This window comes from Dermacentor albipictus, chromosome 2, assembly GCF_038994185.2.
Source record: "Dermacentor albipictus isolate Rhodes 1998 colony chromosome 2, USDA_Dalb.pri_finalv2, whole genome shotgun sequence".
Lineage (NCBI taxonomy): Eukaryota > Metazoa > Arthropoda > Arachnida > Ixodida > Ixodidae > Dermacentor > Dermacentor albipictus.
In genome coordinates, this window is record NC_091822.1 from 21,987,937 (window position 1) to 22,535,120 (window position 547,184).

Sequence of the window (547,184 nt, forward strand, 5' to 3'; positions counted from 1 at the left end):
ATGACAGTGCTATGCGGGGCCGACCGATATAGCTTGTTCCCATCGCTGAAGCGGGCTGCCACGTAATGACGAGATGAAGTTCTCCTTCCACGTGCTCCATGCATCACACTGATGTCCCGTGATGCGCAGCTCGTACCATTTCCTTACGATGCCGTTTAGAAAAAAGAGCATATGCTTCACTCTTCTTGCATCTGTATCTCAGTCGTTTTGTCGACAGTGATATTCCAAGAACGCAATGTCTTTCTCCAGCATCCCTAGGTGGTCTTCTTTTGTCCTGACTGTTTGGTCAGCCTCTTGATCAACAGACACTGTATCGTCCCAATAAATATTCAGTCTCAACAACTTCATGTCTGGACGAGATAGGAGGAAGTCGTACTCCACAGTGTCTAAAACTAATGCAGCCACGTGGGCCTCTTTAGATTGGCACTTTACTTTTCAGGCGTGCCCACTCACAATGCTCTCTCTTGCTTCCATCATACCCGTGCCCAAGAACTGATCTCGCTCCGAATTCATCTTGCGGGTTTGTGTTGCTTTTCATACAAATGGATACAAAAGCTCAGCTGTTTATAAGTGTTCTTGTACGTTGTCCATTAACCTCAATCTATATAAGTAACAAACTCGCAGAAATCAAAGAAACAGTCTCGTTTTTTGTGATAGGGTCGCACTGAGAACACTCAATTTTTCGTTCTTTTTTTAATCTGGGCAAACTAAGTTCCTCAGGCAACTACTCTCCGCGGCATGCGACGACCTATTGTGACTTCCCACTTGGTAACCGTTGTTTGGTAACCATTCATGAAACTCTCCGTATCTGGGTGCTTCTGCCCCTAGGACATGCCAATGCGGCTGTGTCGTCCTCTTCATCCAATTGCAGGCAATCTCTTGAAGTGACTCCAGCAAAGTCTCCATAGTTTTTGGTGCTGCAACTTGAATTTGTCGCTGCAATTCCCGAGGTACGCCATGTATTATGAGCGTTATGGCGGATTTCAGTGGACGTTCCGGCTCTGCAATTTGAAGTAGTCGACGCTTTTCGAAGAAATGCTCGAGCACTGCTCCAGAACTATAGCGATAAGATATAGCTTGTTCCCATCGCTCAAGCGGGCTGCCACGTAATGAGGAGATGAAGTTCTCCTTCCACGTGCACCATGCACCACATTGATGTCCTGTGATACGCAGCTCGTGCCATTTCATTACGATGCCATTTAGAAAAGGGAGCATATGCTTCACTCTTCTTGCATCTGGGTCCCAGCCGTTTTGTCGACAGGCGTACTCAAAGAACACAATCCAAGCTTCTGGAGTCCCCTACGAACTATAAAAGGGTTCAAGTTCGACAACCTCTGTAGGAACGCTATATTTGAGGCTCAGGACCGAGACAAGAATCTGAATCACATCATTTTGCTGTGAAACTTGCTTTTGTTGAAGATCAATCACCTGAAGCATAACGGAGAGATATGAATGGGAAGTTGTTTCCGATGCGACTGACTTCTCTACTTGCGATAGCACATAGCGGTTGAAAGGGGAGACTTGAATGTTTATTTTCACAGACCCTTCCTCTAAGAGTTCATCCAAAGACATAGATGCCTTCTGCAGAACGATAGACACGAGCTCAGCTGTCGTCACGTCGACGGGAAGATTGACTGGCGGCTCTCCAGGGGCCGTGTACTTCGTGAAGACGAGGCTGTCTTTGGCTGGCTGAACGAAGAAGGTTACCCGCATCATGGATTGTATAAGGCTGACTGCGCCAAAATAGTAAATGTAATAAAACTGTACTTAGCAGTCTCACATATGAGACTCCATTTTGCTCTTTCGCACTCCTTCTTTATTCTCTTTTCTCCCCGTGCCCCTTCTCTTGTTTCAACTTCTTCTATTTGCAGGCCGTCATAGGATTGCTTCTACACGTACAAGACTGCAGATACTGGTGTACTTTTTATTTCTGGGATGTTGTTGCTCCGCGAAGACATGACGCTGTGAGAAGGCTATTTCCTGAATAGAGCTGCTTCCCATTCTCCTGTGTGTGCAATTGGACAATTTCCGTGCGGTAATTACGCTTTCTTTTTACTGATATTTTGGGTTGTTTTTCTGGCGTGCCTCTCACCCCCTCGGCGGCATGTTGACAGTTCCTCGGCGCTTGCAACATGCACGCGAAGCGCTCATCTGCGTCTCGCTCGTGGTCTGTCTACGTCCAGTAGCTGTGTGTTTCGCTGTTGTAACCATGAAAGTCAAGGCAAAAAGTGGTGACACATGCTGCGAACCCATCAGATGAATTCCGACAAAAAGACTCGGAAGAGACAGCCGTGTCCTGCACAATATCACTATATAATCGATATTTCGTAAACGTTCACTAAGTAGATACAAATACATTTTCCAAATGTTGCTCGATACATAAGTACAAATAAAAGTATCTCTAAGATATCATCGCGATACTGCACAGCCCCGGCTCACAGAGCCCTTTCCGGGTGCCGTGATGCGGTGTTTTTCTTTTTTTGGAGCAATCGCGAGAATCTCGCCGTAGCTTAGGCGCCGTCTGGTCCTTTGTTGCAGTGTCCAGAGAGCATGTCAAGTGCCTCGCAAGAGGCGCTGGACACGCACTCTTCTAGCGCTGCGTTAGGCGTAAAGGCCTCAACCCGTCGGACGAGACCTTTGAGGCCGCCATCCCGGAGGTAGGTGGCCCCTTACTGCTGGGATGGCGGAGCAGCGCTAGCTGCAGCTGCTGGCGGGGGGGGGGGGGGGGGAAGGGGAGGCGTGTCGGGTTACTGCCGGCTCACTTTGCGTGGGGCCCGACAGCCACCGGAGGCCATTGTAGCGCTGCCCCTTGACGCGCCGCTTCGGCAAACCGATATTTGGCAGGTACGCTGCCCGCGTGCGTGCCTCTTTGAACGATGTTTTCTTTCACTTTAATTGTCGCGATTTCTTTTTCAGGATGCGGCAGGCCTTCCAGTATGCGGAGTGCTCCCCATCACTGTTGACGCAGTGTGGAGTATGCTCGCAATTTTCAGGTGGCTGTTCTTGGGCACAACATTTAGCAAAAGGCTAGCGGCCTTAGCGGTTCTGTGAACTGTGGCGAAACCTTTGCCAAATAAAGCATCGGAGAGGATTGTGATGTACGGTCTGACCCAGATCTTTATGTACCCAGCCTCAAAGGTCCGAAGGAGCATATTTGATCCGAAAGTTAGAATTATGTGCTCTGTTTCGATCCCTTTGACATCGCTCCTCATCGTAGTTCTCTTGATATTTACCACGTTTTGATCACTCCAGCCCTCAAGTAGTTTAGCTTCAGTCAGCTCCGTCAGTTCAGCATCGGCAACAACCCCACGGGTGGTGTTCATAGTGCGGTGCGGTGTGACTGTCACTAGGAGAACCCCGAATGACAATGGATGAGGTAGTTTTTCATGTTGCATCTTTTCGCGTATTTCGAGAAAGAGATCACAGCTTGCGAACTTGACGACTTTTTGACTTGGGCCAAAAACTTAAATCCGCGTTTTTGCAACCAGAAAAGGTGAGATTATTCTCGTTGTCTTTCCTGTCTTGTCAGAGTGTACCATATGAAATTTTGGAAAATTGTCAATTCGTTTGCCAAACAATTTGAGAACTCAATGCATCCTCGTTTCTGAGGCCGATCAGGTAGTGGGAGGAATGAACCTGCCATTTGTAAAGGTGAATTGTTCGGCAGTAACGGCAGCCACCCACCATGGAATCCAACGAGGGTACGCTGCGGGACCTGGAAAGAACAAGACCTGCAAACGCCAACTGTATGCCACTACCGTAACCAAATATGGTACACGCAAGGTTGGCTACCCACAAAAGGTTAACACCAATTGCCACCCGGAAATTATAAAGTGAGAAGGGAACAGAAGACAGGAAAAGTGAAGAGGCGAGAGCGAAAGACGAAGATGGAAGAGGAGGACAAGAAAATGATAGAGAGAAAGGCGGAGATTGAAGAGGAGGGCAAAAAAAGGCGACTATCTATTTCCTCCAGGTGGGTCATTCTGGAGGTGCCTTCTATGAGAAGCATAGGCCAAAGAGGCGTGTTGCTTTCGGCGCGGGGCCTTCAAGGTCCGAACACCCGGCCTCGGTTCAGCCCAAAGGATCCTTTTCTCCCCAGGCACGGCTAAGCCACGAACGGCTACACCCGGGGTATCCAATCCTCGTGTGCTCCGATACCCTGTGTCACAACCAACCAAACGTCTGCTGATGCAGAGGCCCCTGCGGGGTGGTTAATTTTAGTGCAAAAATAAATATTTCTTATTCAGACTTGCTTTTGCGCGTTTGCACCCTCTTCTTTACGCCTTGAACTGCAAGAATCGCAACGTAGAAAGCATATAATTTGATTGCAAGGCGACAAGGTTAGCAGTTTAGCAAGATTTATGAGAGATGGTGATTTGATCTACATGTGTGCTCTTATAACCAACTGTCATAGTTGGTTCTGTTTACTGGGAGAAACAGGTGCATTTTTGTACAATAAATGTTTGGCAATAATAATGGCACCATTACTTTGCTTTTAAATTGTCTAAGCGTCACATTTTTTATATCGATCGAGCTTATCAAAGTACGCAGTACATTTACGTGGCCGGCCTCTGCAGTCTCTCTCTTATGTGTAGACGTGTCACTTGAGATGTTTAGATGTAGATACCAGCATATATATAAAGTTACCACTTCCGGCAATGACCTTACTAGGCCGAATATATAGTGCCATGTCAGAAAGCGTGGGGCTTAACACTCCGCCTTGTGGCACTTCTTTGCAGTTTAGACCTCACCATGTTCCATCCGCACTAAGCACCCACAGAGGTATACTCATTCTCCGAATTGCTGGAAATGCAGAGCCACACACGGATATCAATTATCGCATCAACCAAAACATCAAAAATTGGTCGCTTTACTTTCTAGCATGCGTGCCTTTAACGTCGAGGATCATGGCCACCATTCGTAGGGCCATGCTCTTTTGATGCTGAACAGATGCATCTAAATTAGGCACGCTATCGGTAGACAAACGACCTCGCCGGAAGCCCGCCATGGCCGCGTATGAATACACCTGATCAAGTCCTAGGCGCCGCTAGGAGCCCCTCAAAACCATCCTTCCTATTGGTTTTCAAACGCCACTAGCAATGGCAGTGTGACGGCATGATGACTGGTCTAAGGAAGGTTTGATACGCTTGCGGAAAGACACTAGGTGTATAATTTTCCCTCAAGAATGAATCGCACGGAGTTTCTGTGTCCATGTAGGGGCACACCGAACATTACCAAGTGGCGGGCACGCGAGCCCGTCGGGACCAGGCGGTGAAATCCACCTGCCGCCAGCGAAGCTTACGTTCCCATAAAAAAGCATTCAATTGAAGTAAATGCAGGAAGACGCAGCGAAGAAAACAAGCGACCAGTTCCATTCAGGTAAGTGCCAAGCTCCTTTTTGCAGTTTTCTAAAGAAATACTGTTGGAGCATTTAATTAGTTTATCCTGAGAACGAGCATGTTACTCGCTAGATCTAATTTAGAACCCATTATGAACTGAAACGTAGGACTCTAGTTTGGCGCTACTCAGCCACTGTAGAATTGTTTTCGACCATGCGGGCTTCTTTAGAGCACAGTAATGAAGCCCGATAATAGTAGAAGCCATAGCGTCGCTCTTAGCAGGAAACGTTCGTCGCCGCTAAGGCGGTGTCATGAAAATGGCACGTCAAGACAAGGAAAGCCAACATGGAGGATATTCGAAAATAGCACCACTTGGGGAAGACCGCAGAGAGGCGCGTGACACATTGTGCACGTCCCGTGTGCGTGCTAACAAATCTGCCCGTGGGAGCCAATAGCTCCGCAAACCAAGTCGCGGACAAGATGTTGCACCTACTGGCAGCGCTGTGCTTCGCTCTGCTCTGCGTTTGGTAAGCCAAGCCATCGTTCAGTTCGCCAAACCGTTTCAGTCAAAAGAGATTGCGTGTTTTCACGACAAGCAATATTTGCTTCGTTTTGCCTTGATTAGTGCACACGAAAGTTTCTTCTCTGGAGGAAAACGACTCTGCCAGGAATTGTTAGAAATAACAAAGTTTAGTTGAATAAACTAATGGAAGATGACATGCCTCCTAGGCCCCGCTATCTCGCTGCTAGTGAAGCAATCGAGCAAACTCGTCTCGAAAGCACGCCGTAAGATTAGGCTGGCTGGTGTTCGTGTCTGCCAGCATTAACATTTAAGCGTTTAAAAATAGCCCGGGTTTGCTTAAAGATAACCTTACGTCACAGAGCATCAAAATTGTTCGCGAGATCCTTATGGTATTAAGGCTGGAAATATTTCTGGTAGTTCGAATGTTAAACATTTATCGTAAAGAAAGACAACGCACGTTATTATATAGAACGTATTTCCCCTAGCATGCTTGATGACTTAACGTCAAGCATAGAAGTCTCTTAGCTGGTCATTGTAGGTACTGCGGCTGCTTAGTGAATTTTGAATCATGTCTTACACCTTTGTCGCGCGGCACGTGTAATGTCATTCGTAGTAAATCATATTCATGCCGAATGTCATTGCATTCTTGCGTTCCCTGTCTACACGGGTATAGAAAATGGCACTCGCAATTGATGCGATGTTTATTGGCACGCAAGCAGCCGGCAATCGAGATGTATAATTTCGGGTCGCGCTTCGAGCTGCGCAAATCGGTGAGGTGGTCTTCCCACACCTTCAGCAGCGCGCGCGTCTAGTCGAGGGTCCAGTGCACTCCTCGCTTCTCATTCTCCGCTGACGAAGCTGCAGAGTTGAGTTCCATGGTTGGTAGATAGGGTTTAGCGTGGCACCACTTTCGAAACAATGGGCAGAAATTAAAAAGAAAGAAGCAGACAAATGTTTGTAAAGATGGCCGACAAGAAGTGTTAGCGTCCAGTCGGAGACTGGGAACAAGAATATAGCTCCATAGATTACTTCGACTATCGTGCTCTACATCAAAAACTGATTAAAATGTCTACCTTTACTCTGATTACATTTAGTTTTAACCTATCAATCTCGTAATTTTTGTCAAGCCCCTGTCGTCGAGATTACATAAATTGCGCTTGCATGAGTTCGGGCAATTCATTCAATAGGCGAATGCCATCCGCTGTGAATGTCATTCACTGTGCCCGTGTAGAAGCTACAAAAGTGGCGAAGCAACAAAAATGGCATTAAGACGTAATAATATTCGCTGCGAATGACATTACACCTGCCCTGTGACAGGGCTATTAAAAGGAAATTGAGGAGGTTTTGGAGTCGGAAGGTTTGTGGTGGCTTATGATACTGTACCAGTATTATTTACCTTCTGAAATTATCTTTTAGGTTGTGGGTATTGGTGCATGGCAATCACATATGACATTTCTTGGTAGTTTCGCCCCTTTCGCGTGGCGACCGCAGCGAATGAGGACAGGGGAAGGGGAGAAGCACCGAAAGTGTCGCCAAGATGGGCATCACGTGAGCTTTCCGCCCATCTAGCCGACTTCGGAGCAGCCAGTTGCGCATTTTTCAGGCTTTCCGCACTAACTTTCCCCAAAGTATAGTGTGCCTGATGGCAGCGTGTATTCCTTAGTAATTGAACTATGTTCCAGTCATTGCAATGTCGAGGTGACTGAGTTTTGCGCAGTATTCCGCTGAGCGATAAGCGGTGGTCGTAGCATTGTGGCTTCTAATCACAATAATTTGAATAGTTGTTTCGCCGCTGTCGTGAGACATACAGAAGTTAAACGCTTATAAATACAATTGTTTTGTTCACACTAGTTGGTCGACAGCTGTTACCAGCAGAGCTCATTGCTCGTGCGTAATAAGCTCGACTGCATTTTAACTTGACCCTAAGTGAATCATGTGGCGGTGAATGGAAGAAGCCCACGTTCACATTGCAGTTTCGGCTAATACGTGATCGCAGTGAGGCTATACTTTCACTCTTACCACAACGGACACACAGGCAGCACTCGCAGATCTCGTGATATCGGAGTGAGCCGCGTGAAGTAGCCATGGTGCGAACAACATGAGAGGTGTCTGGCATAGCGGTGCCCTCATCATGGAGAAATTGCGACCCTTGCCAACATGGCGCATTCTTGATCATGGTGCAAGTGCACTAACAAAAAGCTCCTTGAAACGGCATGCCGTTGTCGGGCGTGAGAGCACTAGACGACGTTAGGAAACAACAAAATACACAGCACATCACCCATGCTGGCGGCTGAGCCGTGACGCATCGTCTTGTTGTATCCCGCAGCGTAGTAGACGGTTTTTGTGTGTAGTGATTTTTGAAGGAGAGGAAGAGAGAAGTGCAGTGTCGTAACTGTCTCTCAGAGGAGGACACCTCAACAGCACTGCACAGGGAAAGGGGAGTGGGGAGAAAAAGATAAGGGAGAGAAGGAAAGGAGGGCGGAAAAAAAAATAACAAGAAGGTTGAAGAAGCAATGCGGGGCTTAGGGCCAGACAATGAAATCTTCCTTACCTCAGTAAGGAAGCCTTCATTGCAGTGAGGCTACCTTATGTCACTCTGAAAGGTTCCTTACTGAGGCGCCCTCGGTGAAGGCTTCCTTGGTGCTTCCTTGGTACTTCCTCAGCATAAGAAGCCAAACAATGAAACCTTCCTTACCTCACTAAGGAAGCCTTCATTGGGGTGAGGCTACCTTATGTCACTCTGAAAGCTTCCTTACTGAGGGGCCCTCGGTGAAGGCTTCCTTGGTGCTTCCTCAGCATAAGGTAGCTCCAAAGCTACCTTGATGCGTCCTTACGCCGCTCCTGGCCCTGAACGAGCGCTTCACCTCATTGCTTAACCACATGGCATTCGCTTGCGCATGCGCACTGTCGCCCACCTGCGGAGAAGCGCGAGCACGGTACGTCTTGCCAGGCATGTTCGTTTCAGTCACGCTTGCGGCATGCAAGCATTGCTAGGCGTTGCTAGGCGTTGCAAGACGCCGGCGTGCCAGCGTTGCTGGAGCACATCAAGTTTTGCACTGTAATGCGCAACTTTTTTTTAACTTTAGTAAACGAAACTAGAAGAAAGCGTCCACGCTTCTCTATATTAGCTATTCAATTTAAAGATTGTGCGACGATACAACATTTTTAATAGAATAATGGTGTTCGCGGAAAGATTTGAAGAGATAATCTCGAACCCAGGCACGCGGCAACCGCTCCTTAGGTGAGGACGGGTGAAGGGAGCTTTCAGAGTACGCTTGCTTCCTCCATCGGTCCTTCGCTGTAAGGAGGCCTCACGTAAGGTTAGGAAGCGCTCGAAGGAAAGGAACTAGGGGTGTGCGAATATTCGGAATTTCGAATACGAATCGAATATTTTCCATATTCGAAGCGTATTCGATTCGAGAAATGCATGTTCGGAAATTCACGAATATCCGAGGACGGCCGAATAACGGTGGAAACCGCGAATATTCGGATAGACTGCGAATAATTGAGCAATTAACCAATTGTATGCTTGCTCCGCATTCTCCTAAGAACATGTTTATTAACTGAGAACTTCGCATGATCCGCTCATTATCTGTATGCTCTGTTTCAGTCTATCTGCTTGAGGCATTTGAGACATGATCAGTTTCGGTTTCTTTTTCACCAAGCTTTATAATTCCAATTATTTTTGGAATGCCCCACTGCCTTGAAGGTTGCAAAGGCAACTCAGGGTTTGCTAACATTGATTCAAAATGTATCAAGGCTCTTTGTGCGGAGTGGAAATTTGATGAAGTGGCCAGCCTAGGCATGTTTCTTGATCCGCGCTTTATGGCCACAGTTCATCAGGCATCTGTTCAGATGATCTGGCTGAAAAACCTTGGGACAAGGGAGCTCCAGGAAGCCGTCGTGGAACACCGTGGGGACACCCCCGTGCCATCGTCGACTTCGTGTCCACTGGTGGCATCGAGTGTATGGAATGCTTTTGACGATCTAGTGATGAACAAAGAGAAGACACATTTGGCATCTGCCCCTGAGAGGGAAGGTACAGACTACGCGCAAAAGCCTCTTCTGGAAAGGGGCATGAATCCTTGTGAGTGGTGGCAGTCCATTGGCCGCTTCAGGTACCCGCTTTTAAGTGCACTCGCCTGGAAGTACTTGGCGATCCCTGCCACTTCAGTTCCTAGTGAAAGAGTCTTTTCTACCGGTAGAAATGTGACAGTGCATAGAGAGCGTTTACTTTCTGGCCATATTGAGCAGTTAATTTTCCTTCACTACAATCTGTAACAAGCGTTTTACCTGACTGAGGGCATTACCTGAGTCCATTATCTATAATTGAGTACCTCTTTAATTTGAAGCAACCTTGTAAAATGCAATCTTATTTTTAAAAGGGTAATAAAGCTATTGTTACCTCTCTTGCAATTTTTTAATACTACACATGTATTCGATATTCGATTCGATATTCGAAGAGAGTTCTTCGCCTTATTCGTATTCGATTCGTAATCGAAAATTTCAATATTCGCACACACCTAAAAGGAACGTTTTATTGTTTGGACCAAGCTACCTTCATGCGTCCTTACGCCGCTCCTGGCCCTGAACGAGCGCTTCGCCTCACTGCTTAACCACGTGACGTTTGCTTGCGCGTGCGTGCTGTCGCCCACCTTCGGAGAAGCGCGAGCACGGTACGTTTTGCCAGGCACGTTCGTTTCAGTCACGCGTGCGGCATGGAAGCGTTGCTAGGCGTTGCACGACGCCGGCGTACCAGCGTTGCTGGATCACATCAAGTTTTGCACCGTAATACGCTACTTCTTTAGGTTTAATAAACAAAACTAGAAAAAAGCGTCCACGCTTCTCTATATTAGCTCATCAACTTAAAGATTGTGTGACGATACAACCTTTTTTATTGAATAGTGGTGTTCTGGTGTTCGCCTAAAGCTTTTAAGAGATAATCTCGAACCCAGGCATGGCGGCAACCGCTCCTTACGTGAGGACGGGTGAAGGGAGCTTTCAGAGTATGCTTGCTTCCTCCATCGGTCCTTCGCTGTAAGGAGGCCTCACGTAAGGTTAGGAAGCGCTCGAAGGAAAGGAACGTTTCATTGTTTGGGCCTTAGAGCCGCGCTCTCAGCTGCGTGTCAGCTTCAGAGACAGCCGCAAATGGTCACTTTTGTCGTTTATATCTGCGCCTCACCGTAATCGTGCGTAGGAGGCAAGATAAGGTGACGCATGAGCAGCATCACTGGATATACAAGCCATATTAGCCGCCATTATTTGAGAGTGCACCAGAGGTCACAGCACCCGCAGCTTTTGTTCTTCGCAGAGAGAGTTCACAGCAGTTATAATACAGCGACATAAAAAGCAAAACACCACTTTATTCTAGTGGGCATTATTGAGAGTGAAAAACATGCGTCTAGTTTTCTCGGTGAATACGCTCGGGCAGACGTCGGGTAAGCGGCCGTTGTCGCCCGCATGCCTTTAGTGAGCCCCGTCATCGAGGAGATGCAGGGCTGGTTATGCTGGCGACATGCTTGCAGACACAGAGCTGCGACAATCATTTGCTTACTTCGAAAGAAATACGGTTCATTGAAGCATCGTGTAATTTCAGAATTGTGGCTAGCCAGGCTTGTTGGCACTAACAAAAACAGTGCAAAAATGGGAAAAGGAGCACACGACCCAGGCGCTGACTTGCAACAGATATGGTTCTTGCGCGAGTGCGAAATATACAGGCTAGAACCATGAGCGAAACATAAACAGCGTGATAACCATGAGAAGAATAACTTGAGGTTGCAGTTGGGCGAAGATGTGTTAAGTTTGCAGATACGAGAGAGATATCCTTGTCTAATAACTGGATGTGTTGTCAACTGAAGCACAAGAACAACGTTTAATACAACGGGGCCCTTCCTGTCTCAAGTTCATTCTTTTGTTCTACGTTCCCGGTGGTATGAGAGAACTGACATCTTATTGACTGAGGAAGAAAACGTACAGCGCTTTTTGGCAAAACATTCTTCATCAAAAATTAGCTTGACTTTTTCGTGGAGATGAAGGTTAGTGCGAGAAAAAAACACGGAGTTTATTTCAGATACGCCGCAAACGCGGTGAAACGTCTTCTTCAACCCATACCCAGCAGAACCAAAGTATGTAATCTTTAATGAATTCTTCAGGATGGTGCCTTTATCCCCAGAGTTCAAACATGTTACTATTAAGGGGCAATTCTATCCCGGCGTTTCCTGTCGCAGTCTATGAACCAGTTAAATTTCATTAGGCCCAATGCCGAAAGTTTCGTTATAAACTCCGTAATTAATTCTTCCGTGTCATTGAATTTCTCAGTTTTGTCCTAAGAATGCCTTTGAATGCAAGGTTATTCCCGCACATCCAGTGGTCAAGATCATCCAGCATTAGATTGGCTTACTCTACTTGTTTAAGTTGAATGCTTTTAATTTGATCCCGAGTTTCCTGGACAAGCGTGCGCACTGTGGATACGTCTTTGTGAACGCTGTGTATACCCTTTCTAGGCAGTGTTCGATCTGCGACAACCATCTTTCCACACCTACAATATTTAACTGGGTGTCCTTGAGCTTCGTGGATACATATTTTTGAGATTTTTCATAAGCAGCACAAATTTTTTGAGACGATTTACAGTTTGATCTACCTCGTCAGGGCCTGTCAGTGCCTTATTTGAACCAGGCGCCTTGGCAATACCTGCAATGACGTCACGACTGTGTTCGCCAGTGAGAGCCCGTTATCTCCTACGTGACGTCCCCCGGCGCAGCTGCTGCTTGTTTTTGCTCACCTAAAGCGACTTGCGGAATTTTATGCCTCTTATACAGATATGTTCGTATTCAGGGGGTTTATATGTAATAACTCGCTGCAAGCTCACTTTTTTGGAAAAGTGCTTCAGCTTGCCTTTAGGAAGGTACATAGAAAAAAGAAAGAGAAATCTGGGAAGCGTATACGGTTTTGAAATGAGGGGACTGCCATGAGTACGAGGTTGTATACCTTTCACCCTGACATTGTTAGTAGGCGCGCGCTTCATGAAGCATTTCTCGTCGCGCAGGCGCTTCAGAGTGCATAAAAGGAGCCGGTGAGCTATAGAGCAACGACTGTAGTAGTTCAGCACTTCGTAATTGCGTCTTGCCCTCTGTGTCGCGCCTTGAGATTAAACGAGCAGCAACGGTAGTTATAACGACTGATGATAACCTGTGTTTCAAGAAAGAAGAAAAGGCAATGAAAGAAAAACATATTGGGAACTGATGCGCCTCAGCCGTAGTTTCTGTGTAGAGAGCATGATATTTTTCCTGAATAGATAAAATTTCCTGACCTTGGTAAGTTTCTTGTTTTACTTGAATTTAACCAATTATTGCCATGCGTACTTTTACAAGTACACTATCATTTTCATTTGTAAATTAGTAAAGACAAAACACACAGTGTTCCTTTGTACGCCCTTTCGCTAGGTAGGGTCCTGCGAAGACGACCGCATTGTAGTTTTTGTCACCTGCATGATGTGTTTGATCTATTCATCGCCAAACTTGGAAAAGTGCTGAACTTAGCAGGTGCTTCTCTACATGCGACTTCTTTATTTTTTGGCAACCATAGCGTATGCTTCTCGAAGCTGAAGTTTTTGGGCAACTTTTAGAAAAAAGGGTGTCAATGATGAACGCATATCATATTTACCGCAAATAAAGACGGGGACAGCGCAAGAAAACACAAAAACGACACGGGTGGTAACTTTTAACTGGTTCTGCGTTCTGCGTATGTTCAACTTTCCTATATATTGCCACGGGTTGCCGTAAATAAACCAGGTGAAAGTTACCGCCAGTGTGTATTTTTGTGTTTTCTTGCGTTGTCCCCGTCTTTATTTGCGGTCAGTATGATATGGAGGAAACACCAACTAGGCCAAACTGAAGTTCTTCTCATGAACGCATGACATTTCATATACAATACATGTTTATACCATCGCATGAAAATGAATGCAGGTGTAATTTGTCAAGTACGCTGGGCCTATGTGTGTGTTTGAGGGGTGTGCTTGATTTCTAGCACACACGGTGGCTTTTTTTTACCTGTACTCCGTCAAAATAGCTTTGGTTGGCTTCAGAGAACTTCTGAGACTCTTACAGGAAAGAAGCGTATTTAGAATTACATAAACATTACTATTATTCCTCTTGGTTTCTTTCTTGCTGCCTATAAAGTTGACGATGCTCTTCTTCTCAGTCAATAAAACAGCGAACAGTATTAAATTTAGTTAAATGGAAACCATTAGGTAGCAGATGAAAAATATTTAAAAAGAGAGATGACTCATGCCTCCTTTATTACAAATTAGAAAATTGGTGGGAGGGAACAGAAAACAACAAAGTCTATGTCTATTCCTATGCCAATGGAGATCACTTATGCAATAAAAGTAGGGTAACCCAGATTGGTGAACCAGACGTAAACCCCACCTTTTGAAATGACAAAAATCCTAATGAAAATGTCAACTAGCAATCATACGACAGGGTTGTAATGCAAGAACCGACTGTCATTCGAGCAGATGTCACTAGTGTGTCAAACGTCTATATTACCACTGAACCAAATGCTGAATGCTGAATGCGTTTTGAATGCCCGTATTTATCACCAATTATCGCAACTAGATTTGCGTTAATAATGCATCTGCGTCGCGCGCGCCTCTGAAAGCAACAGGAAAGCCCTTCCTTGTTACTTGAAAAGTCATGTTACACACTTGATAAGTAAACACGCCTCTATAACAAAGAATGCTTTCCACTAAAATGCCAATTTTACTCCCAGAAGGTTATGCGGACTTGTTTGACTCTTCGCTGCAAGCCTTTTTGCTTTTGGAAGCTCCAAGATGTAGCATATGAATTTCGTATGCCTACATGTGGTTTTACTCCCATAAAGGGCCAGTGTACTTTATAAAGTAAACTATCGTAGCGTTTCAAAGAATGAAGCGCCACTCACAAAACTTTCACAATCTATTTACAACGTGAAAACTTCATCTGACACGAAAAATCACAAAATATAACTGGTAGGTTTTTCACGGACCTTAATGGGTTAATGTTCCTGAATGTTCCTCCTACGCATTGCACTCAAAATATTTCTTTTTATTGGTAGAGGTTGCCACGGTTTAGTAAGCGTGCCGCCATTCCATTGCTCCCCATGAGTGCTGGACTACTTGTATATATTTGCCTTGGAACAACAGTGTAGCACTTCTTTGTTTGGGATCGAAAGTGCCGGGCGTCAGTCCGTGTGTCCGTCTGTGGCACGCATATTCATCTTTTCTGGGCAACCCACTACGGAATTCCTATGTGATTAAGCAGTACCTAATGAGCACGTTTCCTCATTTAAGTACTTTGGCGTGCACCCGTCTGCCGACCTAATGTGGAATACCCGCATTGACGTAATAACTTCTAATGCATCCAAAACACTCGTATTTATCAGACGTCGCGTACATCAAGCTAACCCGCGGACAAAGCCTATGGCATGTACTTCTCTTGTCCGCTCTAAATTAGAAAATGCGTCATTCATTTGGAACCTACAGCAAATATACCTAAATAATAAGCTAGAGTCTGTTCAGAATAAAGCTACAAGATTCATAACAAGAAATTACGTCATTCCAGCATCACTAATATCAAAGTATCACTGAACCTTCCATCACTAGAGAAAAGAAGACTGATGACATTTTTATCGAACTATCAAAAGCTTTATCATCATCAATCATCATATACGCCTTTTTACACACAGCCTGCCCGCGCCTAGATCACCCTTTCAAGGTTGTAATGCAACATGAACGTACAAACCTCTTAACTCGCCACTATTTCGTCCCATCCGCCATTGGAATACTGTACCATACGATCTACTTTCTATAATAAATTATGATACATTTGTACGGATGCTGAATAGTTCGCTTAGCATCGATTCATATTTGTGCCTGAATCCGTATCTCTACAACATCATACTATTTTTTGTATGCGTGAGTCTCATTTATTGTCTGTTTCATTAATTTTGCTGTTACTGACGGTTCACCCGCTTCACTGTAACCTCCCTATGTTTGCAGTACCTCTCCCCCCCTACGTGATGCCCGCAAGGGCCTTTAGGGTATGTGAATAAAAAAAAGTAATTTTATTTGCCTGAGGCCTAGCTTCTGTAAGCTTCTGTCTTCTTGGCGTTGATCAACCTCCTGAATTCTAGACTACTTTGACGACTACGCTTGCAAAATATTCTGCAATGATGCAACGGCATTGGGATAAAAGCCGTTTGAATTAACTTTACAATGGACACGACAGCCACTGTGTTCCTTTCCGAATGAAAATATACCATAATTGAGCGCGGTTCTTAAGTGTATAAATTTGGAGTCCAAAAAGTTTCTGTTTTTGTGTGGGAACAATCCCGTTTCGTCATGACACCATCGTGTCTTTTGCGGGATTTCGTCACTACGAGGCTCAACTGGCCAACTGGGTCCCTCGGCTTTATGCCTTCAGGAGCAAGCTTACTCGGTTTCGAAGACGCCACTGGTCTATCCAGTTTACTGCTCTTTTTCAGCCTGCTCATTCTTTGCGTCTGCCGCAACTACACTGTGAAGATGTTTCATTTTTGCTACACTGTACTAATAGGTGAACTCATTTCGAATTCTATTAATTTATAACGTAGTATTCTTGGTATAATTGTCTCGCTTAATGGACACAGAGTACTCGGGCACCCTCAAATGAAATGCTTTCACTTTTTGCCTGAGCACGCCCGCCATTGTGATGCAAGTAAGCATAACTTGATCTCACTTTATCACGCTAAAGCGCTGGGTCATCCCAAATGATATCAACATTGGCCGTAGTACTCAATATTGTGGTGTTTCTATTCGTAAGCTTACTTTTTCAGGGTGTGACGTTCTATTGTACAAATGTCCCCCGGAGGTCTCTCATGTGCAGGTTGTTATTTTCGAGCATCCAAGGTGAACCGTCCCCCCGCAACTCCATGATCCCCTGACGACAAGCTACGATGGCGTGTCACGCACACAATACCACACTGATTCGTTTGGGTTGGTATAGAATTTTCTCTGCGTCGTTATGTTGGCACATATGAACTATGCAAGGCTTGAAAAAGCCTTCCACATAACCTGAATGCCTTCTTCAGTCTCTTCACATATACCATGCCATTATTTCATTAAGGTATTTCGCAACTCACTCGTCCGTTTCCCTCTTTCATTTTCGCAAAGTGTGTGTGCAGTTGTGATTATCATATTGACACGTCTACTTATCTTTATCGGGCGACCAAGTTTCGCCGCCTAACAAATGCTGTCGCACAGCGCGGGACGCACCTGCGTGTATCCGAAGTTTCTGGAAAGTTATCGATGCTTCTATCTACTGTCTGTTGTCGCCGAACCTTATGTTATCTGATGTCATCGTGTGACGCGAATGGTGTAGAACTTTGTGGAAGGCACGCGGGTCCCAACGATTAGTCTGGAACATTCGATGACTGCTGTATAAAAGCCGACGCGCTGGACCTGCTGATCGGATTTTCGACGATCGCCGACCGTGTTCGCCGCTATCGTAGTGCTATAAGTGTAGCCTGTTTTGTGGGCACAGGTTCGCCCAATAAAAGTTAGTTTTGTCTATCACAGTATTGCTACTGTGTTCTTAACGTCACCACCACGTGACATCTGGTGGAGGTGCTTTTGGTCCATGTACCGGACGCCCCCGACAAGCCGTGATCCAAGCCCGGAACGCAAAGACAACACCAACGCAGTCCCGGACCATCGAGCAAGCCGCCGTCTTCAACGACTGCCCCCGGAGCACGGACTTTTGCCTGAGACGATCAGAAAGATTGCCACCAAGTCCACCCCAATGGCAGCCCCGGCATCGCCCATCGTGCTACAGCAGCCCAGGGAGCCTCCGACGTTCCGTGGTTCAACTTTCGAGGACCCGGAAGGCTGGCTTGAGACGTACGAGAGAGTCGCTACGTTTAAGAACTGGAACAGCGACGACAAACTGCGATATGTCTTCTTCGCATTGGAAGACGCGGCCAGGACGTGGTTCGAGAACCGAGAAGCCACCCTAACGACCTGGGAACTTTTCCGAAGCGGCTTCCTGAAGACATTCGCAAGCGTCGTACGCCGAGAACGAGCCCAAGCGCTATTGGAAACCCGGGTGCAGCTACCTAATGAGACGACCGCGATCTACATGGAAGAAATGAGCCGTCTCTTCCGCCACGCCGACCCTGAAATGCCCGAGGAGAAGAAAGTCCGCCTTCTGATGCGTGGTGTGAAGGAGGAACGTTTTGCCGGAATGGTACGAAGCCCACCGAAGACCGTCGACGAGTTTCTTCGCGAGGCCACTAGCATCGAGAAGACACTCGAGATGCGAAATCGGCAATTCGACCGCCGCACGACCTCGACAAACTACGCCGGAGTTCAGTCACTGGCCGCCGAAGACCTACGCGAGACTATCCGAGCTGTCGTGCGGGAGGAGCTACAAAAGCTGTTCCCATCATCACAGACTCAAGTGGCTTCGATTGCCGACGCCGTGCGTGAGGAACTCCAACAACAACTTGGAGTAGCCCCTGAATCGCCGCAGCGTGAGCCGCAAGCGATGACCTACGCCGCCGTCGCACGCCGTCAAGGACCCCCTCCGCGACCGCGCCAGGGCCCTGTCACGCCACAGTTTCGTCGTCCGCCGCCTCCGCCGCCAGCACGACCACCCGTCGCCCAGCGCGCCTACGCAAGGAAGACGGACATCTGGCGTGCTCCTGACCACCGCCCGCTCTGCTACCACTGCGGAGAAGCGGGTCACGTCTACCGACGATGTCCGTACCGGGAGATGGGACTGCGAGGTTTCGCCGTCAACGCGCCGCGTCCACAGCTTGGCGAGCGCCCACGTGACATCGCCGATTACCTCGCCGCTACTCAGTGGAGCCCTCGACGGCCGTCCCGTTCGCCATCACCAGGCCGCTACCTGTCGCCGCAGCGCCGACCATACACTGGCCCAGCCCGGGGCCGGTCAGCGAGCCCATATCCGGAAAACTAAAAGCAGCAACCGATGGAGGTGCGGTTGCTGTTCGTCGAACTGACGAAGATACTCCGCCGCCGACGAAGACGACGATGACGAAACGATCTCGACGACTTAACAACGACACGCCGCCATCCCGACGAAGTCAGGAAGGCAAGACTACACCGACGAACGACGACTTGACGACGCGACGTTCCAACTTCAGTTCAACACGACGCAGCCGTGATCCGACGCCACGACCTAACTGCAACGCCAGACAAAGAACCACCGACCTCGACGTGCTTCTCGACGGCCACGCAGTCACTGCCTTAGTCGACACAGGGGCTGATTACTCCGTCATGAGTGGACACATCGCCGCCCAGTTGAAGAAAGTTAAGACTACGTGGGAAGGCCCTCAAATTTGAACCGCTGGAGGACACCTCATCACGCCGTCTGGAGTCTGCACGGCAAGAATTACCGTTCATGACCGGACTTACCCTGCCACCTTCGTTATCCTCCAACAGTGTTCACGAGACGTCATTCTCGGCATGGACTTCCTGAACCAACACGGCGCAATCATCGACCTGAAGTCGAAGTCAATAACGCTGTCGGAAGGTCAAGCGATACCGCCGGAGAGCCCTCGTAGTCACCACGCCTTGAGGGTGCTCGAAGATCAAGTGAGCATCCCGCCTCGCTCCAGCATTGTCATTTCGGTCGGCCCCGAAACACCCGTTGACGTAGAAGGCGTCATCGAAGGCGACCAACGTCTACTGCTCGACCGTGAAATTTGCGTCGCAAGAGGGATCGCTCGACTGCACGGAGGAAAAACGAAGGTGTTGCTGACAAACTTCAGCCGGGAGTTCAAGCACATCAACAAGGGCACGACGATCGCATACATCGAGGAATTTCAGGAAACCAGCGATGCGTTTGTCCTCTCAGATTCTGTTGCATCTACCCCGACGACCGTAGTTCCCGAGCCAGACTTCGACATAAATCCAAGTCTCCCTGTGATTAAGAAGCAACAGCTCAGAAGTCTGCTTCGACGATACAAAGACTGCTTTTCGACGTCATCGAGGATTCGACAAACCCCAGTCTCAAAGCATCGCATAATAACCGAAGAGTGCGCTCGACCACTCCGCCAGAGCCCTTACCGAGTTTCGACGCGAGAACGCGAAGCTATAAGACACCAAGTCGACGAAATGCTGCGCGACGACATCATCCGGCCGTCGAAAAGCCCGTGGGCGTCTCCAGTAGTTTTAGTTAAGAAAAAGGACCGAACCCTACGTTTCTGCGTCGATTATCGTCGATTGAACAAAATCACGAAGAAAGACGTATACCCCCTCCCACGGATAGACGACGCATTGGATCGGCTCTGCAATGCTAAATACTACTCATCGATGGACCTCAAGTCTGGCTACTGGCAAATAGAGGTCGACGAAAGGGATCGCGAAAAGACCGCCTTCATCACGCCAGACGGCCTCTACGAGTTCAAGGTTATGCCATTCGGACTGTGTTCGGCGCCTGCAACGTTCCAGCGCGTCATGGACACAGTATTAGCAGGACTGAAGTGGCAGACCTGTCTCGTTTACTTGGATGACGTCGTCGTCTTCGCCGGGAATTTCGACGATCACCTCAAGCGGCTTGCGACAGTACTAGAAGCCATCAAGTCGTCAGGGCTTACTCTGAAGCCGGAAAAATGCCGCTTCGCTTACGATGAGCTTCTGTTCCTAGGCCACGTAATCAGCAAATCTGGTGTCCGTCCAGACCCGCAAAAGACAGCTGCAATCGCACGGTTCCCGCAACCCATCAACAAGAAGGCAGTGCGTAGGTTCCTTGGCATGTGTGCCTACTATAGGCGCTTTGTCAAGGACTTTTCACGCATCGCGGAGCCGCTAACACATCTAACGAAATGTGATGTCGAGTTCAAGTGGGAAACTCCGCAGGCCGACGCATTTGAAGAACTCAAACGACGCATGCAGTCGCCGCCGGTACTTGCGCACTTCGACGAGTACGCCGATACAGAAATCCATACTGACGCCAGTAGCCTAGGCCTCGGTGCCGTTCTAGTCCAGAGGAGAAACGGAGTCGAACAGGTGATAGCTTACGCTAGCCGGTCGCTGTCAAAAGCGGAAGGCAACTATTCTACGACCGAAAAGGAATGCCTCGCCATCGTTTGGGCTACAGCTAAATTTCGCCCTTATCTTTATGGCAGGCCATTCAAAGTCGTCAGTGACCATCACGCGTTGTGTTGGCTAGCGAATATAAAGGATCCTTCAGGACGAATCGCGCGGTGGAACCTCAGACTACAAGAATACGACATCACTGTCACCTACAAGTCTGGACGAAAACACTCCGATGCCGATTGCCTATCACGCGCCCCCCATGACCCGCCGCCGCAAGATGACGAAGGTGACGACGCCTTCCTTGGAATGATAAGCGCGGAAGACTTCGCTGAACAGCAACGGGCAGACCCGGAGCTAAAGGGCCTCGTAGAATATTTGGAAGGGCACACCGACGTTGTCCCCAGAGCATTTAAGCGCGGATTATCTTCCTTCACGCTTCAAAACAATCTACTCGTGAAGAAGAACTTCTCACCAGTCCGCGCCAACTACCTTCTTGTTGTTCCGTCGGCGCTACGTCCAGAAGTACTGCACGCCCTACATGACGATCCGACCGCTGGACACCTCGGTTTTTCCCGGACACTATCGAGGATACAAGAAAAGTATTATTGGCCGCGCCTGACCGCCGACGTCGCCCGTTATGTCAGAACATGCCGAGACTGTCAGCGACGCAAGACACCGCCGACAAGGCCAGCCGGATTACTACAGCCAATCGAGCCTCCTTGCCGACCATTCCAGCAGATCGGGATGGACTTGTTGGGACCCTTTCCGACGTCAACAACCGGAAATAAGTGGATCGTCGTGGCGACGGACTACGTCACCCGCTTCGCTGAAACTAAAGCACTGCCGAAAGGTAGCGCAGCCGAAGTGGCGAAATTCTTTGTCGAAAACATCCTGCTGCGACATCGTGCCCCAGAAGTCCTCATCACTGACAGAGGAACGGCCTTTACAGCAGAGCTCACCCAAGCCATTCTGAACTACAGTCAGACAAGGCACAGGAGGACAACGGCCTACCACCCGCAGACGAATGGTCTTACGGAGCGGCTGAATAAAACCCTCGCCGACATGCTAGCGATGTACGTGGACGTCGAACACAAGACGTGGGATGCCGTCCTGCCGTACGTAACATTCGCTTACAACACGGCGGTGCAAGAAACAACACAGGTCACGCCATTTAAGCTGGTTTACGGCAGGAATCCGACGACGACGCTCGACGCCATGCTGCCCCACGTCACTGACGAGGAAAATCTCGACGTCGCTAGCTATCTCTAGCGCGCCGAAGAAGCCCGACAGCTCGCCCGCCTGCGGATCAAGAACCAGCAGAGGACCGACAGCCGACACTACAACCTCCGACGACGCTTTGTCGAGTACCAGCCCGGTGACCGTGTTTGGGTTTGGACCCCGATACGGCGGCGAGGGCTCAGTGAGAAGCTACTGCGACGCTATTTCGGACCCTACAAGGTCATCCGACGTATTGGCGCTCTGGACTATGAGGTCGTGCCAGACGGCATTTCGCATTCACAGCGGCGCCGCGCACGATCTGAAGTGGTCCACGTGGTGCGCCTTAAACCATTTTACGGACGCTGACGAACTTTCTTATTTTGTTGTTTTCTTTGCTACGAGTGCTTTTCTTTGTTACTTTCGTTTGTGTGCAGCATCGGGTCGATGCTTTTTTTTAAGAGGGGGGTAATAACACGTCTACTTATCTTTATCGGGCGACCAAGTTTCGCCGCCTAACAAATGCTGTCGCACAGCGCGGGACGCGCCTGCGTGTATCCGAAGTTTCTGGAAAGTTATCGATGCTTCTATCTACTGTCTGTTGTCGCCGAACCTTATGTTATCTGATGTCATCGTGTGACGCGAATGGTGTAGAACTTTGTGGAAGGCACGCGGGTCCCAACGATTAGTCTGGAACATTCGATGACTGCTGTATAAAAGCCGACGCGCTGGACCTGCTGATCGGATTTTCGACGATCGCCGACCGTGTTCGCCGCTATCGTAGTGCTATAAGTGTAGCCTGTTTTGTGGGCACAGGTTCGCCCAATAAAAGTTAGTTTTGTCTATCACAGTATTGCTACTGTGTTCTTAACGTCGCCACCACGTGACAATATTAGCGCAACGGTGAGATACCGTTCAAGCCTTGCCGGCGACCTGTCCAACTGATGTCGCAGGCTTGCTTCAACACGTCGCAGAAGAATCGCACACTTAGCTCGCCACTATCTCTCCAATGCCATCGCAGATACTACTTGCTCTTACTAGAAATACCACTGCCAATGCAGTACCACATACCAATGACAGACATACCACATACCAATGAAGTATCGATCACATGCTAGTTGACATGCTGTTGAAGTACATTTGCGCTGATCACCGGGATATGAATGTGGCCTTGTCCTTGGAGAAACTTGCGCGTAACTCTTCCCTAACGACACCCATTCTTGGTCATCACTTTTTCTTTTTGTAGACAGGAGCATACTACGCTGGTATTTTTCCTCTTAATATACTTTCGGCTTTCGATGCGACCTGTGACAAGACTTAGTATGGTCGTGGTGGTGTTGCCTTCTCCTATCACACGAGTGAACGCGCTCGGGCCCACCTATACGTTTAATAGCATCACCAAAGATTTTTATGCGAGAGCCACACCTAGAGCGCCCCCTCATCACCGAAATTGGTTGTGATCGACTGTTACCCTCATGACGCCCTGTACCTACGTCCGTGTTGTGGGCCTGGGATCTTACATTCCGTACTTCATCCCTACATCGAACCAATATGCTACACGACTTCCTTGTGCTTTTCTCGCTTAGCACGTCTCCATCGCTGAGAAATACACTTTAAATTTGCAACAAATAGATAGAAACCCTCCTTTCAAACGTATAGACGGATGTGCACTGTAGGACCCATTACCGCGCCTGTTATTCTTTTTTGGACGCTTTTTCACCGGGTGTGAATCACTGGAGTATAATTTGGAAATTGCCAGATATGTTAGATATACATTGTTCTTCCAGAAGCCTGTAGTCCAAGTATTAACGACTTTTTCTCTATAACGAAGCAATATATTACACAGCTCACACACAGTAAACTAGTAAGCGACTATAGCAGTCTTCCAAAAGCATATCCATTAGAATGGGATTTGAAGCCTTAGCATTGGCAGTCGCGCAAAGACGGATTTTGGCATGTTGAGTGTAATGCTAGAACTCAAAGCTTCTAAGAACCATTATTTTGCTAAAACTTGTTGCCCTAATTTTATTATGCATGAAATGCACAAAATAACATTGCGCTGTGTCCTCGCTTCAATGGCAGTCTCTCCTGTGCAACGATGTTACAATCATTCGTAGATATATTCTTTAGCCGAGTGGAATCTGTGAACAAAGTTGTAGACATGTACTACATAGCGCAGACTAAGTGCAAACTGCATTGTGCAGTGAATCTTGTTGGAATTCCTGCTCGATGGAGTGTTGTACTCATATTTGTACGTCTTTCTAATTTCGTCATGTACCGCAAAGCAGCCGACCTCATTATAAAACCAAAGTAAAAACTGCATTGGAAGGGTGGAAGCAAGCATTCTTGCTTTAGTAGCTCTTCGAGGCTACCGAAACGACACCGCATAGCATGCGTCCTAAGGTCGTGTGGTAACTTTTTTTTTCAACTGTTGGCATTCTTATAGGAGGCGTCTTATCGTAGACGTCGTTCCCTTGGCGGACGCAGTAGCTCTCTCATTAGCGCAGTAAAGTTCCGTTCTCGTCTTCTCGCTCACCATCTTCGAAGCTGAAGTTGCATACTTCCAATTCTTCATCACCAGCTGTGCAGAGGAGAATGACTGCTTTAGGGGCTTCAGCCAGTGGCAGGCCCAGAGACGTGACTGTCAGCAACGTTCAAGCCTTTCCTTGAAACGCAACCGGTTGCGCCTTACGTAATCCTTGAGATGGAGCGACTCCTGTGGTTTGACGGCATCAATCTCTTGTCACGTGTGTTTGGCTAACAAAATTCTAAAACCTCGTATCATAATGTTAAGGATGGCACTGCGCCTCAAGTCGGTCGGTCGGTCGGTCGGTCGGTCGGTCGGTCGGTCGGTGAACCCCAGGTGCGTTTACGTAAGACGTTCTTATAGGCGCATGAGTGGCAAGGGTAAGAGAAAAGTAGCTAGTCGCTTGCTATCGCCGATTTCTGTGTGATGGCCAGTTATAACACACAGCAGACGAAGGGATCGGGTGGTGACACGCAGCGCTGCATTAAAGATCAATCAAAGGGCCTCGTAATTCGTAGGAGGTCACTCCCGTTGACTTTGAAAGCAGTGCCTAGCCTTTAGGTTCTCTCATCGAATTGGCTGACAGCAGGCAAAAAGGGCACCAAAGTGGCAAGGTCTTCGGTTAGTCCGATGGGTCTTTGAAAGCAGTGCCTAGCCTTCAGGTTTTCTTATTGGATTGGTTGACAGCCGGCAAAGAGTGCACCAAAGTACAAAGGTCTTCGGTGGGTCCCTAGCGCAGGGAAAGTAGATAACTGGATGAGAAGGGTGGCGTCTGCGATTTGTCCACTTCACCTTGCTTGGCTTGCGGTGGCTTGCCGAAATTCACGGGAGTGTGCAACGGTAGGCCATATATAAATCAATCAATAAATCAAGTTTTTTTTTCGCTGCAGACAATACATTGGTACTGCGACAATAGGGGGCCTGAGAAAAAAATTTAAAAAATCTGCGTCTGTGCAGCTTAAGCTCTAGCCACCCGTGCAGCAGCAGTGACACGACGGTTTGTTATATGGATTAAGTTATATAAACATCAGAAAATAAAGAAACGATCAGACACTTCCATCACAAATGGCATTTACAAGAAGAATTACACAGCATACTTAGAAGCAGAAGCAGTTTCAACACAGTCAAACAGACAGGTCAAATAAGGTTTTGTTAGTAAGGGCCAGAACTTCCACATTTTTCCGGTCTAGCTCATATAGTGTGGTTGCCAGTGTGTTGTCAAGCCTTTCTTTCCCATAGTGGCTGCACGAGAAGGGGACGTAGTATGGCGGTTGATATCGAGAAGGGTAGGGAATTGTACTTTTCCTGAGATTTCATAATTCTTGGATTAGTTCCACCCTGCCTAATGTGGCGTTTTTATAGGTAATATTTTGTATTAGTATATATAGACACGTGCACTTATCCTTATCTAGTGACCACGTTTCGCCGCCTAACAAAGGTTATCGCACAGCGCAGGACGCGCTTGCATGTAAAATAAGTTTCTTGAATGTTATCGATGGTTCCGTCCACTGTCTTTCACCGCAACTTGTGTAATCTGATTGCATGTATGCGCGACGCGAATAGTGTAGAACTTTGTGGAATACACGCGGGTCCCAGCGGTTAATCTGGAACATTCGATGACTGATCTATAAAAGCCGACGCGCTTGACCCGCTGATCAGATTTCCGTCGATCGCCGACCGTGTTCGCCGCTATCATTGTGCTATAAGTGCAGCCTGTTTTTGTGGGCACAGGTTCGCCCAATAAAGGTTAGTTCTGTCTTTCACAGTATTGCTACTGTGTTCTTCAACGTCACCACCACGTGACAATATTGTGGATTTGCATAATTTTATGTTTGTGAAAGAGTGGTTCTGTGTGTTGCGATATGCCGATAGGGCTCGAAAACGGTAGAGTGCCATGCAAGAAGAGCTTTTTTATAAGTCGAGGAATCTATTCTGCTCGGCAGCTGCGAGTAGCCAGTTACGTAGCGATCGATGAGCGGGCATTTCTTATTGCTTTCGAAGCGGTGCAGCCTTCGGCTATTCGGAAAACCTTTACTGAGTGTGCGTCACTTTCACGGTATGAGTATTCGCGTTTTTGGGATGTCGCGTTACCAACACGCGATGTGGGCGCAGGCCAAAATAAATTTGCCCAATTGAGGAAGGTTAATCGCGAAAAGGCGTAAGTTTGCTAAGTAGTATATTTTAAGAATAATAATGCAAATTCAGTGTTTGTCAGAAGAGGGGTTATTGCAGTTTTGTGATGCCGCGTTACCGAGAGGCGATGTGGGGTGGCCAGAAAAATTTTTTAGCGATCGTGGATTGTTTCTGGTTGAAATGGAACAGAAACAACATGCAAAAGTTTCAAGTTACAGCACCCCTGAAACTCGAGTTATCATTGCAACGTAGTATGAAGGAACTCGAGTCAATAAATTAGACAAGTATGTAAATATAGATACGCCAGTCTTTAAGCTTTCAGAATAATGTCACACAGTGCCGCAACAAGCTCATTTGCCTGGGTTTCGCAGAAATTGCTGAAGCAGAAGGGTACCGCTCATGTAGACCCGTGAGCAAAAGTACATGGAACAGGGATTGCGCGGTAAGACTAATTTTCTCTTCTGTTTTTGAATTAGACTTCAAGTTATAGAATCACATTTTAATCTAAGCATTATGAATTTTCTATTGCACTCTTCAGTTTCCAGTAATGTGTCCTAATTACGAAGAAACCCTGTTCTTTTTTCGGTGACCCTGTGGTCCGTATACTTTTGTACACGGGTCTACAACCATCTTGTCACATGGAACATACCATTTTTATTGCTTTAATTATTTGGCTGCGTTTTAATGACGTTAATTTCTTAATTTACTATTAAAGCATCCATGGCAACTAATATCCGTAAATTTGGGCTCTCTTTGCGTTTTTTGACAACATGCAAGGTTAGGGACAAAATGACCGGCGCTAAGCAGACGAGGACCAAGTGAGAGACAGACGGTGTATACGGGTGCCAACTACAACTGTTTATTTACCAGAAGTCACGCAGCTTTATACATGAAACCTAAGCACAAAGTATTCACCATAAAGATAGACTAACAATTGTGATAGGAGCTAAAAACAGCTCGATAGCCGTGACTATAAGTGTATAGACCTAACAATATAACTGCAGTGCGTGTCCTGAAGTGAACTATTAACAAGACAGGCACTTGTGAACACGCGTGCATCACAGGCGCAAAGAGAGTAGCCAACCAAATGGGGCACACTTGGTTGCCATTAAAGGCCATCTGTTATAAATGACGTTTCTTTCTCACTTAGTGCTAGTGATAGCGTGCAAAGCCACTTATTGCCTGCTATTTTTATTGAGGAGGCATGGATTATCTCCCTTTCAAGGTGGTTTCTTGTCTTCCTGAGGAAGGTCGCTTTCTCCAGCAGTGGCGCGCAACAGGTCTGCCGGGATGGTCGGCCAAGTGGCCGCCCATGCCGCTGTTGACCGCAGCTCTGTCGCACGATCGTTGAAGCACCGTCCCGTTTGTCCGATATACACCCTGTCGCAGCTTAGGTGAATATTCTATACCACATCGCTAAAATAATCAGTGTAGCGTGTGGCGTGTTTCTTGGAGCATGTAGCTGGTGTGCTGTTATCGCCCGCCTGTGTGCGGCGTGCAACGTCACAACAGATAGCTGGTCGACCACTGTGATTGCCAAGCTACTTGTGACACGTGACGTCCCCAGAATGTATATTATCGGCCAGCACAATGAACGAGGGACTTTTTCCCTTTCGTCACCCGGACCACGGCTCATCGACTGTTCCTTCCGACACGCATACGCGTCACGCTCGTATGCCGTGTCACGACATGGTGTCAGAAGTGGGCGGTGGTCAACTATCTCGCTGAGGCCGTGGACGGCAGCATTTCCAGAAAATGGCGAACAAGCCCGCAACGGTAATCCCCGGGCTCCAACAGCCACCACCGCTGGACTTTGACAAAAAGTCAGAGTGGCCGGCGTGGATCGACCACTTCGATGACTACCGCTTCGCCACAGCTCTCAACGAATGTTCGGGAGAGGCCCAGGTACGCACGTTACTTTACACAATGGGACGCCAAGCCCGCGAAGTCTTTGCTACATTTGAGCTGACCGACGATGAAGCAAAAAGTTATGATGTCGTGAAGCCATTTCGACAGTCATTTCGTCAAAGAGCGGAACATTCTTTATGAAAGTGCCTGCTTTCACAGACGCCAGCAACGGCCAGAAGAGTCGGTGGATCAGTTCGCAACCGCACGAAGAGACTCATCCGGGACAGGTTTGTCGTCGGGCTCCGGGACGTGCAACTATCCGAGGCCTTGCAGATGGATCCGCAGCTGACATTGGCTACGGCGCTAGCCATGGCTCGCCTCAAGGAAACCGTGCGTCAGCAGCAGAGCCTTCGACCGGAGGGTGTCCACATCGGGAGCCCGCCAGAACTTCAGGACCAAGGCGCCATCGTGGACGCCGTAGGCCACCAGAAACGCCCGCAGCACAAAAAGGGACGGTGCCCCTACTGCGTCGGCGACGCGCCCCCGAGGTCGACGTGCCCAGCCAAGGCTTCCAAGTGCCACTACTGTGGTAACAAAGGACATTTTGCGAAAGCCTGCCTTAAGAAAGTTGGGTCAGCGCAAAGAAAGGTACGCGTCTGGGCTGTCGAACATGGTCCTGGGGAAGCTTTCATTGGCGCGATTGACGCGGCCGGGAAAGCGCGATATGTGCAGGTTCTGATAAACTCTGTGCCTATTCTTGCTAATGTTGATTCGGGTGCAGAAGTGTCGGTTCTACCTTCTACATTTCCAGGATTGCCCACCCACCTGGATAACGCACACGAGGTACTACAGGGGGCTGGCGGGAACAAGCTCAATGTTCTAGGCAAATTTGTCGCAGAGATTGCGTGGAAACAGGACTGTCCGACAAACGTGCTATGTCGTTAGCCCTCTTCGCGACGTACTTCTCGGGCTGCCAGCCTTAGAGGCTTTAGGTATCGTTAAATTTGCCGACTCGCTCACTGCAGACAAGCAACGGTGTGAGACACTTTTTCCGCGCATGAGTCGTAGTCTAGGCACTATCCCAGGAGAATACACCATCAGGCTACAACCGGGCGCAATTCCACATGCCATAACCGCTCCGCGGCGAGTGCCGATTCCGCTCATGGAAAGGCTAAAGCACGAAATAGACTCGTGCGCATGGGCATAATTAGAAAGGTAGACGGCCCCACGGATTGGTGCGCAGGAATAATACTGGTAAAGAAACAGTCGGGGGAACTGAGTATGCGTCGACCTCACAAAGTTAAATAAGTGCGTCGTTCGTGAACGCTTCACGCTACCTACGGTCAATCAAGCATTAGGCTCTCTGGCGGGTGCGAAATGGTTTTCGAAGCTTGACGCCTTCTCGGGGTTCCATCAAGTCCGACTAAGTAGGGACTCTGAAGAACTAACTACGTTCTTGACTCCATTCGGGAGGTACTGTTTTACCAGACTACCGTTCGGAATTACGTCCGCTCCGGAGTATTTCCAGAAAAGGATGTCAGAAATTCTATGGGGCCTGCCAGGTGTTGTCAACGTCATGGATGACATTTTAGTGTTTGGTAATACGAAAGCCCAGCATGACGAACGTTTAGCTGATGTTCTGTCACGCCTAGCTAGCGCAAACGTGACTCTGAACAAAGATAAGTGCCTGTTCGGCGTTAATAAACTGAAATTTTTGGGCCATATTCTGAATGAGAACGGAATTGAGCCTGATCCAGCGAAGGTCAGCGCTATTAAGAATCTAAACGCACCGAAAAACGTCGCCGAACTGAGCTTGCTCGGCATGGCCAATCACCTAGGTCGATTTTTGCCTCACCTGGCGCAAACTACCGCTCCGATGCGTGCTCTTTTGCACAAAGACAGCGAATGGGTCTGGGGGTGTGACCAAGCAAAAGCGCTGAACGAGCTAAAAGAGCTCATTTGTTCTGCGCAGTGCATGGCCGTGTACGATGCAACGCTTCCTACCATCCTTTCAGCGGACGCATCCTCTTTCGGACTGGGAGCTGTTCTTTTTCAAACACAGAAAAACGGTCACCGTAGACCAATAGCTTGCGCGTATCGTTCTCTCACGAACACAGAACGGCGATACTTCCAGATAGAAAAAGAAGCGCTAGCGCTGACGTGGGCAGCCGAAAGATTTGAGGAGTACATCCGTGGCCTAAACGTTACCTTTGAAACTGATCACAAGCCTTTAGTGTCTTTACTGGGCCAGATGACCATTGATGATATACCCCCTCGAATTCAACGCTTCCGGCTACGCCTTATGCGATATCTTTTCACGGTCCAGTACGTTCCCGGCAAATCGCTAGTCACAGCCGACACCCTCTCGCGATCGCCTGTAGCAGGCAGCGATTCTGAAAAAGGCTTGAGTGTGTCAGATATCACAGCGTACTCTAAGGCGTGTTTGCTTGGCTTGGAAACGGGGGACAATTTTTTATCCAGAGTGAGAGAATGTCAAATTAATGATCCCGTTTGCAAACACCTGCGCAGACTGCGCAAAACCAATTTGCCAAGGAAACCGAATGTTCCTTCTTTCCTCATGCCTTACTGGCAAGATAGAGCATGCCTTAGCATCATTGATGGTCTCTTGTTGAAAGGAACAAGGCTTGTAATCCCACAGTCTCTAAGAACGGAAGTGCTGTGTAGACTACATGATGGGCACCAGGGTATCGTGCGTTGTCGTAATGTTGCTAATGGTTCTGTCTGGTGGCCAGGATTGAGCACCGATCTGGCACAATTCGTGAATCAGTGCACTATTTGCGCACGACATGCCCAGCAACTAGCCGAGCCCATCATAGCAACCGCAACACCATCGTTTTCTTGGGAGAGAGTGGGAGTAGATCTGTGCGTAATCAACGGCCAGGCATATCTTGTCGCCGTGGATTATCTTTCACGTTACCCTGGGGTAGCCATTCTTCCTTCCACAAAGTCGGGAACGGTCATTGATAGACTGAAAAGTATTTTTTCTAGGCATGGAATCCCTGAGTGCGTGGTGACCGACAACGGTCCTCAGTTCGTGGCAACTGAGTTTGAACAGTTTGCTATGTCCTACGGGTTTCACCATGTCACCGTGAGTCCGAGGCACCCGCAGGGCAACGGGGAAGTAGAGCGAATGGTTCAGACGGTTAAGCACCTCCTTCTAAAGTCTAAAGACCCGTATCTGGCATTGTTGGCTTACAGGGCGACGCCCGGCATTCTTGGGGTCAGTCCTGCGGAAATACTTATGGGTAGGCGACTGAGGACAAGAGTCCCAATGCTACCACGTCATCTAAATCCGGGAAAAAGCAGCCCGGAAGTCGTGGCCAGAGACCAGACGGTGAGACGGCGGCAATGCTGCTACTACAACCGACGCCATCAGGCCAGACGGCTTCCCGAGCTAGAAGCAGGTGACTTGGTCTGGGTGACAGACATGCAATCCAAGGCCACAGTCCTCACACGAGCACCGAAACCGCGGCCATATGTGGTGCGAACAGACGACGGCGTTTGCCTCCGCAGAAACAGGAGAATGCTTAACCGTCTCCCAAAAGAAAAGGCGCACATGAAAACTTACGAATTTCCAGAAACCGCGGAGCAGCCGAGCGCGGCACAATTGGCTCATAGCCCAGATGGCGCTACTGCAACAGATTCAGTGGGGCCTCCAACTCGCGCTGTGGCCAGTGGTGACCCCACTCACACTGTAACACGGTTTGGTAGACTGGTGAAGAAACCCATCCGACTGGGCTTTGATGAGTAGTGCTTTGGTGTTCAGTGTTCAGTGTTTTTCTAGTACAAAATATGTTCTGTCTTGCATTTTCCAATGTTCTTGTGTGGTGAAGAAATCCATACGACTTTGAGTGGTTTGCTGTTTTGTTTTTTTCTGGTATAACATATATTCTCTACCATGTATGTGCGAATTTTCCTGTGCTTGAGAAAGAGGGATGTGCTGTTGTCGCCCGCCTGTGTGCGGCCTGCAACGTCACGACAGATAGCTGGTCGACCACTGCGATTGCCAAGCTACTTGTGACACGTAACGTCCCCAGAATGTATATTATCGGCCAGCACAATAAACGGGGGACTTTTTCCCTTTCGTCACCCGGACCGCGGCTCGTCGACTGTTCCTTCCGACACGCATACGCGTCACGCTCGTATGCCGTGTCGCGACAGCTGGTAGCTAGCTTATGCGCCATCAAAGGGAAAATGTTCGCCAGTTAGTATAGAGCGGGAAAACAGAATGCGCACTATTGTGTACGGCTGCAACCTTCTTCATGTTGTGTGACAGCTGATGTACGTACCGTATCATGTGCGTATTCATTCTGTTTTTTTTTACTCGTGCACTTTTTCCCGTGTTTTGCCTTCTGCAGCACGCTTTCGCACGCACCCCTCATAACAGAGAGAGGGTAGCGACCGTCTTCCATGCGGCCAATCTGATTAGTAAAACATGTAACAAGATTCGGCTCGTATGACTTGTATCTGAGAGAGGTACTGGGCAAGACGAGGTTAGCAGTAATCTGCAATGCATCGTTAGCAAGTTGGTCGTACAAGACCCATTCTTTGTGCGTGGATCGACTCAACTGGTGAAAGATTCAGCAGAAGGCAGTATGGCAATCGCAACACCTCCTTTTTAGATTGACGTGCGAGGTTTATTTCATTGCGTATCCCAACGTGGCTTTTTTGACGAAGTTTGTGAAACTATGGAAGTGTCGGTTGAAGTTGACTTCCCAAACAATGCATTCATGGGTTCTGATCGTTTTTTAGAGATTTTACAATTCAACTTACAGTCCAACATAATGTGTTTTACCGGTTCTTACTTCATTCAATATAGACATCGGCTCTTTTGTAGGTCTGGTTTTGTGCGACATTTATCTTTTGTCTATTGACAAGTGCATCAATGCCAAAATCTGCAACTGTAAAGCTATTAGGATTTATAGATATGGGGATGATTATCTTGTGCTTTTAACTCTGAGCCTAGCCTTGGCGTTGCTGTGGCAGAATTAACACTTCCTTGAGAGAATTTAGCGGGCTACATTTCGAAGGTTTATCGCCCACAGGATAACTCAATTAAATTTCTTGGCCTTAAAGGGACACTAAAGTGAAAATTGATTTCTTCTGCATCAGCAAATTACCGTTCTAGAACACCAAAAACACCACTCTTACAACGATAAGACGTTCGGAAAGCCAGAAAAAGTGCAAGAACGAAATACGGGTGGCGATGCCTACTTAAGTTCCCGGATCTGGGGGCTGTGACGTCTTGGATTTTGATGGCATCTTCTAGGCTCTACTAACTAAGTATGGCGGTACAGATTGACTACATTGTATTCTAAAGGAAACGAGTATTAAACATGGCAAGTTTCGGGAACCTTTATTCAGCCAACGCGGCCGAAATGCTAAAACATACTTTGGAATCCGTGACGTCACGCTGACGTACCGGCGCTGGTGTTTCGGCACGAAATTCAAATACTGATACTTGGACCTTCATTTTCTCATCTAATAATCAAATTATTTTTTTAAATGACTGGGTGAAGGGTTCTCACGCAATGCTTCACTAGTCTAAATTGATTTATTGGTTCGTTTTAGGGTGCCTTTAAGCTTACTTTCACGAAGGCCCACGTGTACTGGATGTATAACCAAAGGACTAAGAAAAGCCTTATGCCATTTGACAACAGACATTCTAAATGATAGAGAGAGGAATTGCTAATACGTGCCTTAAGTCGCATTATTGAACTCGTGCTAGCACAATCTTGTTACACCCGCATGGGCGTCTGCGTCAGCAATCGTTTGGTGTGTTGCGACACCACGTACCTGAGCACACGAGGGTTGGACCCTTTCGTGTCTAACCATGGGCGGCTCAGCCGTATCCGGGGTAAAAGGATCCTGGGGGTTGAGCCAATGCCGAGTGTTTGGAGCCTGACGGCACCTCGGCGGTGGCAACACACCTCTTTGGCCTCGGCTTGACGTAGATGGCACTCCCGGCCTGATCCACAAGGAGGTAATCGGTAGTTGCCTTTTCCTATTCTCCCCTCCAACCTTCGTCTTTCTCTCTAGCCTTTTCATTTTTCCTGTTATCACTGCACTTATTCTCCCTTCAGAGTTTCCCGGCAGCAAAGGTTAACCTTGCGTGGCTAGCCAGTCTTGGTTCTGCTGTATTTGTTTAAAGCAGCGATGGCTGGCATGGGCAGGGCTTCCCTTTCAGGGACTTAATGTGCCACGTCCCCCTGTTGAGCTCCATGGCGGGTGGTTGGCATCGCTGCCGAAAACCCTTTCTACACTTATGGATAATGCGTTTCTTAAACTCCCTGATTGCCCTCATAAACGAGGGCGCACCAAATATGTCTTCCAATTTTTCGGATGCCAAGTCCAGATCTTCCCCCGCTTCCATGTAATTCATTCTGAAAAACCAGACAAACCAGTGCGAACCATTTCACTGTTCCTTGTTGCAGAGGTTTTGACTGAAGATATTGGCCCAGGTCAAAAGGCGTCGAGGATGGCAAGCGGCGATCTCCTCTTGGAGCTCTGTGATCCGAAGCAATATGAGAAACTTCCGAAACTAATTTAATTTGGGGAGACCCAAGTATATGCAACTGATGCAGTTGTAACAAGTAGTAGTAACCCCGCACCGTCATATGAACAAAACCCGCGGTGTTATCTCGGACTTGGTTAAAACACGCTGGCGGGCTAGTTGGTTAGAATCCATGGTAGAGTGTATAAGCGCGACTGGACGAGGACGAAGAAAGAAACAGATACACAGACAGCGCTTCACTTTCAACTATATATTTTATTTTCGCACGCATCGATAAATATATACCGTGCGAGCGGATACAAACGTGGCAGCAAAAAAGAACATTGAGTGGTACATTTCGTTGAACCGGACACGTGTGCAAGGCAAGGGAAAAAAAGAGAAAAAAACATCTACTACAATTGTCACGAAGACAAACCAAGGAATCGTATCTCCTTTTCCGAAAGTGATACCGAAGGCTTGCTTACGCACTTTTGCTGTAATTTTGCTATCTCGTATGCCTCTACAATCTCCCTCGTCATCCTGCTATGAGCCTTATACAGAACGGAAGTGCTTTCAAACATGGGCTTGCAGGAACAATCTCGGCAGTGAATGCCCAAGTGACCCGAGATTACCTTATTGACATTGTATTGATGCTCCCTTAATCTCTCGTTGATGCATCTGCCGGTTTGACCAATATACGTATTTCCGCAGGTTAACACAGAAAATAACAAAAGGCCCTCATGTTCTACCCAACATCGCAAACAATTTGTAACCTGTACTCATAACGTTGTCTATGCCATCCCACTTTCATGCGGAAATACGTATATTGGTCAAACCGGCAGATGCATCAACGAGAGATTAAGGGAGCATCAATACAATGTCAATAAGGTAATCTCGGGTCACTTGGGCATTCACTGCCGAGATTGTTCCTGCAAGCCCATGTTTGAAAGCACTTCCGTTCTGTATAAGGCTCATAGCAGGATGACGAGGGAGATTGTAGAGGCATACGAGATAGCAAAATTGCAGCAAAAGTGCGTAAGCAAGCCTTCGGTATCACTTTCGGAAAAGGAGATACGATTCCTTGGTTTGTCTTCGTGACAATTGTAGTAGATGTTTTTTTCTCTTTTTTTCCCTTGCCTTGCACACGTGTCCGGTTCAACGAAATGTACCACTCAATGTTCTTTTTTGCTGCCACGTTTGTTTCCGCTCGCACGGTATATATTTATCGATGCGTGCGAAAATAAAATATATAGTTGAAAGTGAAGCGCTGTGTCTGTGTAACTGTTTCTTTCTTCGTCCTCGTCCAGTCGCGCTTATACACTCTACCATGGATTATCTCGGACGATGACTTGCTGGAGCTCACTGAGGCTTAACTCTTGAAGGGCTTCAGTGAACAGAATGTTATCAGTGTCAAACAAATTAGGATGAGGTGGGATGGCAAAGAAATCCAAACCAAGCACCTGATAATAACCTTCGCTTCAAGTGTCGTGCCGGACTCAATCGAGGCCGGGTCCATCAAGCTCCGTGTTAGGTCATACGTGCTAAACCCTTTCAGATGTTTGAAATGCCAGCGCTTCGGTCACAGCTCGCAGAGCTGCAGAGGCCGCCAAACTTGTGCAAATTGCAGTGCCCAGGAACACACCTCTGAAGCTTGCGAGCACTCTCTCCAGTATGTAAACTGTGATGGGGAGCAGGCCGCATACTCGCGGTCCTGCCCATCCTGGGGAAAAGAAAAGGAAATTGTAACAGTTAAAGTAAAGGTAAACATATGTTTCAAGGAGGCACGCAGCTGGGCATCCTACCTGCCCAAGAGCACTTTTGCGCATGTGACGCGTCAGGGAGCAGCGAAACAACAGCTTCCGGCGGCTGCCCGGCGCACACGCAGTGAGCTGGCGGTGATGCCATCTGTTCTCCCCTCGCCCCCCTCACCGGCGGTTAGAGCTAGCACTGTTGCACCACCACAGAGGAAGGGACCATTGACCTCCGGGCCGCTGGCCTCAAAGGTCTCGTCCGACTTGTCGAGGCCTTTACGTCAAACGCAGTGCTCCCAAAGGCGATGGACACGAAAACCAGCCAGACGGCACCACGGGCACCTAAGTAGCCGCGAGAATCTCGCGATCACTTCAAAAAAAGACAAAACCAGCCTCACGGCGCCTGGAAAGGGCCCGAGAGCTAATCCTTGTCTCTCAAACACACAGTGCAAAATACATTTATCATAATGAAGACAAATATTACAATGGAATATTACAACCCGCCGTGGTTGCTCAGTGGCTATGGTGTTAGGCTGCTGAGCACGAGGTCGCGGGATCGAATCCCGGCCACGGCGGCCGCATTTCGATGGGGGCGAAATGCGAAAACACCCGTGTACTTAGATTTAGGTGCACGTTAAAGAACCCCAGGTGGTCGAAATTTCCGGAGTCCCCCACTACGGCGTGCCTCATAATCAGAAAGTGGTTTTGGCACGTAAAACCCCATAATTTAATGGAATATTACAGGACTTCTACTTAACCTAGACGACGTTACAGAACTTCTAAAAAAACATAATTCAAATCGATGAGGGTAGTGATATGGGCTTGTTGACATCACAGAAAGGTATCTGTATAGCGCAACAAAACAACAAAACAAGGACACAAGAAGAAACGAAGACGAAGACAAGCGCTATGCAGATACCTTTCTTTCTGTCTTCGTCTTCGCTTCTTCTCGTGTCATAGCTTTGTTGCGCTATACAGATGCCTTTCATAATCCAACGCTGCTGTGTGTTCAAGAGACGCACCTGAAAACCCCCACATGAACTTTCTTGGTCAGTAAACCATGGGCGCTATAACGTAAAGCTTTTCCAAACCTTGCTATTCCAATTCTGCAATCAGCCCTCACGATAGGTCAAGAGTTTTTTGAACTACAACTACTTCGCCTGTCTGTCACGCGACGTAAAAAAACAGCGACAGCTCCTCATCTGATATGATGCGTACACACTGATTATGCTTCATTGGACCTAACAAAAAATAGCTAATTCTGGTTTGACGCCTTTTAGCCATTAGGCTTCGGTTATTGGTCAAAAGATTTCGGGCTGCATCCACTTCACCCGCCTATCACGCGACGTCACAAAACCACGAAAACTCACCGCGTCAAAGTGGCGTGTACGCGTTAAAGATGCATTATTATGCCGAACAACTGAGTTTTTTTCTGAATAGCCGCAGGCTCGCCCATTCCGAAAGGAATAAAAGATGGCTGCCGCCGATCACTCAGGCACAGGCAACCCGCAAGTGTCGGAGAGCATGGGATTATTTCCGTACAGTAAACCTTTTTGTGTAGCCGGGTAACGTTATCAAGCACTTTCCACGCGTTTACGACCTCGCTCTGCCAAGACTTGTTTGTTGAGGAACCGCTTTAGCGGCGTTCTTTACTTTCCGTTGCATGCCGCCGCGATTTTCGACCAGCCACCTTAGCCAAATTAGGGAACGCGGATTAGTCGCAGGCACCAGCCCTAGCCTCTTCATCTGGTTATCGATTTTGAGTGCATTGGCTCGGCCCCATCAAATTGCTCCCCACTTGAGCGTGATACTCGCCTCTAATCGGACAAGTCGCTCTCTGTAGGCAATTTTATTCGTTGGTAAAGCAAAAAAAAGTATCTCCTATAAAGGAGGAGAGCCTTTGATTGGTCTGTTCAGACAACCCTGCGGGTTTCCACCGGATGCTTGCGTCGGCGGTTGCGTAAAATTGACGTCAGGAGAATGGAATAAAAACGTATTCCAACATTTTTACTTTATACGGCCCCATCTATCGTAAAGACCGCAACGATGCGAACGCCCTGTCTGGTGGTGTAGCAATAGTTGTCGACAAGTCTGTAGCTTGTCATCATGCCGCGCTTCAGACGCCCCTTGAGGCAGTGTCAGTTCGGGCAATTGTTTTTAATAAATTGATTACTGCATGTTGCATACACATAATCCCAAAATTATAATCCCGGAAAAAGTGATTTTTATAACCTAAATGACCAGCTTCCGGACCTCTACATACTTTTAGGCGACTTTAATGCCCACAACGCCATGTGGGGAGACTAGCGAGGCGACGGGAGAGGTCATTTTATTGGCAATTTTATTTTGAACTCCTGTGCGTGCCTCTTCAATAAAAAGGAGCCAAATTCTTATAATATATGTCATAATTCATTTTCATCAATAAACCTGTAGATTGGCTCTGCTTATGTGTTCCCTGACTTGCAATGGCATCTAACCAAAAATCCTTATGAAAGTGACCACTTCGATATAGCGTTAAATTTAATACATCAACACGAATGCCCTCCACACGCCCCCCGTTGGAAACTAGCCTCCACCGAATGGAATTATTTTAAGGAATCGACCTACTTATCACCGCATCTTATCATGAATTCTAGCATAGATCAAGCAGTTGCGTATTTTACTTGTTTTATAGTAGAGGCAGCTGCAAAATTCATTCCACAAACAAAAGGTATCTCATGTAAAACACTGGTGGAATGACCAGTGCAGACTGCCACGAAAGAAACAAAACAAAACGTAGGCTTGGCTGTGCCGCTCCTCGACTGCAGAAAATCCCACAGTATTTAAACTGGTAAAATCACAAGGAAAGCGCACGCAGAGACAGGCAAGGAGGGCTAGCTGGGGGAAGTTTCTCTCGGTGATCACATCTTACACTCAAGAGTCTAACGCATGGAATGGCCTAAGAATGCTAAAGGGGCAGAAAATTCACCAATTGCTCTTAGTTGATGACCAAGGGATTACCTTGGAAGATCAGGTCTACGCTCTGGGCGAACACTTCGGTCATGTATCAAGCTCCACACATTACACAAAATGATTCCTTAAATATAACCAAGTAGCTGAACTTAAGTCACTGGATAGTAAATGCCGTCCAAATGAACCATACAACCGCCCTTTTATAATTGCCGAGCTTAAAGCTGCCTTGAGCACATCTAGAAGCTCTGCACAGGGAGCTGATAGAATCATGTATGACATGATCTAAAATCTACGCACCGACACACAGATATCACTTCAGACACTTTTCAACTCTATCTGGTCTGCTGGATACCTCCCATCCTCATAAAAGGAAACCATTGTTGTACCTATCTTGAAGCTGGATAAAGACCCTTATTGGTGGCAAGTTATCATCCGATAGCACTTACGATTTGCCTGTGTAAACTCTTTGAAAAATTGATTAATCGTCGAGTCATACATTTCCTTGAACCGGACAATATGCTTGATCCCTATCAGTGTGGTTTCAGAGGAGGGTGGTCCACAACTGATCATATCTTGTTCTCATTGAAGGATACATTCGTGATGCATTGTACATACGTTTTCTTGTGATGCATTGTACATACTTTTTCTTATCGATATTCCTCGATATGGTGAAGGCGTATGACACAACGTGACATTACGGGATCTTGCGAGGCTTGTCGGGAATGGGCATCCGTGGAAATATGCTAAACATATAGAAACTACCTTTCCATTTGCATCTGCCGCGTAAAAATCGGCAACGTTTTGTCGCGACATGTTATACAAGAAACTGGTGTACTACAGGGAGGCGTGTTTAGCTGCACGCTCTTTATCGTGAAGCCGAACGCGTTTCGTGCTTCATTACCACCTGCCGTTTTTACTTCGTCAATGTGGACGACATTCAAGTAGGCTTCAAATCCTGCAACCTTGTAGTGTGGGAGAGACAGGTACCACAAAGCTTGAACAAAGTATCCAAATGGGCAGAGTAAAACAGATTTAAAGTGAACCCCAACAATAGCTATTGCGTACTTTTCACAAGGACGAAAGGGCTTAGTGCAGATCCCAGTATCGATATTTGTGGGCACCAAATACCTGTAAATAAGGAAGAATAGTTTTTCAGGCATCATACTTGACTATAAACTAACTTTTATTCCACACATAAAATACCTCAGGGTGGAACGGTTTAAAAACAATAAACTTACTGAAATTTTTAACCCACACAACATGCGGACGCGTCAGGAATTATTTAATGAATCTTTGATAGAGCCTCATTCGAACACGATTGGACTATGGTGCCATGATATTTCATTCTGGTGGCCAAAACGCGGTAATGATGCTAGTTCCGGTCCACCGTCTAAGTATCCGGCAGGCTTCTCGCGCTTTCAGAACAAGTCCCATTGAAATTTTATAGGTACAATAATATGAGTGGTCACTTTATCTGCAGAGAACATGCATCAGCCTAACATATTTTCTGAAAGTTCACTCTAATCATCAATATTATTGTGGCAACAGCGTTAACGATATGACACGTGCTACACTTTTCTGTAATCTTCCCGCTGTAAGATATCCTTTTCAATTGCGCGTCAGGGTGCTTAGCGTTGAAATAGATGTTGCACTCCTCAAACATCGCTTAATGCCATCAGCTAAGCTGCTACATGCATGCTCACTGACCTGGAGATGCAATGCAGAAGAGTGGGTCTAAAAATTAATCTGAAGAACACCAAAGTAATGTTTAACAGTCTTGGAACAGAACAACAGTTTACGATAGGTAGCGAGGCACTGAAAATGTTAAGGGAATACATCTACTTAGGACAGGTAGTGACCACGGATACGGATCACGAGACTGAGATAATCAGAAGAATAAGAATGGGCTGAGGGGCGTTTGGCAGGCATTCTCAGATCATGAACAGCAGGTTGCCATTATCCCTCAAGAGAAAAGTGTATAACAGCTGTGTTTTACCAGTACTCACGAACGGGGCACAAACCTGGAGGCTTACGAAAAGGGTTCCACTTAAGTTGAGGACGACGCCACGAGCTATGGGAAGAAGAATGATAGGTGTAACGTTAAGGGATAAGAAAAGAGCAGATTGGGTGAGGGAACAAACTCGAGTTAATGACATCTTAGTTGAGATCAAGAAAAAGAAATGGGCATGAGCAGGACATGTAATGAGGAGGGAAGGTAACCGATGGTCATTAAGGGTTACGGACGGGATTCTAAGGGACGAGAACCGTAGCAGGGGCCGGCAGAAGGTTAGGTGGGTGGATGAGAATAAGTTTGCAGGGACTACATGGCCACAATTAATACATGACCTTAGTAGTTGGAGAAGAAAGGGAGAGGTCTTTGCCCTGCAGTGGGAGTAACCAGGCTGCTGCTGCTGCTGCTGATGATGATGAAGCTGCTACAGCCTTAGGAGTGGCACCTGGTAGAATGTGACATATTTTTCTACAAGTTACAAAGCACGCTCTAGAGATCGAAATACGAATGCATTTCCTAGAACTCCAGTACAAGCACTCCTGCACATAGCTCTCTCTACACAGACGCATTGACGTTACATGCCGGGGTGTCCTATGCAGCCGTCGGTCCATCTTTTTCCGATTCCGAGCCACTACATCTGGAAACGAGTATATTTACGGCTGAGGCCTATGAACAATTGTCGGCTTTGAAGCATATAAGAAAATCAAAACTCCAAAAAGCAGTTATGCATCCAGACATCCTAAGCGTCGTGAAAGCCTTGATGTCACTCTTTAAGCACAAAAATCCAGCACTTATTGAGCTCTATTCCGTCCTGCGTAAAGCTTACATATCTAACCAGCATGTCTGGCCATAGGGGCATCGAGGGTAACGTTCTGGCAGACCAGATGGCCACGTCAATTGCATCGCATGCTGCTAATACCGCCGCTGTCCCTGTCACAGATCTGAAGCCTCTCTTGTGAAGGAAACTGTGAACCGACTGGGAACGCGTGTGGGATGCAGAAACAAATAATAAGCCGCACGTGATAAAGCCACAGTAAGGTTTCTGGCCCTCCGCAACAAAATCACGACGAGCAGATGTCCTATTCTGTCATCTAAGAATAGGAGACGCATTTGGCACCCGCAATTTTCTACTTACGGGAAATGAACCACCAACCTGTATTAGATGTAGTGAGAGGCTGACCGTCCTCCACATCCTTCTGGAGTGTCGGACAGCCGAAGTTGAAAGAAACCTTTTCCTCTTGCATATCGCTATTGTGTCCCTCTTCACCCAGCTATGTTTCTTGGTAGAGAACTTTTTAACACCAAAGTACTCCTCGGATTCTTGGATGAGCTTATCCTACATATTAAAAGTCAATTCAATTCGTAGCGCATCCTCTTTCCAGAGGATGCCGCTGTGATATTTGTTTTGCATAGCACATGGCTCCAGGTCCTTGAGTTTCAAGATATCTAATGAGGCAGTAGAGCTTTAGCCAGTTTTAGGATCTGACATATTTTGTATATCATATCAATCTTTCGGAACGCACTTTGATGATCACTGTACACGCCATTAGTCATTGCCATAATCTTATTACGCGTAGATTTTACGCAATTTAGAGCGACTATTTTCAGGCCCCTTTATGGTCACACATGAACTTCATAGTTCTCATCACTTCACTACGATTTCTTTAACACTGGCATGGCGCTCTTTAGCCATAGCTGGCCCTCGCGCCACTAAATACCACACATTAATTCACAATCTTGTTTCAAGTTTTTGTAATAATATTGTCACGGGGATGTTGCGAGTATATAAAAACTACATTTACAATACATATACAGGATGAGTCAGAATTGTTAAGATGACTCACCACCAGCAACACGCAGCAGCCACCGTCTCCAATTTTCCCTTCCTCCTCTCTCTTCTTTCATCCTTCTGTAACAGGACCCCCGGGTGGCGAAGCGCCGTCTCGGCGCATGGCAGGCGAAGAATTTTGAGCGAAGTATCGCTTCGGTCGCGAAACGTGCACGACGTCGACAGGCGTCCGATTTGACGATGCATCAAAGGGTAGCGGCTAAATCTCGTAATTGACGTCGTTAACTTGGCGTAGGCGGTGGACAGTTTGTGCTCAGTGGCACAAGAACGCAGGAGGTCGTCAACAACTCGAGCTAAGAACGAGCGGCCACGGTCTATGAGCGACTGTCGAGGTGCACCAAGGTGGAGAATGACGTCGTGGAGGAGAAAATCGGTGACGTCAGTTGCGCAACTAGTCGGCAACGCCTTTGTTATCGCCTAGCGTGTCGCGTCATTAGTAGCGAAGGCAATCCACTTGTTCCCTCTGGTCGTTGTCGTAAAATGGCCAAGCAGGTCAAGGCCTACGCGAAAGAACGGTTCAGAGGGAACTCCCATGGGATGTAGTCGTCCGGTAGGTGCCAGGAGAGGTTTCTTCCGGCGCTGGCACAATTAGCAAGTTGCGACATAACGACGCACAGAGCAGTAGAGACCCGGCCAGAAGAAGCGGCGACGTACGCGGTCGTATGTGCGCAAAACTCCAAGATGTAGGGCCGTCGGTGCATCGTGAAGTTATTCGAGAACGACGGATCGCAGATGACGAGGAAGGACAAGCAGGAACTCAGGGCCGTGAGGGTTGATATCGCTGCGGTAGAGGATACCGTCATGCATCACGAACATGCAGCACGTGCCGGCGGCCGGCCAGATTACACTCCGGCGATGCACTGTAAGGATGCGTCGCGTTGTTGTTCAGCGCGCATGTCGGTCATATCAGTCAAAGCCATCATGCAGGTAACCGGATTATGCGCAACAGGATCGGGAGCATCCACGATGTTACGCGAGAGGCAGTCAGCGTACCTGTGGAGGGGTCCAGTCTTGTAATGGACACTAAATGAAAATTGCTGGAGCCGCAAAGCCCAGCGACCAAGCCGTCCAGTCGGAGCCCGTAGGGAAGACAGCCAGAAGAGTGCGTGGTGGTCTGGAACTACCGAAAACATGCGGCCGTACAAATATGGCCGGAACTTGGCGACAGCCCAAACTAAAGCCAATCACTCCCGCTCGGTGATGGAGTAATTTGTATCAGCAGATGACAACAGGTGGCTGGCGTAAGCTATCACGCACTCGGTATCATTTTGTTGTTGGGCGACACCAGCGCCGATTCCGTGGCCGCTTGCGTCAGTGTGGACTTCGGTCGGTGCAGACGGATCAAACTGGGCAAGTATTGGAGGGATGGTCAGAAACCCGATGAGAGCAGCGAACGCGTGAGCCTGCTCCGGGCCGCATGAGAATGGCGTCTTCTTTTTTAGAAGATCTTTCAAAGGCCGAGCAACGTCGGCGAAGGTTTTGACGGAACGACTAAAGTAAGAACGTAGGACGAGGAAGCAGGGCCCATCAGAGGCTGATTGTGGCATAGGGATACTGCGTACGGTGCGAACTTTTTCCGGATCTGGTTGGACACCGGATGCGTCAACGAGGTGTCCCAGCACGGTGATATGACGGCGCCCAAATTCACACTTCTTGGAGTTCAGTTGAAGGCCGGCTTTTTGGAATACCGCAAGAATTGCAGCGAGTCGGGTGAGGTGGCCGCCGAACGTTGGAGAAAAAACAATAACGTCGTCAAGGTAACAAAGACAGCTGCTCCATTTGTAGTCCCGCAGAAAAGAGTCCATCATATGTTCAATTGTAGCAGGAGCATGGCATAGTCCAAAGGACGTGAATTTTAATTGATACAAGTCTTCCGGCGTAATGAAGGCCATCTTCTCGTGGTCCATTTCATCAACTGAAATCTGCCAGTAGCAGGATCGAAGATCCATGGATGAGAAGCATTTAGCTCCGTGCAAACAGTCCAAGGTATCATCGATGCGGGGTAATGGGTAGACGTCTTTTCGCGTGATCTTGTTTAAGTGGCGTTAATCGACGCATAAACCCTAGGTACGGTCTTTCTTTTTCACAAGGACGAGAGGCGAAGCCCAAGGGCTGGCTGATGGCTCGATGACTCCTTTGCGGAGAACTTTGTCCACTTCTAGTTGGATGACTCGACGCTTAGCATGCGATACACGATAGGGACGCCGACGAATAGGATTCGTATCTCCAGTGTTTATACGGTAGTGAACAACAGATGTTCTGCCGAAAGGTCTGTCGCCAAAATCAAAGATGTCAGTGTACGATTCAAGCAGGAGCCGTATGTCAGTGGCTTGTGCAGAGGTGAGGTCAGGTGCAGTTATTTTCCCGAAGTCATCGATTAAAATACCAGAGCTGTCAGCTGCAATTGGCGCTAATAAGCCACTTCGGCATTCAGACTCACAATGTCAAGTTCGCAACCCCTAGAAACGCTGGCTAACAACATGCCGGCCGGAAGAACTTGAGGGCACAGGCTGAAATTAAGAAGCGGTTGAACGACGTCGTTATCAGTAGCCATGACTAACGTATGCGGAACAGCAACGTTCCTGTTCAAAAATACGTCGAGGGTGGTGTGAAGCACATATTCACCGTTAGAAACCTGTGGCTGAGCGGTCAAAATGACGTAAGTAACTGCCTCGGGTGACAGACGCACATCTTGAAGCGAGCACAAGCGCGGTGAGGCGGTGCTCGGAGCATCGACGTGTTGAGGCAGTTCTAACTGAAGAACGCCGGTCGCGCAGTCGATGAGAGCAGAATGAGTGGATCAAAAGTCCATTTGAAGGATAATGTCATGAAGGCAGTTGTCGATCAAAGCTAAGAGAACAGAAGTAGGGCGGGTCGCTATAATTAAGCGCGCAGTACACATTCCAAAAACAACCAGCACGCCACCGTCGGCTACACGAAGCACTAGGGCAGCTGCTGGGGTGAGCACCTTCTTTAAACATCTACGTAGGCTAACCTTCATCACAGATACGTGGGCTCCAGTGTCGACGAGTGCTCGGACAGGTACGCCGTCTATTCTAACGTCAATTATACTTCTCCTTGTTGGCACAGACAGATGATTTGCTGCAGTAGTCGGCAATGCAGCACCAGCTCCGAGGGATGCATTTCTTAGTTTTCTGAAAGGGTGCGGCCAAAAGCCACAGGAGAAGATATGCCACGTGGGTGTGGCGAACGGGAAGATGGGCGGCGTGTTTGCGGTGAACGAGACTGATGTCCGCGCGGCGATGGTGATCGGCTGTACCACATGCTCCTAGCGGAGTTGGTGGCGCTGTGAGACTTGGCGGTGGGCGAAACAGTGCGGGTATTTCCATCAAAACGGCTGAGGTTGGTCGGCGTGCGAGGTATTGAGGGCCACGAGTTGCGACAGTATCAGGCGACATGACCAATGCGGCGACAGGTGAAACATATTTGCTGGTTGTCCGCAGTTCTCCACTCATTAGGATTGCGATAACGTGCAGAGAAGCGTCGGGGTGGAGAGAAAATAGTAGAAGGGAGTTCGTTAGCTCTGGGATTGGCGACGTCACACACCGACTGTAAACCCATGTTTTCAAGTTCCTGGCGATCGATGCATTGTTGGAGGGAAACGAAAAATGTGGTAGCATCAGGGGCTACGCGAACAGAAAGCTGCGGGCACCATCACATCCAATTCCCGTCTAACGATTTGCACCACGTCCTCTGATGGCGACGCATGCTGCTGTGTAGGTTGATCTTCACACGTCGACCTTGCGGCAGTATAGGAAAGTCTGGCGAATGGTTGGAAGACGCATCGGCTTTTGGCCTGCTCGAATTGTCGGCACTCTTTAATGATTTCATCAACTGTAGAGCACCATTTGCACATGAACAGAATAAACGCGTCGTCAGCAATGCCCTTAAGCCCGTGACCGACCTTCTCAGTTTCTGTCATGTCGTGATCGGCTTTACGAAAAGTGCCAGCACGTCCTGGATGTACGAGACATAGTACTCCGTGGGGGATTGGGCACGGGGGCCAGGTCCTACTTTGCGGGAATTTTACGGCCGGATTATTTGCCAAACAACCCTGTCAATTTCTCTTTGTATTGGTCCCAGCTGGTTAGCTCCTCTTCGTGGATTTCGTACCACACCTTTGCCGTGCCTCTTAGGTAGAACAACAGGTTAGCTAGCATAAGTGTAGGGTCCCATCTGTTGATTGCACTGACGCGTTCGTACATGGCCGCCAACTCTTCAACGTCGGCGCCATCGGTCCCGCAGAAAGTTCCGGGATCCTTGGGTTGCACAACGACAACCGAAGGTGACAGCGACGTAGCTGGCGACGGTGACGTAGGAGGCGGCAACGACGTTGATCCCGCGTACTCACCGTAATTCATAGTGGGGACGCTGATGCGACGTCCACTGCGGAGCTCCGTTTCTAGCCGTGGTACCTCGCACCTCTCACCAATATGTTACGGGTATGTTGCGAGTACATAAAAGCTATATTTACAATATATATACAGGATGAGTCAGAATAGTTAGGATGGCTGACCACCAACAACACGCAGCAGCCAACGTCTCCGATCTTCTTCCTCGCTCTTCTTTCATCCTTCCGTAACAATATTAATCCCTTGGAAGATGTTCGGTTTCCTCCCTCAGTTATTACGGGCTTGTGCAAAAGCCTCCTGCAGAAGATGAAAAAGGAGGAAAAAGTGCGGGTGCCAAATAAAAAATGAACACGCGCGCAATATTGCCCATACATATGCTGTCATACAATACAAGGAAGATTGCAGCCAGTTGTAATGTACGTTATATGTTTTCCAGTCCACGCAAAATGGCCATGATTTGACCTTTGGTGGCGAATAAGCTGCCAACTGCATGCTCCAAGAAGCACGAAACACGCTACGCAAATTGTGCCAACCATGTGGTTTATCCTAGCCCCCTAAGCTGCGGCAGGGTGTATATTGGACAAACGGCGCGATGCTTCATCGACCGCGAAAGAGGGCTCCCTTTGGCGGTCAGCCGCAACTTTGGCAGGCCACTGCCAACGATGTAGTTGTGCGCGACTCCTGGACCAAACAACGTTTCTTAGGAAAGCAAGGAACTGCACTGAAAGGGAAATAATCGAGACTATCCTAATAAAAAGAGCAGGCAATAAGTGCGTTCGCACGCCGTCACTAGCACTGAGTGACAAAGAAATGTCACTCACAACAAATAACGTGTCATCGGCGCCAAGATGAAACGTATCCATGGCCAGTCGGTTTGCCGCTGTAATGCACGCGTGTTCACATATGCCTGCCTCGATAGTTCAGAACAGTGCAGTTACGTGGCTACCCGCTCTGATGATCACTGGCTTACGAGCGGTTGTTAGCTGCTATCAAACTTGTAAGTTACGTATAAAGTTGCGCGTTTCCTGGTGAATAGCAGTTTGATGTTGGCACGCGTATGTGTCGTTTGTGTCTAATTTCGTGCTCGCCTACCAGCATTTTGTCCTTAGGTCATGAACCAACTAGCTCAGCAGCAAGTTTTTTAAAAATATCCTGTACGGTGTTAAGCACAGTGTATATGAAGAGTGGAAAACGTAGGTTTCTTTCCATCAAGTTGAATATGACGCTTTTTCAATCATGTACTTCCAGGTAAGCCACGTTTTGCTAGAATAAAAATACAGTGTATTAAACACGAGGATTGGGCAGCTTAGGTATAGCGCGTGAAAATTGTATTAAGGCAAAGAATGCACTCCGAGATGAACATCCTTGGCGTTTTATTTTACACGACCCTTTCACTAGTCTAGAAAGTTATGCCAGCATGCGCGTTGACCTAAACTATTTGTGGAATTGCCATTGACACTTGAAAGTGTACCTATAATTACATGAACCAATTATGCGACGAAATACGGCTCAATATTGAACTCTCGTACGCAAATAATAAAAAAAACGATACAATGCAAATACTAAAATCCCTCACAAGACATCTCATGGTGAATTTAGAGGTTAGAACAATTAGCTTGAGGGCAATGAATTGACACAGCATATTTAGCCGCCCAAACACCTCGTCTATGCAGGCCTCTCGCGTTGCCCACCCGACACGTTGCGCGAGCTAGTGTCTCGTATGTGAATATTGCCATTCCCGTTGTAGTGACGCTGAACATCCATAGTGGCACAGGTCCCGGAACTAACTGTTTAATTGGGAAAGATGTGCACAGGAAAACAAGTAACCCTCAGCTTAACGATAGCGGGGAGCACAAGAAAGAAGTATTGGGTTTTACGTGCCAAAACCACTCTCTGATTATGAGGCACGCCGTAGTGGAGGACTCCGGAAATTTCGACCACCTCGGGTTCTTTAACGTGCACCTAAATCTAAGTACACTGGTGTTTTCGCATTTCGCCACCATCAAAATGTGGCTGCCGTGGCCGGGATTCGATCCGGCGACCGCGTGCTCAGTAGCCCAACACCATAGCCACGGCGGGTAGCGGAGAGTACACTCGTCGATTGTAGAATATATGGTGTGCTTGACAGAAGCGTCGGCTATTTATGCTTGGCTCATGAAAAACTCCAGCGTAATTGCTAGGGTGCGCAAAAGTTATAGAATGTACAACGCTATTCGCGTCACGCGCACGATTTGATTATAAACGGTTCGGCGACAACACACACAACAGAGAGAATCGGCTAGAAGAATGGAGAATGTTCTCATTCATGCACGAGCATCCTGCGCCGATAGCTTATGTCTAACATTTGTTGAAAGAAAGATAACCGAAGAAAAATGAGTACACGTGCGAATGCCCTCTCTTAAAAAGCATCATTCTGACGCTGGAAGTACAACACAAAAGCGAAAACGAAAAGTACATGTAGTAAAGAAAATCAACAAAGCAACAAGGATACAAAGCCCTAATCTTTGTCAACATGAATAAAACAAACTCGCAGTTTCACCCGAAAGGCGAATCATCGATTGCGATAGCAAATTAGCAGGCAGCAATGATATTTATTTATTTATTCAAAATAACCCTAAAGTGCCCTCTCGGTGACGGTATTGCGTAAGGGGGGAGGGGAGGTAAGCGAAGATACTCTTATAACAATTTGTTAGAAAAACGCAACAAACGTGACAATATACGCAAACATGATTCTATGTAGTGAAATCAAACACTGGATAAAACCAAATTAGCACATAGATTGAAGAAATTAGAAAATTGAAGCACCTAGAATTCAGAATACATCAAGGTAGTCAAAAGATAATAATTGGAAATTATAACGGATGGAGTGTGAGTGTGCCAGAGGAATAAAAAGAAAAGTTCACATTACACAGAGACTTCACGTTCTAGTATACATAAGCAGCACTTGCTGAAATTTATCGGGGTGAGCTTCAGTAGCAATGTCTGACGATAGGCTATTCTAGTAAGGTATTGTTCTGGCTATAAATGATTGCGCGTAAAGAGCTCAGTGACACACCATGCGTTTGTCTTTAAAAGTGTGATCTCGACGAGGGAAAATGACAGAGTATGACTATTATCTACACAGCTTTTGTAGACGACTTGTACCACTGAAGCAAAATCGTCTTCTGTCGCCTCAATGAAGAGAAGGTAGTTCTCGAGGTACCTGAACACCTTCTTGGCGTGAACCGTTGGCAGGTCCTTTTCAATGTATAATTTGAATGGTCGCACGCTCACAAAGGAACTACCGGAGAACAAGACCTTGCGCTTTGTGTACTTTCTCCCATTGTTCAAGAAAGAACATGTATTTTAGAGGTATGCACCCCGCTCAACAAAAAGTATCTTGCCTTGTTTGTCGACTCACGCAATGTCAATCAATCAATCAATCAATCAATCAATCAATCAATCAATCAATCAATCAATCAATCAATCAATCAATCAATCAATCAATCAATCAATCAATCAATCAATCAATCAATCAATCAATCAATTTTATTTTTATTCTGTCAAAGATACAGAAAGAAAGACTGACAAAGAGCTGCTTGTAAGAACAAGTTGACTAGGTAACAGCCCCATAAAAAAATTTCGGAGCGGCAACAGCACTACTGTAAAATACTTCAAAAATTGAAACTTCACAGAGAGCGTTGTATTATAGGGCACACACTAAGGTATGGAAATGCAAAGTTAATACAAAAAAGTTAAAGCAGTTTTTACAATCGTCATATAAATAAACACGAAGAGTTCCTTCGAAAAAATGAATATCTGAAATGTTGTCACTCGTCCATACACAAAATTGCCCAAACTGCCACGCTTTTGTCAAAAAACAAATATCTGGAATAATTACACTGACAATACAAGAAAAAGCATAGAGATCAACTTGTTACAAGCAGTTACCTACAAGCAGATGAAACAATTGGATACGATTATGGATTTGATAAATGAGATAAGCTTTGTAAGAAGTGTTAAGTAGTAGAAAACTCAGAGCTATACATCACTGTATATAACTTGCGGATATCCTGACGTGAGCAATAAAACAAGTCAAAAGTGTTAAGGTTATAGTGATTCAGAAGGGAGGCAAGAGTGTAAGACAAGCCAAGAGGGAAATCGCATAAGCCGCCTTCCATAATGCACTGCAAAGATCATGCAAGAACGAGATTGAAATAGCCTTTGAAAGCCATGTACAGCGGCTTTTGCGGGCTGCTTTTCCGAGCGTCCTCCTGGTACAGCTAGCGGAAGACATGTTAGCGGAAATGCACCCAAGAAGGAAGATACGGAAAAGCAAGATCAATAATTCGAAGACGGCTGCCATTCCCTATGGGCACGGGGTGTCCCACAGAATGAAAAAGGCCGCGGGAAGGGCGGGCGTTTCGGTTGAATTTTTTTCAGCCACAGGAAAGCTGAACACCTTATGCAGAAGGTCTCCGCCAAGACAATCCCCACAAAAAGGTTGCGACACGAAGTATCAGGAGCCCCTCACCAGCTGCATCACAGGAGTCGTTTACGAAATACCCGTGAAGTGCGGGCGTTCCTAAGTAGGACAAGTGGTACGCAGCCTCAATGATCGCCTCCGGGAGTACGTCAACAACATAAAATTAAAGCAGCAATCTTGCTCTGCATTGCAGGGCGTGTAAATGCATCCCCTATTATAGAAAAGTAACTGTCATCGAAAAGCGCGCTGACCAGCGCACCCATGAGATTATAGAAGCATTTGCCATCACCCAACGTGGTTCTTCATGCATCAGTTCACCATCCATCCAGTTATTAGACATGGAAATCGCGTATCTGGAAATGTAACCGATCTCAGCCCACTTGCAATCTCAAGTCATTATTTTCGTGTTTTCGTGTCAATTATCTTTTTACTATTACTTCTCTGCCTATGTGTTCTGCGCTCGCGCAGTAAGCATACTTGTAGAAGTCAGCGCCAGTCTCATGTGCCTCTTTTCTGTGTCCCGTTATTCGAGCTGTTTGATAAAGCATTGCTCGTACCAACAAGCGCGGCTAGCTACTATTCGGAGGAGAATATGTTCGGCATTCAATGCTATACATATGTCAATGTACCAACTACGCTTCATCGGTCATATATACTCTTGAGCGGCTCGCTAAAGATTTTTCCAGCGTTGTCGTTCAGCCCACGGACGTCTACCATAGTGACGAGAAAGGGATGATCACGTAGTAAAATAAAAGACCGTAGAACCACGAAGTCACGTGTATCTGTCTGTATTCAAGCAATATAGGGATTACCATATATTGACTCAAAATAGTCATCACTATACACATCTTCGCTGGTCATCCATCTTCACATAGTGGAATTGCACTAATTTTTTAACTAAACGTCATTTTATGCATTGAAGCATGAAAGTAACTGGACCGCCAATGTATTTCTTCGCAAAGTTCGGGAATTCCGGCGTGAAATGCAGTATCCTCGTTTCATTGGTCTAGGAATCTTTCACCCTCCTCAGCATACCGTAGCAGATCCCCCGCCATGGTTGCTTAGTGGCTATGGGGTTGGGTTGCTAAGCACGGGGTCGCGGGATCGAATACCGGCCACAGAGGCCGCATTTAGATGTGGCAAAATGCGAAAACATCCGTGTACTTAGATTTAGGTGTACATAAAAAACCCCAGAGGCCCCAAATTTGCCAAGTCCATCACTACGGTGTGCATCATAATCAAATGGTGGCTTTGCCACGTTAAACCCCTTAATTTAAACCATTCCAAATGATTCAGAGAAGTAACCATTCTCTTGCCTTTGATCATGTCATCCTGCTGCTTACGCCCCCACCGACATGAAGCCCTCCAGTACCCTAAGGAGCCGTGAATGATGACGTAAGCACTGCCATACGAAATGCCAAGCTCTCGGGAAATATCTTTTAGGTGCACGCACCGATCCGGTTTCACCATTGTATCGCCGCGGGAAATGTCAGTCAGTGACGCAAGCCGCTGCGCGGTCATTGTCATGCAAGCCGCTGCCCGGTCGTTGTCATGCAAGCCTTGGCGGACTTTTGCGAACTCGCGACACCACCACCTCACACTTCCCAAAGCAAGACAGCTTTCCCCATACGTCGGATGCATTTCCCTGTGAATTTCTATGGGTGTTCGTCCAAATTGCTCCAGAAAACGACGACTCCCACTTCGCCGCTCGTACGCCGTGGATGCGTGAAGCACACCCGCCGTCTTCAACAATAGAGTCACTGGCAAAAATTTCAGAGTACCGCAAAGGTCGGGATTTGACTGGCAACACTGAGCGGCCACCGCCATATACCTTCCAAGCCGACTGCGTCGCGGGAAGGCCGCCGTGTTGGAAGAGCTTGATATTCGGTGACACAACGGGCTGAGTGTTTACTGAAGTGCAAATACTTTGTGCCGGAGATAATGGTTGCTAAGAACGAAAATAAAATGTTATTTTGTGCGAAGTAATGCAGCCGGTGGTTGTTTTGCACGCCGATCGTGTTTACTGCTGGAACTGTGCCACGATTGTGGGCAGTAGCTTAGCGCTGCTATCGGGAGCTTATGCATGCGTTTTTTTCCACTTCCGCGGAGCGTGCTACGAAGGAAAGATTTCGTCACTTCGAGCCGGAATGAGGCAAGCTTGTGCTTTTGGGCATGAACATCGTGGACCGCCGTCGGCTTCTATTGAATGTTTTCAGTCAGGACGAAACTAACACCTGACAGTGTCACAGGCACGTACGTTCATTGTATAATTTCACAAGCTAAATTGGATACATTTCATTTAGTTTGCAAACGGATACCACGCGTTCTGGATTCTGCCGGGCGACTTCGTCCGCCGTATACGCACGACACACTGCGACTGCCGTGTGCGCACCGGTGTTTGCGCCGTGATCGTAACACGATCTGTGCACAGCAGGCGTAAACACCAACTTCGATTACCATTTGGCGTACTAAATCTTGTGGATGGCCAATATGAGACATTTGCGTGATTGCAGCAACGTATATGTACTTCTGTACCCTGATAATGAGCGAAAGTTTGCTACATTGTGATTTATGACGCGGCTGTCTAGTGCGTTCGTGAGCGGCTACTCTTCTAATTTTATTTATGACTGTTTTCTTAGACTGCCAAGATTTACTGCCTGTGTAAAAAAAAAGCAGGAACGCCCGCTGGTGACGCAGCACCTTTTTTTTCTAAGTTACATAGGTGATGTATAACATTCTTGTGCTTTTAGAGCGGTTTATGTAACATTCATAGTGACAGAGTGAAACTAAAGCTACTGGGTGTTCTGTTGTTTTGTATTTCTTATTATGCATCAAGCACAACATTATTTGGGTATGCACCGTAGCATTTCAACATAAAACATAATATGTATGCTAACTTCAGTTCATTGCATGTGCTTGGCTTACAAGCTCAAAATTTGAAGCATGTGTTGCTAATATCACCTGGCCATTGATTTTAAGCTCGAAATGCGTATGTATAAATGAGCAAAGGATAAGTGGAAGAAAGGAAGTATCATGAGCCTCGTATTGACCATGTTTGTTTTGACTGCGATCATCACGATCTGCCAAAAACAAGTGCCATATGGGTCGAGTGACTCGAGGCGAGAGCGCGTTCACGTGCGCGGAGAAATCATGCGAGTACCTGGTGCTCGTGAGAACGCGGAATTCTCGCGCGACAAGTGTGCCTTCGCGTGCCACGAGCACGGAATAACCGCGTGTGTTGAGCAACAAATGCGTACCCGTGTGCCCGCGTCAAACGTGCAAGACGCGAACGATCCCTGCAGTGAACTATTTTCGTAGCATTGCTAGCACCGCGTGCACTTCGCGTAAATATCTGCTAAAACAGTGCCGAAAAGCACAAGCAAGGTGTACTTATAGCTCGCACACGCGGCTGCTTTTTGTAGGCTTGAAGTTCTCCCGGCCGATTCTGTGTAACTACGCAGAACGACGCCCTCGGTCATTTTTCCCGGTCGGAATCTAGAAAAAAGTATTTCCAGACTCTGTTCGGTTGCTGCATCCGAAGGCGCAGCAGGCAGGCATGATTTCCTTGCAGTCAAACGCGAGCGCGACAATCGGAACACCAAAAACGCAGGTAACCTGCGCTGCCTGCGCTCTAACTCAGCCGGCCCGCCCGGCGCTTGTAAGGTATATGGCACTCCAAAGTCACGTGGTAAGGTTGGGCCAATGAACGCGTCGGCGGCGCGGGCAAAACGAATGCGGTACTCTGAAATTTTTTCCAGTGACTCTATTCAACAACTGACAGCAGCGCCGTGCCGCGGAGCTACCGGCCGATAAGGTCAGGCCGGTCGGGCTGGTCCGACCTTATAAGGTCGGGCCGGTGGAAGAAACATCGATAGCTTGGAATTAATTTGTTAATTCCGCATTTACAGCCGTAATTTGCCAACAAAAGATAGGGAGAAAGGCTTTGGATTTGGCCTAGCATATAGACCAAAGTAGGATGTGTGCAAATGATCCCGTCCAGTAACACCGTAGAAGTGTGAGGGACAAGGCGTAGGGTGCCTTGATGTGCTCTGTAGGAAGTGCAAGTGTAGTGATTATCGTAGTGCTGTTCCCAGTTCCGGCCAAACTGCAGACCCGTGTGTGAAATCGAGCTGCGTGCCAATGCACCGAAAATGCACCATTGCCACGAGAAGCAGGTTCCCACTGACCCGTGAAATCAATGAACCAGATATGATTGATAGTTAAGGGGAAAACTGTGTGTCCAAACCATCAATTGCTATATATTTGGGGGAATTGATTACGTGTGTCGTCACTGAATCTTTTGATGGGTGCGTTTGCGTAATGTGCAGCCACGCCTTCCCTTTATATCCCGCTTCTCCGTTTTCAATATATTGATTCAAGTTAGCGCTCGCGTGTCTCCCGTCTTCTTTCACCGCCTTCGTGCTGTCGTTCGCGTTAGGTTTTTGGTCCTGTTGATGCCAGCTGTGTTTTCTCCACTACAATATCTCGCCAATGACGTAAAACGTATTGTTGTCAGTACAGCGCCCGTCATATTCACTTCGGCCTTCCTTTGTTGCCTTCGTACTATTGATCGAAGATGCCGTTCACAATTTCTGACATGGAATAGAGACTGGCTTGAGACACATTTTTCTTCGCCACTTCCAGGTTGGCCATTGGCCAAGCACGCTACTGGGCCTCGCGTGGGGTGGAGCACGTGACCTGCCTGCAATTTATCCGGAACACCGTCCGGATGTACTATACGGTGAGTGGGGAATTTCAAGATCGAACAGTGTGCTAGCAAACGAAATTTTTTCTTAGCACTTAAGAACATAATTTGTTGAACAACTAGTCACGGTGATCCAAACGTCGTGTGCCCTAAAATGGAATTAGCAACCAGATCTAATTTGGACCAAGTGAAGACAGAGACTGAAAGACCGGCGCGATGTATTTCAGGTACGTGGTCATACTTTTATTAGACATGCGCATGCGCGACAGAATAGATCGTCCAAGGAGCGTTCGGCGTCGTTGTTGCTTTCCAGCAGGTAGTGGCGGAATTCACGTCTGGAAGAGGAGCACTCCTCATTGTTCTGGTACCACGAACGAGTGCCACCCTCCAGACTTGGTCACGTCGTTGCACTTGTTAAGAGTGGCGACATGTTTGTAACTAACCCAGTGAGTTCTACATGTCCGCGAACGTGTCACTGTAGAACAGCTTCCTGGAACTTGCAATCAGACCACTTTTTGCCTTCCATACTGTTTTCTAAAGCCGTCAACGTAGCCTTCAGAAGCCCACACTCATCCGCTTATACTTCGGCTGACCCGATCAACAAGGCCTTCTGCTTGAGGGGTTTGGGCCGAGGATACCCAGCACATTCACTAGCTTGTCACGCACTACAAAAAATTTGCGTAGGCTGAATAGAGAAGATCACGGAGTGCAGGCGTGCTTCGTGTCGGCTCCTCTATTTTCCCATGTTTTTGGCGGATTATCGAGCTTCTCGTGGTAATTCTTCCTACCAGCGATCGGCGGACTCATCAGGACTCCCCCGATACCAAGTCTCGCCAGGTGGGCCGATAAGCAGCGCCTTTTGTCCCGCAACGCAGGCGGGGCAAGCTAAGCCTATCTCTACGTAGGCCACTATTGCCCGGCCGCCGCGGCGGCGGGGCGTGCCAAGCCTACAGTGTCGCCGGACCTCATTGGAGCTCCCAGTCACCGACGGCAAAGTGTATCATATCCTGACGTTAAATGGAAGTTGTCCAGGTAGACGGAACAGATATTAGGCCGGAAGACTTCGGCGAGGGAGCGGGGTGGTGCGATGTCAAGAAGAAGAAACAGGCCGACGGTGCGACCGAGTCGGCGCATAACCAGCATGTGCACATGCAGCGACGGACGGTAGCCACGTCGACTACGGGAGTCACTACAGCGCAGTACAAAAGGAAGTACGCCCGTCAAGTGCATGCAGCAGGTTGCCATGGCAAGCCGAATGCCAGAGTTACCGCTTGACGATTACAAAATCGTCGTACGCCCCCGAGGCGGCTTCAACGTGCGCGATTACGGGACGGATCGCATTTACTGCTGCCTACGTAACGCGGCGAGTGTAGGCAGAGAAGCGGCCGGGGAAGATAGCATCTGCCTCAACGTTAAGCAGAACGTGGTGGTGCTCAGCACGTCGTCTGAAGACAGAGCCAAACGCTACGGAGCCATTAGCAAGCTTTGCATCGGAGACCGAGAGTTCGAGGCGAATAGCTATCAAGCCGCCCCGGAGAACACTTCCAAGGGCCCGATTAGGAACATTTCCAAGAGCGAGAGCCCGGCAGACATCATCGTTAATCTAGTGACGTAGCGCAACCCCGGAGTGCTGCACGCGAAACGCATGAGCAACACGGACAACATAATCGTTTTGTTCGACGGATTCCACGTACCGAGATACGTATATTACGGACCTATGCTCGTCAGATGCTCCCTCTACAGGAAGCAGATTGACGTGTGCTGCGAGTGCGGAAGGCTGGGACACCGCGCCGACGTAGAGCATAGAGCAGCAGCGACAAACTCAGCATCAGCAGGTAGGGCGCAGCCAGCGAACGAACAGGGTACGTGCCACGCGATGGCAACGGGGCTTTTCAGCCTGCCGATCTTCGTCACAATCACCCCCGGAATTGAAGAGTAGCCATCCTGGCGACCTAGGAAGAGGTTGGCGGATCGTAATACTGCTTTAGCCGGTCCATGTGCACAGTCTCTCGCCCACGACGACGCAGATCGGAAGATGGCGATACGGGTTCGACCACGTAGTTCACTGGTGATGTTTGTGCAACCACGCGGTAGGGCCCGTGGTACTTCGGGAGGAGCTTGGACGAAAGGCGAGGAGCAGCAACAGGCGGGACCCAAAGCCACACGAGTGAGTCGACGGGGAAAGGGTGAGGAGGAGGATTGAGGTCACGGCGTTCTTTTTGGCGGCACTGTTGAGCAGACGTCAAAGAACGGGCCAGTTGGCGGTATTTCTCGGCGTGCTGAGAAACCGTAGCAACAGGTGAGCATTCAGCAGGGTCCGGCCGGTACGGGAGAACCGTATCAATGGTGCTGGAGGGATGGCGGCCATAAAGCAGAAAGAATGGTGAGAATCCGGTAGTGGCTTGAGAGGCAGTGTTATATGCGTAAGTGACGAACGGAAGTACAAGGTCCCAGTTGGAGTGGTCAGATGCAACATACATTGATAGCATGTCACCAAGAGTTCTGTTGAATCGTTCTGTTAAGCCATTGGTCTGTGGATGATAAGCAGTAGTAGTGAGGTGAATAATTTGGCACTCAGATAGGAGTGACTGCAGGACATCTGGGAGGAATACGCGGCCCCGATCGCTCAACAGTTCACGAGGTGCGCCATGGTGGAGAACGAGGTTGTTTAGAATGAACGAGGCGATGTCTTTTGCTGATGCGGCAGGCAAGGCGGCGGTTTCAGCATACCGTATCAAATGATCTACGGCAACAACAATCCATCGTTTGCCAGCGCCAGTAGATGGAAGAGGCCCATATATATCAATGCCGACACGGTCAAATGGCTGAGCTGGGCAGGGAAGTGGTTGGAGAGGTGCGGTGGAGAGATGCGGGAAACATTTGCGCCGCTGGCGGGCAATGCAGGATCGTACGTATTTGTGGACGAAGGTGTACATCCCTCGCCAATAATATTGTAGGCGAAGCTGTGTGTAGGTTTTTGACACTCCGCCGTGACCACACTGCGGGTCAGAATGAAAAGCGGAGCAGAACTCTTGTCGTAGGTGGCGAGGCACTACTAAGAGCCAGTTGCGGCCGTCATTGTGGTAGTTGCGGCGGTATAAAAGTCCGTCTCGGATTGTGAAATGCTGCGCCTGTCGGCGTAGCGCTTGAGGTGCCGAAGTTGCCGGAGGATGTGACGAAACGTCGAACATCATGACGATCCATGGGTCTTTTCGTTGCTCCGATGCCATGTCCAGGATGTCAAGTGGTGAGATGTCATGTCTGTCGGTAGAAATGCTGCTGTCTGAAGTAACTGGGGAGCGCGAGAGGGCATCGGCGTCGGCGTGTTTGCGTCCAGAGCGATAGACGACACGGATATCATATTCCTGGATTCGGAGGGCCCACCGAGCGAGGCGGCCCGACGGGTCTTTTAGGCTGGACAACCAGCAAAGACCGTGATGATCCGTCACCACCTCAAAGCGTCGACCGTAGAGATATGGACGAAATTTTTGAAAAGCCCATACGATAGCCAGGCACTCTTTTTCTGTTACTGAGTAATTGGCCTCAGGTTTCGTGAGAGCACGACTAGCATAGGCGACTACGTATTCGGCATTAGTGTTCTTGCGTTGTGCGAGCACGGCACCAAGGCCGACACCACTGGCGCCAGTGTGAAGTTCTGTAGGTGCGCTGGGATCAAAATGGCGCAACATTGGCGGAGACGTGAGTAGGTGACGAAGAGTCGTAAAGGCATCATCAGAGGCTTCCGACCAAGCAGAAAGTTCATTGTCGCCTTGGAGAAGTTGGTTTAGTGGTGCGATCACAGTAACGAAATTGCGAACGAAACGTCGAAAATAAGAGCACAGGCCCATGAAGCCGCGTAGTGCTTTCAAGTTAGTGGGCTTTGGAAATTCGGATACGGCGCGAAGTTTAGCAGGATCAGGAAGAATACCTTCTTTGGAGACAACGTGGCCTAATATTGTCAGTTTTCGAGCTGCAAATCGGCACTTCTTAAAGTTAAGCTGGAGACCAGCACTCCGGAGACAGGTCAGAACTCCGGAGAACAGGTCAGACAGGTCAATGTAAACACCGAAGATGGGTCGGAAAATCAGGAGAAAAGACGACAACGTCGTCGAGGTAGCAGAGGCAAGTATGCCACTTCAGGCCGCGCAGGATGCCATCCATCATGCGTTCGAAGGTGGCGGGCGCATTGCACAGACCGAACGGCATTACAGTGAATTCATACAAGCCGTCTGGTGTTACAAACGCGGTTTTCGAACAGTCAGTGTCAGCCATGGGCACCTGCCAGTAGCCAGAGCGGAGATCTAAGGAGGAAAAAAACTCCGCTCCCTGCAAACAGTCAAGTGCGTCGTCAATACGTGGCAACGGCTATACATCCTTTCGGGTAATCTTGTTAAGCCTTCGATAATCGACGCAAAATCGTATGGTGCCGTCTTTCTTTGTGACTAGGACGACTGGTGATGCCCAAGGACTACTAGAAGGCTGGATGACACCGCGAGTGAGCATATCGTTCACCTGGTCATTGATAACTTGTCTTTCAGGCGCCGATACTCGGTAGGGACGCTGTCGAATTGGTGCATGGCTCCCAGTGTCGATACTGTGCTAAACAGTCGTTGTGCGGCCGAGTGATGTTGCTTGGCAGTCAAAAGACGAAGGCAAAGCTTGGAGCAAGCGAAGAAGTTCGTCGCGCTGCGTCGTCGTAATGTCACTGGCAATAGCTGGCGTAAAAAAACGCGGCAGTGACTGAGGAGGCGATGCCTCGAGAGCAGTAAGATAAGTGGAGTCGTCCATCGTGTCAAATATTGAAGATGAGGTCACTGGCTCTGCTTTGCCAAGGCTTTCACGGCGGCGTAATGTAATTGGTTCAGCCGATGGGTTGGAGACGCACATGAGAGAGGCGCCAGCTTTGAACTCGAGGACGGCGAACGGCAGTCGTAGTGAACGGCGGCGAACTAAGAGTTCGGACGGAGCGAAGAGTACTGTGCCGTCATCTACAGATTCGCAAGAGATACTGACAAGAGTGGAAGACCAGGCAGGTATAACGGTGTCGTCTGAAACAGCGATTTTGCGACAATGGCCCTTACGGTCAGTGATAATATCGGTCGAAAACTGAAACAGCTCGATTTCAGCGCGGGCACAGTCAATGATCGCATGATGTGTGGAGAGAAAGTCCCAACCTAATATGACATCGTGTGAACATGATGGCAACACGATGAATTCTATGATATAGAGGACCTCCTGAATTACGACACGAGCAGTGCAGGCGCCGTAAGCTCGACGTGCTGCGCGTTGGCAGTGCGAAGAGGCAGTCCAGAAAGCGGCGTCGTCACTTTTACGATCTTGTGGCAAATACCGGCATCTATCGCTGAAAGTGCAGCGCCGGTGTCGACAAGTGCTAGGGTCAATGTTCCTTCGATTGCGACTTCAATAACATTCTTCGGGGAAGTGTGAGGCCTTATACATTTCGCAGGCACCGCAGTTCTCGCCTCCTGAACTGCGATATTTAGTTTTCCTGGCGCAAAGGGCTCCGCTGCCGGTGCATGGGGGAAAGCGAGCGGCGGCGAGGAGAAGGTGAACGAGGAGTGGCGGAGAATGCGGTCTCGACGGCAGGAGGAGATTCAAATGTGTCCGAATAGTTGCGGCGTTGTTGGAAACGTGGCGCATACGGAGGCACATTGTTCGGGACGCTAGTTGTAAGCAGGCGACAGTGACGTGCCACGTGTCCAGCACGGCCACAATAAAAACAAATCTGACGGTTGTCTTCCGTGCGCCAATGGTCTTGAGGTCGTGCATAGTTCACCAGTGGACGGACTGGAGCGGATACGGGTGGGCGCAAAGGTGGGCGAAGGGGGCCGTATAGGTCTGTGGCGCAGGCCTCATCGCGACTTCGGCGTACGTCAGGGGAGCGGCCGTCGGAGCCTATTGAAGAGAAGGCGAAATGTGGTCGGCTACCTGCTCCTTGATGATAGATTGTAGAGCGGGCGCCAACGGAGTACTCGGATGGCCGTGTGTAACTGGAATCAAGGAAAGCTGACGAGCCACCTCTTCACGGACGAACTCCTTGATCTGTAGCAGCAGCGAAGTGTTATCCGGGGCAGCAGCCAAGCTCGACATTGAAGTGGCCTGAGGTGTATATTGGCGGGTGGCTACGCGTTGTTTGCGCAGTTCGTCAAAGCTTTGACACATACTGACGAGTTCAGAGACTGTCGAGGGATTTTTCGCCAACAGCATCTGCAAGGCGTCGTCTTCAATGCCTTTTAAGATATGGCGGATCTTCTCGGCATCAGCCATTGTGCCGTCAACGCGGTTGCAGAGGTCGACAACATCTATATAACTTCTAAATGTCTCCCCGCACTGTTGCGCACGGCCACGCAAACGTTGCTCGGCGCGAAGCTTGCGAACCGCGGGGCGCCCAAATACCTCTGTCACGTTAGTCTTGAAGGCCGCCCATGTCGTCAGATCACGTTCGTGGTTGCGGTGCCACACGCTGGCGACACCGCTCAAATAAAACGACACGTAATTAAGTTTTTTGGTGTCGTCCCAGTGGTTGTGGATGCTCACCCGGTCGTAGTCAGCGAGCCAGTCTTCGACGTCATGGTCTTCGGTACCACTGAAGATGGGTGGGTCGCGTTGCCGCAACGGGCCGGGGCAGACCACGGTATTCATCGGGGCGGTGGGTTGTGGTTGTGGTGGTCCTTCTTCCGGCATTATGAAGACGGGCTGCAGTGTCCGATTACGAAGTTGCAGAATTCTGGTTGTACCCAGCAGCTCCACCAATTGTAAGGGGGGGGGGGGAAGTATTCGGCTCGTAGAGAAGCAGCGACAAACTCAGCACCAGCAGGTAGGGCGCAGCCAGTGAACGAACTGGGTACGTTCCACGCGATGGCAACGGGGCTTTTCAGCCTGCCGATCTTCTTCGTAACACATGAAACAAGTTCTAATCCTTAAAAAAAACACTGCAGTATGCGACTGATAATGCGTTGTTTCAGAACATTCCATTTTTTTTGTTCTTTTTTGGGTTTTTTATTTGTAACCCATCACGAGGAGCCTCACGTGCTGTTGGCGCGCAGCCAAGCATGGACGGAACGCGCGGAATGCTCGCTTTTCTTGGCCGAAGTTCTTGCGTAGCTTCCACAGCGTTGACTGCTATGTATGGAACGGAGTATAGTTCCGTTGAAAACCGCGTTTTTTTTCGCGATTTAAGGAACTAACTACGTGACAGAGTTTCAATTTAACGAAGTGTTCGGTCATTTCAAACGTGCATTTGGAGCCTGTACGGCTAGTAAATCAGGCAGAATCTATGTCGGCTGAGGCAAAGGTTATTGCAAGCATCCTTTTACCTGAAACGTTTGAGTGGCAAAACCACTGTCGAAGCGCGCGCGCCGGGACGCAGTAGGCAGGAAGCACCGCTGCGCCATTTGTCGGGTTTGTAAACAACTCGGAGAGACACGAGAGAGCTGGCGATTCCTTCTGGGCAATAGGGATGGGGAGGGAGTGAACGTGCGGTAACCTGGGACGCTATAACGTAAAGCGACTCGAAGCTTTTCTATTCAAATTCTGCAATCATCCCTCCGCCATTGGCCAACAACAACGTTCTTTAACCGTGCCCACTTCGCCTGTCTGTCACGCGACATCACGAAAACCGCGGTAACCCCCTGTTTTATATGATGTGAACACACTGATTATTCATGCCTGCAAAAAACAAAAGAAAAACAGTTATTTCTGATTCGACGCCTTTTCGCCATTAGACATCGGCAATTGGTCAAAAGTTTTCGGGCTGCACCCACTTCACCTGCCTGTCACGCGACGTCACAAAACCGCGAAAACTCACCGCTTCAAAGTGACGTGTACGCGTTAAAGATACATATTTATGCCGAACAAAGCAGAATTTTTCTCTGAATAGCCGCAGGCTGTCCCGTTCCGAAAGAAATAAAAGATGGCTGCAGCCGATGGCTCAGACACCGACTACTCGCACCTGCCGGAGAGCATGCGTTTATTTGCGTACGATAATATTTTTTGGTGGCTATGTAACATTTTCGAGCTCTTTCGGCACGTTTACGACATCGCCCAGTCAACGTTTCTTAGCTGATGATAATTTTTAGTGGCATTTTTAGCCTTCCGTTACATGCCGCCGCGATTTTTGACGAGCCACCCCAAGCTAAGTAAGCGGTCGCAGACGCCGCACCACTCTCTTCATCCGGTTATTGATTTTCAGTGCAGTGGGTCGGACCCATCGAATCCCACTCCACTCGAGCCGTGCTCCTCGCCTCTTATCAGCCACTTAGATAAGACAAGCCGCTCAGTGCAGGCAATGTTATTCGTTTTTAAAGTAAACAAAAGTGACCTCCTATAAACGAGGAATGCATTTGAGTGGTCTCTTTAAACAACCCTGCGGGTCACCGTCCGATGTTTGCGTCGGCGGTTACGCAAATTTGACGTCAGGAGATTGGAATAAAAACATACTGAAAAAGTTTTACGTCATAGGGCCCCAGCGGACTACGGGGGCACAGGTAATGCTAGCAGGACCCCATGGTTGAGAAACTGAGAGCAAGGCGGCACACAGACGTCTATTTCTGGTAAGCTCACCGATGGCTTTTAATGGCGGAGCCAACAAGCCTAGAGCAGCAAAAAAGCGAAGGTCTTCGTCGTCTCCAAGGCCACCATCAGTGTCCTCTTCTTCGAACGTGTGATAATATAACAATATTGTGACAACTGTGACAATATGTATTGTTTGTGAGTAAAGTACACAGTTCGTTTACGGCCCTCACTAGGTTAACGTCAGTTGCCCCAGTGTGCTGGAGAAGGCCACCAGCTTTCTTGCTACCGAAAACACAGGTGGTGTCGGGAATGGGATCCTGTTTTCGAGCAAATGTTCACTAAAGCATAACTGCGTCAGCAGGCCGATTGGAAGACGCGACGAACGGGAACCGTACAGGAGCCTAAAGAAGCATTGTCCTGGAGAGGCTTCGTCAGCTCGGCAACATTGGTTGTCTTTTATTGCGATAGCAAATATATGGACACTCCAGGCGCATTCATGCCGTCGCCGTGAGGTTCTGTATAAAGTCCAAGGGCGATAAAATCGTCGCTATATGTGCGAGTGAAAGGTTGCGAGAGTGAGCGGCCGAACGCGGCACAGAGACTGACCTGCTGTTCCCGGTGTGTCCCCAGCTCCCTGCGCTGCGGAGCCGGCTGGAGTTTATAAGTTACATGGGAATAGACACCCTATAAGCACCCGCTGCCACGCTGGCAACTTTACTGAGGACTGCCACCTGTCCCGCATGGTGGAGTTTATTAGGCCACATCCTCCCTATTTCTCTATCATCTTTCACGTCCCCTTCCCTCTCTCCTGACGACGCTTCGCCGTGCTCCCTCAGGGGTAGCAGAATCAAGCTTCTTTCATTTCTTTAGATCCCTATCTCTCTCAATCTCTCGTGCGCGAGCGAGGAAGGCGGGCTGGAAGCGCGCCCTCTCCTTCCGCGCGCGAGGCAAGGCGGTGAAGCGAGGGAGCGCGCGTTCTTCATCGTTGGCTGCTGCTCACGGATGGATGAATGAATGTTATGAGGGTCCCATTTGGAACGGGGAGGTGGGTTGCTCCACCAAGTTCTTGCTATTATACTGCCTAGTGTCCTACCTTGGTTAAAAAAGAAAAAACTGTGAACTCCCATAACCGAACTCTCTGACCCCCTATTGCGAACTTTGGTTTTGTACGTCACCGTTTTTTCTCGTTTCCCTACTATTCTTCTGCCAATCTTCCAATCGCCTCTTATTAATCTCTATTGTGAACATGTTTACTTTTCCCCTGCTTTCGCTGAACCCAAGGGCTTCAAGGAGGCAAGTAGTGCCTACATCAACCACTGGGCAGACGTCTTCTTCTTCTTCTTCTTCATCATCATCATCATCATCATCATCATCATCATCATCATCATCATCATCATCATATTCATCATCATCATCATCTTCCTTCTTACATCTCGCCTTATAGGTGCCTGTTCCAGGTGCGTATAGGTAGGCCGCGCCCGTCCGGGCACCGTATCGTGAAAGCGATCTGCGACGTGGCCAACGTAGGCGCCCGCGCGGGCCTCATCTACAAAGTCATCTGCGATGTTTACAGAGTGCGCGTAGTGCAGTTAGGTTCTTATGCTCTGTGCTTTCGACGTTTCGTTTGCGTTAAAGCTAGAAATGCATGAAGGTCAATTTGATTGCTGGTGCTGTCATGATTCCTCACTGCAACATTTTGACAGCGAATTTTAGCACTCATCGAGTGAGATATGTTCATGTTTACCTTGGCGCGCGTCACACTGTGCTTGTTTAGTTAAAATGCGTTGGCAGGCTAGTTGCTTTGAATCCATCATAGAATGTGTAAGCGTGACTGAACGAGGACGTAGACAGAAACAGACACACGGAGACAGCGCTGTCTCTGTGTGTCTGTTTCTTTCTACGTTCTCCTTCAGTCACACTTCGACATTATGTCATTGTTAATTTAGTTAGTAAGCGAATGTTTCCATGTTTATACGGCCGATAAAACTATTATCCTTACTTCGTATAGTTGTCTCCTAATTCGCTATTTGAATCGGTGCTTCGTCTTTCGGGCGATACTGCGACTTTTCTCAGCGTGAAAAAAAGTAATTTTCTTGTTTTCTCATCCGCGCATTCGCTTCAGGTATATTGGCCACTCCGGAAGACGTTTGCGTTCTATGCCCCCATGTTCTCGACATTGACCCTTTGGCTATCAGCCGAAGTTCACCGCACTGCACCAGCGTATCCCAATGTGCAGTATTTTCACACAATAATATTGCAGAATTTTAGAAACACCAAGGGTGCATCGTTTTATTCACAAGCGTACTTACGACACTTGGTAGCGTCTGAATATGTTACTGGATGATTTTGGTCAAGATTAAATCACTGGTGGCAGCAGCAGCAGTGGATGCAGCAAGCTGGACGCCGCGCGAAAGTACACATGCCGTGAACACGTAGGTTAATATAAGGGCTTGCCTTGTAGGACTTAGGTTGCTAACTCAACGTTGTTAAACTTGGAGTGACGTTTTGAAATATCACATTTACAAATGATGCGCATTGAGTTAGGCCGCTGCACTGCGTTGAAGTTCAGCGAATGACCGGAAGGGCAATATACTAAATTATTCGGTGTGACCTCCTTCTGCAACATATGGGACCCTAAGAGCGTCGCTACCTAGGTTCGTTCTGATTGGCCGCAGAATAACCCTAGGCAGGCATCACGCTGTGCTGACCACAGCGCGCGACACATTGGATGACATTACACGTTCCATATGAAGAAAGTAAACAAAAATTGCATGCATCGTCGTTAGCAGCAAATTATTTAAGTGACCGCTTCATTTGTGCTATACTTCAGATAGATTCCAAAACGTACGTTGCATGTGCATATTTCTTGTTCTACTTGCTTCAGTCAGGGCTTCCGCTTCAACGCCGTTTTTCGGTGAGAAAATGTTCCAGGCCAGTGGAAGGCGCGCCACCATCCTTCTGCGCTCTTAGTATAGTTGTTTGCTCTGGCACTTCACACGACTCCCTGGCCAAGAAGAAGAGTGATTGCTTAAGCGAACAGTTTGTTATTTGTGTTAGGTAACTTGTGAGTGTAAAGCTGACTGGCGCAATCTTCTTTGTAATATTTGCAGCCACTTCACATCATTTGGCAAGAGGTATACAAGCAACACGGACCTATTACAGGGTAAGTTTGTGAGAATTCCAATGAGAAAAAAGCATATAATATAGAGCGTAGCACATAAACGTTTCTTAACTCATACTTATTAAATAGATATACAACACGTAATGAGCTGTGTCACTCGTGCGCTTCGATGTGCCATTATTCGCGCCTTGATGTGCTGCATTAAACGCACGGCGTTAAATTTATGGGTGAATAGCTCCGTATAAGGGCCTTGTAGACAAGAATATGAGCTTTTCGTACGATACGACCAGTATAACCAAGTTTTCCAAACTAATACACGCCTAAACTGAAAAAAACGTAAAAGACACTAAATTAAAAGTATGAATTATCCCAGACTGCGTGCTATGTATTACGCAATCCTCCTGCGAAGGCGCCTTAAACTTGAACGCCTTGAGTGACATAGGTCTGAGCGCAATTTTAATGGCATAGTGAATGCTGCATGCATATTTTGCTGAGACCACTTGTTGTTCAATCCCTGCAATTTGTTTTTTTTTTTCGAATTTGCGAAGGAAGCGATAAGTTAACAAGTTTACTCCAGATAAAATTACAAAAAAATGGCGAGCTGCATGAAAGTTGTTCAATTACAACATTGCCACCAACTTTCGATTTAATGGACAGTAATCTGACATAAAGCACAGTGTCAACCCGGACAGCGAAAAGAAAGCACGCATGGAGTGCTAGTCGAATGCCGCAAAATGTTGAGAAACTCCAGGATGCAGTACCTGTGTGACTTTCCACAGCTCTGCACGTTCCGTCTTCGTGTGATTGTACATGCGAGGAAAAAAAGCTTTTACCGGCCACGCGCAACACAAGGAGACGGCTACTTTTCCAACCAAAGCTAAATTATTTTTGTGGAATCTGACAATGACATTTAAACAAATAATTGTTTGTGAACGTTCCAAGCCTATCAGTAAGTACTAAAAACGGACTTCTTTTCATCAGGTCCTCCTTCGATGATTTCTCGAGGTGCTCCCATTCAATGACTGATGTATAAAAGCCGACGCGCTTCACCTGCTGATCAGATATTCCACGATCACCGACTGTGTTCGCTGCTGTTGTGCTTCGAGTGCAGCCTGTTTTTGAGGGCACAGGTTCACCGAACTAAACACTAGGTTCTTCATTCACAGTTTTTCTTTCTTCATCGCCCCTACCACATGACATCTGGTGGAGGTGTTGGGTAAGTCCGGTCATGAACGGTAATTCTTGCTGTGCAGATTCCAGTCGGAGTTCCTAGATGTCCTCCAGCTGTCCGAATTTGAGGGCCTTCCCATGCAGTCTTAACTTTCTTCAACTGGGCGGTGGTGGGTCCACTCACGATGGCCTAATTGGTCCACAAAAGCCGTGACTTCGTGGCCATCGAGAAGCATGTCGAGGTCGGTGGTTCTTTGTCGTGCGTTGCAGTTTGGTCTTGGCGTCGGATCACGGCTGCGCAGTGTTGACCTCTGGCTGGAACGTCGCGTCGTCAGAGCTTCTTTTGTTCGCGTATTCTTTGCTTCGAGGCTTCGTAGGGGTGGCGACGTGTCATTGATATGTCGTCGAGATAGTCTTCTCGGCGTCTTCGTCGGTCGCAGAGGATCTTCGCCAGTTCGATGAACAACAACCGAACCTCCATCGCTTGCTGCGTTTAGTTTTCCGGATATGGGCTGACGGACCAGCCACGGGCTCGGCCAGTGTATTGTCGGCGCTGTGGCGATAGGTAGCAGCTTGGTGACGGCGAACAGGACGGTCGTCGAGGGCTTAGCGAGAAGTTTTTACGCCGCTATTTCCGACGCTACAAGATCATCCGACGCATTGGTGCACTCGACTATGAGGTCGTGCCAGACGGCATTTTGCTATCACAGCGGCGCCGCTCCCGACCTGAACTGGTCCATGTTGTGCGACTTAAGCCGTTCTACCAGCGCTCAAGAACTCCGGGACGTTGCATAGAGGAACTTTGGGCCTTCTTTCTTTTTTGGACTGTGTTACTTTGGACTTTGTTTGTTGTTTTGTTACTTTTGTTTAAAATGTCCTTTTGTGTTTCGCGTTCCTCTTATGTTTGGAGCATCGGGACGACGTCTTCTAAGATTGGGCATTGAGACGTGTACTTGTTTATTTCTATCGGGCGACCACGTTTCACTGCCTAACAAATGTTATCGCACAGCGCAGGATGCGCCTGCATGTATCGGACGTTTCTCGCAAGTTATCGATGGTTCTATCCGCTTCTGTGTTCACCGAACCTTTTGTAATCTGAGTGCATGTATGCGCGACGGGAATGGTGTAGAACTGTTTGGAAGACACGTGGGTACCAGCGATTACTCTGGAACATTCGGTGACTTTTGTATCTAAGCCGACGCACTTAACCCGCTGATCAGATTTTCGACGAGTGCTGACTGTGTTCGCCGCTGTCGCCGTTCTTTAAGTGTAGCCTGTTCTTGAGGGCACAAGTTGGCCCAATAAAACGCTAGTTTTGTCATTCCCAGTGTTTGCTGCCTTCTTTACCGTCACTACCACGTGGCACTATGCATGTATATTGTCACGTTGTAAAGACGGTGAAGAACACAGTAGCCAAAATATGAACGACGAAACCAACTTTCTATTGAGGGAATCACAAAAGCAAGCAACATTCGAAGCACCGCGACAGCGGCGAGTCGGCATCTCCTAAATAGCACAAAGTCTGTGCACTTAAATCCATCATGTTATGATACGCGGCTCGACTGCCATAGAATTTAACGCGGATGCTTCCTAGTGCACCCCACTGATTTCATCACGCCGGGCTTGGAGCGAGCGCAATTTGGGTTCAAGTAGCATGATGTCATCAGGGTGTCTGCCACGGTGACCTTTCCAAATTCCCTGAGCTTTCCAGGTTTTCCCCGAACATCTTTACGAAATTCCCTAAGTGATAGGGTACTTTGTTTTAAACTATATCAAGACGGGCTAACACCATGTCACCCGATGCTGTCACTCTCTAGTAAGCACGTTAGAAATGAAAAAAAAACGGCTTAATCCCATTTTAATATTGAGGAGTAGTGTTTATTTTATTCCGACAGAAAACAGAAAGGGGGGGTAGTAACATGCACGGGGAATAAAATGCCTTCGAAGAAAATGGTAAAGCCCATTGCAAATCGAGTAAAACATTCTCAAGTACGAATATAAAGGAGATGCATAAAGAAGCAAATATTGTCGAATATTAGCTATTTCTATCAACTGATAGCATACTTATTGCTATGAGACCCGAACATTGTCACAAGTGAGATTCTCTGGCAAGAGCAGGTAAGTCAACTTCAACGGTCTTGATATGCTCTAGGCCCGCGCACAACACCTCAGTGTTGCGCTTCAATGCTTTAAATAGTTTATTTTGGTTTGGATGAGCGACACCTGCATCTCGGCGTCAGCCACACTTTGTTTTTGAAGCTGCAATACGCTTCCTTCCGCGTTCATTCCTCAAAGCGCAGGTCCTTTGTCTTCTTGTTCTCTTTCCGCTGCGCGTTCGCCACAGGGACCAAATATTTGAAGCATCCTCTTGGACAGTTGTGCAGTCAACGTCTCATGTTTTCTGGCTCCCTAGGGGCCACTAGAACGTCCGAAAATCGGGCACTTCGAAAAAATGAATGCACATCTTTTACTGTCCTTAAGAGCTCAAATCACCGCAGGAACATCCGAAAAAGCTCTGAAGGCCTGCCAGCACACTTATTAGGCATAGCGGTGCTTGTACTGTGACAAGAGATGGCAGGGGCATGCGTGTATATTTAAGGAACACATAGTGTGTCCCGTGAGAATTGCCCCTTCCCACGCTTGTTATGCTTCACCGCAAATACGGTCGCGTATGCTTCACAGCGTGTAAACAATGCTGTATTGAGGCGAAGCTAAATTTCAGCAACTGACATTACGCAACGCGTCGTACTTTCTGAGCTTCGAAGCCAATCGCGAAGACGACAAAGGCGCTGTCGGTGCGATTGCTGACAGCGGCGAATTCTTTGAATGAAAAACACGGCACCGAACGGCAGGAAGCTTGCTAGCGAACGTCGAAGCAGCTAAACCTGGTTGCCGCCATGGTGGCTACGGCTGTCAGCGGATCTGCGTGCGAGAACGCCGGTTCGAGGCGGTGAAGTAATAAAAATGGCCGTGGTGGTGGCTTTGATTATTGCCGTTTCGGACCTGCGGACACGGCATACAATCCGGAAAATCCAGCAGTGAAGGGCTTTTGCATACAAAATTTCAGTAGTTCTTATACACTGACCCGATAGGGTACGGGGTGGTGCCGCAAAGCTGTCCGAATCGTCGGGCGTCCGGAAAGTTGGTCGTTGACTGTACACTGCAATTCCTCCAGCCGACGACACGGAGTGAAAGGCCATTCGTTGCGATTCCTCTGTTACTAGAGCCAGCATTACCGCGACTTTTGTTCCCGTTCAATAAAATTGCAGCTAATATTCCCTCATAGAATAACAAATTCTCTGAGTTTTCCCTCAGTATTTCCTCACTACTCAAAGTGCCTGATAATTCCCGGTTCTCCCACTTCTGGTTGCTATACACCCTGGGACTCGTAAAGGAAAGTGCACACGCCTCATATCTATAGGAGGAGTTGCGCGAGCACAGTCGGCAGTCCGCGGAACCTCATCTGCGATCAGACGCGTCGACTATTTATACGTGGCTCAATGAACCTGGTCGCGTTGTTTCCGGTGCACGCGTAAGTTCCAGCATGTACAGGGTCGTCCACTCTCAGGATGAACACGGCTCAGCGTGGCATCGCTACGCGGAGCGCCAGTGCGTTCGGCGCACCCGCGCATTGTCGCGAAGCGGCGCAGGCGCACAGGGGAAGTGCTTCGCGTCGTCTGATACAGCGCTGGAGCACTACATTTTGTGAAAACTTTATTCTGAATGTCCGGCGATTTGTGCGGGATGGGGCCATAAGCACCCCAGCGTAGGTGACGGCCTCGAGCCCTTGGACACGGGCGGCTTCCTCGGCGGGCCGGACGGCCCGCAGTTAATCAGCAAGGCCGTGACTGAGCAGGGCTGCCTCCAAACGCGCCCCTCGGTTCCAGACTGCCATTTGTACCCCGTCCGTCGGGGACTCCTGCTGCTCGCTACCGGCGCATGCCCCCAGCATGTGCTGCAGCGTCGATCTGCCTCCGCGCGCTTTACAATCGTCGGACGAATAAATGTCGGGGTAGCATGCGGTGAAGGATCGCCGGTTTCGGACATGATTGTGTCCGCAATTGCCTCCAGCCAACCGCCTGTTTCTTGTTAGGTTTGGCGTGCGCTGGTGGGTATTTACATCTGTTCAATCTGTAGTGTTGCGTGATGTCTCTGAGAATGGTCATGCGATCCCCCCAGGTCCACTCCCGCATCGCTCTCGCGGTGGGCGGGACGTCGGGATTACCGCGCGGGCGCCGCGGCGCGGGCAGTCTCGTTGCCCGATTACCATCTTGAATTTGGAGAATGCGGGCCGCTTCCCGGAAAATCCGGCCGCTAGCGTAGTTGCGTATCGCTGCCTGCGAATTGCTTATTATAGACAGCTTTAGTTGGGCGTCCGCAACCAACCACGTACGCAGCGCGGGATGTCGTGCTTACGTAGCTAAGCGCGCGCGCATGAAATGGAAATAGTTGGGCGGACGCGAAAGTTGAGAAAGGGATTGATAACTTGCAGGAGTAAGAACCAGTAGTGTGCTGCTGAGCGCCGCAAGTACGCCCCCTTCTGAGACTGTGCGGCCAATGGGGTACCAGCGCTGGATAGGCGGCGCGTCGATGGATGGATGTTATGAGCATCCCCTTTGGAACGGGGCGGTGGGTTGCGCCACCAAGCTCTTGCTACTATACTGCCTGATATTCTACCTAGGTTAATCAATGAAAAAAGAAAAAAAAAACACTGTGAACTACCACGCCCAAATTTTCTGATCTCCTATTGCGAACTGTGCTTTTGTACGTCTCCGTCTTTTGTCGTTTCCCTACTTTTCTTCCACCAATCCTGCAGTCGCCTCTTACTAAAGCCTATTGCGGACATGTTTGCTTTACCACTGCTCCCTCTGAACCCAAGGGCTTCAAGGAGGCCGGTGGTGCCTAAATCGACCGCTGGGTAGACGTCTTCACATTCTAATAAAACATGCTCCGTAGTTTCCCTAGCTTTACCACAGCAAGCACATGCTTCTTCGTCCTTCTTATATCTCGCTTTATAGGTGCGTGTTCTAAGGCATCCTGATCTCGCTTCGAAAAGTAATGAGCTTCCCTTTGAGTTATCATAAATGGTTTCTTTCCTGATTTCGTTTTTGCCTCTTAAGTAGTTACTTATGGCAGGTTTCTTTTCCATTGCCGCTACCCATGAGATTAATTCAGCTTCTCTGACTTTCCGCTTGACTTTGTTGTTGTGTTGTCCACCCTACAGGCCGCATACTTGCTGGTAAGCTTCCTAGTTCTTTTCCTCCACTGTGAATCAATGTTTTTCCTGTACAGATACCTGAACACTCTCCCAGCCCATTTACTTTCTTCTATATTCCTCAGCCGTTCTTCATACTCAATTTTACTGCGAGCTTCCCTCACTTCAAAGCTAGTCCAGCACATATCACCCTGCACAGCTTCATTTGTAGTCTTCCCGTGAGCGCCCAATGCGAGGCGAGCCACTGACCTTTGGTTCCCGTCGAGTCCTGATTGTACCCCTGATTTATAGCAAACAACCGCATTTCCAAAAGTAAGTCCTGGAACCATTACACCTTTCCACATACCTCGGAGGACCTCGTACCTATTGTATCCCCATAGAGCTCTGTGCTTCATTATGGCTGCATTTCTCTTCCCCTTTACTGTTATGTTTTTTTCCTGTGTTTCCATATATCCATTGCCTTCGTTTATCCATATACCAAGGTATTTATATTCTGTTACCCGAGGTATTTCTTGGCCCTGTATCTCCACTGTCTGTTCACTGTTTTCATTGAATACCATAACACCTGATTTTCTAACACTAAACTTCAAGCCTAAATCGTTGCCTTCCTGTCCACAGATATTAGCCAGACGCTGCAAATCACTTTGCTTGTTAGCTAGCAACACAATGTCGTCCGCATAGAATAAACGAAAAAAGTGCGTTGCACGCCGCCCTGGCGAGGAAACGCGGCATACTCCAGCCGCTCGACGAGACGACACGTCCGCGGCCGTTTCATAGTTCGCATGTTCCAATTTTTGCGCCGCTTCAAGTGGACAGTTTTGGTAAAGAAGCTAGCCATCAAGTGAAGAAATGACGAAAGAAGCTTTTTAAGCTTTATGTACTTTTCGCTGTGTGTCGCGGCAAGCACGTGCGTTTATTAAATGGTTGCGCCGTGTGCCATTCCCATGCTTGTGCGGCAGCCTGACTCGCAAATGTAGCAGTTACGGCGCCGGCCTTTCTGCGCTATGGTTTCGGAAGTATTAGTTGGCCTGAAGACATTCCATACTTCTCTGGTTAGACATAAGAAATTCTGATGTTACTTCGCCACAGCAGTCAATGGAGAAGAGAGCTTTATCGCATCAGCTGACTCGGGGAAGCAAAGGTTTGACTGCTCCGCTGCTTGACCCATAGCAACCCTGGCTACATTTAGCACTAATTACATAAATTTACCGGATGCATCTCAGCGCCACGTCCTCATCCTCATGCGCGTTTTCAAAAACACATAGGCGGCTTAGTGGCACGTGCGCCGGCAGTATGCGTACACAAGTCGTATTACAAGGCAGCTTCCCTGCCACATTATTCTTGGCAATGAATGGAAACTATTTACCTTTCGTATCGTTCGCTTGGTGTGCCGGCATTGGAAGGAGCTTGGCGGTGGTATTGCGAAGGAAAAATGGTTCGTACATATGCCTGATGGTGCATTCTATTCCTCATTTTGTTTCCGACGAAATGCCGACTGCAGCTTCTGCTGTTGGGTACTGACTGCCACGGCTGACCGTCTTCACTATCGAATAAACCAAGCACACACGCGAAATTCGATTTAGAAACCAGCCCGACAGCGCTTGACAGGGCGACAACACGGAAACTTACTCCGCTCGCCTGACTCTTGGATCCAACGCCGCCTCCGTTCTTGTTTGTAGGGTTTAGATGGAAATACGCAGAAGGATACATCCTCCCTCATTCCGACGTAATTGTGACACTTGTATACGCAACAGTACCGTCGGCGCGTCCTTTTGTTTTCCTTCGACTTTCAGCGCACGCAACGCCGCTACCACTAGCAATTTTCGTCCGCGGGAGCGGCTGCATTGAGCACGTTCTGACCGCCAGGGTGGCGCTGCAGGCGTCGTGAAAACTTCAGCGCTGGTTCCCCATATCAGCCGCCACGAAGTCAAACGGCAAGCCGGAGTCATATCTTCAGTAAAAACGACATCGAAAAACGCACTCTCGCGGACACGCGAGAACACGGGAGAGCGTCCCGCAAGGCCCGCTGAGCCCGCAACGGACGCTACGCTGCTTTTGAAAAGTTGCGAGTACACGCAAGATACCGTGCGGGCTCCTGCGTACTGCGCATGCGCACTGACGCCTCCGCGGGTTTGCTGCGTACGCAGAGCTCCTGCGGACGCGGAACTACAGCTGTCTATTATCACCTCGGCGTCCGTGGTTGCCACAGCGAGGGCTATCGCCATTTCCTCGGCCGCCTCCGTCTTTTCCGTGCGTATCGTCGCGCTCGCGACGCAAGTTCCGCTGTGGTCCGTCATTGCGACCGCGAAACCGCGTCGCCGCTCGTAAAGGCCCTGATGTTGTGAACATGCGGGATGACGGTGCCGTCCGATGTGACTACTATAATTTATCTGTGCGCTCGGCTGCGGAATCGGCGTTCTTAGGCTTGCGGCCCCTGCGCGTGGGTATGTAGAGCAGGAGCTCCGATTTGGCCGCGGAGCATTCGAGGCCCGTGTCGCGCAGATACTCCTGCACCGCGTCGACAGCCGCCTGCAACGTTTTGCTCTACGTGGCCGCCATTTCCCTCAGCAACCCCGAGCGTGACGTCATCGGCGTACAAGCTGTGGTGGAGGCCTTCTATCTCTGCTAGTTTCTGGGGCCCCCCGAGAAGCCCGAGCATGGGCGAGATGATGGAGCCCTGCGGCGTGCCCGTGCAGCCTATGTCTATGTCTTGCGATTCCAGTCCGCCGATCGCTATGTGGGCACGGCGACCAGTAAGGAAGTCCTATACGTAGTCATACTGCCGCGAATCTTTGCAGTGTTTGTTCATTCTTCAAATCTGCCGCCACGCCGCTTTATCCCTTCGTTTGCGACGCAAGACGCGCCCAGATTCATCTCGATTCATAGCACCCAGACAGAGCTGATTCTAGGTTGTTCGAGAATGTTCTAGTAACTTTGCATGCTTTATCTAGAAAGCTCGCTATCAGCTTTTAAATTGAGCTCGTACGACAGCGGCGGGCATTATGCTCGGCGACCGCCGAGCACGCTGGTCGCTTCGCCGCCACCGAGTGATTCAGTCCATTGTGGGTGAAAATCAGCCCAATAAACAGTTTTCTGTTGAACTTTTGTCCGTCTTCATCGCTCCTGCGACTGCCCTCACCACTACGTGACATCTGGTGGAGGTGCTGGGTAGCTTTCCATGTTCCGCACGCCTCCTTCAACTCGTGAAGCCAGCCCTCAGCGCTTCGCACCCGAATACGAGCCAGCAGCTCAGCGAGCCAGCTGACGTCTCCAGGGAGAGGATCCTGAGTTCGGGACCCTGTCGGACCGCACCAGAAAGTGAAAAGACGCCGCTACGAGTACCGCAACCTCGCCGAAGATGACGACACCAATCATACTGCAGCAGCCGCGGGTGCCGCCAACCGCCAATGAATTCCTAGGCGAAGACCCCGAAGAATGGTTGGACCAATTTGAGCGCGTAGCATCGTTCAGCAAGTGGAATGATGCGGCAAAAATTGGACAGGTATTTTTCTCATTGGAGGGCTCCACACGCACGTGGTACGAAAACCACGAGCAGTCCCTAACGACATGGGTACTATTGAAGGTATTCAGCACTGTCGTGAGGAAAGAAAGAGCCGAACGACTGCTCGAGTCCAGGATCCAGCTGCCAAATGAGCCCGTCCGTGGTTACGTCGAAGAGATGAAGCGCCTATTTCGCCGCGCCGACCCCGAGATGACCGAGGAAAAGAAAGTTCGGTTTTTAATGCGCGGCGTAAAGGAACAACTCTTTGGCAGCCTCGTCCTCCCGCCGCTAAAAACAGTCGAGGAATTCATGCAAGAAGCCAGCACAATTGAGAAGACCCTCGACGTCCGGGCTTGGCTATACAACCGCCCTTCCTCTGTCTGTGCAATCCGTCCGCACACGACCTTCACCACCAGCTACAACACGCGGGAAGTGATCCGCGAAATCGTTCGCGAGGAGCTACGCCGATTACTGCCATCTTCCGCACAGCCGCAAGCAGCAACTCTCACGGATGTGGTACGGGAAAAAGTGCAACAGGCGCTTGGCACCCCGACGGCCACAGAACCCCAGGCCATGATGTACGCCGCTGTAGTACGCACTCCTCAGCCCAAACGACAACAACTACATCCTGCCCGACATGAACAACTTGTTCCCGAACACCGCCTCCCTGCCCCCGGCCGCCCAGCCTACGAGCAACGCTCAAGCCCCAGGGAATGCGACACCTGGAGGATTTCCGACAACCGGCCGTTGTGCTTCCATTGCGCTGAGACCGGCCATATTCTTCGTCACTGCCCGTACCGACGTATCGGTCTTCGAGGATTTGCCGTTGACGTCCCACGACCAGGCTTCGGCCAACGTCCGCAGGAAATCGACGAGTACCTGCGGCCTTTCGCGCTCATCATCACCGTCAACCTCGCGCTTTGCGTCGCCACGCCGCAGCTACGCCGCCGCGGTACGGGGAAGGTCTCCCAGCCCCCGTAGGGGAAACTAAAGACAGCAACCTCTGGAGGTGAGGTTGCTCACGAGCGAAACGCCGAAGATCTTCCACCGACCACGCTCCACGAAGACTCTACACCCGCTACGCCACATGAAGAAGCTCCAATCGCTGCACTGAGGCCGCAGGAAATGAGAACCCCGACCAGGACGCGAACTGCCTTCAAAATGACGCCGCCTCCCAGAAAAGCTTCGACGATACGCCCCACCCACGACTCGAATATGCGACGAACCAGTAACCCGATGCCGAGGGCGACGTGCAATGCAAGAACCAAGACATCCGACTTAGAAGTGACTATCGACGGCTGGAAAATTACCGCTCTAGTTGACACTGGAGCCGGTTACTCAGTGATGAATGGAACATTCGCTGCGCAGTTGTGGAAAGTCACGACCGCTTGGGATGGCCCCACAAATTTGCACCGCAGGGGGCCACCTCTTTACGCCATCAGGACGATGCACAGCGCGAGTGACTATCAAAGGAGACACCTATCCTGCGACCTTTGTTGTGCTACCGCCATGCTTCCACGAAGTGATCTTGGGCATGGATTTCCTTAGTGAGCATCCGGCGATCATGGACCTGCGTTCCAAGCTGACCACGCTTTCGACGGACGAGGCCATCCCTTCGATGAGAACTCTGAAAAATTACGTTGCCCTGAGTATTCTGAAGGAAGAAGTGAGCGTCCCACCCCGTTCAAGAGTTATCGTGACCGTAGGTGCTATGAAAGCCATTGAGTGGGCATGGGAGCAGCCATCGCGGAAGCATGGCTAATCCCTTCGTTTTCTTCGCTCCGCAGGCCCTTGTTACCCTGGTTGTCTACTACGTGGTCGCCATGCCGTCCGCCATACCGCCCTTGACAGTGTCGCTCACCGGAAGCCCCGTACAGCACTACCGCCTGGAAGGTGCGCGCGCACTCAACGAATTCATGCCTCGGATCACCGAATTCCCTGGTATCAAGTTGACAAGATCGACGCTAGAATCAAGTCCCGCCCCGTATTTATATGCCTGGCCGCAACCTTGTGCTTTCAGTGGGCATGGGAGCAGCCGTAGCGGAAGCATGGCTAATCCCTTCGTTTTCTACGCTCCGCAGGTGTGTAACCGCTTTTCTATTTTCGCTAGAAGGTCGGACGACCGCTGCTTGGTAGTGCTCCCATGCCCACGGGTGCTTTGTGAAACCCTGTGCAATTGCTCTCATTCTTCTTTGTTGTTGCTCTGCTGCGGTGACATTGAGACTAACCCTCGTGCAGCCCGCACTCGATCTACTCAAACCGAAAGCGATTCGGAGCACGCGCAGATAGGTGTCATAATGCAGATGCTGAAAAAGACAAATGACTGCATCAAGGAACTATCAAAATATTTTTCATTGGGCCAAGCGCCTGCAATAGCCGCTATTAAAACAATCAGAAAACTGGCAATAGAAGCCCTTGGATAACTAGAGAAATAATACACTTAAAGAGGGTAATAAAACGTAAACGAAAGAATTGTAAAAAGAATCCTAGCTCTCAGACTCGTTCCACCATTCAATGTCTTGGAAGGAATCTTAAGATACTTGTGAAAGAATCCAAAAAAAGGTTCTTTGGCATCACAATCCCAAAATTTCTAAAAGAAGCACCGGGTAAATTTTGGAGATATATTAATCCATCACCGAATGTTCGCTCAACGACACAATCTAATGAGCATCCTTCTTCCGAGAGTTTCAATGATTATTTTGCATCTGTGTTCACTGAAGACAACGGGATTATGCCGATTATTGTAACTCCATCTGACAGGCCGCCTATTGCTGACGTTGAAATTTCTGAACAAGGTGTGCTCAACTTTTTGCTTCGTTTGAACATAAAGAAAAACCCTGGACCCGATGGCATCCCTAACGAGTTTCTTTATCGCTATGCCGAATGGAATTCTAAATATCTTGCATTAATTTTTCGGTCTTCACTTCATAGTGGTTTTTTACCAAAGGTATGGAAGCAAGCTAAAGTGATTCCTGTCCTCAAAAGCGGCAGTGCTGATAATTTAGCAAATTATCGTCCTATATCAATCACTAGTACCTGTTCAAAGATGCTTGAACATATCGTCTCGAAACATCTGTTAACTTATATTAATGAACATAATTTGTTATCTATCCACCAACATGACTTTCGTCAAGGCCTATCCACAACATCTCAGCTCATCGAATTAGCCCATGATCTTTCAGAAAATATTAACTCTCGGGGACAGACGGATCTGATCTTCATGGACTTTGCTAAGGCATTTGATAAAGTGTCTCACCATAAACTACTAAGAAAAATTGATGTTATGTTCAAAAATGCTGCTATTACTCAATGGTTTTCATCCTATTTTCTTTCTCGTGAGCAATATGTCGAAATTAATGGTACAAGGTCTCAGATTTCACGCGTTAAGTCTGGAGTTCCCCAAGGCAGTGTTTTGGGCCCCCTTTTATTCCTCCTATTTATAAATGACCTCCCGAATGAAATAGATGTTTCCATCAGGGTCTTTGCAGATGACTGCATTATATACAATAAAATAGATGCGGTAGGAGACCAGGCTAAATTACAAGCAAATTTACAAAAAATAAAGAAATGGTGTCATGAATGGCAAATGGTGCTAAATCCGTTAAAAACTGTAGTTATGACAGTCTCTAGAAAGCTAAATTTCTTAAACTACTCTTACTTTATTAATAATCATGAACTGATTAGAGTTGATCAGCATAAGTATCTTGGCATGATATTCACAAGTGATCTTCGCTGGAACCACCATATAGATTATGTGTGTGCCAAGGCCAACAAGTCACTCTGGTGTCTGAGGCGCAATTTGCCATTCGCAACTCTAGAAACGAAACTTCTAGCCTATAAAACATTAATTAGACATATAATTGAATATGCTAAGGTGGTCTGGGACCCTTACACCGCTATAAATATATCAAAAATCGAACGAATACAGCGTCTGGCAGTCAGATTTATATTCAATAAATATCAGCGGACGGACTCCCCTTCTCAACTTTGTGTACAGGCAAACCTACCAACATTACAGGCTAGATCTAAATATGAAAGACTTAAATATATTTACCTAATCATTCATCATCATGTTCATATAAGGCATACAGACTTTTTTGGAATTCTTTCTGGTGAAACCACTAGACATCGTCATTCAATGTTCATTCGTCCCCCTGTTATACATACCGATTGTTTCAAATACAGTTTTTTCCCGAGAGCTATCAAAGAATGGAACTCCCTGTCGGAAGAAGCCGTTTCATCCTCATCCATTAATTTCTTCACAAAACACATTGGAAATATCCTAGTTTGTAAATAATATACTTAACTTTGTGTCCTTGTTATCTTCAGTGGTTTACGCTGTTACCTTTTGGTGTTATTAATTTTAATTTATTGTCCCCTTTTTTGTGTTTCAATGTACGATTTTCCTTGTGCAAAATATGCGATTTATAATTGTTCATATTCCTCTCCTGCTATAGCCCTGTGTAAGGGCTGGCAGTATCTGTAAATAAATAAATAAAATAAAATAAGTCTAACCAAGAAACATTAGAATATAGGCTCACTGACATGCTTAACAGCATTGAAACTCTTGAACGTAAAAGCATCGACTCTAGCTCCACGAGTCATCACATAGCTGCCGTGCACGATACTGCCACGCGCCTGACGCCACAGCAAGCTTCAATCCAGAATCGCATAGACGATCTAGAATCTAGATCTAGATGCAGAAAGCGCTCGCCGTGTTGTCCACCATGATGGACAGTAGCATCTCGGAATCCGAGATCGAACGCGCACACTGTTTAGGCACTTTCACAGCATCAGGATGTCGGCCTGTTATTTTAAAGTTTACTTCTTTTAAAACTAGACAAAAAGTGCTGGAATTACGGTCAAAATTCAAAGCGGATGGAATGTCAGGTGCCGAAGACTTTTCGCCGCCACTCGCCATGCTAGAAGAAAGCTGGTTGAATTTGTCAAAGATTTTCCCGGGTCACGGAACTTCCAGCTGCGGCACAAGAAGCCCATTGTCCACAATAAACGTTACGTGTGCGACGCAGCCGGCAGCAACATTAAAGAGCTAAACCCGCCCATTACTGGTGATTCAACTAACAGTGTATCGCGAGCTTCAGCGCCAAACTTGACTGGCGAAACATCACCATAGGTAAGCGCGAGGGGACGTGGTGGTATGTTGCCGGCACCAATTGTGTCTGTACTTTTGGCAAATGTCAGAAGCGTACTTAATAAGCGTGAGTCACTTGAATCAGTTGTTGACACGTGCAATTCATCTATCATTGCGCTCACTGAAACCTGGCTTCACCCAAACATTACTGACAACGAAATATTTCATGACGCACCTGGCTTCAGCATTTATCGCTGTGACCGTGAATCACGTGACGGAGGCGGTGTTATGTCGGCTATTTCGCGAGATATTCCGTCCACCTATATGGTCCACCTATGGTCCACCTATATTCAAACTAATCTAGAAATTGTGTGGGCGCACGCTTATATCTGCCATAAAAGCTTTGTGTTTGGGGTTTGCTATCGTTCACCCAATAATTGCTCAAATTTTGCTGCCCTCTTACATGATGCCATTGATACCGTTATTTTACGTCATCCTAACGCTTTCATTTTTCTTTTGGGAGACTTCAACTTTCCCAACATTTCCTGGTCTTCTGAGCCACCGGCTTTGAAACCGTTTTCATCAGAAAGCTTTGACTTCATTAATCTTTGCTCGGCATTTTCTCTTTATCAGCTTGTCTCTCAACCTACTAGGCTATCGCTCAATACGGCAAATATGCTTGACGTTATACTAACGAACTGTCCTGATATGGTCTCTGATTTATCGTATCTGCCAGGTATTAGCGATCATTTACCGCTCTGTTTTGAAGTAAAATATTGTCAGTCGATAAACCGGAGAGTCCAAAAGTCCCTTCGTAATTACAGTAAAGCAAACTTTGAAGCTATAATTATCGAACTGTCTACGTTTCTCAACGTTTTCTTAGATGATATTGAAAGCCGTACCACGGAAACTAACTGGAATATGTTTACAACAAAAGTACATGAACTAATCGACAAGCACATACCTATGCGCACTATTTCTTCGCATTCAAAAGCACTTTAGTATAACTCGAATTTAAAACGACTCTGTAACAAACAAAAGCGGCTTTATCGCTCTGCCAAGCATTCTCCCTCCGAGCAGCGGTGGAATGCATATGTGAAAGCGAATAATGTTTGTCTCCGCACTGAAATGTTCTCGTAATAATTTCCTACAAAATACTCGCCAGCTATGCTCAGTAATGATCCAAAAAAGTGTTGGCGAACCATTCACCCCGACCGTAATAGCGAAATCACGTTACTTGACTCTTCTGAAGATGCGATTCCATTTGCCGACTGCTCTGTGGTATTAAATGATGCATTTTGCCGTAATTGTGTTACAACCTCGTCTACAACACTTCCCAACGTGCAGTGTTTTGATTCTCTAACAATGGATCCACTAATTATTCACCCCCTTGGCATCGAAAAAATTATCGAATCATTGATGGTGTCCTCAAGCCTAGGAATTGACCTTATCGATGCAAAATTCTAAAAAAGTACCAAAATATATTCTGGTATTATGCTATCCAAAATACTCCAACTGTAGCGAAGAGAGACGCTAGTGGGTTCAGCGCTACTGGCTCTAAACAGTAGTGGGTCGAGCGCTCCTGCTCAGCAACGGCTCTCGTGCTTGGAAGCTGTGACTGCCCTGCCCGTCGACGTTGCGCTGCTCCAAGCTCTGCCAAATGAACACCTTTAGAATTGGTGGAGGTGATGGGTACCCTCAGGCGATCATCCTGGAACTCCGGTCTCGTACCCTACCATCTACCATGCCCCAAGACGCCTCCCAGCAAACGCCTCCTCCTGCACCCACTGCGTGTCCCGGGGTGCCTCGTCATCGCGACCCTCCTATCTACACTGGGGCGGACGACACTGACGTGGACGAATGGCTCACGACGTACGACAGGGTAGGCGACCATAGCAAGTGGGACGAAGCGGCCAAACTGAACCATGTTCTGTTCTACCTCGCTGGAGTTGCCAGCCTGTGGTATAACAACCATCAAGCAGAGTTCCAGACATGGCCGGAATTTAAGACTTCCCTCGCCGATGTATTTATTTGTTTATTTATAGTACCCTCTGGGCTTACAATGAAGCATTACAGAGGGGAGGGGCTAATAAATACAGATAAGTATGCAAGAAAGGAGAAAGGAAACACGAATACTAATCAGATTACAATGCATGGTACAACGTAAAAATAACTCGAGAGCGACACAAAAAAGCATAATGCGGTAAAAATATAATTATACAAAGAAAAACGGAAAACTTCAGTAATACAGATTAAATATAAATACATGGTGTATAGGACAGGTTAGAGTGAGACGATAAGCACAGAATGATAGAAAATAAAGTATAATACAATATACAATGTTTGCAGATTAGGTAGATAATAAAAAAGAAAACTTATCAAGAATACTGTTCAGGAGAAAACGGAAATGCTTCGTTATACATTCATATCAAGGCATACTAGATGATATTAGTAAGTGCCTTACGGAAGTTATCTGTGTTAGTTATACAGACTAGTGGATCCGGTAGGTGATTCCATTCCTGGCATGATTTTGGAAGAAATGAATTACCATAGGTAGACGTTTTGTGGAATGGGATGTTCACCTTATGACGATGGTCCATGCGTGCAGAAGTAAAAGAGGCTGGTTCGATAAAGCGCGATTTGAGTGTAGGAATTAAGTGGTATATTTTATGGAACAGGCAAAGTCGAGCGATTTTTCTGCGTTTGGAAAGGAGAGATATGTTGAGGGCAAGTTTGATGCTAGTTACGCTTGCTGTGCGCTGGTAATTGTTAAGAATAAAACGAACGGACCGATTCTGCACAGCTTCTAAGCTGTTAATGTTAATTGATGAGGGTCCCATATTGAGGATGCATACTCTAGATTAGGCCGAATGTAGGTGACATATAGCTGTTTTTTTAGGGAAGAAGGTGCGAGTGAAAAATTTCGTTTAAGATAGCCCAGCATGCGGTTAGCTTTTGATGTAATGTGTTCGATATGTCGTTTCCATGAGAGATTTGTAATGTCCACTCCGAGATATTTATAACAAGATACTGATTCAAGTGCCATTTTGTTAAGATGGTAGGTATAAAAAGATACTTGGCTGCATGAGATTCTCATGAATTTACATTTTGAAGGGTTAAGATTCATGTGCCAGCGGGAGCACCAGGTTGTAACGTTATCAAGGTCTGATTGTAATGTAAGCATATCAGAATCATTAGTTATTTTTCGGTAAATTACGCAATCGCCGGCAAACAAACAAATAGAGCTAGTGATTTGATTAGGCAGGTCGTTAATATAAATGAGGAAAAGTAAAGGCGCCAACACAGAGCCTTGTGGTAGACCCGATTCTACTGGCACCTCTGGTGAGTCATTGTCATTGATGGTTACATATTGGGTACGATTACAAAGAAAGCTGCAAATCCATTTGAATATTAAAGGGTCAATATTTAGAAGGCTTAGGTTACAGATAAGTAACTGGTGATTAACTTTATCAAAGGCTTTAGAAAAGTCTAAAAAAATACAGTCCGTCGCAAAACCCGAGTCCAAGAACGCATGCAAGTCATTAGTGAATGTTATTAGTTGTGTTTCACAAGAAAAAGATTTTCTGAAACCGTGCTGATAAGGGCTAAAAAAATTGTTTGATTCAAGAAAGTTTACAAGGTGAGTGAAAATGATGTGCTCAAAAATTTTGCAGGGTACCGAAGTTAATGAGATGGGTCTGTAATTCAAAGGGTGATGTGGGCTTCCCGATTTAAAAAGCGGGGTAACCTTACCGGTTTTCCAATCAATGGGTAGGGCACTGTCGTTAAGTGATGTAGTAAAAATAAAGGTAAGTATGATGGAGCTGTATTCTGCAGTGTTTTGGAGAAACTTGGAATTAATACCGTCAATACCACATGATGATGACCGCTTTATCGTGAAAATTCTGGCTCGGATACCTGCTGGGTCCAGGGTAATGGGATCCATCGCTGGAAAGTTGAGGGATGTAAAAGGGGGATAGTCACTTAAATTTTCTGTGCAGAATGATTGGGCAAACGTGTTGTTTAGTACAGAAGCGCAAAGATGATTCGGAACTTGATCGCCTGAATCGTTTACGAGACTTATAGCGCTACCTTTGGTACATTTCATAACGTTCCAAAAGCGTTTTGGGTTAGTTTTCAACAGAGATGGTAGGGTTGAGTTAAAGAAGTTAAATTTGGACGTCTTTAAAGCGCTTGTATAGGCTTTCGCAGCGGATGTATATGCTAACCATCGATCAGCGTTTAGTGACCTTTTGGCGGAACGAAAAAGTGTGGATGTTTATTGGATAATCTTTTCAGATGGTTATTGTACCAAGGTGTGTTAGAAGACTGATGAATTATTCTAAGTGTAATATATTTGTAGATAAGATGCATTACTGTAGATTTAAAAGGCAACCACATTTCTTGAATTGATAAGTCTACACGTGTTATAAGGAAGTAGTCAAGAAAGGATGATAGCTCAGAGTTTATAGCGTTAAAGTTAGCCTTTTTGTAATCCCTAATATGCTTGGTGCATTTCTTTACTTTTGTAGGCGGGATGGAAATGTTAAAGTGTAAGATGTCATGGTCGCTTAGGCCAGGCACGTGGGTTACTGGTGAAACCTCATCAGTATGAGTGGTAAGAATCAAGTCGAGCAACGAACTTGTAGTAGATGTGACGCGTGTTGGTTTGATAACGAGCTGTGCAAGGTTAAAATCTACACAAACGTTAAGAAATCCTGTAGCCTCTGCAGATGTCGTATTAGAAAAGGGGCAGGAACGCGACCAGTCGATAGTGGGGAAATTAAAGTCACCTAAAAGAAACACAGGTGATCCAGGAAATCGAACGGATATTTCGCTTAGGGTGTCATGAATTTTGTCTGCAAAATCGCTATCGGGATTAGGGGGACGATAACAGACCCCTATGATTATTTTTTTGAAACCATAGGCAGCACCACAGCAATTCCAAATTAGTAGTTACATTCAAAAGGAATGATTCAAAACTAGAGTTAATAGCAATTAAAACACCACCGCCTATTCTATCGGTGCGGTCTAGCCGATATACAGTAAATTTCTTGTTGCATTGAAATAGCTCGCGTGTCTCTATTTTGTCAGAGAGCCAGGTTTCCGTTAGTACAACAATATCAGCTCCCGTATCGTTAATTAAATTGTTCAAACTATCTCTTTTAGGAAAAACGCTCCGAATATTAGTAAAGATTACGGATGCTGTTGCCGATGGGCCTCCACCCCTCGTGTGAGCCTATTTATTTCCCGCATAGACACGTCCAGAACGCGTTGCTCCTGGGGATATGGCCACAGCATTGCTCGTTTGTCTGCCAGTGTTCACTTCAATAACGGAATTTTCGTCGGCATTGAACATGTAGCACTTTCCTTCCGAAAATAGTCTTTTATAGTTTAATTTGAAGTTAGTGTTCAAGCCTCTACCGAATTCCAAAAGTTTCTTCCGAGCGTGACATGTGGCTTCGCAAAAGTCTTCGCTTACGCTGATACCAGTTCCCGCGAAAGACGACCGTTTGGAGAACACGAGCTCTTTTGTCTTGAATGTGATAAACTTCACCACTAGAGGCCTATTTTTGCCGCTGGCAAATTTCCCGATTCGATGTGAACGCTTTATACTATCAAGTGGTAAACGTATATCCAGTTTGTCTGAGGCGATAGAGATAATTGTTTCTTCGCACTGACGCGCATTCTCAGACGGGCCATCGGGTATCCCGAAGAATATAAGATTTTCTCGTCGTGACCTGTCTTCGGCATCGTCAAGTCGCCCACGAAGCGTGGCGGTTTCTCGCTGCACGCGTTTTATATTTTGACATGTGTCACTCATTTCTTGCTGCAACGTCTCAAAGCCAATAGTGTGACATTCTAGAGCTTGTAGGCGTTCATTCATATCGGTGATGCTAAGTGTGATGGACTGCTGTGAAAGTTTAAGCTCTTCTATCGCCTGTGACATACTGCTTTGGTTTGTTTCAATGCGAATACAACGCGCGTTTGCTTCTTTTACAGTTTTAAGCAATTCGGCCATAACGTTATCATCGGGACCAGGGTTTTGCTCTATGTCGCCACTCAACAACAACAGTAACTTGCAAAAAGAACCACACACTGCTTCTGGGCATGGAAGCACAATTATAAAGCGGTCTTCAGACCTGAAACATTTAGTAGGCAGCATAGAAAAATGACCGTCCTGCACAAATAGGAAGATACGGTATGAGACTGTCATCCTGCTTGTACTTCCATGCCCACTGGTGACGACACGGGAGATGTCCGCTTTTATGCTTGGCGATATCTGGGTTGACGTCACTCTGCCTAGGTGGCGGTGCTGGCAGTGTCCGGGAAGGGCGTCAGGCGCGCTCCAAGTGTGAAAGCCAAGATGCTCACGGATAGGTGGGTGCGATTGCACCCCGTTCAAGCCTGGAAACTGTGTTCGTCGAAGAAATGCTGCTGAAGTCAACGTCGGGGGCTGCAGGATTCCTACCGCATTCGGTGAGCATCGCCGGAAACTGCACAAATAGGAAGATACGGTATGAGACTGTCATCCTGCTTGTACTTCCATGCCCACTGGTGACGACACGGGAGATGTCCGCTTTTATGCTTGGCGATATCTGGGTTGACGTCACTCTGCCTAGGTGGCGGTGCTGGCAGTGTCCGGGAAGGGCGTCAGGCGCGCTCCAAGTGTGAAAGCCAAGATACTCACGGATAGGTGGGTGCGATTGCACCCCGTTCAAGCCTGGAAACTGTGTTCGTCGAAGAAATGCTGCTGAAATCAACGTCGGGGGCTGCAGGATTCCTACCGCATTCGGTGAGCATCGCCAGAAACTGCACAAATAGGAAGATACGGTATGAGACTGTCATCCTGCTTGTACTTCCATGCCCACTTGGTCGCCCTGCTGTTCGCAAGCTGCGTGCCGAGCAACGTTTGCGAGAACGAGCTCAACAGCCAGGCGAAACATTCACCAGCTATATCGAAGATGTCCTGGACCTATGCAGGAAAGTCGATTCGACCATGGCGGAGTCTGACCGAATCCGAAACATACTGAAGGGCATAGAGGACGACGCCTTTAACATGTTGCTGGCCAAAAGTCCACGCTCTGTGGCTGAAATTGTCACACTGTGTCAGAGCTATGAAGAACTCCGCAGGCAGCGGTCACTGACCCGTAGATCTCTACCGCGTGACGGACACCTCGCTGGTTTGGCTGCCATGTCCAACCAGGCAGCGTTGCTCGCAGAAATGAAGGCGTTCGTCCGCGAGGAAGTTGTCCGGCAACTCTCGTTGATGGATTTTGCACAGCCGCAGTCGGTACACGCGCCTACGCCAAGTTTTGCGCCTCCGCTTCGCCGTGTCATAGCGCAAGAACTGCACGAGGTCTTGCCTGAGCACCACCAGCGTGTTCCTGCGGCTGCGCCTCACAGCTACGCCGAAGTCATGGCCAGGCCCCAACAGATTCCGACAGCTGTGCCACTCAGCTACGCGGAAGTCGTCACCCAGCCTCAACAACTCCCTCAGCGGGGACCTCTCACGTACGCCGAAGTCCTCGCTATGCCCCGACAACAGCCTGCTATGCAATCGATTCACCAGCCGCCACGTCCAACGCGTCCTTCCACATGGATGGGACCTGCCGCAACGACTCGGTGGCGTACAGAGGACAATCGACCGATATGTTTTGCGTGCGGCTACGCAGGCCACGTCGCACGCTACTGTAGTCGCGTGCAGTCGCCTAGCGCTACACCGTATGGGCCAAGTTCTATGGTGAGTTCTCCGCGCCCTTATTACGACGACGAACCTCGGGCTGCGTCACCACCATTCCGCCGGTCCGCCAACATCCGCCGCTCAACTTCTCCACGCCGACGCTCCCCATCACCGATGCGGCCTCGGCCCGAAGCTCAGGATGAGGAAAACTAATCGTCGCAGTCCATGAGGCAAGGACTGCGACCCCATCGAAACGCGGAAGTCCTCAACGTAGCCCGACCAATGTGATAGACGTGTTAGTTGACGGTGTGCGCACATATGCCCTCGTGGATACCGGAGCTGCTGTATCAGTTATGGACGCAAAGCTTTGTCGCTTCCTTCGAAAGGTTACGACGCCCATTGCTGGACTCGCCCTCCGAACAGCAGGCGTACAGCGTATTCACCCGATTGCGGCGTGCACCGCTCGTGTTCTCATCGAGGACGTTGTATACGCCGTCGAATTTATTGTGATTTCCTCGAGCTCCCACGAAGTTATTCTGGGGTGGGACTTTCTCGCCCGCCACGATGCCGTCATTCATTGCGCACGGGCCGAACTAGAACTGTCGCCGATCTCAGATATGACGCTTGCCGATAATGCTTCTTTTGCAAACAAACTACTCGTCAGGCACGACACAAATGTTCCTGCCATCTCGTCAGTGACTGTGTCAATGCAGTGCAGCAGCCTCTCTGACGCCATCGCACTACTTTCTCCGTTGGGCCACTTTTATACCCGAAAAGGTCTGCTGCTGCCTTTTGCGACTGTGAACGCCATATAGGGCTCCACAGCTATTTTTGTCTGTAACCCCTTCCCATACCCTGTGATTCTGCTTCAAGGTGAATGTCTTGGCCATGTGGAAGTGATCGACGCCGTACAAATTACGGATGTTCCCGAAGACACGTCCAGCGCCAGTTACAACACGCTCGGTTCTCTCTCTACGTCGGACCCTTTGCCCACAGGTGTGTTCGATTCATCTATTGCCGATGGCCTCACCCCACCTCAGCGTTCACAGCTTCTGCGCATCTTAGAAGAATTTCGGTCTTCTTTTGATGTCGGGCAACCTTCCCTTGGCTGGGCGTCTGCTGTCACGCACCATATTGACACTGGCTCCCAACCGCCATTGCGGCAACGACCACACCGCGTCTCTGCCTCAGAACGTCGTGTGATTAATGAGCAAGTGGACGATATGCTTCGCCGCGACGTGATCCGACCCTCGAACAGTCCATGGGCATCTCCTGTCGTCCTTGTTACGAAAAAAGACGGCTCGGTACGGTTCTGTGTAGACTATCGGCGCCTGAACAAGATCACTCGCAAAGATGTATACCCGCTGCCGCGAATCGATGACGCCATCGATAGCCTACACGGAGCAGAATTCTTTTCATCTCTAGATTTACGCTCCGGCTATTGGCAAGTACCCATGGCTGACGTCGATAGGCCGAAGACAGCCCTTGTTACACCCGACGGCTTATACGAATTTAACGTCATGCCGTTCGGACTTTGTAATGCGCCAGCAACCTTTGAACGCATGATGGACACAGTTCTCCGCGGTTTGAAGTGGCACGCGTGCTTATGTTATCTCGACGACGTTGTTGTTTTTGCCTCTGACTTCACCACGCACCTTCAACGCCTACGGCGTGTTTTGACGTGCTTAGCAAACGCTGGCCTCCAACTGAACCTAAAGAAGTGCCGATTTGCAGCGCGGCAGCTCACGATACTAGGTTACGTCGTCGCGAAGGATGGAATCCTCCCCGATCCAGACAAACTTCGTGCCGTAGCTGAATTTCCTAAACCGACGTCCGTCAAAGAACTGCGCAGTTTTGTAGGTTTGTGTTCCTACTTCAGGCGCTTCATTCGCAATTTCGACGCCGTCATATCGCCCCTGACGAAGCTCCTTGGCAGCAACGGACCTCTCCATTCGTGGTCGTCCGAGTGCGACGAGGCGTTCACTAAGCTCCATCGTTTGCTGATGTCTCCTCCCATTTTGCGCCACTACGACCCAACGGCACCTATTGAGGTACACTCAGATGCCAGCGGTGTTGGCCTCGGCGCTGTCCTAGCGCAGCGCAAAGAAGGGTTTCCTGAATATGTTGCGGCATATGCAAGCCGTATGCTTACTAAAGTCGAGACCAATTACACCGTCACGGAAAAAGAATGCCTGGCGATCATCTGGGCGCTTACCAAGTTCCGGCCCTATTTGTATGGTCTACAATTTGATGTCGTCACGGACCACCATGCACTATGCTGGCTGTCGTCATTGAAGGATCCCTCAGGCCGTCTCGCCCGCTGGGCGCTTCGCTTACAGGATTACGATATCCGCGTACTGTACAGGAACGGACGCCAGCACGCTGATGCTGACGCCCTCTCACGTTCTCCCTTGCCAGTCGACAATTCCTGCTGCGCAATATCCCAGCTTGACGTGTCTTCCGTCGACATTGGGACCATCGCTTCTGAGCAGCGCAAGGACCCCTGGATTGCCTCCATCATAGACTGCCTTGCTGATCCGTCATCGCAGCCAACCACTCGTGCATTGCGCCGTCAAGCTCGCAATTTCGCCATTCGAGATGACCTGCTTCACCGACGCAATTACACCTCTGACGGCCGCCAGTGGTTATTAGTTGTACCTCAAAGCCTGCGTTCTGAAATCTGCGCATCGTTCCACTCTGATCCACAGTGTTCTCACTCGGGACTTTTCAAAACCTACCAGCGCCTCCGACGACGCTACTACTGGCGGAGAGTGTACAACTACATTCAAAAGTTCGTTCGCTCATGCCCCGACTGCCAGCGCCGAAAATCTTCACCCCACCACTCGTCAGCTGGTCTGCAGCCTCTACCCTGCCCTATCCGGCCGTACAGGCGCGTTGGCATCGATTTGTATGAGCCACTTCCCCTGACGTCGTCTGGTAACCGCTGGGTCATTGTGGCAGTAGATCACCTTACACGATACGCCGAAACCGCCGCTCTCCCAGCAGCTACAGCACGCGATGTTGCATCATTCCTGCTACGCCGATTAATCCTGCGGCATGGTCCACCTCAAGAACTGCTCAGCGATCGCGGACGCGTCTTCCTGTCGGAAGTCGTTGAAGCGATTCTCAAAGAGTGCCACGTTGTTCATCGTACAACTACGGCATACCACCCTCAAACGAATGGCCTCACAGAACGCTTCAACTGTACGCTCGGCGACATACTTTCAATGTACGTTGCCTCCGACCACACGAACTGGGACGCCGTTCTGCCATTCGTCACCTACGCGTATAATACCGCTACGCAGAGCACCACTGGATTTTCACCCTATTTCTTGCTGTATGGTCGACACCCTTCGCACACCATTGACACCATTCTGCCGTACCGGCCGGATGCATCCGAGTGCGTGCCTATTTCTGCCACGGTCAGACATGCAGAAGAGTGCCGCGACCTCGCACGGGCCTTTACTTCCGCTGATCAAGAGCACCAGAGCACCAGAGCTACATACAATTCTTGATCGTCGTTCTATAGCTGACTGTGTCTTCCTAGGTTTCGCAAAAGCTTTTGAAAAAGTTTGCCACAGTTTACTTCTCTTTAAATTAAGCAAATTGAACATTGATAGAAAACTTCTCTCCTGGATGGAATAATTTCTTACCGGACGCTCACAATTCGTGTCTGCTAACACTTATAATTCCCCGTTCAGGCCAGTTCATTCTGGCGTGCCCCAAGTTTCAGTGCTCGGCCCTCTCCTGTTTCTCATTTATATTAATGACTTGCCGCAATGCGTGACCTTTAACATTCATTTATTTGCCGACGATTGCGTAGTCTTCCGAGAAATTATTGACCAAAATGATGTTACGATCCTTCAAAACGATATCAACTGTAAATCTAACTGTTGTAAAGTCTGGCTGATGGAACTCAACACAACAAAATGTAAGGTATTACGCATCTCCCGTACAACTTCTTGCCCAGTTTCCTACTTGCTCGAGAATTCCGCTCTCAAATCCGTAACATCCTATTGCTACTTAGGTGTCCACATAACTTCCTCTCTTTCTTGGTCTCTTCATATTAGCAAAATAATTAGCAACGCAAACAGCTCGTTAGGTTACCTCCGGCGCAATTTTTCTCTTTAAAACTCCTCCTTTACAAATCTTTAGTCCGAAGTAAACTCAAATATGCCTCTTCAATCAGGGACCCCAGCACTGCAATATTAACCTCTGCCCTCGAGCTTGTCTAAAATAACTCTGTCCGCTTCATTCTAGGAACTACAGTCGTACTGGCAGTATCACTTTAATGAAAGAGTCCCTACAGCTTGCGTCACTCGCCTGTCGCCGCAAGTTTTCTCGCCTATGTCTCTTCCGCAAGATATTCTACAGTCCCGCCCTAGACAACAACCTTATTCTTTCTCCATCATACATTTCCCCTCATTTCGACCATGCACAAAAAGTGGGAATAATGTCGAGCTTAACGCAAACATGTTATCAATCATTTGTACCCAGCACCTAACAGGACTTGAACCACCTCCCTGGAGTAGTAACTTCCACTGTTGACTATTCCCAGTTTCATAATGCTTTAAACACAAGTGTATTGCAATGTAACTAACCAACTATGTAATTATATTTGTTATCGGTCAATTGCTTGAATTTTCGTTGCTTCCCGCAATTATCTCATCGTTTTAGCTAACATTGTATTACCAGAAGAAAAACCTGTATAGTGTCTCTTTACCCGTATGTTCCACTCCCCTCTATAATGCCTCTGGCCCTGAGGGTAATACTAATAAATAAATAAATAAATAAATAAATAAATAAATAAATAAATAAATAAATAAATAAATAAATAAATAAATAAATAAATAAATGAGCTCTGAAGTCCAAAAACTCTTGTCCAAAATAACACTGTCCGCTTCATTCTAGGAACCACAGTCGTACTGCCAGTATCACTTTAATGAAAGAGTCCCTACAGCTTGCGTCACTCGCCTGTCGCCGCAAGTTTTCTCGCCTATGTCTCTTCCGCAAGGTATTCTACAGTCCCGCCCTACACAACAACCTTATTTTTTCTCCATCATACATCATTGAGGGGAACATGCAGTTGCATCTAGACCGAGGAATCGGTATCACAAGAGGCATCGCTCATTTCCGCAACGGCCAGGCCGAAGTACTGTTGACTAACTTCAGTGAAGAATACCGGCACATTAACAAAGGAACGGCGATTGCTTTCTTTGACAAAATATCCGACGTACGGGACTTCTTCGTCCTGTCCGACCCATCCGCAGAAGATTCGTCTGACCAAGAGAACTCGCATATTTTCGACATCAACCCAGCCCTGCCCCGGAACAGACAAGATCAGATCCGCAGTCTGCTTCGAAGTTACAGCGAGTGTTTTTCGTCTTCGCCGAAGGTCCGACAAACGCCAATTGCCAAGCATCGCATCATAACCGACAGCACGCCCGACCTCTCCGTCAAAGCCCCTACCGTGTGTCGCCGCGAGAACGACAAGCCATCCGGGACAAAGTAAAGAAATGCTTCGCAACGACGTCATCCATCGATCAAACAGCCCATGGGCTGCACCGACGACATACTGGACCGGCTCTGCAACGCCAAGTATTTCTCATCGACGGACCCGAAGAGCGGCTACTGGCAAATTGAGGTCAGTGAAAGACATCGCGAGACGACAGCATTCATCACTCAGGATGGGCTCTTCGAGTTCAAGGTGATGCCATTTGGTCTCTGTTTCGCACCAGCGACGTTTCAGCGGGTAATGGATACAGTTCTGGCAGGCCTAAAGTGGCAAATTTGTCTGGCATATTTAGGTGACGTCGTTGTCTTCGCCTCGAACTTTCAAGAGCACCTCAAAAGACTTCGGACAGTACTAGACGTCATCAAGTCGTCTGGCCTAACCTTGAAAGCCGAGAAGTGCCACTTTGCTTATGAAGAGCTTCTGTTTCTAGGCCACACCATTAGCAAGAAGGGAAGACGCCCAGACCCGCAGAAAACAGCTGCTATTGAAAAGTTTCCACCACCGGCCGATAAGAAAGCTGTGCGCAGATTCCTCGGACTGTGCGCATATTACCGACGATTTGTGAAAAACGTTTTGAGCATCGCCGAGCCCTGACCCAACTAACGCCGGCAAACGTGCCATTTAAGTGGGAAGCGCCGCAAGCAGAATCCTTCAAAGAACTTCAGCGCCGTTTACAGTCCCCACCGATCCTCGCGCATTTTGTTGAAAACGCTGATACTGAGGTGTATACCGACGCAAGCAGTGTGGGCCTGCGCCGTCCTCGTTCAAAAAAGCGATGGGCTGGAGAAAGTCATCGCATACGCTAGCCGTTCCCTTTCCAAGGCCGAGGCCAACTATTCGACAACTGAGAACGAGTGCCTTGCCATCATCTGGGCTACGTCGAAATTCCGCCGCTACCTGTACGGACGACCGTTCAAGGTGGTAAGCGATCACCACGCGCTGCGCTGGCTTGCCAAGTTGAAGGACCCCTCTGGCCGCCTCGCTCGATGGAGTCTGCGCCTCCAGGAATTTGACGTCACCGTCGTTTACAAGTCCGGACGCAAACATTCTGACGCCGATTGCCTCTCACGAGCCCCTGTAGATGCACCGCCACCGGACGACGATGAGGAAGCCTTCCTGGGACCCATCAGCTCCAGCTCTTTTGCCCAGCAGCAACGCTCGGACCCCGACCTAAAACGCCTCATCGAGTACTTGGAAGGCAATGTTTCTTCAGCCCCTGCCTCATTGATGCGAGGACTTTCTTCCTTCTGTGTGCAGAATGATGTCCTCATGAAGAACTTCGCAGCGAACAAAACAGCCTACCTCATTGTTGCACCTGCTTGTCACCGCGAAGAAGTTCTACAGGCTTTCCACGACGAGCCAACAGCAGGACATCTCGGGTTTACTCGCGCTCTCCGCCGCATTGAAAGCAAGTATTACTGGCCCCGTCTGTCTGCCGACGTTGCACATTATGTAAAAACATGCCGAGATTGTTAGCGACGAAAGGCCCCTCCCACCCGACCAGCACGATTCCTAAACCCCATTGAACCCCCCGCATGACCCTTTCAGCAGATCGGCATGGACTTGCTTGGCCCTTTCCCAAAGTGAACGTCTGGAAATAAGTGGATCATCGTAGCGACCGACTACCTGACCCGCTACGCCGAGGCAAAAGCCCTACCGAACGGAACAGCAGCAGAAGTCGCCAAATTTTTCGTGGAGTGCATTCTTCTGCCACACGGCGCCACCGATGTACTCATCACGGACAGAGGAACAGCATTCACGGCGGAAATAACGCAAGCCATCCTGCGTTACAGCCAAATGAGCCACCGGAGGACAACTGCATACCATCCGCAGACCAACGGACTGACCGAGCGACTGAACAAAGCCATCGCCGATATGCTCGCCATGTATGTCGATGCCGAACACAACACCTGGGACTCCATCCTGTCATTCGTCGTCGTCGCCTACAACACCGCAGTGCAGGAGACCACCCAGATGACGCCTTTTAGGCTCGTCCATGGAAGGGAGGCCATGACCACGCTAGACGCCATGCTGCCCAATGTTACAGAAGAGAACGTCGACGTAGACGTCGCCGCCTACCTTTAACGCGCAGAAGGAGCTCGAGGGCTTGCCCGATTACGAATCAAAGACCAGCAGCGGACCGACACCAGACTCTACAACCTACGAAGACGCAACGCGGTATACAAGCCAGGAGACCAAGTCTGAGTTCGGACGCCCATTCGCCGCCATGGATTCAGTGAAAAGCTCTTGCGCTGCTATTTCGGCCCGTACAATGTTCTTCGTCGGCTAGGTGAACTGGAATATGGTCATCCCTGACGCCATGACTGCATCCCAGTGACGCCGCGTACGACCAGAAGTTGTTCATGTCGTCCGCCTGAAGCCCTATTATGCGCGCTAAAGGACCCTACATTTTCACAATCTGTGCTTATTTTCGCACGATTCGTTTTATTTGTTCCTACACTGTAAACACAAATGAGCCCATATGGGCGTTTTAACAGTTGATATGCCATTTTTCCCATCTAGCCTAAAATGAGTACTCCCACGAGAAGAAGTAAAATAAGCTAGAACCATTATTATACCACCGGCCCCATTTGAAGGGCCATTGCGGTTGTAAAATGGGGGTTTTCAAGGAATAACGGTGGCTTACGGGAAAGTGGGAGTGTTGAAATACACCCATATCTGAGACGAGCCAAATAGAGAAAAGAATAACTCAGCCGTGACCAACAAGGCAGGCAGCCGCAGCGACAATTTCATTATTATTTCTGCAGTCAAATTCGAAATATCCCGCGCAATGTGTGTCGGCGCTGTTTTTCTGTTCGGAGTGGCCGCGCTTTGGTGCTGCAGAGCGACGCCGAAAGTCGGAACTACGCGCGGAGGAACACAAGCCTTCGGAGCGCTCGCGCGCGCGCTTTGAAAGTTCAGCCATTTGTCAGCGGCTGCACATTCTTCTACCGTGGTGGATGTTTCGCACTGCTTTGAACCCTCAAGACTCCACGGTAAGTGACTTTGAACGATTATTACGCGTTCTATGAGTGTGCATATGTTCTAAGTGAGGAGACGCGCTGATATGACTTATTGAAGGTCTCAGTACAGCATGGCGCGACAGTTGGCCGTCTAGAACCATTTTGCGCGATCACTGTGTTTCTTCGAGCTTTGTCGTAATCGAGGTGACTTGAGTGTTTAGGGTCAAGCGAGTGTACTTAAACATTAGAATTTTACATGATGAGGGACTGTGCCGCGTCTTTAATAGGGTGGATGTGAGCATTCGACATGTTCCCCGAAGCGCAAGCCACTACCATAATAGTTATGTGCAGTGCGAGGTGAGCTAAGCTTCGCCGCCTAACCACGGCCTGAAAATGTGGCGGCTCGTTAAGGGTTTACTGCGGTGCGCGTGTGTGAATGTTTGTACAGCGATCATTTGAGCGAGAACCGGCGGCGCTTCTTTGTGCGCGGTATCTGCTAGCTGGCGCGTACGCGGCGCCAGTCCCCTAGCTCGTGCGATTGTGTGCAGTAGGTCGCTCACTAAGCGCGCATTGTGCAGATTTGCCAGTACGCTCCGTGCTATCGTTTGTGTCTCTTCGCGCCCACGCCGCTGATTGTGCAGGGAGCGTGCGACTGCGGCGTGTAGCATGTAGAGCCTGCGCCCGTCGACTTTGATCTACGGGCGTGAAATGTCGGCGGCGCGTTTGTGGTATTAAAAGCGTGTGGTGAGCTTCCAACGGCACTACGGGTCAACGCCGCATGAACTGCCGGTCAGAGTATATGAAATGCTTTATAGTTTATAGTTAGCGTACTGCTTGACGGTAACAGTGTCCTTCTTTGATTCAGATTACTGGATACGCCGTCACTTGAACCTCGGCGGCCGGAGCAGGTGAGTACCAGTGGCGCCGGCACCTCGGCGGCCAGAAAACGATGCCTGTGCCGTGACGGCATATATCAATTTACGCGATAGAATTGCCGGCGAGGGCTCATACGGGCGCGTCGCTCCATGGCTGTGTTCTTTGCTGGAGGCCGCCACTACGTCTGCCGTGCACATACTACGCTACATCTATACAGTCGTTGCTTGTGCAATGCAATGTTGTTATTCAACAGCTGGCGCTGTGCACTGGATACCTGGACTTGTTTAATGTTTAATTACTTTGCTGCTTTGCCGTTGCGTATTGGGTACAGATATTGAGTTTTGAATTCTAGGTGCCAAATTCACACAAAAAAGTGGCGCTTTTCAACTCAGGATCATATCACACATCATAGCATCATCCTATATTGCACGAATATTAATAACAAAATTTCTACTGCTGGTGAAAAAAGAAAGGCAGACCGATCAACCTGTATCTGTGAGAAAAATGTGCTTGGTCTGCCATCGTCTATTATAAAAAGGTAATACCTTAGTATTCAATGTCAGTAACACTCATAAGTTATGCATCCTTTTGTGTGAAATAATTTGTCTTAGAAGCCATTCATTGTAAGGGATCAGTAAACATCTCATAGCTTAAGTAGTGCATAAGTGTATGAGTTAGGCAAAGGTTTTAGTTTGTAAAGAACAAAGTCATTAAGGTATAAAATTTTGGCAAGCTTAGTTTAACAATAAGCTGACATATATACAAAACCTAATGTAGCAGCAGATGCTCTCCAAGATAAACTGGCGACCAGCTTTTTCGTGTTCCATGTGATCATTGTAGTGTCAACTTTTTCTCTTTTATTTCAGGACTGTGGTTGCGGCCGTTTCGTTGCCAGCTGTGAGGATGAAGCAGCTTCATAACCTGAGATCAGTCGCCTCCCATCAGTTTCCCTTTTCAGCAATAGAGGTCTTGGTATGCTCTTACCTAGAGTTTACTTTTATTACCCTATTTTTAAATGCAATGGCTAGTTTAGCGGCATCACTTAGAGTGATTGGTGTGACACCTGTTCCATGGGACGTATGCAGGTTATCCCACGTAACTTTAGCAAACTTAAAAAAATATGCATGTGCCACCTAGCTGCACAGAACCTAGGTAATGTTGTTTCCTGTCTCTTGGAAATACTTAGATTTTCTGCATTTTGCCTAATTACCTAATTATTCTTAATCAAATAATCAACTCAGATATTATAATTAGATAAAAAGTCTCAATTATAAAATTGTAGTGCAACATGAACATTTTCCAGTACAGCTTTTTGTGGCTCAATATGTGCTACATAACGTGTTTGTAGGAGCATGAAAGAAGCCTGAGAATCCCGCACAGTGCCTTGAGTGTGTGTGTGACAGCACCTGTGTTGTGTTCTTCCTTCGGTCCTCGTCTTTTGCGCTGTACAAACATGTCGACCTCAAATGGCCAGTCCCGTGGCAGCTTTGCATGTATTTGAGTGTGTGCCCTGTATAGGCATGTGTGTTCCAGTAAGAAAAAAAATACTGAAGGAGCCTAACGTGATGTATTTCAGGACAAGTGTATGATGTAAATTACTATGTGAAAATAAAATAGGAAACCGAAACAAGACTTCACAGTAGAGATATGCAGGTGTGTGCATCAGCATAATGACGAAACCCTCGTGCAAGTTTAGAAAAATATTCATTAAGTTAGTTTCTGTCATTCTTCTCTGTCACATTATTATTGCAAAGACGTGCTCTCTAGTATTGCCCCATTAAAAACACAGTTCAAATACATCATTTGCTGGCACCTTCACATTCATAGCAACATAGAGAGGAATGGTTAAAAATTTGCTTTGCTTCTCTGACCTTCATTTTAGGTCCTTCTCATGTTTGCTGAGCTTCTTAATGTATCATAGACACCCTCCAGTATTTACAGGCAGCTTGAGCACATTATGCCAGATTGTGAAGAAACTGCAGAGGTCGCAGTGTCTGTAGCGGTGCCCGGTATATGCAAGTTTCTTGCATGATGCATTATGCTCAGTACCAATTAGATTAAGTTATCATTTTAGCAAAAATCTTTGTTTTCCAGATATATATCAATGTGTGTCCAAAGAACTGCACTTTTTAAAAGAGTTGCTCATTCTCTAAGTCTACTGTTCGGTGTTGTAAAATGCATGTATGTTGGACAGCATAGTGTTTGGCCTTCACCTGAAGGTAGTAGTGGCCCATTTGCATGTGCATAAAGCTGCAGTAAGCCAAATGTGAAAAGATAAGGGCTAATACAATACAGTCATGTAGCAAAATTTACACATCAGCAAACTGTTTAATGCAATAGCTAGGAAAGTAAGCAAAAATATAAGAATGTGCTTATATGATAAACAGTACCTATGTTTCAGGTGCATGGCCTTCTACTGCCATATTCCATAACAGTTCATTATTTAACACCTTAAAACTGTTGGCCCTGTTTATGTCTAACTACTTTAACTTCGAAAATTTTTATTGATTGCACTATGAAGGTTTTGGCCGTGACTTAAGTCACTGCCAGAAATAAATTTATAGTTGTGGCCGTCCTATGTGTGATAAGAAAGAAACATTTTGGAACCAGGTGACTGCTATGCAGTATGCTAAGTATGCGTATTAGAACAGTCATTTATATGTTCATTGTAACCATGTATAAAATATGTATGTGCACATCTCGAAGCCATAGACTGTAATTTTAATTGAAGGTGTTATTTTGTGGAGTAGGTTTTTTTGTAAGCATTCTCCATAATTTGCACTACATTAAGGTGTAGTGAAGCCAAGCGAAAAATATTGTCAAGACAAAATGGCTAAAGTACATCCTTAAGAGTCTTAAGCGCATTTGGATGACTTTACAGCATGTAGCAAAACAAGAATGGGAACTGAGGTGCTTAATTTTTGTTCATTATTACCATATGGCACCAGCTTGCAATGAAGACAAAAGAGGAAGAGAAATGAAGTGCACCAAAGGGCAACTCTATCCTGATGGGAGCTGCATTCACATCAGCATGGTGCATGTAATCTTTGAGTTATAGCAGCAGCTGTCCACCTGTTCACTTTGTTGCACATTTGTATTGTTTATGTACTAAGTCTGGCCCTGGAAGTGTTAGGCAGTGCCACTTGTGGCGTTGGTGCGGCATGCAACACATGCTTCTAACCACAGGTGTCATGTATTATGTGAACCTAAGTTCAATTCATGTAATGCACAAAAGTTCTATTTGAAAAGGATGTGCCATATTTGTCACCATTGCCATGAGTAGCGCTGGCTGACAGTCACAGGGCGAGACGTTAACCTTGCTCAGCTATTATGCAAAACTATTTTACATACAAATGTAGTAATTAGTATACATGCCAAAAGCCTCACAGAATAAAATTTTTGATCCGCATCTTACAACGATTGTTATTTTGCTTTACCTCAGGGTGCCTTTCTACCGGTGTTGCATCCTGTGACTGACCACTCCAACGATCTTGGCAGAATCGTTACGCAGGTGTGTTCTTTTGTGATTCTCTGTACTGATATTTTGTAGTTTACGTTCGATGTAAATGCACAGATCGAATGAAAAACAGGTTAAAAGATGAGCTCACATGCACTGTGTCCAAACGTTCGTAAGGAAGGAAAATCTTTGTTACAAGTTGTAATTATAGCAACACAAGAGAGTGTGCACATCAAACCACTAGTACCTAGCAAGCCTTATACACAGCATTATACCGTAGAAGCCAAAACATCAGGCGAAAACCTGTACTAAACTAGGGACTGTATTAAAACGTTTTGGAGGCTTGAAGTATTTCTTGGGTTACTCGGTCTAATTGCTTGAACTGAACTGACGTGTCTTGCAAAACAGTTTGCATTCGCATTTGATACAATCTGCAGCAAGATCTGAACAAAGGGCTGCAATACTGTAAGGGCTTCCTATTGAAGTAGCAACCAGTCTTCCCAGTGTACTGCAGCCTCAGGAAAATGAAATGTGGTACACTGCACCACATGCACACACAACAAATTTTAATCCATAAGCATCTTTACACTGTGCTTGTGCAGGAGTGGACAACTGGCTGTTTGTTCGTGACCGAAACAACTACGTACATCAAGACTGTACTGGGAAGCCACTATCTTTTTCAGTTAGTGTAACAGTCCATAAACATATGGATTTACATGAACATTTTGTCTGCCACACTTCTCATTGTCGTTTTTTTGCGCTCTTGCTTTGATGGCTAGGATACATTTCAGGCTCGCTGAAGAGACAGGTAGCCCAGTAGCTGCCCTCACAAAGTTGTTATTTTGATTTTTAAGAGCCAACTTGCTTTGGACAATGCTGAATAACACATCAAAAGGCCCGGGATTATTGACGAGGTTAGAATGACTTTGAAAAAAGTTTATGAGTGTTCTTTTTTAACTCTGATCTGTCTGCTGAGATCAAATCATGTCAGCTTTTAATGAAGCAATGTTCAGGTTGGAAAACTGCAAGGCTGTGTGGGCACTCAAACAACATCAATGCTTCAGCTAGCTGAAGTTGCTCCCTGACATCAAGGCAGAAGCAAATGACATGGCAAAGGAAAGGTTGATGGACAAAGGACTCTTGGTGGCTATTATGTAGGTTCAAGGGCTATTGCACTGAGTAAGAAAATGTGTTCCCGATACAGCGTGAACATAGTGTTAATGCTGAAGAACAAACTGGCACCACCTGCCTAGTCCTACACAAGCACATGCACAGAAAGGGACGCCTGTTGGCCTTGAGGGCCACCACTAGAGAGATCAGCTGCTATCGCTATTACATAGAATGTGACATTAGATGACTATAGTTCACACCTTTGCTGCAGCTCGCTGGCTGGGCAATTGAAGCCTTGATTGTAAGGTTGAAAAGTTTCAATCTCAAGGTGGCAATTTAGTTGCCAACTCTAACAGCATGGTTCACTACTCAGTGATGCAGTGCTGGACGTATTCGGCCAAGCCTGGTGTGAGTTCTCATGAGTGCCTATGCTCAAGCTGCCGCAAGATACTTAGTTGATAATGTCACTGAAAACGAAATATGGTCATCGAAAGAGTCATGAAAACGATGCACGCAAGGTTTGTAGTGTGCTCACTTGGTATGACATTAGTCAAAACACACTGTGTAGATGTTCCAAAAGGACTTCTTGGGCAAGTTGGTGCTTAGATTTCCTAGGTATACTTTGTGGTGCAAAATACATTTCTTGAAAGGGACAGAAGAAAGGTAGACAGTGAAGTGCCAAACTACCAACTGTTTAATGACAGCCTGAACAAACGTATAGAAGAAAATACAACTTCCGCTCAAGCGCAGGGAGCCTAGGTGCGACAGAGCAGCATGGTCGCGATAACATACTTTGGATGAAGCACATTTCTGCGGAAAAAAGCACATTTCTGCACATTTCTGCGGAACTGCAAGGGAGTTGTTGGAAGCATTTTATATTAAAAAGAAAGGGTCTGATTGTGTCAGCGATACATCTATCGTACTATATTCCGCAGAAATGTGCTTCATCCAAAGTATGTTATCATGACCATGTTGTTCTGTCACACCTTGGCTCCCTGCGCATGAGCGGAAGTTGTATTTTCTTCTATACGTTTGTTCAGGCTGTCATTAAACAGTTGGTGGTTTGGCACTTCACTGTCTTCCTTTTTTCTGTCCCTTTTCAAGAAATGTATTTTGCGCCACAAAGTATACCTAGGAAACCCTGCGTAGAGATGCTGGCAGAAGTGCAGCAGATGTGTGGATTGAGGAGAAAAATATAAGCTGTTCAAGTTCCACATTTAACAGACTGATAATAAATCGTCGTTCAGCAAGAACTCTGACAAAAGGGGCAAGCCGCACTCCCCACGACAAATGCTATAAAAACAGTAGGGTTATTGCAGCAAAATTGCCTATAGCTCTTTTGTGAAAGATCATGCCAACTGAATAACTAATATAAAAGCATCAAGTTGCTCCAATAAAAGCCTTTGTTACACTACACACCAGACTGGGATGTAAGGTCTAGGTTGTTTTGGAGCCAAGATGCCCACAAGCAATGCCTAAAACATGTAAACACTTGGAAGTAACTGTGAATAAACTGCTGCCATGATTAAACTGCTGATTAAACTGATTAACACTTCACAGCTGGTATCACACAATGTTGTTTTCTATGCCACGGAAATATTACAGCACGTGGGGGCCACAATTATTCTAGAGGCCAATACAGACAGGGTGCCAGCAAGCATGGACTAAAGATTTTCCATGTGCATTGATGTAGTCTACCACATTTGGTTTTCTTGGGGGCACAGTCATATTGGAGTAACAATTTTCTGCCTGAATATTCATCGCAGGGAGCACTGCAGCCAGCTAAAGCGAGTTTCTTGTTCACACCTTGCCACAGATGTAGACTTGACCCATTTTTCTAGGCAGATTTGTTGGGTTGAAGAAAGAACACAGAGTAACTTAAGAACTTTATTTCTTCTAGATTTAAGGTGTGGTGCCAGGTGTTAACCATTGTTTTAAAAATTTGACCAAACCGGGAAAGATTCTTTTTTGAAAGTCTTCTCATATCAGCTTGATATACTAGTCCCTGGCTTAGTATGCGTGCGTGTGCTGTGGCTTTTTCTTAGTTTGTTTAAAAGGTGGTTTTCCTTTTGAGTGTTCCAGTCGCAAGGAAATCACAAATATATTTTGATTTCAGCAACCTTTGTCACATTACACAATTCCTTTACATGTTGCAACCAAGCTTATTCTTTAAACACATGCCTTTCTTTCAGCATGAAAAAAACATCTTAGATAGACGAAACAAGGCAAAAATGGCTGCTTATGCATTTGTATGATATTCGAACTGAGAGGGGTGAGAAGTAATAAAATGTTCTACTTTCATAATTTTTCTACCATGTGCATAGAATTTCTCAATAGGAATGAAGCAATGAATAAAGGGAAAGTCAGACATCCACCCGTTCGTAGCAATCGCTACAAAGGAAACCCATACGGATTCCTCGAAAGAAAGGCCTCATAGTTGAAGAAAAATTCGTCCTGGTCCGGGACTCGAACCCGGGACCACCGCCTTTCCGGGGCAACCGGTCTACGATCTGAGCTAACCAGGATTTTCCCTTTATTCATTACTTCTCTCCACCTTGCGGGTTTCCGCAGAACTACTACGTCAAACTCTTGCCTTTGCTTTGTGTTGTCGATAAATTCGACTTCGCCCTGCCATCTGCTAGCCGCCTGGTTAGCTCAGATGGTAGAGCGGCTGCCCCGGAAAGGCGGTGGTCCCGGGTTCGAGTCCCGGACCAGGACGAATTTTTCTTCAACTATGAGGCCTTTCTTTCGAGGAATCCGTATGGGTTTCCTTTGTAGCGATTGCTACGAACGGGTGGATGTCTGACTTTCCCTTTATTCATTGTTTCATTCCTATTGAGAAATGTTATGCACATGGTAGAAAAATTATGAAAGTAGAACATTTTATTACTTCTTACCCCTCTCAGTTCGAATATCATACAAATGCATAAGCAGCCATTTTTGCCTTGTTTCGTCTATCTAAGATGTTTTTTTCATGCTGAAAGAAAGGCATGTTGGGGCGAGCAAAAATGGCATGTGCAATAAAGATAAGCACAGATGTCCCGTCAGTGTTGCTGTCAAACAAGAAATTGTGATATTGAGCGACTGAGCAAAATAACTAAATGTGTGCTTGCCCAACTATAGCTGGCATTTGCACCTTGATTGTGACTTAGCTACCAGAAGAAATTTGTTTTGTCTTGTTCTTTTTCTGTTAAAATTTAGTTTTTTCTTTGTTTACTTTCGTTTGGGTTTTTGTAGCTATATCATGTGCACATGTGACCAATAATGCCGTCTGGAAGTTAGTGGTTGTTGGTATTTCTCACTGCCTGTCGTTTGTTCAGTGTGTACTAAAGTCAAAAGAGCACCAACCAGTATAAACCAGTGTGTTGAATTTGTTTTCTTGTGTTAGTGCAAATGATCTGACTGGTTATGTGTCCAAATAAACAATTAGATTATGAAAACAAAGTTCATCAGAACATGTCATTTGTTTTACTTATAATTACCTTATTTCAACTGCAGAACCCACATGTTCAGGCATGTAGATTTAAGTAGAACAAGTCTTTTTGCGATTGTTAGTTCTGAACAAGTGAGAGCAGTGCTAAGGACACAAAGTGAGTCCACATAGATAAATGGCATGGTGCACTGTGCACGGACCTGATAATTGATGTGTTTTTGCAACAGACAAGCAAATAAATATCTAGTAACACCTTGTCAAAGGCACGAAAGCACATAAAGAGGCAGGGGTTGGCCACATACAAACGTGCCTTGGTTGTAGGTTTGTTAACAAGCATGCCACTTTCCTGTAACTTCAGAATACAGGTGCTGCACTGACACATACATCTCTTTTTTGTTATTATGCGAAGCATACTAGCCGCACAACCACGCTCTTCCTTGCTGCGCCGCGCGCGGCCGCGTAGCTACCATATGACGTCATTACAGCTGCAAAAGCGGAGGCTCAACTCGTGCGCTCGCTTGCGGCCACGTAGCTACATAGCCGGGTCTCAGCTCGTGCGCTCGCCTGCGTGAGTTGTTTCTTCGTTCAGCCGAACCAAATATAGCCAAGCAACAGCAGTTCACCAGGCTAAACAGTGGTTCAACAACTAAAATAAAGGCTAGTATGCTTCGCATCCTGGGCTTAACCTTATTTAAGCCACAGCCATTTTTTTGAGGGATTTGATTAGTTTCGGGGTTAATGGTTGCTGCTTTCGCTAACATGTTGCACTTGTGATATTCGGGACATCATCTGTACTATTTACAGTGTATGTACCCTAATGGTCACATAGTGGTGCTTAATCGTGAAGGCTCTCATTCAAATATTGTCTGGTCTACATATGCTTTTCTTCATGCCAAAAAAATAAGATATACTACGTTTGTGTCAGAAGGAAAGAAACTGAGTGGTGTCTATTATTGCACATAAATCTATGCTTAGTTGCGTTAACATTTTTGCATAATTTCAACAACTTATTTGGTGCATTTCTGTAACATTCACACTCTGGCTTATCCACTTAGGTGTAACGAATAATAAAGGCAGAAAAGTAAAGCATTGCAGTGGATTTAACCTACTGCTGTTGATTCTGTTACCTTTTCGCAGCTTTTCTTTTTGGAAAAGCATATGTACAAAAGCACGTTTTGACCAAATAGGCTGCTGTTTGCGAGGCTTTGCAAGCACCACTATAACGTGACAAAAGCAGTGTGGCCATTTGGTTATACAAATTCTGGTGTATTGGCACCACAAAAAGTAAACGAAGAAAGATATGTACGCATGACACAAGCACCGGATCTCACTTCAAGCTTTAAAATAAGGAAACGCAATATTTAATAACAGGTGGAAACATTATGTGATGATATCTGTTAAAAGAAATTCTTTATGCAGTGCAACTAATGGATCACTGATACATTTATCATTCTTTTTAAATGTTGCAAACCACAATTACCTTGCGTGTTGTCAGGTCATAATACCTCGCTACACCGCAAGTTTTGTGGAACACAGGACCGCGGTCACATTCTTTGCAGCATTTACCATTGTGTGAGGGAGGGTTGTTTCACACAGATGACTCATACTGCCTCAATCTCCCTGATTTCGCATTAAGAGAGCATCCCATCTGTCCGATGTAGGCACGGCCTTGTGATGGCAGCAGACTACGCAACTCTTGCGGCCTAGCTCACTAGATGCATATTGTGCTTCAAGCCACAACCAACCTTTTTCTTTTTTGGCTTCTGCCTTTTGTTGCAGCACAAAACTCTCCTAACAAGGGCCTGAGAAAAAGGATTTGCGCAACTAAATCAGGCATGACTAGGGAATATAATGAATGAGATGATGAAGTAAAGAAGTGGTTGCAGTTGTTTCGTATGCATTTGGGATTTTCGTGAGTAATTGTGTAGCTGGTCCCTACGGGCAAACATTTTTTTTGTATGAAACATGTGAAGAGAGATTTGCTCTGATGAGAAAAAAAGACTGAAGCCAGGAAAACAAACTAATTTGTTTGTTGCGTGCAGCACAATTTGCAGGCGTTGCACTGTGCAACGGAGGTTATGTACAGTCTGCCATTCCTATCCAGTCATGCTTGCATTGCGTAGACACGCATTGTAATAATTTGAGATTGAGGCTAATGAAGTTTGTGCGCAACAACTCTCATCCGCACATTGTGATGCACTGCAAAATAGAGTGGTTCGTTCCAGTGTTCTTCGAAACTCGTTGCCAGAAATTATGAGCAAATGTACATAAGATAATTAAGCTTTGGCAGATTAGCGTGAAAAGGACAAATGCATCGGTCATTCTCAAATAAATTGCACGAAGAACTTGTTTTTGAATTAATGACGTTACTTCGTCTCACTACGTGTTGTATATGTCTGTTTTCATATTAAAGCCAGAGTTGAGGTTAAGCACTTGTGTCCTGCATGTCTTTGTCTTCGTTTGCTTCTGTGGTGCCATTACACCAGAGTAAATCCATGACAGGAGCTGCCAGTCCATGCAGTTATACTACATTGGGCTCAGTACGGCTGGCAGCCTGAATGTGACGAGTGCGAAGTAGCAGCAGGAACTTCAGAAGGGTAGAATTTTGTGTCAGTTGGTGGCGCATATTATAGTATGGTGAAGCGCTATAGATGAAACAGTGTGAGGCGAGACAGATGGGATAGTACTACAGAGAACTGTGAAAGTTTACTGGAAAGTTTTGCTGCAGCAGGACAATGCGTGCATTATCCTGGTGCAGCAAAATTTGCCAATGTTCGTAGCTGTCAGTAGCACTTCCCCATCTACATTACACTTCACTATACACTAATAGCAGTAACAACAGCAACCAACTGACCCAAGCAATAATCAATGCCCACAGAATTGCCAAATTGTAGGAGAAATGTTTCAGTGTAACACATGTTTTGTTAACTGACAAGTAAATGGCACACATATCTGCAAACCGATGATCAGGTGCATATTTCATGCACATACATTATTTCGTACAACTGCTTCCTGCTTTGGTTTTTTATGGCTTTTAGGAAGCATTCCAAAGTACTTAACTCTATGACTGTTCTAATATTAAATCTGTAGTCAGCCAGCACTATGTGCCATTACTGTATACGCTCTTACTTCGTCAGTGTTCTTCGCGCTGTTCCCAACTAAATATGAATAACCAAATAACCATTTGTTTTAATTTTTAGGTTATGAAGAGAATACTCTTAATATGTAATTAATTAGAAAAATTTTCTCAATTTTAGGAAGAAGTCTGGCTGGCCCCAAGCCTGGTGTGAAATGAAGAAATGGCACTCCACATCAATTCATGTTTACTTGTCATCATAACCAGTCTGTTAGCTTAATTTTTGGTTCTTCCTATTGAATTCTCAAGAAAGGTACCAACTCTGTCATTCATTGAAAACGAATTTTTGCACTTAAGGACGCAGCCATGCACAAAGCCTTTTAGCTAATTAATATTTTTATTCTTAATGAAAGTGCAGCTCCTGCGTGGAGCAATGGGTTGAATAAGACGAGGGTAAATGAAAAGATGGCGACAATAATTGTCAACAGTTGTCCAACAAAAAAAGTCTCAAGCTGGAGCCAAAATCATTGCAAGGGAACCAAATGGCTCCAGCCTGAGACATTCGTTGTTCAACCTGGCAAGTCTCCTTGTCGAAATATTTCCTCTAGCCTGAGACCTATATCCACCCTCGACCAACAATACACCCATACATTTGGCAACCCATGGCAAGGTAACAAATTCACATTCAAAGAAAGAGAATGTAGTGTGCACCCTGGAAGGTAGCATGAACAGTATTTTATTTACTTAATGAAATGCAGGTTTGCTATCCAACTACTTTATTTCGATCCCCATTTTATAACTGGACAGCATGGTTCCTCAGAGAGAATATTTATTCGAAGCTGACACAATTTTGCTCCTGTATGTCCGTTAAATCTGCCCTGGTTGCTACACTACCAGCCCTGTCTGCAATTGCATAGCAGTGTTTTGAGTATGCATCCCAATTCAAAAGAATAGTTAGGCATCTACCTCAGAATGTCTGCTACTGCGTTGCAGCTTGAATTCTATATCTAGGTGGTGACTGTGATGCCATGTGCTTTTTAAATAAGACCAATATGCTATCTGAAGTGCAATTAAATGCAATCTCAAATGACCTCAGCTCGGGGAATGACACGATTGGAAACCAATGTGATCAGGAGGATTTGATTTCTGAAAACAAGGCACTTAAACCTGAGAAACCAGTACTAATCTCGTCTAAAGATGCTGTTATTGGGTATGATAGGGGAGTTACTTGTTCGTGGCTGCATTTGCAGCATGTTACATTGCTGGCTTTATATATTGCACTGGGTACAGTGAAATGTTGCTGCTTGCACAATATTCAACTAAACATGGTAGCCATGCTAAAGTGTCCATGCAGAACACAACTCATCCACTATTAAGGACTGCAGTGGAACCTTCATAAACGAAAATCGCTTAAGCGAAACTGCCGCTTAAACAGGACACCATCCTGATGGTTGGTTGGCTCTCTGAAATGTCTCGCACTAAATAGAATGCCTGGTAAATGGAACCAATTTCCCTGGCCCCTTGAGGCTCCATTTAAAGAGTGCCCACTGTAAAAATATAGGGGGGATCCTGTTCGAAACTTTCGCAAATCTAGTCGTAAACAAAACTGCATTTCAGTGGGAGTCAAATGCAAAAGCACCCATGTACTTAGATTTAGGTGCATGTTAAAGAACCCCAGGTTGTCCAAATTAATCCGGGGTTACTCGCTATGGCACGTCTCATAATCAGCTGGTGGGTTCTGGTTTGTAAAATACGGTTTATTTTTAATAGCCTGCTCGAAAATACAGCCCAATAACTACATTAAATTATGTAGCTTGTTTGTGTGTTGAGTCCCAATTTCTTAATTTAGTACTTTGACATTTATCATATTTGTGTGCTAGTCCATGCAAAATACCACTGATCAGCCTCATTATACAAGCCACTGTTAATTTAGAATGGCTTAGCCAAGCAACTTAAACTTACAGCACAAACACCTAAGACGGACCACAAAAGGAACATACGACACATCGAGGCTAACAACTTCTTTATTTCTTCGTTGTCGATGCAATATAAACCCTAGACCACACAACCATGCAGGCAATCAGATTACATTACAGAGATCTGCCAAATTATCACATAAGCAAACGTAGGAAGTCAAATTCAGATGGGTGCAGGGCCAAAAATATCTCACTGATGCAATTATCGCCTTGCCTTTTTATGTGGTAGGCCTCTATGGTAAGCCGCGCATGCTCATTCTTGCTTTTGCCTAGAATCGACGTCCCGTCAAGTTGTGCCTCACAATTGTTGCAAGAGTTTATATGCGCACCAAGGTGCGCTGCTCTGTCTACATTGTTGTTTACTTTTTGCGCATGTTCCATGAGTAGCTCATTGATGCAATGCCCTATCTAGCCAAGCTATATCTTACCACATGAGAGTGGAATGGTGTAAACCACGCCGACAGCGCGCGACACGTATGAAGCACTATGCCGAATTTGGCCTCCTCCTCTGCTCTCTCCGCAGGTGCGTGAGCATAGCTTTAAAAGCTTGTTCGGCGAAGAAAAAGCCAAAGGAACACTATGCCTGCAAGCTACTCCCTTGAGTTGATAAATTACCTTATGTATTTAAGGGACCACGCAGGGAACATGCGCAAAAAAGTTAACAAGAATGTAGGTAGAGGAGTGCACCTTGTTGCGCATGCAAACCCTTACAACAGTTGTGAGACACGACTTGATAGGACGTCGATTCTTGGCAAAAGCAAGAATGAGCATGCGCAGCTTGCCTTAGAGGCCTACCACATAAAAAGACAAGGCGATAATTGCATCAGTGACATATCTTTGTCCCTGCACCCATCTGAATTTGACTTCCTACGTTTGCTTATGCGGTAATTTGGTAGATCTCTGTAATGTAGTCTTTGCGGTTGTGTGGCCTAGGGTTTATATATGCATCGATGACAAAGAAATAAAGAAGTTGTCAGTTAGCGCCAGTGTGTGCCGTATCTGCCTTTTGTGGTCCGTCTTAGGTGTTTGCGCTGTAAGTTTAAGTTCAGAATTATGTACCAACTAGGCCCAAATGGAGTTTTACGGTTAGTCAAGCAAGCTCAATATATAGTCTGTGCAAAAGTGTGGAGTGTCAGTGCAAAGTAACAGTTCAAACACATGGCTATGTAGTTACAGTTCAGTTTGAAACGAGATAAGATTTCTTAGCATTTCTTTCATTTGCTAATTTCATTGTGTTAGGACATGTAGAATACTAGTAACTGGCATGCATGCCTACAATGTACAGTATTCTTTTTTAAAATCCAGACAATTATTTTACTGGGGCAGAAATTTGCTTTCTTTTGGGCCCGAAAGTGAACATGTATTTCTTACATTTGATGTTTAATAAATTTTCTTTGCTGTCAGTGTGTGTCTCGTGCATTTTTCCTTTCAGCAAGTAGCAACTGATCTCGAAGGCGTTTGCTGGCCTTGGAGGCACTTCCGGTAACTAGCATTTTCGATAGGACGATTGTATAAAAGCTTTGCAACGAGGGGCTCTGTGATCAGCGAAAGGAAAAAATGAAGACGGGCAGTGACGGGTTCATTCACCATTGGACCACGTGTGTGCGTGACTTGGTCGATTCAGCGGTGGCCGTGTGCCGTCGATTGGACCACGTGTGGCGAGCCCGCGGCGAAATGCTTCGTGGCGGTACGCCGCGCCTATGCAGCAGCAGACGGAATACCGGAGGCCACAGTGTCGGACGCCGGCGTTCGCTCCGAGCAGGTGCGACGCCTGCTCGGGTGGCAGCTCACAGACGGACGAGTTCCCTTGAGCCTTGATCGCCGGCGTTCGACATTTTGGCCTGCGGCGTTCCGTCTGGTGCTGCGTAAGCGCGGGACCCGCGCCACCAAGCATTTCGCTACGTGCTTGCCGCACCTAAACTAAAATGCCTTTAATTCCTTCACAAAACTCCCATTGTACCTCCCCGTCAAATGGGGGTGAAGGGGGTGAAGTGGGCGTATTATGGTACCCCCGTTGTGTGCCCAATTAATGCCCATGTCAATGGGAGTTTTATCGTACGCCCATTCAATGGGAGGAAAAAGATGTACAAGAGGGAATGCGCTAGAGGACAAGCAAAAAACGCCCATCTGGGTGTCTTTTTGTTTACAGTGTAGTCGCATTATTTGTTTTCATGCATCGGGTCGATGCCTTTTTGAGAGGGGAGTAATGCCGCGAATCTTTGCAGTGTTTGTTCATTCTTCAAATCTGCCGCCACGCCGCTTTATCGCTTAGTTTGCGGCGCAGGACGCGTCCAGATTCATCTCGATCGATACCATCCAGACAGAGCTGATTCTAGGCTGTTCCAGAATGTCCTAGTAACCTTGCACGCATTATCTAGAAAACTTGCTATCAGCTTCAAATCGAGCGCGACAGCGGTGGGAATTCGGTTCGACGACCGCCGAGCACGCTGGTCGCTTCGCCGCCGCCGAGTGATTCAGTCCATTGTGGGCGCAAATCAGCCTAACAAACTGTCTTCTGTTGAAGAACTTTTGTCCGTCTCCATCACTCCTGCGACTGCCGTCACCACTACGTGACAATACGTTCTCTCGCCCAGTCCCAATGCTTGTATGCTTTCAAGTATTGCGGCGTGTTTTACATTGTTGAACGCCTTTTTGTGGTCGAGCCCGAGTATCGCTTTTTTTGGATCGCGTGCGGTACTCTACGATGGGGTGTTTGAGTTGAATCATAACGTCCTGCGTAGAAAGGCCACGATTGAACGCCAGCACTGTGTGCGGTAGCATGTCTCGGTCCTCGAGGGAGTTGGTCAGGCGAGCGAGAACCGCTTGTTCCATGAGCTTGCCGAAGCAGGAGGACAATGATATTGGTCGAAGATTGTCGATATGCACCCGTTTGCCGGTATGGGTATCATAATTGTCTGCGCCGTTTTCCACGAGCTCGGTATCGAGCCTGTACTACATTCCAAAAAAATTTACGCCCTTCGGGGCTTATCTTGTCCCGAAACAATAATCGTCATCAGACTTGCTTGCGTTTCCTCTCTTGAAAGCTCGGCGCTCGCTATTTTCCTGTCGAGAAAGCTGCGTCAAGCTTATAACGCGCAAGGCGTTCGTGACTAGGAAGTTCCGGGCCCGCAGCGTTAAAGAAAGTAAATGCGGGCAAGACAGATGATTATTGTTTGGGGAAAAAATACAACCCAAAGGGTGTAAATTATTTTAGAGTGTACTCTTAAGCAAAATGACACCATTTGGGTTGTACCTTGCCACACAATAATATGCGTCATGTGTCTTGTCCGCATTTCCTTTCTTTACCCCTGCGGGCGCGTTACTTTCAAGTCACGAACGGCACGCGCGTGATCGGCATGACAGATAGATAGAAACTTTATTGTAATGGAAAAGATTTGAAGGAGGGGTGGTCGCAGCCTCTCAGTCCAGGGCCCCACTGGCCTCTGCCGCCAGCCTGACCTGGCTAATTAAGGACTTTTGTCCTGCCAGGTCGGAGCAGGCAAGCTGTGCCTCTTACTGCTCCATTGTGTCACTGGTATTTGGCCTATGAGGGTGCTTATATATAGTGCACTCCCAGGTTATATGTATTAGGGTAGGTATGCCACCGCACCAAGGACAGTTGGCCCTAGAACGAGTGGGATACATGGCGTTTAGCAATTTTAAATGGGGGAACACCCCGGTCTGTATTTCACGCCAATCGGCGGCCTCTTTCCCGCTAAGTTGTGGGTGAGCCGGCGGGTATTTTCTGCAGACTCCGTGCTGATGAGCAAGGATGTCTTTGGCATTTAAATTGGTGGAATTTTGTGAGGGATAGTGCGGGTGGTTGGGGTTAGAAGAGGGCTCCGTCGTTCGGTTAGTGAACCCTCGAGCTAACGCGTTAGCCTTTTCGTTCCCCTGTACCCCCGCGTGTCCCGGGCACCAGAGTAGGCGATGATGGTGGTTGAAGGATTTGGGGATTATCGCGAAGCTAGCCGCAGTTACGTGCCTCTTGAGAAACATGCGACATGTCTCCTGGCGAGTCCGTGACCACGACCGAGTCCCTTTGGGAACGCTCCGCGTGAGCGAGTGCTATCGCCACTGCTAATATTTCAGCCAAGGTGGGGGATCCCGCTGTGTCCGACGCGGTAATTTGCTTTTGGCTGATCGCGTTCACGACTGCCAGGGCGTACCTCCTTTGGTAGCACTGCCCGGTTGCCTCTGCATACTCAGCTGCGTACGTATAGTACGTGTTGTACCTATGGTTATTAGAGTACGCTGACTGAATGTGTTGTGCGCGTGCTTCGTGCCTTTCTTTGTTGTACTCAGGATGCATATTCTTTCGAACTGGCGCTACTGTTTTTTCGGACCTCATCGAAGGAGGGAGAGGTACGGCCTGCTCTGTGAGATAAGTGGGGTATGCTGGGATATTGAGTCTAGCCAATATTGCCCTACCAGTTTTTGTGAAGCGGATTCTCGACAGGAAAGTAGCGAGCGCTGCGTTTTCAAGAAACACAAGCAAGACAGATGACGATTATTGTTGTGTGGCAGGATAAGACCCAAAGGCTGTACATTTAAGGGTGTAGCTTTGCTGCAGGTGTCTAATCTTTGCGTGATGAGAAATGGGGCTGCAGTTTTGCAAATGGTCCCCGACATCAGCACTCTAGATATTGTGTGGTGCATTGCGTTCTCCATGTAAGAGGCGGTTTAGCATCAGGAAAAAAATGTCATAGTTTCATCCGATAGAAGAAGCATCGATCGTGATTGCATATTATGAGAAGCTTTTGAAGCAGTGGTAGTACTTTTTGTCAGCCTTATAAGCTTTTGAAGATTTCATTACTAACTAAAATACTGAACATGGGGTCACGCTGGCAAGGCTAGACATCTCACGCGATAAATTCGGACAGCGAGTGTCCGCTGGCATGAGAAGGAGTGGCAGGAACGAATTGCCTTGCGTGCTGACTCTCCATTCAGTGCGCGCAGAGTGGCAAGAACGCAACGCACACGAAGCCATCAGCCCTCGACGCACCGAAGCTTAAGCGGGAGACACACAGTCCGATTCGGTGTCCGATCCGGCGTCCGACGCGCCGGAACGGCAGCCGGAATCGAGGTGTTTTGCCGTGCCGAAGCGCCGGATCGGACGTACGACGTGCGACAAACCGGGCAGATTTTCATCGTCCGACGCGTCCGACAACCGCACCGTCGTCTGACCGCAGCCAATGACAGCGCGGCTGGCATGTGACGTTTCCTCCACAGAGGCGGCACTGGCTGGCCGGTTTCTCGCAGTGTTTTTTTTTTCCTCTCCTGCTGCAGTTTGTTTCCGACACGAAATAGTTACCAGTTCAGTAAAATTATCTCGAACGTGTGCCTGTTATTCAAAGCAACGCCTAGTACACTAGGACTAAGCTACTGGCGAGATCAGGAGCCACAACGCGAGGGCATTTCGCGGGCAGACAGCACACACCGCCCGTCTGAGCGAGGCTGCTCGCTTCGCTTGCACGTTTGCCCTTCGCAACGACTGCGTCCAGTAAACCAATTGTATTTGATTACGGGCTACCTAAGTGTACAGTGTTAATTGTTTTGGCAAACATAAGCGCTCTTCGACGAGCTCGGGTTGGATCGTAAGCGCCGTCTGCCTAGCTAGGCCTACCGGCCCTATAGCTGGCTGTTAGCGGAGTCGTCAGTGGACGACGCGCCGTCGTGAAGTGTTCTGTCACTCGCAGGGGCATAACGTTATTGGCAGTGTTCGCTTAAAGCGACACATTGTTGTGCAGAGTTGTTTATATTGCGTTTCTCGACGTGGCTCTGAAGTCAAGCTGGGGGACTGGATCTGGGCGGAGCTTACGCGCCGCTCAATCTTTCGGATGCACGCACCGTGTGTCCCGAATCATCGTATGCCGCATGCCGGAGCATGCGGGGCCGCACGTCGGATCGGACGCCGAATCGGACCGTGTGTCTCCTGCTTTACTTTCAAGCTAAGGCCCACGTGGCCGCCCTCAGCCGCGCCATACATACAGATGGCCGATGCAGAACGCCCCCATCCCTTTTTCTCTCCTCCTCTGATTCCTTGCACGCGATAAAACGTGGCATGCTTCCTCCAAATCTTCCCCCGTTGTGCGCGCAAGATCAAGCCACCGTACCCTATGCTCAATCGTGGTCACTGTCTTTTGGCAGTTTTATATTATACGGAACATTAACGCGACAGCGATGGCGGCTCCGACTACCCAGTGGAAATTGACCTGATGTATCATCATGAGTATTACCGAAATAAAAAAAAGAACCATCTGAAGCAACAAATGACTGCGAAAGACGTCATTTTCATTCCAACAACTCTCATTGATTTTGGGCCTCTTCTCGCACATCGGAAGTTTTATAGACGAGTCCGGTTGTGGGTAGGACTAGCAGCATGCGAAATGATTGACCCGCCTTGGTAACTTTATTAGGAGCTTCCAAAATCTGCCAATTAAGAGCTGCACACACCTTATAAACGAGGAGCGTCGTACACACCACCGCCTGTTATCAGGCCGTGGTGTGCTGAATCGAAGCATACTGGCAAAGGCTGCGCTCAATTTATTATTACACGCTCCTCCGATAATGCAGTCCTGACGTTGCCAGCAATCGCTTCGGCGGTGGTGCACATTGTCTTTTTAGCAATAGTGATGCTACGCTCAGTCACAGTTTCGTATATTTACATATGACTTGCGGGACCTAATATAGCACGGCTGCGGGCCGCTACAGATCTCGTGGGCCGGATCTAAGAAGTACTTTCATGAAGGGAGGCGTTTGGTGCCAGACATTATGCAGAACCAGCAGAAAAAAGCAGCCGCTACTGCTGCCGTCAAACCTGATTTTAAACTAAAAAGAGTTCGTTAAAATATACACTAAAATTGCCCAGTGCAAATCACTTTATAGGAAGTGCCATATGCCTGAAAAATTTTGCTCGGTCAAACGAAATGTAGTTTACATTCTGGGTAGTGGAACGTTGGTAAAAACTAACGTGATTTCATCATTTATCGCAACCAGTTTTCGACCTAATTGTTAGGACTTGGTGACATTTTAGCGTCCCGTCTCAATATGGTTCTTTCTCGCGAGGTTGTCAAAATATTAGTAGTGTTTGTTTTCAGCGGAGGCCATAAATTCGGCTCAGTTATAAGCATATTTATTTCTATTAGAATGAGGCCGAGTCACTGCCTCAAAGGCGCAATGCGACCCACCATACGGGGACCATGCCGAGTTTTAATAATCGCCAAAATTCCTTGAGATTAGGGAAAAATAATACATTAGGTTATGTAGAGTTTGGAAAATGCATTGTTAGAAGACGCCGGAAATTTTCTTGGTCACTCCCATAAGCTATGGCGTTAGGCAGGTCGTTTTAAAGGAGAATGGCTCTAGGTAGGGCGCAGTAGTTAGACAGCCTTTGCGTAGATGCTGATAAAATTGAACCGGTTATATAACCGTTCTGACCTGCAATGAGGAGTCTGAAGAGGCAGAACTAATGGTGCTGTATTATGGATTGATTTATAAAATAATTATACAAGGGCTATGTCACCACGATCATGCAAAGGCTGTAGTCATAGGTCGAGTTTAATTCTTATTGTGCTTTTGGTATAGTCATAACAATGTGAAATAAAACGCGTAGCCCTATTCTGAAAAGATTCAAGTTTTCAGATCAAATATTTCTGACGGGGAGACGAGACGGATGCAGCGTATTCAAGTTGAGCTGAAACAAATATTAGATAAGCTAATTTACGAGTGTCTTTAGTTGAATTGTGTAACTTGCTTCGTCGGTACCCTAATGATCTGGAAGAATTGGCGCATACATGTACGGAACATGCGCTGACCACGGACGAGTCGCAGTTAGGTTACAACAAGATATTTATATTGTATAATGTGCGAAATAGTGACGTTATTTAAGCGATGAAAACTTAGAGTTAATATGATTGCGGATAAAATAAATAAAAAAATGGTGATGATAGCACGATATTCATTGTGTGGAACAGATTTATTCATTCATTTTTTTATTTAATGATTACCACACTTAGCCCGAATGCGCTATAGGAGGGGGATAGAATGTCGAAAAAAAAAAAACACACATCTTTATTGACACAGCACGCTTGCTGACTTTATGGGCAATTTTATTCACTAATGGAATGAACAAAATTAGTTAGCATATATATTAGTTCTAGTGCGGTATTCCAAAATCTTGAGTTGATGATCAGTACGCGCATAGACATAATGAGGCCTGTGTAAGTATAGTTCCTTTCGGATGCTGGTTTTACGAGGAAATATTTGATAAAACATTCCCAGTCTCAATTCTTTTTCCGAGAGAGGAAAGAATTTGTCATCCTATTTCATTTTGCATATTGGTACAGCTATCGGTTCTCGAGTACCGGCATAAGACAAACCTTGCTGCTCTGTCATGGATTGTTTTCAAGTTTATCACTTAGTGTTTTTTGCCAAGGGTCCCACATGGCACAAGCATACTCGAGCATTGGGCGAACGCATGTTAGGTAAGCAGTTGAGGGCAAACACGGCGGCGAGTGTCTCAGGTTTCGCTGTGTAAAGTTTAAGGTCCTGGTGGCCTTAGCTTCCACTGTATCAACGTGAGCATTTAGTGAACAATCGGCTGAGAATGTCACACCTAAGTATTTATAGTGTAATTTTTGCTTTACAGTGTTATTGCTGGTGATATACTCCGAGGTTAGCCTGTGTGTTTTACGTGTAAAAGTTACATCAACGCGTTGAAATTGCAGATATTGAAAAGTTAGTATTACTGTGTGAGGAAATGATGCCATCGTGGGGGGGGGGGGGTCTACACCATTGGTCAGACTCATACTACATCCAAATTAAGGAACGAAGAAACTAAAGTAGTGTCATTAAGGCCAGGAAATTATTTAGTCCCTCCACGCTAAGCGATAGTTCTTACCTCTCGTAATATTGGAGTTGTTTAGTGTCAAATGTCATTTATTTGGAGTTTTTCATGGACATACTATTCTCGTGCAATACATCCTATGAGAAATATATATACCACTCAACATCAAAACTAGCAAAATGGCGGGCACAGTACGTCGTGTCAGATATCACGTCAATTCATAAATATAGGTACTTGCGCATAAATCACTGTTCTATTCGTCTCTTAATTCCTGTCAAGTTTTCCGTCTGAAAACAACATATTCTGATTTCTATCGAATTTACCTGGAAAAAGAAAGATACATTCGTCTCATTTATAACACAGCATATAGGTCACCAAGCACTGATGTTTTCCAAAAGTCCGAGATAATTAGCATATATAGTTAGATATCGGTTAAATAGAAAATATAAACCAGAGGCTAAAATAAATGTACATAACCAGGAATGTGTAGCGCACGTAGAGCAAAGTGTAGTAGATTACCCAACAACTCATGGTTAGCTTTAGGTTCTACGTACACCGTGTTTGAATTGTAGCAACCGGTGCCTGCGCTTTACATTGCCCTCTATTCTTAACAATGATACTAGAAATTCCTGACATTTTCACGTCCAAATATCGTTAGCTAGGTGAACATAATACATTATTTTAACTATTACACATTACCAATGTCATTCTCATGCGAACTCTTATATTTGTAATTTTGTTCTTTTATGCAATGTATTAATGATTGTGTAAGCTGATGTTGTAATAATTGTGTGCATGGTATCACGCCGAAGCCAAAATATATTTCATTCGAGGATGGAAGTTGGTGAAGCTGCATAATTGCAACATTTCCTGCTGTCCTGCCATCAGTTTTTGTTGTTCATTGTGTAAGATAAACTCATTACCATTATACGCAGTACATTCACCATGGCTACTCCAACACTCATGGTCGCTGATCCCGTCTTGCTGAAAGACATCATGGTCAAGAACTTCGGCTCATTTCCGAATACAGAGGTGAGCAATTTCATTTACCTATGGGAATACCATTGTTTATCAAGGATACTTTTGCGAGTACAATTGCGTAACAAGTTTCCCTTGACTTTGTTGGGATTATTCAGCTGTGCAGACTTGCACGAACATCTATGGAAGAAGGAACGCGGGACGAGCTTCAGTGCGACCTCTGCTAGCACCATAAAGTAGAAGAGCAGAAATTTCCCTAACTGCATTTCTTCCAGCGTCATCAGCGTAATTTTATGGGCAGCAGCGAGCTTATCGCAATGAAGCTGATAACTATGTGTACCGGGCAGCGATTGAGCAAAATCGAGTAGTTTCTTGCGTGCAGTTCTTTTGACTTGACAGTAATCTTCCGATACTGAAATATTAGGACATGTTAGCTTTGAACATTGTGCCAAGCCATGCTAGCTTTAACTTTAAAAGTTCGAAATTTAACGATAACAAGGTGTCATTTTCACGTGTCTCTGGACAACCCAAACAATCTGTTTTTTTTTTATATGGCGCTTGCTTCGAAGTCTGAGCTCCAAATCGTAGCGAGCAATTGAATGTCTGTTCCCTCACTTACCAGGTCTCATTTTTGTCAGGTATGCCAAAGAAACATTAGGTTGAACCATCGTGCTGTCATGAAGGTTGCTATTTGAATGAAGCAGCGACTTACCTAATTAGTAATGTATATTTTCTAGGGAAGCTCCAAAAACCCATTAATCCTGATTTCGGCCGACGCAAGCAGCCTTTCTACTTAAAACAATTTGTTACTTGTTTATGTTTTCCTTCGATCTTACCAATCGCTGTTACTAAGTACGTCTGAATTGAAGCACATGAGTTACAGCCCGGACTAATCTTCAAAACCCTGTGCAATAATTTAGTTATGGCGTGAAGCCTCAGAAATGGTACCACACTCTAAAAACTAGGGAGGGCATCGCAGGAGTGAAGCGGCCGATTTACTCTTGAAAGGATTGTTTTACTCTCGCAAAACGTCGAGTGGAGTGAAATGCATTGTTCACTACACCACCAAGGAGAGAGTGAAACGTGCTTTTCGCTCTACCCTTCAGAGAGAGAGTAGAATGCCCGTTCTACACTTGCGGCAATAGAGAACAAAACGTAGCCTAACCTTCTGCTTCAATTCAGCTGTAGGAGGCTGGCCCCGAACATGGCGATGTATCACTCACACACGCTGAGTAAAAACACACCGTTTTGCTTCTAAGAGAACAGGCAGCCACAGTTCAAAGGAACGCGTAGCGAGCGCTCTACTTTTTCGCTTGGAGTTGCTCCACCGCGTGCGCGCTCAACTTCGCGGAACAGCACAGCACTAGAGAAAGGTGATCCGTCCAGCGAGCTGCAACGAAGGCCATCCAAGGGCTATCGTGTGCAAGCTATCTCGCGTCGCCGCGAAAATACGACATTCGCTCGACATTCGTTTGACATAACATCAAATCCTCACGGTAAGTGAATTCCAACATAGGTGCACATTCTGCGTATATGACGGGCTGTCGCTGGGTGGTCGTGGCGGCGCTTAGCCGACAAGATTGACAGCGGACTACGCCGTGTCTCTACGCCGCGCGCCGTGTCTCTCGATGTCAATCGAAAAAGCCAGTCGTCACGATAACTGCATGTGGTTTTATCACTTGCCGCTATCCGTAACAGTTTGGAAAATCGCAAACGCTGCCAGAACCATGGTATATTAAATGATACGTGAGGTGAGAAGACGCTTGAAATGATGTGTTTACCAGCCATGATTCCGAGCCTATGCGTAGAGTACTTATCATGCGTTTTGTGTGTTTCAATTTATGCATTTGGGCAGTTTACTGTGTACGGAACACTGTTGAAGTAAGACGCCACCTAACATAAGGCGTCGTTTTGCTGGCGGCATGATTTCGCTTTAAATAAGCCGCGCGCTTGACGGTGTCTCGCTGGCAGAGTTCTCACTGGTGTCGTAGAAGTCTGTTGCCAGCTTTGCGGGTCAATGTTGTAAGACTGCCAGCCAAATTTGACGGGCGAAATCACTGTCAAATATAGCGGATGGAACGAAGCCCTTTCCGAAGCGCACAGTGTTGCCAGATCAGGAGTATAACACGCGCACGTTCCTAGCTCCCAACAGTACCGTAAAGTTGCTGCATAACCCGCGGGCTTTCGAATTGCTTGCTTGTTGCATTCCCAGGTCTACGACGGTACGAAGCGTTTTCTTTCGCTGCGCACGCTGTGGCTGGTCCGCACGGAACGAGGCTTTCGCTGGATCTGAAACATAGACGCTTTGCATAACACTCGGGGCGCTTTATATCGCTGCGCGCGATCGCAGCAACGGTAGAAAACGGCTGCATCGCCTTGCTTTGCATAGGCAGTCTCCTGGGGCTTACGCTGCTCGCAATAAAGACTTTTCTGAAACTGGGACGCTTTGCATAACACTCGGGGCACTTCCTATCGCTATGCGCAATCGCTGCAACGGTAGAAAACCGTTGCATCACCTTGCTTTGCATAGACAATCTTTGCACAGGCAAAGGCGCAGCAAACATTTTGCTCCGTTGCAGTTATTGCGCGTGTTATGAACAGCTAAATCACCCTTCCTTTGGGAGTTACAAGCGTAATGTGTGTATCTTGCTACTGCATGGCAGGACAAAATGTGTTTATCGCTTAATTATTTTTATTCGTGAATAACGTATCAAAATAAAACGTTGCTTTAATTACATTTTACCGTTCACTTGTCGCACGCAAATCAAAGAGTTGGCCTACTAAACTAATAACTGCGGTCTAACTGCCGCTTTTACATGCCTTCAAGAATGTAAAATGCTACATTTCAAACTGCAGCGGTAGTCGAGCATGTCAAAAATGAACTAATTGCGCATCTCATAAATAAAAATAAGTTCATGCCTTTTAGTAAGCTTACATGCAAGCCGCAGTGCACTTTCTTGTTATTACTGAAATGTGGGTAAGCCTGCCATAACAAGCCTTGTTGGAAACAGAATAGCGGGGTTTTCACGGGGACAAGCAGGGAGAAACGACACGGACGCGCGCTCGTCCGTGTCGTTTCTCCCTGCTTGATCCCATGAAAGCTACGCTGTTCTGTTTCGAATACGTCTTACCAACTCGCCCAAATGTCTCTTTTAACAAGCCTTGTTGCCCATTCTTATAGGGACGTCCAGTCATATTTATTGAACTGGGCATGGAAACAGAGTGGGCATGGAAACACAAGCAGGATGACAGTCTCATACCGTATCTTCCTATTGGTGCAATTTCTGGCGGTGTTCACCGATTGCGGTAGGAATCCTGCAGCCCCCGTCAGTGTCTTCAGCAGCATTTGTTCGACGAACACAGTTTCCAGGCGCGTCAACTGGATGCAATTTCACCCACCTATCCGTGAGCATCTTGGCTTGGCCACTTGGAACGCACGTGACGCCTTTCCCAGACACAGGAAGCACCGCCACCTAGGCAGAGGGACGTCAACACAGAAATCGCCAAGCATAAAAGTCGACATCTCCCGCGTCGTCACCAGTGGGCATGGAAACACAAGCAGGATGACAGTCTCATACCGTATTTTTCTATTTGTGCAGTTTCTGGCGGTGTTCACCGATTGCGGTAGGAATCCTGCAGCCCCCGTCGGTGTCTTCAGCAGCATTTCTTCGACGAACACAGTTTCCAGGTGCGTCAACTGGATGCAATTGCACCCACTTATCCGTGAGCATCTTGGCTTGGCCACTTGGAACGCGCCTGACGCCTTTCCCAGACACCAAGCATAAAAGTCGACATCTCCCGAGTCGTAACCAGTGGGCATGGAAACACAAGCAGGATGACAGTCTCATACCGTATTTTTCTATTTGTGCAGTTTCTGGCGGTGTTCACCGATTGCGGTAGGAATCCTGCAGCCCCCGTCGGTGTCTTCAGCAGCATTTCTTCGACGAACACAGTTTCCAGGTGCGTCAACTGGATGCAATTGCACCCACTTATCCGTGAGCATCTTGGCTTGGCCACTTGGAACGCGCCTGACGCCTTTCCCAGACACAAGCATAAAAGTCGACATCTCCCGAGTCGTAACCAGTGGGCATGGAAACACAAGCAGGATGACAGTCTCATACCGTATTTTTCTATTTGTGCAGTTTCTGGCGGTGTTCACCGATTGCGGTAGGAATCCTGCAGCCCCCGTCGGTGTCTTCAGCAGCATTTCTTCGACGAACACAGTTTCCAGGTGCATCAACTGGATGCAATTGCACCCACTTATCCGTGAGCATCTTGGCTTGGCCACTTGGAACGCGCCTGACGCCTTTCCTAGACACCAAGCATAAAAGTCGACATCTCCCGAGTCGTAACCAGTGGGCATGGAAACACAAGCAGGATGACAGTCTCATACCGTATTTTTCTATTTGTGCAGTTTCTGGCGGTGCTCACCGATTGCGGTAGGAATCCTGCAGCCCCCGTCGGTGTCTTCAGCAGCATTTCTTCGATGAACACAGTTTCCAGGTGCGTCAACTGGATGCAATTGCACCCACTTATCCGTGAGCATCTTGGCTTGGCCACTTGGAACGCGCCTGACGCCTTTCCCAGACACCAAGCATAAAAGTCGACATCTCCCGAGTCGTAACCAGTGGGCATGGAAACACAAGCAGGATGACAGTCTCATACCGTATTTTTCTATTTGTGCAGTTTCTGGCGGTGTTCACCGATTGCGGTAGGAATCCTGCAGCCCCCGTCGGTGTCTTCAGCAGCATTTCTTCGACGAACACAGTTTCCAGGTGCGTCAACTGGATGCAATTGCACCCACTTATCCGTGAGCATCTTGGCTTGGCCACTTGGAACGCGCCTGACGCCTTTCCCAGACAGCAAGCATAAAAGTCGACATCTCCCGAGTCGTAACCAGTGGGCATGGAAACACAAGCAGGATGACAGTCTCATACCGTATTTTTCTATTTGTGCAGTTTCTGGCGGTGTTCACCGATTGCGGTAGGAATCCTGCAGCCCCCGTCGGTGTCTTCAGCAGCATTTCTTCGACGAACACAGTTTCCAGGTGCGTCAACTGGATGCAATTGCACCCACCTATCCGTGAGCATCTTGGCTTGGCCACTTGGAACGCGCCTGACGCCTTTCCCAGACACTGGAAGCACCGCCACCTAGGCAGAGGGACGTCAACACAGAAATCGCCAAGCATAAAAGTCGACATCTCCCGCGTCGTCACCAGTGGGCATGGAAACACAAGCAGGATGACAGTCTCATACCGTATTTTTCTATTTGTGCAGTTTCTGGCGGTGTTCACCGATTGCGGTAGGAATCCTGCAGCCCCCGTCGGTGTCTTCAGCAGCATTTCTTCGATGAACACAGTTTCCAGGTGCGTCAACTGGATGCAATTGCACCCACTTATCCGTGAGCATCTTGGCTTGGCCACTTGGAACGCGCCTGACGCCTTTCCCAGACACCAAGCATAAAAGTCGACATCTCCCGAGTCGTAACCAGTGGGCATGGAAACACAAGCAGGATGACAGTCTCATACCGTATTTTTCTATTTGTGCAGTTTCTGGCGGTGTTCACCGATTGCGGTAGGAATCCTGCAGCCCCCGTCGGTGTCTTCAGCAGCATTTCTTCGATGAACACAGTTTCCAGGTGCGTCAACTGGATGCAATTGCACCCACCTATCCGTGAGCATCTTGGCTTGGCCACTTGGAACGCGCCTGACGCCTTTCCCAGACACTGGAAGCACCGCCACCTAGGCAGAGGGACGTCAACACAGAAATCGCCAAGCATAAAAGTCGACATCTCCCGCGTCGTCACCAGTGGGCATGGAAACACAAGCAGGATGACAGTCTCATACCGTATTTTTCTATTTGTGCAGTTTCTGGCGGTGTTCACCGATTGCGGTAGGAATCCTGCAGCCCCCGTCGGTGTCTTCAGCAGCATTTCTTCGACGAACACAGTTTCCAGGTGCGTCAACTGGATGCAATTGCACCCACCTATCCGTGAGCATCTTGGCTTGGCCACTTGGAACGCGCCTGACGCCTTTCCCAGACACTGGAAGCACCGCCACCTATGCAGAGGGACGTCAACACAGAAATCGCCAAGCATAAAAGTCGACATCTCCCGCGTCGTCACCAGTGGGCATGGAAACACAAGGAGGATGACAGTCTCATACCGTATTTTTCTATTTGTGCAGTTTCTGGCGGTGTTCACCGATTGCGGTAGGAATCCTGCAGCCCCCGTCGGTGTCTTCCGACGAAAGCATGCGCTATGTTTGAATTGTTCAGCCTCTCTACTGTTTTGGCCAAAAGTCTATGACACGGAGGCACGATGAACGAAGAACCAAAGGCTTACACACCTCTTTTTTCGTCCTGAAGTTCGTCGTTGTCTTCGCGGCCGGCGCGTCGGTGGTTTGCCTTCGGGATAATCTTTCACGGTTGGACAGAATTTGTGATGCCGCCTCTGCCCCGGACCCACACCTGCTGGCAACATCTTACGTGGACCTGGCAGTACGCATCGTGCGCCACCTGCAACTCCGCCAGTGCGCAGCTGCGACGTCAAGGTCATCACGTCTGGAAAGGATAAGACCAAGCATCGAACAGTATCTCTCCAGCGGGCACGGACGCACTATGAACGGAAGAACGAAAGGCTTACAGACCTCTTTTCGTCCTGCAGGTTAGTTGCCTTTCCAAATTACCTTGTCGTAGCTTCAGACCGGATCATCCATTTACTATCATGCTTCCGTGCCCTGAAGCCGTCATATTCCCTTTTTGCTCCTTGCTGCTTCTTCTTTGTGGGGATGTTGAAAGCAACCCCGGCCCCGATAATCTTTCAGAAGTTCTGCAAAAGATGAAAGACTTGAATGAGCGTACAAAGAGAACTGAATCAGCGCAGAAAACAATAATGGAAACAGTAGCTGAAGTAAGGCAATGACAGCAGTCTTTCAGAAGCGATGTCCAAAATAAAGAACAGACTAGCGAAAGTCTAACACCAAACTTCCGTTTTCGAGCAGTGGCAACAAAATACGAAATAGTTGCACGCCACGGTACAGCAGCTCAAAAAAGACACGAGTGCGTTTCGCTCACGTCTTTAGAAGATCGATCTCGAAGAAACAATCTGATCGTTTATGGAATACCGGACACCGCAGACAAAACTTCATCAGAATCAGAAAACAAGGTACTAAACGTGCTGAATAATACTTTGAAGTTTGACATCACAGGTTCCGAGATATGCCGGGCGCACAGAATTGGTCGCTTTGATTCGGCGAAAACTGGACCACTAATAACTAAATTCGAAATTTATAAAACTAGGGAGCTCGTCGCTTCAAAGCGAGGTTTGTTAAAAAACACGGACACAGCAGTCAGTGAAGATTTTTGCAAAGCAACTAGTAACATAAGAAAAAATTAATAGAATATGACAAATTGAAAATCACGTTTTTCAAACTACGATGTAAAAAACTAAGGTTGGATGCGAAATGCTACGCATATTACGAAGCCAATGACAGTACTTATGAAATGCGCAGAACGCATACACGTGGCACAACTCCTCGTTCCGGCCGTACGAATGGCCCTAACGTGGCGCTACCGCCAAGTTAGGGCCATTCAAGGTGCCTTAATATATTGGGGATGTTCCTTTTACTAACATTCGTAGTTTTATTCCTAAGAAAGACGTATTATGTGCAGTTATTAACGACTCTAATGCTGACAATCTTGTACCCACAGAAACATGGTTAAATAGCAAAATAACAAACCCCGAACTGTTTTAGTGTGAGAACGAATATGCTGTTTATAAAAGTGACCTAACAAGTAGAATTGGGAGTGGCGTTCTGCTCGCCATTAAAGAATGTATTAATTGTTTTTGTGTAACCATTCATGCGAATTTAGACCTAATTTGGTGTTGTGTAGCTATTAGTTAAAAAAATAATACTAGATGTGGGCTACCGATCCCCATCAAGCGGCTCATCCTTTTGCGATGACTCATGTGATTGTTCAAATAAGATTACCAAGCGTTTCCCTGGAACTGAAATTATACTCTTAGGGGATTTTAGTTTTCCCAACACTGTTTGGTCACATGCCAGTCCCTTTTCCAATCCTTCGTCAGCCGAGGCCAACCGGTTCATTTCCACTTGCTCTGACTTCGGCTTATCGCAGGTCGTCAGTCTTCCAACACGTGTAGCACAAAACACATAATCACTCCTGGACCTGAGTCTAACGTCATCGTCGATAACTTTTCTGCGGCGACACACATTGCCGGACTGAGTGATCATGATATCTTGCATTTTAACGCGATAGCGTTAAGGAGCTCGTGTCGCAGAAAAGCCGGTGTCGTCGGCGTCGGTGTCGGCGTCGGCGTTTTGCGGCGTTGACCGTGAGCGATAAGTCACGGCAGGCACTCCATAAATAAAAAGCAACTTCCAAGATGGGCTGGGTGGGAATCGAACCAGGGTCTCCGGAGTGTGAGACGGAGACGCTACCACTCAGCCACGATTTCTTTTTTTTTTCTTTGTTGCCTTTTCACAAACGCAAACAAAAAGATCAATTACACGACGATGCTTCCAAAAGGTACAAACGCGCCTCTAGTGAATGCGGTGTTGCCTTCGAAACGAGCCGTGGAAAGTTATACTGTGGTGTATATCGGTAATTATGAACATGTAACTTACAGAAGTCGCAATTACACGAGTAGCGAAGTGCGTTTCGCTGCATTTCTTCTGCGCTTTCCGCACACGGAGAGCCATCTTGCGGCAAACACAGAAGACCCCCTCCTCTCCATGTACGGCGCTGCCCCGACAGATGGCGCGCCACGCGCGCATTGGAGCTGTCGCGGCTCGGGCTCTCTCCCCTGACAACGCTTCGCCTTGCTCCCTCTGTAGAATCAAGCGTCCTTCCTTTCTTTAGATCACTATCTCTCTATCTCTCTGCCCGTGCCGATCACGGCGTTTGGCTGGCGTGCATCATTTCCCCCTCCGAGATACCGAGTTCTTTGGTTCGCTCCGCTTGCTCAGGCGCACGTTTCGTTGCTGCGCCGAACGCCGCGTTGCTCGACCATATGGCTCGACGCTCACCGCGTCTGATGCGGGGCGCCTCGTAAGTGATGGCTGCCCTGTAGCCCATTGTCTTACACCCATTGGCGGGTCGACGGGAACGCTATCGCGTTCCACTCTTGAAGGCGAAGCTTAAGCGTCCTCCAATTTTTTTACACTTACAACAACACAACAAAAACATACCAACAGCTGAAGAAGTTCCGAGATTATAAAAAAGCCAACTATCAAGCAATCAACAAAGAACTGCGCATATTTCTTGACACTTTCCTACCACTTCATCTGCAAGGCTCCGTAAACAATAACTGGTTTATTTTCAAAAATAATATCAGTGAGCTAATCACCAAACACGTGCCCCTTCGATCCGTCTATGCTAAAAATGAAGTTCCATGGTACAGCACTTATCTGCATCGGTTATCGAACAAGAAAAAAACTTTATTCCGTACAGCGAAACATTCCTCAAAACAGGCACATTGGCTAGTATAAAAACGCAGCAATATTGCTGCGTTTTTTTTCGCTGACCTTAGTATTTTGCTGACCCTAGGGCCCTAAGATATGAAATATTTCATATCTTAGGGCCGTAAGGTCAGCGAAATCGTCATTCCTTAATTGTACACCTCCAAATTTATTGAAGACTAATCCAAAGCGCTTCTGGGAAACCATACAAGGAAATAGCCATAAAACTGGAATATCATTGCTGACAAGTTCTGGGGACCAAGTACCTGACCTATTGTGTTCTACTGTGCTTAACAATACGTTGCCTCAGTCATTCTCGACACATCAGATCCCTGATCTGATGCCTGAGATAAATTCAACTTCATGGATCCCATCGTTTTCGACTCAACCGGTATCAAAGCCATAATACAGAAATTAAAACCTAAAGCATCACATGGGGTAGACTAAATATAATACTAAATTTTTACAAAACGCAGTGGAATACTGTTCAATCATACCAGAATGTATTTACTCGCAATCTTACAACTCTGGCACGTTACTGTATGATTGGAAAATTGGCAAAGCAATCCCCATTCACAAAACTGGACCAAACCATGATCCACAGAACTAAAGACCTGCTTTACTTACATCTGTACCATGTACCATGTGTGAAACATATAATATACACGCATTTAGTTAATTTTCTTGAAAATAGTAAGTGCTTCACAGTTATGCAGCATGGATTCCGTAAAAACTTCTCCTGTGACACTCAGCTTATCCTCTTCACTAATGGCCTATATGCCACTTTAGATTGTGCTTTTTTAATAGACTGTATATTTCTTGACTTTTCTAAAGCGTTTGACAAAATGAACCATGCGTTGCTTGTTCATAAATAAACGTTTTAAACATAGACCCTTCCGTAATTGATTGGATTCGCGCGTTTCTGACATCATGTGTTCAATTTGTAACCGCTAATGACGCTAACTCACCTTTTTCTCCAGCTGACCCCGGTGCCCCGCAAGGGTCCGTGCTCGGTCCTTTATTATTCCTAATTTATAATAATGACTTGCCCACTCACGTTTCCTCGAACATTTGTCTATTTGCGGAAGGCTGTGCCTTGCATCGTGAAATAACTAATTCCTCAGATATTCTAGCAACTCAGGAGGACCTCAATAACATAAATGAGTGGTGTCGTACGTGGCGCATAGAAATAAAGATTAAAAAGTGTAAGACTATGAGGATTTCTCGTGTCAACGTGATCTGCCCCACCTATACGCTATATAACATCCCACTAGAATGTGTAACGTCATACCGATACTTGGGGGTTCACATTGCCAGCAATCAATCATGGAAACCGCACATTGATCACATAACCTCTAAGGCCACTCGTACACTGGGATACTTTCGTCGGAAATTTTCTCTAGCACCATCACCGCTGAAACTCTTCTTGTACACAACTTGCATTCATCCACAGCTTGAGTACGCATTATCAGTATGGGACGCTGGTCATGACACCCTCATACAGTCTCTAGAGGCAATACAGAATCACTCAGCCCGTTCATTCTCACCAACTACCAAAGAACTGCGAGTGTCACTAACATGAAAGCTCTCCTACACCTCCCGCTGGTATCAACCCGCAGAAAACTATCTCGCTTATATGTCTTTTCCATAAAATGTACTACCACAACGCATATTTACGTTCTATCTTTGTTGAACCGCCACGATACATATCTTCTCGCATTGACCACCACCAAAGGTAAACATTCCGCGCTGCAACACTGTCGGCTTTTCATATCCATTTCTTCCCCGAAAGAGCAAAGATTGGAATAACTTACCCGCATTACTCACAACGGCGAGTAAAGGCGAGACTAGAAATGAAATAGACTTCACACTCTGCTCAAACCCGGGCATCATACAAGATGTGGACGTGCTCAGCAAGGTGCGCTGTAAGGACCATAGGATGGTAAGAATTCGAATTAGTCTAGACCTGAGGAGGGAACGGAAGAAACTGGTACATAAGAAGCCGATCAATGAGTTAGCGGTAAGAGGGAAAATAGAGGAATTCCGGATCAAGCTACAGAACAGGTATTCGGCCTTTAGTCTGAAAGAGGACCCTAGTGTTGAAGCAACGAACGACAGTTTTATGGCCATCATTATGGAGTGTGCAATAGAAGTCGGTGGTAACTTCGTTAGACAGTATACCGGTAAGTTATCGCAGGAGACGAAAGATCTGATTAGGAAACGCCATTATATGAAAGCCTCTAATCCTGCAGCTGCAATAGAACTGGCAGTGCTTCCTAAGTCAATCAACAAGCGTAAGACAGCTGACATAAGGAAGTATAATATGGATACAATTAGCCGTACTCTTAGAACAGAGAAAGCCAAAAAGCAGTGAAAAAGACACTAGGAATTGGCAAGAATCAGATGTATGCGTTAAGAGACAAAGCCGGCAATATCATTACTAATATAGATGACATAGTTCAAGTGGCTGAGGAGTTCTACAGATATTTATACAGTACCAGTGGCACCCACGACAATAATGGAAGAGAGAATAGTCTAGAGGAATTCGAAATCCCACAGGTAACGCGGGAAGAAGTAAAGAAAGCCTTGGGAGCTACGCAAAGGGGGAAGGCAGCTGGGGAGGATCAGATAACAGCAGAATTATTGAAGGATGGTGGGCAGATTGTTCTAGAGAAACTGGCCACCCTGTATACGCAATGCCTCATGACCTCGAGCGTAAGGGAATCTTGGAAGAACGCTAACGTAATCCTAATCCATGAGAAAGGGGACGCCAAAGACTTGAAAAATTATAGACTGATCAGCTTACTGTTAGTTGCCTACAAACTATCTACTGCGGTAATCGCAAATAGAATCAGGAACACCTTAGACTTTTGTCAAGCAAAGGACCAGGCAGGATTCCGTAGAGGCTACTCAAGTATAGACCATATTCACGCTATCAATCAGGTGATAGAGATATGTGCGGAATATAACCAACCCTTGCAATAGCGTTCATTGATTACGAGAAAGCGTTTGATTCTGTCGAAACCTCAGCAGTCATGGAGGCATTAAGGAATCAGGGTGTAGATGGGCCATATGTAAAAATGCCGAAATATACCTATGGCGGCTCCACAGCCACCGCAGTCCTCCATAAAGAAAGCAACAAAATCCCAATAAAGAAAGGCGTCAGACAGGGAGACACAATCTGTCCAATGCTATTCACAGCATGTTTACGGGAGGTATTCAGAGACCTGGATCAGGAAAAATTGGGGATAAAAGTTAATGGAGAATACCTTAGTAACTTGCGATTCGCTGATGATATTACCTTGCTTAGTAACTCAGGGGACGATTGCAATGCATGCTCACTGGCCTTGAGAGGCAAAGCAGAAGAGTGGGTCTAAAAATTAATCTGCAGAAAACTAAAGTAATGTTTAACAGTCTCGGAAGAGAACAGCAGTTTACCAAAGGCAGCGAAGCACTGGATGTGGCAAGGGAATACATCTACTTAGGACAGGTAGTGACTGCGGATCCAGATCATGAGACCGAAATAATCAGAAGAATAAGAATGGGCTGGGGTGTGTTTGGCAGGCATTCTGAGATCATGAACAGCAGGTTGCCATTATCCCTCAAGAGAAAAGTGTATAATAGCTGTGTCTTACCAGTACTCACCTACGGGGCAGAAACCTGGAGGCTTACGAAAAGGGTTCTACTTAAACTGAGGACGACGCAACGAGCTATGGAAAGAAGAATGGTGGGTGTAACGTTAAGGGATAAGAACAGAGCAGATTGGGTGAGGGAACAAATGCGAGTTAATGACATCTTAGTTAGAATCAAGAAAAAGAAATGGGGCATGGGCAGGACATGTAATGCGGAGGGAAGATAACCGATGGTCATTAACGGCTACGGACTGGATTCCAAGAGAAGAAAATCGTAGCAGGGCGCGGCAGAAAGTTAGGTGGGCGGATAAGATTAAGAAGTTTGCAGGGACGGCATCGCCACAATTAGTACATGACCGGAGTTGTTGGAGAAGTACGGGAGAGGCCTTTGCGCTGCAGTGGGCGTAACCAAGCTGCTGATGATGATGACTACTCACAAGCATAACTGACATCAATAATTTTAAAACCACACTCGAAAGTTTCATGTTATAAATTAATGTTGCGTTTGCTTGTTCTGCACAATAAGTGCTCTTATGCCATAATTTTAAGTTATGGTTTGTATTTTCATATGGTATGTTCTCTTTTGTTCTTTCCTTTCTTTTTTTGTTACGCCATGCATTTTTGCCACGCGCTCCAAGTTTCAATTTACCAATCTTATTATTTTGCATACCATGTTTTGCGATGTTTTCGCCATGTTGTTGCCTTCCTTCCTTATTTTTCCTAGTTCTTTTTATTAATTATTGACTTCCACGTATTTCGCTTTGACGCTTTCTTCGAAAGATTTTGCTTGTTTGTACTTATAATTCGTTTTTCTGTAATAAACTATTGTGTGATTTGCCTCTGCATTTACCTCGCCCCTCCCCTCTGCAATGTACAAACGTACCTTGAGGGTATAATAAATAAATAAATAAATAAATAAATAAATAAATAAATAAATAAATAAATAAATAAATAAATAAATAAATAAATAAATAAATAAAGCGTGCCAAACACCTTTGCAGATACAGCCTTCATGGGCTGTATGTAGTTTAGGAAATTTAGCTCTCGGGGTTTCATTAGTCATGCCAAAAGCATGCTTGACACCTTATCAGCCATTCCCCTCTGCTAAAATTGTACTTTCGTGACCCTTCTGACGTTGCTTCCTGACATCAACTGCTACATTGCGACACAATAATGCGTTGTGAACTCATTTCTTGGTTCTGCAAAACATGCTCCCCCTGCCTCACACCATTTGTGCGGTAAGCAGCTTCTTTCCGGACTCTTTATGCTGTAAGGGCTGGTAAGTACTGCCATCCAGCAGCTCGTTATGTAACTGCACCATGACGCGCTTATCCCTTCTAGTCTGCTCCCGCGAATTTGTTAAAGGGCCTTGTCTCCATTCCATGACCACAGTCGAGTCAGCAGTACCTTGCGCTCGAGAATGTGGCGCAGACCTCTTTCTTTGTGCTTCCTCCACCATGATGCGCTGAGAGCTTACGCTCAACTCACATTCCGAAACTGTAACTCCGTCGGGTTTCTCCTTGCGTTGTGTGTGTTCAGTTTCTACTTGGGCTATCCTCCCCACATATTCAGTAGCCGTCTTTCTCTCTTTCTCGAGCTTTTCAAAAACGAAAGTAGTTAGCAGAACATCAACGTCATGTGCTAACTCATCGGCAACTGCGCACAATGTCAACAGTTGTGGGTTTGCTCTACCATATTTTGCGGGTAAACTCAAATGCACATATGTGAGGTGGGATAACACCGGGTGGCCGAGTGCCCCGCGCTAGCGCACCTTACCACTACCTCCTCGTTTTACTTCACCAGGCAGCATGCTTCTTTTCAGTATAGTTCCAGGCGTGCTTTGAATATTTGCATGACACATGCAACATCCACCCAAGGTATTCTAGACATTGATGCTGAGCCGCTGGTTGCAACTGCTTCCTTATTCAACTCAAACCCGGCCCTTCCCGCGAACTTTGTCTCCTGCTGTGTTTTACCACCTTGGTAGCTGTTCTCTGCCTTTGGTTTAGTGTGGGGGCAGCTCCACTTCAGGCGGCCAAATTTCCCGCATACGTAGGATTTCATGGCAGAGCGCTGCTGCTCGTTCACATGCTGACTACCGAAATCTTGGTTTGTTGCAGCGCGTAGCTTTGTTTCAGCTTTTCTTTACAACTCAGCCCCTTTTTGCGGAGCCCAGCCCTGCTGTGCTCAAAGGTTTCGGCTAATTGGGCTACCTCTTTTGGTTTAAACAATTAGCCTGTTTCCTGCGGGAGAACATAGGCGCGTAGCTCATCCTCCATCATCTGTTTCACGTGGTCGGCAATCATCAGGGTGAGGAGATCCTCCAGCGTTTTCACATTTCGGCTGTGCAAATACTAACCCAGTGCTACTTCTAAACAAGTGGCGAACTCTCCCCAACTCTCACTACTTTTCCGGTAAATTATAAAACCTGCGCTTATACTTCTCGGGTGTCAATTTTAACTCCGAGGGTACGAGTTCGCGAATTGCTTAATACTATAACACTTCGTCATCGAATTTTTTTTTGCTACCAGAGTGCGAGTTCTCTCGTTCAAGAACGGGACAATAAATGAACCTGCTACATCCTGCGGAATATCACTTACAGCCTCTGAGCATATTTTCAGCGCCTTTAAACCATGCTGGCACTTGGTCATCTGACTCTGGAATCGGCGCGAGTACTGATCTTGAGACCTGGGCACATCTGCCCAAATTTGATGTTCACGCACGTTCATACCCCAGGACTCTCTGCTCTTACAGTTAGTTAGTTAGTCAGTTAGTTTGAAGCTGAATTTGGTGTCTCAGCACTTGCACATCAAGCTCCTTCTCCGTGAGCCACGCGACAGCACATTAGCTATTGGTGTGCGATGTAGTGTCAGGCCCTTCCGAGCGCTCGTCCTGTCTGATCCTTTCTGTGTCCGTGTTTCACTTCGCGCTAGAAGCCTAAATCATGTTACCTTCCGAGGCCTCTACCCCAGCTTAATATGTCTCATTCAAAGCTGATTCAGTGCTTATTTCTACCGCTGCGCTCTGCATTAGCTTTCGCATGGTGATCGATATGGTGCTCTGGAAGGACATAAGGCAGGACCTACCTGAACTCCAATTCGTTCCAGGCACTTGGCGAGCCAACTGTTGCTGATGCCGGTTAAAGTCGTTCAAGGCTGATGGTCGTACAGTCATCCGGTCAGTCGACAGGGCTGTTTGGTGTAAAATCTGGGTCCTTGCCACCCTAATCATGATGTCAGTGGTGGTCGATACTACAGGAACCACGCTGTGCAGTCACCGACTCCTCGACAGAACACTGTTTGGCTGTCCTCCTTGTCCCACAGGCTGTCTTCAACCACTGGCAGGGGCTCTCACTCAGATGCCGACAAGGAAGGCTGAGCCTAGGCTCTTAGAGCGTCTTGCCAGAATATCTTTCCAGCACTCTTCTAAAAGCGAGGTGAATAGTTGCCGCCAGCTCTGATGCAGCAAACCACTCGGACTATCCTGGTCACGGCACCAGTTTTTCTTCTCCTTCGGGTATTCAAGACAGACGATTCATCAAAAGTAATCGCTGACATCCGGTGATACTTTTCACTCAGAGCGGCCAACTTAAAAATACATCGGCTTATTAGGACAAAGTCGCATACATCAACTAGTGGCGGCCGATTATCGGCATGCTCGCTTCTGCTCCCCTCTCTACACAGACACTTTTAAATACCCTTGCAAATTGTGGCGGTACCCTTATTTTAGGTCTCCTCGCTCACATTCTAGCAATCAGTTTTCTTTAAAATAGGCGGGACCACCAACAATACAGGCTATTACCGCCCCCGTTTACTAGTCAGGTTTTTGGAAAACACACATCAACATCACTTAAATGAACGCCACATGTGCCCTCTTGCTTAAGGTTCACACGCCTCGGTCCAGCCGGCCTGGTGCACTGGCATGCACTGCGAACACATAGATCGCCCCGCGAGCCACTAACCTCGGACACTCCACAGAATTTTGCCCTCGCGCGACGAAGCCGGCACTTCTCCCATTACATTGGCATGCTCGACAGCGTAAACATTGTATCTCCCACACTGCGACGCGAACTTCGCCATCTCTGGCAAGAACTTGCCTCTATGCCTATGGCTCTTAAGGTTCATTGCGATGCGGTTGCTTGGCCTTTGGTTACATTCCCTTGTGTGCGAGGTGTCCATATATCTTGGGCACTGCGGCGGAAGCGCGCCATACGTAGCAGTGGTTGCCCTCCTGAAGTTTGGCGCCGTACTAAAAACGCCGGCTGCGAAAGAAAACAACCTGCGCGAGTGTCGCGCATATGGCTCGCGGGTTCTAACGTGGTTATGTTCAGTGCATACAATGTGATTGTGTCAGCCAATTTAACTGGAGCCCTGGGCTAGGAACTATCAACACTAAAGTAACAAACCAAGAGCTTCAATGCACTCGCGAGACGAGTCGTAAAACACATCAAAGTAGCAGGAAGCATTGATTACCTGTCTTCTTAGCACTCGAGAGAAATGCTTGTCCAACCTTTTGGACACAAAAGCTCAAGCTCGTAAGCTTTCACGGCAGTGATGGTGCTTCCGTACCCATTCAGCAGGTGAAGTTTGCTGTCGCCACCTTAATAGCTTTACAAAAGTGATGTCCTTATAGATCGGCTGGAGCAACCAGGTGAAGACCTGTGTGACTTGAAAGACATGCTCGCAAGCCACTGTCGCTGTCGTACTTCTTTGTTGTCCACTGAACCATCAAACTTTGCTCTCGTGGCCTAAATAGCTTGTGTGAACATGAAGTGAAGTTGGCCTCAGGTACTTGCAGGGTGGGCGCTGGGAGAGAAGATGACGAAGCAGACGAAAAGAGAAGCTCGAAGTGATAGGCGTTCTGCCTGTCTTGTTTCTTCCTTACAGTAGCAGAGTTGACGAAAACGCAGCCTAAAGCTGCCCAGCCTTAAGGGCAGTCCGCGAGGGACCACGCCGTCCTGCGTTTTTCCTGTGGCCAGGAAAGACCGTTCACGCTTCTCTTGTCATGGATCTTTTCCCCAGGACATCATCGACCTCTCAGCCACACAGGGATGCCACTCACGCTCTCCTCGCCACGCTTCCTGATGCAGTGAGTACTGCGGACACCATCACCCCGTGATCAACGCATGCCGTTCACGCTCCCTTAGCCATGCGTCCGGCTGCTGTGAGTACTGCGGCTGCTGCCACTGAGTCCTTGTGCGCGTATTCCGGCCATGGCTCAATGGGCGGCTGAACCAGCAGCTTCACGGACAACACGCAAGCCATCTCGTTGCTGTCGCAGAGCCGGATTACATCGTTTCGGCCACTTCCTTTTCCGCGCCAGCAGCCTTACTGTCGCCAGCAGCCTTATCGTCGCCAGCTGTCTCGGAAATGCCAGAGTTCCAGGGATTCCAGAATGAGCCCACTCTGTGGGTTCAAGCAGCCAAGGCGCTCGCCGCTCACCATGGCTGGTCGCACAAGATATGGGTGGTTGCAGGAGGGCAGCTTCGAGCTAGCGCCACGGCATGGGACAACTACGAAGGCCAAATGTACAGCTCATGGGCAGAATTCAGCGTAGCTTAATGGCTCTGTTCCGCCCTCTCGCGTGAGCCTGCGACGAACCTGACAGCCCCCTGTAAGGACGGAGCTCGTCAGATGAGCCTCTTTGACACACCAGTCATGCCCAGCAAATGCCCCCACACCGAGGCCCGCTGGTTGCCCCGCCGCAGACACTGGCTCCTCAGGTGTCATCGTCGGCCCCACACCTGATAGTGGGAAGCGCACAGGGACTAACACTCCTGATTTGGGCCAGTACCGGGAGGCGTATCACAAACGAGACATCGGCTCCACCGCAACCCATAAACACGTAGCAGACCACCCCTGCGACTTTGATTGGGTAGTCTACGGCATCCCAGTTGCTGCAGCGCCAACCCAGCGAAGCTAGCGAGCAGTATCATCTCACCGGTGCAGTTGCACCCGGAAAGGTTTTTGTAGATGGGTTCGCAGCCTGCTCCGTTGCAGACCGCGGATGCGAGCCATTTTTGCCTCTGTTGAACTCAAAACTCTGCGTCGGCATACGACATCACACTATCACGTGCACGGGCCGTGACCACTTTCCATCTATAGCGGTCGATGACGCGGCTTCCGAATTCATCAACACCGAGGCATATCGAGGCGCCGGCTTCTTAAGTACAGGAGGTGCTAGCGCTCTAGGAACCAGATGCGTTCATGGATCACAGCAGGCATATGCGTCCTGGTCCGTCAGATGCTAGGATTGCAACGAAGTCCTTCACGGAATGAGTAGCTGTTCGCCCCGCGCTGATTGAGCCTTCGCTCAAGAAAACAAAGGCGAGTGACACGGGTGAGGTCACTATCATCGGAGATCTGGCCGTACGCGAAAAACGCGCAAAACACGCTAGAGGCCTCAAGACACTCAAGAAACCATCGCAAGAGACCGCAACAGGCGTGCAAGAAGCCATATGCGCAAGTGACCACCGGTTTCAGAAGGGCCGACCTTTGCTCCACCTTTCGAGCGCATCGGCGAGGCTCGGTCAATCAGCGGCAACATTGAAAAGACGAGCGCGACAGCTGAGCACCTGCATTGGTGCATCACTGAGCTGTTCGTTGTACACAATAATTTACCATACGTGCCTATCTGCAACGGGATAATGGTCTGCGAGACCTGCGACCAGCGCGCAAGTCAGTGCCGCCAGTCAGAGAAGTCCTTATTGGGTACCTTCGTTGCAAGCGCGCCTGAAGCTTGCAGTGCGGCCGAGTGTGATTGCAAGGCAGGCGCTGGGCGAGAAGAGCAAGCAGAAGAAAAGAGCAGCTTGATGTGACAAGCTTTCTATCTATATTGTCTCTTCCGTGCACTTGTTAACATTGATGTCCCTTACTATAGTGATGTCCCAAATGGATTGACGGGCTCCTTTGTGTCGAGGCGCGCGCTCTATTCCACCAAAGAAGTAAAAGTTCTTGAAGGGCTACTGCTGCATGCTGATCGAGTTGACCACCTCGCCGTAGCACATGGCTATGACTTTTAAGCCACAGGCGCTTTCATTACGCTTCCATGCCTACTTGTTTAAATCATTAAATCGTCTAAATGCTTTCATCTGGATATCTGCTACACTAGATACAAATATGCGGAACTCTGCATTTCCTTATAGCGATTCGAAATTGCACTTCATGTTTATTGGAGTACGGTAAAGTGCGATAGATGGGACAAAGTAAGGCGAGAGACACAGGAGAAGCGCTAATGATCGTTGTGAACGTTTATTCGAAAACTTACGCTGCAGCAGGACAATGCGCGTATGCGCCCAAAACACCCCGATGCCAGCAACAAATTGAGCAGGCGCAGCAACCAGGAGATATGGCAGAATTGCCTACAGTGCGAGCACAATCTCTTCATGAAACGTGATAATCGCGCTCTTTGACGTTGTCTCCTTTCTTTGTGATAGTTGCGTCGGCGCTATAGAATGAGGTGATAACTGGGAAGATCTCAACTGCTCACAACTGGCGCAAGAGGCATAAAAGCGAAACAGAAGTGAAATAATGAGGTTAAGTGTGGCTACCCAGGTAACCTGCTTCTTTGTTTAATGATGCCATGGAAGCCAGGCTAGCGAATATATGAGATCAAAAATTTCCTAATGACACTTGTTCGAAAAGCTCACGTTCTCATTTCGTTTTTGCACGGCCTACAACCACGGTTATGTCAGCTGCTATACCACCCAGGCGAATGAAAATTGCGTCACGAGCGCCAATTTATACCCTGGTGCGTGGTAGGCCAAGTTCATCAGGGGGAAAAATTAAAGAAAAATCAAGCCTGCTGCCTTGGAAACAGCTTTGCTGATACGCGAAGATAAGACGCCATCCCGCTTCTGGTCTTCTATGCGTTTGACGAGCGCGCGATTTTTTTGGCAGACGCAAGAGGAAGCGCGCACGAATTCTGTTGTTGCAGCTTGTTTTGTTCTCACAATTACCATCTTGAGCCTCTTTTTTCTCGTAGTGACAATTTCATTTTGTGGGGCGCTTCACGTATCGACTAAGTGCCAGCAGACGAACTGTGCTTTTTTTTTTAAATTTGCCCTATTCTGTTGAAAATAAGGGAGGCTTTAATAGGGGATGGCTACTGCGATTCGGGAGAACATTATTAGGTAGAGAAATCTGCTTTATGTCACCATTTTAATAGCAACTTTTACACAGCAAGAGATACTACACACAACATAATATTGAATAGCCGTGTGTCCCTTATGTACAATACAAACTACAAATTCTATAGACGCATCAGTGCATAACAAAACCTAAATTATGGGGTTTTACATGCCAAAACCACCGTCTGATTATGAGGCACGCCGTGGTGAGAGATCCCGGAAACTCTGACCACCTGGGGTTCTTTAATGTGCACCTAAATCTAAGTACATGGTTGTTTTCGCATTTCACTCCAATCAAAATGTAGCTGCTGGGGCCGGGATTCGATCACGCGATCTCATGCTTAGCAGCCCAACAACATAGCCACTAAGCAACCATGGCGGGTATAACCAAACTTAATGTTTCTAAATAGCAGAGACATTTTATTTTGCTTTGCCTTTGACAATCACGCAACAGCAAACAGTTTCTCGCAACCGCTATTTGCGATTACTTGTGCAAAATTATTAGTAAGCAACACCGGCTGCAAGGCTAAAATCAGTACATTTCGCATACTCAGATACAGATGAGACAGATATTCAAGGGTGGTGGGGTTGTCCGTGCTGGCCCTGTGGTCTGGAAAAAACATGCAGGTAATAAGTTACATGCTTAAACACAATATAATCACTGAAACAAATATCAGTGCTGTCACCGCGAGGTGAACTCACTATATTTCGCTTTGGGGATTTATACAAAAAAATATGGCGCAATACTGTGGGGTTCTCCCCCCCGTGCTCTTGGGACAAAGGAACGACAACACAGTAGAGCAAATAATCACAAGGGCATTTATTGCGCCTTTCATAGATCAATGCTTGCTAGCCGAGTTGCTACCTACAAAACATGCCGATAGGAGCGCGACAAATCTAGAAGTCCGAGTCACCGCGACCGGATAGCGAGCGAATATGTTCGCCCCATGCTGGATCCCAACGCCTGGTCCTTCGCGCGTACGGTCACGCGAACGGTGGCGCGCTCGAAGGCGGCCACGCGAGATGGTCTCGCAGAAGCATGGATCGGCGCACGCACGGGACGTACGCCGCGTTCGCCAGCACGTCGCCCAAGATCGCGAGCCTTCCTTTCCCGCGCCCAAGTCGCCCCGCCTGTAGGCGGCGTCAGCAGCGCAACACTCGCGCCATCTCTCGTACGGCGATTGAACCACTCTGAGCGCCGTGGGCGCCAGGACACGCGGCGAAGCCGCCCTGCAGGAGACGACATATGCGGGAAAACTAGATCTCAGGGGACGCGTGAGAGTCACGCATCGCCACAATACTTAACAAGCGAAATTATTCATTTAAGTGCAACTATATTTAAGTAACAGGTGTGTCAATGCTGCCTTCTCAACAACTGTACCTGTACACTGGTCACTTTTGCATAGCTACAATATCTTTATTCATTAATTTTTTATTCACTTGAATTTAAGGCACTGACAAATTAGTTTGTTCATCCTTTTATTTACTTCCCGTCTTCCTCGTTCTACCGAGTGTCAATTACTGGGACTTGCTTGCAGAAATTGTAAGCCGTTGGTCAACTGCATGAGCATTTCCTGCACTAGAAGAATCTCTGTTGCACGGAGAGACCAAAACTTTGCACGAACCGAGGTACCCGTGGCTCCCTAAGCGCCGACGTGAAGGCATTCTTATAGAGGCATTGCGAGGTAGCCCTACTTGCCATGAAGGTAGATTTGGTCGTTCACAACGAAATCTGCTCGGCTGCGTAGTTCTCGTTAACTGCGAACATTGCCGATGGCAGATGAATATCTGATAAAGAAAAACAGAAAAGAGGCTGTTTTTGTTTTTTTGGTGGTGCACAGGGAATTCCAATTTGTAACGTATAATTAACCCGGCGTCGTGGTAGGCAATGCGGAGAAAACCCTGCATGCAATAGTTTTTACACCGGCGCTGGGCACCTTCAGTTAGTTTCCGTACTTCATGAACCTTCAGGTGCCTTTTAGTCTCTGTCCAAGAACAACAGCCAAGCATATCGTTCTGTAACCTAACGCCCTCGTGTGCGTCGCACTTATTGTAGCACCTATCACCGAGATGAATTATCATAATGTAAAGAAGCGGTAAGGCGCGCAAACACGGCAACAAGAGAAGAGGACAACACAAACGCCGTGTTGAAACACACAGTGTTCGTTTTGTCGACTTCTCTTGTGTTCATGTTTGCCCGCCTTACCCATTCTTGCATTATGAATCTTTACCAACTAGCTCAGTTTTCTGTCGTTCCCCATGTCTAGTCGTACTAGACAGTGCAGACATCCTGAGAGCTTCGGTTACGCTCAGCACTGTGGACAGTGGCACGGCGGAACAGGCTGCTATTGTCACCAAGAACCTTTGTCACCAAGAAACTTTGTCACCAAGAACCTGAAGACTTCCAAGGTAAAGGCTCAAGCCATAGAACTGTGCAAGGACTTGGCTTTAGATAGACTTGCAAGAGCTATTAACAACTGTAAGCGCAATAGCCTAGAACTGTTTTTTACCGTGAAGACGCACAAAGATGACAAGCCGTTCCGGTGTATTGTGAGTGAAAGGGATACGTGGCAACGAGAGATTAGCTCTTTTCTCCAAAAGTGTTTAAGGAATTTAGTTATACAAGACCCTTTTGTTGTGAAGAATTCAGGTGATGTGGTTTCTTTCCTACAGGGTTCCTCATCTTTAGGCTACGCTGTCTCTTTTGACATAGAAAACCTGTTCTTTTCTATACCGCATGATGACCTATTTTGTGCAGTTAGGTCTTGCATCGACGAAAATGGTGTAGTAGATTTTCAGAATACTAGCGGCCTAACCGTGGACAATTTCATGAAGCTACTGGAATTTTATCTTGAGTCCACTTTTGTAACTTTTGACAACCATTTTCATGTTCAACGTCAGGGCATTTGCATCGGGTCTTGTGTGGCGCCGGTACTGGCTAACATTTTCCTGGCCAGCATTGATCGTGACCTGGTGTGTTATTTGGACGACAAGATGGTTCTTAAGGTTTTTAGATACGTGGACGATTATTTGGTGATGTTTAAGAAGCAACCCGGTTTGACACACACGGTTACCGTGCAAGAGACCTTATCTGTCTTTAAACGACACGGGAGGGGTCTAACCTTCACCCACGAATTACCTGAACAAGATAGATTGCAGTTTTTAGATATTAACATCACTTTAACACCAGATCACACGTGTTGGATGTACTCACCACGAGCCCGGAAAGACCTGTTGCCTTTTGAGTCCGCTCATTCTAAGACGGTAAAACGCGCCATTGTTATGCTGTGTCTGAAGGAAGCCCTGCAGAAATCATGTGTTCACCTGGTAAATGACAGCCTCAACAATCAGATTGGCAGGTTGCAGAAGGCTGGTTTTCCCGTTTCCGTCGTGGCTGCTGTGGCAGAGAAGCTTCTGCAAAGCTTGAAACCTAGAACACCTCAAGATGGTGCCGGTCAACCGAAGGCCAGACCGGCGGTTCTCCCCTATATTCATAGGGTCTCCCACAACCTGAAGAATGTAGCCAATCGCTACGGTGTGCCGGTGGTATTTTCTGCCCCGCGCAAGTTGGCCTCTTTGTGCCCCCGGATTGTCTCCGGCGAGGAATGCGTGCGAGACTGCACCAAACGTCACGCCACCCACTTTGTCAGGTGTTCGGTCGGGGTTGTGTATGAAATTCCCCTGACATGTGGAAAAGTTTACATTGGCCAGACGGGCCGTTGTATAAATGAACGACTAAGGGAACACAAGCTCTCCATGGTTAACGAAAAAGGGTCAAATTTGCCCTTACAGTGCGGCGCATGCCCTTTGGCTACGCCTGATAAAGCATGCCAGCCTTTGCTGGCTAGAACCAAAATCTTAAGGCGCAGTCGTAACCAGGTAGCACGTGAACTCGCAGAAGCTTTTTACATTGATAAGTCAGGTGATGATTGTGTAAGCGATTCCAGTATAAATTTGTATAAGAAAGAAAAAACGTTCTTGGCATGTGCGCTTAGGCAATGAGTAGGCAATAAGAATCTAGGTATATATATTTGTGTTCCTTCTGAATAAAATCAGTCGCGAGTTTGCGCCCGTCCATGTCCTTACTCGTCCGTGTCTTTTTTTAGCGCAATTCCCTTCTTTAAGTATGTACGACCGACTCGCCCAACAACGTGCTCTCCTTCAATCAGATGCTTTGACAAGAAGTGGGCTGGTGACTTGCTTCTCACGCAGTTGCTTTTTTGGGGGGCCCAGAGGCCCCCAGGAATCAAGTGTAGGTCGTAAGAAAGAGGGTCCCCTTGGGGATCCTCAGAATAGCATCGTCGCAATTAACAGAAAAAAGAAGGAAACCCAAAAGAAGAGAGCTCTCCATCAATAGGCTACGTAAACGTGCAGGGCAACACAAGAAAGGAAGAATGGGTTAAGAAAAGGAAGAAGCAGTTAGAGAACAAATAGAGGTGTACGCAGTTACGGAAGCACACCTTACAGACTCTGAAGGGCCGCCAGTGATTGAGAATTTTGTTTTAGGAGGACGCAACCAAACTAAACCTGAAAGGAAGGGAGGGGGAGTTGGAATGCTCACATATCAGGGAGCCTCCTGAGAAAGAGTAAATTGAACATGTCAACAGCATCTTTGGTTACCCACATGACAAGAAATGCGAACGCGAATGCACGAGAAATGTTGCACGCGATGATTTCTTCGTATACTGTACGATTTCTCACAGCTCGAATGAGTTCTCGTACTGCGCTTGTGTACTAGATTGCATTGTTGCCACTGAACGAGATTCTCGTGCGTCATGAACGAGTTTCTTTGTACGAGCTGAGTGCATACAAGAAGAACGAGTTTGTATGACCTGCGAGAGTCTGAACCCTAAAAGATATTGGCAGCTCCTTTTCATATATACTAGAACAATGCAAATACAACTTTTGTAAGTGTACTACATGCTCGATCACTAGTGCTGACCTTACTGCAGCGTTGCGTTGCTGTAACGCTTTGTTCACAATTCTACCGTAAAGAGTAATTTTCAGGTGAAAAAAATGTTGGATAAGGAAATGTTTTAAATAAAAGAGTACACTTTACGCAGATTCTTCCGCACACCCATTCAAGCTTTCATTGACAGTGATATCCTCCGAATTTAAGCGAGAGCATATCACACATCTCAAAAGCGTTATTTATTGGACCTTCTAATGGAACTTTGATGCACCCAGTCTGCTGTCGGATGACCACTGGAATGGGTTGCTTGAATGATGGCTTGCAGGGACCTGAAAAAGTAAAGTCAACAATTTTTTTTCAATTATTCAATAAGATAACGCATAGGCAAAGGCCATTTCGCCTACACTCACACAGGTGAGAATGTTTCAGCGTTCAGAACATCTGGGATACCGTACAAAGCGTACTAAAAATAAGTGATTTGCTGCAAATGCTTATGGCTCCTAAAGGAACGTGCATTACTGTGGTAGAATAGCCTGTCACATTAGCCGGCCACTGAAAGAAGTGTTACCACAGCAAAAAAAGAAACACGCACCGGCTAACAATGAATTAAAGTATTGAAACAACAGAAGTAAGAAGCTTAAAATGTAGTTTAAGAAAGCAGCACGAACAGCTTGAGCTAACCAAATTGCTTGGAAACTACCCTTCTGCCAGCAAAGTAAAAACCGTAGTGGCGTAGTGGCTTTGATATTGCACTGTTAGGCCGAATGGCTCAGAATAATATCTCGGCCACAACGCCCGCATTCGGATGGCGAGAAAATGAATAACAACATAAGGTGCATTGGGCGCACATTATAGAAACTCCAGTGTTCAAAAGTATTCCGGAGTCCCCTACTACAACGTCCCTCATAATCATATTGTGGTGTTGGCAGATAAAACCGGCGAATTTAATTCACCTAAGGCAAATAGTATACGCATAAGGATAAATGCTTACATAGAATCATCTGGCAGCAGCTGAACTTAACAAAATTTCATACTTTCTAAATTAGGAAAAGGTCATATGATTGCAGCAAAAATCTACGTATGCCAAAATTATTATGATTAGATAGATGTGGCCTTTCGGTCTTACTTTCTCTTTAACCAATATCGACATGTTTGCACAGCGTAAAAGAAAACTGTGTTGTGTTCTTCCTTCAGTCTTCGTCTTTTGCGCTGTGCGAACATGTCGATTTTGAATCACCAACTCGCCCAAGCTTCCACTCTATCTTTAACCAAATTATATGTGCGGGGGACGTGCTCACTGCAACAGCAACAACAATAAAAAAAAGAAATGACGCCACATGTTAAGTGCACGGCATTGTCTCAAGCGGCAGTACAAGTTTGCGTTACAATTGTTAACCAATGCAAATGCTTTTCGTACTTCTTGAGATCACGGACGCCTGGGCAGGATCACTAGAAACAATGGGGCATCCCGTCGTCTGTTTTTGCCCACAGAAACCACGCAGATACCGACATAAACCTGATTTTGCAATTGTAAGTCCACACTGTTTCATAATGATAAATTTAGTGTCACTGACCCAAGTCAAGCAAAAAGAGCGCCTGTTCTGGCAAGGCAAGTTCGTGGTCTTGCTTTAGAAAGGGCTTAGTGTTGGGACGTCCCATGGTGCAGGTTACTATCGTCAGGCTTGTGTGAATTGCCATAGTGTTGAAGTTGATTCTTTTGCGCCGAATGCAGTTGCAGGTTTAGTGGTTTTGCAGGAAGACAAGCTCAAGTAACTTCGTAGTTTAAATTGGCTTATTTGGTTTTAATGCATCAACCTTTCTTGCGACTCTCTGCAAAGGTGGTGTGTTAGTGCGACTATGAAGTTGACGTTTAGCTGTATGTCCCAGAAAGCACAAATAATGAGCTGCTCTGCTTCACTCCTTGCAGAGAGAGCTTGAGTTCCCAAGCATTTGATTTTCTGTGAGTACTGAACTCTTGCTGCCAGTAATTTCTTCGCAGCTATCTGAATTACCTTGACACCTCACGCTCACATTGCTGATGCCTTCTAATGCAGACTTATCGGAATAAAATTCCTTCTCTTGCAAGTCTGTTTAAAGGAAAGGTGGCACCTACATATTTCCATACTGCATGTGAGCGAGATGAACCAGTAAGTCTCGGTTATAATGCTCTGACAAAAGGTTCCCTACAAGGTATTTTCAAGGGTTCGACGAAAATTCATTTACTCAGGTCACATGACAAGTTTTGGCCATTGATCAAATAAGTGAATATGTTGGAGACAAGATGAATTTTCGTCAGACCTTTACCTACTACAATATTCTCCGGCTCGTTTCACACATGTCTGGAATAGCAGCGTTTAAGCGCCATCTTTTCTTCAACCTCTCTTGCAAAGCCAGGAGCCTTATCCTGATAAGTCTGCATTTGAAGGCATTAGTAGCGTGAGCTTGGGGACTCAAGGTAATGCACAAATCTGAGAAGAAATTACTCACAGCACAAGTACAAGTGTGCCAACAAAAATGAAGACCATAAAAGCCGATCCCTGCTTCACAATGTGCCAAGTAAAGGGTCATCGTTCACAGGATTCCGGATGCACAACTTCATGCAAACTTCATGCTGATGCTAAGGAAGCCTCGTTGCAGACAGTTGCAAGAAAAATAGTGATGGCTTCAGACAAATGTGGCCATATAAACCATAGAAGTTGTGTTTAACTTATCTCCCTACAATTACGCTGAACCTAAAGCTGCTGTTTTGGGCAAGGAAACATCAACACTAACGCCTTGCCTGACTCAGTGAGAGTCGTTCGCGCCGGGAATGGTGCCGCCAGTACAAATTGGTCTATAAATTGCAGAAGCACATACCACAAGATTGTGTGCTTTAGTGTGAGCAAAGACACCCTATGGGCCTCCGAAACCCTTCGACCAAATGAACACAAACCCAAACCAATAAACCTAGGTGGTTCAGTGCTGAGAAAAGTAGCCTCAGGTCGGCTTTTTCTAGAATTCTTTCTCGGCATGGCAAACGCTTGCGTTGCTGTGTAGGCACGTAAATAATGAAGAGGAATGCGTTCCCTTGCATTCAGAGCAAGAATCATAATCAGTCAGATGTGTGGTGATCAATCAATAGCTATTAGGTTTAATTTAAAGGACATGGTAGACACGTGCTCACTGACATTTCCCTTGTTACAGTTCATCAGGCAGGTGGGTGACCCGGTGCTCGACAACATGCTGGTGTCTCTATTGAACAAGGAATGGCATGTGACTAGAAACATCGTATCGCCTATTTTTAGTACATCCAAGATGAAGCAGGTAAGCATCCTGATCACACTGTGGAGCGCAGCGCACAACTGTGCAATTTCGTATCAGCCGAGTCAATAGAGTATTTTCATCACTTCCCGAATAGGGTATGTTTACGTCGATGGGTCTAAAGCAGCGGTTCTCACTTTCATGTGTGCAAGCTCGTTACCGGCCAAGGCACGTTGTGCTAAAATCCTTTCTAAAGAAATTGTTTGTAGAAAAATATCATTTCTATCCACTTGTGTCGTCTTCAGTAGCACTGGGGACAACAAATGAGGTCTTTAACTGAGAAAGCGTAAGAGTAGGGTTAAGATTAATGGGCAAAAGACAAATACGATGCCCTGAAAATGAGAACTCATGATTGTTATTCTTATTCTAGAGTCTGTACAGGATTACCTTTATCTAGGTCAATTACTCAAAGGTGACCTTGAACGTGAGAAGGAAACTTAAAGAAACCAAATGGGTAGGAGTGCACATGGGAAGCATTGCCAAACTATGATTGGGAGCTTACCACTGTCGTTGAAAAGAAATTGCAGTCATTGCATTCTAACGGTACTCACATATGGGGCAGAAACTGAGGTTAACAGAGAAGCTCGATAACAAGTCAAGTTACGAACCACAAAGAGAGCGATGGAACGAGAAATTAAAGGCGTAAGAGCCAGAAAGAGAACGCTGAGGATAAGAGATCAATCGCGGCAAGCCGCTATTCAGGTTGACATTAGGGCAAGAGAAGCTACAGAAAATATGCGAATTGTCTACTAATCCATAAGCATTGTTTGGCTGAGCTGTGACTTGGTTTTGGGGTAGTTTCTCTTACTTGTTTTTCCTAGCTTGTGCGCGTCTACTAATGGCCTTTCCGGTGGCAAAGAATGCTTGGGCTTTAGTAGACAATGGTCAGATTTTTTTCGTCGCACCAATCACTTCAGCCGGATTACCGGGCCCGAGCGCGCCTCGACGGAGCAGAACGGTCGAAGGGGAACGCCAGCTGCCGGAGTAGCACGTGAGGTGTTCCGTGAGGGGAGAGGGCATAACCACGACGCGATGTCACAATCGCTGTCGCTATCGCAAGCCTGTGTGATGCGCGCGTCTCTTGTCGATGGAAGCTGCGCCTCGCTAAAGCCCAATGAAAATGCGCTCGCTTGAGCGTGAGGTGTTCATAACCAGAACCACGCTCGTAAGAACTCAATTGGACGTTGGTCCACTGTAAAATCACAAGTTGGCAACCACCAAATTTAAGTTGGCCCATGTCCCAACTTTAAGTTGGCCCGCCCCCTAATTTAAACTGGCCCACCCCACATTTCAAGTTCGCCCACCCACCAATTTCAAGTTTCCACCCACCAAAAAGGGTGGCGGCGTACTGATATGTGCATACTAAAGTCTTCAATGTGCCGAAATAACAGTAACAACTCCCTTACAAATTGTCTTCGTGATAAGCAATGCTTTCTGCCCAGCCGTTGTTATAGGTGCATGCTATCGTCCACCCGACGCAGACCACTATTTTGTAGCTGACTTCCACGAAGCGCTCCACTTGGTAACAGGCCTTTATCCCCAATCAGCTAACATACTTTTTGGCGACTTCAACTTCTCTCCTCTCAATTAGTCCAGCATAGCGGAAACCACGTCAAAATACACCATTGGAAGTGATTGGACTAGCGGGGTTATAATAATCCAGGTACAACAAAATCAGGAAGGCCCACTAAGCTTCAACAAGACACTCCCTCACCAGAACAGGAATTGGCCTCCCTGGTGCAGTATTCAGCCACTTCGTCCCATATGACTCACTCAATTACCAAATGGCCCTCAGTCTCTAGCAGCTGCGGAACACCAGACCAAGGTGGCTGTCAGACCTGTAACACAGCAGAGGGTGCTAAGAATCTCTAGAACCGGACAGGCCACCAATGGTAATTGACCCTTAGAACGTTTAATACCCGAACCCTCTCGAGTGAAGCTAGGATAGCAGGACTCTTTGAGGAGCTATTAGGCATTGTTCGGTACATCATTGGCCATACCGAGGTTAGAAGAACTGGTAAGACTTATGCAGTGGTGACTAACGGCCACATCTCCTGCTTTAGTGGACTCTGAGATAAGAAGCATTAGGGGTATGATTCCTAATCCATAAGGACATAGCGGGCGACATTGATGAATTAGAAGCATTAATGAGAGGGTAGGAGTAGTCGTAACAAAGGTGAACAGGAGGAGGAGGAATAAACTTTATTTGTGCACAGCAGATTTGAGACCTAGGCCTCTCTACCTAAATGAGGGCCTCGAGCCCTTGGGCCCTGGCGGCATCTTCGGCCTGCTGGATTGCCTTGAGTTGAGTTGGTCTTCCGGTGCACAGCTGAGCAACGCAGTCTCCCACTGCTCTCTGGTCTTATTTATTTTATTCCGTGTGGGTGTGTGAGGACAAGCCTAAACAATGTGTTGTAGGTCCGCCCTTTCTTGACAGAATCTACGTCTATCCGTGTAAAAGTCCATGAAGTAGCGGTGGTAGGCCACCGGGTCCGGATATGTATCTGTTTGTAAGAGGCGCCATGCCGTCGCTTGCCGTCTACTTAGCGAGGAATGTGCCGGGGGGAAATGGGCCCTTTCCAATTTATAGTGTTTGGTGATCTCGTTAAAGCTGGTCATCCGGTCTCTCTCCGTTCCCAGTATTTGTTGCGTGTTACCTGCTCGGCCTGTCAGTTCTCGAGCCAGGTTGTGCGCTATTTCGTTCCCAGGAAGGGAGGAGTGTTCGGGTGCCCATATAATGTGAATGTCGCGATCTTCACGAAAGTTGTTTGAAATTCTCAGTGCTTCCGGTGAGATTCTTCCTTTTGCATAGTTCTTGACGGCTGTCTTGCAGTCGCTTACTACGATGTTAGCTTCCGTGGAGGCTATTGCCAGTGCTAAAGCAGCCTCCTCCACCACCTCCGCCTTCCATGTTTTTACCGTCTCGCTAACTATGCTGTCAGCCTCTAGACTCGTAGCAACTATCGCCCTACTCTGTCCATTTGCGTACTCCGCCACGTCCACATAGACCACGTCCCTGGCACTACGTAATCTTTTGTGGAGAGCTCTTACTCTTGCGCTTCTTCGATCTTGGTGAAACTCCGGGTGCATGTTTCTCGGGATGGGGGGTATTTATATATGTTCCCCTATTTTCCTTGGGATGTCTCTCCGCACTCCATGTTGTGCTTCGTAGGTTATTCCGATGTCATTTAAGATGTGTCTTCCCGTCAAACTCTCTGTAAGCCTTTCATACTGCTCTACTCTCTGGGCCTCAATAAGTTCGTATAATGTGTTGTGCATGCCGAGCGCCAAGAATTTCTCGTTTGACGTATTTGCCGGAAATCCCAAGGCTTGCTTATACGCCCTTCTGATAATGCAGTCTATCTTGGCTTTCTGTGCAGCGTAGAGCTTGAGGTAAGGGACCATATATACAATACGACTGATTATGAATGTTTCTATAATTCGGATGAGATTGTGCTCTTTCATGCCATAGTGCCTGTTCGATATCCGCTTTATTAGTCTGATTGTTTGTTCAACACTATTCTCAAGTATTCTAATGGTTTCTCTGTTATGGCTGTTTTCGGATATGTGGAGTCCCAGTATTCTCAGGCTTTCCACTATCGGTATCGTGGTGCCTTCTACTCTGAACAAAATGCCCGGCCTTTCCCTAATGCTTTTTCGACCCCGGCATGTGGGTCTATAGAGCAGAAGTCCTGAATTTTGCGAGGAGCATCTCAGTCCCTTCTCTCTAATGTATTCTTTCACCGTGTTTACTGCTGTTTGAACGATCTCTTCCACATGCTCATCGCTTCCAATAGCCCTCCAAATGGTGATGTCGTCCGCGTAGTGGCTGTGTCCAAGTCGTTCTATATTTTCGAGTCGAGCAGGAAGACGGATCATTGCCACGTTGAATAGAAAGGGAGATAGGACTGAACCCTGCGGGGTACTCGTATTATCTAGTTTGAGCGCGTCTGATTTGGATTCTCCAATTGAAATTTTTGCGGTACGATCTGTCAAGAAGTCTTTGATGTACGTGTATGTTTTACGTCCTACATCCAGCTTTTGGGGATTTTGTAGTATGGCCTTGTGCGTGACGGTGTCAAAGGCCTTAGTTAGATCGAGACCTAGTATTGCCTTGGTGTCTAGACTTTTCTCACCCGCATCTATCATCTGATGTTTTACTTTGAGCATATTATCCTGCGTCGATAACTTCGGTCGAAGTCTAGCCAGTGTATGTGGGTAAAGTCCTCCGTCATTCATGTATCTCGTGAGACGTGTGAGAACCACATGTTCCATGAGTTTACCGACGTAGGATGTCAGCGATATGGGCCTTAAGTTCGTCAGTTGGGGTTTCTTTCGAGGCTTTGGTATAAAAATGATTTCATTTCATTTCATTTATTTACTCTCAAGGCCGTACAGGCATCACAGAGAGGAGTGGCAATAGAAAAAGAAAAGTATGTAGCTAATGAGGCAGCACATGGTCACAGATAGCCGACTTGATGATGGATGCGGGAAGGCGATTCCAGTCTTGACTTGTTTTCGGGATGAAGGCTTGGAGGTATACATTGCTTTTACACTGAGGCACCCCAACCTTCATTTGATGATCAATACGGAATGACAAATGGCTCGGTGACGAAAAACGTGTCATTTTTAGCTCATTATTAGTGTAGTATATTTTGTGAAACAGGCACAAGCGGGAAATTCGACGTCTAGTAGAAAGGAGAGGTAGTTCGAGCATTTGCTTCATGTGAGAAACACCGGCTAAGCGATAGTAGTTAGAGAGAATAAACCTAACTGAGTGGTTCTGAACCGATTCTATGGACTGTGTTAACGAGCTAGTGTACGGGTCCCATATCGATGAAGCGTACTAGAGTTTAGAACGCACGATTGTTTTATATAGTAGTAGTTCCAGCGGAACGGGAGCGAGTTGGAAATTCCGCCTAAGGAAACCAAGGGAACTCTTAGCTTTGTTAATAACATGATGGATGTGCTTCTGCCATAACAGATTATTAGTGATATGGACGCCTAGATACTTGTAGCTGACGGCGAACTGAAGAGGGCAACCGTTAAGCTCATAGCCCTGAGAAATGGACTGGTTAATCTTTCGAGACACCCTCATTGGTTTACATTTGTTAATGTTTAGTTTCATAAGCCATGCATCACACCAAGAAGAAACTTTATTTAAGTCAGATTGAAGAATGGAGAAGTTAGACTCATTAGAAATTACGTGGTACAGAACGCAGTCGTCTGCAAAGAACCTTATGTTAGAAGTAACAGAATCAGGCAGGTCATTAATGTAAATTAGAAAAAGGAGAGGCCCTAGGACTGACCCCTGAGGAACACCGGATGTTATATTGCATGATTTAGTCATGATCATTAACAGAAACAAACTGTGTTCTATTCTGCAAGAAGCATTCAATCCACTCAAGCAGGTTGCAATCAAGATGTAGTTTGCTATGTTTCAGTAATAGTAGTCGATGTGAGACGGTATCGAAAGCTTTCGCGAAGTCAAGGAAGATGCAGTCAATAACTGAATCTCGATCTAATGCGGAAGACAAATCATTAGTAAAGGTTAATAATTGAGTCTCACAAGAATAATTTTTTGCGAAAACCATGCTGCTGTGACGCAAAAAAATTATTAGACTCGAGAAAGCTAATCAGGTTGCAGTAGATTACGTGCTCTAATAATTTGCATTGAATAGAAGTTAAGGAGACCGGCCGGTAGTTTAAGGGGTTATGTGTATCACTGGATTTGTGGACTGGAATTACCTTCGCCGTCCTCCAGTCGTCCGGAAGTGTTGAACTCTGCAAAGACTGTGGAAAAATATATGACACGAAAGCAGATGAATACGCTACAGTACTCTTAAGGAATTTGTAATTTATGGTATCAACACCTGCCGATGAAGAAAGTTAGGCTTTCATAATCAAATTGTATATGCCATCTAAATGGATCGAAATCGGCGCCATCTCAGGGTACGTAAAGGCACGTGCGGACGGTGAAGTATCTATTAGAGCGTTAGAAAAAGATAGCGAGAATGTGTTGTTAAAAACCGATGAGCAAAGCTCACCGGGGACACGAAATCCATCGTCAGTTTCCAGAACAATTTCTGTGGGTTTGCGTACGTTAATAATGTACCAAAACTTCCTAGGATTGGTTGTGAGCAGATGAGGTAGTGTTTCAGAAAAAAAGTGATTCTTGGCTGAGCGAATGGCCATTTTATATTCAGATGCGATAGCTACGTAGGCAGCTTTTGCTTTGGTTTCCTCAGATAGCTTGAAGCTTCGAAAAATGCGTTTTTTTCTTGTTAAGAAGCTGTTTTAATTTTAAGGTAAACCAAGGAGCCCGATTGCATGATGATAATAGGCGAATCAGAACATATTTTTCAGTTAGCGTTTGAACCTTGCACTTTAAAAGCAGCCAGTTTTTTGCAATAGTTCTTTCCCAGAACTGAGGAAAAATGAAATCGACAAAACTTTGTAATTAGTTATTGATCGAGGAAAAATCTGCTCGACTGTAGTCACGAATTTTCTTACGGTGTTTTAGATGCTGTGGTGAGGGGATTGCAAAATGAATCACGCAGTGATCGCTTGAACCAGGTATGATTGATAGTGATGAAATTGAATCAGGGGATGTGGTGAAGACGAGGTCAATGATGTTGGCAGAAACTGCAGTGACACTGGTAGGCTCTTCTGGGTGAAGAGCCTACCCATGAGCGTTTGAGCCTAACAAACTGGGTGAGGCCAAATGTCGAACATATATCAAGAAAGGTTGAACATTGGGATGAGGATAAAGTCACTGATGGGAAGTCAACAGCCCAGTCAATGCCAGGGAAATTGAAATCACCGAGCAGGAATGTTGGTGCTGCTGGATATTTAGCAATGATTTGGTTAAGACAGTCAAATAGCGCATTGCAAAATGTGGATGTACTATCGCGTGATCGATAGCAAGCGGCAAATATCACGTCTCTTTATTTATGTGAATGCAACAGCACAAGAAATCAATTTGCGAAGGCACGTGTATATCAAAATAGGTGATATCAGATGAAACAGCGATCAAGGTCCCACCACCACATCGTCCTATTCTGTAATTTCTATAAATATTGTAAGCCTTACTGCACGCGAAAAGCTCCGAATTTTCAATTTTATCTGAAAGCCAGGTCTCGACTAAAACAACAATATCTGCATTGCACGTGTCGATCAGCGCAGACAGAGCATCGCGCTTATTCATAATGGAGCGAATGTTAGTGAACAGTACAGAGTAATCTTTGTCATGCTTATTCTGTACGGCCGCGCGATGCTAACTCGAAGAGGGTGACGGGGGATTTGCAGGGAAATTTATTCCGCTGCTGCCTACATTACCGCTGGCAGTAGCAATACTGTTCTGCTGGAGTTCATAAACGGTATCGGTTTGAGAGCAATACGCGTAGCACGTTTTGTTGACGAACAATTTGTTGTACCTGAGATGACACAATTGACCGGAAGACTTCCCAAATGCAATTAACTTATTCCTGGTCATTCTAGCTGCCCGACAGAAATCTTCTTGAATGGATACCCCGGATCCCTTCAGTTTCTTCTTTTGTGTTAATATGTTTTCCTTTGCTTTAAATGATGCCAATTTCACTACCACTGGTCGACATTTGTTATTTATAAAGGAACCTAAGCGATGCGCACGCTCAATTCCTTCTTCGGGTAATTGCAACGCCAAAAACTGCGCAAGGAGTGCACAAACTTTTTTTTCTGTTTCCGCCCAGGTTTCAGAGGCACCATCGGTGATACCATAGAAAATCAAGTTATCTCTTTTTGACCACTCCTCGAAATCGTCCAGACGAGATTGCACCGATGCATTCTCACCTTTCATGGCTTCGGTAATAATGCCTCGGATATGAGCAGTTTCTTGTTGAGTTTCAAGCGCAGCGACTTTCTGCTCTACGCTCGCTATTCTGGCATTCATGCTTGTAATACGCTCCTGAAGTAATTCTTGGCTGGGTTTCACTTCATTAAGAGTTGAGATTAGCTCAGCGTGACGCGCATCCATTTTAGTAGCAAGAGAGTTGATGGCCTCGAGAGCCAGGTTAGTGCTACAACTGGGATTAGGCCCAGGGTTAAGCTCAATGTCTCCGGACATCACAAGCAACTTCGTAACATGTACACAGTCGGCAAATAAACACCACAAAATGTCCGGGCATGGGACGAGCAGCAAAGCGCGATTGCTAGAGCGCTTACAGTAAAGGGAAGTCGAGTTGCCAACCTAGATGTAAAAGAAGAACGGTCTCAGCAAAGACTGCACCATTGCTGCTATCCCATGCCCACTGACGAGGGTTGTCATCGTGGGCCTATTTATATGCGCACCACAGGGTGACGCATGCGTTGATGCCGTTGGTTTGGTGAAAAGATCCGGTGCGATGATTCCGCTGACGTTTCCGGCATGCGCAGACGAAGAGAACAGCAAATCGCCGCATGATGCAAAGCCGAGCTTTCAGCAAGGAAGGACGTAGTACAGGCTCCATCGAAGGGGTTCCAGGCATGGACAGGAAACAGCCCGATTAGTGGAAGAATCTGGATGTAAAAGAAGAACGGTCTCAGCAAAGATTGCGCCATTGCTGCTATCCCATGCCCACCTATTTGCATATATCTCGATTTGGGCTCATTTCCATTGACTTGGAATGCTGCCTTGCTCCCAGCAGTTATTCATGTAGCCCGTGAGAGCTCGAATGGATGCATCGTCGAGGTTCCTGAGTGTTTTGTTGCTTATCCCATCAGGTCCTGGTGCAGATATCGAGTTGAGCCTGGTAAGTTCATATCTGACTTCTGTCCCCGTAATAGGGGTATCAAGATCAGGATTCTCGTTACCTAGGTAATCCGGAAGTAGTTCTCTATCCGCTTCTCCAACGTACATTTTTTGGAGCTCTCGAAATAGCTCTTCTTCTGTACCGTTGCAGCTGTGTATAACCTTCTGTATATTGTGTCTTTGTATGGTTTTTGTACTGCCGGCGTTCAAGAGGCATCGGAGAATGTTCCAGGCTTTGGACATTCCTATCTGCCTTTCCATCAAGTCCCACGTGGCTTCCCAGTTTTGTTGGGTTAACCTATTTGCATATATCTCGATTTCCTTGTTTAATTACACAATTCTCTTCCTTTGTTCCCGATTATGTTTTTGCTTTTTCCATGTTCTCAGCATGCTACATTTCGCTTCCCACATGTAAAATAATCTGCTATCTATTTCCTCTATACCTGCCTCCTCTGGAACAGTTTTGGCAGCTCGTTTAATGTTTTCTTGCAGTTTCTCTGCTATTTCTCAATGTCCGTTATAGTGTCTTCCGCATCTTTTTGTCGGATTTCGCAGAAAGAGTCCCATTCTACTAGCTTCAGTTTTCTCCCCCTCTCTTTCTTTGGGCCTGCTTGTACCGTTGTGACGACGATGTAGTGGTCATTACCTAAGCTTTCCTGCATGTTTGTCCATTGAGGGTCTGCAACATTCTTCGTAAATGTGAGATCTGGTGTCGTGTCATTGGTTGCGCTGTTTCCTATTCTGGTTGGGGCCTGAGGGTCAGTTATGAGCGTTAGTCCTTCGTGCTGAGCGTCTGCCCATAGGCTTCGGCCCTTAATGTTCTCTATGCTGTATCCCCAAGCCGCGTGTGGTGCGTTAAAATCACCGACCACGACTAGCGCCTGCTTTTGCGCTACGCTCAACACTTTGCGGAAGAGTGGGCCGAATTTGGGCTTGTGTCCGGGTCGACTGTATATGTTGAGAATAAATAGACTTCCCTCTTTTTTACAGGAGGGGATTATTTCAGTCAGGACGTGGCCGGTATCGTGCTCGACAGCCGAGAGGTTTCTGTGTATCAGCGTTGTGACGGTTGCTTTCTCGCCGGAAGCACTGTAAGATTTATACCCCGATAATTTTGCGATCCCCCCGGTCTCCTGCAGGGCGATGACATCTGGCGCCTCCTTATTTGTTACGAACTGCTGCAGGTTTCCTCGCTGGCGATGATACCCGCGGCACTTCCATTGCCACGTCGCGTATTGGTTACGCGGCGCCATGTTGATTTATCTGCTCTTCCCCCATGGCCTTGCTATTTTGCTAATTTCTACCGCATTCGGTCTGCTATACGGTTTGCTTTTAACCGGTCCTGCACCTGCCGGCCTAATATCCTTTAGTGTGCTTTCTAGTGCCGCTACTCTATTATCTTAATCATTAAATCGTTGTTTAATCTCAACATACATGTTTGTGATTTGTTGCTGTAACCCATCGAACATTCCTTAAACGTTCCCATAACCTCGCTGATTGCAAAGACACTCTTTTCTTCAACCGTTTCTTGCGCCCCTCCTTTTCTGTGGTGGTGCTTCCCCGTTCGCATGCGTGGAAACGGGCGTTGGAGCCCGACTAGGCATCGACGTCTTACTGCCGGAGGGTGCGTTGCCATTCTTTTTTTGTTGATGAAGCTTCGCGTTTTCTGCCCTAAGCTGCTTGATCTCATCTTTAAGGGTTGCATTCTCTCGGGTAATCTGTTCTAACATGTTTCTGATCTGTGTCATTTCCTGTTCTAGGGCGGGCCCTTTAACTTTAGGCGATTGAGTAGCAGTGCCGGAGACCGCGCTTGCCCAGCTCACCTGTGCTTTGCTCCCGTCTCCCCCTCGATTAGTTCTCGAACCGGATCTTGACCTTGATCTCGTCCACGACCTGGTCCTGGACCTGGACCTGGAGCGTCCGCGACCGGCTTCCCCTGGCAGTCTCCGAAAGGAACCGGAGTGGTCTATTCCATAGTTTTTCCTGCATGTTTCTTCTCTGTCGGTTGAGGGCTGCTTGCTCGCTGCAGTCTTATGTTTATCCTTGTTGCTCCCTTTGGTTTCTTTGTAGTTGTGGTAGTATTCTTCCTCTTTGGCTCCTTTTTCTTCCCTCCTCCGTCGCTCCCAGCGGCGTCTCCTGACCAGGTAGGGTATCTTGTATCTTGCCTGGCACTTCTTGTCTTCCGTGACGTGGTTTGCCGCACAGTTGGCACTCCGCGTCGCAGTTGTGATCCTGCTGTGGATTCTTGCACCCACACCCCCGGCAAATCTTGTCTTCAGCGTTGGGGCAAACGGCAACCCTGCGCCCTGTTCTTTTGCATCCATAGCATATGTCGATGTGTTTTTTATACAAGGAGCATTTGATAAGCATCGCTCCATACCTCACATATTTTGGGACGTGAAAACCTTCAAATAAAATGATCACATTGTCTGTGTTACCCATTCTCTTGACGCGCAAGACTCCAGGATTGCGTGGCGTGACGAGACTGGTCACTATGTACTCCGGACTCTCCTCCTGGGATATTCCTCTGATGAGACCCTTGGATGTGTTATCAGGAGCTGCTCTGTAAGCACTTGCTTCGAATTCTTATTCTCCAAAGCGTAGCTTATTAGCGTAGCTTATCCTCGAAAGGCGCGCTGAGCACCACTTTTTTTTGTTGGCTGTTTATGCATATGTTGTCTTCCTCCGCTGTCTGTCGGCCGACCCCGGCAGCGTTGCGCAGGCAGTAGTAAATGAGATCCAGCTTGTAGTCTGATACGTTAAGTCCGCCACGTGGACGCACGATAACTCTGTAGTCTTCTTTTGGCAGGTTAGGCAGCCTACTTGCTTTGATGATTTGTCGCACCTTGCGTTCGTTCTTCCATTTGTTTCCATTTGTTGCTTCCCCGACGGAGGTTCTTCCCTGCTGCTCGTGTCCCGAAAATCCGGCCCGGCCGCTGCATCGCTTCTTTGTGCCTCTTTTAACTTCGCGCCAACCTGATTCTTTTACGAACTCCTCCGGTTGCATTTCTTCGCCTTCCACGCTCACGACTTCCGTCATGGAGCAGGGCCTGGGTACCTCCGTCGGCGCGGTAAACCGAGCTCTCTCAGCCACCGCTGCGGCGGAGGCGTTCGAGGTGTCGAGGCGTTCGAGTTAGGTGTACATCTCCCGCCACGCGTAGCGAGAGGAAGGAATGACTGACGGCCGAAAAACGGGCCCACCTGGTAGCGAATGGTATCCTTGGAGTCCTTGGCAACTGTTCTTTTGATGATCAATGAATTTCTCCACAAAATGCGATTTTCCGCCGAGAATCATAAGAAAATGCGGAGCTGACGCGATGTGCATCCGCACTCCATGGCTTCTTCTTGTTCCGGATAAACAGGAGGCATAGAATAAAGGTAGTACAAGCCAACGCGCCAACCCCCCGTCATGGTAATGAAGAAATAGAACAGTTCGTTGAGCATGCTGAAGTAGGGATCAGAAAAATGGAAACTGGGTATACTATAGTCCTGGGTGACTTCCATGCAAAATTGAGGAAAAGCCGGCCGGTGAATAAGCATTTGACAACTGCATTGACTGTAGGAGCACTAGAGGAGAGTTAATTGGTAGCATTCGCCGAAAGGAATAAGCTTCGAATAATAAATACCTCCTTCACGAAGCGTTAGAATAGAAAGTGGACCTGAAAAACGCTATTGAAAAAACAAGAAATTAAATAAATTTATACATTCGGCCGATTCCAGCATAGTGCTGGATGTAGAGGCGTCAAGTAGGATAAAAACGTGTTATCATTGGATAGTGAGCTAAAGGATTTACTTCAACATGAACAGCAAAATAGCCAAATTATCCCGGATGAAACAGGCCAATATAGACGGAGTAAGGCTAAAATCAGACCAATTCCGGCTAGTGCTTGCAAACAAATCTGCGGTCTTATAACAAAGAGATGAAGGTGACATAGACGTGATGAATGAAACCGTAACTAGGCTGATTTTAGAAGCAGCATTCGAAGTGGGATGTAAGGCACCAGGGTAACCAGTAGTTAAGCTATCTATGATATATACTTCTTATATGAATACAGCAATCAAACCCCAGTCCTCAGTCCCCAGGTGGCTGCGAAGTGACTGACCACGGCGGTGGTCAGACCTGTGCCGCAGGAGAGGGTGCTAAGAATCTCTTGATCCGGACAGGCCGCCATTGGAATCTGAACCTGGCAACGGTTAACGTTAGAGCGTTATCTAATGAGTCGAGTCTAGCAGTGCTACTGGAGAAATTAGCGGGCATTATTTGATATATAATAGGCCTCAGTGAGGTTAGGAGGACAAATTAACCATATACAGTGCTAAAAAGCGGGCACGTTCTGTGCTACCGGGGCTTAGCGGAGAGCGTAGAGGATATAGTTGGTAACATGGCAGGTCTTGTTGTGAAACATAATAAGAGGTACAAACTAAGGGTCCTACAAGTCTACGCGCCTAAATCCAGTCATGATGAAGAGGAAGTCTAAGGCTTCTATGAAGATGCGGAATCGGCGATGGGTAAAGTCAAAACAAAATACACTATACTGATGGGCGACTTCAATGCCAGGGTAGGCAAGAAGCAGGATGGCGACAAGGCAGTGGGGGAATATGACATAGGCACTAGGAATAGCAGGGGAGATTTATTAGCAGAGTTTGCAGAACGGTATAATTGGCGGATAATGAGTACCTTCTTCCACAAGCGGGATAACCGAAAGTGGACGGGGAGGAGCCCGAATGGTGATACTAGAAATGCAATAGACCTTATACTGTGCGCTACCAATGGCCCCCTACAAGATGTGGGCGTGCTCGGCAAGGTGCGCTGCAGTGACCATAGGAGGGTAAGAAGTCGAATTTGCCTTGACTTGAGGAAGGAACGGAAGAAACTGGTACATAAGAAGCCGATCAATGAGTTAACGGTAAGAGGGAAAATAGAGGAATTCCGGATCAAGCTACAGAACAGGTATTCGGCCTTTAGTCTGAAAGAGGACCTTAGTGTTGAAGCAACGAACGACAGTTTTATGGCCATCATTATGGAGTGTGCAATAGAAGTCGGTGGTAACTTCGTTAGACAGTATACCGGTAAGCCATCGCAGGAGACGAAAGATCTGATTAAGAAATGCCATTATGTGAAAGCCTCTAATCCTGCAGCTGCAATAGAACTGGCAGTGCTTCCTAAGTCAATCAACAAGCGTAAGACAGCTGACATAAGGAAGTATAATATGGATAGAATTAGCCGTACTTCTAGAACAGAGAAAGCCAAAAAGCAGTGAAAAAGACACTAGGAATTGGCAAGAATCAGATGTATGCGTTAAGAGACAAAGCCGGCAATATCATTACTAATATAGATGACATAGTTCAAGTGGCTGAGGAGTTCTACAGATATTTATACAGTACCAGTGGCACCCACGACAATAATGGAAGAGAGAATAGTCTAGAGGAATTCGAAATCCCACAGGTAACGCGGGAACAAGTAAAGAAAGCCTTGGGAGCTATGCAAAGGGGGAAGGCAGCTGGGGAGGATCAGATAACAGCAGATTTATTGAAGGATGGTGGGCAGATTGTTCTAGAGAAACTGGCCACCCTGTATACGCAATGCCTCATGACCTCGAGCGTACGGGAATCTTGGAAGAACGCTAACGTAATCCTAATCCATAAGAAAGGGGACGCCAAAGACTTGAAAAATTATAGACTGATCAGCTTACTGTTAGTTGCCTACAAACTATTTACTACGGTAATCGCAAATAGAATCAGGAACACCTTAGACTTTTGTCAAGCAAAGGACCAGGCAGGATTCCGTAGAGGCTACTCAAGGATAGACCATATTCACGCTATCAATCAGGTGATAGAGAAATGTGCGGAATATAACCAACCCTTATAATAGCTTTCATTGATTACGAGAAAGCGTTTGATTCTGTCGAAACCTCAGCAGTCATGGTGGCATTACGGAATCAGGGTGTAGACGGGCCATATGTAAAAATGCTGAAATATACCTATAGCAGCTCCACAGCCACCGTAGTCCTCCATAAAGAAAGCAACAACATCCCAATAAAGAAAGGCGTCAGGCAGGGAGATACAATCTGTCCAATGCTATTCACAGCATGTTTACGGGAGGTATTCAGAGACCTGGATCAGGAAAAATTGGGGATAAAAGTTAATGGAGAATACCTTAGTAACTTGCGATTCGCTGATGATATTACCTTGCTTAGTAACTCAGGGGACGATTGCAATGCATGCTCACTGGCCTTGAGAGGCAAAGCAGAAGAGTGGGTATGAAAATTAATCTGCAGAAAACTAAAGTAATGTTTAACAGTCTCGGAAGAGAACAGCAGTTTACCATAGGTAGTGAGGCACTGGAAGTGGTAAGGGAATACATCTACTTAGGACAGGTAGTGACTGCGGATCCAGATCTTGAGACGGAAATAATCAGAAGAGTAAGAATGGACTGGGTTGCGTTTGGCAGGCATTCTCAGATCATGAACAGCAGGTAGCCATTATTCCTCAAGAGAAAAGTGTGTAATAGCTGTGTCTTACCAGTACTCACCTACGGGGCAGAAACCTGGAGGCTAACGAAAAGGGTTCTACTTAAACTGAGGACGACGCAACGAGCTATGGAAAGAAGAATGGTGGGTTTAACGTTAAGGGATAAGAACAGAGCAGATTGGGTGAGGGGACAAACGCGAGTTAATGACATCTTAGTTAAAATCAAGAAAACGAAATGGGGCATGGGCAGGACATGTAATGCGGAGGGAAGATAACCGATGGTCATTAAGGGTTACGGACTGGATTCCAAGGTAAGGGAAGGGTAGCAGGCGGCGGCAGAAAGTTAGGTGGGCGGAAGAGAATAAGAAGTTTGCAGGGACACCATGGACACAATTAGCACATGACCGGCGTAGTTGGAGAAGTATGGGAGAGGCCTTTGCCCTGCAGTGGGCGTAGCCAGGCTCATGATATGATAAAGCTATTCCAAGTAAAGAAGGTCTTAATAAAGAAACGACAATGAATTAAAGTGCCCAACTCGAGAGATGAGATAGAGTTCGCGGAACTGTCAAAATTGATCAACAAGTTGAAAGTCAGGGATATTCGAAATTATAATGTGAGAAAGACTGAGGAAGCGGCAAAAATAGGTGCAGCATGAAATCAGTGAGAAGAAAACTTGCGATAGGGCAAGCCAAAATGTATTCAATGACAGATATGCAGGGTAATATCATCAGAAATATCGAAGACATAGTAAAAGCAGCGGAGGACTTCTATACCGACTTGTACTGTACCCATAGCAACCATGCTATCTCCATTCGAAGTAGGATTGGGCAGGTTACAAAGGCTCCTTCTATATCTAGCGTTGATGTTAGGAGGGCCTTGAAAGAGATCAACCAGGGAAAAGAGGCGGGAGAGTATAGAATAGTGTTTTTATTCAAAGATTGAGGTGCTATCATGCTCACAATCATTGAGGCCCCTTATATGAAATATCTCACGACTTGAAGGGTTCTAGAGAACTGGAAGAATGCCAACGTTATACTAACCCACAAAAATTAAGACAAAGAATTACACAAATATAGGCCCATTACCTTGCTTTCAGTATTTTATTGAAGATTTGCCAAGATATTTTCTAATAGAATAAGCGCAACACTTGACTTTAGTCAAACAAGAGAACAGGCTGGCTTCAGGAAGGGATACTCTCCAATGGATCGCATCCATGTAGTAAATCAGGCAACCGAGAAATCTGCAGAGTGCAATCAATCTCTCTATATGGCTTCCATATTTACGCAAAGACATATCAGCAGTCGCATGAGCAATATGTAATCAAGAAATGCAAGAGGCATACGCGAATATCTTCGAAAATATATTCCAGGATTCTACAGCTGCCTTGATTCTCCAGAAGAGAAGTAGAAATATACCTGTCTCTCTATATGCCTGTCCACAATCTCTCGAATGCTATTGACTGCATGCTTGGAAGAAGTGGTGAAGCTAAGAAACTGGGAGGGCTTAGGAGTGGGAATCAGTGGTGAACATCTCAATAACCTAGGGTTTTCAGATGACGTTGTCCTGTTCAGCAACACTGGGACAAATTGCAACAGATGATTGAGGATCTTAACAGGGAAAGTATAAAAGTGTTGTTGAAATTAATACGCACAAGGCACATAATTCTCAATAGGCTGGCGAGAGAACAAGAGTTCAAGATCACCAGTTAGCCCCCAAAGTCGGTGAAGGAGTGCGTTTGCTTAGCTTAATTACTCACAGGGGCTCTGATCGTGAGAAGGTAATTTACAGAAGAATAAAAATGTTTTTTGAATGCATACGTCAGACATTGCCAGATCCTGACTGCAAGCTTACCGCTATCATTGAAACGGAAGGTGTGTAATTAGTGCATTCTACTAGGGCTAATATATAAGGCAGAAACTTGGAGTTTGCCAAGGAAGCTCGAGAACAAGTTAACGACCGCACAAGCGCGATGAAACGAAGAGTGTTAGGCGTACCGTTAAGAGGCAGGAAGAGAACGGTGTGGATCAGAGAGCAAACGTTGACAGCCGAATTTCTAATTGGCATTAGGAGAAAAAAATGGAGCTGGGCAGGCCATGTAATGCGTAGGATAGATAACCGGTGTACCAGTAGAGTTTCAAAATTGGTGTCAAAGAATGGAAACGCAGTCGAGTACGCCAGAAAACTAGCGGGGGCGATAAAATGAGGATATTCGCAGGCGCAAGTTGGAATCACGACATTGTACATAAAAAGGCTGATGATGAGAATGATAATAGTATAGGGAAGCATGGTAACTCCTAATTATGCACTGCCAAATAAAGGAGATTTAAACTGAGTGTTAGCATAAATGGAAACAATGACAGAAAGAAGGCGATTGGAATCTTGTGGAGTTGGAGATAAAAAAAGAGTAATGAAAGGTTTTAGTATGACATGGCTCGATACCAACTTTGTTGCGATGGTCTGCAAGTAGAGCGATTCTGTACTATGTAAAGTGAAGTGATCAAATCGTTAGTACTTGGATTCCAGACTGGAGTGGCGTAGCGTAATTTAGATCGAATGAGTATTTTATATAACAAGAGCTTTAAAGATGAAGGAGAGGCTGAAAAGTTGCCGCGAAAGTAGCCTAACATCGTAAAGTTACAGCAAGTAACCTAAGATAGCCTAGTTGCTGTTGATCAACTGTTGTCATGATCTCATATTAATATCGTCTCAAAACTGGAAATACTATGGCTGATGTGTCGCACTGTATCAAAATCCGTGTTGCTAGGCGTGTGCTACCAAGACCTCAAAGTAATGCACAGTTTCCTCGAGACCTTAATGACATAATAATTCACCTCAGATGTAAATACCCTAAAGCCGAGATTCTTCTTTTTGGGGGATTTTAATTACCCTGATATCAACTGGGAAAACACTTCATTCCGAACAAAATGCTCAGAATCTAGAGAATTCCTGGACGTTTCCTCGTACTTTGACCTGGAGCGCTTCAAACATTCTAGATTTGATACTAACCACTGATCCTGCAAGCCATTCCTTAATAACCAGCTTATGCGAGATCAGTCACCACAAAATTATTCATGGTGTTTTTCACTTTGTTCCCGAGTTGCGCCAGACATCTAAAAAAACCATCCGACTTTACGATCGAAGCGATTACGATGCCATTTACATTAAGGGGGACAGGGTAGGCCCTATTCTTGCCATGCATTTTAGGCGATGTTCGTGACCCCTTTTCTCATGAACTGCTGGGGTTAGAACATTAACCTTGGTGGCGTTGTAATCAGCAATGTTAAGTAGTGTTACTGATCGAGGATTATTTTTTTTTGAAAGATTAGTTTTTTTGTTTTCTTTGTTTTTACTGGACCCACCAAATTTTATAGCCGAAATCTGAAGTAAATAGCCTGTAAATAAAGGTCCCTTACAATAATATTTATAATCCTCGCTCTGCAGACTCTCTGTAATGTTTGCTCAATATCTGGAAAATATTATCTCCCTAGCGCTTGTAGTTTCTGAAAAAAAGGGTCAAGTGCAGCGAAATTTGGTGTTTTGAGATAATTGGCTTTGAAGTTGAAGAAAGAGCTTTATTGCAACATAGGAGTATAGAAACAAATTCTGGCGAATTTTTTCAATAGCCACCAGCCTGGTAGTCCCCTCCATTGTCAACGTTTCTTTTCTGTGCTAGCTACCTTGTTTTCCGGGCCTCCTTAGTGACCAGTCGTGTAGCCCTCTCTGCAAAGTACTGTCGCCGCCGGTCAGCTTCGCGCAACCACTGGACTGTGAACCGTCCTGGAGAAACTCCCAATGACCTCAACATGTCGGCTCGAGCAATGCTGCAGTCATTAAAAGTTAGCAAAGCATCCATTGTCGCTATTTTCAGCGTCTTGAGGCCAGGAAAGACAATCTCCGGAGCGCGCTCCCACACAACGTTGTTGAACTCCTCATTCGCGTTCTGAGTTTTTCCATGGAGACATTTATGCAGAAGCTCAGGCCTTGAGAGCTGCTGAAACACCGGCGTTCCGCTTCAAGCGTTCCGCCGAGCGCGAACGCTTCGATGCAGACGCGCACGTGGTGGCCGCGGCACCCACTCCTGGATTGTGTTGCGGAGAATTGGCGTCATTGGAGATCGACTTATGCCGGTTTCCGTGGAAGAGACGTTTTTATAGCACTTCTTTGGCTTCGTCATTGCTATAGTGCCTAGAATATACTGGCTAGTGTGCCGTCCGCGGCCTTTCGCGTAGCACCATAGAGTTTCATATTAGTATACCTAGAGGCAAATCTGGCGCTGCGATCGTTCAACCATCATGGGAATGATGGGAAGTACAGGCTTCGGATTGGCATTTTATTGACTGGCGAACTAGTCTACAAGTATTTTTTTGGCAGTTTTGGTTTCGCTGCAAGCGCAATTGCTATAACCTGCAGTGGGACAGTGCAACGCAAAGCTCTCTGCCTTTGTTATGTTGCTCGGAGTGGCGACAGCGCGCTGGGCCAGCGACTGGGACGATGCTTGTGTCGCGGTGTGGCGTCGAAGTCGTGACGAGAAAGCGGCGGCATCATAAACGTTGAAAGAACACTGTAGCGTTACGTTCTTTATGAAACTTCAGAATAGGACAAAGAAGGCACTACTGATACAAGACATATACAGTTGTACTTCTAGTGGCTTGAAAATCAAATTTTATTGAGGGCTTCATTATGTGCTCGTTTATGTGCTCATTGACATGCGTGTTTTAGGACTTTGAGAACACAAACTTACTTGTGGTAGGAAAGATAGCTGCTTCCGAGCTGTAGTCTAGTGTCGCACAATGGGCACCCGCAAAGCCACGCTGTAACGCTTCGGAAGCGGTACGCCAATATAAAATATGATGAAGCATACTCGTAGGAGGCCACTAGCGTCCTAGCCAGCACTGCAGCAGATGTGCTTAAAAGTACTTGAAGACGTTCAGCAATCGTGACAGCCGACGCAACCTTTTCGAAAGAGCAAGAGAGTTCGCAAGTGCCTGTCGTCTGCGAGAAAAGTCTCGCGTTTGCAGCGACCAGGCGTCGTAGCAGACGACACTTTTAGCATTCCGCTCAAGGGCGCAACGCTTTGCCACAATACAACATTTTTATTTCCAGAAATACTTGGTGAGTATTTTTATATAAGTACATGCACGGTTGTTTTGCTGTTGCAAAAATGAATAAATAATTATTTTTTGGCGTTAAATTGGGAACAGAATCGCACAAGTATGGATACCCTGGTGTGTCCTGGTGACAAACCATAGTAAACCATGCTTCCATCTCAAATTCATACAAAGTTTAGGTAGCGTGTTGTACATTACATAACCTACCGCAGAAATAGAATTAGATTTTACGCGATGATATTTGAGTATAGCTTTGTTTACTGCGCCAGAAGCAAACGCCACTAGTCTAAAGATCGAAGTCAATCCGATGCCTGTACTTCCCATCATTCCCATGTAGGTTGAGGCAACGCTCATGAGAACCCCCATAGACACTAGCGCCACATTTCCCTCCAGGGTATTTATTTAGAAACTCTATGGGTAGCACCAAATGCAATGAATGCCGGCGGCTGCCACTAGGGGCGCTGCAGTACAGGTGGGTGCCGCGGCACCATCCGGTCTTCGTAGCCCGCCGTGTTTCCACAGCATCGGCAAGCGGGCTGCTGCGCTTTTTGTTTTTATTAAGCTGTAGCAGCAGCACAGTTCAAATGTGGGCAGCTGATTTATAAATTAGGGTTTGTTTCGATTACAACAGGCTCTAGCGCTTGTCGCTTGCGTGAAAAGCGTGTGCTAGCTCAGCTGGGCTTCGAGCGGAGAACCTGATGTGTTTCTATGCTGGCGAAGAGAAAACGTAATTTCTAAGGCAAATGCCTTGATCTCCATGTTCCAAGGCCGTGTTGCGAGGTACAGAACATATCACACGATCCAAGGAAGGCCAGAAACGAACCAAAGCATGTCCTAGCCGTGTATAGGAGATGCTAAATGATTAGCAAATTTAATTATTCATAATAGTGATTGGATTAAGGGGATAAGGCTGAATTAGAGGGATTAAGGTGTATTAATTAAGGATTAGAGTGAATTAGAGTAGGCTTTACAAGGCTTTCGCCTTCGTACGTGTATATCTTCGGCGATATATAGGACACTTGTTTTTTTATTATAGCGATGATGGCAGCGTAATTTTTTAAGGGTACGTTTCAGGTTACATTTTTCATTCTAATAAAGTAAAGGAATTCTAAGGTTACGTTAGTGTTCTATTGAGGTTATATTAATGCATAACCATTCAAAATCGCTGTAACCGATCATCTTTTGAAATGACTTGAATTTCTGTGTTCTTTCTTTTTATTTTATTTGCTGCTATTTCGGCCTACTATCTTATTGTTGTCCTCATAGATTTGAATGTTTTTGATGGTTTGCAAATTATGTACCCATCTCCTCATAATTCCCATTGGGCCCCGAGGATAGGATAATAAGCAAAAAAAAAATGCCTGTAAAATGGACTGCACGTGGTGTTCCGTGTACTATACATTTTTTTAAACCGGTAAATACGTGCAGATTTCTTTTTATGTCTGATATACGTGAACAAAAATAGGAAATATTTCATTTAGGCGTAACAAAGATTTTATTCATGCGTAACAACAGTCAATAGCAGGCATATAAGACGGCCCTAGATGAGATAATGCACACATACATAAATAGATAGCGCAGTGACGCAGTTTCGGGAGCTTCTGCCGTTGCCTTTACGCTTCCCTCTCTGTGTTGATGTCTTTTACAAAAAAAAAAAAACGAAACCTCAAGAAAACAAAGAACTTTGCAACTGCTGTCAAAAGCTGGTTTTATGCGAAGCATATTACGAGAGCTCAACCCAGCTCCTCAGGCGCGGCGGTGTCGCCTTCAATACCACGTGACACCGTGACGTCACGACGGAGGAGAAACGGGGCTCCAACTCGCGCCGTTGCTCGCGGCGGTATATATGCAGCTGCGCTTGCCTCTGCTAGACACGCACGAGGTGAGATGCCTCCTGGAGACAGCTGCTCGTTGGAATGAGAAGCGAAGGTTGCGGCGTGCTACTGAGACTGATTTTCTAGGTGGCTTTGGCTCAACTCTTGCAAGATGGGCTGGGTGGGAATCGAACCAGGGTCTCCGGAGTGTGAGACGGAGACGCTACCACTGAGCCACGAGTACGATGCTTCAAAGCGGTACAAAAGCCCCTCTAGTGAATGTGGTGTTGCCTTAGAAACGAGCTGTTTCTAAGGCTCAGGAGTGCGTCGCTTGCTCAGGCGCACATTTCGTTGCCGCGCCGAACGCTGCGTTGCTCGACGCTCACCGCGTCCAATGCGGGGCGCGTAGTCACTGCGCCGTAGCCCATTGTCTTCCACCCCTTGGCGGGTCGACGGGAACGCTGTCGCGTTCCACTCTTGAAGGCGAAGCAGAGTAACGAATGAGTTGTTTCTTCGTCTAGCCGAACCAAATATAACCAAGCAACAGCAGTTCACCAGGCTAAACAGTGGTTCAACAACTAAAATAAAGGCTAGTATGCTTCGCATCCTGGGCTTAACCTTAGCTAAGCCACAGCCATTTTTCATGCTCTGGGCACCCTGGTTGTGGAAAGGCCAGCTGTCTGCGGCTGACCTGAAAAATCAGCTATACTCGCTACATGTAACTTGTTTTTGCTGAAGAACACAGAAAAAGCATCTTCCCCGGCCTTCACAGCGGTTGACGTCTGGCTAAGATAGACAAGCAAGGCCTTCCATTGTCAAAATGGGAAGTGCAATAATGAAGCAGCGTCTGTACTAGCTTCAGCTTTACTTACGCAAAAGAAGCCTGCACAATGTGGTCAAGAATTTTGGGCAGTAATCTATCGTGCAACATAACCTGCAGTATAGTAGATCAAAGCACTACTGCTCGTTTTTTTTCTTCTTCCCCCCCCCCCCCCCCTGGTACTCAGGAAAAGTAAACTGAATGCTTAGCAAACTCAGGAAATATCGTGGGTATAGCTGAGGGTTTCAGGCATGGTCACGATGGAAGAATACTTCCACCCTGGGCGTGTTTTATCGCGGGGTATCTCGTGGACAACGTCATTCACGGTGATAGAGAACGCGCGCTCGACTAAGCTGTTTTCGAACTGTTTTTCACCAACCGCAGCAGTTGGTGTCGGCCTTCTGTCCGTTCTCCTGATCATTCTTGCCCATTCTGCTGCCGCTTCGTATCAGATGGTAGAGTGAACAAGGATACACGCCCTTTGTTCGAGCGGTAACCGCTTCCACACAACGGCGCAAAGCAGGTTCTCTCCTTGCACTGTCTCAGCTTCGGCATTTTTTCACCGCCGCCGTATAGTTCTCGCAATGACAGGCACACGAACATAACAGCCACGCACTCACTCTTTGACAACACCAAGCACAAACACGTAACGCTGTAATAACACTGAAAACGCAAACACAGAAACCGACGCAACAACTGCGAAACTGATATGCGAAGCAGACGACTCGCGCAGTCTGCACCCACCCGTGTGGCAGCGACCTCTGCCGGCCATCGTGGGCATTCATTGCAGGCGGCGCCCCGCTCGTCCATTGAAAAGAGCTGGTGCACGGCACACTAGCCAGTGCATTCTAGGCACTATAGTCATTGCATTACCGCTAAATAACCAGCACCAAAGTAAAAACAAATTCGATTGCCCGCGAAAACACGCAGAAGCACGAGCAAAACGCCGCGCGTTGCGAATAATCCAGCTGCGTCTTAGGATTCGTTTGGCTAAGTAAAATATGCTAGCTAGGTTTTCACTGTGGCCAGATGAGTGACAGCCATTCCGCTAAACGTGACAAAAAATAGGCGTTGAATAAAAATTTTTCTTCTGCAGGACGCGACCGCCTTACAAGATACAACGACCTTGTAAAGTCATTTTACCTCGCAAGAAGAACCTTCCCCACCCCTCACCGCAAGTTAAACAGGGCACAGGCAACCACCCTTCGCCTGTTACAGACGAATACATACCCCTCCCTCACACGCTATCACACTATATACCCCGACATCTACCCGAGCCAGACGTGCAAGGTCTGTAAAACTGAATCGGCAACACTCCCCCACATGCTATGGGAGTGCAAACGTCAATACCAAGACCTTAATCCCGTGACCCTCTCGTCGAGATGGCACGCCGCCCTGCGCAGCTCCCATCTCGACGACCAACTCTGGGCGACCCAGCAGGCCTACGAAGCGGCGTGAGAGGCAAGACCTCGACGTCCCATCGTGGGAGGCCTAGGCCCAGCCGACTGAACTGCTGGTGCTCATTAAAGTTTATTCTCTCTCTCTCTCTTTCAGTTTAGGAGAGGCACAGATCCCGAGCATGTGTCAAAGGGGGCGTGGCTGGATGCTGCCTAGGTTTCGAAAAATGTTGATTTTCAGGTAAATATTTCGCGTGCGCGCAAATGAAACTCTGGGCGATGTTAAGGAAAGAATAGAGATTCATATTACACAAAAACAAAAAAATCGATTTTTTTCGAAAACTTTGCCTACCCTGTTCCCTTATTAAATTAGAGGACTTCCTGCCTGAGTATAAGTCCGGTCTAGACACGTTTTCTTAACGATAACTGGCTACTGTTCTCTAACAAGATTAAGGAACTAGCTAACAAATGTATCACTGAGATCACCATCCATGCCAATCATCAAAAGCCATGGTTCCCTACCACGCTAAAAAGGGTAGATAAAAAAAAAGCGTCTATTTCGAGCGGCAAAACTGAGTCCAAGGACCCTCGCTTGGAACAAATATTATTCTGCTGAGGACGCCTACTACATTACTATTCGTAGCGCTAAACAGTCCTTCTTTATTACCGAAGTACCCAAGAACCTCAACAGTGAAACAAGCAAGTTCTGGAAAAAAATAAAGCCTAGCAACACTTATGCTATTACCCGTACCAACATAGTGGGCGAGGCGGTCAGTGAAGTTAAGTGTGCTGAACATTTTATTGTTGCTTTTTCATCCATATTGATGATCCAATGAACCTGGCATCACATCACCTGCCCCTCCAACCACTGCACTTCCACCGTTGCCCTCTGTAAGCTTTTACAATTCTGGTATTCTGTCCCTAATCGAAAAAATGAAGCTCTCGTCATCAGCTGACGTCAAAGAGATCAGTTCCAAACTGTTAAAAAACACTAAACACATCACTGTTGAATATTTGTCATTGTTGCTCAAGCAGGTTCTTTCTACAGGTATCCTGCCAAACCAGTGAAAAGTGGGGAACGTCGTTCCAGAGTACAAATCAAGTGACAAACAATCTCCCCTTAACTATCGCCACGTTTCTCTAACCAGCGTACCAATCAAAATCATGGAGCATGCCATTTACTTGACAACACCTCCTTGACAACATCGCTTCCGCAAGGGGTTCTCGTGCATAACCTAACTCGCACTTTTCGTCCATGATCTACACGCTAATCTTGACCCTCTTGGGTCAAGATTAGGTCAAGCTTGGTTACGCACGAGAACCCTTCGCGGAAGCGGTGTTGTCAAGGAGTTGTTGTCAAGTAAATGGCATGCTCCATGATTTTACATGGTACGCTGGTTAGAGAAACGGGGCGATAGTTAGGGGGACATTGTGACTTGATTTGTACTCTGGAATGACGTTCCCCAGTTCAGTATTTGAGAGAGGTTAATGTTGCTTTCACTACTCCCAATAAGCTAGGTAAGACATGCGCTGCCGTACAGAGAAAAAAAGGAGCGGGTAAAAGGCAAAAAACAAACAGATATTTGTCCAGTGAAGCACAATAAGAACAACAGTTTTACTGACGGTCGTATGGGTGTGGTTTATAAAATTCCTCTTAGCTGTGGCCAGTTCCACGTAGGCCAAACGGGATGGTGTATCAATCAGAGGCTAATGGAACATAAAAGGTCGTTAACCGGTGTATCGCCTTCTAATCTTTCGCTACATTGTCGAGATTGTAACTGCACGCCAGAGTTAGATGAATGCGCGATATTGTACACGCATAATAATGAAGATACGCGTCTTATGGTAGAGGCATGGCATATCTATAATGGTGGAGGTGCCTGCGTGAGTCAGGCTTCGATTACTTTACATAAGCAGGAGATTAAGTGCCTTAAGAGTTATCTCTCACGGAGACCGGCACATGTACCCGACTTACAGGTGGTCTTACCATTTCTGAGCATGCGCAGATGAGTTTTGTGGCTTTCTTTTTTCGCCTCAGTGCTTCCTTCAGTTGATAGTCGGCGTTCGTGTTGTCCACTTCTCTACTTTTGTGTCCTGTCTGCACGCCTCACTTCTTTTTTGCATAATTGATTGATGACATGGATGTGATCCATTGTAGAGTACCCTTACCGAAAACCTGCCTGTTCCCTTGGTTGACTGAAGTCCAGTGTTTCCCTTATTCTATTGGTTATTATCTTGGTGAATATTTTATATAATAATGGAAGTAAGCTAATGGGCCTGTAATGTTTCAATTGTTTAGCGTCTCCCATATTGTGGATTAGTATAATGTTTGCATTCTTCCAGTTTTTTGGGATCTTTGAAGTCTATAGACACTTCGTATAGAGAATCGCCAGTTTTCGAAACATTGTCTCCTCCATCTTTGATTAAATCTACTGTTATTCCATCTTCTCCTGCCGATCCTCCCCGTTTCATGTCTTGCAAGGCCCTTCTGAGCTCATCGCTAGGTGGAGTTTCTGTATCCTGTTCATTGCTGTTCCGAAGGGAGTTATGCTGAGTGCTCTGGGTACTGTACATGTCAGTATAGAATTATTCCGCTGCTTTTACTATAACTTGGAGGTTCCTGATGATATTACCCTGCCTAACGCATTGCTTCATTGAACAATTTCCTAAATTTATGTGATCGTCGTGCCCTTGCAGATGTATTTTTTACTTCTGCCTAAAGTTTATCAGCTATACTTTCGCTCTTTCTCTGTGCAGTCGAGTGATTCTTCTTGCTACGCAAATTTCATTGTCAAGCAGTAGAATTTGGTCACCCTCAACGATGCCTACAATGTTTCGGCATGTTTGGGTGCTGACAGAAATGACAAACTCGAGCGTAGCAGGATGGAGAGTTAAGTTTAAACACGCGCATGACCTGGTGGCTCAGAGAGCCCTCCATCGATATCGCTTGTTCTTCAGATAGCGTTATTGACGGATACTTCAGGTGAATAATCCTGCCGTGTTGGTTAATGAAGTCAACGGCGAGAATTCTCGCCATCACTGGTGAAGGGCAAAGAAGGTCACATGGCAGGTCTGGTCATGAACGGTAAGTCATGCACTGCTTATTCCCGCCGCTGCGTATTGGGCTTTATCAGGTGTCCTTCAGCTGTAGAGAGTTCCGTGAAGTCCGTGCCGCCGAAAAGACTTCGTTGCTGACGGAGGATCTTCGGCATTTTCATAAAGAGCAACCGCACCCCAATCAGTTGCTGAGATTATATTTCGGGATATGGGCACACTAATCCGGCCATGGGTTAGTCCAGTGTATGGTAGGTGCTGTTGCGAGAGATAGAGTCCTAGTGACGGCGACCAAGAACGTTGCCCGGGTCTCCGCTGCATTGCGGAAATGTAGTCGGCGATATCACTTGGTCGCTCGCGAAGCCTTCACAACGAAGCCTCGAATGCCGCTTAGCGTTATTCGGGGCGAGGACTTACAGAGTCGCCATCTGTCGGAAGCGCCCCCCTTGCGTAGTATGCGGGATCACGCTGCGCGCTCCTCATAGGTTTCGCTTACGGCACTCAGTAAAAACACCACGCGGCAGCCCTCCTGGAAATTTATGTAAGTACTCTCAAAACGAGGGAACTTTTTGACAGTCGACATTATACTTTTGGGCAAAATGAAAGCAGAGAACTGTTTACAGACGCTACCCCTTTACCGAATACGTAAAGTGAACGCTGTTAGGAATGGCCGTACGGGTTGCAACGTGCCAGCTTTCAGCCCGCTGCACGTGTTCCAATCCCACCAGACGGGGCGCACTTCATAGAACTGCGGATGACCGGCAGACACGTGGCGCGCGGTCAGCTCAGAAATGTGGTACTCGGCCGTGCCACCCGGGACAAATCAGAGTTCTACGAAGCCCTCTGACGTCGGCTCCGGACCTTTGCACCTGTGTGTGTGCGCGACACGGGTATGTGAGCCCGCCTCCTCCAAAAGGGCGGGTCATCTTCGGTCACGTCGAACGGTGACGTCGAACGATGACTGGGCGAACGTTTCCGTTCGCTTGGGATCAAGAGCTTATAAGCAGCGGTTGCCGGCTGCTAGTGCGTGCTCATCGTCGGGTGCTCAGTGCTCGTTGTCATGCTAGAAATGTACTCGTGAGCTGTGTGCTCGTAAGCTGTTTGCTGTATGTTAGTCTTGCGGGCTCCATATGGGAGTCGCGCTAGACTGCCAATGTATCTTGCTTAAAATGTAAATACTGCCAGTAAATCCTGCTCGCCTAGTCCTGTCCCCTCAAGGTCCTCCCTGCAACTTCGACCGCTCCAACTCCAATAACGCCACTGCACGTGGTCGCCGCGGTGGAGTCTCCTGAACCGGCTTCTTGCGTGAAAGGTAGGCAAGTGCTGATGGTAAACTATGTGAAATATGTTTTTTATAGTGGGTTGTCTGTATAACCAAATGGAGCATAACATAATGAAGTCTCAATGTAGCGATCGCACGGTTTCGCAGTGACCGACTGCGCGTCTGCATGCGTGTCCGCGCACAATGTTTTGCTTTCGGTCTGCGCGTGTGTTGGCACCGTGCCGTGAGCTTTAGGCCGCAGGATATGAGCATTTCACAGTACACTAGCAGCCATTGTTGTGTGGACGCTATCAGAACTGTTCAAAAATAATTTCGTTTTAGAGACGTCGACGGCTACGGCGAATGTGATGTGCCGTCACGATGATTCAACCTTTTTTTTTTCTTCTAAAATCTTGGACATTTCACTATTACTTCTCAAGTTGCGTCGCACTGTATATTTATCGGTCTTCTTAGTGTGCGATTTCCCTCTGCTTCTTTTTTCTAGTCCAGTGCATTAATTCGTAACACAAACATAACCGTATGTCATACCTTTTTTTATTGTGCGTCTTACCGCTCCCTTTCCGTTCCAATGAACTTCCTAGTATCTAGCATCAAGAAGTTCATAGACCAAACCGTCATGACATTAGCCGGGCAGCGGGCGCGGGCGAGCATCTCAGTGCGCGTTTTGTGCTACTCACCGAACATCGCAGTCCCGACGCCGCAGCAGAAATCTTCCTCGCGCCTGTGCTTGATGCATACCCGAGTTGTAGTAGATGGCTGTCTGCCGGTTCTAAGTTTTGCGAGCCAAGCTTCACGCAGCTCCTTGTCCTGCGGCTACGTGTGCTTAAGGCTGACATGGGCTCCATTGCGCACTTCCGGCACTGCAGCACTGAGCAGAAGCTTAGCATTCCGCACACTTCCAAAGGTAGCCACTACCTATTATAGTACTTTCAAATGGTGTCAAGCAGACTCCCAAGGCGGTAAAGCCTCACCACTTAATCAGAACCACATCGCACCTGGGACTTTAAACTTTCGTTTTCAGTTCGCTTCGGCGCTACCGAAACAGCCGACGCGGCCGCTGTGTCCACGTGATCCCTCATGCACGTCAAGCCGACGGTGGCGCCAGCTTTTCCAGTGGTGGAGCTCGCCCCCAATAGGCACTGATGCGACACGCAACCCGCTCCACTGCAGTCGTAGCAGTACAGACGGCGGTCGAGCGCGCGCCGTAAGTCCGTCTCCCTTGAATCATTCCGTATGTTCACAGGTGGTCGGGCTAGAGGAGATGGATGGCGACAAAGACTGGCAATGGAACGCGGAGTGACAGGGCGTCTAGATCGACCATGACGGCGAGCGATGGCGGCAAAGGTCATCACTTCAGGTTGGGGCTGTGGTGTCGGCTTCACTTGCTCGACTACGAATGGCCATTGTATCTCCTCTCGCACGGCATCAGCGATGAAGGTCACCTGAGGCTGCATTGGGAATATGTTTTGTAGCTCCTGGTGCACGATTGCTCGGCTGGTCTCGTGCAAGTCGTCGGTGCCAAGCGCTTAGGCCTCATAATTTGGCATGACCATTTAGTGATCATTTTGTCTGGTGTGCACTTTCAGCAATTTCTCGGTGACCCTGGTTTCCAGGGAAAATTCCGCGGTGGTTTTTGGTTGGCTGCGAATTGGTACGGCAAACAGATCTTGCTTCACAGCCCTCAGTACGAAACAGCAGTTCGTTTCTTCTGGAATGTTGGGGTCAAATGAGAAAGAAGCCTGTAATCTCTTCAGTGAAGATGGCGACTTTTTTGTGAGGTAGCTGCCTTGTAAACTCTAGAAAGACTTCAGCCCGTGTTGTCCGTAACACGCTCATAAACGCCTACAAAAACCTTTTTCGACAAAACAGGTCACAGGACGTTACGGTTGACCTTCGATTCTCGATCCGTGTGCCAGCAGATTCATCCAAAGAACAATGAGATATGATCGCTTTTCCTCGCTGCTCCAATTGTTGAATGTCGCAATACATTCGTACGTCTCCAGCAAAGTTCCTGGGTTTCAAGCCAAGGATCTGCGGAAAGTCACGAGGTTGTCGCAACAGAAGCTAAAGCCGTCATCGTGGCTACTGACTTGGTCTTAGGCTTTCGGAACTACTCGGGTAGAATTCCGTGTACCGCGGTCACGTTCTGAAGCCCACGGCTGCCTCAGTAGTCCTCGATGAGGTTCAATATTAATCGTAATAATTACTGTATTGATATGGATATACAAGATTGTTATTCATGAGCAACAAGATGATCCTCAACAGCCACATGCTAGCTGCAGATCCGCGAAATTATATAAAGAAAATAAACAATTCAGACACCGGCACGTTCATTTACTTTTTTTTTTGCATAAGAATCTCAGAAATTCTCGAAGAAAATCTGGCAGATACACTTAAGACTGCTTACGTGTTTGAATGCAAAAGCATTGTACCATTTTTGTACCTCGCAACGCCGTGAACGCACTCATGTTATAAACTCATGTGGCGCCACCTCCTCGTCATGGACTGCACCGTAACGCGCCCATTGACGCGCGCCCTAGGCCGCACCTTTAGTGAGCCAGATGGCTGCGACGTGACGTGACCAATGACGCGCCCACCCTCTCAGACCGAAATTTACTAAAATTTTGTTTCAAGACGATTATTTTATTTGCAGGAACGTCCCTGAGGAATTTCACGTCAAAACCAGCGTTTTTGATGCGTGTTTACTGTTTGCGCTGTCGGCCGTTTTTGGTACCCTCTTTCGGTCACGCCGCCTACTACACCGCCGCCTACTACACCGCCTACTCCAATGGGGCATTTAATAATTTAGTATTAAAAGAAAGAAAGCCAAACGAACAAAAAAGTGTCCGACGGATACGATACTCACTAATGGGAAATTTGAGCGCAGTTCTATGCGTGTTTTCATTGCGGAATATATTGAGGTAAATAATTTGAGGCTGAACTCACCGCACCCACTGGCAATGGGCCAGTGCCATCAGCGCCTTCGCAGAGGGAGGCGCAGCATTGGAATGGTGTCATGATAGGCGGCATCGCAGCCAGCTGTGGAAAAAGACTGCGAACGCGCGAGCAGTGGCAAGAACGCGTTCACACGGCTACGCCGAGAATGCCGACGCTCAGCCCACGAACGGGCGCCTAAGAGTTGCCCTCTAAAACCGATAAGCAATGGTGCAGCCTACCGCAGGAGCGGAAAGGTCATGGCCTTTCCCGCCTCGGAGGCGCATCAGCTCCCACATGCCGGGGACACAGCCACCAGTACCTAAATGTATAAAGGAGTTGTTGCCAGTTACGATAGTTTTGTCTTCTTGGGTGGCGATTACTTCGCGAATGTGCAGGGTTGTCCGGAACATAAATGAACATAAACAATAAAACACCTTTACCAGATGCCACGTTGTAGTGACGATTAAGCAGATAGAGTTGAAAATTCTGAGCAACACAACTAACTTTATAGTATGGCGAACGTGTGTCCACTGAAAGAAGGGACACCTAGTGATAGTGGCGCGGAGATTACGGGAAATCTAATATTTGGGTTAAGCGCCTGGACTTTTATATATGACTTGTGGAAGGTTCCATTGTAATCTGTGGCGCTGGCTTACCTTCGAGAAAGTGCAATAGCATTCGCGTCGAGCTTGGAATCAGATTACGCAAAGATCAGTGACAACATGGACCACTGAGAGAGGCAACGATAACATTCCAGTCATTGCCCGGTCATGAAGGCACTTGAGCTCTGCGATAACCTTAGATTGCTGGCGCCAGAAAGACGATCCCCTAATGAAGGATAAACAAGTGCATTTGACAATAGGTGGGCTTAATGCAGATGCCATTTAGTCGTGAGCACACCTTTTCGAATATTCAAAAATAAAAGACTTTTTACCTCCCGTTATTGCGCATGTGGAACACCTGTTGTCACACACAGCTCCTTTCGGCATTTTGTGTGCAGCATTCCGAACATCAAGTAAGCTTGAAGCCGCTCTGCCGAGCTCACGCCGTTTCTATTTAATGTTGTATACGGCACTTTTCGTGACCTGTTTTACTGTATATTTTCGGAATGCTCCTATATTGGTCCATTGAGTCCACCTTACCCTCTCATCTGCTATTTTGCGGCAACTTGCCTTTATGAAGTCACAAGCTACAAGAAGTGTAGTGTCCAGCCTGCAGGTTGCGTCTACTTCCTTGCTTTCCTCTAGTTTTTGTGATTTACTCTTTTGAGCAAGCGCTCCAGCAAAGCCAGGCCTAACGTCCTGCTCCTGCTGGCCAGCGCAAACTCCAAGTAACTAAGAACTGCGTGTTGCTGCTTCGACAGTAAAAGACCAGGCCCAATTTAGTGAGCTGTTACGTGCACCATTTTCCCTAGTATCAGACGTGGCATACCTATTGTCAGCATACGTCAAATGTTCGGTTTTCTAAAATAGCTGCTGCTTAATGAATATTAAGCCAACGTAAGTTTGTCGTTTCTCCCGACTCTGTATATACGAGTGGCCAACGCGCACAGCCTGTGTCACCTGCTTTCCATAGTTTCAAGAGAACCTACTCCAGCTCTGCCCATCTATTGCCTGCATCACGCAACAGTTTTAGCGTGCGGTCCCTTGGTTTTTCCTAACTAATTGGTAGCTTAATTGGTAAAACAACCCTTGCGTAATGTCAAATATTTGGGTTTCGCTCTTCCTTGTGTCAAGATGCCTTATCGTCATTTTAGCTCCATATTGTTTATTATTACTACAGTGAATCGAAAAATTATAATTGGTCACATGTCTTATCGGGCTGCATCATCTGTTGACGTAGAGGTCGAAGCGTGTAACAATGCTCTGTTGGCGCATGTTAAAAGGTATTCGAACTGTGCTTCAGGCAAGACGTACAAAGGATGAGAGACACACAGATTGATTGGCAGTGATTGATGGTCTGTAATGGTAGCACGCGGGTTTTTAAGACACGACGATACTATGAGAAAGCAGATATTTGGGCTGGTTGGTTGAAATGCATACTGAAAAAGCTTGCAATGCCGAGAAAAGACAGCGACCATGCGCTCGTCTCCGTCATTTCACGGTTTTGTCCTCGTGTCTCCGTGCAAACTTTTTCAGTATGCGATTATGGGCTTCAATATAGTTTTAAATCGGTAGATTTGAGCATCACCCTTAATCAGTACGCACGGCGGTGTTACTTTTATTTCTAAATATGCTTTATTTTCAGCGACCACAATAAAAACAGCTATCCTTTGAACGAGAACAAACAGCACTTGGACGGGACGAGCACAGGACGACAGACAAAGGCGTCTCTCTCGTCTGCCATTCTCACTTCCTTCCGTCCATGTACTGTTTCTACTCGTCCACATGATGTCCAAACCAGCCTACACCAGCACACTCCTTCAGACTATCCTGTTCCGCTATCCTGTCCGATGCAGTACAATGTTATCGTTGTGGTACAAGTGGTGTTATTATTGTGCCAGAGATTTACGCCGCCTTTTGCATCCGTTCGTAGATGGTGGTCACTGTGAACGAGTGCGCAAAGGACATGGTGCGGAATTTTGCAGACGCCGCACGGGAAGGGAAACCATATGACGTCAAGTTGTAAGTATCCTGCGCTTTCGCAGTTAGAAGTGTGACAAGCAAAATCTTTGACACCCAAATGTAGTATAACGCACACTTAAAGGTATTTCGAGCAGCAATTGCACATTTAATGAAAGCGCGGATCTGCAATGTTTCAAAGAAAACAACAAGAAAAATGCTGCTTCCAGCTAGCTTCAGATCAAATATTTTGATGGAAAAATGGCGTCCTAAGATTAAACTACAAATACAAGCCTGAGCTCCACTTGGCCGCTGGAATCGCCGTCCTTTAGACAATGCTGCTGGTAAAGTTGTAAATGTAATCGGCGCCTTTATGGCACGTGCATTTAACTACCGTTGGTTTGCTGAAGTGCTCAAAGATACAAATATAAGCTCAAGCTCTGCTTGCTCTCCACAACCATCGCCATTTACTCAATGCTTTAAACAAATGTGATACGTGCCATTTATGCACACGCATTTAACAACCGTCTATTTGCTTCAGTGCATAAATATACAAATGCAATCGCATGCTTGACTTGTTCTGCAGAATCACCATTTCTGTAAAGCTTTATACGAATGTGATAAAGGGTACTTATGACACACACACTTAACAACAGTCTGTTTGCTATAATGCGCAAAAATGCAAATACAAGCGCAAGCTCCACCTGCTCTCGATAATCGTCTTCGTTTGCGCAATGCTTTGAATGAAAGTGAAAGGTGTAATTTATGGCACGCGGCATTACCCAGAATCTGTTGGCCTTAATGCATAAATATATAAATACAAACGCAAGATCCACTTCTGAGCACAATCATCATTTATGCAATGCTTTATACGAATGTGACAGGGGGAATTTATGGCATATGCACCTAACAAACGTCTCTTTGCTATAATGCATAAAAATGCAAATACAAGCGCAAGCTTCACTTGTCCTTCATAGACATCGTCATTTGGGCAATGCTTCGACCGAATGTGATAGATGTCATTTATGTTATACGCATTTCACAACCGTCTGCTTTCTATAGTGCATAAATATACAAATACAAACGCAAGTTTCAGTTGCTCTGGACAATCAGCAATTGTGCAATGCTTAATACGAATATGTGAGGGGGAAATAACGGTACAAGCGCTTAACAACTGTCTGTTTGCTGTAATGCCAAAGTACAAATACAAGCGCAAGCTCCACTTGCTCAAAAGAATCATCGTCATTTGCACAATTTTTTTAACGAATGCGACAGCTGCTTTTAAACGGCATAGGCATTTCACAACCGTCTGTTTGCTATATTGCATAAATATACGAGTGCAAACGCATGCTCCACTTGCTCTGGAGAATCATCACTTGTGCAATGCTTCAATACGAAAAGGATAGGGGGCATTAATGGCACACGCACTTAACAACCGTCTATTAGCTATAATGCGCATAAATGCAAGTACAAATACAAGCGCAAGCTCCACTGGCTCTCGATAATCGTCTTCATTTGCGCAATGCTTTGAATGAATTGACGAGGCACTGCAATACCGAACGATCATCAGAGGACTGACGAAGACGGCGATCGCCGATAGTCTAGCGTACGGGCTCCATCTTGTATGCCTATCTTTTGCCATTGTATATATATATATATATATATATATATATATATATATATATATATATATATATATATATATATATATATATATATATATACAGTCATATCATAAGAAGCAAACAAACAATGACACCAAGGACAACATAGGGGAAATTATTTGTGCGTAATGAATGAAATAACGAAATGATAAATTAAAGGAAAATAAAGTGGAGGAAAAAGCAACTTGCCGCAGGTGGGAACCGAACCCACAACCTTCGCATTTCTCATGCGATGTTCTACCAATTGAGCTACCGCCGCGCTGTTTCCCCATCCACATTTTCGGTATTTATGTGTCCTAGTAGAACCCTGGGAGTGTTAGCCAGCGCCACCACTTAGATACCTTGGCGGCGGACGTGGAACATCCTTTTTTTACGCAGGCGTCACGAGAACGTGATCTTTTTTGGGTGAAGTCAACTGGTCAATAAACCCGCTCATGCTACCTGAAGGCATCATGTTGCCGGATTCGCCTCTCTCGCCTCCTCTCCTCGTTTATATATATATATGAGTGGTGCTGCAAGGTAAACAGAACAAGTATTTAATTTCAACAGTTTCGATCGGTGGAGCGATCTTCATCAGGATTTACAAAAAAAATGGCAGTTCGGCCCTGGTAGTGAAAACACCAGACCGGGTGCCCGGTCGTTCTCAGATACATCAAACCGAGAGGGAAAGTTGTGACAGTGATTGATTCTCGGCGCTTTGGCAGATTTACAGCTGCTTTTGGCAGCTATGCAGGGCAAGAGGAAGGCGAAGTCCCATGTATGTAGAGCAAGGAGGTCAGCGAGAAAAAAAAGAAAAATAGAGAAAAAAGAGAAAAAAAGAAAGAGAAAAAGAAAAACGAATACAAGAGGAGGGACACGTATGTGGGAGAGTGAGGGGGCGGGAAGTAGCGGCAGCTAGGTTCCCGTTCACCCGAGCCAAGGAGGGAGAAAACGGTCGCTGCGCAGCACCAGTGCGCGTGCTGCCGTTGTAGCGGGAGAGAGGGCAAGTTGAATCGGGAGGCGGGGGGCACGATAGAGTAGGGCCCCACAGGGAAGACAGGAGAGCGGCAACTTGTGGAAAGAAACACAGTACACATATACAAGGCACGGCCCGTTCCGGCAACTCTGTGGTCCAGCTATGGTGCGAAAACTGACCTCCTTGCTCTACATACATGGGACTCCGCCCTCCTCTTGCCCTGCATAGTTGCCAAAGGCAGCTGTAAATCTGCCGAAGCGCCGAGAATCAATCACTGTCACAACTGTCCCTCTTGGTTTGATGTATCTAAGAACGACCGTGCACCCGGTCTGGTGTCTTCACTACCAGGGCCGAACTGCCATTTTTTTGTAAATCGTGATGAAGATCGGTCGACCGATCGAAACTGTTGAAATTTAATACTTGTTCTGTTTACCTTGTAGCACCACTCAAGTTCTTTACGTTTTAAAGGTAGCCTGAAGACTTCCTCTTGGCCTATATATATATATATATATATATTGCCAAGCGTCTTTTCTCTCTACAACAATATTATCGAATACACAATTCGACAATATCTCATATTCCCGCAGTATACTTGCCTGCTTCAAGCGTATACTACCCATTTTCCTAAATAATTTATTAATACCTTAGTTTCATGGCTGTGAACAACTTACCACTTACGGCCAGCAAACATGTCAACATTACCACCTCACTTTAGCCTGGCGAGTGCCCTTGATTAGCTCGTTGCCTGTGCGGGAGCCAAATTACCGTGGCGCTCGCAGTGCTTATTTAGCATGGCATGTCAAGTGCCAGTTTATTGTGATGTTGGCGCGCCGTCTAGCGTGTCAACATCCCAATCTGTTGGCGGTAACCACACGGGAGATAAATTATCAGTTTACTCCAGCAGGATTCCTTATAACTGAATAACACGAAGACACTTTTGTCATCACGCATACTGATGTGGCGAGAAATTCGCCATTGTAGTCGTAGCATCCAGAATGTCTTAGGGAGTGTGATTTATAGAATCACTAATCGAAAACATAGGCTGAACGAAGGAATTTAGTGAATCGGATGATGAGATGGGTTTGTTCGTAGTTGATAATGTTCTATAGGTGCATTGCACGTGCTGGCACTTAGAATCTCAATCGTGTAATTTGATCCTGCGTGCTCTGCGTCACTATGACAAAAGCAAGAATAGGGCTTGTTAGAGCTTTATTTTAATTCGGTTAAACCAGCTGCGATTCATGCCGGTAAGGGTGCCATTATATATGTGATAAATTGAACATGTTTGATGATGCAGGATCTTTGGAGCGTTTGGTTTAGACGTCACAGCGCAGACAACATTCAGCTTCCGCCTGGACTCCCACCGAGACGTACACAATCCGTTCGTCTTGCAGGCCAAGCGCTTCTTCGCCGCAGAATATAACTGGAGAGCCTTTCTCAGCTGTAAGTATTGCGCGAATCACTGCGGTGCGGCGCTTTCTATAGTTATCGATGAACTCACGCAGCGCGAGCTCTTGCGATTGTCTTGCGGTTGGGAACGTACGGCACATAGTGTTGACGGGGTTGGAAATGTAAATATTGACTAATTTGAATGCGTTAATGAAATCCAAATGTTTTGCAAGACAATATATATATATATATATATATATATATATATATATATATATATATATATATATATATATATATATATATATATATATATATATATTGCAGAGTACACATTCAGCCTCTCTATATAACTTCCATAGAATACGAATAGGCATAAGATTCCGTAGAGACATCAGCAGTCATAGAGGCATTAGGTAATGAAGGAGTACAGACCGCTTCCGTAAATATCTGCAGATATTGCACGGTTACCTTAATTCTCCACAGCAAAAGCAGAAAGATACCTATAAAGAAAGGATACATACAGGGAGACACAATCTCTCCAATGCTATTCAGTGCGTGCTTGGAAGAAGTATTCAAGCTATTAAACTGGGAAGGCTTAGGAGTAAGGGTCGACTTCGAATATATCAGCAACCTTCGGTTTGCCGACGACAGTGTTCTATTCAGCAACACTGCAAACAAGTTACAACAAATGACTGAGCACATTAACAGAGAGAGTGTGTAAGAGTGAGGCTGAAGTTTAATATGCAGAAGACAGAGATAATGATGAAAAGCCGGGCAAGGGAACAAGAATTCAGGATCGCCAGTCAGCCTCTAGAGTCTGTGAAGGATTACGTTCACCTAGGTCAAATGGTCACAGGGAACCCTTATCATGAGAAGGAAATTCATAGAAGAATAAAAATGGGTTGGATTGCATACGGCAGACATTGTCAGCTACTGACTGGAAGCTTACCACTATGACTGAGAAAGAAGGCGTACAATCAGTGCATTTTACAAGTGATGACATATGGGGCAGAGACTTGGTGACTGACAAAAAAGCTTGAGAACAAGTTAAGGACCGTGCAAAGAGCAATGGAACGAATAATGCTAGGCATAACGATAAGAGACAGATAGAGAGTGGTTTGGATCAGAGAGCAAACGGGATAGCCGATATTCTAATTGACAGTAAGGTAAAAAAATGGAGCTGGGCCGCTCATGTTGTGCACAGAAAAGGTAACCGTTGGGCCATTAGGGTTACAGAATGGGTAACAACAGAAGGGAAGCGCAGTCAAGGGCGCCAGAAACTAGGTGTGGCGATGTAATTAGGAAATTCGCGGGTGCTAGTTGGAATCTGTTGGCGCAAGACAGGGGTAATTGGAGATCGTAGGGAGAGGCCTTCGTGCTGCAGTGGACATAAAATAGGCTGCTGCTGCTGATGATGATGATGGCAAATATATCGTTCCTTGCGTGGCTTAGATTTTCCAAGGATGGTTTGCTTTCAACATTTTTGCCTTGTGCGATATCTTCAATGTTTACATTGTAAACAAGGACCCCGTGCGGCAACCGAAAAGTGTCGTTTATTTTCTTTGAACGTTTAATTTGATAGTTGTCCGCTTTTCTTTTACGCTTCATTTTCACTGTTGTGGAAGTTCCTCAAACGCCTCGAAATGTTATGCTCTCGCCCGGTCGCTGTGCGACCGGGCGAGAGCTTGCTTAGCTATGTTGAGGATGTCTTGGATCTCTGCAGCCGTGTTAATCCAACGATGGCGGAGGACGAGAAGATTAACCATATTCTGCAGGGTATTGAGGACGACGCGTTTCAAATGCTGCTGGCCAAGAGTCCAACCAGCGTCGCCGTACTCTTCAACCTGTGTCAGAGTTTCGACGAATTGCACCGCCAACGTAACATCGCTTGTCAAAACGTCCCACAGGCTGACTCGGTCTCGGCCATTGCAGCTGCCGCGGGCCATACCGGTTCTTGTGCTCTCGTCATTCAGCTCAAGGATTTCATACGCGAGGAAGTGGCCACAGTCAGGAGTCCCCCACAGTCAGGAGCCTGCCCCAACACTGACTCCGGCCATGCAACAAGCCATCCGAGCCCAAATATCTGACGCACTTACCTCTGTTCGCCAGCCAGAGCCTGTGACGGCGCCGCTATGCTATGTTGACTACCCGCCACTATTCGCGTCTCCGACGGCACCGCTATCTTATGCCGACTACCCGCCGCGCGTCACTCCTCCACCGCTCAACTATGCTGCCGCTGTCACACGGCCACCCCCGCCGTCATATTCTGTACCACCTCCAACGCACCGAGTTCCCCCTGCTCCCATTTCACGACAGTCACTAAGTCACTACGGCCTCTTCGTCAAGCCTACATGCGGCGCACGTCAGACAACAGGCCTATTTGCTTCGCCTGTGGCATCGCTGGTCACGTTGCGCGCTTTTGTCGTCGTAACATGTCCTCGCACCGTGATGCCTTTGACCAATTTCCCTCCTCGCCCCAACATCCCACCAACGTACGCTGCCAAGACGCCTCTGGCGCACCGCTCAGACCCTTCGATCGCGACCGCCGTTCAGACAGTTGCCGTTCTCCGTCTCCACGTCGACGGTCGCTGTCACCTATGCGTCGTCGGCCTCCCACTGCCGAGGGAAACTGACTAGCGCAGTTCCGGAGGCAAGAACTGCAAGCTCATCGAACTTTCTAAGGCCTCAATTTTCACCACACATTCTCATTGACGTCCATGTCCAGGGAGCATCCACCCAAGCGCTCATCGATACCGGGGCCGCCGTTTCCGCCATCCAGGAAAATCTTTGTCGCAAGCTGAAAAAAGTCACGACCTCTCCATCTGGCATGGCGCTCTGCACTGCTAGCGCTCAACGCATTCATCCTACAGATGTATGCACAGCCCATGTAACTATCTAATGCGTTTTGTACATCATCGAGTTTTTTGGGTTGCCATCCTGTTCTCATGATCTTATCCTCAGGTGGGGCTTCCTGTCACGTCATATTGCCATCATCGATTGTTCTCGCGCGGCAGTGTCCCTTTCACCACTATGTAAGTCCCCATTGGTCGGCGCCGACCTCAGTGTTAACAAGGTCTTCGTTGATGACGATACTGATCTACATCCGGAGACGTCGGTGCTTGTGACCTTGTCGTGAACTGCCGTGCCATTCTCAACTGTGGCGTTTACGCCCTCTGACATGCTTGCTGGCCGCAAAGACCTATTTCCCCCGTTCGCCGTACTCACGGTTAGGTCTGAATCCGCTTTGATACCCATCTGTAATCCGCACCGGTATCCAGTGCTGCATGGTGAGACCTTTGGATTTGTGCAAGCTGTCACGTGTGTTGAAGACCTTGACGTTCACGATGGCACCACCCGTTTACATCTGGACGCCATAACTTCCGTCTCCTCAACATCGCCCTTAGCAGTTTTCGACAACGCCATCGCTGCAGACCTTTCACCGTCTAATCGAACTAAACTTCTTGCTCTGTTGAACGACTTCGTTTCTTCATTCGACGGCAACAAACCATCCTTGGGTCGCACGGCAAGTGTTTCTCATACTATCACTATCAACACCGGTTCCCAAGTCCCCTTGCGACAGCGTGCGTATAGCGTTTCCGCAGAAGAGCGCCGAGATATTACAGAACAAGTGAACGACATGCTGCAGCGCGGCATCATTCAGCCTTCTCAGAGCCCTTGGTCCTCACCTGTCGTTCTAGTGCGGAAAAAAGGTGGCACCATTTGGTTTTGTATCGATTATCACCGCCTAAACAGGATCACAAGAAAAGGCGTCTATCCACTGCCTCGGATCGACGATGCTCTTGACTGTCTGCAAGGTGCCGAATGCTTCTCGTCTTTAGATATCCGCTCCGGCTATTGGCAGGTTCGCATGGCTGAGGCTGACCACCCAAAGACAGCTTTCATCACTCCCGATGGCCTGTATGAGTTTAACGTTATGCATTTCGGGCTCTGCAATGCTCCCGCTACCTTCGAGCGCATGATTGATACCATCCTTCGCGGACACAAGTGGAAGACTTGTTTATGTTACCTGAATGGCATACTTGTTTTCTCACAGGAATTTCCGACACATCTCGTCTGTCTGCATGACATCCTGACCTGTCTCGCTTCAGCTGGCCTACAGCTCAACCTCAAGAATTGCCGTTTCGCTGCCCAAAAATTAGCTGTTTTAGGTCACGTTGTCTCGAAAGACGGCATCCTTCCTGATTCCAACAAGCTTCGCGCAGTCGTAGAGTTTGCGAAGCCCACATCTATCAAGGCCCTGCGAAGTTCCATAGGCCTGTGCTCTTATTTTCTAAGCTTCGTGCGGAACTTCGCCTTTCTTGTCGCAGCCTTGACGAAGCTACTTACCGCAAGCAAAGGCATTTCGGCGTGGTCATCAGCATGCGATGAAGCCTTTGACAAGTTACGCGAGTTGCTGACTTCCCCGCCGATTCTTCGCCATTACGTCCCAATTGCGCCGACAGATTTTCACACCGACGCCAGTGGTGTCGGCCTTGCGGTCTTGGCCCAACGGAAAGCCACGAATGAAGAATACGTTGTGGCTTATGCCAGCCGTACCCTTATAAAAGCTGAGATGAATTACTCCGTTACAGAAAAGGAATGCTTAGCCATCATTTGGGCATTGGCCAAGTTTTGTCCTATTTCTACGGCCGTCCTTTCAGCATCATCACTGACCATCACGCCCTTTGTTGGCTCTCCTCCTTGAAAGACCCGTCGGGCCACCTCGGACGTTGGGCGCTTCGGCTACAGGAATACGACAGCAGTGTCGTATGCCACTCTGGTCGAAAACATTCAGACGCTGACGCACTCTCCCGCTCGCCGATGACACCTGATATGGCTTCTCTTTCCGTTCCTTCTCCGACCTCAGACCCCTCACTACTGACCGCTATTGACATGCCTTCCGAGCAACGCAAGGACCCATCGCTCGCCCTGCTGCTCGACTACCTTGCCGCTCCATCGGTTGTTCCTTCAACGCGGCCGTTACGCCTTCAAGCAGCCCGCTATGCCGTGCAAGACAACACCCTCTACCGCCTCAACTATATGCCTGACGGTCGAAAATGGCTTCTGGCTATCCCTCGTCACATGCGCTCCAATATGTGCGCGTACTTCCATGCTGACCCTCAAAGTGCCCACGCCGGCGTCCTAAAAAGATTCACAAGGCTGCGTCAACAATATTACTGGAGGGGAATGTATCGGTTTGTGCAGCAGTAAATTCGATCATGCACCGCCTGCCAGCAAAGCAAAACTCCCTCACTTCGCCCTACTGGCCCACTACAACCGCTACCATGCCCTGCTTGACCGTTCGACCGCATAGGCATCGACCTCTATTTGCCGGCTACCATCCAGCGGATGTGGAAACCGCTGGGTTATTGTTGGTGTCGATCACCTGACGCGCTACACCGAGACCGCAGCTTACCCCGCCGCGACCGCGCGCGAAGTTGCGATGCTCATTCTTCGCAACTTCGTCCTTCGCCACGGTGAACCTAGAGAACTACTCAGCGATAAGGGTCGTGTCTTTTTGTCATGAGCGATACAATCCCTCCTTCGCGAGTGCCGGATCATTCACCGGAAGCCGACCACGTATCACTCTCAAACAGACGGTCTCCCGGAGCGCTTCAACCGAACACTAGGCGACATGTTTAGGATGCACGTTTCGTCCGACCACAAGAATTGGGACATCGTACTCCCGTTCGTTACTTTCGCTTATAATACCGCGACACAAGCGACCACCGGTTTTTCACCTTTTCTTCTCTTGTATGGGCGTGAGCCTTCGTGTCCTTTGGCTACTATCCTGCCCTACCGACCTAACGCTTCCGAGTGCACGACTATTTCAGAAGTCGCCCAATACGCTTAAGATTGCCGCCAGCTGGCTCGTTCGTTGACTAGCGAGGGTCACGGGTGCCAGAAGACAAGACGCGACAGTCACCTTGCCACGCCCACGTGCCCTGCTGGTTCCCTTGTTTGGCTATGGATACCGCCTCACACGCCTGGCCTTTCTTCTAAGCTACTTGCGCGGTACCACGGTCCGTACCGGATCATCGACGCCTCCTCCCCTGTGAACTATATCGTTAAGCCCGTCACACCATCGCCGTACCTTCGTTGTCGATGTCGTGAGACAGTGAATGTTAGCCGGCTGAAGCCTTATTTCGATCCCCTCATCTTCTCTGCTCCCTGAGTGGTCAGGATGACTCCGTTTTACACCCAGAACCAATGTAATGAAGCAGACGCACACCGTGTTTCGTATAGGAGCTCAGAGACGACGACGACGACCTGTGCTGTGATTTGCGAGAGTGCTGGGATTGTTCGCTTCGGCTAGGCTGCTGCCTCTCTGCTGTTTCTCGCCTTCAATTAAACACCATTACATGGTATGTATGTTGCCTAGTAGAACCCTGGAACTGTTAGCCAGCGCCACCGCTCACAAACCTTAGCAGCGGATGTGGAACATACATTCTGCCGCAGGTGACACGAGAACTTTATGTTGTTTTTTTTTGCGCCACCACTCACAAGCCTTGACGGCGGATGTGGAACATCCTTTCTGACGCAGTCACAACGAGAACCTTATGTGTTTTTTTGATGAAGGCAACGCGTAATGCGAAAGTTGTAGGATCGTTCCCCACCTGAGGCAAGTTCTTCTTTCATCCACTTTTATTTCCAATAATTTATCGTTTCTTTATTTCATTTATTAGGCACAAGTAATTTCCCATTTGTTTTCCGTAGTGTCAGTGCTTGCTGGCTTTATGATATGACTAATAAAATACCTGACCTCCTGATTACCCCGTTTTCGTTTATTACATAATGAGGGTATCGAATCGTGCAGTATTGATGCCTTCAGGTAGCATATGTAGATTTATGGACGGGCTGCCTTCAGCCAAAAATGATCACGTTCTGATGATGCCTGCAGCACTAAAATGGATTGTGATGGACGCTGCAGTAGCTCAGTTGGTAGATCATCGCACGCGTAATGCGAAGGTTGTGAGAAGGTTAATGCGAAGGTTCCCCACCTGCGGCATGTTGTTTTTTTATCCATTTTCATCTATATTAATTTATCGTTTCTTTATTTAATTTAATAAGCACAACTAATTTTCCCTGTGTTGTGCTTGGTGTCAGTGCTTGTTGGATTCTTATATTATGACAAATAAAAAATCAGGCCCTTGGGTTAACCACCTTTCTGAGGTTCATATAATATTCTTTAGTTCAGTGTGATCGCCATGACCGGCGTCTCTTTTCTGTGTGTCTTGTTTCATTGTGCTTTGTGTGCTGCTGCCAAAAGGTGGGGCGTTGCTATGTCACTCTATTCAAAGACAGCTTTTACTTCAGTCACTCTGCATCATCATGTATGACGCGATGGTAAAATACATACATGTAGATTATTAATATTTCCCTTATGTTGTTCTTGGCGAAGTTCTGTGTTGACTTCTTACGACTGTTTCATGTAACCGCACAAGAAAAACACCAAACACTCATGCACCCCGTTCCCTTGCGAGTCGCCGATTTTGCTTACATCAACCAGTCACATTGAATCAAAAGAAAACATACGGAAATAATTTTAATTGCAGTTGAACACAGTTTCAAGTACAAAGTTATTCTAGGACAGTGCTATTTTACATTAGATTATAACTTGTCTTTCCTTGTGTTTAGATATGGCTTGCGATGCTTCAAACAAGACCGTGCTAGGAGATCAGGCACTGAAACATTTCATATGACATTCCCATTATTTATTTATTTATTTACGCACTCTCAAGGCCCGAGGGCATTACAGAGAAATGGTCAGTACATGTGACAAAGTTTTCTAGGACTTAGCGGTGTCATAGACGGTAGAAGGCGGGATAGTGGTTCCAGTAGTCGGCAGTCCGTGGTACGAATGAGGCAATATAAGAGTTGTGATGTGGCACAGTGGTAGTCCCACCTTCAGTTGATGATGGATCTGATGTAAAATATAGTGTCAGAGAAATAATAAATCACCTTTACGAACGGGCTCAGGGTATAAAATGTTGTGGAATAGCCATAAGGGCAATAACTTGCGAGTTAAGGCATGATATTGCAAATTGAGCATAAGTAATTTGATGATGCGCTCGCGAGACGGGCAAAATTTGATGAAGTGGAGCTCGTGGCCCCCTTATGAAGTGATTCTAGAAGATTTGGTCATTAGCCTGACAAGTATTCTAACCGGAGCAGGCACATCCGAGCTTGGGACATCCTAATGTATTGTAAAGTTTAACGTCACGTGATGAAATGCATTGGCAGTCTAGGTACATGTACTTTTTATTGCATAAAGCAGTTTTGTTAAAAAAGTAGGCCAGAGGGCAGTTCAGTTTTACGGGCAGTTTGATGGCGCAAATTTTTACACTGGTGTTTTCCATACAATTATTTTCAACTGTGTGTCACTGTTAGTTCTTAGCGTTGCAGTCTGACCGACTACAATTGTTAAACTGCAGTATGTCTTGAAAGGTAATTAGGTAACTGAAGCAACAAATTTATTTTCAAGTCAATTAAACGCTTCAAATTTTCGCGCAAATTATGCCCGCATTTTTCTATCGTGCAGCTCAAGAATTAGAATTGTGCTATCTGCCACGGGTTAAGCTTTGCGAGATCTCGTCACAAAAACACCCAGTATTGAAGAATTCATCTTCACGACTGGGCAATCGGGACGCGGTCAATTCTTCTTGAATGTCATCTGGTGAGTGGCAACATGCCACACAAATCTTGAACTTACCATAGAAGGAGCCTTGTCTCACGTGCCACAAAATCGCTCGAGGTTCCCACAGAGCCCAATGCACTCACCGATACTACGGTAATGCCGTTTTCAAAATTTAAATAAGACACTGAAAGGACCTAAAAAAAAACTAGACATTCTTGAGAAAAATACAGAAAGTTGTGGCAGTTGGCATGTGTTCATGGCTGGGATGCATCTTTTCTTATTCAGTTTGATGCTTGAAAAGAAATTGCTGTTCTTATTTTGTTGACATTATCCTTTGGTTCCACTGTTAAAAAGCGTCCAGCCTGTAGGCACGCTTTATGCGACATTTATTATTACTGGCCATGTACTTACTACGGTGATATATTATTTCTCGTAATTTCGTCATGTTCGCGCATCGTTCAGCATGTAAAACTAAGATAAATCTGCGGAATATGTTTTCCATACCGTTGATATGGTCAGTCCGTTTAGCAGCGCTGTTAATATTAAAACTTTCTACTTTGTATATTTGTGTCCGTATCGTAGAAAGCGGCAACAAATCAAATTAAGTATCAGATAGCTGAGTCCGGAGGTAGCCGAACGTTTCTTTGTTATCACCGAGGGTTTATTTGATAAAAAGATGTGGCTCAAGCATGGCTGAGAGCCCATTCTTTAGTCTTGAGTACGTCAAGTACATTAGCAGCAAACAAACTTGGATCAAATTTACACAGTGGATTTGCATGGAATTTTCTCGATATGAAAAAATCTTGACCTACCAGCAGAACAAAATACCATAATGAAAGAGTGGTGTGAGTCCGCCAGTAGGAACCAAGCATGCTAATCAGCGCAGCCTAAACGTAATGCCTATTGACTATCGGCATAACGAAGAATCGAGGCTAATCAGAGGACCTCGCGAACCTTGAGGTGGATGAGGTAGAATCAGCGCTCAGGTAGCGATCATTTGCCCGCTGTTAATACTGACGATTCGAGCGAAGAGAGCACTGTCAATCAACAATAGCGTGCGAAGAAGCCACCTTCGGCGAGTCAGCTGGTGGCGCAGCTCGGGATTCACACACTGCTGCTGCAAAGGAAAAAAAAACGTGTGTGCTGCACGTCAGGACAAGACAGGGCGTACGTTAGTAAAGAACTAGGACAAGCTAGAGGAGAGATCCAAGGTGGTGTTCATAGCTAGGTGTTAGCACTGCGATAGAGGACAGAACCACAAACTAAAGAGGGAAGAATCAGGCCCACTTAGGGGCACCCTCCACTCACATGGCTCACACTTGACAGAGTCATGGCAATTTCAAGCTATATTTCTGTGGATTCAAAGCAATGCAGCACAGAATGCACGCGGAAGGTAACACGCCTTACGTACATATACGTATGCGCCCCCGGTGCCAGTATACTTGCGAGCTCGTTTTCTGTGGCTCTCATGTTAAGACCAATATTTATGTACGTTGCGTCATAAGCCATTACTAGGCGATTGCAGCTCTTTTGGCTAGAAGTTGTCTACGGAGCTGTAGGGTGTAAGCCCCTCCCTCCATAATTCAAGAAAGCTTCTGAAGAGTAGGCAAACTCCCTTCCTGGTTCGAACCTACCCAAAACGACAATTCAAGGCCCCATATTAACTGCGCGTCACTCCAAACGCTTCAACACCTTCTGGCGAGTCACCACTTAAACTTACAATGGTAAGCGCTTCCAGGCGATTATGCTACTCTGTGAGTGCACTGTAAATGGTCACATCAGGTGACGTGAACTTTTCAGCAGCTGAAAACAACTTTCTTTTGAGAAACCCTTATTACAGGTGACAATGAAGCCTAGGAGGCTCTTGGGTAAAGGAGTAAAAGAAAGAGCTTAACCGCGGCAAACATCTGAATGTGTGTGTTGCATTCTTCTGTCTTTCACGCGGTACTGACTGACACACATACGGCTCTATGCAGTCCAGTTTCCACGCCTCAGTGCATTGGCCGGATTACGCATATTCTGTCCGGACGCTGTCGAGTACTTCAGTGGTGTCATGACGGACCTTCTACGGCGAAGGGCCGCTAACGACAAGAACGTAAGTGGGGCCACCACATTGATGCAATGGTTTAGGCGCTAACATTACAACAGTGTCACATGAAATGGCATGGTCATGCTTCTGACTGAGAGCAGCAAAAAAAAAATATGATTCAACCCGGCATTTGTCTCTAAGCTCTAAAATGATATACAGGTAGGTTACATTGCCTGCCTAAATTGTTGTGTTTCGGAGAGGCTGTATCACAGATTACGCGAAAGATCTTGTAGGGGCACGAACTATCACCTGCAGAGCCGGTGAAGGAAAACGGCTCACGGGTATAGAGCAAGGTCGATCCAAATAGGTCGCGAAGCTTCGGGCGAAAAGCGGTTCAGTACCAATTGTCACCGACATCAGCAAGGGTGGTTATGGGAGCAGCGATTGAAGTGCGACTATGTTTGGAAGGAACAACCATTGGGAAAGAAAAAAGCGTTTCTTTAATTCAAACGAGACACAGAATAAATAAACGAAAATAAAATCCCCAATCAATTTTACTTGTTTGTGATGATTTAAGAAAATACAAGTTTGTTTAATTTTATTATTATTGATAAATACATTTGTTTTCAGCGCCCATCGTTACAGGGGGAGTTGAGAGAGAGAGAGAGAGAGAGAGAGAGAGAGAGAGAGAGAGAGAAACAACTTTACTGGTCCATTATGAAATGAAACGCGTTAAGCGTCTGATGGGGTGGCTCCCTCTTCGCGGGCTCCATATGCTTCCAGGGCCGCCTGGCCCCTGTGGATCAGTCGGAGCTGGTCTTCCAGGGCGGAGCTGGACAGCATGATCTCCCATCGCTCGTAAAGGGTGGGGATAGCAGGGGGGTTAGTTATGGGTATAGGTGGGGGGTGGTCTATGGAAAAATTGCACTCTCTTATGACGTGCCGAAGGGTGCCTAATGCATTGCAGTGAGGACATGTGTTCTTATATCTCTCTGGGTATATTTTGTTCTGGAGGCAGGGGTGAGGAAAGGATCCTGCCTGGATTTGCCTGTATATTGTTTGTTCGGCTTTGGTCAAGGAGTGGTGGGGGTGCGGGAAGGTCTTCCTGCCGTCCCTGTAATATTTGACTATATCTCTGTAATTTGTGATGGGTTGCCATCCCCTTGCCTCCTCCTCGTTGGCCCGGGAGTTTAGCGCACGGGCCTGTTGATGAGCATATTCATTGCCCTCAACTGAGGAGTGAGCCGGGACCCAAACTAATTCGATTGCTTGTTTAGGAGGCGTAGCTTTACCAAGAATTTTTAGTGCCACAAGGGACACCCAGCCAGATCTGTAGTTCTTGTATGCAGCTTGTGAGTCCGTGACGATCTTGGTAACGTTTGGTTGCAGGAGTGCGAGAGCTATCGCTGCTTCTTCTGCTTCCTCTGAAGACGGAATGTAGATTGATGCGCAGGTGACCAGCTTTTCTAGCCCGGTGACCACGACTGTTGCCCTCGTGGAGCGTTTCGATAGAGAGGCGTCTGTATATAAGACAGTGTCGTCTTCCTCCAGGGTCCTGGAGATGGCTCTTGCCCGGGCGTCGCGTCGTCCGGCATGCTTTGTGGGGTTCATGTTGCGTGGTAGTGGTTTGCATTCCAACTTCTCACTCAACTTTTCGGGTAATTGGTCGTGGCGGGTGTAGTGTGATTCTTGCCATCCTAGCTTGCGGAGGACGCTTCTGCCCGCCTTGGTCTGGCTAAGGCGTACCCTTTGATTGGATAGGTGGGCTTCTACGAGCTCGGCTACTGTGTTGTGGACTCCCATTTGAAGTAATTTTGTCGTAGATGAATTTATGGGAATACCCAGGGCCTGCTTCGTGGCTTTCCTGATTATTGCGTCAAGTTGTAAGACGGGGGAGTTGACGACGCTGTCACTCGCAATGCAATGCAGCTCTTGACATGTGCAGAAAGGCACGCTCGTAAAGTTCACTTGTTGTTGTTTTTGCTCACCTGTTCAGCTCACACGTTGTGCTTTTTTGCTTATCGAAGTATGTCTGAATTTTGTGACGCGGGTAGCTTCATCGCTTCTTAATCTGTTCAGTCCGCCAGACCGCCATGACCGCCAGACAATAGTTTAGTTGCTTTCATGTGACTGCGCTGACCGACGGGCTTGGCATCCGATCAGCACTCTACACCTAAACCTTTCGTCGGCCTCCAAAGAAAGTATGTTCTGTGCAGGGGTGCGATTTCGATAACCATATGGCTGGCCTTTCCCTCCATCGCTTTGCGCGCTGAAAGCATAAAACGTCCATCAAGTCGAATGGTGGGACATTTGATTATATAGCTGTGAAGGCAGGCAAACAAAACAAATCTCGCAGCTTCGAAAACAAAATGACGTCACTTCTGCTTTTAACGGATATGGCGTCACATTATTTTTGCTTCCGCCGGAAGGGTTCCCTCCACATACGGATGGCTCCAAGCCCCATGAACTATCGATGAAGCGCCATATTTTGAACATGTGGGCTCCTATGGAAGCTTCGCTACCAGGTATATTTACCTTGTATAGAGCGCGAGAAATAGAACGCGCTGTGGTGCTCGACCTGAGCGGCCATGGCATCGGCCGTTCATGGGATCCCGCGGTACCATGGCTGTCCGGCCGAAATACACAGTCACCACGTCGGCTACCTCTTCGCGCCGCTTCCCACAAAATGGTGACCCGGACGCCACCAACAGCCTTGTGCAAGCTATTATAGGGCTAAATTATGTTCTCCCTGAATGGTGCAGTAAAGTGAAGCATTTGACGCTGTGTACCAAACCCACAGCTTCATCCTCATAGTGCGGATGAAACAGTGTGTATCCTAATGGCATCAACGTCATCACTGCGCTCTTAGGTAGTGCAAGCTATTTATGGTGATGTGGATTATGGTGAAATTCCATCACGTTCATGGAAAATATGATGACTGTGCTGGGTGACTGCTGCTTTATATCGCCGATCACCTTTCTCGAGTTCTGTGTGCAAAGCATCATGCACTTGTCAATGTTCACACTCATCCTGCATGAAGAGTCTGACCTTCTAATCATTGGAGCCATTTTCGAAAACACTTACCAGAAAAGGCATGTTTATTTTGCGTGTTATCAAAAATAGAACATCTCGAGACCTAATTTTTCTTGTAGTAACAATGATAGGGCCACCCAAAGAGAACTTTTGCTGCCGTCGTCACCATCGCCGTCATGCTGCGTGTAAAGTCCAAGTGCGAGACGATCATATCGTTCCCCGCGGTAGCGTATGCTGAAGGCGTCAGGGAAATCATAAGACCGTGAGACAAGAATAATTCTGGCTTGATGCAGGCTGCCTTCCCGTTCAGCTAGCCTTGTTCAGGAAAGAATCAAGAAAATGGGGGTGGGAAGCTCCAGTTAAAGAGGGAGAAGGGAGCGTGCTAGCCCAGCGGTTGCTCTGCGGGCGGCGACTGAGCGCAGCAGGTAATCGGCGGCCGGCACAAGCACTTCGCGAACTGAGATAGGATGCGGCTTCGGGTGTGCTGGAAGATAAATTTACCTGTTATAGAAGCTTTCTTAGAAGTGCATACGTTCAATACATGCCGGTTCACCGGCAATTTATGGGCATTGGTGCCATCTGAGTGACGCCATCCCCTTCCGGTGGAGCAAAAATTAAAAAAAAAAATAAACTGACACTCTATATGTTAGAAACATAAGTGACGTCATTTTTGTTATCAAAGGAGCGAAATTTGTTTTGTTGGCATTGCTTTAGAGCTGCATTTTAAGATGCCCCGCAATTCGATTCGATGGGTCCGTAAAAGCGTAATAAGTGACAAAATAAATCGTGAGCCTTACGGGTGTCCCAATCATGTTCAACACAAAACATTATTTGAGAACAAGGAACGTTATTGATGTTGAATGCTTGTGCGTCGTCAGATGTCAAATGCACATGACGAAAACAGCCACGGTAACCAATAGTCTGGCAGTCGCAATTCACTGCTTTTGATTGAACATGTTGATAACCATGAAACAGATCTAACAAACACCCCATCACCAGGCTTCTGACAAGCGCTGACAATTAAAGCATCAAGAGTTGTGAGGGGGACGTGTATTAGCAGATGAAAATTACGAGCGCGCTTTACTAGAAACTTCTAGAGCTAAACTGTACTGCAGTTGACAGCGGCGTGTTGTTAGCGCGCGGGGCAACGAAGGGATTTATTGGTAATCACAAAATTAATGTTGTGGTTTCGTTCCTCGACAAAAGTATGTAACCTCCATTAAGAACATTATCTTCTTTGAAAGAAATGAAACTGTGTCTCGTTTCGTATAAAAAGTCGTTTTTCTTCCTCATACTTTGTCGACTTCTCAGATAGCCGCACTTCTGTCGCTGCTCCTATAGCCACTCTTGTTGACGATGTTGACAATTGGTTCTGTGCCACTTTTCGCCGCAAGCTTCGTTACCCATTTTGGTCGACCTTGTTGGCTGCTTTCAAGTGCATCTAGTGAGGCGCGAAATTGGTTTTGTTGGCCTTTCATTAGAGCTGTATTTTGACATAGACTGCAATTCGAGCCGATGAGTTTTTCTAAGCGCCTAGTAAGGGAAAAAATATCCGCAATCGCCAGTCAGCCCTTGGAGTTTTCGCAAGAGTATGCTTATCTAGATGTTACAGAAGACCCTAATCATATTAAACGAATTTGCAATGAAAATGTATTTCGGTGCGTACGACAGGCATTGCCAAATTTTTACTAAGAACTTACCACTGTCATTGAAAAGAAAACTTAGCTGAGCACGACGTCGTTGGATCGAATACCGGCCACGGCGGCCGCATTCCGATGGGGGCTAAATGCGGAAACACCCGTGTACTTAGGTTTAGGTGCACGTTAAAGAATCCCAGGCGGTCGAAATTTCAAGAGTCCTCCACTACGCGTGCCTCATAATCAGAAAGTGGTTTTGCCACGTAAAACCCCATAATCTAACTTTTAAAAAAAGAAAAGTGTACAATCGCTCCATTCCACGGGTGCCAAATGCAGAAAAAATGTCAGGTTAACAAAGACGCTGGAGAACTAGTTAACGACGGCGTAATCAGCGATGGAACGAAAAATGTTAGGTTCTATGTTGAGAGATGTGCAAACAGATGTGCACAGGCCAGCTTGTTGATCTATGAATAAACTGAATTTGTTATTGTGACAAATAAGACGCGTCTCGCGGCACAGCCGCATCGCCAACGCGCGGCTCAGCTCGGCTCACGCTGTTCATTGCTGGCGTCTTTTTGGGCAGTGCTTCGTGCTGCCTCGCCGTTCTGGGTCGCTGTACCTTTGCATAATGAGCCGCAAATAAACCTCTTCTCAATTGGTGGAGGTGCTGGAACTCAAGCTCCATCGCTTGAAACCCTGGAGCTGCGATCAAGAACGCTACCGCCCGCCATGACCGACAGCTCATCCCAAACGGCCGATGCCACAGTCCATCCCTTCCACTGGGGTTCCATGACAACGGGACCCCAAGATCTTCAGCGTTGCAGACGACGAAGATGTAGGAGACTGGTTTGCGTCGTATGAACGGGTGAGCGAGCACAACAAGTGAGATGATCCAGCCGAGTTAACCCACGCCACCTTTTATCTGGCTGGTGTTGCCCAGCTCTGGTTTCACAACCACGAAAGTGACGTACCCACATGGTTAATCTTCAAGACAACCTTTACGGAAGTGTTCGACCGACCCGCTGTTCGCAAGCTGCGCGCTGAACAATGCTTGCGCGCACGAGCACTGCAGACGGCAGAAACCTTCACGAGCTACATATATATATATATATATATATATATGCAGTGAAGACGTCGTGGACCTTTGTGAACGAGTCAACGCCGCCATGCCCGATGCTTAGCGAATTCACCATATACTGAAAGGCATCGATGACGGCGCATTCGAGATGCTCCCTGCCAGTAATCGACGCACTGTTTCCGAAGTCGTCAGCCTATGCCAAAGTTATGAGTTAAGGAAGCAACGCGCTTGGACTCGGCATGCTCCGGGAAGCGATGACTCGTTGGCGAGCCTTGACAGCATGTACGACCCATCCTCATTCTTTCAGCGGGTCAAGGACTTCGCGCGTGAGGAATTTGCCCGCCAACTTTCTTTAGTCCCCTTTGCTCAGGAGAGCGCCTCCCTTCTTCCAAACACGCTCCACACCCTCATTTCCGAAGACGTCGCTCAAGTTATTCCTTCCGCACACCATCAGCCGCCTGCAGCCGCGAATCTCATCTCTGCGCTGGCAGTGCAGCCTGTCACCACGCCTCTCACCAATGCGCAGCCAGGCCTGTCTGTGGCCGAGCCTCTTACGTACGCGCAGGCTGTATGCAAGCCTCCGCCGGCGTCTTTCTTGACCTAGTCCGAACCGCTGCCACCGGAAGCCCATGCTGCATCGTGGACCGCACCACGAGCTAATCCTTGGAGGACGCCTGACAATCATCCCATCTGTTATTGTTCCTGGGCTCTCGGACACGTCGCCCGATATTGCCACCGTCGCCCTGAAGCGTTCGCCGACGCCTATCGGCCCTTCCAGTACGGCAGCCAGCCCTTTCGCCAATACGCCGCTCCTTCCCCCCAACCGCATGGTCGGTCGTGCTGACCTCCCAGAATTTCCGTTGCGTCCCAAGCCATCCCCTCGCCGACGCTCGGTCTCCCCAATGCGTCGGCGACCTGCACCACCTGACCAGGAAAACTGAACGTCGCAGTTCAAGAGGCAAGAAGTGCGCCCCATTCGAACTGTCTAAGTCTTCGCGCCTGTCCTGCTAACGAAGTCAAAATTTGTGTAGAAGTTGTTCCTGCATTCGCTCTTGTGGATACCGGCGCAGCCGTTTCTGCGATAGCCGCCAAACTGTGCCGTTCACTACGCAAGGTGACCACGCCGCTTTCTGGACTGTCGCTTCGTACGGAAAGCGCGCAGCATGTCACTCCGCACGCAGCCTGTACTGTACGTGCGCTTATTCACGGCTTTGTTTATATCCGCGAGTGTGTTGTTCTTGCCGCTTGCTCTCATGACGTCATCCTCGAATGGAACTTCTTATCGCGTCATGAAGCCGTGATCGACTGCACACGCGCCGAAGTTGTATTTCCCCTTCTGTGCGGCGCACCGTTGCACGAAAATCGTGATCGCCCTTCTATACTTACCATGCGCGACGACACACATATTCCGCCTGGCTCCTTCGCCATAATAATAATATTTGGGGTTTTACGTGCCAAAACCACTTTCTGATTATGAGGCACGCCGTAGTGGAGGACTCCGGAAATTTTGACCACCTGGGGTTCTTTAACGTGCACCTAAATCTAAGCACACGGGTGTTTTCGCATTTCGCCCCCATCGAAATGCGGCCGCCGTGGCCGGGATTCGATCCCGCGACCTCGTGCTCAGCAGCCCAACACCATAGCCACTGAGCAACCACGGCGGGTTCCTTCGCCATCGTACCCGTCTCTTGCGATGCCCTCACTGAGGCAACGTTCCTCTTCACACCGTCCGACGTCTTCATGAGCCGTAAATCTTTCCCACTACCATTCGCAGCGCTTGACATCGCCGGCAGCTGCAGCCATATATACTTCTTAATCCCCTCTGTGCGCCTATTACGTTGCTCCTTGGTGAATGCCTTGGCTTCGTGAAACTCCTCGTCTCTTCATCTTGGAGCCTTGTACTGCATATGTAAAAAAAAAACTGGGTCATTCATTTGTCTGCGTTTACAATATCTAAATGAGTAGCTAGCGCTTCGTTACATGTGTTTTCTTTCTGTGTAAGCATTAATTTGTTTACCTTGAAACGTTAAGGAGAGCACACCAGATTATGCTAGAAGAAATAGATTATTATGTTTCTGTCACATTTGTTCATATATTACCAATCTTAGCCTTGAGATCTGCGGTAACGTTGTGATTGCAATGGTGGAAGATGTGCAAAACTGCGGGTTCCTTATCACGGGTGTAGTTCTTTGCTACGAAATTATTTACAGCTCAGAAGCATTAATGTTTTATCTGTAAGTGAAAAAGATCCCAGAGTTGAATGCACAAAATATCTTCTAAGCGATAAAAATGCATTGGCCCTAGTCCACCATCGGCTGGTGCTCTAACATTTCATAACTATTATTTCTATAGGATTCCTCAACAGTATTTCTCACTGTCTTTCTTCCAGCTATATCTCAGTAGAAAAAAAAAGTATGGTCATGAGTGCGAGGTGTTTCCTTGACAGAAGATAACACTACCTCTTTATGTCGGAATTGGATGTATAAGACGAGGCCCACTGTAGCAAAACATTTCTCCCAGATTGCATGACCGTTCGCATATTACCCGAACTCTCGCTGCAATCAAATTAAAGAGCTGCTGCTATTACCGATGAATAATCTCACTGAGAAATTCTTAAATGTTTCGCCCGCAGGACAAGCTGGACTTTGTGCGCCTTTTGATGAATGCGGAGTGCCAAAACGAAGAAGGGTCCCCGCAGAAAGACACCGGAAAACGTGGTAAGTACGCGCGACTCCCAACCGCCAGAGGAGGAGGGCATGGTGAACTTGTAATTCACGTCAAGAGGAAAAATAAGAGACAATATAAACATGCACGTTGGCCGGTGAAACTCGCAAGCGGTAATTGTTTATGCCATGCTGAACAACATATTGAATAAGCAAGAATTTATCCGTTGAATCAAAGCAGTTTCAAACGCGATTAATTGCTACCGATAAGTAGCTCATGCATATAGTCATGCATATAGTCGGCCTAAACCATGTTTCAGCTGCCTCGCAACACGTTCCTACCTAGGGACACGTGAGGGGCAGTGGGCATGCGCAAAATAATCAAGTCAGCATCCTTTATAATAACATCAGAAGTGTTCTGAAAAACCGTGACTCATTATCATCCGCAATTGGCACGTGTTCAGCCCATATAATAGCTTTAACTGAAACATGGCTCTCAAATGACATTCAAGACTCAGAACTGTTTCATTATAGCAAACAATTCACGATATACCGCTGTGACCGAACAGAGCGCCGTGGTGGCGGCGTACTTCTTGCCCTTTCGAAACGCATCCCATCGTCACCCATTCACATCAGCACCAATCTAGAATCAGTGTGGGCTACAGCAACTCTGAACCATCAGAAGGTAATTTTAGGCGTTTGCTATCGTCCACCTTCCTCGTCACCCGCATTTACCAACGAATTGCATGATATCATTAGTACCATTACGACAAAGTTTCCTTCTGCACCTCTTTTCTTATTTGGTGACTTTAATTTTCCTAATATAGTTTGGAACAGTGATATACCTAACTTATTATCTTCTTCTTCTGATTCAAAAGATTTCTTGGGTATTTGTACTACATTTTCATTAACTCAATTAGTCACACAAGCGACGAGATTAACATCCACTTCCGCAAACATTCTCGATTTGATCCTAACCAATCGTCCCGATTATGCCTCTACCATCCATTACTTACCGGGTATCAGTGACCACTTATTGCTAAATATTCATTTTAATACTGCGTTTGTGAAACTTCCGAAGACTAAAAAATAATTAGAGACTACAAGAGAGCTAACTTCGAAGCAATAAATAATGAACTCAGTCTATTTCTTAACATATTCATGAGTGATTTTGAAAATCGTAGTGTGCAGTCAAACTGGAACATGTTTTCGGCAGAGGTAAATCGCTTAATCAATAAACACATCCCAACCCGTACTATAACATGCAACCCGCGCGCGCCTTGGTACAATAATCATTTAAAACGACTATCCAACAAAAAAGACGACTGTATCGTTCCGCGACGCAATCACCCACTGACTCACGTTGGAAAGCCTACACATTAGCATCTAACACCTATGTAGCCGCACTCAAATGCGCTAAAGAAACATTCTTATCAACCACATTACCATCTATGCTGATAACTAACGTAAAAAAATTTTGGCGTGTCATACATCCACCTTCCGATGATTCTATCACTCTTAACACTTGCTCTGGTAACCCTGTTCCGAAAAACCTATGCGCAACTCTCCTGAATAATAACTTTGTTAAAAATTTCTCGTGCACAGTTGATATTGAACTACCTATCTTGAATGACTATAACTTCTTAACTATGCCTCCAGTGACTGTTGAAGTTCCCGGAGTTATTCGACTAATAGACTCATTGAAGATGGATTCGTCACCCGGCTTTGATAACATCAGTGCTAAATTTCTGAAAAACACCTGCACTTATAGTTCCATTATACTAACCAAAATATTTCAACAATCACTCAACACATCTACTGTTCCATCAGAATGGAAAATAGGAAAAATAATTCCTTTGCACAAATCTGGCAGCAAAACATCACCTACAAATTATCGCCCGATATCATTAACCAGTACCTGCTGCAAACTGCTAGAACACGTTATTTTTACTAAAATTGCGGATTTTCTTGAATCTCATTCATTTTTTTTCGTCATCACAACATGGTTTTCGAAAATCATTCTCATGTGAATCACAATTATTAACATTTACTCACAAAGTACACCAAATACTTGACTGTTCTTCTCTTGCCGATTGCATCTTTTTAGATTTTTCGAAAGCCTTCGACAAAGTGTGTCATAAACTTTTACTTTATAAACTAAGCAAATTAAACCTCGATCGTAACGTTCTCAAATGGATTGAGTCATTTCTCGCTAACCGTTCTCAGTTCGTAACAGCTAATGGCCATGACTCACCTCATAGCGACGTTCAGTCCGGTGTGCCCCAAGGTTCCGTCCTGGGACCTTTATTATTCCTTATCTACATTAATGACTTACCTTCAGCAATAACCTCTGACATACATTTATTTGCAGATGACTGTGTAATCCTTAGAGAAATAACTAACGAACACGACATCTCCCTGCTTCAGGCCGATCTCAATAACGTCAGCAAATGGTGCCGATTGTGGCGAATGGAACTCAACATTAACAAATGCAAATTTCTGAGAGTATCCAGATCTAACGATAATCTGCCTGTGTACTACTTGAATAATGTTGCTTTAGAATCTACTAACTCATATAAGTATTTAGGCCTACATATAACATCTAAATTAACATGGAATCATCACGTCGAATACATAATTAATCAAGCTAACCGCTTGATGGGATACTTACGCCGTAACTTTTCTCATGCTCCCACTCCTTTAAAATTACTACTTTATAAAACCCTGTTACGGCCAAAATTAGAGTACGCTGCACCTATATGGGACCCTTACCACGAAAACCTAATACATTCCCTTGAACTCATCCAAAACAACGCCACTCGTTTTATTCTATGGAATTACTACCGTGGTGCGAGTGTTTCTTCAATGAAATCGAATCTGGGTCTTCAACCACTAGCAACACGTCAAAAATTTCCCGCCTTTCATTTTTTCATAAGCTGTATCACCACCCTACACTTCACCCAAAATTCATATCGCTACCATACTACTTATCTCACCGTACAGATCATCATCATAAAGTTAGAATTGGTACATGTAACACGACACACTTTTTACACTCATTTTTGCCACGTACGTCGAAAGATTGGAATGAACTTCCTTCTGACATTGTTTCCATTAATAACAATGATCATTTTCGAAAAGCACTAGCTAACAATATACAATAGCAAACATTTGTACGAACTGCTCCTGGTGTTTTCCTTTTTCTTGTTTAATGTTACTTTTATATGTCAAGTTCTATTACTGCATTTTTCACACTTATAGCTAACATTGTATAATTAGCAAATATTGTGTATAAGCTCATGATTTATTTCCTCTTTATTTGTTGTATAACCCACTCCCCTCTCTAATGCCGAAAGGCCCTGAGGGTAAATAAATAAATAAAATAAATAAATATGATGCGGCTAAAAGCTCGGCAAGATCATTTTCCAAGGCTGTGTTCGCATTCCTACAATAGAGAGTGTTTCGCTAGGCCAGTTGGCTCATACTTGCAGGTTAAGGAAGCCTTAACACGAGAGAAGAAAATGTATTCGGCTGCTAAGCATCAGGTCGCGGGGTCAAATCCTGGCCGTGGCGGCCGCATTTTGATGGCGGCGAAATGCGAAAACACCCGTGTTCTTAGATTTAGGTGCACGTCAAAGGAACACAAAGTGGTCCAAATTATTTCGGAGCCCCCCACTATGGCGTGCCTCATAATAGGATCGTAGTTTTGGCGCATAAAACTACATAATTTAAAGGAAAAAAGTACCCGCAAGAAATACCAGAGGCACACTGCAAAATAAATGTAACATAAGGAACGTGCTTACAACCTGGTCGGTATGCAACGGAATTGTACGATACAATGCACATCTGCATAATTACTTCTGTTCAAATAAGATTCTTAGTAATTTAGCAATTTAATTATTACCTTATTTACACGCCCACGTTTGCTGTAATTCAGCTACAGTTTTCAATAACTTATTACTTCTAATGAATTACACTTTTGAAATAACAAGCTATGACAGGCGCTAAAGCTTGGTAAAATTATGAACTGTTACGTTATTTGGTCTTGCATTGGTGACAAGGAACATTAGGGCAAACGAAAAGACAACTGACACGTGAATAAAAATAAAGAGAAATGCTTCACTCTTAACAATTTGTTAAGTGGAAGGTTTTCACATATACATCAGCTTGACATGTACGCGCACAATAAAAGTGCCCAAATATCGCATGTAGCATACGTTTAGGTCAAAGGCGGTTAATGCGATCGACGGCTGACTTATCCAACGATCTTTGTTCACTTCGATAAAAAAGCTTCCAACGCAAGTTTAGAAGAAGTGTTATCGCTTCTGTGGAAAATGGTAGTCCGCGAGAAAAGAGCCTCACAACAACACGCACTAACATGCGCAACTATGTCTGTGCCCTTTTATTGCTTACTTTCTGCGCACGCTCCCTTTGGCAGTCGTTCACACAACGTTCGGTTAGGCCATTATACACCGCAAGAACGGTGTGGCGTAAAGAACAACTCTCGAGCCCTTGAGGATGACTTTCTCATGCCGTATGTGGCAATCTCGCCTGCTTTTGCAGCAAGTTCGAGGGCACAGAATAAACGTAATGATGTTAAATGACAGTCAAACGAACTGATGGAAGTACACTTTCACTGCTTGGCGCGGAGGATGAAATGAGATGTATATATTTATTGGCAAAGATATACGGTGCAACAAGATTGTAATCACGCATCTTGCACCTTAGCCAATTAGGCTAGTAATGTATATATTGCACAAAATATTATAAAACAGGCGAAAGGGATAGGCTAGCGAAAGGCACACACATCACAAAAACGTTTCGCAAAAAAAATCGGCAGTGGCTTAGCTCGGCCATGCCAGGATATACGTAGCGAAAGCTAAGGCATAACATGGTTAGCCTTGGTTAATCTTGATTGCAAGTCCAGGTTATTCTGGTGGTCTAGCTGTGTTGCAGCGTTTAGCCAGTCGTTCGGCGCGCTATTCATCTGTTTTCTAGGCGATTCGTTCCCTCTTCATCTCGTTCCGATGTCGATTCCAGGCCTCCTCCTACTTATCAGAATTGTCGCCGTCCATTCTGCCGCCTCAACTGTGGTGATTCCTCCAATAAGACTGCTACACTTGCCTTACTAGATAACGTTCTAGCATTAAACCTTAACAGGTTCAGATTCCAATGGCGGCCTGTTCGAACCCAGGTATTCTTAGCACCCTCTGCTACGTCAGAATTCTGACCGCCGGCGTGGTCAGTTGCTTCGCAGCCGCTGGAGACTGAGGGCCGGGACTTGATTATTGTATTCCTATAGGAGGTTGTGGTCAAGTACTGCACCAGGGTGGCCAATCCTTCTCTGGTGAGGGAGTGCGTTACCGGTTCTGGTCACCGGGATCAGGCCGCACTCCAGGCCTGTTTATGCAATTTTATCAACACGCGGATGTTTTGTAATCCGGTGGAAAATTGCGCGGAACTGGGATTTCAACCACGGTTCTCTTGCACGCCAGGCGGACACTCTACCTCGGCGCCGCCGCTGCACCCGCTCTACGCCCCCGCTGCACTCAAGATATAGTACATATTTCCAAACATATCTATTATTTAATGAATCAGCGGATAGGTTATATTATGTGTACACTGACGCATAATGCTAATATAACACAACGAATATGGTGGTATTATGTGATTTGTTAAAGTGGCTGTAAAATTACTGGCGTGCTTAATCCTGAGCGATCTTCATTCCGGACTTTTGAGCCAGCAAAGGACGTCACTCGACAGCCGTACATGTTATTGGTTTTTGACAAAGTAAAATTTATGCAATTCGCCTGCCTTTTGCTACGTTACGGCCATTGTAGGTAGGATGATGAAACGGAATGTTAGTGCATGCTAGAGGAGTGTGTAGAGGACGTGGAGCATTTCTAGGTGAAAAGGTCATAAATCTTAGCACTCTCTTCTGCAGAGTGCTTAGTGCTGCATAATGAAACGAGAAGTGTGACCCGAGGATTCTTTGTCATAAGTCATATGGCACTGGAAAGTGCTAAAAATAATTAGTCGCAGTACTTCCTTGCTTTAATATTCTCGGTCCTTAACAAGCGCAAAAAACTTACAGTCAACTTTTTATACATGCAGTCGATGTGGCATAACCAATGAAAATCTTAGTACTTATATGCACTGATACGTTCTGTAGCTACTCTACTAAGGCGGAGACTGCAGCTTCTTTGAACCCGAGTTTGCAGCCTGAGGCGAAACCGATAAATTTTCTTGTGTTTGCATTCATGGCTAATTTACTGCGGCAAAACCACTTTATTGTGTCATTCGTTTGCGAGAGCTTCTGCTGCTTCCATTGAGCGGCGTCATGATCAGAGGGGTAGTTTCATCCGCTAGAGTAAAGCCTTGTTGTGCACAAAATACGAAGGATAATCATTAAGAAACAAGGAAAGAAAAAGTGGTTCGAGTCGTGACAGTCAGAGTCCCTGTGTTTAGTGTCATATTTAGGTTCTGCTATTTCCGTGTATTGTCTACCATCACTCAGGTAATTGCTCAAAAACCTAAGTACCATCCCATGGCATCCGAACCGCTCAAGTTTATACACGAGGATATTGTGGTCAACAGACCTGAATGCTTTTACAATGTCAAGCAATATTGTCAAACAAATTTTGTTACTTTTCAATGTGCGGTTCCTGATTTCTGAGATAGAGACAACTGTAGAGGTGGAAAGGTTTCTCTCATACGCAGGTTGGTGTTTAGTTAAGATAGTGTATTGCGGTATTTTTTTAGCACTTTTGCTTTACTGAAAGCGTAGTAAAGCAGGATGGTATTGCGATTGGACAATAAATAGACAGGTTCTTTTGGTCACCTGTTTTTTACAATCTTTTATACTCCTGGATAAAAACCTGTAAATATTTAAGTGCTAATTAAATATGCTCTACTGTCGGTGTCAAAAAATGTTGATGTCGTGTGTTAGCTTAGCATTTGTTTCACCGCGCCCGACCACCTTGTTCGCTGCCATCTTTTCAGCAGTAATTTTCACGCGATAGCGTTAAGGAGTCCATGTCGCAGAAAATCCGGCGTCTGGCATCGCACATCGCTTCGGCAAAAAGATTTTCGGACACACATTCCAACGCCATTTATGTGACGCAAGGAATTCACTGAACTAATTGAATTTTTTAGGCTAGAATACGTGAAAAAATTTTAAACTACGACTTACAACCCAAACACATGATATCACTCGAATTGTAATTTGAATACGCCAGAAACTACTTTGTTCGCTGCAATTTTTTCGGCAGTGATTATTATTTCAGCTGAAACAATTTCTCTGAACGTGAACGTCCAACCCTGGATTTTTGGCAGAATAGCCCCATAAATATTCATAGTGGTAAAAACATTTTGCCTATACTGTCAAAAAAGTTATTCAGCTGTATCCCGATGTCGGCGTCACTGTATTTGACCATACGCAGATCAGGTAGAATAGTACGCTTTTCGGATAGTTTGCTAACCGTATTACTTATGTGCGAGACTGCCTCGACTTGCCCTTTAGTTGGAATATTAGGTTGCTATAATATTGTTTATTTCGTTTTTGAATAAGCGACATCGATAGTTTCCTCGTTATCTCCTTCCTTGTGGTAGGTGTTGCCGCCATTTTGTTTACTCTTGCACCGCCATACCTCCTTGAGTCTAACTACTTTTAGGATTCCCTTCCTTCTAAGATGACATTCCAAGCATTTGAGAGCGTATAGATTTTTACTTTATGCTGGCGGACTGCAATATTGCAATTAAATTTTCATATTCCATATTTTCATTACTATATGTAAGACGAAAAATGTGGTTCCTAAATTGCTTAGCTGGTAGCTCAATAATCCAACCGAGAAAAAGTGCTAGAACACGCTGTGGGGCTAGTTGTTTCATAGCTTTCAATAGATGAAGCGCCAAGAGAGACAGCACACTAAGAAGGAGCAACGACAGGACAAGGTACCACATGTAACTGTTTATTGAGGTCAAAAGCGGCTGAGTATATAACCATGGGGAGAATGGCACGACAAAAGAGGGAGCGTTCATTATGTGAATGCCCACGCGCGAGAACACAGTTGTATACGAACGGAGTCACAAGATTAACCAAAACCTAAAACCTTTCTTAAAACATGCTTTCATTCGTGTAAATATTCAGAGATTGGGCGCTGACACAGGCGCCCCCTTTTAATCTGGTTGGCCTCCAACGCGCCTGGTCCTGTCATTATTCGTTCTTAGTGGGTTGTCCCTGTTGGCGCTTCATCTCTTGAAAGAAAAAGTGCATGCGGTTCCCTTGCTCAGTCATCATTTATCGGGATAACAAATAGTGTGTGAAAATGGTCATTGAGATTATTTGTCTGAACTCGGGTATCATTGTTTGTAATTTTAATGTTTGCTAGTCTGTCGTCGATTATGCACAATATAGTGTAGCACACGTATGATGTGGGATATGACTTTGAAAACCACACGATGCAAGTGTTTTCTAAGTTATTTCAAGGTTTCGCTCATGTACGTTACACTTTGCTTAAGACAAACGATTTCTTGTTGCAGATTTGCGTTTGTGTGATTGACATATTTCAGCTGCTCTTTCACCGAAGCTGGCTGCTTAGCTGTTACCATCGCGGACAGCGAGCGATTGAAACTTCAAGTTGTCAAAAAAAAAGAAAACGAAGCTGCAATGCGCAGACAGTGCTATTAGGGTCGCCTCCGATGTTGCTTCTGCCTGGACCGCTCGCTTTTATTGCAGACCAGTGGCTCTCGCAGTACTTTGCAGACCTTTTTTTACAGGCTCCGGACGGTGCACGCAGGCGAGTAGATAAGATGTAGTAAACTCCGTTAAAGCAGCGCGATCCGCCTCCAGTTATGAGCCTTCTAACGTCTGCGTGCTCCTGGTAGCTCACAGTAAACCACGTAGCAGCTGCGCCTTTAGTGGATGTCCTGTAATGCGCACAAGATGCGATTAGGGCCCACTCCGATGTTGCTTCTGCATGGATCGCTCGCTGCTGTCGATATTTGTTTCTCAATCCCACCGGATACGATTTTGGCTTTTTTAAGGGAGTGCATTGAGAGCGGTGGTGTGACTGACGTTCAGAATTCTCAAGGCCGTTCAGTGGAAACATTCTTTCAGCTTTACTAGACTTTTGTTTGGGTGCCACTTTTCTACAGACTTTTCTGTAGCGTCGCGGTATTGGTTCATGTGTTGCTCCAATTCGATATCGCCATTTTTTTAATTATACATAATTATAGGGTTTTACGTGCCAAAACCACTTTTGGATTGCGAAGCATACCAGAGTGGGGGACTCCGTACTAATTTTGACCACCAGCTGATATATAACGTGCCCCCAATGCACAAGACACGAATGTCTTTGCATTTCAACACCACCAAAATGCGCTTACCAGCGCAAGAGATCTTTTTTTTTTTATTGATAGGTCTTCGGAGCTTATGGTTAATGGGAGAAAGTATTAAAGATTTTTAGAAATGTTGATATTTTGTAGCTCTTAGACAACGAGGGTGATGCGAAATCTCCTGCTGTAGCTTTTATATAGCGCGGGGACCCATGTTCTTAGATCTAAATTTAAATATTTAGATTTAAATATTTAGTTAAGGTCCCATTTGGCCCGCTCTACAGCCGAGTCCTTTGATACTATTGCCCTATGATTCCACGCACTCCAAGGTGCGCAAACGAGCATTAGTTACGCTTCGCTTTGAATTGGCTGAGTGCGGTACGGCTTTACTAGCCGAGTAGGCAGCCTTTTAGTTGCTCGTTTCCCTATGTCGGCCAACAGGAGCGTCTGTGTTAGTAAGCTTCTAGTGTGTTGCAACACCACGGACCCGAGTATATGGGGTTGGTCCCTCCTGCGCTTAGCCGTGCGTGGCTTAGCCGTGTCCGGCCAAAATGGGCTCCCGAGGTTTGAACCAATGCTTTATAGTCCATCGGCGGAGGCAACCTAAATCCTTGGTTTCCACTTCACGTAGACGGTTATACCAGGCTGAAGACCCGCCGTGGTTGCTCAGTGGCTATGGTGTTGGGCTGCTGAGCACGAGGTCGCGGGATCGAATCCCGGCCACGGCGGCCGCATTTCGATGGGGGCGAAATGCGAAAACACCCGTTTGCTTATATTTAGGTGCACGTTAAAGAACCCCAGGTGGTCAAAATTTCCGGAGTCCTCCACTACGGCGTGCCTCATAATCAGAAAGTGGTTTTGGCACGTAAAACCCCAAATATTATTATTATTATACCAGGCTGAAGCTCCAGAGGCAAATTGGTCGATCAGCTTTTACCATTTTTTCTTCTACCACTCACTTTGTCATCCTCCTTCAACCATCTTTCCTGTCTACTCCTCGTTCCTCCCTTTTCTTCATCTTCCCGGGCGGGCTCGGGTAACCAGATCATTTGTGACCAGATGTGGCCTTCACATATATGGTCCTAGAAGCCATATGCCGTTGAGATGGTAGAGCTTCCTTCACCATTCCTTATCCCCTCCTTCTGATCGGTAATGAGCAACTGGCATCGTCACCGAATGTACACAATTCAAGGGCTCTTACAAACGCTTCTCTTTCAAGCCCTACCTTAACTGAGCTCCACCATACCAGAGGACTCTGCCAGCACTGGTCCCAGCGCAGCCAGCGCAGCCAAAAGGCTAAGCTGAGCCCATTGAGTTTCGAATAGGTCGCTTGCAAGTTGTCGCCTCGCTAGACAATCCTCTCACGGCAAACATACCACTCGTAAGATGCGTGGTCAGCGCCCGCACCAGGTAGGCGATGAACCACCCAGCCAGACGGTGACCACGGACCAACCAGCCAGTCGGTGCAGCCAGCTCCTAAGGAGTGACGGGATTGCTTCGACCGCTCCAACAAACGAAACGCTTAATTACAGGGCCCCAAAAGCTGTATTTAAGAGTTTTTGTGGTTTGCCGAACATGGCATAATATTATTTTCAATATGGACACACTGAAATGCAACAGAACGTCCGAGGTCCCCCGCAACCTCGATGATGTTCAATCACTCTTCCATGATTTCATTCAAAGGTGCTGTGTACACATAAACCAACTTAATAACTAAGCGTACTGTAGTGAATAGGAATATTCAGCTCTGCAACCCCATCTCGAGTCATCTGGAAGGTGCGAGCTCGAGTTTGCCTGGGCAGCTCTGTTTTAGACGCCGCCAGCACTTCCTGCTGCTTTCGTCTCCTATCCTTTGTTGGCATTGGATTTTGGTGGAGGTGCTGCGGTTTTCCCCACCGTGGAATTACGCAACCGAACTCTGCCGTGCGCCAACCACGACGATGCCAGCCAGACATCCCCACCGTTTTCACCAGCCATCATATGTACCGCTGCCAACCGTCAGCGCGATACTGACATCTTCAGCGGCAACGATGAGAAAGACGTTGAAGATTGGCTAAAATCGTATGAAAGATTGAGCACCACCAACAAATGGGATGATCTCCTAAGCGTCAACAACGCAATCCTCAATTTATTGGGCGTAGCCCGCCTGTGGCATAAAAACCACGAAGCCGATCTCCGCACGTGGGGTAGCTTTAAACCAGCATCGCAGAAGATTTCGGCCACCCTGGCGTGCGCAAGCTTCGCGCTCAACAACGCCTACGCTGCCGTTCCCAGCTGACTGCTGAAATGTTCACCAGCTACATAGATAACATCGTAGATCTCTGCCGGCGTGTCCGCCCGATGATGGTGGAGGCGGACAAGGTAGGCCACATGATGAACGCCATTTGCGATGGAGCCTTTCATATGCTGTTGTCCAAAAACCGTGGCACTGTTTCTCAGTTCAATGGAATTTGCCAGAGTTTCGACGAGCTCTGCAAGCGTCTTCTCAAACCACGCCCATCTTTGTCCGATGACACCCTTGAGAGCTTGGCCGCCGTTACTGACATGGACTCCCTATTTTGTCAGGTAAAGAAGTTCGTCCGTGCTAAGGTCGCTCGTCAGCTTTCCCTGCTGGCCCCAGCCGCGCAATCACCCTCGCCTTGCCTGCCGAGTTTCGCCAGGTCACACAGAAACAAGTCTGCGCAGCTGTGCCTACCGCCCGTGAGATTCCACCGGTGCCTCCTCTCGTTGCCAATACCGAGGTGAATGCACCTTGGTATTGCACTGCAGCCATGCCGATGCTGTCGCACGGCCAAGATGTGAGACCGTTGCGCCCTTCCCATCAGCCGTGCCACTGCGTCCATCTACTCACTTCGTGCAGCCGAGGCACCCAAACAGCAGTGGAAAACGGATATCCCGACAACCGGCCAGTATGTGTTGCGGGTGGTCTACCTGGCCACGCTGCAAAATTTTGCCGCTTCCGCGCAGCATCCTACCGCCATAGATTCGACTGCGATTCATATGTTGCAACCTACCTGTCGTTTGCCGCATCTCTTAACTTGGCCAGATGACTTTATGCTCGCACCACCACCCTCTTGTTCACCGCTGTTCGCCATCGACTAGACACTGCTCACTTTGGCCGGTGCGTCGTCGTCCTTTTACGCCGGAACGGCAAAACTACTCGCCGCAGTTCCAGAGGCAAGAACAGCATCGCCCACTCGAAGACCAATGCCTCTCCGACTAAAGTGTTTTCGGCGTACATGTGGATGGCGTCGGCTGCACTCACCCTCGTCGACTCTGGTACCACAGTTTCAGTTCTTAGTGGCAAGCTTTGCCGTTTGCTCAGAAAGGTTACGACGCTCTGTCAAGCATATTAATTTGTACTGCTAGCGCTGACCGCACGATGCCGGCGGCTGCATGTACTGCCCGGGTTGTGATTAACGACCTCCTATGCATTGTCGACTTGTTGGTGCTGTATTCTTGTTCGCACGATCTTATTTTAGGCAGTGACTTTCTTTCCGCTAATAAGGCCATCATCGACTGCTCTCGTGCTGAAGGGGAATTTCAAACGCTTTGCAACGCTCCGTTTTTTTGACGCTCGTCAAGCTGAAGATTTGTTGGAGAAGACGTTGCAATACCACAGCACTCATCTGCCCTTGCCTTAGTCTCCTGCAAAGTCGTTGGTGATGCAAGCGAACTATGCGCCATCTGCCATCCTCGGTCGTCGCAAATGTTCCCCCTGCCTTTTGCTCTTTTACAATTTTGTGGCAACGTCAGCAGACTGCTTGTCTCCAACCAATTGTCATGTCCCCTCACATTGCTTCTTAAGGAGGGCGTTGGCCACCTCCAGTGTGTCTACGCCGCTGCTATCATTGACATGCCAATTGGTTCCGTCACTACTCATGAGGCAGCTGGAGTGACGTGTAAGCCAGCGCAAGAGCCAACTTCATCTGATGTTTTAAATAGCTTTTTTATTTATTGCGATAAAAACTTGCCCTTAAGGCATAATTCTTGGTGCGTATATGCGTATTATATGTGTGCTGTGAGGCCTGTGTTGTGTATGAATTGAAGCAGTGTTTTGTGGAATCTGTTGTCATGTATCCAGCGGTCATAGCTGGTGGTCATAGCTGGTTGCTTCTTGACGTGCCTGAAGTCTGACGGCTGAAGTATGCCAGCATCACGTTCACGTTCCATGCGTGCAGTCAGGCGATCGCACGAACGTGAGGTCTGCCTTTCCTTGCAGCTTCACGTTGAGCATATACACGTGCTTGGCGAATTCTACGTCAAGCACGCCAACACGCTAGGCCAATTCCCGGAGCCACTTGTAACTGGACAGTAGTGGCTCGGGCCAATCCTTCGGTGGAAACAATTTTAAACTTTACTAACCTAGTCGAGCCGAGTTTCGCCGTCGCCAGCTGTTTGACCTTCATTCGACCACAGCTGCGTCGTACCCTTGGCAACGCGTCACGTGACTCGCTGCGCCGAGCTCCGTCGCCGCCACGTGCGCTAGCAGTCGCCTCCGGCTTTGCGAATTTGCTCTCCGCAGCTGGGCCGCCGCCGGACCAGGTGACTGGCAGCGCACCTGGCTAAGAGTGCAGCCACGCTCGTCTAGTCAGTGCGAGCTTGGCCACTGATGAGAGCGGGGCCGGGCCGCCTTCTCTGAGCGTTGCGGGACAGCCGGAGGCTTTGAGCTGTCGTCGCCAAGAGGCATCTGACCACCCCGCGGATATCTCCCGGTGAACTACTGCAATAGAGAGGGCCCGGAATGCAGCAGGCGCGCACCGTCGAGATCAATGTAGCGACCGCGTTCGCGCCATGTCCGTTGGTGCTTCGACGCTGCGCATGTTCGCAGCGTCTCTATGCGTGTCTAGCACTTGCGCTTTCGCAGTGGCACAGCAGGCGTCGCACCGTCGAACAATGCGTGTCTACAACCATAATCAAAGTCATCTCTAGCCACCGAGCTAGGCACGGCCGTTATACCTGGCTTAGCGGTGATCGTATACATAAGTGTAATAATTACAGATAAATCAAAGGTTAACCAAGTGAAACGAAGACATAACCAGGCTGAACCAAGCTTTCGCTTTGCATATGTAGGGTTAGCTTAGCTAAGCCACAGCCAATTTTTTTATTTATTTCTTAAGGTTATACAAACGAAACGAAGCTTTTCCGCAGTTCAGCCATCGAACTCACGTGAGACAAGTCCCGTCTATGAACTAAGCTTCCATCGCTTTTCGAAATTTATGGAACTGTAAGTGATTGAGGCCATGAGACCTCATAAAATTTGCACTTGAAATGACAGGTGTTAGTAGAAAGCACATACAAACGTATTTCCCACGAGGGGCATTGTGAATCATGCAGTGCAAAGACATTGTCTTTCAGCATCGGCCAACTTCAGCAACATTTTACTATTTCCTCTACCACTACTTTTTGCTCCAGACATATTTCTCCGCCACCAATCTTGATATATTTAGCTTTGCCCCACTATAACATGTGCGTGGACAGCATTTCCTAATTTTAAAATGTTCTCCCCTGCTACAGTAGCATGCATGCTGTTGACTGAATAAAATAGTTTTATACCATATGCAGGTATTAAGCACAGTGTTTTTAGCTCCAGTTGTCGGCGACCTTCAAGAAACCTTCCACCAAAAGCCAGAGCCGTTATCTGGGCACTCAAGACGATAACAGAACGAGAACATCCGGGCATCGTTGCGAGAACAAAGTGGCATCATTCGCGCAACCACTCAAAATATAAGAAAATGTGGTCTCTGGCCCGCCACCTTTTGGAATGGACCGCAATACAAACAATAGTTACTACCCCTATGAGCTACAAAAAATGTGGCTTCCGATTTCTGCCAAAGTTTGTTCACAGTGTCACTCAAGCTGTAGCTTCTATACCACGGAATTTTTATTTGCCATTCATTTCATTTCATTTATTATGACCTTGAAGGCCCGAAGGCATTACACAGGGGGGGGGGGGCAATACAAACACGTGTAACAGTGGTTTCGTGCAAAGGAAAGAAAAAAAGAAAAAAAAGGACATTGCTGATTTCGTACAACTTTAAGCAATCAAAGAAAAAATTCGAATTGAAAGAACTAACACGGCAGTACATTCGCAATAAAAGAAACAAAAGAAAAAGACTAGGTGGAAGGGTTGACAAGGGTAGACTATTCCGAGTGGTTTATGATGGGTTCATGAACGATGTACACGGGGAACAGAAAGTTATTCAAAGTGATTTGTTAGGTATTCAAGAAATTTTTTGCGGTCAGTACAGGTAACGAAGTTGTCAGGGAGCGCATTCCAGTAAACGATTGCATCAGGAAAGAAGGAAGTGGTCATGGCAGATGAGCGGCCAGGTAAACGCGCTGTGGCAGAGCTGTGACTTATGCGAGAGGAAGTTCGTAATGGTGGTTTAAGAAGGTGGTGCCTTGAGCGTGGATTGTAAAAAAATTAAAGAGTGCAGCAAGCAAAGACGTGATATGATGCGGCGAGACTTCAGTGTTGGCGGACCTATTGTTTGCTTCAAAGAAGTGACACTAGTGTACCGTGAATAATGTGAAGTGATGAAGCGGGTGGCTCGGTTTTGAACGGACTCCAATGATGCGGCTAGGTAATCTTAAGATGGGATGCCAGACAGCAGAAGCAAATTCGAGTTGTGGACGGAAAAATGTCACGTACGCCAACTTCTTTACCTCTGGGGATGCCTTCTTTAGACGTCTTTGCAGATACCCAAGTGAGCGCGCAGCTTTGCGACGTATTGTTTCGATATGTGTTATCCAAGAGAGTGATGACGTCAAAATAAGACCCAGGTACTTCTAAGATGAAGCGGCGCTGATGTTGACAGAGCTAATGCGATAAGTGGAATTAAAGGGACTGCGCTTTGGGGTAAAATACATAGATTTGCATTTCGATAAGTTTAGAGGCATGTGCCATTTTTCGCACCATGACGAGATGGCATCGAGGTCACGCTGCAGGCAAAGAACATCGTCAGAGGAGTTAACAGTGTTGTAAACTACGCAGTCGTCTGCGAAAAGTCGTAGTTTACAATGTATGCTAGTAGGCAAGTTGTTTACATAGATTAGAAATCATAAAGGGGACAGACAGGCGCCCTGAGTGACGCCCGAAGTCACATCGGTAAGAGGAGAGCGGTGATTGTTTGTAGAAGTGTATCGTGTGCGCCCGGATAGGAATTGTTGAATTCATCTGAGTAAGTTATTACAGATTCCAAGTCCATATAGTGTTTGCAGTAGGAGCTTGTGAGGCACCTTGTCAAAAGCTTTTGAGTAATCTAAGAAAACGGCGTCGCTCTGCAGGTTCCTGTCCATGATAAGCAGAATGTCGTGGGTGAATTCGGCGAGTTGGGAATCACACGATAAGTGTTTCCGGAAACCATGCTGAAATGGGTAGAAAAAATTATTGCTTTCAAGTAATTTCATTAGGTTTGAGGCTATAATGTGTTCTAGTAATTTTGAGGGGATGCTTGTAAGGGAGATTGGGCGGTAATTGGTAATCTAACTGGTAAGGTAAGGCAATTGGTAAGGTAAGTAAGGTCAGGTAAGGTGATTTAAATATGGACACGATATTAGGTTTCTTAAGTCACCGGGAACGGTCCCCGTTTCTAGCGATTGTTTGAATAGCGCGCAGAGTATTTGTGCTGATACATGCGAGGTGTTCTTCAGAAGTTTACTACTAATACCATCACAGCCAGCCATTTCTAATAGCGGTGTCCAAAAGGCAGATATAGGGCACCATACACTTGAATGTCATCTTTAGGCGCAGAGACAGACAGTGTTGCGTGTGCTCATTTCAATGCCAGCGGTCCGCGAGTACTGCTGCGCTGGTCTTGCTCCACCTCGAAAGACGGCCCCACGCTGTGTAACCAAGCCGGTGTCATTCGGCACGCCGCGGAGACCTTCCTAAGGCCGAACACTTTCAAACAACAACTTCCACGCGAGATTAACAAAAAAGAGAGAGAGAGAGAGTAGCGGCACATGCTGAGTGTGCTGCACTGTCGGAGGAAGAATAGCAGTTGAAGACGGCGGCACCACAGGCAGCAAAAGACGCCATATGGACGCGATTGTTCTCGGTCACTCTCGACGACAGGAAACAATTGCGCCCATGTGGACCATGGCACTGTACGGCGTGCTGCGGTGGCGTGCAGTGTGGTGTGGTGGGGTGTGCAGTTGCGAACATGCACAACATCAATTATAAGATTGTGGCTAGTGTCATCTCCAACTAATGTGATTTTCGGTAACCATTTCATGTACATCTACCCTCGATTGCGGCAGAGCGAGCAATTTTGACATGTTGTAGGTTCGTGGGAAAGAAAGCTCGTGAAATATTTTTAGGCTAAGCGCTCCAGTCATTGCATCTCGCGCTTCTCGCGCGATGGTCAAATGAGGCTCCCTTTCGCTGGCGCTGCCTCGGACAAGCTGGCGTCATCATGTAAATGCAGTAAAGCCGGCTCCCAGAAAGAAGCGCAATAGCGTAATGCTTTGAGGAAAAGCCCTCCTCACAAACGGAGATGCAGAGGAGGCTTTGCGTGCCGTGTCAAACTTGACTTACACCGTTACGAACGTCCTCGCATCTACAACCACGGGACAGTCTGGAGGTTTGCACGGGCTGTAGATCCCTCGTCTGAAGCAAAAGCCCCATAAGAACAAGGTAGCAGAGACAGACAACGCTGTGTACGTATATTCCCATACTGTCATGACGCTGTTTAGTTTGGAGACTGTCGCACCAAGCTAACTCGTGAGGAAATATAACATTCACATGAAAAGGCACAAGAGTCGACACAAAAAGACGCGCACTGCGATGTGCATCCCTTCGTGCTTCCTTTTGCGCATTTGTCTCTGTGAGGTGTTTATTTTAGAAATGTAAGCGACATCAAAAAGAAAAGAAAAGAAATGAAAGCACCTTGGCTGGTGCTTGTCTTCTCGAGCTCAATTCTACAGATTCCTCTTTACAGAACGAAACGCTACATTTGCATTTCTGTGCCCTCTAAGCAGTGATGCCTGTTCTTGTGTGTTCTTAGTTACGCTATCTTCAACGATGGCGTGCCAAGTTCATAATTCTTAAAAACTTGGCAAATGATTCAAATCGCCAGTATAGAACTTGATCGCCGTATATGGTGCAGATGAAAGATAACAATTGTGTATCATTATTTTCAGTACTCACCAGAGATCAAGTTCTGGCACAAGCTGTCCTTTTCTTCGTTGCTGGTTACGACACAACAACAATCGCGATGTCGATGGCCGTCTACTACCTAGCAAGAAATAAGGAGATTCAGGCTCGCCTGATAGACGAAATCGAGGGTGTCCTTAAAAAACAAGTAAGTTGGATTTCTCTATTACACGAAGTCTACACTTGAAAAAATAGAGGCAACTTTATGGCTGACGTGTACCGAAAACTTCAAGTGGCTAGGTTTATTCTCTACTATGAATATAATTACTTAATTTAACTCGTTGTCTGCGTACATCAATATATCAAATGATCCGCATCGGTTGTCTTCGAAGTCTCCTTGATGGCAGTTTTTATATTACTTTCAAATAGGAAGCGTGTCGGAGATGACGTAATAAGAATCGCATAAGCAGTGTGCCTTATTTACAGCATTGCAGAGAATTGTAGAAACGTTAGGCTACAAGTTCACTATAGATTTACACGTGTATCTTAAGAAACTCGTAAGAGATATTCCAGTAAGCTAAAAGAGCACGATTTGCCGAAAAGTTCACCTTTAGAGGAAATAAATTACGTCTTACGAATGATGTGTGGTCACAGTTTCACGAATGCCAGTTTATGGAGTTCCTGGGAAAAATATCGTCAATGCTTGAAAGCGTTGTGTGGCCCGTTGTGCAGTATGTTTCATAAATTTCTGGAGACCGCAGCTTTTATTGGAACGGCCCCACCTCCACACTGTAAGGATTTTTGGCGCTGGGTTAAGAAGGCGTAATACTAAATTAAACAACAATTGTACGTCGAAGCTACATCTCATACGGTGCTAGTTGTTATGTACTGACAGTTTTAGAACGTCTTGCTTACCTATATGAGTGCTATAAACAATTATCTATTCTCACTTGCTACTTTCTTATGCATTATACAAGGTTAGGTTTACGAAAAGCGGCACACCAGGTTGATTGAAGCATAGGCGGAGAGTTTTCATTTTTACTGGGGTGGGGGGGTGCTCTGGCTCGACCAGCTTTTCGAACCATATATATATATATATATATATATATATATATATATATATATATATATATATATATATATATATATATATATATATATATATATAGACATATATATATATATAGTCAAATCATAAGAAGCCAACAAAAGCTTCCACCAAGGACAACACAGGGGAAATTACTGGTGCTTAATCAATGAAATACAGAAGCGCTAAATTCATGGAAATGAAAGTACATTAACAAACAACTCGCCGCAAGCGGGCACTGCCGAACCCACAACCTTCGCATTTCGCGTACGATGTTCGACCCCTTTTCTTCTCGTGTATATATATATATATATATATATATATATATATATAGATAGATAGATAGATAGATAGATAGATAGATAGATAGATAGATAGATAGATAGATAGATAGATAGATAGATAGATAGATAGATAGATAGCTAGATAGATAGATAGATAGATAGATAGATAGATAGATAGATAGATAGATAGATAGATAGATAGATAGATAGATAGATAGCTAGATAGATAGATAGATAGATAGATAGATAGATAGATAGATAGATAGATAGATAGATAGATAGATAGATAGATAGATAGATAGATAGATAGATAGATAGATAGATAGATAGATAGATAGATAGGTTGCACTTGAAGCAGCTTCGTGTGACCACGAAGAATTGAGCGCTGATGCGACGGCGGTGTGCGAGTATGTACAAGACCTCATATTAGGAGTAGTGCTGCAACATCAGACCTGTTTTGTGGAAAAACCGTTTATCCGGTCATTCGATACACCGGTTATTCGAATTTCAAAACCGGACAACCGGATGATCAGTTATTCGGTTACCAGTAACCGAATAATCGTATAGCCGGTTATTCCGATACCCTGGTATTTGTTCACCTGTACCTGCGACCAAATTACCTCTCTTTCTATTTTCTATTAGATGTTTAGTTATTATTGCAACCAATCAAACAAACGCGATATCCTGTCTCCTTAATGTCCTTACCTTTCGTTCTTAAATTTATCTTTCCGAATTGCTGTGCTTTCTAAAACAGTGGTGCAGTTTTTCCCCATGAAGTTATTCCAAGCGCCAGCTATTTTAGTCGAAGCGCCAGTCAGTTTGACCCGAGCGTCAAATAACTTATTCTGCGAGGCACGTATTTTAATCCGAAGGCTAGTGAATTTAATCCATAGATGTATTTGCGAAGGAGTTATATAAGTTCAAAACAATGAAGAAATGTTATAATCTTTCGCCGACAAAACATAATTGAAGAGCTTTCCTTAAAAGCATTGTCATGTGACTACAAAATTCCTTTCCCGCGCGATACACCATAGAAATATTCCATTGTTATGAACAGTATATTACTGCCATGAACAGGTCATGCAAAGCGTAGCTATTTGAAGGTTGTGGAGACATGGATTGAAAAAGAGCAGCATCCTTCAACAAACTGTTGGTTGCTAAAGCTGATAAAAACAAGCTGAAAAGAGCGTCACGTGGCTACTCATCATTTTGTTTTCTACACTGCCCGTTGACATGGATATCAAACGAACGATCTTCGAACAATCTCTGCGATTATAACCACGTACAATTACTCTGCGGTAATTCAAACTTACACTCTGCGCTAACTCTGGCATCACACAAGATGTGAACGTGCTCGGCAATGTGCGCTGCAGTGACCATATGATGGTAAGATGTCGAATTAGCATATACTTTAGGAGGGAACGAAAGAAACTGTTACATAAGAAGCCGATCAATGAGTTAGTGGTAAGGGGGAAAATAGAGGAATTCCAGATCAAGCTACAGAACAGGTATTCCGCTTTAACTCAGGAAGAGGACCTTAGTGTTGAAGCAATGAACGACAACCTTATGGGCATCATTAAGGAGTGTGAAATAGAAGTCGGTGGTAACTCCATTAGACAGGATACCGGTAAGCTATCGCAGGAGACGAAACGTCTGATTAAGGAACGCCAATGTATGAAAGCCTCTAACACAACAGCTATAACAGAACTACTAGACTGAAATAATCAGAACAAGAATGGGCTGGGGTGCATTTGGCAGACATTCTTAGATCTTGAACAGCAGGTTGCCGTTAGCCCTCAAGAGAAAAGTGTATAACAGCTGTGTCTTACCAGTACTCACCTACGGGGCGGAAACCTGGAGGCTTACGAAAAGGGTTCTACTTAAATTGAGGATGACGCAACGAGCTATGGAAAGAAGAATGGTGGGTGCAATGTTAAGGGGTAAAAAGATAGCAGACTGGGTGAGGGAACAAACGCGAATGAAGGACATCTTAGTTGAAATCAAGAAAAAGAAATGGGCATGGGCAGGGCATGTAATGAGGAGGGAAGATAACCGATGGTCATTAAGGGTTACGGACTGGATAGCAAGAGAAGGGAAGCGTAGCAAGGGGCGGCAGAAAGTTAGGTGGACGGATTAGATTAAGTTTCCAGGGACAACATGGCCACAATTAGCGCATGACCATGGTAGTTGGCGAAGTATGGGCCTTTGCACTGCAGTGGGTGTAGCCATGCTAATGATGATATGATCTTGATGATGATGATCAACGCATCTGACATCACTTGGAAGAGTGTGTTATGGGCTCTCATGTAACATCCGACAGCATATTCCTCTTTCTCAACCATATTGGCATGGATATCAAACGATCGGGCTTCGAAGGAGCTCTGTGATAGGAGCTCTGTGTGGTACATATTATTACGCGCGAAGGAGACCGTTTATAACCCTTACTGATGAAGGGGACCGTTTACTTTAGGTCGCGAAGGTGAGCGCAAGACCGGCCAGCTGGTTAATCAACTGAGCATTGTTCTCTTCTTCCTTCCTCCACTCGGGACCAGAAGCACGTTCACTGGTCTTCGTTTTCTTCATGCGTAACATTCCTCTCGTCGCAGACGAAGCCCGCCGGGCGAGTCAATCCATGTGTCTTGACGTGAACAATTTCAAGCGGGTGACATGGACCACTTGTGTCTTGGCAGCTCTTCTACCACTCGCCGTGAGGCGAGCTATGTCATACGTGACTTCCGTGAGTCTGTTATTAATAACAAACGGTCCGTCGTATGTGGCCAAAAGCTTTTGGCATAACCCGCGTTTCCGTACTGGTGTCCAGAGCCAGGCTAACATCACCAGGGCGATAGGTTACCGGACGGTGGCGAATGTCGTAGCGTGCTTTTGATCTGTCCTGCGATGCCAAAGTGCGCAAACGAACAATACGACGAGCTTCTTCGGCAAGGCAGAGAGTCTCGGCGACAGTGGGATTTTCATGACTACAGAAAGGGAAAACAGTGTCGATTGTGTACCGGGGTGGCCGTGCATACAGCAGGAAGAAAGAGCTACAGCCGGTAGGTAGTCTCGTGCTTCGTGGTGCTGAACGCGTACGTGGTAAAACGTACTACGTCATCCCAGTTCTTGTGGTCGGATGAAACATAGATAGATAGCATGTTTACAATTGTTCGGTTGGTGCGCTCCGTAAGCTCATTTGTTTGTGGATGGTATTGTGTCGAGTGACGCAGGTTGAATTCACACACACGAAGCAGCTCCTCTACAACGTCCGCTGTGAATTGTCGTCCACAGTCGCTGATGATCACGCGAGGCGGACCATGTCGCAGGATGACATATTGCAGCAGGAATGTTGAAACATCAGTGGCAGTTGCGGAGGGCATGGCCGCCGTCTCACAGTAGCGTGTGAGGTAGTCGACGCAAACAACTATCCAACAATTTCCCTTGGCTGATTTTGGAAATGGGCCTATGAAGTCAATGCCCACTTGTTGAAAAGGCGTGCTTGGAAGCGAGGTCGGCTGCAGGAGACCAGCTGGAGCAGTAGATGGCCGTTTGTGGCGCTGACACTGCATACAGCTGGCCACATACGTCTCAACAGACTATCGCATTCCAGGCCAATAAAAGCGTTCCTGAAGCCGGTAGAGCGTCCTCGCCGAACCTAAATGGCCAGACGTAGGGTCGTCATGCATAGCTCTCAGAATCGCTGTGCGAAGGCTCTCCGGTACCACTAGGAGAAAACGTGCGCCAGTGCCGGAAAAGTTCTTCTTATACAGGAGCCTATCACGTACACAGAAATGGTTTGCTGTCGTCGAGACGAAGAGCGGTGTTAATTTATCGTCCTTTCGCTGTTCGGCTTTGAAGCAGTCGAAGACTGGAAAACGCGGCGACACAGAAGCCACGAGGTGATCGAAGTCGTCGGCGTCACAGTCCGTAGTGCTAAGTGGCATACGCGAGAGGCAGTCCGCATCAGCGTGTCGTCGACCGCTCTTATAAGAGACGGTGAAGCTTTATTCTTAGAGCCGGAGCGCCCAGCGCACAAGGCGGCCACAAGGGTCACGAAGATTCACAAGCCAACACAATGAGTTGTGGTCGGTGACCACTGTAAAGGGGCGTCCATACAGGTAAGAACGAAACCGCTGAACCGCAACTATTACCGCGAGGCATTCTTGTTCCTTGACAGTGTAATTCTGCTCGGGCCTACTTAATGAGCTGCTTGCGTATGCGATCACGTGTTCGCGGTCACCGTAGCGTTGAACTAGGACGGCACCAATACCTATGCCACTGGCATCCGTATGGACTTCCGTCGGAGTTGAATGACTGAAGTGTTGAAGAACCGGTCGTGACGTCAGCAGGAACTTCAACTGACAAAAAGAAGAGTCGCGCTCCGGAGTCCACTCAAAGGGGGTGTCCTTCGTAGCAGGCATGTCAGCGCATACGCGACGTCGGCGAATTTAGGAATAAATCGGCGGAAATAGGAACAAAGCCCCAGAAAACTACGGAGCTCCTTGACAGAGCGCGGTGCACTGAGCGCTTCAACGGCTGCTGTTTTCTGGGGATCAGGGCGGATGCCATCCGTGTCGACGAGGTGCCTAAGCACAAGGGTTTGGCGGTCTCCGAAGTGGCATTTCTTAGAGTTTAAAACTAGATCAGCGTTTCTGATGCAGTTCAGGACAATATCCAGGCGCGAGTTGTGTTCGCTGAAGGTGCGACCAAAGATGACGACGTCGTCGAGGTAGCACATGCAGATGTTCCACTTCAAGCCGCGCAGAACAGTGTCCATAAATATCTCGAAAGTTGCCGGAGCGTTGCACAATCCAAATGGCATCACATTAAATTGGAAGAGCCCGTCAGGTTTTACAAAGGCAGTCCTCTCCTTGTCGTCAGGATGCATCGGAATTTGCCAATGGCCGGATAGTAAATCTACTGAGGAAAAGTTAGAGGCGGAACGAAGGCAGTCTATTGCGTCATCAATACGTGGGAGTGGGTACACGTCCTTTTTTGTTACAGCATTCAAACGGCGATAGTCGACGCAAAATCTCCAAGATCCATCTTTTTTTTTAACAAGAATCACTGGAGCTGCCCACGGACTCGCTGACTCTTGTACGACTCCCTTTTTCATCATTTCGTGCACCTGTTCATTGATACTTTGGAGCTCTGATGGTGAAACACGATATCGCTTTTGTCTAATCGGATTTGCCGAACCCGTGTTGATGGTATCGCGCGTTCGAGACGCAGGGATTGCAGGTACTTTGTCCTTCTGCGCAATGTCGAAAGCCGAAATGTGCTTCAAAAGCACACCAACTAACGTTCGGTGTTCACTCGTGCTGAGCGATTTGTTTACCATCGACAAAAAGGCCGTTTCCGAACTGTGGCCATCAGGTTGTTCCGGCACATCTGTGTGTTCAGCCACTGATAAGGACGCGTGTTCCCTGGCGAAGGCTAATACCCCTGTCACACTGGGAGTTTTAATGTCATTCGAACCGAATGGCATTAGCATCGAATGACATTATTCGGTTGCTACACAGCGATATTTAATGTCATTAGCACCGAATGACTTCAGCAATCGAATGAGTTCGAGAAACTCATTCGGCTTCGCACTCGGAGCGAATGTGTACTCTCAACCCCAGAAACAAAGCAAAACAGGACACAGTATTTGCAAATTGAAAACCGTACTCGTATAGAAACAATAACGTTTGCGTGTTTCAATGGACTTGTTACTCTAAAGAGACAAAATCTGTGCGGCAGGCTGTCGCAAAAAGTTGTTACTCTCCTGCTCAGTAGCGTCTGGCCGCCGTCCATGCCGCCGCCACTCTGCTCGTCGGTCAAATAGATCTCCACCGCCACTCTGCACGTCTAATCGCTTCCTCTGATTATTACGCCTTGCTCGTAATGCAAAGTACGCAGCAACTGATCGCTTCACCTCCTGCAACTTAGCGCCGTCGTCCAGCGTCGACATGTCAGCCATTTTGTTTGTTTTCAATTTATCGGCTACTCAGGTGGCTAAGCCTTGTTTTGGCTTATAGTGGCCACATAGTCTGAAATAGAACAACTTTTTTTATACGCATTACTAAAATATTTTTTTTCAGTGAAGTGACGTTCCAAAAATAAATTTAAAGTTATGGAATGCTTATGCAAGCACTTTATACCTACTTTGTTCTATTTTAGTTGCGACGTTTTTTTCGGAATCATCGCCATTGATATCGCCACCGAATGACATTAATTTTTCGAGTGTAGCAGCTCCGGGGGGCGAATGACATTCGTTGCATCGAATGCCATTCGATTCGAATGACATTAAAACTCCCAGTGTGACAGGGGTATAATTTAATGCCGTCTGGTAGCATAACAGGCTCCTTAGAACAGTTTACGGTCCATAAGCCAGTGCGTCCTACTTTGATCGACACCACACAAAGTGGCACCAGCACATTCTTCTCCATACAGTTAAAGTGTATCGGTTCTACGGTAGCTTCGAAGCTGTCGGAATCGGCGCCGCAACGGACAACGCGAACGCAAACGGTAGATGATGCAGGTATGATTGTATCGCCACAAACACACAGTGTAGCTTCGCGATCTACAGGGTTCTCCAGGAGTCCTGATGGAATCCGACCACTTATAAATACCGTCCCTGTGCGGCAGTCGACAGTAGGACCACACTCCCGCAAGAAGTCTATGCCTAGAATAACATCATGGGTCGACCGAGGAATAATTACAAACTCTGTCGTAATAATACAGCCTCCCAAAAACACATCAGCACTACACACACCAATAGGTCGCAACGGCTCGCCACTCACTCCTTAGAACTTTGAATCTTCGTCCCATTTAAACGAAACCTTTCGCCCTAACACGCGTTTAAAAGAGACACTCATGACCGAAATTGTTGCGCCTGTGTCCACCAGAGCCATCACAGGGACATTATCTACAAGAACGCGCACTTTGTTTTTCAGCATCAACACAGGAAGTATTTCTGTCAGTAGCACGTCTCCAGCGACCTCACCTCCATCAACCGCGCTAGCTAGTTTTCCGGTGACGAAGGGGACGTGGTGCGACGCAGCGGTGAGGGAGAACGGGGAGCAGGCGTTGCGGTGGGGCTGTCAAACTCCTGTCAGATGCCGGGAAGCGATTCCGGGAGCTTCTCAGCCAATACTCGTCACCAGATGATACGTGTGCTGGCCACGGGGCACCGTGTGGCCGTTCGGAGGGCCTAGAAAACTCTGAGGGCTGGCCATACCACGTGGTCATACGCTGGTTACAAAACCGCGATATATGACCCGGGACACCGCAGGAATAACACACCGGGAGAGGTCGAAACCTTGGTTGTTCGTCGATGAAGCGGATATTATCATTTTCCCGCGTGTAGTGGGTTGGCTCCTGGCGTGTGTCACGACGATACGTCGGGCGTCGAGGAGGCGTGCGCTGAGCAGGTTGGTCATAGCGCGGAGTCGGAGGTCAGTCATGTTGGCATCCTCGACTGTGGGGCTGCGCTATACTCTACGGCCGCTGCTGTAACCATTGGTTGCCAAGGGGCCGAATGTGGCACCGTCATAGCCTCACGTGACGTGTACACACCATGATGGTCAGCAGTTGAATGCAACAACTCTTCGCGGCGGGAAAGTTCTTCGCGGACAATGTGTCGGATCGTCGAAGGAAGGTCGAGGCAAGGACTCGTGTCCGCACTGGCAACCATCGTAACGTTTGCCAACCGACCAAACTTTGGCGCAATCCGACGCATCTTGAGCGTTTCAAAAGTTCTGCAGTGCCGGATGACGTCGGACACAGAACTGAGGCTCTCCTTTCCAGTTAGAATATTGTACACATCCTCAGCCACTCCTTTCAGCAAATGTCCAACTTTATCTTCTTCCGACATGCGAGCACTGACCACCTTGCACAGCTTTAGCACTTCTTCGATATATGTTGTGCATGTCTCACATGGTAGCTGCGCCCGTTGCGACAGTGTCTGCTCCGCACGCTTCTTTTTGGCGACTGAGTCCCCAAAACACGCCTTTAACTCGTCAAAAAAATGTTCCCACGTCGTAAGCGCGTCTTCGTGGTTCTCGTACCACACGAGGGCGGTATCTGTCAGGGAGAATCCCACATTGGTGAGCTTAGTGGTTGCGTCCCACCCATTGGACTTGCTCACTCGTTTGTAGTGGACGAGCCACTCGTCGGCATCTTCCCCCGCTTTGCCTCCGAAGGTGGGTGGAACTCGGTAGTATGGCAGTGGACTGCTAGGCGCTGCCTTCGGAGCGGCTACTTCTTCTGGCATTTCGAAGACGGTCACGGCTGATGGCGGGAGGCCGGCAAGTCGACGGCTTCGATGAAGCTGCGGCAGTGACGCTTCCGTTGTTGTGAGCGGTACCCCGCACCTCCACCACTTTTTTACGCGCGAAGGAGGCCGTTTATAACCCTTACGGATGAAGGGCACCGTTTACTTTAGGTCGCGAAGGTGAGCGCAAGAGCGGCCAGCTAGTTAATCAACTGAGCGTCGTCCTCTTCTTCCTCCCTCCACTCGGGACCGCAAGTACGTCCTCTGGTCTTCGTTTTCTTCATGCGTAACAATATAGCGAACATCAAATCACGTGGGAGGCGCTGTCCCGTGACCTCACGTATATTTCGCTGGGCCATGCGCGATTGCGAACCATACCGACTTGGATATCAAACGATCCGGCTTAGAACAAGGTCTGCGATGGTACGCACTCCGCGTACTTCAAACTACGTGGAAAGAGTCCCGTGACATAACGCAACTTTAGCCAGACCGTGGTAATTATCAACCATGCCGAATTGTAAAGCAAACTAACCGGAAAATCAAAAGCTATGCGATGGTGTACACGTAGTTAACGTCAAATTAAATGGGAAAGGTTGTCACGTTACCTCACGTATCCTTCACTGGCCCATGCCTGATTTCCCAGCCATACTGACAGGGATATCGTCTGATCTGGCTTCGAACAATATTTGCGATGATACGCAATTCGCGTATTTCCGACCACGTTGAAAGTTGTCACGTGACATTACATAACTTCAGCCACACCACGGTTAATTACCAACCACACCGACATGGATATGAAACGAACAGGAAAATCAAAAGCTACGGGATGGTGCACACGTAGTTAACGTCAAATGACGTGGGAAAGGCTGTCACGGTACCACGTATCTTTCACTGGCCCATGTGAGATTGCCAACCATATTGACATGGATATCAAAGGACCGGGCTTCGAACAAAGTCTGCGATGGTACGCAAGTCGCGTACTTCAGACCGCGTGAAAAAGAGTAGCGTAACATGACGTAACTTTTGCAAGCCCACGGGTAATTCCCAACCATTCCGACATGGACATCAAACGAACTGGAATCGAGAAGCCTATGCGGTGGTAGCAACGTAGCGGAGCTCAGAGCATGCGGCGAATTGTATCACGTGACCTCACAAATCTTTCGCTGGCCAATGTGTAATTCCCAACCATACTTGCATGGATATTGCTCTCAGCGCGTGTGGTATTTATTTGTTTCAACGAGGCGCGTGGGCGCCATCCCTCGAGAAAAGAAGAAGAAGTACGAACTGGGTTCGTCCTGGGAATCTAACCGGTCAGCGCTACAACCACTGTTGTAAATATAAACTGTAAGTAGTTGCTCGTCTTACTTACTCGTCCTTCGCATAACATTGTGGTGAAGGTGGAATGATCCCCGTACTCGCCACGGAGCTCCGAAGCGGCCGCATCGTTGTCTTCTCAGCCATGGCTTCCGATAGAACCACCCCGTCACCACCTACACCTGTGGCGCCAAGCACAACGTACGTTACGGTTCCTAGTCTCCGTGATCCTGAGGCATTCTCCGCCCAAAATGACGTTGATGGCGACGACTGGATCACCATGTATGAGCGTGTTAGCCAAAGCCACCACTGGGACCCTACCGTCATGCTTGCCAATGTGATCTTTTATCTGGACGGGACACCGCGTGTCTGGTTTCGCACCCATGAGGTCGAGCTCTCCAGCTCGGACATTTTCAAAGAGCGGCTTCGCGACCTATTTGGCAACCCGTAATGTCACCAACAGGCTGAGCGAAAAGAGCTTGCCACCAGTGCCAGTCGTCGACCCAATCATATGTCTCCTTTCTACAGGAAGTGCTCGCGCTTTGCCGGAAATTCTACGTGTACATGACCGAGGTTGACAAGGTGGGCAATATCGTACAAGGCATCGCGGACGATGCCTTCAATTCGCTTGTCTATAACGACGTTTCTACCGTCGACGCCATCGTCAAAGCATGCCGCTGATTCGAGGTATCCAAAAGCCACCGCATCGTCCCACAGTTTTTCCGGCTCCCAAACACCCCTGCCATGTCATCCTGCTCCGCTCTTACCACGACACGACCAATTAAAGAGAACGGCACACGCATCGTTCGCCGCGAGATCGAAGCGGCGAGTCAAGCCCCCCTTCATTCACGATCCCCTGACGGTACCTTTGACCAGGTGGCCCCCACTATTTCCGTTATTCAAGCACTTGCATGGCAAGAAGTTGCAAACCTTGGCATCCCTACCACCTGCTCTGTCTCCCGACCTGATTAGGCACCCATTCCCATGTCCACAACCTTTAATGACCAGTATTTCACTCCCAGACCACGCAAACGCAATCCTGCTGAATGGCGAACCCCAGATGACGAACCGATGCGCCTCCGCTGCCACCGCGTTGGCGATGTATCCCACCACTGCAGCACCACCTGGATGCCGCCGTACTGGAGCTCATTCCCTGCTTCTCGCCCATACGCCGACGCTCGCCCTTATTCACCTCGCCGTCTGTACCCTCCTTCTGATGCCCCTCACAGCTGCTCCTCCGTGCGATCGCCGTCACTCCCCGTCACACCAGCCTCCCCGCTTTTCTTCGCTAAACAGATGGATGGAACACTAGGCCATGCAGCTCTTGGAGGTAGTGCTGCATCACGTTCGTCCTGTCCAAATCTTCCGTTAACGCTCCTTACCAACACGAACCTATTTGAAGTAGACGTAGCTGGTGTTCCGTTGACGGCATTAATTGATACTGGATGCCAAGTGTCCATAATGAGCCCTAATCAATGTCGTCGCCTCAAAAAAGTTCTTACCCCTGCCATCACTCGACCCGTACACTCGCCAATGGCGCCACTGTTGCCGTCAGGGCTATGTGCACTGCTGACATAGGAATTACTGGCCGCTTGTTACAGTCCTGTTTGCCATGCTCTCCAGTTGCCCTCATGACCTAAGCTTCAGACTCGACTTTCTGACAACGCATGCTGCCCTCATCGACCGTGCCACTGGTACGCTGTGCCTCAAGATTCCTCTTCTTTCCGACGGTCGCCCGAACAACCGAACACCCTCTGCACTACCGCGTGTGTTCGCTTACCTCCAAAAGCCCTAACCTTCGTCGAATTGACCTCAACGGCAACCGTGCCTGATGGCGACTACGTCGTCGCATCTATTCGTGATGTCCTCCTGTCGCGCGACATCTCTGTCCCACACTCCGTCGTCAGCCTTGCTGCTAATCGAATGGGTCTTCCCGTTATCAATTTTGGGTTGACGAAGCAAGTGTTACCTGAAGGCATAGCGGTGGCCACGCTCCAGTCAGTGACAGACGACCACGTCACTGCTTTCGTAGCCGACGCGTCTCTAGATCCTCCTGATTACCCGCAGGATGCCTTGTACCTCGACAGCCGTGACGTCTCATGGTCGCTCCGGACCTCGCAATGACCAAGCAGCTGCCCTATATCGCCTTTTGCTTTCCTACCGCGACATATTTGACACTGAAAATCGACCACTTGGTCAGGCGTCCTTTGTTAAGCATTGGATAAACACTGGAGATACTGTTCCCATCCACAGCCGACCGTATCGCGTATCCACTGCAGAGCGGCAAGTTATTCAGCAGGAAGCAAACAAGATACTCGCCAGAGTCATTGTTGAACCCTCGTCGAGTCCTTGGGCGTCGCCAGTCGTGCCCGTCAAAAAGTAAAATGGCACGTGGCGTTTTTGCGTTGATTACCGCCACCTAAAACCAATTACTAAAAAGCACGTTTACGCTTTACCACCAATGGAGGGCGCTCTTGATTGTCGTCACAGTGCCAAATATTTTTCGTCCATCGACCTTCGATCTGGTTATTGGCGAATTTCCGTGGATGAGCAAAACCAAGAAAAGACCGCTTTCGTCACTCCAGATGGCCTCTACCAATCCAAGGTTATGCCGTTCGGTTTATGCAATGCTCCCGCCACGTTCGAACGGATGATTGACTGTCTGCTTCAAGGTTTCAAATGGTCAACTTGCCTTTGTTACCTCGACGACGTCCTTGTGTTCTCTTCTACATTTGAGACGCACCTTGAGCTCGTCGCACCTATCCTTAATGTATTCTACAAGGCTGAGCTCCAACTAAAGTCATCGCAGTTTCACTACGGGCGCCGGCAGATTACAGTGCTAGGTCATCTCGTTGATGCTTCCTGAGTACAAACCCACCCGGAGAAGGTTCAGCAGTAATGGTTATGCTTGTGCCTATGTCTGTCAATGACGTCCGGAGTTTTTTGGGGCGCTGTTCTTAGTTCGGATGGTTCGTGAACGATATCGCAGCAATCGCTTGACCACTCACTGAACTTCTCTATAAAGACGTGCCTCTTATGTGGGGATCCCCTCACGCCGCCGCATTTTCACGCCTTATCACGATTCTCACCAATGCACCGGTCTTGGCCCACTTTGACCCGTCCTCACCTACAGAGGTCCAAACCGATGCCAGTGGTTACGGGAACGGCGCCATGTTATCGCAACGCCAACACGGCTACGACCGCGTTATAGCTTACGCTAGCCGGCTCCTGACAACTGCAGAGTGCAACTATTCGATTACCGAGCGCTAATGTATTGTTCTCGTCTGGGCTGTTTCAAGGTTCCGCCCAGATTTCTATGGCCAGCCCTTCTAAGTAATCACAGACCATCATGTGCCCTGTTGGCTTTCGTCGCTCAAGGATCCTACTGGCCGGCTCACTCGTTGGGCCTTCCGACTACAAGAATATCCCTTTCCAGTGACATACAAGTCGGGACGCCAACACCAGGACGACGCAGATTGCCTCTCTCGCTACCCAGTCGAAGCCGTGACCTCTACGTCTCATACTGACACCGACGCCTGTGTTCTCTCTGTTTTTCCAGTGCTCAATGTCGCCGACGAGTCGCACCGTGACCCGTCCTTGCGTCACTTGCCCACAGTTCCCTTCGCTTATTCACACTTCAAGATGGCGTACTCTACCGTCACAATGTTCACCCCCGACGGCCCTGCATTAATCCTTGTGATTCCTAAACACATTACCTTAGCTGTTCTCCATGAACTTCATGACCTCCCCACTGCCTGTCACCTGGGTGTGTCACGTACCTACGACCGGATCCGCCGACGCTTCCAGCGACGAAAGCAATGCCAGCGACGCAAGAAATGCCAGCGACGCAAGACACCATTGACGTTCCCTGCTGGGTACCTTCAACCACTCGATATTAGCCCCGAACCATTCTCTTGGGTTGGTTTCTACCTCTGGGAACAGGTGGATCGCTGTGGCGATGGATTACGCCACGCACTATGCCATCACCCGAACGTTTCCTACAAGCTGCATCATAGATGTCGCCGATTTTCTTCTACGCGACGTGATGTTATTACATGGAGCTCCGCGACAACCTCTCACAGACCGTGGCCGGACATTCCTATCAAAAGTTATCCTGCAGTCCTGTGCCAAGAGGCACAAGCTATCCACGTCATACCATCCGCAAACAAACTGCCTCACGGAGCGTCTCAAGGGCATGCTCACGGACATGCTCCCGACATATTTCTCTTCACACTACACTGACTGGGACCTTGCTCTACCGCTTGTCATATTTTATTTTATTTCCTCGCGCCACGACACAGCCAGTTATTCCCCGTTTTCCCTTCTGTTCGGCCGAGAGCCAGCGCTGCCCCTCGACAAAACCCTCCCTGTTCACGTGGCACCGACCAGTGAATATGCATTTGACGCCGTCACCCGCTGTGCCCACGCAAGGAAAATTGCCCGTGACCGCCTTCTGAAATCCCAAGAGAGTCAAAGGTGTTTGTACGACCGGCGACACGAAACGTGCACTTCCCTCCAGGTTCTTTGCTGCTTCTATGGTCTGCGTCGCGTCAGCTCAGCCTGTCAGAAAAACTGCTGTCTCGTTACACAGGCCCATATCGAGTGCTTCGTGCCGTGACTCCTGCCACCTATGAGATCACCCCTGACGCCCCATCTGCTTCCCAGTCCAGTGATATCTTGCACGTTACACGACTGAAACAGTATCACCCTCCCAGTGATGACATTTAGACGCTCCGGGACGTCGCTTGTGCCGCCGGGGGATTATGCTACAGGCATGTGGTATTTAATTGTTTGAACAAGACGCGTGGGTGCCATGACTCAAGAAAAGAGGAGGAAGAATGAACTGCGTTCGCACTGTGAATCTAACCGGTATGCGCTGCAACCGCTGTTGTAAATATAACCTGTAAACAGTTGCTCGTCTTACTGACTCGTCCTTCGAGTAACAATATCAAACGATCGGGCTTCGAACAAGGTCTGCGATGGTACGTACTTTGTGTACTTCAGACCATGTGGAAAATAGTCACGTGACATCCAGTCATCATCATCATCATCATCATCGGCATCATCGTCAGCCTGGTTACGCCCACTGCAGGGCAAAGGCCTCTCTCATACTTCTCCAAATACCCCGGTCATGTTCTAATTGTGGCCATGTTGTCCCTGCCAAATTAATCTCATCCGCCCACCTAACTTTCTGCCGCCCCTTGCTACGCTTCCCTTCCCTTGGAATCCAGTCCGTAACCCTTAATGACCATCGGTTATTTTCCCTCCTCATTACATCTGCTGCCCATGCCCATTACTTTTTCTTGATTTCAACTAAGATGTCAGTAACTCGCGTTTGTTCCCACACCCAGTCTGCTCTTTCCTTACCTCTTACCGTTACACCTATCATTCTTCTTTCCATAGCTCGCTGAGTCGTCCTCAATTTAAGTAGAACCCTTTTCGTAAGCCTCCAGGTTACATCAAGTTACATCAAGTTACATCAAGTAACTTTAGCCAGACCATGGGTAGAAACCAACGATGCCGACATGGGTATCAAACGAACGGATAAATGAAAGGCTATGCATAGGTGTACACTAGTGAACGTCAATCACGTGCGAAAAAGTGTCACGTGACCTCACGTATCCTTCACTAGCCCATGCGTGGTTCCCAACCATATTGACATAGATATCAAACGATTGGACTTCGAACAAGGACTGCGATGGTCGGCACTTCGTGTACTTCAGACCATGTGGAAAAAAACCACGCGACATCACGCAACTTTAGCCAGACGATGCGTAATTACCAACCATACCGACATGGATATCAAATGTACGGAAACATCGAAAGCTATGCGACGGTGTACAGGTAGCTAACGTCAAAGGACGTAGGAACGGCTGTCACGTGACCTCACGTATCTTTCTCTGGCCAATGCATGATTCCCAATCATACTGAAATGGTCATCATCTGATCCGGCTTCGAACAAGATTTGCGATGATGCGTAATTCGCGTACTTCAGGCCAAGTGGAAAGGAATCGCGTGACATCACGTAACTTCAGCCAGACTATGGTTAATTACCAACCATGCGTACATGGATGTCAAACGAAGGTGCTTCGAACAAGTTCTGCGATGGTACGCACGTCAAACCACGAGAAAAACGGTGTCACGTGACATTACCTAACTTTCACCAGGTTTATCGGTTTTGGCCAACCATATTGACATGAATATCAAATAAATGCCCGTCGAAGAAGCTCTGTAATGGCACCCACGCAAGATACGTCAGGCCAAGTGGTAAAAAGTATCACATTACCTAGCGTACCTTTCTAAAGCCGACATGTGATGCACAGGCACACCGACATGGCTATCATTCGAGCGAGGATCGCAACAGCTATGGGATGATACGCACGTTGGGAATGTCAAATCAGATGGGAAATAGTGTTACGTGACCTTACGTATCTTTTGCCAGGCTGGCGGGGCATTCCCAAGCATACTGACATGAACATCAAACTTCGAAGAAGCTGTGCGACGGTACGCACGTGGCGTACTCCAGACCACGTGATAAAGAGTCACGTTACGTCACGTAACTTTCGCAAGCCCATGGTTAATTTGCAAACACTCCGCCATAAATATCAAACGATCGGGAATCCAAAATGCTATGCGGTGGGACCCACGTAGCAAACCTCAGACCATGTGGCGAAGGGTATCACGTGACCCCACATAACTTTTGCAAGTCCGTGGATGCTTCCAAACCATATTTTTAATTTATTCTCGCTTCCTTGGACATGGATATTATACGAATTTGCTTCGAAGAATTTGCTGCAACGGTACGCCCGAAAAGCATGTCAGACCACGAGATAAAGTGTGCCACGTGCCCTCACGAGGCTTTCTCTAGTCATACGGTGATTCACAAATATAAAGACGTCTCGGGGGACAGGGTTTGGGCAACCTTCAAGAGGGTCTGCTAGGAGTTAGAACCAGATCGAGCATCCTTGAGGCTCTGGCGAAGAAGATTATATGATGTAAAAGCAAATATCAGAAGTTTAATGGATCATTACGCGTGAGCGAATGTTTAGCGTGCGTGCTCCTGTATGCATGGGTACAGAAGATGTGTTCGTGGCACTTCGCTTATCTCCTATACTCTACAGCATCTGGGCAACCTCATTGTCTCTCCCTGGTAGAGGGCCTTGTCAGCACACTGGTGGGCCGACACAGAGGAAAACGGAGGAATTCCACTCGCTGATATAGTGGTGGGGAGCGTAGGTCCGGTCGTGTCAGCATATTGGCCAACCCACTGGCCAACCGGCGTACAGGAATTCGGAACGATACCACTGCCTAGCATAAACGGGGAAAACGTAGAACAAAGGAGAGTGGGATTTGCGCTAGTGGTCCGGTCGTATCCAACAAATATTTTCCAACAAGTAAAACAAATCCAACAAGTATTTTAAAGTAGAACAAGTATTTTCAAGTAGACGAGCGTGATGATCTGGCGCGTCGTCTGAGCCGCTTGGGATCCGTTCCATTCATGGCCGCAGAGGGTGAACCGTAAAAAGATGCGTACCAAACGCACGGAAGTCAAACAGCCAGTGCGTCTTTTGCCACACAACACCGCGGAAACAGAGGTGAAAAGCGCGTCACGTGACTTCACGTAACTGCATTGAACGTGACTGAATGCTGAACCGATTAACGTAGGTTTCACGGCGAGAGGAATTTACCTTGAAAGCCGTGTAGTACTGATAGAAGACATGAATTGATAAAGCTTGTCATATTTTTTCTTTCCTCACAAACACGCAAGCCTAAAATACTTGACAATTCTTGCTTCGGCAGTTGCTCTTCACACATTAGCAATGATAACGAATTATTCTTATGGTCTCGTTGCTGCGAACACTGGACTGCTTTGTGCATTATCACTGCACAAAATTCCTCACTATGTGAAAAGACGCACGCGCCTTTCAGAACCATCGGTGAGCACTAGCATGACTAGGCGTAATAGATAATAATGGTTATTTCTAGTTATTTTCTTAATAGTCGCCATGCGACTTTGGCTCGAACAAGTTCAGCGCCAACTTTCGCCGGAATTCACCACTCGACGGAATGGAATATGTGAACAGAATAAAACCGGCGAGAATTGTCTTGGTATTGTTTCTCTTCTTCGAGCAATGCAATGCTTGGACGCTACATCTTTCCAATTTTTTTTTAATATTTCAGTTCGCAAATTTTATCTATATGCGGTATTCGTGATGCCCTGAAGTGCACAAATAGCAAGAGTGTGTCATATTATAGTACACTATGCGCATGAAGATGATACGAATCAGAGAATCTTCTATTCTGCATCGCTGCGCTTCCTCGTGACAAGTTTTTCGAGATTTCTCTACAGCGTATGCGGCTCATTTACGGCAGCTTGCACAGTTAACCAATGTGTACACAAGAACAAATGTAGTACCGTTTATGCAATGAGCAACCTGGCAGGCACCACCGAACTTTAGCAAACATGTTTACCTGACATGTCTGTATCAAATTATTATCGCTTACCACGACTATCTGAGCTTCCTAACAGCTTCATTTCCCAACTACAAAAACCTATTCCTGGGGTGGGGGTGACACTTTCAAATGGAACTGGAAAAAAAAGTATTTTTTAATTTTTGTTTCCCCTGAAGCTCCTATGTCAGTGCGCAATAATTATGCACAATGTAGCACAGCATCCGGCTGAACGAGACCATTACATCTGGATAGCATCGTTATTGTGTGAACAGCAACAACAGAAACCAGAACTTCCAGGTATTTCAGTCATCCTGTGCGTGTGCGAGGAATAAAATTATGGCAAGATTTACCAATCCATGTCTTCTGTCAGTACCACATCACTTTCGAAGTAAATTCCAATCGCCCTGGTATTCCCGGCAATCGGTTCAGCAGCGAATCGCGTTCAACGCAGATTTTCGTGTATTCGCGCGACACGCTTTTCACCTCCGTTTCCCTAGTGTTGCCTGCCAAAATTCACACTGGCTGTTCGATTCACAATAGTTTAGTATACATACCAGTATGTCTGTAAATGAACCAATCATTGGAAAAAAGCCCCGTGAGGCCAAATAACACTCCTTCTGAGTTCGTATGCTTTCCATGTCAATATGGTTGAGAAGCATCTATGGGCCTGCGAAAGTTATGTGACGTGACGTGGTATTATTCGCCAGATGCTCTTAGTTCCGCTACGTTGCTACCACCGCATAGCCCTCTTGATTCCAGTTCGTTTAATGTCCATGTCGGAATCGTTGGAAGTTGCCCATGGGTTAGCAAAAGTTACGCGATGTTACGCTACTCTTTTTCACGTGGTCTGAAGTACACGAAGTGCGTACCATCGCAGACTTCGTTCGAAGCCCGATCGTTTGATGTCCATGTCAGTATGATTGGGAATCATGCATGGGCTTGCGAAAGATACGTGAAGTCACGTGAAGTAGTGTCTTTTTGTTTGCTTTTTGGTATCTGTACCTCTTGATATGTTTAACTTATGTCTTTAGACCTTGTCAGGTTCATGTGCTGCGATATTTGCAATCACCAACATACATGTTGATAGTTTGAATACAGGTTTAGTTGAGAGTTAGCGCTCGTCCTGTTTGGTTCTATTCCCTGTCCGTGTCACTTTGCGCTACAACTCAAGATCATGTCTTATAAGGTCACTTAGCGCTATCTGAAAAAAAAAACAAATGTCTCTTAATACATAAAATAAAGGAAGAACCAGACTCTTCAAGCCAATGCTGCAATACAACTTTCTACTTTACACCTGTTTTCCTTAGTTTGAGAGCACGCGTTCTCAGTGGGAAAAAGTGACCATGTGTTACTCGTATGCTGCTGGAAGCCTCTTTGGCTAACTAAGAAAAAAAAGCGGTTTGCGTATCAGTGTTCGTCCTATCTCTTTGGAAGAGTGAGTTTTTCTTTTAAATATGGCTATCGAATAGCTTGGCTGTGCGTGCTGCGCTTCTAATCTTATTCTACGTAAGGTCACTCGACTTTTCTAATGGATGTTGCCTCCTCAAATAAATTTAATTGCAAGTCTGGCGCTCTTTCCGTACCCATATATTCTCTTTGGTTTTTACTTTGCGCCACATTACAGTGGCTTAGCTTCCATACCAAATACATTTCTCAGCGATGCCACTTTTCCTAAAATTGCAAAAGAACTTGCACATCGTATTATTGACGGTCTATTGCAAGATCATCTAAAGAACCTTCAAACAATCATCATGATTGTGACATATGGTTCGCAATGCGAAGATAAGTCAGGTGTAGGTAGCTTTTCCCGATTCTCGATTAGACATTTTCTCTTCGGCTGCTAGATTTTGTACTCACCTTCTTAGCCGAATTCATGGCAGTGGTCCTTTCTCTACGCAAATTAGGCCCATCAGTTACGTCAGCCGTGATAGTCACTCAATCATTATGATTGTGCTCATCCCTTACTGATTCTCGTGACTCTCACGCAATGAGGACGTTTGATTCATCTGTACCTGGACATTTGACAAATGTGCGTTTAATTTGGGTGCCTAACCATAAAGGACTAATCATAAATGAAATTGCAGATTCTATAGCCCCGCCATTGATAAACGGCCCTATTCGACCGTATTGTTCTTTGACTGCTCACGTCGCTGGTGCTACTTTTCGCAGGAGCGTCATTATGCAGGCAGTGCTAGCCTCCGCAATAACTAATTCTATCGATTAACGACATGTCCTGCACACTTGGCACAGATTTTTGATGTCAAACACACAAAAAGTAAACAGTCCGTCACGAGACTGTACTGCTGTATACCTACGTTGAATTTCTATCTACACAAGTCTGGTCTGGTCTCCTCACCATAGTGTTCATTCTGTGGCGAAGCGGAGACAACAGGCCATTTTTTGATGTTGTTGTGATGTAGGCATTTTCCTAATATAAGAAAAAGACTGCTGGGAATCCCTCTGACCCGCCGTGGTTGCTTAGTGGCTATAGTGTTGGGCTGCCAAGGAAAAAAAATAAATTATGGGGTTGTACGCGCCAAAACCACTTTCTGATTATGACGCACGCCATAGTTGAGGACTCCGGAAATTTCGACCACCTGGGGCTCCTTAACAAGCACCTAAATCTAAGTACAAGAGTGTTTTCGCATTACGCCTTCGTCGAAATGCGGCGGGCTGCGAAGCACGAGGTGGCGGGATGGAATGCCGGCCGTGGCGACCGCATTTCGGTGGGAGCAAATGTCAGAACACCTAAGTACTTAGACTTCGTTACATGTTAAAAGAACCCGGAGTGGTCCAACTTTCTGCTGTTCCCCACAACGGCGTGCCTCATAAGCAATTAGACCCTAGTTTTCGCATGCAAAGCTTATATTTTCTTTTACCCCGCATCGCACTATTGGCATGGATGTATTTCGGCCTGTGATCTAATTCTTTAGAGCTTGCGTTATCGGGTTCATCCACAGAAATGTTTGCTTGACAATACAAGATTAGCTGATGGAATATAATTGATTACTATATCGATACATGTACTCGTTTATGTCTCCGGAGTCTGCTTTCCAAAGACAAACAAAATTGTTAAACGTTATCGCTCATAGCAGGAAGCGCCTGCGTGTATCGGCAGTTTCTCGAACGTTATCGATAGTTCTATCCGTTGTCTGCTGTCACCGCACTTTGTTTGATCCGAATGTATGAGCGGCACAAATTGTGTAGTGCTATCTGGAAGACACGCGGGCCCCAGCGATTACTCTTGAACCTTCAATAACTCATTCTTAAAACCCAACGCGCTTGACTTTCAGGTGAGATTTGTATGATCCCCGACTGTGTTCGCCGCTATCGTTGAACTTTGAGTGTAGCCTGTCTTTGTGAGCTCAGGTGGGCCCAATAAAACTTAGCTTCGTCATTCACAGTATTGCCACTGTGTTCCTTACCGTCACTACTAAATGACAATATTAGACTGATCGTCTCCCCTCCCCGCCATAGTTTATTTATTTATTACAGCGAAGCTGTTGGGCTCTCAGTGGTCGGCATTTTTCGTGTCCGCGCCTGTTAGCAAAAATGTGGGCCGATCCCAGTGGCCAGCGTTAAAAGTAAGACCGCAGTAAGACAGAGCTTTCAAGCTCTGAGCGCAGCGAACAGTTCATACATTCTTTGGAATCACGTATAAAACATACAGAACAGCATACGCTTCACTAAAGAGAAAACACGAAACAAGCATCCGAACTAAATAAGTGTTGATAAGGTGCACCTGATAACAATGCGAAGCACGTAGGACTTCCTGCATACGTTTCCCGGGAAAGATTACCGTAGCGCAAGCTGCTGCAGGAACAGCAGCTTGCAACGTGGAGAGTGACGGCCCTAGTATTTTCTTATACAAAAGAACCAGCCTATCAAGTGATTTTAATGTTGTTGCAGCACCGCTATTGGTGGTGGGGTGCTGTCAAAATTACCATTACTCCCATTACTACCCTTACCATGAATTATCATTACTATAAAGCAAACAAACCATTGCATGCCTCCTCACCAGTAGTAGTGGCGGTTTTCAACAGCTTCGGTGAACATCCACTTCCGCAGGGCCGGGATGGCGAGTCAGTTTTTGATGTATTTATTGAAATATTGTTGGCTGCTTCTTAATTTATGTTTTTCTTCTGATTGTTTTTCTTTTTCGAACAAGAAGTTTGCTTTCTAAGCTTCAATGTTCAAATTATTACTTCCCTTGTCTTTTTTTATACACCTAATTTAACCACCCGATTCATGGCAAATTCCCCACTGTGAGTATGCGCCACAACCACGCAAGAGGACAGGAAAAACAGCGAAACCGAGTCAAGTTGTGGACTCATCAGAGGTTCTTAAGAATTACTGAAAGGCTTCGTACGTAACTAGGAAAGCAGTTACGCTTAATCGTTAGCCATTCGGTGCGCACTTAAGTATTACTAAATTGCTGATGTATGAACACGAGAGAGAGAGAGAGAGAGAAAGAGAACAACTTTAGTGAAAGTGCCTGCAAAGTCGGTTAGGCTCCCTCCACGCAGGGAGGAGAAGCTTTTACCGCGACGCGGCCACTACGTCAGTCTCGTGCATTGTGCTCCTCGAGGTCTTGGTTCCTCGATACTTCCGCGGATCCGGGAGGGCCGCCGCCCACTTCCTGGGGGTGCTGCCCCCCTTCTCCTCGGTGAGAGATGAAATGCGCATGTGCAACAAGTGTGCCAAGAACAAAAAGAACCATACAAGTCCAGATAACGGTACAATACAACTTTCTACTTCATACCTGCATCCCTTACTTTAAGGACAAACGTGCGCAATGTCAAAAAGCCGGGATATGTCCGCCCACATGCTGCTGGAAGCATATTTGGCTAAATAAAAAGAAAGGTTATTTATGTATCAGGGATCCCTTTTTAGAAGACAGAGTTTTTCTTTCTAGATAAGGATCTCGAATAGCTTGTCTCTGCGTGCCGCGCTTCTAATGTTATTCTGCATAACTTCACTCAGCTTATACAATGCGTGCTACCTCCTCAAATAAATTTAGTTGAAAGTGTGGCGCTCTTTTTGTCTGCATATTTTCTCCCTGGTTTTTACACTGTGCCCATTAGGGCGGCTTAACTTCAAACCAAATACATGTCTCAATACAGTTTAAAACAAAACATGGACATAATTTTGTGTTTCTACCCGAAGAGCGAAATAAGTGAATGGTTTTTCTTTCTTCTCACATTTTCCCAGAAGGAAGTCACTTACGAGGTAGTCATGGGACTTGAGTATCTTGACGCCGTAATTATGGAGGTCCTCCGGATGAATCCATCTGTGCACATGTGAGTACCCCCGAGTACGACTTATCATTGTTTTCATTTATGCAGGAAAGGAATGATTAAAAGATGAAGGCAAGCATCTTATCTCTAGCGAAGGGCTAGAGAAGATCAATTTACTCCAAAAAAAAGAAGAAAACACAGGGCATAAATTAAGCACACTAGAACAGGCGGTTGCTGAAAAAAAACAAGAACAAAATTTAGGCGTTACGGAGAACTATTCAAGAATGGTGTTTTGAAAGATATGAGTGTCGTAATACACTTAATGGCAAGACGAACGTTTTTTTACTCGCCTACTGTTCTATCTAGTGGTGTAAGCATTAACAATGACAGCAAGCTTTGGACTTACGGTTGAACTCCGCGGACGGTATTGTAACGCGGCTGCGACATGTTTGCGCGACGCAGCCTGCAAGTCAGCGGCAGCTAAGCAAAAGGAACAACACTCTGTAAGCTACCAGGCGTCTCATAACGCTGGTACGATCACGACTGTCACGGTGAAAATACTCCAGGAGTCACATAGCGATGATGCATAAGATGAGGCCGACGGGAAGCTATCAGCGTTGTGCGCGCCAAGTGAAATATTAGGTAACGTGGCGATTACTGTGCTTTCTACTTGGACCATGCAGAGTCGGAGCAGCTGATTAGTAACGCTAGTGTTGGCGTGCGAGCGGTCATCATGCCAGCAGAGGAAGGCAGACAATTTTCCGTGCCGATTGGGCTGAGCGTGCGTCCACTTCATGGTTGTTCAAGCAAAACTGGCCTCTGGACAGGGCACCACCCACGAGCCATGTATGCGCCGTGGCACGACTGCTCTCGAACGCTAGCACTTTGGCCATAGAGAAACAAGGGGGAATACTCGGCGAAAGCTGGCAACAGGGAACACGCCGTGGTTAAATGTTCACATCGTCCGTTAGCAACCCAAGCATCGAAATAAACTAGAGAAGTGCGTAAATTCGTCCTCTCTTGTATGACATTCTGCAGGTGAAGCGCGAAAAACAGGGACGGGCGGAAACAAGCGCATGTGTTGCACCCTGTATCCGCCTTTGATTTTCGCGCTTCGCCTGAAATGAATCGAAAAATAAATAGTGGACGCGTTAGTTAACCGCCCTGCCAACTGCAAAGCCACGTACGCGAGTGAGCTCGGGCGCGACGGATTTGGAGCGTAACTTACGAGGAAGCTCGGGCCTAGCTCCGACGCAGCCTATTAAAATACATGTGAAACGCAAATATGTTTTTCTGATATAACCCCTCGACCGATTTTAATGATATTTGCAGCGTTTGAGAGAGAAAGTTACATTATAGTGACTGTTGGAACAGAATTTAGATTTAGGGCCTGAAATTTATTTAAAAAATTTTCGAAAATATGAAAGTTTGAAAAAAATAGAAGCTATATGTTTACAAATTAATAGCTCTGCATCAAGAACAGATATCGTGGTTCCGTAAACCGCATGCAATAGATCATTGAAAGCGGGCAAATTTGATATGTCATTTGATATCTTAGGTGAATTTGTTACGTTGTGGGCAAAGGTTCTGCAAAAGCTGTATTTCCATAGTACTAAACTATTTGATATTCATATGTAACATAGCAATTTCCACTGCTTTTGTGCACTATTATATGCGTTTCACATAATTCTGATATCGTTTTTCATTGCTGAGTTGTAGAGTTGTAAACTTATAGTTTCGGTTCCAGGAAGTTTTCAATTTTAGCCGCGTTATAATAAAATAATGACGAGCCAAATAAAAATTCAAAACCAGCAGGCCAACAGTCACCAATCTGAATTTTTCTTTTCAATTTCATAAACCTCTGCAAACGTGGTGCAGTGGTTGCAGAGAAAAACGAATTCTCCTTTTACATGTGCTTATATAGGAGCACGCGAGCTTAAAGCCTAAGGCGATTTCAGGTGAGTGTCGTGCAGCATCGGCAGCATGTCGCGTCCTCATCTCCTCTCGCATTTCGCCAACATGGAACCACTGACACTGAGTTCTGGATCGACGAGCTCTACTAACTCAGTGCGCGGCAATGGAGCCGGCAACAGCGGTTTACCTTTACTACTCGAGCTGTTCGCGCTGCTGTACCACACTACACCAATCGTTTCTGCTCCGCGGTATGTCGACTGTAGTAATTCATTGCAGGTCGCAGGGTGGCGGACAGCTTCATAATTCGAGGCATTCAGGATTATGTGGTCAACCTATAGCCGTCGAAGAAAGGATATTCGGTTATGTACTACCACAAGCGGAGATTGTGGCGCCATTCTCAGTTTCACGCGAAACAAGAATGCGAATGCGAAACCTAACCGCGCGCGCAATGCCCCAACTGTGGCTTGAAAGCGTGCAAGTGCAAGGAGGGTGGAAACAAGTAAACTTGCCGGAAGCACTAGCAGCCATGAGCGCCCACGCACTATCTTCCAGACAAAGAGGTTATGCATACAACCTCCGTGCTCCCAGGCTAGATAGTGTGCAGCCTTAGAAGACATATAGTAAGTAGGGAAGGGAAACTGTACCTTCCGCAGTACAACGAAATTAAGCGTAACGGTGGTGTGGTAAAGTGTACGACCAAGACAAAGCACCGGCCAAATTAAAACTAATATTATCATTATTACGTAAGGCGCATTTATGGCCGCTGCGGTAGCGGCTTATAGGGCTGGTGGAGCTGCTCGCTCACTGGTTATGGGCCTTTTGTTACCGCTGAGGCGGTATTCATGCGCACGTCAATCTAACATGAATACAGATTGAGAAATAGAAAATATAAGCCCATTAGCTTACTTTCGGTGTTATATAAAATATTCACCAAGATCATCGATCCCCAATTGTATAAGAACAACACTGTACTTCAGTCTACCAAGGGAACAGGCTGGCTTCAGGAGCGGATATTCTGCATTGGATACATCCATATCAGTCAGGTTATCGAGAATTCCACAGAATACAATCAGCCTCTCTATATGGCTTTCATAGATTACGAAAATACATTTTATTCAGTAGAGATAGCAGCAGTCATAGCGGCTTTGCGTAATCAAGGAGTACAGGACGCTTGCGTAAATATCTCGGAAAATATTTACAGAGATTACAGAGCTGCCTTAATTCTCCACAAGAAGTATCGGAACATACCTGTAAAGTAAAGGGTCAGACAACGAGACGCAATATCTCCTATGCTCTTCACTGTCTGCTTGGAAGACGTATTCAAGCTATTCAACAGGGAAGGCCTATGAGTGACGATCAGGGGCAAATTTTTCAGCAACCTTCGATTTACATATGACATTGTCTTGTTCAGGAAAACTGGCGACGAGTTACAACGAATTATTGAGGCCCTTAACAGAGAGAGTGTAAAATAGGGGTTAAAGACTAATACGCAGAATACAAAGATAATGATCAATAGCTGGGCAAGCGAACAAGAGTTCAGGATCACCAGTCAGCCTACAAAGTCTTCACTGAAGTACTGACCATGAGAAGGAAATTTACAGAAGAATAAAAGTTAGTTGGAGCGCATACGGCATACACTGTTAGATCCTGCCTGGAAGCTTACCACTATCACTAAAAAAAAAGTGTAGAACCAGTGCACTCTGCCGGTGCTAACATATGGCGTAGAAACTCGGAGACTGACAACGAAGCTCGAAAACGAGGCAAAGACCGCGCAAAAAGTGATGGAACGAAGAATCTCAGTCGTTAAGTTAAGAGTTAGAAAGAGAGCTGTGTGGGTGAAAGATCAAATGGGGATAGCTGATATGCTAATTAGCATTAAGAGAAAAAAGTCGAGCTGGGCAGGTCATGTAATGCGTAGGTTAGATAACCGGCGTGCCGTTAGGGTTACAGAATGGGTGCCCAGAGAAGGGCACCGCAGTCGACGACGGCAGAGGACTAGGTTGCGCGATAAAATTAGGAAATTCGCGGGTGCTATTTGGAATTGTTTGACGCATGACAGGGGTAAATGGAGAGCGCAGGGAGAGGCCTTCGTATTGCAGTGAGCATCAACAGGATGATTATGATGATGATGATGATAATGATGATGACGATGATGATTATCTTTATTATTTTGCCACGTGGCGGACAGTCCTCAACTGTCAAGAAAACACTTCAAAGAAATAAGCTTACTTTGTTTATTGTCAATGGTGAATGAAGCTGTACATGCCCACAAATTTCGTAGGAGTAGTTGGACTTAATGCTGTCAGGCACTGAGTTACGACATTCAGAAACAGAGATAGCTAACTATTTCATAGAAGTGAAAGCTTGAATCGACCGGTTTTCTCATCGTGCTTGGCATGTCGCTAAAGCAAGGAGAACGAAGCTTCAGGCAACGACATTTATGCTTTGCTACCCTAGTACTGTAGTTGCGTACAGAGGTTCTTGATGTGGTTCATACTATACGCATATTGTCTGCGTTCGATGATTTCAGCTGGATTGAAAAATAAAAGAAACATAAAAAGTTCACAGCTAAAAAGGTAATGCCAGCAATATAAGCTCGGGCTTCTATGTCCCATTTTTTTTAATAACACGCTGGCGAGAGGAACGTAGCAGTAGGGCAGTACAGACTACGACCGAATTCGAGTACTCAGAGCTAGCAAAGAACGTTATGGAGACAACAGTGCTTATAAAGCCTTGTGAAGATATCGTGTGAAAAAACAAGGACACTAAATAAACATATAAGGCAGGCCAATTATAGCTCACATATCCTTGGAAAATGCAGTTTACGGTTTGTGATAGAAAAAAAATGGTATATGGATTGAAACAAGGCAAACAGTTTCAAGGAGATAAACACTTTCATTAGGCAACAACAGTTTAGTAACGTCTGCTGCTGGGCTAGTTGGTACGTGGCTTTAATAAATTGTTTTTGGACGCAAAAAATGGACCCAGAGAACAGAATAAATGACAAGGACACGTGCACTTGAGGCTTGAGGCTTGAGGCAACGCATTGAGGCTATAATTCTCCGTGCGAGGTCAAACGATGAAAAAATTTCCAAGGTTTCTAAAAATCAAACTTGTAGCTGTTGCACAACTCATTGTGGTCTTCCGTGTTGTTAGCCTCATTTTTCTATTATATACCTCCTAGTTTCACACTGAAAAGATTTTGCGCCAAAACATTTACACGCATAAGAAAGACGACGACACCACGGGCGCTACTTCAACTGTTTAATGAGGGTGAAAGCACTCGACATATATAGCCCTCCAAAACACCGCACATGCGTACGAGGCAACATGCAGTACAAGGTTTTATCAGAGTAGGCGCGATAGAAACTTCAGCTCAGCCTCGTAAAAAAAAACCGATGTATCACTAACACAGTTCCGACCCGCTTTCTTGATGTAGAAGGCTTGTAATGTTTCATGCGATGTCTGATGCCTGCCTCTACCCAAAGTCCTTGCATCGCGGAACTGTGGAAAACAATCGGTGCAAGCCCTGCAGTGATCCACAATTCGCTCACCTTCATTATTTTTTATACCTTTTGCATGTTCCCTAAGTCGGTCGTTCACACAATGCCCCGTCTGTACAATGTAGGATTTCCCGCAGGACAGAGGAATTTCATATACGACGTTTGTGGCACGCTTTAAGAAACGCTCGCCATGCTTCTTCTGACAGCCAGGCATTTGGCTTTCGCAAGTTATGCGACGGGTTAGCTGGGCAAGCTTTTGGGGAGCGGAGAACACCACCAGCGCATTATACCGGTTAGCCACTTTTTTTCAGGCTGTGCGTGACTTTATGGATGTATGGGACCACTATAGGCCACTCTTTTTTCTTCGGCTCTACCCTGCTTACCCCAGCCTTCAACTTCTTCAAAAGCGTTTCTGCCACAGGGACCAAGACCGACTCGGGGAAGCCAGCTGCAACGAGCCTGCCCAATTGGTTGTCAAAACTTGCTTGCATCTCATGGACACACGACTTCGGGAGCGATAACTCCAGGCAGCGGTTGGCGATGCCTCTTTTCACTACCTTTGAGTGGGCGAAATTGTACGGCAAGAGCCCTTTTTGCGCACGGGGGGAGTAAGTCCAACAAACGTGCCCATCTGAAAATTTTAACTGTAAATCTAAAAACTGAAGCAAACCATTATCCAGGTAGCTCATAAGTAAAACATAGCCCTTTCCCCAAGTTTCTAAAATCATCTGAAACACTGCTCACTGGAGGGCTATATATGTCGAGTGCTTTCACCCTCATTATACAGTTGAAGTAGCGCCCGTGGTGCCGTCGTCTTTCTTGTGTGTGTAAACTTTTGGCGGAAAATCTTTTCAGTATGCAAGATCACCAACTAGCCCAGCAGTTAACTCTTCTCCTAGTTTAAATTCAGCACTAATTCAACGCGACTTAGTGACTGTGCCCACGGTTTTCATCATTCTGTGGTCTACGGTGTCAACCAGCGTATGCGTGTGTCGGATCACAATAATGTCTGTGATATGAAGTGCGACATCATTACGATGACATATTGAGATACCGTGAGTAAGCAACAGCGTGGTTATTTGATTGGCAACTCCCTCGCAAGGAAACGGTGCGTCACATGCTACCATAACAAGGGTGCATGATCAAGGTGTGATGACGACGTCGTCTTCTGCTAGACGAAAGGAGTTGCGTTGCGGCGACAAGCAATGGACTAAACCAGGGCTCTTATAAAACGTCACCATGCGGTCCGGAATGTTGATTACGGCGCCGTATTCTTTCAGGAAATCCATTCCAATAATCACATCCCTACAGCGCACAGGAAGAACGATGAAAGTGGCCACGAAAGAAGAACCCCGGGTGCTAATTCTAGCAGTACATCTTCCAATAGGCATCAGTAATTGACCGCCTGCCGCCCTTATGTGGGGTCCCGTCCATGGCCTCTTTACTTTCTTCAGAAAGAGGACGACTTCCTGACTCCTTATAGAGAAGTCGGCACCAGTGTCGACTAACGCTGTTACCGGCTGTCCATCCACCAAAACCTCAATGTCGGCGCCCACAATTTCTTCGGTGTCGGGGTTTATCGGCTTCACGTCGTTCTGCGGCGAGAGTGTCGGGGGCTTTTTGTTGTCTTGCGGTGGGCCTGCAACCTTACCCCCAGAGGTCGCCGCCTTCAGTTTCCTCGGCGTCGGCTGGGCGACCTTCGTCCTCGGAGGTCAGCAAAAGTACGTCCAGTAGAGGAAGGCATCTGACGTGGAGGGGTTGGAGAGCGCGACCGACGGCCGAAATCGGACTGAACATGCGGCACACATTCGTCATTCGGTTGCGCTATTGGAGGCCCCTGAAAAGCAGTTTCGTCGCGGCGTAGCATGGAGTCGTCATTTGCACGTCGACCATAGGACCACGGACGGAAAGGTCGAAATGATGTGTCGCGTTGCCAGCAATGACGCGAAATGTGACCGACGCCTCCGCAGTGAAAACAGAGTGGGCGCCTATCGATGGTGCGCCATGCATCGGTTCTCCGTAATTGTGGCCGTCCCGTAGGGTCGTTTTGTGGCGTTGAACAAAGCGCTGTGAACAGCGGCTGGTGGTATGACTGTAGCTGCGTGACGGGTGCGCGCCTCGAAGCCTCCTCTTGCGGCGGCGACCAAGGAGCGACTGTCGGAGGCTGGTGGTACGGCGGTGTGGTTGTAACGGGTGGTGGACATCGGACAGCGGCTGCGTAGGTCATGGGACGCTGGTGATCTTGCAGATCGGCTGCCGGTAACACCTGCCTAATTTCGTCACGCACCACTCCGGCGATTGACGCTACGGGTCTATTCACTGTCGGTGTCAGAATGTTTTGAATTTCTTCTCTGACGAGTTCTCTGATCAATTTCCGCAAGGGGTTCTGATACTCGTTAGTGACTGCGGCGGCATTGATTGTGGTGCTGGTGGACAGTCGATCATACTGTCTGCATCTCTGATGAAGGGCCCGCTCAATAGACGTAGCCTCTTTGATAAAGTCAGCGACGGTGACTGGTGGATGCCGCACAAGTCCCGCGAACAACTGCTCTTTTACACCTCGCATGAGGTAGCGCAACTTTCCTTCTTCAGTCATTGTCGGGTCGGCTCTACGAAAGAGGCGGGCCATGTCCTCGGCGAACATTGTTACCGACTCATTAGGTTGTTGTACGCGTAGCTCCATCGTCTGCTGGGCGCGGTCGCGTCGGTCGGCACTCGCAAAAGTATCTGTGATTTTCTGATGAAAGTCATTCCATGGCGTTAGGTAACGTCAGGTGCGACGCGTTCATATTTGTCACGCCAGTCTTCAATGTCTTCCAAGACTGCTCCGCGATAGCGATCGGGAACCAGAGGATGCAGAACGGTTACTTGCAGTGCACTGGAAAACTGGCTGCTTTGGGGTGCTTGCGTTGGGCTGGTTTCGGCCATTCCGAGATGCGTGGAGCTCCTAGAGGAAGGTGGTTGGAGAGGGGAGAACTCCGGGGCAAGGCCTAGCAGTCGACGACTAAAGCGATGTACAGGTGTTGTAACTGGTGACAACGCGTCCGGGCTAGAGGAACGACTCTCAGCAGGACTCCCGAGCATCAGGCGCGGTCAGTACGCCGCACCTCCATCAGTGTCGCAATACAACGCGGCCAGTAGACAGGAAGACGTTCAAGAGCCGTAGGACAACTTGTTCAAATACAAGACAGGCCAGAGGCACGTCTTCTTCGTCCTTGCCGAAATCCCACTGACCCACTAGACGAAGTTCGTTAATGTCCCTATCTTCGCTGTCGTCTGCATAGGAGAATAGACGCGTCAATATGAAGCAAGAAAAATGGCGAATAATATCACGTGCTAGCAATGACACAGAAATCCTGTGGACTGTTTCAACGAGAATGATACTATGAAATAAAATACACCTCACGAACGAAGCGAACAATTGTCGCATCAGTCCACACATGCATACACACACGCTTCCATGCACACACACACGCGCACGCTCACAGATTTATTTTTATAGAGCTACGCTGACAAGTATCACTGAAGACACTTCGTATTTTGTAAACAAGCGCCCAGCATAACGCTTGTAAAGACGTCACTGAGTTTTTGTTTTGGAAGCACAAACCAGCAACAGGCAACAGGGCATGGCAAGACCGGACGACAAAAAAAAGCACCTACAGCACGCAGCCGTCGTCGTATTATAAATGGCTGAAGATGCTTATTCCCAAAACAAGACTAATATCAGTCCTTGGCAAAATGACCTTGCTCACTTCATTCAGTCGCTTCGTACGATGTTTTTTCTACGCGTTCCTCTTATTCCCGCTCCAGACCCGCTAGGCAGAACTCCCCAGCCAAAATAGTGCACGATGCACTCACGTCCAGCGACTCCTGCGTATGACAGGACTTGTTCTAATCCCGCGCAAGCCACGCTAGAAAGAATGTCTCAGCCACATTAGCGCATGATGGACTTAGCTGCAGCGATTCCGGCGTGTGATAGGACTTGTTCTATGTCCGTGCAAGCCACGCTACACAGAACATCTAAACCAAGCTTGAGGACGAGGCACTCAGCAACAACGTTAGCTTTGCATTTGGTGAACTGCAGACTCCTTTTTTCTTTCTTTTTTATCAAGCACCTGTGCTAAAGTGCAGTGGTGAGAAGGTATCTGACAAGCATCAAGAAATATTTGTGTAGCAAAGCACCTACCGTATTCACTGCACTAGTCAGTCATGAGACATGTGAGCTGCCACACCAAGCAACGGGAACTTTCGTAACTTATTTATTTATTTTTTATTTTATTTACAGATACTGCTGTCTCAATACATGAGATATAGCAGGAGTGGATACACCAGATCAACACAACATACAATGAACTTGAAACGTAATTACAAAATATGGTTAGGCAATTATTTCACAAACTCTTCATTAGGTTTTTCCCGCAAGGAACCAGCTAGGTTGTTCCAAATTTCAACAGTGCTTGGAAAAAACGAATACTTAAAACAATTTACAAAAGACTGGAAAGGAACAATATTAGGTGGGTGTGAACGGCGCGTGGCACGCCCAGTGGGATGACTGAAGGAAATCGGGGCATCAATGCAACTTTGGCCGTGTACAATCTTGTGTAGCAAAGTGATACGTTCAAGTGTGCGTCGATGAGCCAAGGATTCTATTGATAATGCGCATACGTGAGATGAGGGAGAAAAGTTGCGGTCATATCGGCTAAAAATGAACCGTATTGCTTTCTTTTGTATAGCTTCAAGCTTACTAATGTCAAGTGCAGTGTATGCTGCCCAAACCACTGAGACGTACTCTAGTAATGGTCTGACGAGGCATTTAAAAGCTGTTAATTTGCAGTCCTTAGTTGAGCATTTGAGGGTTCGCTTTAAATATCCCAGTTTCCTAAGTGCCCTAGCGCAAATTGTTTCAATATGAAGATGCCATTTTAAGTTTTGAGTGAAGGTAAATCCAAGATATTTGAAGGTATTCACACAATTTAGGTAGTGCCCATTACAGCTATAACTGAAATTGAACGGCTGCTTTTTATTAGTGAAAGTCATTTGTACAGTTTTTTTAGTAATTAATACTCATTTTCCACGCATTGCTCCAACCACAAAAGGACGAAAATACATTGTTGAGAACCTCTTGATCACGTCTGTTAGTTACTGTTGTATAGAGCACGCAGTCGTCGGCGTACAATCGCAGTTTCACTGGTGTGTCCCTAATGACCTGTGTGACATCGTTAATATAAATAATGAACAGCAGGGGCCCAAGGACTGATCCCTGTGGTACCCCGGAAGTGACTGTGGCCGACGATGACTGCGCGTGATTAAAAGTAACATACTGAGATCTTAAATGTAGCCAATCAGCTATCCAGCCAAGTATTTTATCATCGTTAATAATTTTACTGAGCCTAAGAAGAAGTTGTCTGTGGCGCACCATATCAAACGCTTTGCTATAATCTATGAATATGGCATCAACCTGACCACGATTATTTAGAGCCGAAGCGATGTCATGAGTGAATTCAATGAGTTGAGTAGTTGTAGAAAAACCAGAGCGGAAACCGTGTTGATTCTGCGACAATATATTATTAGTAGTTAAATACTGAAGGACATGTTTGTGAATTATGTGCTCTAAGAGTTTGCAACAAGTGCTTGTTAACGAGATAGGCCTGTAGTTGGAAATTAGTTGCTTATTACCCGATTTGAACACAGGAATTACGTTGGCGATTTTCCAAATGGCCGGTACAGTACATGTCTCTAATGACTTACAAAAAAATTATGGTTAGGTAATGAGCATTCCATTCTGCATAGCGCTTCAAAAACATGTTTGGTATACCATCCGGTCCGGCACCCTTAGTAATGTGGATGTTCAAGAGAAGGCTATAAATACCGGTATAGCTCATTTCAATTACTGGAAACGGAGGCATTTCCTGGATAATACCAATGTCGGGGGTGGTACCATTGTCATCTCCAAACACAGATTTGAAATATTTATTAAACGCCTCCGAGATTGTCGAAGGGTCCGAACAGGACACATCATTTATTACGAAGGATGACGGGCAGGAGGTAGCAGGGTTGATGGTTTTCCAAAACTTAAGTGGAATATTTTTCATAAAAGAAGATAATGTGGTATTGAAATAGAACTTTCTAGCCTCACTCATTTTGGATTTTAGTTCAGATTTAAGTAATTTATTTAGGGACTCCCCGTCATTATTTTTTGCATTACGTCGTTTTCGCAGTCCCTTAATGCGACGTTTGAGTTATATAATTGGTCTGGTATACCACGGGTGTGTAGCATGCCGTTTTATACTCTTTTGAGGAACAAATTGCGCTATACACTCATTAGCTATACCATAAAATTGGTTAGTCAACATATCAACACTGTAGTGTTCACTACAAACACAAAATCATCAAAACATGATGCAAGTTTAGCAATAATAGAAGTGTTGTCAGCACGCTCAAAATTCAGGACAGTTTTAAACGTTGGTCGTACTGGTACACAAGCAACATTTAGACGAACAATAACAGCCTTATGGTCGGAAATTCCGTCAACAACACGGCACTGATATCCATTCTTTACCAGGTCATCATTGACAAAAACAAGATCTAAGACAGCATCTTCGCGCGTTGTATCGACAACCAGCTGCGATAGATCGAAAGCTACTGACATGTCAATTAACGAATCACAAATTATCCTATCACGACCAGTTGATGATAACGAATGCCAATCTATAGCGGGTGCGTTAAAGTCACCGGTTAGTACCAGTTTAGAACAGTTAAGCTTATGTCGGACAATATAATCACTGACAGCCGAAAAAATGTCAGGGGCGGAATTTGGCGGACGGTAGATAGCACCGATAACAATAGCGAGACCATCAAGTTTTAATTTACACCATATTGATTCAACATCTGGAAGTTGAGGTAGTAAAGAGAATTCAATACCACTCTTAATAAAAAGTGCTACTCCGCCACCACGGCCAGAAGGCCTGTCTTTTCTCAGAACCGTGTAACTAGGAGGCAAGAGCTCATGGTCAAGAATGGATTCGTTTAGCCAAGTCTCAGTCACACATATAATTGATGGAGTATGACATTCTATTAGCCAGTTAAAGTTTTCAATTTTGTTAATGAGGCTACGTGCATTTAAATTCAAAAGCGTGAAGCATTGCTCTCGAAACTGTCAATCGTTGTCTATAGCGGTCAAGCGACGGCTTTCTCTAACGATAGCTTTTTTGCTATCATCCCAAGGGTACCGAACGTTGTCCACCAACAGATGATCATAGTGCAACCGGGCTTTTTGCGCATTTTTCCTTATCTCAGCGGAATTCTGCCAGAGCTCCCTGCGCACCTGCCTCACGCGAACAGAGAAGTCTTCATTTATAAATATGTTTGTGCCCTTCAACTTTCTCGCGTTTCTTAAAATAGCAACCTTAGTTCTAAAATCCAGCAACTTAAGAATTACAGGTCTTGGATTATTGCTCTTTCGCATTCCCAACCTATGACAGCGTTCGATATCGCTGCAGTTAATTTCTAGTTTCGATGTAATCAGTTCAGTTACCGCTTCCTGCAACTCCTCTGAAGATTCGCGGAAGCTTTCAGCAAGACCGAATATACGCAAGTTATTTCTGCGGGACCTGTTTTCGAAATCGTCGTTTTTGCGATTTAATTAACGATAACTCGAAGATCAGTTACAGCCTTTTCAAGCTCAGATACCCGCGATGCAACTTCAGCAATCGGTGCAATAGACTGCTCTATACCAGTTAACCGCTCTTCGAAGGAGACAACCCTAGAGGAAAGAGCCGCTAGCTCTTGGCTTATTTTTGTTTGTCCCGAGACTAATTCGAGCAACATTTTTTCAATATCGGGGCCAGGGTTAGTTTCCACATCACCGCACAATAGTAACAGCATTTTTAAGGAATTTATGAGCGAAAGAAACACATTTATGAGGACTGCAGGGGGGTCCGGCAGCAGCAATAGAAAACGACTGTCACTTCTATAGCTCTTGAAATTGTACTTCAAGCTTACCTGCAAAGCAGAACATAAGATTTTGAAGCGAGTGCATTCCATGCTGCCGCCGGACCCACCGAAGAGTAGCACACGATGCGACGCTTTTATAGGCTCCAGTGTGTTCGTAGTTGTCCTGGTACCGCGCCACGCGCAGTTCGACCACGCATTGACAGTCCAGCAGATATGGTGGTGGAAATCAGGCTTCTTCGCAGTATGCCTGCAAGCAACTTCACCGCACGAGGCATTGACAAAGCATCTGCTGACCGGCAAAGAAGGTAGGCTATCGAGATGGCTTGAACAGGACGGGCCGTCCTGAACGTAGAAGATTCCGGTGCATGCAGCAATCTGCAAAGCAGAACATAACATTTTGAAGCGAGTGCATTCCATGCTGCCGCCGGACCCACTTATGAGTGCCATCTCCCAGTAAAACTCACAAGACATCAGGTAAGAGACAAATGCAAACCTCTTGCAGAACAAACAACACAGCTACATGCTGTGAGCCTGGTGGCATGGAAAAAAGTACAGTACATCTAGCATCACATACACAGCAGTTGATATTGGTATTGGCTACTTGGGCAAGCACGTTTCACACACGGCAATTCACATAATAAAGAAACTGAACCTGGCTTAACAAATTAATTCAAAAGAGCTCTTTAGATAACTGAAATTCTACAACACAAAGCTCACGTTGCTTGACGACAGCACTATATCAAAGCTTCGCTGTCTACAATCGATATTTTAAATATACAGTACAACTAGAAATTAGTACCGAAATATAGAACCATCGGCAACACAAGAGTAGCTGTGATTATACCGTGATACAGCAGAAGCTCGATATAGTGAAGCCACATATAGGGAACAGCTGTGTTGAAGATAAACAAAGCTTGCAATTAATTTGATAGGTGGCCATGTATTTTTAATTGATATTGTTGCGAGGCGGACACAAGCAAGAAGGTTGTTTATGCAAGGTCAATGCTGAAGCACCAGCTGACACTAGAGCATGGTGGCCGAAGCGCCCCAGCAACAACACTTCGTCATCCTCTCTTGTCTGCACATCCTGTTCTGCATCGCCATACTACGCCGCCGGGTTTGGAGCGTCGACCCGGCGCAAGCAGTTATGTCCCGGCAAAGGCACGATGCAGGGCTTTAAGCAGGAGACATGAGCAACATCAGTTCTTAGCTGTACGGACGACAGGCCGGGGCCTTCGGGAGCAATCCCGTACGTCACATCCGGAAGCTGTCACAGGATTTGGTAGGGATTTGAATATTGCGACAGGAGTTTTTTTGGTAGGCCCAGACAAGAAGATGGTGACCACAGGAGCACGAGGGAGCCAGGTCAATACTGCACGTCCCTATTGAGGGTAAGGTCAACCAAATGTAGAAAAATGTCAAGCGTTAAAAGGTAGAGTAGTAGCGGCTTGAGGCGGCAAGCGGGCAAATTTGGTAGAACAAACAGGGACGGATGATGTGCATCAGAAAAAAAGTTGTTATCAGAAGGAAAGTCCATCTGCACGACACCTGTAACGCAGTCTATTTGGGCAGAATAGGTGGAAGGAAAGTCCAGCCCCAAAACTAGGTCATGCGGGCAGCACTCTCACATAATAAATAAGACGGTGGTTTCATGGCTGGCAGTCCTCACTCGTGCTTTACAGATGCCGAAAACCAGTGGCGTACTGCCGTCGGCAACGCGTACTCTGCACGGTGCGGCTGGCGATGAGGACCTTTACGAGTCTTTTGCGAAGGGCGGCACTCGTTACAGCAGCGCACCGGTGTCAACGAGGGACTTGACTGGGACTCCATCCACCTCAACGTCTAATATACTTCCAAGGGTAGGCAATGTGATCAGAGGATTGCAGGCCTGGTCGGGAATGCGGCTTCACCTCCGGGAGCTGCACCGACTTTTTCCTTTGGCACGAACGCGGAGGAAGAAGAGCGGTGGGCCTGCGGTGAACGAGACCGACTACTTCTTTTGTTCTACTTCATTCCTTTCTTTTTTTCTATTTTTTTCCTCGCTCCTTGCTGTCTGCTGCCTTTTTGACCTTCTGATTATTGGGACCAGTCAAGTTACTTTTTGCAACTTTTTTCCTAATGCCTTGGCACGTTGCACGACTTGTTTTTATGAATAAAGGTATTATTATTATTGTTAAAGTTCCGCGCCCGCAACAAGGTGAACACCCTCGCGATATTCCCGACTACCTCGCCGCCACTCATTGGAGCCCTCGCCGACCGTCACATTCGCCGTTACCAGGCTGCTAGCTGTTGCTAAGCGCCGACCACAGATTGGTCCAGTCCGCGGCTGGTGAGCCAGAATTTCCGGAAAATTAAAAGAAACAACCAAAGAAGGTCCGGTTGCTGTTCATCGAACTGGCGAAGATACTCCGCCGCTGACAAAGACGCCAAAGACACTATCTCGGTGACCTAACGACACGCCGCCATCCCGACGAAGCCTGCAAGCAAAGAATGCACCGACCAAGGACCTGACGACGCAACGTACCAGCTACACGTCAAAAAAAACCACAGACTCCTACGTGCTTCTGGGCCGTCACGCAGCCACCACCTTAGTGCACACAGGAGCCAACTACTCCGTCATTAGTGGACTCATCGCCGCCCAGTTGATTCAATCATGCATGATTGGAGCACAGTGCCTTAGAGAAAACTCAGTTGCATTTCCGACATTTGAGCCAACAAAAGCAAGGTGTAAGCTGCAATGGTTTCGTATTCGTGTGCTGACACTGAGGCGACGTGTGGTGCGCCGCCGAAAGCGCCATCTCGCTTCTCCAAAATAAACTGCTCCACGAAAGCGGTCAATATGGCACGCGAAATTGAGCCGCGATTATCAGTTCCCATTGCGCCCGGTCACAAAATGCTCAGTTGCTGCGGCAGCACAAGGCTACCCTCCCTCCCTCCCAACGCCGCACGGCCTTTCGTGCGACGAAAAGGGCGCGTTCGCTCTCCGCTTTCTTCGTTCGCGCGCGCCAGATGGAGCCGTGATCGTTTGCTTCCTTAGCGTGCTATCGCTCACGCAGACAGCATACGACGCGTGGCAACGGTGTTATCGCCCTTGGGTTTTATACGGAACATCACGGCGACAGCGACGCCCATGGCGAAAATCCGATTGGACTGTCCTTATCATTGCTATCGCAGTAAAAGGCACCATAGGAGAAGATGATTCTTGGAATTCTGTACTGGTCGGTATGAAGTTCCTAGAAGATCGGTGGAAGTCAGCGGCTGTCAATATTTGCAACTATAAAAGATCTTGAGGCAGCCCATAAAGAAGACAAAAATATTAAAAACTAAATTATGGGGGTTTGCGTGCCAAAACCACCATTTAATTATGAGGCACGCCGTAGCCAGGGACTCTGGAATAATTTGGACCACCTGGAGTATTTCTAACGCCCCCCTAAATCTAAGTATCGATGACGACGTGATCTTAGTGCCTTCAAAAAAATTGTCTATCGTTTCCCCTAGGCAAAGATCAACCTTCTACTCATTTCTAGTAGAAAAGGGAGCGTTGCAACACCGTTACCGACTACCCCCAGACGGAATGGTTCAAATGTTACGTGCCATGTGCTTACTTTGTCGCATGAGAGTCTGATGTCGGTGCACTAAGGACGAAACAGAATAATTAATCGCGTCCAGGAATCCTTCTACTTGCAGGGAGTCCAAGAGGCAGTGAGAAGGTACGTGCACTCCTGCGAGGCATGCCAGCGAACTTATTGAAGATCAAAGTCGGCAAGGCACCTCTGGAGCGCACGCCTTTCCGTGACATTTTATGCGAACGAGAGGCGGGGGGCACCTAAAGCCGGTGTCAACTAAACCTAAACAATACATTCTGACCTTGGTTGATTTCGCCTTGTTATATCCAGACGCGGTGACCTCGTAAGCGATTGATTCGGCTACGGCGGCTGAAGGACCAGTCGAAATGCAAAAATGTTTATGATTAATATACATAGGAAATAAGTAAGAAGCAAGGACTGCACCTTGAAGAACGCCAGAATGAACAAAGCAATCACTTACTTCCATTCACTGCGAGACATTCATATACATATGAAATGACACAGGCAAAAGCACTTCGCCCTCAAGAACGCTACAATAAACATCTTAAGAATGACGTACTTGTATTCACTGCGACACGCTGTCTTCGATTTCGAAAAAAGGCTGAGATTCCGGAAACTATGTTACTATTACCACAAAATACCAACGGTTTAGTGATCAGCTCATTGTTAGAATGTACAGCAAATGCTTTGTCGAAGTCTAAAAAGACTGCATTGATTTCACCTGTGTCATAACTTTAACAATTTCATGCGTAATCATAGCAAATGGACTTAGAGTAAAAGAACTGGATCTATAACCATCCTGTTCACTCTAAATAAGGTTATTTGTTTCTAGGTGTATTATAATGGCTTTGTAGACTATATGTACCATTATCTTGCCGCATGTACTTGCCCGCGATACGGGACGGTAGTTTGCTATTTAAATGTAGAACCCGATTCGAGTATAGGAATAATTTTCGCTTCGCGCCAATAATATGCATCTTTCTGACTTCGCATAGAAATTTCGCATCTTTTACTGAGGTAATTCACCACCCAGACTGCTTAACGTCTTAAGAACGTATTCATAATGGAACCGAGCCCTATGACTTTTTCTAGTGTAGGTTCATTGAAAGATTAAAGACGCCATTCGCAGTTTTATTTACTTTGCCATGGGGTGCTCTAAAGGATAAGCGGGAAACGATGTATGCAAGTCTGATCTTATAAATGCTGATATGAAAAAGCTTTTAAAATGATGAGCTATATGCTTAGGTTCACTGACAATTTCGGCTGGTGTTCATTTTTTCGAAATGGAGCCATGTTCATGCGATATATAATGCCAGAATTTGTTAGGGCTGGGTGTAATAAAAGAAGGTAATGCGACGTCATAGAATCGAGACGGCCAGGTGCACTTTATTTTGGACTCTCATAAGGCTCTGGAGGTTAACGCTCATGCCCCTCTTGCGCTAACGTTTTATTTTTATTTTCAGCCTAAATATCTCGACTCATCCGCAGATACTCTCGACGTATACGTTTTTTTCTTTCGAGAAATAAAGCTAAATCCGCAAACCGAGCTAGATCTTTGCAGTGTGACCATAAATCCTTTACGTCAATCAGGTCAGAAAAATAGGCGTAGCTATCTCTAAGCAGTTTAATACAGCAAGATCACCTGCACGCATATAATATATGATAAAAACCGTCGAAGACTTTTGTGTTACTTGTCTTGCTCATATCGGACATAACATCAAAAATATTGTATGGCCTGAAATTCTGTCTTCTACGTTCAATGTGCTGTCTTCAGTAATACTACTTAAAACATAGTGACACGTGCACTTGTCTTTATCGGGCGACAAGTATTGTCGCCTAACAAATGTTATCGCACAGCGCGGGACGCGCCTGCATGTGTCCGAAGTTTCTGGAAAGTTATCGATGCTTCTATCCGCTGTCTGTTGTCGCCGAACGTTGTGTTATCTGATTTCATCGCTTGACACGAATGGTGTAGAACATTTTAGAAGGCATGCGGGTCCCACCGTTTAATCTGGAACATTCGATGATTGTGGTATAAAAGCCGACGCTCTTGACCCGCTGATCAGATTTTCGACGATCGCCGAGCGTGTTCGCCGCTATCGTTGCGCTATAAGGGTAGCCTGTTTTGTGGGCACAGGTTCGCCCAATAAAAGTTAGTTTTGTCGTTCACAGTACTGCTACTGTGTTATTCAACGTCACGACCACGTGACATCTGGTGGAGGTGCTTGTGCGTTCATGTACCGAACGCCCCCGCAAAGCCGCGATCCAAGCCCGAAGCCCGAGGACAAAACCAACGTCGCCCAAGACCAGCGAGCTAGCCGCCGGCTGCAAGGACTGCCCCCAGAGCACGGACTCCTACCTGAGACGTGCAGGAAGATCGCCACCAAGTCCACCCCAATGGCAGCCCCAGCATCCCCCGTCGTGCTGCAGCAGCCCAGGGAGCCTCCGACGTTCCGCGGTTCAACGTTCGAGGACGCAGAAAGCTGGCTTGAGACATACGAGAGGGTCTCTGCTTTTAACAACTGGAACAGCGAAGACAAACTGCGACATGTCTTCTTCGCATTGGAAGACGCTGCCAGGACGTGGTTCGAAAACCGAGAAGCCACCTTGACTACCTGGGAGCTGTTCCGAAGCGGCTTCCTGAAGACATTCACAAGCGTCGTACGCCGAGAACGAGCCCAAGCACTGCTGGAAACCCGAGTGCAGCTGCCCAACGAGACCACCGCGATTTTTACAGAAGAAATGAGCCGCCTATTCCGCCACGCCGACCCGGAAATGTCCGAGGAAAAGAAAGTCCGGCTACTAATGCGTGGTGTTAAGGAGGAACTTTTCGCCGGTATGATACGAAACCCACCGAAGACTGTCGACGAGTTTCTTCGCGAGGCCACTAGCATCGAGAAGACACTCGAGATGCGAAACCGGCAATTCGACCGCCGCACCAACGCTACAAACTATGCCAGAGTTCAATCACTGGCCTCTGAAGACCTGCGCGAGGCTATCAGGGCAGTCGTACGAGAGGAGCTTCAGAAGATCTTCCCGTCGTCGCAGCCTCAAGTGGCCTCGATCGCTGACATCGTCAAAGATGAGGTTCAGTGGTCGCTTGGAGTCCCGGAGGTGCAACCTCAATTACCGCAACCCCAACCCGAAGCGATGACCTACGCCGCCGTCGTACGCCGTCAAGGCCCTCCTCAGCGACCGCGCCAGGGCCCTGTAACGCCGCAATTTCGTCCGCCGCCGCCGCCGCCAGCACGACCACCCGTCGCCCAGCGCACCTACGCGAGGAAGACGGACATTTGGCGTGCTCCTGACCACCGCCCGCTCTGCTACCACTGCGGAGAAGCGGGTCACGTCTACCGACGATGTCCGTACCGGGAGATGGGACTGCGAGGTTTCGCCGTCAACGCGCCGCGTCCACAGCTTGGAGAGCGCCCACGTGACATCGCCGATTACCTCGCCGCTACTCAGTGGAGCCCTCGACGGCCATCCCGTTCGCCGTCACCAGGACGCTACCTGTCGCCGCAGCGCCGACCATACACTGGCCCAGCCCGCGGCCGGTCAGCGAGCCCATATCCGGAAAACTAAAAGCAGCAACCGATAGAGGTGCGGTTGCTGTTCGTCGAACTGACGAAGATCCTCCGCCGCCGACGAAGACGACGACGAAACGATCTCGACGACATAACAACGACACGCCGCCGTCCCGACGAAGTCAGGAAGGCAAGACTACACCGACGAACGACGACTTGACGACGCGACGTTCCAACTTCAGTTCAACACGACGCAGCCGTGATCCGACGCCACGACCTAACTGCAACGCCAGACAAAGAACCACCGACCTCGACGTGCTTCTCGACGGCCACGCAGTCACTGCCTTAGTCGACACAGGGGCTGATTACTCCGTCATGAGTGGACACATCGCCGCCCAGTTGAAGAAAGTTAAGACTACGTGGGAAGGCCCTCAAATTCGAACCGCTGGAGGACACCTCATCACGCCGTCTGGAGTCTGCACGGCAAGAATTACCGTTCATGACCGGACTTACCCTGCCACCTTCGTTATCCTCCAACAGTGTTCACGAGACGTCATTCTCGGTATGGACTTCCTGAACCAACACGGCGCAGTCATCGACCTGAAGTCGAAGTCAATAACGCTGTCGGAAGATAAAGCGATACCGCCGGAGAGCCCTCGTAGTCACCACGCCTTGAGTGTGCTCGAAGACCAAGTGAGCATCCCGCCCCGCTCCAGCATTGTTATTTCGGTCGGCACCGAAATACCCGCTGACGTAGAAGGTGTCATCGAAGGCGACCAACGCCTCCTGCTAGACCGTGAAATTTGCGTCGCAAGAGGGATCGCTCGACTGCATGGAGGGAAAACTGAAGTGTTGCTGACAAACTTCAGCCAGGAGTTCAAGCACATCAACAAGGGCACGACGATCGCGTACATGGAGGAAATTGTGGAAACCGGTAATGCGTTTGTCCTCTCGGATTCCGCCGCATCTACCCCGACGACCATGGTTCCCGAACCAGACTACGACATTAATCCAAGTCTCCCAGTGATTAAGCAACAGCAGCTCAGAAGTCTGCTCCGACGATACAAAGGCTGCTTTTCGACGACATCGAGGATTCGACAAACACCAGTCGCCAAGCATCGCATAATCACCGAGGAGTACGCTCGACCACTCCGCCAAAGCCCTTACCGAGTTTCGCTGCGAGAACGCGAAGCTATAAGAGAACAAGTCGACGAAATGCTGCGCGACGACATCATCCAGCCGTCGAAAAGCCCGTGGGCATCCCCTGTTGTCCTGGTGAAGAAAAAGGACGGAACCCTACGTTTCTGCGTCGATTATCGTCCTCTGAACAAGATCACGAAGAAGGACGTATACCCCCTTCCACGGATAGACGACGCATTGGATCGGCTCTGCAACGCTAAGTACTTCTCGTCGATGGATCTCAAGTCTGGCTACTGGCAAATAGAAGTCGACGAGAGAGATCGCGAAAAGACCGCCTTCATCACGCCAGACGGCCTCTACGAGTTCAAGGTCATGCCATTCGGACTTTGCTCGGCGCCTGCAACTTTCCAGCGCGTCATGGACACGGTGTTAGCAGGATTGAAGTGGCAGACCTGCCTTGTTTACTTGGATGACGTCGTCGTCTTCGCCGAAAATTTCGACGATCACCTTAGGCGGCTTACGACAGTACTAGAGGCCATCAAGTCATCAGGGCTCACTCTGAAGCCGGAAAAATGCCGCTTCGCTTACGACGAGCTTCTGTTCCTAGGCCACGTCATCAGTAAATCCGGAGTACGCCCCGACCCCCAGAAAACAGCTGCCATCGCAAAGTTCCCGCAGCCCACCGACAAGAAGGCAGTGCGTAGATTCCTTGGCATGTGTGCCTACTACAGGCGCTTTGTCAAGGACTTTTCACGCATCGCCGAGCCGTTGACACGTCTAACTAAATGTGATGTTGAGTTCAAGTGGGAAACGCCGCAGGCCGACGCATTTGAAGAACTCAAACGACGCATGCAGTCGCCGCCTGTACTTGCGCACTTCGACGAGTACGCCGATACAGAAATCCATACTGACGCCAGTAGCCTAGGCCTCGGTGCCATTCTAGTCCAGAGGAGAAACGGAGTCGAACAGGTGATAGCTTACGCTAGCCGGTCGCTGTCAAAAGCGGAAGGCAACTATTCTACGACCGAAAAGGAATGCCTCGCCATCGTTTGGGCTACAGCTAAGTTTCGCCCTTATCTTTATGGCAGGCCATTCAAAGTCGTCAGTGACCATCACGCGTTGTGTTGGCTAGCGAGTATAAAGGATCCTTCAGGACGACTGGCGCGCTGGAGCCTCAGACTACAAGAATACGACATCACTGTAACCTACAAGTCCGGACGAAAACACTCCGATGCCGATTGCCTATCACGCGCCCCCATTGACCCGCCGCCGCAAGATGACGAAGATGACGACGCCTTCCTTGGCATGATAAGCGCGGAAGACTTCGCTGAACAGCAACGGGCAGACCCTGAGCTAAAAGGCCTGGTGGAATATTTGGAGGGGCACACCGACGTTGTCCCCAGGGCATTTAAGCGCGGATTATCTTCCTTCACGCTTCAAAACAATCTCCTCGTGAAGAAGAACTTTTCACCAGTCCGCGCCAACTACCTTCTTGTTGTCCCGTCAGGACTTCGTCCAGAAGTATTGCACGCCCTACATGGCGATCCGACCGCTGGACACCTCGGTTTTTCCCGGACACTATCGAGGATACAAGAAAAGTATTATTGGCCGCGCCTGACCGCCGACGTCGCCCGTTATGTCAGAACATGCCGAGACTGTCAGCGACGCAAGACACCGCCAACAAGGCCAGCCGGATTACTACAGCCAATCGAGCCTCCTTGCCGACCATTCCAGCAGATCGGGATGGACTTGCTGGGACCCTTTCCGACGTCAACAACCGGAAATAAGTGGATCGTCGTGGCGACAGACTACCTTACCCGCTTCGCTGAAACTAAAGCACTGCCGAAAGGTAGCGCAGCCGAAGTGGCAAAATTCTTTGTCGAAAACATCCTGCTTCGACACGGCGCCCCAGAAGTCCTCATCACCGACAGAGAAACGGCCTTTACAGCAGAGCTCACCCAAGCCATTCTGAAATACAGTCAGACAAGGCACAGGAGGACCACGGCCTACCACCCGCAGACGAATGGTCTTACGGAGCGGCTGAATAAGACCCTCGCCGACATGCTAGCGATGTACGTCGACGTCGAACACAAGACCTGGGATGCCGTCCTGCCGTACGTAACATTCGCTTACAACACGGCGGTGCAAGAAACAACACAGATCACGCCGTTTAAGCTGGTTTACGGCAGGAACCCGACGACGACGCTCGACGCCATGCTGCCCCACGTCACTGACGAAGAGAATGTTGACGTCGCTAGCTATCTCCAGCGCGCCGAAGAAGCCCGACAGCTCGCCCGCCTACGGATCAAGAACCAACAGAGGACCGACAGCCGACACTACAACCTCCGACGACGCTTTGTTGAGTACCAGCCCGGCGACCGTGTTTGGGTTTGGACACCGATACGCCGACGAGGACTCAGTGAGAAACTACTCCGACGCTATTTCGGACCCTACAAGGTCATCCGACGTATTGGCGCTCTGGACTATGAGGTCGTGCCAGACGGCATTTCGCATTCACAGCGACGTCGCGTACGACCTGAAGTGGTCCACGTGGTGCGTCTTAAACCATTTTACGGACGCTAACGAACTTTCCTTATTTTGTTTTTTTTTCTTTGCTATGAGTGCTTACTTATTACTTTCGGGTCGATGCTTTTTAAGAGGGGGGTATTGACACGTGCACTTGTCTTTATCGGGCGACAAGTATTGTCGCCTAACAAATGTTATCGCACAGCGCGGGACGCGCCTGCATGTGTCCGAAGTTTCTGGAAAGTTATCGATGCTTCTATCCGCTGTCTGTTGTCGCCGAACGTTGTGTTATCTGATTTCATCGCTTGACACGAATGGTGTAGAACATTTTAGAAGGCATGCGGGTCCCACCGTTTAATCTGGAACATTCGATGATTGCGGTATAAAAGCCGACGCTCTTGACCCGCTGATCAGATTTTCGACGATCGCCGAGCGTGTTCGCCGCTATCGTTGCGCTATAAGTGTAGCCTGTTTTGTGGGCACAGGTTCGCCCAATAAAAGTTAGTTTTGTCGTTCACAGTACTGCTACTGTGTTATTCAACGTCACGACAACGTGACAATAGAGTCAGTAAGTGAAGATCTGTGACTGCAGTAGAAGTTACAATGAATGGTTTTAGTTTAAAATCTATATGCTGCCAACGACACTGATTCAGCACTTGCGGAACCTCTGCCATAACAGGGGAGATCAACCTAGTTTATTCGCGCCAAATTAAATCCGCAGTTAGTTTTCATTACCTTTAATTGGCGTGTGGAGAAAGGAAGTCGGGTATTTTGCCTAGATAATCAGTGCATCGTCAGAGCTCGGTACATGTCACGTAAAAGAAACTTTGTACCGGTGTAACAAGCTTTGGGTCGTGCATTTCATGATCTTCAATACTCCTTAGCAGTGAAAAACGTAGCTGCTCTATCATTAAGGATACTCCGCAACCCCATCGCGTTCTGTCATTATGAACCAGATAAAGGAAGTTAGTAGCAATTTTAGCGTCCTGAGTTCGTGCGTGTTACCAGGTTTATGTTATTATCACAACGTAGGGACGGTGGGAAACAATTATTCGCTTGAGTAGACTAAGTTTATAAACCATGTTACTAAGTGAAATAATTCAGGGCGTCGTGCTTCGTCATTCGCCTGTCCGCCCGCGCGGACGCACTGCGCTGGAGGCCTCAAACAGGAGCTGATGCTTGTTGCGCGAATTGGACTTTTAGCGTTTTTCGTTGATTCCTATTTTACAGCTTGCCATCAGACGTTAACTTAGCATATCTCAGCTAGACTTTGGCCCCTCGGGTTGTGTCGTCAGCGCTCGAGCGCTACGTCTGCGCGTGCAAGTTCCTTATGCTCTTTTAGGAGTGTTCAGATATAGGCAACACTACGTTTTTCCTAAAGCTTGTGATAGACAAATTATTTTCCCTGTGAAATTGAAGAAGAAGAAGATGACTTGGTAATGGCGCTGAGTATTGCGCTTGCCAATTCTGTGAACTCTTTTCAAACAATTTCCCTGAGTGCCACCTATGTCTTTTGAAAATATCAGCTACGGCAAAATGTTCTAGTCATTTTTGCCGTCTCATCTGCTGTTACTAAGAGCGTAAATTATTGAATTATTGCAACGACCCCTTCATTTATTTTGATAGCAACTATATGGACACGACGATCGCGGCTCAATCTTGCGTGCCATATATGAAGGAAAGCAGGGCGGCAGCGTGAAGGGGGGGGGGGGGGGGGCTTCGACTCTGCGAACAAGTGCACGGCCACTCGCGGTCACCTGCGCCGTATCTTGAAAGGGCTCTGCAAACTGTTCATGCCTTTGTGCGCGCTGTGTTCTAGCCGCTTTTGCGTTGAAGCGATAGACCGCACGCAGGTAACTTCGCTCGCTGCTCCTGCCGCGCTTCCTCACACCAGCGTTTTGACAGCGTGTCCGCGCTCGTCGAGTGCGATAAGTTTACGTTTGCTTGCGCACGCTGACACCACGCTTGTTAATTCAGTTAGTAAGCGAATCTTTACAAGTATATGGGCCCAATAAGACTACTGTCCTTGCTTCATGCAGCTTCCAGTAATTTCCTATGTCAAGCAATGATTTGCCTTTCGGGCGAAGGGGCGACATCGTTTAGGTCGCGTAGTTCTCGATTTTTCAAATCCTTGTTTCTATACTAAGCACTTCTAGTTAAAACTTCTTCAGATTTGAGGTTAGCTCTTTCAGTGATTTGTATGCTTCATATTGTTCCATTTTTCCTCAGCATGTTGTTGCAAGATATAGCATCGGCTTCGGAACCTCTGATTGATCCTGGATTCAGGTCGACATGTCCGGAGGCTGGCAAGAGTAATCTAATAACTAAATACCAACCTTTCAATCGTGCAAGAACACTATGTGGCTACGGCAACATCGTGAAGGTCAGATCATCGTCTCGATTTGCTAGAGCCAGTTATTGGTAGCAACGTAAATCACGAAAGAGAGAGAGAAAGAGAGCAAATGATAAATGAAAGGCAGGGAGGTTAACGAGGACTGAGCCCGGTTGGCTACTTTACACCGGGGAAAGGGAAGTGGTGGGAAGATTAAAAGAAGAAGGGAAAATCCACTGGGGATATCGATCGGCCTCTCAGAAGAAGGTGTTCACGAAAAAGAGGTTTCGTGAGGACCTGCTTCTTGCCAATGTCACCAAGCCCACTGAAGGGAATGACAGTTGGTGTTCCTTGGTTGCCGATTCGTTCACGTCACTCATGTGCATACATGATAGTGCCGAGTCAGGCTTGATTTAGTCATCGGTGTTGTACACGATGCAACACCGTGATAATCCGCATTGTCGTGCTTGCCGAAAAGCTGTCATTGTGTGGAGCATGTCTCGTCAGACCAGCGATGGAGCCGATTTGCCATGCGACGATCTGAGCTGCAAAAAGTAAGCTCGTGAGCATATGGAAATTCGATAGTGTGAATAAAGTTCAATGTGTAAAGATGTTTATTGAGCGAGTCCAACAAACGGGCGGTAGCTCGGAACAGTGAGCGCGGAGAGCAAGATGGTGGACTTCGAACGCCGGTCTCGTGCCCTCTGTTCTTGATGATCATCGGTATGCCATTCTCCTCCTTTCTTCATTACAATTGCCCCCGTCGAGAAAGGTGGAGCCATCCTGGCGATCTAACAGGTGGGTACAAGAGGGTCGAAGTACGGCTTGAGGCGGTTTACGTGAACAACATCACGTCCACGTCGACGACGGTCGCCTTGCAGCGTAAGAGGCTCAATGACATAGTTTACGGGGGAAGTACGCTCGACGATGCGGTAGGGACCATGATAATTTGGGAGCAGTTTGGACGACAAGCCAGGGGCGCAGGGTGGTACAAGCAGCCACACAAGTGCTCCAGGAGCGAATGTTGCGGCCGGAGAGTGATCATCATCGCGGGCGTTTTTCTGGCGTTGTTGGTCGGCTGTAGTAAAGCGCTTGGCTAGTTGTCGGCAATCTTCAGCGTAACGGGCCGCTGCTGACACGGGCGTGCACTCTGAGGTATCTGGTGCGTATGGCAGCAACGTGTCGATAGTGTGCGTCGGCTGGCGACCGTACAAAAGGAAGAAGGGGGAAAACCCGGTTGTGACTTGCGTAGCGGTGTTATACGCGTATGTCGCAAATGGGAGAACCAGGTCCCAGTTTGATTGATCAGATGCAACATGTGTCGCAAGCATGTCGCCCAGAGTCCGATTAAACCGCTCAGTGAGACCGTTCGTCTGAGGGTGGTAGGCAGTACACGTCCGATGTACAATTTTGCACTGGTGGAGAAGTGCTTGAATTGCATCGGAGAGAAATACGCGGCCACGGTCACTGAGGAGTTCGCGAGGAGGACCATGCCGAAGCACAAAACGCCTCAGGATGAAAGAGGCGACGTCCTGTGCTGTCGCCGTGGGAAGAGCAGCGGTTTCGGCGTATCGTGTAAGGTGGTCGACAGCAATGATAGCCCATCGGTTTCCGGCCGTGGTCAAAGGTAAAGGTCCATAAAGGTCAATTCCAACGCGGTCGAATGGGCGTTCTGGGCATGGAAGGGGCTGCAATGAACCTGCGGCAGGATGCGGTGGTTTTTTTCGTCGCTGACACTCGTGGCAGCCGCGAATTAACTTGCGGACAAAGCGAAACATTCCGCGCCAGTAGTACCTTTTCCGTAAGCGTTCATAGGTCTTGAAGACACCACCGTGAGCACACTGCGGGTCGGAGTGAAAGGAAGCGCAGATTGTAGAGCGAAGCGTTCGAGGGATAACTAGGAGCCACTTCCTACCATCTGGCGAGTAGTTGCGCCGGTACAAGAGGCCATCACGGATGCTGAAGTGCGAAGCTTGGCGTCGCAGAGTTCGAGTGGTCGAAAGAGTGGGTGCCCCGGATAAAATGTCAAGAAGCGAAGCGATCCAGGGATCGTGGCGCTGTGCAGAGGAGACGGTGGCGACGTCAAGAGCTGACAATGGAAGGTCTATAGTGGATATGGACGCAGTTTCGGTGGATAGTGGTGACCGCGACAGTGCATCAGCATCGGCATGCTTGCGTCCGGAACGATATATAACGCGGATGTCAAACTCTTGAAGTCGAAGAGCCCAGCGGGCAAGGCGACCTGACGGATCCTTCAACGAAGACAACCAACATAATGCATGATGGTCCGTAACTACATCAAACGTGCGGCCATATAAGTAAGGGCGGAACTTGACAAGCGCCCAGACTATTGCCAAGCATTCTTTCTCGGTGACGCTATAGTTTGATTCAGCCTTGGTGAGCGTTCTGCTGGCGTATGCGACGACATACTCTGCGAACCCAGGCTTTCGTTGCGCGAGAACAGCACCGAGGCCGACACCGCTGGCGTCTGTGTGCACCTCAGTTGCGGCCGTAGGATCGTAGTGGCGCAGTATAGGTGGTGACGTCAGGAGACGGCGAAGGGTGGAGAAGGCTTGGTCACACTCAGAAGACCATGACGAGATATTGGAGGCGCTGCTTAGTAGTTGGGTCAAAGGCGCAATTATAGAGGCGAAGTTGCGCACAAACCGACGAAAGTAGGAACATAACCCTATGAAGCTTCGTAACTGCTTTAGAGTCGTCGGTTTGGGGAAGTCAGTCACGGCACGTAATTTAGCTGGGTCCGGAAGCACACCATCCTTTGATACAACGTGACCAAGAATTGTAAGTTTTCGCGCAGCAAAACGGCACTTCTTGAGATTTAGTTGCAGCTGAGCGGTTTTCACACACGTCAGGACGTGGTTGAGGCGTTCGAGATTGGTTGCGAAATCTGGCGCAAAGACAACGATGTCGTCGAGATAGCAGAGACACATCTGCTACTTCAAACCCCGCAGAATCGAGTCCATCATGCGTTCGAAGGTGGCAGGCGCATTGCAGAGGCCGAAGGACATGACATTGAATTCATATAGACCGTCAGGCGTGACGAAGGCTGTCTTTGAACGGTCGGCCTCTGCTAAAGGTACCTGCCAATACCCGGAACGCAAATCTAACGACGAAAAAAACTCGGCACCTTGTAGGCAATCAAGGGCATCGTCAATTCTGGGTAAAGGGTACACGTCTTTTCGAGTGACCTTGTTTAGGCGCCGGTAATCCACGCAGAAGCGAATCGATCCATCCTTTTTTTTAACGAGAACCACAGGGGATGCCCACGGGCTTTGTGAAGGGCGAATAACGTCGCGTTTAAGCATATCGTCAACCTGGTCGGTAATAACTTGACGTTCCGCGGTGGAGACGCGGTAAGGGCGTTGTCGCACTGGCGAGTTGGAGCCGGTGTCGATGTTGTGAACAATGGTAGAAGTTCGGCCAAGGGCACGTTGGGCAACATCGAAGGAGTCGCGGAACTGGTAGAGCAGCTGGAGAAGAGCAGTGCGTTCAAATGGGGACAGTCCGTCTGCGATGGACGAATCGAATAGGTCAGCAGCTGGAACATCAGAAGGGGTAAGAGCACTGATGACGTCGAGGTCGCGTCGAGCTGAATCTTGCTGCACGGAAAAAATTTGGCCGACATCAATGGGTTGCACGCATCCAAGGGATTCACCTTTAAGCAGTCTGATGGGATATGGAAGAGGATTTGTGAGGCAGAGAGCGCTTGTTCCATTCGAAATAGAGAGGGTCGAATAAGGCAAAAGAAGTGGCTTCCGATTTAGAAGAAGGCATGATGGTTCAAAGAATGCAGCTTCATCACATATGCTGTTGCAGAATACGGGGAACAAAACAGCTGCTGTCGGCGGAATTTCTGTGTCTTCTGTGACGACTATTTTGTGTGCGGCTTGATGAGCGGGGCAGTAGGACTCGTCACACAAGGGGAAGAGCTCAAGTTCAGATCTGGCACAATCAATAACGGCGTGATTATACGATAGAAAGTCCCAGCCAAGTATAATGTCGTGCGAGCAAGAGGAAAGGACGATAAGCTCGACAATGTAGTGTTCTTTAGCTATAATAAGTCTAGCAGTGCAGGCAGCTATAGGCCGAACAGGGTCTCCATTCGCTGTACGTAAGGGCATCATCTCAAGAGGCGTGGTCACCTTCCGAAGCTTGCGGCAAAATGTGGCGTCTATAACAGAAACGGCAGCACCGGTATCGACAAGAGCATATGCACGGATGCCTTCTACGAAAACTTCGACAATATTCGACGGCAAAGTTCGAGGACTTGAGCATTTCGACAGCGCAGTTCTTGCCTCACGAACTGCGGAGGCTAGTTTCCCTCATTTTCAGGGGCTGGTCGACGACGCATGGGCGACAAGGAGCGGCGACGGGGTGAAGGTGAGCGACGAGACGTGGGTTGCGGATAGTCACGTGAAGACGTGCTTGGTTGGGGACCCGGATCTTCATAACGAGAGCGGGGACGATCTATGTAGTTCGGTGAACGGGCGTCTGAATATCCTGGCGCGCGACGGCGGCAGAATCGGGCGATATGACCAGGGCCACCGCACGCAAAACAGATCGGCCGGTTGTCGCGCGTTCGCCAGGGATTTGCAGGGATGGGAGCAGACCATGTCACGGACGGCTGAATCGGGGCTGCAGCATACGACACACCATGGGGTGGTGAGGGCTGTTGAAGCTGCTGCCGCTTTACTACCTCAGCCTAACTAAGAGGCGCGGCGACAGGTTGCCGCTGAATGGGCACCGGCATGGCCTCGGAAATCTGCTCTTGAATGACGTGTCGAAGCACGGGAGCCAACGGGATTGGTCGCTGCAGTTGCTGCTGTTGTGGGAGCTCCTGACGCTGAGCAAACGGCAGGAGAGACAACTGACGGGCCACCTCCTCACGCACAAATTCTTTCATTTGTGCGATAAGGTATGGCTGGGCAGGCATGATGTCCAGTGCAGCGAGCGGTTGATTGTACGTCTGAGATGAACGTCGGGTGAGAGCCCGCTGCCTTCTCAACTCGTCGTAGCTGTGGCACAGAGTTACCACTTCAGACACTGTGCCAGGAGACTTCGCAAGAAGCATCTGAAAGACATCGTCGTCGACGCACTTCATGATGTGCTGTATTTTGGCACTTTCGCTCATTGAGGCATCGGCGCGCCTGCATAGATCGAGTACGTCCTCAATATAGGCGGTAAATGTTTCATTCGGTTCCTGTGCCCGTGTGCGCAGCCGTTGCTCGGCGCGTAACTTCCGCACGGCAGGGCGACCGAAAACGGCAGATATTGCCTCCTTGAAAGCAGACCAGTTTTCAAATTCCGATTCGTGGTTCGTATACCACAGCTTCGCCACGCCAGCCAAGTAAAAGTTCGCGGTACTCAACTTAGTAGCGTCATCCCACTTGTTGGGTCCACTAACTTTTTCGTAGGACGACAGCCAGTCCTCGACGCCCTGGTCTTCCGTACCCGAAAATACCGGGGGGTCTCGCTGGCGAACGGGGCCGGGACAAACGGCGGCCGGGAGAGGTGGCGGCTGTTGGGCTGCGTCAGCTTGCATGGTCGAGTGCAACGTGCGGGATCGGAGTTCCAGGGTGCCGACGATGTGCGTACCCAGCACGATCCACCAAATGTAAAGATGTTTATTGAGCGAGTCCAACAAACGGGCGGTAGCTCGGAACAGTGAGCGCGGAGAGCAAGATGGTGGTCTTCGAACGCCGGTCTCGTGCCCTCTGTCCTTGATGATGATCGGTATGCCATTCTCCTCCTTTCTTCATTACAAATGTAACAATTGAAGTAGAGACCAATCAAAGGCTGTAGTGAGGTTTCTTTTAGGGGCGCAAACAGAAACAAGAAATGAAGCAGCGCTGGAAGACATAAGCTCCGCTTCCTTTGAAGTAGGAGTGTCCAAAGCGAGTTGGGCTTCCAAAGTGGCGGTATAACGTAGCCTTAGAACAGTTTAACGTTCCATGTGCCGGCCAGCAAGCGTAGCGTGAATGTCAAAAATACTACTTTGTAATATGAAGAGGTAGTGGTACAAGGACGACAGCAATCTGCCAGGCGTGTCACTGCACAGTGAAAGCAGCGTGCAAGAGGAAACATTTGCGCAAACTCGATGGCAGCTGGGCAACTACAGAAGCATAGGTCCGATCAGTTGATCACGATCTGGATAGGTATGAACCATTTAGCTTCTACTTGGCAACCTGCATAGACTGCACTTTAGAGGTGGTCAGGAAAAACAGAAGAATATTTTACTTACATTGTCAGACTGCTAGAGATATTTCATTTCATTTTATTTGGGCCCATTTACAAGCAAATAGTGGGGGCCAAGGTAAATGTTGCTTATAGGCAGCTAGAGTGCTCCCTGGCCTCCTTTACATATTGGCAGACCGGTGGCAAAGAACACTTTCAGAAATGAAAAACAAAGAACGGTGGCTTACATTATTTAGAGTAACTACATTGATTTCACTGAATACACGTGATTTTACTGAACCATGGTGATTTAAATCGTAGTTTTCGCCAGACAGATGAGCTCCAATGGTGTCAAGGCATGGATGTCAATGGCGGCTTCTAGACAAGAATTTAGAAGCCGTGGCAAGGTATTTGCGACCATTTGATGGCCGCAATTTGTTTTCGAAAAAGCTATGAGCCATGTTTCATGGCCGCGCGTCTCATATGTGGGTATATTCTCTTTTAAGTTTGCTATATTGTTATTAAGTTGCTTCTATATTTTACCTGAAAGTAGTAAGTGTATCTGAGTTTGTTTGTAGAGATGATGACCTTTTGTTATGTTCTACTTGGTGAAAAGACCTTTAGTGTGTGAGTTTAGAGTACATTTGCAATAGCGCGCATTATTTTTTTTTTTTGCATCGGTAGTATTTTAGAGTGATTGGAAGCTGATGTTGTGCCCCATAAAAGATCGCAATAATTTACATGCGAGGCAAACATTGCAATATATGTGATCAATTTACCTGACGTTGGTAAAAGGTAGTGATTTCGATGTAGTATACCTGGTATGCAGCTCAGTTTCTGGAGTATAAAATCTACGTGAGCGTCCCATTGCAATGTGCCGGTAAAGTATACGCCAAGTACTTTTACCATGTGAACAACCTCTATTTTCTCATAGTTGTAAAATATGTTGTGGGTCAATGGAGTACACGTACCTCTTGTTTTAAAGACGAGTGGTTGTGTTTTACTCGAGTTTACTTTTCAGAAGTTGTCCTGGCTTCATTTTAAGAGATGTGTTAAGAGATTGTTCGCTGCACCAATGACGCCTGTATAAAAGTTGTTAGATAAAAAAAACACTTGTATCATCTGCGTAGTTTATGAATTTTGCTTCTCGGTGGATAAGAACTATGTCGTTTATGTAGATGTTAAACAGAAATGGACTAACCTACTTCTCTGAGGGACACCTGTTCGTATTTGTCGTGTAGATGACATGCTAGTCTTTATAGACACATATTGCTGCCGATTTCTAAGGTAGAATGTCAGTAACTGAAGAAGAAGGCCCCTGATGCCATATGTTTCAAGCTTAAGTATGAGGAGGTCATTATTTATGCAGTCGAACGCTATTGTGAAGTCTATGAATAGACCAATTACAAGTAACTTATTTTCGAGGTTGTGCAGTATGTATTCTGTCTGTGCTACAAGTGCTAGTTGTGTTGATTTACCTTGTTGAGAACCGTATTGAGCGTCCGTTATTAGTTTATGTTTATAGCTGAAAGATGTTAATTGGTTAAGAATGATTTTTTCAAGACATTTAGAAAACTGCGGGAGAATAGATAACGGACGGTAATTTTTTTATATCAAGCTTGTCACTTTTCTTATATAACACAATTATTTTGCAATTTTTATTTTTTCAGGAAATGTACCTGATGTTATGCATAACTTATAGATATAAGCTAACACCGCGGCAATGTCACAAACGACGTGTTTGATAGGTCTTATTGGAGGCCATAAGCATCGCAGCTACATGAATTTTTCAGTTTGAGAAAAATTGAACGAACCTCGGTAGGGGTTGTTGCTTAAAAAAAGAAAATTGTGTCCATAGTTGCAGGGAACTGAAATGTATATGTTGGGCTTTGCGATTAACGGCAATCAGTGTCTGCAAAGTAATCATTAAATGCGTTAACTAAACGATCTCCGCTTAAAAGGCATCCGTTTACAGAAACTCTTTATAGGTTCAGTGTTTTATTTGCGTACCCATTAGTTCATTTAACTTGTTCCACATCTTTCTATGTCCCTCCCATGAAGAAAAAGTACGTAAATAATAGCGATTTCTTGTATTTCTTAGCTCTTTATTTAATGTATTTGTAAAAATTTTGACGCATCTTAGATCCTCGCCTTTCCAAAATTTTATAAACCTGGCAGAAAGTTTCTCTCTTTTCTTTATCTTTTTTTAGAAGCTCTTTGGTGATCCAAAGTTTCCGATAAGCTTTGCGGTTTCCTTTCTTGTGTAGGGAATGTTGCGCATAAACAGCTGACACTTCCTTTAAGAAAACGTTGTATGCTGGCTCAGCCTCGTTCTGTTGAAAAACCTCCTTCCAAAATACTTGTCTCAAGGCATCTTAAAAGGCACTTAATGTGTACTCGTTTATTGTCTGAAATGTTTTTTTCCAGCGTTATCTTTTTCGGTTTGGTTTGCTCTTGTGGGAATAAACATGACTATTGTCATGTGGTCACTAAGAGAACAGTTTAAGACTCCACTAGTTACTAAGAATGTATTATAGTTTGTTATAAAAAGATTAAGAGTAGTTTTCGTAGTTTCTGTTATTCTCGTGATCTCATCGGAACTGATATCATCGCAACTAGCACCATCGGAACTGATATCGATGTTGAAATCTCCTCCTAAGACCATTTTATATTTGTTTCCTGACACAAATTCTAGCATGCGCTCTAAAAAAAAGAAAAAAAAGGTTCCAATAAACGATCCGGTGGGCGGTAACGTACTGCAAAGAGTACACCCGGTGTTTGGACACACAACATTTCACAGTATTCGGTCATGCAAGAATGCTCGGCTAACACTTTACATGTTACAGAATCATCTGTCAAAACAGATACTCCTTGACCGCGACGTGAGGTTCGGTTTTCGTGAAATAGTTTTTGTAAGGCAGGCGAAACACATTATCAGAGCAATACCATGTTTCGCTTAGCATGACAACATTGCACTGACAATTTATATTAGAAAAAAAAGTTTCTAATTCAGTTACCTTGCTGGAGACTGATTGAGCGTTCATATGTATGAAAGACAGTCCCTTCTTTTGAGTGGCCAAGGACGTGAACCAATCCTCCTTGCCAATAGGTCCCAAATGATTCATTTCGCCAAAGATTCAAATGATAGCAACAATAAATTGGCGTTCATTCGAATAGAGCACGAAGATCATTTTCACCCTTAGCTACAATTGCTGATTCACCGTTTGCCCTACGCACGAGAACGTTTCCATTTGAGTGCCACACGATGTTGTATTCCACCTGCTTTGCCCATTCTTCGGCAGTGGCGAGGAGCTTCCTCGAGCGAGAGGCTAGGTTTTCGTTAATGAAGGTGTTGCCCTGGTTGTCCCTCAAGGCTCGCCTTTTGGCAATCCATGCATCCCTTAGTCCCTGCCGTGCAAGGCGGATAATTATTCCTCGCGTTTTCCCTTGCTTTGCCGGGAGCCTATGAACTGCCACATCTTCCTCAGATAGAGGTTGAAGTTCAAGCTTCGTTGCAAGATCTCTTACCTTTTGGCGTAGGTTTTCACTGTCAGCCTCAGGTACACCATGTATTTCAATGTTAAGACGTCTGCTATGCCAAGCAAGTGCGTCTATGTCTGCCTGAATCTGATCGAGCTCCCTAGGAGAAGCATAGTTCTCTATTTTTTCTGCTTTCCGTTTGACAGTGTTTATTTATTTCCTTTTTGTGGCTCTCAAGCCTTCTTTGAATTTCATCAAAGTGAGCGGAAAGTGTTTGGAGGGACTGTTCAATACTGTCTACGTTGTTTGGCAGACAAGCAAGCAAGTTTAGTTTTTGGTCCATTTCAGCAAATTTTTTTTTATTATATTGACACGTGTATTTATATTTATCGGGCGATCAGGTTTCACCGCCTAACAAATCTTATCGCACAGCGCGGGACGCGCTTGCATGTATCCGAAGTTTCTGGAAAGTTATCGATGCTTCTATCCGCAGTCTGTTGTTGCCGAACCTTGTGTTATCTGATTTATTCGCCTGACGCGAATGATGTAGAACTTTATGGAAGGCACGCGGGTCCCAACGATTAGTCTGGAACATTCGACGATTGTGTATAAAAGCCGACGCGCTCGAACCGCTGATCAGATTTTCGACGATCGCCGACCGTGTTCGCCGCTATCGTTGTGCTATAAGTGTAGCCTGTTTTGTGGGCACAGGTTCGCCCAATAAAAGTTAGTTTTGTCTATCACAGTATTGCTACTGTGTTCTTAACGTCACCACCACGTGACATCTGGTGGAGGTGCTTTTGGTCCATGTACCGGACGCCCCCGACAAGCCGTGATCCAAGCCCGGAACGCAAAGACAACACCAACGCAGTCCCGGACCATCGAGCAAGCCGCCGTCTTCAACGACTGCCCCCGGAGCACGGACTTTTGCCTGAGACGACCAGAAAGATTGCCACCAAGTCCACCCGAATGGCAGCCCCGGCATCGCCCATCGTGCTACAGCAGCCCAGGGAGCCTCCGACATTCCGTGGTTCAACTTTCGAGGACCCGGAAGGCTGGCTTGAGACGTACGAGAGAGTCGCTAAGTTTAACAACTTGAACAGCGACGACAAACTGCGTTATGTCTTCTTCGCATTGGAAGACGCTGCCAGGACGTGGTTCGAAAACCGAGAAGCCACCCTGACTACCTGGGAGCTGTTCCGAAGCGGCTTCCTGAAGACATTCACAAGCGTCGTACGCCGAGAACGAGCCCAAGCGCTATTGGAAACCCGGGTGCAGCTACCTAATGAGACGACCGCGATCTACACGGAAGAAATGCGCCGTCTCTTCCGCCACGCCGACCCTGAAATGCTCGAGGAGAAGAAAGTCCGCCTGCTGATGCGTGGTGTGAAGGAGGAACTTTTTGCCGGAATGGTACGAAGCCCACCGAAGACCGTCGACGAGTTTCTTCACGAGGCCACCAGCATCGAGAAGACACTCGAGATGCGAAACCGGCAATTCGACCGCCGCACGACCTCGACAAACTACGCCGGAGTTCAGTCACTGGCCGCCGACGACCTACGCGAGACTATCCGAGCTGTCGTGCGGGAGGAGCAACAAAAGCTGTTCCCATCATCACAGCCTCAAGTGGCTTCGATTGCCGACGCCGTGCGAGAGGAGCTCCAACAACAACTTGGAGTAGCCCCTGAATCGCCGCAGCGTGAGCCGCAAGCGATGACCTACGCCGCCGTCGCACGCCGTCAAGGACCCCCTCCGCGACCGCGCCAGGGCCCTGTCACGCCACAGTTTCGTCGTCCGCCGCCGCCGCCGCCAGCACGACCACCCGTCGCCCAGCGCACCTACGCGAGGAAGACGGACATCTGGCGTGCTCCTGACCACCGCCCGCTCTGCTACCACTGCGGAGAAGCGGGTCACGTCTACCGAGGATGTCCGTACCGGGAGATGGGACTGCGAGGTTTCGCCGTCAACGCGCCGCGTCCACAGCTTGGCGAGCGCCCACGTGACATCGCCGATTACCTCGCCGCTACTCAGTGGAGCCCTCGACGGCCATCCCGTTCGCCATCACCAGGCCGCTACCTGTCGCTGCAGCGCCGACCATACACGTACTGGCCCAGCCCGGGGCCGGTCAGCGAGCCCATACCCGGAAAACTAAAAGCAGCAACCGATGGAGGTGCGGTTGCTGTTCGCCGAACTGACGAAGATCCTCCGCCGCCGACGAAGACGACGAAGAAACCATCTCGACGATCTAATGACGACACGCCGCCGTCCCGACGAAGTCTGGAAGCCAAAACTACACCGACGAAAGACGACTTGACGACGCGACGTTCCAACTTCAGTTCAACACGACGCAGCCGTGATCCGACGCCACGACCTAACCGCAACTCCAGACAAAGAACCACCGACCTCGACGTGCTTCTCGACGGCCACGCAGTCACTGCCTTAGTCGACACAGGGGCTGATTACTCCGTCATGAGTGGACACATCACCGCCCAGTTGAAGAAAGTTAAGACTACGTGGGAAGGCCCTCAAATTCGAACCGCTGGAGGACACCTTATCACGCCGTCTGGAGTCTGCACGGCAAGAATTACCGTTCATGACCGGACTTACCCTGCCACCTTCGTTATCCTCCAACAGTGTTCACGAGACGTCATTCTCGGCATGGACTTCCTGAACCAACACGGCGCAATCATCGACCTGAAGTCGAAGTCAATAACGCTGTCGGAAGATCAAGCAATACCGCCGGAGAGCCCTCGTAGTCACCACGCCTTGAGGGTGCTCGAAGATCAAGTGAGCATCCCGCCTCGCTCCAGCATTGTCATTTCGGTCGGCACCGAAACACCCGCTGACGTCGAAGGCGTCATCGAAGGCGACCAACGTTTACTGCTCGACGGGAAATTTGCGTCGCAAGAGGGATCGCTCGACTGCACGGAGGAAACACGAAAGTGTTGCTGACAAACTTCAGCCAGGCGTTCAAGCACATCAACAAGGGCACGACGATCGCATACATCGAGGAATTTCAGGAAACCAGCGATGCGTTTGTCCTCTCGGATTCTGTTGCATCTACCCCGACGACCGTAGTTCCCGAGCCAGACTTCGACATAAATCCAAGTCTCCCCGTGATTAAGAAGCAACAGCTCAGAAGTCTGCTTCGACGATACAAAGACTGCTTTTCGACGTCATCGAGGATTCGACAAACCCCAGTCGCAAAGCATCGCATAATAACCGAAGAGTGCGCTCGACCACTCCGCCAGAGCCCTTACCGAGTTTCGACGCGAGAACGCGAAGCTATAAGACACCAAGTCGACGAAATGCTGCGCGACGACATCATCCAGCCGTCGAAAAGCCCGTGGGCGTCTCCAGTTGTTTTAGTGAAGAAAAAGGACGGAACCCTACGTTTCTGCGTCGATTATCGTCGATTGAACAAAATCACGAAGAAAGACGTATACCCCCTCCCACGGATAGACGACGCATTGGATCGGCTCTGCAATGCTAAATACTTCTCATCGATGGACCTCAAGTCTGGCTACTGGCAAATAGAGGTCGACGAAAGGGATCGCGAAAAGACCGCCTTCATCACGCCAGACGGCCTCTACGAGTTCAAGGTTATGCCATTCGGACTGTGTTCGGCGCCTGCAACGTTCCAGCGCGTCATGGACACAGTATTAGCAGGACTGAAGTGGCAGACCTGTCTCGTTTACTTGGATGACGTCGTCGTCTTCGCCGGGAATTTCGACGATCACCTCAAGAGGCTTGCGACAGTACTAGAAGCCATCAAGTCGTCAGGGCTTACTCTGAAGCCGGAAAAATGCCGCTTCGCTTACGATGAGCTTCTGTTCCTAGGCCACGTAATCAGCAAATCTGGTGTCCGTCCAGACCCGCAAAAGACAGCTGCAATCGCACAGTTCCCGCAACCCATCAACAAGAAGGCAGTGCGTAGGTTCCTTGGCATGTGTGCCTACTATAGGCGCTTTGTCAAGGACTTTTCACGCATCGCGGAGCCGCTAACACATCTAACGAAATGTGATGTCGAGTTCAAGTGGGAAACACCGCAGGCCGACGCATTTGAAGAACTCAAACGACGCATGCAGTCGCCGCCGGTACTTGCGCACTTCGACGAGTACGCCGATACAGAAATCCATACTGACGCCAGTAGCCTAGGCCTCGGTGCCGTTCTAGTTCAGAGGAGAAACGGAGTCGAACAGGTGATAGCTTACGCTAGCCGGTCGCTGTCAAAAGCGGAAGGCAACTATTCTACGACGGAAAAGGAATGCCTCGCCATCGTTTGGGCTACAGCTAAATTTCGCCCTTATCTTTATGGCAGGCCATTCAAAGTCGTCAGTGACCATCACGCGTTGTGTTGGCTAGCGAATATAAAGGATCCTTCAGGACGACTCGCGCGGTGGAGCCTCAGACTTCAAGAATACGACATCACTGTCACCTACAAGTCCGGACGAAAACACTCCGATGCCGATTGCCTATCACGCGCCCCCATTGACCCGCCGCCGCAAGACGACGAGAATGACGACGCCTTCCTCGGAATGATAAGCGCGGAAGACTTCGGTGCACAGCAACGGGCAGACGCGGAGCTGATGCCACGTGACAATATCACTTTCATTTTTACATGCTTTGGCAGAGGAGGAGCTTTTACCTCCTGCAGGTTTGCAAGACTCGCACCTCGAAGCCTTTTTGAATTGATCTCGTTTGCTCTTAATGGCACTTTCGGCAACGCCGGAGCAGGTACAGCTATGATACAAAAATTAACATTGTGAACAATCAGAAACAATTCGCTTTCATCAATCACAGAGCGACATTCACAGCAACGCGACATAGTTTGCAACTGTACAGGTCTATGACTTTCCAAAATAGGGCTATAAAAACAACAAATGAACACAAAACTGTAGATTGGCTGTAGCGGAAAGAGCGCGTTGCAATATATGTAACGTAGAGAAAGAAACCAATCTGAGAAACACAGAGCGATATGTGCCATGTCCTTTACGCTCCACCGCCACAGCCAATATGATAGGAAACGCCCCCGGCTCAATTACGAGCTGCGCTTCGTCGACCACCATGGCCGCACACGTGGTCCGGCTTGCGAACAGAAGGCGCGAAGTTCCAATGTCCAGTTTAGCAGAGGCGATGAAAATGCTTTTGGCAGGTAGCATAGTACTGAAGATGGAAGCAGCTGGCCAGGTGCAAGATAACTTCTACTACAGGCCTGTTGTAGTAGAGTTGGGTCCCCAGCCAACCTGGGAAACACAGAAAGAGCGATAAGTGCCGTGTCCTTTGCGCTCTACTGTCGCAGCCAATCTCTATAACAATATATTGCATATGAGCGAAGAAAAATAATTTTGGCATACTAACGTGTTTTCATATAGCTGCTTTGTATTTATATATCCTACTCATTTGTAATGGGAGGTCCCCTGTACAGTCTGTTGACTATGGGACCTCCCTCTGTATGTATGTAAATCCCCATTTGTAAGCTTATTAATATGCAAATCAAGAACTCTTGAACTCTTGAACTCTTGAATATTTCGAATTCAATCAGCGATGTCGTCGTACTATATCTGTTTTGGCGTGCTGCTAAGAACTGTCATTGCGTGATTAAAAAAAAAACATGTCTGACCGGTGATTTTGATGTCGCCTTCCTTAGCATGGGGCCCGATTCTCTACGCATCTGACCATGATATCGTGCCTACAAATTGCTCATAAGAATTCTTTGATTTGTGGGTGCTTCAAATGAATGTTGTAATGGCCGAATTTAGACGCCCTACGAACGAACTTTTGTGATATTGTGGTTGCACCTTCTGCCTTTCCAGGTGGGAACAGTAAACGAAGTTTCACACTGTACATTCGTAGACCCATACTGCATATTTGTTTGTGTGTTAGTGATATTTATATTCCCTGCTCGACGGTCATCATGAAATGGTATCCCAGTGGAATCAAAGTGAAAAAGATATTTCAGCACACAATTGCCGTCATATCAGTTAACAGAGTTGCATAATATCCCCAGTTGATCTGCAGAGCCTAATATCAGGAATATTACCTGGTAACACGGTAATGGAGACAGTCACAACCGTATTCCCGTTCGTATATTGCCAGACCATAGATAAGTCAGTCTGCATACTGAAAAGAGACAGCACTACCACCATTGGCGCAATAAAGAAATGTTTTTAGTGATGATGATTGTGTACAGAAAAGGGGTAAACGTGTTTCTGTAATGAAATAATAATTGAATATTCTTAAATATGCTTCTTTCCAGGACTTACAGGACGTGCGTACGTAGCACCATGGTGGGAAAGATTGCCATTGATGAAGGCACCCTCATCAGAATTCCAATTTTTTCTATTCAGCATGACGAAAAATATTTTCCAGATCCTGAGGTATTCGACCCTGAGAGGTAAGAGTGCAGAGGCTAGAGGGGTATACTGCTGCGAGAGGGGATGTAACTTGTCGCCGTACCAGTTCAGGCTGATGTGGAGTTCCAATTGAGAACAGGAAATAACGGACAGAATGTAATACTTCGTTGCGCATCGCTGTTATAGGCAAACATGACAAACGGAAGAATTGAATCCCAGTTGCGATGGTAAAGTAAGCGATACTCAAACTTCGAAAAGATTCAGGAAGCAGCATGAAATCATGCAGAAGAAAAACTTTGGTTCTCCTGTAATTGAGATTGCATGTAAGCATGAAATGGCTACCGGCAAAGCAGATTAGTTTTAGCTGATACTAGCCACAATCTTAAAAGGACTATAGTGCATGTAGTCAGCGGCACACTCCACCGCACCACAGCGCACGAACCTCCCTGCAAGCGTCGTCCCGGCCAAGCAGCCATCCGCGGCGCGACCGACGCTGCCTGCTTGGTCACGCAGCGACCAAGCAGGCAGCGTCGTCTCTCGAGCCGGCGCGAAACACGCGCCGCGCAATTCACGGACCGCTGGCGTTGGATAGGCAAGCCAGTCTCAGTGCCAAACGATTAAAATCAAGCGTATAGTGGCCCGTTCATTTTCAACGTAGCGATTGCAAACGACAATACCCCAGCGTACTAGAAGTCATGGCTTGAGTGATATTGCAAACGAACACTAGGTAGAACTCGGAAACAATATTTTTTGTAACTTGTTTGGGCAGGAACTAGCCTATGTAATGTAGTCCTGTTCAAAGGGTAGGGGTCAGAGACCATATTTTCCTACATTTCGACTGGTTGCCCGAATGATCTCGTTTTGTTCTCGCAACGATGCCCGGAAGTTCTCGTATGAGTGCCCAGATGACGGCTCTGGCTTTTGGCTCAAGATCACTTGAAGGTCGCCGCTAGCGGTGCCTATACGCATTTCACGCTTAAAACTTGGAATAAAACAAAGCAAAGTGAGTGCAGTGAAAGATAACCAAGGTAATGTCATTATCAACTTCGCTAATATAGTAACAGCAGCACAACAATCGTTTACTGACTATTTATTTATTTAGATATACTGCGATCTGATAAAGGGGAATTTAGCACACCTCATCACGTACACCCCAAGTGGCCACGCAACTTTATTGGAAGTGTTGAACAGACGACAAAGTCTCTTTCCATAACTAGCGGTGAAGTTACAAGTGCCTTGCAGTACATGTGTCGGAGATGAGTGGGTGGAGAAGGAATAGCAGACAATTCATTCAAAAATGGCAGAAATAATAAGCTTGAGAAGTTTATTATACTATTATTATTATAATTATTATTAGAAGCTTTATACAGAATGCCTCACGATTTGAAGTGTACAAGAGAGCTGGAAGATTGGTAATATTAGTCTACAAGAAGGGGGACGTTAAAGAACTGAATCTATATAGACCCATTAGCTTGCTAACAATATTGTATAATATATTCGCGAAGATAATTTACAACACAATCGAAAAACGAGAAAAGATGCTGGCTTCAGAAAATCATGTTCTACAATGGATTACATCCATTCTACAATACGATCAATCAGGTAATGGCAAGATCCGCAGAGTACAGCTAACTTCTGTATATGGCTTTCATAGGATATGAAAAGCCATTTAATTCAGTAACAATAACAGCACTCATGGAGGCATTACGTTATTAAGGAGTACAGGAGGCATACGTGAATGTCTTGCGAAATATCTACTAATATTCCACAGCTACCTTGCTCTTGCACAAGAAAAGTATACAATTATATATCAAAAAAGGAAAGGGTCAGATAAGGAGGCAGAATCTCTCCAACGCTATTTATTGCATGCTTAGGGCAAGTACTCATGCTATTAGAATGGGAAGGCTTAAAAGTGTGTACCAGCGGTGAATATCTCAATAGCCTAGGGTTTCCGGATAACAGTGTCCTGTTAATCAATTTCTTGATTATTATCAAGATGCATCAAGCGCCAGAACAGGAGCCTGTTTCGCCCAAGCTTCGACGACGGCCTTTCCTGCGTAAGCTTCGCGATGTTACAGTTGTTCGTAGATTTCTTTGCCAGAGCAAACAGTCTGGAAAAGAGAGTAAAAATGGGTTCATCTATAGTGCATTCTAAGTGCGAACTACATTGTGTACTTAATCCTAACAAACTTCCTGCAATATGTAGGGTTGCCTACATTTTATCTGTTTTTTATGCCGTAATGCAGCCGTCCTCGTAATAAAACAAACGTGCAAAGTACGCTGACAGATTCTAAATGGATTTTTTTTTACTTGTGCGTTGGTCATAGTCATCGGCATTGTCCAGTCATATAAACCGAATGTTCCTCTCCAAGTGCAGCAAAATCTTGCACACTCTCGTTTCAGTAAAATAACATTTATATCCTCAGCAAAAAGGAGATAGACGTAAAAAAACCGTTGCGTAAACTCATACATTGTTTTATATTTTTATGATTGCAATAACGAAATGTATCCTTAAATGCGTGCTTTTCCTGTGTATCTCAGTATGGGTTAGCCGCGAGAAACATATCGATTGACTATGCTTCTTCATGAGACCATTGTAGTGTTTTACTATGGCCGCATTAAAGCGCTCAAAATGTGGTTGGCCTTGCCCGTCTGTTTATTTCCTTACAATGAGGGCGACCGTTGTCGTCAAGCCATCTCCTCTTTCTGAGCTTGACTATTATCAAAGGTTGCATAAAGCTACATTCACAACCACGGCCACCGGGAGTCGAGCCTATGTCACTGCAGCAATGGAAATTTGGGAGCTGGGCTGGCTCCCAAATTCACTTACATTACAGAGGTTCCCCTCTATAATGCCTCTGACCCTGAGGGTAATCCTAATAAATAATCCTAATAAACCGTTACGCCTACCACCATGCCTCGCCAACTTCGATATACCTGCCATCCTGCTTCTCGGTTTCATCGCAGGCCAAAAGATAATAGACGCAGATAAGAAGATTGCTTGAGCGTCTGGATTACACATGACCCTCACATGGTCAGGCTACTCTCATCAGAGGGCATGTTGGCTTGCAGATCGTCGCCTTAGCTTATTCGTAAATTTATTTTCATTGACTGTATTCGGTTAAAACTGAATTGTTGGACATAACTAAGTAGTACCATTTTGTTCTTTTGTTCTTGTCTTTTCGGTTTAACCCTGAAATACTCAACCCTTACTTTACTGTAGGAACAACCTCATCATCAGTGACTTAAACACTCATTTACGCAAATAGTGTTTTGAAAATAGCACAAGGATACTATATTCCGAAGTAATGTCACTGCCATGCAAGGTAATAATAATAATAATATAATATTTGGGGTTTTACGTGCCAAAACCACTTTCTGATTATGAGGCACGTCGTAGTGGAGGACTCCGGAAATTTTGACCACCTGGGGTTCTTTAACGTGCACCTAAATCGAAGCACACGGGTGTTTTCGCATTTCGCCCCCATCGAAATGCGGGCCATTCAAGGTCGGCCCCACATATAGACGAAAATGCACCGCACTGCCTATTCACATGGCCACTTACTGAATGAATAAAGCCGAAAATATGACTATTTTATAGTTCTCGAAACTTATTACACTGAACACGTTGCATAAGATAAACTCAACGGCAATATTATGCATTGTATTTACGTCAATATCACCTCATTAACCACTTCAGTAAAGCTTCGATTCAAATACATTTTGTCAAGTACACTGGGATTGATAATGTTCTCATTAGTTCTGTTTCTTTTACCTACCTGCCTCTTCGCGAAATTGAGAGCAAAATGAGGCACAGAGATGATCAAAGGAATCCTGGCACGAGTCCTTGCAGGTTACTTGCAGTGGATAACGATGTGGATGGGCTGCCCAAGTTAGCTGGCAGTGACCCGGAGTCGAACCTACCGAGACCTATTCTTCAACATTACTCGTTGGAGCTCCATAGCAGCACAATTAAATCTAGTTTTGTTGTCATTTTCATGCAGAATACCTTCAAAATTAATGACTTCTCTGAAAAGACGAAATGTGGAGTTTCGCCCCTGCTGGCCTGCTTCTCAGAAATGTTTACAATCCGTGTATACAAGGTGTTGAAAATTAATCTTTATGGTTTTCTTAAAGTTCAGCACAAGGAGGCACGCGAAGACCACCTTTGCAAATAAGTTATGTGATCAGGGGGATACAGAGTGAGATCATAATTACAGCTGTCAGCAGCCCAACTGAAATTAAATAATTAACTTTTTGTTGACTGCAGTAAGTGGATATGTTTGCATTGAAAAACTAGCGGCAGTCACGTTTCTGCGCAGTATCAGTTAGAATAATTCTTCTAGCGTCTCGGTGCTGCGAGATATCCGACTCAAAATTTTAATTATTCACATGATTACGCATGCACGAGAGTTAGGATCGGCGGATCGGGATCGGCTCCTCCCTGATTTGACGCGGCTGTTCCCTGCCGCGTTTAATCTGACAACGGGGCGGGGCATCGGCAAAGATGAAAACTGTCCCCCTTCCCTTCTCAGTTGGCGAAATAAAAAAAAATTTAAAAACCGGAATCGCTTACGCAACACGCGAACGCGACGATGGCGGCAGCTGCCATGCCGAAATATTGGCGCGTGCGGAGAAGCCGGAGGGCAGTGAGCGTGGGTAAAAGCGACTAGACGAGTCGGCATGGTGATGGCCTGGGCTACCAAAATAAAGTGACTGCATGTTTACAAGTGCACTATGTGAGAGCGGAAGGGGAACAGCGATCATCCTCGCCTATGCCTCCGCCCTGCTGTCAGACTTAACGCCGCACACAACAGCCGCGCCACATCAAGGAGGAGCTTTGCGCCGATCGTCACTCTCTTGCATGCGTAATTATGCGAACCACAAATAAAATTAGGAGTCGAAAATCCCGGAGCACAGGCATGCTAGACGAATTCTTTCAAGTGAAACTGTGTACAAAAACCACTAACTCTAACTTTTCAATACAAACATACACACTTACTACAGTCCATTTTTATTTATTTATTTACTTATTTATTTATTTATTTGTTACATACTGCTGACCATTCTTGCAGGCCTTAAGGCAGGAGTGACAACAGGAATACAACTGAATACAAGCTCAGTGCACTAAAGCGAAACAAAATCACATAACAAAAGAAAAGAAAACATCAAAGATACACGCGTCAATGCGTACAAGCGAAGCTATAAACACTGATTCTAATACACATGATGACAACGTGCCCACACATTTCAAGTGTGAAGGCGCCTACAGCGCCCAATTTCTGATCGCTTGTAGGAATCAGTCAATATTTGGCCGTTCAACCACATCAGCAGATAAGGCATTCCAGTCTGGAATCGTCCGAGGAAAGATAGAGTACATGCACATGTAAATCTGGCATTTATATTCAGATACATTTCTTGAGTTAACAGACCAAGTAAAGCGGCTTACGGCAGGTGCTATGAATACGGATTGATCAATTCTTAACATTGTGATCTAGTGAATAAAAAAGTTTTAACCTCTCATGATAGCACCTCGTTTCAAGTTTTCCTAGTTCTGCTCTTTGTAGGAGTTTAGATGGGGATACTTTCCAGCTATAACAGTTGAAGATGAACCTAATAAAATTTTTTGATATTCTCTAGTTTAATTTTTAGCTTCTGTCCAGGGATCCCAGGCCGCTGTAGTGTACTCCAGTATCGGCCTAATAAACGACGTGTACGCCAAAACATTATTATAGGTTATTTATTAAATTTGAGTTAATTGGACTGCTGACAGAGGTAATGATCATCTCACTTTGTCCCCCTGACCCCATAACTTATTTGCACAGGTGCTCTTCGCATGCCCCACAGTGTCTCATTTTAAGATAAACATAAAGCTTAATATTGAACAGCCGGTAAAATAAATGTACAGCATCGAAGACCCTGATATTCAGTTATACAGGAGGTTTCAGCGTCAAAAAAACACTTCACTGAAAAGAAAAATGGGTAACCTGGAGGCAAAAGAAATATAGAAAAAAAAGCTGGTTAAAATGCATCAGGAAAAAAGTATGTTACCGATTATTGCGGTACAAATGTAAACTAAAAAAAAAGGTGGTCAAATTTCTGGCAGTCAGATGGGAGGACGAGTTCGGTTGGTCCTGCCGAAGAGCAGGCTGCGTTGACGGAACGGCAGTGGGAGCAGGCCGCGCGTCGTGCGTTCAGCCGAAGAAGAGGCGTCGTTTGATGAACGACGCCGGGCACTCGCTCGAGAAAGGGCTCGCCGTCGACCTGCCAGGCTCGCTGTGAGGGAGAGCTAAGTCGAGGCGTCACGTCAACGAAGAGCCACGGATCCCGAGCTTCGCTTGCGCCTCTCTTCACAGTAGTGGAAGGGCGGACATTCTGAAAGTTTGTTATATCCATCAATAAATATGAGGCCACTATGAAGCTGTCCTGTGTATGAAGTGGCCAGGTTCTTCTCAAGGTTCGACTTACGCATTTTTGCCTGGTAATCTTCGCAACCCTGTTGTTGTAGCAGAATAAGTTCAATTTCACAATACCGTTCACCCGAGGCTGGTTACAGGTCGGATAAATGAACACAAAGTCGGCAATACAAAACACGAATAAGGCTTTAGCCAAAGATTAAATATTAGAAGGAGGAGGAGGAACAAACTTTTATTGAAACCAGCACTTTAGTTGGCTGGGCCTAGGTTTCCAACGTGGGACGTCGCTAGGTTTCCAACTTGCCTCTTCGCCGCCTCGCAGGCTTGCTGGGTTGCCCAGAGTTGGTCTTCGAGGTGGGAGCTGCGCAGGGCGGCGTGCCATCTGGACGAGAGGGTCACAGTAATAATTGTCGGATATTGGTGTTTACATTCCAATAGCCTGTGGGGAAGCGATGCTGCCTGAGTCTTACAAATCTTACAAGTGTTACTAGGGTCTGGGTAGATCCTGTAGTGATATGTTAGTGACGCTAGGTGTTTAGGCGAAAGGTGGTTGCCTGTGCTTTGTTTAGCTTGTGATGAGGGATGGGGAAGGTTCTTCTTTAGCGATGGAATGATTTCGTAAGATTGTTGTAGCTTGTGAGGCGATCGCGTTCCACCGGTATTATGTGATATATATATATATATATATATATATATATATATATATATATATATATATATATATATATATATATATATATATATATATATATATATTATATCAGAAATCATCAAAAGATATAAATGTGCGAATAGGAATGTGGCAAATATTGTAGTACAAGGCTCTTTCGTAAACGGAAAACAAATCACATGTGACACCAAAGAAGGAGGAAATCATAAAAAGAAAGAAAGCATCGGCTAATAATTCAAATGCATAGTGGTCGGAAAACAATGACAAAGAGCAGAAATAGTGCCACACTCTATTGCAAATAAGTACAGCGAGGTCACCCTAAAACTTCAGTTGCCGTAACGGAGATGACATGAATGCACCACCATGTTATAAGCGAAGGTTACGTAAGGCAGGACGGCGTCGCAAGTCTTACGCTTGACGTCGAATTATATTGCTAGCGTGTCGGCGAGGTTCTCGTTCAGCTGCTCAGTAAGACCATTCGTCTGAGGGTCGTAGAGGGTTTACTCCTGTGGCTTGTCTGGTTGTATTGCAGAATGGTTTTGTAGAGCTCTATTGTAAAGGCCATTTCTTGGTCGGTGACAAGGACTTCAGGGGCACCATGTTGCAGCAGGATGCTCTCGGCGAAGAGTTTTGCCACTTCCGCTGCACTAACTTTTGTCAGAATTTTCGTTTCAGCGAAGCAGATGAAGTAGTCTGTTGCCACGAAGTTCCACTTATTTCCGGGTAGGGTCCCAGCAAATCCCTTCCTATTTGCTGGAACGGTCAGCAAGGGAGCTCGATCGGCAGTAGTAATCCCGCTAGCCGTGTCGGTGGTACCTTGTGTCGCTGGCAGTCACGGCGCATGGCTCTGCGTAACTGGCGACGTCGGAGGTCAGGCGCCGTCGATAATATTTGTGTTTTATTCTTGCTAGCCTACGGGAAATCCCAAGGTTTGCGGTTGTCTGATGGTCATTCAGGGCATGCAGCATTTATGGCCGGAGTATTGCCGCCACAACAAAGGTAGTTCGCGCGGACAGGGGAGATGTTCTTTTTACAAGTACGTCGCTGTGTAAAGTAAACAAAGACAATCCAGGCCGAAATACTCTATGGGCAACGTCGCTCTTGCCTACTAGGTACTCCACCAGGCTTCGTAACTCCGCCTCTACCCTTTGCTGTACGGGGGGAAGTCATCTGCAGTTATTGTTCTTAGGAAGGCGACGTCGTCCAGTTTGCCTTGCGGTGACGGGTCAAAAAGGGCGCACGACAGGCAGTCGACGTGAGAATGCTCCGTCCCGGACCTATACACCACAGTGATGTCGAATTTCTGTAGTCTGAGGCTCCATCGTACTAGGCGCCATAAAAGAACCTTTGAGTTTGTCAGCCAGCACAAGGTGTGGTGTTCGCTTACTACTTTAAAGTACCTACCGTATATGTAAGACCGAAATTTCGCCGCAGCCCAAACTATCGCAAGGCACACTTTCTCCCTCGCAGAATAATTGTTTTCCGCTTTTGCCAGTGACCGGCTAGTGTATGCTATTACGCTTTCCACCGCGTCCTTCCTATGAACTAGCGCAGCGCTGACGCTTACGCTACTTGCGTCAGTGTCGATTTCAGTCTCGGTGCCTTCATTGAAGCGCGAAAGCACCGGCGCTTATTGAAGCCGTTATTTAAGCTCCTAAAAATACACCATCTTGCACTGTATCCCATTCAATATCGACGTCGACTTTCCAGAGATCAGTTAATTGTTCCGCAATTGTTCAATGGTATTTTACAAAGCGCATTTAACAGGCACACAAGCCAAGGAATCTGCGCACTGCCTGTTTGTCGACGGGCCAAAGGAATTTAACGCTGGCAACTGTTTCCTGCCAGTGTTGGGGTAGACTCCAGAGTTGCTGACGATGCGGCGAAGGTACGGAATCTCTTCGTCAGGAAAACGGCACTCTTCCGGCTTCAGGGTCAGTCCTGATGACTTGATCGTCTCTAGTAATCGTGGAAGCCGCCTCAGGTGATCTCAGAAATTCGTGGCAAAGACTACAACGTCATCCAAGTAGACGAGAGAAGTCTGCCACTTTAGTGCCGTCAAGACTGTCTCCATCGCCAGCTGGAACGTTGCAGGTGCAGAGCAAAGCCCGATAGTCATCACCTTAAACTCGAAGAGGCCATCTGGCGTGATAAACGCGATCATCTTTCGATCCCATTCATCGACGCCAATTTGCCAATAACTAGTCTTGAGATCCATCAAATAAAAGTACTTAGCATTGCAGACTCGGTTTAACGCGTCGTCTATGGACAGGCTTTTCTGGGGCTGGCTGATGTCGTGCCGCGGAATTTCATTTCATTGCCTTAGATCTCCTCATTCATTCTTGCGCCGAAACTCGGTAATGGCTCCGGCTTAGTGCTAGATCAGATTCGTTGGCTATTGTGCAAAGCTTTGCAACTGGTTGCCGAATCCCCAATGACACAGAAAAGGAGTCTTTGTATCGTCGGAAAAAACTTTCGCGTTGTTGCGTACTCGTCGGGAGGGTTGAAAATATTTCGAACAGTGGTTAGGGAGCTATGGTCGTCGAGGTAGGTGCGGTAGTATCCGAAAGCACAAATCGTGGAGGGCCTTCCCACGCAGTCCCAACTTTGTTCAACTGGGTGCCAATGGGTACACTCAAGACGGAATAATGGGGTCATTTGTCCACTAAGGCGGTGACTGCACGGCCGTCGAGGAGCACGTGGAAGTCGGTGGTTCTTTCTTTTGCATTGCCTTTAGATCCGTTAGATTTTTCCTCGAGGTATGCGATCGTCATGCACTTGTTGACGTACTTGAACTCCTGGTTGAAGTTGGTCAGTATCACGTTCGCTTATCGTCCGTTTAATCGCACGATCCCTCTTGCGACGCACATTTCACAATCAAGCAGTAGACGTTGATCGCTGCCGAAGAAGCCTTCTATGTCTGCAGGTGTTTCGGTAACGACGGAAATGACAATGCTGGAGTGAGGGGTGATGCTCACTTGATCTTCGAGCACACTCAAGGCATAATGACTACGAGCGCTCTACGGCAGTATCGCTTAATCTTCCGACAGCGTTATCAATTTCTACTTCAGGTCAATGATAGCACCGCAATGGTTCAGGAAGCCCATGCCGAGAATGATGTCTCGTGAACACTGTTGGAGGATAACGGAGGTGGCAGAGTACGTCCAGTGAGGAACGGCAATTCCAGTGCTTAAATGATATTGCGCGACATAAAAACGACACGGACGTGAAAGAAGACGACACACCAAGCGCAAGGTGTGTTGCGCTTGGTGTGTCGTCTTCTTTCACGTCCATGTCGTTTTTATGTCGCGCAATATCATTTAAGCAATGGATTACCAACTTGCCCGGAATGCTGCTCTCATTAAGGCAATTCCAGCCGTGCAGATTCCAATACATGTTATTTGTTGTCCTAGAGCTGTCAGGATTTGAGGGCCTTCCCACGCAGTCCCAACTTTGTTCAACTGGGTGCCAATGGGTACACTCAAGACGGAATAATGGGGTCATTTGTCCACTAAGGCGGTGACTGCACGGCCGTCGAGGAGCACGTGGAAGTCGGTGGTTCTTTCTTTTGCATTGCCGTTAGATCTTGTCTTCGTAATGCGACTGCGTCGCGTTGACCTATGCATGGTTCGTCGGGTCATGAGGTCTTTTTATTCCGCGTAGTCTTTGCTTGTAGACTTCTTCGGAATGGCGACGTCTTGTTCAAATGTCATCGAGATAGTCATTTCGGCGTCTTCATCGGTGGCGGAGGATCTTGGTCAGTACGGCGAACAGCAAACGCACCTCCATCGGTTGCTGCTTTTACTTTTCCGAACATGGGCTTGCAGACCTACCGCGGGATTTGCCGGTGTATGGTCCGAAAGCACTAAAAGAAATTAAAAATAACGCAATCTCCTCTCTCCTCCTCCGGCGCCGGCGTTCACTCTCTCTTCCTTCGATCGTGGCTCCCCCTACGCAACGCTGAACTAGCAGACGCTTTGCGAAGTCACTCTCCCTGTTTTTCGCGCATCTCACTTCAACGCTAAGTAATTGGTGAGAAGAAAAAGCGCGAAGCTATATCAGCAGTCGGCACTCCTTGTCGGCACCGCTAATTGCTTTCAAGGTACGGTGCGAGCGGAGCTGCCGCTACCCATGTTCATTTGGACACGGTTTACAATGGTTCGACGTGGATGGATAAAGTGATAAAAAGGAATAACGAATTCTGATGATCGGAACGTCGTCAACGCACCTCTTTTCCTACGTACCGTCACCGCTTCCTAACGTATGGTGGTACACACAAAAGGTGTCTAGTCGCTTATATTCAGGCCAAAGAAAGACAATGCCATGGAATGTGTGATTGAATCGACAAAAAGCACAAGCGTTTAAAGATGAATTCATTGAAGCCGAATACGAAAGTTGCAAATAAACGCATAGCCAACATGCCAACTTAGGAGCGAAAAACTAACGAACCGCATACAAGTAGCAGCATGAGAGATTAGTGATGAGCGAAGAATCGCTCGCTTACCTCACAAAGCCAGGACCATTGCGTTGGGTGCAAATCAGCCCGGTTGATTTTTCGAGGGCAAATCTTCCTCCGTGCCACGTCTCGCTAGCAGATGGAATACAGAATAGTCGCTTTCACTTGTGTCGCACCCGGAGGCACAGTAACGCGACATCGCGAACACAGAACTACGCTACAAAAGCACAAACGAGGCGCTAAACGCGGTGCCTGCCTACGATGCTCGCAATGCTTGGCACTGTGATGGCGACGGAAGCAAAAAAAAACCAAAAAAAAAACAAGCGGAGCATCGAGGAAACGCGCAGAGCAGGAGCACGGCGGCGATCGTCAAAGGATACTGCTACTTTTGATTTTTATGGAGGGGCTTTATTGCGGTCGGCGTTTTGGCGACGGTTAGATGCCTGGTGATGGTGAACGGACGGTCGTCGAGAACTCCACTGAGTGGCGGCGAGGTAGTCGACGATATCGCGAGGACGTTCATCTTGCTGCAGGCAAGATGCATTCACGCGAAACCCTCGTTGTCTCATCTCGCGATGTGGGTACTGGCGGTAGACGTGGCTGGCTTCCCCGCAGCGATAGCAGGCCTAGCGGTGGTCGGGAGCGCGCGAAATGTCTGCCTTCCTCGGGGCGTTACGCTGGCGGAGAGACCAGTGGGGTGGTAGTGGTGTCTGGCGATGGTATCGCGGCGTCAAGCGGCCATGGCGCGGGCGCGGAGGGGAACAGTGAGCGCGCGCTAGGGCGCCACAGGTCATTGTACCCGGCTTAGGATGCGGTGGTCTAGAAACTCTCTGTGAGCACTGGATTTCCTCTCGCACTACGTCAGCAATCGAATTCACTTAGCGCTGTGACTCTGGGAGCACCTTCTGTAGTTCCCCTCGTTGGACTGACGTTATGGCTTTCCGCAGGTAATTAGAGCAGAGTGCTTGAAGGTGTCGGCTTTCTGGGGCCAAGCGGCGATTTTACTGTCTTGGATTGGATTGGAAGAACTTTAATAAAAGTCCTGCGGGACGCACGTCAGCGCGCAGTGGGCGTCTCCCACGCAGGGACCGACAGGGAATACCTGGCGGCCGCTGCGCGAGCCTGCTGGACGGCCCATTGCTGGTCTTGTAGGAGCGGGCTTCTTAGGGTCTTCTCCCACTTGTCGGAGGTAGAGTCGGGCGGAGCGTTTCTGCACTCCCAGAGCACGTGTGCGAGTGTCGCCGTGACCCCGCACGAGGGGCACGCATCGTCTGGGTAGACGTCCGGGTAGATTATGTGCAAGGTGGCCGGGTTTGGATAGGTATCCGTCTGTAATAAGCGTAGCGTTAGCGCCTGCGGCCTGTTTAGTTTGGGGTGCGGGGGCGGAAAGAGGCGTCGTCCCAAGTAAAAGTGTTTGGTTATTTCATTGTAGGTTATTGGGGCATCCCTGTTCGCCTCCAACTCATCGAGACGTAGTTGCCCGGGGGTGACGGCGCGGTCGGTAAGCGCGCGCGCAGCGTCGTGGGCTGTCTCATTGAGGTTGGGCGGGGCGCCCGGAATCCGACCCAGGTGGGCGGGAAACCAGATGACGGTGTGGTGTTTGAGGGTGCTTGGATCAGCGCCGCGAAGGATGCGTAACGCCTTGACGGAGACGACTCCTCTCTCGAACGCTTTGATGGCTGGTCTCGAGTCGCTGAATATTGACGTTCGCTTATCGTCGAGCATTGCCAGGGCTATGGCCACTTGCTCCGCCACCTCGGGATCACGTGTGCGTACCGTGGCGGTGTTTAAAGTTCGTTGCGAGGACGAGACCGTTACCGCGGCAAAGGCTCGGTTGCAGCGGTAGGCGGCGGCGTCCACGAAAGCGACGTCGTCCGCTTTCTTGTTTACTCGTTTGAGGAACGCGGTGGCCCGGGCTTGGCGCCTGCCTCGATTGTGTTCCGGATGGACGTTTCGCGGAATGGGTGCGATCGTGATCAGGTCGCGGAGCTCGCGGGGAATCGGCGTAAGCTCCGGTGGATCCTGGGTGTTCAGTGGGAAGTACCCGAGCTCGCGCAAGATGTGACGGCCGGTCTTCGTCATCGTCAGTCGTATCATCTGCGCTCTCTCCTGAGCCTCAGCGATCTCTTCGAGGGTATTGTGCACTCCGAGCTCGAGGAGTCTTCTGTCTTCTCATATTTCTAACGTCTTCTAAACAGTCGTAGCCTCCGTCAGAAATTCTGCTACGGTCTTGAGCGGGTTGCGCATAAGTCCGACAAAGAGTTCTTGCTTTACTCGACGGTTGAGGAGCCGAATTTTCTTCTCATCAGACATATTCGGGTACGCGTATTGGCAGAGGCGCGTTATCTCCTCAGTGAATATCGCTATGTTGTCGTTCGGCAGCTGCACGTGCTTTTGCAGTAGAGTGTCGGCTCGCTCTTTGCGCAGGAAGGTCGTGAAGTCTGCAGGAAGCCGTCGAGGAATAGGTCTCATGTGGTCAGGGTAAATTCTAGGTTCTCAAGCCATGTTCTTGGGGCGTCTTCTAAGCCGAAGTTGCTGCAGCTTGTCGTTGGAGTCTCAATTATTGAACGCAGCGATCCTTTTGTATGTCTTTATACAGTTTTCAGGGTCTTCAAAGGAAGAGCCGCGGAAGTTTGGTGGCTCCTTGGACTGGTGCATCGCGGTATCATGGTGGAGTTTCACGGTCTGGCACTGGGGCTGCCACTGTGGTTGTTGGGCTGGCCACGTACTTCTTGGTCTTCTCAGGTAGAAGTCTGTGCTCCGGGGGCACGTTCTGTAGCCTGCGACTTGGTTGCTGCTCCAGGGCGAAGTTGGTGCGATCTTCGGGTTGGGTGCTTGGATCGTGGCTTTGCGGAGGATTCCAGTATATCAACGCACAAACATTATTCACTTAATGTTGACGCGGCAGTACACAGCAGCAAAATTGTGAATAATCTAAGTTTTTATTGCGCTAACCTGTGCCCCAAAAAAGCAAGTAACACTCAAAGCACAACGACAGCGGACAACGCAGTTGATGATGGTCGGAATCGGATCAACGGGTCAAGCGCATCAGCTTTTGTGCATAAGTCGCTGAAGGTCCCAGAGTAATCGCTGGTGCTGGCGTGTCTTCCAGAAAGTACTACACGATGGGCGTCTCGCATACAATCAGATTACACAAAGTTCGGTGGCGACAGAGAACGGTTAGCACCATCGATAACATTAAAAAAAACTTCCGATACATGCAGCCGCGTCTTGCGCTGAGCAATAACCTTTAACATTCGTTAGCTGGTGAAAATAAGTCAACCGAGAAAGATAAAGTACACGTGTCAATATGTTGAGCGTGCTAGAAACAAAGTGTCGAATCCGCGTCTTCCTTTGAAAGAACAGAACAAGCATTGAAAGTTCGGTGTACTCTATTCAGTACACTGGGCGTTAACAGTTACAAATCGAAGCTTTTACAGCGAAGCTTTATATAGTAAGCCCTGCGGTGGTCGACATCTGTCCCTCTACCGCGTCACGTAGACATGAAAAAAGTTTCATGTCCGCTTTCTCGCGAATGCTCCCTACGTTTCAATCTAATGTAGGTATCTTGGAAAAGATTACACTGAAATTGGCTGCTAAAACGACTCTATCAACACGTCAAGTTTCATTTACATGTCATAATTAGGTAATCCGAAGTGAAGTTGTAAGCGTAACAGAGCTTTCGTCTACTGTCAATACATGGTCGTCTACCGCGGGAGTATGGTTACAGAGAACTGCCGCAACTCTTGTTTCATCAAAACTATCCCGAAACAAATCAGATGACAATTAGCTGCTAAGAAGACTAACATAATTCCGAGTTTGATCTAATTTCCACGAATACGGAATTCCCATGGAAGTTGTATATATTCTGAAATTCCCGTCAGCCATGCGGCGGTACTTGCACACATCACTAATTCATAAAAGTATGAGTATAAATCACTTCGCAGTCAAAAGATGCATTTGTTGTCTGCGTCCAATAATAATAAAATATTAATAATAATAATAATAATAATTGTTGTGTCTTCAAGTACGCATCAGCCTACTTGCCAGAACACATGTTTATTGCAGCTTGCAATACAACGGAAAAGAACCACAAGGCACTTACGCGGCCGTCTTATATAGCTATACAGAGCTACTGATCAGTGACATCACAGACACACACACACATGTACGTGTGCTCTATCTAAGATACACAATTCGACTTCAGTGACGTCAGAGTGCCACTACAGGTTTCGATCTAAGAGGTGATGACACAACACTCCCTTCTCCCCCGAAGTGTTTTTAGTAGCGGTCGGGTGGTCGTCTTTGCCGGGTGCTGCGTCGAAGCTCCTGTTGGGAAGATGGCGATGCGCCACCGCTGGACTCCCCGCCTGCAGACGATGGGTACGGAGGAGTGGCCTGTTTGTCGATAGCTACTGCCTTCTAACCTACTTGATCGGCGTCAGGCGTCTTTTGCGCACCTTCGTCGTTTACAGGGTGTGCACCTAGAGACCTGCGAGAGACATGTCTTGGCTACATGCTGGAAGTTCGGTGTTTGGAGACGGCCCCTGAACCATCTCTCGCGCTCCTTCATCGTTTACAGGGCGTGCAGCTTGAGACGTGCGAGTCGCAATGCCTTGGCTACATGCTGGTGGGTTAGGAAATGCTGCATGAACCGATTGCGGGAAGCAGTCCTGGAATGTTCGCGGTCGCAGATTATCAACATGAACGTACCGCTCTTCGTTCCCTATCCCGACCACTTAAGTGCTTGAACGCACACGTTTATTTACCTTGCCGCTCAACCACTCCCCTTCCCCGGGTCGTAGACCCTGTACAAGGACGCCTTCTCCTTCCTCGAAGTCCCTCCACGCACCTCATCGCTGATTTGCCGACTGATTTGTTCGCTTAAGTTTTTCTTTCATCCTTTGCTCGATATTCAGATGGCGAAGGCTCAACCTTGTCCTAGGTTTCCACGATAAGAATAGCAGGGCCGGTGTGTCCTCAGTGACCCCTGTTGGCGTGTTCTTATATTTGAATAGAAACTGGTCGATCCGGTACTGGAGAGACTTCATCTGCCCATTTATTTGTTCGTCGTTCACCTGCTTAAAAAGATTTTTTTAAGCCTGTACACAACGCTCCGCGCTGCCATTCGATGCTTGGTGATAAGGAGGCGATTTAGTGTGCCGAATGCCATACCGTCTCATGAATGTCTCGAAAAATGCTGACGTAAACTACGGACCATTGTCTGTTACCACTTCTTCCAGTAACCCGTATGCGGCAAATACTGTGTGCAGCTTCTCTATTGTCTTTTCACTGCTAGTTGACTTCATGACAAACACTTCAACCCACTTTGAATATGAGTCAACTAGCACTAGAAACCAATGCTGGTCACGATGAGCAAAATCTAAGTGCACATGCTCCCACCGGTGCATAGACACTCCCCATGACATTACAGGAACTTTGGGTGCCGCATTTTGGGTCAACTTGCATGTGACACATTCTTTCACTGTTTGTTCAACGTCTTGCGTAAGGCGGGACCACCACACGTGGCCTCTAGACAGCATTTTTATACGTGCCATCCCAGGATGGCCTTGATGCAACAACGATAGCACTTTTCCGCGAAGAGACATTGGCACTATCACTCGATGTCCCCACGTCACGTATTCTCTGTCAACAGAAAGCTCACTTCGTCGCACAATATATGGCGCCAAAGCGTCATCAGACACTTTTGAAGGCCAGCCGACCTGCGTGTAAAACAACACCTTCGATAACAGCTTGTCTTTGCTTGTTAGCCTTGGGTACGACTGCTAGGGGCGTAGCCCAAGCGCTTTGCTGTACACGCACCAGTACTCCCGATTCTACTAGTAAATGCAATTCCTGTGCTACGGCGTCCCTGAGTGCAAATGGCACAGGTCTATGCTTACAAAAAACAGGTGTACTGCTGTCTTTTAGCACTAAGTTCACCGATGTGTCAGCTAGCAGTCCTAGTGCCGGCTCAAACACTTCCGAAAATTTTTCGATGATTGCGGGTGATTTATCGAGACCGATATTGCACACGCTCGTCCAAACCAGCTTCAAAGCCTCTAGCCAATTACGTCCCAACAGAGTGTCACACATTTGTGGTGTTTGGACTACAATTAAAGGCAAGGTCGCTGTTTGGCCTTTGTGCTCTACGCGCACCGTCAACTTGCCTGTAATTGCCAGCGGGACACCTCCGTACGTTTTTAGCCGTAAACTACAGCTTTCTAGAGGTAAATCAAACCAATATTGCCGGTACATCTTTTCTAGTACGATAGACACAGATCTCCTGCGTCAACTTGCATTTTGACATTCCTACCTGCCACAATAACTTTCCCTATGTAGCTACCGTCAGTATTGTTACATGAAAAAATATGCCTCAGCAAAATATCGTCCTCACCACTTATACGGTCCCGAGTCACCGGAGCCTTCTAAACCAGTGCTCTGTTCAAGGGCCTGTACCGAACGTGGCGTCGTTCTGCAGACGCTTGCCAGGTGTCCCACCTTTTTGCAGGCATGGCATCGATATTTGCGATGCGTTGATCCGCAACGGAAACAGTCATTTGATTTGGCTTGCCGCTCCCTGTCCTTGCTCGCTGCCCGTCTTGTCCATGCCGTGGCCTCGGGTTTTCTTAGGTGGGGTTGATGAAGCAGGTTCACTTCGCTGAGTTCTTCAGGTTGAATCTTCTTTGTTTCGGTGCGAGCGAGTTCCCGCTTTTGGCAAGGTCATAAGGAGCTTGGAACGTCAGGGTACTCTTCTTGAGGAGCTTGGCTTGTGCTGTTTCGTTTCGCAGTCCGGCCATGAACCGATCCCGCAAGGCGTCATCCAGGAATTGCCCGAACTCACAGGATGCAGCCAACCTTTTCAGTTCTAATGCAGACGTAGCAGCTGGTTCGTTTTCTTGCTGCGACCTATGGTTGAATCGGAATCTTTCCGCTATCACCAAGGGCTTCGGTGAATAGTGCCCTTTGAGAGTCCTGACCAGTTCGCCGTAAGTTTTGGCTTCGGGCTTCACTGGGGCCAAAAAATTCTTCAACGTGCGGTAGGCCTGTTTTCCAATGGCCGTCACAAAAGCGGATACGTTCAAGTCGTCGCTGACCTGGGTAGCACGGATGTAGTGTTCGAAGCGTTTCACATAAGATTCGAAGTCTTCGTCTCCCTCCTCCGTGAACGGGTGGAAGCGGCCGAAGGAAGCCATGCTGTGGTAGTCCGCCTAGGCGCCTGCTGTTGCCAAACTGATGGAGCCGCGACCAGTGCTTCAGCCGTGGCCCGGTTATCGTCCGCTATGAGAATCCCATCCTCGTCGCCACTGTTGTGCCTTCAAGTACGCAGCAGCCTAATTGCCAGAACACATGTTTATTTGCAGCTTGCAATACAACGGAAAAGAACCACAAGGCACTTACGTGGCCATCTTATATAGATATACAGAGCTACTAATCAGTGACGTCAAACACACACACACACACAGGCACGTGCACTCTATCTAAGATACACAATTCAAGACTGCAATGACGTCTGAGTGCCACTACAGGCTCTATCTAAGCGGTGATGATGCAACAACAACAACAATAATAATAATAATAATAATAATAATAATAATAATAATACCTATATTACGACGTATCTGTTGGAGCGAGGTTTTTGGGCCCGAGTACTCGCCGTCGAACCAGCCGAGGCACACAGCAGATGATGATGATCACACAAAACTGAAGATGAGAATCGGTCAATCTAGGATGATGATAATAACATACAGATGAAGGGAGACGAGAGATGCCCAATGGCTAGCTGAAGCTAGGATGACCTTCTGCTATAGCATGTCCGCGACATTTTCTACTATGACTTTCCGCTCGGCTAAAGACATGCAGTAAGGACGTCGGCGCAATATAGACGCTTAGTCTGTGTGAAGGCGCTGCGCTGCAACTGTAGTTAGGAGCAGAGTCGAGGAATGGACATCAAACGAATTTGCGTGTTTCTTCTCAAATCAAGCCGCTGCTGCATCTCAGAAGCTGTCATCATCAGCTGCAGCCATCAGCAGTGGCAAGCCACTGATGGCTGCAGTAAGGGCGGAGTTACAAGCAATAGCACAAGTAGAACAGTCGTTGGAGAGCATAGGTTTAAGAGGCACGGCGCACACAGGCCCTGCGTCGGCTGCGCAAGCTGCTGTGGCGCATTGCGGAAGGAAAATTTTCTCCGATGTTGCGTTCGTGGCGGTGACGAGCGCTGAGACATTGCAAGATCGAACCACACCTGCTGCAAAAGCGATGCCTTTATAAAGGCAACGGGAAGAGGGCGAGACCAGAACGTCACCATGGTCAATATCGTTTGATAGAACGGCAACAATTCATTGGCGGTCTGGAGGTAGTTCAGTATCTTCCGCAGCAATCAGACGCAATGGCCTGTAAGTTTCTTCTCAAATAAGTAGTCAGTGTCGTTAAGTTGTACGACGCGTTGCCCACAATAAATGGCCGCGGAAGCAGGAGAAAAAAAAATCCCACCCTAAAATAGGTTGATGAACGTACGAGGACTACACAGCCAACTGAATATGGTGAGGATGTCATCGATGAGGACGCGGGCAGTACAAAGAGCGGAAGGCCGAACAGCGTCGGTCAATCGTAAGGTGTGACTTTTTTGAGGCGGGAACATAAATTAGCATGCATAATGGGAATCGTTGAACCTGTGTCCACCAAAGCATCGAGGAGAATCACTTGACCACCGAAAGCATATTGGCGGGGCACGCTGGAAAAATTTGAGTCCTGTTGAAGTGTGCAGTTCTTCCACCAAAAACTGCATCGCTTAGTTTTCCGGAAGGACGGTGGAGTTGAGTGAGACAGGCCGTAGTGGTGACGTGGAGCGCCGGAACCACGAAGGGGAGCGGCGTCAGGCTGAACGGTAAGTACTTCGGTCTTCTGTCGATGCTGGCAGAGATGTAGAGCGGAGCGGAGGTGAAGAGAAGCGCGGGCTTTGCGAAGAGGCTCCACTGGAAAAGTTGCGCTCAGACATGTCGTACGCCCGACGCTCGTCCTGCTGGCGCTTGCGGCCGAAACGTGAAATACGGCCGCGATAGCCGCAATAATGGCACGTGGGACGTGGAGAACGCCAAGGTGGGTTCCAGGTGCTCCGAGAGCCAGTGCGGTCAGATGGGCTGGTGAAGGCTAAGGCGGCATCAACGTGATGTTCTTTGGAGTCGCGGTAGCAACGGATGCGTAGGGTTTTAACGGGACCGTTGAGTTGACGTGACTTAGAGGCGAGGCAGCAACTTGCGCGTATGTTGGTAGAGGAGGTGCGTTTGGCAGGCATTCTCAGATCATGAACAGCAGGTTGCCGTTATCCCTCAAGAGAAAAGTGTATAATAGCTGTGTCTTACCAGTACTCACCTACGGGGCAGAAACCTGGAGGCTTACGAAAAGGGTTCTACTCAAATTGAGGACGACGCAACGAGCTATGGAAAAAAGAATGATAGGTGTAACGTTAAGGGATAAGAAAAAAGCAGATTGGGTGAGGGAACAAACGCGAGTTAATGACATCTTAGTTGAAATCAAGAAAAAGAAGTAGGCATGGGCAGGACATGTAATGAGGAGGGAAGATAACCGATGGTCATTACGGACTGGATTCCAAGGGAAGCGTAGCAGGGGGTGGCAGAAAGTTAGGTGGGCGGATGAGATTAAGAAGTTTGCAGGGACGACATGGCCACAATTAGTACATGACCGGGGTTGTTGGAGTAGTATGGGAGAGGCCTTTGCCCTGCGGTGGGCGTAACCAGGCTGATGATGATGATGATGATGGTAGAGGACGAGAGACTGAAGGCTGAACTTGCGTGGAGTAGGTTAGGGGGGGGGGGGGGCAGTTCATTCCGCATGACCTCATGCAAGGCCGCACCTGAAGGCGGACTAGGGCACACTGACGGCGATGACAAGCCCATTGATTGTAATCCTTCGCATATCATGGCTCTTATCATGAGACGCAATTGTGGGTCCGCCGTGTAAGAATATTCTCCAACGTCTGGCTTAAGGCGAACAGATTCAAGTTCATCCAGGTGTTGACACGTTGTGACGACGTCAGTGATTGCAGCGTGGTTCTTGATGGCAAGCGCATTGAAGGTGGCTTCCATAGTGTGGCGTATTTTGCCTGACTCTGGCATAGATGAACCTACACAGTGGCAAAGTGCAAGAACATCCTCGATATACGACGTGTGAAACTCTCCTGGCTGTTGGCGAGTACCGAGGGTCTACTTTGCGATGATAGACCGAACCGCCGGAGTACCAAATACATGACGGAGCTGCTGCGTTAAGGCAGCCCAGTCAGTTGTGTCTATATCGTGGTTGAAGAACCGTGTCTTCGCCACACCCGTCAAATGGAAGGAGACATGACGGAGCATGAGGAGGTCGTCCCAACTATTAGCGAAACTTACTCGCTCGCAGCCGTCTATCCAGTCCTGCACATGTTCCCCACGAAGACCAGCGAAGAAATGGGCGTCACGTTGGTGGCTGGCTAAGATATAACGGGAGGCTTGCGGTGACGGAACGGTAGCGGTGGAAGTGGAGGGTGGGTCGGTCTGAAACATGCTAATGGGCAGCGGGCCCAAGCGGGGGCCTGAACGAATCTCCATGGGGTAGACTGAGTGAGTAGCGGACTGAGAATCGAAAACTCACCTCCAACACTGGCGTCTCTGATAAAGCGACGTTTATTTGACCCTAGTACTTGACGTCGAACCGGCCAAGGCACACACCCGATGATTGTGGTCACACAGGGATTTGAAGATTAGGATCGGTCAATGTTGGATGATGATAACATACAGATGAAGAAGACGAGCGTAATAGACGCCAACAATATATACATAGATGCGTCAATTTAGGTAAAACATACCCGAGCGAATATGTATAGGGCTAAGACCCGGTGTTCCGTGGCGTCTGTTAGTAGAAACTTGTGATTCTTCAGAAAGGGTCTAAGTTCAATGACACATATCCCTGTGTGCTCGCGGACCTGTAAGGTGCCCTTGAACTACATTTATCACACTTGGGACCTAAACTGTCCTCACCAGCAATGACTCGAGAGTCGTTGTCTTCTTCTACAGCTGATCTGTTGGCACCCCTCGGCGCGACCACGCGAACGCGCTCGTGCCACTGCTCACGCGTTCGTCGTCGTCGGGCTCTTCCACAGCTGGCTTCGTCGCAGCTCATCATTCCAACGCAGCATTTCACCTCAGACGTCGTAAAGGGCAGGCCGCGTTTACAAGGGTATGAGGCACTGCTTAAGGGAGTATGAGCCATTCATTGTCATGCGCGTACACATTTAATAGAAAAGGTTATACGCAGATGCATGTGCGTACATATATTGTCACGATGGCCACAGATCCGGCCAATAAAAGCGTTCTTACTTTTGTTCAAAATGCTGCGTCGCCTGTGTGCCGAGCGCTAAATAGTTTCGCTAGTCATCCACCTTCACAGAGCGGAATTGCTCATGAAAAGTTTAGTACTGTTCCATCACGGAAGCAAATATTTTATTTGGAAGGAAGCCGTTTATTCACTTGCGCGATACTCTGGATGCAATTGAGAGTGCAGTAAGCATAGTAGAGAACATCGATGTTATGTCTGTGCCGCCAGAACCAGCTGAACATACGGATGATGACGTTAACGATGACAGCAGTGATGCTTTCGCCGTGAACGACAATTGCGGTCTCATTTCATCATACTGGCCGCGCTGGACCAAGAGCTGTTTGGTGCCTCTTGAGGCTTCGTTGACCTGCAGTGGTGTTTTGGCTGAGTATCGCGTGGTTTCAGACGTCTCACTAACGTCACCTTAGTCCCTGATTTATTAGGATTCCTTGCATCAGCCGTGTTGGGCTGATGGCGACCAATTCTTCTGGCCAGGCGCTATCCGCCTGATCACCATCCCTGCCACCTAATGAATTGCCTCTAGATATATTTTTTTCACAAGGGCGTCAGCACTATTCCTGTAGCGTTCGTGCCTACTAATGGAAGTTCTAACAGGCTCACGAACCCACAAGTTGTCCAGAAGGAAATTAAGACCGTGTGCAATCACTTCCAGACCATCGCTGACGTGCGAGCGTTGGACGGAGAAGTATAGTGTGTCGGTCAGCCGACCAGATCTATGTTCAAGAGCTACTCGTTCTGCTTGGGGCACTATATTGCTATACAAAAGAGAAAAAACACAAACACACATGTGCGCAAACTTTCAGCTGTTTATTATCCGCTATCACACGTCAAATATATACGCAAGGGGTGAATGTAAAATAACTATATAACACAATATGCAAGAAGAAAAAGAAGCCAAACTATGCACATCGGATTTAGCAATGACAAGCATGGCTAGATCAAACATCCGTCTATGAATTTAAAAGCTCAATCTGCCAGTGCCACAGAATGTGTATGAACGTGGTTTCCCCAAGTCATTTTTGAGCACAAAAACGCTTCCGAAATTTCACGTGCTTTTTTTTAGATTTGCATTGAGCCAAGGTCTTGCTTTCTTTGAAGAATGGCTTGCACTCGCATTGTGCGCAATGCGTCGCCAAATGTCCTGGCGACTGGAGCATTTTTGTCGCATACCTATGGTCTCTTAACCTGATAATAATACATGTGCCTATCAGGCCTATGTACGATTTTCCGCACGTGAAAGGTATTTCGTACGCAAGGTTGTCAACATATTCGAAGTACTCGTTTTCTTATCAGGTTAAGATTATCATTAGTGTCAAGCTAAGAAAGCAGGAAGTAGGGTGGTTTGCTCGGTCCAAGAATGAGAGTCAAAGGCGAATATGTCAGCAATCTTAAGGTTGCGGATGACATTGTTCTGTTCAGCAACACCGCGGATGAAGTGCAACAAATGATTAATGACTTTAACCGAGGAAAGGGAATAGGGGTGTTGAAGAATAATATGCTGTAATATATCCGGTACGGAACTTACCTACACGCCCACGAAAGTCTCCGTGGTAGAAGTGACCGGAGCGCGCCACTACGGTGTTCCTCGTGTTCATGGCTGCGTTGAGAAGTGTTGGGAAGTCAAATCTTATGCGTTGTTATCAGCATGCACAAAAAAGCTGAAGAGATTGCGTATGTACAGTAGGGTGGTTTGCTGGGCGAGTTGGCGCACAGTAATGTTAAGAAAGTGCCGGCGGTGAAAACACGTCAGGTTATGTTTGTTGTTGGCATAAAGCTTAAAGTTATATTTTACCGTGCGTTAACTACATAAACCGTGAAGTATTTTAAGCTGAGTTGTTGAAATATTCCTATCTATTCGCTATCGACGTATTTGTCATACAGAAAGTTTTGCCGATATTACCGGGATTTAAAAATGGAGAGCTTCTTAGAATCCGTTATTCGACCTTTATCAACGACCCTGTTGAGCTTATTCGAGATAATTAGCACGGTAGCACCATAGCACGACGTTATAGAGGTTATTTTAAAACATTTAAGTTGCGTGATAAGGTATCTTAACGGAAATACGTTTTCCACACGGACACAGTAAGGGACACCAACAAGCGCTAAATTTCAACACAATGTTTATTGGAAGCCGGATTGCTATTTTATGTATTCTATGCATCAAGTCAGGATTACACAAACAGATATGAATTTAGACACCATAATTCTTTGCTTGTTAGTTATACCGAAGGCATGCTAAGACAATCTTGGCCTAGCTTCTCAGTAGTTGCACTCACAGTTATTAGTCTGGTCATTTTTTTCTTTGTGCTTGCGCGCAACGGATCATTTTCGAAACAGAGGGAAGGAAAACCACACTTGCTTCAGTGGGCTGCTAACCTGCCATCACCACCTCTCCTTACCTTGTTGCAGTGCTCTCTGAGCCTGTCATTTAGACATCGCCCGGTTGGCTAAAGTTGACCCACGTTTACTCTAACGTACCCCAAGCGCCATTGTTGCGCTTGAGGTTGTCTATACTTGCCATACGACAGCTGAAGCATAAAGAAAATCTGTTTTGGCTGTACAGAAGTCAAGCTATAGCTCTAATAACGTTGCCTTTTTTTTGTTTTTGCCTTCCCAAGGTAACCGAACAGAATCAGTGCTTGAGAATTTCAAACTTCACGTTTTTGTGCCACTGTAATAGGAGCGAGAAAATATTGATTCTAGAGTGTTTAATAACGCGAACGCGTTAAATGGCTCATGAAGCTGATGACTTAAAGAGTGTTCGGGCTAAGTGGTACGCCAACTGCGCATCTGAGTTCAAAAGGCTTTCTGCTAAGCCAAAATTTTCACGCTTGAAACACAAGCGTGAACATCAACGCCCGCAGTGTCGTTAATAAATCGGAAAGCCTTGAGGCAACTATCATGGGTTACAATCCACATGTAGTTGTGATAACAGAAACATGGTTGCATGACAATATTGAAGATGCTGTTGTATTTTCTCCATCTTATCGAGCATATCGCCGTGACTGGTGTATTAGAGGGGGCGGGGTAGCAGTTTTGATAAAAGAAACTATATCCGGTACTCTGTTATGTCAGGCCGATAACCTGGAATCTGTTACAATGAAGCTTACTTGCTGGGGTAAATCATTTTTGCTATTTGCAGTTTATCGAGCACCTGACTCGCGCCCAGAATTTTTTCGTGATCTTTTTGAACACATGGTTTCATTCACAAGCGATAAAGTGCTACTTATAGGCGACTTTAACCTACCAGATATTGATTGGGAGAATGGGTTTCTCTGCACCGGGATTAATTCACACTTAGATTACTTACATGACATCATTCTGTCTCACAATCTACACCAGGTTGTGAGACAGCCAACGCGTACCTATGGTACGTCAGCAACCATACTTGACCTCGTTTTTGTAAGTCGTTCATGAGAAAACTTCTTTGTTTCGGTTGAGCCTGGAATTTCTGACCTTAGTCTGGTATATTTTTCTTGTTCTTTGGGAGTGCTAAACACTAAAAAATGTAAAACAACCACTGTTAAAGATTTTTCTCGTGCCAGAGACGAAAGTGTCTTGAATTATCTTGAGCAATGCTTTGATAACTTTCACAGTAACAATACTACTGTGCTTTGGGATAAATTTAAAGAAATTATCGCTCACTGCCTTAGCAACTTTATTCCTAATAGAACTAAAAAAAACTTCCAAGACTACTCCCTGGATAACGAGAAAGATCTTGCACCTTAAAAGAAAAGTTAAGCGCTTAAGACGACGATGTGCCTCACGTGCTTCAATTCATGAAATCCAAAATAAGCTGAACCAAGAAGTGCGGTAGCTAAGCGCTGGTATTTTCACCATACATTGCCAAATTTCATTCAAACGGCACCCCAAAAATTTTGGGCTTTTCTAAGCTCAAAAACCAAGCCAATTAATCAAATTGTTCACGAGGGCCATGTCGTTGTCGAAAAACAACGCATCGCGGAGCACTTCAATAATTATTTTTAGAGTGTTTTTTTCCCAGTTTGATGGTGGTATAAACGTTAACCGCATGTCATGCAACTCGACCTCTGATATTGTATCGCAACCGGGTGTAGTGTCGATGCTGCTGAACCTCAAAGCTAAATCATCTCCAGGACCAGACAACAGACCGAACGCTTTTCTGCGCAGATATGCTGAAGCGTTAGCCCCTTTTCTTGTTGTTATCTTCCGTTCCTCGTTATCTTCGGCTAATCTTCCTACAGACTGGCTTACTGCACGTGTCGTTCCCATACCAAAAAAAGGCGACAGAACCCTAGTAACTAGTTATCGTCATATCTCATTAACTTCATCATGTTGCAAGTTAATCGAACATATTATAGCTAATGAAATAACCAAATTCCTTAGTGACAACAACGTACTGTCTCCTCATCAGCATGGTTTCCGGAAGGGTTTTTCTACTGTGACACAATTAACCACAATTATTCACAACTTTGCAAGTGCTCTTGACAAGTCAAGCCAAATTGACGTAATATTTTTAGACTTTAAGAAAGCGTTTGACCTCGTACCTCACAATAAACTTATAGAAAAATTACAGTCAATAGATCTTCCAGCCTATATTATTAACTGGGTGGCGGCTTATCTGTCTAATCGCAAGCAGTTCGTTTAAATTGATAATTACTCTTCTAACGAACTTTCAGTAACCTCTGGAGTACCTCAAGGTAGCGTGCTAGGACCTTTACTATTTCTAATTTACATAAACGACATCACTAACGAAATTTCTCATCCCGTTCAAGTTAGACTATTTGCTGACGATTGTGTGTTGTTTAACGAGGTTACTTGCCACGATGATCAATTAATGCTTAACTCTGACCTTCAAAACAATCTTTCCTGGTGCACTCGGTGGGGTGTGGAATTGAACAGAGAAAAAACTGTTTATATGTCCATAAGAAAAAAAAATACCGTTTGTCTATAACCTCGGCACGGAACCACTGACCAAGGTCAGCCAATATAACTATCTTGGAATCACAATAGCCAGTGACCTCAGCTGGAATAGGCACATTTCTAACGTATGTAACTCGTCTTTGGGGAAGCTTTGTCTTCTCAGGCACAAACTAAAGCACGCTCCCTCTAGTAGTAGATTACTGGCTTACACTTCACTCATCCGACCGAAACTGGAATATGCATGCATTGTGTGGGATCCCTATAAGAAAATTAACATTAACACTTTAGAGATGGTTCAACGTAAAGCTGTCAGGTTTATTTTTTCTAAATATAGACTGAGTGACTCTCCTACTAGCCTAATGATTCAACAAAATATCCAAACGCTACAAGTACGCAGGAAAATACAACGACTGAAATTTCTTTTCTTGCTTAAAAACAACTGTTTGTCCCTCCAGCCACAGGCTTATGTTAAACCACTTACAGCGCGCCGAACACGGCATCGTCACGCTGATTCTTTGACGCCTTATAACACCCGAACTAACCTTTTCAAGTTTTCATTCTTCCCTCGCACTGTAACAGATTGGAACAGCCTGCCATTATCACAATTGATAAACACCGATTCTATTGACCGCTTGTGTCTTTGATACTGGGGGTATTGCCATATGGGCAAACCTTGTCACTGTTTTCTTCTTTTTTTACACGTGAATATTGTATAATATTTTCCACATCATCCTTATTCTATTCAGTATTTTGCAATGAGCGCTCGTTCAACTTCTGGTACTTTTTTTCCCTCTCTCGATAGTGGTTGCCAGTGCTCATATATGCGTGTGATACTGTTTTAATGTTTGTCAAGTTGCCTTCCTTCAGTGTACCTTCTCTTAATCTTATTAGTCGTCGCTTTCATTTTCTTGTTTTCTTATAATATTTACATATGTTGCATTGCGTTTGTATTTTCTTTTCATGTCTGTATGTATATATAAGTACGTGCATACGCAAATGTTTATGTATTCTGCCCCTCCTGCTTGGGCCCTCATTTGGGCATGCAGTATTGCATAAATAAATAAATAAATAAATAAATAAATAAATAAATAAATAAATAAATAAATAACGCATCCTCTGAACTTGAGCCATGCCAATCGCTTCTTCCTCAATTAGCATCACTTCAACCACCGTCGCCCCCCTCATCTCACAACGTCCGTCCTCCCTTACCAATATTCCAATGCTGATCTTCACCTCAATACGCGAGGAGTGGGACAGACGTGGGCCAGCGTGCCCTCGGGACCATTACTGTATATAACAAGCACACGCCTTCAACGGGAGAAGGAAGTTGACACAATACAAGCCGCAGTCTCATGTCCACTTCCGTTTTCCGTCTAAGGTGCGTGTTTGTAAATCAGCACGTACGAAAACCCGCAACGGCAAATACAAATATGACAGCGCCTCTTAGATGCCCTATCGCCGGACATTCCGGGTTAGTGGAAACGTCTTCTATGTTTCCTTGTTTGTGGTCGGCGTACATTTACTACGAATATCCTCGACCATGGGCCAAAACCTTTCAGTTTATCTCTGTCTCCCACAGGTTCTTAGGCAAAAACAAAGAGCGGGTTGTGCCCTTCACCTTCCTGCCTTTTGGCGAAGGACCCCGACAGTGTGTCGGCATGAAGTTCGCCTGCATGAACATCAAGCTTGGCCTTTTCCACGCCCTTTCAAGGTTCTCATTCGAAACGTCCTCTGAGACACAGGTAAGATCTCGTAACAAATAAACTGCTTACTACTGCGCATTATCGCCAAAAGCATAATTTTTGCTCAGGTATGCTTGAAACTGAGTTGACGCGAATAAAACATGCTAAAATTTACGCAAACGAAAGTGAGCAGGAAGGACCCGTTCTCCTCACTTTTTGTCAATGATATAAATATTGAATAGATGCTACCGCAGGACAGGCACTTCTTGCCTAGGTAAATTAAAATGGTGCGATGCGACGCACAATTAACTGAAGTCACGAGGAGGAAAGCGATAATTGACGCTTCTTCTGCGAAGAATGGCGATGAGTAATGGATGCACAAACAAGTATGAAACATCATCTGCCTATTTTTATGTCAAGTGCAGGTTGAACGCCTCTCCCAGCGACCTGTCTTGCGCTAATTCCAACTTGCGCCTGCAAATTTCCTAATTTCATTACCCCGCGATATTTTCTGCCATCCCTGGCTTGTCCCCCAAGCGGTAACTCTAATGGTCCACCGGATAACTACCCTATGCATTACATGGCCTACCCAGGTCCATTTGTTTCTCTTAATGTCAAGAAGAGTATTGGCTGTCTCCGTTTGCTCTCTGATCCACACCGCTCTCTTGCTGTCTCTTAACGTTGAGCCTTAGATTTTTTCTTTCCACTGCTGTTTCCGCGGTCTTTAGATAGTTCTCGCATATTTTGTTAACCTCATGTGCTATATCGAATATGATATCACCGGTGCAATTCAATGATTGTAGACTTTTCTTTTAAACGTCATTTATATTCGGGGTAAGCTCCCAGAAGTGATTTGGTAATGCCTGCCGTGTGCACTCGAAATCATTTTTATTCTTGTGTTCGTTTCTTTCTTATTATCAGGGCGAGTAACTGACCCATATAAACGTACTCTCGCATACACTCTAGTGGCTGACATACGGTCATGTATTCTTGTTTTCTTACCTGGCTGATGAATATTAGAATTGTCCTCTGCATAAAAATCTTCAACCCTACTCTTACACTATATATATTAAGCTCTTAAATCGTTTGTCGAAATTCATCGCCAGTGCTGCTGAACAGGAAAATGCCATCTGCAAACCAAAGGCTGCTGAGATACTTGCCGTTGACCCTCACTACTAATCCTTCCCATTCTAATAGCTTAAATGCATTAAATACTTCTAAGCATACTGTGGTGAATAGCATTGGATGGATCATGTCGCCTCACCTAACCCCTTTCTTCATAGCTAATTTTCTATTTTCTTGTGAAAAAGCTAGGTAGTTTTGGAATCTGTCAATATTTTCCAAGATATTCACGTAGCCCTTCTGTGCTCCTTGACAACGTAACGTCTCCAGGACAACTCTACCGAATGACGTGTCTTTTGATTAAATGTAAAAACCATATAGAGCGCTTCGCAGTACTGTGTACATTTCTCAATTAGATGAATAATCACACGGATGTGATCCTTTGTAGCATATCTCTTGCTGAAGCCAGTCTGCTGTCTTGCTTTGATTGAAGTCAAGTGTAGTCCTGATTCTATCATAAATTATTGTTGTGCATATTTTATACAATGCCGATAAAAATAAATGGGTATAAAGACCTTGTTCAAGGCGATCCCGTCCACGCCGTTATATTTTACCCTGTCGCGGCACATCCGTAGCTGAATTCGGCTGCCTCCATATCATGCGCATTCAGAATGGATCTGCATGATGCGGGTGCTGCTCAAGAAACTTCTCTTTCAGTGTGTATCGCAGATGATGACAACGTGCAAGGCACGGGGATTAGGTCACAGGTTCAGAGGACGTGTAAGCTTATTCAGAGACACATTTTGAAAACGGTGCGAGTAGCGTATACGTTGCCTGTACCACAAGGCTCAAGCTCCCTTGGGATACTCGGTCCCATGCCGATACGCGGCGGTAGCGCCACTTCCACCACTGGTGGCTGCCGGATGTCCAGCTGGGAATAAATCACAAACAATGCCGCCACGAGGTCACTGATGAAGTCAGAGGGTAGAAGGAGAGGGCGCGCCGCCGGAAGGGGAGTAGTAGTAGAAAGCATTTATTCACAAAAGAGGAAACAAATGCGGAGAAAAAAATGTACAGTGAGTGCAGTCTTCATTTCAAAACTCCAGTGGCCTTGGCTGCTGCTCTCGCCTGGATTACCAGTCCGCGCTGCGTCTCTAGGTCTGGGCTGGACAGGGTGGCCTCCCACTGCTCCTCCGGCTGTTGTGTTTGTATGTCTGGCGGTATGGGGCCCATACACCCCCACGTGACGTGGTAGGCAGTGGGCTGTTCGTTACACCAGGGGCATGCGTCTCTGTAGTGTTCTGAGAAGATGCTGTATTTGTGCAAGTTGGGGAAAGTCTTGATGTAGAGCTGTCTCCAGTCCTGCGCTTCATGTGCATTTAGCCTCTTGTGTGGTGGGGGTTAAAGCTGTCGTTGTTTGCGCAGGTATTGAAGTCTCGCGCCATAAGCCGCGGGGACGGGCAGGGTGGCTGTGGAATCGAGGATTGTGGCCGCTCGGTTCGTGTGACCTCGAGCTAGCCTGTCCGCGACCTCGTTACCCTCCAGCCCCGAGTGCCCCGGGGCCCATGCAATCTGGTGTTTGAGTGATGAATTTGGAGCCAATGGATTAGTCGTAAATCTAGCTAATTTTTGAGGTATCCTTCCTGCTAGAAGGAGCCGACATGCCGCTTGGGAGTCGGTTACTATTTGTAGTTCTCGGTTTGTCGCGTCCCCGTATTGAACAGCCAGCACGATCGCCGCCGCTTCCACTTCCGTGACCGTACAGTGCGGAATGGAGATGCTGGAGTCTTCTGTGTAAGAGTCCACCACCACGACTGCTACTGCGATCGATGTACCCTGATATAGGGAAGCGTCAACGTAGACCGTCTTCGGGCTCCGTCCCACTGTGCGTTTGAGGTAGTCTACTCGGGCGTTTCTTCTTCCTTCATTGCGAGTTTGAGAGATGTTTTTTGAGAGTGGGGCCACGTGTACTCTGGCCCGGTGGAGAGAGAGGTCACTGTTGCTCGGATCTTGGGGATTCTGGGTTCAGAGCAATGACAGGGCCAGCCACGCCATCAATTTACTAAAGTCGGCAACAAAAGAAGTGGCAAGGATGATTCAAATAATCACCTTCCACAAACAAGGCATGAGGGAAAGCGACACTGTCGGTTTAGTACAGGTGCTCGTTATCAGCAAACTAACATACAGCCTCCCTTTTCACACACTCAACAAGAGTAAGGAGGAGCTGGTTGACACTATTATCAGAGGCGCCTACAAGGTGGCCTTGCGCTTACCGGTAGGCACCCCGACAGACAAACTCCTTGGCCTCGGTGTGTACAACACATACTCCGAGCTCAAGGCGGCAACATTAATTTCACAAAGAAGCCGACTTAGCCAGACGAGATCGGGCAGAGAGATACTGGTGAGGGTGAGTATTCCACCACACCCCCAAAACTTGGACGAGTTACTCGTGGATATTCCCGGTCCCATCCGAAGCAGGATCTCGGTCACTCCTGTCACAAGAAATATACACAAAGACAGAAACAAAAAGCGAAGAGAAGAGAGGGTGAAATGGCTAGGCAAACTAGTCAGAAATAATGAGAACACCGTTTATGTTGACGCCTCTCAGTACAACTGGAAGCGTGCAGTAGTCACTGTCATAGGCAATGACAAGACTAGCCTAATCTCAAGCGCCTCCCTGATCACGTCCTCTATTTCCAAGGCAGAATGCTTCGCAACCGCCTTGGCAATCAAGGACCGAGAACGGACGGGGCCGTCGTACAACACCATCATCTCGGACTCTCAGGAGGCGTGCCGCTTCTTTATGAACGCCCGTCTCCCTTTCAAGGTTAGCGACCTCCTGGGAAAGGAACTCAAGAATACATACAGGCTGGTCTGCTGTCCGGGACACGCAGGCCTGGAAGGGAATGAGAGGGCTGACGCTCTAGCTCGAGAGCTCACGAACCGAGCGGAGCAACCATCGCACTCCCATTCACAACCCGCCAATTCACAGGAGAGCCGACGCGAGGAGGAGGATAACGATCCGGCACGTATGGCACCACGCGATATTCGTGCTCACCAGCGCGGCATGCGGCAAAAATACGGCGCCCCCCACACATCTTTGCAAGGGCAAGACGCAATAGATCTCCGCAGGATTCAAACGGGGGTCTACCCAAATTTATTAAGAATGAGCAAAATTTTCCCAACGATGTACGGGCGTGCCTGTCCGTGGTGTAGCGACTCACCACCGTCTTTGTACCACATCTCAAGGGGATGCCAAAATAGACCGCCGAATTTAAATGCCTACTTAGCTATAACCAACTAAGTAGGTATCTAACCAACATACTGGAGCAAAGGGAGGCACAACTCACCAGCTCACACCCGAAGGTGCAGAAGGCTCTTCTGGGTCACGTTGGGCTACCGGCAGAGGCCAGTGGAGCCCTGGACTTGGGGCACCACCCATCAAGCTCCTAATCCCCTATCCTCATTTCCCCAATTCAATAAAGTTATTATCTCTCTCTCTCTTCTGATTATTTAAGTCTCATGATCCGGATCCGCAGTCACTACCTGCCCTAAGCAGATGTATTCCCTTACCACTTCCAATGCCTCACTACCTATCGTAAACTGCTGTTCCCTTCCGAGACTGTTAAACATTACTTTAGTTTTCTGTAGATTAATTTTGAGACCCACTCTTCGGCTTTGCCTCTCCAGGTCAGTGAGCATGCATTGCAGGTGGTCCCCGGAGTCACCAAGCAAGGCAATATCATCAGCGAATCACAAGTTACTAAGGTATTCTCCATTAACACTTATCCCCAATTCTTCCCAATCCAGGTCTCTGAATACCTCCTGTGAAAACGCAGTGAATAGCATCGGAGAGATCGTATCTCCCTGCCTGAAGGCTTTTTTTATTGGGATTTTTGTTGGTTTCTTTATGGAGGACTACGGTGGCTGTGGAGCCGCTATAGATATCTTTCAGTATTTTTACATACGGCTCGTCTACACCCTGATTCCGCAATGCCTCCATGACTGCCGAGGTTTCAACTGAATCAAACGCTTTCTCGTAATCAATGAAACCTATATATAAGGGCTGGTTATATTCCCCAAATTTTTCTATCACCTGAATGATAGTGCGAATATGGTCTATTGTTGAGTAGCCTTTACGGAATCCTGCCTGGTCCTTTGGTTGACAGAAGTCTAATGTGTTCCTGATTTTATTTGCAATTACCTTAGTAAATACTTTGTAGGCAACGGACAGTAAGCTGATCGGTCTATAATTTTTCAAGTTTTTGGCGTCCCCGTTCTTATGGATTACGATTATGTTAGTGTTTTTCCAAGATACCGGTACGCTCTATTACGTTTCGCCTACGACGCGCGGTATAGCCGGCGCGGATGCAACGGACGCCGAGGCTTCGTTCAATGCGGTGGACATTTTGGCCCGTTCGGAGCTGCCGCAACGCCTCCCCGCCAAGCGCGTCCAGGCATGTTTCAGTGCCACGTGTCTTCGTGTGTGCGTGTGTGTGTATGTGCCCACGCTTGTCAAAGCGCGGCAGCCGGGGAGAGGAGCTCCCCAAGTGTGAAGCGAGGAGGTCTGACCGGCGCCGGCTCGGCGGATGCGTCACTACACTCGTCTCAACATGTCTCTCAGCATGTCCGCCTCCCGCTGTCACGTGGCCTCGTCCCGTGACGTTTCCTCTTGCCCTCAACTCGGAGAGTATAAAAGCAGCTGCCCCCGGACGCCAGGAGAGAGGCTCCGATTTCTTCTGTCGAGTAACGTGCTCTCCCGCCTCTCCACTTCGGTCGACCTGACCGGCCGCTCTTTGTGATGCTAGAATAAACAAGTTGTTCTGTTAGCAGTCGACTCATGCTTTGCCGGGGCCTTCGGATGCTTCCAGTTGTGCCCCAGGCCGCCAGGCCAACGCTACCCTTGGGGCTTGCGACCCATTTGCAACAACTCGTGCCAGCGGTGCGATTGCAATAACGGGCGTCAGCGCTGAGCATCCAACAACTCGAAGTCATGAGGCATTGCGTATACAGGGTGGCCAGTTTCTCTAGATCAATCTGCCCACCATTCTTCAACAAATCTGCTGTTACCTGATCCTCCTCAGCTGCCTTCTTCCTTTGCATAGCTCCCAAGGCTTTCTTTACTTCTTCCGGTGTTACCTGTGGGATTTCGAATTCCTCTAGACTATTCTCTCTTCCATTATCCTCGTGGGTGCCACTGGTACTGTATAAATCTCTATAGACCTCCTCAGCCACTTGAGCTATCTCATCAATATTAGTAATGGTATTGCCGGTTTTGTCCCTTAACGCATACATCTGACTCTTGCCAATTCCTAATTTCTTCTTCACTGCTTTTAGGCTTCCTCCGTTCTAGAGAGCATGTTCAATTCTATCCATATTATACTTCCCTATGTCAGCTGTCTTACGCTTGTTGATTAACTTGGAAGTTCTGCCAGTTCTACTCTTGCTGTAGGGTTAGAGGCTCTCATACATTGGCGTTTCTTGATCAGATCTTTCGTCTCCTGCGATAGCTTACTGGCATCCTGTCCAACGGAGTTACCACCGACTTCCATTGCACAATCCGTAATGATGCCCACAAGATTGTCGTTCATTGCTTCAACACTAAGGTCCTCTTCCTGAGTTAAAGCCGAATACCTGTTCTGTAGCTTGATCCGCAATTACTCAATTTTCCCTCTTTCCGCTAACTCCTTGATGGGCTTCTTATGTACCAGTTTCTTCCGTTCCCACCTCAGGTCTAGGCTAATTCGAGTTCTTACCACCATATGGTCACATCAGCGCACCTTGCTGAGCACATCGACATCTTGTATGATGCCAGGGTTAGTGCAGAGTATGAAGTCTATTTCATTTCTAGTCTCACCATTCGGGCTCTCCACGTCCATTTTCGTCTATCCCGCTTGCGAAAGAAGGTATTCATTATACGCGTATTATTCTGTTCCGCAAACTCTACTCATAACTCTCCCCTGCTATTCCTAGTGTCTATGCCATATTCCCCCACTGCTTTGTCTCCAGCCTGTTTCTTGCCTACCTTGGCATTGAAGTCACCCATCAGTATAGTGTATCTTGTTTTGACTTTACCCATCGCCGATTCCACGTCTTTTATAGAAGCTTTCGACTTCCTGGTCATCATGACTGGATGTCGGGGCGTAGACCTGTACAACTTTAATTTTGTACTTCCTATTAAGCTTCACAACAAGACCTGCCACCCTTTCGGTAATGCTATAGAATTGCTGTATGTTACCAGCTATATTCCTATTAATCAGGAATCCAACTCCTAGTTCTCGTCTCTCCGCTAAGCCCCGGTAGCACAGGACGTGCCCACTTTTTAGCACCGTATGTGCTTCTTTTGGCCTCCTAACTTCACTGAGCCCTATTATATCCCATTTACTGCCCTCTAATTCCTCCATAGCACTGCTAGACTCGCCTCATTAGATAACGTTCTAGCGTTAAACGTTGCCAGCTTCATATTCCAAAGGCGGCCTGTCCGGAGCCAGGGATTCTTAGCACCCTCTGCTGCGTCGCAGGTCTGACCGCCGCCGTGGTCAGTTGCTTCGCAGCTGCTGGAGACTGAGGGCCGGGGTTTGATTGTTGTGTTTATATAGGAGGTTGTCGCCAAGTACCGCACCAGGGTGGCCAATCCTGCTCTGGTGAGGGAGTGCGTTACCGGTTCTGGTCACCGGGATCAGGCCACACTCCAGGCTATGCAATTTTATCAACACGCGGATTTTTTTTTAATCTGGTGGGAAATTGCGCGCCACCGGGATTCGAACCATTTTAGACAATGCACCTTACTATACCCGGCGACAAGAGAAATTGCCGATGACGACTTCGAAGAAGTAAAAAATGCAGGATTGGCTCAAAAGCAAAAACAACCCCGACAGCGAAAGGGTGGTGAAAGCGCAGCTGCTTGAGTTGGTAGCATCTGTAAAGCCACGCTTTCTGAGCTACGTCGTAGAAAATGCCGCTGGAAGGGCCGGTTTCATTGTACTCAGGCTCCCACCATACCACTGCGAATTTAATCATATCGGGCTTGTGTGGGCAAAGCTGAAAAATGGCATCGGTGCGGACAACAGAGACTTCAAGCCGTCCACGGTCGAAGACGTGGTGAGGGAAAAAATCAAGCATGTAATGGCAGAAGACTGCAAGAAGAACGTTCACCACGTGATGGACCTGAAGGCAAAGTTCAGACTTGACACGTCTGGGAGTGACCACATCTAACTCATCATTATCCAACTGGGTGAAATGACACTGAAGAAAGCGACTCCAACAGCGAGCTGTCCGGCATTGAGCCACTCGACGAAGCATAACAGCTTATTATTAACGAAAAAACAGCCCTTATTAAAGCTACCAAAATTTTGCCGGTGGGTTCGCAGCAGCCAACCATCCTCCTATGACCTCTCATAATAAGCAGTTCATGTGGTGGCATATGCCTTTTAATGACAGCTCAATTCGTAAAAAGCCACGTCCTGCACACACCGGGCTCAATTTAAGTACTGACATGTAACCATGCTTAAGTTCTGAAAAACGCAATGTAAATGCAATTATTAACCGTGAATAACTATGTGGGGACTGTTGTAGCATGCATACAGACGCTACTCAGATAGCAGGAATAGAAATGGCTTTATTCCCAAACGCGCGCTGTTTATCTAGGTACGAACAGGGGGCGTGGCCGTGACGTCATTCTGTCACAACACTTCTGCCAGCTTTAATTTTCTTTTTAATTGTATCCCCATGTATCTGGTTGCTTGCGTGTTCGTGTACTACGCCTTAAGGTAGTAGACTGCACTGGAACCTGCTCCGAGGTCTCGGGGCCGAACATCGCCTGGCGATCTTCAAGGCGCCCCGATGCTGGGGCCTCATGTGAAGATTGGTTTTGCAGTGTCTGATCGTCGCTCTGTGGACCGTCCGGAAGGGCTGTCATTTCTCGGGCCGCCATGGGGTCTGCTTGATCGAGCCGTCCTGGAAGTTCTAGGACTGAATGCGAGCTTCTGGCTGGCTGGTAATCCGGGCGCTTAGCTGAAACGATATGGTCGGCATGCACAAAACTTTCTTCGTTATTCACCCGCAATGTATACGTGACAGCACTAATACGGCTCGTAATCGTGCCTGCTAACCAAAGAGGGTCGCCCGGACGAGTTCCTTTCACTCGCACCTCGTCACGTGCTGTGAACTCGCGCCACGTTGACCTTGAGCGGACAAAAGTGGGCTGGCGCGATTCGTTCTTCAACCGGTTACTCAGCTCCGGGTGCAGGAGGCTAAGACGTGTTCTTGGAGCCCACGTCAAAAACAACTGAGCGGGCGTAATCCCTGTCGATGCGCAGGGTGTGTTCCTGTACGAAAATAAAAACTGATCGACACAATGCTGCATAGACTTGCCATGCTTTTTGTGTTCTCCAATTTGCTTTAGTAGGCTTTTCTTCCGCCGCCCCATTCGAAGCAGGAGGATAAGGCGGAGAAGTGAGGTGGCGTATGCCATTGGAGGCAAGGAATGTAGATGACTGAGCAGACGATAATTGCGGTCCATTGTCTGTGACGACCGTTTCCGGTAGACTGAAGCTCGCAAATATTCTTCGCAGTTCTTGCACAGTTGCTTCCGCTGTAGTTATTTTCGAGCACACAACTTCTGCCCATTTGGAATAAGCATCTATCAGGACTAGTAACCAGCATGAGTTTGCAAAAGCGAAGTCCACGTGCACTCTTTCCCATCTTTTGCGTGCACGGGCCCAAGGAGTGAAGTCTACCTGGGACGGCGTGTTTTGCCTAAATTGACAGACTGCACAGCTCTGGACAGTGTCTTCTATGTCCGAAGTTTGCTGAGGCCACCACACATGGCTCCTCGCAAGCATTTTCATTCTAGTCGCGCCTGGATGTCCTTCGTGCAGCAATTTTAAAACCGGCGTAACAAGCGCACGTGGCACAATTACGCGATTGCCCCAAATTACGCAGTCTAGATCCAACGATAGTTCATGGCGTCTAGTAAAGTACGGTGCTAAATTTTCGTCGGCCACTTTTGCTGGCCATCCATTTAATGTGAAGAAGTGGACCTTCGATAGGACTGGGTCCTTCTTTGTTGCTTTCCGAATATCTTCAGCGTCTTTGGGCCATTGCCACTGCCGAGTTCCCTTCAGTAATTGATATAGGGGTTTCAGCTGTGTGGACATGTTGGGGATGAACTTGGAGTAAAAAGATAGCATGCCAAGGTACGCTCTTAGTTCCGATTCATTCCTTGGAGCTGGCGCATTCCTAACAGCTTCAACCTTTTCTGTGCACGGCTTAATTCCACTTGCGCTAATAATATGCCCCAGATAGGTGACAGAGTCTTTGAAAAACTTACATTTCTCTTGCTTGAGCCGAACGCCATGCTCCCGAAACCGAGCAAGGACTGCTTCAACGCGTTGGAAACATTCCATTTCGGACGCTCCCGTGATGAGGACATCATCGAGATAGCAGGCAACGCCCTTCACGCCTTTTAATACTTGATCCATCACCGACTGGAATATGGCTGGGGCACTGGAAATTCCGTATGGCATGCGGAGGCACTGAAATAAGCCGATGTGCATGCTAAGCGTCAACAGCTTTTGAGAGTCAGGGTGCACTTCTATTTGTTGGTACGCAGTGGTCAGGTCTAAGATCGTGAAGACCTTGCCTTCCGTAATTACTGCAAAGATGTCCTCTACTAAAGGTAATGGATAATGCTCCGTCATTATGCAAGGATTTAAAGTAATTTTGAAGTCTCCACACAGCCTAACCTTTTTGTCTGCCTTAGGGACGACGACCACTGGTGTAGCCCAGTCGCTTTGTGCTACGGGAACCAGGACCCCGTTCCGTTCGAGCTGTTGAATTTCTTCTTCGACTGCTGTCCGCAGGGAAAAGGGAACAGGTCGAGCCTTGCAGAAGACTGGTCTGGCGTCTTCCTTTAGGACCAGCTGTGCCTTGTGTCCCTTTATTAGTCCTACCTCCGTAGAAAAGACATCGCTATACTTGCGTAGCAGGTCCTCCACCATTCCGTTTGTCTGCACCGTGAATACGCTCTTCCAGTCCATCCTCAGTTCTGCAAGCCAGTCACGTCCAAGTAGCGACGGCTTCCTTCCAGGTACAGCCACGACAGGCAACGTCTTGCGTTGTTCTCGGTAGACCACAGGCACTTCCGCTTGCCCTACAATTTCCAGTGGTGCGCCTCCGTACGTTCTAAGTTGCAGTCCTGTTTTAACTGGTGGCTGTGAACAAGACAGGGACGAAAAGACATTCTCGCTAATAATCGAGACAGCGGCTCCTGTGTCGACCTGCATCTCCACTGGCGTTCCTGCAATGTGCACTTGCACTCGGTAAGGTCGAGTCGTCGGTCCACTTTGCTGAACGTGAAAAAGTTGTAACTCTTCCACTTCTTCGTCGTTGTCGTGGAGTGCATTAACCGCTTCTCGTTTTTTTTTCTTGCACGCCCGAGCCAGATGACCGGTCATTTTGCAATAATGACACCTTGCCTTTCGATATGGACAGTCTCCCACATCGTGTTGCTCCGCACATCGGTAACAAGAGTTACCGGCTGCAAGACCCGCCGAAGTCCTCGCCTTTTGTCTTTGTTGACCCTTCTGAATGACGTGGACGTCTTCGTCGAGAAAAGTCTTGTCAGAGGTTGGGCGGAAGCCTTTGGATTCTTTCGCAGCCAGTTCCGCGCTTCTGGCTAGGTCATACGCAGTTTCGAAGCTTAGCTCCTTTTTCGTCAGAAGGCTGGCTTGAATCGAAGCGTCGCTGAGGCCAGCCACGAACCTGTCTCGAAGAGCATCGTCCAGAAACGGCCCAAAATCGAATCTTGCTGCCATATGGCGTAGTTCCACGGCAAATGCAGAAATTGTCTCACCTTCCATCTGGTAGCGGCGATTAAACTTGAACCTTTCGGCGATAACTTTGCTTCCCGGAGAGTAGTGTTCCCTCAGGACTGCGACGATTTCAACGAATGATTTGTCTTCTGGCTTCGCCGGTAGCAACAGGTCCTTCAGCGTTTTGTAGGGGCGTTTACCAATGGCCGTTATAAAGGCAGACTTCTTCAGGCTGTCATCCTTGTTTTGGGTCACTTTCCAGTAGTGGTCAAATCTTTCAACATAAGACATGAAATCTTCTTCGCCATCATCGATGAAAGATTCGAAATCCAAGAACTTCGCCATTCTACTTGTCCTGCGCAATCTCGGCTTAAGTTTACGTCCCACCCTCGTCGCCATTGTTGTAGCATGCATACAGACGCTACTCAAATAGCAGGAATAGGAATGGCTTTATTCCCAAGCGCGCGCTGTTTATCTAGGTACGAACAGGGGGCGTGGCCATGACGTCATTCTGTCACAACAGGGACCACAATGCTCATTCGAGCATTTGACGGGCCCTATTGTGAAGTAGCAGCAGCTGAAACAAATTTGACCGCCAATGTTGGCAGCCTGCTTGTCGAAAGGAAAACAACAGCAGTCGTGTTGGAGCCATTGTCAAGCTTCACATGCCCTTAAAGGCCAATACATGCAGGCAAGTAATAACAAAAGCACACCGTCGGCTCGGTTTACTCCACCGCATAGTCATTGTTTATTTCATTAGGCCACATGAACAAATAAGAAAAATGCTAGCAGAGTGACATGCCCCTGTTAGGCGGCCTGCTTCCAGGTAGTTGTGCTTCCCCTACTGTTCTTTCCAGCCTGTTGAGAGGAATAATGCCAATGTGAGAAGACCCAAAATACGCTATTAAGCAGCCAGCATTGAGCATGACAAGCCCCGCGAAGAAATAACAGTAGTCGCGCCACATTTGAAAGGCGCCTTTAGCAGTCTGCATTTCAAAGCGCAGTCATGAGTAGCCATTGTGTGTGAAACAGCAGTAATGAACGCGAAATAGAAAGCCCCTGTTAGCCGCTTGCGTGCAAAAGCACATTCATGTGGTCGCATTGTTTATTTTGGTTATCTCACTCAGGCAACTAATGCGACTAAGAGAACAATTATAAAATTATTAGAGCATATGATTCATAAACATATCAGCAGGTTTTTAACTGATAATGGCATTATCTCTCAGTGTCAACATGGATTCCGTGCTGGTCACTCAATGGTCAAGCAGTTCATCGAATTCACTCATGACGTTGCATTTACACTAAACTCTCGTAGACAGATAGATGCCATCTTTATAGATTATGCGAAGGCATTTTATGCATTTTGTGACAAAAAATCTCATTACACTGCGCTCGGTTCTTAAAAATGAAAAACTACTTGACTGGCTGACTGGCTGACCGGCTATTTAGATTCGAGGTGTCAGATTGTTTCTTTTACCAGCGCTCATTCGTCGTCAGCTACCGTTAGATCAGGCATTCGCCAGGGCTCGGTCTTTGGGTCACTACTATTCATTACATATAATAACGATGCAGCCGAAGTCATTAGCAAGTCCGTCAAGATCTTCGACAGCGAAGTGCGAGCAGCCCGACACCTGTTCAGATCGGGATCACGACGAGCACACCACAGATAAGCCTCGTGTTCCAGCCTGCTCTCAGAACTTTCCACCGGGCTCTTTTTTTATTCGCGTTTCATGTTTCATTTAAGCAGTCATCGCATGTTCGTTTTTGCTTGTTGTGTTAGTGTAGTGTTTACTGCGTTTATTGTCGCGTGTATTTGCATTTGCGCTGCGTACTTTATTATTTCATGAGTGTTCGAAATTCCCACGTGGTGCGCTTTGTGTCGCGCGTCGCATCAGAGTTGGTGTTGTGTGTGACCTGCACGCCTTCCGCGAGGCTTTCCAACGCCTGCCTTCAGTTTGCGTATTCTTTTTTCCAGCTGGTCTCTGGGCTGATTTTATTTTAATAAATTGAGCATGTGTTCTTACGACACCTCCAGTCTCAATCCTCTGGTCCACGGTTGATCAGGCGCGGACCTTATCGCGGTCAGCAATCAAACTATCTGTAAATGTACGTGGGTGGGTTTGTTGTCACCCTATTCCCTCTGGTTCAGAGAGTGCGAATACATTAGCACCAATCTTTCAGCACCAATCTTTCACAACAATTTACAATGGATCACATCCATACCAATATTCAGGTAAATGAGAAATCCGCGAAATACAATCAGCCTCTCCAATGGCTTTCATAGATTACGAAAACGCATTTGATTCAGTAGAGATATCAGCAGTCATAGAAGCATTACGCAATCAAAGTCTACAGACCACTTACGTAAATATCTTGGAAGCTATCTACAGAGATTCCACAGCTATCTTAATTGTGCTCGTGAAAAGTAGTAAGATACCTATAAAGAAAGGGGTCAGACAAGGAGACACAATCTCTCCAATGCTATTCGCTGCGTGCTTGGAAGTATTCAAGGTATAGAACTTGGAAGCCGTAGGACCAAGGATCGACGGGGAATATCTCAGCAACCTACGGTTTGCCGATTACGTTGTTTTATTCAGCCATACTGCAGACGAGTTACAACAAATGATTGAAGACCTTAACAAAGAGAGTGCAAAAATGGGGTTGAATATCAATATGCAGAAGACAAAGCCAGTGATGAATAGCCGGGCGAGGTAACAAGAGTTCAGGTTCGCCAGTCAGTCTCTACAGTCTGTGAAAGAGTAAATTTATCTAGGTCAAGTAATTACAGGGAACCCTGATCATGAGAAGATAATTCATAGAAGAATAAAAATGCGTTGGACCGCCTACGGCAGACATGGTCAGCTCTTGAATGGAAGCTTACCGTTATCATTGAAAAGGAAGGTGTGCAATCAGCGCATTTTAGCGGTGCTGACACATGGGGCGGAAACTTGGAGACTGGCAAAGAAGCTTGACAACAAGCCAAGGACCACGCAAAGAGCGATGGAACGAAGAATGCTAGACCCAACGTTAAGAGACAGAAAGAGAGCGGTTTGGATCATAGAGGAAATGGGTAATGGGTTGCAGGGGTAATTGGAGGTCACAGGGAGAGGCCTTCGTCCGGCAGTGGACATAAAATAGGCTGTATATGATTATTATTATTATAATTATTATTGACAGAAGATTTTATATCAGGCTTGTGCGTTAGCATGGCTCCTGGGCACTTTCTATGCAAAGAAGTCCGTTTCATGGGTAGTCCAGCTAAGCTGGTTCATTCAGTTCTCTTTTCTTTTTTATGCATCTTGTGCAAGTTGTGCACAGTTCGGAGCACAATACGCTCTCCAATCATCACGTTTGATGAGACTGCTTCAGCGAAGTGTTTCCAGTGAACGTTCACAGCTGTCAGTAGTGCTTGTCCCGTTTGTTTCGCCCTGCTTTGTTCAGTCTGTCTTTTGAGGAGTAGTCTTAATAATTTCAACGTATTTGCTGCAGTTAGTGAGGTATGCCTAATTTAATTAAACTACAGTCGCAGGCAATGCTACAGTTTCAAGGTAATATATTATTGTGCCGTATAGAGCATTGTAGATTGAACTACAAAAATCAAATTAATACAGGAGATTGCACGTAGCAACACAAACCACAATAATATCGTAAACAGACGCTATAGGTTGCTAGCAGATGACATGCCTTTTTCTGAATACATAAAGTGAGAAGCTATTCCTTGCCTGCAATGGCCCTTGATTTTCTCATCGTGTACGCTTTCACCTATTTGTTTAGCATTGTCGCGCACGTCAGTGCTTGCGCCATCGAGGAAATTTCACATTTTGGACTTGCCGAAATGGTGGTGAAATATAGCAAAATCGCGATGTACCGCGTCTGAGCACAAATATATTCGATTTGATGTTGGTGACAATGCTCAGTGATCGCATTAAACTTGGAGTGCCTTCGTTATGTTTCATAAGAAACAGCTCTCGATGCTATTGCTCAATGTTTGAGAATTTCTTATTCGGAAAATATTGAGAAATTGTCTTGAAAACGCTTTTTACATATGCACACAAACGCACGTTATACCGCAGGCATGACAAATGGCTCAGTTCGCCCAATGACGATGCGTTCTTCTTTCCAGATTCCCCCCAAGTACCAACCAAGCATCCTGCTTCTCCTTCCCTATGACGTGAAGCTCAGAGTTATCGACAGAAAAAGCCAATAGGAGCAGCGCCTTGGGGATCCAGAGAAGAACCAGTAGTGATCAATGACGGCCCAGAAGAAAAGGTTGCATGTGTGACAGAAATAAAACGGAAATAAAAAGGAAATTTGCAGGCCACGTGTACTGCCACATTGCTCACGGGACGCCTAGGTGGGGCGCGGTTACCAGCGCTTTAAGCGAAATCCAGAACAACTGTTCTTCGAGGCCGAAGGAAAGAACAACCAGAAATGTAATTGTCGTGATACACGATTAAGTAAAGACAACCCTGTATATTGCCAAACAATGCGCCCTATCTGAAAGCAATGTTGAGCATACCTTGTTCCACACTTTACCAGCGGTCACTAGAACTGAACCCTGACTATCGTTTCCTTCCCCCGTAGTACGCGCTTGTACCAATAAGACGGCAATTAAGATTACCTCAGACTTCCACAATATATTTATGTATAGATATATTGATATATAGCGCGAGCAACAACAACAACCGACTTCTGCCTCTTCGTCTTCTGCTGGCACCCATATTTCTCACTGCAATCATGCCCCGGCGCATAAGGGGCCATCCTGGCGACCTATGGAACCTGCAGCACCGGTGAGTCGTATTGCGGCTCAGTCAGTCTACATGAACACTTTCGCATCCGCGACGCCATTGAACCGTAGATGGCTGAATAAGCTCAATGACGCAGTTGAGCGGGGACGTCTGTTGTAGAACCCGCTAAGGGCCGTCATACTTTGAGCTCAACATCGTAGAAAGGCCAGAAGAGAAGGAAGGAACGCGGGCACCATACCATCGTTTCAGGTGACTCTGACGCAAAAGTCAAGCTTGCGTCACGGCCATGTTTCTGGTTGGGCTGGTCTTGCGCGGTAAATGAGCGAGCGACCTGACGACACTCTTCGGCATAAGTGGCAGCTTCGGATAGAGTCGCAGGACGCGTCGGGGGTGATACAAAACAATTGTGTCCATAAACGAGGAAGGTTCACGACCATAAAGAAGAAAAGAGGGAGAGAATGCCGTGTTAGACTCAATGGCGCTAATGTAAGCATATGCAACAAAGGGGAGGACGCGGTACCAGTTAGGGTGGTCAGCGTAGACGTACATTGCGAGCATGTCGCCGAAAGTACGATTAGAGCGTTCCGTCATACCACTGGTTTGCGGATGATAGGGACATGAAGTTCTATGAACAATGCTGCATTTGCGAAGGAGGCCTTCTACACCTTCGGATACAAATGAACGACCACGGTCACTCAGTAGCTCGCGAGGCGTACCGTGTCGAAGAACAAGGTTGCGAAGGCTGAACAAGGCGACTTCACGTGCTGTGGCCACCGGAAGCGCTTAAATTTTGGCGTAGCGCGTGTGGCGGTCCACAGCGACAATGACCTAGCGGTAACCATCCGAAGTGCACGGTAGAAGGTTGTACAAACCAATGCCGATACGGTCGAAAGGCCGAGGGGGACAAGGCAATGGTTGGAGCGGCCCCGTTATCTTCTGAGGTGGGCTCTTGCGGCATTGTCACTTGGAACACGAGTGGACGTACTGCCGGACGAAGCTGTACGTTCCTCGCCAGTAGTATCGAAGCCGTAGGCGTGCGTACGTATTTAGTTCACCGAAATGGGCGCATTACGGATCCGCATGAAAAGAGGCACATACGTCGGAACGTAAATGGTGAGGAATCAGTAGCCACCATTTGCGGCCATCAGGTAGTTAGTTGCGGCTACAGGAGCCCTTCGCGGATGGAAAAGTGGCGAGCAGTGCGACAGAGTGAGCGGTCACTGGTGCGAGGTGACGGTTGAGACAAATTCCCCAGAAGACAGACTATCCAAGGATCCCTGCGTTGTTCTGCTGGCATGTAGGCGAATGTAAGCGACGAAGAATCGTAGCTGGAGACAGAAGGAGTACCATGCTCATCGGGAAGTGGTGAGCGTGAAAGAGCGTCGGCATCCGAATGATTACGGCCTGACCGGTAGACAACACGGATGTCATAGTACTGTAGACGAAGCGCCCAACGAGCTAGGCGGCCAGATGGGTCTTTTAATGACGACTTGGTGATCGTCGTGGTGATCGGTCATGACGTCAAATGGACGGCCAATTACGTAAGGTTGAAATTAGGTGATTGCCCAAACCACCGGAAGACATTTTTTTTTCGGTGACCAAATAGCTAATTTCCGGTTTGGTGAGAGTGCGGCTGGGGTAAGATATGACGTACTCTTCGAAGCCAGACACGCAGGGCAATAATAGCGCCGAGGCCTTCTCTAATGTCCGTGTGGATTTCGGTAGGAGCGTCCGTGTCAAAGTGGCGTAGGATAGGTGGGGATGTCAAAAGGTGGCGTAATGTGGTGAACGCGTCTTCACATGTGGCAGACAATGCCAAGATGCCTTGGCTATTGGCAAGCAGCTGCGTTAAGGGGGCCATTATGGACGCGAAATTGCCAACGAATTGGCGAAAGTACGAACACAGGCCTATAAAGCTACAGTGTTTTTTCCGCGTAGATGGCCTGGGGAACTCGGCGACGGCGCGAAGCTTTGCAGGGTCGGGAAGGACGCCATCCTTGCTGACAACATGGCCTAAGATGGTAAACTGGTGGGCGGCAAAGTGACACTGAAGCTGCAACCCCAGTGAGTGAAAGGCAAGTCAGGACGCTCGCGAGGTGGATTAGATGGGAGCCAAAGTCCTTCGAAGAGACTACAGCGTCGTCCAGGTAGCAAAGACACGTGTGCCATTTAAGGCCTCCAAGTATGTTGTCCATGAGACGTTCGAAGGTGGCAGGCGCATTACAAAGACCAAATGGCATCACAATAAACACATATAGACCGTCTGGGGTCACAAACGCAGTCTTGGGGCGGTCAGCTTCATTCGTAGGGACATGTCAGTACCTAGATCGAAGGTCCAAAGAGGAAAAGAACTATGCTCGTTGCAAGCAGTCGAGGGCGTCGTTCATTCTGGGCAGCAGATAGACATCTTTTCGCCTGATCGTTAAGGCGCCTATAATCAAGGCAAAATCTGATGCTACCATTCTTCTTTTTCACCAGCACAACTGGGGAGGCCCAAGGGCTGTGTGTAGGCTGAGTAACGCCACGATAAAGCATGTCATTGACTTGTTCATCAATGACGCGTCATTTAGGCGTTCAGCGTGAGAAACTCGGTACGTATGCTGCCGTAGGGCTGAGTGCCGGTGCCAATGTGGGGAACGACGGCTGATGTTCGGCCCCAAAAAGATTGCTTATGATCGAATGACATCCAAAAGCGGTCGAGCAGCTCCAAGAGTTCAGTACGCTGGGCAGGCGGCACTTCCGAGTCAATTGACGGAAGGAAGGCCTCTAAGGAGGAGGAATCGGCGCTGCTGAGAGGAGTAAGGCTGTCTACGAGAAGACAACGTATCATCAGGCAGTTGAGTAGAGCAGACGGTATCAATATCGTCAAGCCGACCTATACATTTGCCACGGGATAATGTGGCTGCAGAATAAAACTGATTCGTGACATAAATGGCGCTCAAGAATTTTTGACTGCGAGAAGTGCGAAAGGGAGGAAGTTTTTGCGAGACTTGAAGGCTTCGGAGGGCGCAAACAGGGCAGTGGAAGAGGGAGCGTAGGCGCAAGAAAGTGGTACAAGAACAGAAGAAAAAGGAGGTATGTCAGTGACAGCGGCGACGACCAAACGAGAAGAAGGTGGCTTGTCAGATGAAGCGTCACAAATCGGCGACAACTCAAGTTCGGCACGCGCACAGTCAACAACGGCATGGTTAGTAGCAAGAAAGTTCCGACCCAGAATAACGTCGTGCGAACATGGTGAAAAAATGACAAATGCGACTACGCACAATATGCCCTGAATGACAAGGCGAGCTGTTTATGCCACTGAAGGTTGAATGTGGTGTGCGGTTGCGGTACGCAGGGAGACGTCGGAAAGCAGAATCGTAATCTTTTTTTAACTTGCGGCACAGTTCTCCACTAAGAACAGACACAGCGGCTCAAGTATCAATGCGTGCTTGCACAGAAACACCTTCAATATTGACGTTTATTTTTTTCGCAGGTAGAAATGGAGGCCTTGAAGTTGTCGACACGAGGGCCGCTTTTGCCTCTGGAAGTGGGATGGCTAGTTTTCGGCTTCTATGGGTGGGGGGCGACTAAGCATAGGGGTAAGGGAACAGCGACGTGTTGAGAGCGACCGACGTGTGTCCGTAGCCACGTCGATTCGGTGAGCAGTTGTCTATCGTTGTGTGGGAGGAGATCGGGTGCGGTAAGTAGCCATGATGTTCTTCGCCCACACTTGTACGGAAGTCACGACGACGACAAAAATTGGCGACATGGCCGGGTAGGCAATGGAAATCGCAGATAGGCCTGTTGTCCCGGATGCGCCAAGAATTAGTGGACGGCGGTGCGGCACGACTAAATGGAGGCGGGTTCGGGCGGACAGGCGCACGAGCAGCCTGGAAGTCATCTGCAGGTCGTCCAGGATTCGTGCCGAGGGGCATTGCGGAAACAGGCGGATGCTGGTAGGAAGTTGGTGGTGCCTCAGGAATTTGTTCGTCTATGGATTGTCGTAGCGTGCGAGCAAGCGCCTGCGCAGGGTCCTGGACGTGGCGAATAAGGGACAATTGTCGTACCACTTCTCAGACGAACTGCTGGATTGGCTGCATTAACATTGAGGTGTCAATGGCAGCAGTGCCGACAGTTAATGCTGACGGGCTCACCGTGTCAGAGCTCTGGGGGCGTGTAGAAATGCGCTGTTTCCGCAACTCGTCGTAGCTCTGGCAGTACTGAACGACGTCTGCGACAGTTTGGGGAGTTCTGGCAATGAGTATTTGGAAAGCGTCGTCCTCGATCCCCTTCATGATGTGCCGGTTTTATCAGATTCGGACATAGGAGGGGTGATGCGACGCCAGAGGTCGACAATATCCTCATTGTAGGATGTAAAGTTCTCACCGGATTGCTGGGCGTGACCGCATAGGCGCTGTTCTGCGGGGAGCTCGTGAACAGCGGGTCGGCCGCAGGCTTCCACGAAGGTCGTTTTAAACAGAGAGAGAGAGAGAAAGCTTTATTTTCATGTTTGGTGCTATGGTGGAAAGGCTCTCAGTTCCGAGCCTCGCTTGCGGCATTCTTCAGGGCAGCACTGATAAACGCCGCAAGGTACCTTTGGTCGTCGGCGCTGGCTGCTTCTGTCAGCCACCCGGCATTGGGTTTAGGGGAAAGATTTGTGGGGGCAGGAAGGGGAGGTGGGGGTGGTCCACAGGACCAGAGGATATGGGATGTGTTCGGGTGTTCGCCACAGTATCGGCAGGGTGGGGGATCTTCAGGTTAGAGGCCGCGGAGGAGGTGCATTCGCGCTGGTGTAGGGAGTGTTTCTGTCTGGGCCTGACGAATCAGTACACTCTGTTCACGGGTGAGCACTTTGCTGAGCTTGGGGAACTTGCGTCTTGCCTCTTGATATGGCCGCAGAAGCAGGGGAGCCCACCTTTTCGTCTGGGCTGGTCGCGGAATGCAGGGTGCCTGGTTCAATGTCTCGCAGGCGAGCTGATCAGCTCTACCATTTCCCGGCAGCCCACCATGACCAGGTATCCAGATGATTTCCAGAGGACCCTGAAGGTGCTCTTGAATAAATGTCGAAACGTGGGCCGGGAGATCGTTGTGCAACAATTTCCTGCAAGCCGCCATGGAGTCGGTAAATGTGATTCGTGGGTAGGCTGACTTACTAAGGGGCATGTGTTTGATCGCGGTTGCGATGGCTGTCAGTTCCGCTAAGGTCGGATCTGTCGCTGGGAGTAACTCAGTATGTACAGTTTAGAGGTCGTTATTCACGACTGCTATAGCGGAGCCCCGTGCACCTGCGCTATCATCAGCGTAGAAGTATATGCCGTCAAGGTGTCTTGCCGTGTACATCTTGAAGTAGGCAACTCGCTGTCGTCGCCTCTCCTTGCTTCGTTCTGGATTCATATGGCGTGGCAGTGGAGCTATGGTTAGGAGTTCACGTTGTTTTGGTGGTAGTGGGCGCGTGTTCAGAAAGGGCGCAGCTTCTGGATGATGACCGATGCTATGGAGGATGTGCGTGCCTTGACACGTGTGCTGAAAACGCAGTTCTTGGCGATGACGATGAATGCTGACTAGTTCCGCCACGGCGTTATGGCAACCGATGTCAAGGAGGAGCTTAGTGCTGGCACTAAACGGAATGCCGATGGCCAGCTTTGTCGCCTTGCGGATGAGCGCATCAAGGCTATTGATATCTTGCTGCAGGAGATTGGTACAGGGCAAGTGATAGCGCAGGCGCGACATAATTAGTGCGTTTCTTATTTGAAGCCTACATGCCTCTTTCACTCCATTTGCTCGGTCGGAGACCCTACGCATCATGTGCAGCACCTGTTCTCCTTGCCTGAGCAGGTGATGCACCGTCGCAGTGGGGCCTCCATCTCTCTGGATATGGAGACCGAGGGTCTTAATACATTTTGGTTGGGAAATCGGAACGCCTTCGTTTACAATTTGTGTGGTGGGCGGTCTTCATCTTTTGTGATGGACCAGTAGCAACTCAGATTTTTCCGGCGCACATCTAAGGCCAATAGTTTGAGCAGACTCATGCACCCTGTTCATAGCCTGTTGGAGAGTTTCTTGGATATGCCCTGGTGAACCCGTGTTGATCCAGATGGTGATGCCATCTGCGTAGATCGCATATTTGATGTCGGGATGTCTCTTACCGCTCTATCGCCTATGCACATGGCAAGATTAAGGAGTGTGGGCGAGATCACGGAACCCTGCGGGATACCTCTCTGGGGATGGGGATACTGTTGTGAGGTGATGTAACCTACTCGTAGCGTGTACGTGCGACTCCGTAGGAAGTCCCTAATATAGTTATAAAGCTTGGTTCCGCAGCTAGTAGCTTCGAGCTCTTGCAGCATAGAATCGTGGTCAACATAGTCAAAAGCTCTCTTGAGGTCTATGGCAAGAATAGCTTTAAGTTGAGCGCTGCTTGTTTTCTCCGTGATTCCTTCGTGTAGCTGCAGCAGAACGTCTTGAGTAGATACGTGATGTCTGTATCCAATCAAATTATGGGGTAGGTGCTGTGATTGCTTAAGATGACTAAGAAGTCTGTTAAGCACGATGCGCTCCATTAGCTTACCCACGCATGATGTTAGCGATATTGGACGCAGATTCGCTATGGCTTAGGGCTTGCCAGGCTTCGGAATGAAAATGATGCTGGCTGTCTCCCACTCTTCTGGCAAGCTGCCCGTGTCCCAGACATTGTTAATTTGCTGAAGTAAGAATCCATGATCGGCTTCTGTAAGGTTGCGGAGCTGTGTTGTCGTAATTTGGTCTGGTCCTGGCACTTTATTCGGCTTTGCATCTGCTAAGGCACGCTGTAGTTCCGCTAATGTGATTGGGCCGGTGAGACCCTCATTTTCTGGCTCTGCGCTTTTGTAGTCGGCATACTGTGGTTGCGCTGGATCCGCAATGTGTGTTGTTATAAGCTCGTTGAATAGGTCGTCGGTATGCTCAAATGTTTCGAGCAGCTTTCGCAGCTTATGGCACGTTTCCGTCTTTGTCTGGGTTTGGTCAATAAGTGATCGGATGAGATTCCATGCGGAGCTCATATTCGATGTGTCATTGAGCTTGTTGCACGTATCGTACCACTGCTCACGAGTGAGATGTTCAGTGTAGTGGATGATCTGCTCGTTGAGCGTGTTGATGCGTGAGCGTAGTTTTCGATTGAGCTTATTTCTTTTCCATCTCTTAATGAGGGCATGTCGTGCCTCCCAGAGATGAAGAAGATGCTTGTCCGTGCTTGGTTGCTCCCACTTCTCTATTATTTCATTCGTGTGTGACTGGATTCGTTGCCTGACCATCTCTGCCCAATCTTTCAAGTGCATGTTTTGGAAGTCTCCTACATGTGTCTTGCGGAATTCATTCAAATCCGTGAGGCGATGCTTGCGCTGGCGTTTTGGGAATCCTTTGATTTGCAGAAGTATCTGTATGACAGTGTGATCACTCATTAAAGTATCGTGCGTGTTAACCCAGTGCGCTGACAGTCGTCCTTTAATGAAGGCGAGATCAGGCGTAGTATCCCTTTCTACGGAGTTTCCTTGCCGCGTCGGGGAGTCGGCCTCATTAAGGAGAGTTAGCTGGGCCTGTTGCATATGGTATAGTAGGGCGGATCATTTGGAGGAGTTTGTTGTGTATCCCCTTGAAGTGTGTGGCGCGTTGAAGTCGCCTGCTATTAGATGATCAAAATACTTCATTGGCCACAGATTCGCAACCTGCTTGAAGAAGTCTACTTTCTGTTTTAGCGGGCTATAAACATTCGTAATGAATAAGTGGGGCTGTGCATTGCTCGTGACAATTTTAGTTGGAAAGACACGTACAGCGAGGCTCTGTTCCATGCTGTGGACAACATTTGCCGCTATATCCTTACGAATAAGAATGGTCAGTGCCAAATTATGGCTATACGCCGTATAGCCTGCAAGATGAGGTATTTGGTTAGTTTCCTGGAGTAGGAGAATGTCGGGTCGACGATCTTGAGCGGTAATCTACCGTATGAGAAGGACCCGTTTTCGAGCAATCCCTCTACAGTTCCACTGCCACACCACCAGATTAGTCACCATTGTTCTACTGATGATCTTGCGGGGCGCCCGCTTTAGGGTAAGGAGTGGGTCGCGTTACGCTGGTAGATCGACGTGCTTTGGGTCGTTCGCACTCTTCCTGGCGCGGTAATGCGACCATCGCAGCCTGCACTTGTGTAGACCATCGCCTCTGCCTGGCTGCTGAGGAGCTCGTTGAACAGGGAGCGCATTTGGCTCATTATTTGTTCACTGTATGTTTTTAGCGCCTCCTCAACTTGAGCAGCAACCTGTTGAGCTATCTTAACCTCTAGACTGGTTTGCATTTCTCTCATTTCGTCCCTTAGTTCTATAACATCTGCTTCAAGGTGTTGTAGGGCTGTTGTGTGGTATCTTGCCTTTTTTACTGCCGGTTGGAATGGCGCTGGTTCTACTTCCTGTACTAAGGGTTGCACTATATCACCCAATGGTGTTGCTTCAGGTGCGTGTGCCTCTGCTTGCATGTCCATGTCTTCGATAGGGTCTAGTGATTGTGACGATAGTGTTGACATTTGATTAGGTCTGCGGGTTTGAAGTAGAGCGTTCTTATAATCCTTGGCTACTTTTCGAGCTCGTGTTCGAACTTGATATGCATAGATAACGGGGGGGAAAGGGGAGTTGCCGGGTGACTGACTCACGTTTCGCTGGTTGGCGGGTTGCTCGTCTTGTTGACCTCGGGAATGGTTGTGATCCGGAGACTGGCTGCCACCTCCGGGCCGGTTGCAGTCCCCGCACTGGCCGCCGCTGCCGGAATGGCCACTGCTGCTGGACTGGCTTTGGCCCCCGAAGTGGTCCGGCCCCTGGAATGGCCGCATCTCCTAAATCGGCTGCGGCGCCGGTATCGACTCCTGCCTCTGGAGTGGCTGCGGCCCCTGGACTGTTGACGGCTTCTGGAGCTACTTCTGTCTCTCGATGTGTTGTCGGAGTTGCGTTTTGGGCTTGGGCTTCGGCTTGCAATGGTGACTGTTTTCATTTGCTTGTTGGCCTTTCGTTGTTTCAAACGCTTCAGGTAGGCCGCTTCTCTGACCGCTTTATCAGCGGCTCGTCGAACTTCACAAGTTGGGTCATCGGCCTTGTGGTCCTAACCACAATTAGGGCAGCCTGGTTTGCAATCATGATCCCCCACAGGATCTCCGACAGACTTCCCACGAAACACATAACCTCTTAAAAACTTCTTGAAACGGCTACAAACGGCTATAGACGTCTTGGTCTATGATAAGACTGAAAATAGAATTTCTTCTAAACATAACCTCAGCACTTGGACTATGCTAGTACATATTCTATCTGCGGCAAAACCCACGACTGGTGTCACTAGAGTCTGTTTTGATTAACGCATTCAGAATGTCTAATTCAAGAACTTTTCTAGATCTTTTTGTCTAAAAGTGCATAAAATGCTAAACGACGTGTTAAATGTGCGGTTACCGTCGGCCGTCGGCGTTTGCGAATAAAAGACGCCACAGGCAAATTGAACTCGTTGGAAGCAACATAAGTTAATTGGCTTTAACATTAAATAATTTCACACCAGAACTTCAACAATCAAAGGCGTGTTATTGTTTTCCATACGGGGCGCGCACACGACGCCTGTAAACCATTCTATGCTCGCGCAGCAGGTATTTACAGCTGCAGGAGCGAAACGCCGCTGTTGCACAGCGGTGTCACAGAGCCACCGCGCTGCGATCACTTCGGCGGTGTAATCCAAATTTGTCAGACATCTCATTCTGTACTGGAAACACTGGGAGGCAGGAAGTTTCAAAAAATGGCCACTGCCGCCCGCTATGTTTCGGTCGTGGGTTCGTTATCCTGTTGTGCGTCATTCTAAGCCGTTTTGTACGTTTATACTGGATGTTAACTGGAGTCATTTAGGTGTGCTGATGCTGTGTGCCGTGTGTTTTGCATCAGTGCTTCGTGACATCGGCTGTATTGCGTGTTTTCGCCGACGGCTTACTACCACAATGGCGGGATCTGCGTTCACCGCCTTCGCGTCTCGGTGCGTCTTTGTGCGTACGTCGCACGTTCGGATAACACTTTTTCCGGTAAGTGAAATGCATTGCGCTTCGTTTTTCGTCAACAATGTGAACATATTTAGGTGTTACCCGCGACAATTCTTGATATATGGGCTCTTCTGCCCTGAGAGTTTTCGTCATTACTTTTATACGAGGGTTCTGCTTGTGTTCAGCCGTTCAGCACTACCGCGTTCCGCGACTTCCGCAACAACAGTCACAACTTTGCCCTGCTTGCTGGTCTTTGTGGTTAACGTAGCACGAACCAACCGAAAGGAGTCCATTCGAAGATGACGCGCTGGCTGTAATGCTGAACCAGACTGAACTCGCCCTATTTTGTGTCCTTTTGTTCTTACGAGTGCGCGCGTGTGTCAATGACTATGCAGTTTGTAGCGTTCCCACTTTATAGCAAAAGAAAAAATATAACTGCAGTGTTTACTTCATCTATACAATTCCAAATTAAATCGTCTGCTGATGTACAAATTTCACTTGTGTTTTGTTCTAAATAAGCAGCAAAACCTTTAACCTAGTAGGTGCTTCATCTGGGAGTGAAATAACGACAGCTTGGCATTTATTAATGAATGACTCTGACCGGGTCACCTTATTTGTAATTGCAAATCTGCCTTTCAACTGACTTGATGCTATCTTATGTTGTCCCTTTCGCTCTATAGACGGCTGGACATCCTTCTTGTACCTTGGCGCTAGCTGGATGACGGGACCTCATCATGATCAGTGTAAGCCAATGTATTGTACCCTCTCTGGTCCTCCCAGTGCTTTTTATATGGCTTAAGGCCAGGGAGCGCTTCGTGGTAAAATAGTTAGTTGGTGTCTCACAAACCGCCTTTTTTCGCACTGGTCCATTATAAGCTGCCACTACTATAACCAATCTCTCAGTGCCAGCGTACATACACAGTTCTACTAATAATTAGTTTCCCTAAGCCTTACAAAATTTACGTGTAGGTAGAATATAACCAACCCTTATATATAGCTTTCATTGATTACGAGAAAGCGTTTGATTCAGTCGAAAGCTCAGCAGTCATGGAGGCATTACGGAATCAGGGTGTAGATGAGCCATATGTAAAAATACTTGAAGATATCTATAGCGGCTCGACAGCCACCGTAGTCCTCCACAAAGAAAGCAACAAAATCCCAATAAAGAAAGGCGTCAGATCGGGAGATACGATCTCTCCAATGCTATTCACCGCATGTTTACAGGAGGTATTCAGAGACCTGGAGTGGGAAGAATGGGGGATAAAAGTTGATGGAGAATACCTTAGCAACTTGCGATTCGCTGATGATATTGCCTTGCTCAGTAACTCAGGAGACCATTTGCAATGCATGCTCACTGACCTGGAGTGGCAAAGCAGAAGGGTGGGTCTGAAAATTAATCTGCAGAAAACTAATGTAATGTTTAACAGTCTCGGAAGAAAACAGCAGTTTACGATAGGTAGCGAGGCACTGGAAGTGGTAAGGGAATACATCTACTTAGGGCAGGTAGTGACCACGGATCCGGATCATGAGACTGAAAGAACCAGAAGAATAAGAATGGGCTGGGGTGCGTTTGGCAGGCATTCTCAAATCATGAACAGCAGGTTGCCACTATCCCTCAAAAGGAAAGTGTATAACAGCTGTGTGTTACCAGTACTCACATATGGGGCAGAAACCTGGAGGCTTTCGAAAAGGGTTCTGCTGAAATTGAGGACGACGCAACGAGCTATGGAAAGAATATTGATCGGTGTAACGTTAAGGGATAAGAAAAGAGCAGATTGGGTGAGGCAACAAACGCGGGTAAATGACATCTCAGTTGAAATCAAGAAAAAGAAATGGGTATGGGCCGGACATGTAATGAGGAGGGAAGATAACCGATGGTCATTAAGGGTTACGGACTGGATTCCAAGGGAAGGGAAGCGTAGCAGGGGGCGGCAGAAAGTTAGGTGGGCGGATGACATTAAGACGTTTGCAGGGACAACATAGCCACAATTAGTACATGACCGGGGTAGTTGGAGAAGTATGGGAGAGGCCTTTGCCCTGCAGTGGGCGTAACTGGGCTGATGATGATGATGAGTCACTGCTATGTAAGAACTCACAATTTAACTCTGCTGTGTCATAGAAGTATTCCATACATTAGTAAAAATTTTCTACAACAGTGTACATTACACCTTGATTCCCTAATGCACAATTGTATTCAAGCCAGTATTTGATTAGTTTGGTATTCTAAATGTTTTCTGTGTGATTTAGTTTCTTTACAGGAACTTACTGTACAGCATCAGCAAGCAGCCTAATTTAAGATTTATGTGTGCTGTAAAAGGTGTTCTTTGCCGCTAGAATTGATGAAACATGGGCCAAGGCTTCAATACAAGGACAAACTTCAATTTTGCTCTACCACCATCAGCACTTGGCTGGCGCTTGCAAAATGAATCACATCAAGTTTCTTGTGCCAGACTGTTCTTTAACCTTAGTGTGAGGAGATCACAAAGAGATCTGTGGAGGCTCCTGCGTCTGAGATATAGATTGCGCTGCAACATATGTGCGTGTAGAACAGGCATGATGCTGAGGGTTCCAGCAGTTTGCAGAGGTGCTTTTAAAATTTTGTCATGACTGCAATTTTACCTGTGCTGTTTTTCATCACCTATTTCAATAATATCATTGGAGGTGTTATCAGAATTTATCAATCTCTTTGTTCTGGCCCATTAGCCTGCCACATTTGCCTTTTCACTAGGTGGGCAATTATTCTGCATGGACCACTACTTGAATGCACCTTTTTGTGTGCAGTGGCTTCTCAGTTGCAAGTCAGCATAGATGCTCAGAATTACCTGTGGCTATAGATACAATGATCAATTTGCCACCTATACGAATCACTTTGCACTTTCTCACGCAAACAGCATGTTAACACTTCCAAGTCAGTGGGCAATGTTATCGTTTGATCACATCATGAGATACTTTCAACTTTGTATGACGCATCATCCAAGGTGTTGCGTCATTTGTGTGAGGTATTGCCCGAAGCCAATTAGGGTCACATGAAAATATATCAACAAAAGTGATTGATCTAGCTAGGAGTGTTGCTTTGGAACACTACTTTATCACCAGTCCTCCTTTGCATGCTACCTGCTTACTCTGTACTGTGTCATGTTTAAGTTTGAAAGAAAGGCAACAGTTAGGCAGCGCAAAATATCAAACTTGCTTTTAGTTCAACAATATAAAACTCTAACTTTTTAATTAAGTTAGTACATCATTTACCTGCAGAGTGAATTACTGTTTTAAACTAATTACATTTTGCAGGAAGCTTCTCAGACTTGTTTGACAGGTTGATAAGTGGCTTTTTGGCCACAAAACACCATACAATAAATTAAAGGCTGACTTTGACTCTGCTATGCAACTTAATGACTATATGCCAGGAACAAGGTCTCAGTTGTGGCGCTGGCTAACACTCCCAGCGTTCTACTAGGACACACAAATACCCAAGAAAGGGAATGGGAAAACGACGGCGCTGTAGCTCAATTGGTAGAGCATAGCACGCGAAATGCGAAGGTTGTGGGTTCAGTTCCCACCTGCAGCAAGGTGTTCTTTCATCCACTTTAATTTCCATTAATTTATCGTTTCTTTATTTAATTTATTAGGCACAAGTAATTTCCCCTATGTTGTCCCTGGTGTCGGTGTTTGTTGGCTTCTTATGATAGGAAATACACTAGTCATTTTAAACATCATCGCATACATACCTTAAGATATCCGTAGTTTAAGAGAAAGGAGTGCTTAAATTTATTTTCAATGTAATCCAAACTTCTTACTTAGCACATATTGCTAATTGAAGTTCCAATTTCAAGATTCCCATTTCTTCCCTTGCCCTTTTTTTCCTGTTCTGTGCAGGTATTGCTTTCCTATGTCTACAAGAACCATCATGCGTGGCCTGTGACAGCAAGCATTTGTGGGCAGCCAGTGCTCTCCTACGAAGGCTGGCCTACTCTGGCAGCGGCGGCAATCATCTTCAAGATTTATCCATGATCACCCTTGCTGCTATTTGTCACTCTTGTTAATTACACTTTCTGCATCTTTTCTAATTTATTAGGTAATAAAGTATGAGTATGTGACATGGTGTGAAGTTGATGCCTTGCTGCATTTTCGCTTGCAATCACCTTTTATGCATGAAAAGCTCATCATGCAGTTTATCAAAAAAAATAACAGCATATTATGATTTATCTTTCAGTTCTTGTAACATGCAACGTACAAGGAATTCACTAATGGATGGTACGCCGAAGAAATCAGCATTATTTCTGCGTGATGCTGTGCAAGCATGTGGCGTTACCTTACAAGACCCACAAAGTAAGTTACAATTTGCTTTTAAATGAAGCATGGACATCAGAAAAAATATATTTATATTGCTAGTTAGAGTGGTTCGCAGAGTGTTTTTCCAGATGTGTACTATCCTTTATTTCTTAACTCATTGCAGCACAGTGGCTATTGTGCCCCCTGTAGCTGAAACCAGGATGTAATTTTTGCCTGAACTGCAGCATCACTGACAAAATTTTTCTTTGATAGAAACTATTTCTATTTGGTGGAGACTCAGCAGGGCGAAGTTTCCTCAATAATGACGTGTTTCACGTAGAGATGTTCTTGTTTAGGTCAATGAGTGAACATTGTAATTATATCAGCATACAATACAGATCTTGTTTTATTTGCAAAATATTTCTGACAGGTGGCATTCAATTGATTGGTCTAATTAAAAAGCACAAACTGACCAATGAGGCTGTACTACACTATTCCCATGGTTCACATCTGGAAAAACTACCTCTGCATCACTCTATCCGACAATATAAACTTTTTTTTCTGATGTCCATGCCTCATTTAAAATAAATTGTAACTGTGGGCAAACGTCGTGTTACTGTAACAGCTGCCGCAAAAATTTGAAGGAATGTCTAATAAAAGTCTTCAGTTGTTCTTGTAAAGCTGTCCATTAGCCAACTTTTAGCGTAACGTTAGCAGGGCTTACTGAAGTACTTCTAGACGTCCATGGCTACAAAATGTCTTGATCAAGACAGCTACTAGGCTTTTGAATTAGTCGTTCAAGACATCTTTTAGACATCAAATAGCTGCTTGCGTGTTTCGTCGGTTTCCACATGTTCTGCACCTTTGCTTTCCATTGTCGCGACAAACGTCTGATCGGTGTCCTATAGCAAAGCATGTTGAGCAAAATTGCACCTTGGGTCGGTGAGGGACGCAGTGGTATACACCTCCACCGAAGATAACCTGGAGAGGTACATGCGAGCCCTTGAAAGTTATGATTGCAGTGGCTGTTTTACCCATCATACAAGCCGCAATAATTTCATAATTTGGGGCTCTGAGTTCACGCATCAATTCTTCGGTTGGGGTGTTCATTTCCACGTTGTGGATCACACCTCTACACGAGTTGTGGGGCGAAGCGATATAGATGTGGACAGGGTACGTTTTGCCATTAAAGGGACACTAAAGGGAAACAATAAATCAGTTTAGACTAATAAAGCATTGTTTGAGAAACCTGCAGGCTGTCATTTCAAGAAAATAGTTTGAGTATTAGATGAGAAAATGAAGGTCCAATTATCAGTATTTGAATTTCGCGCCGAAACGCCAGCGCCGGTACGTCAGCGTGACGTCAGGGATTCCAAAGTTTGTTTTCGCATTTGGGCCGCATTGGCTGAATAAAGGTTCCCGAAACTTGGCATGTTTAATATTTGGTTCCTTTAGAACACAATATACTCAATCTGTACCGCTATATATAATTAGTAAGCCCAAGAAGATGCCATCAAAATTCAAGACGTCACAGCCCCCAGGTGCGGGAACTCAAGTAGGCGTCGCCACCCGCATTTCGTTCTTGCGCTTTTTCTGGCTTACCAAACGTCTTATCGTTGTAAGAATGGTGTTTTCGGTGTTGTAGAACGGTGATTTACTGATGCAGGAGAAATCACTTTTCACTTTAGTGTCCCTTTAAGAGTGGTTTCGTTAATGCGCTGGAGCTTTTCTGTCACCGAGGAGTCATCACTGGTTATTATAGCCAAGTTCTTTTCTTTTTTGATGTCTACAGTAGCGGCGCGAGCCCCTGCAGCAGTCAGGGCTGCTGAGACGATTAGCGGGTCGTGAAGCGTTCGTGGGCTCCACTGAGGTAGGAAAAGGCCGGTTGGCGGACGCGAAATGAGCGTTTCAACGTGCTGCGTGCGTTGGGAATGTTTTGATAATCGGGTGGTCCATCCATCAGCGTCGGTGACGAATTTCGGGGCCATTGCTGCTGCAGGAGTGCGGTTCTTTGGCACACTTGACGGTAAGCCTACTCTTCCAGCCGTTAGGGCTAGCGGTGCGCCCTGTCACGTCCGTGACAAAAACACAGAAACTCACAGTACGATGGTCCGATCACAGCAGAAGTTGTCCAGAATGCTCGGATGATGTTCTAGAGGAGCCGAGCCGCGTCTGAGGACTGGTCCTTGTCGAATTAGTTGGCATTCGGGTCTTTCCTGTGGAGCGATGCGAAGGCACGTATGCTCGGACAGGAGCGACCGTCGGAGAGCCGTTTTAAAGGACGACAAACTGGCAATATCAGCTTCGCAGTAGTGTAACCACAGCTGTGCCACGCCTGCCAGGTAACAGTTAACGCTGCTGAGTTTGTCGCCGTCATCACATTTATTGTGGGCGCTCACCCGCTCATACGAAGTGAGCCAGTCCTCAGCGTTGTGCTCGTCGGTGCCGTTGAAAATGACAGCGTCTCACTGTCTTGGCACTCCGGAGCAGGCTATCCTTGCCGAGGCACGTTGGCAGGCATGGCCAAGACGGGGGATAGAGCCCGGGTACAGAGTTCCAGATCGAAAAAGAGAACCAGCACGCTCCACGAATTGATAGTACGCGTTTACGGCTGGATGCGCTCGCCGTTTTATATGAATGCACAGCAAGATAGAACGGCCAAGTGGGGTGAGCGCGAACAACAAAGACAACAACCCTCTTCTGCTGGCGCCCGTAGTAGACAGCGCGTGAAGTCCAGAGCGTCGTGTTCTTCCGACCAGGATTAAAACATCTTCTTTGTCAGCGTGTCACATGACTCCCGGCGGCTGAAGCACCGGCTCGGTGCTGGTTAGGAGGCGGGCGAATGATACAACTTAACACGTGCGACGTGGACCACGTCGGAGTGATGCGGAGCCGCGGTGGGCTCAAGAGGCGCGATTTCGTACCGGACGTCAGTTCCTTGACGCAAGACACGGTAAGGGCCAGGGTAGCGTGAAAGTAACTTCTCCGAGAGTCCAACGCGTCGCGACGGCGACCAAAGGCGAACCAGGGCGCCCGGTGTGTAATGGACATCACGATGGCGGGCGTCATATAAGCGTCGCTGATTGTCCTGCGACTCTACGAGTCAACGTCAGGCAATATAGCGTGCTTCTTGTGCTTTGAGTATGGCTTCACGGGCGTACTCAGATGTGGAATTCAGTCTAGCAGGCAGAACGGTGTCGAAAGGTAGCGCAGGGTCGCGGCCAAACAAGAGGAAGAATGGGGAGAAGCCTGCGGTATCATGGCGAGAATAAAAAGGAGGGTTGACAGGATGGCGCGACAAGTAGTCCGCTTCTTGATGTAACCGGCCGATCTTGTAAACAACTGAATAGTTGTATTCTTGAAGGCGCCCTGAAGGATCTTTGAGGAACGAAAGCCAACACAAAGCATGGTGATCAGTGACGACTGCGAATTCGCGGCCGTACAAATAGGGGCGGAATTTACCCACTGCCCAAACGAGAGCCAGACACTCGCGTTCGGTAATAGAATAATTGCTCTCCGCAGAGTAAAGAAGGCAGCTGGCGTAGGCAATAACACGTTCTCGCCCTTGTTGTTTCTGTGCCAAGATAGCTCTAATACCTCGGCCACTGGCATCGGTACGGACTTCTGTTGGAGCTGACGCATCAAAGTGAGCGAGAATGGGCGGGGACGTAGGCAGCCCAATCAGCTCGGTGAAAGCACCAGCTTGTTCAGGGCCCGAAATGAATGCAGCATCTTTCTTGAGGAGATTATTGGGAGGGCGCGCAAGGTTCGCAAAATCTCGGAGAAACCGACGGAAGTAGGAGCAAAGGCCCAAGAAGCTGCGAACTTCCCTGGCCCATATTGGCACGGGAAAGTCTTTCACTGCCCGTATTTTATCGTGATCAGGGCGTATAGCAGAAGAATCGATGGGATGTCCGACCGAAGTGGCACTTGGACGAATTTAGTTGTAGCCCCGCCTGACGGAAAACAGATAGGATCGTCGACAGGCGCTCGAGGTGTGTCGCAAAAGTCGGAAAAAAAAACGATCACGTCGTCCAGGTAACAAAGGCAGATGGACCACATGAAACCGTGTAGGAGGGCGTCCATCATTCGTTCAAATGTAGCCGGGGCATTACATAAACCGACAGGCATCACTTTAAACTGATATAGGCCATCGGGAGTAATAAAAGCTGTCTTCTCGCGGCCCATGTCATCGACGGCAATTTGCCAGTAGCCGGAGCGAAGATCGGCGGACGAAAAATATTGTGCTCCATGCAGGCAATCCAGGGCATCGTCAATGCGTGGTAGCGAATAGACGTCTTTCTTTGTTACTTTGTTGAGGTGTCGATAATCGACGCGAAATTGCCAACTGGTGTCCTTCTTTTTAACTAGTACAACAGGCGATGCCCGTTGGCTGCAAGAAGGTTCGATGATGTCTCGAGAAAGCATCTTGTCAACTTCGTGTTGGATGATATGTCGCTCAGTAGGCAAGACGCGGTAGGGCCGCCGATGGATCGGGCTCACATCACCGCTGTTTATTCGATGTTTTACGAGAGATGTTTGTCCTAGAGGGCGCTCTCCAAGGTCGAATATGTCCCAGTATAAGGCAAGCAGGCAACGTAGTTCTTGAGCACGCTGGGGCGGAAGATCGGGAGCAATCATTTTTGTTATGGCATTCAAGTCTCAAGGGACAGGGGGCGTAGCAAGAGTTGAGCACGAGAAGCTGTCACAAGTTAAAGCCAAAATGTAGTAGTCTCTGGCTGGCGTTATTTGCGCCAGGGATATTCGGCGCGGGAGTACTTGTGTGCAGAGTCCAAAGTTCACACGGGGAAGGGAGGACGTGTTGTCCAAAATGGTAATGATGGTATGAGGAAAAGCGACGTTATGCGAGAGAAGCACGCCCGGATATATATATATGCGCATCCTCTATTCTGGTCCGTTTCCCATGCACACTGTACTTCGTAACGCTGATCATATGCGCAAATACCTGCGTGTGTTCGCAATGTTCTCAAATTGAGCACAGTGCAGTTAATAATATAACAGAACTACTTGGTGGCCTAGTTGGTGCTTGCTAAAAGACATGTTTTTGCCGCAGGTTAAAACACACACAAAAGGAAGACACATAAAGACAACACGGGCGGCACGATATAACTGGCGATTGGGTCGACGCTAAGAAACGAGTACGGAAAACGCACACAAGAAGACAGGCCGGCTGTACTAGAAATATACCCATGTACTAGACCCAGGTAGTCAAGAATTCTAGTTTTTATAAGCAGGGCGAAAGGTCTATCACGTTCCTTAATTCTTTTAAAAGTGTTCTACTCCTCCATGCCTTCCTAAATTTGCTATATTTCCTAAATTCTTTGACTGGAAATGATATTTTTCTAAATATCAGTAACTTCCTCAATAACTAAATCGTATGCTACGACTGGGTCTTCTGAATAGTAAACATAATCCCAGTTTGTTTCTGCTCTTCATCTTTGGAACAATTGAATTGTTTCGTCATTAATCACTGTGTACCTAATTGTTTGGTGCGAGGTTTGTGTTGTATGTTGTTCAAGGTGTGTTAGAAAAATAGAGATTGGTAAGTGGTCGATCAGGTCCGCTAATAAGACACCAGATACTACATAGGTCGAGTAACACTTCGTGAAACAAAGTTCTAGTAGTGTTCCGGATGTATTTGTTACCCTTGTTGGCACATGAATGACATTTTCATAACCGTATGAGAGAAACATATCAACGAGCTTTTGCTTATTGAAATCAGAGCATAGGACATCTATGTTAATATTGCCGATGACATCAACCGACGAACTATGTTCTACGCAACATTGTAGCATTGCTTCAAGAAAATTAAAAAAAAACTGAAAATGTTCCCGAAGGAAATCGATATACCACTACACATAATGTACTACTACATTTTATCATAATTGTTTCATAATGCGGACTAGTTTGGCAATAGTTAGAAATGGCACTGTAGCTTAAGTGTTCTTTTATATAGGCTGTGATGCCTCCACCTCGGGTGTCATTACAAAAAACAGATGTATGTTTGTATCCTCTGAATTCAATTACATCTGTTCATAACATTCATGAACCAGGTTTCCGAGCAAGCCAAATTGATGTTTAATCGATTGCAGAAGCATATTCATCGCTTCCTTTTTATTTCGTAAGCTGTGTGTATTTAAGTGGCACACAGAAAATTTCATTTCACAACGTGTCTTGCAATCGAGGAAAGAATCAAAGTCATGATAGCCTCCTTTGAAAATGCAGCTTGCCATGTGATAACGGCATCAGGTAAGCAACTCTTTGGCATTCCGGAACGTCTATCGTATTTTTTCTAGGTCGTCAATAGAAACAATCCTACTAATCCGACTATGAGGGGTGCGATGGATGAACGGCATTTTACTCCTGACCCAAGAAAACTATTATTCCTATTCTTTTGCCATTGACTTCGTTTTCCATAGCAGCTCTTTATATTGAGCTGTAAGCTTCTCGTTTATAAATATCTTAGATACTTTGTTCTTCAGTTCATTCTTCTTGCTTAGCCACTCATCCCTGGTCACACCCGAGGAAAAACTAGCACAGGGGCAATCCTGTCCGTCGTGTCTTTCTCGTCCCTTAGCGGAAGTCGATGTACTGCCGCAACATCAGCTTCGCAAACTCGAGACTGATGTAAATAATCTACACGACGCGCTGTCTCCTTAGCAGCCACCAGCGATTCGTTTTATGAGGGCCTGTTTGAGGAAGGGGTGAAAGTAGCAGCTGACTTTTTCATACGCAATGCCCGTCTAACTCTTTCTTTTACGCATTATTAATTGGCCATATTTGACTGGAACAACTCACCAGAGTAATAAGAATCATGATTGCAACTTCACTGCGCAGTGTCTTTCTAACGCGCACAACATGTTGACACGAAATACGAAGATTTTTCTTCCACGTAATATGCGATGTCTCTCATAGCTAAGTACTAAGGGATATTTCAGTGTTTAACTTAGCATCACCCAACTTCACGCGTTGAATTTGCAGACTTTTTTACGCAATATTTCTGTGCAGACGTGGCGCATTTATGTATTGCAGAACCAGTAGACCCCTTCAATGGTATACAGCTTGCAATATCCCAGTCGCAATTTTTTTCGATTCACGTGCTTTTGCAAAGAGGAACTGTAGTTCAGGCATGGCAGCAGAAAGAAGCCGACATGCCCTTCAATGAGCACGGCTCAAGCCACCCACACTCCAAGCATACACGAAAAGAAGGAGCGCGCGCGGCAGCCGAGCGAGCCGGAGCGAGCGGCGTCCTGGCCGTGACGTCACTCCCGAGAGGGCGCCGCTCCAAGTTCTCGCCGCTAAGAGCCCCTGGCTCAATCGCGTTAAAAGCGTCCAATAAAACTGCATTCAGTTACGCACTTGTATTGACGCTCGTACCTGCTTATTGCTTACTGTATCCGATACGGCAAGAACTTCTGTTACAATTTGCAACTACGTTCGAAATAATAGCAGTGGCTCACTACATGTGATCGTTACTTTCTTGCTTGCATGCAACCCGCCGTGGTTGCTCAGTGGCTATGGTGTTGGGCTGCTGAGCACGAGGTCGCGGGATCGAATCCCGGCCACGGCGGCCGCATTTCGATGGGGGCGAAATGCGAAAACACACGTTTACTTAGATTTAGGTGCACGTTAAAGAACCCCAGGTGGTCGAAATTTCCGGAGTCCTCCACTACGGCGTGCCTCATAATCAGAAAGTGGTTTTGGCACGTAAAACTTCATAATTTTTTTTGCTTGCATGCACGTTTTTATTGTAGCGACAAAAAGAAATTGCCGACGAATATGTTACTACTTAATGCGAAATTTGAGCGCAGCTCTTCAGCTGTTTCGGTTTTTTTGATATATTGAGGCAAAGAATTCGAGCAGGACATGTATGTGCAGTTAGAGACAACTTTTTATTCTTCACACATATTCAATCTTCAAGAAACACTCTTCTCCCAGTTCTTGATTGTCATGAAAGAACCTTTATGGTAGGAGAAATAGATGGGTATATGCTGGACTTGCTGCACTGCCTGGTTCAGCTAGCGCACCTCTAGATCCTGGTGGCGACGGCGCTGGGCCTCTGCACATGCAGCTCATTTAGTAGCAACGGCAGATGAAGGACTTTTACCGGTTGCCTCAGAAAGAACTGGCTTATAATCGTTTGGACGGCAATACACGATAGGGGCGTCGTCGTATAGCGGAACCGGTGTGTAGCCGCAGAAGTTTGGCTCAACACAGGAGAACAGCTATTGAAGCTGGCTTTATGTTTCGCGAAGACCATCAATAAGGCTTCGGACTGCGTGGCTGTTAGGTCAGGACCAAGAACGGCTGGGGTAGGGAAAGAATAATCCAAACCTGAGGTTGGTGCTGGCGATGAAAGAGAGCAAAGTGTGACTATAGAGATAGGTTGAGGTTCGTCGAGGGTTGCCACAGTCATACCTTTGGGATCACATCACAGGATCTGGGGTGGTGTTGCAAGCAGACAGAAGGGCGTATTTACGTATCTAAACCATTTACGTATCTATTATATTTACGTATCTTAAACCATCTGCTATTCGCCATTGCGCCTGCCCTCTGCAATTGTGGAAAATTGTTACGGCATTTCTTTTTCTAAATCATTTTTCATATTGCAGTGGGATTACTGCATGTGTAAGGAGGAAACTAATCACATAGGCAATCAAAATCCAACAATGCGTAACTTGGAACATTTATTGTGCAGTTTCATGCCTCAGAACAAGTAGAAATACACCATAAACATTGACAATTGACTATTACTTGACACAGGGCTAAAGCATACAGTAACCATGCTGGCCTGCTGTAGCCCCGTGCCACGTAAACATTAATTGCAGTGTAGCTTCTGAGTGTATGCTTCTATTGTTGCATTCTGCCAGAGAAATGGTAAGAAGTTTCCCACAGCCAGCAACTAGCTTGTCAAGCAACAGTAGTAAAAGTGTGCAAACTGTATTTTTTTAATGATTTGCTAGAATGTGTAGGCAGTTCGTTCAGAAAAATAAAGCCATGCGTTCAACGCACAGGGATATTACTTTCTCTGCACATGTTGCAGGTTCAGAAAAGTAAGGTGTGAACTGTTGCCAAGAATCTGACCAGAATGGAAAGCCAGCATAAAAGGGTCCACACCACAGTGGGTGGATAGCACATTGAGTGCCCTCGACTGAAGCCAACCTTGTCCCGGAAGTTAGCGCTTCATAACTTTGAAGCGGCACTTCGTCTGCTCGGGTGTGAGGCATTTCTTCCCCTAAAATACCTGCCTGTTGAGCCGCCAACTATCCAAGCACGCCAGAGCAGCGTTTCGAGAAGATGCCCAGAATTTTTCTATCGCAGCACCCAAAGCGCCGCTAACATAAGTGGCGCGCACTGGAAACGCTGGTAAATAGAAAACACTTTATGCCAGTAAACACTATCGTAAACGGGTTCACTTTGTCGTGAACGCGCTTACCAGACATGTAGAGACAACAGCTCCTAAAATGTGGAAAACACGGAGATTCTTATGGCAGCAATATTACGTGACCGCACGCACTACTTAGTACAGCATACGCCCTGCTTCCAGGACAAGCCGCTACGTGACACCGCATTTCCAGTGGCTTCACCCGCGCGGCAAGCGGCATCCAGCAAAACAGACGAGGGGCACAGTGTGTTGTGTCTTTTTTCTGGACGCCAAATGAACACATGGGTTCCAAAGCAGAAAAGCCGTGGGCAAGGGCTCTGAACACACTGCATTTTAATGTGGCTGGTACTGGCAAAGGCAAGTATTATGCCGTCGTAGATGTGCCCAAGGCAAGCTAGGAGGTCGAAAAGCCAGCTGGTTGCTTGAAAATGGCCAACATATTGTTAGCATGCTGAAGTTCTTTTTTTATCCTCATTGCTTATTTGTGTAGTGGATACAACTTTCACAACTGGAGAACAAGCCTTGGAAGCGTTAAACACTTCACAAAACCAGCTTCACTTTATCATGTGTCTGCATCACGTAACTTTGTGGCTACATGAGTTAGCCCAACGGTTAACGTGTAAAGGGTTCATGATGTTTTCCATGCATTATCCACTTTTTCTGCAGGTCAAGGTCGTAATATTATCTTCAGAAAGCAGATGTTGTCGTTAGAGAAATTGTGGCTGCGAGCTTGCTTTCCGAGAGCCGGCTTTTGAGAATACAGAATGAGCTCAACACATTAAATGCCAGAACAAGTTTTAAGGATAACAGATCGAGAACTTTCAAAGACCAATTCATTTAGTGGCGTAAATTTTTCAGCTAAAAGTTGTTTATTCTTACATTCATAATTTGCCCAAGCACTGCGGTAACAACTTCTTCGCTTGGAGTACATAGCAAGGGTGTACTCCACGTGAGCTGGTGGCTTCTTGCTGAATTTTCAAAAAAATGTTTCTTGTTCAGTTGAGATCTTCAAATTTGCATTGTTTATTAGGTGCTGTGACCTATTTTATTTTTCTACAGCTTCTTAGTTGAACATCTGAATAGTGAACACAACTTGACCTTACTGCTTGATTTTCTAGATTGCATGCCCTTGCTGCAAAACAATTTACCTTCCTGAAAGAATCACTTGAAGCAGCCATAACAACCAATAACACACATGAGATGATGACAATTGCAATATTGTTTTTTGACCTACAGGGTGTCCCAACTATAATGCACCAAGATTTAGAAATATGTAAATGTCATGTAGCTGGACAGGACTAAGGTTGCCTTGTGTGCAGTCGCTTGTAGATACTCAGATTTTTTGCATTCTGCCTAATTAAATAATTTGTTTTAATTACTTATTAAGCGTCTAAAATTTAATGTCAATGAGAAAATCGTAGAGCAACACATGTACTTCTCGATACAGTATTCTGATGCTCATTGTGCGGCACATAAAAGTAATAATTAGCAGTGAAAACGTTTATGAAGACAAATATCGGTGAGGATGATTTCGCGTAGGCAGGATAATGATTATGAACGTTTCTGGTAAAGGTAGTGGTAGTAGACTGAATAATCAAAAGAGTTTGGATATAGATTAGAAGGGATACTTCATTCCACTCCTATAATTTTAAATCATCCCAGTAATTCTTGTGTTTGATAGTCGATGCGTGTCGAGCGAGTGCGCTTCCTGATACAGTGCTTTTTGATGCTTGTTCCTTCTGACATCATTCTTATGCTGCATAGTTCACCTGTTTATATTCCCTGTTTCTCACGTACAAGCAAATATACATTCTTCACAAGACAACTTGCAGATGATTTCCGCACACTTGACGAGATCAAAGGGCAGCATGCACCCCTGGCATAGATATGTGCTCAAGAGCCTCGTATTTTGCAAATGTTAAAGGTTGAATCCTGCTAAGTAACATTTCGGTATCATCCACAAAGTGATTTGCGAATAAGAATTAAAATAAATTTGGGGAGAACAGTAAATCTAAAACATGTCAAGCGATATCGCTGACGATTCATAAACATTCGAACTGAAAAAAATATAAATAAATATAGCACCAAATGCAAGAAACATTGACCTGATGCCATTCTTTCAGTGGAATAAAGTCTTTTTTTCCGAACTAAATCTGGAATCCTTTATAATTCAGACTAGTAAATACTTCATGAAGGTTACCACATGAAATATGCATGCTGTATTTATTCCTCATATTTTTTACCACAAGACCCGATGATGCTTAAACAACAAGAAAGCACTGAGATCACAGTACTTAATACTTAATATTGCTCCAGAAATTCATTTCTCTGACGACCGCAGCATCCCCCACTAAAAACTTTTGACAGCAAGTGTGAGACAGAAGGCGTGCAACACCAAGGGTGGTGCTATTACCTTTGATTGTTTGGAAATGAATATCATAGCGTATATGTTATGGTCCGGCGTGTTATTCCTTTCAAACAACAAAGAAGCGTTTCGTACGCGGCGTTTCGCAAAACTGCATAGAGGTTTTTACTGTGTGCAGTTTTAAATAGAAACCTACAGAACTGATACTAAATGCATTTTTCAAAGCTTTACGCTAAACAGGCGTACTAGTGTACACAGAACACACTCCTCACCTCGTCACCGCCCGGGTGGCGATTCAAGGTTGTTCAAAGATGTTTCATTGTGTGGGACCGCACAAAGCGCTTCACTTATGTCCAGAATAATGCATTCCAATTGTGTCATGTGAGATAAATTCATTAGAGAGTTCTAACTTGTCCTAAATGTGTTAAGCTCTTTACCGGTTCCTTCCTTCGTAGGCTTCTTTTATAGCTGTCCTGTAGACGACGTCTCGCTCCCGGCTGGCAGTGGGTGTTTTGGCTCATTTCGCGACGCTTGTAATTGATCAGAGCAGTTCCTGCTCAGCTTGTCAGAAGATTAGCTGAAGATCGGCTTCGTTATGGCGGCTGCTTCTGAGTAAGTGCGGGCTTCCTGCTGTCGTAGGTTGTTTGATAGCCGTCCTGTTGATGCCGTTCAGCTCACGGGACGCAGTAGGCGTATCAGCTGATTTCGCGACGCTTGTACTACATCGGAGCAGTTCCTGCACAGCCGGTCATTAGATTAGCTGAAGATCGGCGTTCTTGCGGCCTGATACTGCTGAGTGAGTGTGGGCTTCCTTCCGTCATAGGTTTATTTTATAGCCGTCCCGTTGATGACGTCCCGCTCCCGGCAGGCAGTGGGCGTATCAGCTGATTACGCGACGCTTACAAGGTCGATTCAAATAGGTCGCGAAGCTTCGGGCGAAAAGTGGTTCAGTACAGATTGTCACCGACATCAGCATGGGGGGTTATGGGAGCAGCGATTGAAGCGCGACTATGTTTGGAGGGAACAAACATTGGAAAAGAAAAACACGTTTTTTTATTCAAACGAGACACAGTTAGATTCATTCAACGAAAATAAGATTCCTAGTCAATTTTATATATTCGTGATGAGTTAAGAAAATACGTTTAATTTTATTATTATCAATAAATACATTTCTTTTCAGCGCCCATCGCTACAGGGGGCGCTGACGCCACTACCACTCGCAGTGCAATGCACGTCTTGAAACGGGCAGAAAGGCGCATTCGTAAAGTTCACCTGTTGAAATACACCCCCCTCACAATTTGTGCTTTCTTGCTTGTCGAAGTTTGCCTGAATTTGGTGACGCGGGTAGCTTCCTCGCTTCTTAATCTGTTCAGTCAAAAGTAGTGAGTTACGACCGCCAGATAATTGTGTAGTTGTTCTCGTGCGACTGCGCTGGCCGACGGGCTTGGCATCCGACAATAGGATCAGCACTCTACACCTAAACCTTTCGTCGGCCTCCAAAGAAAGTATGTTCTGTGCAGGGATGCGATTTCGACAACCGTACGGCTCGGCTTTTCCTGCATCGCTTTCCACGCTGAAAGCTCGAAACGCCCATCAAGATGAATGGCGGGGCATTAAATATATAGCTCCAAGGGAAGAACAACAAAACAAATTTCGCGCCTTCTAAAACAAAATGACGTCACTTCTGCTTTTAACGGACATGGCGTCACGTTATTTTTTCTTCCGCTGGAAGTGTTCCCACCACATACAGATGGCGCTAAGCCCCATGAACCGGCGATGGACCGCCATGTTTTGAACGTATGGGCTCCTATGGAAGCTTCGCTACCAGGTATATTTACCTTGACGCCTATACTAGATCGGCGTCGTTGCGGCGGCTGCTGTTGAGTGAGTGTGGGGTTCCTTCCGTCGTAGGCTTCTTTTATAGTCGTCCTGTCGGTCACGTCTCGCTCCATGCAGGCAGTGGACGTATCAGCTGGTTTCGCGCCGCTTGTACACGATTGGACCAGTTCCTGCATTTTGTCAAAAAATTAGCTAAAGATCGGCGTTGTAGCGGCTGATGCCTCTCAGGTACCATTGGCTTCCTTCCGCCGTAGGCTTCTTTTATAGCCTTGCTGTCTACCCGCCGTGGTTGCTCAGTGGCTATGGTGTTGGGCTGCTGAGCACGAGGTCGCGGGATCGAATCCCGGCCACGGCGGCCGCATTTCGATGGGGGCGAAATGCGAAAACACCCGTGTATTTAGATTTAGGTGGGCGTTAAAGAACCCCAGGTGGTCAAAAATTTCCGGAGTTCCCCACTACGGCGTGCCTCATAATCAGAAAGTAGTTTTGGCACGTAAATCCCCATAATTTAATTTTTTTTTAGCCTTGCTGTCGATGACGTCTCGCTCCCGTCAGGCAGTGAGCCTTTTAGTTGATTTGGCACCGCTTGTACATGATTGGAACAGTTCCTGCACAGTGTGTCATAAGGTGAGCTGAAAATCGGCGTCATTGGGGGTGATGCTGCTAAGTTAGTGTTAGCTTCCTCCCGTCGTAGGCTTTTTTTATAGCCATCCTATCAATGACGTCTCACTCCCGACAGGCAGTAGGCCTTTTAGCTGATTCCGCGCCGCTTGTACAGGAACGGAGCAGTTCCTGCACAGCGTGGCAATACATTAGCTGAAGATAGGCGTTATTGCGGCCGATGCTGCTGAGTAAATGGGGGCTTCCTTCTGTCGTAGGCATCTTTTTTAGCCATCCTGTCGATGACGTGTACATCCCAGGAGGCAGTCCGCGTATCAGCTGATTCCACGCTGCCTGTACACTTACGAAGGAATTCCTGCACAGCGTATCAATAGATTAGCTGATGATCGGCGTCATTGCGGCCGATGCTGCTGAGTGCATGGATGCTTCCTCCCGTCGTAGGCTTCTTTTATAGCTGCTCTGTTGATGACGTCTCACTCCCGGTAGGCAATGGGCGTTTTAGCTGATTTGGCGCCGTTTGTACACGATCGTAGCAGTTCCGGCACAGCATGTCAATAGATTACCTGAAGATCGGCATCGTTGAAGCCGATGCTGCTGAATTAGTGTGAGCTTTCTTCTGTTGTAGGCTTCTTTTATTGCCGTCCTGTCCATCACATCTCGCTCACGGGAAGCAGTGGGCGATTCAGCTGATTTCGCGCGGCATGCACACGAACGGAGCAGTTTCTGCACAGCCTGCCAATAGATTAGCTGAAGATCCTCGTTATTGCGGCCAGTGCTGCTGAGTTAGTGTGGGCTTCCTACCGTCGCAGGCTTCTGTAGCCGTCCTGTCCATGATGTCTCCCTCCCAGGAGGCAGTGGGCGTGTTGGCTGATTTCGCACCGCCTGTACACAAACGGAGCAGTTCCTGCACACCATGCGAATAGATTAGCTTAGGATCGGCGTTGTTGCGGCCTGATACTGCTGAGTGAGTGTGGGCTTCCATCTGTCAGAGGCTTTTTTATAGCCGTCGTTTAGATGACGTCTCGCTCCCGGCAGGTGGTGAGCGTGTCAGCTGACTTCACGCCGCTTGTACTAGATCGTAGCAGTTTCTGCACAGCCTTTAGATAGATTAGCTGAAGACCAGCGTTATTGCGATGACTGCTGCTGAGTGAGTGTGAGGTTCCTCCGGTCGTAGGCTTCTTTTTTAGCCATTCTGTCTATGAAGTCTCACTCCCAGGAGGCCGTTGGCGTTCCGGCTGATTTCTCGCCCCCTGTCCACAACCAGAGCAGTTCCTGCACAGCGTATCAATAGATTAGCTGAAGATCAGCCTTATTGCGGGGGCTGCTGCTGAGTTTGTGTGGGCTTCCCTCCATCGCAGGCTTCTTTTATAGCCGTTCTCTCGATGATGTCTCGCTCAAGGGCGGCAATAGGTATTTCAGCTGCTTTTGCGCCACTTGTACTAGATCGGATAAATCCTGTACAGCATGTTATTAGATGAGTTGAAGATCGACGTCGTTGCGGCAGCTGCTGCTGAGTGAGTGTGGGGTTCCTTCCTCCGTAGGCTTGTTTTATAGTCGTCCTGCCGATGACGTCTTGCTCAGGGGTGGCAGTGGGTGTTTCAGCTGCTTTCACGCCGCTTGTACTAGATCGGATCATATCCTGCACAGCATTTCATTAGATGAGCTGAAGATCGGCGTCATTGCGGCGGCTGCTGCTGAGTGAGTGTGGAGTTCCTTCCACCGCAGGCTTGTTTTATAGCCGTCCTGTCGTTCATGTCATGCTCCTAGGAGGCAGTGGGCGTTTCAGCCGATTTCGCGCCGCTTGTACACGATCAGAGCAGTTCCTGCAAAGCCTGTCAATAGATTAGCTGAAGATCGGCGTCGTTCCGACCGATACTGCTGAGTGGTTGTAGGGTTTCTTCCTTCGTAGGCTTGTTTTATAGCCGTCCTGTCGATCACGTCTCGCTCCCGGAAGGCAGTGCGCGTTTCAGCTGCTTTCGCGCCATTTGTACTAGAGAGTTCCTGCAAAGCGTGTACATATTACCTGAAGATCGGCCTCGTGGCAGCCGATGCTGCAGAGTGAGTGCAGGCTTACTTCCATTGCAGGATTCTTTTATAGCCGTCCTGTCGATGACGTCGCGCTCCCGGAATGCAGTGGACAGATCAGCTGATTTCGCGCCGCTTGTACACGATCGGTGCAGTTCCTGCACAACGTGACAATGGATGAGCTGAACATTGGCGTCGTTCTGGACTATGCTGCTGAGTTAGTGTGAGGTTCCTTCCGTGGTAGGCTTCTTTTAGCGCAGTTCTGTCGATGACATCTCGCTCCCGGGAGACAGCGGGCGTTTTAGCCGATGCAGCACCGCTTCTACACGAGTAGAGCAGTTCCTGCAAAGCGTGTCAGTAGATTAGCTGAAGGATGGCCTTGTTGCGTCCCATGCTGCTGAGTTAGTGTGGGCTTCATTCCGTCGTAGGGTTCTTCTATAGCCGTTCTGCCGACGACATTTGGCTCCCGGCAGGCAGTGGGTGTATCAGCTGGTTTCGAGCCACTTGTACATGATTGTAGCAGTTCCTGCAAAGCCTGTCAAAAGATTAGCTCAAGATCGGCCTAGTTTAACGCCTCCTAGATAGCACAAGGCCGGTGCACTTCGATCCATGACGTCATGCTACCTTGCCCGACTGCCATAGTATCTAATAGGGACGCTCCCGATCGAGCCGCGGTGATGTTGGCGTCATCGCCTTCGTCACGCTGGGCTTGGCAATGGAAATTTCGGTCCAAGTAGCATGATGTCACAAATCGGAGTGCACAGGCCTGCTATTTAGGAGGCACTGCCTAGTTTTGGCCGATGCTTCTCAGTGAGTGCCTGCCGTCGTAGGCTTCTCTTATAGCCGTCCTGTCGATAACGTCTCGCTCCTGGCAAGCGGTGAGCGTATCGGCTGATTTCGCGCCGTTTGTACTAGATCGGAGCAGTTTCTTACCAGTACTCACCTACGGGGCAGAAACCTGGAGGCTTGCGAAAAGGGTTCTACTCAAATTGAGGACGACGCAACGAGCTATGGAAAGAAGAATGATAGGTGTAACGTTAAAGGATAAGAAAAGAGCAGATTGGGTGAGGGAACAAACGCGAGTTAATGACATCTTAGTTGAAATCAAGAAAAAGAAATGGGCATGGGCAGGACATGTAATGAGGAGGGTAGATAACCGATGGCCATTAAGGGTTACGGTCTGGATTCCAAGGGAAGGGAAGCGTAGCAGGGGGCGGCAGAAAGTTAGGTGGGCGGATGGGATTAAGAAGTTTGCAGGGACGGCATGGCCACAATTAGTGCATGACCGGGGTTGTTGGCGAAGTATGGGAGAGGCCTTTGCCCTGCAGTGGGCGTAACCAGGCTGCTGCTGCTGCTGCTGCTGATGATGATGATGATGATGAGCAGTTTCTGCATGGCGTGGCATTAGATTCGCTGAAGATCGGCCTCGTTGCGGCCACTGCTGCCTAGTGAGTGTGGGCTTCCTTCCGTTGTAGGATTCTTTTATAGGCGTCTTGTCGATGACGCCTCGCTCCCGGCATGCAGTGGGCGTATCATCTAATTTCGCACCGCTTGTACTAGATCTGAACAGTTCCTGCACAGCGTGTTAATAGATTAGCTGAAAATCAGCGTCGTTGCGTGGCTTCTGCTCAGTTAGTGAGGGGGTTCTTCTGTCGTGGGCTTCTTTAATAGCTGCCTTGTCGATGACGTCTCGCTCCCGGAAGGCGGTGATCCTATCAGCTGATTTCGCACCACTTGTGCACGAACGGAGCATTTTCTACACAGCGTGTCAATAGATTAGCTGAAGATCGTCATCGTTCCGGCCGATGCGGCCGACTTGGTGTGAGCTTCCTTCTGTCGGCGGCTCCTTTTAAAGCCTTCCTGTCGATCACGTTTCTCTCCCGGGAGACAGCAAGCGTAAGATCAGCCGATGTCGCGCAGCTTCTATACGATCGGTATAGTTCCTGCACAGCGTGTCATTACATGCATTGAAAATCGGTGTCATTACGGCGGCTGCTGCTGAGTTAGTGTGGGCTTTCTTGCGTCGTAGGCTTCTCTTATAGCCGTCCTGTGGATCACGTCTCGTTCCCGGGAGGCAGTGAGTGTTTCAGCTGCTTTCGCGCCGCTTGTACTAGATCGGATCATTTCCTGCACAGCGCGTCATTAGATGAGCTGAAGGTCGGTGTCGTTGCGGCGGCTGCTGCTGCTGAGTGAGTGTGGGGCTAAATTGCTTGTTCGACTATGCAAAACCAACCAGCCTAACAAATAATTCTTCTACTATGAGATAAATAAACTTCACGGAATAATTGTTTTGCATAAGCAATTAATCACTGCATTTCTCCAGATGTGCTTTCAATGCGTGCTACACGAATCTGTACTGCGCGATATACCAGGCTCATTGGAATTTTTCTTCTGAGATTGTCTACTTCGAGGAACTGCCAGTAAGGCCTCTTAGCTTTGTGTGTGAGGTTGTTTGCCTTGCTGTATTACACATATAATGTGAGCGTGCCATGTTTTAAGCAAAGTAGCAGCTCGGACGTGTTAGTATTGCATCTAAAACATCAGTGCTGCAAACAGTGTGTTTTGTTGTTGTTTGCATGCTAGGAGAAAACATTCGAAATTTTCGGTTATAGCTGTTTGATTTGTCGGACGGCGAGTGCTCACTAGGAGTTTTTTGGCACCTTATGTATAGTTAACACCAAGGACCTCGCGAAAGTATCCGCAACATCGCGAGTTTGTTTTTAGCCATAATAACTTGGATTAGCAAAGTCGGCACGGCATAGTTTCCCTACTTATCTCCAATAGTTCTCAGAATAATATCTACAGAGTCGTTTAAATGAGGCGCAACAAGACCTACTTTGGTTATATGGAGGCTATGATAATGGATAACATTTTCAGGACAATGCAGAATGCGTTTGTGTTTTGGAAAATTACGCTTAAATCACGATGTGACTTTCGCACAGGCTGGTATTTAATTACCCAATACCGAATTCATGATTTAATTTAATGGTCAAAATTAGAACCAGAGGAGTATGTATGTGAACTTCGGGGGCAGAAATTCGGCCACTCGAGTTTGTGCGCAATGTATGCAGCACTTACGTCAGGTAAGTTTTTGAATAAAATAATTATCTTGCGACCATCGCAATTAGAACGTTTTAAATGAATGGGCCAAACGTAAACTACGCGAGAAGCATTTCTCATCTGCGGGTCATGTTTATACTGCCATTATGAATCCAATATGCTTTATAAAAGTACTTCTTTGGGAAGTTAGTGCGAGTTGGAAACCATGATTTCAGAGCGCTTAAAAGACACACGCAATGGAGAGACACATGCAGAATCAGAGAGCGCTAATTCGCGTCGAGTGTAACTGAGCACTCCATGTGCTTGTGCGTGTTTCTGTCTTGCGTGTGTCCTTTAAACACCCTGAAATCGTGTTTTCCGATAGACTGTCTCACTGCTGAAAATTAAACTCGGTTCAATTTCTTTGTTGATCAGAAGGTTGCCGCATATTAAGTTGAAAACACTTTGTTACCTCGACATGCGCCTGTTTCTTGTGCTTCAAGTGCCTCCTATTGTACAAGATACGCTTTCTGAGGACATCACGCCCATGTGTTTTGTGTAATGTCTTTATATTTCAGCTTTTGCACGTAAGAACCACTCTACACGACTGCGTCCTTACCCGTAATCTCTCCGCGGAATACGCCCGTTGCACTATCACACATAGCTTCTGAAAATTTGTTGCTTCGGTCACCAGGGTTATTGTTTAGGTTTTCTAGAGCAGCTTTCCCGAGTCCTGATGGGCAGTTGCACGAATGGAACTATTTAAGAGCTTCTTCCTATTTTGTGTCTCCTGTCTTTTCGTGCGCTTTTAATTTCTTGGCCCTAAATTTTAGCGCAGATACACACGATAGCGAAGACGAGACGACAGGTGAGCGCTAACTTCCAACAAAATGCCTTAGTTTTGTCCAGCCGTGTTTATGACCGTCACTCATCCCGCTGCACATGCGCAATTTACACTCTTAGGATGGTCAACTCCGTATCTCACAAGTGCACAAAAGGTGTGCTGACACAACCATAGCCGAGCCGCGAAATCATTTCAGCCTAAATTAGCGTGTTTTTTGATCACCGCTTCTCCTTTCAACAGTACATCGAGCAAACAACGGTTCGCGGCCGCACCAAATGCAACGACGCCCAAGGTATCCGTCCCGTACGCTTTTCTTGACATTGTTTTGAGTGTTCCCGTAGCCTGTCATTGACACAGCGTCCCGTTTGTCCAAACAGTCATATTACTAATTTTTATTGCTTGTATGTAAAGCTCCGTAAAAGTTAACATAGTGCCTCTAATTTTTTAATTCTCTCTTGCCAATTTGAGTTCACAGCTGTGCAATATCATCTCATAATCAACTTCATCTCCTGCTCTCCATTTCACGTCAACTTCATCTCCTGCTCGAGCCAAATCATTGACCTGCGTTATTTGAAATAAATAAGCTTGTTTATAAAAATAATTGAAGATTTCCCCACCGGCGTTCCAGGCCTGTGACGACTAACATTTTCATTATTGCATGCGCCGGAACATTTTCTTATTGCTACTCAATATGCACTTTCAATGCCCGCACCTGCTGTTGCGCTGCTAAGCACGAGGTCGTGGGATCCAATCCCGACTTCGGCGACCGCATTTCCATGGGGGCGAAATGCAAAAATACCCCTGTACTGAGATTTAGGTGCACGCTAAAGAAACCCAGGTGGTCAAACTACGGCGTGCTTCATAATGAGACCGTGGCAGTGGCTTGTAAAACCCCACAATTTAATCTTTAATTCCCGCGTCTGCATGTTCTTGAAGAATGACTTATTAAAATTCTGGGGCTTTGCACGCCAAGACAACAATACGATTATAAGGCACGGCCTAGTGGGGGACGGCGGAATAACTTTGTTTATCTCTCGCTTTAAAACGTGCTCCCAATGCACAGGCGTTCTTGCATTTTGCCTACATCAAAAATGGGCCACAGGGGTCGGAATTCGATCCTGCGCCTCTGTGCAGTACAACACGAAAGCCGCTACGCTGAGTGCGATAACAAGAGTGCTTGATGCAACTCATCATTGATAATTATCAATTAAGTGCACGTGTCTTTTACACTGGGCTCAATGTTAGGTTTTCCTTCTATTGTACTGGCGATTTGGAACGTGTGCTTGCTATGCAATGTCATGCCCACCGGAGCGCATCGGCTTGCGACTTGAAGGTAGCGTTCGCATTTTCGCGTGTCATAGTAGAAGCACAAAATGGCATGTTTATAAGTTTGTACAGATTTGCACATATGAATCATTGCGCAAACTACATTGGGGTTCAAGTGTCAATACGATAGATTTATATATTTTTTTTAAATTACTGAGGAAATTTTCATACTCGAAATGTTCATACCTCCCCATATGCTTTCTCATATAGTTACTGTTACCTTCTCATACTCAATTTGCTTCAGCGCCAACCTAGCGTTCCTCGTCTTCATGTTGACAGCTATTGTCGTTATAGGTAGCTTTGATACTAAGATGACTACGTTGTTTACAGACAGCACTTGAACTTCTTACAAACGTGCTAAAGTGACAGCAAAAATGGTTTAGCATTGCGTTATATTCAGGAAGACAAAACAGAAATAAAAAAAGTCTGTGGTGAAAACTAAGTTATACATCATGTTCAAAAGTGGAACATCGTAAGCGGATACTGTCAGTGGTAGAAGAAGCCAGTTCTCTGTCTCGCTAGGCGTGTCTGCGCCCAGCGCAGCTCCTTTGTAAACTCGATCTCGGAGAGAGCCAAGCGGTGACAGGTTGCATCGTAGTCCATGCCTTCGCGCAGCCTGTGCGCCACTACGCGGCGGCCAGTGGTTGTGGACTCGACGCAGCGCGCGAGCCAGCGCCGTGTGGTGGCCTCAATGCGGGCCACCTCTGAGGCGACGCTCTGGGCGCCGAGGGCATGCAGCTGGCTTTGCAGACGGCGAGCGAAGTGCTCGTATATGCGTGTGTCGGCTGCATTCAGCTGCGCGAGTCGGGCCACCACCCGTGGGGTCAGGGTAGTGCGGTTCTGCAATGCGTTCTTCCTAAAGGCTACGACACTGCGTAGGCTTGGCAGGCACAGCTTCTTGCGCAGCAACACGAGGGACTCGGTGAACCGCTCGGCAACCATCACAACGTCGAAGGTAGACTCGACTGTGGAAATGAGCTCGTCTACCTGCATTGAGTTCATAGCCAGCCGTTTGAAAAGTACTCCGTTTCGTTACCTAAGAACAACGTCTCGTACCTACTAACGGAGCCGAGCAAAGCGCTTTGGTCATCTTAGGAGCAACCTCATTCATTCGAGGAAAACATTTTGGTCACCTTTTAGATTAACTGAGAAAAAACTGCAAGTGTTGCGCCATGACAAAACTTCTTCTAAAACCATTTTCAAAAGAAATTCACTGGTTATTTGCCGGTAAATACGAGAGAAATACGTTAGCATAACGTCGCATTTTTTTAGGTTCCGGTTTTTTGTTTCAAACCGCGTTCAACGAATCACAGGGCGTCCCGGAGCCTTGTGTACGTACGTGCGGCCTCTTCGAGGAATAAAGCGTCGCTGACGGTGGCCCGCAGCGTGTAAAGCCGAACTAGATTGTACCTGCCGGGAGACGAGCGTGGTATTTCGAAGCTTTCAGCTGAAGCGCCTCGTGCACACTGAGGAAGGCAATTTTGCACAACACCGCATGCTAAACACCTGAATTAACAAGTGTCGTGAAGTCATTAAAACTTCTTTCTCCGGCGACAGGAAAGGATGACTAGCGCTAATTTTATCGTCAACCTGTCGTCAACGCAGATTTCCCCTCCTCAAAGGGACACTAAAAGTAGATATTAAGTTCAGTTACATTGAAAGCTTAAGCTTCTTTTAATAGCAAATTCACCATTATCAGCGAGAACAGAGTGTTTGGAAGCGAAGAAACGAGGAAATTGAGAAATTAAAAGGACGCCACCTCTTGTCCGCTGTGGTACCTCTTATAAAGTGACGCCACAGCCTCCGTTTTAGTTATCCAACTAGCGCTACAGGTTACAGGTTAAAAGTAAATTGAATAAATTTTGACAATAAATGAAATCTGCAGTAGGGCAGAGTTACTGCTGCATCTTGCTGCCTTCGTGCTAACTGCACAGTAGTGTCGACAAGTTATCGTTTCGGTCGGTCGCGCTGATCGCGCTCGCACTTTCCCTTGGTGAATGGCAAAGCTTTTATTTCGCGGCGTGCGGTATAGTCGGTGCTGTGTCACGAGAGCACTTGTCAGCTTTAGTTACCAGTTCACAGCGGCAAAATGCCGGGTTGATGCGATGTCGCGGGGTGCCCAAACAGTCCACGTCGTCGGAACAAGGATACTGAAAGCTCCGACACCAACGTGCACTACCACACTGTTCCGCGCGCCGAACCATCTACGTTCTCGCTGGCTCAGTGCATTTCCCATGCTAAAGCGGATAGTAAAGGTGCCGATCAGACTGCGTGTGTTCTCAATGCATGTCTGCCCTGAAGATTACGAGCACAATTAACTTCTGAAGCAGTCAATAGACGTGCCTTTTCAAGTGCGACTTCGTCGGAACGCTGTTCCGTCGATATTGCCTTCACACCATGAAGAGCAAGCACCTTTGCAGCAGGACGAAAGTTTCAAAATGAGTAGTGACCGTTATTGACGCAAGTGGTATGCGTCTTTCAATACTAAAACTCAACAAGTCTGCGCAGCCTTTTACAGTACTGGTAGCCAGCTGATTTTATTTACAGGCTAATGTTGGTGATTTGACCACGGTGACTGACACTGCTGTCAACGCGATTAAAAGCAGCGTGGATTTCCAGCAGAATTCTCTCCGACAATCTGTGGAGGTGCATTTCCAAGCGAGACTCAGTCACAGCGCTCTTTCGTCGATATCGCCTTTATCCTATGAAGACCGGTGCTGCAGGGCGAAAGCGTCATGGTCAGTCGGGCCTCCTTTTGACGCCACATGCTTTTTTAACTGTCGCTATTAAAACTGGGCAAGTGTGCGCTGCCTTTTACGCTACTGATAGCCAGCTGCCTTCATATACAGCCTAACGTTGTCGACTTGATGACGAAAAATAACAGTGCTGTCCCCTTCATCAAAAGCAACGCCGAAATATGCGCGTTGAGTTTATCGTGGTGGTTGCAGTCGCACCCAGAGTAGACGCCGCACGTGGCCTCATAAACTGCGAACCCATTCCAGACACTTCCCTCCGATGCGAAAAACGCGCAGACAGACAGGTCTGTAGATGTCCGCGAAAGTAAGCAGATTCCGCACAGTCGTAAATGCGAAAGGAGCGCAGGGCACGAGCGTTGCTAAGTGCAGCCGAGCGGCTCCTAGGTCTTAGCAAAAATTACTTAAGTTAAATGTGATGCAGTATGAACAAGGAGCAAATTTTCTCTCTTGTTTGGTCGCACCAAAAAGGAATATAGGTGAGGCGAGTGGAACTTTGTCTACTTTACCATGTTTCTTGGTGCTTTCTGCCATACAAATTTAGTCAGAATTGCTGTTGTTTTCCTGTCTGTCCAGGAACTGCTCTACATAATGCCATTTTCTCTAACTCTGTTCTGGTGCTCTATCATTCATACAGTGGCGTGGTGTTTTTCTGCCCTCCATCGGTCCAGGTGAACACAACTTTGAATGAAATGCAATGGACTTCAGGTGAATGTTCGAAACATACCTACGCCGAGGACATCAACTCCGCTCAAGAGCATCAGTTGGGTCCCGAAACCGGTCAAGCACCGATGTACCACCAAACAGAAGCGTAGCCAGAAATTTCGCTCGGGAGGGGGGGCTCATGTTGCAGCTCGGCCTCCTCCTTAAGGGGAAGCTTCAGCTCGGATGCTCCTATCTAAATATATGTAGAAGGAGAATTATATGTAGAAGGAGAATTCGTTTTTGATGGCAACCACAGCACCGAATTGGACGAAGTTTGTTGCATTTAAAAGAAGAAACTTGAATTCTAGGGACTGTTTGCTTTGACTTTTTTATTTAGATGGTCAGTTCTTTATTAAAGTATGTCAAAAAGCGCCAATTTTCAGTAAACAATACTATCAAGTTTAAAGCATTGTAACTCAACAATGAAAAATGATATCACAATTCTGCGAATTGACCCGACGTGGTTGCTTAGTGGCTATAGTGTCGGCCTGCTAAGCACGAGGTCGCGAGATGGAATCCCGGCCACGGCAGCCGAAGTTCGATGGGGGCGAAATGCGAAAACACCCGTGTACTTAGATTTAGGTGCACGTTAAGGTATCCCAGGTGGTCAAAATTTCCGGAGTCTCCCACTACGGCGTGTCTCATAATCAGAAAGTGGTTTTGGCACGTAAAACCCCATAATTTAATTTTAACTTTTTTTAATTCCGCGAATTGCATCTAATAGTACATCTTAATTGGAAAAAATTGATATGTTGTACATGAATCTAAAAAAATTTAGTATGATGGAAATACAGCTTTTGTAGAACCCTTGCTCACAACGTAACTAATTCACGTAAAACTCAAATTGACACACCAAATTTGTGCGCTTTGACTGTTATAGTATACGGCCTTTACAGAAGCGCGATATGTGTTCTTGATGCAGAGCTATTAGTTTGTAAACGCCACGGTTTCATCTTTTCGAACTTTCGAATTTTTCAAAATATTTTATTCAAAATTCAGGCCCTAAATCAAGATTCCGCTTTCAACAGACGCTATAACTCAAATTTCTCTCTCAAATGCAACAAATTTTATTAAAAGCGATCCAGAAGTTATCTCAGAAACGCGTTTCTGCGGTTTGTGTGTATTTGAATAGGCCGCGTCGGAGCTCGGCCCGAGCTAAAGCTTCCTCATAAACAATTGGTCGAGGAATCAAATACATGAATAATAACTGCATTACCGTCGCCAAAGATGCTGCAACCGAATTGTTGGACGCTAGGCACTGTCAAAACAAGTAAGATATGTATTTTTTTCATAAAAGAATATAACCGTATGTGCCAAAAATTGTGTCCAAAATAAATGATATTATTGCTTACATGTTTTTGTCAATTTATAACTGAAGAAAATATCACATGAACATTAGAACTCTATCAGTTTGAAACCAGCTAAGCAGTGCATGCCACTGATACGAAAAATGTAAAGCCCATGAAATTAACATGTTGAGGACAAATATGTTAATTAAACTGTCATTGAAGAACCTTGTTTACATTTTTGTACACATGCAACGGCCAATAAAAATCTCAATGACGCTGTCATTTGTTCCAATGTATTACGCAGGAGCAGCTGTCGCCAGTCGTTTCACCGAAATTATAGTCGCAACAGAGAGCACGTATAGAAAGCAGGAGTACTGCATAAGATACGAGGGTGAGTCAAATGAAAGTGAGGCAGTGCGAATACATGACAAACGGGGTACTTTATTTAAATGTAGCCTCCTTGAGCATTTAAACATTTGTCCCATTGAGTAACGAGTCGCGTGATTCCCGCCTCACAAAACTCCTTGCTTTGCTGCTTCAAAAAGTCTCCCACTGTCTCCTTGGTGTCATCGTGCGGCAAGAATTTGGTTCCCTTGAGCTGCTTCTTCAGATGCCCCAAAATGTGAAAGTCGCAAGGCGACAGGTCTAAAGTGTATGGCGGATGTTTCAGCTTTTCCCACTTACACTTTGCCAGTTTTGTATTAACCACATCAGCGACACGGGGATGGGCATTGTCGTGGAACAAGATGACCCTATTCGTAAATTTTCTACGTCGTGTGTTCTTGATTGCGACACGCAGCCGATCCGGCGTTTCACAATATCGGAAACAATTGATAGACTGTGAAGGTTTAGCAAATTCTAGAACTAATGGCCCCTGACGATCGAAAAAAAAACTAAACAGCACCTTTCCGGCGGAAATGGCGGCCTTTGCTTTCTTGGGGGTGGTGAATTTGAATGTTTCCACTGTAAGCTTTGCCGTCGTGTTTCAGGCTCGTAGAAGTGGCACCATGGTTCGTCTGCGATCACAATTGGAGACAAGAAATCGTCACCCTCATTCTCATACCGGATCGGATGAGTCAAGGCAGCGCCGAACTTCTCATTCTTCTGGCGGTGGTTCAAAATCTTGGGCATCCATTGCGCACACGAGAGCCGATACCCAAGATGTTCATAAATTATGCGAGAACCGGACCGTGACTGATGTTCACACGCTCTGCCAGTTCACCAATTCTTATCCTTCGTTCTTGTCTCATCAGCTCATCAAGATTTGCAATTATGTTGGGGGTGATTGTCCGGTGGCTTTGGCCCAGTCTTAGATCGTCTTTGCAACTTTCACGTCCTTCTTTGAACCGCTTTCTCCAACACTTCACAGTGGCCAATGAAATGCAATGTTCAACGTACACGGCTGCCATACGGCAGCTAATTTCTTTTCAGGAAACACCTTCAGCTGTCAAAAACTTCACCACACCATGCTGCTCAACTTCTGCGGCGTGCATTATGACACGCAACCATGTTGAACCCAGTTTATGAGGGCATTAAAGAACATTTATTCTCAGACCTGCGTGTCACTTTGGTAAATGAGAGGTGCCTGTGTACTACGCGCAGGCCTTGCAGATAATGAACAGAACCATAATTGCGCAGGGTGGGTAGGCTCACTTTCATTTGACTCGTCCTCGTACATTAGAAATGCGAAGATACAATGGAATATACAAAGGCGAAGGTAAAGGTTGATAAAGGGCAAAAAATTGTCACTCGAAACAAAGTTCATTGCACGTATACACAAAACCTCGCAACAAGTATTTAAATATACATATAAGTGGCCAATAAATCTACATATCTAAGAAAAGGTCACTGTATACGATGCGCCAAACAGGGCAAATAAACATGCTGCTCAATCAGATTCATAGAATCCTAGATCCCACCCCAATTCCATCCACTCCACCCGATGTATCGCGTGCGACGGAAGGCGGCGCGTTTCCTTCCCGCTTCTCTTCTTTGCGCACACAAGACTGAGCCACCATTGCCGACAGTCGCACATACAGCATGCGGCGTGCGGTCACGATGTAATCGCCCTTGAACGCTATACAGAACATGAGGGTGACGACAGCAATGAGCCTGGAGTGTCCATATAATTGCTACGGCAATAAAATCATAAGAGTGTCCGGCAACTGAAGTGTCCCGTGGCCCATTACTTTCCGCAAAAGAAGTAACAAAATCGAACTTTCACCATGCGACAATTCGCTGCGCCGCAACATGCTTTTTATTTCCTTTTGTGGGGCAGGGGCACCGAAATAAAAAAAATTGCAAAGGAAAGTATCTTGACCACAATCGAATGCGTAATGTGGCTACCGAAGGAGTAATGAGGAAGAATGAACGTTTATTGTGAGAAACAGCGAGAAAGTGTACTTTCTTCGCCCTATAGGTGGGCGGCTCTCTTAGTCGAGAAACCCGTTGGCTAATGCCGCCACCCGGGCCCCGTCCACCAGACTTCGCTGATCTTCTAGGCTCTGTGTCTTTAGCATTGCATCCCACGTTTCTTCGATCGCTTGTAGCGGTTCTGCGGCATCATGTTGACTCTTTTTCTCGCGGTGTGGGCACACCAACATCATGTGTTGGAGGGTGTCTGGTACATCACAATATCGGCATAGGTATTATAATTTAGTGGGGTGCATCCGGTGCATGATGATTCCATGGACATATTGAAGAATACTTGAGACGCTTGGTCCACAGAAAACCTTACGCATACTGCTCGGTATCCTGCACCAGCAATACAAGACTTTCCGGAGATGTTGCGCTCCAGAGAACACGGTGCAATCCGTCGAGTCTCCACGGTGATAGCGGCGAGCGACCATTGTTTCTTTTTCTCGTCTGCTAGCCAGAAAGCGTCCGAAACTCTGCCAGGCGAAAATCCACTCGGCCAGAGAAAGCCGAACGCTCACCAAAGTGCACCGTGCGGTAGTCGGGGCAACACGAGAAAAATGCATGCGCTCTGGTTGGCTCTGGCAGCCCGTGAGTAGGGTCATTATTATTATCATCAGTCTGGTTACGCCCACTGCAGGGCAAAGGCCTCTCCCATACTTATCCAGCAATCCCGGTCATGTACTAATTGTGGCCATGTCGTCCCTGCAAACTTCTTAATCTCATCCGCCCGCCTAACTTTCTGCCGCCCCCTGATACGCTTTCCTTCCCTTGGAATCCAGTCCGTAACCTTTAATGACCATCGGTTATCTTCCCTCCTCATTACATGTCCTGCCCATGCCCATTTCTATTTCTTGATTTCAACAAAGGTGTCATTTACTCATGTTTGTTCCCTCACCCAGTCTGATCTTTTCTTATCCCTTAACGTTACACCCATCATTCTTCTTTCCATAGCTCGTTGCGTTGTCCTCAATTTAAGTAGAACCCCTTTCGTAAGCCTCCAGGTTTCTGCCCTGTAGGTGAGTATTGGTAAGACACAGCTATTATACACTTTTCTCTTGAGGGATAATGGAAATCTGTTGTTCATGATCTGAGAATGCCTGCCAAATGCACCCCAGCCCATTCTTATTCTTCCGATTATTTCTGTCTCATGATCCGGATCCGCCGTCACTACCTGCCCTAAGTAGATATATTCCCTTACCACTTCCAGTGCCTCGCTACCTATTGTAAATTGCTGTTCTCTTCCGAGACCGTTAAACACTGCTTTAGTTTTCTACAGATTAGTTTTTAGACTCACTCTTCTGCTTTGCCTCTCCAGGTCAATGAGCAGGTATTGCAATTGGTCCCCTGAGTTACTAAGCAAGGCAATATCATCAGCGAGTCGCAAGTTACTAAGGTATTCTCCATTAGCTTTTATCCCCAATTCTTCCCAATTATGAGTAGTAGGGTAGCGAGAAAAAAATTGGGGACGCTCAATGTGTCCTCGCGAATAAAAGTGAACGTAGAAAAAATAAATAAGAACATAGTTACCCTTGCTGGCTTTATTGTCTTCACATGGATGCTCTGGCGTAGGTAAAAAAAAAACGTTGATAATTTTTTGTGTGACATGACAGCGGAACATAACCACCGCAACGCTTCGTCTCATCAGACCTAGCTGCGTGCTTTGGCAACTTGTCTGATAGTGTGTTCATTTCGCTTGTCTCGTTGTATGTTCCGATGTACGACTTTAGAAAATTCAATCACCTTTGACGTCAACTGTTTATAGCAACAATAAACCCCCAAAGTTCCGCAATTGAAAATCTAAAGCACAACTTCGCAAATGCCAATGCATCTTTCACATCAAAAATGTATGACTAATTTATACCAATAATGTTTCGGAATTGACATCCATGCGCACCGTAGGTTCCGTGGACTGCGCGAGATGCCACGGCGACCCAGTTCGCCATCAAAACGCCCTTGAAACTTCGTACTCGGATGGGGCTGCTTGTGTTATGTGACTACTGGTGCATGGGCGTTGCCGGGAAATCCAGCCCGAGTTCGGAATGTTAGCGGTGAAACGTTTTTTTTTTTTTCGAAGGTGAAAAAGATGTTTTAGACAAAATGCAGAATGATTTCCAGCGCCGGGGGTTGCTTTTGGCAGCGGTGCATGGACAGCACGAAAACATTTCGGGGGTGGGGGGCTGAAGCCCTATAAGACCCCCAAGACCCCCTCCCCCTGGCTACGCCCCTGCCACCAAAGGACATCAGCTACATTTTCTCACCTGACGTGTCCCCGGTACTGCAATACCCTGACATGCATGGCGCAACATACGAGCGGGAAGAACTGACTTGCACCTCAGAAGTGACACTTGATGACTAAGTAAGCGTTGCATACTACTGTGCATGTTCGCGTATAAAGGTTCCAATGCAAAGGTGCAAAATGTGTTTGCGTTCTTTGCATGTTTATAGTAAATTGATGTTTGCTTGTTTATTGCAAAACAGTGGGACCGGTTATAAGTGATGTAAGGGTGCATATGATGGATGGTGGCAATAGCGCGACATAGAGCTGCCCACGTCGGTCACTGAACTGCACTAACCAATTGCAGTGACAGATCTGAAAAAGAAGTTTTCCTGGTTTCAGTGGAGCAGTTGCAAAATGACAATTGCAGAGAAGGCGTCGCAGACTGAGAGAGCTGTCCTGCATATATACATAGAGTTTGCAGGTAAATTCAGTCCTGTCCTAGCAATTATTTGATGCGGAGGTGCAGCATTTAGTGCACTTCAAGGTAATGAAGGCCATAAAGGGTATTTATTGGTGCTAAAAAGCAAACGTGTGTTAACGGGACACTAAAGGGAAATACGAAGTTAACGTAGATTGAAAGATTAGGTTTTTGTAATAGCAAATTCACCATTCTCAACGAGAAGGGGTTATTGGTACGGGAGAAAAGTACAAAATTTAGAAATTGGAGGGGCACCACCTGTCGTGCGTTGTGGTACCTCTCATAAAGTGAGTCAGAGCCTCTATTTTAATTATTGAGCTAGAATTCCATTACGCGCACTACATCTCCACACGCTCTAGAAGGAAGACCTTAAGTGAATTATTTCACCCAGGCACATAGCTATCACATGCTCTGCGCACACAACATAGAATGACGAACGCCATTTTATCTGTTGCGCGGTTGCCGCTAGACTTGACTCGCGAGCTGTAAAATTCTCGAAATGAGCCGGTGAAATCCGCAAGGTGTAGCGTTCCTTCTTGTAAGGACGGCCGCTGATTCGCGGCAACGAAGACGGTGACGCTGCTCGGCTTTTGGCGTTAAAAAAAATTCGATTATGGAGTTTTACGTGCCAAAACCACTTTCTCATTATGAGGCATGGCGTAGTGGAGGACTCCGGAAATTTGGACCACCTGGGGTCCTTTAACGTGCGCCTAAGTTTAAGTGCACGGGTGCTTTCGCAATTCGCCCCCATTGAAATGTGGCTGCCGAGGCCGGGATCTGATCCCGCGACCTCTTGCTCAACAGCCCAGCACCATAGCCACTGAGCAACCATGGCGGGTGACTTCTGGCGTGGGCGATTCAAACTGAGTGGCGGCACCAGGGAGTTTTCGTGGCAGTTTTCGACCCAGCAAATTCGTTTATGCGTGCTCCCACAACGCGATGATTTACTTCTACACAGATAATTTATTAATGTAGCCAAAGCTATTATTTTTCGTTAATGTCCATCTAGGTTCACCGCAGATTTTTGAATGAATGAGGGAGTGCATTTGTGTCAGAGTGCCAGTATAAGAGTTGACAACAAGGGGTGCCTATTTCAGCTTTACATGTATGGGGGGCGTGCGGAAAACAAAGATTACTTTCTTGCCCCCCGAAACAATCTGCTGACACTGTTGAACATGTGCCGCACTTCCTTCTCTACATCATGCACAGTCAGCCTCTCCTGTTCTGGGACCCGCATTACAGCTAAGACGGAATGCCCAAGTGAACATGGTGAGCCAGCCACCGGTAGGAACGAAACCGAAAGGCAATGCCGACTTGTCGGCTGCAATGCCCTTCTCCGGTTCAAGTATTGCTGGGACATTCCGGATGATGAAGGTTATGGGTGTTCAAGTCATTGGGCACAAAACGTTTCTATGTTACCGGATGGTGTACCTTCTCCGGCTGTCACTGCAGTAAGCACATTGATCTGTCATGAATATCAGTCAGCAACATATTGAACAACGCGATATCTCGTAAGCAGCTAGGAGAAGTTTCATATTAATCGCTTGTGTAATTACTCACTCTAATGGCAAAATATTAGGCTGAGAAATATTTATATGCTGTTATGGCTCGTCACTACAATACAAAACTGCTAATTTGCTTTTGTTCATGTAACAGTAAAACCTACACTCAAAAATAATTTCCAAATTTTGTGTAGCTAAACTGAGGTATGCTTAGTGTACAAGCACTCGGCATAATACTGGCACTCTGAGGCTAGTTTCTAAAGCTTTACGTTTACTAAATCCAAATAATAACTGAATGAGACAAGGATTTCAAAATTCTCAGTCACTTTTATAGTCCATAAAAAGCAAACAACGCGCAATAATACAGAAGATATGCGCAGTATGAATATAATATGTTTCCCAGCAACAGAGAATTACATTATTCTAAGCACACTCGACGCTCATCTTACATTTTTGCTAGCATAGCATGTATGCAGCTATAGAAATTGTAGCATCTGATTTCAGAAAACCTATAATGTAAAAGTAAGGCAAAGCGGCATAGCGCTTTGTTTGTAGATAATATTTCAATAAGGTCCTCAGTTTATGTTTTGTAGAAAAAAATTCCCTTAGTAGTGTAGAAAACGGAAGGTTAGTTTCTGAATTTAGTGACTCGTATGCAGTACTGAAGCTTTCATCGCGTTTGCGGGGAATTTCAATGTAGTTTCCTGTCCTTGCATCTCTTTTACGCCGATAATGTCTGCAAATCTTTGCTACATAAGATGTACAACCTTTTTAACGTAATTAATTCCTTTTGCATACACCAATGAGGGGTTTTGTGGCTGCACGTCTGCAATATCTCTCACGTAACGCGGGAATTTGAAGGACGTTGCAACCTGCACCTCATCCTTGCGTATCATGCTGAATAAAATACAAAGCATGAATATAATCCAAAAGAGTTACTTTCAGTTTTTATCCAAGGCTTTGCGTTAGCATGTTCTGCACGTCTGTACTTATTTTAAAGTTCAAATAACAGCTCAAGAACAGCAGAGGGGACAGAAGATAGAACATAGCGCTAACTGCACTAACTTCCAACAGCGTATTTTCTCTTCAGAAGGCATAGCAAGTTTTATAGCCTCACATCATCACATGGACCATGCGCAAAACACCATAACAAAGCCATACAAAATTTAACGTGGCATCGATAGCCCGAGGTATCTGTCCTCCTTTTCAATAGCCTGCGCAGCTATTCATCCGTGGTGAATGAAAATCCAGGTAGACCAAAGATAGACAAAGATAGACAAAAAATTGCGGTAATCGCGTACATGCATACAATCACGTACTATCTGAAAAAGGTTGCTCAGCGTGTTAACGCCAAATTTGTCTTCTCTGCCCCTGAAAAATTAGGCAACCTGTGCAAGATAACCGTCCCCGCATCTCGGCCTAAATTAGGGTGCCTTATTACACACAAGAATGAATTCATAGATTGCACGAACAACGTGGTGTATCGGATCCCCTGTCCTGTGGTAAATTTAACATCGGACAGACGGGCCGCTGCGTTAACGAAAGACTGAAAGAGCACAAGGATAATCTTGACCGCCCTATGCAGGGTTGGCGTTCTGCCCACTGCTGCATGTGTGGATGTAAGGCAAGATACGAAAAATGTAATATCATACCAAAACACAGTGATCGCGTCACGCGTGAAATTATGGAAGCGGAAAGAATTCTATGTTTAAACATGCCCTCTGAAACGCTAACTGACAAGGAGGTAAGATACCTCGGGCTGTCGATGCCAGGTTGAATTTTGTATGGCTTTGTCGCGGCGTTCTGCGCCTGGTGTAACCTATGTAACCGTCCTCACACATTATTAGCTTCGTTGTGCAATTATAGGCAGCATGTGTAATGTGACATGATTGGACTGATTCTTCGGGCTTTTGACGATGTTTGGCGAACTGAACGAATCCTTATCCCTGTCGCGGAATACGTAATCGACGACGTCATGAGGAAGCATCTGTCTACTTCACCGTTTTTCACGTAGACAGCCTTTCTAAAGATATGGATGAAGCCGGAGGATATTCATGAGACCGCGTTCGTTACTTCTGACGGGAGATGCGGATCTCGTCCAATGGCATTCGGAGTTCTGCAAGGCTCCTCAGACGATGCAAAGAGTCATGCGTCGCACGTTTAACGGGCTACCTATGACATGTACATATATAGACGATGGAAAATGAGCAGCTACACTGACGAAAGATCTCAATTTGCTCGGCGTGGCACTTTGAAGAGTTGTTGCCCGCCCACTAAGACACGTATGGCTGGGGACAGGCGCAATTTGCTGGGGAGCCGTATCAGTATCGTTTGGCATATATTGTCCCGCGTCGCCCCAAGCGCAGCTGAGCGTTTGGAATCGGACTGCGCAGCGTCGCCTCAGTCGCTGCTGAGCGTTTGGTATATATTGCCCCGCGTCGCCCCAAGCACTATTGAGCGTTTGGCTATGTTGCCCCGCGTCGCCTTAGACGCTGCTGAGCGTTTGGGATCGGATTGTCCCGCGTCGCCCAAGACGCTGCTGAGCGTTTGGCATATAATGCCACGCGTCGCCGCAAACACTACAGAGCGTTTGGGATATATTGCCCCGCGTCACTAGATAACGTTCTAGCGTTGTTCTAGAGAAACTGGCCACCCTGTATACGCAATGCCTCATGACCTCGAGCGTACCCGAATCTTGGAAGAACGCTAACATAATCCTAATCCATAAGAAAGGGGACGCCAAAGACTTGAAAAATTATAGACCGATCAGCTTACTGTCCGTTGCCTACAAACTATTCACTAAGGTAATCGCAAATAGAATCGGGAACACCTTAGACTTCTGTCAAGCAAAGGACCAGGCAGGATTCCGTAAAGGCTACTCAACAATAGATCATATTCACACTATCAATCAGGTGATAGAGAAATGTGTGGAATATAACCAACCCCTATATATAGCTTTCATTGATTACGAGAAAGCGTTTGATTCTGTCGAAACCTCAGCAGTCATGGAGGCATTACGGAATCAGGGTGTAGACGAGCCGTATGTAAAAATACTGAAAGATATCTATAGCGGCTCCACAGCCACCGTAGTCCTCCATAAAGAAAGCAACAAAATCCCAATAAAGAAAGGCGTCAGACAGGGAGATACGATCTCTCCAATGCTATTCACAGCCTGTTTACAGGAGGTATTCAGAGACCTGGATTGGGAAGAATTGGGGATAAAAGTTGATGGAGAATACCTTAGTAACTTGCGATTCGCTGATGATATTGCTTTGCTTAGTAACTCAGGGGACCAATTGCAATGCATGCTCACTGACCTGGAGAGGCAAAGCAGAAGAGTGGGTTTAAAGATTAATCTGCAGAAAACTAAAGTAATGTTTAACAGTCTAGGAAGAGAACAGCAATTTACAATAGACAGCGAGGCACTGGAAGTAGTAAGGGAATACATCTACTTAGGGCAGGTAGTGACGGCAGATCCGGATCATGAGACAGAAATAATCAGAAGAATAAGAATGGGCTGGGGTGCGTTTGGCAGGCATTCTCAGATCATGAACAGCAGGTTGCCATTATCCCTCAAGAGGAAAGTGTATAATAGCTGCGTCTTACCAGTACTCACCTACGGGGCAGAAACCTGGCGGCTTACGAAAAGAGTTCTACTTAAATTGAGGACGACGCAACGAGCTATGGAAAGAAGAATGATAGGTGTAACGTTAAGGGATAAGAAAAGAGCAGATTGGGTGAGGGAACAAACGCGAGTTAATGGCATCTTAGTTGAAATCAAGAAAAAGAAATGGGCATGGGCAGGACATGTAATGAGGAGGGAGGATAACCGATGGTCATTAATGTTACGGACTGGATCCCAAGAGAAGGGAAGCGTAGCAGGGGGCGGCAGAAAGTTAGGTGGGCGGATGAGATTAAGAAGTTTGCAGGGACGGCATGGCCACAATTAGTACATGACCGGGGTTGTTGGAGACGTACGGGAGAGGCCTTTGCCCTGCAGTGGGCGTAACTAGGCTGATGATGATGATGATGATGCCCCGCGTCGCCCCAAGCACTACTGAGCGTTTGGCTATGTTCCCCGCGTCGCCTTAGACGCTGCTGAGCGTTTGGGATCGGATTGTCCCGCGTCGCCCAAGACGCTGCTGAGCGTTTGGCATATAATGCCACGCGTCGCCGCAAACACTACAGAGCGTTTGGGATATATTGCCCCGCGTCGCCCCAAGCGCTACTGAGCGTTTGGCTATGTTCCCCGCGTCGCCTTAGACGCTGCTGAGCGTTTCGGATCGGATTGTCCCGCGTCGCCCAAGATGCTTCTGAGCGTTTGCCATATAATGCCACGCGTCGCCGCAAACACTACAGAGCGTTTGGGATATATTGCCCCGCGTCGCCCCAAACACTGCTGAGCGTTTGGCTATGTTGCCCCGCATCGCCTTAGACGCTGATGAGCGTTTGGGATCGGATTCTCCCGCGTCGCCCAAGACGCTGCTGAGCGTTTGGCATATAATGCCACGCGTCGCCGCAAACACTACAGAGCGTTTGGGATATATTGCCCCGCGTCGCCCCAAGCACTACTGAGCGTTTGGCTATGTTCCCCGCGTCGCCTTAGACGCTGCTGAGCGTTTGGGATCGGATTGTCCCGCGTCGCCCAAGACGCTTCTGAGCGTTTGGCATATAATGCCACGCGTCGCCGCAAACACTACAGAGCGTTTGGGATATATTGCCCCGCGTCGCCCCAAGCACTACTGGGCGTTTGGCTATGTTGCCCCGCGTCGCCTTAGACGCTGCTGAGCGTTTGGGATCGGATTGTCCCGCGTCGCCGAAGACGCTGCTGAGCGTTTGGCATATAATGCCACGCGTCGCCGCAAACACTACAGAGCGTTTGGGATATATTGCCCCGCGTCGCCCCAAGCACTACTGAGCGTTTGGCTATGTTCCCCGCGTCGCCTTAGACGCTGCTGAGCGTTTGGGATCGGATTGTCCCGCGTCACCCAAGACGCTGCTGAGCGTTTGGCATATAATGCCACGCGTCGCCGCAAACACTACAGAGCGTTTGGGATATATTGCCCCGCGTCGCCCCAAGCACTACTGAGCGTTTGGCTATGTTCCCCGCGTCGCCTTAGACGCTGCTGAGCGTTTGGGATCGGATTGTCCCGCGTAGCCCAAGACGCTGCTGAGCGTTTGGCCTATAATGGCACGCGTCGCCGCAAACACTACAGAGCGTTTGGGATATATTGCCCCTCGTCGCCCCAGAGGCCACCGAACGTTTGGGATCGGATTGCGCAGCGTCGCCCAAGACGCTGCTGAGCGTTTGGTATATATTGGACCTATTTTGTGCGTCCCTAAGAACACACGGTGCCATATAGAGTTGACTCTAAACAGCTAGCGATACAACGTATTGTCGCAATCAAAACATTTCATCTTTGAGGCGGGTACGGCCTGGGGATTCCAGTTTCTTGCTTCTCTAAGAACACACGCTGCCACCTAGAGCTGCCTCTAAACAGCTAGCGATACAGCGTATTACCACGATCAAAACAAGTCTTGTTTGAGGCGGGTACAGCAGCGAGATTCCTCTTTCGTGCTTCCCTAACAACACACGCTTCCATCGAGAGCTTCACTTCACTTCACTTCACTTTTATTTTCCTTAAAGACCCCTCAATGGGGGTATTACATAAGGGGTGGGGTTTACAAATGTGCATTTTATTTGGTGGCCACATGAGTTCAATGAAGAATATTAGTAATAAGCTTATCAGCAAACGTCGTTGAACAGGTCATTTCAGTTATGTGACAGGGCAGGCCGTTCCAGTCGCTTGATTATCGGCAAAAGAAGGACGCAGAGAAGGTTGTAGTTTGGCTGCATGGACGGGTTACTTGCAAGTAACGGGTTACTGCCTCTAAACAGCTAGCGATACAACGTACTGCCGCAATCAAAACAAGTCGTGTTTGTGGTGGGTACGGCCGCGGGAGTCCTCTTTCGTGCTTCCCTAGCAACACACGCTGCCATTTAGCGCTTCCTCTAAACAGCTAACGATTAAACATATTGCCGCAATCAAAACAAGTCATGTTTGAGACGGGTACGGCCGAGGGATTCCTCTTTCGTGCTTCCCTAAGAACACACGGTGCCATCTAAAGCTGCCTCTTAACAGCTAGCGATGCAACGTATTGCCGCAATCAAAACAAGTCTTGTTTGAGGCTGATACGGCAGCGGGATTCCTCTTTCGTGCTTCCCTAACAACACACGCTGCCACCTAGAGCTGCCTCTGCGAACCATGCGCACAGCCTCCGTAATGCACCTCGCGCCGGTGCGTGTGAACACCGAGAAACGCGTCATACGGGAACCAGATTTCTCTCTCCCACTCTCTTTTGAACACAGTGCGCCAACTAATGGCACTCCACTAGATGGCGAGTTTTTATGGATGTATTGTTCAGGGCTCGGTAGTGGCGACGAACTGACAAGCTTTTCGTGCCTTTTTTGAGCTTGCTTCTCTTCTTGATTTGTAGATTCTTTGTCTTTAAATAATGAGTGGGCAGTTTATTTTTTCAGTCTCTCCCTTTCTTCGTGTGCGCGGGTTTGTTTCGTGTATATTTGCTTTTGCAGGATAGTTAAAGCGTCCTTTCGCGCCACGTTCTTAAATACCTGCAACTGAGTTGGACGTTAAGTCTTTATAGCCTCTAAATTGTAGCTTCGAATTGGCAAGACTAATAGCTATTAGTGGGTTTACTGTGTGTGCTTTTGTATCGGAAATATTGCTCTTGTAGGAAAGCGAGAGCTTGGCCGCGTGGGAGAACACGCATGAAAACGTGTCATACCTTTACTCTGTGAGGCCAATTCCTTCCAATTGCTTTTAAATCATTGGTGAGAATTACTTTTTTGGCATTTTAAGGATTTAGATTCTGTGCCTATGTGTTTTGGTAAAAGGCACGTGTTCTGCATTATTATAGTATTATAGTATTTGCATCAGAAAAAGCCGAGCAATACATGGCAAGGAAGCCGGGAAAGCAGGCAGTCCGCGTGGGTCCCTCAAGGCAGGTGAGGGGACAGATGAGAATGGAGAGGGAACCGAGTCAATCGGCACACACTGTGATGTCGATGCTAGGCTGAAGAAAATGGAGGCTTTCCAGGATGAGCTTGTCAAACAAGTCAAAGATCTAAAAAATGAGCTACGTAAGGATCTTGATGCACGGAAGGTAGTGAAAGAAAGATTTCAAGCAGCCGAGAAAACTGAACTGGGCCGCCATTCTGAAAGAGAATGGCCGTGACAATGGAAAGCAGTCCCTCGATGTGACAGGAGAGGGAGTGCAGCAAAGCACGTGGAATGCGTGCAACGTGGGGAGGAGGTAGCTAGAAAGAGCGGACCCTACCTTAAGGCCGCCACGCCACACACAAAAAAGGAGCGTAGGCGTCAATGCCCCTTCTCAAGTCCAAATCACACGGTAAAGGACAAAGGGAAGCAGGGAGAGGCAGGAGAAAGCAAAATGGTGATTATCGCCGGCGACGCAAACCTGGCTAGGTGCTCAGAAGCAATTGTGGAGAGGGTGAAAGGCGATGAAAGAGTGGCAGTAGGGACATTTCCAGGGCGGACACTAGGTTCTGTCATGGAGAGAGCAAAACTCGCGGAAAATGCCCGCGTGCGCAACCTTGTAGTAGCAGGTGAGCTAAAGGACGTCCTAAACAGAGAAGGAACGGCACTAGCCCAGCACTGGCGAAGGGCGTGGACTACTTGCACGAGCTGTCCCTGAAGGGGCAGATCGTAGAATGGCCGGTACCTGAGGTGCCTGTACGTGATGGTCACGTGCAAAGAGCCGTATTGGCTGCTAATGAGGTGATATCAAAAATGAGGCGAGAGAAAGGCTTCGAGGTTGTCGAAGTAAGCAGGGAAGTGAGAAGGTGTGCTGGCTTTGAACGACACGGGATCCACTTCAATTACAGCCATGGACGAGAAGTGTGCTGGCGACTTGCTTGTCGCACTCTTGCTATTTTTATGGGGCCCATAGGCGCTCAGGGGGCCAGAGCAGGTACTAATGAAGAAGGTCCCGTAGGGCAACCTAAAAATAGCATCACCGTTTGTTGTGTTTCGACGGTAGCCGCAGATGAACCACGAATACAGTCACGGCCGCAACGGAACTCGCCCTCTTTATTCAGAGGCATGTATATATACAGGTGGAAACACTGGCGCCACTGGCGGCGTGTAAGGGCAAACAGAAACTGAAACTGAGATACTGCATATTCCCCTCCTTACAAGAACAAGGCAAGAAGAACAACAAGTTACAAGAACAAGGCAAGAAGTTACAAGAACAAGGTAATTAATAATAGATTAGTGTCGTTACACATATATACAGTATTTGCAATTAATTACAATTATCTTCACAATACATGTCATGTGCTCAACATTAATAATACTGTATGGAATAATTATACAGCATGGCCTAGGACAAGCAACGCCAAAAAGACAAAGCAAAAACGACAAATTGCTCGCAGAAACACAGGCATGTGCACATAGTTCGTGCAGCACTCAAGTTCTGACACTGCACCCGTCTGCACCTAGCACACAAGCTACATGTGGTCCCGGTATCGATCTGGAGGCCTTCTGTTCCTCGGTGGTTGGACCCGACGTTGAAGCACACGGTCATCCGGCATAGCTGACGCTGGAGCTCGTAGCGTGGGCGTAGCTGGTGAGGCTTCGGGACGAGCTGTTGAGGCGTAATCGTTGGATTGCCGAGATGCCGACGACGGAGTCACGGGTTCGGAAACAGCATTATGCGGCTGATTCCATGTGGCTGAAGCTGCAGGTACCCTGGATAGCTTCGACGCGTTCCAGGTTCGTCCATCATCAAGCCGAAACGTTGATGGACCTTGTTGACTGATTACCTTTCTCGGGTGGCTAAACGCGAGGTCTCCTTTAACCGATATTCCAGGTTTTCTTATTCTAACGTAATCACCAACAGACACTGTTGTCTTCTTCGCGGCCCTGCGATGGTCTGTGTACTCTTTGCTGTAGTCTTGCTTGCTCTTAACTCGTTGGCGCAGACGATGAAGTTCGGAAACAGGATCGCTGAAGAAAGCTGGTGACGGGTGACCCACAACGTCAAGGCGTGTTCTCGGTCGCCGTCCGTGTAGGAGAACAGACGGTGGAACTCCCGTAGTGGCATGTGACGTGCAGCGATATATGCCCAAATACTCTGTTACCGCTTGGCGAAGCGGACGCTGTTCCAGCATAGCGACCTGCACAAAATTCTTGAAGACCCGGTTAAACCGCTCGACTAGTCCGTTCGCTTGGGGGTAGTAAACGGAAGAGTGCACAAGGCGGATGGCGCGATCTTTGAGGAACTCAATGAACTCCCTAGATGAGAACTGGGGCCCGTTGTCGCAGACCACCACGTCCGGATAGCCTTCACGGGCGAACACGTGAAGCAAAAAGTTGATGACTGTGCGGGAGGATACTTCACTGCAGAATTGAACACCTGGCCACTTGGAAAAATAGTCGATGAGCGTAATGGCGTATCTGCAGTCATGTGGGGCTCTCTCTATAGGGCCGACGATGTCAACAGCAAGCTTCTGCCATGGACGCTCTGGCAGGGGTACTGGCTGCAAAGGGGTGGCAGCAGTCTTCGTACTTTTGTCAGCCAGCTGACATATGCTGCAGTTCTGGATGGAAAGCTCCACTTGCCTGTCCATGCCTGGCCACCAGTACCGTTCTCGTAGCCGAGCTTTTGTTCGAACAATACCAGGGTGAGCTTCATGGGCAGCAGCGATTACCTGCGGTGTGAGAACCAAGGGAACGACGATTCGTTCGCCGCGCAGGAGCAGATTGTCAACGACGGACAATTCTTCACGTACCAAGAAGAAAGGCTGAAGTTCGCCCGAGAGCGTCTTATGTGCAGGCCAAGATGTGGTGACATAGATCTTGACTTGTTCTAACATGCAGTCATCACGAAGGGCCTGTTGAAACTGCTCTTTAGTGAGGCACGGTAACTCAACAAAGGACACAACCTCATCAAATGAGACATTTTCCTGCGGAGACGGAACTGGAAGGCGGGAAAGGGCATCTGCCACCTGGTTTTGAGACCCCTTCCGATACTCTACTGTATAATTGTAGCGAAGCAGCCGTTCGGACCAGCGTGCAATGCGAAGGGGGCGGCGCCCAGTGCCTTGAGAAGAGAGCAGCGAGACCAAAGCTTGGTGGTCCGTGCGCAACGTGAACTGCCGTCCCCACAAGTACGTATGCCAATGCTCACAGGCCCAAACACACGCCAGCGCTTCACGCTCTCCAACTCCGTATTTCTTCTCTGCAGGTGAAAGTGTGCGTGAAGCAAAGGCAACAGTTCGCAGCATGTGGCCATCAACCTGCTGCAGAACAGCACCCAGTCCGCAGTCGGACGCGTCAGTGGACACTACAACCGGAAGGGACGCATCAAACATGTGCAGGACTTTGCTGGAAGAGAGCAGAAACTTCACCTGGGCGAAACTGGCGTCTACAGCATCATTCCATATGAATGGCTGGTTCTTCCGGAGAAGAGCTCGCATTGGTTCTACCACATCAGCAAGCCTGGGAACGAACTTGGCATAATACTCGATCAGTCCGAGGAAAGAGCGCAGACTAGTACTATCAGTGGGCGCCGGAGTATTCATAATGGAAACAATTTTCTCTGGCAAAGGAGAGATGCCTTGCGGTGTGATCCTGTGTCCCAAGAAGGAAAGTTCCTGTACGCCAAATACGCACTTGTCATTCAACTTGAGCCCTGCTTCCTTGATGCCCCGCAGTACAGCGGTCAGGTTGGCCAAGTGTTCCTGTTCGCTCTTCCCGAAAACAATGATGTCATCGATATAGAACAAAACACCAGAACATCCTTGAAGGATTTTCGACATGATTTGTTGAAACGCAGCCGGGGCGGATGCAAACCCGAAGCAAACGCGCTTGAAGCGGAAGAGGCCATCATGAGTTATGAAAGCGGTCAAGTCACGGCTTTCAGGATCGAGCAAAACCTGGTAATAGGCCGACGCGAGGTCTAGCTTCGAAAAATGCGTTGCCCCATACAGACTGTGGAGGAGTTCTGTGTGTGGAAGAGGGAAAGTATCCGTCACGACAGCTTTATTAGGCTCCCGTAGGTCCACACAAACACGAATGCCTCCATCCTTCTTCTGAACAACAACAATCGGAGACACCCATTCTGAAGCGTTAATGCGCTCTATCACGCCCAACTGCTCTAGCCGACGAAGTTCCTCAGATACCCGAGCTCGGAGTGAAAGAGGAAGGCGGCGAAGTTTTGCTACAACGGGCGGAATCGAGAGCCTTACTTTGACACGATGCACAAACCCATTTGCTAGGCCGAGGGCGGAGTCGAAAAGACATGCAAATTCATTGCGCAACTGTGCTGGAAGACGTGCAGATGAAACCGGTTCCTGAACTGGAACTTGTACGTTGGTAGCACTGCTAGTTGACGTAGTAGTCTCAAGGCAGCGGAGGGACGAGCCATCAATCTGGAAGTCAAGAGCCATAATGGCGTCGATACCCAGAAGCGATGTACCTTGCGAGACAACGTAGAACAGAATGGACGCCTCGCGTTCCTTGTATGCGACTTTCGAAAGAAAGCACCCTCGCACTGGAATAGGCTTTTTTGAATAATCTAACAGCTGCACACGGGGCGCGGACAGCAGCACCTGTTCGGCAAAATGTTTATCAAAAAGATCCCCCGCTAGAATGGAGACTGAAGATCCCGAGTCGATAAGGAATGGTAAAGTCGTGTGACCAACTGCTACCTCCACTAGAATTCCAGCGCGGCCGGACGCGGTCACACATAGAATGCTCACAGCTTCATTGTCAATTTCAATGTCGGGCAAGGTTTCATTGTCGGGCAATGCCTGTTCGCTAAGCTCACGAACCGCAACGGCCCGTCGCTTCTTGTTGCATACCGCGCTGAAGTGACCAACGAGACCACAATGATAGCAACGTTGACCTTGGGCTGGGCAGCGGGCTGATGCGGCACGGTAGTGGCGCAAACCACAACGATAGCAGTGAGAGGACGAGTTGTATGGGCGCAGATACGAGGCAGGTTGGCGGCTGTCGTGCTGCAGGCTCGCCTCGGTACGAGGTTCACGCAGGGGCGCGTCGTTACGCGGACTGTGGCGCGTTTCAGTGCTTCTATGGTCGTATAGCGCCATGCGAGAGTGCCCTCATATGCGCTGCACATTGCCGGAAGCAAATTCTCGAATGTCCTCATTGGCCTGTTCGACTTGTGAAGCTAATGACACTGCTCGGGGGAACGAGAGGGTCGAGCGCTCAAGAAGAAGACGTTCGCGAAGATGCTGGGACGCCACCACTTCCACGAACTGGTCACGAAGCGAGTCTTCCAGAGACACATAAGAACATGCTACCGCGAGAGCACGTAGTGCAGCAACGTACTCCTGTACAGATTCCCCCGGTTGTTGCATACGACGGCGAAACCGGTGCCTTTCCGCGACGACATTGCTTGTGCTTGTGAAATGTTGCTTTAAGGTTTCGATAGCTTCGTCATAAACGGAAGGCTGAGCGGCGTCTTCGCTCTCCTTACTACGTTTACCGCCGGCAGCTGACTCACCGCTCTGGGCGGCATCCTACGTAAGCAGTAGGCTGGAGAAGATACGTTGACCCTCAACGCCGAGGCTGTGTATCAGCAGGGCCTTGCGACGTTCGGGCTTGAAGTCGGATGCTCCTGATGCCAGCAGAAAGTTCTCGAACATCCGGTACCATTGCGGCCAGGGAACAGGAGGGCGGCCGGGTACAGGCAAGAATGGGGGCGGCGGAGCGAGCCCGATACAGCTCATGGCGTAGTAAAGTTGCAGGCGCGGTTACGCTCCTCGGAAAGATCCCATCCTCGTCGCCATTGTTGTGTTTCGGCGGTAGCCGCAGATGAACCACGAATACAGTCACGGCCGCAACGGAACTCGCCCTCTTTATTCAGAGGCATGTATATATACAGGTGGAAACACTGGCGCCACTGGCGGCGTGTAAGGGCAAACAGAAACTGAAACTGAGATACTACACCGTTAATAATAGTAAAGGGAGGAAAAGAAGAAAGAGAGCTCGCCATGCAGTAGGCTACATCAACATTCAGGGCAGCAGATTAAATGGAAAGTGGGCATAGATAGAGGAACAGTTAAATTGAGAACAAATATGTGTGTATGCGGTTACAGAAACACACCTTAGAGACTCGGAAGAGCCGCCAGTGATTGAGATTTATGTTTGGCAAGGGTGCAACAGAACTAAGTCGGAAAGAAAGGGACGGTGAGTCGGAATGCTCATTCAACAGGGAGCCAAATAAAAAAGTAAATTCAATATGTCAAGAGCATCTTTGGTTATCAGGTACAATGATTGAAAAAAAAAGGTGGCTATGCGTAACGTATTTTAAACCGGAAATAATTGCACACAGAAGAATCAACAGTTAGTGGAATGCACAAGTGATAATATTAAGGGTTTCGGGAATGATGCCGAAATTATCCTATAAGTGACATAAATGCCCAAGTACATGATCTAGATGGCTATACCGACAACTGAAAGTCAATGCTGCATCTTTTAGAGCAACATAACCCCATTATGGTGAATACAGGGGCTAAGTGTGATAGTCAGACTACGCGTGAAGTGGGAAACCGGCAAAAGAGCATTGATTACAGTCGGATGACACAAGAAATTCGTGATAAGTTTAGAGAAATGGTCACTGACGAAGAAGGGTATAGCAGCATAGTGAGTGAACATAAACGCATAATTTTGAGAATGGGATATGTCGTTGGGAAAGAGAGCAAGGGGTGCAAAATGGCCACTCCAAGTTTAAACGCTGAACAATTAACAAATATAGTCACAAGAGCCGAGGAAGAACTTGGAAAATTGCCAAGAGTGGGGAAAACGCCGGGAAGGGAGGTGATGGAAACTCAAGACGATGAGCAAAACGAGAACGAAGTGAAAGCAGGAGCCAACGTTTCAACAAGTGGACTTGTCTTCTTCAAGGCAGCATCTAGTTTTCTCGCTGTAATGTATATAGGTGGGGTCCTTCTAAAGGGGAGAGGGCGTAAGGTGGGTGGGTACGGCAACGAGCGAAGATGTGTTAGCGGCGAGGGTGTAGAAGTGAGAACAAAGGAGTTCTGTGCACAAGGCCAGTGACACGGTCGTCTGTCAATTACGTGTTAAAGGCGTAAAGGCATAAAGAGTGGGAACATAGTAAGGAAGGAAGAAGGAAAAAGTTGAGAAGGAAAGGCAGGGAGGTTAACCAGGTAAGCTCAACTGGTTTGCTACCCTACACATGGAAGCGTGATGGGGGGATGAAAGATGGGGAGGAGAGAGAGGGAGCACATAGCACAGCACACAAATTGTAAGTTGAAGTCCGTCACTCTTGCGTGATTGCAGTTTGCAGGAACAACATGGCCACAATTAGTACATGATCGGGGTAGTTGAAGTATGAGAGAGGCCTTTGCCCTGCAGTGGGCGTAACCATGCTGATGATGATGACTCTTGCCTGGTACGTGACATCACTGTCACAGCCGCTCGTCCAATCCCATCTCTTTCCAAAATCGAAGTAGTCCCTTCGTCGCCTTCAGCTGTTGGCGACATGCGAAAATCGTTTCAACTGACAATGGCCTATTGTCAAGGTGCGCTAGAACGGACGCCAGGCACTTTCTCTGAACATTATATTCAGAAGAGTCGCTGGGAATGTGTTCTAGAGCCTCCTCGCAAAGACAGGTATTGCAGAGAGCATTGTCAGCCATTCCAATGCGAAATGAGTAAGATTTCATGAATGCCACACCTAGCCATAAGCGATAAAGCAGAGTGGCCTTTGTTCGGTGGAGTCTAGTTGGCATACAGAGATGCATCAAAGAAGGCAGGTGGTAATGACGATTGTTCCGGTTGCTCTGGGTGGTTGGTGTGTACCGTAGAGAGAGCGTGATCTCATGTCCAAGCTATCGAAATCTGTTGGCTGCGTCGGACTGTCAAAGTAGTATGGCCTCTTCCTGTGTGTCTGGAAGAGCTGCCGAGCGGCATTACCGGCCTCTTCGTTTCCTATGACGCCGCAGTGATTTGGCAGCCACTGAAACGTCACGTGGTGTCCTTTCTCATGTGATGCATGGAGTAGGCATCTAATATCGAATACGAACTGTTCGTATGGCCCGCGACGCAGAACTGATAGCACAGATTGTAGGGCTGTCCATGAGTCACTGAAGGTTGACTATTGTCGAGGTGGTTCTCGATTGACGGAACAAAGTGCAGCGCGAAGAGCAGCTAGTTCCGCAGATGTCGATATCGTTGGGTGGCCAGTCCTAAAGCTAATGGTAATAGCTCTTGCTGGGGACAACCACAGCACCGCACGAGCACTGGATGTTTCTGGAACCATCGGTATAAATATGTACACTGTCCACACACCTCTTGTGCAGAAGAAGCAGAGACAATTGTTTCAGCACAAGCGACGACAGCTCATACTTTTTCCTGATTCCTCGTACATTGAGATGTACTGTGGGGCTGATAAGACATCAGGGGGGTATCGATGGTTTAGATGCAGCGGTGAAGCCCGAGGGAAGTTTGTCGTTGTACTTGACGATAGCTTTAGGTAATGATGCTTGGTGTCTGTCTGAAGGTAGTGTTGCAAGGTGGTGATAGCGGGAACGTGCAAAATGTCTGATGTGCGTTCTCAGGACTTCCTCCGTAATGTGAGTTTGCATTGGATGGCCCCGAGTAAATCGCAATAGTTGGCTCTGTTAACGTGCATCTGGGAAAACCAAGGCGAATTCTGAGTGCTCGAACTTGTGCTGCCCGCAGAACACGAATATTTGTCTTGAGGTGTTGTTCAGTACAGGTAGCCTATATCTTAAAAAAACCGAGGAAGAGAGCTCTGTAAAATTCCAGCATTGCGTCTACTGACATCCCCCATGGCTGCCCTGTCAAGTATTTAAACAACTAGAAAGTTGCTGTCAGGTGCCGTTTCATGTAGGCCACGTGCGGGCTCCAACAGAGGTCTCGGGAACATAGTTTGCTTATAAGTGTAATAATGACGGAAAAGCGGAAAGAAAAACAACATGTTCGTTCGAAAGGAAACAATAAACCGAAAAGCTGGCGCAACAGGGAGATACGAGAAGTGATCGCCGGACAACAAAGAGCATCCCGAAAGCACAGACAGGCAAAGAAGGCGCAGTTGCCACAGGATGAAGTAGTCAGTAAATGGGAAGTATACCAGGTGACAAAGTCTATGTTTCAGATACTCGTGCAAGCAAAGATAAAAGGTGCAAGTGAACGATGGTTGTCAGAAATGCGTGAGAAGGGGAAGGCCACATTTAGAATATTTTGGAACCACATAACATCATTAGGCAGGAAGCGAACAACAATACAACAACGTATCCTAGACGAAGATGGAAACAAACTGGAAGAAGAATCGGCAACATAATACATCCGAAAAGTAACAGTCGAATCTTTCCAAGGCAATGACATGGTTACATATGAATAAAAAGAGCCTGAGAGAGAACCAGATGGAAAACGAGCTGGCGCTGAAGAATTTAAACTGGAAGGAAGCCGAAGAGAATATTCCTAAGCGCACAGACGAGGTTCCCGTTAGGCTGATTAATGAACTACGACAAAAAAGTAGAGAAGCTCTTGTGAAAGCAGTGTCAATAAGTTTAAAAGAAAGGGAAATACCAGACAGTTGCCGACATAGTAGAATGAATTTAATTTAGAAAGGTAAGTGGCAGAAAGATAGAATTTCGTGTAGACAGTTGATCATTACATGGGTAATATATACGTTAGCAATGCAGGCAATCAAAGCTGCAAGCATGGGCAGTGAATAATGGCCTTTTAGGAGAACTTCAGAATGGCTTCAGAATAAGGCGTTTCAATGATAACTTATTTGTTCTTACTCAGTGTATTGAAATATCAAGGGTAGAAAGGAGACCGTTATATCTGGCCTTTTTGCACATTACAGGAGCGTATGACAACGTAAACCACAACGTTTTGTGGGATATTGCGGAACGGGAAGGCTTAGGAGACGATTGTCTACAGCTTTTGAGATATATATTTACCTAGAAAATACCGTTTGCGTTAAATGCGAAGAAATTGGGAGTGACGAGAAAGTTTATATCAACATGGGAATGGGGCAGGGGTGCCCTTTATTCCCACTGCTGTTTATAATGTACATGGTGAGGATGGCGAGGGCGATAGAAGAAAATAATATAGAGTTTGATTTCTCACACATGCTGGCGCGTACAGTAGTAGAACAACAGCTTTCAGGTTTATCTTATGCGGATGGCATTGCATTGCTAGCTAATAAGCAAAGTGATTTGCAACGTTTGGCTAATATCTGCGGACATAAAGACGAGAATTTAGGTATGAAATTTAGCGTTAGAAGATCAGTTGTTATGGCATTCAATAAAACCAGTGAACAGGGCCAGAAAATACCTCAGGTAAAAGAATATAAATTCCTTGGTATATGGATAACGAAGGCAACATATATATGGAAACAGAGGAAAAAACAATAACAGAAAAGGGGAACAGAAATGCCGCCATAATGAAGCACAGAGCTCTATGGGGATAGAATAGGTACAAGGTGCTCCGGGGTATGTGGAAAGGTGTAATGGTTCCAGGGCTTTTGTAAATGCGGTTGTTTCCTTTAAATCAGGGGTACAATCAGGACTCGATGTCAACCAAAGGTCAGTGGGGCGCCTGGCATTCGGCGCTCACAGGAAAACTGCAAATGAAGCTGTGCAGGATGATACGGTCTGGACAAGTTTTGAGGTGAGGGAAGCTCGCAGCAAAATTGATTGTGAAGAACTGCTGAGGAATATGGAAGAAAGTAAATGGGCTGGGAGAGTGTTGACGTATTTGTACAGGAAAAACATTGATTCACAGTGGAGGAAAAGAACCAGGAAGCTTACCACCAAGTGTGCGTCCTGTAGTGCGAGTAACACAGCAACAACGAAAGTCAAGCGGAAATTCAGAGAGGCTGAAATAATCTCATGTATGGCGAGAATGGAAAAGGAGCCTGTCGTGAGTAACTACTTAAGAGCAAAAACGAAATCAGGAAACAAACAATTTGTGATAACCCAAAGGGAAGCTCATTACATTTATAAGCGAGATCAGGATGCCATAGAACACGCACGTATAAAGCAAGATATAAGAAGGACGAGGAAACATGTGCTTGCTGCGGTAAAGTAAGGGAAACGATGGAGCATGTTTCATTAGAATGTAAAGATATGTGCGCAGCAGTCGATATAGGCACCACTGGCCTCCTTGAAGCCCTTGGGTTCAGCGAGAGCAGGGGGAAAGTAAACATGTCCGTAATAGAGATTAGAAAAACGGTTGGAAGATTGGTCGAAGTAGGGAAACGACAAAAAACGGAGACGTACGAGAACAAAGTGCACAATAGAGTTTCAGAAAATTTATGAATAGGAATTCATGTGGTGTTTGTTTTCTTCTTTTAAACCTAGGTCGGACATTAGGCAATATAACCGCAAGAGCTTGGTGATGCAACCCACCGCACCGTTCCAAAGGGGATGCTCATAACAACCATCCATCCGTCCATCCATTCATCTATCCACCCATCGATCCATCCATCGTCAAGTGTGGCACGCCGGTGCCTGCAAGCGCTGAGAATTGCTCCGTCGCTTCGTCGCACGCTTAGTGGGGCATATTAAGCGAAAGGTTCTTTGAAGAGTGGCAGGTATGCAGCGCACAGCTTCCTAAAGCGGTGGTGTGAAAAGCATTCATCGAAAACGGCTCGTACCCAGTGTATTGATGATACGGCCTGCTAATGAGTCGCGTTGCTGTCCTCGAGGAACCCTTGTAATGTGGGCTTATTTCCACTAATCATCGGATAAATTTAAGGGATATTTTTTGTAAGTGGCACTACCTAGTTACCCACATAGACGTTAAAGATGTTCATTGGAGAGCGGAACACATCTACTGCCACCTAATCAGTTATACAAATTGGCATCACAGGTTCATTAGAGACCACCAGAGACTGAGTGGAACATACCCACTGCTCCAAGTCGGCGTCCAAGAGTTTCATCGAACAGTAGTACTTAGCCAATCCCGCGTCTACAGTGACCCTTGTCAGCATGAATGTGGCTTGTTGAAGAGTGGCACATATGTACCCAGTGCCTCGTGCTCAGTAACAAGTTGGTGCAATGGTTGGTTTCGAGCCCTTTTATAATATTCGCACGCCAGCAAGTGTAGGTACAGTTTGGCCTACCGAATGCCCAGTATTGGAAGGCCATTGCTCCTGCTGATCATGAGCGTAGATAACGCCTCTAGTTCAATGGAGGCGTTGGCATAGCTCCCGTCAGCAGCACGGTGAGCTGCCCATTCGACTGCTGACTCCTCAGGGACCCAGGTAGGCGGGAAAACAGTTAGATACCGATATACAAACATAAAACAAACATATAGATACACAGCACTCTAAAAGTTCATGCTGCACGTAAAGAATGCTAGCCCTTTAAATGTGCTGCTAATATTCTGCCACGAAGTCCCATCACAGCCGAAGAATTGGCTCTCGCGTTAGCCATATTAACGTGTACCAACAACGCAATCATCCTGAGCGACTCCCAATCAAGACACCGCTACTACCAGAAAGGTCGCATATCGCGGACGGCACTCATAATCTTGGGAAAGATCTCAAGTAAGAATCAACTACCCAGACCTACGTCGTCTGGACTCAGGGTCATGAACTCCTGGTGGGAAACCAAGCGGCACCCGCCACAGCCCACGATCACAGAACCAGGCCTTCCTGAGAGGGAGGACTAGGACTCGTACGTTGACGAGGCCTGAGGACATCCTCAGAAAATATTCGGATTTTCTACAGTATTTCCAACTAGAAAGTAGACTATATGCGCTGCCTCACCCAAAACTCGACATCGCAGAGACGGTCGCTCTTGGGCACCTCATGAGCAACACTTCTGTTCATGGCATTATGACGCACAGGTTGCACCCCACATACTTCCCATACTAATGCCGCTATTGCAAAGTGCCGTACGCTCTCGACCACGTGGCAATGAAGTGCCCGTGCCACCCCGTACTAATCAGCCAAGCAAACGCCACAGATAGGGAGGGCGAAGCAAAACAGGAGCGTGAAGAATCGCGGGCGGCTCCACGCGCAACCTCAGAATTGGAAGATCAGTGCAAGCTGGTGACTCAGGCACGGCAAGCAGCGATCGCCAACGGCCTTCTGGACTAAGGGAGCCGCCTACACTGGGCGAAGACAGCAGAACTCTTTCACGCTGATTCTCGAAGTAAGGTTACTCTCTTTCACAGTACTGCAGACATACAGTCCAATAAGCTTCAGTAAGTCCATAATACGTCACATTCAAATTGAATACTTGCACATATATGGAATAGAGAATATCTGAAGAGAACAGAAGTAAAAACAAAGCAGGCACAAAACTGCTACTTGAGAATAGTGTAACCACTAAAGCACAAGAAATATCGACAGGTAGAGTTAACAGTGCAGGATCCGCTCGTAATGCGTTCCAGTCGTTTATTTTTTTAGAACAAACAAAAGCAGATTTCTATGCGTAAAGATATGTATTCGGTTTTGAACGGTGTTAGTAGCAAATAACACTACCCACGTGCTTCTGTAGGTATGCGTGGATGTTTATATTTAGTCGTCGGAGTACAGCAAGCGAAAGAAGTTTAAGATCCTGACACGCACCTTGTCGTGGTCGTCGAAATCTGCCGGGTGCATGCCCAGATCGAAGGCCATCTGGTTGAAGCCGAGATTACCGGCGAAGCGCGTCTCTTGCAGGGCACGCACGTGGTCGTCGTTGAAGAGAAACTCCTCGAGCGGCTCGTCGCCGAAGTGGCGCTGGAGGGCATAGTAGTCGTACAGCGAGCGAAATAAGTCGACCGGCCGTCGCATGATGGTCACAAAGCGCGTCTCATTTAACATGACCGACAATAGCGCCGCTCGGTCCATGCGCATGTGCATAGCTACGAGGCTTGGCTGCATTCCGGCCACGCTGAGGTTCAGCAACTGCACAAAGGTAAGAGGTACTTTTTGCCCACTGTGAGAAGAGAGTACTTTATTTAAAAATATTTTTACTACTCCCACGCACAACTAGAATTGTGCTTTAACGAGAGGACAAGGGTGCGCAAGAAGTGCCTCATTTTACGCCAGAGCTTTACGATGTGTGATGCACACCATAGGGCCACCTGCTGATGCATTTGATATCATGCCCACTATTACAGCGACGGGTTATTATCATCGTTTTGTCGTCTTTTTTTTTGCTTTCCTCATCTCTAATGGAGTTGTTAAATCCACCTTTCATCCTACGCATCTCAGAATTTTCGTTCCTTAACTTTCATGCAAGATGACAACATTTCAGGATCTCCCTTGCCTGATCTTTGAATTGTTCGGGTATGACATTTTCTAGTGTGTGCTACACTATGGCATAATATACCGAACGGCGCTTTACCGCTGAGGCGTCATGTAACGAAAAATAAAGAAGTCACGTTTTACCCGAAAGGCTAAGCACTGATAGCCATAGCAAAGCATTAGACATCTATATGAAGTGAGACTCGTACTTTAGCCAGCGTAAAGCTTGTAGCAAACATTAGCTGAGAAATCAATCAAAAAGCATGGTACCAAACGCGCACAATGAATCACCAAGTGATTGCACTCAATGACCACGAACACTGAATGTGAGAACGCTGGCGCGATGAAAGCGTGCGCAGCAGGGAACGAACTTGTGCTGCCTTTCGATACCTGGAGATTACGCGATCTCACCACTAAGCGACCAAGGATACAGCGCACACGAAGCGACCAGCAATTTTCGCCAGAAGAAACTTTGCAAGTAAAGGCACCCAATTAGGTGAGCCATGAGCAGTCTGGCCGGGCTGTGCATGGCGTATGGTATGCATAATATTTTTCTCCAATTTATGTGCGACTATTCAATCTAAGTGTAATAAGCTTCCTTAAGACGAATCTGCTTTTTCATATGTGCCCCTTTAATATGCAACGCACTGTCCCGCTCGGGCCAGGCCCATTTCCGATGCTGGGGCTACTGTCTACTCTAATGCCATCAGGTGAAATAGAGGTCACCAATAATTGAACAGAAGATAAATTATTATGAGCAGACGCGATCGCCATATCCCTTCGCGCACGCGTGATCAGGTTTCTGCACGCTAACATTATTCGCAATTCAATTATTCAACCTTCTACAAGAAAAATATATATACTGACAGGAACACATGGTTTCTTTTCCTGGTGACCGTCTTTCACTGGCTGAATAAAGTTTCATAGTTATCGCCCAGCGCAAGACAAGGCATTCTTTGTCGGAACTTTTCTAAGTACTATCGCGTTCGATAACACTCAGCCAGCATCTCACGATCTTCCTCTTCCTCTCTATCTTCTGTCATCTTTCCGTAACAATATTATGGAGTTTCAGGAGCAATTTAGAGTGTAGTACAGTGTCGAAAGCTTTGCTAAAGTCAACGAAAATGGTCTCAATCTGATGGTCGATGTAATGGGAAAGGTGACGAGTGAACTCCGTAAGTTCGGTTACAGTACTGAAACCGCGCCTGAAGCCGTGCTGAAAGCTGTTATTATATGTTATTATTATGTTAATATGTTATTACTTTCAAGGAACATTATTATATGTTCTAGTATTTTACACGAGGTTGGATTTAAAGAAGCTGGAGTTGGAGAAGCTGGAGTTAATGTAGCTTATTGGGAGGTGAGGCCAGCATTAACTGTCGTAAGCGACGATGGCACGAAATCATGAAAGGTGCGCGCAGTTTTCGGGAAGATCATGGACTGAAAGCTTTCAGGTAATTCAACTTTCTGATGCGAAAGCATGAAATGGTCCATTGAGTGATAAAGCTGGCGTCTGTCATCAGCACAAGCGGAAAACTACACCTACATATCAAATGGCTGCGACGCCAGTCACGAGCGTTGCTAGGCGAAGCAGAGCGGGCGCCACGTGTCACGTCAGGGGAGAGGAGGTGGGTGGAGTCTGGAAAGAAGTAATCGGGTCATTCTGTGCCTAAAATCTTGTGGGGGCTAGAGGTTGTAACCAGAGACCAAATGCCGGTTGACTTAGGGAGCCGAAATCACTAATGAGGCAGTGCAGGGTAACATGTATTGGGCCTTGTTTGAAGTCAGAGAAGCTCACAGAAGAATTATTTTTGAAAAAAGACTTAGGAATACAGATCGAATAAATGGGCTGGTAAAGTTCACAAGAATTTTCACATGGAAAGCGTGTACACAGAATGGAGGAATAAGTCAAGAAAGTCGGCACTCAAGAACAGGGTAATTGAAAGTGTACATTCACAACGAGGATTAATCAGAGAGGAAGCAAAAGAAACAGAGACAGTGAATTTGATGCAAATAACAGAAGCAAAAAAAGCCATGGAGGTTTACGAGACTGAGAAGAACGAAATTAGAAGGGAAAGCCTGTACGATAACACGAAGGGAAGTGCCTTGCTATTCGAGGCTGAATCTCGTTGCCCAAGGACAAAGACATACAAGAACAAATATTGGCAACTACATGATGCACGTGTATGCTGCATCAATCATTTCAGGACCTCTCTGCACGTCCTGATAGAGTGCGAAGTGATTCACCCAGTGAGCCCTATAGGAAATGCGCACCTTCCAGAAGTGTTTGGATTTAAATTGCGCAGAAGCATCAAGTTTTCAGCAGTCTAGATAACGAAGAATGGTTTACAGTACTGGTTCGAAAAAAAGCCGGAAGAGGATTGATACGACAGGATTTCTTTCAAGCAAAGGTACAAGTTATATAAAGAATTATTGCGGAAAGGGAAAAAAAGGTTGAATAGGAGTATACAAAAATGTTAGAATGAAAAACATGTACAACATACTTGAGTGACTCACGTCAGCTAGGTATGTCACGGCCCTTTTTCAAGTTTTTAAAGGGTAATGCCAATAAACTATCATTATTACCATCATAGCAGTGAAGTAACGTCACGTTCACTCTCGCTCCCGGAAGCTTGTGCTATCCGCTCCTCCTTGCACGTGCAACTTCTCACCTGGGTTATAACCGTGCCTCGGCGATCGCTATAAAGAAATTAATGTACAAAATAAACACAACAAATTGGCAGTAGTGAGTTTCGAAGCCATGACCCTACGCTCAGAAGCCGAGCGTCTTACCCGCTAGACTATACGGGGCCAAGCGACTCTACGCACTCGCTCCCCCCCCCCCCCAGGCGCTTATGACGAGAACGACTGCTCAGCAGCATTCAAGTGGATTGCAATTGTACAACTGATAAGGAGTGCTTAGATGTGCTCAGATTTTTTTCGTCAAACCTTCTCTGTGGCACCTAGAGCACAGATATACCTATGGTTTCTTTTCTGACAATTCAAAAAAAAGTATGAGATGCCAGTATAGGTATAGTATAAGTATGCAACCGCTGGCAACCGCTTCACGGTGCCACCAATGCCATGGCAAACATTTTTGCAATGAGACATTGCAAAAAGTTTCCGTTTGAAGTTACACAGAAGCTATTTCATGACAGCAGAAATTGAAAAAAACTTTTCTTGTTCTTGTACTGTGATAATGCACCGTCGGAAAAATAGTTATTTTTTACATTGAGTAAATTTAAGACGTTTAGGTCTTCACCTTGAAAAGTACAGCATTAGTATGATCGGAACAGTCCCAAGCGACAAGTTATTTTGCACGAAGCGCAGCAATTTCTTTAGAGCGATGGTAGATGACGAAACGATGTAATGCTGCTTGTCTTAACCAGTGAAATGACTGATGTGCCTCTTATACGAGGACGCTATAATTCTCTGTCAAGTCTAACTGAGGAATCAACTCTTCCCCCAGGAGGATTGTTTTGAGCTCTCTAAAATATTTTGCTTAGTGCTTGCTCACGAAGTGGTGCGATTTGAGCTCTTGTAGCTTATGGAAATGCTTCTCAGAAAATTCGGCGGGACTTAAGATTCACATTCGGAGCCTGCAAGGGGCAGCACTGATTCAATGCTGGACATGGAGGCACTCAATCTTATTTCTATATTGTGACGGTCTCTCTGCAGCATCCTCTGGAAGGCATCGCTGCTTGGGCACACAGGACATCAGCCACGCAGGTATCGTTCATTTTCGATCTGGAATAAAATTGTTGATGATAGTTTTCTGCTTGCGGGAAGCCCGTGGCATTGAGCATGAGCTGAAAGTTCTCGTGTTCTATGCACGCACAAACTATGGAGGGGCCACTTCTTCCGCCTATAACACCGTGTCGTGGGCGAGAAGTTACGAATTAAAATAATTATCATTTAAAACTACAACATTTCTTCCAATCATACCAAAGTTCTCAGAAATGTATGAAACGCAGGTGCTTTTCTTGACCACGGATGACGTTTTTTCTTCCCGGTAGACAGTACAAGACTAAGTCGCTTTCATAAATCTCCTTTACTGAAAATTTCACTTATTCGCTGTGCCAAGAACTCTGTCCTTTGGTCTGAAACAAATAGCTTCCCGCGCATGTCGGGCCGGCACCTCGAAGCAATTGGTAACTCTTTTTCATATGACCATGAAATGGCAGCTAGTGTCAAAATCTGAAAAGTTGTCCTCCTTCAATTTTATATTTTTCATTCAACTGCTATATTAAAGGTATATCGTCACCCATTGAAAACTCGTCGTTGATATGTTCAGCCGCCGCTGAGGGCAGTTGATGGCCAAGGTAAGAATGGAATATGTTTTCGGTGCGCCTATGGGGTCGTTTGGTCTTCGCGTAGGTCTGTGAAGCCTTTTTTCTACAATTTCATTTCAAAGGGCTCGCCTCAATGGTGGCAAGCATCTGATTTACTCATCAGTCTTCATCTGCAACTTCTCGCTTACTCAGATGAGAGAGTGCTGCACTTTCCTGGAGAACACCTTCAGAGTTCAAGAAAACAGACTAGTGGGCTAGTTGGTATCGCATGTTAACAGTTTTTAGCGCAAAGAAATGCACGACACGAGAGAAGGCACACAGAACATAGGGCTGCTAACCACTGGTGCTTTATTGCACTTGGTCACAGTATAATATTGACACGTGTACTTGTCTTTATCGGGCTACACGTTTCACCGCCTAACAAATGTTATCGCACAGCGCAGGACACGCCTGCATGTTTCGGAAGTTTCTGGAATGTTATCGATATTTCTATCCGCTGTCGTCACCGAATCTCGCGTAATCTGATTGCATGTAGGCGCAACGCGAATTGTGTAGAACTTTGTGGAAGGCACGCGGGTCCCAGCGATTACTCTGGAACATTCGACGACTGATGTATAAAAACCGACGCGCTTGACCCGCTGATGAGATTTTTGACAATATCCGAGGGTGTTCACCGCTATCATTTTTCTTTGAGTGCAGCCTGCTTTTGAGGGCCCAAGTTCGCCCAATAAAACGCCAGTTTCTATCATCACAGTTTGGCTGCCTTCTTCACCGTCCCTACTACGTGACAATATATAGCACCGCACAATAAAAAACGGAGAGGCAGACGGAAAAGAAACATCCTGGTGGCTCCCAGGCGAAGAAAACGGGTCCAATAATGCTGGAGAAACTTTTGTTATGACGTTGGCAACATGGGCAAGTAGCCCCTTGGCATATTAGAGGTCTCGACACCGGACACCAAGTCCAATGGCTTCACCTCTGCATCCAGTGCATGGGCGTAACTTCTCCCACGTCCACCGACTATTTCCTACATTCGATCAGCGGAACGCGGTGACCACGGATCTGGAAGGTCGCTCTGGTCTAGGAGGGACCAAGTACGGGCCTGAAGCCCGACGACTTCACGCCTGCGCCTGGAACACTGGTGAACTCCTTCCTTCACATTGGCTTCTTCTGCGCCGAGTCCAATTCTTTTTTTCTCCTTTGGTGCTGCCATGTAAGCCACTCATTGGCCAAAGGCTGGATATTTTGAATTCATGCCTTGTGCCCCCTTTGTTCTCGTCGTCATCGCGTGGCTGACCTACTCCGATTACGGCACTCGCGCATTTGACACATCACAGATGTCGCCTGTTCACGTTTTCTGGACGTACAAGCCAAATGCGAAAGCACTTTTTCCTTTCAAGTCTGCCCACTCGAAGAGGGGCTTTCTCCAACCTTTGGTTTTCGAACACCCTCAAGAGGTCCTGCCCTCATGCATTGCGTTGTAGCTTCGTACAACAGGTGGGGCGCCTGGTAGACGCTGGCTACCCAAGTACTTGCTCTCTGCGTTGGTCTACAAGTTTCTAAAGGTCAGTGAAACGAGGGAACAAGCCTGAAAAGCGTGATACCTCTTTAAAAAGCGAAGTGTGCGTTCTACCCTACCTTCACAAGTTTTCTCACAGGCTAAAGAAGATTGTTCAGTGCGCTAGTGGCCTTTTTCCCACCAGAGAAGTTGCAAGAACTATGAAAACAGGTTAACGTGCCTCGTGCTAACATGCCTTCGTGCTCTATTCAGTGCAGGGGCCCTATAACGTACAACTATTCCAATCTGTTCTTATTTGCAATCTCCTGACGTCAAATTTACGTAACCGGCGACGCATGCAGCGGGCTAGAGCTCGCAGAGTTGTCAGAACAACCCAATCAAAGGCTCTCCTCGTTTATAGGGGGTCACCTTTGTTTGCTTTCAAACGAATGGCACTGCTTGCATTGATGGTGTTTTCTTATCTAATTGACTGACTAGAACCGAAGAGCACGCTCCAGGGGTCGGGGCTTTGATGAGGCTGAAGCAGCGCAGTGAAAATACGCAACCGTATGAGCAGGGTAGTGCTAGCGTCTGCGATTGGCCCACTTGCCTTTACTTAGCTTGCTGTGGCTGGTGGAAAATCGGCGGCGTGTAATGGAAGGTTAAGAATGCCAGTAAAACGGATGTTCACCAAAGAAGAGTCGGTAAAGTGACGTCATACACATGCGAAAGGCCTGTATAACGTTATACTGCCAGACAAGTTTTATTATGCGCAAATAGGTCCATGCTCTGCGGCAGGTGCGAGTGCCTGAGCAAGCGGCGGGTTTCTATTCCTTTTGGAACGGGTTAGTCTCGGGCTATTGAGAAACAAAACCATTTTTGTTCGGCGTAATAATGCATCTTAACCGCGTGCACGTCATTTGGTGCGAGGTGTTCTCGTGGTTTTGCGAGGTCGCGTGACGGACAGGCGAAGTGGGCGCAGCCAGAAATCTATTGACCACTACCAGAGCGCTCACGGCGAAAGGCGCCGCATCTGAAATAATAATTTTTCTTCTCTTTGGTATAATCAAGCATATTCAGTGTGTAGACGCCGTATCAGATGGGGAGCTATGGCGGTATTCGTGAGGGCACCTGGTATTCAGCCGAAACGGGGCTGGGCCGAAAATATTTTGGAGGGCTGCTTGCAGAATTGGAACAGAACAGTGTGAAATACCATTACCTTATGGCGCGCAAGGTCACGTTTTGTCCTCTGCGCAGTGGAGGTCGGTTAATCAGTCCCGCTGATGTGTGGGAAATGATATGTCGGGCAGACCAGGCGACACTCAGCAAAGCTCTTCATATGTAATGCATTATTCGCCTCCCATATACCGTATTGCCGTGTAATATGGGGTTTAACAATTGAATCCAACATTAACAAAATGTTACCACTCCAAAAATATCTTGCAGATTACTGTAAACTTACCATATACACAGCACATGACACCTGCCTTTGAAAGATATAATCTTTCTAAAATTGAATAAATGTATACCCAAAAGCTATTGAAGCAATCTTATTTCATCATCGCCGACATTGCAAGCAGTTTGCTGAAATAGCAAATTGCAACAGTGCCAACCTGCGCGACTTACTCGTTACGCACAAATGTGGAAAGTTCGCCGGCCCCGAACTAATTAAAGCCATCGATTGCTTCAGGGTCGCCTACCTACACTTCTGAATAATTTCCACGATACGGTGATAAAAATTTGAAACCTAGCTACGTCAGAATTCATATTCTCACGGACCGGCACCCCTAGTCACCACTAGTTCCACCACTCGCTAATACATTTTACAGCTGCATTAACCTGACCACATCTTTTTCACCATTTCTTATTTAATTCATTTTAGTCTATATTATCATCTTCAACTTTGCATTATATACATTTTTTGTTTCTAGTGCATTTTAATACACATTGTTCTGTTACCCTGTGAAAGTGCTCCAGAACTACTTCTGAATTGTTTTAATTTTCAAGCTACAACATCAATTTAAAGTTTGCGTTATGTACGTTTCTATATTCAGTGTATTGGAATCCATATTCCCCAATCCATATTTATCTGTTGCCTTGTGAAAGTGCTACAGAACTATGCAAACATGTGCATATGCCTATTACTGTTGCTGCTTTTGCAGGGGCCGAGAGCTCCTGAAGGTGCTTTCATGTAGCTTTTACCTCCACCTCCTCAATCCTAGATAATGGGAAATGAATGAATGAATGAATGAATGAACTACAGGCTGCGTGAGTGCCAAAATAATGTGCACAAGCCGGTACCGGGCCATCTCGTCCTTCACTGCCGCGATTGTGGCTGCATGCCCCTTTTTGATCGGTGCGTTGCAATTGCGAGGCCCAGGTCCCAGTTATCACGTTAAATAAGAGAAAAAGAAGCAACATGCAAGCTCGTTTCCTGCTGCGTAAGCACCCCTTCAATCGCGCCATCGCGTCTTGAGTATCTATACTTTAACGGGTTGTAAGCGATCTGGGGCACATGCTACAAGCGAATTGACTCATCTTTATCATCCCTGGTTTTGCTATTGTTTAGACCCCTGCATATGCATACTGTTCTCGAAAACAAAATCAGAAGTCAGCGATATCTTCCTCTCCTGTGCGCCATTCGTGCGCTGCGCAAACTACCGCTATGAACCACCTCGCCCAAGCTGCCACCCTTCTGGGCTGTGACAGTGCGGTCCATTATACTATTGAGCATAAAATGCTTGTAGAAACGTCGTCGCTGACGCTCTTTCTCGTGGGCCAGTTTCTTCTGAAGCGCTCGTAGGACCTGAACACATCTCTACGGTAACCACAGCATAGTCAACAGTAATTTACGCTGGGGCACGCTAAACAGTGAAGAGGAACTTCTTGCAGCACAGCAGAACGGCGGGTTTGGTAACAAGATGTCGGCAGAGCTGGAAGAACATAGACCAGTAGACACAGGAACTGGCGTTGACAGCGACTGCTAAACTCTTGGCCAGGGAGGCTTGCTGTTGCGCTACATCCCTCAGCCGCACTTTGAAACAATGACTGCTCATTTTGTGTTTTGGTACCAGGAAAGCTACTTATGTCCTTCATAAATTATTACTAGATGACAGCACAATAACCGGCCATTACTTGGGACCAAATCTTAAGAGATAATGTGTCGTTTAAGCACATGGCCTAGAATGAAGCAAGATGTACTTCACTACATTCGTTCATGTCAAGTCTTCCAGAAAACTAGGCTACGTGGCGGGCTTCCGTACGGCAGCATGAAGTCCATTTAGAGTACATCACTATGGCATATTTCAAGCATGTTACGTCATGGGCCCCTTCCCGAAGAGCCCACGCCATAACCAGTCCTTGTTGGTATGAACAGACCACTTTACGAAGTTGGCCGAATCGTTTCCCTCGCGCATGTTGACTTCACCGAAAGTATCGGAGTGCATCCTTGTAATGTTCACCAGGTTTTCTTTTGCAGCACCGCTGATCACGCACAACGCGACATATTTCAGCAGCAAGGCATTCAGAGAATGCTGCAAGACCAATCGAATTCGTCACATTCCTACATCTGCGTACCATCCTCGAGGCAACATACATCACGGAAAGGATGAACCGCATCTGAAGCCGACGCTGGTCGCGCAAATGGATTCGCACAAGCACTGGGACTTCAAGCTTCCGGGCATGCTCTTCGCTACTAGAACAGCCAACCTTGCCACTAGCTGCCGAAGATAAAGTCCCTCTGTTTCCCTTCTCGTTTATTCATGGGGAGGCTAACGAATCTGGCAGCATTGAAGCCAATTGGTAGCACACGAGGGATTATTAGGCACGTGCCTGCTCTCGTAAGTACACGTATTATATGACACCATGGCCCTTGCGCCCCAAAACTCAAAATTCTACATGATCATCGTAAGTGACACCATCAACTCAACACTGACTGTAGTATACTTGCATATATGGCAAACTTCTTGCGTTATCCAACTCCATCCCAAACTGCTAACGGTTGAAATTCTTTTGATTTTCCTGTAACCTCTGATGTAGCGCAGGAATCTGTCTTGGGTTCTGTATTGTTCCTTACGTATATTAATGACTTCACGAATGCTAATAATCCCTGAACTAGAGTATTTTCGTTGGTCTGCATTATTTACAGTCATCATCCCCGTAACAGTATCATACTGCAATAAGACCTTAATGAAGTGTCCTCCTCGTGCAGATAGAGAAACGTGCGACATAATCCAAATAAACAGAAGGTATTGAGAGTTTGCCGTTACAATAATTCTACTAGTATTCCGAATTGCATTATTGACTGCTGTGTTCGGGCGTACTATTACCTGTAATTTCTTTTGCAAATTCATGTCAACTAGTTTACCAGTTGACAATTTTTATTTCGCCTTTAGCCCTTACAAATAAGAAAGACAAAATACCAGGACCCGAGGAAACATACGCTTTGCCAACAGCTTCGCAAGGCCTCCAGCTCTTATTGTATTTGGAAGCAGACATTTAAAGAAAACCAAAGAGCGGCAACCAGCACATATCGGTCACTTCGGTATCTACGTAGGTATTTTCATATATTACCTTCCTTACTTAAACTCCTCCTCCTCTGCGGCCGTCCTTGTGCTCTTCTCGTCCATGTTTCCATTGCACAGCACCTTACTTAAATATAATACCTTGATTCGATCGAAGAAAGAGTACGCCAGTTCCGTTTGCGATCTCGGTTTTGACAGTCTCGTAAGTATTTTCAAGAAATAATTTCACACTTTTTATTATCCTTGTCTAGAGCGCTTGAAAACATCAGTTCTGGTAAAAGCATGTCAGGCACAGTTGGCCATAAAATAGTTTTATTAGACTTTGTGATATGTGTACTTTGCGCGGTAAGCATGAAGCTGTGAATACCTTTTGTGGGTCGAAAAGCTTTGATGTACTGTGCTGGAATTGAGCGGCTGAATTTGGGAGGGCCAAGATGAGACCCTCCTCAGCAGCGTATCGCAGCAGAATGTTGAACACGGTTGAGCTGCCCGCTTTGTGCATCTTCAGGAATACTACGCTGCGTGCAGGGTGGCAGGAGGATGGTTGAAGAGGTGACGAATTGTTTCCAGATTCAGCCCGCTTTGCTCTACAGGAGAGAAAAACTAACTTTAGTGACTTACAAGACAAATCGCATTTTTCAACTATAGCGAGTGCGCGGTTTCGCAAGCAAATATTTTTTATCACTTCTGAGATAGTTGAAATAGGCAGCCTTTTAACATATCCTGTAACCCCCTGTAAAATCAAATTATTGCGCTCGGTCATCAATTTAGCAAGAAATATAACTGTATGATGCTAATAATTTTATATGTTCCTGTTTGAGTTTTGACAGGCACTGTCGCACATCAAGAGGCTTCTCCCGGCACCAGTTATGGCCATGCTGACCAATACGCGGCACATGGGTAGAATCTTCCGAATCTTTTTTTCAACTGCTTGAGCGCCTCAGTCTTCTAAGCCACAGCCCCGTGGAAGCATCGAATACTCCCGATCGCTATCACAGTATTACTTGCAAACCCCTGGCGTGTGGCTATACAACGACCATGTGCGAGCGCATCCAGGGTTGACTGTAGTAGTGATGGTAAAGTGACTGTAGTGATTGACTGTAGTCAAAGTTACTGTAGTGATGCACTAGTGGCTGTAGTAGTGACGGTAAAGAGCACAGTGGTAATAGTGTGAATAACGAAACTAACTTTTATTGAGCAAACCTGTACCCACAAAAACAGGCTACACTTAGAACAGAACGATAGCGGTGGGCACAGTCGGGCGATCGTCGAAATCTGAACAGCGGGTCAAGCGCGGCGGCTTTTATACATCAGTCATCAAAGATTCAGAATAATCGCTGGTACCCGCGTGACTTCCAGAATGTTCTACGCCAATCGTGTGGCCAATACATAAGATCAGATTACACAAGGTTCAGTGACAACAGACAGCGGATAGAAGCATCGATAACATTCGAGAAACTTCCGCTATTTGCAGGCGCGCCCGGCGCTCTGCGATAACATTTGTTAGGGGGTGAAACGTGGTCACGCGATAAAAATAACCTAGTACACGTGTCGATACCTCCCTCTTAAGAATCATCATCCCGATGCTGCAAACAAGTGAAAGTAATAAAAAAACACCCATAGTCAACAAAATAACGAAGTTCGTCAGCGTGAGTAAAAGGCCTTATTAAAGATGCACCACGGGGACCACTTCAAATAGCACGCGGCGCCGCTGTGATTGCGAAATGCCGTCTGCCACGACCTCATAGTCCAGTACGCCAATACGTCGAATGATTTTGCAGGTTCGGGAATAGCGTCGCTGAAGTTTCTCATTGAGTCCTCGGCGGCGTATCGGGGCCCCAACCCAAACACGGTCGCCGGGTTGGTATTCCACGCACCGCCGTCGAAGATTTTGGTGTCGGCTGTCGGTCCTCTGGTGGTTCTTGATGTGCAGGCTGGCGAGCTGTCGGGATTTTTCAGGGTGCTGGACATAGGCGGCGACGTCAACATTTTTTTTTCGTCAGTGACGTGCGGCAGCAGGGCATCGAGAGTCGTCGTTGGGTTCCTTCCGAAATTCAGCTTGAACGGCGTCATTTCAGTTGTTTCTCGCACATCCGTGTTGTAAGGAAGGCTATGTACGGCAGGACCGCATCCCACATCTTGTGTTCGAAGTCGATGTACATTGGTAGCATAACGGCGAGTCTCGTCCAGCCGCTCCGTAAGGCCATTAGTCTGCGGGTGGTAGGCAGTTACCCTGCTGTGGCTTGTCTGACGATATTCAGAATGGCTTGGGTGAACTCTGCAGTAAATGCCGTTACTCTGTCGATGATGGGGACTTCTGGGGCACCACGTCGCAGCAGGATGTTCTCGACGACTGCTCTCACTTCTGCTGCACTACCTTTTGGCAGAGCTTTCGTTTCAGCGAAGCGGGTGAGGTAGTCCGTCGCCACGACGATGCACTTGTTTCCAGATGTTCACAATGAAAAGGGTCCCAACAAATTCATCCCGATCTGCTGAAACAGTCAGCAAGGCGGCTCCATCGGCTGTAGTATTCCCGCTGCCCTCGTTCGTGGTGTGCTGAGTCGTTGGGCGTCATAGAAAGTCTTCACGTAACGGGCGACATCGGCGGTAAGGTGCGGCGTGTATTACTTCTCCTATATTCTTGTAAGTGTACGGGAAAATCCGAGGTGTCCGGCTTTCTGAGCGCACTTCGCACAAGGCAGCTGCGCCATAGGACCACGGTAAGACCTAGTGGCCAGTTCAAAGAAATAAATACGCCCCACTGCACGAAAGCAACGCTGGCAGTTACGACGCGGGATGTGCTCGTAACCTGCGCCTCCATCAAGACGTCTTTTCCAGAGGTAGCAGAAGAGGCCGCTATAGCGCTAGCACTCACGCAGCCCAAGGTGGGAAGAATTGTCACCGACTCGCAAAAGGCGTATAACAACTACAGGAAGGGGTGGGTGTCTCTTGCGGCACTAGATATTCTCCAAAGGAAACGCGACATACATGAAAGGAAAGTTGAGTTAATATGGACACCGGCTCACTATGGGCTGGAGGGCAACGAAAGGAAAGGAAAGGAAAGTTGAGTTAATATGGACACCGGCTCACTCTGGGCTGGAGGGCAACGAACTTGCCCACCAGTTCGCCCGAGAGATGGAACACCGGGTTGAGGAAGATGAGCCACAGTCCATATTTACTTACAGAGACATTACGAACCATTATAAGACGGAGAGGCGCCGTTACCCCGATCCTCACAAATCGCTTAGCAGAGAACAGCAAGCGATCTACAGGCAAATACAGGCAGGATCCTTCCCGCACCCTTACCTTCTAAACAAGATGTACCCGGAGAGGTACGAGAAGGATTGTAACTTCTGCAAAACTCATTTAGGCACGCTCCAACACGTCATTGGAGTATGCAATTTAATCAAGGCGATCCCCCCACCTCTTAACTGCCCCACTACCCTACCCCATGCCTCATCCACCCTTACCGAGCGATGGGAGACCTTGCTAACCAGCACCGCCCTGGAAGACCAGCTCGTCCTGATCTCCAGGGGCCAGGCGGCTAGGGAAGCATATGGGTCCCGTGAAGAGGGAACCACTTCCATCAACGGCGTCTAAGAAGATGTCGAGCTCGGCTCAATAAAGTTGTTTCTCTCTCTCTCCCCACTGCACGGGCCTGGCATAACTGCAGGCATTTCAGGCACGTGTACTTCAACCGAGCAGTTGCTCCTGTTTTAGTCTTCTCTGTTGCAGAAACCTTAATCCGCTGTTTTATGGCGTAAGTATGTTTACCAAGTTCACTCCCAAGTTTTCATCGATAGCGCACTTCCCACAAGGCAGGTGCTTCATAGCAGCGCAGTTTCACCTTCTCGCCAGTTCCAGGATATAAGGACGCTTCGTCACCCGGGCCTGGCATAACTGCGGGCAGCACAGGCACGTGTGCTCCTTGCGAGCAGTTGTTCATGTGTTGGTCTTCTTTGTTGCAGAAACATTTGTTCTCTGTTTGATGACCATTAGAACTTCATTAAATTGGCTGCTACGTGTTCATCGATACCGCATTTCACACAAGGCAGCTATGTCATAGCAGTGCAGTGATACCTAATCGTCATTTTTATTATATATGGCCGCTCCCATACCCTGGCCTGGCATAACTGTGGGCAGCTCAGACACGTGTGCTTCCCCCGAGCAGTTGCCCCTGTTTTGGTCTTCTCTGTTGCAGAAACCTTTATCCGCTAATGTATGTCTCTTGGCAAATCATCAAGTTGACCCACAAGTGTTCATCGATAGCGAACTTCACACAAGGCCACTAGGTGATAGCAGCCCAGTGACAACTACACGTCAGTTCTATGATCTAAGGACGCTCCTTTACCCAGGCATTGCATTACTGCGGGCAGCGCAGGCACGTGTGCTCCATGCGAGGAGTTGCTCATGTTTTGGTCTTCTCTGCTGCAGAAACACTTATCCTCTGTCTGATGACCGTTAGAAGTTCGTCAAGTTGGCCCCTACGTGTTCATTGATAGCGCATTTCACACAAGGCAGCTATGTCATAACCGTGCAGTAACACCTAGTCGCCAGTTCTACGATATAAGGCCGCTGCGTTACCCGGGCCTGCCATAACTGCGGGCAGCTCAGGCACGTGTGCTTCCCCCGAGCAGCTGCTTATGTTTTGGTTTTTGCTGCTGCAGCTGCAGAGCACGTATCCTTTGTTTTGGTAACGTAGTTCCTGGGCTGCTCTGCAGAATTCGTGTTCGGTGAAAATCGAAAAAACACCGATGACAATTAAGGAAGTCGTTAAAATGCTAGCTGACTTGGGCACTAAATTCGATGCCTTCAGCTCGAAAGTGTTGGCAGTAATGCAAGACGTACGTAATTTGCCATCAGTCATGAGCGCGCATTTTGAGGAATTCAATATCGCACTCTAGAAAGAAGAGCAGGAACAAGAACTTTTGAACAACCAAATTAAGCAGCTACGGGATCAACTAAAGAAAACCCAGAAACAATGCCGTCATCATCAAAATCTTGAGAGAAAGGGCCTCCCTAAAATGCTAAATAAAAGCTTAGCCGATACGATGGTAGAAGTAGAGGAAAGAACTGTCTATTCCTCTGACATGCGCAGACATGGATGTAATTCATTGTGTCGCAAGTAAAAATTAAAAAAAAAACGAACGTAATCGTCAAGTTCGCATGTCGTACAGCTCGTGACACTGTATTGCAAACGGCAAAGAAAGAAGACAACTTGTTCCGGCAGACTTTGGTTTTAAAGACATGGAGCAGTTTACATCAACGGTCATGTATGCGTAGAAAGGAAAATTCTGCTTGGCGAGGCTACTGTGCGTAAAATGGGAGAACATTGAAGTTCAATGAAGTGGAAAATGGTAAAATTCTTGCTAGGAAAGCGGAGAATGCAAGCATCGCACACATTGAAACTCAGGAAGACCATTCGAAGTTCTGCTAATAACTGTGAACATGAATTTATATCCATTTCCGCTCAGTAAACTCGGTCTTGCTCGCCAATGCAGTGCAATGTACGGAGTTTACACAAAAATATCGATGACCTCTCCTCTTGCTAGCCACTAATTCGTCTCATTTCGATCGCGTGGCTGCATCCGAGACATGCCTGAATCGTGGTCAAGCTAAAGGTAGAACAGATTACTCACTCTTTTCAAGGCCAATGCTATCCCGCACGCGACGTGGTCTATCCATAAACAAGAGTATCAAGTGTTCTGTTGTCTCACATTTTTCGGACTGCTTTTCGCATGAATTTTACTTCTTTGTTGTAAAATCTACCGCTGTAGCAGTTGTCTATCGTGCCCCTATCCAAAATACAAATAACTTTTTGCATCACTTTGAAGCATTACACGTTCGCTTGACAAGCTCCAAAAGAACAACAGTAACATTTGAAGACTTCTACATTTGCTCCATAAACAACACAAATCATGAATACATTACGTGATAAGTTCCTATGATTTCATAATGTTATTATTACCCTCCTCTTCAGCAACCTCAATTGACCACATACTTTGCAATTTCGATACGTCAACAGCACTTGTCTTGTTTATGACAATAATTTCTGGGCATTGTTTAACCAGAATCCAATTTCCACGTGAGCACAGCTCCTGCCAACAAACTACGACTCACCATAAATAATCTTGTGTTGACATTTTAAAGCAACGTATTTTAGAAATTAGTGATATGTATCCACACGAACCAGCAATACAGCTTAAGAGGAAGCTTTAGCTCGGGTGCTCCTATCTAAATACATGTAAAAGGAGAATTCGTTTTTCTCGGCAACCACTGCACCAAATTTGACTGGGTTTGCTGCATTTAAAGGAAAAACTTAAAATCTAGTGACTGTTGGTTTCGAATTTTTGAGTTAGATCGTCAATTTTTTATAAAAAATTGACAAAAATTGCAAATCTTCAGAAAACGAAACTATCAAGTTTACAACTCTGTAACTCAGCAACAAAAAATTATATCGCAATTCTGTGAATTGTATCTGATAGCACATCTAAAGCGAACAAAATTGATATGTTACACATGAACCTCAAAAAATGTATTAATATATAATTACAACGCTCGCAGAACCCTCGTAAACAATGTAACAAATTCACGTAAGATGTACAGTGACATATAATATTTGTCCGCTTTGAGTGATCTAATGGATGCCGCTTACAGAACCGCGATATCTGTTCTTGATGCAGAGCTATTAGTTTGTAAACGTCATGCTTCTATTTTTTTCAAACTTCTGAATTTTTGAAAATCTTTCTAACAAAATTCAAGCCCTAAATCAAAATTCTGCTTCCAACAGTCACTAGAATTTATCTTACTCTCTCAAATGCAACTAATTTCAGCAAAATCGGTCCAGGGGTTATCTCAGAAAAACGTTTTTGCGTTTTTACATGTATTGGAATAGGCCGCGTCCGAGCTAAAGCTTCCTCTTCAGTAATAACTTGAGAGAGGCCACAGTGCAATCTACTGCCATGAGCGAGAAGGGAACCGTAAAAACCCCATATGTCCACGAATGACCTGTGCTATTTTAGAACTCTAAAAAAAAGATTACTGGCACAAAAAAATTAAGCAAAATAGAGGTAACTCTTATTACTAAAAAAAGTTCAGTATAGGCTTAAATAATGTGGTGCAAGTCACGCGTACCCGTAAGAAGGAATACCTATCTCAACTCATCGCTATGAATTCAGGAACCTGCAAAATTAGATGGAAGGATATAACCTCAATTATAAAACAAACTCCTCACCATTAGAGTGTGCCCTACACTCAGGTGAGAGAAATATTGCAGAGTTAATAGTGGCATCGTTTAATAATTACTTTTGTAGAATCGGCAAGTAAATAGTGAATACATGTCATGACGTTACGCTTAACACGCTTCCTGATAGACTGATCAATTTCTTTGGTTACGTCGAAATGACGGCAGCTGAGATCGTCATAGTAGTCAACACCATGCCATGTAAACATAGCCCTAGATATGATGAGGTAACTTTATTTCTATCAAAGCACTTTAAGAGACATTTTTTGTGTTCTATTGGAAATAATTTTAGTCATGCATTTTACACAGCTGCGTAGCCAGATCTCTTAAAGCTTGCTAAAGTTGTTCCCATGCATAAAAATAGAGACCGAAGCCTTCTTGAAAATGCTCACCCAATATCTGTTCCGAGTGCCGTTAAAAAAGCCCTTGAAAAGCTCATGGTTAAGCGAGTCGTGGCCTTTGTCGAACGAAAATTAATGCAAGGATCTAGCCAGCATGGCATCAGGAGCAACAGGTCTACCGCCACGCCTATCTAATATTTCTCAGATATACTAAACACCCACCTAAACAATAATATGATCGTATTTAGTTCGCCTATTTACATTAAAAAGCTTTTGATACTGCACATCATGGGATATCACTTGTGAAACTAGAACGTTACGGCTTTCGTGGTGTATGCGTAGAATTATTGAGCAGCTATCTGACTAATAGACCACGAAATGTGCGATTTCTCGAAGTTTAATCAAGTTTTTCTGAGTTCACAATAGGAGTCCCCGAAGGATCAGTGTTGGGACCCACATTGTTTTCATTATGAGTCAAGGATCTACCTTCGATCTTGCGTAATTTCAGTCCTGTCTTGCATGCGGATGACGCAGCTATAGCTAAGAAAGAAATGAAGTTTATTAGGAGCTGGGTCTAGCGGAGACAAGCAATACACGTCCTGAGAGGTTGCGAACGGGTGTCGACTGGCTTTATTCGAAAAGAAAAGCTGGTTTGACGAGCGGCAGTAGTGGCGCCCCAGTCGGGCAACCACCGGGATTCCAAGAAAGAGCAGGGGCAATGAGTCTCACAGCGAGGCAAGCCGACGTGACGAACGGTCACTACAAGGGCTGCCTGCCTCCCCTACAGTTCCGGAGGATAAGGTGTGAATGAGGGAAGGAAGAGTTAGTGTTCTAAAATACGCTGATTTCACGTGGTCGCACGACACTGCTTCCTTTTAGCCACGTACGTCAGTCTTCAAGGTTTTCTCTGAACGCGAAACCACGCGAAAGGGGCCTTCATATGAAGGAGTCAACAGTGGCTTGATAGAGTCGCGCCGCGGAAGGACGTGCGTAATTGTTCCCATAATCGGAAAACTAAACGCGGGCTGCCCGTGCAGGGTGGGGGTGTAGGTCGAAGCTAGTCGAGCCAGGAGTTTTGTCTCTCTAAATGCTGCGCCGCCGCTAGCGAACGCGAACTGCTGATCCATAGAGCATTGCGGCAGCGTTGACTCCACGGCCATCCTTGATTGTTGTTCGCAGTCCAGTAGTACTAGGGTAGCATTTCCACCAAGTGCTGTCTGTCGAGCGTAGCGGTCAATGACACCTTCAGTCATCGGTGGAGGCGCGCGACCCTGCCATTGCTCTGCGGGTGGTAAGCCGTGGTGTTGCGCAGGCGCGTGCTGAGCAGTCTCACCAGGGCAGAAAAAGCGAGCTTTGTAAACTTCGGCCTCGGTCAGTAGTTATTCGCAAAAGGGAACCGCGCCGCGATACCCAAGTAGCAACGAATGCTTCCGCCAATGTTTGGGCCATGATGTCTTGTAGAGGCGTCGCCTTAGGTCACCTTGAGTACCGGTAGATGCACGTGAGAAGGTACCTGAAACCTTGGCATGGGCGGAAGAGGTCCCACCAAGTCTAAATGTACGTGACCAAAACGGCTCTCTGGTGGTCGAAACGGCTGCACCGCTGAAACTATGTGCTGCGTCACTTTCGCGGCTTGATAGGCTTGGCAGCTTCTTGCCCAGGTTCTAACATCTTTGTTGATCCCTGGCCAGACGAAGCAGTCTGCGATGAGCAGCTCTTCACAGCATCAAGTCTGCATTGCATCCCAGAACTTACTAGCAGAGGATATGCGACACCAGCGAAGTGCACCACCATGCTATGGAAACAGGGCACAATATTATATTTCAATGAATTCCTGCTCACTGTGGCATCGTCAGCAACAACTCTGCTGACAGAGCTGCCCGGTCTGCCCACGAAGACAACCAGACGCGTCCGATAACTATGGCGAGGTCGGACGCTGCCAGGGAACTTCGCCTGCTTGCACGCAAAAAGTCGCAAGATTTCTGGAGTTCAAGTGCCTTTAATTGGCGATTGCATGAACTAGACCCCATGCTACGGCTACAACTGCCATCCAGCCTTTCCCGCGCCGAAACAACCTTGCTGTGCCGCTTGTGACTGGGAGTGGCGTTCACGAACGCCTGCTGCTATCGCATCGGAATGGCCCAGAGCCCGATATGCGACTCGTGTAGGTGCGGAAAAACCATCGAGCACCTATTCTGTGCCTGCCCTCGCTACAATGTACAACGCCTCTCTCCGAAGACACCTTTAAACAGATGAGACTTTAGAGAGTCACTGGCACGAAAAGCGATTCGTGCGCTAGTGCACTACTTGAAGTGAACCGTCTTAAGAGACCATTTATAGTGCCCTGTCCATCCTCCCACACGAACTCAGTGCTCACTCCCTCCCTGTTTTCCTTTTTTTATTCCCCTTTACCCGACCCTCTGTGTAGGGTAGCAAACCGGGTGCTCGTCTGGTTCACCTCCCTGCCTTTCCTTTCCTTGCTTTCTATCTGGGTGTATGTCGCGATGATGCCGGGATAGCTTAGCCCGTGCAGTGAATCAAAGATTTGCCGCCGAAGCTGATTGGGCACGAACGAGCGAGGAGCTGGCTGCGATATGTCGCACGTGACCAATGTTGTACATGAAGCGGCACCTCAGCGAGCTGGAGCGACGAGCGTTTTCCCCGCAATTGGCGCAGCTCGGGGTCACTTTGCTTGGCGGAGGCTAGAGCTTGGCAACCTACACGACCATCAGATACAGCGCCAACCGCAGCAGTGAGTCAGCTGCCTTATTTTTGGTCCCAGAAATGTGGCAGATGTCCATAGAAAATTCAGAGATAAAGGAAAGTTGCCGAAGCCCAAGGGGGTCACACTCGTGCCAAGCACTGGCGATCGAGCTGGCTCTAGTGGTTGCACTGCAGGCGGCATCGAACAGGCGATTTCGCATGCCTTCTACGTGCGCTCTTCTTCATTAAATAACTTGAAATAATTGTTGTTGAAGGAAGACACACGGCTAGACAAGCACGGGCCCCTTGAGTCGGATGGTCTTTTAGGAAGCAATTTAAAGCGTTCAACAACACTGCGATCACTTTTTTTCTTGGGCGGGGGGGGGGGGGGAGGTGAGGTGGCGTTTGCCTTGCTGGCTGTGGCTGGACATAGCCACAGTGTCCGAGTCTCATGCAATTTCGGCGCTACACAAAACTTTGTGACTTTCTCGGCTCTCTCAGAGATAAGAACACCACGTAACTTAGCTACTGTTTGTCCTGGGGGCGGAGCCGCATACTTCTTTGGTACCTTGGTAAGCAGGTCCTTGCACGAGAGTGCTGTAACCTGCGAGGTCACCGGTAGCTTTTGGCGGTAGCAATGAGACAGATGCCCAAGTGACGTCCCGCTAGGAACAGGTGAACCACACGCGATCGCTTAGTAGCCATAATTGTCGGTAAGCCGCGGTGATCAGTATGCGACACAGACGCTGCGAATGACCCCGGGTGGGATGGAATGAGCCTACAATCTGGACAACAATGGCGTGAACGTAGGTACGCTTGGTGGCGAACGTGCAACAGTCGACCATGGCAAGAAGCGTGGACCAGAAGAAATGCACACTAATACGGTTACATGAGAGCATTAGCCGGAAGAGGGCTTGAAGTGGAAATTTAATATAGAAGCCTGTCAGCTCGAGCTAGTTGGTACTAATTCATAACTAAAATGAGCGCGAAATTAAGCTAGGACAGGAAAGACGACACCGGACGAGGCCTGACTGCATGTCCAAATGTGTATGCCCTAAACAAACGGCGAGAAGGGTAGCGGTGGAAGGAGAAGGGGGCGAGTGTCCATCTAGACGCGAGAAGAAAAGGGGTTTAACCGAGGGGTCCGATTTTTTATTAGTCATATCGAAAGAAGCCAACGAACACCGATACCAAGGACAACATAGGGGAAATTACTTGTGCTTATTAAATGAAATACAGAAACAATAAATTAGTGGAAATGAAAGTAAATGAAAAAACACCTTGCCACAGGTGGGGAACGACCCCACAACCTTCGCATTTCGCGAAGCATCGCATGAGGAGAGGAATGCGTCGTCGGCGTGGGCAAGCCTTAGGTTCAAACTAGAGCTCCCTGGCTCCAATTCCGCAGGCCCAGCAGTAGGTAGTTGAATCGGCTTCAGTAGATATCTCCAAACCAATGCTTCATGCCAGCCGCGAAAACGTGGAATCGAATGAATGGTCACGCTTGCCACCGCGCACACGGGTCTTAGTCTGTCAGCGCGAGCAAGGCCAGTACACTCAGATCTCACCATCGGGCACTGTCATGAAAGCTATGCTGCGACAAATAATCGACGCCCTACAGCTACTACTGCATGGTATAATAATAATAATAATAATAATAATAATGATAATGATAATAATAATAATAATAATAATAATAATAATAATCTTTATTACATCCAGTCATCTCATGGTTTCAGATCGAGCCCGCATAAGCAACATTGCTTGTGTGCGAGGCTGGGCAGTCAGCTGGTAGTACTCATATGTGTACAAATAAATTAATATAGGAAAAAAATGACATTGCAAAAGTGAACAAAAGATATTATTTGAACAAAAGATATTATTGCATCAACAGGGAAAAAATACACATTGACATTAGAGATAAGTTCGCAGGTTCGTATGCTTCAAATCCCGAAGAAAACTTCAAAGAACGTGGGCATTACTTATCACCCATGACCTTAAATGTGATTTTATTTGTTTAAATGTTCCCGCGATATCATTCTCATTCAATTTATTGAAATTAGCCGGCACGTAGAAAGCACGAGTTCTCTTGCCGTAGTTTGTGTACACACGAGGTACCACATATTTTTCTCTCTAACGTAAGCTGCGAGATTTCACCTTCAAGTTTTTGAATTTAGTAGAAAAATAACTTTTACACATGGCGTCGAACAAAACTTGTTGCTCGACAAACAACATGCCTGACTGGTACATGCTCAGCACGAGGTCTTCCCCGTGACCAAGTGTGCCATACGAGAGGCTATAGGCAATTTTTTTTAGGATGCGGTTAATTATCTTAAGTCTACTAGAAGAACCAAAGCCATACATTGTTATTCCGTACTTTATGATCGATTCCCCAAGTGCCTTGTAAACCATTTTACGAATATTTACATCACAGAAAGATTTTAGGGCATACAAATGAGCGCACACAGCACGTAAGCGCCTTGCGAGCTCTTCAATGTGGACATTCCATGACAATGTGTCGTCGAAGTGTAGTCCCAGGTATTTTGTGCTATTTACCAGAGCTACCGGAGGACATGAGCATGCAAGGCAGTCACTGGTGTGGAGATAAACAGGGGAAATACCCGCGACTGCTTTATATGGGCTGTGAAAACATATCATATTAGTCATCGATTCATTAATTAAAATTTTGTTATTAATGAACCAACCAAGTAGTTTACAGACATCATACTGTAACACACTTGCGGCTTCGTTTGAAAATTTGTTTGATACAACCAAAGCCGTGTCATCAGCGTATAAATAAATTTTTGATTTTAGTGGTAAGCAAGCAAGATCATTCATGTAAATGTTAAACAAAAGCGGTCCCAATACGAACCCTTGCGGTACCCCTGATTTAACACGCAACAAAGAACTATAGGACTCCGCCACACGGACACACTGTTGTCTGCCTGTTAAATAATTAAAAAAAATGAGTAATACGGGCCTCTGAAACCACACCTGCTTAGTTTTGATAGTAACTGTTCATGATCTAATGTGTCAAATTCTCGTTGTAAATCAACGAAAAGAGTCAAAACAACATTGTTTTTATCGATTTCGTTACAGATATAGTCATTAAAATCTTCCAAAAGACCCACAGTACTCTGTCCCAGCGAAAGCCAAACTGCGCTGGGTTAATGAGGCTAAACGTTTCACAGAATGAGGCCATATTAATATAGACTACTTTTTCCGATATGCTTGCCAAAGACGAAAGAATTGAAATTGGTCGGTAATTCTCGTCAAGCTTTCGAGATTCTTTCTTATAAAGAGGTCTCACAATGTTAACTTTCATGTTTTCATGTATCTGACCGGCTTTTAATGTTTCGTTTAGGATGTAAAGTACTGTTGATTTGAGCACATCGAAGTTCGCAGCTATATCTCTTATCCTAATTTTATCAAAACCTGGAGATCTTGTTAAACTCATGGATCGTATAATATCCCACAATTCTGCTTCATCAACAGTAGGCAGAAAAGCAGAATGAATGTTAGAGAACGTGACATTGTTTCGGATATTTGCCGGTATGCACCCATTTGTAAGGTTGTTTACTGATTCGATAAAGTGTTTGTTAAAATCATTCGCTATCTGAACAGCAGGTGAGTCGAGAAAGGCGTCCGCAAGAGTATTATCAATACTCTTTTTTGCAGGTCTCCCTATTAGAGTGTTAACCAAGTTCCACGTTTTACCGGTGTTACGACTGCAAGCTGCAAACTTGCCTGAGTGGTAGCGCTTCTTGGCTAGCCTTATTTTAGCGTTTACTTTGTTCCTCATCTGCCTAAATTCTTCTCTTGCAAGAGCGTCCCCGGGTTTATCTTGCCATTTTCTAAGGAGCTTGCTTTTAACGCTGCAAAGCTCCATTATTTAGTTATCAATCCACGGGCTATCTTTATTTCTTCTTTTAAGCTTTCTTTTCTTTTCTGAGCAAAAGTAAATTTCTCTAAAGGCCTCTACAAACAGTTCGTAAGCCTTTAGGTGGCTGTGCCGCGTTAAAGAATCCCAGTTGAATGTTCTCACACGTTTATCTACTTCATTAGAATTCAAAACATATTTCTCTACAGTCTTTGTTTCAGTCAGAGCAGCAGCATCTCCTGAAACTGCTATGGCGATAAAGTAGTGGTCCGCTACTTTTTCCTGAACAACACAGCCACATGAATTATATTTGCACATTTTTGTGCTGATATGGTCTATACACGACCTTGTTAAACGATGACCGAGAATTTCCTCTCGTGTATAACTCTGAATTTTGTTAAACACGCCAGTGGCGCTAACAACGGCCAAAACTTTGAAAGATAGCTAGTCTCCTAGCTACACCACATTACCTTTTACCTTTGCCCGCAAAGACAACTGTGCTTAGCTGTGGTGTGAAGCGTACAACGTACGCGTTGCCTCGAAACAGTACACTGTGCTGTCCTCATATTCACCATACCATCACCCTCGTGCCTCTTCACATCATATTTCTGTTATTGCCCCAAACTCCTTCCACAGCGTGGCGTAGCAATCTAGAGGTACTTCACTCAGGCTGGCATCGCCACCTATCTGCCGTTGAATATTCTCTCTCTCTCTTTTTGCTGTTTCATGCTGAGCCCCATGAGATCACCAGTGAAGCCGCCCAAATTTTTCGCGATTTTCAGACCGTATATCCCGGACATCCTCACCTGAGACCTACTCGCCTATGGTCACATACATTTTCTTGATCTCACGCTACGCCTAGGCTACTACGATCCCTGCGGGATCTATACGCCACGCTTTAGGAAGGACCTATTCGCTTTAACGTCTAATCACTGAACACTCGTGATGCAATAGCACTATGTGCCTTGAAGAACATCTTTGTCCGTTGCTGCTCTCATCAAGTTGCGCCAACCTTCACCAACCAAGTTCAGCGATTGAAAGCAGCAGCCTATCCAGAACACCCTTTGTCTGCACTGGCGAATGTTCGGCTCCGAAAAGTCCACAAGAAACGAAACAAGGCACAACTAGAAATCGACATTCCCAAAGTTTCAGTGAGTGCCTATGCACATCGAGTTTCTCACCACGTTAAGACAGTAGAGCGTGAGCGACTGCAAGCAATCTCGGCGCCTAACAAATTGGAGACTTTATGCGAAAAAAAGGTGAGCGGTATTCTCCTTCAGAACAGGCAGTGTGAGAAGTAGCATAGTCACGTGTTTTGTGCTTTGCAACTGCGATATTTTCTACGAGGTCCCAACGTCATGCGGTGGCCCGAACATCGGACAAACAGGTCCTTGCTTTAACGACCACTTGCGCAAACATGCCAATTACCTCAGGTCCAAGAGCTTGAGCAATTTGGCCACTAAATGCGCCAATTCAGGGTGCCCGCCTATACTTCGTGAGGCGCGTGTCCTGCGCAGATACCGAGGACAGCGAGAACATGAAGTTTACGCAGCTTTTTCTATGCACTGGAAGGGATCATCATGCGTCAGCGTGCCTCCGATCACCTTGACTGACAAGAAGTTTTGATATTGCAGCGAATTATCAATAGTTACGTTTCTAGCATCTTAACGCATGCGGGGTCGGAAGAGGCTGAGCACCCGCTCCCCCACTCTTCCGCCTGTTTCTTGGCCTCATATTTTTTTCGCAATACTGTAAGCCTTTTTACAGGCTCATACAGGAGTGGGTCACAATCAAAACAACAAAACATTGTTGGTCAAAACAGCAGAAAACAATGAAATACGCTAATTATTACAATTCAGAGATATAACATGCAAACAAACGACAGACCAAAGCAAACAGTACAAGGCAGATAATACAGCGAACGGGCAAGAGCTACGGACAATTCATATGTGGTGGGAAACGGCCAAAACACACGTGCGCAACGCAACGTTGTAGTGAAGCAGTAAATAATCGGTAACAGACCTAATGATAAAAAAGTGCACGTATCTTGGTAAAAAAAATTATGGGCTCTTACGTGCCAAAACCACTTTCTGATTATGAGGCACGCCGTAGTAGAGGACTCCGGAAGTTTCGACCACCTGGGGTTGTTTAACGTGCACCTAAATCTAAGTACACGGGTGTTTTCTCATTCCGCCCCCATCGAAATGCAGCCGCCGTGGCCGGGATTCGATCCCGCGACCTCGTGCTCAGCAGCTTAACACCATAGCCACTGATCAAACACGGCGGGTACACGTATCTTCGTTGCAAATTCTTCGATGGAGTCAACATGTGCAATTGATTCCTGCAGAGGGTTCCAGGCTTCAATAGCATATGGAAAAAAATGAATATTTAAATGTGTTGCAACGCGCAGAAACTGTCTGTTGCACTTACGGTGATTTGTTCTTTCCGAACGTTGGAAAGGTGGCCTAATATACTTTGTTTTATCTATAATTATGTGCCCGTGATAAAGAAGGTAAAGGAACTTCATGGCAGCGATACGCCGTCCTGATATTAGAGTCGGGATATTTCCTTGTTCACGCAAAGCAGTGACGCTGTCGTACGGCGAGTATGTGGAATAAATGAAACGAAGTGCCATGCGCTGCATTCTATCAAGTTTATCAATGAGGTAAGACTGCTGCCGGGACCATACAATACTGGCATATTCAAGTATTGGCTGAACGAAGGTTTTGCACGCAGTTAATTTGACATGGGATGGTGCTGTTGCCAATTTCCGACGTAAGGAATTGAACTGCCTAGATGCCTTTGCACATGTGATATCAATGTGAGTGTCCCATTTTAGCGAGCTCAAAAATGTCACACCCAAATATTTTACAGTATCTGATCTTATTATAGCTGGGCCTCTTATGTTGTAAGTGTACATGTGAGGTACCTTTTTATGCGTAAAAGTGATGCATGCCGTTTTCCTGATGTTGAACTTCATTCCCCACCTATCACACCAATTAGCAATGCTGTTTAGTGAGGTGTTTAGTTTAATCATCCACAGACCACACAGTTGTGTAGACAACACAATCATCTGCAAAAGGACGTACGGTTACATTTGGCTCAACACACGATGGGATGTCGTTGACATACGCAAGAAAGAGCAATGGCCCCAGCACGGGCTCCTGTGGCACACCAGAAAAGCCTTCAAGGCTCTCTGACTCATTATTGTTTACCGATATATATTGTGATCCGAGTGCGAAATAACATGCTATCCACGCAACAGTGTTAGATGCAATGCCAATAAGTTTAAGCTTTTCGATCAGTTCACAGTGATAATAATAATAATATTTGGGGTTTTACGTGCCAAAACCACTTTCTGATTATGAGGCACGCCGTAGTGGGGGACTCCGGAAATTTTGACCACCTGGGGTTCTTTAACGTGCGCCTAAATCTAAGCACACGGGTGTTTTCGCATTTCGCCCCCATCGAAATGCGGCCGCCGTGGCCGGGATTCGATCCCGCGACCTCGTGCTCAGCAGCCCAACACCATAGCCACTGAGCAACCACGGCGGGTCAGTTCACAGTGAGGCACGCGATTGAAGACTTTGGAGAAATCGACGAATATTGCGTCTCCTTGTAGTCCGGAATTTATTATCTCTGCAAAGTCACGCGAAATTTCCAATAGCTGTGTCACTGTGGAAAGGCCCTTCCTGAAGCCATGCTGTTTAGGGTATGTCAGGTTATTGTTTTCTGACTAACTAATAATGGATTCGTTGATGTGCTTCATTAATTTGCAACAGCAGCTTGTCAAAGAAATCGGTTGGTATGTGTCTATGTGCAACCTATTGACCCCTTTGGGAATCGGGATTACTTTTGCGACGAGCCAGTCTGAAGGTGATGCAGCTGCTTAAAGCGACGCCGTAAAAATCCTGTGTAAGAACGGAGTTAGTTGGGCAGCAAATCGTTTTAGAAACGTATTGGAAATATCATCGGGGCCGGGCGTTTTTTTTTTTGTCCATGTTCAAGAGCAGGTTCAGCATGCCTGGCTTAATTATAACTATGTCAGGCATCGCTGGATGAGATGCAAAGGAAGCATCACTTGGACGGGGACAGCGTGTGAACACAGCTTGCAAATGGGCATTAAAAGCGTTAGCAATAATGTGTGCATCATGGGTAAGATATCCTGCGATTTCAATTTACACTATTGGGTTTTTATGTTTTGACAGATAGCGCTAGAATTCGTGCGGCTGACTGTGCATGAAGTTCGTCAGATTATTCGAGAAAAACTTATCTCTCGCCTTTTTAAATTCAAACTTCAACGCAGCCAAAAGATGCGCGATTTCCAGTGGGTTTTATTTTTTCTGGTGCAACCTTCGCAATTTTCTGTTCAAGTGGATGTTACTGCGGGCAATTTAAGGTGGTTTTCTATTTGTTCGTTTACGTATTGGGGGGATAACATTTTTTTCACAATGTTTTATGGCACCCTTAAATTTCACCCACAATCCATCAACATCATATGAAGGCAGTGGTGTGAAATCCTCAAACACAGTTTCTAAATAACCTATGATGTTGACGTCATCTGCGCTTCTATAATCCTTAAAATCAATGTAAGGATGACTTCGGTGACCCGCCTGTGAGGTTAGCAAATAAAAGGTCAACACAATCATTTTATGATCAGGAATACCATCTTCTATGCTAATTTCTGGTTTGAGAGTGCTCAAGACAAATGCCAGGTCTATCATTGATGCGGCGCCTCCCCGCTGCCTTGCTGGATGGTTAACTAGCTGCGATAATGAGAAGCTAAATATTATTTTCACCACTTGGTCGCAGCTTTCCTTTTCCCTGGCCCCAAACGTTAGGTTATCCTAGTCTATTCCTGCCAGATTGAAATCACCGGTTGATATCAGCTTGGTTCTGGCATTTACCTTGGTGTGGCGGAAATCATGCAATTGCATCATGTATTCGACGGAAGCGTTAGGCACACACCACCTATCAGAACAGACATTCCGCACACGTTAATTGTACATCAGATGCTTTCATGGCCAGGTATGCCCTCGTGCTTTTGAAATAAAACAATATATTTCATTACTAGGCTACGCCCCCACCGCGACCGTCATGGTCTGTGCGAAGGAGGCTATAAGCCACTGGAGCTACTTCAGAGTCATGAATGTCGGGGTGCAGCCAGGTTTCGGTAATTACCATGATGTCAGGAGAGTACACCAAGACAATTTCTTCTAAATTTTCTCTTTTGTTCACAATGCTACGTGCATTAAGGCCCCATATTGTCAAGGGGCTCGTGTTTCGCGGTCATATATCAGTTCCGGGCCAAGCAGAGTCATCGTGAACGTGTGTACGCTCAGTTGCAGTTCTTCTATTTTTCTCGCCGTCCCACGCGAGAAATTTTATCAAACTGAAGGCTCACCTTTTCACCTTTCGCACGATAAACCTTCGATGACTGCCACCATTTTTTCCGCACTTCTCGAACAGCTGGAGAAAAATCCTCAGAAATAGATATGGTATTGGTTACCAGTTTGAAACAGTTACGAAGGACAGCAGCTTTTTCAGAGGAGTCCTACAAGTGCAGTATTACTGGTGGTTTTTTGTTCTTAATCTTTCTACCAATGTGATGAATGCATTCGAGTGATCGCACCTCTAACTCAAGCTTTTCCTTAAATATGCTCTCCGTGACATCTTCTGCCAAGGATTTGTTAGTTTCATTATTGTCTCCCTTTACACTAAAGATGACAATGTTATTGAGGCGGCTCCGATTTTCTAGGTCATCCAGTTTTTTGGCCATGTGCGACACTTCTTTCTGTACGGCCATAATTGCTACTTTACGCATATCTGCCTTCTCCTGGTAAGGTTTAGGTGATTCAAGTACGCCTTCAATTTCTGTCAGCCTAGTCTGCACATTAAGTCATCATCATCATCAGCCTGGTTACGCCCACTGCAGGGCAAAGGCCTCTCCCATATTTCTCCAACAACCCCGGTCATGTACTAATTGTGGCCATGCCGTCCCTGCAAACTTCTTAATCTCATCCGCCCACCTAACTTTCTGCCATCCCCTGCTACGCTTCCCTTCCCTTGGAATCCAGTCCGTAACCCTTAATGACCATCGGCTATCTTCCCTCCTCATTACAAGTCCTGCCCATGCCCATTTCTTTTTCTTGATTTCAACTAAGATGTCATTAACTCGCGTTTGTTCCCTCACCCAATCTGCTCTTTTCTTATCCCTTAACGTTACACCTATCATTCTTCTTTCCATAGCTCGTTGCGTCGTCCGCAATTTGAGTAGAACCCTTTTCGTAAGCCTCCAGGTTTCTGCCCCGTAGGTGAGTACTGGTAAGACACAGCTATTATACACTTTTCTCTTGAGGGATAATGGCAACCTGCTGTTCATGATCTGAGAATGCCAGCCGAACGCACCTATATATGAACAGCGCACATTAAGTAATCCGGTCTGAATAAGCGTTTGGGAGGCCTGAAGTTCAGTAACCACTTTAAGAACCTCGTCAATCTTAAGCCCTGATTTCCTTCCATCTCCATTCAGTTGTAATAGCAAACGCACAACATGCAATGATTCACAGCAACAGCGGGAAAGGTAGCCGGGGCTCGGCAGCAGCACTAACCCAACAGAGCTGGTTTTCAAGCACTGGCTCGACAGCTGGAAGAGGACCCCGAGGTCCTCTACGCGGACGCCTCGTTTCCCAAGCACGGAACCAGAGCAACGGCGTTCGTCACCACCATCGATAAACTGGTCACAGGCGCGTCGATACGGACGACGAATACAGCCGAAGCAGAAGTGGCCGTGGCCCTCGCACTCGCACAACCGGGAGTGAGGACCATGGTCACAGACTCCCAGACCGCCTACGCATGCTACCGCAAGGGGAACATCTTTCCCGCGGCACTAGCGATCCTCACCAAATGCAAATCACCGTGACGGGCCGTTGAGCTCGTGTGGGTCCCGGCTCACTCGCAAGTGGAAGGCAACGCACTCGCCGACACTATGCCCGAGAACTGTCAATCCGGGCCGAGGACGAGCCAGAGCTACCGCACCCCGTGACAAGCCACAAAGAAATCACGCAAATGTACAGAAGCGGCAGATGCAGGCTTCCCCGTCCGCATCCGCAACTCAACCGAATGCAGCAAACGATCATGCGACGCACGCAAGCGGGGTCGCTAGCGCATCCCGTACTCTTGCGCAAGATGTTCCCAACAGAGCATGACACTTCATGCCCTTTTTGCAGACGGTCAAAAGGCACTCTAGCACACATCCTTGCAGAGTGCACTAAGCTCAAGAACCCCCCACCATCCCTCCCCCCCCCCTCCCCCCCCCCCGAGCGATGGGAGACCTTGTTGTCCAGCCCCGACCTACCGACCCAGCTCGCGCTGGCGGCTAGGGGCCAGGAACTGCTGAACGCATATGGGACCTGAGAAGAAGGTTCCACCCCATCTGGTGCCAGCGCGCACCAACCGTCACTAACGGCTCAGCACAAAAGTTGATTCTCTCTCTCTCTCTCTCAAGCATTTAGAAAAGGACCATTTATCACCAACCTGTGTGAAGGCGAACAAACGATTTAGCAATGCGCCTCGGGTGGTGCTACCAAGCCCACGGAAGTCGGCGCGCGGTTGACTCTCGGTTTTATACAGTGTCAACATTGTCGCCGTCGTCGCCGGTGCGCCGAAAGGCCTTCCATGATGCCTCGGGTGGTGAGTCAGTCGGCCCAACAACGTGCGGAATCAGCGCAGCCTAGGGCACGTGTAGGCATGGTACTGACGACGTTGTCGAAGAAAGATGTTCAATCAGTAGCGGAAGGCCATCGCCGAAGCGCACTTGCCCGTGTACGAACACCTGTATGAAGACGAACAAAGGAGTGAGCATTGCGTCTCGGATGGTGCCACCAAGCCCATATATTTGCATACGCAGAATAAGTCCATTTTGTTTGCAGTGAGTGCTCGTCCTGTCTTGTCTTTCTTGTTATTGGTTTCTTTCGCGCTGTTTTCTTTCTCTATGAATCATTGCCAAGTACCTTGAGTTCCCTCCCTCTCAAAGCAGAAGAAATTGCTTAATGGCTTAATGGGGTGGAGACATCAAAATGCTCGTTCATGCGTTTGTTGATTAAAACGTTGCGTCATGCTTCAGGGAGCACGATACACACAGCGGGATTCATATATATCCGATAAATAATTTAATAATAGCATTATTATACCGAGCAATTCCGGTTTCGGTTTCTGAGCTCCGGGGGATGCTATGACGTCACAGAGGAGGAAACGCAACATGGCTTGGCCACGTGGGCCACAAGAAATAGTGACCTAAAACTATGCTGCGTCGTCTGCTCGCGCATACGCGTGCTCTGACAGCAGGGGTCAACAACTGGCGATTCGAAGTGCATGTCGCGATTATTATAATTATTGCGAAGAGCGACAACAACGGTTAGGAAATATTGCGGCTTGTGAGAGTCGGTGATTCATTCCGAAGCGCCGTAAGCTTTAGCTTCGAAGTGAACCGGAAAAGGCGTAGCGACGATATCGGCGGCGCCGAACGATCAGAGGCGGTGAAGCTGCCCTCGGTGCCAGAGTTACCACTCCTCGGTCGCTGATTGGCCGCTTCGCCGTACGGCTGCCGCACAAAACATGGGTCCCTGGGCCCGTTCTCTCTACGGCAAGGAAATCTCGCCGTTCGCGAGCAAAACCGCCGTCGCACCGGGGCCCGCCAACGGCAAACGGCGTGCGGCGAGTTTCCGTGCCGATAACGAGAACGGGCAGGTAACGTGGAAAGGCCAAGCGAAGGAGAGTCCGTTCCGAGCTGCCGAACTATGCGACTATGCGAGGAGAGAAGCGGACAGCTGACCTTGTACTTCCCTGGCACGCTTCGGCCTCTGCGAGCCCCAACCCACGGACCAGTCCGGCTTCCAGCTTTGATGCCCCCGCTATCGCTTGGGTGCTCCGGAGATCCTGCACCGCCTGCTTTAATATAACCTCAGGTGCTCTCCTGAGGCCTACGTTTGCCGGTTACATGTGCCCTCCTGGAGCAGTGCTTGTAAAAAATCCCATCTATCGCCGCGACGAAAAAAGCGACCCGCGACTTATACAACACCAGTGAGAACATTAGAGTGTTTTAGCAGAACGTTTTTGACGGTCCGGTCCGCTCTCGCGTACCCGCTCACAGTTAGCGGAGCGGTGGACGAAGAATCACTTTTAGCGGAGCGCCCGGCTGCGTCCGAAAGGCATGTGCTTGCCTGACGCGCCACCTTGCCGCAGAAGGTAAAACCGCTATGAACATAATATTCAAGTTGTAAGAATTGCCGCAATAAAATAATATATTTGGAATTGCTCAACTGTCTGAAGGCATTTCACGCAATACATTGCATTTTCATTTCTTATGTATATATATATATAATCCTTACATTAACAAAGCCGTTACGCTGTTATAGCCAAGACAAGGTTTTTTGCTCTTTCAGTACACCTAAAACGTGGTCCGCATAAACAAACGTGCACACATGGCATGGTTCTGAAACGGGTTCATGGCCACAACCACCCGAATAGAAGAATATCTTCGTGTCTCCTAAAGTGTACTCTAGGTTTGCGCTTTACAAATCGCGATTCAAACGACCTCGTGGACGGGCCAGCTGCACTGGGGGCAGCCATTTTGCTTCGCTAGACCCGCTTGACGCGCTCGCCGCGCTCCGCTGAGAAAGCTTTCTAGCGGAGAGGGGGCTCCCGTCCGCTCGCCCGCTCACTGCTGAACGGGTCGCGCATGCGCACTTGCGCTTCCGCTAGCCCGCTGAGCGGAGCGGACCGTCAAAAACGCTCTGCTAAAACAGCCTATTGTCTCTTTAGACACAGCAATCACCAAGCGACATCCGCGCCCACTGCCTCACCGCGCGGGCAGCCAGTGGCAGAGCGTATAAACCAACTCGACCACACTCCGCAATGCCGGCATGTCTAGGGGACAAACGAATACAACGCGCTCTAACAAACCTCATCTGTAGTGCCTAGGCTGAGTCATATATTCAAGGAGCAAAAGCCCCAAGATTTTCTCTCTCGCGCCCGCTCTTACTCGCACCTGCGCAGAAACGTCGAGCTCCGTCAAAAGCGTCACGCCCCACCGTACCTACTGGCAATTCTAAAAACGCGTCCCGGGGGGGGGGGGCGCATTCCGCGCCCGTGCTTGGTCGTGCACCTATCTTGAATGAGATCTGCAGAATGTACGTGTGCGAACGGTTCATACCTTTGTATGTACTGTTTTCTCCCTCTCTGTTTGCGTTGAAGTGATAGACAGCACGAAGGTCACATCACTAGCTGGTGCTACGCTCTTCCTCACGCCATTGTTTGGACAGCAAGCGTGCGCAGGTCATCCAGTGTGATGTCTTAATGCTTGTTAATTTAGTAAGCGAATGCTTCCAAGTTTATACAGCCTATTACATTACCATCGTTTCTTCGTGTAGTGGTCTGCTAATTTGCTATTGCAATCAATCCTTCGCCTTTCGGGCGAAAGTGCAATTTTTTCGTGTACTTCAAGAAATTCCTTCGAGAAATGTAAGAAAAATTCATGGAGGTGAAAACTGCTGTTTCGCGTGAGTTCCTATGGCTATATTTTCGAATAACGTATCCTAGAACAATTTACGAGTGACACGGTACGAAAAGTTAAACTTACAAAGAACTACTCTTGGACGAGGACACTTCATGTTCGAAATTTATTCTAGGAGGCACTGTTCAAGCTTCACTAGCAATGCCTACTCTAATATTGACCAGGCGTAGAAATCACGTGACAGGTATGCATGCATTTACCAAACTCTTTTTGCAACCCAACTGTCAATACAGCTATGAACACCTGCATGAAGCACAATAAATTATTACCTGTTCATGCGTATACTCCATGTTGCCATGTACGTAACTGCCGCGCCAACCAACAAAACACCGAGTTGGAGCCTCAGCGCCAGCTTCATGTCAGACCAGGGACTGCTTCCAGATACCTGAGTACAAAATAAATTGTGCGGTGAGAAAGACCAAATAATAATATGCTTCACCTGCTTGACGAATGATAACATAACTCGTCCGGCTCGCGAAGCATGCATACTATGCCAGCAGCAAGTATCCCACTTGCGTCGCTTACCGGTGTCTGTAGCTTCAACACCTTCCCTGCTTGCGCTTCTTTTTTTGTGAACAGAATATTTTTGCAATTGTATGGAGCAGCGGACTATAGAGTCGAGGTGCTTTGAAGCTTATATACGGTCGCATCTGTTCGCGAGATCTGGCTAAACAACTTCAAAAGCACATGAGAGCAATGATGCTCTTGGTCACTTTGAATGAGCTGATGAAAACGGTATTACGACGCGATGGTAGTTACGATGAATATTAAGATTGGTATTACGATAACACTAATGATGATAATTTTAATGATGATAGGGATGATTATGATGATAACTGATAAAAACAGTTTTACGGGCATTATACCTCTTGTTCAGATTGATCCAACATTATCACTTCAGCGCATCTCTTACAATAACTTATACGTTTCTCGTACCCCAGCCTCACGCTGAGCTCGCCCAAGAAGACATCACCTTTCAACGACTACAACTAGAGGTTGAATTCTATCTGTAATTTTTATTTTTTAATATTATGAGGTATTATGTGCCAAAACCACTTTCTGATTATGAGGCACGCCGTAGTGGAGGATCCCGAAATTTCGACCACCTGGAGTTCTTTAACATGCACCTAAACCTAAGTACACGGGTGTTTTTGCATTTTGCCCCCATCGAAATGCGGCTGCCATTGAATTTTTTTATATATATAGTATATCCCACACTGTTAAAAATTTGGTCTGGGATGGTTGATGATGATAATATTAAGACAGCATATCCCAGAATATTACGAAGCATATTGTCATCGAAGACAATATTCCAGTACCCGGAGCGAAGGTTTATATTGTGCTCCATGGAAGCAACCCAGGACATCGCCAGTGAGCGATAGTGGACAGACGTCCCTCTTCGTATATCTGCTTGAGGTGCCGATACTGCACGCGAAATCGCCGAGTGTTCTTTTTTATTTTAACCAGTGTAACGGGATGCCCATGGGCTGCAAGAATGTTTAATAATGTTAAGAGAAAGCATCTAGCGAACTTCGTGTTGGATGATGTGTCGCTCAGCAGGCGACACGCGGTGGGCCCACCGATGGATCGATCTCGCATCGCCGGTGTTAATTTGATGCATGACAACAGGTGTTTGTCCTATGGGATGGTCTCCAATGTCGAATATGTCCCTTTACTAGCCAAGGAGGCAACGTAGTTCATGAGCACGCTGGGGTAGGAGGTCGGGAGTAATTTTCATTAAGGCATTCATGTCTGATGGGACAGGAGACAAAGAGTTTCACACGAGCAGTTGCCACAAGTTAAAGCCGAAATTTGGTTGTCTGCAGCCGGCGATATTTGAGCCAGCAATATTCGACGCAGGACAACTTCTGTACAAAGTCCACAGTTCAGAAGCGGAAGGCAGGACCCGTTGTCCTTAATAGTAATGGTGCTGTGACGAAACGCGACGTTATGCGAGAGTAGAACACCTGGATTAGAGGATGCGGTGTGACCTCCTCTTATAGGTGGAACGAGTGGAACGTCTATGAACGTAACGGCAGTTTAGGTAACGTAGACAATGTAGGTAACGGCACAGAGTAAATATGCTCTGTGGAACCTAGCCATATCGGAGCACTCTCGGGAGGATGGATTACAACAATAATATATCGGTTTTATGAGGCAAGGGCCAACATTGGCCAGAGAGCGCCAATGAAGGATATACCATAGTTGATGGTGTGATCAATGACAAATGTTAATGCATAGACGTAGCGTGGCCTGCAGACTGTGGCTGTAAAGTGAGTAAAATTTATAGTTGTTAAAATAATGACAGTGCCTGGTGAGGTGTTATACTCATATGAAAGTTATGGTTTGAATTGATATTCTGAAAACTATCAACGTCACTAGCACAACAACGTCGTCAAGGCCATAAAAAGCAAGAGCCTCGAGGCGCGTGCTCAACAAGACGTTACTATCGCAGAAGCCTCTGGTGAGAGTATGTGCCACAAATCTCGTACACAATGTCATCTAGAAAATTTAAAACAGCTTTGGTTCTGAAAAACTTTTCGCACCAAGAAACATAGCTGGATAGAGAGTAATATGCTGTTGAAAAGCTGTAGGAAATTGTTTTTTCGCTCATCTTCAACTTCCTGGCACTAGAGCAAAGCATGGCATGCGGACAGCCACTCGTTGCATCTTACCACAAATGGGAGGTTCACCGTGAGTCTAAAGGTAAGGATGGATACAGTATATGTGCCCTATTGTATATTGACAAAACACGAAAACGGTTCGTCGCACTTTTGCGTCGACAATCAATTACCTGAATCCGTTTTGATTAACTGGATCTTCTTCAAGGTTTCTTTGTTCGAAATGTAAAACTAATTATTTCTCAATTTTTCCCGCAAAAAATGGCTTGAAGCCTTTCTCAGCGCTACAGAAGAATTACTACTACAGAAGAATTATACACTTTCGTTGTTATGAACATAGGGATTTTGTCTGCAAGGATATTACCCGCAATGCCTCTATGGCCGGGTCTCTAACACAAGAAGACATACTGGTTTGATGCATGCAGAGTGCACATACACGAAAGAGATAATTGACTACAGTATATTTACGCTTCCGTAGAGACATCAAAGCTTTCACAATGCTTAGCGAGTCTGCAAGTATAAGTGCCTTTTGTAGTTTTTTTTCGTTGATATGCTTCACAGCCGGCAATATTACATAGGCCTCAGCTGTAAAGATAATTGTTTAATATTAGATGTTATCCGGGCAACGGCCAGATGAGGCTAATAAGTGTCAAGTCAATGCTAATTAGCTGTGAATGAAGCATCAACTGTGAATTTGGAAATGTAGGTCAAACACGGCTGAATAGAGGCTTAAAGACCTAAGAAGTGCATGAATATACGTACATTAAGACGACGAGAATGACACGTGAGGTACAAAATGTGCCATGCTTATAAAATATGTGCAATTAGGGGATATTATACAAAAGATGTAGGTGTCAGTAGCACTAATGGCCCAGCAGGACCTTTGAAGGAAGAGCCTACAAGCACGTGCTCTACAAAAGCGTATTATTGTAGTAGCAGCCTCCAGTGAGAGCATGTGCATGTACTACGACACTCTACGAAACATGCGCACGAACATCATATATAAAAGCTAGGATTGATTTACTGCCAAAGAGTGGGCTGTTTTAGTGCTTCGACGTGGCGGCCAGAACGCAGCACTTGCAGCATGGGCCTAACGGCCGGTGAGAAAATGTTCCAAAAGCCAGGGGAACTCATGCTTCAAAGTGTTGTTTTCACTGGCTTTACTTAACGAAAAATAACAAAAACATAGACGTTTCGCCACCTATGCGGGTGGCATCGTCAGTACACAATGGCAACAAATGAGAAATACATCCTATTTATCTATGAAACTGCCGTAAACATCCGGCAGGGGGCCACGGTTAGAGTTGCATAAAGATTGATTACGACGGATGAACCATTATTCTACGAACTTTCTTGGGACCCATCGGTGTTCCCGTGTTAGTGACGTTACAGTGTCAAAATCGAACATGTGTCAGCCGGCGCGCGAAGCATCGCAGAAAAGAGGCATGCGGCTTCAACAGGTAAGAAACATAGACTCCCTTTATTTCAAGTAAAGGGGAACGGAACACGGAGCAGCATACAATGTTGGGCGCGGCGTGGCGCTAGCGTTCAACTTGTTTCCGAACCGAAACGCAAGATGGAATATCACTTCACCCTTAAAAGAAAGTGAAACTCTCCTTCTCGCTTGGAAAAATGAGTACTTAAAACAAAGTGTCGTGCGGACCAAAACCGATATTGTATACAGGAATACAGTGTATGATGTTGTGCTAGAACCCGTACAATAAATTAAGTGGACAGTTGGACGTAGTAGTTCTGCAGAAACCCACAAGGTGGAGAGAAGTTCATAAAGAGAAAATCAGACATCCACCCGTTCGTAGCAATGCTACAAAGGAAACCCATACGGGTTCCTCGAAAGAAAAGCCTCAGAGTTGAAGAAAAATTCCTCCTAGTCCGGGACTCGAACCCGTGACCACCGCCTTTCCGGGGCAGCCGCTCTACTAGCTGAGCTAACCAGGCGGCTAGCAGATGGCAGTTGCTACGAACGAGTGGATGTAAGTGGTCTTTATAAGAGGTCAGTTGTTACGTAAGTTAGGTGGACAAGTGTTAAGTAAAGGCGATAGAAATAAAGCACACTACACGCAGTGTGTAGCTTGAAAAAAACTGTGACTACAGATCACGATAACCCGCCGTGGTTGCTCAGTGGCTATGGTGTTGGGCTGCGGAGCACGAGGTCGCCGGATGGAATCCCGGCCGCGGCGGCCGCATTTCGATGGAGGCGAAATGCGAAAACGCCCGTGTACTTAGATTTAGGTGTACGTTAAAGAACCCCAGGTGGTCAAATCTTCCGGAGTCCTCCCCTACGGCGTGCTTCATAATCAGAGAGTGGTTTTGGCACGTAAAGCCCCATAATTAAATTAAATTATAGATCATGATAAACACCACAACACGCAGTGTTTGGTGGGACTGGAAGCATCTTTATACGTTGGAGAAAGCAAGTATGTGTATTGATCAGAGTTTTTTTTTTCCGACAGCAGGGACTACTACATTTTACATGTTTAAGACAGAAGTTTTCTTCAGAGATGTGCTTGGTTCCCCTTATTTTCAAGTGCTACACAATCTTAGTTACATGGCATAGATATTTTTTGGCATAAAGAAACGAATTCGTATAATGCTCATTACCGTTGTTGACTTAGAAAGTGTGCCCACTGCACGTTTATGCTTCAAGAAATTTATGCCAGTAAGATACGATCAGTATGATGCGATCATCAAGGGATTGGTAGTCATTAAATGACTTTCACTAGTTTTCAGAAGAACCTTGTCGTGCCGGGCATTTCACAAGTTTCAACGCATCCGAAGGTTTGCTATGTTCAAGCTGGAAAGTATTTCGACCTATGCTGCGGTAAATTTTGAATGGACCATATTATTTAGGACGACACTTTCGTGAGTCACATAGTTGGACAAGATCTCCTCGACGAAAGTGAGAGAATTTTGTTGCGCGACGACGGTCTACATGTGTTTGGCATTTTGCTGTTATTGTAATACTTGTCTTTCACTTCCCGACGCAGCTTAGAAGAAGCAAGTTCTGGATGAATTAAGCGTATTTGCGACATCAAGTTGAGTCCTTAGTTGACGGCTACGGAACAGCACAGTCGCAGAAACACACACAATCATATGTGGCGCAAACCTGTAAATTGCCAAGTATTATGAGACTGCAAACCTAAGGTATCGTTGTTCCAAAGTAGCAATCAGTATCAATTCTTTGAGGACACGGTTGAATCTTTCTACCTTGTCACTTGCCTCTGGGTAGTACAGTGCAGACAAGAAATGCCTAATGCATCCTTCCTTAAGGAAGTTCTGAAATTCTACAGAAACAAACTGTAGTCCATTGTCAGACACGATGGCATCAAGAAATTCTTATCCACTGAATATGCAAATACGACACCGCATGGTAGCTTCGGAAGTGACTGAACTCATGAAAACGACTTCAGGCCACTTGGAATGATAGTAAACAGTATCAGTTACTAAAGCAAAACGTGCATATACTTTGGAGCACGATCAAGAGGACCTATTAGGTCTATGGCTAATTTTTCTCATGGTCGAAGAGGTCATTCGACAGGTGAAAGTGGAGCAAAAGACATTTCTGCAGATTTATCTGCTTGTTGACAAAGTTTCTCACTAGTTCCTCAACACGTCTATTCATGTGAGGCCACCAGTAAATGCCTCAAATTATAAGCTTTATTTTGATGATGACCAAATGACCCTCATAAGCAAAAGACAGCAGTTTCTGACGCAAGAAAGCTGGATCAATAATCCCAGCTCCTCAAAGTAGACGAATACCCACGTACGTTCCGACTGTACGGATGCAAATGGCTGCAATTCTGGAGGAAGAACTGCAGCTTTTCTCCGCCCACTAATTATTTTGTGCCTTTGAACGCTTGGCAAACTGGATCAGCCAATGTAGCTGCATGCAACTCTTCCTTCGTAATGCATGCTGAAACCAAAGCCACTATCTCCCCATCTAGTGCTGGTTCAGATTCCGGAAAAACAGGTAGGCGCGACAATGCATCGGCTGTGACATTTTGATTACGCTTGCAGCAATCGATGGTTAAATTCATCATCATCAGCAGCAGCAGCAGCCTGTTTTATGTCCACTGCAAGACGAAGGCGTCTCCCTGCTATCTCCAATTACCCCTGTCCTGCGCCAACCGATTCCCGCCCCCGCGAATTTCCTAATTTCATCGTTCCACCTAGTCGACCGCGTTTCCCTTCTCTTGATACCCATTCTGTAAACCGAATGGTCCAACGGTTATCTAACTAGCGCATTACATGACGTGCCCAGATCCATTTTTTTCTCTTGATGTCAATTAAAATATCCTCTATACCCGTTTGCTCTCTTATTCAATCCGCTCTCTTCCTGTCTCTCAAAGTTATACCGAGAAATCTTCATCCCATCGCTCTTTGCGCGGTCCTTAAATTGTTCTTAAGCTTCTTTGTCAGTCTCCAAGTCTTTGCCCCATATGTCAGCACTGGTAAAATGCACTAGTTGTACACCTTCTTTTTTCAATGATAATGGTGAGCTTCCAGCCTGGAGCTGACAATGTCTGCCGTATGCGATTATGCCAGTTTTTATTCTTCTATGAATATCCTTCTCATGATCAAGGTTCCCTGTGAATAATTGACCTAGGTAAACATACTCCTTCACAGACTCTAGAGGCTGACTGGCAATCCTGAACTCTTGTTCCTTTGCCCGGCTATTCATCATTATCTTTGTCCTCTGCATATTAATCTTCAACCCCGCTCTTACACTCTCTATGTTAAGGTCCTCAATCATTTGTTGTAACTCGTCTGGATTGTTGCTTAGTAGAACCATGTCATCGGCAAACCGAAGGTTGCTGAGATATTCGCCGTCGATCCCTACTCCTAAGTCTTCCCAGTTTATTAGCCTGAATACTTCATCCAAGCACGCATTGAATAGCATTGGAGAGATTGTGTCTCCTTGTCGGACCCCTTTCCTTATAGCTATCTTCCTGCTTTTCTTGTGTAGAATTAGGGTAGCTGTAGAACGTCTGTAGGTGTTTTCCGAGGTATTTACGTAAGGTGCTGTGCTCCTTGATTACATAATGCCTCTATGAGTGCTGGTATCTCTACTGAATCAAATGCCTTTTCGTGCAGCTCTTACCTGCACCATCCTGCATATTCGTTGAATTGGAAATAAACATTATTATTATTATTATTATTATTATTATTATTATTGTTGTTATTATTATTATTATTATTATTATTATTAAAAAGCAATACCGCAGAAAACCTTGAAATCCTTAACGAGCGTTGTCCAGAACCATTTAAGACAGTAATATAACGAGACCTTGGGGATAAGTTCGTAATTGGAACTGTCACTGGCAAGTGAGCATGTCAATATGCCAACATTCACAAGCAAAAAGACATGGCAATGCTTCTTCACCTATGCAGTACCGTCGTTCTGCAGAAGTTAATTTTCGAGATTCAAAAGCTTCTGTTAAGTGCTCATTTCCGCATTTTTGCTGAAGGACGGCTCCTAACGCGATGTCTGAAGCATTAACTGTTATAACAATAGGAACATGCGGTTCAAACATACGCACCACTGGACGCCCCCAAAGCAAGTACTTCCTTAATGAATTGAAAGATGTATTCAGTATCCTAATCCCAGACAAAAGCTTGCGCTTGCCTTGGCAGTTTCCTTAGTTATTCCACCAAGTCAGCTTACTGCGGGATGAATTTCGCATAATATTTCACGAGGCGCAGAAATGAAAGTATTGTTTTTTTCTGAGCCAGTTGGTGCATAGTGAACGTATAGGGGTTCCAGCAGGCATGGACACGAGTACAAGTAAATGGAACGGACAGTACAACGCTGGACTTACAACTAAAGTTTATTGCGAATATATTCCACAAATCTCCGCCACGTATGCGTAGAAAACCAAGAATAATAACAAAGTTTATAGTCAAATATCAACAAATACGCACGCACACAGGCAAAAAGCATAGTCACGGCCCTTCCCGACGAGGGCAACAACACTTGTATTAGCAAATAGATTTAAAAATTGAAGTTATTTATCATTTATATGGACCGAAGGTTCACTCACACATATATGCGCACCCAACGTTTTGATGTGGTACACTTCGCTTATTTCTCTTTCCAGTTTGCTGCGCTCACTCCCGACAATCTATACATTATCAAGAACTGGTCAGCATTCGTGCTTTTTGCAATGCAACAGCAAGTTCCCGCCTGTAGCTGTACGTAAGAAAAAGCGATGCTCACGCATGCGATCACTGAGGCCAGCCTGTCTGGCCAACATAGGACAGTCCGCGTGAAAAAGGTATGAGATACACGCCGAAAGATGCACAGTATTTGTGGATAAAAGTTGTGTGCTTTTTTCCACAGCCTATACTCGCACCTTTCTTCTCTCCTCTGACGCTTTTGCACAACCAAATAAGTTTGCTCGGCACCGGAAATACTAGCGCGACGCCATTCCTAGTGGCCACCCTCTTAATATTGTGAGACAGGCCATGCAGATACGTCATCCCTATGACCTCTTTTCTTTTTGAAGATTCGTTGTTGTCCGCGGTTTCCACGAGTTTCTTCTTCAGCTTTCGAAACAAGGTTTCAGCAACAGCCATAAAAAGTGAGGATGGGTACCCTTCCGTCATTAACCTCACCTTCAGGTATTCAAAACTCTCCTGCAAACAGTGGGTACAGCTCTCGTTAAAAGCACTGGTGAAACAGAAGGAAGCTATGCTTGGTTTTATTAATTTGGAGTGGGACGATTCGTACGGCAGGAGCGATTTTTTCGATCTAGGAATGTAACGCGAACACACATGACTCTCAATTTGAATTTTAATTTCCAAATCAAGATATCTGATTATGTATTCTTTGCAGAGGCCAAACGTGAACCTAAGATCCTGGGAAGACTTCTCGAAGCACGTTAAACTCTTTCTCGCGTTTGGTTCAAGGCTATCATCGGTATTTACCTTAAAAGCATAAAAATATCTTTCACGTACCTAAACATTCGCACAATACGTTTGTCCTGCTGCCTGTGAATTACGTTGGTGTCAAACTTGGATAAAAAAATGTGACGCAGTACAGGAGCTACATTAGATCCGATGTAATCACCCTTTCTCTGAATGAAGACAGCCTTGTTGAAGGACACTACAATGGTTGACAGGTAAAACGTGAGAAGTGCCATACAGACTCAAGTGACAAAGCGCATGAATTCGCAAAAGCTTCTTCCCCTCTTCCTTCAATGAGATCCCTACAGCTGTAAACAGGTCCTCGCGTGGGATATAACAGTTCCTCAATATCTGCAGACATCGCAGCCTTGGCGCAAATCTCGCTTGACTTTAACCAGTCCAACACTTTCAAGGAGCTATGTACGCCAAAAGGATCCGACGCATTCAGAGTTTTCAACATGCGCTGCGGGAACCCACTAACCAATATATGCCATGATCCTCCGTCGGTGACGATGCCCCGAAATGGGACCTTTGGCTTGTGAGTTTTAGCCACCAAAAACACACGTAGCACATTATCCTTACTTTGTCTTACGGCTTGTTCAAAGGCCTCAAGCTTTGGAAGCATGACAAACCCACCTGCTTTGTCGGACTGTACAAGGTTAAAGTGCTCAATGAATTGTCTATGAGCTGTGTCGTCACGTCCATGCTGTTTCGCGTGCCACCACAGCGGGCAGTCTACTACCTCAGAAAGCGCCCTGTCCTTTTCCTCCATCGAGGCCTTCTCTTTCAAGACAAAGCAGTCCTTGCCATTGACCAAAATTTTCGCCATGCGGATGTGTCGCCCAAAAATGTAGAAAGCTCTATCAATAAAACTCCTCAAGAAAGTGAAACTTGGGGCCTTAGAAAAGCCAGAGGTGCCGTTTCGTCCTATCGTCACAGAAGGAGTCTCATGGAAGATAATGGTTAGTAAGTTCCTGCAGCGCACGTTGAAAACTCCGGATACTTCGGATCCATCTGGCGTCCAGAGCTCCTTGGAAGTAGTGGACTGGTTAAAGTGAAGCGAGATTTGTGCCCAGGCTGCGATGTCTGTAGATATTGAGGAACTGTTCAATTCTATCCCACACAAGGACTTGTTTACAGCTGTACGAGATCTCGTTGAAGAAAGAAGGGAAGTAGCTTTTATGAATTCATGCGCTTTGTCACTTGAGTCTTTTATGGTACTTCTCACGTTTTACCTGTCAAACACTGTAGTGGCCTTCAACAAGGATGTCTTCATTCAAAGGGTATTTACATCGGATCTAAGGTTGCTTCTGTACTGTGTCGCATTCTTTTATAGAACTTTGACAGCGATGTAATTCATAGGCTGCAGAAGAAACATATTGTGTGAATTTTTAGGTATGTCGATAAATTTTAAGGCTTTTAATGTTAAATCCCGATGATAACCTTAAATCAAACGCGAGAAGGATTTTAACGTGCTACGAGCAGTCTTCCCGGGATCTTAGGTCACGTTTGAATTGTGCAAAGAAAACTTGATCACATTTCTGGATTTCGAAATTTAATTTCAAAGTGAGAGTCATGTGTTGCGGTTACTGACCTAGATAAATAATATCACTCCTCCCGCACGAATCGTCCCACTCCAAATTATTAAAACGAGGCATTGCTTCCTCATGTTTAACGACTGCTCTTTACAACAGCTGTGACTACTCTTCACGGGAGAGTTTTGAAGAAGAGAAGGCGAGGTTAATGACGGCAGGGTACCTAGCCTCAGTTTGGTGGCTGTGGCTGAAATCTTGTTTAGAAAGGTGACGAAGATACCCAGGAAAACCACAGATGACAATGAATCAAAAAGAAAACACGTAGTAGTGATGCCGTTTCTGCATGGCCTTTCTCACATTCTTAAGAGGGTGGCCACTAGAAATGGCGTCGCGCTAGTATTTTCAGTGGCGAGCGAACTGGTTAGGTTGTGCAAAAGCATTACAGGAGAGAAGAAAGATGCAAGCGAGTTATTGCTGGGGAATAAGGCACAGCACTTTCTTTTATGCGTTGCATATTGCAATCACTCAGTTCAGCCCTTGGGCGCGGCCGGGCAGCGACCTTTGAGGGTATGAGCCATTGTTCATTGCTGCGCGTCTCATATGTGGGTCTATTCTCTTTTAAGTTTGCTATGTTTATTAAGTTGCTTCTATTTTTATGCGTTGCATATTGCAATCACTCAGTTCAGCCCTTGGGCGCGGCCGGGCAGCCACCATTGACCTTTAGCGCAACCACGTGACGTGACGTCACGACAGCCGGAGGAAAAGCTGGGCCCCAACTCGGGCAATATGCAACGCATTCTTGGCTTAACCAAGCTAAACCTGGCCATTTTTTTTTCACATAAAGTATGCATCTTCTGTCATGTATCGCATACATCTCTCATGCAGACTGTCCTATGTTGGCCAGACAGGCCGTTGCGTCAGTGATCGCATGCTTGAGAATCCTATTTTCTACAAGAGGTACAGGCGGGAACTTGCCGTAGCATTGCAAAAAGAACGGAGGCCGAGTAGTATTTGATAGTGCGTCTATTGTGAGGAGAGAGTGCAGTAAAGTAGAACGAGAAATAAGCGAAGTGTACCACATCAAAATGTTTGGTGGGCATATATGTGTGAGTGAACTTTCGGTCCATATCACTGATAACTTCAATTTTTAAATCTATCATGCTAATCCAAGTGTTGTTGCCCTTGTCGAGAAGCGGCGCGACTAGGCTTTTTGTGTGTATGTTTTTGTTGACCATTGACTATAAACCTCATTATTGTTAATCGATTTCTTTGCATGCGTGGCGGAGATTTGTGGAATGTATTCGCAATGAACTTCGGTTGTAAGTCCAGCGTTGTCTTCTCCGTCCCTTTTACTTGTGCCTTCGTCCGTACTTGCTGGGACCCCCTATACGTTCACCAGAAATGAAATCAGAGCCTTTTTGTCATATGGCTGTGAAGCTTCCACAATTGCTTCGATTTTGTTATCCATCGGCGAAATGCCGTTTGCAGAAATTGTATGTTCTAGGAAATGTATTTCTGGGGCACTGAATACATATTTGTGGATCAGCTTCATGCCTGCATTGCTTGTTCCGGGCAGGACCATGTGCAAGTTTCTATTGTGGTCACGTTGCGACTCCAAACAATAGCATCATTAAGGTAGCACGAGGTACCTGGACAGTCTTTTAAAACAGATGACATGATGTGTTTGAATGCAAAAAGCGCAGGTGTTAATCCGAAACACACACACTTGTAGCGGAAAAAACCGTCATGAGGGATGAACGTAAAAAGCTCACAGCTTTTCTCAGGAAATAAGGCCTGATAATATGCGGAATAATGAAGACAGTAGCATCAGCCAATCGATGAAACAGTTCGTCGGTACTCGGTAGCGGAAAAGCGTTGACCATGATGGCCTTTTATGGTTCCCGGAGATCGACATTAAGTAGAATAGAATTGTCTTTCTTCCGAACCATGACGAGTGTGGAAATCAACACGAACGTTGACACACATGCAATGATATTGTTACGCGAACGAAGGATTAACAACTGGAGACTACTGACAAGGGATATTTACAAAGGACAACTGCAGCGCTGGCCAGTTCAGCCGACAGCTCTAGAGCCAGAGCGCGTTCGTCGTCTTCGTCGGGGCGCCCGCGTGCATTGGCCACAAGAAACACGCAATATGCATGTATCATTACCCCGGCGTCAGAAGCACCATCCCGGGGCGCCAAAATATCGGTGATAACAGGAGGGTACTATGCCTTGAGGCGTGCGACATGCATAACGCCAATGGAATTCGGGGCAGATGAGGCACTGGTACTGACTGGGTCGATTTCGTAGGTAACTGGAGTCACGGTCCGCAGCACTCGATATGGGCCTATGTACCGAGAAAGAAGTTTTTCTGACAGGTCAACGTGACGAGTTGGACACTACAAGAGTACCAGAGATCCAGGCAAAAAGTGGACGTCTCTGTGTTCGCGATCGTATAAGCGCCATTGCTTCTCTTTAGAGGTCAGAAGGTGGCGAGCGCGGGCAATTTCGCGTCCTTCAGCTGTCTTGGTGATGGCGTCAAGTGCATACTCACTGCTCTCTGCTGCGGCGGATGGAAGGGATGCGTCCAGTGGCAATGTGGGTTCTCGGCCCAACAGCAGAAAGAACGGGGGATAACCGGCATTGTCGTGACGCGATTAATTATGTGCAAAAGTGACATAGGGTAGGGCAAGGTCCCAGGCAGTATGGTCGGAGCAGACGTACTTTGCGAGGACGTCTGTTAGGGTGCGATTCAAACGTTCAGTGAGATCATTAGTCTGTGGATGGTTAGACGTAGTCAGCTTGTGCTTGGTGGAGCAGGACTGCAGGATGTCTGCGATTACTTGAGAAATAAACGTCCCACCACGGTCTGTGAGCAGTTGGTGAGGAGCACCATGCTGCAAAATCACGTCGCGTAAAAGAATACCGGCAACATATGTGGAACAGCTTGTTGGAAGCGCTCTGGTGATGGCGTAACACGTGGCGCAATGTGTCGCCACAGTGACCCACTTGTTGTCAGACGTGGTTTGAGGGAAAGGGCCAAGTAAGTCCAAGCAAACGCGAAAGAGCGGCTCCGAGGGAATGTCGAGCGGTTGAAGGCACTCGACAGGGAGCGTCAATGGTGTTTTTCGGCGCTGGCATTTTTCCCACGCCGCAACGTATTTCCGGACGGAGCGGGCAAAGCCTGGCCAAAAGAAGCGTCGGCGAATCCGGTCGTAGGTGCGGGAGACGTCACTGTGACCTGCCGTTGGTAAATCGTGAAGTTCTTGGAGAACAGCTGACCGGAGGTGTTTAGGAATGACGAGGATAGGGCAGGACCATCGGGGCGTACATTGTGGCGGTATTATACACCATCCCGGAGAACAAGCAGGTGAAGCGACGAATCAGAAGGTGAAGATTCAAAGCCATCAATGACGGTGCGCAAAGTGGCATCCCGGCCTTGCTCGTCGGCAACGTGTACCAGCTGAGCAATGGAGAAAACGGAAGCGTAGGTATCGGGGTCAGGGTCGGCGGATGGTTCTTCCACTGGATTGCGTGATAAACGGTCTGCGTCTTGATGTAATAGGCCCGACTTGTAAACTATACTTCATATGAATATTCTTGCAGCCGCAGAGCCCAGCAACCAAGCCGTCCGGTAGGATCCTTGAGTGAGGAAAGCCAGCAGAGCACGTGGTGGTCCGTGATTACACAGTGCGTGCCATACAAGTACGGGCAGAATTTGGAAGCCACCCAGACGAGAGCCAGGCATTTACAATCTGTAATCGAATAGTTGCGCTCCACTGTTGTGAGGAGGCGGCTAGCGTACGCAATAACGCGATCTTGACCCTGTGGGCGCTGGACTAAGACGGCTCCGATACCGTGACCACTGGCATCGGTATGCACCTCTGTAGGAGAGGACGGGCCAAAGTGGGCCAGTATAGGTGGCGTGGTCAGAATATTGGTAAGGTGGGCAAACGCGGCAGTTTGAGCGGGGCCCCACATAAACGGCACGTCCTCCTTCAGACAGAAGATCAGTCGGGCAATCACTGTGAAGTCTAACGAAGCATCGAAAGTAGGAGCAAGAGACCCGCAAAACTTCGGAGGTCTTTGACAGACTGAGGTAGAGGAAAAGACGTGACAGCACGAATTTTATCCGGGTCTGGTTGAATACGGGGAGCGTCGACGAGGTGGCCCAGTACTGTAATCTGTCAACGACCGACCGAAGTGACACTTCGAGAGATTTAGTTGGAGCCCAGCCTCGCGGAAGACTTGAAGAACAGCTGATAAGCGCTCAAGGTGTGTCTCAAATGTAAGCGAAAATACGAGAACTTCGTCTAGGTAGCAGAGGCATGTTGACCATTCGAACCCTTGAAGCAAAGAGTCCATCATACGTTCGAACGTGGTTGGGGCGTTGCATAGACCGAATAGTATAACTTTGAATTGATATAGGCCATCCGGAGTGATGAACGTGGTCTTCTCTTGGTCTTTTTCATCCACCAAAATCTGCCAATAACCAGACCGCAGGTCTATTGATGAAAAGTAGTTGGCACCATGGAGACAATCGAGGGCGTCGTCAATGCGAAGCAAGGGGTACACGTCTTTCTTGGTAATGCGGTTTAGATGACGATAATCTACGCAGAAACTCCATGTGCCATCTTTCTTTTTAACAAGCACCACGGGCGATGCCCAAGGGCTCGACGAAGGTTCAACAATGCCTTTGACAAGCATCTTGTTCACTTCACCTTGAATAACCTTACCCTCTGAAGCAGAAACTCGATATGGCCGCCGATAAGAAGGACTGGCATCACCAGTATTTATGTGATGTTTAACAATTGAAGTATGGCCCAATCGACGATTGCTGAGGTTGAAGATGTCGTGGTAGGAAACCAAAAGGTGACACAGAGCTGCTGCTTGTTCAGGCACTAGGTCCACAGCGATCAAGGGACGAAATGTTGCGTCAGGGCAATAGCATCCCGTGGACATGTTGAAGAATCTGAGCAGACGTCTACGGAAAACGTCGTGACGTGGTCATCTCCCTTAGCAGGCGGTGTTGCAACCGATATGCCTGTGGGTAAAACTTCCTTTGTCAGGCCAAAATTGACGAAGGGGAGGCATGTTCGGTTATCAGCGACGGTGACGACGGAGTGAGACACAGTGATATTGCGCATCAAAAGGACATCAGGAACAGATGTCGCGACGTAATCACCATCGAGCACAGGAAAAGACGGTGGCAAATCGACAAAAGTCAAGGCTTTAGGCGGCAGGTGGACGAAGGCGGTCGTACTAAAGTTGTTTGGCAGTTCGGCACGAATATGCGCGAGTAGAGGAAGTTCGAGGCAAAGGGTACCGGCAGAACAATCGATCAAAGCTGAATGCGCCGTAAGAAAGTCGAGTCCGAGGGTTAGGTCATGGGGACAATTGGCAAGCACTGTAAAAGAACGGGAACGTGACGGTTGGCGATACTTATACGGGAAGTACACATGCCAGTGATGTCAACAGTACTGCCATCGGTCACGCGTACGGCTCGAGTAGTAGGTGTTGTGAGAACCTTGCGCAGTCCACGACGGAGGTTACAACTCATTATGGACACCTGGGCTCCAGTATATATTAACGTCGTCAAAGGAACACCGTCGACGTGAACGTCAAGTAAGTTCTGGTTCGTCGGCAGCGTCAATGGAGGATTTCGACACGACGAAGGTAATGCAGCACTACCCCCAGGAGCTGCATGGTCTAGTTTTCCGTCCGGGAGGGTCAATACTTGGTCGGCGACGTATAGCAGCGAGTCTGGGGCGACGGGGGCCGGCGGCGCTGAGTTGACGGCGAGCGAGCAGTTCGACTGACATCGAAGGATACGTCAGAGGTATGAGGCATGCGGCGGGGCGAGTAACAGCGCGGGTCGGTATATGGGCGAGGAGATGGAGAGAAGGAGCTTGAATACGGTGACGTCCAGGAGGTGTGGCAGTGGCGAGCGACGTGGCCAAGACGGAGGCAACGGAAGCAAATGGGCTTGTCGTCCGGAGTTCTCCACTCGGTAGGGTTGCGGTGTCTGCGAGGGGAATACAGATTGCCGTGAGGCGTAGCAGTCGGCACCGGTCAGGCGTCAGGTCGAGAGACGCAGCAGGAAGCAGGAAAACCTAGGTTTGCGAATGCTCGCCGCACAACTGTCCGAATCAGAGAGATCGCTAGGTAGGGCTGGTTGGTCAACGGTGGGGTCAAGTGGGCGTGGATGGAACGGCGCAGGACTTGTAGCCTAGAGCTCGCGGCAAGCAATACGTGTGACGAGTTCAGTTAAGCGTTGTGAAGCGGTACGGTTGATGCAAGAGGACGTCGCAGCCGTGTTAGGGAACCGGTAGAACTGTGGAATAAAGCGGTGACTTTTGGTGAGCTCAAAGCAGCAGCATTCTCTGACAATGATGTCGATGGTGGACAAATTGTTGTAAACCAACAAGCTGAACGCGTCGTCCGCGATCCCTTTGAGTATGTGGCCGACTTTGTCGACCTCGGCCATTTTCTCGTCAACTTTCCGGCAAAGAGCGAATACGTCTTGCATGTACGAGACATACGATTCTGTTGAAGACAGAACTCGGGTATCGAGCTCGTTTCTAGCAGCCAGCTGCCGACCGGTGGGACTTCCAAAGAGGTCGTTGAGCTTCTCCTTGAAGGCATCCCAGCTAGAGATCTCGTCCTCGTCTCTCCTGAACCAGACACGAGGAGTGCCGCCCAAGTAGAAGAGGACATTCGCTAGCTTATTGGTAGGGTCCCAGCGGCTGTTTCGGCTAACACATTCATACATGCTGAGCCAGTCCTCAACGTAGACATTATCTTTATCGGAGAATATGCCAGGATCATGGGGATTGGTAACCGTAACGTACGTTGCCATCGGGGTCGTAGGAGTAGAAGGAGATGAGGTGTCGTCACCGGGAGCCATGGCGGGAAACAGGACGGTGCGGCCGCTGTGCAGCTCCGTGGCGACGACGGGGAACGGCACCCTCCACCAAAATGTTACGTGAACAAAGGATTGAGATAGCAGACTATATACAAAGTATATTTACACGGGGTAACTGCAGCGCTTGCCAGTTCAGCCGACAGCTCGAGAGCCAGAGCCCGTTCGTCGTCTTCCTCAGGGCGCCCGCGTGCACCGGCCACAAGAAGCTTGCAATATGCATGTATCAGTATCAATTGATTCTAAACGATCCAGTTCGGCGGAGACATGCTCACGAAAAACCGTAAGTAGAGAACGTAGTTTTGCTCAAACTGGTTGCACTAAAGCTCGTAGACGAACGTCGTGGATGAAATCCTTCACAAGTCCCAGTTGTTCTGAAAACAGGTTAGAAAATTCTGCTGGAGCGTTGCGTGGTAACGAAAATACGCGTGTCGACAACGCAGTTCCAAAGTTGGTGTGCCGTCTTCACGTACTAAACTTTGTAGTAATGCATTCATCCCTAGCACAAGCAAAGAGTGGAACCACCCTCCCGCCCCCGTTGCAGCCATCCTGGATACCGACACCTTCAACACCAGCATTCATGAAACGCCACGTTGAATATGTCTTCGTATATTGCACAATATTTGTTATGTTCACCCACTCCTTTCTGTAATGCCTTCGGGCCTTGAAAATATCTTAAATAAATAAATAAACAACGAGTGGACACTTGGGTCAGCAGAAAGTCCTAACACTAGCTGACATGTGACCGACTATCCTTGAATGTCGATGCCCACAGCTTGAGTGGCATCCAGGGGTGCGATCGGAGATGGTTGTTCGGCGCGTTCGTTCGGTTACCGGCGCGCGCGATTGGCCTACTCCGCGCCGACGTCGCCAGCCGCGGGGCGCCGCCCCGTTTTTGGTGACGTCAAAATGACGACACGCTCCTGTCAATCATCCGCCCACCGAGCATTTCGTTCGAACGCGACGGGAGTTGAGAAGTTTGGAGCGATCATACGGCTTCGCATGGCGCGTCTGGTGGATTGGATTGGATCCAACAGGCGGCCTTTGCGGCTGCAGAATGGCACGTTTGCGAAACGCGTTTGAAGAAATTACAGAAAGTGAATTCCGGCGTCGTTTTTCTTTCTCGAAACAAATAATTCGTCGGTTGCACAGAGAAATCGACAACATATCGGTGCCAGCGAGCCACTGGGATGTTGTCGCTGCCTCTTGAAAAGTGCGCCACTCTTCCCGTCGTTTTTTTTTTTCTTTTTCCTTCTCGCTGTGCGCGACACCACCTAGGGACGACGCAAAGAACCTTGTAGTTATAAATTGCAGTAGTCACACGTACTACTATTTGAAAACGTGTTTGGGCTTGAGAAGAAAAATACATTTTTTTTAGATAAAGATTTAATTCATTTGGAAGACGAGAAACATTTGGTTTTGTAGTATACTGCTTGCAAGCAGACGACAAACGACGGAAGTAAACTTCCGGGGAGGTCACCGCTTCCTGATTGGCTGCTCTCTCCGCCCCGCTGTCACAAATTTTGCATACTGCAACTTTGTGACGTTGCAGCAACTGAACAGAACGCGCAGCGAACAAAATATCTCCGATCGCGCCCCAGAAGTGATTTGCTTCGTGACGCTAAATGTCCCAACTGCAGCTTTATCGCGGTACTTGACAGCAGAGGAGCATTGTCCTGAATATATTCTCTTTAGCTGAGAGACTCGAAGCAGACAATGGGAAATCCTTGATGCGTTTTTGGTACGTAGCGCTGTTCATCAAAGACACTGTAGCTGTGGTATCAACGAAAAAATTTAGTGAAGTATTTGCAATAAGAACTTCAGCGTAAATTACTGCCCCACAAGAATTCGGTGCTTGAATTGTTTGCACGGAAGAGACTGTGCTTGCCGATTCTGTTTCAGCAGAAGAGGTGACTTGCGGAGCTCGTGCTGAAGACGCTCGATGCGTTCGGTTCCTGGAACGGCAAATAAGCGTAATGACCCGCTTATATGCACGCGAGGCAAGTAACGCGTTCAGCCTGACAGCGTGGATAAGATGCTATGTGGTGAGTGGGACCCCACCAATAGCAATGTATTCCGCCAAGGCGTCTTGACTGCCTTGGCGGAATTTTTCCCGTGCACCATGTTGGCCGTCTTCCTCAGGCTGCGGCTTTCCGTCATTTTTGGGGGCGTCAACTTGAACCCGTCGGGACGAGGAGGAAGGTTGACGATGACTGCCATCTCAAGTGCCCAGGCAAGGAAGGTGACAGTTAGTGAGGCCATCTTTACGCTGCGTCGAAACGTGATGCAAAGGTGAACCATTGAAGACTTGAAGTTTTTTGTTAACTTGTCCGGCACTTCCAATTTCATCAGCCTTTTTTAGCGTTAACGAAGGTCCTTTCTAGAGCAGCCTTTCTCGGGACCTTGGGGCCGCCTTGTAGGATTTGGTCTAGGAGGGAGTCCTCATGCCAAGTGCCGTACGCGCAAGCAGGGGCCAACCTATGTAGCACAGTAACAAAGTCGGACTCTTCTGACTGCTGTCTTCGGTGACCGAAGATAATTCTGTCTTCCAAAGAGTTGGCACTATATTCACAATGCTTGTCGAAAAAACGCACGATGTCTTCGTACTGACACGTGCACTTGTTTATCTTTATCCAGGGTTGCGCTTCCCACCCACAGGAATATGTTTATCCAGCACTCACTGGAATATCCAGTGAATAAATCGAGCGGTCACTCGAAGTTCCCGAAGGCCAACTGAAATCGCCACAGGCCCAGCCTGAAGCGATGACCTACGCCACCGTCGCTCGCCGTCAAAGTAACACTCCGCGCCCGCGCTACAGCGCTGTAACGACGGAGTTCCGCCATCCACCGCTGTCATCTCGCCCACCCGTCGTCCAGCGAAGCCACCCAAGGAAGACAGACGCCTGGCGCGCCCCTGACCACCACCCGCTGTGTTACCGAGAAGCAGCTACCAAGTTACCGAGTTAGGACAAGCGGGTCACGTCTACCGCCGATGCCCATAGCGGCAGATGGGACTAAAAGGGTTCGCAGTTAACGCGCCGTGACCACAGATTGGCGAACGACCTCGCGATATCGCTACCTACCTCGCCGCCACTCAGTAAAGCGCTCGACGACCGTCTCGTTCACCATGACCAGGCCGCTACCTGTCGCCGCAGCGCCGGCCTTACACTGGCACAGCGCGAGGCTGGCCTGTGAGCACACATCCGGGAAACTAAAAGCAGCAACCGATGAAGGTGCGGTTGCTGTTCGTCGAACTGACGAAGATCCTCCGCCACCGACGAAGACGCCGAAGACACCATCTCGACGACATAACAACCAAACGCCGCCGTCCCGACGAAGTCTGAAAGCAAAGAATCGGCCGACGAAAGACGACCTAACGGCGCCACATACCAACCACAAGTCAACCCGACGCAGCTGTGATCCAACGCCAAGACCTAACTGTAGCGAAAGACAAAGAACCACCGACCTCAACGTGCTTCTCGACGGCCACGCAGTCACCGCCCTCGTAGACACGGGGGCCGATTACTCCGTAATAAGTGGACACATCGCCGCCCAGTTGAAGAAAGGTAAAACTTCATGGGAAGGCCCTCAAATTCGGACCTCTGGAGGACACCTCATTACGCCGCCTAGAATCTGCACGGCAAGAATTACCGTTCATGATCGGACTTACCCTGCCACCTTCGTTATTCTCCAAAGGTGTTCACGAGACGCCATTCTCGGCATGAACTTCCTGAATTAACATGGCGCAGTCATCAACCTGAAGTCGAAGTTGATAACGCTGTCAGAAGATCGAGCGATGCCGCTGGAGAGCTCTCGTAGTCACCACGCCTTCAGTGTGCTCGAAAATCAAGTCCGCATCCCACCCTGCTCCAGCATTATTATTTCTGTCGGCACCGAAACACCCCCTGACGCAGAAGGCATCATCGAGGGCGACCAACATCTCCTGCTCAACCATGACACTTGCGTCACAAGAGGGATCGCTCGAATCCACGGAGGGAAAGTGGAAGTGATGCTAACCAACTTCAGCCAGGAGTTCAAGCACATCAGCAAGGGCACGACAAATGCGCACATCGAGGAAATCGTGGAAACCAGCAATGCATTTCTCCTCTCGGATTGTGCCGCATCCACGACAACCATAGTTCCCAAACAGACTTCGACCTAAATCCAAGTCTCCCCATGAGCAAGCAGCAACAGCTCAGATTTCTTCTCCAATTATACAAAGACTGATTTTCGAGGTCATCGAGGATTCCACAAACACCGTCACATAGTCGCAAAGCATCGCATAATAACTGAGTGCGCTCGACCATTCCGCGAGAGTTCTTACCGAATTTCAACGTGGGAACGTGAAGCTATTGGGCAACAAGTCGACGAAATGCTGCGCCACTACATTAACCAGCCGTCGAAAAGCCCACGGGCATCTCCTGTAGTCCTGGTGAAGAAAAGGACGGAACCCTACGTTTCTGCGTCGATTATCGTCGACTGAACAAGATCAAGAAGGACGTATACCTCCTTCCACGGATAGACGACATATTGGATCAGCTCTGCAATGCTAAATACTTCTCGTAGATGGACCTCAAGTCTGGCTACTGGCAAATAGAAGTCGATGAGAAGATCGCGAAAAGATCGCCTTCATCGCGTCAGATGGCCTCTACGAGTTCAATGTCGTGCCATTGGACTGTGCTCGGTGCCTGCAACGTTCCACAGCGTCACGGACACGGTGTTAGCAGGATTGAAGTGGCAGACGTGCCTTGTTCACTTGGATGACGTCGTCGTCTTCGCCGGAAATTTCGACAGCCACCTTAGGTGGCTGGCGACAGTACTAGAGGCCATCAAATCATCAGGGCTCACTCTGAAGCCGGAAAAGGGCTGCTTCGCTTACAATGAGCTTCTGTTCCTAGGCCACCTCATCAGCAAATCTGGAGTACGCCCCAACCCACACAATACAGCTGCCATCGCAAAGTTCCCGCAGCCCATCGACAAGAAGGCAGTGTGCAGATTCTATTTATTTATGTTTTTATTTATTTATTTATTTATTTATTTATTTATTTATTTATTTATTTATTTATAAATTCAAAATACTCACAGGCTCCAAATTAGAGTATTGTGTGAGGGGGGCATGTACGGAAAACGAAGGACACAAAGAATGCAGTTCCGGCATGTGTGCCTATTACAGACGCTTTGTCAAGGGCTTTTCACGCACCGCTGAGCCGCTAACTTATCTAACCAAATGTCATGTCGAGTTCAAGTGGGAAACGCCGCAGGCCGACGCATTTCAAGAACTCAAACGACGCATGCAGTCGCCGCCGGTACTTGCGCACTTCGACGAGGTCGCCGATACCGAAATCCACACTGACGCCAGTAGCCTAGGCCTCGGTGCCGTCTTAGTCCAGAGGAAAGACGGACTTGAACGGGTGATATCTTATTTTAGCCGGCCGCTGTCAAAAGCGGAAGGCAATTATTCTACAACCGAAAAGGAATGCCTCGCCATCGTTTGGGCTAGAGTGAAATTTCGCCCTTACCTATATGGCAGGCCACTCAAAGTCGTCTGCGACCATCACGCGTTGTGTTGGCTAGCTAGTTTAAAGGACCCTTCAGGACGGCTGGCGCGGCGGAGCCTCAGAATGCAAGAATATGACTTCACCGTAATATACAAGTACGTACGAAAACACTCTGACGCCGATTGCCTATCACGCGCCCTTTGGCTCGCCGCCGCAAGATGACAAGGATGACAACGCCTTCCTTGGAATAATTAGCGCGGAAGACTTCACTGAACAGCAACGAGCAGACCCGGAGCTAAAAGCTTCCCTGAGTATTTGGAAGGGCACAGCGACGTTGTCTCTAGGGCATTTAAGCGAGGATGGTGTTCGTTTTCGCTTCGAAACAACGTACTCGTGAACAACTTCGCCCCAGTCCACACTAACCACCTTCTCATTATTCCCTACGCGATGCGTCCAGAAGTACTGCACTCCCTCATGACGATCCGACGGCTGGGCACCTCGGATTTTCCAGGACGCTATCGAGGATACAGGAAAAGTTTTACCGGCCGCGCCTGATCGTCGACGTTGCCCGTTACGTGAAAAGATGTCAAGACTCTCAGCGACGCAAGACACCACCGACAAGGCCAACGGGATTACTACAGCCGATTGAGCCTCCTTGGCGACTATTTCAGCAGATTGGGATATACTTGTTGGGACCCTTTCGGACGTCGACAACCGAAAATAAGTGGGCCGCCTTGGCGACGGTCTACCTCACCCTCTTCGCTGAAACGAAAGCTCTGCCGAAAGGTAGCGCAGGCGAAGTGGCGAAATTCTTCGTCGAGAACATCCTGCAGCGACATGGCGCCTCGGGAGTCCTCATCAACGACAGAGGAACGAGCTCACCCAAGCCCTTGTGTAGTACAGTCAGACAAGGCACAGGAGGACAACTGCCTACCACCCACAGACGAATGGTCTTAGGAGCACCTGAATAAGACCCTCGCCGACATGGTAGCAATGTACATCGACCTGGAACACAAGACCTGGGATTCCGTCCTGCTGTACGTAACCTTCGCTTACAATACGGCGGTGCAAGAAACAGGTCACCCCGTTCAAGCTGATTTATGGCAGCAACCCAACGACGACACTCGACACCATGTCGCCGCACTTCACCGAGGAAGAGAATCTTGACGTTACCACCTATCTCCAGCTGCGCTAAAGAAGCCCGATCAAGAACCATCAGCGTACCGACAGCCGACACTACATCCTCTGACGACGCCACGTCGTGTACCAGCCCGGTGACCGTGTTTGTGTTTGGACCCCGACTCGCCGACGAGCACTCAGTGAGAAATTTTTGCGACGCTATTTCGGACCCTAGAAGATCATCCGACGTATTGGCGAACTGGATTATGAGGTCGTGCCAGACGGCTTCTCGCATTCACAGTGGCGCCGCATACGATCTGAAGCGGTCCACGTGGTGCGTCTTAAGCCCTTTTACACGCGCTGACGAACTTCCTTATTTTGTTGTTTCTTTGCTACGGGTGTTCATTACTTTCGCTTGTTTGCAGCATCGGGTCGATGCTTTTTTAAGAGGGGGTATTGATACGTGTACTTGTTTATCTTTATCGGGCGACCGCGTTTTACAATCTAACAAATGTTATCGCACAGCGCAGGACGCGCCTGCATGTGTCGGAAGTTTCTCAATTGTTATCGATGGTTCCATCCGCTGTCTGTCATCGAACCTTGTGTAATGTGATTGCATGTATGCGCTACGCGAATAGTGTACAACTTTGTGGAAGACACGCGGGTCCCAGCCTTTACTCTGGAGCGTTGGACGACTGATGTATATAAGCCGACGTGCTGGACCCACTGATCAGATTTTCGACGATCACCGAGTGTGTTCGCCGCTATCGTTGTTTTTTGATGGTAGCCTGCTTTTAAGGGCACGCGTTCGCCAAATAAAACGCTAGTTTTCTTAATCACAGTTTTCCTGCCTTCTTCGCCGTCACTACTACGTGACAATACGTTGCAGCTGCTGGGCCCGCTTACAGCGTAAGGTCGTAATACAAACGCTGCTTCTCGAAGCACAAGTTGCTTAGCAGGACAGTTTTCTTCCTTTCGTCCCGTAGTGCCTCGCCTACAGTCACCGGAAGAAACGTGTGAAAAGAACGTTTCCACGTTAGCCACAGTACAGTAGGCGTACCAGGTGTAGAAAGGTATGGTGGCGGCGGAAGTGCGAGCGCCATACGGGGAATGCCGAACAAAGGATGAGAAGAAGTTGCTGTCGCCGGAGCTGAAGTAGTGGAAGCAGGCAATGTTTTATCCATGCCGGAAGTAGAAGGGCAGTAGTAGCAGAGGCAAGTAGTACCAAGGTTTTACCTCGTCGCCAGATGTGGTAGCGCTTCGATGGGACAGCCGGAACGCGGGACCTACAGCGCGGGTCCTAACGGCAGGGGCAAAAAGCGTGGCAGAAAACAGACGTGTTACTTTGACGGGGACGAAACGTACACTCCATTCATTTCCAGTAGAGGGAAAGGGAATACGGAGTTAGCATTTAATGTTGGGCGCGGCATGGTACTATCAGTCAACTTGTCTCAAACCGAAACACAAGATGCAACATTGGCCATTACCTTGAACATTGCTGGATGTAGTGGCACTTTTTGACGGTAAGGTAAACGAAAATGTGGTTTCCTGTGAGCCTCTATAGCTTGAAATTCCAGCAATAGGTGAAGGACGTACAGTTAACGTAGCACTATATTCACGACAGGCAGGTACTTCGTCATCAGTGAAAAGGTATGAGCGGGTGACAAATGTGTTGTCATTTCTAAGTGGTCCGATGGTGAACTCGGTTTTTCATATAGGTGGCCCGTTTTCTAGCTGTGGTTTAATGACATGCACCTTATTAGGTGTTTCATTGTCCCATGAGCGCTACGAATAGTACATGTTGTTTCTTTTACAGCAAAGTTTCAAATCTATGGCAGGGACGGCTACAGAATGTTGGTTTCTGGCTGCCACTTAGTACCGAATTTTTGCTTTTATGAAACGAACCTAAGCATTGTACAACAATTAAACAGTCAGTGTATATGAGCTTCTGTATATTTGTTTTCTTCATGTATTCATCAGCCGACCGTACTGCGTATTTCTGAGCTGTAAAGCTGCTCGTTTTTGTGTGCAGGACATCGTATTCGGTGACAGATGGTCCAAGTGCTGCATAAGACGCACCAGCACGTGATCTTCATGCTACAGTGTAGTACTCCACCCGTGAGTATTTCCTCTGAATTTCTAGCAAAGCGCACCTTAATATGTGCGTTGCGAACGTGCTAAGTGACGTCAACAAACGATGTGTCACATTCTGTAATCTGCCACTCCCACGGCGTTAACAACTTCTCTGAAAGCATGAGACAATGTTGTAGGTGTGGTAAACACACTTTCTTGCTGAGATTCCCCACGAACAATTACAAAGGCCCTCTCGCTGCAGATTCATTTTGAAAGAGTGCGGCACTCGCCATGTCGTTTATGGTTGTATAGGACGAATATTCAGCGTTGGCATTTACTTTAAGAAACTGTGTGAAAGTACAGTATGCCCTTAGTAGATAGGGTGACCACTCGTTTGCTTCTACGTTAACTAATAATCCAAATATTATTATTTTGAAATATTGTTTTAACAATGCTACCTCAACTATTTTTATTAATTCCGTTGGCGTCGGTTGATTTCTGTTCTCACTAAGTTGCGGTCTTGGAACATGGACAAACTTATCCTGCTATTACTTGCGCTTCACGTTGTAGTGTTTTAGAATGGAAAATGTCACGCCTAATTGCCTAACCTTTGTTGTTTATCTTACGTGTTTCTGTTCAGCGGTTATTTTAATCAGGGCGCTTACCAACCGGGAAAACCGGGAAAACCGGGAATTCTCAGGGAATTTGAACAGTCTGGAAAAACTCAGGGAAAACTCAGGGAATTTGTGCTTCCATCAGGGAAAATTAGCTGTAACTCTATTGAAAGGGAACGAAAGTCGTGTTAATGCTGGCTCCAGTAACAGAGGAATCGCAACGAATCGTCATTGACGCCGTGTCATCGGCACGATGTATTGCCAGAGTAGTTGACGACCGATTTTCTAGACGCCCGATTTTTCGGACATGCCCGATAATTTGCACGGTTTTGCGGCACCACCACGTACTCCATATAGTCAATGTATATTGCCCTGACTGCAGGTCTGAAATGGCATTAATCAAAGCCGCCACCGCCGCTATTTTGATTATCTCGCCGCCTCGAACCGGCACTCTCGCAGGCAGATCCGCTGGAAGCCGTGACCACCACCGCGGCAACGTTAGGCCTAGCTGCTTCTATGTTCGCTATTAAGCTTCTTGCCGTGCGGTGCCGTGTTTTTCATTGAAAGAATTCGCCGGTATCACCAATGGCACCGACTCCGCCTTTGTAATCCTCGCGATTGGCTTTGAAACTCGCAGAGCGCAGCGCGTTGCGTAATGCCAGTCTCCGAAAGTTAGCTTCGCCTCAGTGCACTAATGTTAGGCGGTGAAGCATAACAAGCGTGGGAAGGGGGCAATTGTCACGGGACATAGTATGTATTCCTTAATTACACATGCATGCACCCCGTCTCCTGTCACAGTACAAGCCCTGATATGCCTAATAAGCGTACTGGCAGGCCTTCAGAGCTTTTTCAGACTTGCCTGTGGTAATTTTAGCCCTTAAAGGCAGTTAAAGACATGCATTAATTTTTTTCAGACTGCCAGTTTTTTTTGTTTTTGTTTTTTTGCGGCCCCTCGGAAATCCGAAAATCAAATGTTGACTGTACAACTGACCAAGAGGATGCTTCAGATGATCCATGTGGTGAAAGCGTGGTAGAAGGAGGATGAGAACAGAAAGGACCGACGTACTGAGGAATTAACGGGAAAGGAATTGCCGGCGCCTTTTTGAAGGAGCTTGAGCTAAAAAAACTAAGTGTTGGCTGACGCTGAGACACAGGTGTCCCTCATCCAAACCAAAATAAGTTGTTTAAGCAGTGAAACCCAACACTGAGATGTTGTGTACGGGCTGAGAGTATGTCAGGACAGTTTAGGTTGACTTCTCAGCTGCTGAGAGAGAACCTTAGTTGTGACAAAGTTCAGGACCTCATACAGATGAGCTTGCTATCAGTTGATGGAAATAGCTGGTATTAAAAAAATATTTACTTATGTATGCATCTCCTTTTCATTCGTATTTGAAAATGTTCGACTCAATTTAGAATGGGCTTTACCATTTCTTTCTCTGTGCATTTTACTCACACCTTCCTTCTGTTTTCTTTTTAAATAAAATAGATATTACTCCTTACTATTCAAACTGGAATAAGTCTTCTTTTTTTCAGCATGCTTACTAGAGAGTGACAGCATCGGGCAACGTGGTGTCAGCCTGTCTTGACATAAAACAAAGTTCTGGCTCATTCAGGGAATTTCGCAAAGGTGCTCAGGGAAAACCTGGAAAACTCAGGGAATTTGGAAATGTCAACTTGGTAGACACCCTGTTAATACTCTCTTACCTACTGATACGTTTGATGGATTCTATGTGTTATCATTTGTGTTAGTATTTTTTACAACACGCTTACTTTATTACTGCACACTTTATTATTTTATTCGAAATTAAAGTGGATGAAAAAACAACTTGCCGCAGGTGGGAACCGAACCCACAACCTTCGCATTTCGCGTGCGATGCTCTACCAATTGAGCTACCACGGCGCTGTTTCCCCGTTCACTTTCTTGGGTATTTATGTGTCCTAGTAGAGCCCAGGGAGCGTTAGCCAGCGCCACCACTCACAGACCTTGGCGGCGGACGTGGAACGTCCTTTTAGCCGCAGGCGCCACGAGAACGTGATTTTTTGGGGTGATGGCAACTGGTCAATAAACCCACATATGCTACCTGAAGGCATCAATGTAGTCTGATTCGAGACCCTCGTTAGGTAATAACGAGGGTCTCGAATCCGGCTACATTGATGCCTTCACCCAAAAGTTGCAAAAATTCAGCCAGTTGCCTATACTAGGACTACTCGTGATACAGTAGCGTAACTAACCTAGTAAAGAGAGCAAATCTTCAACCACTAAGAAACTGGAGAATAATTTCTAAACTTAAATTTGCATACTGTTTCTACCGTGGACATTACAAAATTCCTTGTTCTTGCTACTTGCAAGATCCCTATAACCACTCGACCAGATCTAACCACTGCACTGTACCAAACTCCTGTAAATATTTATTTCCCCAAGCCATATTTTAATCGAACCATTCACCGGGTATTGTAGTGAATTGCACGACACTTGATTCATTTGTAAAAAACACAGACAGTGGCACTTTCAGAGAGTTAATAGTTTGCATTCCCGACTAAATGAGCGTTTCTTTTTTCTCGTTTCTTTGTTGTATTAATACTACTTCTATAGCATTTGCGTATTTACAGCGACTGCGTTTGCTTTAATTAATTTTTATGCTTTGCCCTGTTTTCATACTCACTGATGTGTCCACTCCTGCTTGGGCCCGGAAATGGTCTGCAGTATCTGTAAATAAAATAAATAAGGCTAAGCTTCGCCGCAGCAACATCGGCGTGAAAACGTTTGTTGACAGCGCGGTCTACACCAATGAGCACTTGATGCCGCGAAATAAAGCGCTTTTTTTCAAAGGCGCTGGCTTTGAAAAAACAACACAAATGGCGAATTCTGCGGATCAGCAACTGCCAAATCAATTTCAGAAAAGCCGAAAAAATCAAAGTGTGGCGCATTGCTGATGATTCAGATCTAGCAGTCGTTAACTAATCAGCATTAAGTTTGAGTGAGTGAGTTATGCGAGTTCCTTAAGAATAGTAATCGCTCTCTTATTATCTTCAATGCGCGCAGCCTCCGCAAACGTCACGATGACTTCCAGAATCTGCTTTCAACTCTTTCTTTCACCTTTTCAATCATTGTTGTCTCAGGAACTTGGCTTAGCGAAGTTGATAAAAACCAGTACTGTTTCCCTTATAAATCAGAGTATACCAACAGACAGTAGAGTAACTACGGTGGAGTAGCTGGCTATATCTCGTATGAAATCCCGTACAAACGAATACTCGACCTCACCTCAAGTATTCGAATCTTCGAATAAGTTTTTTGGGGGATTCGATCCTAATTTTCTTATCACCGAAAATAGAAACTACATCTTTTGTTGCGTGTACTGTTCACCTTCCTTTTCAATTCTACACCATAGTATTTCTCTCGAAAAAATAATGCCAAAGTTATCCATAGAGACAAAAAAATGTCATAATTACGGGTCATATGAACATATAATAAATGGCGTCATCCGGAGCTCCGTCACTTATTCGTCTTTTTTTTCAGTGTTTTGGTTACGAATGTCTTCTCAATGTCCCTAGTCATTCAGTTCTTCGGGATTCTAGCAGTCTAAACAATCATGCATTGTCTAATCTTTTGAATCCACCTGATGCAGGAGTACTTGAAATTGACATTACTGACCATTTTCCCCTCTTTCTGCGCATTACGTCTGCGCACTATCTCTATTCCAACTCTTACATCAAACTTGTTTTCCATAAAAATTGTTCTCAGAAGCTGTATCTCAGTCTGGTTCTTCGCTCTTGGCACCTATGATCAGCAGGTAGCCTCCTCGTTATTTCTAACAAAGTTGTTATCACACTATCATATTTACTCTCAGATAAGCAAATGGAAAAAGAAAGTGGCTTCACCTCAAAATCCATGGGTCACCGATAGTTTGCTAAAGACCATGCGCACATGCGAAAACATTAATAAAAAACAAAATGAGAACAGTTCAATATAAACCTTTAAAGTTTAGAATAACAGCGCAAGGACAGCAGAGGGGACAGAAGAGAGAACAGAGCACTTTTTAAAGCGTGTTTAAAGCATGTTTTACGTTTAAAGCACGTTTTACCAGCAATCCCAAACCTACATCCTTCTCAATATAAACCTACGTACGCGGTACAAGAAATTCTGTAAAACACTTTCTTCACGGCTTAAAAAAGTTAAATCTAAATATTACGAAAAAAAATTACTTAGATGTGGTTCCGGCATAAAGAAAAAATGGCGAATAGTAAACTCATTTTTGAATAGGAAGCAAGGAGCTGATAGCATAGCTAAAATATCCCACGATGGTAATACTTATTTAGAGCCAGTTATGATTGCGGATGCTTTCAGCGATTTCTGCTTTCCTGATAACTCCACTCGAGCTGAACAGAACTTATATGCATCAAAGCGCCTTCCACAATCACTTTATATGTATCAATCACTCCTCAAGAGGTGGTATCAGTAATCAACAATTAAAAATATCTAGTGCTGGGCTGGACGACAATAATACTGGTCATGTTAAATTAATTTATACATCAGTATCATTTGTACTGTCTGAAATTATTAACATCGTGTTTAAGACCGGGACCTTTCCTCGCGAGCTTGAACGTGGTAGGGTCACTCCAGTTTTTAAGAAAGGCGATCGCTCATTACTATCTAACTATAGGCCAATCTGTGTCTTACCCTTCTTTTGCAAGCTCATCGAGAAAATAATCGAAAGACAATTGATCAAATCCTTCAACAAATTTATTGTTCTTTCCCCTGACCGATTTCAATTTTGAGCCAGTTACTCTACAGACATAGCGCTTGTATCTCTTTCTAACCAATTTAAGAAGGCCATTCATAACGGTAAATTCACAGCATCCTTACCTGCAAACGTTTCAAAGGCAATGGATAGCATTAATCACGATATTCTTAATCTTAATCTTAATCCTAATCTTAAACAAGATTCAATAGGTATCACAGGTCATCTTTTACTACTATTACGCAGCTACTTACGAGGCAGATACCAAGTTGTTAATGTTTCCTGTGCTTATTCTAAAACCTAAAATGACTAATTTAGGTGTACCACAAGAATCCATTTTGGCCCCGTTATTCTTTTTACTTTATATTATTGATCTACCTAACTGCCTTACCTCTTCTAAGTGTATACTATAGGCCAATTACACTACAATGACTAATTCTGGCGAATGTCTGTCAACGGTAATAACCAGGCTTAATAGTAATCTTTGTAACTTGTTAGGATGGTGGAAAATAAATAGACTGACCACTAATCCTACTAAAACTAAATTCATTTTATTTTCATCCCAAAGTACATCATCACTAGCATTTCGTCCGTTTCCATTGGCAACAATTTATTATCAGCAAGTGAAGAATGCACATACCTAGCTGTTATTATTGACTGTAACCTAAAATTTCATCACCATATATCTCATTAAAAAGAAGTTATCACATGGAATAGGCATTCTCAATAGGACACGTTCATTCTTTTCAAGACCTGTGTTGCTCTCACTATTTCGCGTTCATACAGTCTCACATAACCTACTGCATAACCTCCTTGGGTAACACGTACACTACTCACCTCAAGCCGATACAAACAATCCAAAACAAGGAATTTAGAATAATCATGTCGAGTCCACACATCGCCAGCGCTAAACAGTTACTATAAGCAAATAACATTCTGGACGTTGCAGCGCTTGTCAAGTACAACCTTGACACTTTTCTATCCAAACTAATAAATGCCAAAATTTCATGGTCGCTAACTCCTACATCATTTCTAACAAACAGCAACTCAACTTATTTCGCGCTGCATATTAACTTCATTCTGTCCAAAGGTCGCACTAATTACGGCAAACAGGCAGTTCACATTGCAGTCATATCATCACTGAATACATAACCGTTTGTAATAAACTTCAGAAAGCCCTTCAATTTTCTGAAGAATTGAAAACTTTTTGTTATATGATATGTCATCATCATCATCATCATTCTGGTTACGCCCACTGCAGGGCAAAGGCCTCTCCCATACTTCTCCAACAACCCCAGTCATGTACTAATTGTGGCCATGCCGTCCCTGCAAACTTCTTAATCTCATCCGCCCACCTAACTTTCTGCCGCACCCTGCTACGCTTCCCTTCCCTTGGAATCCAGTCCGTGACCCTTAATGACCATCGGTTATCTTCCCTCCTCATTACATGTCCTGCCCATGCCCATTTCTTTTTCTTGATTTCAACTAAGATGTCATTAACTCGCGTTTGTTCCCTCACCCAATCTGCTCTTTTCTTATCCCTTAACGTTACACCTATCATTCTTCTTTCCGTAGCTCGTTGCGTCGTCATCAATTTGAGTAGAACCCCTTTCCTAAGCCTCCAGGTTTCTGCCCCGTACGTGAGTACTGGTAAGACGCAGCTATTATACACTTTTCTCTTGAGGGATAATGCCAACCTGCTGTTCATTATCTGAAAATGCCTGCCAAACGCACCCCAGCCCATTCTTGTCCTTCTGATTATTTCAGTCTCATGATCCGGATCCGCCGTCACTACCTGCCCTAAGTAGATGTATTCCCTTACCACTTCCAGTGCCTCGCTACCTATTGTAAATTGCTGTTCTCTTCCGAGACTGTTAAACATTACTTTAGTTTTCTGCAGATTATTTTTAGACCCACTCTTCTGCTTTGCCTCTCCAGGTCAGTGAGCATGCATTGCAATCGGTCTCCTGAGTTACTAAGCAAGGCAATATCATCAGCGAATCGCAAGTTACTAAGGTATTCTCCATTAAATTTTATCCCCAATTCTTCCCAATCGAGGTTTCTGAATACCTCCTGTAAACAGGCTGTGAATAGCATTGCAGAGATCGTATCTCCCTGCCTGACGCCTTTCTTTATTGGGATTTTGTTGCTTTATTTATGGAGGACTACGGTGGCTGTTGAGCCGCTAGAGATCTTTCAGTATTTTTACATACGGCTCGTCTACACTCTGATTCCGCAATGTCTCCATAACTGCTGAGGTTCCGAGAGAATCAAACGCTTTCTCGTAATCAATGAAAGCTATATATAAGGGTTGGTTATATTCCGCACATTTCTCTATCACCTGATAGATAGTGTGAATATGGTCTATGGTTGAGTAGCCTTTACGGAATCCTGCCTGGTCCTTTGCTTGACAGAAGTCTAAGGTGTTCCTGATTCTATTTGCGATTACCTTAGTAAATGGTTTGTAGGCAACGGACAGTAAGCTGATCGGTCCATAATTTTTCACGTCTTTGGCGTCCCCTTTCTTATGGATTAAGATTATGTTAGCGTTCTTCCAAGATTCTGGTAGGGATGAGGGATTGCGTATACAGGGTGGTCAGTTTCTCTAGAGCAATCTGCCCACCATCCTTCAACAAATCTGCTGTTACCTGATCCTCCCCAGCTGCCTTTCCCCTTTGCATAGCTCCCAAGGATATCTTTACTTCTTCCGGCGTTATCCGTCGGATTTCGAATTCCTCTAGACTATTCTCTCTTCCATTATAGTTGTGGGTGTCACTGGTACTGTATAAATCTTTATAGAACTCAGCCACTTGAACTCTCTCATCCATATTAGTAATGATATTGCCGGCTTTGTCTCTTAACGCATACATCTGATTCTTGCCAATTCCTAGTTTCTTCTTCACTGTTTTTAGGCTTTCTCCGTTCCTGAGAGCATGTTCAATTTTATCCATATTATACATCCTTATGTCAGCTGTCTTACGCTTGTTGATTAACTTCGAAAGTTCTGCCAGTTCTATTCTAGCTGTAGGGTTAGAGGTGTTCATACATTGGCGTTTCTTGATCAGATCTTTCGTCTCCAGCGATATTTTACTGGTATCCTGCCTAACGGAGATACTGCCGACTCCCATTGCACACTCCTTAATGATGCCCACAAGATTGTCGTTCATTGCTGCAACACTAAGGTCCTATTCCTAAGTTAAAGCGGAATACCTGTTCTGTAGCTTGATCTGGAATTCCTCTATTTTCCCTCTTACCACTAACTCATTGATCGGCTTCTTATGTACCAGTTTCTTCCGTTCCCTTCTTAGGTCTAGGCTAATTCGAATTCTTACCATCCTGTGGTCACTGCAGCGCACCTTGCCGAGCACGTCCACATCCTGTATGATGCCAGGGTTAGCGCAGAGTATGAGGTCTATTAACGCGATAGCGTTAAGGAGCTCGTGTCGCAGAAAAGCCGGTGTCGTCGGCGTCGGTGTCGGCGTTTTGCGGCGTTGACCGTGAGCGATAAATCACGGCAGGCACTCCATAAATAAAAAGCAACTTCCAAGATGGGCTGGGTGGGAATCGAACCAGGGTCTCCGGAGTGTGAGACGGAGACGCTACCACTCAGCCACGATTTCGATGCTTCCAAAAGGTACAAACGCGCCTCTAGTGAATGCGGTGTTGCCTTCGAAACGAGCCGTGGAAAGTTATACTGCAGTGTATATAGGTAATTATGAACATGTAACTTACAGAAGTCGCAATTACACGAGTAGCGAAGTGCGTTTCGCTGCATTTCTTCTGCGCTTTCCGCACACGGAGAGCCATCTTGCGGCAAACACAGAAGACCCCCTCCTCTCCATGTACGGCGATGCCCCGACAGATGGCGCGCCACGCGCGCATTGGAGCTGTCGCGGCTCGGACTCTCTCCCCTGACAACGCTTCGCCTTGCTCCCTCTGTATAATCAAGCGTCCTTCCTTTCTTTAGATCACTATCTCTCTATCTCTCTGCCCGTGCCGATCACGGCGTTTGGCTGGCGTGCATCATTTCCCCCTCCGGGATACCGAGTTCTTTGGTTCGCTCCGCTTGCTCAGGCGCACGTTTCGTTGCTGCGCCGAACGCCGCGTTGCTCGACCATATGGCTCGACGCTCACCGCGTCTGATGCGGGGCGCCTCGTAAGTGATGGCTGCCCTGTAGCCCGTTGTCTTACACCCATTGGCGGGTCGACGGGAACGCTATCGCGTTCCACTCTTGAAGGCGAAGCTTAAGCGTCCTCCAATTTTTTCATTTCTAGTCTCGCCGTTCGGGCTCCTCCACGTCCACTTTCCGGTGTCCCGCTTGCGGAAGAAGGTATTCAGTAACAACATATTATTCTGTTCCGCAAACTCTACTAATAAACTCGCCCCTGCTATTCCTAGTGCCTATGCCATGTTCCCCCACTGCCTTGACTCCAGCCTGCTGCTTGCCTACCTTGGCATTGAAGTCGCCCATTAGTATGGTGTATTTAGTTTTCACTCTACCTATCGGCGATTGCACTTCTTCATACAAGCTTTCGACTTCCTGGTCATCATGACGGGATGTAGGGGCGTAGACCTGTACAACCTTCATTTTGTACCTCTTATTAAGTTTCACAACAAGATCTGCCACCCTCTCGTTAATGCTATAGAGTTCTTGTATGTTACCAGCTATATTCTTATTAATCAGGAGTCCGACTCCTAGTTCTCTTCTCTCTGCTAATCCCCGGTAGCACAGGGCGTGTCCGCTTTTTAGCACTGTATATTGATTGTTGTGTTCATATAGGAGGTTGTGGCCAAGTACTGCACCAGGGTGGCCAATCCTGCTCTAGTGAGGGAGTGCGTTACCGGTTCTGGTCACCGGGATCGGATGGTCACCGAACTCCAGACCTATTTATGAACACGCAGATTTTTTTTTTAGTCCGGTGGAAAATTGCCAGCGCCGGGATTCGAACCACGGACCTCTTGCACGCGAGGCGGGTGTTCTACCTCTATGCCACCACTGCACGTGTGATATGCACGTGATATGTATGTGACACTACATACTGTATAACCCGATTTTCGTTTTGGACCTGCCATTCTTATGTAGTCCAGCATGTTACTTAACTTTTTCTTTTCTTTTGCTCCTCTTCTATGTTAGTTTTATCTCGTTTCACTATTGCTTAATGCCGATATATTGCTGTCTGTTAATATTGTATGGACGATAACGAACGTGAGCGCAGAGTCAGCAGCATCGGCAGCATCAAGCGCGCAGCAGAGGCTCGAGCTAGGGGACTGTGCTCGGTGCACCCTAGAACCCGCTGTCGCTACGAACCTCAATAAATCTTCTTTATAATATCTTCATTTACTTATATCTGTATTTCATTATTTATCGTTTCTGTAGTTGCACCGATTCAGCTGCTGTTTCTCGCCAATGGAACATTTATGTTAACCATCCCCAACAGGAGGTCACCATTCAGTTTTTTTCTGAGACCTCCTTCTGTATACCTATATCCATAGTTTTTTTATGTAATGATAAAAATTTATAGATTGATTGCTTGACTGATTGATTGATTGATTGATTGATTGATTGATTGATTGATTGATTGATTGATTGATTGATTGATTGATTGATTGATTGATTGATTGATTGATTGATTGATTGATTGATTCGACTTTGTCAGGCTGCATACCACAGCCTTTAGTCAAGGAAACCATTCAAAATATGGTTGCAAAAATTAAGAATTTGAATTCGAAGGACACTTTACGTGTGGGATGAGAATGAGCTTTTTGTCGAGTATTATGCCTACAAATTTGTATTCGGCGCTTACAGGCATGCGCTGCACATGCTGTTCTACGTCGCAATCAGCGTTCAGTCCTCTGATCCGTGTAAACAAAACGCATGAGCCTTTATTCAGGTTCAGCTTCAAGCCATATTCATCAAGTGAATTAGAGAGCGGAACCTGTCGCTCACAGAGTGCTAGGTTGAACGACCTAAATCCAACCTGTATGTCGTCTACGTATACCGAATAAAACATGCTGCGTGGAATGAATGGATGCAAAGAATTTGTCTTTGCAATGAAATGCCTACAACTAAGGACTCCACCTTGGGGAGTACTGGATAAAACACTTGGACAAAGCATTGCCAATTCTAACTCGGAAAGTACAGTTAAACAGGTAGCATTCTATAACACTAAGCATGGTTCCCGAAATACCTATCTCGGACAGGTCCTGCAATATTCCAAAGCACCACGTCGTGTCGTAGGTCTTTTCCATGTCCAGGAATACGGATAAAGACTGCTTATGGACAAAAGCGTTACGGATATTTCCCTCAATACGTACTAGATTGTCGGGTGTTGACCGGCCTCCTCTAAGGCCACACTAATATGGATCGAGCAGACAGTTTCATTCAAGAAAATGTAGGAGACAGCACTACATTGTTTTTAATAGCTTGCACAGGCAACTTATGGGCGCTATTGGGCGATAGGTTGTCACTAAACAACGGTCCTTCCCCTGCTGCAGAAGCGGAACGACAATTGCTTCTTTCCATGTAGACGGAAGGTACCGAGCCGCCCATGTTCTATTAAAAAGTGTGAGTAGAATCATTTGGGTGTCTGTGAGAAGGTTTTTCACTATATAGTAGATTTGTCATGTCCCACAGCAGGGCTCTGACATTTGTTTAAGGAGGCTTTTATCTCGGCAATGGGAAAAAGCGCTTCTAGGGTTTTATCTCTCTACATTTACGATCTAATGACGCTTTCTATTTGCTCTTTTTGTTTAAGGAATGGCTGTGTACAATTGATTGAGCTAGACACGAGCTCGAAGTGCTCCACACTAGCGTCAGCCTGGTCTCGCAAGCTATTTCCATCGCCATTTACCAGAGTCAAAGGCTGCGTTGATCACCCGTTTAGGCTTCTGAGCCCATTCCACACTTTTGTTTCCTGTGTATAGGAATTAATTCCTGACATAAACACTTCCCAGCTGGCCGACTTCACTTGTAGTCGCATCGTTCACCTCAGGGAATTTATCTGTTTATATTCTATGACATTTTTCGCATTACGGTACCGATGCAGCCTGTCCAATGCCTTATTTTGTCACTTTCGCGCATATATAAAGTCTTCATTCTACAAAGGAACATGTGTCGTACATGAATGGCCGTTTGTTTGTAGAATGACTTTTCCTGTTGCATTAATTATAGAAGCGTTAAAATTGACCGCGGCATCGTCTATGCTAAAGTCATGTATAAAGCCCGTGATAGGCAAGTAAATTGATTAAAATAATCCCAATCGGCAGAGGCCCACTTTAATCGAGGCGTAGCCGGGTACAAGTCAATATTGCTTTATCAGGCTCAGTATTATAAGAAAATTCTGTCCTAAACGGATTGATGATAACATTGCATACTGTGTCCGCAAAGAGTATAGGAGATACAAGCGATAAATTGATAGATGAGTAAGTCTTGTCATGAAGGTAGTGAAATGTTGGCTCTTTCTTGATAAAGACAGACGAGCCAGATTGTATATGAATATTTTCGCAAAGGTGCCTCGCTTGTCGCACAGGGAATCTCCCCAAAGCCTTTGTGAGATTTGAAAACCCCAACTAGTATGTAAAGCTCTGCAATGTGGTCAGTGATGTCACTGAAATCTTTCCCCTTGAGTTCATATTTAGGACTAACGTATTAAGTGCAGACAGTATCTACTAAAAGAATTGTCAGTACTGATGCTGGCTTCTTGAGTGTCTATAGAGGTAAATGCTGATGAGCTACACACTTGTCCTTAGTTATTGCTACACACCACCGGATGAGGAGTTAGCCTCGTCATGGTCTTTGGGAAATGTAAAATAATGCCCCAGAACGTTGTCGAGTGCAGGCTTTAACCTTCTAAATTTCAACCTCATAAAGACCCTGAATACCTCTCACATTCTGCTGTAGAAATAGTATGGCCATTCTGATAGAGCGTTACGTTGCGTGTTCAAGAAATGAGAATGAACATTTGCTCCCAGATCCGTTTCCGGGCCTCGTGGTGTGAGGTTTGTCTCTTTTGGCACCCTACTAAGATCCGCGCCGTTCCTTAGGCGCTGACAGCGCCGCTTGCATAGGAGTTGTGCCCATTGCTTCTGGCGGAGAGCTGGACACCTGCTCTTTGGAACGTTGTGCTCATTTTGAGGGCCTCATTCCGAGATACGAGACCCTTGAGGCCATCAAACCGGAGTCGATGGCCCCTTCTTCTCGGAAAGCAGAGCAACGCTAGCTGCAGCCGCCGAGAGGGTGGATGGTATCACCGTCGGGTCACTGTGTATGTGTCGGACAGTCGCCGGAAGCCCTGGTGATGCTGCCCCTTGACGCGCCACTTCACCGGAGCTATGCTTCGGCAGGTAGGACACTCGCCTGCGTCTACGTGGAATATTATATTCTGTTTTACTTTAATTGCGAGGATTCCTTTCTCTCGTTTTCATGACGGGCAGGACCACGAGTAAGCGGCGTGCTCCCCATCACAGTTCACAAAATGGATGGTGTTTTCGCACGACTCAGTTGAATGTTCACGCACCCTGCATTTAGCACATGTCAGTCGGCAGCGGTAGTTCTGTGAAGTATGGCCGAATTTCTGATATTTACGCATGTGGGAGGGTTAAGAACATATGGCACAACCCAGACCTGTACATAGCCTGCTTCGACTGCCTCGCACAACACACATGAACTGAATGTAAGGAGTTGTTTCGTTTGGATTTTTGTGCCGTCGCTCCTAATCTTGAATCGTTTTAGATTCATGATGTTCTGGTCACCCCAGCCTTCTAATACTTCGGTCTCAGTCAGTTTCATCAAGTCGTTATCTGAGATGAAACGAGGGATGGTGTTTATCGTGCGGTGAGGAGTTGCACTGACTGGCAAGTCTCGAAATGCCAATAGATTCTTTAGTTTCTGGTGCTGTTGCTCATCGCGGAGATTCAAGAGAAGGTCGCAGCTGGCCAACTTCCTTGCTTTATAGTCTGTGGCAATGGTTTCTTTCAAGTACTTTGCAACAAGAAAAGGATAAATGTCTCTCACTGCTTTTTCAGGTTTCTCATTGTAGACTACATGGTAGTGTTGAAAGTTCAGTGCTTTTTAAAAAATTTCACAGTTCGGCATGGCCCCTCTACTCGTGGCAGGAAGCGCGTGGAAAAATAAAGTCATAACAAAAAATCTTGTATCAGAAGCAATGGCAGCCACCAGTCCAACGATGGGACTTTGCAGACGATGGGAAGCAATGTCAGTCCGACGAGGGGACATTGCAGAAGTTTTGAAGGGCAGCTACTGCAAATGCCAGCTGTGCGACACTAATATAACGCAATATATGATATAACCTAGTTATGTTATGTCACACACAGTTAACCCTTGTCACCTGGAAAATCGGAAGCAAAGGAAGAGAATACAATAAAGGTTTAAAGCAAGAGAGAATGGCTAAGTTTTGAGAGGAGGACAGGAAAAGGCAACTGCCGATTTCCCTCGGGTGGATCAGTCCGGCGGTACCGTCTACATGAAGCTGAGGCCAAAGAGGTGTGTTCCCTCCACCGAGAGGCCATGCCGATTCAAACACCCAGCATTTTCTCAGACCCTAGGATCCCCTTTTCCCTGGACACTCCTAAGCCCCGCACGACTGCACACGGAAGGGTCCAACCTCATGTGCTCAGTTTCGTGGTGTCGCAAGGCACTAAACGCCTGCTCACGCAGGCGGCCCTGCAGGTCGTTATAATACTTTTTCTGGACTGAAACTCAAAAAAGAATGATCCTACTGCTGCATGTAAAACACGCCGTCATGTGATTTTGGTGCCTCCGTGTCATACCCTGGCTTTAAGAATTTCGCCTGACGATCAGTAAGATAGTGCATAATATGTGCCTCTGGGGCATGCTCAGTGATCCCACTAAGTGATGTGTCACACTCTATGAGCTTCCACTGCCACGACGGTAACAACTTTGCTGGAGGAATGAGACGATCTTCAAGGAGTGGTGCAACAACGCGTTTGCTGAGATTCCCCACTCGCCAAGGAAAGGCTCTCTCGCAGTAGGTCAATAATAAGAACGTGTGGCGCATGTCAAGTTGTTTACGCTTGAGTAACAAGAATGTGCAAGGTTGTAGTGTACTTTCAAATAGTATGTGAAGCTAGTGCACGGCTTTAGCAGTTCTGGTGATCCCTCATTGAATCATACATAAAGACTTTGTACATGGCTTGTTCTGAAGACTCCTGTGGCTAGGGCACTTGATGTACCAGACGGGTAAATTAGGCGACCGTAGTCCACGCACTAACACACAAACCTTTTAGTAGACATTGATGAGACGCTTCCTATCACTGCTCCATGTGAGCCCAAACTTTTGAGAAAATTCATTGTCGTCTAGCGTTTAATTTTGAGATTCCTTATGTGGAGAACAAAATTACGCTCAGTCGTTCCAGATATATGCTGTCCAAACATATCAATATTGTATTCCGGGGCTAGCCCCATCTTTCTTGCGAAAAGAACACAATCACTCCTCTAGGTTTAACTTTGAACCCATTTCCTCTGCCCACTTAGTTCCAGCCATGACAATAACCGTCTCTCGCACACGGTAAGGCTACAGGATGTGAATCCTATCTGCACATCGTCAACATAAACGAAATAAAGAAATGGCTTGTCGTGATGAAGCCAGGAGCGTCCACACCATCACGAAGAAAAAATTGGAGGACGCTTAAGCTTCGCCTTCAAGAGTGGAACGCGATAGCGTTCCCGTCGACCCGCCAATGGGTGTAAGACAATGGGCTACAGGGCAGCCATCACTTACGAGGCGCCCCGCATCAGACGCGGTGAGCGTCGAGCCATATGGTCGAGCAACGCGGCGTTCGGCGCAGCAACGAAACGTGCGCCTGAGCAAGCGGAGCGAACCAAAGAACTCGGTATCCCGGAGGGGGAAATGATGCACGCCAGCCAAACGCCGTGATCGGCACGGGCAGAGAGATAGAGAGATAGTGATCTAAAGAAAGGAAGGACGCTTGATTCTACAGAGGGAGCAAGGCGAAGCGTTGTCAGGGGAGAGAGTCCGAGCCGCGACAGCTCCAATGCCCGCGTGGCGCGCCATCTGTCGGGGCAGCGCCGTACATGGAGAGGAGGGGGTCTTCTGTGTTTGCCGCAAGATGGCTCTCCGTGTGCGGAAAGCGCAGAAGAAATGCAGCGAAACGCACTTCGCTACTCGTGTAATTGCGACTTCTGTAAGTTACATGTTCATAATTACCTATATACACTGCAGTATAACTTTCCACGGCTCGTTTCGAAGGCAACACCGCATTCACTAGAGGCGCGTTTGTACCTTTTGGAAGCATCGAAATCGTGGCTGAGTGGTAGCGTCTCCGTCTCACACTCCGGAGACCCTGGTTCGATTCCCACCCAGCCCATCTTGGAAGTTGCTTTTTATTTATGGAGTGCCTGCCGTGATTTATCGCTCACGGTCAACGCCGCAAAACGCCGACACCGACGCCGACACCCGCCGACGACACCGGCTTTTCTGCGACACGAGCTCCTTAACGCTATCGCGTTAAAAGAGTGCAGCTAAGCACGCCTCCCTTGGGAACACCAGTTTCTTACGCGAAGGGAAGGGACAAGACATTGGTGATTTTGACGCGAGAAGTACGATGTACAAAATAGCTTTCATACACACATACGTTCAGCACGTTCCCGCCGATGCCCATTTCCGACAGGTCTCAGAAAGCTCCGTAACGCTAGGTTGTGTTGTACGCCTTTTCCATATCGAGAAATACGGACAAAAAGAATTGCTGATGTACGAACGCACCTAGAATGATCGAATCGATGTGCACGAAATGATCGGTTGTAGAGCTGCTTTATTTCCTTCCATTCAAGGAAATACAGAAGATGAATATTGAACATTTTATCGAACAGATTGTTAAGACAGCTTGTAAGCACTATAGAGCGGTGGCTTGTTGCCTTCGGTGCCGCTTTTCTTTGTTTCAAAGTAGGGACAATAATCGCTTCTTTCTATGATGATGTAAGGTATCCGGCAGCCCGAACAGTGTTGAAGATTGCGATTAGTATCATTTGTGTATCCATGTGTACATTCTTAATCACGTCTTACATGATTCTCAGGTCCCGTTGTAGGCAAGTCAGCTCTCAACTAGGCACTACTAAGAGGATGGTTATCTGATTCGCTCTGCTGGCATTCCAATACGAATGCCAGACGTCCTTAGATTTTTTTGTATTTCACGAAGGAATGCGAGTAGATGATTGAGCTCCACACATGCTCAACGTGCTCCCGGAAAGAGTCTGACTGGTCTTGCAAGGCACTCCCTTCGTCGTTCACTAGAGGTAACGGATGGATTTTGTTTGTTCCTTTTGCTTTAATAAGCCGTCCCACACATTCATCTCAGGTGTGTATGAACTTATTATACCAGCGACGAACCTCATGCCGCTTTTTCTCTTTGCTTGGCACCATGTTCACCTTTCTTCTAATTTAAATTAAATTATGGGTTTTTACGTGCCAAAACCACTTTCTGATTATGAGGCACGCCGTAGTGGAGGACTCCGGAAATTTCGACCACCTGGGGTTCTTTAACGTGCACTTAAATCTAAGCACACGGGTGTTTTCGCATTTCGTCCCCATCGAAATGCGGCTGCCGTGGCCGGGATTCGATCCCGCGACCTTGTGCTTTCTTCTAATTTATTGTGCTTAAATACAATACGATTTTTCACACTTAATGTACCGCGAGGTATGGCTCATGCTCTATTCTGCCTCTTTTGCGCACCTCTGCAGTCTTCGTTCAACCAAGGAACACTCATTTTTCAGCGAAGCTGTGTATGGCTACTATCCTGGCGTTTCTCCGTGGCGTAACGTCAACAGAAAACTATCACCATCTATGGCTCACACCCCTGTAAGGCAGGGGTTACAAGTACTAATAAAAGGGAAGCGAACAGTGAATACATTCTTTGGAACCATGCATACAACATATAGAACAGCATACGTCTGAATTAAGCACAAGCGCAAAGCAACCATCCGAGCCACATTATTAATAATAAGGCATTCGTGCGCCTACCGGCAATGGCAAGCACGCAGCGCTCCCCACATACGTTTCCCGGTAACGATTACTGTTGCGCAAGCTAGCGCGACGACGGCAGTTTGACTGCAGGATACGGCTCAGGAAATGCATAACTAAACTTTTGTATGTAACAGAAGAACCCAGCTAGCAACTGATTTGTCTTGTGACAGTCCTATGGGAAGGCCACGTATAGTTAGGACTCCTGTAGAGGATCTTGCACACTAGGCGCGGCGAATTTCACTTCTGAATGGTACACGCTTTGTAGGTGTACGGAGTAGCGGTGAAAGCCAAGTCACTTCCCGTCGAAACATCTTCGGCTGATATTTAGGTAATGTAGATGTGAATGTAGCCATGTGAACAATTTCAAGCTATGTCCCAAGGGTGCTTGTTTTAGTGGTCGTCTACAGCTTTGCTGTCTGTTAAGACGTGGTGCTGGGAACCGTTTCAAACATCCCAAATACAAGTACACCGGAACATCACATGGGAGCATGCAAAATCAAGCGTCCCTATACAGCGTTAAGAACAACTACCTCCGCGCACTCACAGTGTGGTTGATGTGGCGTCGCTCGACAAACTGTAATGGCGGAGGCGTCAGGTGGGCTCTCGAAGACTCAGGTTGCTTGGCTGGTTGACCGGAGCGGAAGACGTCTCGATCACAGGTCCCCTACTACGTTGACGTCCCTCCTACAGCGGTTGGCCTCCCGAACGTTGACGTGTCCGACCCAGGCCAACGCGTCTCCCTGGCTCTTCCTCTCAGCTTGGTCTCCCTCTCGACGGGGCCTCGCCTCCTGGCTGCCTGAGCCACGCGTCTCTTACCGATTCGCTGAGCGCTTGTTTGTGGCACTTGTTCATCTGTACTTTTATTCTTGATTTATTATTTCGCTATGCCCCGTGCGCACGTGCAGAGAGGTGTCGTCCTTGTAGGCGATGCAGGCGCCGCGGTACACGTGCTTCCATGTTTTCGACGCCACTTCGTCGTCGTCCAGGCGCCTCTTGGCACTTCGTCACATTAGCCGCCATTTCAAAAAGCATTTAGGGCACCAAGCACTTTCCGTTAAGAGTTCACATGATATTCGTTTGCACTCAGACAAAAATCACTCTAAGAATCTTTAAAGCAAGATTTCCTAATGATGATTTTCGAGATATCGCTAAAATGTCATTAAAACATCACAGAGTTCATATTAAAAAAACTTCAGAAATATTGCGAGATTCTAGAAACAGTGTTTATAACTAATGCAACACAGAAATCAATCTGAAAGTTGTTTTGGGATAAAGTTCAGTCAATACTCTAATATTCATGCCTTTTTTTCCTAGTGACAAAAGAACGCAGCTGTATAGCAGTAATGTACTCAGTGAAGTTATCCAGTTCCATTTTTTAAGCAACCTATTTGCATACTTGTACAATATAGCATCAAAACATATAAGGTAGATCTGAAGTTGCTCTGAAAAAGTTTAGTGGACCGAAAAGTGGCATTTAGTATCTTTTATAGGCGAGTAGGAATAACATCGAACGGTATGTGCAAAGAACACAAAAGGGTTTTCGCGACGCACGGGTCACACACGGTAGCATAATTGTGTTTGGTTAACATTAGCTTAAGCTTTACCACTCAGCGCCCTAGAAAACTCACATTTTTCTTATATCTGACGAATTTTCGGTGGGAACTGGCACGCCATATCGGCTGAAACTGACGCGCATGTCTCCCTACGCAACGTCGGGTTTCACGTGCGTGACAAGCATACACCTTGCGACGCTATTTAGGCGAGAAGCGCAAGGCCTCCCTGCGTTTTACGATTTCACGTGTTGTTTACTTTCAAGTTGTTTTTTACAGCCAAGTTGCTTCACATGCACCGAAAAACTGGCTTTCTGTTTTCATGTTCCCACGCAAAGTTTAGCATTGTATGCTTGACCGCACTCGATTTCATACGCGAAGAACTTTCATACACCTCGTCGGCCATGTTTGCTTGCCAGACCACACTCAGGAGTGCTTGACACCCTTTCAGAATTTGTGCCTTTCGTCTGCTCAGCGGAAGCCATCGCGTGAACCTCAAAAACATTTACGTCTTCACACTGTTCCGCGAAATCTCCTGTGCCTATGGCAATTTGAAATTTAACTGCCTCTCTGTAGGTATTACGATCATGAAACGAAATATTTTGGAGCTTTTTACCCGATTGTTCAACAATCTAAATCCCCTCGTGAGACTTCATGCCGGTCTCTATAAAATCAACAAAACTGCCGTCGGTATAATCAGTAATACTGATATTACCGTATGCTTTAGCCGCGTACAGTCTATGGCATGAAACAAATTGTTGAGCGTTTTGGAATCTTAAATCGAGCTCAGTGTGCTGCTCACAAGAATGTAACACTTCGTGAGAAGACAGCCCACCTGAACACTGCTCTCCTTTGCATCTGTCTGTCTGTCTTGCAGATCAACTACAAGATTGCTACCGAGCTCACTGCTGAGCTCGGCGGGACTAACACACTCATTAAACGGTAACATGGCCAAATCCTGACAGTGAATAGCATAGTGCCTTGCAAGCCTTATAGCCACGTCTTTTTTTTTAGTCGACGCTCTTCAAGGAACAACTTCTCGCCCAAAACCTCACGCTCTAACTCAAGTCTGCGGCTATGAGCTTCACGTGCTTGTGTTCTCTCATCACGTGCTTTCCTTGCTCTTTCCTCTGCTCACGCTTTAAGCTGCGCATCTTTCAAGCCAGATTTTTCACTGGCCTCAATGAGTGTAAGGATTTTCATTTATGCCTACCATGCAGCCATCAGCTACAATATCTTATTGTACTGATCCGACCTTTCTAAAAAATCAGACAGAGTCTCCGTCGCGGACGCCATTGTTAAGAGGTGGTTCGGGAAGCAGGTTTAAAATTATGAGTCAGAGACGCTTCTGAAGGTAGCAAGGGAAGAACAGCAGCAATCACCGCATACAACCCTATATTCAACCATCCAAAATACAAGTGCAAAGGCACATCACATGGGGGAAAGCAAGATCAAGCGGCCCTACACAGCGTTCAGAGCAACTACCTCTGCGCACTCACAGTTTGGTTGATGTTGCGTCGCTCGACGAACTGCACGGGCGGAGGCGTCAGGCGAGTTCTCCATGACTAAGGTTGTTCGGCTGGTTGACGGGAGCGGAAGACGTGTCGATTACAAGTCCCCTCATGCGTTGACACTCGACCGAGTCCCTCCGACAGCGGTTGGTCTCCCGAACGCTGACTTCCGACCCAAGCCAACGCGTCTTCCTGGCTCCTCTTCTCAGCTTCGTCCCTTTCTCGACGAGGGCCCTTCGACTCCTCCTGGCTGCCTGAGCCACGCGCCTCTTGTCAATTCTTAGGCTGCTGAGCATAAGGTCGCGAGATCGAATGCCGGCCATGGCGGCCGCATTGCGATGGGGGCGAAATGAAAAAACACCCGTGTACTTAGATTTAGGTGCATGTTAAAGAACCCCAAGTTGTCGAAATTTCCGGAGTCCTCCACTACGGCGTGCCTCATAATCACAAAGTGGTTTTGGCACGTAAAACCCCATATTTTAATGTAATTTTTTGCCGATTCGCTGAGCGCTCGTTTGTGGCGCTTGTTGATTCGTAGTTTTATTCTTGATTTATTATTTCGCTACACCACGTGCACACGTGCAGGCAGGTGTCGTCCTTGTAGACGATGCAGGTGCCGCGGTGCCCGTGCTTCCATGTTTTCGACGCCACTTCTCTCGGCTGAGACCCGCAATTTCGAGCCTGGATGAAATGCTTCCTCACCGACCGCCTTCAGCACACCGTTATAGGAGTGTCCTTCAGCTTCAACCAAGGTACTTTCCGGAGTTCCACAAGGATCGCTCCTTGGTCCCCTTCTCTTGCTCACCCATATTAATGACCTCCCTTGTGGCATTTCTCTTCGCGGACGACTGTGTCCTTTATCGTCGAATTTCTGCAGAGTCCGACCAGGCGCTTCTTCAGAACGGCCCGCATTTAATATATAACTGGTGTACCAAATGGTTGATGCATCTAAATGCAAATTTATTCAAATTTCCCGCAAGCACGCTAACTTTACCCGTGCGTGCTCATTACACACAGTCAACATCTCGCAGGTACAACCGTATCGGTACCTCGGTACGCTAATCGCTAGCAATCTAAACTGGCCGGAACACATCACGAAACAGATCGCCGACAGCTCTAAAACACTAGGCTTCATCAGAAGAACATTTATCGTTGTCATCCCCTTCCGTCCGTAAACTGGCATACGAAAGATTTGTTCGAACAAAACCTGAATACGCTACCGCGATTTAGTGCCACATCAAACATATATAATCAATGCAATATAATCTGTCCAGAACCGATTCATATCTTCAAAATATGACTACAAAACTAGTATCAGCAGTATTAAGTCATCGCTCAATTTACCCACATTAGTGTATCGACGCAAGATATCACGTCTATGCTTATTCCACAAGTTGTACTACCATTTTCAATATCTGCGCGAATCACTTCTACAACCAGCACGTTCGTCACAACGCCTGTTCAATTGACTCAGTTTACAGCACCTGTATGGATCAACTTCTGCCTTGAATCAATCATTTTTACCCACAGCAGTCCAGGAATGGAATGAACTCTCAGATGCAATCGCCACGGAGCATGATCCTGAAGAATTTAAAGAGCGGTTGCTTTCACATTCTGGAAATTAGAATTGTGCACTTTCTCTTTGCACTCCAAGTGTTGCTGCATTTGAAGTCGCCCGCACTTCTACTTTATTTCGCTGCATTACTGAACCTGCGTTCTTTTAATTCATTCTTCTTGTAACATTTTTGACTTGTGTATATCTATGATGACTCTCCCCCCCCCTTTTTTTTATGTAATACCCTGTAAAGGGTCCTTAAGGGTCCAGTAAATGATGATGATGATTTAGCATGCCCAGTGATACTGAGTGCAATAGTATTTACGCGCAACTTCCTTTACCTATGAATTTAGTCTTTTCAAACATGGGCGGGCATGCTCACTTGTCACAATATCCCGCTGAAAGACTCCCATAGCCATTATTTACGTTACTCCAGTGTTGACGAGTTCTGCCATTGAAACACTGTCCCGTTTACCCTATATAAATTTTACTGTAGCTCAGCGGTATCTTACAGATAACGAACACTGCGCGTGCAGTCAGTGAAACGAGTATTATGACTGGTGGAGCACAGGAGCATTTCAAGCAGTTTCATACGATTGCATACCGAGACAAACTGCACGGCGCAATGAAAAGCTAACAATATGTATATCAGAAACTTTCTTCAGATTGTGCGACAACCTGTGCAAGTATGGCACCACGTACACTAGTTTCTTGTCTTATTTTCTTTCTGTTCTGTTTGCATACGCATTCATTTTTTTTAGTTTCTGCCAGATCGCTTCCCAAACAGAAGTGATGACAGAACGGGGAGCACCTGTGTTCTACAATCGTGCTGTCTGATTTAAAAATCAGTTCACACTCGTGCTCTCGCAAGTCACTCAGTGCTGCCTTAATGCATGTGGTCGTTATGCCCCTCTTAATCAGTTTAGAGTGGGCGCCGCCGTAGGGCAGCAAGGTTGTTTTAGATCTGAGATCATGTGCCCAGCATACATGCTCATCCAAAGAACGACAGAGAAAAACATCAGGAAACTGAATGCGGTTCATAACCGTCAATTGGTCCATGAGCTTAAGTGATCGGGATCAGTTCGTGAACATATCAAAAATTTCTTCGACTGCATCATATATGTTTCTTCATAACAGTTAAGTAGTGGTCAACGTACCAAAACACCTACCTTTCAGGCGTGTCCACGAACTTAGCAGAAATTACGTTGTCACCAGAGGGTAGAGGTTTGTCGCAGAAAATGAGGGCTATGTCTGGTCTATACAGATGCCGCTACATTGGATGTAGAGCTGGCCATTATAATTGATGGCAGTTGCATAAAGGTAAAAATCTAGGAGCGTTAAGCAATTGCCGCTGTTAAAGCCGACAGAATTCTGCAAAGTCAGTTTTAAAAATCTTCTATCCTTTCACGCTCTGCACACATCAAACCATCACACAGCACAGAATAACATAAGCCCTCTGCATCTATTGAACATGCGGTTACAGCAGTCCCCTGTGCCGCTATCTCGTACACGTTCGAAAAGCCGACGTTAGATTTCGCCTCGCGCGATTGTCCAGGCTGCGCCGATATTGTGGCCTAGGCCAATCTAGCCCAATCGCGTGAGGCGAAATCGAATGTCGGCGTTTCGAATGTGTGCAAGATAGCGGCCCCTGGTCTTCATTATTTGCCGAGATAACTTCTTACATGGAGAACTAAATTTTCAGAATTTTGTCTGCTTTAACAGCGTGAATTTTTTTAAATTGTTTAGCAATCTTAGATTGTTATCTTCATACAACTGACATCAATTTGAACAGCCAGTTCTGCATCCAGCGTATCGGCATCAGCATAGGATCGGCTATTGCCCCCATATTGTTCGACATATATTTATCCTCTGTTGACAATGTAACTTCTGCTAAGTTGGTAGACATGCAGCCTGTTTAAGTATATCGAGGACTACCTAATTCTTATAAAGAAAAATATGCGTATGCATCTTGACGACGCGGTCAAAGATATTTCGGACATGTTCATCAACTCGTCGGGATGACTTACGTTCACGTACCAATCGCCGTTTAACAACCGCATTCATTTTCTTGATGTTCATCTTTGTTGTGCTTAGGATGGGCATGTATGCTGGGCATATGATTCCAGATCCAAGAACTTTTTGGCCTACGACAACGTAAACTCTAAATTAGAAGGGGCAAAACGACCACATGCTTTAAGGCTGCACTGTGTAAGTCATGTGAGTACGAGTGTGAACGAAGTTTTTCAAATAGACAGCACAATTCCATAACGCAGGTTTTCCCCGTTCTGTCATTACTTCAGTATACGAGGCCATCATGCAGAAAGAAACATGGAAGTTTGGAACCAGCATACAAAGAAAAGAATAAAGACAAGAAACCAGCGCACATGGTGCTTTACTTCCTCAAGTTGTCGCACAATCTAAAGACATAATGTTAATTTCCTTTTCAGTGCTCTGTGCGAGCTTTTCTCGATTGCGGTCGCATGAAAACGCTTGAAAGGCCCCTGCGCACCCACAGTCATAAAACTAATTTCACCGAGGGCACGCGCAAAGTTATATATGGGATACCGCTAAGCTGCGGTGAAACTCACATAGGACAAATGGGACAGCGTTTCAACGACAGAGCTCATCAGCACTGCAATAGCGTAAGGAATGGCTATGGGAGTCATTTTAGCGAGACATTCTGAATAGGCGGCATGCACTCTATTGTTTGAAAAGACAAAATGTATAGGGAAAGAAAAAAGCACGAGCAAAAGCGAAACACCAGATGCATATCATATATTATAGGAAGGGGATAAATGTGTAAGCGCTCCCTCCCTTGCTTTGTGGAGAAAGAAATATCTGTTCTTGCATCAAAGTTCATGATGTTCCTGGTTTTGTTAACGTATATGTGACGACTGTACTCATGCCTATGCTGTAAAAGCTATAAAACACCTGGTCAACTTCAAATAAACTTCCAGTTGGCAGTCAGCGCTTGTCTGTGGTAATGTTTCTTCGCGTCCTTGTTTTATTCGCGCTGTTCAACCTCAGTTCCAGATTTGAACAAGCTCGTCCTCTTCAACATGTTACTAAAAATTCTTACACGGAAAGCGTTGTGTGAGAGATAGCTTTGCATTATGCAAAGCATGTTACCAGGGACACCCATTTCCGATGGGTCTCTAATAATGCCCCATCGCCATGTGGTGTCATAGGCCTTTTCCATCTCTAGAAAAACTGACGAGCGTTGTTATAGGCAAATGCATCGCGGAAGGGTGCCTCAATGAGCACAAGATGATCGGTTGTGGACCGACGTTCTCTAAAACCATACTGGTAGTAGGGATCAGGCATGTTGTTTGATTCTAGTACATGAAAAAGACAACGATATTTTTAAACGCTTATATAGTCCGTTTACAAGCGCCATTCACTGGTACCTTGTTACCAAGGGTGTGTCTACCCTGTTTCAAAAGAGGGGCAATGATAGCCTCTTTCCATGTTGCTGGAAGGTGTCCGGCTGCCCAAATGTTGTTAAGAAGTGCACGCAATCTAATTTGTGTGTCCGTGTGCACGTTTTTGATTATGCATACGTGACCTTGTCTGCTCACGGCGCAGAGCTTTCGCAGACATTCAATGCTGCTCTGAGTACAGGATGTTGAGGGGACTTTGATATAGATTGTTTCCCCTGCCTTTGCCATCTAGTGTCTTGCGACACTATGTTTCTGTGTGTTTAGGGAATGTCTGTGAATAGTGCGCGAAGCTAGATATATACTCTAATATTTACCAAAGAGGGTCTCTGTGGTCTTCAAACCTATTTCCTTGAATATTTCCCAAGGGCAGCAGATGCGGTTGCTGCCACTTTTGCCTTCAGAGCGCAGCCACACTATTGTTTCTTGGGTATAGGAATCGATTACCACGAGAAAATTCTCCCAGCTTGCTCTCCTAGCCTGTCGTCGCGTGCGCCTTCTTTGTGATGTGGATTTTTTTAATCCAACCAGGTTTTCTGCAGTTTGGTACCCGTGCGGAATCCCCCACGCTTTGTTTTGTTTATTTAAAGTTTATCTGCCGTCATCGTTCCACCAGCGAACTCGTCTTCCCCTTGAATGACCATTCTTTTAAGGGATGAACTTTTCTTCTACGTGAATAATAAAAGCTGTAAAATATTGTTATGGAAGGATGAACGGAGAGAAAAAGAACAAGACCGCGAGACGCTGGTTGCTGCGGGTTGTTGGTGGTCAGCCATCTTAACTACACAGACTCATTATGTATATATATTGTAAAAATAATCTTCGATAACTCCCAACATCCCCGTAACATATTGGTGGAGGTGCGCACGACTAGAGGAAACAAGCGGATCGCCGTCGCTACTGATTACGCGACACGCAACGCAATAACAAAGGCGTTGCCGACTAGTTGCGCAACAGACGTAGCCGATTTTCTCCTTCACGACGTCATTCTCCAGCACGGTGCACCTCGACAGTTACTTGCAGACCGCGGTAGCTCGTTCTTGTCTCGAGTTGTGGACGACATCCGCCGCTCTTGTGCCACTGAGCACAAGCTGTCCACCGCCTACCACCCACAAACGAACGGTCTTACGGAAAGTCTCAACGGAACACTCACAGAGATGCTGTCGATGTACGTTACCAACGATCACCGCGACTGGGACGCCACGCTGGCCTACGTGACATTCGCGTATAACTCGTCTTGACGTGACACCGCAGGATATTCACCCTTTTATCTTTTGTATGGCCACGACCCCGCTTCGCCATTTGACACCATCCTACCTTCTGTGCCCCGCGTTGCCACTGAGTACGCTCGTTAAGTTATCGATAGCGCTCACATGGCGCGTCAAGACGCGCGATCTCGCTTATTAGCCTCGCAGCATCTGCAAAAGGAGCGTTATGACCGGTGCCATCGTGATGTTCAGTTCGCCCCAGGTGCTTCGGTGCTGCTTTGGTCACCATGTCGTCGGGTCGCCCTCTCCCAGAAGCTCCTCTCTCGCTACCCAGGGCCTTATGAAGTCCTACGTCAACGACGTCAATTACGAGATCGCGCCGTTACAGTTTCATCTATCCTCAAGTCCGCCGCCTGTTGACGTCGTGCACGTTTCGCGGCTCAAGTCATACTTCGCTCGCAAATCTTCGCCTACCATGCGCCGAGACGGCGCTTCGCCACCCGGGGGCCCTGATACGGAAGGGTGAAAGAAGAGAGAAAGAATAAGAGCGCGAGACGCTGGTTGCTGCGGGTTGTTGGTGGTCAGCCATCCTAACTGCTGAGACTCATTTTGTACATATATTGTAAATATAATCTTCTATACTCTCAACATATCCGTAACAATATAATACAGCATGATGCATACTAAGATTACTTATAAACCCTGGTGACAAATGGGTGTATTTTTACAACATTTCGAATCGGCCGAGGCAAGTTTCTAGCGAGGCAGGTGCAGGGAGGAGTCAGGTGGTGTTACGATGTATAGATTTACCGCGAAGTGGTCTTTTGCATATGGATTTTTGATGACACGTGGCATTCTGTATCAGGGAAAACAGAGGCAGAGCCAATAGAAAGGTCTATTGATCAATATGAATTATGATGAAGGTTCCAATATCGTGATTCTTTATTATTGAAGAGGTCCACACCAGAGTTTACAAGGAATTGCTCTATAACTCGACCTCTCGCGTCACATCACGTGATTCCCCCCAAAAAAGTGTTGTGAGCGTTGTTATGATTGAGGGTTCAATCCCTTCGCTCGTGATCCGTTGTCAAGATTGGAGTCGGGCATGAATTAGAAGGTAGCTGGCCCGTGCCGTTGTCCAACTTATCCACGCTGAGTATGTTGATGAAGGGAAGGACTGCTTCTCATCGAGAATGAGGAATATGGGTTCATTTACAGTACTTATATCAGTCTAACATGACTGTTTGAGAAAGTACATCAGTCTAACATGACTGCTTGAGAGAGAGGGTCCTGAGCAGCCACACAACAGCAGTTTTTAAACACTCGGTCCTCTCCCGATACCCTGGTGACGGAAACGGCGTCTAAGCACCGTAGGCGAGTTGACCAGGCACCGTAAGTGAGAACGAGGCACCGTAGGGGCATTTATTCCCCGAACTGCAGCGCGCCCGCCGGCCGCCCATTGTCTGGCGTCTTGGTCGGCACGTGGGAAGGGGTGTCAGTTGAAGTTCCCGCGGCTCAGTAGCAATAGTTGGTCCGCCGAGCCCATTTAGTTACAATGGCGACTTCGTCAAACGCGGCTCCAACGACGGAGAGTCGAGGACGCACGTATTGTTGTTCACACACAGTCGACTTAGTCACGCCGTGGCTAGAGGTGTGCGGCGACGCTCCCGGAATGTTGCCGCCATAGTCGCAACTGGGTGGCAAAACTTGCACTGCAGCTGGCCGTTCTTAACAGCGTTAAAATATCGCAGAAGTATGTACGGTTCCGGAAGCTGATGAATGATGTAACAAAAATGTTTTACCGAGGTGATTATTTTGGGGGTAGAAATATCGAACATATATTGACCAATTTATTTTAAAAATTTCCCGTACACACACTGCCTCATGAGCCGCCTGAAGGGCCACATGTTGACAAGGTACAGACTTGCCTGCAACTATTGCTACACCACCCGACAACGCGACCACCTCGGTCTTTGCGGATAATATCATATTGCCAGAGAAGGCTTCTTCGTGTTGATTTAAGGTGTGTCTCTTGAAGACACGGGGACTTTAAGTTAAACCTCTGTAGGATTTTTTTAGCATCATTAAGATTGTGGAGGAGACATCTGACGTTTCACTCTGTTATTATTGCGATAGCAGTTAAATGAACGCTCCAAGCACACTTCTGCCGTCGCCATCGCCGTGATGTTCCGCATAAACTCGAAGGGCAATAACACCTCCGACGCGCGTCGTATGCTGTATGTGAGAGTGAAAGCACGCGAGAGAAGCTGACGATTACAGCCTAGTCTGCAGCGCGCGAACGAAGAAAGCGGCGAGCAAACACGCCGTTTTCCTTCGCGCGTTTGACCGTCAGAGAATGGGAGGGAGGGAGTGGTGCGCTCCGCCAACCACTGCGCATGTCGCCACCGGGCGCAAGGGGAACTAACGATCGCGGTTCCAGCTCGCGCTCAGTTTTGGAGGCTGCGCGGTAGGGCGGCTTCGACTAATGCAAATGCGTACTTTGTACGGCCGCGAGCGCCGTATCTCGACAGTTGTCTGCAGACGGCTCACACATTCGTGTGCGTTGTGTGCTCGCCACTATTGCGTTGAAGTGGTAGACCGCACTAAATTCGCTAGCCGTCTTGCTCAGACCAGCGCTTTGACAGCGAGGTCCGCGCTCATCGAGTGTGATGTGTTCATGTCTGCTCGTGCGCGCTGACACCATCTGCTTGTTGATTCTGTAAGTAAAAGGATGTTTACAAGTTTATACGGCCAATAAAACTGCTATCCTTACTTCGTTTAGTTGTGCCGTATTTTCCTATCGCAATCAATCCTACGCCTTAAGGGCGAGACTGCGACTTTATTGTGTAACCATGATGAAAGCGGTTTTTTCTGCTTGGCGTTAAAGAAAGACCAGTTGGCTCACAGTGCGCTTTCCATCACCTCTTCCGAGGCGCTGGACACACGCTCTTGTGAGCGGTGTGATCGACGATGAGGCCTCGTCTTAGGGGACGAGACCCCTAAGGCTACCAGACCAGTCATCAATGACCCCTTCTTCTGAGGCGGTGGCTCAGCGGTACCTGCAGCCAACTCGTGGGGGGGGGGGGGGGGGGGTGTCGCGGAAGGTGTCACTACCGGCTGACTGAGTGTGGGCTGCACAGCTTCTGGAGGCCGCTGTGTTGCTGCCCCATGCATGATACGCCACTTCGGCAAAGCTGTTCTTTGGCATGTACGCTACCCGCCTACGTGCCTTTGAACGATATGTTTTCTTTACTTTTTCTTACTATTTCTTTTTCGTTTTTTCAGGATTGGCCAGACCGTGAGTATGCGGTGTGCTCCCCATCACAGTTCGCGCAGTGTGTGAAGAGACGCGTGTTCTTGGCCACTACAACTAGCGAAAATCTTGCGGCGTCGCCAGTTCTGTAAACTGTGGCCGAATCTTCAGCATTTAAAGCATATGAGAGGACTGCGGGTGTACTGACTGACCCGGATCTCTATGTACCCTGCCTCAATGGTCTAAGGTATACTTTATCCGACAGTTAGACTTAGGTGCGTTGTTTCGACCTCTTTGCCCTCACGCCTCATCTTAATTTTCTTGACATTTATCGCATTCTTATTCGTCCAGCCCTCTAGTAGTTTAGATTCAGTCAGCCCTGTCAGATAAGAATTGGAAGCGAATCCACGGGTGGTGTTCATAGTGCGTTGCGGGGTCGCTGTTACTGGGAGATCGCTGAATGACACTATATATATTAGAGTTTTCGAGTGTATCGCATGAAATTGTGGAATTTTGTCAACATGTCCACCAAATAATTGAAAACTTCTTAGATGCGCCCTTGATTCTAAGGGTGATCAGCAGTAGGGGCAATGAATTTACCGTTGGAATAGGTAGCAACGCCAGTCACTCGAAATGAGCCCTAAAAGGCGACGCTGTAGGACCTGGAAAAGACAGGTCCTGCAAAAGCCAGCTGTACGCCACTACAGCACCAAAATGGTATACCCAAAGTAGGCTGCCTGCACTAGATTAGCCCTTGCCACCCGGAAATCCTCAAGTGAGAAAGCAATAGAAGACACGAGAGGCGAGAAAGAAAGACGAAGATTGAGGAGGACAGGAAAAGGCGACTGCCGATTTCCTCCAGGTGGTTCATTGTGGAGGCACTCTCTATTTGAAGCAGAGGCCAAAAAGCTGTGTTGTCTCCACCGGGAGGTTCTAAAGGTCCGAATACCTGGCATCGGCTGAACCTTCAGGATCCCTCTTTCCCAAGGCATGGCTAAGCCCGGCACGGCTACACGCGGGAGGGTCCAGCCATCATGTGTTAGGGCACGTGGTGTCGCAACACACCGAACGTCTGCTTAAGGAGACACCCCTGCGGGGAAAATCAAGGCCCTCACATCAATGGCGGCAAAATGCAAATAAAAACGGTGGCGCGTACACTGGGCGGGTCGGTAATGATCCTTTGGTGGTCATAATTATTTTGGGGTCATCCACTACGGATTGCCTCACAATGGAATTGTGATTTTGGCACGTTAAATCCCCGAATTTATTGAGGGAACACATGGCGGGGCGATGGAGGGAAAGCCTCGAGATGGAGATTTAAGACGGTGCGCAAAACTAGAACAAGGTAAGAGCGGGAGCCAACGTTTCTGTAAGTGGACTTGTCGAGAAAACTGCAAGTAATTGTGTGGAGCCGTGGATTGCGCAATCTAACGCCAGCAAGCCCGAACAAGGAAAATAAGCACTCGCTGTTTAGAAGAATGATAAAGCGAGAAATAAGCAAGGACAAGACGAGTGCACAGGACTGGTACCAGTCCTGTGCAGCCGTCTTTTTTTTTTATTTTTGCCCTAGTGTATCTCCTTCTCGGTTATGAACCAACTTTCCCAAGAAAATGTCCTACTCGGAGTTCTCCATCAGCTCTTACATTTTTGTGTTTGTTGACACGCTAGGCTGCTAACAAAGTGACGTTTTTTTTTTGTTTGACCTTATATTCGGGAACGTACTTTTGCGCCTCTTTCGGTTAGTCACATGCCCTGCGAGTTTTAAATACAAAGGGGTGTCCTTCGCGAGAAGATGTCCTTCTAATGACGTTACAATCTTGTTTGTTTCGTTGATCACATTGTTCGCAATATACGAAAATCCCATTGCGCGGTGTGCTTTTACGGTCATGTGTACTACAATTAAGTGACGCGCACGAAGAAGCAACAGCATGCAGTTGCGGGATGCATCGACGGCCTCTCGCACGGCGGCCGCACCGTCGTCGCCGTCTCACAGCTGCGCGTGACTCGCGTGGGCTGTTCGCAGTCTGTTCGTGCAAGCTTTGCTTCACATTTCTCCTGGTGAATTAAGGGTCGCAACTGAAAGTTTCTCTCAGCTCCACTATGAGACGCGAGCGCTTATCACGCTCACAAAGCCAAATGTGCAAAATATATATTCTAATTTATTTTCTTCAATAACAATATATTCTACCGTTTGGTCTAAGGATAAACCATATCGTCAATTTAATTTCGCAGTCCTAGTCCATGATAAGCGTTACTGAAGCCGTTTTGTTCGGTTTATCTGATGTATGATATTTTATGGGAACAGAAACCAATAAAACTGTGATAGGCTGCGGTTTTTGCATTTTTCTGCACCAGTATTAACTCTCAGTTAAAAAGGTAATTGTATACTTATTTCATAGAATTTTTTTTATGCTCCTGGCCATATCATATGAACGTATTATAAGAAGCTATCTCGCCTAAACCTCCCTACCTGCCCTTGCTGCATACTCTCTCACTACTTAGCTAAAAACATACGTAGCAATGGGAAAACAGACAAACACCCCTTTTTCATAAGTACTAGATAACAGCACATAAAACAAAAGCAAATCAATATCGCGCACTGAAGACAGCCAGTTGCATGCCTTTCTGCGAAGCATAGCAACCTTTATAAAGTGTGGACAGTTCTTGCACGTACACAGCTAATCAAGTGTGCAGCCGTATCAGGAGGCATAAGCCATGCCGTGTAAGACTGAAGCAAGGTTGCTGATGCGATTTCAATGACATTTATTACCGCATAAACCCATATAAGCATATCATTTGCTACCACGGCTTTGATTATTAATGTACCATGTAACTCTAAAGTTGTCCAATGACAACATGACATTTGTCTATCTGAAATATTATTTTCTTAAACCGATAGACGCAGCTGCCTACTGACTTATTTCACAATGGGTCCTAATTGCATCGGCGTGTACGTGCACATGGTGTGTGTGTGCGTGTGTGTGTGCGTGTGCGTGTGTGTGCGCGTGTGTGTGTGTGTGTGTGTGTGTGTGTGTGTGTGTGTGTGTGTGTGTGTGTGTGTGTGTGTGTGTGTGTGTGTGTGTGTGTGTGTGTGTGTGTGTGTGTGTGTGTGTGTGTGTGTGTGTGTGTGTGTGTGTGTGTGTGTGTGTGTGATAATCTTCAATTGGCAGGCAGCCCTCGTCTAGTCCCTGTAATGTTGATGTTTACAGGGCTGATTCCAAGTGTGTATACATTCCAACTAGGTAACTTCCTATTTTATTGTCATTCTGTACATTGACCTAATCCCAAAAACCTAGTTCTAAAAAAATCACACAAGCGCTAGAATGGGGTGCCACAGAGGTTAAGCAAAAACAACAGACTAATTACACGCTACAGAAACTAACAGCTAAAATCAACATAAAGGAGCGCAACACATGAGACGGAAATAATCTGAATAATCAGACAGCTGCTGAAGTGTTGGTACCTAACAGACACCGTCGCTACACAGCGCTCGTGACACAGCAGCGTCAGAGAAAGAATAACGGGTGACCCTCACAGCAGAGCAAAGGAGAATCGCGGCCCGTGCCCGCAGATAGTGTTCTCGTTTGAATTGTTTATAACAGGGCCGTACATCCAGTCCTGTTGGTGGGCAGATGATTAGCAAAGACTGCGGCACGGCTGTGGCTGACAAATGTGACCGCACTTGTTTGCCGAATGTAAGCTCCAGTAAAGTGGCCTGTATTACAAGAGTAGTAACTTGAGGCTTCTCTCGATTGTTGACGAACAAAATACCGTGCACGTACATCGATCAAATAGAAAGCCGCAACATGGCACACTGAGTTTATCAGAGAAAGAGCATCTACTGGGAGCGATGTTTTATATTCCACCTGCGCGGAATCCAGCTCGCCAAGCATCCTTCCCATTTCGTTCGCTGTTACCAAAGCGCTGCGAGAATGCTCACACGTGGGATTCTTACCAGAGTAGCTGCGCCGTGTGACGACAGGAAGAGGTTTCCGCCCTGGGATTTGCTGGTTCGTTTGCACTCTGCTCGTGGCGCATACCCACTATGGGGGACTGATGATGATGATGAACCTCTGCCATTGCTCGCACCCACTAAGCGGGATAGGCCAAGAATTGGGCGGCAGGAGGTAGCGAAAGGAAATTCTTATTTGGAGACGACAAACGCAAAGTAAAATAAGTATAAGAAAGGGAGATGATGCAATAACTGGACTAGTATACGAGCGAGCAGTCAGACTAACTTAAATATGAATGTTAAAAGAGGGCACAGTGAAGGAGAAATTAATGTTTATAAAGAATTTAAAGACACCAATCTAGGTGGAATCAATGCAGATGGTGTGAAAGCTGCCAGAAATGGACTCCAATACCAGAAGTTCAAAAGAACATTTTTTACAAAAGCCGACGCTTCAAACATGGCAAAAAAATATGCCTATAAAGAAAAAGACCGCATCTGGAATATGCCGATTCACCGAGATAACTTCCTGCGTTACATTGACCTAGAAATGTGACCGAAAATTCGACGACCACTTCCTCGACACTTAGAGACATTGTACCATCGTCTTCGACTGAACGTGGCATACACGAACAATTATCTGAATAAAGGGAAAAACAGACATCCACCCGTTCGTAGCAATTGCTACAAAGGAAACCCATACGGATTCCTCGAAAGAAAGGCCTCGTAGTTGAAGAAAAATTCGTCCTGGTCCGGGACTCGAACCCGGGACCACCGCCTTTCCGGGGCAGCCGCTCTACCATCTGAGCTAACCAGGCGGCTAGCAGATGGCAGGGCGAAGTCGAATTTGTCGACAACACAAAGCAAAGGCAAGAGTTTGACGTAGTAATTCTGCGGAAACCCGCAAGGTGGAGAGAAGCAATGAATAAAGGGAAAAACAGACATCCACCCGTTCGTAGCAATTGCTACAAAGGAAACCCATACGGATTCCTCGAAAGAAAGGCCTCATAGTTGAAGAAAAATTCGTCCTGGTCCGGGACTCGAACCCGGGACCACTGCCTTTCCGGGGCAGCCGCTCTACCATCTGAGCTAACCAGGCGGCTAGCAGATGGCAGGGCGAAGTCGAATTTGTCGACAACACAAAGCAAAGGCAAGAGTTTGACGTAGCAGTTCTGCGGAAACCCGCAAGGTGGAGAGAAGCAATGAATAAAGGGAAAAACAGACATCCACCCGTTCGTAGCAATTGCTACAAAGGAAACCCATACGGATTCCTCGAAAGAAAGGCCTCATAGTTGAAGAAAAATTCGTCCTGGTCCGGGACTCGAACCCGGGACCACCGCCTTTCCGGGGCAGCCGCTCTACCATCTGAGCTAACCAGGCGGCTAGCAGATGGCAGGGCGAAGTCGAATTTGTCGACAACACAAAGCAAAGGCAAGAGTTTGACGTAGTAGTTCTGCGGAAACCCGCAAGGTGGAGAGAAGCAATGAACAAAGGGAAAAACAGACATCCACCCGTTCGTAGCAATTGCTACAAAGGAAACCCATACGTTTTTCCCTTTATTCATTGCTTCTCTCCACCTTGCGGATTTCCGCAGAACTACTACGTCAAACGAACAATTATCTGTACCGCATAGGGCTTACCACTAACACAAACTGTGATAACTGTCGCAACTTAGAGACAAATGAGCACATATTATTAGAATGCCCCTTGTACCGCGACGAGAGACAATTTTTTGAGCAACAAATGGATATGATTTGCCACGAACCGTTAACGTTACCGAGCATCTTAGGTCTAATGCCCGGCCCTTCAAAACAGCGACGGGTTTTGGATTTATTGTTCAAATGCCTGTCAAAAATTGGTCTAATAGGAAAGCTTTAAAAATTGCACACCTTATATACAAAAGCCTGAATTTACTCGCCATGTCACCTGTAAATAATAGTATCAGGTCCACTCGGACTTTCCATATTTATTTTTATCCTCTTTTTCTCCCATTCTCTTCTGCAATCTTCAATCCCCTTCCCCATCCCTATACAGAGTAGCATGTCAGCGGTTATATACGCGCCGGCAAAATTCTCTGTTTTTCTAATAAAGAGCTCTCTCTCTCTCTCTCTCTCTCAGATTTGATATCTATAATAAAGATTCAATAATTAGCAGGGCAATCGTTTTGTTACAGTTAAATAATCAAATACTGCGGAACCAACACCTCTGTGACTATAGCCTAGTGTCGAGGCCCCAAATGATAGTAATGCTGGTATACTTACCCTAATCCAATTTCGCCGAGTGGAGAATCGAGTAATATCTTTGTAAGGTGTGAATATCGTATACATGATAAAAAGTAGCGGTCTACTGATTCAATTTCCTTGCATTTGTGGCATCGTCAGACCAGCTCTAAGTAAAAAAAATTCAAATGCGGGATGCGACAGCGTAGTCTGGTGTATGTAACTTCCACTTGCGGAGAAGGACACCACTGTTTATTTCAGCAAAAACCGAGATGCTGAAAGTCTGGAGATGGGTATCAGCGATAACTTACATCATTTTGCAAAAAAAAAAAAAAGTTTCTGTATCTTGATGCAGTGATACAATCTGTATCCGGTAAAACAGGAATCAAAGGTCAATTTAGAGACGTTCTGGCTAATACATCTGCCATTTCATTTCAGTATAAACTGCGGTGGCGAGAAAACCACTGCAAGTAATTTTTTGTAAAGTTGTAGGGACTAAATTTTGAAACATACTTAAGATAGCTGTATTCGTTGCCGTGGAATGCGACGCACACACCGATAGACAATCGGTAACTAGGACAGCTGACGGTTTATTAGCGGGGTGTTTACGCAGCGCTAGAACAATAGCCAATAATTCTGCTATGAAATTAGGCGTGTAATCTGGAAGGCGTATAGAAAAGGACCAACAAAAACAAGGAGAGAATATGCCTATGCCTTCCTTCTCTTCAGACTGTGAAGCATCAGTGGCTATTATATTGCTTGTTTCCAGGAGAGAAAGATAATCTAGTAATTGGTCATTTAAATCTTGGTATGACATTAGTTTAGCATTTGAGGGGGAAATATCAAATTCTATCTGAAGACTTGCATTGACGTGCTGGTTGAATACGTTGAATTTGTACATTCAATGGTTTTAGCTGTGCCTGTACAAGTACAATCTGAGGTATGCGCACTCGCGGCCAATGATTATTAAAAATTGAACTAGGCTCCTAATGAAAACATGCATTGATTCTCTTTGTGGAAAATCATAAATTTTTAGGTACGTTTGTACTGTGAAGATTCTGAACCTACTTTTCAAACGTTTTATTCGCGCTTCCATATACAGCCCGGTGTTTGCAACAAACTTAGGGGGCCCAAGGCACAATCGCAGGGCTTTCCTTTCTAAAAAAAAAGCAGAGGACGCATTTTATAGGCTGTGCTGCCGGAAAACAAGACGCACCCCAATTCCATGATGGTTTGTACACACATTTTATATATAATAATTAATGCATGTCTTCGCAGCCCATATCGTCGGTTACTGATCGTACGCAACCATCCCACGGCACAAGTTGCCTTGGACGCGACTTTTTCAATGCGAGTTTTCCAGTTTAGTGTCCCATCATACGTGATTCCCAGTTATTTAAGAGAATCCACCCGGGAAATGAACTCTTGGCGATACATGAGTGAAATCTGAACATGAACATTTAAACAAAAGAGAAGAGGTGCGCTTTTAGTGATGTTCAGAGATATATGCATGTTGTCTATCGAAGTTTCAAGAGCGCATAAGTAAGTTTGTAAAGATTGATAAACTAAATGTAGATCATGACTCTATGCGAAAAAGCGATGTCATCGGCATAAACGTATACCTGAATGTCCTGAAACAAAGAGATGGAGCTTAAAAATATTGTTACGGGGATGTTGCGAGTATATAAAAACTTCATTTACAATATATATACAAGATGAGTCAGAATAGTTAAGATGGCTGACCACCAGCAACGCGCAGCAGCCAGCGTCTCCGATCTACACTTCTTCCTCTCTCTTCTTTCATCCTTCCGTAACAGGACCTTCGGGTGGCGAAGCGCCGTCTCGGCAGGCGAAGAATGGAGAGCGAAGTATCGCTTCAGTCGCGAAACGTGCACGTCGTCGACACGCGTCTGATTTGAGGATGCATCAGAGTACCGGCAAAATGTCGTAATTGACGTCGTTAACTTGGCGTAGGACTTCATAAGGCCCTATGTAGCGAGAGAGGAGCTTCTGGGAGAGGCCGACCCGGCGATATGGTGACCAGAGGACCACCCAAGCACCTTATGCAAACTTACCATCGCGATGGCAACGGTCGTAATGCTCTTTTTTGTATATTGTCGCGGTACAACGCGGACAGAACACAGGGAGACGTTCTTCACGAACAACAGGACAATCTGTTCAAAAACAAACAGAGCAGAGACACGTCTTCTTCGTCATCAACCAATCTCGCTCTGACCCACTAGGCGGAGTCCGTTAGTGCTCCCATCGTCGTCGTTGTCTGCCCAGAATACACGCGTCATTTGTCCCTCCCTACGAGAGCATCGTCCCGATGCTAGACAAGAAATGTCAGTTGCGGAAGTAAAGGCCACTAGCATAGTTATTCGCTCACATACGGCTTCATGCGGACAACGTGCACAAGTTCAGGACGGTGTGTGCGGCGCCGCGTACACTTCGGATTATCGGGAACGACCTCGTAGGTGACATCACTGAGTCGCCGCAATACCCGATATGGTCCGAAGTATCGCCTAATCAGTTTCTCGGAGAGGCCTCGTTTCCGTATGGGTGTCCAAACCCATACTCTGTCGCCGACTTCATCGGTAACTATTCTACGGTGAAGATCGTAGCGGCCTGCGTCGTAGTCTTGCTGCTGGAAGATCCGCAAGCGCGCGAGCTGCCGAGCTTCTTCTAGCGCGTTGTGTAAACACATCGGCGTCCGTATCAGCGTCGTCAAAGTCGTGTGGAAGCATCGCATCCAGCATCGTTCCAGGGGCGTAGCCAGGGGGGGGGGGGGGGGGGGGGGGCTTATGGGGCTTGAGCCCCCCCCCGAAATTTTTTCGTGCTGTCCATGCACCGCCGACCACAGCGACCCCCGGCGCCGGAAATCACTCTGGATTTTGTCTAGAATATCTTTTTGACGCTCGAAAAGACATTTAACCGCGAAGATTGCGAACTCGGGCTGGATTTCGTGGCAACGCCCATACACCGGCAGTCACATAACGCCAAGCAGTGCCATCCGAGCACAAAGTTTCAAGGGCGCTTTGATGGTGAGCGGGCTCGCTGCGGCATCTCACTGAGGCCACGGAATCTATGGAGCGCATGAATATCAATCGAAACTTTATGGGTATAAATCTCCTAAGCTCTTGATGTGAAACGTGCATTGACATTTCCAAAGTTGTGCTTTAAATTTTCTATTGCGCAACTTTGTGGGTTTAATGTTGTTTAAAACATTTGACGCCAAAGGCCCACTGACTTTTCTAAAGTCTTACATCGGAACATACAACGAGACAAGCCAAATCAACACACTAGCAGACGAGTTGACAAAGCACGCAGCGAGGTCCAATGAGACGATGCGTTGGGGTGGTTCATTTGTGCCGTCATGTCACATAAAAAATATCAACATTTTTTTTAAACTACGCCACAACATCCATGTCAAGACACTAAAGCCAGCCAGAGTAACTACGTTCTTATTTATTTTTTCTACTTTGACTTTTATTCGCAGAGGACACATTGAGCCTCTTCAATTTTTTTTTTTTTTTTTTGTTCTCGCTACCCTACCCGCGTTATGCCAGAGCGAGCCAGAGCGCATATGTTTTTCTCGTATGGCCCCCACCACCGCGCGGTGCACTTCGATGGGCGTTCGCGAACGTTTGCTTTGGCCGAGTGGATTTTCACCTGACAGAGTTTTGGAAGCTTTCTGGCCAGCAGACAAGAAAAAAAAAGAATGGTCGCTCGCCGCCATCACTGTGGGGACTCGAAGGATTGCAACGCGTTCCTTGAGCGGAACCTTTCCGGAAAGTCTTGTTTCGCCGGTGTAGGATACTGAGCAGTATGCGTATGGTTCTCAGTGGGCCAAGCGTCTCATGTTTTCTTCGGTATTAATTCTGTAGCCCCATCAGGTGCCCGATGTAGGCATTCGATTCTGGCCAACATACTTTCCTACGCGTTTTTTTTTTTTCATTTGGGTGCCTCCGCCCCACAGAAAAAAAAAATTCATTGTTGCGGCGCAGCGATTTGTCGCATGGTGAAAATTTGATTTTGATACTTCTTTAGCGGAAAGTAATGGGCGACGGGACGCTTCAGTTGCCGGATACGTTTATTGTATTATTACGAAAGCAATTATATGGACACTCCAGGCGCATTCCTGCCGTCGCCGTCGCCCTCATGTTTCGTATAAAGTCCAAGGGTGATGCTGTATGTGCGAGTGAAAGCGTAGGAGGGGAGGTGGAATGGGTGAGCCTACGATGGTGGCTCAGTCTTGTGTGCGCAAAGGAAAAAAGCGGGCAGGAAGCGCGCCGCCTTCCGTCGCGCACAATACATCGGGGGGAGTGGATGGAATGGGGGCGGAATCTAGGATTCTGTGAATCTATGATTGTGCAACATGTTTATTTGCCTTGTTTGACGCATTATATACAATTACTTTTTCTTACATACATAGACTCATCGGAGACTTATACGTATACTTAAATATCTTGTTGCGAGGTTTTGTGTACACATGCTGTGAACTTTGTTTCCAGTGACACTTTTTGTCCTTTATCAAGCCGTATTTTCGCATTTGTATATCCCACTGTATCTTTGCATTTCTAATGTACGAGGGCGAGTCAAATGAAAGTGGGCCTACCCTAACCGCGCAATAATGGTTCGGTTCATTATGTGCGAGCCATGCGCGTAGGAGAACGGCATGTCTCATTTACAAAAGTGACACGCAGGTGTGAAGATAAATGTTCTTTAATGCTCTCATACACTGGGTTGAATATGGTTGCGTCACATAATGGACACTTCAAAAGTTGAACAGCTCGGTGTCGCGAAGTTTTTGACAGCTAAAGGTGTTTCCAAAACAGAAATTAATCGCCGTGTGGCTGCCGTTTACGTTGAACACGGCATCTCATTGACCACTGTGAAGCGTTGGAGCAAACGGGACGTTGTAAAGGCATTCCAAGACCGGGCCAAAACCATCGTGCAATCACCCCCCTCACAATTTCAAAGGTTCATGAGCTGATGAAACAAGAACGGAGGATAAGCATCGATGAACTGGCAGACGGTCTGAACATCAGTCACGGTTCGGTTCACGCCATAATTCATTAGCTTCTCGGTTATCGGCTCTTTGGTGCGCAATGGATCCCCAAGATTTTGATCCATCGCGAGAAGACGGAGAAGTTTCGCGCTGCCTTGATTCATCTGATCAGGTATCACAATGAGGATGACGACTTCTTGTTTGCAATTGTGATCGGGGACGAACCTTGGTGCCACTACTACGAGCCTGAAACACGACGGCAAAGCTTACAGTGGAAACATTCGAATTTACCACGCCCAAAGAACGCAAAGTCCATCATTTCCACTGGAAAGGTGCTGTTGACTTTTTTTTCGGCCGTCAGGGTCCATTACTGATAGAATTTGCTAAATCTTGAGAGGCTATCAATTGTTTCCGATATTGTGAAACGCCAGAACGGCAGCGTGTCGCAATCAAGAACGAACAACGTGGAAAATTGACGAATGGGGTCATCTTGTTCCACGACAATGCCTGTCCCCACGTCGCTTATGTGGTTAATACAAAACTGGCAAAGTTCAAGTGGGAAACGCTGCAGCATCCGCCATACAGCTCAGACCTGTCCCCTTGCGACTTCTACATTTTGGGGCAACCGAAAAAACAGCTCAAGGGAACCAGATACAGACTTTATGAAGCAGCAACCCAAGGAGTTTTATAAGACGGGAATCACGCGACTCGTTAGTCAATGGGACAAATGTCTAAATTCTCATGAAGACTACTTTTAAAAGAAGTACCCCATTGTTGGCTCACATTCATTTGACTTGCCCTCGTATATCTTACACAATTCATGCTTTTTATACGTGCCCTCTGTTGCGACCATAATTTCGGTGCAATTACTCACGATACACGGCCGGTGACAGCTGCTCCTGCTTAATACATTAAAACAAATTACAGCGTCATTGAGATTTTTCACTGGCCATTGCATATATACAAGAATGTAAGCATGGTTCTTGAATGACAAAGTTTCATTAACATATTTGTCCTCAACTTGTTCAGTTCATTGCCTTTTAATTTTTCATATCAGCGGCATGCACTGCTTTCCTGGTTTCGAACTGATATAGTTCTAAAGTTCATGTGATATTTTCTTTATTTAATAAATAGACAAAAATATGGAAGAATTGATATCAGTTATTTTGGGCAAAATTTTTGGCACATAAGAGTATATTCTTTAATGAAAAAATACATGTTTTGTTGTTTTGACTGTGCGTAGGGTTCAAGAATTCGTTTGCAGCATCTTTGGCAATGACAGTGCAGTTATTATTCATGGATTTGGTCCCTTGACTAATTGTTTAAGAAAAAGCTTTAGCTCGGGCCCAATCCGACGCGGCCTATTCAAATACTCGTAAAACGCAGAAGCGCTTTTCTTAGATAATCCTGCAAATCGCTTTTATTGAAATTGGTTGCATTTGAGAGAGAAAGTTAAATACTAGTTCTGTTGGAAACACAACTTCGATTTAGGGCCTGAATTTTGTTTAAAATATATTGAAAAATTCGAAAGCTTAAAAAAATAGAAGCACGACGTTTACAAACTAATAGCTATGCATGAAGAAAAGACATTGTGGTTCTGTAAACGGCATCTATTATAACAGTCAAAGTGGACAAGTTTGCAATGTCAATTTGTATCTTACGTGAATTGGTTACGTTGTGTACAAGGGTTCTGCACAAGCCGTATTTCCACAATACTAATTTTCTTTGAGATTGATGTGTAACATATCTATTTTGTCCGCTGTAGATGTACTAATAGGCGCAATTCACAGAATTGTGATATCATTTTTCATTGTTGAGTCACGGAGTTTTAAACTTGATAGTTTCGTTTTGTGCAAATTTTTGATTTAGGCAATTTTTAATAAATAATTGACCACCTAAATGAAAAATTCGAAACCAGTAGTCACTAGAATTAAGCTTTTTCTTTTAAATGCAACAAACCTCCTCAAATTTGGTGAAGTGGTTGCAGGGAAAAACGAATTCCCCTTCTACATGTATTTAATATAGGAGCTAAAGCTTCCTCCAACAAAATTTCTGGCTACGGCACTGGCCCCATGTATATATATATATATATATATATATATATATATATACACACACACACATAGGGCCAGTGGCGTAGCCCCCCCGAACAAAATTTCTGGCTACGCCACTGCAGCGTTCGTATACCTCGTCCGTGAACAAGGGTGAACAGAGTCGTGCACGTAGTCTCTTGTTTCGCCGTGTTATATGCAAAGGTGATATACGGTAGAATGTCGTCCTAATTTTTATGTTCGACATCCACGTACACTGATAGCATGCATTCAATGGTTTTGTTTAGGCGCTCTGTTAACCCATTGGTTTGTGGATGGTAAGCGGTTGACTTTCGATGGGACGTTCCACTTAATAGCAAGACGTGATCTAAAAGTGCAGCCGTAAATGCGGTTCCTCGGTCTGTTATTACGACGGTTGGCGCGCCGTGTCGCAACACCACATGCTCAATGAAAAAGCGCGCTACTTCGGCTGCTGCGCTGCTCTGGATTGCCTTTGTTTCAGCGTAACGTGTGAGATAGTCGGTTGCGACGATAACAAAGCGATCGCCTGCAGTAGAAGTAGGAAGTGGACCCAAAATATCCATTCCGATTTGATCAAATGGTCTTCGAGAGACCTCGACGGGTCGTAGGAGGCCGGCTGGTTTCGTCGGAGGTGACTTGCCCCTCTGGCAGTCGAGACAAGTGCGAACGTGATGTTTCACGGCGGTGGTAAGTCTCGGGCACTAGTACCTTTGCTGCACTCAGGCTAATGTTCGCGTGTAGCCTAAGTGACCAGAAGTCACCTCGTTGTGGCAATCTTGAAGTACTTCCGTACGAAGACCTGCAGGAATGACAAGCAGATAGGGGGACCTGGTCGAAGAAAAGTTTTTTTTTTTTGTAAAGAACCTTGGCCCGTAAACAAAACGACAACAGTCCTCTTGCGAAAACTCTAGGTGGTTTCGCAGATCTTCCCTTCAAGTAATTAATTAGTTCAAGCAACTCAGGGTTGTTGCGCGATGGCGGATGTGTTCATAACACAAAGAAATACTGAGTCTTCTTCTTCGGGCGGAGCAGGCGACTCTATCGGCGATCGAGACGAGCAGTCAGCATCCGTATGTCGTTTCCCCGACTTGTACGTGACAGTCATGTCAAACTCTTGCAGCCTTAGGCTCCAACGCGCCAGTCGTCTAGAAGGATCTTTAAGGTTTGTCAACCAACAGAGTGAATGATGGTCGCTGATAACTGTGAAGTGGCGGCCATACAAACATGGGCGAAATTTCATAACCGCCCATACCACGGCGAGTCATTCTTTCTCAGTTGTGGAGTAATTAGCCTCTGTACGTGAGAGTGTTCTACTTGCATAGGCAAGCACTCTTTCTGTGTCGTCGTGCCGCTGCACAAGAACAGCTCCCAAGCCAACATTGCTGGCATCAGTGTGGAGCAGTGTAGGAGCGGTCTCATCAAAGTGAGCAAGCAATGGAGGTGTCTGGAGTCGTTGCCGCAAGTCGTTGAATGCACCTTGCTCTTCGTCGCCCCGTACAAAAGCAACGTCGTCTCTTGTCAGGCGAGTTAACGGCGACGTAATGCACGCAAAGTCTGCAATAAACCGCCGGTAATAGGCACAGAGGTCGAGGAAGCGCCTGACAGCCTTTTTATCGGATGGTACGGGAAACTGTGCTATGGCGGCAATTTTCCCTGGATCCGGCCGGACACCTGCGTGGCTGACGACGTGACCGAGAAACTGCAGTTCTGGGAAGCCAAAGTGGCATTTCTGCGGCTTCAGGGTGAGGCCGGCGGACCGTATGGACTGCAGAACTGCTTCAAGCCGTTCGAGGTGTTCTTCAAACGTTGCGGAGAAGACGATGACGTCGTCGAGATACACTAAGCAGGTTTTTCACTTCAGACCTGAAAGTCAGGTCTGACGTGACAGACCTGACAGTATCCATGAGGCGTTGTAACGTAGCAGGGGCAGAACACAAGCCGAAAGGCAAGACTTTAAATTCGTGTAGGCCGCCTGGCATCACGAACGCAGTTTTTTCACGATCTCTCGGGTCTACTTCGATTTGCCAAAATCCGCTGTTTAAGTCCATTGAAGAGAAGTAACGTGCCTGTCGAAGCCTGTCGGGTGAATCATCTATACGGGGAAGTGGGTATACGTCTTTCTTTGTCACCTTATTTAGCTTTCAGTAGTCCACACAGAAACGCAAGCTGCCGTCTTTTCTCTTGGCCAGAACTACGGGAGATACCCAGGGACTCGTTGATGGTTGGATCACGCCATCTTCAAGCATTTTTGTCACTTGTTGTTGTATGGCTTCACGTTCTCTAGGAGCCACACGATATGGATTTTGGTGAATTGGTCTTGCCGTATCCTCTGTAATTATTCGGTGCTTTGTTAGAGGCGTCCGACCGACGCTGGACGTCGACGCAAAGCAGTCGTTGAACTTGGCCAATAACGTAAGAAGGCGCTCTCGTTCGTGCTGCGACAAAGCAGTGCTAACGTCAAGTACAGGAGCTGGGTCTTGCGTCAGTGCTTCTTCGAGCAGTGATCAGCAGCCACGAACATCCACAACGGCGTCAAAATAAGCCACAGCCGTGCCCTTGGGAAGGTGCCGTCGCTCTGTGCTAAAATTTGTTAGCAAAAGGTTTGTGCGCCCGTCGGTGACATTCACGATTCCTCGTGCGACCGAGATACCGTGAGTAAACAACAACGCAGTTATTTGGTCGACAACTCCTTCGCAATGAAACGGTATGTCACATGCGACCGAAACAAGGGCACACGATCGAGGGGGAATGACGACGTCGTCTTCTGTTAGACGAAATGAGTTGTGTTGCGGCGATAAGCAATGGACTAAACCGGAGCTCTCATAAAACGTCACCATGCGGTCCGGGATGTTAATTACGGCACCATATTCTTTTAGGAAGTACATTTCAATAATCAAATCTTTGCAGTATACAGGAATGACGATGAAAGCGGCCACAAAAGAAGAATCCCCGATGTTAACTCTAGCAGTACATCTTCGAGTAGACATCAGTAATTGGCCGCCTGCCGTCCTTATGTGAGGTCCCGTCCATGGCGTCTTTACTTTCTTCAGGTGGAGGACGAGTTCCTGACTCATTATAGAGAAGTCAGCACCAGTGTCGACTAACGCTGTCACCAGCTGCCCATCTACGAAAACATCAATGTCGGCGCTCACAATTTCTTCAGTGTTTATCGGCTTCACGTCGTTCTGCAGCGAGAATGTTGGGGGCTTTTTAGTGTCTTGCGGCGGGCCTGCAACCTTGCCCCCAGAGGCCGCCGCCTTCAGTTTCCCCGACGGCGGCTGGGCGACCTTCGTCCTCGGGGCTCCGCAAAAGTACGTCCAGTAGATAAAGCCATTTGACGTGGAGGGGTTGGAGAGCGGGACCGACGGGCGAAATTGGACCTATCATTGGGCACGGATTCGTCATTCGGGTGCGATATTGGGGGTCCCTGAAAAGCAGCGTCGTCGCGGCGTAGCATGGCGTCGTCATTTGCACGTCGACCATAGTACCATGGACGTAGAGGTTGAAATGATGTGTCACGATGCCAGCAATGACGCGAAATATGGCCGGCGCCTCCACAGTGAAAACAGAGTGGGCGCCTATCGACAGTGCGCCATACGTCGGTTCTCCGAAGTTGCGGCCGTCCCGTAGCGTCGTTTTGCGGCGGTGACCAAGACGCGGCGAACGACGGCTGGCGATATGACTGAAGCGGCGTAGCGGCTGCGCGCTTCGAAGCCTCCTCTTGTGGGGGTGACCAAGGAGCGGCTGTCGGAGGTTGGTGGTACGGCGATGTGGTTGCAACCGGTGGTGGACATCGGACAGCGGCGGCGTAACTCAAGGGTCGCTGGAGGTCTTGAAGATCGCTTACCGGGAACGCCTGCCGGATTTCGTCACGCACAACTTCGGCGATTGACGCTACGGGTCTATTCACTGTCGGCGTCAGAATCTTTTGAATTTCTTCTCTGACGAGTTCTCTGATCGATTCCCGCAAGGGGTTCTGATACTCGTTAGTCACTGCGGCGGCATTGATTGTGTTGCTGGTGGACAGTCGATCATACTGTCTGCATCTCTGATGAAGGGCCCGCTCAATAGCCGTAGCCTCTTTGATAAACTCAGCGACAGTGACCGGTGGATTGCGCACAAGCCCCGCGAACAACTGCTCTTTTACACCTCGCAAGAGGTAGCGCAACTTCCTATCTTCGGTCATGTTCGGGTCGGCTCTACGAAAGAGGCGGGCCATGTCCTCGGCGAACATTGTGACCGACTCATTAGGTTGTTGCGCGCGTAGCTCTGTCATTTGCTGGGCGCGGTCGCGTCGGTCGGCACTCGCAAAGTTTCCGTGATCCTCTGCCGAAAGTCATGCCAGCTCGTGAAGCTACCCTCGCGGTTCTCGAACCAAGTACGGCCACTGTCTCCAAGGGCGAAATAGACGTGGGAGAGCTTTTGCTGCTCACCACTGATTAATCTGTGCGACGCGTTCATACTTATCCAGCCAGTCTTCAATGTCTTCGAAAACTGCACCGCGATAGCGATCGGGAACCAGCGGATGCAGAACGGTTACCTGTTGTGGAGTGGGAAACCGACTGGTTTGGGGTGCTTGTGGTGGACTGGTTTCGGCCATTACGAGATGTGTGCAGCTCCTGGAGAGAGGTGGTTGAAGAGCGAACTCCGGGGCAAGGCCTTGCAGTCGACGACTAAAGCGATGCACGGGTGTCGTAATTGGTGACAGTGCGTCCGGGATAGATGAACTACTCCCAGAAGGGCTCCGACGCATCAGACGCGGTCAGTACCTAGCGCCTCCACCAGTGTCGCGGTACAACGCGGACAGAACACAGGGAGACGTTCTTCACGAACAACAGGACAATCTGTTCAAAAACAAACAGAGCAGAGACACGTCTTCTTCGTCATCACCCAATCTCGCTCTGACCCACTAGGCGGAGTCCGTTAGTGCTCCCATCGTCGTCGTCGTCGTCTGCATAGAATACACGCGTGAATATGCTGCGAGTCTAATAAACGAGATCGGGTGACCTGACGTGTCATGTGAGCGCGATCGATGACTTCACGAGCGTACTCACTCGCGGTGATCGTTGGAGACCTACATCGACAGCATCTCTGTGATTCTTCGGTTGAGACATTCCGTAAGACCGTTCGTTTGTGGGTGTTAGGTGCGGACAGCTTGTACTCAGAGACACAAGAGCGGAGGAGGTCATCGACAACTCGAGATAAGAACGAGCGGCCGCGTTCTGTGAGTAGCTGTCGAGGTGCACCGTGGTGAATGACGTCGTGGAGGAAAAAATCGGCGACGTAATTTGCGCAACTAGTCGGCAACGCCATTGCTACCCCGTAGCTTGTCGCGTAATCAGTAGCGACGACGACGTACTTGTTCCCTCTAGTCGATGTCGGAAAAGAGCCAAGCAGGTCAAGGTCTACGCGAAAGAACGGTTCAGAGGGAACGTCAATGGTATGGAGTCCTCCGACAGGTGCCAGGGGAGGTTTCTTGCGGCGCTGACACAATTCGCAGCTTGCGACATAACGATGCACAGAGCGGTAGAGACCAGGACAGAAGCACCTGCGTCGTACGCGGTCGTATGTACAGTAAACTCCATGGTGTGCCGCCGTCGTTGCACCGTGAAGTTGTCCGAGAACGACGGGACGCAGATGACGAGGAAGGACAAGGAGCAACTCAGGGCCGTCAGATATTGCGGCGGTAGAGGTTGCCGTCAAGCAGCATGAACATGGGGCACGTGCCGTCAGTGCTGCCAGATTGCACTCCGGCGATAACGGACTGTAAGGATTTATCACGTTGTTGTTCAGTGCGCAAGTCGGTCATATCAGTCAAAGACATCACGCAGGTCACCGGATCATGCGCAACATGATCGGGAGGATCCACGGGGTGATGCGAGGGGCAGTCAGCGTGCTTGTGGAGGCGTCCAGTATTGTAACGGACACTAAATGAAAACTGGAGCCGCAAAGCCCAGTGACCAAGCCGTCCAGTCGGGTCCCATAGGGAAGGTAGCCAGCAGAGAGCATGGTGGTCTGTGACGACCGAAAACGTGCGGCCGTACAAATATGGCCGGAACTTGTCGACAGTCCAAACTAAAGCCAAGCACTCCCGCTCGGTGATGGAGTAATTTGTATCAGCAGGTGACAGCAGGTGGCTGGCGTAAGCTATCACGCACTCGGTACCATTTTGTTGTTGGCCGACACCAGCACCGATTCCGTGGCCGCTTGCGTCAGAGTGGACTTCGGTCGGAACACATGGATCAAAGTGGACAATTGTGGGAGGGGTGGTCAGAAATCCGGTGACAGCGGCGAACGCGTGAGCTTGCTCAGGGCGCCATGAGAATAGCATGTTCTTCTTTAGAAGATCTGTCAAAGGCCGAGCAACGTCGGCGAAGTTTTTGACAAAATGGCGAAAGTAAGAACACAGGCCGATGAAGCAGCGCACGTCAGAAGCAGAAGGTGGCACAGGGAGACTGCGTACGGCGCGAACTTTTTCCGGATCTGGTTGGACACCGGATGCGTCAACGAGGTGCCCCAACACGGTAATATGACGGCACCCAAATTGACACTTCGTGGAGTTCAGTTGGAGGTCGGCTTTTCGGTATACCGCAAGAATGGCAGCGAGTCGGGTAAGGTTGCTGCCGAATGTGGGAGAAAAAACGATAACGTCGTCAAGGTAACAGAGACAGGTGGAGCATTTGTACTCTCGCAGAAGAGAGTCCATCATACATTCAAATGTCACAGGAGCATTGCATAGGCCAAAGGGCATGACTTTGAACTGATATAAGCCATCCGGCGTGATGAAGGCCGTCTTCTCGCGATCCATTACATCAACTGAAATCTGCCAGTAGCCGGATCGAAGATCGACGGACGAGAAGTATTTATCTCCATGCAAGCAGTCCAAGGCGTCATCGATGCGTGGTAGTGGGTAGGCGTTTTTTCAAGTGATCTTTTTAAGTGGCGATAATCGACGCAAAAACGCCAGATACCACCTTTCTTTTTCACAAGGACGACAGGCGAAGCCCAAGGGTTGGCTGATGGCTCGATGACCCGTTTGTGGAGCATTTTGTCTACTTATGATTGGATTACTCTATGTTCAGCATGCGATACACGATAGGGACGCCGACGAATATGATTCGTATCTCCAGTGTTTATACGGTGGTGAACAACAGATGTTTGACCTAAAGGCCTGTCGCCGAAATCAAAGATGTCACTGTACGATTCAAGCAGGAGTCGTATGTCTGTGGCCTGTGCAGAGGTGAGGTCAGATGCAATCATTTTCGCGAAATCTTCCGTTAAGGCACGAGAGCTGTCAGCTGCAATTGGTGCTAATAAGCCACTGTTGGCATTCAGACTCTCAATGTCAAATTCGCAACCAAGAGAAACGCTGACCACGAACATGCCGGCCGGAAGCACTTGAGGGCACAGGCTGAAATTCAGAAGCGGTAGGACGACGCCGTTATTTAACCGTGACCAACGTATGTGGAACAGCAACGTTCCGCCTCAAAAGCACGTCATTGATAGGATAAAGCACATATTAACCGTCAGGAAAGTGTGGCTGGGCGGTCAAAGTGACGTAAGTAACTGCCTCGTGTGACAGACGCACATCTTGAAGCGACCACAAGCACGGTGGGAGAGTACTCGAAGCATCGGCGAGTTGAGGCAGTTCTAATTGAAGAACGCCGGTCGCGCAGTCGATGAGAGCAGAATGAGTGGATAAAAAGTCTAATCCAAGGATACCATCATGAGGGCAGTTGTCGATCACAGCAAAGAGAAGTAGGGCGGCTGACTATATTTAAACACGCAGTACACATTCCAAGAACAACCGCCTACGTAGGCTAGCACTCAACACAGATATGTGGGCTTCAGTGTCGACGAGTGCTGGACAAGTACGCCGTCTATTTTAACTTAAATTATACTTTTCCTTGTGGGCACACACAGAGGATTTGCTGCAGTAGTCGGCGATGCAAAACCAACTCCGAGGGCTGCATTTCCTAGTTTTCCGAAAGGGTGCGGCCAAAAGCCACAGAGGACGAAAGGCGACGTGGCTGCGGCGAACGGCATGATGGGCGACGTGTTTGCGGTGAGCGAGACTGGTGACCGCGCGGCGATGGTGAGCGGCTGTACCACGTGTTCCGAGCAGAGTTGGCGGCACTGTTAGACTCGGCGTTGGGCGAAACATTGCGGGTATTTCCATCGAAACGGCTCAGGTTGGTCGGGGTGCGAGGTGTTGAGGGCCGCGAGTTGCGACAGTATCGGGCGACATGACTAATGCGGCAACAGGTGAAACATACCGGGTTGTCGTCGGCAGTTTGTGACGTCAAGCAGGTATCCTAAGGTATTCCAAGGCACGGGTTCCATATCTGGAGAACATACCATACGTCTCGTTCCGAATGCAACACCGTACGCCCTGTCTACACCCAGACGGATTCCTATTCCCATGAAGGAAAAAGTCAAGCAAGAACTGGACAGGCTAGAACGAGAAGGAATGATACAAAAGGTCCAAGAACCGACAGAATGGTGCGCTCCTATTGTTCCCGTAATGAAGCCGTCTGTAGCAGTAAAGATATGCGTCCACTTAACGCAACTGAACCATTTTGTCAGACGCGAGCGTCATCAGCTACCAACGGTAGAGCAAGTCATGGGAAGCTTCCAGGAAGCCAAGGCCTTTTCTAAACTGGACGCGAATTCTGGATTCTACCAGATAAAGCTTTCCGAGGAGTGTCAAAAGCTCACCACTTTTATAACGCCGTATGGGCGGTACTGCTACACCAGGTTGCCGTTCGGGATCACATCCGCACCAGACATTTTTCAAAGAAAGTTCTCGCAGGTCGTCGAAGGCCTAGACGGCGTACTGAACTACATGGACGCCATTCTGGTGTAGGGCAAGAACAAAGTGGAACATGACAACCGCCTTCGTAACGTGCTCGACCGACTCGAACAAACAGGAGTAACCCTTAATTTCGCTGTTGAGCAAGTATCATTTCTGGGCATGATCTTTGACGCCAATGGTGTGCGCCCCGATCCTGAGAAGATCAGAGCAATCAAGGAGTTGCCTCGACCCCAAAACGTCGCTGAGGTTTGTTTTTTATTAGGCATGATGAACCACCTCGCAAGGTTCCTTCCTTATGCTGCGTCTATATCGGCGCCTTTACGCAGCCTCCTCAACAAAGACAGCGACTGGTGTTGGGGAACTCATCAAGAGGAAGCTTTTGAGAAGATCAAGACTACTCTCAGCTCTAACAGATGCCTGGCAAGGTACAACATGTACTCGACAATCGTTTCGGCGGACGCGTCTTCGCAAGGACTTGGCGCCGTACTACTCCAGGATCAGCCGTCTGGCGAAAGACGTCCAGTAGCATATGCCTCCAGATCGCTCACAAAAACAGAGCAGAGGTATTCAGAAATCGAGAAGGAAGCGTTGGCTTTGACCTGGGCAGCAGAACGCTTCGACAAACTTCTGAGAGGCCTCACGTTTTTATTTGAGACAAACCACAAGCCCCTCCTTCCGCTACTGGGTCGCGATCCTCTCGATTCTCTTCCACCAAGAATGCAAAGGTTCAGAATGCGTCTTATGCGGTACTCGTTCACGCTCACACACGTCCCGGCAAAACCATCGCTACAGCGGACACTCTTTCTCGAGCCAGAGTGATGAACACGGGACTGTCTATCGAGGAATTGTCTGAAGCTGACGTCTCGGCTCACGTAGATGGAGTCGTCCGATATGCGCTCTCAGATGACATGCTCGACTGCATACGCTCGAGCAGGCAACGGACCCCGAGTCCGCATTGTTGCTCGAAGCTTGCATGCAAGGTTGGCCCACAAAGGATCGGCTTCCGCAAGTTCTCAAACCATTCTGTGCGCATCGTGGCAACATCACGGTTTACAAGCAGTTGCTTCTAAAGGACGCCAGACTAGTAATCCCAAGATCTCTGCGGAATGAAATGCTTCAGCGAATCCACGAAGGGCATCAAGGTATTGCCCGCTGCCGCGCAAAAGCCAAGGAATCAGTCTGGTGGCCAGGAATTAGCCAGAAAATTGCAACAACCGTAGCCAACTGCCAAACTGTGCTGCAGAGCGCACGCAATTTTCCGAACCGATGATCCCATCTGAAACAACTGAGCTTCCATGGGAGAAAGTCGGAATTGATTTATTTGAGATGAAAGGAGCTGTCTATCTTGTTGTTGTCGACTACCATTCCAGGTATCCTTAGCTGGCCCTACTGGATCAAAAAACATCGTCACAGGTGGTCATCCAGCACCTGAAAAGCATCTTCGCCAGACACGGGATCCCGGAAACGGTAATATCTGACAACGGACTCCAGTTCATCTCATTTGCTTTCATTGATTATGCAAGAAAATACGGCTTCAAGCATGTCACAACGAGCCCTCGTTACCCACAAGCTAACGGGGAAGCTGAGCGCACGGTAGGGACTCTCAAAAGACTACTGAAGAAAGCGCCGGAGCCATACATTGCTTTGCTGAATTATACAAACACACCGGGCATAACCAGCTATAGCCCAGCGCAACTGCTAATGAGCCGCCGCTTACGCTCACGAGTGCCATGCATGCCATCCGCATTAAAATCGCGAGTGGTAACCGTTTCCTGGAAAAAGCAGGACGAAAAATGCAGACAGAAACAAAAAAATGGCTGTGGCTTAGGTAAGGTTAAGCCCAGGATGCGAAGCATACTAGCCTTTATTTTAGTTGTTGAACCACTGTTTAGCCTGGTGAACTGCTGTTGCTTGGCTATATTTGGTTCGGCTAGACGAAGAAACAACTCATGCATTACTTCTTCGCCTTCAAGAGTGGAACGCGACAGCGTTCCCGTCGACCCGCCAAGGGGTGTAAGACAATGGGCTACAGGGCAGCGACTACGCGCCCCGCATTGGACGCGGTGAGCGTCGAGCAAAGCAGCGTTCGGCGCGGCAACGAAATGTGCGCCTGAGCAAGAGACGCACGCCTTAGAAACAGCGCGTTTCTAAGGCAACACCGCATTCACTAGAGGCGCTTTTGTACCGCTTTGAAGCGTTGTACTCGTGGCTCAGTGGTAGCGTCTCCGTCCCACACTCCGGAGACCCTGGTTCGATTCCCACCCAGCCCGTCTTGCAAGAGTTGAGCCAAAGCCACTTCTCCTCTGTCGTGACGTCACGGTGTCACGTGATTTCATGGTCACCGCCGCGCCTGAGGAGCTGGGTTGAGCCCTCGTAATATGCTTCGCATAATATGTATTTTGACAAACGTCATGCTGCGAGGCCTCTTTCCAGTTTATCCGCAGGCAACCAAGTATGGCTGAGAGACAGATGCGCCGAGGGCACAGTCCTTCGTCCTTCCTCAACACCAAGATCCTACTGGGTCCATACTGCAGGGGGGACCATACGCAGAAGCAGACGCCATCTGTTCCTGCTCCCAAACGGAGGAGATACCAGTCCCGTTCCAGCCGAACAGCCTCAACAAAGCAGCCTGCCAACGGACTCGACCGACAACGCGGACATGCAATCGTCCGACACCCAAGAGACCCTTCCACCGAACGAAACTTCGAGATTCGAGCAAAGAACTACGTGATACGGTCGCGTCGTACGAGCGCCGAAAAGACTCGGCATTGATGACTGATTTGCAAAGTGCTTTCCTTTCTTTGTAGGCACACAGTGCTTGTAAAGCGGGGAAGATGTGACGTCATCCCGATACGCCCTGTGTGTACCTGAGCCACAGACGCGCGCCGAGATAAGAGCAATGCTTTCGTTTCCTTTAACCCGTTCTCACACAAGTCATGTGACCATTCTGGCTATATCTATTTCACGACTGTACATTAAAGAGGATTCATTCTTGGTCATGGGACGACGAGCGTCTGTCTGACTGTCCGACGCAGTTCTCCACTCAGTCGGGTTGCGATAACATGGAGAGAAGCGTCGGGGTGGAGCGAAAATTATAGAAGGAAATTCGTTAGCTCTGGGGTTGGCGACAGCACAGACACAATGTAAACTAATGTTTTTAAGTTCCTGGAGAACGATGGCTTGTACGAGGGGAACTGAAAATGTGGTAGCATCAGGGCTACACGAACAGAAAGCTGGGGCGCCATCGTATCCTGTTCACGTCTAACGAATCGCATCATGTCCTCTGATGGCGACGCATGCTGCTGTGCGGGTTGATCTTCACACGTCGACGTTGCGGCAGTATTGGGAAGTCTGGCGAATGGCTGCAAGACGCGTCGGCTTTTTGCCTCCTCGAATTGTCGGCACTCTTTAATGATTGCGTCAACTTTAGAGCAGCTCTTGCACATGAGCAGTTTAAACGCGTCGTTAGCAATTCCCTTCAGCACATGCCCGACTTTCTCAGCGTCGGTCATGTCGTGATCGGCTTTACGACAAAGTGCCAGCACGTCCTGGATGTACGAGACATACGACTCCGCGGAGATTGAGCACTGGAGGCCAGTTCCAGCTTTGCGGCAATATTACGGCCGGCTGGTTTGACAAACTCTGTTAACTTCTCTTTGTATTGGTCCCAACTGGTTAGCTCCTCTTCGTGGTTTTCATACCACACCTTTGCCGTGTCTCTTAGGTAGAATAACAGGTTAGCTAGCATAAACGTAGGGTCCCATATGTTGATTCCACCCAGGCGTTCGCACATGGCCACCCACTCTTCAACATCGGCGCCATTGGTCCCGCAGAAAGTTCCAGGACCAACCGAAGGTGACAGCGACGTAGCTGGCGACGGTGATGTTGGAGGCGTCAACGACGCTGATCCCGCCTGCTCACCGTCATTCATAGTGCGGACGGTGGGCGACATCCACTGCGGAGCTCCGTTTCGAGCCGTGGTACCCCGCACCTCTCACCAATATGTTACGGGAATGTTGAGTATAGAAAAACTATATTTACAATATATATACAGGATGAGTGAGAATAGTTAAGATGGCTGACCACCAACAGCACGCAGCAGCCAGCGTCTCCGAACTTCTTCCTCTCTCTTCTTTCATCCTCCCGTAACAATATATTATATAAAACAGGAGATAACACTGAACCTTGGGGTACCCCGCATTTCTGATTTTGCCTAGAGGATGAACATCCGGATTGAAAACAATAGAATTCTCTTTCCCTTAAAAATTCTGAAACCCATGCCGTGATGTATTTCGGAAACCTGTGATTCTCTAACTGCTTTATCAGTATACCATGCTTCGCACAATCGTAAGCTTCAGCTAGATCTACGGTCAGTAATGCTCAATATTCTCTTTGGGGACGAACTAGCTGTATGCGACTCTCTAAACCTCAGTGCGTGCACCATATGGAACACCCAGCTCTAAAGCCGATTTGACTGGGGCTAAGAATTGAGTTTTCAGAAATGTAGGTTGTGATTCGACCATTCACATTTCTTTCTATTAGTTTAACCAAATTGGATGTGAGAGAAATTGCTCTAATATTATCTGAATTATACCCACTTCCCTGTTTCTTATGTCTCGGAATTACCTTAGCAATTTTCCATACTGAAGGTATCCATGCGTTCTTTAGAGAGTAATTTACCATACTCAAAAGTTCTTGTGGGGATATTTCATGCAAAATTTTCACCACGGCTGCGGTAACTCCATCTGGACCTGGAACCGAAGAAGGCAAAAAGCGAAGAACACCCGCAAGTTCTTGTAAGCTGACTTCCTTGAATTCCTCTAGCGGTGATGGTTCCAGTAGGTGCGGTGGAACGATTGAAAAATGCCTGTTTTCTAGACCCTTTTCAATATTTCCTAATTATTTGGACAATTTGTTTGGCGAAAGGACAAAAGAGTTAATATTTCCTGGAATAGGAATAATCTTTCAAGGACGTACAAATCTAGAGGGCTTTTTTTGCTTTTAGATTTAGACAGATAAGTGAATTTATTCATATTGTTACGGGGTTAAAAACAATCAGACGTTGTTAGATATGGCGCCGTTTCCTGAGGCTACTTCGAATTCCCCCGGACCACATCGAATCGCAGCACATTCCAGAGGAGCACTCGAGCCAACAAGTTCACGTGCAAACAAGTTCGTACGCCGCCGGTGGAGCTATTCAATGCTCGAGTTTTCCAGAAAACGAAGGGATAGCCCGGCATTGTTGCAAGGAAAGTGGGTCCCGAAACAAGACGGCTGCGATGTACCGGGAAGGCCTGGCAGCGTCGCCCCCACCTGGCTTTTGTGACAGCGATCAAGCAAGGGGGACCAAGCGGCGACTCTCTCCGCCTGGTGTGGCACCACTGCACGGGCGCCAACCATTGGCCGAAAATGGCGTCATCTGAGCGGACTCTCCCATTGGTCAAACATGACGCGACTTCCAGTGCTCGAAGGGTTTATAAGAAGCATTCCAGAGAGACCAGAGCATTCCCTTGATTGACCTCTCTCGAACTTCTTGCCGCGGGCCGCAGCGTCCGAGTTGCTGCCGGCCCGTAATGACTGTACGACTGTTACTTGACTCTCACCTCTCTGTATATAATGTAAAATAAACCCTCCCAAGTTTGGTTATCATCCCGAAGTCCGTCCTCAACCCCTACATCTGGTTGGCAGCGGTGGGATCGCCTCCGAATACAACAGCTGGTGGCAGCGCTACGGATCAACCTTCGTCGAGAGAGATCTTAAGGAACCGGGAAGAGCGAAGAAGAGGGAGCCTTCGTCGAAAGAGGTCCGAAGAAACTGGGAGTAGCGAAGAAGAGCGAGCCTTCGACCCAGGGAGTCCGGAGGAACCGGGAACAGCGGACAAATGAAACGGATGGCAGGGTGCTGCAACCGTAAGTGAGCGCGTGGTTTTTTTCCTTTTGATTCGCCAGACTCAAATGTTGTGTGTTCATTTTGATAGTTCTGGGAATCGGGAGTTTGATGCATTGTGTATTTGCACAAATTAATTAAGGAAAACAGTTCTAGCCACCTGTCGGGGCAGCTGCCATGGATCCTAGAAGGTTGACGAGGTTAGACTTGTTGTTGGTGTGCGACGATTTGGGAGTTGAGGCGGACGAACGGATGAAAACGCCAGCTATCATAAAGGCGATTAACGATATTGGCAATGATGGCAAAAGCATTGAGCTCGCTTGGGAGGTGATACAGGAGCCACGGGAGCGTGAGCGTCGTGAACGTGTGCGTAAGCGTCGTGAACGTGAGAGTGAGCGTAAGCGTGAAGAACGCGAGAATGAAGGGAAGCATGAGCTTCAAGAACTTACTCTTAAGTGTGAACGTCACGAACGTGAGAATGAACGCGAACGTATCAGGAACGTAAGCATGAGCGTGAGCAAAAGTATGAGAGAGAGAAGGCAGCACTGATCAAAGAGATACAGTATTGTGATCAGTTAATGGCACAGAGACAACGGCTGTCTGAGAATTCTGTAGGTAGTACAGAGCAAAAGAATGAGGCCGCATCGAGCGGATTCTCGCCAAAAGCCGACGAGAAGAGTAGTGCCTGTGAGATTGGCTGCAGATTCATAAGTGAAGGGAAAAGGCTAGCCGCTAACGATGCCTTAGTGGCAAGAGAGGCCGTTAAAGGCCAGAGTGAGAGCGACGAGGTGCTGTGCCAACAGAGAACTGTAGAGACAGCTAGGCCAGCTGCGAACAAATTGGCACAGTTACCGCGCGTGTGCGTCGCATCTCATGGTATCGAGGTCGTTAGCGAGGTACAGGGTACTGTTGACTTGACGGAAGCGAGCACCCATGTCGAGTCAGATGTGCGTGCAGAAGTAATGTGCCAGCTGGACGATGCAGTTGAGAGTAGTTCTCGGGATGGCGAGATCCGTAGTTCACGAGAGAACAACTGCATTGTTCAGGGATCGGTGCGGCTCTCCGCCAGTCTAGATGGCCTAGATAGGGATGATTCAGTTGTTAATCATTCGGACTGTGCGCGTGAGACAGCGATCGATACCGACGGACTGTGTGTCGATGCACAGCGTGAGCTGGGCAATGAAGTAGAGGGCAGTTCGCAAGAGTGCGAGTTATCTAACTCGAGTAAAGCCTGCTGCATTGTTCCAGAGTCGGTTGGGATGTCCGCCAGTCGAGGCAAAGTGAGAGTAGATTTAAATGTAAATCACTCAGACTGTGCGGGTAAGAGACCGATCCGGGCCGACGAAATGTGTACCGGCCAGCACGAGGCACGCGAAGGCGACATGAAAGCGAGTGCAAAGAGAAAGCGCCGTAAAAAGAAGCGCGGTAAAGACCGAAAGACGGTAACTAATGTAGCGCCGCCAAAGATGGCGAGAAACCCAAAAGGGCAGGGCGCGAGGAAAAAGGTGCGATTGTTACGGACGATGTTGACGCATCCAAAACGTTCGAGCCACCGGTCAAAGGGGGACCGCGAAGCATCTTCTGCACGGACGCGGACAAAGGGCACGGGGCAAACTCCTCGTCGTTCCGTTGTTCTTTTCATAGCTCAGCGTGCAGTACGAAGAAGCGCAAGGTGGCAGGACGAGACCAGGTGGAGAGTAGCGACGCGGTCAATCGAGTTTGTGAGGAAAGCGGGGCGCCAGGACGCAAATTGGCAGGAGACCGTAATGTCTTGGGGGAGCTGATAGTGAGTCAGCCCTTTTGTTGTTCCTGGGCAGCCAGAGTAGCTTTCAAACCGCGACCACCTCGAGTCCGACTTAAAGTATGAGTCAGACGTAAGAGTTTGGAAAGGGAGGCCAAGAGCCCTTCCGTAGAAATGAAGTGTGTTGTTTTTTATTTTCAGCATCGGAAAGTTTTCGCGATTTGAGACTAGGATTTCTTTCAATATGTAGAGGTATGAGCTTTGTTTATGTTTTGGTTTGAGAAAGCTCCGAGATTTGAAAGACGCGTTTGTGTAAACATGTAGTCTCGCGAGTGTTAGTTAATGAGTAAATAGGCTTTCTTTTTGTGTGTGTGAGTAACCTGAAGGTCAAGGTTATCGTTGAGAGGCCTATCGTAACGCGCGTGTGTGTTATTTCACCTTCTTTCTTTTTAAGTGTTTTTGAATTTTCTAAGGTTAAGCGCGTAGATTATCAGTAAGTGCGTGATTTGCATTGAGAAGCGTCCTTAGTTCCTTTAGCGCGTGTCCTGTGGGGACGGAAGGAAGCAGATTTATGACTGGGTTGCTCGTGTGTTGAGGGCAGCCGTATTCTGACTTCTTTAATAAGTATGCGTGGAACGAGTTATTAAAAGACGCATTATTTTAAGGGTTCTGCGGAGTGTGTAGGTCCCGCAAGTTTAATTGTTCGTTTAAGTCACGTGTCCTGTAGGATTTTCAGGGAAGAAACGTGAGTAAGCGTAAATGAAATGTTTGCCTACAACGCAAGTACGCGTTCTGTTTAGTGACCACAAGGCTGGTGCGCTTGTGATTACGTACTTGCGAGGTTGACCAGATTGTTCAGTGGCACCATTACGTGCGATAAGTACGCCATTGCGATAGATTGGAAACATGCTGTTCGTGTAGTTAGGCCACTTAAGTTATGTTCGGCTGTTTTCAGTTGTTGTTTGCAACGTCAACGACCCTTTGTTTTGCAACAATAGTACTCTGGTCTTGTCGGCATTCGAGGAGAAATGGATAGCTGTTTGGAAGGGTGGTTGGAACTGCTTTGTCAAAATTGGGGAAATAAAAGATCAGGGCTCATTTTGACTCAATAATAGCCTGGCGAGTCAGGGGTGAAGAGCCTGCGCTTACACGTGGTGCAGCGCTGTGTTGTTTTGTTTGTTTGACGTATGTTCTCTAGGGCCCAGGATCCCGAAGTTCGTCAAACGAGGCTCGACACCAATACCCTGCAGGTTCTTTCAGCGTTCCTCATGGCCAGCGAATTGAGTTCACCGGCCATTCAGAACTGCCGGGGCGAGGACGAGCTGTTAGATATGGCGCCGTTTCCTGAGGCTACTTCGAGTTCCCCCGGACCGCATCGAATCGCAGCACATTCCAGAGGAGCGCTCGAGCCAACAAGTTCACGTGCAAACAAGTTCGTACGCCGTCGGTGGAGCTATTCAATGCTCGAGTTTCCAGAAAACGAAGGGATAGCCCGGCATTGTTGCAAGGAAAGTGAGTCCCGAAACAAGACGGCTGCGATGTACCGGGAAGGCCTGGCAGCGTCGCCCCCACCTGGCTTTTGTGACGGCGATCAAACAAGGGGGACCAACCGGCGACTCTCTCCGCCTGGTGTGGCACCGCGGCACGGGCGCCAACCATTGGCCGAAAATGGCGTCATCTGAGCGGACTCTCCCATTGGTCAAACATGACGCGACTTCCAGTGCTCGAAGGGTTTATAAGAAGCATTCCAGAGAGACCAGAGCATTCCCCTTGATTGACCTCTCTCGAACTTCTTGCCGCGGGCCGCAGCGTCCGAGTTGCTGCCGGCCCGTAATGACTGTACGACTGTCACTTGACTCTCACCTCTCTGTATAGAATGTAAAATAAACCCTCCCAAGTTTGGTTTTCATCCCGAAGTCCGTCCTTCAACCCCTACAACGTGTATCTACAAAATATTTACAATAATTATATCAGCTGACAAGGTGGTAGCCAGCGCGCGAAACCCAGAACATTGCCTTCTTTCGACGATGATTAAAACATCTTCGTCAGCGTGTCACATGACCCCCAGCGGCTGAAGCACCGGCTCGATGCTGGTTTGGAGGCGGACGAGTGGTACATCTTAAGACGTGCGAAGTGGACCACGTCGGAGCGATGCGGAGCCACGGTTGGCTCAAGAGGTGCGATTTCGTACGTGACGCCAGTTACTTGACGCAAGACACGGTAAGGGTCAGAGTAGCGTGAAAGTAACTTCTCCGAGAAGCGAACCCGCCACGACGGCGACCAAAGGAGAACCAGGGCGCCCGGTGTGTAATGGACGTCACGATGGTGGGCGTCATATAAGCGCCGCTGATTGTCCTGCGACTCCACAAGTCGACGTCGAGCAATATGGCGTGCTTCTTGTGCTTTGAGGATGGCTTCACAGACGTACTCGGATGTGGAATTCAGACTAGCAGGTAGAACGGTGTCGAAAGGTAACGTAGGGTCACGGCCAAACAAGAGGAAGAATGGTGAGAAGCCTGCGGTATCATAGCGAGACGAATTATAGGCGAAAGTAACGAACGGCAGCGCAACGTCCCAGTCGTGATGGTCATCGGAGACATACGTGGACAGCATGCCAGTAAGTGTGCGGTTAAGGCGCTCCGTTAGACCGTTCGTTTGTGGATGGTAAGCAGTAGCAAGTTTGTGTTTAGTCGCACACAAGTGTAGAATGTCATTGACAACTTTAGAAAGAAAGTAGCGACCTCGGTCGGTGAGAAGCTGTCGAGGGGCGCCGTGGTCAAGGATGACATTTTCAATGAGGAAGTCGGCCACATCGGTTGCAAAGCATGTCGGAAGAACCCGTGTGATTGCATATCAGGTGGCGTAGTCTGTTACTACAGCAATCCACTTGTTTCCCGAAGCAGACGTAGGGAAAGGGCCTAGAAGATCAACGCCTACACGGAAGAATGGTTCTGACGGTACGTCAAGTGGTTGAAGGCGACCAGCAGGGAGTGTAGTCAGCTTTTTGCGTCGTTGACAGAGATCACATGCAGCGACATAACGGCAAACGTCACGGTATAGACCAGGCCAAAAGAAGCGCCGACGAACGCGGTCATAAGTCCGTGACACGCCAAGGTGACCTGCAGTCGGTACATCATGAAGCTGGGCGAGAACAGTCTGACGCAGGTGCTCAGGCACAACGAAGAGTCGGGCAGGGCCGTCAGGGCGCATGTTAGAGCAGTACCATATGCCATGTTGAAGTTCAAACATGCGAAGGGAAGGATCGGGCGTCACTGAAGTGAGCCGTTGAGTAAGGTGTTGCAAAGAGGGGTCCTGACGTTGTTCGGCTCAAATTTTGTTGCGAAAAGCAGCCAGAGAGGGAACGGTTACAGGTATGCCGGCCGTAGAAACGTCAGGAGGGTCGACAGGATGGCGTGACAAGCAGTCCGTATCTTGATGTAACCGGCAGGTCTTGTATACAACGGAACAGTTGCATTCTTCGAGGCGCAGAGCCCAGCGGCCAAGGCTCCCTGAAGGATCTTTGCGGGACGAAACATAACACAGAGCGTGGTGATCAGTGATGACTGTGAATTGGCGGCCGCACAAATAGGGGCGGAATTCGCCCACTGCCCAAACGAGAGCCAGACACTCGTGTTCGGTGATAGAATAATTGCTCTCCGCAGAGGAAAGAAGGCGGCTGACGTGGGCAATAACACGTTCTCGCCCTTGTTGTTTCTGTGTCAAGATAGCTCCAATACCGTGGCCACTGGTATCGATCGGTACGGACTTCTGTTGGAGCTGACGCGTGAAAGTGAGCGAGAATGGGCGGGGACGTAAGCAGCCAAATCAGCTCGGTGAAAACACCAGCTTGTTCAGGGCCCGAAATGAATGCAGCGTCTTTCTTGAAGAGCTGATTGAAAGGGCGCGCAACGTTCGCAAAATTCGGACAAACCGACGGAAGTAGGAGCAAAGGCCCAAGAAGCTGCGAACATTCTTGGGGCATGTTGGCACGGGAAAGTATTTGACTGCCCGTATTTTATCGTGATCAGGGCGTACACCAGAAGAATCAACGAGATGCCCAAGCACAGAAATTTCACGACGCTCGAAGTGGCACTTGGACGAATTTAGTTGTAGCCCCGCCTGACGGAAAACAGATAGGATCGTCGACAGGCGCTCGAGGTGTGTCGCAAAAGTCGGAGAAAAAACGATCACATCGTCCAGGTAACAGAGGCCGATGGACCACTTGAAACCGTGTAGGAGGGCGTCCATCATTCGTTCAAATGTGGCCGGGGCATTACATAAACCGAAAGGCATCACTTTGAACTGATACAGCCGAACACTTAATAAATGTCAGCTACAGCGTATCGATATCACTTGTATTAGTCAGGGCATTTAACGAGATTATGTGCTAGTTCTAATTTGTCTACAATAGTGACAACATTCATGGAAGAAAGAATTGGTAAAAGCGTGATTTCAAGCTCTTTCCCAGTGCTTAGTGAGAAAAAGCTGTCCAGGACTGCCTTGTGGTCAGAAAACAACCGACCACTTCCCCATCTATACCACCTGGAATCTTAGTTTTTTACAAAAGTAAGGTCAAGAACTTAGTGGTAATCTGAACACACATATAATCTGTAACCAACTGATTTAAATCAAAACAAAATGCAATGTCAATTAGTTGGGCATTACTAATGATGTTGTGGGAAAGCATGGCTTTAATGCTTCCAGTCGATACACATTACAGCAACCGATACACTTCGGGGTGCACACATGGCTTTTCAAGCTTTTGTTGTCGAGAATGTTCTTGTCTTCACCGGCGCTCATTCTGAGAAGCAACCTCGTACCGTTTCGCCACACCACTCCCCCACACACAGGGGAGCCCTCAGGATTGAAGAGGATTGGTGAACCTTCCTGAGACCTTAAGTGTTGAAGCAATGAACGACAATCTTGTGGGCATCATTGAGGAGTATGCAATAGAAGTCGGTGGTAACTCCGTTAAACCGGATACCAGTAAGCTATCGCAGGAGACGAAAGATCTGATCAAGAAATGCCAATGTATGAAAGCCTCTAACCCTACAGCTAGAATAGAACTGGCAAAACTTTCGAAGTTAATCAACAAGCGTAAGACAGCTGACATAAGGAAGTATAATATGGATAGAATTGAACATGCTCTCAGGAATGGAGGAAGCCTAAAAGCAGTGAAGAATAAACTAGGAATTGGCAAGAATCAGATGTATGCATTAAGAGACGAAGCCGGCAATATCATTACTAATATGGATGAGATAGTTCAAGTGGCTGAGGAGTTCTATAGAGATTTATACAGTACCAGTGGCACCCACGACGATAATGGAAGAGAGAATAGTCTAGAGGAATTCGGAATCCCACAGGTAACGCCGGAAGAAGTGAAGAAAGCCTTGGGAGCTATGCAAAGGGGGAAGGCAGCTGGGGAGGATCAGGTAACAGCAGATTTGTTGAAGGATGGTGGGCAGATTGTTCAAGAGAAACTGGCTACCCTGTATACGCAATGCCTCATGACTTCGAGCGTACCGGAATCTTGTAAAAACGCTAACATAATCCTAATCCATAAGAAAGGGGATGCCAAAGACTTGAAAAATTATAGACCGATCAGCTCACTGTCCGTTGCCTACAAAGTATTTACTAAGGTACCGTAAAAACCAGACTATAGGTCGGACCGGAATGTAGGTCGATTCCCCAACTAACAAATTCTAAAAATGAACAAAATCTTTTTCAATGGCAAAAGTACCGAAAGACACCCTTACCTTGAAACCAATGTGACTCATGCACAATAGTGACAGTATTTATTTAAATGCTGCTCGCATGTGCACCCGGTCAATTGTTAACAGTATCGCGCGACCATGCTTGTCAGCACCTTATTAACGGTGCTGAGCGGCGAAACAAACGAGATACGCGCACGTGTACACGTGCGGTTACTTTCGCTATTTCGCCGCTCTGTGCCGTGATGATAAGGTGCTGACAAACATGCGGGTCGATGGTCGCGCGATACAGTTAAAAATTGGCCGGGTGTACAGTACACAGAAGGGCACGAAGTGCGCAAGCGCTACTACGAACCAGAGCAACGCCTTTGATCAGAGTCGTCCGAACAAGAGTCGGATGACGAGTGCTTCTCGCATCCCAGTCCAGAGACGCGCGCGATCTCTACTGCTTTCAAACGGATGCATTCGGCAGTCACAGGCAGCGATCTTAAACGCAGCTCCCGGACGAACTCTGCAACTTTGTCTTCCAGTTCTGTGGTCGGCCCACGAAATGACGTTTTCTGTTGGTTTGCTGCTTCTGCCTCCGCCAGTACCGAATGCTCTTTTCGGATACTCCAAATTCGTGCTGTGCCGCGAAGTTGCCGTGGGCTTCCGCGCACCCAGTCGGCTTTTTCTTGAAGGCGATGGTGAATTGCTGTCGGCTTCCGCTCATTTTGAAACAAAATGTGAAAAAGCAGCCTTTAACCAATATAACTTTATAACAATGTAAATGCAAATTGGCGGTGCCACAATGTCGCCACGCCGCGCTGCTGCTCATGGCCATGGCGAAGGCGGCTCTTTACTTCATCCGTCCATTGTTGCAAGACTTTCATAGTTTTTCTGCCAATGTCCGGTATAAAAGACGAGGGTCGACTTTTCGCAATGGTTTTTTGATTCTAGTTTTTACGGTAATTGCAAATAGAATCAGGAACACCTTAGACTTCTGTCAACTAAAGGACCAGGCAGGATTCCGTAAAGGCTGCTCAACAATATACCATATTCACACTATCAATCAGGTGCTAGAAAAATGTGTGGAATATAACCAACCTTTATATATGGCTTTCATTGATTATGAGAAAGCGTTTGATTCAGTCGAAACCTCAGCAGTCATGGAGGCATTGCGGAATCAGGGTGTAGACGGCTCGAGCCGTATGTAAAAATACTGAAAGATATCTATAGCGGCTCCACAGCCACCGTAGTCCTCCATAAAGAAAGCAACAAAATCCCAATAAAGAAAGGCGCCAGGCAGAGAGATACGATCTCTCCAATGCTATTCACAGCATGTTTACAGGAGGTATTCAGAGACCTGGATTGGAAAGAATTGGGGATAAGAGTTAATGTAGAATACCTCAGTAACTTACGATTCGCTGACGATATTGCCTTGCTTAGTAACTCAGGGGACCAACTGCAATGCATGCTCACTGACCTGGAGAGGCAAAGCCGAAGGGTGGGTATGAAAATTAATCTGCAGAAAACTAAAGTAATGTTTAACAGTCTCGGAAGAGAACAGCAGTTTACCATAGGCAGTGAGGCACTGGATGTGGTAAGGGAATACATCTACTTAGGACAGGTAGTGACTGCGGATCCAGATCATGAGACCGAAATAATCAGAAGAATAAGAATGGGCTGGGGTGCGTTTGGCAGGCATTCTCAGATCATGAACAGCAGATTGCCATTATCCCTCAAGAGAAAAGTTTATAACAGCTGTGTCTTACCAGTACTCACGTACGGGGCAGAAACCTGGAGGCTTACGAAAAGGGTTCTACATAAATTGAGGACGACGCAACGAGCTATGGAAAGAAGAATGATAGGTGTAACGTTAAGAGATAAGAAAAGGGCAGATTGGGTGAGGGAACAAACGCGAGTTAATGATATCTTAGTTGAAATCAAGAAAAAGAAATGGACATGGGCAGGACACGTAATGAGGAGGGAAGATAATCGATGGTCATTAAGAGTTGCGGAATGGATTCCAAGGGAAAGGAAGCGTAGCAGAGGGCGGCAGAAAGTTAGGTGGCCGGATGAGATTAAGAAGTTTGCAGGGACAACATGGCCACAATTAGTACATGACCGGGGTAGTTGGAGAAGTATGGGAGAGGCCTTTGCCCTGCAGTGGGCGTAACCAGGCTGATGATGATGGTGAACCTTAGTCGGTGTCCAAGGCGGGTGATGTGGGACATGGGCTGAGGTGTCAGAGGCCGTTGTGGACAGATTACGGGGGGTGCACAGAGGTTTGGAGTCTACTTGGAAAGGATGTATGATGGCTTCAGTCAGTCAATGGAGACGCGAAGTCCTTCCCGTTGAGTTGCACGGTGAATGTCTTGTCAGGACGAACAACTTAATATGGTCCGGAGTAAGGTGGTTGGAAGGGCGCACGTATAGTTTCGTTGTGGAGGAAGGCATGTGACCATGTTGCGAAGTCTTTAAACACTAACGGAGTCGACTTGCTGTGATGTGCCACTGGCGATGGGCGCAGGGCACCCATTGTGCAACATAGTAGGGCGACAAAGTCTGTAGGGTCTGAGCTGATGATGCCGGGAGTTGAATCGGAGAGAAATCCCTCAGGTAGACGAAGCAGTTCCCCGTAGACAAGTGCTGCGGGTGTGGCCTGAGTGTCTGCTTTGAAAGTAGTGCGCAGAACAAGAGCGACGGCTGGGAGAGCCTCAAGCCAGGTTGACTTAGGGTGGCACATAATGGCTGCCTTGAGCTCTCAGTGCAAGCACTGAATCCTGCCTTTAATGCAAGGGTGGCAACTGGTGGCCTTTAAACACGCGAACCCGTTGGAGAGCCCGAGGAGCTTGAAGAGCTGAGATTCGAATTGCCATCGAAAAGACGGGGACAGAAGGAGAGAATGATCGGAGGTGTCGCAACAAGGAGTGCCAAACAGGAAATCCAGCTGGAGAAGAAAGCCGAGGCAACTTCTTTTGTGGCAATCCTTTCTAGGAGCCATATCTCTGCCACCGAGTTTAACGACCAATGGTGGTGAGGCAATAGCGGTAATTTCCAGCTGGTGGAAGGGGGCCAGTAATGTTGATGTGGATGTGTTGAAACTATTCCGATGGCAGGGAAAATGCCCAGAGCAGCGAAGTGATGTGCTGGGTGTGTTGGCTTTGGATGTACATGCGTGCCCAGGTGCGGCAGTCACGCTGCATTAGGGCCAAACATAACGGTCAGTTACATGGTGTGAAGGAGTGAAAATGTCGGGATGGCTGAGGTTGTGTAGCTGGTTGAAAAGGCTGTGGCGATGTAGAGAAGGCACATATGGTCTCACTTGTCTGCTGGATATGTCGCAGTAGAGAGTGTCCGTCGACCCAGGCATGCCAACTTGTTGAAGTCAAAAAGAAGAGCCATTCTCGAGGAGCTGCTGGAGTTCAGCATCCATTATCTGAGCATCGGCGAAAGCTTCAGCCGTCACAGGTAGCAACTTGACAGCGGTGGTGCAGGAGAGTGCATCGGCGGCCATATTATCTTTCCTGCTGATGTGTTGGATGTCTGTCGTAAACTGGGTGATAAAGGTCAGTTGGTTCTGCTGTACCGATGGAAGTTTTTTGCGGCATTGGGAGAAGGCCTAAGTGATAGGTTTGGGGCCAGTGTAGATGGTGCAAAGCTTTGCCTCGAGGATATGGTGAAAGTGCTGGACCACTTCATAGATGGCAAGAAGGGCTGTACAGGTTGTCTCCACAAGGGCCGAAGTTGCATCGGCGATGCTGCCAGAGGACGAGGGCGTCTTTGGCCTGGAAATTTTCTTGGAAAAGAATGCGAACGGGCACCAGTTTTTGTCCACATGCTGCATGAGGGAGGCTCTAACGGCAATGCTACAAGCATTGGTGAAGAGCCCCAAGGGGGCCTCTGGCTTGGGATGAGAGAGCAGGGGCCGTATTCTGAATTGTTCGCCTTCCGCGAAACTCATGTTCAATAAATCAAACAACTGCTTGCCTGTGACGTCAACGTGCACTACCAACGCGCTGTCGAACGCTTCACATTGAATGAGAGAGCGCACCATGCGAGTGCAGAGCGGCTCGGGTGTGTTGTTTTCGAGTGCAGTGGCCGCAGTACGGGTTCTGCGCACTGACTGCAATTGGTTATGGCCGCTTTAGGTAAAATAAGTTGAATAAAGAAGTATAAAATGTTTTATTTGAAATGAATCAACAAATATCGACGCGAAACAATGCGTGTAAGACGCCACCAAGACTACTATAAACTACCACCTATCTTATCTCTAGTACACTCCACCACCAACCGAATGCCAAAAGACGCCTAAGGATGTGTTCGTTTATTCAATTTGTGGCAAGAGCACCCATCGACACCATGACGTTAAAATGGCGTAGGCCGGAACTAGTAGATGGCAGTGCTTATTTTCCGGTTTTGTTAAAACAGCCAATCAAGGCACGCCGTTGGCGGAGGCGTGGCCAAGGCAATAGTTTCACGGAAGGCGAACATTTCAGAATATGGGCCCAGAATAGTGTTGCAGAGGGCAGTTTTGCAGTCTTCGAATGCTTAACGGTGGTGTCCAACTGACAGATTGGTTGCCACATAGGCCAGCCATTGTGTCGTAGAGGGGGGCCTGATATGTGGCCGCTTTAAGCACGAAGCGCCTGTAAAAGTTGCGCATGCCAAGGAAACGGCGGATGTGTTTTGCTGTGGTAGGTCGAGTGCAGTTTTTGAGGGCGAGGATGCGGTCAGGCAAGGGTCTAGTACTTGCTGAAGAGATTTGATGGCCAAGGAAGGTGACAATGGGGGTGCTGAGCATGCTCTTCTGGATGTTGATGAGTAAGCCGTGCTCAAGACGCTGGAAAAGTTGAAGGTGCTGGCGGTGGCCCTATTCGTTGGGAGAGAAGACCAGAATGTCATCAAGGTAGACGAAGCAGAGGCGTAAGCCGTAGACAATGTCATCGATGAAGCGTTGGAAGGCTTGTCCCACATTGTGGAGGCCGAAACCCATGAAAGGGAATTTAAGTAAGCCGAAGGATGTGATGACTGCAGTTTTTATGACGTCATCTGGGTCGACAAGAATTCGCATGTAGGCCTTTATGAGGAAAACAACTGAGAAGATGGTGCTGCCATGTTAGCAGTGGGCAAAATCGTGTATATGATGGACAGGGCACCTGTCGGGGTTGGTGTAGGCGTTGAGGGTGCGGTAATCTCCACAAGGTCACCAGCCATCGGTCTTCTTTGGCACTAGATAGAGCAGGGAGGCGTAAGGTCCCTCCGAGCAGCGGGCAATTCCTTCGGGGAGCATGGCTTCAAACTCGGCTTGGGCGATTAGCAGATGGTCTGGAATTAGGCGACGGATGCGGCAGGAGACTGGCAGGCCAGGAGTAGTACGGATGTAGTGGACGGTTAAGTGGTGCATCTCTCAAGGACACCTGCTAGGTAGAGTCAGGTCGGGAAATTCTGTGAGGAGGGCATGGTACGCATTTTATTTTGGATGGCAAGCACCTAATGCTGGGCTCTTGGGTGGTCGCACGCTGGGCTGATGAGGAGGGACCTGTTGTGGCATCAATAAGTTGGTCATGTCTGCAGTCTGCTAGAAGATGGTAGTACAGTGCAGTCCACTTATAACGATACCACATATAACGATATATCGGTTATAATGATGAGTCAACATGAGAGTGTCATTTTATGCATTAGGTCTATGGGAAAAAAAAACATTTATAACGATAGGTTATTCACCGCATATCGGATAAAACGATCAAAATTTTGCCGTCTGGACGACTTTTTCCGTGCCAAATAATCGTAACATTTGCATTGCTTAGTTCCCTGAAACGAACGATGTCGAGACGAGGCGATGTTTACCTCCGTAAGTTCGTATCTGCCGCCATTACTGCGCGGCGCGTCCAGTCCGCGCACCGGAGAGTACCTGAGTAGGCGCAGCGCGCCACCAGATGGCGCTAGCTGCTTCATGCGCGTCTGCCACAGTCGCTCCGAAAGAGAGAGAAAGAAAAAAGAGAAGCGACAAGCAAAGTAGTGCGGCGGCGCCCATCCTGCACTCTGTCTCTCTCTTTCGCGATAGCAGGCTGACACCACCGAAGCAGTGTGCAACCAACGGTACAACCCAGTAACCCAGTTCGAAGATGGCGCCAACAAAGGGCAAAGCTGTGTCGCTTGACACGAAGATTGATATTTTGCAGGACTCTCGACGTGACTTCAAGATGAGCGCCCTCGTGAAGAAGTATGAGCTCTCCCATTCGACGATATTGACCGTCTTGAAAACCGGGAGCACCGTGATTGTGAAGGCAGGAGCTGTCAGCGGCCATGCCGATCAGCGGAAAAGGGTTGGAGACCCTTTGTACGCCGATGTTGAAGAGGCGCTTTACCAGTGGTTCATCACAACCCGCGCGCATAATGTGCCTATTAGTGGGCCAACACTTGACACCAAAGTTGAAAATTTCGCTTTTCTTCTGGGACGCCCAAATTTTGAGCCTGGGGGAGGCTGGATTCAGCGCTTTAAAGAGCAGCACGGAATCGTTTACAAAACATGGTAGGGGAAGCTGCATCTTTGGACACGCAGGCAAAGCAGCAGTGGCTGCAGACAAAGCTGCCCGGCGTGCTGGAGTGCTACGCGGAGAAGGACATAGATAATTGTGATGAAACTGCTGTTTTTTTAAATGTTGCTGTCGAAGACTCATGCTCTTAAAGGAGTTCGATGCCCCGACGGGAAGCACTCGAAACTTAGGGCGACCGTGTTGCTGTGCGTTAGCATGGACGAGAGCCATCGTCTCAAGCCTTTCATGATTGGGGGATCAAAGAAGCCAACATGCTTTAAGAATCAGCATGTTCCGGTTCGCTATCGCAGCAGTAAGAAGGCGTGGATGACCCGCAACCTGTTCGAAGAATGGATGCTCGAGTTCGACAGTATAATTGAAGGCTAAGGAAGAAAAGTAGTGTTGCTACTTGACAACTGTAGCGCACACAGCGTTAACCCGAAGCTAACATCTGTCGAATTGATGTTTCTGCCTCCGAATACTACAGCAGGCCTGCAGCCGTTAGACGCTGGCGTGATCGCCAACTTTAAAGTCCTCTATCGGCGGCGCATGCTGGAGTGGCTAATTTCAGCCATTGACTGCGCAGCTCCTGGCACGTCGGGTCATGCAGACGGGCCCCCTGACCTGAAGATCAGCCTTTTGAAAGCCGTGTGCTTCGTTTATGGCGCATGGTATGAAGTAAAGCAGCCAACCATATATAATTGCTTCAAAAAGGCAGGCTTTGTGCGTCAGGATGAACTTCCCCAACCCACTGAGACCAACACGGTGGAAGCAGCTGACATAACCGAGCTCTGGGAGCTCGTTCCTACTGGTGACAATGGTGGTACATCGATGGAGGAGTTTTTGACTGCAGACAGTGCTGCCTTGTTCTGCAATGAGGTCACCGACGAGGCGATCACGAGGCGATCACAGAAGATGTGCCGTCCCGACAGACGGCAAAGTTGTGTGACGGTGGCGACAGCAGCAGCGACAGTGACAACGAGATGGACAGTGGCTCCTTGACCCCGACCTCGATGTCCACACAAAGTGCACTGTCGTCGATCGACTCCTTAATTGATTTTATGCATGCTAAAGGATTGCCGCCAGTTTCGCGCAGCAGCTGGAATCCATGCACACCGCAGTTGTGAAGCTGAAGCTGCCGCAAAAGCAAGTGCTGATTTCGGACTATTTCGGCGCGCCTAACCCTTGACACGGTCATTGGCGCTAGAAATAAAGTTTTTTCACTGCCTACTTTCTACATCATCCATTCTTTAGAGCAAGTAGCGAATTCGAGTTCGGAGCAGCAAAGATATGTTCCACGTTTTTTTTAATTTTTTTTTTAATAACTGCAGTCCAGATATAGCGATCATCGGTTATAACGATCATATTTTTCGTCTTTCTCGATGTTGTTATAAGTGGACTGCACTGTATGCTAAGAAGTTGGACACAATAATTGGCTCTGCAACGTCGGCGATGGCGAAATTCCATGGAAAATCGCAACGTAGGCTTTTGAGGTGGATGTTAAGGCGGAGCAAGCCGTAGGTCTTAATGCTTGAGTGATTCCCCGCACTTATCTCAAAGAATGTGCAAGGGCGTTTGTCATGCAGGAAGGCTCGTGGAAAGCAGCAGATGCAGGAACCACATTTGATGAGAAGTGGCTGCTTAGTGACTTCGTCGGTGACAAAAATGCGATGGCCTCCAAGCTGGCTCCAACTAGTTTCAATATGACAGGCCTAATTTTGCTGGTGTGCCTTGTTCTCTCAATCCCGGTTACTTTCAGATTCATTCGTTCTTTAAAGAAAGTAGTATGTAGTTGCAGTCTCATGTAATGACTCTAATGTTTCACCACTGGCCTCATAAAGGTCATGGATGTTACTTCTCCTGCTGCGATTTTGTAAATCATCAACCTTATGTAT

General features: G+C 47.1%; 4 protein-coding genes, 1 long non-coding RNA gene, 4 other non-coding genes and 1 pseudogene across 12 annotated transcripts; 3 read left to right on the top strand and 7 right to left on the bottom strand.

Annotated features, from left to right (window-relative positions):
* The first annotated feature begins 5,765 nt into the window (after positions 1-5,765).
* Positions 5,766-341,842, top strand: LOC135897944 (cytochrome P450 3A9-like). Its single transcript, XM_070532782.1, has 15 exons — positions 5,766-5,866; positions 57,224-57,320; positions 68,930-68,982; positions 123,793-123,889; positions 153,172-153,291; positions 187,474-187,562; positions 191,416-191,561; positions 202,125-202,243; positions 210,558-210,642; positions 229,072-229,232; positions 253,626-253,714; positions 296,065-296,202; positions 325,576-325,738; positions 330,431-330,508; positions 341,678-341,842. The coding sequence occupies exons 1-15, from the start codon at positions 5,820-5,822 to the stop codon at positions 341,759-341,761; spliced, it is 1,566 nt and encodes a 521-aa protein (XP_070388883.1). The 5' UTR covers positions 5,766-5,819; the 3' UTR covers positions 341,762-341,842.
* On the top strand, positions 27,795-32,780 carry LOC135897943 (uncharacterized). Its single transcript, XM_070533512.1, has 2 exons — positions 27,795-28,721; positions 28,884-32,780. The coding sequence occupies exons 1-2, from the start codon at positions 28,572-28,574 to the stop codon at positions 29,607-29,609; spliced, it is 876 nt and encodes a 291-aa protein (XP_070389613.1). The 5' UTR covers positions 27,795-28,571; the 3' UTR covers positions 29,610-32,780.
* LOC135897942 (uncharacterized) lies at positions 100,736-112,393 on the top strand. Its single transcript, XR_010563204.2, has 5 exons — positions 100,736-100,870; positions 100,947-100,989; positions 101,824-101,929; positions 104,400-104,468; positions 112,215-112,393. It is a non-coding gene; the product is annotated as an uncharacterized lncRNA (long non-coding RNA).
* TRNAS-AGA (transfer RNA serine (anticodon AGA)) lies at positions 189,350-189,422 on the bottom strand. Its single transcript has one exon. It is a non-coding gene; the product is annotated as a tRNA-Ser (tRNA).
* Positions 312,603-315,066, bottom strand: LOC135897888 (uncharacterized; annotated as a pseudogene).
* LOC135897887 (uncharacterized) lies at positions 334,993-337,899 on the bottom strand. Its single transcript, XM_065426575.1, has 3 exons — positions 337,219-337,899; positions 336,487-336,954; positions 334,993-335,067 (listed from the first exon to the last, which is right to left on the bottom strand). Exons 1-3 carry the CDS (start codon positions 337,897-337,899, stop codon positions 334,993-334,995), a joined length of 1,224 nt encoding a protein of 407 aa, XP_065282647.1.
* Positions 341,843-378,426: 36,584 nt separating the features above from the next.
* On the bottom strand, positions 378,427-507,401 carry LOC135897941 (galactose-3-O-sulfotransferase 3-like). 4 transcript variants are annotated; one of them, XM_065426653.2, is made up of 7 exons: positions 491,395-491,762; positions 475,754-475,797; positions 446,049-446,164; positions 442,743-443,040; positions 421,407-421,626; positions 410,064-410,384; positions 378,427-379,038 (listed from the first exon to the last, which is right to left on the bottom strand). In XM_065426653.2, the coding sequence occupies exons 5-7, from the start codon at positions 421,539-421,541 to the stop codon at positions 378,538-378,540; spliced, it is 957 nt and encodes a 318-aa protein (XP_065282725.1). In that variant the 5' UTR covers positions 421,542-421,626; positions 442,743-443,040; positions 446,049-446,164; positions 475,754-475,797; positions 491,395-491,762; the 3' UTR covers positions 378,427-378,537. The 4 variants fall into 4 exon arrangements, with proteins under 4 accessions (XP_065282725.1, XP_065282723.1, XP_065282724.1 ...); XM_065426651.1 differs by lacking the exons at positions 442,743-443,040; positions 491,395-491,762 and adding an exon at positions 507,320-507,401; XM_065426652.2 differs by lacking the exon at positions 442,743-443,040 and having other exon boundaries at positions 410,064-410,216; positions 491,395-491,765.
* A 655-nt stretch (positions 507,402-508,056) lies between these two features.
* Positions 508,057-508,131, bottom strand: TRNAS-GGA (transfer RNA serine (anticodon GGA)). Its single transcript has one exon. It is a non-coding gene; the product is annotated as a tRNA-Ser (tRNA).
* Positions 508,132-508,337: 206 nt separating this feature from the next.
* TRNAS-GGA (transfer RNA serine (anticodon GGA)) lies at positions 508,338-508,412 on the bottom strand. The gene has a single exon. It is a non-coding gene; the product is annotated as a tRNA-Ser (tRNA).
* A 206-nt stretch (positions 508,413-508,618) lies between these two features.
* Positions 508,619-508,693, bottom strand: TRNAS-GGA (transfer RNA serine (anticodon GGA)). The gene has a single exon. It is a non-coding gene; the product is annotated as a tRNA-Ser (tRNA).
* Between the last annotated feature and the right edge of the window lie 38,491 nt (positions 508,694-547,184).

Bases quoted from the DNA above. Each gene is read 5' to 3' on its own strand.
- LOC135897944 (XM_070532782.1), top strand. From the start codon at position 5,820: ATGTTGCACCTACTGGCAGCGCTGTGCTTCGCTCTGCTCTGCGTTTG. The intron at 229,233-253,625 runs GTAAGTTGGATT...ACATTTTCCCAG, and splicing joins AGGGTGTCCTTAAAAAACAA to AAGGAAGTCACTTACGAGGT. The intron at 330,509-341,677 runs GTATTCTCCATT...TCTTCTTTCCAG, and splicing joins GCGAATCACAAGTTACTAAG to ATTCCCCCCAAGTACCAACC.
- LOC135897943 (XM_070533512.1), top strand. From the start codon at position 28,572: ATGGCGAACAAGCCCGCAACGGTAATCCCCGGGCTCCAACAGCCACCA. The intron at 28,722-28,883 runs GTACGCACGTTA...CTGCTTTCACAG, and splicing joins AATGTTCGGGAGAGGCCCAG to ACGCCAGCAACGGCCAGAAG.
- LOC135897887 (XM_065426575.1), bottom strand. From the start codon at position 337,899: ATGGCGAAGTTCTTGGATTTCGAATCTTTCATCGATGATGGCGAAGAA. The intron at 336,955-337,218 runs GCAAGGTGTCAT...TCTTGTTCACAG, and splicing joins GAGACTGTCCATATCGAAAG to CCACCAGTTAAAACAGGACT. The intron at 335,068-336,486 runs GTTAGGCTGTGT...ATTTTCGTACAG, and splicing joins TCCCTAAGGCAGACAAAAAG to GAACACACCCTGCGCATCGA.
- LOC135897941 (XM_065426651.1), bottom strand. From the start codon at position 446,137: ATGAAGCTGGCGCTGAGGCTCCAACTCGGTGTTTTGTTGGTTGGCGCG. The intron at 410,385-421,406 runs GTATTCACAGCT...ACCTTTGTGCAG, and splicing joins AGCTTTTCGACCCACAAAAG to TTGCTGAACCTCAGCGTGGC. The intron at 379,039-410,063 runs GTGCGTGTCAGG...AACTCAATGCAG, and splicing joins ATTTCGACGACCACGACAAG to GTAGACGAGCTCATTTCCAC.